The sequence below is a fragment of the Vanessa atalanta genome, chromosome 13 (genome assembly GCF_905147765.1).
Source record: "Vanessa atalanta chromosome 13, ilVanAtal1.2, whole genome shotgun sequence".
Classification (NCBI taxonomy): domain Eukaryota; kingdom Metazoa; phylum Arthropoda; class Insecta; order Lepidoptera; family Nymphalidae; genus Vanessa; species Vanessa atalanta.
The window spans coordinates 5940949-6517664 of NC_061883.1; the positions used below are offsets into that span (position 1 = coordinate 5940949).

The 576716-nt window shown below is 31.7% G+C and overlaps 22 protein-coding genes, 1 long non-coding RNA gene and 2 other non-coding genes across 41 annotated transcripts; 13 read left to right on the forward strand and 12 right to left on the reverse strand.

Annotated features, from left to right (window-relative positions):
• Window positions 1-6298: 6298 nt before the first annotated feature.
• On the forward strand, window positions 6299-6372 carry Trnai-aau. The gene has a single exon. It is a non-coding gene; the product is annotated as a tRNA-Ile (tRNA).
• A 188431-nt stretch (window positions 6373-194803) lies between these two features.
• Window positions 194804-194876, forward strand: Trnaa-agc. The gene has a single exon. It is a non-coding gene; the product is annotated as a tRNA-Ala (tRNA).
• A 96-nt stretch (window positions 194877-194972) lies between these two features.
• LOC125068139 (glutaryl-CoA dehydrogenase, mitochondrial) lies at window positions 194973-196613 on the reverse strand. Its single transcript, XM_047677159.1, has one exon. It carries the CDS (start codon window positions 196368-196370, stop codon window positions 195093-195095), a length of 1278 nt encoding a protein of 425 aa, XP_047533115.1. The 5' UTR covers window positions 196371-196613; the 3' UTR covers window positions 194973-195092.
• Window positions 196614-206722: 10109 nt separating this feature from the next.
• LOC125068259 (UDP-glycosyltransferase UGT5-like) lies at window positions 206723-216205 on the reverse strand. Its single transcript, XM_047677349.1, has 5 exons — window positions 216021-216205; window positions 215003-215240; window positions 210031-210629; window positions 209365-209587; window positions 206723-208857 (listed from the first exon to the last, which is right to left on the reverse strand). Exons 1-5 carry the CDS (start codon window positions 216021-216023, stop codon window positions 208346-208348), a joined length of 1575 nt encoding a protein of 524 aa, XP_047533305.1. The 5' UTR covers window positions 216024-216205; the 3' UTR covers window positions 206723-208345.
• Window positions 216206-224179: 7974 nt separating this feature from the next.
• Window positions 224180-336841, reverse strand: LOC125068146 (zinc finger CCCH domain-containing protein 13). 2 transcript variants are annotated; one of them, XM_047677176.1, is made up of 12 exons: window positions 336499-336841; window positions 316783-316883; window positions 299951-299987; window positions 299174-299343; window positions 298161-298236; window positions 296574-296761; window positions 239778-239930; window positions 238342-238443; window positions 238059-238209; window positions 237445-237531; window positions 229639-230866; window positions 224181-225661 (listed from the first exon to the last, which is right to left on the reverse strand). In XM_047677176.1, exons 2-12 carry the CDS (start codon window positions 316861-316863, stop codon window positions 224473-224475), a joined length of 3462 nt encoding a protein of 1153 aa, XP_047533132.1. In that variant the 5' UTR covers window positions 316864-316883; window positions 336499-336841; the 3' UTR covers window positions 224181-224472. The 2 variants fall into 2 exon arrangements, with proteins under 2 accessions (XP_047533131.1, XP_047533132.1); XM_047677175.1 differs by lacking the exons at window positions 316783-316883; window positions 336499-336841 and adding an exon at window positions 300115-300288 and having other exon boundaries at window positions 224180-225661.
• Window positions 241124-242123, forward strand: LOC125068307 (alpha N-terminal protein methyltransferase 1-like). The gene has a single exon (XM_047677414.1). The coding sequence runs from the start codon at window positions 241124-241126 to the stop codon at window positions 241799-241801; it is 678 nt and encodes a 225-aa protein (XP_047533370.1). The 3' UTR covers window positions 241802-242123.
• Window positions 331753-355184, forward strand: LOC125068148. The gene is made up of 3 exons (XR_007119768.1): window positions 331753-331870; window positions 336278-336282; window positions 355165-355184. It is a non-coding gene; the product is annotated as an uncharacterized LOC125068148 (long non-coding RNA).
• LOC125068147 (vitamin K epoxide reductase complex subunit 1-like protein 1) lies at window positions 346652-357468 on the reverse strand. Of its 5 annotated transcripts, none has more exons than XM_047677180.1 (4): window positions 357194-357212; window positions 354051-354231; window positions 352263-352360; window positions 346652-347051 (listed from the first exon to the last, which is right to left on the reverse strand). In XM_047677180.1, exons 2-4 carry the CDS (start codon window positions 354215-354217, stop codon window positions 346849-346851), a joined length of 468 nt encoding a protein of 155 aa, XP_047533136.1. In that variant the 5' UTR covers window positions 354218-354231; window positions 357194-357212; the 3' UTR covers window positions 346652-346848. The 5 variants fall into 5 exon arrangements, with proteins under 5 accessions (XP_047533136.1, XP_047533135.1, XP_047533138.1 ...); XM_047677179.1 differs by lacking the exon at window positions 357194-357212 and adding an exon at window positions 356502-356595; XM_047677182.1 differs by lacking the exon at window positions 357194-357212 and adding an exon at window positions 356395-356417.
• A 199-nt stretch (window positions 357469-357667) lies between these two features.
• Window positions 357668-409877, forward strand: LOC125068145 (fibrosin-1-like protein). 7 transcript variants are annotated; one of them, XM_047677167.1, is made up of 15 exons: window positions 357668-358262; window positions 370873-370995; window positions 377884-378003; window positions 378412-378447; window positions 379540-379566; window positions 403068-403127; window positions 403243-404868; window positions 405051-405205; window positions 405294-405423; window positions 405577-405776; window positions 406006-406121; window positions 406552-406817; window positions 406960-407091; window positions 407479-407538; window positions 407655-409877. In XM_047677167.1, exons 1-15 carry the CDS (start codon window positions 358023-358025, stop codon window positions 408648-408650), a joined length of 4287 nt encoding a protein of 1428 aa, XP_047533123.1. In that variant the 5' UTR covers window positions 357668-358022; the 3' UTR covers window positions 408651-409877. The 7 variants fall into 7 exon arrangements, with proteins under 7 accessions (XP_047533123.1, XP_047533125.1, XP_047533124.1 ...); XM_047677169.1 differs by having other exon boundaries at window positions 406009-406121; XM_047677168.1 differs by having other exon boundaries at window positions 405297-405423.
• Window positions 409878-412757: 2880 nt separating this feature from the next.
• Window positions 412758-414608, reverse strand: LOC125068099 (NADH-quinone oxidoreductase subunit B 2-like). The gene is made up of 4 exons (XM_047677107.1): window positions 414482-414608; window positions 414079-414386; window positions 413683-413871; window positions 412758-413001 (listed from the first exon to the last, which is right to left on the reverse strand). The coding sequence occupies exons 2-4, from the start codon at window positions 414378-414380 to the stop codon at window positions 412863-412865; spliced, it is 630 nt and encodes a 209-aa protein (XP_047533063.1). The 5' UTR covers window positions 414381-414386; window positions 414482-414608; the 3' UTR covers window positions 412758-412862.
• A 1612-nt stretch (window positions 414609-416220) lies between these two features.
• Window positions 416221-420064, forward strand: LOC125068217 (cell cycle checkpoint protein RAD17). Its single transcript, XM_047677279.1, has 10 exons — window positions 416221-416359; window positions 416437-416538; window positions 416612-416903; window positions 417017-417182; window positions 417980-418108; window positions 418411-418592; window positions 418692-418850; window positions 418921-419114; window positions 419196-419317; window positions 419395-420064. Exons 1-10 carry the CDS (start codon window positions 416351-416353, stop codon window positions 419492-419494), a joined length of 1455 nt encoding a protein of 484 aa, XP_047533235.1. The 5' UTR covers window positions 416221-416350; the 3' UTR covers window positions 419495-420064.
• Window positions 420065-420292: 228 nt separating this feature from the next.
• LOC125068108 (RNA-binding protein with serine-rich domain 1-A-like) lies at window positions 420293-423810 on the reverse strand. Its single transcript, XM_047677117.1, has 7 exons — window positions 423684-423810; window positions 423496-423603; window positions 423184-423321; window positions 422961-423104; window positions 422093-422334; window positions 421867-421984; window positions 420293-421534 (listed from the first exon to the last, which is right to left on the reverse strand). Coding segments are annotated over exons 1-7 (879 nt in total). The 5' UTR covers window positions 423686-423810; the 3' UTR covers window positions 420293-421407.
• A 7618-nt stretch (window positions 423811-431428) lies between these two features.
• LOC125068389 lies at window positions 431429-438226 on the forward strand. 2 transcript variants are annotated; one of them, XM_047677488.1, is made up of 4 exons: window positions 431429-431550; window positions 435137-435290; window positions 436501-436665; window positions 437885-438226. In XM_047677488.1, exons 2-4 carry the CDS (start codon window positions 435159-435161, stop codon window positions 437963-437965), a joined length of 378 nt encoding a protein of 125 aa, XP_047533444.1. In that variant the 5' UTR covers window positions 431429-431550; window positions 435137-435158; the 3' UTR covers window positions 437966-438226. The 2 variants fall into 2 exon arrangements, with proteins under 2 accessions (XP_047533444.1, XP_047533443.1); XM_047677487.1 differs by lacking the exon at window positions 431429-431550 and adding an exon at window positions 434854-434906.
• Window positions 438227-460780: 22554 nt separating this feature from the next.
• On the forward strand, window positions 460781-476243 carry LOC125068256 (allatostatin). The gene is made up of 4 exons (XM_047677341.1): window positions 460781-460868; window positions 472543-472641; window positions 473456-473589; window positions 475584-476243. The coding sequence occupies exons 2-4, from the start codon at window positions 472558-472560 to the stop codon at window positions 475747-475749; spliced, it is 384 nt and encodes a 127-aa protein (XP_047533297.1). The 5' UTR covers window positions 460781-460868; window positions 472543-472557; the 3' UTR covers window positions 475750-476243.
• An 11061-nt stretch (window positions 476244-487304) lies between these two features.
• LOC125068051 (ovarian-specific serine/threonine-protein kinase Lok) lies at window positions 487305-490983 on the forward strand. Its single transcript, XM_047677032.1, has 9 exons — window positions 487305-487632; window positions 487788-487917; window positions 487994-488130; window positions 488215-488342; window positions 488431-488556; window positions 488883-489086; window positions 489220-489431; window positions 489547-489748; window positions 490228-490983. Exons 1-9 carry the CDS (start codon window positions 487443-487445, stop codon window positions 490501-490503), a joined length of 1605 nt encoding a protein of 534 aa, XP_047532988.1. The 5' UTR covers window positions 487305-487442; the 3' UTR covers window positions 490504-490983.
• Window positions 490978-519570, reverse strand: LOC125068052 (protein spinster). 3 transcript variants are annotated; one of them, XM_047677035.1, is made up of 10 exons: window positions 519084-519570; window positions 500999-501195; window positions 500510-500661; window positions 496681-496881; window positions 496195-496326; window positions 493527-493788; window positions 492523-492621; window positions 492254-492443; window positions 492056-492080; window positions 490978-491936 (listed from the first exon to the last, which is right to left on the reverse strand). In XM_047677035.1, the coding sequence occupies exons 1-9, from the start codon at window positions 519286-519288 to the stop codon at window positions 492061-492063; spliced, it is 1458 nt and encodes a 485-aa protein (XP_047532991.1). In that variant the 5' UTR covers window positions 519289-519570; the 3' UTR covers window positions 490978-491936; window positions 492056-492060. The 3 variants fall into 3 exon arrangements, with proteins under 3 accessions (XP_047532991.1, XP_047532989.1, XP_047532990.1); XM_047677033.1 differs by lacking the exon at window positions 492056-492080; XM_047677034.1 differs by lacking the exons at window positions 492056-492080; window positions 493527-493788 and adding an exon at window positions 494194-494455.
• A 522-nt stretch (window positions 519571-520092) lies between these two features.
• On the forward strand, window positions 520093-521292 carry LOC125068264 (LDLR chaperone boca). Of its 2 annotated transcripts, none has more exons than XM_047677355.1 (4): window positions 520093-520242; window positions 520365-520506; window positions 520574-520828; window positions 521035-521292. In XM_047677355.1, the coding sequence occupies exons 2-4, from the start codon at window positions 520376-520378 to the stop codon at window positions 521207-521209; spliced, it is 561 nt and encodes a 186-aa protein (XP_047533311.1). In that variant the 5' UTR covers window positions 520093-520242; window positions 520365-520375; the 3' UTR covers window positions 521210-521292. The 2 variants fall into 2 exon arrangements, with proteins under 2 accessions (XP_047533311.1, XP_047533312.1); XM_047677356.1 differs by having other exon boundaries at window positions 520143-520235.
• On the reverse strand, window positions 521266-523600 carry LOC125068263 (replication protein A 32 kDa subunit). The gene is made up of 6 exons (XM_047677353.1): window positions 523362-523600; window positions 523196-523281; window positions 522823-523047; window positions 522375-522560; window positions 521618-521823; window positions 521266-521449 (listed from the first exon to the last, which is right to left on the reverse strand). Exons 1-6 carry the CDS (start codon window positions 523369-523371, stop codon window positions 521362-521364), a joined length of 801 nt encoding a protein of 266 aa, XP_047533309.1. The 5' UTR covers window positions 523372-523600; the 3' UTR covers window positions 521266-521361.
• A 1791-nt stretch (window positions 523601-525391) lies between these two features.
• LOC125068350 lies at window positions 525392-526605 on the reverse strand. The gene is made up of 4 exons (XM_047677451.1): window positions 526361-526605; window positions 525826-526009; window positions 525554-525685; window positions 525392-525508 (listed from the first exon to the last, which is right to left on the reverse strand). The coding sequence occupies exons 1-4, from the start codon at window positions 526435-526437 to the stop codon at window positions 525392-525394; spliced, it is 510 nt and encodes a 169-aa protein (XP_047533407.1). The 5' UTR covers window positions 526438-526605.
• Window positions 526606-530967: 4362 nt separating this feature from the next.
• On the reverse strand, window positions 530968-535598 carry LOC125068262 (spindle assembly abnormal protein 6 homolog). Its single transcript, XM_047677352.1, has 12 exons — window positions 535342-535598; window positions 535101-535264; window positions 534865-535021; window positions 534219-534404; window positions 533292-533449; window positions 532642-532801; window positions 532295-532363; window positions 532032-532175; window positions 531710-531917; window positions 531447-531624; window positions 531268-531371; window positions 530968-531189 (listed from the first exon to the last, which is right to left on the reverse strand). The coding sequence occupies exons 1-12, from the start codon at window positions 535456-535458 to the stop codon at window positions 531047-531049; spliced, it is 1788 nt and encodes a 595-aa protein (XP_047533308.1). The 5' UTR covers window positions 535459-535598; the 3' UTR covers window positions 530968-531046.
• Window positions 535599-536491: 893 nt separating this feature from the next.
• LOC125068455 (protein lap1) lies at window positions 536492-539796 on the forward strand. The gene has a single exon (XM_047677575.1). The coding sequence runs from the start codon at window positions 536644-536646 to the stop codon at window positions 539437-539439; it is 2796 nt and encodes a 931-aa protein (XP_047533531.1). The 5' UTR covers window positions 536492-536643; the 3' UTR covers window positions 539440-539796.
• Window positions 539797-547381: 7585 nt separating this feature from the next.
• Window positions 547382-553332, forward strand: LOC125068234 (cationic amino acid transporter 4). The gene is made up of 7 exons (XM_047677311.1): window positions 547382-547453; window positions 547676-547825; window positions 547992-548240; window positions 548572-549551; window positions 549652-549868; window positions 550715-550876; window positions 552847-553332. The coding sequence occupies exons 2-7, from the start codon at window positions 547684-547686 to the stop codon at window positions 553065-553067; spliced, it is 1971 nt and encodes a 656-aa protein (XP_047533267.1). The 5' UTR covers window positions 547382-547453; window positions 547676-547683; the 3' UTR covers window positions 553068-553332.
• A 2819-nt stretch (window positions 553333-556151) lies between these two features.
• On the reverse strand, window positions 556152-559211 carry LOC125068081 (acetyl-coenzyme A transporter 1). The gene is made up of 8 exons (XM_047677074.1): window positions 559034-559211; window positions 558702-558932; window positions 558146-558435; window positions 557592-557949; window positions 557391-557510; window positions 557115-557297; window positions 556649-556870; window positions 556152-556485 (listed from the first exon to the last, which is right to left on the reverse strand). Exons 2-8 carry the CDS (start codon window positions 558912-558914, stop codon window positions 556318-556320), a joined length of 1554 nt encoding a protein of 517 aa, XP_047533030.1. The 5' UTR covers window positions 558915-558932; window positions 559034-559211; the 3' UTR covers window positions 556152-556317.
• A 619-nt stretch (window positions 559212-559830) lies between these two features.
• LOC125068237 (uncharacterized protein F21D5.5) lies at window positions 559831-563428 on the forward strand. The gene is made up of 6 exons (XM_047677314.1): window positions 559831-560093; window positions 560153-560847; window positions 561163-561432; window positions 561779-561928; window positions 562572-562777; window positions 563240-563428. Exons 1-6 carry the CDS (start codon window positions 559961-559963, stop codon window positions 563361-563363), a joined length of 1578 nt encoding a protein of 525 aa, XP_047533270.1. The 5' UTR covers window positions 559831-559960; the 3' UTR covers window positions 563364-563428.
• Window positions 563429-564247: 819 nt separating this feature from the next.
• Window positions 564248-569135, reverse strand: LOC125068235. 2 transcript variants are annotated; one of them, XM_047677312.1, is made up of 13 exons: window positions 568967-569135; window positions 568367-568557; window positions 567981-568291; window positions 567775-567903; window positions 567546-567700; window positions 567232-567473; window positions 567000-567149; window positions 566745-566891; window positions 566439-566659; window positions 566205-566370; window positions 565929-566093; window positions 565347-565503; window positions 564248-564940 (listed from the first exon to the last, which is right to left on the reverse strand). In XM_047677312.1, exons 2-13 carry the CDS (start codon window positions 568515-568517, stop codon window positions 564937-564939), a joined length of 1998 nt encoding a protein of 665 aa, XP_047533268.1. In that variant the 5' UTR covers window positions 568518-568557; window positions 568967-569135; the 3' UTR covers window positions 564248-564936. The 2 variants fall into 2 exon arrangements, with proteins under 2 accessions (XP_047533268.1, XP_047533269.1); XM_047677313.1 differs by lacking the exon at window positions 564248-564940 and having other exon boundaries at window positions 565343-565503.
• Window positions 569136-576716: the final 7581 nt, after the last annotated feature.

Sequence of the window (576716 nt, forward strand, 5' to 3'; positions counted from 1 at the left end):
AATATAAATGTTTTATGTAGACCCTAATTCTTCCCGTGCGAAGCCGGAAAGGGTTGCTGGTATTTAATATAATTTAGCGTTAAATATTAATCCAAGTTTTCATAAAATGAACGAACCGATAACGAAGGTATTTGAAAATCATATTGTATTGTAACTTTGTTTGAAATTGCGAGTTGAATTTATTCAAGACTGTGATTTGAATTCTTTAACGACGCTATTCAAATTCTGGTGATCTAAATTATAAATTAAGCAAGATAATATACATTTTTTGTATCAAAAATTAAACCAGTTTTACGAAATTCAATATTTAATCGTAAGACATATTTTTTGGAATTGTTATGTCGTGAAATAAATTGTTCAATAGTACAGTCCAGCTAGAAATGCCTACACGCCTACGTACTAACACTAATGAGTGCGTAGATTAAGAGTGAGTAAAGTGAACCGAATTATTTTAATGTAAGCGTAATATTTAATCACAATTAATAATTACATGATATTATACCATTTTTACGTATCTTTATATTATTTGACTTCTGAACTGTCAAAAGGAAGAGAAGGCTCTTCCCAAACTAGAACAATTTAACAATTTTAGCTTAGACAAACGCAAATTTATATAATAAGTACTTATTTTACAGTGCTTGTTTCACAGACCAAGTCATATGCAATGTCTACGTCTGAAATAAAATTAAAGGTGTCTATTCAGGTAACAGGAATGTTTTGGTCCGCCGTTGTGTTAGCCTCGCTAGAGATCACGTAACATTTTCATAACACTGGAAATTTTCATATATTACTGAATTCATTGTTGGAATAGCGAAAGGCAGATAGTTAGTTTAGTATTTTATTTATTTAACTTAAAATATCTTATTTCTAGTTATGTCTAATTAAAGAGTGATATCAATAAATATAAAACGTTTAAGTATATAATAAATATATTATGTACTATTTCTATGGCTTTAAATGTTGACTATTGACATGACAAGCTTGAATTTAATGTTCTTGTCTTATAATAATAATGACATAAACCATCTATATATATATATATATATATATATATGCTAATATTATAAATGCGAAAGTAACTCAATCTCTCTGTTTGTTTCGCTTTCACTGTTAAACTACTTAACCGATTTTGTTTCAGTATGAAACAAGCTTAAGCCCCAAGGAAAGACATAATCTACTTTTTCATACCTACAACTTAACACCAAGCGGCTGTAAGATAGTATTACATCATTATTTATTAGCTGAATTGTACTCAATTATAATTAGTTGTTTGCTACGGGTAGACTTCCTAACGTTTTGTTTCTAATAATCTCTTAAGTTCTTAGATTCATAATAAACACGTAACATTGATTATCTCATTAATCTCGTGATTATCTTATGAGGCTGCAGAGGTCCTGGGGAGAGATTGCTATGTAGCGACAAGGTGGTGACCTCTTACCATCAGGAGCCCATTTGCCCGTCCGACTACCTTTATCATAAAAAAACGTACAAAATAAACGTATTCCTTTTTTATACATATTGATATAAATTTTCTTTATAGTATCGAGTATATGCTTTATATAAAATTTATCATTACCCGACGTACATTTGTTCAACGCGTGTACACTTTTATATTTTGCAATAACGCCTTTACGACACATATGATGGATTGTACTGGAAATGATAAGCTTAAAAATTATCCACGTAGTTTCATTGCAAATAAAATAACGCTTCATAACCGACACGTACGGCTATATGAAATCAATATACGAATGGATCGGTAAATTATTTTAATGACTACGATACGAACAGAGAAAATATTTAACTAGTACATACGTAACCCAGTTAACGGCATAAATCCGCAGGTATACTTTATGTTAATATTTTTAAAAAAAAAACAAGGTACTCGAGATTGATTCCATGTCGTTTTATTTTTATATAAATATGACGATTTTCATTTATTAAGAACACAATTTTAAAATAAAAATTTTCTTTTGCACGCTTCGAAGACGGAATAATTTGTTGATGTTTTATCGCAAAACAATAAGAATCGCTTCGAATCATTTTTTCAAATAAGTTTTACTAAATTATCGACTTCTGAATATTTGGTAAAATTACTGTCTTATTATCAAGAAATGATGCATTCGTTGCATTGTATTTACTTTATTTCGTATGTAGTTTTCCGACACGACCAACGGCGCCCATTGTCTGTTAAGCAAATTCTGCTAACCCTCCACGCAAATACCAGCAATATACGTAAAAAAATCACTCAATGTCATTAATGGTTCAAAAACATATATAGGAACCAAAATATATATTTTTAATTATGTGTTAATAATCATCGAATATATATGTATGTATATCAAGATCTAAATTTGCACTATTTTCTTATTCATTGAATATTTATGATTACGATTATTTATCTCTCGTAGTCAGCCGAACATCGAATACGAATACTTATAGTAATTCTTGTCATATCACCTATTAATAATGTGCTGTACCTAAAAATTTTATCTCGGTTTTACAGCGATGTTATCGTTTATTCCTTCACTATTCCGGTCGCAAAACGTACTTATCTTTTGGCAACACTGTTGAAAAGTTAAAACAAAATCGCGTCCCCATAAAATCGGGCACCCGCTGAGAAATTCGAAACTTACACATTCTATGTCCGTGTTTTATCGAATTTACACATTTCAAAAATCCAATCGCCGCTCGTGAACGAAAAATGTCACTGCAAAATAGGACTTCATAATACAAGTGGAACGTGGCCGGGGCAATATGCTGACGTCGCCACTATACGGAATACTCGAAACTCGATTTTCACCGTTCCGGCAAAATAAGTAGTCTACCGCGGTGGCATTCAGTAAAGCGTTTTATTGTTTCAATTCTGTTACGACACTACCCTTATTGATTGTAGTTTGATGGGCCATTTAAATAATAGTTTGTAATGCTATATTATTTTTAAACTTTGTAATTTCAAATATTATATCTTTGAAACAAAGAGGTAATTTTAATTTGTTTACTATTTACAGTCGCTATTGTTTTTACATTATTTAAAAATAGAATTTATTGTTATTTAACTATATTATTAGAATTAAACTATATAGCTACGTGAAGTATAATTATTGTACCCTGTACAAGTTAGCTTAATATTTTTGACAGATTTAAATTTTTCTGATTGACATAACTTTGCAATGATGAACAAATTATTTTCTTAATTTAATTATTTTAAAAATTGTAAAAATATTTTAAAAAATACATATAACACAAAATTCCCCAAAGATTCAATCGTTATCCGAAAATACTTAAGATATTAATTAAATATTTAAGACTTTTTATTTCTTCAATGTAAAATTTAAATAGAAACACTGAAAATAATAGACGCTTGTACAATGTTATATTGGTCGGACGGTAGGGACACTAATGACAGGCAGTAACTGTTACAAATATCGATTACAAAAAATCATTATTAAAAATCATTGTTAAGTTATTTTTACGAACGGAGGGTCCTTTTGGTTGGGATCTGTTTGGTTAGTGGTTGGGGTCTCTTTAACTGGTATAACTCTTTTTAGAAAAATAAGGTAAAAAAAAATTGAATTCTAATTTGAATTACGCATTCCATCGTTCCATCGACATCGTCAAAAAGATCGGGCTGACTAGAACAGGGTACAGTACATTCTTTTAAGTTCGGTTGCATCAAACAATTTTATAAAAGTATTTTAATAAAAAATCCTTTTCTTTAGTGCATATTTAGTTAATTATGAAATCGATTTTATTCTTTAAGAACTTTCTCATTTATTGTTAGTACGATTATACGTAGTCCAGTATTTTCACTAGCTCAGTAGTCAAGTATAGTTCTTTTTACAATATTTTCTCTTGGCTCTTATTCGAATGAAAACCTTGAACCGTGAACATTGCAAATTATAATTCAGAATAAAGTGAATTACTTAGAAGTAAATCATAATGATTAATACATGTGCATAATATGTACTGTGTTTATATATCTGACGAAACATAATTTCTTCTTATATGTTCATTAGAATATCTTGCTTTGTTACTAAAAATACTGAATGTATAATATGGTTAGTTATTTAATAATAATACATATCTTAAAGCAATCTGCGTCAGCCAAACAAATATCGCGTTATATAATATGTATGTATATAAAAGTATCATATTTTTTATTTTGCAAATAAAAATTATATTTTTTTAATAATATTTTACAATTTGGACGAACGTTTTTTGTTGGAAGTAAAGTTATGTAGAAGTGATAGAACAGCAATGTTTAGATGCAGAATTACTCTAACATAACTAAGAATTTACTGAATAACTATAAAGAATGTGTTATTCTATCCAAATCTTAATGTACGCAATGCGGTTTCTATAATTAGACAGTTTATGGTGAAATAAATAAAAAACTTGAAAAGCATTTATGACTATTAGATAAACTTACTTTTTCGCGATTTTTCGAAAACTTCATAATAAAATAATAAAATTCATAGTACCGCGATAGAGCAAATAAATAAAGTTTAAATAATCCAAGCCAATGAACGTACAAAAATAACTAATGTTTTAACCATTTAACCTTCAGTTTTTTCAAAAATCGGTTAATACTTTTACTATATTTGTTTATGGCATACGAGGCTCTGATTGAAAGTGACTACCACTATCCATGGACAGCTACAATATAGGGCTTAGCTCAGCATTGCTTGCACAACCACTCTGTGAAATCCAGCGCGCCGCTGCTTCGCCGGAGGTTTTTCCAAACCAATACGACTTGGGAACCTTCAAGAAAAGAGCCAGCATCTTTCTAAAATGCTGGCATTGCACCTGCAAGCCCCCCGTTATTGCAGATGTCCATGTGCGGTGGTAATCACTTTCCATCAGGTGAGCACCCTGCCCGTTAGCCACTCATAGCAAAAAAAAGTTTACTGAGTACCTATCTATGTGGCGACAATTTGTAAGTTTACTTTATGTTATATACAGTTCTCATGTAAGTGACTTTTTCTTTCAGAATAAAACATCTCTAAGCTTTAAACATTTGCTATTCAAATAGAAAGTAATATAATAAAAGTTAAAAAGGTACAAGCCCTAGGTAGGTAACACCCGCGCCATTGTCTATGGGTGGTGGTGACTACTTACCATCAGGTGGGCCATTTGCTCTTCCGCCTACTTATATCATTAAAAAAAAAAAACATCTGCTAACTATCGATTGAAATCTATCGTCAAAAGTAATTCATACTCGTAAATAATATTGTATATTCACAACCAGATATAACTTTTTCCCTTATCGTTTATCAATAATAATTTAGGGAGACTTCGATATTTGAAATATACCTATGATATTTGAATACATCCCGACCACTGTTATTCCGCCTTTCCGTAAAATATCTATAACGGAAAAAACGACAATTTTAGTGTCTATAAATATTGGTGTGTTAAATCAAATGTTTGGAAGTTTAAAAATTGAATGTATGGTATATTTTTGTCGAATACTTAAATATTTTATTACTCAATATAACGCATCGGTATTTCAAACAAAATATTAGTTTACCTAATGCCTGGTGTAGTGGCCAGCTTATACCTAACAAGGCACATCCCGAGGACGTGGGCTAAAATCCTGGGTCGGCCCAATAAAGAAGTCAATGGGCTATTCTGTGAAGGCATTGTTTATACTCCCGTCCTTTAAAAAAACATGTAAAGCCTTTAGTCCAGTAACTAACTCTATCCGTCATTATGAGAATGAGGGGATAGAGTGCACTTCACTTGGCACAAACACTTATTCACTATTAGTTGTCAACCGCGGCTTCGCTTGTGTTTTAGGGAGTTTTCGTCATGTATTATGTTTAGTTCATTGGCTGGTCGTGATAGAGCGACAGACAGATTTATAATATTAGTATATATAGTATCTTCAGAAAAGTTTACTGAATAGTTCAGTCTAAAATGACTGCTTGTTGGAAAACGTTTTGGACACTGATCTAAGTTATATTTAATAAATCATGACATTTTTCCTTAAGTCACACTAACAACAGCCGCTTAACTAGATTTATTAATGTAATAACTCATATAAATATAATTCGCATAACCATCTTTGTCATAATTAAAATAACAGTAAATTTTGTCCATTAGTATCAATAGCTTCTGTATACTCTTTTACCAAACATCTTAAATATCCAAAGATAAATGAAGATCAATAAAATATACATGATAGAATTTTTTCGGGAGAAGATATTGTTAAATGCGGTAGTAATTGTATTATAATATGAGTTTAATTTAGATATCCCGCTAGTGATGTTATTTTTTATAGAGTTACACATCAGGCTCATTAGCTCAGTTGGTTAGAGCGTCGTGCTAATAACGCGAAGGTCGCGGGTTCGATCCCCCCATGAGCCAAGGCATCCTTTTGTTTTATTAGTACTATAGATAGCTTCACATGGTGATCTAGTTTTTAATCAGGCACACAACAGGCTCATTAGCTCAGTTGGTAAGAGCGTCGTTCTAATAACGCGAAGGCTGCGGGTTCGATTCCCCATGAGCCAAGACTTTCTTTTGTTTTAACAGTGCTGTATAAAGCTCAGTCGGTTAGAGCGTCCTGCCAATAGCGCGAAGGCCGCAGGTTCAATCACCCATGAATCAACCTAACAACATCATGACAACAAGATCATCTTGTTGTCATGATGAAAAAACACTTATGTCCTTAATTTGTAGTCGTTTATAAAATTCATCTCATACTCGGTGGAAAATGAAAACGTCAAAATTACGTATGTGTGGGACACCAAACCAAACTAGAGAAACGTCTCCGAATAAGCTCCAGGCCTTCTCTTTAAAAACGTGACTTACTTCATTGTCAAGCAGTAGCATATAAACGGGTTTTTTACTTTCCATATTATAATAAAATAAATGTATATGAATGTCAAAAAAAGAGAATTCCATTAGCAACAAAGTGGACACATTAATATAATGTATTATATACCTTTCAATGCTTACAATTGTAATATGATACGACCGATCATTATGCAGTACAATTAGTCCTTAGCTGAAGTGAAATCAGATATGAGACTTAATAATAGAGACCGATGTACTAACTAACACATTCATAACTCTATGTGGTAATATGAGATGAGACAAACTGATATACACATACAGCTTATCATATCAATTAGAGCATAAAAAAGTAAACGATGAAACTCGTTTTTCCATTATTCAATGTACTATGAAACGCAGTTAGTGCAGGTTATAACAATGATAATTTACTACTTATGATAAAAGTTTTAAAGTCTATTTTTCTAAATCAATTGACATTCGATGTTTGAATCGTTCGCACAAAGTTGAAAATCCTATACGCTATTAGGATCTTTCAAATTATTGAAATAAGTATTGTTTTCAATACTCATTTCAAGCAAATATACCCCGTACCAAATTTTTAATCTCTTATAATCTGAGATAATAGGATCACAGAACAGTATCGAGGTATCAGGGTGGCGCGAGTACCGTTTCCTTTATGTAACCCTCCGTATTCTTGACTTGTAAATTTGAAGTAAAAATAATAATAATATTGTCCTGACTGATTTCGATCACGGCGTCTCAAGGGAGACTAGTCAACTATGCAGGACATAATATTATTAAAATCCACGAATGTATGCGTAAGCGTAAACACAAGTCATAATTCGAAGGCCGATCAATGCGTTACGACCGGAAAGAGTTCAGGTGTAGGTAGATTATAATCTACCGAAGCTATTTAAAGTTAAATTATAAAAACTCTAACCTAACCGAAATATCATATCATCGAAGTATGATATATAGAAAAAGTTGCCTTTATTTTCAACTTTATTTCTCCCTTACTTAGTTTACTTAGTTGATTTTTAAGTAGATTAGGCCCAGTAGAGTAGACCCGGCTGCGGTTGGAACAGAACATAAAAAACACTAGTATGAATTAGAGACGAGTGACTAGTAATATATACAATATACATATAATAAAAATAAAACCAAACGGATATTCTCCCGTTTTTATAGAGGTAATATGCGTGCGGTAATAAAATCATAATATGATTAACATACGTAAAGTTAAATAAAACAACCTTTCTCTTCACAGAAATAACAAATTAACCGCCGTAGAAATCAAAATGAAATTATATTCGACGACGGGAAAATATAAAAATATTCACTTTGATCATTCGAAACGAGTTATTCAATATTTTTTTCAAATATCAATTCCCATAATAAGTAACAACGACAACTGTTTGGTTTTATATAAATTATAACGCAGATTTTGATTAGAAATAGAATATACTTTTTATCTTATTATGTATATAATATTTTAAATTACAGGTTTACAAGTTGCACAAATCATTATTACCAATGATTTTATACAATTCGTATTCAGCTTTGTTTGTTTTACTCATTATAACTATTATCAAACTTTGTATGAAAATGTCCTTTGAGAGTTCAGTACTGTATATCAATATGTATATATTATATATGTAGTTAGGCTGTAAGATATCGGACAGAGCGTTGTAATTTTTGGGACTAAAAAAAAAAGATATAAGTCATTCTCAAAATTCTAAATACCTACATATATAAATTAGAACATCGGCAGTGTTACCTATGTAGTTTCCTGAGGCACGGGATACACATAAACCCGTTGTTACTGTGTTTGATTTCTCTTCGGTCGTGTCGGATTACCGGTCCATCGTACTATTATAACGATAGAGAATGTTAGATTCATTATTATGATTGTAATATCTCATGCACAGTTTTCCATCAGGATAATTTTATTTGTTATTATTTAATAGTCGTTTCTCAAATTCGAGATGGGCCAAAGCATGTGAATTTCAGCCAAAAAAGCCACTGAATTTTTATGTGCATGATTATTTTTGTTATTCATCTTGTGCGCGTTGGTAAAAAAAAGTACCGCTCATAGATATTGATACTGTAAGAAATAATAACCATTCCTTACATCACACGAATGCGCCACCAAACTTGGAGGCTAAGATGTTCGAGCTGCTTGGCGGTAGAATATCTGATGAGTGGGTGGTATCTACCCAGCTTGCACCAAGTAAAGTAAACGTCGTTAGAACGTGCATGCGTCAGAGGAAATTCTGCCACATGTATATCAACCAACTCGCATTGGTGAAACCAACAGTGGAACTTTTACGAGCTGTTTGTCACTTTTAATACTGAAATATATTATTTAAAACGATCAAACAAAAAACATTCTAAGAGTATGTTGGTTTAATGAAGTGCATAATTAGTTTCTTAAGCTAAAATATTTTAACCAAGTATATTATTACCACTATAAACGACTTAAAAAAGTTAATGAATGCTTGAACGCGAAGCTCTTATAAACGATCGTAGAGCATAAAGAAAACGCTAACAGTTAAGTTGAAGCTAAGAAACAAAGGAATAGTAAATATATTATGTCAAGCTTAGTGAATAATGAATGCGCTTGTTTTAAGTTTATACTGCATGAAATGGGAATATTGGTAATATTAATCCTAAATGTTCTTTAGTTTTGGGTTCCGTAGCCAATGAGTTTGTAATTTCCTTTCAAAGTTACGCCCCTTAGCCAACCCTTGCCTCTTTGTCTTTCCTTTCCTTTTTAGTAATTTTATGTATGTATGTGCCAAAATCTATATATATTTATTTTGTGTATAATCAATAAGTTTGTAAGTACTAAGCCTTAAATTTCCCTTTGTTGAACAAAGGCGTCCTGTTCTTTTGAGGAAACGGTCTTAGATCTCATTCTTCCAATCTCACTTGATGCGAGTTGGTGGAAATCGTAATATAGAATTTACATTACATACATACATACATACAGTACATTAGCAGCCTGTAAATTTCCCACTGCTGGGCTAAGGCCTCCTCTCCCTTGAGGAGATGGCTTGGAGCATATTCCACCACGCTCCTCCAATGTGGGTTGGTGGAATACACATGTGGCAGAATTTCGTTGAAATTAGACACATGAAGGTTTCCTCACGATGTTTTCCTTCACCGCCGAGCACGAGATGAATTATAAACACAAATTAAGCACATGAAAATTCAGTGGTGCCTGCCTGGGTTTGAACCCGAAATCATCGGTTAAGATGCACGCGTTCTAAACACTGGCACATCTCGGCTCTAATAGAATTTAGTACCATTCAAATATTTTTAATTTAATTACTTTTATTTTTTATTAATAGTAAGCATTTGAATTATTTTAATTCAAAGATACCATGACGCCGTAAAACCGGACGTGTTTTTTAAGGAATTTCCCACTAATAACTTTTCAGGTACTATTCGATAACTCAAATGAGATATACCTAGAGAGGTATGGTCACTATTTTAGGCTTTAGTTACGGTGACAAGGTTTAATTTCACGCAAACAATTAAAAACTGAAACACCACGAAGTTTTCAAGTTTCTAACTATAATGACGAACTTCCTTACAAAACTTTACATGTGTTACTTACTTTTACTCCCTGTATAAAAATACAAATCAATAAAGTTCAATCTTCTTAAGCATATTTTTTTATAATGACTTACATCAAAACGAAAAATACTCATTATACAAAAAAAAAAAAAAAAATATAATAATACATTTTATCGTATTTTGTCGAATTCATTTTTAGCAGGTGACTAACAATAACTCCTCTCACAACAAAGTTCGAGCATTTACTTTATTCGCCCAAATTACTGAGAACATCTCTCCCGGAAACAAAAAAGACAATTGCACATCGGAACAAAAGAAAACGTGTCACTCAAATGTCCCGCCAAATATTTGCAACGGCGCAGAAAAATGCTAACATCAACCACAGACAGCTTTTGCTTCGGCTTAAAAATGTTCCGCGTTAACATTTTTATTTACATTTTATACTATATTATCTATAGCAATATTAAAAAGTGGTAATATTTGTTTGTTTGTATGTAAGCGATAGAAATATATGATTCCTGAGTGACATAGAGAATAAATTATATTTATATCATATAATTTTCTTTATTATTAATTACTCCCGTAATCCAATGCACGTCCATGACACCGAATAAAAAAAATACTTGATTTTGCTCGTTTTCTATGCGTGCATTTGATCTCATTGGCCTTAGTGACTCATTTTGAGTGTGAAAACATTCAACGAAGCCAATCCACGTTTCGTAACCTCACAACCCAGACATATCCTCAATTTTATTTGCCGATATATTATTTATTTCCTAAGGTACCACGATTTATCTTGATTTAGCATTTGTTTGATTAGATGAGATGGTTGTATCATTTCTTGTTGAATCTTACTCTTCGCCATAAATCCTTTACGATATAATATCTTAACGTTAAGCGTGTAGTGGTAACCTTTGTAAATACTCATACTTTAATAAAGCCTCTTACAATATAAGTGTTTTTTGGTAGGCGGCTTTGTTGGACATAAACGTTAAATCACTTAAATACTCCGGAGGAAACGAAGTAAGTAAGTATCTAAGCAATCTCAGTGGTGCTGCTATCGTGAGCTTTGGTGTGACGATCGGCATTCCCGACCTCTATCACACTCATATTAGGGAAAACCTATTAAACTATACCAAAATATTTTATACCGTATTTACAATTACTATACTAACGTAGAAATATTAGTTTTACTAAAAGAGATCAACAACGCTATAAACACCCCTACGCCTACGCCCTAAATAATGGTAAACTTGAAAATATTAAATGTAAGTATTTTTTCTATCAGTGTTTAAATAAAATATTTAATTAGTACAACTACAAAAGGCGACACCTGTACTGTTCTTGTTTCTTTTATATTTTTAAGTGCGTGAAACACACGCTAATGACCCTCGAGTGTTGTAGATGAAATGAGGTCTCAGCCTAGTGAAAATTATTTCACTGCTTTATAACGAGCTATGCAAATAAAATCGAGGGCGCGGCTTCGACGACCTGAAAACAAAATACCTAACTTTATAACCCAAAGGCCGCCTTAGGTAACAATAAAATTATATTGTGCAATACCTCCTGTGGAATATTATTATAACTGTGTATTATTGTATTGTTTTACAGTCTCACGAAGATTTTAGGGTACGATTTATTATTTTATGTACATGTACGGACAAACACAAGGAACACGGATGAATTGAGGATAATTTATGAGATTTTTCTTATTAATTACTTTTATAAGTGATATCTACCAGTTGCTCATTACCAAAAAACCATAGGAGATTATCTTGGTTTGTAAAAAAATCGAAAGCCATTAAAGTTTATTAGTAAAGTGACTGCCCGTTAATGTCCCACTGTTGGGCTAAAGCCTCGTTTCCCTTTGAGGAGAAGGTTTGGAGCTTACTCCACCGCGATGCTCCAATGCGTCGGCACACATGTGGCAGAATTTCGTTGAAATTAGACACAAGCAGATTTCTTCACAATGTTTCCCTTTACCACCAAGCACCAGATGAATTATAAACACAAATTTAGCAGATGATAATTCAGGGGTTCCAGCCTGATTATGAACCTGTAATAATTGTTCAAGTTTCACGTGTTTCAACCATTACGCTATCTTGGTTCGAAGTGAACTATCGCCGTTTAGATTTTCAATTCTTTCGAGTAGACTTTTGACATGCAAATGCTATTGTAAATGAAAAAGAGCGCATACAACTCAGAATGCTGAAACACATGATAAAAACATTGCATCAGAAATCATTGATTTCAAATTACTTTTTTGTACTTTGCCTGCAAATTAGATCCTGAAATTCAATTTCATAGCGTCTACTTTAAAAAAAAATACTTAAAAGCGCATAAAGGACGTTTTAGAATTGGGCCAATATACTTTTTTTAAGAAAAAAGATTGTTCATTTTTATTGAAGTAAAGAAATTGATACGTGTCTCATCCACTGGGTCACCTTAAATTTCAATTATATTAATATTTATTTAAATATATATGTGTGTGCTCTATATAGGTTATGTGTGTCAACATAAAGTATAGCCATCGTAATTTTATTATATCGTTTAAAATTAATTGAAATGATATAAAAATATTCGATTATGAAAAATAAATGAGTTAAAAAGTTTGTTTCAATAAAATTAAAATATATATAAATATATATTTCACTATAGTTTCAATAGTTACCAGCAGTTTTAAATAATCCATGGGCTTGGCTTAAATTTATCAGTCTATTTATTTAAAACACAAATATTTTCTTTGATATTCAACGTAAACATTTCTCAATCACAATACAAACGCAAACAGAGATCTTGGCAGGCACATGATCTCCTTGGGACTTAATGTGGCTTGAAATTACGTATTTACCTACTTATCTAGTCGGAGGTAAAATTAGCTTTAAGACCCACTAAGTCCATTCCTTGTGGGAGCGATTGGCATTTGACAGCCCAGGGCGATTGCTTTTATTATGAATAAGGAAACCTTAAAAATATTAAAAAATATATTTTATATTATATTTATTAATTTATAATTATATTATTCGTAACATTCAATAGTTTCTTTATTATTATTTAAACTCTAAATGACTCTGAAATGCAGTCATTACGTAATCACAGACCGACAGACAGTAACAAAATTATTTATATTATTTCGTGTGATTCGTTTATCAAGCCATTAGTTAACTATATAATTATAGTATTTGTTTATATACGAATTTATGACTAACTGCTTAACAACAAATAACGTTTATACTATACATGCACGTGTACATAAATTAATTATCATAATCATCTAAGCCTGCAGATGTACGCTTGCGTTGAGAAATAGCAGAACTGAGCGTTTTCTATCGACTGTATCACGGCGAATGCTCTGAGGAATTATTCTCTCGAATTCCTGCTTCCCCTTTCCTTCACACATCTACGCGTGCTGGCTCGCGATGTCACCGCTCACTGTGACATCGATTCCATCGCGCACAAAGAAATTTGGCAACTCTTTTCTTTGTGGCACCGCCAAAAAATGGAACTCTTTACCAGCACACGTGTTCCCTCCTCTTATAACCTGGGTGTCTTCAAACGAGGCGAGAAGAGGCATCTTGCGGGCTGGCATGGCGAAGGTGACTGGTGCAGCTCATTCTAGCTGACTGTACTAGTCATCTTCGCGCTTGGATTCCACTTCCACTTACCATCAGGTGGAGTGGAGTCACGTGTCTGCCCCGACATAATAAAAAAAAAAAGTTTACACTACTGGACAAGGCCTTTCCCAAGAATCCATAATGGCTGGACTTGTGCCGGATCAAAGTGTAAATAAAATAATAAGATTAAATAAACGTCTATTTATGACAAACATACATTGCAAACATAAAAAATACAAAAAAAAACTGAAGTAAATTAAAAATTGACTAATGACTCTTAAAAAAATTAAAATAATTAAGTGTAAAATTTTTCAAATAACATTAATTATTCAACAAATTTTTATTCCGTTTGTAAAATAAAAAACAAAACAGAAAATGTAATTTTCGCTAATAACCAATCGTTATAACTGAATTCCAAATTTTATTTCTTCTACGTCCCCAATGGCTAAGGAAAACCTGTAAGTCCACAAAATTGGTTAATTTAACTTAATTTCGCGTATTTTAAGATAAAAGAAAAAAAATATTTTTCCACTTTTACGGTGACGAATATAATTTGATTTCCGTGCGGATTGGCGGTTGATTTCAAATTCAACATTTCGAAACTTTGAAACTCGAATGGATTTTGTATTCACCTTCCAAACATAAACAGTATAATTTCCAGAAGTTTCTATTGGGGATGTGAAAGTTATTTTTTTTAACTTATAATAAATTGTTAAAGAGACGTGGTAACTTTTCTGAAATTTTCGATTCAAAACTCAGGTTTGTATGGGTCGTGTATGTACATTAAATACATTTTGAACAAATCTTTTATAGTTAACTTCTTGAAGTTTAAATGAAACGAGAGATATGTAAGAAAAACAGTAGTTCTTTACTCTTTTTCACAATTTGAATAACTTTTGATTGGGATACACGGAAGTGTAAGCTGTTTACTTATTTGTTTTTATTGCTGTTTGTTGTTTCAGCTTACTTGGTGGTAGGGCTTTGTGCCCCAAGTCGTACTCATCGTATAGTCTACTGCCAAACAGCAATAGTTTATTGGTACTGTTGTATTTACGTTGGCGTTGTAAAGAATGGCTTATATTTTTACAGCACCAATTTTATGGGTATTAGTTACCACCAGGAACACAAATCACGCATCCGCCTATATGAATTTAAAAAAAACACTACCAACTTCCAAACTCCGATCTGTTACTGAGAATTACTCAATAAAGAAATTGTATTAAGCTTACACAATTTTATTGTTTTTTTTTTATATGTTTTAGTTTATTATTCACGCGAGGACCTTGACGTTGGTAATATAAATATTGGATGTTATCCGAACTGATTATGTAATTGTAATTAGTACTGAAAAAAATCACGTCAATTCACATTAACGGAAACGTAAACCCTAGACGTGTACGTGTCAGTGTCACAACGTGATTGATACGATACGAGATATTGAAAGTACTCACGTTTCAAAGAAAAACATCTTAAATTGATCTTTGAAAATACTGAAATTTCATGGATACTAAAACATCAATATTTTTTATTACGAGAGATAATCCCTTTTCCTGGTGTGTTTTGATTTCTTTTTAATCTTTGAAAACAATTATCTGATGAACATAAATATTTAAATTTATTTTTAATTTACATCTTATATTTGTTTTAGTATTGGATGATATTATACATAAAACCTTGTAAAAATCTAATTGAATTAAAATATTAAACTTTAATTTTATCTGTTTAAAAAATTAAGTATTTGTTAATTATTTATCTACTTTTTTATGGGTTAAAATTATACCAAGGTTTAAATGATCCATTTAATTAAAAAAAAACATGCGTGTTTTCGTAATTCCTAAATTTTTTGGGATAAATTTAAACTTGGGGTAAGACTGTCTCTCCCATCTCCGCCACTGCACTTGTGTGTGAGTGAGGCGTATAGTATATAATTATTTGCTATATATTATAACAATAATAATAAAAAAAAATCTATTAAATTTACGAAACTACTATTAGATTTTCTTTAATCATAATTTTTTCCAATGGTTATATCATATACCATGTTTCATCTGCGCGGCGTGCAGTGATGACAACAGTCCTTATACATCAACAACATTTTGTGTATCTTTAGAATGATATAAGCACCGTGATAGCCCAATGGTTCGATCGCGTGAATGTTAACCATTGCTTAGTGGTTCAAGCCCGTCCAAGTGCCAATGAGTTTTTTATGATCTGAATCTCGTGCTCATGGCGATGAAACATAATTCATGCGAAATTCCGGCACATTTGTCCACCACCTGGCATTTGTGCAATATTTTGGAGTATGCTAATTCCTTCTCCTCGGAGGCAAGGCAACGTAAGCATTTAAAGGCTTTAGTACTTTTAATACATTTGAGATGAATAAATTAAACGTTGACATCTAAAGAAGACTTGAAGTAAAACTATATTTAAATATTTTATACAACATTTATGAAGGTATAAAGTTAAGTCAAAGTGCTCTGAATCGTAAATAAGACAGACCTTACACTAAGCTTTCATTTGCTTGCTGACAGTCGAGGCGGATGCATCTAATAAATTAAACAAATGCCATTTGAATTCTTCAATTCCAACATCAGTATTATTAATAGATTCGCTTTACTTAAATTGATTCGAGGAACAATTCTTAACTAAAGGCCCTTGAAAGTTTAAATTTAATAGTTTTAGTAGCATCGCACGTTATTAATAATGATTAAAAAATAATTAAGATAATAATATATTGTTGTTTTTGACAAAATAATGATAGTAGAAACACAAACGAATAAGCGACTTGATGACTTTACTGATTTATAAAATATATTGAAATAATAAGATTCATTAGTGAATCTTGCTAAGTGAAGTCCTTTATGATAAATATTACATTTTTTACAAAACCAATAAATTCGAGGTATGCTTTTTGTATAATGTAATTTTATCGTTATGCCTTTAATAATTTACATGCAATTGACACCAATTTGATAATGACAGTAACATTATTTTTACTGTTAATACCAAAGTTCATCAAAATTATACGATAAATTCAATTAAACAGTTAAAAAATGAGCTACACATTCTAGTTGTTCGTTGGAGCCTCTATTAATAAACCGATGTTATATGTATATTCACCGATACAGATGTGAATTTGCTTGTTTTGCACATTTTTCGGTACGAAATTCTTATATGCTGCTTAGAATAGAGTAAGCTGGCAGAAATCAACACGTAAGGGAAATGTGTTATGCCGCCTCTGGGCGAACTTTTACTTTCTTTTGCTCTGTATTTTATATTATTTGATGTTGTTTTAATTCACGGGACTTTTAATAACAATTTTGTTATTGTCATTTGATTATTCTCAAACGTAGTTAATTTATTTTATTTGTCTGTTAATTCAATCCGAGCCGAGATGACCCAGTGGTTAGAACGCGTGCATCTTAACCGATGATTGCGGGTTCCAACCCAGGCAGGCACCCCTGAATTTTCATGTGCTTAATTTGTGTTTATAATTCATCTCGTGCTCGGCAGTGAAGGAAAACATCGTGAGGAAGCCTGCGTGTGTCTAATTTCAACGAAATTTTGCCACATGTGTATCCACTAAGTCGCATTGGAGCAGCATGGTGGAATATCCAAACCTTCTCCTTAAAAAGGAGCGAAAGCCTTAGCCCAGCAGTGGGAAATTACAGGCTGTTAATGCATGTAATGTTAATGCTTCATTCATTTACAATATATAGCTTTGTTTTTTTTATATAAAATATAGGAACAAAATTGCGTTCCAAACAGGTGTCTCACGATACCTACATGAGATAAACAAGAGAAGAAAAAAAACGAAGAAAATCATTGCTTTTATTTTCTCTTATTTTCATTTGTTTATTACTAAGACAAAATACACCAATATTTTTTTCGTATTCAAACAAATAAAACGGTTGAAAAACAGACGATACAAAGGTTGTCTATTTATTTATACATTTCTATTGTACATAATATTCATTATAAATTGAAGTACCCTTTCATTTTCAAATACGAGAAACACAATGGACATACAACGCAATTGTAATCTAAGATCATAGACTTATGTAACAGAGACAGAATTAGTGTCTGATTAACTGATATTAGTTGTCTGTGATGCAGTCCTACACACTGTACCCGAAGGAATTCAAATACTTTAATATGCCGTACCAGAATTTAGCACTAATGTATTGGCATTACAGACAAATTTGTATCACAATAAATTAATCCAATAATTAGCCATTTCACAGTAATTTAATTATGACGTGCCATGAGCGAGCTCATACATAACTACTACAAACAGCACGATCACCGTATATAATAATAAAAAAAAAACGCTATATTTGCTCGAGACTTATTTATAACTAAATTAAAACTAAATGACGACGATAATTATGAAATATAATCTTAATATCATAATTGGTTTAATATATTTAGCACAAGTAAGGTAGGAGTTCGACTTTACTTAATATCTTATTTTTTAGCAGGTAAGTAAATGCTTTGGTGTTAAATGTAGTAATTGACGGGAATATTCTTAATTATTATTACTTAACTTTAACCTATATATATATATATTTAATATACTAATAATCGCAGGTCTTGGATTCATCTATAAAATTACGCACATAGTTAAATTTATATTCCTGACCTGAGGCAGCACGTGGGCAGCATTTCTTCCAATTGAAACCCCGATTACATTCATTCACATTTTCTAGTTTTAGACGTTTCGTTTTTATTATAGCATCAAAATTAATATGATATTATTTAACATTGAATATTCCTTACCAAAAAATACGACAATAAGACGTAATTATTATATTATTATTCGTATTATTTCAACAAAAAAATTTTAGTCATCAAAAGTTGTAGGGCAAGGTCATAAATTTCAGAATGGTGTTCTCGTGATTCTATTTCCATTCCCCTCGGAGCACGGATCGTCCGATGTGATAAATTATTCTCATCAATAATACCCAACCACCATTGTGTCAACAACACTCCATTGTATTTATATTTGTAGGTATTTGTTGGGTTACGGCCCGGTCTCAGTGGCATAATACCAACTAAATCAAAGCTTCCAGACAACTCAAATGGAAGATATAATAATATATTACATTTGCTTATACCCCTTCTAAAGTTAACTCTATGATATTAGATAGAATTCTAAGTTTATAATACATTATATCAAACAAAAAAACTTGTACTCTTTTTCTACAACGTATTATAAAGTGAGTTACCCTTGTTTGTAATTCTTCTGATATGCGAAGTAGCCGTTTTTATGCGCGTGAATAGAACTGTATAAAACCTTTGAATTGTATCGAGCATTACCCGACCAAACTTTAGGCAAAGTTAGCCGAAATCCACTCATCCTTTTACTTCTTAACAGAAACCTTTTTCCTTCGAAGAAGCTATACATTTAAGAAAGGAGCCAATAGTATGGTTTGAAATTTCAAGAGTGGGTGCCCGTTTCAGGGTTCAATCGAAATAACCACAAAACATTCCGATCCCATTTCCGATTCTCGTCACATCGCACATCACGAAGAGGTCGGGTAGGTAGGGGCACTTTAGACGCGAATTCAGTAAATATAGGTAACTACGGAGACCGTGAGATGGGGTCCTGTATGATTTGACACATTTGCCGCGAGTAAAATTCGATTCCAGTAATTTAAGTGAGCGAATATCATATTACCAATATTCCATGAATAGTGCTAGAGGAAACTCCTTCAAGTTATCGTAAATAAAATAAAGAACTATTCAGCTAATTGTAAATCAATAATTAATAAAAAAATCCTTTGATTTATTTTTTGCAATACTGATATTTCTGGAAAATATATAATTTTTAACATGACAGCGGGTCTTTATGTAACGTTCTGTATTTAAATCTTGAATCCTTATATATCTAGATAGACTGTCAAAGCTGAGAACGTGTCGAAAAAAGTATTGGCCAGCTGTATAGCAGGAATCTAAGATTTTAATGCTTATTAATATAATTGTTCCGCAACTGGGCAAAGGCGGAGTAATTTTGGAGCCTTTTGTACTACAACGCTTTAATGCATGTTTGTGGATATACTAGCGGCAGAATTTCATGAAGCAACGTGAACACTCCGTTGTATTTGCCGTGGCTGGATACCGAAATCTTCGGTTATGTTTCATTTTCCAATTACTGAGCCATATTGATTGTTAAGTATAACTTCTACATAAACTATACTCATATAATAAATACAAAAGTATCTCTAACTGTCTGTCTGTCTATCTATAAATAATTCAGTGGATTATCACTGAAACGATTTTTATGATTTTTTTAAGCTAAATTTGGTTGTTCAACTTAAACTCCAAAGCACATAAGCTACTTTTTATGCCCAAATGGTGACAAACGCGAGGAAAACCACGGGCGATGACTCTTATATTATTATATAAAAACAAACATTTATTTCATACTATGCATTTCTATAAGATGACACTGTATAGTTCTTTTGGATACATGCGTTTCTTGTATGCTAATATCGACTTACTAGAGAAAACAATAAAAACTTTAATTCTTCATTAATAAAATTTCAAAACCGTCCAAAATTTACAGTCTAGAAACAAACGAAAGACAAATAGAAGATTGTCCCGAGTGATAATAAAGCTCGTACTATTCGTGATTGATACAAGATATTGAATCGTTCTACGTGTCAAAGGAAAACTTTTCTATTTATCTTGACGCCTGACTTCAATCACTCTACGCTGTATGGCGTTGATAAAATACAAATGAGAGGATAGCAACGCTGTTTTTATTAAGTTTTTGGCAATGACGTAGCTATTAAAAATATTGAGCTCCTTACTAGAAATTTGATTAATGATAAAACAAATATATTTTTATTTCATATATGTATATCGTCGTTGCGCCTGCAAAAGTCGCTTATTTCAATTTATGTAGCTTTCGATGTATGAACGTCACATAGCTAAATTTTAAAACTTTTAAATTATCACAAAACTGTTTTTGCATTTCGTGCGTATTAAATTGACGATTAAAACGGCATAACAATTGGCATAAAAATAAGAAAAAAACACATAGCGGCCTTTGGAAGGCGCAACGACGTTATATTGTATTCCCTTCTCGTCAGCTCTAATATCATCGAACCATATTATAGATATACATACGTAATATATTAATAATGCATGATAAAAAGAGTTTTTATTCTCCAAATTATAAAATGTAAAATACGTATTTAATTTACAAAAGAACTATTAGTGTGATATTTATTTTGATTATTTAAATACAGTGTGACAAATACTCTTTAATTGAAATATAGCTGCTGTTTATTTATCCTATATCGTTAAGCCTGAACATAGTAACAGTGACCATCATATCCATAAATTTTGATATCTGTGGTCACAGAGTTTTCTGTAAATATTTACTAAGCATATGATTCAACAGAACATTAAATTGACGTATCTTTCATAGTTTAGTTCGTCAAATTATGTTAGAACTATAAACTTTTTATTACGTAACTTCTTTGTCAATTGCGATGAATTTCAATGCGAAGACACTAAGACCCTTCTGAATAAATTATCTAAAAAAGGGGAAAGTGGCATCAAAATCTAAAGGAAATAGCGACCAAACAAACAGACAAGCAACTTTGCTTTTTATGAAACTTTACAAAATTAATATAAAATCTTAAACTATATCAATAAAAATATAAGCTAACAATTACGATCAGTATTCTGTAATGTATTCTTGTATATTACGAACGTAATCGATACAGACGCTTTTCGTATTCCGTATCACGTAGAATCGATTTAAGATCTCCTGCCGGGGGTCAACGGATATTTATGAAGATAACTCGGATTTATGATCACCATATATAACCAAGCTCTTATCTTGTATTTTTATTGCTTTCTATGTATACAGAGTTATTATAAAAGTTTAATAAATAATATTAGGAAAAAAATGTGACTGGCAATGTCCGTATTGACTATGTTTTGATTTTAAGAATCAACTCAGTTTTCAACCAACCAATCAAGTGACAATATTTTAATACACCAAGATTAATAAATAACACATACACATTTTAGGATTTTGGAATTGAGCAAATGTATCGCTTTAAAGACGGATTGTATTTTGTGTCTTTTGTTTTATGAGCGAAATCAATACATTTCGTACTAGTTATTAAACTAATATTTCATTGAGGTCAGTTTTGGTTGATGGTTATTTTTGCCTGGTTAAAGTAAAACCGATTAATACGGATATTTCATAATATTTTGGTTTACAGTTTCAGGCCGGACATAAGGCATAATATGCCGGCGTAGTCAGGGCGAAAATGTCGATGCAGGCGCTTTTGAAGCGAACGCTGCTAAAACTGTTTCATATAAACAATCTCTATATCAGAGGTTTGTAGATTTTCAAAATGAACAGAAAACTCAGTTTGAACGTGTTGTACATATATTTATTTATTTTGATAATAATATTGATAATAATGGCAAGCTGTCACCACCGCTCGTAGACATTGGCGCTATCAAAAATATTAACCATTCCTTGAACGGCCAATGCGCCACCAACTTCGGGAGCTCAGATCTTTAGTTCCTTGTGCACACACACAGTGGAAATTTTACTGACTATTTTTTCTTCCAATTTTCCACCTCCTTCAATGTAGTACTCGTTTTAATTTCGCGGTAACCATATCTGAGTCTTAAGTGCATTATTATATTGCAGTCTTGTACTATGTAGTTCCTTTTCGAATAGCTTTTTATAAAGAGAAAATTAATATTTAAAGGAACAAACGCTATTTTGTATGAAGTCTCTTATATGATGCTTAACAGCTTGGAACTGAATATTTTCTACCATCGTTAATTATACACCAAAATGAATGCCCGTTGTAAAAATTCATGTAGTTGCATACTTTGCTTTTTATGCATAAACGTCTACTAAGCGTTTTATATTTTTAAAAAATGTTATCTATTTCTTTTAACAGTGGTCGGAACATTCAAATCTTAACCAAATATTGTGAGTTCGGTCCCGCAAGTACTATTGACGTTTTACGTGATTAATTTGTGTGAGTAATTAATTTGTTCAGCGATAAAAAATGTGGATGCCTCTTGGATGTAAATTTGACACATCAAGTGTATGTGTATCACCAATCCGTATTAAATCAGCGTGGTAGAATAAGCTCCTTATCCTCAAAATAGTAGGAGACCTTTACACAGTGTAACTATACATTACGTTTTAACAAAACAAAATTACTTTTAAATATTTGAGGAAATAACTTTAATATCATAGAGTAGAGTTTTTGACCTTCTATGACCAAAGATAAAAAAATATTTTTCATATCAATTAAAGTATTACAAACAAGTTGTATGAGCGTTTATATCTATCTTTGTATCTATGTACAGACCCCATGTAAACCTCTTCATCCGATCATCTCGAGACAAACAAAAGCTATCAATAATATTTGATTTTAACGTACAAACTAAATGTATTACATAATACTTACTGTATACTTAATTTGAGTACTTGCACACGAGTATATTTGAATGTGTGTGTGTGTGTGTATGTAAGGTAGGTAATATTTGTTCATCGAGTCGGATTAGTGGATATTGATTATATTTTGGAAAAATTGCGTTAATAATTTTAAAAAGCATATAAAGAGGAAAATGTGTAAACAAATTTCCTTCTCAGCGGCATATGTCATTGAAACTTAAACACAGCTTACAAGTGAACGCCATTAGTTACTTCCTGCAAAAAATATTTTAGGAACAAAATGTTCTTAGCAATGTGGTGCGGTAATGTGCGCCGGCCCCTTGAATTTTTCATTCCCTCGTGGCTCGACAACTAGGCATTACCGAAATTGCGTCATATTTCTTTCCTCAACACATTGTACGATGGGAAATAGTTAGGGGATAGCCACTTTACTAAATGTTTGCTTGCTGTCTGATGGAGTGGCGATAATTATTTATTGTGCAATATTCTTTTTACAGTCGAGATGGCGTAGTGGTTAGCATCACTGAATTTCATGTTGTTAATTTCTGTTTATAAATCATCTCGTGCTCGGCAGAGAAGGAAAACATCGTGAGGAAACGTGCATGTGTCTAATTTATGCAGGTGTGTAACCCACATTGGAGGAGCGTCGTGGAATATGCTCCAAACCTTCTCCTCAAAGAGCGACGAGGTCTTAGCCCAGCAGTGGGAAATTTACATGCTGCTAATGTAATTTATGTAATGTAAAATATCTTTTTTCGCTAAATAAACAGTTTTGTTCTAGTATTACTAGTAGTTTATTTCAATTCAATTTTGCTAATAGACTGATTGCCGCCGGATTTGCATAAAAAATACGATAGTTACTATAGTAAATAATCGTGTATAGATTTCATCCCGATATAAAAACGATCCTGTAGGGCCTTCATTCCGCGCAGAGAACGGCCATCAATGCATCTCAAATAACTCGAATTCTCACCCAGAATCCGATTTTTTTTTATGTCAAAAGGTGGCAGACGGGCAGGAGGCTCACCTGATGGAAAGTGACTACCAGCGCCCATGGACATCTGCATCACCGGGGGGCTTGCAAGTGCGTTGCCGGCCTTTCAGGAAAGAGTACGCTCTTTTCTTGAATTTTTTTCGAAGTTCAAGGTTAAGGTTAATTAATATATTAATGAAATACATCTAATTAAATCTTTTATAAATTAAATTTAATTATAAATATATATTATTAATTTATATATAGAACAAAAAGTTCGTTATACGATATTAATATAAAGGTCTAATTATCTTGATTTGATCGTGGCATCCACAGAATTTGGTAGATTAAGATACAAGACGTATATCTGTATATAATTCAAATCACTAATCTCTTAGAAATTGATTCAATGCCAATTTAATCGTCCATTGCCTCGCATGGACTTTAGATACCAGGACAAAGGGAGTGTACGACGTATTGAATATATATCGTAACACAGCTGTGAGATGTGAACACGAATGTATGACAAGCAGTATCTGTGCGTGCTCGGTAAATACCTTGATCTCTTTTAGAGAAGATTCGGTTCTTATACCAATGATTATGCATCGGTAGATTATATATATTTATTCGGTAGATTTTTATCCGATACACGCCGGTTTTCTCTTGTTGTTTTTCTTCGCCTCCGAGTATGAGATGAATTTCAAACATGGATTAATCACATAAAAACTCAGTGTGGCTAGTCGGGTTTGTACCCGATTTTTCTCTCAATATTCACGCTGGGTCAACTCGGCTCAGGATGTTGATTGGTAATTAATTAAGATTATTTGTTTTTTTTTTATATCTCAACTCATTCGTTAGTAACTAGGTAACTTTATATAAGGTTTATTTAAGGCTTTAATTATATACAAATAAGTATTAAAAATTTTTACTGTACAAATCATGATCGTGTGGAATGGTGGCAAGAATGCTAGCAGTGTTCCCCTGTTCAATTTCAATTCCGATAATCTGGGCAAAAAATGAAGAAACCCTCCTATTACCAGTGGAAGCAATAAGACGAGTTGCTATAATTCAAAAAATGCCCATCAATGTTTGAATATTCTCTATAAAACTAGCAATACGAACCACAAGCACTAAAAACCGATTGTATTTGTAATTAAAAAAATATTCGTGGTTACATTTAATTGGTATTTTATTAACGTTAATGTATGCAATTCATTCAATGCATATTCATTAGCGATAGAGTGATAAATTGGATTTATTTATTAAAAATAATTGAAATATTGCAAAGCAACCGGTAGTGTATAATTTTATTGTGATATAAATATATTGGCTTTTTTGTTAGTTAAATGCACGAATGTTGCGCTAGGTATAAAATGAAATGTTTGTTTTTCTTATATATACCTATAAATAAATAATACTACAAAACATTTAAATTAATTTAATCACAAATCAAAATAACATTATATCGAAGTATTTAAATGATTATTTCTTTTTCAATTTGCGGTATGATCCAGTATTTTTAGATATATAACAAGAATTTTAAATAAACATATCAATAAATACGCGGTGCGTGTAACGTACTTTTTGTTCGTACAGTACTGTCGCATAGATCAGTTAGCGGATGTTTATAGTATCTGATTGGTTAAAAATCTCATATTTCTCTTTCGAAATCGAGAGGCATCACCGTCTTTACCATAGACACATGGGGCACGTGACCAGGGCCCCCATCCTGAGAGGGCCCCGAAGAACCAAGATTTACCAAATTAAACCAAAAAATATCTAGCAAAACGGATCCATATTCATGGGTACCCAAGGGCCCCAGCATAGCTTGAGACGGCTCTGTCGAGAGGGATATTTAAATACTAATAAGTTCGCACTGATTATAACGGTGGTAGCTTCACTTAATACAGTTTATAAAATGAAGATCCAAAAATGCTTGTAAAAGCCTACTCGAATAAAGTATATTTTGATTTTGAACATCATATCTACATATATCATTTAAGGTAAAAAAGTAAAGTAAATGAACAGCCCAAAAACGTCTTACTGCTGAGCTTAGGCGTCCTCTCCCCATTAAGGAAACGATTTGGAACTTACTTCACCACGCTGCTCCAACCCGGGATAGACATGTGACAGAATTTTATTAGAAATCAGCCACATGCAGGTTTCTTCAGAATGTTTTCTTAAGATACACGCCACTGGGAAATGTGTATGTGTATGTGTATTACCTCACAATGTTTTCTTAAGATACACGCCACTGGGCAATGTCAGCGTATTTGAGGTGTTTACCATTAAATATTTTAAATCCAAAAGAATTTGTACTTTATACTTGGAATACGATGTTTATGTACTAAGTTTATTCGCATTTCTCATCTGGCTGAGTGCGCCGTGTCTAATAAATAACGGGTCATCAATAAGCAAGAGCTTCCACGTTCCATCCAAAACAGTTGTCAATATATCAATGTACCCAGATAACTTTTATGTGCACAGACTTCGAATGTTTCGGCAGCTGTGTATGAGAGGAAAAATTATTTAATTTTATTGACTTTTTTTAAACTGCATATTGCTGTATTGCTTTAAAAGGAAAGGAAAATTAAATTGAGTCAATAAGTACATTGATAACCGGTATTGTCATAAGTAACAATTAGCGTCCCACATCTGGGCAAAAACCTTACAGTCATAAGTGGGTAACAGTCTAGCGTCCCACTGCGGGGCAAAAAATCCTCTCCATTCCGAGGAAATGGTTTGGAGCTTGCTCTACATGTTGTTCCATTATGGGTTGGTGGATGCAAAATCAAAATATATTTAATTAAGCTTTTACGAGCAATTTTGAATTGTCATTTTACAGAATTTTACTAAGCATAAAGCTATTACCGGAAAGGAATGTAGATTCTACCAAGAATAATCGGTAAAGAAACTCAGTACTATTCCAATATTTTAGGTACAGAGTTATATCAGTTAAATACAATAAAATTTATATAATTTAATGGCCTGAATTTGAGTCGACAAATATTAGCTCCACGCGTTTTTATCATCTACATTATTAATATATGTCAAATAATACGCCAGATTATCATTCACCAAGTGCAGGTTTCCTCACGATGTTTTCATTCAACACTAAACACGAGATAAATTATAAATACTACGCAATTATTGGTTAAGATTCACGTATTGTAACCACTGCACCATTACAGTCATAGGCCTACATTAATTCGTTGATTAGATCTTATGACTAAAGTACATAGATAAAACGTAAAATTACGAAGATGCAGCGCGTTGCGGAGAAGGCTTTAGTATATAATATATTATATGGCCTTCGTAGTTTCACCCGCCTTCAATCTATTGAATTTCATTAAGATTAACGTATTTGCTAAGATAATTGTTAAAGGCGCTCTCATTGTTCAAGTTTCAATATTCATTAGTGTATGAATAGTCTCGCGAGAGCTTCGCTAGGGCTCGAGTTAATACTGCCCTTATAATATTTTAGAGGTTAAATTAAAAAATAAAATTTATTTAAATATTTTATTTTTATTGGTCAGGTTTTTGTAACTGTAAATAAAGAAAAATTATATTTTTCATATAATTATTACAAAGAAGTAAATTTTGCTTATTGATACTTCATGATTCGCGATAGAATCAGTAGAGATATTCTCTAAGAAGAAATTCGAAACTCACCACAGTATACCTACGTGAAATGTTATCGGCGACATTGATTATAACAGTTATAACATTTATTAGAACACAACAAGTATCAAAATAACGTTTAGTCACGGTGATCCGTGAGTCAATTGTCAACAATTCACGAGTGAGATACAGAATCGAATTGTTGGTATTCCGATTGAAATGAAATAATCAATATGACATCTGTATGTTTATAAAGTCAAAATTTAAATAAAATATAACTTATATTCACTCAGGAAGGCCTCTACGTTAATTTATCGAAGTGCATTAGGACGAGTGACGATTTTATATATATATATATTGGACAACATCACATACATTACTCTGATCCCAATGTAAGTAGCTAAAGCACTTGTGTTATGGATATCAGAAGTAACGACGGTACCACAAACATCCAGACCCAAGACAACATAGAAAGCTAATGAACTTTTTCTACATCGACTCGGCCGGGAATCGAACCCGGGACCTCAGAGTAGGCGTACCCATGAAAACCGGTGTACACACTACTCGACCACGGAGGTCGACAAAGTACAAGCTTACATGTATAAAATGTCTTAGTGTGCGTGCGATGATTAACGTAGGAATAATGATAGCTAACAAAATACATAGTAGATTAGAAAGATAATTAACAAATGTTAATTCACGACGGTCAATTAGGCGTGAAAGCGCGCCTTTATCAGTGAAAAAAAACTATAGCTAATTTTAGCTGTACTGCACGTACATATACACATGTTTGACCACCAATTTACAAACCAATACATTAAAAGAATACTAAACATCTTATAAATAACCTTGAAGATACTCACACAAAGTGAAAATACTTCGAGTAATTCTTTATGATTATACTGGGTTGTACGGTTGTACGCCGCAACTTTGATGTACTGAACACTTCACTTCTGGGTATCAGAGATAGGTACATATTATGTGTATACGGAGCTGGGAGTTGTGAAACTTTCGAATATTAACTGTTTTGCCAACACGAGAATAATATAACATATTACTTCATAAATTATTACGTAAAATATACATAACATTTTCGTATTGTGAAAATAAACATAATATTATAATTATCAAAAAGTCCTTGACAAACACGATGACGTAAAATGGTGTTAAGAATCGAGATGTTACAATCGTAACGTAGATCGTGGGTTCAAATCCATCACACTGTCCATCTCGTGCTCGTAGTTGAAAGAAAACATTGTACCCTGTATGTGACAGGCGATGAACGATGAACCTGACTCTGTCAAGATAGTATCGCTAGCAGTGTTGCAGAATAAATTTCGAGCCTTCTACAAAGAGAAGAAAAACCAACAGTTCTTAAGTACCACAAGCAAAGACTACATACATTTTAATTATACATTTTATGCATCTGAATACTTAATAAACAAAATTCTAGTGAAAAACAATAATGGTGATATATTTTTGGCTGATTACAATGGACTGGCCAACTCTGCATTAGATATTATCGTTTAAAATTGTTTCCGTAAAACACAGATGCAATAAATATACACTCAGTTTTAAAATCCATCAGGATCTAAATCCGATACGACCGGAGTTCAAGCGCAAATACCAAGGTTTACATTGCTTTTTGAAGCAAAGGATTTTTGCCACTACCGAATCCAAACTCTGGTCTGCTTCTGAGATTTTGTTGAAAGAAAGATCCAATAACTTTTATCATTGAATTTGCACTGAGGGCCCCAAACTAACAAGACAATCACAAAATTAAATAACGGAGTTGTAAGACGTTGCTTATATCAAGACAAACATAAAGAAATTAATAATTTTGAAATTACGAAACTTTCCCAGAATTCTGTAAAATCCGTATGGAAATGTCGAGTGTGTAGCAGTTACGCAGAAAACGGAACTTGTTTCAAAGCACCTCTTATGTCATTGTGTACAGTAGTTGCGAAATAAGTTTGTAATGAGCAACGATTTAATACAAATGTGCTAACGTTAGTTTCATTTCTATCCTTCTTCGCGAGATAATTTGTTTGTTTCACAGTGTACATCCCTTATTAAGATTGTTCAGTGTAAAGAGCACGTGGTTTTTAATCTGACTTCAAATCTATGCAACATTTCATGTGCTTAATATGGTATTATTCATTAATTTCGTGATTTATGGGTACTTCGTGAGGAAGCGGGCTTCTGTCAGAAGTAATTCTACCACGTCCAGTAGAGTAATGTAGCGAAATATGGTTTAAACTTTTTCCATTAGAAGAAGTCTGTGCCCAGCAGTAACTACATTCACAAGCTATAAATTACTAGGATATCTACGTAAATTTTAATAGAATTTATTATTTAAAATCAAAAATAAAGACACAAAACACTTTATTTCATTTAATAAATTTTAACTAAACATGAATTTATTTTTGGTTTAATTCAAGTTTCTCCTGAAAAGAACTAGCAAGAATTCGGTGGTGAGATCCATTTGTTAATTGTTTTACATAAACAGGCGTTTTGAATAGGATGGAGTTTATCTATGACTAGCGACACTCCTCCTGCTAAATATAATTTATACCATATAGCAGTCAGAAATCATGTAAATTAAATTGGACCAGTAGTTCAGATTAAATAATTATTAACATTAAGTCCTTAAATATAAATAAATATGAGGTTAAAATAGTTACTATATAAATCTTAATCGGGTGGAATGGTGGCAAGAATGCTAGCAGCATAGATTTCTGAGTAGGTATATTATCTAATCAAAAAAAGTATACAGAACCTTTTTAGTACGAAATGTTATATTGGTAAATTTTAATATATACATATTTCTTTAAAAACTCGATACGCAGACAGTTTTGTGAAATGTACTGTCAAATTGTCGGCTATCAGGGGGAAGCTTATTAGGATGGCTTTACAATATCAACTTTCCTAGAAGGATGAATAATTATTCTACTAGTAAAAAATATATTGAAGGAAATTTGAAGTATAATATTTTATTGAATTCATCTATATAAATATAACTGAGTACTTTTATAAAGATATTTTATGTGAATATTTTTCATGCTATAAAGATTTTGAGATTTGTATTTTATATTTTATTAATATATAGCATTATGAGAGCGGTCAATAACCTTACGAGCTGATATTTTAATCTTCAGTTTCCGTTAATTAAAAGGAAATAGGAGTTTGTCGTTTTTTATCAACGATTAAAATTTAATTGGCGATTGAAATTTGACCCTAAATAAAGTAAGGTGTTAAAGTCAGAATTTAAGTTCAACTAATTCAGATATACCTTTTGTCGTTTGGCACTATTTTACGTCAGTACATTTTTTTATTAAAGTACTCATACGAATTTCAAGGTTTCAACATAAAAAACTACTTATGACATTAAGTTTATTTTTAAACATAATATGAGTCTTTAAAACATGACGAACACAAGTCCAGAATTTATTTATTTTATTGACGTTCTTTCAAAGATAACGTGCGGTATATTTATTTAGTGTTGTGATTTAAATTCACGCGAATAAGAATGCGTTATCGGTAAAATTGTACAATTCTGCCCAAATCTATCTAAGACGGACTAATATTTTCTTTTCTCCTACTTGTTTGAAGATCGTAGGAAGTTTATACACCTACTCTTTGGTTGTAAATATAGTTCAGTGCTTGTGAGACGTCGACAAATCCACGTTGGTTCCGATAACGAATTGGATACGATCGCATTACCGCACGGGGAGTACGAAAACGCTGCGGCACTTGCTTCAAAAATTAAATTCCTATCGATATTTTTATTACTCTCGAAATGTGGAATTCTCGCTGGATGGTTCATTTTTAATAAATGAAATAAAGGAGACTTTATGTTTGATGTTTATGTTTTTTCATCGATTAGGTAATCGGTTAATAAATATAGCTTTAAATTTTAACACGAGGTATGTTTGGTTTTAGCTTGGAACTTAGAAATTTATTTCATTAATCATTGCCCAAATCAAATAAAAAAAAAACACATTAACTTGCTGATATGTATCATCAACTTTATTAGTTCTTTATTTATAGCAGAAATGTAAACCAGCCAATATGTGCCTTGGCTTTGGCTTCATAAGAAATAGGAACCATTTGTTAAACTGTGACATGATAAGTAAGTAGCGATAGAAATTTCAAAATGTTTTTCTCTCGGCGATGTTAGATGGACACGCGACAAGTGGCGCCGCACGATGCAGTCGCCTCGGACGTTTGCCAATACACTATTCGTTACACTCCTTATAACACATATTTACTCAAAATATATACAACAAACTTTTATCAATATAGAACGCAAACTCGCTTTTAGAAACTACATTTGTGTACTGAAGTTTTATAAGTTAGTTTCGTTTGATTTATTGCATCGTTTTAATACACTGCAGTATGATTTTTTATTCATTCGAAGTGGTTTGGAAACCGGGCGTTTCGGTGTATAAAGTAATATTTTAACATTGATTATTTTCGATAAAGAAGTACGAACACAATATTTAAAATTTCATGTATTTATTAATACTTTATAGGCATAGACAATACTCACCCATCGACTTTCAATAAATTTCAAAATAGTTATAATTTCCTACTATTCACAGACGTAGACAGGGGAGAGAACTGTGTTATTAAGGATTAATACAGATTAAAGAGTCAAGTATCTTTATATTACATTATTCGCAGTATCAGACATCGCTTGCGAGTTATAAATTAACAGTTTGTCGTTAGGTTGGTACCTCCAAGTTCATACATTGATGTTATTTATTTCGATTAGCAATGCTTCATTAGCTGCATTATTTAAATGTTTTGCCTAAATGTTTTGGCGTTATAAGGAATGCACAATTTTCTCATTGAACGTTAAACTATAAAGGCATTTTGCTAGTTAGACTACAACTAAATAGTCATTTTGCTTAACTGTACGTTTGCTACTTAGACTTATTGATCATAAGCCGATCAAATAGCCAACAAAAAATAAATTATTATAATAATTATATTAATTAAAAATTAAATACGACTGTGTGAAAACAGTATGTGACCGGAAGACCTATAAACATGACTGATTATTATTTATAACAATGTACAAAAAAAATTAAACCGTTGCTTATCACATGCAAATCTAGTTTGTATTTTTAAATGTATTTTGAATCTATAGTTTTAAATTGTTTGGATTGTATAATTGATTGAATGTATTTATAGGCAATATTATTAATTCAAACTACATTTTAATTAAGCCATAAAAATATTTCAAACGCTTTTAGCGATCTCATTATTAAATATTTGTTTGTGTCCAATTGATCTAATAGAGAATATTACGTTAATCACAGTAACGAACGAAATAATAAGAAGTTAATAATAGCACAGTTGACTCCTCGACACGGGAAAAACCCGCGATCGTAATGGCGTGCGTCAAGTTTATATACCGTTTAACCAATCAAAATAGTGCATTTTAATATTTAGATTTCAACTTATTTTACAATAAAACTGAATATATAAATAGATATATAATCAATTCATTTACTTTTAAAGTCCCTTGTAAGTACATTTTGATTAATATTATTAATTATAGTACTTAAAATCACATTTAAAGTTTGCGTTCTGAATCACGCTATAGAAGTTTTCAACGTGCTTCACTTATATACGCTCAACGTTGCGCATAAATTGGTCCTCCTATAAGCTATTTCATCAGCTGACCCGTTGATTGATACCTTACTTGTGGATGGTCTCTGTGTGTTCCGATTACCACAATGAAATGTAATACAAATTCATATAAACTCTTCATGAGTATAAAAACCTTAATCCTTAATATCCCAATTACTCCTTCAGACGTTCTCCTTAAGAGCAGTTTAAGGTACTCGTATCGCAACGGGGACTTGATCCAATAAAAGTTGGGTTCTAAAAGCGATCAACGGTAGCTTGTTTACAGAGTGAAATTCATTCTTAAATGAGGCTCGAGTGGTTAATAGGTATAAAGAAACGACGACGCCCACCACAGCGTAACCGTTAACAGACCGAAACCATTCTTGCTTGGATGTTGAGGTAGCCCATAGGAGGTATGCACCATGAGCTGCTTAAAATAATCATGAAAACAATAAAAAAAACCTTTTGTTTTTTTTACTTTTTGTTAATTTTATATAATATGTCAGTGCCTAATTTTAAATTTAACCGAATATTATATGTAAATCTTAAAAAAGAGGTTGAGGTGACGATTATACAACAAATGCTTCAATATTTAATGGTTCCTTACTTATTCAATCGGATGAATTTTATAAGAAGATAAAAAAAAAACTTTACAAAACATTCTGTTTATTGAGATAATATTTATATTCATACCCTTATTTAATAATAATCATTGTACAGAATTTAATTAAGCATTCAATTGACAATACGAGTCAGTGTCAGTTAAAATTGTAAAAAGAATAGCCTTAACTTGACGCCTTATGTATAAGTTTTATTGTAAATTGAATGGTCCGTTAACAATTTTTCAACGGCTTACAATATTGCAGTGTAATATATTTTTATAATCATAACCAAATAAAATTTACAAATGTCATCATGTAAAGTAATAAAACTTTTAAGTAATTATTATGTAAATTATCAATAATTATTTAGTATATCATAAAATAATAATAGATTTATCTAACATTAAACTTATACATTAAATTGTATGAACAGTGTGAAAACAGAAAGAAATATCAAAAGAAACTTACTCTACAATTTCATTATTAAAAATATATTCACAATTCCTATAAAGATTTATTACATATGAATGTTTAGTCGCAAAAAGCTATTTAATTATAAATTAGCATAAAAGTGAAAATGGCATATCAATTGAAACGGTTTAAATAGCACAGAACATTAATCCTAGGGTTTATGATATTAACTACGTAATGTTTGCTCACTAATTGCCACTTTGGGCGTTTAATTAAACTGGTTATTTACTTTAGTGTGTTACACTTATTTATTTTTGTCTTTTATTTGAATAATTTGTTATTTAATTGAGCTCCGTACAGTTGGGTTGATTAATGCAATACTTACGTAGAAATCTTATTTGGGAATTTTATGCAATAATTTTTTAGTGTGTAATTTATTTTTAATATAAATAAGAATTTAATAAATTCGACTAAGTTTTTGTCATGTAGATTCAAATAACCTTGTCATATTGATTCCTGTTGTCTGCTATTATTTAAGAGATATGGGAATTTCGAAACTAAAGGATAAGCGGGAGTTTAATTCCGGTCAATAAGGTTTAAATAATTACGTAATATATACATTTTTACATCCTATCCAATGCCAGATAAACGTTGGTTTTTCTATCATATTTAGGTAGGATGTAGTAAATAAGCATAAACATTATACTTTTATACCTAAATAGTTTTTATTTTTAAACTTAACCTTGTCAAATTATATTCAAGATCATTAAAAATAATTAGCTAAATTTGAAACGAATACTAAAAAAAATACGAAACTCATTTTCCCCATTTTTTTTTCAGAGTTTTTGTTTTGTTTCACTGTAATTAAGTATCACTGTAATTAAATAAATATCGCAAGGGGGTTTATTATGTCGGAGATATTAAAATTTTAGTACTTCAACTATGAGTTAAAGAAGGTTTTATGATCTTAATCAATTAATATCGGAAATAACGTATCCTTGCCTCAAAAAAAAAAAATTAAAAAAATATTTTCAAAAACTGCACGTTAAATGTAGAACACGGTAGATCAATGGTGAATTATAATATGATAATTTTAATATTTTCTATCCCTTTGTTTAGAGAACTACAATAGGCCATTGTTCCTTAATGTGGGATTGTTCTGTGAACGTCATACCGATGTTGTGGACACGACCGTTCACGAGATCCTTTTGATAAGGAAGAATGAAAGGAGGTGGGAGGAGAGAGATTGCCAATATCAAAGACTAACCATATATGCAGAAAATATTCCAGAGTACAAGTGCAAGGGCATCAAAATATACTCTAATACAAGTAAGTTCTGATGAGAAGTTCGGTAATTATTATAAACATAATTAAATATTATAAATAATAATAATTATCCTCTGCTAAAACCTCTTAAGGATGTTATCAATCATGATGTTCTACTAACACTTAGTAGAGCAGGGTAGAGCCTGGATACATAATATCAGTAATACCAGTGACATAATATCATCGAAGACAGGTTTCCTCATAATGTATTCTTTCACCATTAAGTAATTTATGCACTTAGTTGCCCGGATTTGAAATTACATAGCACAACTTAAAATGGACCAAATCGACTCTTAGATTGTTTCTATTGGTATTTATGTGTGTATAAAATATAATACATTTACTTCGCATAAATAAAAAATAAAATAAGAAAAGAGCATACTCCTTCCTGAAAGGCCGGCAACGCACCTGCAAGCCCCCCGGTGTTGCAGATGTCCATGGGCGGTGGTAGTCACTTTCCATCAGGTGAGCGTCCTGCTCGTTTGCCACCACTAACATAAAAATAAAATAAAAAAATAAATAAATGAATGATGAATGAATGATGATTAAATTGACAGCGAATAGTTCATTGCGTTGTATCTTTAGACGGCTAGAGAAAACCTTGACGCTTAAGAAACACCTGCCAGTTCTTAAAGTTTATGTAATGTATAAAACATTAAGTAATTGTTTATTTTAATTGACATACAGAAAGACAGATGTCAGTAATAAACAAAATACAGATATTTTTATTTTAAGTAAAATTGTTGATAATTGTCGATTCAGTGGCTGCCAATTGTAAAAATTGGGTTATATTTCTTTGATTGCATTATCTATGGTGTAATACCCAAGTAACCATAAGGTGACCCATTTTCTGGAAATCCTTATTGGAATTTGACAATTTGACAAAGATTTTAGCATTGACAATTATCAATGCTAAAATCTTAATGGATAAATTAATTAATTAATTAATTTCTTATTTTATTGGATTATAATCCATTAAAAAATAATAATTGCGAAACCATGATCAGAATAAATTTATAAAATGTTAAATATATTAAAGGATAAAGATTATGCTTTAGATTAAATTAGATAAATAAGCGTTTTAACGCCACTTACATTTTAAATTAGAAAGATAAAAGAGATAGCTATTAAAAAAAAAATACAAAAACAAAGAGCTATTAAAATATGTCTAACTTGTATTCGTAGAGTAATATTATAAATGGGATAGTGTTTCTGTCTTTATGCTCCTAAAATACTTAATAAAGCATTAACAATTTAAATAGTTTGAAATTCTGATAAATATTAGGACGATAAAAAGAAATATCCACAAGTGAAGCAAAGTTTCTATATTATAGCTATAAATACTATTATTCTCCTTGACAACGCCATAAGCGGTTACAAGTCTTGTGGACTACTTCCTCCGATATTATATATATTTATTTCATATTCCCCAATAAAGTAGTATCCCAAACAAGAACTTTTTAGTAGACACGTCAAATTACTAAGGGGTTAGAGTTCAAAAATTGATATGAATACGTAGTAATTGATAATTTTCAATTAATTACATATTTTAAATTCAACGAACATTAACTCACGATTTCTATCAGATCAATATATAATATAAGTAACTTTAAAGTATGATTTAATATAAAAGGATAAATTTAAATTTAATATGTAAGCGGAGTATCTAAAAACGATAATTTAAAGTTTTAACCCATAACTTTCCTGATTGTGACTTCAATTTACAACTTCCACTACACGATAGTTCTACGCCGAAACAAGTAATAAATTCACATGTCACGTCGTTACAGAGATATCGAATAGTTTTTCATGATAAAATGGAGTTTCAGTGTCGTCTTAATGGCAGAAATGAAATACTATGCCAGCGTTGATGCATGACCGGCGCTCGTTCTACAACAAATTGAAATAGGACTCTCAAAATTGTAACAAAGTAATTTTTCCCTGTATATATTACTCGAGTAAAATTGTAACAGTTGGAGTTCTTTTTAGTCTTTTCATATTCTCTTTTTAACTGCTCTAGTCTAATGGCTGGCTCGTATAGCAGATTATGGGGTTGTGGATTCGAATACTATTTCTTGCCAATACAAGCTAATGGTTTTGGTGTTAAGGAATTATCAGTGGTTGCCTAGAGCTGGAAGTATGCTGTGTTATGTTACCGTTACGTATTGGGAAATCAGTAAAACTATTGATGTCGTATGAAAGAAAATTATTACCTAGGTCTCTGATAGAGAAAGACTACATAATAATGCTCTCTCTCTCTCTCTCTCAGACAGTCACTTATTTTTTTTAAATACTGTCAAATACTTTGTCAAATTAAATCTGATCGTCAGATTCTACTAGTTAAATCTAAAACGTATTGGTTATTGATGTAAATCAATATTGCCGGAATATAATCTTCATTTAATTAAAAGTTTTTTTGTCTAATCACTAGTTGACCTAAATTCTTATTTAGTTTCTATTTGTTTAATTAAATGAACGAATAAATTCTATGCCATTTGTCCAATCAATCGTTGAACATTATCTTTGGATCCCGTTGCCTCAATTTGGACGACTAGTTTCATTTTTGGATCGAAAACTCGAAATTACAATTCAACGTGGAAATTTTGCGATATTCTTGCTAAAATTTTTCCCTGCATTTTTTCTGTATTTTCAAACTTTCTTTTTAATGTTCCTATATTTGTATTAAGCCGTCTTTTTCCAATCGCTGTTCTTATTGGCAAAAATGCAAGTACCTTAAGGTTTTTTTTAATATTAGACTATCATTTAAATATTTGAATAACCTATTGTTGAGGTTGAGGAGGGACGTCTTTTTAATGAAACTTAATTTTTTGCGGCATCATTTCACTGACGAACATTAAGTATGTGTAATTTCAGTGCTGACCCGAATTAGAATCTTCGATCTTTGTCTGGGTCCACTAAATTACCTATAATTAATATTATTAAAAAAAAACCGCTAGTTAATACTATAATGAAAACGTATGTAATAAATCATTATTAAATTATCTTAACGAAATTCATAGTAAAATATACGTAATACAGTCTCATTACGTATTACCTGGCAACAGAACTAAAAGGCTAGAGCCAATTGCTTAGTCATATTAAATGGAGTGTCCTCTTAACGGCATGAAATGAAGCACTGGGTCAGGTTTGATGCATAGCCGTTTCGCTTAACCGAATTGAATTGCTCGAGGTGGAATACCACTTATTCCTTATTGCTTACGATTTAAACTTTGATCGAGTTAAATTTCAATATAATATGACGTGTATTATATTTATATATATTATATTATTATATATTATATATTATTCTTTTTTAATTGTATTTCTTATAACCTAAATAAAACTTTAATCAAAACTACCCAACTATTGAACTGTTGAAAAGCTGTCGCAAGACACAAACACCCAATACAAAAAAATATATAAATACACTATTGTATCTAGAATTTAGTCATATTGACTCAAATTGAAAATAAATTAATATCTAGGTAAACATTTAACTTATTTTTGATGACATTGATTTTTTTTTTACCATAAGAAACACGAATTCGGTAAACAAACATCTTTAATAAAATTCGTTTTAAAATCTTTTGTATTTGTTTCATTTAATGCACTTGTTATACTTGTTAAAATTTAATATATATAATGGCTAATCAATTATAATTCCAATACTCACTTTTACCTAACGGGTATGAATTTGCTGGGTTTGAAAATGGTAGTCATCAGATATAAAAAATAAAATAAAATATCAATCTAAGAAAGCGATGCACTCTCCTGGCGAACCAAGCACAGGCGCTTAATTACCTCAAAGACAGGCAAGCGATTCGGAGAATTAATAATGCCGCGGGTTACTACTTCTCTGGATTCATGACTTCTTCCTGGGTACAATGTCATAGAAAAATCATTTGGATCATGTTGATTAAAAAAATAAAAGCCACATTAAAATATATATGTCGTCGATTACAAATAATTAGTAACTCAGTTCATTTGTAGTATTTGTGGGGTGTGAACGCCGTGACGTAATGAATCAAGTGAACCAAATCGTTTGAAGGGACAACTGTCATATTTTTAATTCTTTTTTGAGAGCGGTGAATCGGAAGCTAAATTTTATTATAGAGAGCGATACAGTTTGGACCTTCCAAACGGAACCGTTGGCTCACGCAACTCTGATAGTTATAATATACCTACTTTATAATTTGTGATTGCTGATTACCTATATAAAATACAAGAATTGTCATACTCTATATTTGTGGTTTATTGCCTGAGACCTACGCCATTAACCCCTGTACCAGAAGCTTCTACCGATGTCGGGCGTGCCACTGATCTATCGCAGTCATCGTCATAATCATTATAAATTAATCAATTAATTGTTTAAATATTAGTCTATCCATTAAAAAATGCTGTGCCGACCTTTTGGTTAAATTTATAAGGACAAAAAATATTTAAGAGAGCTTATAAAGGTACTGTGAACAAAATCTTTTTCAGTGACCTAAAAAAAAAACTATACTAAAGTTTTGTAATTTTTAATAATAAAAAATACATTTTAATCAATTTAATACAATTTCTTAATTAATAATGAAAATAGCCTTCAAATGGTTACAGTATTAGATTCAAATAGAATTGAAATAAATTCAACAAATCAGGAATAACAAGAAATTTACATCAACGAAATCTATTTTCAAATAAAACTGATGAAGAATATTCATTTTAAAACCTGTTTCATATTATTATAATTTCACATATTTTATTTTTATTTAAAATAAATTTCTTCATTCTGCTTTATTGAATCAAAAGAGTACTTAATGCCATTCAAGGGGCACATTTAATCGTCTGATATTTAAACACATAACGTTTGAAGAGGTGATAAATTATAAAATATGAAGTCTTGATTGAACATTTTATTATTTTTCAATATTTTATTTCTATATGAGACGATGTTAAATGGCGTGTGGTAAAGCTAGAACAGAATTATGTTTAGATCGAATTAAACTGCGACGTACGGCTACTGATATATTCATATTATAGGTTTGCCTATTCCGAAAGGCGCTGCATCTTTTGAAAGCTTTATGTATTAACCTGGTAGGTTTTTTCACTTTTATTTTATTATTATTTAGGTAGGACGGGCAGATGGGCTACCTAATGGTAAGTATACATCGTCATAGATATTGGTGTTGTGAGTAATATTAACAAATGCACCACTAACCTTGGAGCTAAGATGTTAAGTCTCTTGTGCCTGTCCTGCCGAAACTCAACAATACTAAGTAAGTAATGCTGTTTGGCGTTAGATATTTGATGAGTGTGTACCTGCCGGCACCTAAAACTTAGGTATTACAGTAAATAGTCTTTTCGAGTATTAATATAAAAAATAGATATATTTAATTTGAGTGTCCTGCGTGCGGTGTATAAAAAATACCTTATACCTTGAATCCTTGTCTTGCTATTATTTATTGTTAGGTATTAGGTAAGGGTAATGTTTAATTTTATTATTTTGTTTGAATTTGACTGTAATCTGTCTGTTAACCTTTACAGTATGTGACAAAGAGTACAATGTTAAACTACAAGTGTATTAGTAAAAGACCAAGTCGGGTAGTTAGTATAAAAAGTTAAATACAATTCTTAACAAAATGTGTTTTTTTTGTTTTTTCTTCAATAGAAATGTTGACAATGCAAACTTAAGCCACTCGGTATAATTATTTTTGTTTTCGAGTGTTTTCTATTCAACAAGAACAAACTCGACGATACAAATCGAGGGAAGAAGTATAAATATTTATTGTACAGGTGGTATAAACCGCTGGAGGATATTGGAGGATAAATTGATTGTGCGGGGTCGGTTTTCCATTTAGATATGGAAATTTCCGGGATTGTGTACGAAAATTCTTTGATTTTACCTTTTTTTTTTCAACAAATCATGCTGAAAGCTATCAAGATTTTTGTTTAGACACAGTGAAGGATTTATCTTGGTCTTTTTTTTTTTTACATGACTAAGTCTAGAAATTGACATCAGATACTGAGTATCATTAAAGAAACGCTGAATTTCTCAGGATAACTGGCTCATTACATTGTACATCAAAGCAGTCCCGAGATTCTAACCAGCATTTTTCTTATTTTTTGTAATTTTAGATACGGCTTTCAATACGCACATTGGACAAATCTATATTGTATTACAAATGTTTCAAAAAGTATAAATATAGATATAAATCGTGGGACACCATTTGAAACGAAATTGCTTTCGCTAGTTATTGTGTATCAAATAACAGATACAATAAAATAACAAAGTTAGAGAATAATTACATAACAAGAAACAAAATTGTTTTAACAAATTCCATCCGAATTAAGGTAATAACAAAAGAAGTTTAAATAATAGTATATAAATGTTGAAGCAATGGAAAGAGACAGAGGGATAGACAAAGATAGGGATAGGTCGCCTAGATTTCAACGATTTCTGCCAGTTCACTCTACAGTAAGCCGCGTAAAATTACTTCATTCCAAAATTCTAAATTTAAAATTTTGAAATTTCTTAGGTATAAATATTAAAAGAGCACAAACAAGGATCAAAGACAATAGACGAACAATAATAAGAAATTTCACCGTAAAGGTCATTTGTTCAAGGCAGTCGCAAATGAAATTCAATTAGCTTTAACAACTGCCTATGATGCTTTCTTATTCGAACGGGTTTCCGGTTCTCATAGTACTTGAGCCGTTTATTTCTACACACAGTTATAATTATACATTTACATAAATTACATTAGCAGCCTGTAAATTTCCCAGTGCTGGGCTAAAGGCCTCCTCTCTCTTTGAAACATATTCCACCACGCTGCTCCAATGCCGGTTGGTAGCTCCAATGTGGCAGAATTTCGTTGAAATTAGACACATGCAGGCTTCCTCACGATGTTTTCCTTCACCGCCGAGCACGAGATTAATTATGACACATGAATTTCAGTGGTGCTTGACTGGTTTTGAACTCGAAATCATCGATTAAGATGCATGCGTTCTAACCACTGGGCCATCTCTGTTATAATTAATTCTTGAAATACGAGTCCATACTCAGGGACTTTATGGAGCAAAATATCTAGTTGGACTAAGTGTTCATCTGCCTACTAATATTGGCTATAACATTAACAACATAATCTCAATACTCTGACTACTATGAAAATCATAGATATCTGAGAGATGCCACCATTGCGTATTAATTAAGAGTCCTAGTGTCGTCACTGATTTTCCGCTTAAGTAATTAATAAGTTATTAAGATAACTACTACAAAGACAAATGTATGTATGTAACGACACACGCGTAAATATTTACACACACATTAAAAAGTGACAGCATAAATACAATCTCTAATAGAACACATTTATATAAATTGGGCGGATCTTTTTCTTGTGGAATATTTATTCAACGCAACATAAACAATTAAAAGCAGGTAATGAATCGAAAGCAGTTCTTTAAAACAATATTGATGTATAATTATAAGTTGCTTTTAAAAAAAATAATATTTTACATTCATATTAACTAACATAATATAACATAATTTTTATAAATATTTTAATAAAAAAAATATATATGTTATAGTAATTAATTTAGTTTTATATAAAATCATTTGATTTGTTTTATGTATGACAATAAAAACTACAGGAAATGACTAACTTAACGACAGATGGATGTACAAAGTCCTACTAAAAAGTAACTAGTGATTGGTGCAGCTGATAATAATTAAAAACGATATGATTTTAATAGTATAATAATAATAAACATAGAGATTAATCATTTTATAAATTAATTTTATGTAGACCAGAAGCTTCTTCAATACACATAAAGATTATATTTAATTTAAAAATAATTATTCAAATCGGACTGGCAGATCATTAGAGCAACATACAAATATGTCGTGTACGCTCACTGTCATAATTCATAAGAATGGAAAAATTGGCTTGAAATTTGTACCTAGAACCTTGGACTTCAGTCTTATAAACAAGCCTACTGATAGACTAACGAGGCCTCGTTAGTTCCCTTATTATATTCAATTAACAGAACAAGCAATAAAGAAAATATTTAATTGGAGGATATTTCCTCTAAATAACAAATATTTCCCTTTCCGATTTTCTGAAGTGAAAACAAATATCGTTGGTTTTTCGCTTTATACCCTTTCTATTATTAGATTGTAAACGAAAGTAATGGATAAACTTTGACAAACGATTGAGTATAATGACAAAGGGCTCAATCTTTCGAATATAATTTTATCGAGAAGGTCAGTTGGGTTTCGTTTCCTTTTTTTATCGTACTCGCAAAAATGAGCATGACCAAAAAAAGCAAGTTTAATATTCTTATCTATTTATATCATATGCCTTTTTTATATCATAAAATTATATTTTGAAACTAAAATTGAACGTTGAGTTCATGCTCTTATAGTGTCCAAACAAAAGAAAAGTACAATAAATTTTACTTTTAATGATGTCTTTCTGACGGATTTCGGTCTCGGGTCTAGGGATATATGCACAAGTGTGTGCAAATACAGGTGCACTCTCTGTTCCCTTGCTCATAATCCGATGAGACGGCAAATTCAAAACGATCAGAAACAGGACCAACGGCATTATGTTCTTTCCAAGGCACGGGAGTGTACATTTCTGACTCCGGATTGTTACTGAGAATTTTTCGATAGAAAAACCCAATCACTTCTTGTGGCCGACTAGGGCCAGCCAGTCAGTAGAACAACGAGGCAGTAGTTATCTTTAATACATAATAGCTGCATTTTGATAAAACTATTTTATACCGATTAAAAACGTTGTAGATGGTATTAAAATTATTCAATACAACATAGGGCTGACTAATTATATTTAAGAACACTTATCATAATTTGAAATTTTACAAAGATCTCCAGAGGGTGTCCATTTTATTTTTGCAATTTTTAGCCGATGTTTAGTTATCAGTAGCCGACTGTTTTTTTAACATAAGTAATATTAGTAATAGAGCAGTATGGTTGTGTACATTAGCCTCAAATAATAAGTAGTTTATCTGTTCAAATAATACAAAAAATCTTTTACGAGTCTTTGAATGAGGTATATTTTACTTAAATTTTATTAGAATTATTCAACTAAGCTTCTTTATGGGTTGATGGACGGGCTAATGGACAACCTGATGCTAGGCATAAACGCTGATTTTTTTTTTATCTATTCCTCACATCGCCAATGCGTCACCAACCTTATGAAATAAGGTGTTATGTTAATATTAAGATAATTGTATTATAGCTTTAAGTATATACATAAGTCATTCGCTTCGAATTCGTCACGATACAATTAAAATTTGACTATAACACCACTTAATATAATAATAAGTTATACAGAATTGGAATCAGTGCTGATGCTCTTTACCTTTTGCTGAATTATAGGTATATTATTATTCAAACTTCACCTATGGTCGGTTTCAGACTTCATATTTATTTCATTAAAAGAAAGGTTTACAAATAATAAGGAATAGCATAACAGATGACGGTTCAAATAAAAGTTATGGTCACAGGATAATTCCTATAATATGTATATAATAATAATAATAATTGTTCTTTTGTCGATAATATCATCTTTTGCAACGGGATCCCGGAAAACATACAAATATTTTCGTTTAATGTATGAGGTATCTTAACTATAACAATAAAACCTTTATAAATTTGTTTTATCTTCAGGATAGTTTCAATTAAAAAATATTACTGTTAACGAAAATTTTTGGAAAATCAATAATTCCTTAAATTCATTCGCCGAATATTTAAAAATTATTTGAGAATATTCCAGTAAAAACTAACAAGAAATGTTAAAATAATTTATAAATAAAATTTTTGGCTGTAATTAAAAATTAATCTAATTACAGAATATTTAATTTAATCATTTTATTTTAACATTCACTTAGTTCGTTGAAAAAACAGAGGAAAAGGTATTTTAAGAAACTTAAATAGAATTTCTCATAATCATTTAAAACTTGATATTACATTTCTCCTAGATTTTTCCGAGAAAATTGTACCTTTGAAAAGTATAAAGCTTCGTCAATTGTGTAGGGGTGATATTACAGCAGAGTATTATTGACATTATTTGTGGGTACAATTTTCTTTTAAATATAATGGTCAGCATCCGGTGAAGCGTGGCGCAGATAATTCTTACGGACAGCACATGCTGCGCACATGATACGAGCTCACGCGCGTTCTATTATTTAAAAAAAAAAAAAAACTAAGTAAGTTTTCGTACTTCTCGGCTATATGTTTTGACATTTTAATTATAATAAAAACAAATTAAAAATTATAAATGTAATAAAATATGATTTAGTTTATAAAATATACCAGTACTACCCCATTACGTTTTTGGCTACAAACAGTTAATCATAATGTTCATGAACTTGAACTGATGAAATCTTGAACGAAACAAATGGAGTTGAACGTTAGAGTTCTTCTTAAAAATCAATATATATATATATTGCCTCTATATTATGAAATGTAGGTAAATCTTCGAAATTTAAAATCTCTACATTGTTGCTTGTCAGTCAGTTAGGATATAGCCTTTTATATAACGTATTATTGCCCCGTTATCGACATTGACGTCGTGTTTCGGTGGCAGCAATAACTCTAAATGCTATACCATCATAATTACGAATCGGTGGATTGATAGCGTCAACAGTGATAAATGATGAATAACAGTCACTATTATCATCCGACCTCTAGCGATACCCATACGACAGAGTTACAATGCGTCATACGAAACCACGCGATTATACCATTTTAGCCCTACGTTATATGGCTTAATATCGCCTGAACAAAATGATTTTAACAATAAATCTAGGAGGATAATGGGGAACGGGTAACCAAACTTCAGTTCTGTTTATGCTTCGAATGAAATTGAAATGAATAGACTAAAGTTATTTCTTAATTAGACGATGCGAGAAGTTTGTTCGTACGTCTCCTTGGAGTGTCAAAATGAGAGCTAAACTAAACTTGTTTACCTTTCCACGGAGATATTTGTATGGAACTTTGCAAACAAGCCGCCAAAGAGACGGCAAATTTAACTATATTCAAAATTTATGTGTCTGAAGAAATTATTATTTTTTTCATTTTATTTTATTATCCAACAATTTTCATGAGGCTTATGACTTATCCGAGATTTGCTGGAGAATTATTTGTAAAACCAATCTATTTGTAAATTACGACTTTGATGTAGATTCTCAGAAGAAATTAATGTACAAATTGAATATAGAATTTTAGAAAATGAAAACAGGGAATGTCTTAAAGGAATAGAAATAAAGGAACATACGGTTTAATCTTATTACTTGGTGTTAAGGCTTTGTAATAGTTCGTCTGTGTAGGTTCCCACTCATCACATATTATTTTGTGAACCGGTTTGAAGGTTGAGTGAATCAATATAACTACAGGCACAAGTGACATACCATCTTAATTTCCAAGGTTGTTAGTGCTTTGACGATGCAAATTTCTTACAGTACCAATGTATATTGGTGTTAGTGACCAATTACTATTAGGAGGCCCGTTTACAGGTCTGCCTAAAGGAAAAGTGAAGCAACAGCCTGTAAATGTCCGACTACTGGGCGACCTCTCTGTTTTTAAGAGAAGACACATGCAGGTTTCCTCACGATGTCTTTCTTCACCGCTGAGCACGAGATTAATTATAAACACTTTAGCACATTAGAAAGTCAAGTTGACCTAGTGGTTAAAACGCCTGAACGTTAACCGAAAATTCGGCCTGAATTTTGATGCGCTTAATTTAGAACATCCCTTTGGACTATATTCTAAATTTGAAACATGGATTTATATTAAATTAAGGAAAGGGATAAAGTCTAATATCGCAAAAGAAACATCTAAAACGTGTTTCTAGTAGCTAGGTATTTTATAAACATATTTCCAAAGATGGCGCCACAGTTCCATTAAAACTAAAAATGCATAATATGAAGCGTTTTGACGTTGCATTTAATGCATAGCGAAGCTTAATTGGCGGGACACCTAGGGTACGATATCGAGGAGTGTCAGGAGAGGGAGTAAAAGGGTGGTGCAAGACTACGTTATATAGTATGTTGGTATAATATTCTATTTAAAAATATGATTAAAGGTGTTATATTTGTTTTTTTAATCGATTATTCTGCTTTGTGGCTGGAACTATTTATGAACTTCTATGTACTTCTTCAAATGATTTATATAGTAACTAGTTTCCACCTGCGCCTTCCACCCGCTTATAGGGCAGGGGGACAGTGTTAGGTATAGTTATATGTCAAAAATGTCAACGCTTTTTCATAATCGATTTTATTAGGAGACTTTGTTAAACAAACATTTTAGTGGACTATATATATATTCATTCATTCATTATTATCGGCTTGTATTAGTATAAGTGAGTGACGCTCGGGCTTACTATTATTCTAAATGTGCGTGCGACGACTAAAAGTTCAAAAGTCATCACGCATACTAAGATAAAGACAGCGAAGAAATACAAAGTAGATGTTTCGTTTACTTTATTAAACGTGAAGGGGAACGCCTTCATTGGTGAATAGATCTATACTAATATGTTAATTAAAAAAATCCTATGCAGATTAGAATTAGATATAAAAGATAATTTGTGTCTATAATATATCTTGACGATGAACGACACTGTCGTTTCGCCCTTCAAAATAGAAGATAAGAATACTAAATATCGCTGTTGGCGGTAGCATATTTGAGTGTGTACCAACCCAGCCAGATCTACCCAAAAGTATACCACTGAGATATATCAACCTAATAAAATGACCATGAAGGTAGGTAAAATGTTACAAAAATATTATGGCGGAACTATTAATTTATGTTTAATACATATTACTTAAATTCAGTTAACAATTATTGAAATCCTCTTTATTTCAGTACGAATTATTATTACTATAGTGCGCTGGTGTTAATTAGATAGTCAGTACAGTTGCAGCCTCGGGGCTCAATTAATACCGAGTATACGATAATAATCAATACGAAATACGAGAGTGAATGATTTACTCAAATGCTTATAAACTTAAACGTACGTTGACTGAACTTTGATTTATATCCAAATGAATTGAGCTATCTATCTATGCACTAGGATACTTTATACAAACAAAAGAAAATATGTTGAAGACTATAAGCTACTGAGATTTTATTGATCAAAAAATTATAATGTCTCCACCACGGGAAATGAAACCAGAATCACAAAAAGCCGGTCTTTTTATAAATAATCTTTGAGCTAGAGACTGTCTTCGGGATGTTTTTAACAAAGTAGGGATACTCACAGTTGCGTCAGAATATATTTACAACAATATTACAGTAACATCGATGATCACTTTGATAGAATCAGTGATAATCATTATATGTGCACGAGACGTAAGTACAAGCTCATAACGCCAAGTTTCCGAATATGTAGTCAATGAAACTTTCTTGGGACAAGGTCATTCTTTAATAAAATTCCGCAGATATTTTTAAATTTGCCGTTTCATAAATTCAAATTAAGTAATTAGTAAAAACACATTGGTAAATAAGGCATATTATTAAATACAAGATTATATAGATGATAAAAAGGCGTGGAACGAATACTTTTTGAGGCAGGCAAGTTCCAGCTTCCAGGCAGGTTATATTATAAACATATTAAATTGTATTTAACTAACATAACTTAAAGAGTAACTACTGAGTTTCTTGCCGGTTCTTCGCGGTAAAATCTGCATTCCGAACCGGTGGTAGCTTTACTTAATATAGTTTGTTAAATGACGATTCAAAAATGCTTGTAAAAGCCTACTTGAATAAAGTATAGTATAGCATAGTAGTAGATTTGTAATAAATTAACCACTTGACTAACGAAACACTTACCGTTGGATCGACTGTGGCAAATGGTTATCTCGGCACTTTTACACTGAAGATGTACACTTTGAGGTCAAAGAACTTTAATTATTTATGTTTCTTGTACTTCAATTCGTAGTTACACTCACACACCCTTAAAAATGAGGTTTAGAGTAATATTTTTAAAAAAATTTCAGAAATACAAATGACAATGAAACTGAGAAGGTACGATCATACATAATTCAACGCAAAAATAATCATCAAAACTAAAAAGTACAGAAGGATTCAGAACCACCTTTTTATGATGTCAGTTTCGTATTATTTTGTTCCGTAGAATATTCATGGCGATGATATTTAAAGAATTACGATTTAGAATCAAACTCCTTTGTTATGACTTTTGCTAGCGACTAGCTTAATGTTTTTTTTTATTTATACTATTAAAATGTATTAATATTGCAAAATAGAAGGTCGTTATAATTGTTATTTAAAAAAATCGCGTAATAATTTGCGAATAAACGTATAATATCTTATAAATGAAGTATGTTTTTAATATATCCCGGAACCGAATGCTTTACAGTACCCTAACGAGCTTGCAGGTGTAATTGAATTGATTATGTATGTAAATGTTGTTACGGCTGAAATTAATGAAAGGTGAAAAATATAATTTATAACCCGTATCAATAGCTCTCTACCAACTCATTATAAACAGATGTAGCTCATAAAAAAATCAGTCATTTAATACGTTTTAAACGATCACTAAATGTTTGTTGTGTATATTTTATTGTAATGTAAGAAATCATAAACCCTAACTGAAGATTATGTTTTTACGCACAGACATGAAACACTGAATTATTATAAGTTTAATTTTCGGTTTTATATTCCAAAAGTATCTACGTGTATCGTCTTATGAATACACACACACACTCACACTCACATATACAGACAAAAACACTCGCACATACATAAAATATGTTTTAAATTATCAGTAAATATTGTTTGTTGTGTATATTTTATTGTATTATAAGAAATTGTAAATCTTAACTGAAAATTATGTTTTTAAAGACAGGCAAGAAACACTGAATTGTCATAGGTTTAACATTCGGTTTTATATTCCAAAAGTATCTACATGTCTGTCTTATGAATACACACACACTCACGCTCAATATACAAACAATACATATATATACTCATATACAAACAAAAACACTCGCAAATACACAAATTATCCCACATTGGAACAGGTGTAAAATGCTCCAAACCTTATAAAAAGGATAAGGTGCCTTAGATTAGCAGTGAGAAATATTATAAAGGCTGTTTACTTATTTCAGAAATAACTGAGGTTATTTTTATAAATACCATACTTGCTTGTATATTGTTAGGAGATATGAATTATACACAGTATTTTTTTATAATGTAAGCCTACAGATATTAAATGAGGCGCTTGAGACGATCTTTAAACTAACACATCTGATACCATGTGTATGTAAAATCTTGCAAAAAACGATTTTTACATTTACCTGTAATTTAGTAGACCCTTTTGTTGTTGTCAGTTTCAATCTAGTATACTAAAAATCATGATTTGTTCCAAATCTCCACTAAATAAAACCTTTTAAAACTAATACTTTTTTTATTTTCATTATAAAAATGACGAGGAATAAAACACGTTACTCCGAAAAATAAATCGATTTAATATATTCCATGTGTAAGCTTTACAATACACGTGGTAGGATTATGAATCATTTATTCCGACGAGTTAATGCCTTATACAAACTCATAAATCTGAATTCGGTGCAGGTGTTATCTAGAGAAATATGTCGAGTGGTCTCCCCTGAAAATAAATCATATGTAATACAGTGAAGGGCGCGGGCTTGACGCCTCTCCTCAATAATCCCTCTTGCGTTACCGAGCTCGAATTTCATTACCACAGATTCACGTAAAAATATATCAGCCTTTTGCGATGAAAATCAAAATCCACCTTATGCTTATAAGAATATTTATCTATCTATTTAATGCTTTACGAATATTTTGTTTTTATCTCAACCAAACTTTTAAATTGTGGTTTAGGTTTATAGAACAATGGATCAATATTATATTGATCTACTGACTATATTGTATGATTTGGGCGGCACTAGAAAAAATTACAGAAATTAAATATAATATTTCAAACTTATACATTTTATACAATATATTTCATTTGGGTTTATTTTTAATGTACAGGACAGTAAGTATATATATCTTTAGATAGATAGATATCTTTAGAAGATTTTTAAGAATTTTTCTGTACTTTTAATCGAATAGATTATTATGATTCTATTAATATATTTGTATTCTAATTTTCTTATTTATTGTAATTTTCACCGATTTAAAAAAAGGAGGTTTTCGATTGGGATGTAGATTTCTCCTTTTATATATTTTTTAAGTTATTTACCTCATAGCTCCCCGTCACTTATGAACAATTTAAAAAAATCTTCATTTATTTCCCTTTGGTTCCAATTTTATATTATTACTAACTATCCGCCCTGACTTTGTCCAGGTAAAAAAAGATTTTATTTTAATTTTACTACTTACTATTCTACGTACTACTCTTTCTTTAAGTTATTCAAGGACCTCGGGAAATCGGTCCAACTATTAAGAGCTAATTTAATTACATACACACGTACGTAGAAAATTTATAATTAAAACATTAGCTAAGAAGATACATCAATGCAATTCTGTAACAGCTCACTTCGTATCTCACTCGTAAAATCTATAAAATCGATTTCTATAAGATTCGATGTGTGAATACTTAAAATGTTATAATTATTAGAGTCGATGTCTTCAAGGAAAAATACATATAAAAGTTTTCATGTAAGTAAGTATACTTCAATTATCTAAAAAATAAAACTCGATGGATATAATATCTAAAACCATCTTTTATCAAAAACAAAAAGTGAAATGAAAGTAAAAACGGATACAAAATTAATGTATCATGTAATCATAATTCGATTACGTAATCGCAATGCCAGCACTGATTTAAAGTAAAATACACAATATATTTAGCAACATACATACGTTTATTGAGTCGAATTAAAAAAAAAAAACGAATTAAGTCCTTTTTTAAAATTCATAATATGTTTTAAACACTAGCATGACAGTATTAATATGTTTTAATTAATTTTATTAGTCTTGCACAATAATGATTATAATTATTTCGTATGCAACACTGACCTGTGGCATTTTGTTCATTTAGAAAGATAAAGGCTAACAAATGTGCTTAAAAAGGTCCAGGTTCCGTTCCACTGCACTCTTAATCTCGATACAAACAACGGTGGAATGCTTGTTTCACGAAATTTACTACAAAGTATGTTCTAATTCAAACCGTTTTGCTGCTCTCAACGAATTCCAGTTGCACTATGCGGAATATTAACTTGACTCGTTTGTTGCCTTCTACACTTCGCTAATCTTGAATATTGCAAAGGAGGTACGATTTAAATTAAAACTATTTGGTAAAAAAAATGTGATCTTTTAAAAATAGAATATGATGTTGCTTCGTAACATCCATTTCTAGGCAATATTAGTATTTAATGGTACAATATTTTATGAAATATCAATATGGCCATTTTTCTAACTTCCGTACAAACTTGTTTTTTTTTTTTTAAATGCAAGCCAATTGAATGGTTTTGGATGCGGTTTAATATATTTTCTCTAATTAAATAGCAATTATCATAGACTATTAAATAATTCCAGGCAACATCTGTCGCTAACAAGCAGATTCTGCCCTTCAAGAATATTAAACTTCACTAGAACCGCCCGTAAACATAATATTAGTATTCAGGTGATACGGAGGGGACTCAAAGCATTAACCTTTAAAAAGGGGTCAACGCGTGAAAGTTCCAACCCCTGATATCTTATTCTGGACGACTATTTGTCGCTGGGTTCAGTTTGAGAAATACTAACTTCGAATATTGATGTGAGTCTCAATTTCGGAACGATTACGTTTTAATGAGATTTCTAAAGCTGCGTAATTGACTATCACGTAGAAACATTAAAATTATATTACAAATATATTATACAATACTTAAATAAACATAAATATATATATATCTACTTAGATGAAGTTGATTGATATTTTGAAAGAAGATTAAAATAGTTTATTAATTAATTATTAAGAAAATAATACATTGCTCCATTATTAGAAATTAATAATTATTTACCCCTCCAATTAAGGTTAAAGCTAGACATTGGGACCTGCGACTTTTTTCTCGGCTAGGCGGCCACACAATATTTGCAAAATATTTATTTAATACGTTTAATGATACAGAACTGCGAAATGTTTACCGTAAAGATAAGTAAAAGGATTTATTGGGATATTGTAATTAGGATTTGGGACTCACATTAAATTGTTCAATGTTTTAGTTTCTAATGTATTTATTAGGCTACTCACTGTTGTAGAATGTTGCGCATATAAACTATTTCTATCTGAATATATTACAGTTTTATTGGATACATTTTATTTAAAAAGTTTCGTAAGACACTATTTAATAAAATACATCTGATGTTAGACTGACTGAATGTTGACTACCTACCATAAACAATATTATAATTACTATATTAAAAAATAATCTTTATTGACATCAATAAACAACATTGTAAAAAATATTATTGAAATATGTACGATTATGTTCTTACAAAGTACATTCGAAAAACCTCCATCAAAACAAGTCCTATATCAAAATTCGAAATAAAATTAAATAAAAAGGAAGTAAGACACAAAAAAATCCACCTTGACTTTGAAAACATTGACGTTATCTCTTTGGTTTGGATAAAGATAGTACAGTGTAATTTTACTATTTAAAAACGTCTCGCTATTGAAATACCTTATTTAATGTATCAAAGGACATATATTTCGAAGAACAATCTATCCCGATTCGCTGTAACCCTCTGAATCGACTTATCAACTGCTTTATTTTTATAAAAATACTTTCGAGGGAAATCTAGTCGGTGCCATTTTATAGGAACTACAAGTGATGAGCGACTTTGTCAGATGAATAGCTAATATATTAAGGTGCCAACTTATTTTCACACCTTATAACATATTATTACAACTCAAACTATAGTATTAAAATTCTTTTGATACAAAATAATAATACAATAATAAAATAAGATAAATGTGCTTTAAATAATTTAACAATAAAAACAAAAAGACAAAGTTTTGTAATATAATTATTATTTATTTAAAACTCATAATTTTATATTATTATATACGTAAATATATTCAGAAAATGTATGTTCTTTTAATGTATCCGAGAACATGAAATTGAACCGATTATCGTAGAATAACTTTTTTCACTTTAGTACCATTGAGTATCAAACAATGGCAAAGAAAGCATTTTGATGAAACCTGATATTCTCCAATACGTTATCAATCTACTAACCCGCACTGGAATAGAGCGATGGAAAAGCGGCAAATGTGCATATTTACATACTATTTAACTTAACATTTCACAAATTGATATATTACACCACTAAGAATTCCTCTAGAGCAACCACAACAAATGTGTCAAGAACTATATGTTTACAGAACAGCAAAGTGTTAAGAGGAACGTGATCACATTTCCTTCACTCGCAATAAAACTCTTCATTTGCTAACGATTCACATAACAATGTTACAAACGAGACAACAATGTCTGAACACAAAGGCAATCCTTGCTTCACGAGTATCATGACAATTGCTATTGAAGACACTTGTAAATTTATAGCGGTAAATGTTACCGATTTTCGTGGTTTACGGTTATTTTGAATTATTATCGGATATTCGTACTTGTGCTTATATTCATCATCATTACTTCCATTGATATTTAAAATTTAAATTATGATATTGAGTTGTTTTTCTCTTGTCACTGGTTTCAAAGCCTTGTCAAATAATGAAATGACACTTTATTTTTTTAAATATAAAATACGAATATTTTTTTTTTCTTGTTTACATCAGTTATATAATAAGTCGATTGATAATGTAGGTGTATACATTTTATAATTTATTGTTTCTTATTTTGAATATTTGATAAATTAATTATAAAATTACTTTTATAAGCAAACTGAGAGTGAAATTTTCGATAATAGGCTACTTACGAAATAATTTACGTTCAAGGTACATCATCAATTATAATAATAACCATTATGACGATACGGAATAAATCCCATCTCTTTAGTTAAAGATTTGTGTAGAAATCCATCATAGTACAAGCCAGCGAGAGGTCGAAAGCCAGACGATGGATATGATTTTCTTAATGAGGAAAATCTTTGCCATCGATCATCGTAAGTAGGCGGTAAACCAGCTTCTTCGTTTGTATACGAATTTGTCGTTATTGACAGTCGATCTACCTTTGAATTATACCAAGACCTTGGATATGGATAGGTTTTTTTTATTTCTGTTAAATCAGTTTCTGTTGATGGAAAAACAATATCTGTTGTTGAATTTATATTATTTATTGTATTATTATTTCTAGATTCATTTGAAGGTTGACTGAAGTTTTGCCATCTATCGTCAACATTAGGGACTGTCAAATTGTATTGCGTTGGAGCTACAGTGATTGATAAAGTATTTAAATATTCGTTATTATATGAAGCATTTGGATATGGTCCAAGAGGTTTGGTGCCGTTAATTGTTAAATTTTCTACATCAGTTTCAGTTGTTTCTGCAAATGGTGTAGTAGTCATCAACTCATCGATAGTTTCTGGGGTTTCAGTAACATTTGTCTCATTAACATTAGCTTGTCTGAAACTATCACTACCCGATTCTAATACATCACTATCAACATCAACTTTAAGTTTAACATTTTCAATATTACCAGTATTTTCCGAGTTGAGAGATTTATTTGATTCTTTGATATCATCATTAACTTCAATTTCTGTAGCGACTAGTCTAGCAGGAGATATGTTTTGAAATGTTCCTCCATTTTCCTGATAATTTTCATCTGATGAAGATTTTTGTACGTTCACACTTTGTTGTTGATTCACTGAAGGTAATATTATTATTGGTGACAAAAAGAACGGAGGTAATTGTAGTGCGAAATTATGACCAATTTTATATCCATGAAGATACCCCAGTAAGGGTAATAAGTGACGTTTGTTTCTACATCCTGGTATCGATGTATCGTTAGCACTTATAACTGAAACAAATAAAGACAAATAGATCACTCATTATCTTATGAGAAATGTCAAAGTTATAACCACACAAACTTACATAGAAATAAATTCAAAATTATATATATAAACAAGACGTAACGAGCATCCCCGTACATTTTGCGCGTTACAATGTAACCTTACACGTTTGAAACCTATTATTCTTTAACGTTGATGTAGTATATGCAAAATAGTTATAAGCGTGATAGCTTACTTAATGTGGGAACAGTTAGGTGCATACGGTTTATTTAAAAAAAAGGTATAGGTACTTAAAAAAATTATCATCAAGGCCAAATTTGAAATGTAAATAGAAAATATTGTTTTAAACATTTATAGTTTTTTAATGATCTTATAATTCATCACGTCTTTTATTATTATTAATGATATTTTAATTCTCCTTTTCTCTTTTTCTCTGAAATCAATAATAAAATAAAAATTGATTTATTTTATTTTTAGCATATACTGTGAATTTAAAATAAAAAATCAACGTCCATAAGTAGTCGTACACGGTGAAAACAAAACAGTGTAATCAACATGCGGGCTTTCGTTCTACTTTACATGTAACTCCATCACAGGCGAAAGTTTTTACATAACGTTAATATTCCACTCGTAATAATCATTATTGTTTTGAGTTGTATTTTCATATTAAAAGTTATCGCCCCTGTTATTAGTACATGCCATTCAAAACGAAGACGAGCGCTTGAATATTCCAATCTTGTTTTACTTCAAAGGGGCCTCAGGTGAGCTCAATAGATTTCGAAATAAACAAACAACAGGATATTAGAGAAGAAGCAGGGACCGATGACAGGTGAAAAGCATCCATTATTACGATTTCCCACAAACGAAATACGCTTCCATCATATCTTTGTCTTTATGTATAGAAAATATCGCTTCAAAAAATAATATGATGCCCGCGGGGGAAGCGATACGAGTGACAGTTTAGTACAAAGCATTTTTCCTCATATCCATAAGTAAATATGTAAGAACATTACCTCGACTCAACAAAGAACAATGTTTGAAACATTGGAATGTTTAATATTAGTGGAAGCAATATTTCTTCAATATTTTAGATACAAAATAACTCTAGAGATTATTTCTCTTTTTATATTTTTTATCTCAAGCTATATGGTATTTTAGATATCCTTATATACCTATCATTATTATTAATATTAACAATTTTGGAAACATACGGGATAATTTAACGGTAGGTACGTGTTGAACAATTTTACTTTTTGATTTTTATATATTTCTAGGAATTTTTATAGTAGCAGTTGAATAACAAATTATGATAGTTTTAAGATACTTTTCAAAGGAATTTAATGTATGAAAAGTGATATATGAGAAAGGCTTTACATCCCGAGAAACTGTCATACTCGGAAACGACGCTCGAGGCATCTCTCGCGCTGTCAGCAAAGTGTCATATTTCATTTCCGAATTTGTTACAAATGTAACTTCACTATCATTAAATCAATATATGAAATAAATATACATTGGAATATACTTAAATGAAGGCAAGTTTATATGTAGACCTACCACCGTCGGCAAATCGTTAAAAAACCATAATTTAACGTGTATCGAGTTGCGCCAATGACTGGCACATTGGGCTTAAAATAGTTATTGTTCGCTACACTGGCACGTACTTTTGGTGAAAGTCACAAAGTAAATGTCAGTAAATATACACACCGCTAGGCAAAGACTTCCTCTTCTATTAAGGAAGTTTATTCTGCCACGCTGTTCAGATGCGGTTTTGTGGATACTCCTACTATAAACCTGCCTAGATGTCATCTTCATACATTTCCCGTCTAGAAAGGTACCCCATACTCATCATATATAATTCCGGTTCCGGCTTGAAGTTTGAGTGAGTCAGTAAGTCAGTAAGTAAGTAAGTAAGTATAAACCCAAGGGTGGCTCTTTGGCGGTGAAAAAAAAGGGTTAAAATTTCTTAGAACGCCAATGACTATGGGCGTGCATTATATATATATATATAATGTTTAATATCGCCTGGTTTTAGTAAATAATAACTAATATTGAATCATGTTTATAATAAAAGAATGCTTAGCGGCATTCTTTGTTTTTCTCAAAATATTTAGTTTTAAAGAATTTAAGATATTTGTCAGACGATGTTATTTATATTGAAATTTTTGAAAGCGATGATTATTTGATGGATATTTTGCTGTCTTTTATCTTTAACAATAAAGAAAATAACATTTTTTATTAGATCCGATTGCGCTATGGATGTCTTATATAAAGGCCCTCTGAAATATTACGTCTTAACTTCTGATGAAAGGAGAACGATGTGTTTATCCCTTTAATACTTAGGTTACCTCTATAATAATCACGAAAATAAACATTTTGTGATAAGATTTTTTTTATTTTCGAATATAATATACAAGTCTTTATGTATAATAACAAGACTGTATTAAAATATTTTTCAGAATTAAAACCCTTTTTAGATTTATATCTTTTTTAAATTCTATGGAGTTGATTTTTTTTATTGTATAATTTTTAAATGTTTGAATATATTTCTATGAATTTAAAGTTCCATAAGTAACAACCATCCAACTGTTAGCAGATGGCCTGTTTTCCCCTTGAAAAGTAGGCCTGAAGTGTATTCCAAAATGTTGCTACAATGTTAGTTAGTGCGTGTCACTTGGCAGAGTTTCATCCAACACTGTATGCGGGCTTCCGATGTTTTCTTTCACAACCTTATGGGTAACATGATCGAAAACTCAAATTCAGTTGCCAGTATTCAAACCGGTATACTATGAAATATCGAAGTATTCTAGCCATTGAGCCTTTAGTCTCTTTGTTTACTAGAAACGGTTAAAACGTTTACGTTATTCTTGTCTTATGAAATATACGCTGTCTTAAACTTTTCCATATTTTTGAGATCTACAAATTCATTTTACAAAGTTCTGGTGCCTTTTTCAGTGTTTGCCAGTAAAAGTATCCGAACACACGATTTGGTTGCTGACTATGATGAAAAGCTATATCTCATATAATATAAAATATAAAAAAAAAACTTATGAATGTAAAGTTGCATAACAAACAAATCCATACGATGTTAATACAATCTAATTTTTAATTTTGGTATTTACTGAAACCTATCTATGTAAATATGTTGTCTACGAAAAAAAAAACATTCGATTTTCATGAAAATTATAGATTCAATGGTTGTCAAATTAAACGAGTTTAAAACATACAATAACGACAGAGAATACAAAAATTAAAGGATATTTATCTTAAATTTCGAAAAAGTTAACATTTTTATTCGAATTCACACCGATTGGATTTGGTTCCCAAGTTCCAATCTTACTTTCCCATTACCCCACCTTTGTAGAACTATATTTGCATAAAGAGCCCCGGTCCTCAGGGTCTCTTTTCCGGGATACCCATTTTGTGTTCGAAACCGACGTGGAACGACGGAGCCAGAATTTGGCGGAAAAGCGACTGCCTTTATATCGATAGAACCACAAAGTGTGTTGCTAACCTAACGATTTGATCGTAAAATCTTTTTGCTTTTTTGGTAAAATCGAATACGTTGAATGTTTCTCTTGATTATCCTATTTGAAAATAAATTGTCGCTATATATATAAAAAAAGTCAATGACCTTAAATTTGATAACAAAAAAAATTTACAAACTTTATGATCTGATTGGGGCTTAAGCTAGCTTATTATATATTTGTATCTCAATTTACTTGATTACCTTAAAAATGAAAAGGTAATAATAATTAGGTTCAAATTATCTTAGTATGCCATCGATATATAAATAAATCACACCATTAACATTTCTTTTCTAAGCGTGTTAGCTGTTAAGTAACCTGTCACTTTTTCTAATCTTAGGAATTAAAGGGCACGAAAGAAATTTTGTAGGTGTTAATATAACGTGGATTTAGCATTTATTTTGACTCTTATTACTATGGAATTAAGGCATAATCTACTTCCTTGTGTGGATATAATTTATTGCTATACGTATATTATCATGTACAATAATGAGGGAGTGTATTTTTTTATGAGAATTTCTTCAAATAACAATCAATTTCGGTGCTTCGTTTACCGGGTGTCCAGAGATGGTTATATTATTTCTTTCTTGCATTTAGTATTAGACACACTAGGTAAATCTTGTATAAACGGCGTAAGTCCAAACAAATGATGATGAAAATAAAACCTTATTGTTTTAAATCAGTCGCTGGACAAACTAATTGTCCACCTGGTAGTAAATGGTTACTACAGTTCAGTTTGCCCCGTGAACAAAAGAAAACGTACCTTACGTCACCAATGCGCCACTGATGATTTTGTTATATCCCTTGTAACTGCAGTTTCAATGGCACACTCAGAACTCGATAATACTAAGTATTGCTTTCTTTTTATGGTATAGATGGCAAACAGGCATGAGACTCATCTGACTACCACCGCCCTTAGACATCTGAAACAACAAGGCTGAAGATGCGTTAGGTAGATGGTGTATGTAGATCCTGAACATGGATGAACAGAGAGGGATTCTCTATCGCAATCGCTGATGGTGGATACCATCCTGGAGTCATAGTACCAAATTATCATTGCTGCTTGGCGGTGGAATATAAACAACAAAAACTAAATAGTAAATTTCCTTCGTTTCCACTAATTTAATAATCGCCCCAAGTTTACTCAGAATGTGCTAAATAAACTTGTAATTATAACTATTAATATAAATTTGAAAGTTTCTTTGTTTGTCCTAGTTTCGTACCTCAAAGTCTCGAGAGATCTTCATTTAATTTTACCCTCAGCTAGTTCGAAATAAAAAGACGGAAATAAAGTATGTACTTATTTTATATTCCAATCAGAGAGGAAGTAAAAAATATCTGCGATTGAACCCAAAAACGAGAAAAAATTACAAAACTAATTTATCGCTTTAAGTAACTTCCCTAATTAAAAAAATATGTCTGTCTTATTTTTTTAATCGAAATTCTATATGTGATTTTTTGACTTTTCTTATTTCCCTTAGTATCATAAAAACATATAACAATCGGTGGTAGGGCACGTCCATCAAATATGAACAGCAATACAAAGTATGACTGTTTTCTGGTTTGAAAAGTTGGACCCAGTATGGCCATAATAAATAACAGCCACAAATTGCCATGGTTGATGGAGCAATGTCTTTGGAGACTCTTGAATCAGGATTGATATACAATTTGAAACAAAATAAAAAAGACGAAGCCTCGGTTATGTGAAATCCGTAAGTTTGATTGTTATCCTCAGTTATGCCCCAAATTAAGCCTGTTTAAATTTTAGTTACATTTGGGCATTAAAGTTTCGTGCTGTGAAACTTGGGGATAGTTATATCTTAGATAATAATTATTCACATTCCTTACATCTTTAACCTTTTAACTAGACATGACAAGAGGCATTTTAGTAATGTATTGGAATAATAAAATTTGATTTCTGTAAAAAGGTTTTACAGAAATCAAATTTTATTTTTATTCAAAAATGTATTAAATCGCATCAGAATCATTATCTTGGTTCCTATATCATTCCTCTGAACTGAACATGTGCTTATATTTCTCCATAAATAAGAAGGATAAATTGTCCCGAAGGAGACCGGGCCTGCTTATTTATTGAGCCGAACACAGGTGAACCTTGGCGTGTTTTACGCCGCCCCAAGCACCTTATAATGCATCGGCGACATGAGACCAATAGGACATACTCAAAACCAGGTCAGTAATTAAGTAACGTTTTGAGGTAATTTTAGAGGAGACCCATCCTTTATTATCCCTTACTACTTACCTTATTACCTTTTGATAGTAAAGTTTGCGATAGATATGTAATATTAAACTTCTTAATAGTAGGACTTTGCACAAGCCCGTCTGGGTAGGTACTACCCACTAATCATTTATTCTACCACTAAGCACTACTTATTTGTTTATTTTACTTAAAGTAATATTGTTGTATTTCGGTTTGAAAGGCGAATGAGTCTGGCTTATTTAACAAGGGACATTACTTCTTAGTTCCCAGGGTTACCATTACAGATGTAAGAAATGGTTAACATTTATATACTGCACTAACATATACGGATAGTCGTTATTACTTACCATCAAGTGGCCAGTCAGCCTATCGAATGTGTTTAAACAACTGTACGTAAACATCAACTTAAAAAAGGAGTGAAAGTTGTGACGTCTCTAAACTTTAAATAAACGATATGCGAACGAAGAGAACGCTGAGAGATATTGAGTCAAGTGTAATGTTTAATGGTTAATTAAACGAGTAAGAAACAGGCTGTTATCATCCCACTGCTCATGAACGCCTTATCTCCTCTTGAAAAAACCTTCGGTGCTTAACTGTCACGATGCTCCAATGCGAATACACAGTTAGAATTTTCCCAAACCAATCAAAATTAAAATGATGATCATACCGAATCCATCAATATAAAACACAATGACGTTCTGTTAATATTGTTTTGATACTGATCCCCACCTTATTAATTTTTATTGGCCTGGAGAATTCCTTTGTAGGTCAACGACGGCACAGAATGAGTTCGGATCATTGATTTCCCAAGCGGATGGTAAAACCAAACGTGCCTTATTTAAATACTGAACTCATAGCAGCAACTCAACCATTGAAGTTCAACCATTTTCTTTGTTAAGGAAGTAACTTGAGCCATCCTTTCATTTACTAAAACGTTCTCTGTTAATAATGATCGCGGTTTTCTCTATGCTTCCTATATTCTGAATTAATTAATAAATTTAATAAATGACACAATAGTATCTCTCTATATTTAATGAAATTGATCGAAACATAAATAATATTTTTAATCTCTATATAACTAGAAATCTAAAACAAATTTAGATTTTGTAATAACAATAACTATTGTTATTGTTATATCTTCTTTTAACGATTTAATTGTAAACAAATTAATGATTGATTTTCAAAATAAAAACTATCAAAACATTATAATCAATATATTATATAGATATCAATGTACGTAGTATGTCAATTGTTAAAGTCATTGTTAATGTGGTCATCGGTCAACCAGTGTCGAAGTATTTAATCCTCAATAGATATACTAATATCGTATTCATTTTTACACATAAAATTAAAAAATAGTCTAGGTAATAAAGAGGTTACTACAAAATTTCCCTAGCACCATATGCAAATGCGACTATCCGATATACGCCTTTATTAATCAAGACGGTTTAGGGTTCTTATCAAAATATCATCCTAAACAAACTTATGACCCAACACTATACATTATTCAGTATAACGATTACTAATTCAAACAATACAATGTTTCAGTTGCCTGAAATCCAAATAAACCTTAAACAAGAACCCTAAGTAATTATGTTTTGTTAAACAGGATGTAATGAGCACGAAGACTTAATATACAAATATCGATATAACATCAAAACAGACTTGTTTGATTTGTAACTTATGACATAACACATAAACACAGGATTGTCCGGATTTGAATCTTCGAATAAGGTTACAGCTATTTCAACTTGATAAATGATTCGTTGACAAGGTTCAAAATCATATTCAGACTTAATGGTATCGCAATCAATAAATCACAAAATATATTTATTTCAATAATTATTATTATCATTCATGTTACAAGCTTTGAGTAACTTTAATATAATTTAACTAATAAGTGCTTCTATTTACTCTGTAAGTAGTCGTTCAAATTGTTCTGGGAATTAATTCAACAATGCTTTGAGTATCTCTTTGAATATTTACTAAATTATGTTATAATTTATTTCAAATCATATAAATACATATTTATGCTGCTTTCAGTTGAAATACTTTCTTCAGAATTCTAGTAGAATATATTAAAAAAATATATTCTACTAGAATTTAATACAGGCTATCCAACGGTGATGGAGGACTGGTTAATTTTCGCTAGATGCAGAATTGTGATTCTACGGAATAATTCAACCGTGAGCATTCTTATTACCACTCCATGCGATATATAAAACTTGTAAAGTTATAAATTTTTATCTGTATATATTAAATAAGAAGGTGATAGCCGATATAATTGCTTTACATAACTTATCGAGGAGTGCGTAAATAATAATACTCTTTTTTAGAACACGTTTATTTATATAATTTTAATTTATGGATCGTATTCAAAAAAATATAGTAGGTAATACAAAAATGAGAAAAGTGCAAAGAAAAAATGTCCACACTATCGTGAAAAACTGGACGAATTTCGATTTAAAGAAAATATGAATGAAAGGCATGAATATGGGTGCCAATCAACATGAAGTCGTTAGCCACCTGCCAGATGGAACAAAATCTCAAAGAGAACTTTGAGACCAGCATGCATTAACAGCGGTACACTAACGAATTGTTGATATATTATACTACTTATTTTATACGCTTAAAAGAAATTTATGCAAGTCGTGGATTTCTTGAGAATATAGTAAAAAGATCATTCTGTTTTTGTAAGTTAGAGAGTAAATAGCAATTAATATCAATTCATTATTTCTTAACATTAAGCTATTTTAATGGACTAAGTTGTTTTTTTTTCTTATGTTTCACACTTAAATAGATTGTTATAATAATATGTTAAAATAAAGTGTTTTATTTAAATTATATTTATTTATAGAATAACTAGAATAATGATTCGAAATTTGTAACGGTTCAATCATTATAAGTGTATATAAAGATTGAACCGTATGTATGTATGTATAGTATGGGTATATCTTTTGTGCGTGTGTATACAACTGAACTCTTCCTATATGGCTAGATCGATTTTGATGCAATGTGTTTACTATGTTTGAGTGGATGGATAGTTTAGTTGGACCCGATAAGTGAAACTGCGTTCGGGTTACAGTTATTTTAACAAAAATAATAAAATTTCTCTTTCACTAATACGAAGTCGCGATGGTTAGCTAGTATATTATATAACATTAAATTTGTACGGCTCTTTAAAGCTACATAATAATTATTTATTAGACAAAACTCATAAAAATCTTATCTCGTGAGTTATAATAATTTATTGACAATAATGGAATTAATTTATTAGGATTTCAAATTCGATTAAGTTCCAACAAATGTATAAGATCATCTACAGCCAGCAAAACTAATATAGAAAGTTTAGCTGCATAAAGCGAGCATTGTGCAACAAATCAACTTCGTTACGTAAACTAACGGAAGCGGACGAAGTTATCTGTACAACAGTCAAATAGAGAATTTATTCTAGTATCTTATGCATTGTTCTCGTAAATAAGAGCCGCGAGAGCAAAGAAATGGCTGTGTGACAAGATAGCTTGGAACGTCCCTGATGCTTCCGCTGTCCCGGGGTGAGGCGCGTGCATTACTTGAAATTCTTTGTTTTCTCACATTTAAGGCAGCGCTGTTAAGCGTTTGAAACGCTAAATGCATATTTTGCAAAACTTTCAAATATATATTTCAAAGTTTATCATAACCTTATTTAAAGTAATTTATTATAGTTAAACCGATAGCCAAAATTCAATGTCATTACATAAGAACCTTTTTAATAACATTAATATTATTAACAAAAAAAAAAAACATCGGAGTTATTGTGAAAAGATTTATAGATATAACACCTCTTATTGCTACAACAGGAGGATTGGTAAATTTTTCACTGCTTCTTAAATGCTTCTAGCATGCTTGTCAATATCGCGTAGAATACGCCGTCATAATTTGTACAGTAGCTATTTATGATTGATTTGTATGTGGGTATATAAATAAATCTATATAAAAAAATTGAAAATATAATCTTAATAGTAATAATATTTTATCTGTGATGAGTTAATTTATATAATAAACGCCCGAGTTCACAAGTAGTTCGCGTTTAAAACGCTCGTCTGAGCGTATTATTTTACTCGTGAATAAATCATTGCCCATGGGACAAGTAGATAGTGCGTGTTACTTTGGCAAATTTCCTTTTATACATTTTATAAAATTTGAATAATTTTTCATTTGGATTTTTATTTATTTACTTTTTAAAAATATTACCCAATTTTAGCGGAAAAGTTTGTCTTCGATCTTTGTAATATAATTTTTTTTAACGATAAATATATTTGTAAAATATTTACTTTTATAGCAAAATCGATCCTTGTTAGTTATTTATTGTGTACTCTATTTAATTTATTAGTGGTGTTTGGAATTGTTTTTTTTTAATCACGAGTCGACAATGTTATCCGTTCTCCTCATAAAAATAACATCCATATTTTGGTTCTGTAAATACAAAACAAAGATTAAATAATAGAGTTCAATTCTTTGTGTACGGAATCCAAAAATTACTATTATCTATATATTATCTTGAAAAAGATACAGATTTAGAGATACTAATTGATGAAATTTAATAAATATTCATCATCAACTTATTAACTTATTCTCGACATCAAAGTGCACGAAAATATATACATTTACATTTACATTTTATCATGTGAATTTTCTTTGGAAATTATTTATATACTTTTAATAAATAAAACGATTTATCATTTGTATTTGTGGTAATAAAAATAAAAACATTTTAGTAAAATTTTTGATAGGCGTTTTGATGAAAATTGCGGCTTTCGATACAGTTCTTTATTTTATAGAACTGGATTTTCGTAAATCGAGATAAAAATAATAACTAAGTGGTAATTTAAAAACAAAGGAAATAATTTACAATACTTTAAGTAAAATTAGGTCTGACTAGCTAGTTCGCTCACAATCAAGAATTTTAAATGAGCGAAGAGACGGCTAGATACCGGTGTTGTCTTAATTGGTTATGGTTGTTTCAAGCACTGAAGCTCGTTACGACGTTCTAACAATAAAAACTATTGTAAATAAATAAATCTTAACTTAAATAAAAACTCCTTATTATATATATAAAAAGAGCTTGTTAATGGTATAAATTAAAATTACAGTTTTAAATGTCACACGGCTGGGCTCAAGGCCTGTGTGAAAGATACAATTCATATAATTCAGTTTTCAAAAAAAATTCAATAATGGTTTTTTGAATTTCGAATACTATATGACATTTATTATTCGTCCATTCATACATGTCAATAAAAATGTATATTGATCTCTCTCCGCTCGTATCGGTCTGCTGTCCCGTAGGATTATAGAAGCGAGGGTGCAATGAACCTGTGTGTGCGCCAACACTTGATAACTTTAACATCTTCTGTGCATTTGTTTAGTCCTTGTTATTGATCACTATTGAGTAGGGGGACATTAAGAAACGAAAATATATTTATAAGCTACAAGTTTTATGGCAAACTTATTAAAAATGTATGTAATTATATTTCTATAAGTGATATTAACGAATTACTTATATCTTTTAAATAATACTAAGTTATATAAGTGATTTTTATATGTAATAATTTAATATTTAAATAATAAGTATAAAGTTGGTCAAAGCGTCTCTGATAAAGTTGAATATTTTAAGCTTACTCAAACCGAAAAGTTAGTCAAATGACACCGCGGGGACAGAAATATTTTGCAATCTCTTCAAAGATGGGCGGCTTCCATAAAGTTTTCAGAAAAGGAAAATCCGAGAATGTGTACAGAAGTGTACCTTTTGAGACAATAGAAACTATGAGAGTAGTTCAGAACTGCTAGACTGTTTCTTTCATACAAAGTTTATAAAGAAGTGTTATATTAAGTTCATTCAACTGTTAGTTTCTAAATAAGAAAATATGAATGAATGAATGAATGATTGGTATTAATATCATTGATTTTTAAATAAATTTCTATAGACATAAAAGTATACATCTGCTAGATAAAATTCTAGTAATTTATTTCAATACGTTACGTCAATGCGAGTTGGTAGATACATGTTCGGAGTTTTACGCGATACATGCAGGTTTCCGCCAAACACATTATAAATACATATCGAGCATGTCAAAACTATTTGATTAGAGCCTCTCCACTGAGCCCATCCATCTATCAAATTTTTAGATTGCGAATAAAAAAACAATTTTTGTCCAAACAGTAAATGAATTATTAATGGTCCATTATTATAATATATATAAACTAAAGGAGAAGTGCTTTTATGGACTAATGAATAAACTAAGAGCTCTATACAAAACTGAGCCAACTGATTTGTAGAGCAGACACAGTGGCACTCGTGTTTTCACTGTTTTCACTAGCATAGTTAATACGGAAAGAAAACTAGGAAATCAATTTCAGATGTAGGTACATCTAATTTCCTTTTTATTCAGGTAACTAATTTTCGATTCTATCAATTTAAACATACATAAGATTTAATTGAAAAGTTTAAAAATACCTGAAGAATTATGGTTATATAATATTTAAAAAACTAATTCTTTGTCCATCGAATTTGACGACCTCTGTGGTCGAGTAGTAGTAGTCCATGGGTACGCCAGTCCAATGTCCCGGGCTCGATTCCCGGCCGAGTCGATGTAGAAAAAGTTCATTAGTTTTCTATGTTGTCTTTGGTCTGGATGTTTGTGGTACCGTCGTTACTTCTAATTTTCCATAACCCAAGCGCTTTAGCTACTTACATTGGGATCAGAGTAATGTATGTGATGTTGTCCAATATTAATTTAATATTTATTTATCGAAGAAGTTATTGACTTTGCGTAGGCGGAAACTTGGTGTTGATATAACCTTATCTGAATTACTCCTTGTGTTTATATAATGAGTATCAGTGATTCTATTGAAATAATTAGGTATAATTATACGTACATAGCACGCGAAACTTCGCGTTGATTCAACAGATTTTTACAAACTTCAAAACCTATGACGGATTTTGTTTTGGTTTAATTTCATTGTAAACCGACGACGTTTGTTCGAATGTTTTATATTTGTTTTTTTTTTTTTTTTTATATATATATATATAGCGCCGCTCTACCCGGCCAGTAACTTTTTCCATCGTAACAATTTAGTAAATTGTCATTAAGAATCCTCTTTAATTTGCTGCACATCTACGGCTGGAGATCTTCAAAATAAGACCATAACCGAACTTCTACGAGTAGCTATTGTCTCATAATCACTTGAACAAAAATCGCATTACGCTACTAATATATAAGATGTCAATTATTATATTCTTATTATGTACTCCAAAAATGACAAATAACTACCAATTTTTTAAATCAAATAAAAATTTGATTTGACATAATATAGTAAAAAGGTTAGAACCATATTGTTTAATATAAACGTATTTTAAAACAATTATATTCACAATTCGAGATTTGAAATACAGCAAAGAACAACATTTCGTCATTGCAAAGTCCGTTCGTGTTGGTCACATTATCTGTATGCGGTTTGTTCGGGAAATGAAAATCGTACTCTCGGAGCGACACCAAATTGGAAAAGCAACACCTGCGCCCGGCGTTTTTGGAACAAAATACTTCCTGCACGTTTTATCGACTTATAAACTGTTTTCATACGCGCAACACTATTGTGCGAAATGTGAGCGCAGTTCGTGAATGTTTGTTGTATTATGATGAATTTTATCCGTAATTTGCTTTCATTTTGAAATAGTTCACAAATGTTATTTATAGAGGATATGTTTTGACATAACTTCGAAGGATTCATGAAAATATTAGTTGTTGTATGACGATATTTTAGTGTAAATATTTATTTAATATAACGTTACTTTTTTCTCCTCTCTATTTTTAGGCGTTTATCTTTTTTTATTGCAATGTTTTGACAACTTCATCGGATAATATCAGTGAGTCAAATTTAGCAACTAAATTACTTACTATATAAAATTATTTATTAGCAACTAAACAGTTCTTCACAAACGATTAGACGCAGTTTTTGTTATGTTGACAATATAATCTAGTTTACTTAGATATCATTATTTGTTTGAAATTATTTCCAAGAAAACTTGTTTTATGATTATTGCTTTTTAATATTGACTCACTTTATTGTCGTTAAATAAATAATGTATAAATATATATCAATATATAAAACAAATAGACAAAGAGATGAGTTGATGTATGTTTGAGGAGGCCGTCTGAAGAAAAATGCTTTACTCTTCAAACTTCGACATTGGCACTGTAACAAATATATACCATAGATAAAACCGTAACACATCAGTACAGAATTGGCGATTGGCATTTAAAGGAGTAAGTCCACCGAGATGGGTCTGTACTGAAAAAACACAAACAAAAGATGTCGAAGTATAAAATTAAATTTGTTTGCTGTTATTCGTAACCACTTAAAGTAAAAGTCAAAAGTCTTTGTTCAATATAGAAGTGTTTACACTTGCTTATTGATAGTCAATAATCTACCACCGGTTCGGTATTTAACACCTCGGACCTGAGAAGAACCGGCGAAAGAAACTCAGCGGGAGTTTTTTTTTTGTGATAAACTTACATTTCTGTTTACCCACTCAAACCTTTACATGCACATTATTTTCATTACAAAAAGCGGGACCTATAACCATGGGTATTGCTTTACTAAATACTTTACCCTTAGTTAGTAACGCTTAATATTTTATTTTATATATTTATTTGTTACTAGAAACATGCGAAGACAAGAGAGAAAGTTAATAATATAGAATCAAAATGAATTGGTAAAATGGTCCCTTAAAATTAAATAAATAACACATTATGAACAATGTAAGCTTAGGTACCATAAAATACGATACTCGAGACAATAGCTACAAACAACGCCCTTTGTCAAATTTATTTGGGCGTACAAGGTTGTAATTGTAATGTATGTTCTGCATGACGTCAGTACATAAAGTAAAGTAGCAGCTGTAATTGTCCCAGTCGTGGGTGAAGGCCAATGCTCTTCTTAAGGAGAAGGTTAAAGGTTTTTAAATGCCGTACCATGCGATACGGTAAACTCACAGTCAAGCCGTGAATTCCCGTGTGGCACTGTTTCATCCGACTCGCAGTTTTCTTCGCTATTTTTTCTATATTATAAATACAAATTAAACGCGTGATAAAACGTGAAACACTTTCCTCGTTTAAGACTGTATCATAGGCTACTTGAATATAGAATATTTAATATTCATTCAACCAAGTTAATAGTTTTTGTTAACAGATATAACACTGTTGAAATCATAACACTCCTCTTGTTCGCCGTAGTCGAGTAATAAATAGACACTTAATATATGCCATGTATTCTAACAGCATAATCTGTACACACAGTAATTGCGTTCACGTAAATCCCATTTGCTTGAGTGCGTACGACATACGAATGTTACGATACGGCCGGATACAATTTGCGGAGAATACAAACCGCGGGGATTTATTATCGAACGGGTCAAATTCGTACTTCGAAGTTGAAAATTAATCCGTACTAAATCCCTTCCCTTATGGCTACGTAAGATAATATGATACATGCTCTAACAATTATGTAGGGAACTAATCATAATCCAGAGCCTCTGAACTTGAGTTACATATTTCCTTCATAACGTTATGTTGGGATTACATTTACCTTGTTGATCTGGTGGTTAGTTTATAGGATTGCGCATCCCGAGTTGTTCGGCTCAAATTCCGCGGGCAAAAAATAAAAAACATATTGGACGTTTCTGTCTAGAAGTTTTTAATAGCAGTTCGAATATGGAATTCGTTAGCGCTTATACTTCCGTGCCTTGGAAAGTACGTAAAACCGTTGGTCCTGTGCCTGAACTCTGTCCAGTCGTGTAGTATATGTCCCGTCGAATTATGTGAATGAAGAAATAGAAAAGAAAAGGTATATTTGTGCGTAGATACATGTGCCTTCTGCATTTGTGTCTCCGTACACATTTGTGCACTATACTACGTCTCGCGTAGCTGGCTAGTCACCTTTGAGAATTGCCGCCGTGGCAGAAATCGGTCAAGACATCGTCACTGCGTAAACGTCTCTGAGATCGACCACTGGAACGGAAATTCGATCAGAACCACATTATTATAATTAACATACGACAAAAGATATAATTCAATACAACATATTTATTGATTTAGAGTATTTTAAAATAACTAACTTTTTTACTTTTATAGCTGTTAAATATCTATATTCTAAGTCTATTTAAAGTTTTGAAATACTTTTCTTTTTTATGATCAGCATAATACCTTACTCATATCATAAAGATAAGAATTATTTTTTTTTTAATTTTCTGTTACTTAAATACACTAGAAACATTGGATGGATTATCTAGTATATTATAATTATATCTAATGTATAATTAATACATTCAGGTCAGTCAATAGTAGGATGTTTTCTTTTTTTTATGACTAAACAGGACTATATATTGCAGAATAATTAAAAAAAAGACCTGTTAAGCAAAATGAATATCATAAACGGAGATATAAATATTATAAATAAGATTTCAGGGCTGAAATATAGAAATAGATGTTAGATTAACAAGTTAATTACTTCTACTCATTACAAAACAATAAGTTCCCACACAAAATTGATTAACACGACATATTATTTGAAGAAATTTGTTAATTAAAAGTAAGTTGCAATTGAGCAAACTGACAAGTCAACTACATTAAAGCTATTTTCACATAATATCAGCCTTACATCTCGTTTGTCATGTTATTGAATCTCAACCAATCCTCCATTACACACGTCAATAGGGCCTTTGCGGGATGACCGCATGTCCTGCCAAAGGTGGTTCGGCAATTAGCAGATAGTACATCCCTCTGTAATAGCTATACCGACATAGATTTGGCTTTCTAAAGCAAGATTAGTTCCATACACAAAATAGCTTGAAATATTCTGAAGAGTTTTTATTGCACGCTATTCTAATTTGAAATATAAACGCGAAAGTACTGATGATAAGTGGTCACCACCGCTCAAAAGCAATGACGTTATAAGAAATAATAACCATTCCTTACATCACCAATGCGCCACCAACCTTGGGAACTAAGATTTTACGTCCCTTGCGCCTGTAGTAACACTGGCTCACTCACCCTTCAAACCGGAACACAACAATACTGAGTACTGCTGTTTGGCGGTAGAATATCTGATGAATGGGTGGTACCTACCCAAGCGGGCTTGCACCAAGGCCTACCACCAAGTAAGTTATTTATTACGCTATCTCGTTTAACTACTCAAATGATTATAATTCAATTTCGCATAAACGTTGATAGGGATATAAAAAATAACATGAGGTAACCTAGGTAGACACCCTCCATACGAGGGCACAATAATGAGCGGAAACTAGTAATTTATAAACTTTCGTTTCTTAAGCGCCGGCAACGCAAAGCAGCCTGTCAGTCCAGTGGTAGTCACTTGTCACCAGGTGAGCCTCTTGGCCGTTTACTAGCTATGGAAAATCGTATGAAATACTTTGAAAAGCTTCATGTGTAACATTTATAATATAAGTTAGGAGTATCAGAACTGTTTCAAGGTCACGTTGGTGTTAAATATAAAAAAAAATACATTTAGTTAGTAAAATTAATATTCTTTATTATTATAATAATAGCAACGGCGTTTGTAGTATCCGTACCGGGCACATACAGAGAGTATATAGTGAGCGCTGACGGCGACGTGACGTTATAAAAGAGCGTCATGCCGTTTGCTATCACGGAATACGAGTCAGTCTTACCCGAGGCGCGTTAATAGAATCACACCAAAAGATTTTCACGAAATGAATATAGCGCAAAACTGTTATACAATGTACTTATACATATATATATATGTTCAGTAGAATAACAGTCGAATGACCAAGAGCTTGAACGAGACAATTACCAGTGAAATCTTTTTTTTTTTACTTTTCGAATATCGCGAAATAGATGTACTTATAAATTGACAGCATTATTTGATAATTCAGAGAATTTAAACTTTGCACTTTGCACTTAAGAGCCGCCGTCTGCTTGTTCTCTTCGCTTAGAAGTTTCAAACTTGATAAAAATGTAGAATATATTACGAGTGAACTTATTGTTTAATGGCTTCTTTTAAAAAATGTATGCCTGAGAATTATGTATCTATGTTTTTATATACGAATGAAAAAATGTTGTGTTTTAAAAATATTTTAATCAATAGTGTGAGTCATGTTTACATTTAATAATATATAAAAAAAACTTGATGAAATAAAATGAAAGCCAATTTATTTTATTCATATATATTCAATTATTTTCCACGTTAACTATATTTGTACTTTGTACATAATATGCGTCATTAGTAAAAACATCATTCATTTCTATCCGTTTACGTGATATTATTAATGTCAATCTTTTAAAGAATTGCTTATTTCGTCCATATAAATAAATAAGACTTTTCTAATTTACAAAATCTAATATATTAAAAATAGTTCCTGCTTTCTCTGATCCGAGGCGACAATGTCTTAATCACGCACTTATATTGTTTTTAAAAATGTTATGCAGTATGTTATGTTATATTGTTTTTAAAAAGGCGCAATTATTTAGTACATAAATAGAATAACAATAATAAATGAAGAACCGAAAGTAAAATCATTTGTACATTTCTTTTAAAAATTGTATTTGTAAACATTTACAATCTAAAATAGTATTTATTGGTGTCAAAATTATCGAAGGATGGAGAACGATCTTGGTTCAACCTTTATATTGAATTTCAAGCTAATATTATCACTGAAATATTTATTTTTCCTAATAATAATATAACTTTGCTATTCTGAATACAATAGAGTAAAATATTTACTATATATAACACTAATTGAAAACAAGTGAGCTAACCTTTTACAACCAATTAAAAAAAAAACGCTGTTAACTTTTTAAATTCATCGAAATAGCCATTAAACGTTTTTCCACTATTCAAACCGAATATCATTCATAAAGCGTCGATATTTGATAAATACGGCCGTGATGGAATATAAATTAAATAAGTCGTAGGATCTCTTCGTCGAGATTTTTATTGATGGCCGTAATTTATTTGAGCGGCACCCGCAGTGTGCTGGGAGAAATATGAAAGGCATTACGGCAAAAGGCCTCTACGAATTTATGAGCATCTCTCGCTGTTTGATAACGTTCGAATTTTCATGACGGCAGAACTGAAAATGTTCTCAATTGGCTAAAAGCCCGGAAATCAGCTCAAGCGTCAATGCGATCGTGGTCTCGATTTATTAACGCGGAAGCTATTTATTTTAATCCAAATAACTTTCTAACTGCCAGTGGGTTATCTGGAAGTATGATTTTGAATTTCGAATTCGGTTCGATACTGTTATGAAATTTGTAAGTCTTTATTAAATAATTAAAGAGAATGATTGATTTAAGATAATGTTTGACCTTATAGTTTATATACGTCGTTTAACTGGTATTAAGTTAAACCAAGATTTCTTTCTATTGTCATTCTATATATGACATACGAAAGACGAAAGACACACTTTGCTTTACTAATCACCTCTACACAATATTTAGAATTCAATGAATGAAAATGGAAACAATGATAAAAAATTACCTTTCATTTTATTTTGAAAGATATTGTTTAAGAAATATAGTGTGATTTATTGCTACTTACTTACTTACTCAATCAACAAAAAACTCGAGAAAATAGCATTACAATTTTGCTTAAGTCTGTTCAAGCTGTCATTTTTTCAATAAAAAACTTTCCTACCAAGTTCGAAAAGAAATATTAAGTTTCTACTTTCTTTGCAGTACATAATTTCAGTGGTGGAAACTTTATTTTTGGCCTGGTGGAAAAATGTAAGGAAACAGTACGATTATAATACAAACTTATTACATTTAAGATTTTAGGAAAACAATCTTCTTCAATAAAATAGATTATGTTTTACAAGGCTTTATTTAACTTTACTTATTTATTTAATTTTCCATTTGATATGATACAGGTTTTAATGCTAGTGGCAGTGGTTAGAACGCGTGCATTTTAACCGATGATTTCGGGTTCAAACCCAAGCAGGCACCACTGAATTTTCATGTGCTTAATTTGTGTTTATAATTCATCTCGTGCTCGGTGGTGAAGGAAAACATCGTAAGGAAACCTGCATGTGTCTAATTTCCTCAAAGGGAGAGGAGGCCTTTAGTCCAGCAGTGGGAAAATTTACGTGACAGTGTTATTTAGAACTGCTAATTTCACGTATAAGTTAGGGTCAACGTGAAACATTTATATTCAGGAACATACAAATCTCTTTTATTTTTTGTATCAGAGTCTTCTCTGGCATACGTAGAATTAAGGACCCTCCTTCACTTCAAATTTTCATCACACTCGGATAATTATTTAATAAGAAAGCATAGAAGTTGACATCAAAAATTAAATGATAATAATCAAGGGGTAATCGTCTTTGTATACGTTTTTATAAGAAAAGTTTAATTTTATTACTTAATGAAAATTAAATAAATATTATTGATAATTTCATGCTGTGATACTAAAAATGTGACAACACTAAGAAAAGAAATTGTAGGCAACATTTTCCAGTAATTAGGATTACCTCTTATTGTAAAAGTAATATTAAAATATTGATACTAATACAATAATTACACATCAGTAAACTTTAAAATTATTAATTCCGGTACAGCTGTTTAGGTAAACTTATCGAAATATTCCTGGAGAATTGATATAACTATAGATACAGGCGGTCCCCGAGGCGAACTGTCTCGTTGGGTGTGAACTAATTAATACAGAAATTGTGTTTATTTATAAGGACTACAGTAATTGATATTATCATATTATATTAATTAAACTTTATTTTTTCTTGGTGATTACGAGTATTTCGTACAAAGTTATCAACATAACAAAGGAGTCCGATCTGCTTTGTTACGATATATTCCATTTTCATATAAGTTTTAACAATTTAAGAAATATACTCAGTATAATATATATATATATTATACATACATATTCAGTTGTACACGTATTATGTTACAGGTTTTTATCAAAAACTGTTTTGCCCCAGCAATTCTTTCGCCCTGAAGTTCGTCAATTTTTGATAGATTCGTATCGTCCGAGTTTGTATAAAAATGGTATTGCGTGATATATTTTATAACTCCTTTCTTTAAATTAGTATAGTCTTAACTCCTACAGTTTCATGTGGTAAATAAACTACACGTATTTTTTATATAATATTAGTAAGTAGATAGAAAGTGCTAATGGGCCACCTGATGGTAAGAGATAGACATTGGCAACTCTCGTAAAACCAATGCGGCTTTAACAAATCAGTGTCGTAGGAACAGGGAGGTCATGGAAAAAACTATATAGGAAAATATAAGAACAAGAACGTAATAAATAAAAAATCTGTTTTAAACTTAAAAACATAAGCATATACTATCAATGTTAACAGCCTGTAAATTTTCCACTGCTCGGCTAAGGCCTCCCTTCCCTTTGAGGAGAAGGCTTAGAGCATTTTCCACCACGCTGTTCCAATACACATGTGGCAAAATTTCGTTCTAATGAAAAACAGGCACTTGAAAACACCTCACGTTGTTTCCTACAGGAATACAAATGTGGCAGAATTTTATTGAAATTAGACACATGGAGGTTTCCTCACGATGTTTTCGTTCACCGCCAAGCGCGAGATGAATTATAAACACAAATTAAGCACATGAAAAAGTGGTGCTTGTCTGGGTTTGAACCCACAATCATCGGTTAAGATGCATGTGTTCTAGCCACTGTGCCATCTCGGCTCCTACTTATAAATATATATTTTTATTAGTACCGTAAAAAAGCACTTAATACTTACCACTATTTATTGACACTTGATAACAATGTTATCAAGTTAACCGTTTTATATTATAATTAATAACTAAATAAAATTACGCAAGTAACAGAATAAACTAATTATCAAAGGGGGAACATGAGAAAGACTTAACACGGTAGGTGTAAATGTTTTCAATTCCCTTATAGGGGAGGGAGATGACTGGTTAATCGGTGGGTGGGCAGAGTCCGGTTAATTACCTCGCTTATTATTGGCTAATTAGTAGTGAAAAGTATAATTAATTTCACTTGAGCAAATCCCTAAGCACTGGTCTTTATAATATAATAAATTATTCTAATCCCAACAGGGCAAGTACTCATGGCCCCGTCGGTGTGTAGTGGCCACTCGAACTCTATCGATGAACAAGCGCTAACGAACGTCAGAAAGTTAATAACCTATCCCCCGTAATGATTTATGAAACATGTTCAGGTTATTAGTAAAATTAGTCTAGCTCGATGTAAATTACGAGTGACTGAAACGATACCAAAAAGGTCGTTGTTTTCTATTGTTCTTTTAAAAAATACTAACAGTTGAAAAGAAATATTCTTTCACAAAAAGCCATCGACCTGCCGTTGTACACAAGTAAAGAAACAAATGTGAACTCTTTTAACGCGTTAAAATAAAATATCAAGGTCATTTTTTAAAATGACACGTAGCCAATAGCAATCTACTTAGAAACGCGACCTATTTTTAAGTGACTTTAAAATATTAAGAAGTTAAAATATGTTCATCGAAAACTATTATAACCTTTTGTATGACGTTATATTATATAGTAAATATGTATTCTGATAATGCTTAATCAGTACAAGAAAACTTAGTCAGTTATTTTTGGCACTGTTATCTTACAAACGAACAAACGAAACATAATTAAAGTGTACTAGTGTCCGCCCAGTGTTTGAAGTTTAACCAGGATCACCATTCAAAAATTTGAAGAAGACATCTATATTTTTTTTTTTTTATGGTATAGGGGGCAAACGAGCAGGAGGCTCACCTGATGGAAAGCGACTACCACCGCCCATGGACATCTGCAACACCAGGGGGGTTACAGGTGCGTTGCCGGCCTTTAAGAAATAAGTACGCTCTTTTCTTGAAGGTTCCCAAGTCGTATCGGTTCGGAAAAACCGCCGGCGAAAGCTGGTTCCACAGAGTGGTTGTGCGAGGCAGAAAATGCCTTAAAAATCGCGCTGTTGTGGATTTACGGACATCTAAGTGGTGTGGGTGAAATTTAGAATTTTGTCGAGATGTCCGAAGATGGAATTCAGCTGCCGGGATTAATCCAAACAATTCCTCGGAACACTCCCCGTGGAAAATTCGGTAGAAGATGCAGAGTGATCCAACATCTCTACGCAACGCCAAAGGATCGAGCAGATCAGAAAGGGCTTGATCGTCGATAATTCGAGCTGCTCTACGTTGGATACGGTTAAATGGAAGTAGCTGGTACTGGGGAGCACCCGCCCAGAGGTGAGAGCAGTACTCCATGTGAGGCCGAATTTGCGCCTTGTATAGTCTTAGGCGATGGGCCGACGTGAAATACTGTCTTGCCTTGCTGAGCACACCAAGCTTTTTTGATGCCAATTTGGCTTTGCCTTCCAGTTGACCGCGGAACTGAACGAGGCTCGAAACATCAACGCCAAGTATTCCGATACTAGCTGTGGCGGCTAACGGAATGTTCTCGAATCGTGGAGATACGACGAATGGTGTATTTTTAGCGGTTAACGCGCAAACTTGCGTCTTTTTGGGGTTGAAATGGACTAGGTTTAGCCGGCCCCAGTTCGAGACTTCGTTTAACGAAGACTCGATTTCAGACACAAGTTTGTTCCGGTTTTCTTCGACGTTTTCCCGAGAAATATTAGCAATTAAGGTCTATACCTTGCAGAGTTTTCAACTGTATGGTCTACGGCAAGTGTTCCAAGCGATTTCCAAGAGACCTGATTGCTGAAACCATCACGGGAAATGATGGATACTCATTGCGGACAATGGTCGATTGGTAGTTGTGAGGGTAAAAGGACAAAATGTTGATGTAGACAATCGTTGGATTGTGCCATACTTGCTAATATTGTCCAAAGCTTTTGAAACTCACATTAATGTAAAACATTGTAACTCTGTGAAGTCTAAAGTACATATGTAATATTAGCATGACCGATGCAAATTATAAAGTATCACAGTACCAGATGGGTCGCTATGTAAGTAGCAACGAAGCAATTTGGCGTATCTTTTCATTTGTGATCCATGAAAGACAAATACAGTAGCCTAAAAATAAAATATAATAATAAATTATATATTCATTACTATTATACTATAAATATATATTAATTATATATTAATTAATTGAAAATAATAATAATAAAACCTCATTTATATCAAGTATTTTTTTTATTAATTACGAATTCCTATTGTTTGTTTGAAAATTTATTTTATACGAAAGCTTAGCTTTTTTATTTATCGATTATGGCAGTACGAAGTCTGCCGGGTCAGCTAGTATTATATAAATTTGTATGTTGTATTGTTGTTGACACAAAGCTCGTAAATACATCCACCAAAAATGCTTAAATCGCTTCACAAACAGAGATTAGGACACTGATATTTTTTGTCTTCGATTTTTACGTAGATATAAAAATGTTTAGACATTATTATACAATTTGTTTGAATATTTAAATTCAATATTTCAACATGAACAGATGTGAAAGTAATAAAATGTTTCACCGACCTCTCGAATAACAATGGTTGTATATCTTATCACAAACACCACACTTCTTTTTTCATTCAAACTTTATCACATTACACACAGTCTTAACTCCCTAATAAGGTATGATAAAAATTACGATGAAAATTAAAAACACTAAATTATTTATACTACTGAACATTTTTTATAATGCCTAACTGAAATAAACAACGAAACTAGTATATTAACAGAGCGCATTAAAAAAGTTAATAAGTAATATTATAATATTAATTTCGTAGCTTCAGCCGCTTTAAAACAAGACTATTGACGTAACAAGCATGCGTATTATTAAATAATTGTACATATGTCTTAAGAATGTGAAACTTATTTAGGTATATTAAGGATACCAAATTTTATAAATAAAATTATATTGTTGTGCTTAACGTGTATCTGTGTGTCTGTTTGTGAATTACTGTGGTTATTGAAAGGAAGAACCGATTTTGATTAAGTTTATTCGGTTTTAAAAAAATATCGAGATCACTTTTAGTCATGAATAGTAATACGTTCGGGAATCATTTATCATGTAGTATATCTAAAACGAAATCCAACATTCAGGAACACGACTAATAATTTATCGTAATTCCTCGATCAATAAGCTCATGGCACATTGTACGTGTATTAATTACAAGCATCCGTTGTAGATTTTAACACGAATCGAATTAATATTATACAAATTGAGGCATTCAATATTAATTATAATTGAATACGAATTATATAGAATAACTTGTATTTACGTTAAATTATAATTCTACAGTATCAGTAACATAACAAATGATGATAATAATTATAATTGCTAATTTTAGTTATGTATTTAAAGTAATTTGCATAAAAATTATTGGTTTCATATATTGAATGTATATATTTAATCGCTATTATTTTTATATTCTATAAAATAGTGTAAATCTGATTATAGAAATAAATAAAAATATATGTGTGTCGGATTAAACGTGTATATCAATCACTGTTGTTCAATCTTTAAGGGAATGGCGCAACATTGATTGTTAACAGTTTTTCTACTTATTTTTATTTACACTAGGATAAGAAAATGCTTACTAACAAAACTGAGTCTGAAAATTAATGATTTATTATTATTACAAATATAATAAAAGTATGCGTAACTATTGTTTGAGTTTATAATCAGTGTTAATGTTTATGGTTTATAAATGGTAGGGCTTTGTTCCTGCTAGGTAGTTACTATTCACTTATAACTTATTCGACGCACAATAGCAATACATTCTAAATTATTGTATTCCGGTTTGAAGGTACTCACCCTTCAAGCTAGTGTAGTCAAAGGCACAAGGGTCATAACATCTTAGTTTTCTAGCGGCTCAATAGCGATGTAAAGAATGGTTTATATAATACAGGGCCAATGTCTTTTGGTACCATCGGGTGGCGCATTTGTTCGTCCGCCTACTTATATTATAAAAAAGCGGTCATGTAGTGTTGTTACTACGCACTGAATTCGAATTATGAATAACCTTTTTTTAATTTTAATTACGTCACATAAATTCTGCTTTCTATTAGATTTAGGTAAATAAAACGAATTCTTAAAAAAAAAAACAAACAAAAAGGTTCTGAAGTGTTCTCAACTTTGGCGTTACAAAGGAAATTACCGGGGGCCGGGGTATAATTTAAGAAGTTTTAGACGTTTAGAGAAGAAGGCCGCATCGGGCGACAAGTTTTTAATATAAGCAGTGCTAACAAGTATGAGCTACCATCTATGGGAACTTTTTATTATCCATTAACAAACAAGGTTGGTATAAATAAATTATCCTGTCTTGTGATTTCCTGTCACTTATTCTTTCCTATTCCTATTACATCATAATAATTATTTGGTATGGTGATACTTAAATGTTTGTAAATTGTTTTTCATAATGTTTGTGGCGCACTAGTGATGTAAGGACTGATTAAAATTCCTTACAAGCTTTTATTTAACTTGCAATGTCAGCATGTACCGGTGAAATCTTGCAACTCAATTTAGTAGCAGATATCTTTAATCGATTTAGCTGAAATTTTGTATACACGTTCAGTTTGGATGACAACGTATGGTTAACTGACGTCATTCTAAATTCAACATGGCGGCATATCTAAGATGGCGGACCATTTATTTTTAAAGCATACAATATGGGTTCGCTCAGAATAACTCGAAAAATAAAGTGACGTCACTCAATATGGCGGAATAAGTTTTTAGTGCTTGCCTATAATATTGGTATCAAATTAAAGGACTTATTGAGAATACGAATGTGAGTTTAATTACTAAAAAGTAAAAAAATAAATTAAAAGTAAAAAGCTTGTCGCGAGATTTACATGTGTAGATAGACAAGTAAACTATTATTATTATTATTAATTAAATAATTTGGTGTAAATAATTTTATCTATCATAATTTTCGAACTAAGTATTTACTTAGTTTGAAAATTTTTATACTCATATTTACGAGTACTTAAATCTAGCAACAACTTTTTATATGATGTTATAAGTTAACAGTAAAAGTTTTATTGTAAAAGTTTATTTTTTGTTTTTAGCGCATTTAAATTATATTATAAAAACCAATTTTTTTTAAAAAGGTCTTTATATATTTATATTTTTTAAAAAAGGTTTTTACTTTTAATTTATTTCTGCTTACCATCAGTTAGCCCATTTGCCCGTCTATCAATCTATGTAATAAAAAATAATACTTGCGGCCTGAATCACACCAACATTGTGTTTTACTTGGACTGTGTAAAGAAGTATATAATTATTTTATTGTTTTATAATGATGACAAACTGACATAATCCAGTGGTTAGAATACATTAATTTTGTATGTTAGTCATAAAAGTACCACTGTGATGCTTTAAAGCATAGGTCAGCGTGTTGACGTAAGTTTGTCCTCTAGAAGAGCTCTTATCTATAAGCTTCTTAATTTACTTTTTAGTTTATTATTGATCTAAGTAAAAGTCGATTTACTTTAAAGAACTAAAAACGAATATTTAATAAATTAAAAAAGATTCGTAATTAAAAAATAATAATAATATATAGATAAAAACAAGTAATTACGAAAGTATAAAATTACAAAAAAAATTATCATGCTGAATTACTTTAACCGGTGATTCCTTAACATGGTTTCGGCACTAAATATAAAATTTTAATAGTTTTATTTAATAAATATTTTATTTACATTTGCAACCTTGGGCTATCGCGCCGATGTGGTCTACCATTTAAGCGAAGTCGTCCTGAAAATTTCAATTATCAGTAATTATGTTAATTTTTCTACACTTCCTTCGAAATAGATGAAGTAGAGATATGCACATTGCACATATCTAATTAGAATGCAACATAATCCTCTATGTTTCAGCAATTTGCGGCGGAGCGTGAACTTAATTATGTAGCAATTAATCAAAACTACGTCACACATTCCGCTGAAAGGGTAACGACCTAATTGACATCTCATAAGATGAAGTTAAGGGCTTTTATACTCTATGAAACGTAATGGCGACATTCAATGTATTATATATATTAAATATATACTTCATAGCTGTCGCAGAGCCGTCCTCCTTATGAAATATAGAACATAACTTAATATATCTGTGGAGTATATACATAATATATCAATACAGATATTAAAACGTTCTGTCTGTATACAGTACATGTTGATTATTTGTCGTACTTCGTTAATTAACACAATAAATTTCCTAATTATTTAGTTTAAAAAACACGTGAAAGCTTAAAACTAATTAAATTAAATTCTTACTGGAGATTGTTACCCCTAGCAACACTCAGCCAACATTTTTATTACAAGACCTTGACACATAAAAAGAAGACTTATTTATTGTGTCATGCTAGCAACAGTTTTTCGGATATATTTTGCTGTTTATCTATTTTACTCATTTACCATAACGTTAGGTATTATACACAAATTTTGTATATAAGATCACACTAATATAATATATAACTGCTTTTTCACTTCAGCCGGCTTAACGCAAAAACGATTTAATCGACTGATATAAAAGTTACGACTTAGGCTATAATGAAATATTATGTTATATTTTGTATATATGTTGTAATATAGCCTTTTTTTTTTTTTTGTTTAACGAGGAGGAAATGCATTTACGCATGCCGCCCGGTCGGGGGACCGGGACGGGTATGTGGGACTCAACCGGGAACTAATGCCCCGTGCCAGGGCACGCTAGTGCTAATGCCCTGTCCTACCCACTAAAACCATCCTCGGGTTTCCACCATGCCACCGAGTGGTGAGGCCACGGGATCGCCAAGGGCATGCAAGCGCGACCCCACCAGCGGCAGCCGCCGTAAGGCGGCTGAATATACATGGAAAGCGCGCCTAGTGCGCGCCTTCCTCCTCATCCTCCACGCGGGAATGTGGCGAACTCCCCCGAGTCCGCCACTGGAGGCTGGGCGTCAACGAAGCTGACGCCCTGCGGCGGATAAGATGGTAGGCTCCGCCGCAAACCGCCGGTGTAAAACACCTGGGAGGCTCGAGTAGTGAGCCCTCCCACTCCCTCCTCGCCAACGAGGCCACTCACATGGTCCGCCCTGACGCCGATCAGGGACGTACCAGGGGCAGCCCCGCGGCATCCCTCCCGCCAGTCTTAGCCGTGGCCGACGAGCAAGCTCAAGCCGGCCCCGTTGCCCAGGGTACACCACGAGGAGGTGACTGACATGTACCCCATGTTGTAATATAGCCTGCTATATGACGCAGTCGAAATAAATTGTCGGTACAGGCGTTTTAAATTCGTATATAATTTTATATACTCGTATAAGTACATGAACAGTGTAATAAGATTATACATTTTTATTACGGATTTACACAAGTTTGCGCTTTATTACATTCCTAAGTGTACCTAGTTTGCTAATTACAACAACATTAATACAGTTATGTTGTTTTTTATAATAATCATAAAGTAATATTTAAGAGGTATCATAATAATATATCATATTTATTAACTATAAAACATATTACAATATATATTTATAAAATTAAAAAAAAATGTTCATTGTGTTACGTACAATGGGCTTAATCTAGAACTGGTTAGAAAACAAAACCAAAAACTAGTACGGACTAGCACTTGTGTCAGCTGATCAAAATGATTTATCAATTTAAATTAATAAACTAAAATAACTAATTTATTTATTTACGCATATCATTAAATTGACTTTCAGGCCTTTTAAATGCAACCACATGTGCCAGCAGCAAATTACAATAGACTTCAAGGTGTAATTAAATGTAACAGTGAATATGTTAAAAATAAATTAAACTATATGCTTTAAATGGTCAATAGTCCTTATATAATAAGAAAACTTCCCGCTTAAACCTCTTTAAAAAATGAACCTTTTTAACATTAATAGAATGAACTTACCCATACAACATACGTAATAAAAACCACTCACTGGCTTTAAGGTACTTGTGTACATTCCTAATTTAGTCTCTATGAATTTGGCGCAACGTTCATTTCGCACTAACGACAGAAGTGGTTCACCAGATGGTCACACAAAGGCATAGCGGTTATGCTGGCAATTACTCCCAATTTAGAAATGACTACACTAAGTCCCTAACTTATACACGCTGAATTCCTTTGTAATAATTCATCCAGTACTTTATGTGTGTTGTTATAATATTAGAACAAAGTTATATTTGGTGATGTCGTTCTAACTGATTTCGGCCCTGCCCTCAAGAGAGACTAGGACTACGCAGGAGTGCACAAATGTGGTGCACTCTCTGATCCTTCACCGATATAATCTGATGGAATGTCAAATGCGACATGACAGGAGGGAGTTCAGGCGCAGGATCGACGGCTTTACGTGCGTTCCGAGGTACGGAGTGCATACACTTCCAACTGCTGGACTCCGAGCTGTCATTTAGATTTTTTGTACCGTCAAACCCAATTACTTTTCATCAGTCCGACCTGGAATTTAAAAAGAGCCAGGACACACTCACAGGACATTTGAAAAGTCTATAATATTTAATAAAATTAAATAATAATAACTAATCATATCAATACTATTAATTGATTCCATGACGGGCAAGCTGTTCGTTTCTAATAAAATTTAATAAATATCAATAAAACTTCGATTTATAAGGTAATCGAGATCAAGTTTTCGCGAATTTTGATGAACACTCACTTCTCACTTTACTTAACTGCCGATTTTATATTTTTTTTATTTCTATGATACTTTATAATTTTACTAATAAAAAGTATAAAATATTACATAAATATAGCATACACTTATTCTAACTTATATTTTAATAACGAAATAAGAAATATTCACGTCAAGGAAAAATATACATACAGTGTAATATTTACAGAGTGTCTTTGAACTATTGAGGTTTTCTTATTTATATTCAACTTTTCAAAAAGATAATAGTCAAGACCATGCCAAGTCCAGTAATTACAACGTATGTATAACCGAAATTTGTAGTGTAGGAAACCACGCAAGTCGGATGAAAGTCTGCGACGTTTCATCTCGTAAAGACGAAAGGAATCAAGACCTAGCATCGAGATATTAACATGCTGTTACTATTCAATTCAATGAAACACTTATCCTATAATAAATAATATAAACGGTCATCAACGAAATCACTCAACCGCGGAAGTAGTTATTATTCGCGGAACACATAATTTTGCGGTCGACATCGGAAACGAATTGTTCGAAGCGGTATCATATTAATCAAGTTTAAATTCAAACGTTATTTGATTAGTTATAAAACGGGATAACATTGTTTTAAAAATTTTATAATTGTGCATCGGTTAATCGTGTGTTAATAATAATCTAATTTTGTTTTGTTATTAAACGGATTATCATTGTGTATACATTTATATTGCGTATTGATAAACTGTTTATTAATAAATATGAGTGACTTTTGTTTTAAAATGTTTTTTTTTACAGAATAATAATGACGTTCACTTACTGACGTTCGCCTACATATTTCGGTATGAAGTTAACTAAAGATATTTGACACATGACATCTTCATTAAAATTATAACAGTTTTTTTTTTGTTGGTAGGGCGTTGTGCAACTTTTGTCCCTCTGGGTAGGTACCACCCAAACATCAAATATTCTACCGCCGAGCAGTAATACTTAGTATTTTTGTAATCCAGTTTGAAGTGTGAGTAAACCGGTGTAACTATAGACACGAGAGACGTAAGATCTTAGTTCCAATTGGTGTACTGGAGAAGTATTTTCATCATCATCATCATCATCGTTTCATTAAGAGCCTGTAAATTTCCCACTGCTGGGCTAAGGCCTCCTCTCCCTTTGAGGAGAAGGTTTGGAGCATATTCCACCATGCTGCTACAATGCGGGTTGGTGGAATACAAATGTGGCAAAATTTCATTGAATTTAGACACATGGAGGTTTCCTCACGATGTTTTCCTTCACCGCCGAGTACGAGATGAATTATAAGTTCAAATTAAGCACATGAAAATTCAGTGGTGCTTGCCTGGGTTTGAACCCGAAATCATCGGTTAAGATGCACGCGCTCAAACCACTGGGCCATCTTTGGCGAAGTATGGAATGGTTAAATTTTTTCTAGCGCCAATATCTATATACAGTGACCCTACTACCAATGTTATTAAACATCAAATTAAACATCATCAAATCAAATCTGCAAATAAAAACAAACACAAATTATAAATGGATTAGTATTTTCATATATAAAACACTGTATTTAAAAAAATGTTTTAGAAAAAGGCTTACCTACATATTAGTAGAACCGGAATACTTTGGTTAAAGTTAATTGTTTCAAAATACCTATTTTCTGTTTTAATAATATTTTATTAATCATGATCAGCTTATTGAAAAAATGATTTGATTTTTTCGGTTTATATAGTCTACAGCATAATGATACTTTTTTACCTTAAACATATTGACAATTTAAATTATATTTCCATTTTTTATTTATAGTAATCATCTCCTTGATATTACGAATAAATTGAGTTTTTATTAATGGACGCGACGTTCTATCCGCGTATATTAAGATTTGACTATTCCAAGTTTAGCATAGCGTTTTATATATACAGCTGAATTTTCATTAAAACCCGTCCAGTGGTTTTTGCATGCTGTGCGCAGACACGATCTCGTTACCATTTTATTACATGTGTAGATTTGTAGCATTCATGCATGAATTTAGCATACGCTTAGTATTTTTTAAATGTATTCATAAAACACCAAATAAGTCTTATAAAAATTGTTTATTTATTATAACTCATATTATCATTATATACATTACTAGCGACCCGCACGTTCGCACGTTCCCGTATTCCAGTCATTAGACAATACAAACCGTTATCCCTGCGTTTTTAATCTGTAATATCATCGAAGATATAAATTTAAATTACATGCTGTAAAGGGCCATATTGATCTACATTATATGCCCAATGTATTTAAGGTACTTAATTGGATATGGATTATTGCTGTACTGCTTAAAATTGCTTCGAAAATAAGCAATTATTTCTCGTAAAAAGTAAACGATAAAAAACCGTTATTGTGGGCTATCCCTATAAGATAGACATATATCATCGTGGACTTTTTTGAAGACCTTTTTAAGGTTTACAATACCGTAGTACTTCATTTTGATCTATCTTGTAGAGTTCAGCCAGCGTTTGCCTGTTTATTTACGACATCACATTAGAAACCTCTAAAATTATCAGTGTTTCTCTACTATATTGTACACGTATACATATGTTTATATGTATTTTCCTCTTGAATTACTCATCTATTAAAAAAACTTCATCAAAATCCGTTTCGTAATTTTAAAGATCTAAGCTAACACGGGGACAGTGGTAAGCGACTTTGTTTTATGTAATGTTATACTATGTGATGATAATGCATAAGTCGAGATGGCCTAGTGGCGGGTTAAGCCTAGGCACCAATATATTTGCAAATGCTTCATTTGTGTTTCAATTCATCATGAAGAAACCTGCTTATGTCTTATTTCAATGAAATTGTGCCACATGTGTATTCACCAACCAGTAGGAGCAGAGTGGAGCTTTCATTGGAATATTAAAAAACGAAGGAAAATAAAAAAGTATATTTACATTATACAGTCCGAATGAGTATCCAGGAAAATTATTACAAATACATTCTAGCGACAGCTGTTTTAATTTAACAAAACCTTTTATTAAATTTAACGAAACGTGTAAAAAATAAAATATTACAATATGAGAAATCTAAATTACGAATAAAATTTGATATATTGTATTGTTATAATTCATTGAGCTTCACCTGACTGATTTCAGGACGGCGACTATTTTTAGCAGTGATTCAATTAAATTATAGCCAACTGCTAAGGTTTATTATTATAACTTGGTGGTAGGTCTTTGTGCGAGCCCGTTTGAGTAGCTACCACCCACAACTAAATATTCTACCACCAAATGAATACTTAACATCTCTGTCTTCCGGTTTTAGGGTTTGAGCCATTGTTATTGTCTTCAGGTACAAGGGACATAACATTATGAGGTTGGTGGCGCATTGGCGATGTAAGGAATAATTAAGACTTCATTAAATATACCATAAAAATAATCTCATAATATAATCGTACAGTCAGTCGAAGTGACCGGATAATGTGCAGGTTTTCAAAGCATGGAAATTCAGAATGAAAATTGCGGGCTGTTGAAAATTTATTGACAGAAAATCCTAAATCTGTTTATCAGCCCGACCCGAAGCATTTCTTGCCTTTGAAACCATCATATAAAAATAAATTATATATTAAAGCGACGGTACTGTTAATAATATAACTAAGATTCCGCTTTATTTTGTAATAGCTTTTTTTTTTAAATAAAATTTAAATAGTAAACAAATAAATGGCAAGGTCCGAAGCCTTTAGAATTATTTTTATTTTCATTAAATAAATTGCCATATAAATGGCATGCTTCTGGTGGGGCAAACTTCTATAATTTCGGACATTGTCCTTTGTTTGTCATATTGAGTTCAGTGACCTTATCAAGAATTTATAGTATAAATAAACAAGTTCTGATTTTTGCATTTTGTTAGCAAATTGATATATTATTGTCATGATATGAGGCAGATCAAATAATATGGGCCATTATGAGAAATACAAATATAAATATTTTTGAAGTGAACGTATGTAGTTTTATATATCATTTATATGAATTTATTATCTTTCCTCTGTTATCAGGGAAATAAGTAAGTACGAAATTTGAAAAAAAATACATGAATAAGTTTTTCATTCAACGTTTGGAGGAACTTTAACGAAAATCTCATGTTTTAAATCCCAATAACAGATAATATCCGTAAAGTAAAAATACATATATTAACAATAACCGTTAAATAAATATGATATTATAATATCGGTTAAATTATATACATACCCTATATAATAGGGTTTAACAGGTTTTTAGACGATTTTTCTTGTAAATAGATTTTTGTTAAGTTAAGTTTGTGCTGAATCTTTTTGTAAAGTATCTTGCTAAACTAATTTCTCGGGTCAAAAAATACGGAAGACACTTTATGTTTTTTACCTTTTCTTATTTAATTAAACACACTAACAAAACAAATTTCTATCTTACGTTGCTTTTGCGATATTTTTTGTCTTTTCAAAGTCATTTTGATTTTCAAACATTTTTTATTCAATCGTATTGGCATCTATGGGTCTAATATTGGAACCAATGGCATGGCTGAAATTTGGCAGGTAAAGATACTGTTGATAAATAAAATATATTACAATTTTATTACGTTAAATTGAACAAAGATTGTTTTTTATGTATCAAAAATGATGTCTGCGTATCTTAATAATAATTAAATTATAATGTTCATATTCATATATTTAAATTGAGCAATAATTATTCTCTCTTTAATTTCCATCGTGATAGTACTCACACCCTCACACCCTAACTTCATGAGTCAGACACACACTTGATCAGGATTTTTTCGTACCTCTCACGAAGATTGATATTATGAGTAACTGTTGCATAATTCATGAATACAATTAATAAAACATGAATCGAACCGATGAATACCTAACTCATGTACCTGTATATTCTTCTATTAAAAAATATTAACAATCAAAGTAATCCTAGGATTTTGAGAATGTTTACACTTCCATGCCTCGGAAAACGCATGAAACGTTGTTGATACGTCCGAACTCTTTATGAGCGTGTTGATTTGCTATCCTACCGAATTGTAAGAGACAGAAACAGAGGGAATAGTGAACATCTGTGCTTATGCACACACCTAAACAATGTTGACTGGATAGGAACCCAGTTAACATTTTTCCAGTTTCGTCAAGGGTACATCATCGTTTGTTCAAGAAATACATAAGTATATATGTTCAGGACTCTAGTATCTAGTATATATAGTGTATTATATTATATGTATTATTGTATATTGTATTATTGTATATTGTATTATATTATATGTATTATAGTATATATATTGGATATATTGTCTTAGACGCCACTTACTAAGGATTAGTTCTGACATCCATTGAAATTACATTGAAGATAAAATAAACCGTTAGAATAAACAAATGAATTGATAAATATCGAGGAGAATTTTACAAAGACACAAAAGATAACGAGCTAGCGAAAGGAGTTGTCGAACCAAAAGTAATTTATATTATTATTCAACTAGAATGGATAATATTTGTCTGTCGTCTATAGCAATCTGTTCGGACGTGGACAAATAACGACAAATAAGTTTCGTTATCCTCTAATCGCGAAGTTTCAGAAAACGTTACATGTTTCATTGTATTTTGTTAAGGTATTTAAGTATTTATTAAAGAACTTTATTGATATAATACGTTGTTTCGCCTGATGTTATATAGCCATTCTCAAAGGACTGATAGACCGAGTCAACAAACTTCAGATTTTCTCATAGATATTATTTAATTAAAGTGTTATTATATTGTATTTTTACAATTTTATATTTCGTGATATATTTTGTGGTAATAGCGGCGCCATTTTTTCACCTTTACATGTCTATTTCATTCAATACACATCTTATCATATAACGACAATTCATTATTTTCCTCTTTGCTTTCAAGGCGAGAAAATGTATTTTCTAAATAGCACAGTCGAAAGGAAACGGTTGAACAGCGTCGAGCGTTCGCACAATAATTCACATTGTACACCGCAGAGGACTTTAATTCTTGAAATATAAGGAGTAAATTACAATGTCGATGCTTAGAACTTATGTTGTTGCAGACCCTACATTGCTTTTATTTATTTTTACATCTTGTCCGATACATCCGGGACACAATCGTTTGTTACGATTTATCGATAGCGTTCTAATGTATTGCGTCTGTATTGTAGATTACGGAGATAAACAATGTGCTTGAAAGTGCAATGACAGCATCTTGTTTCCGGATAAATATGTATTTTATTTCATTTCATAAATAAAAATATCTAAATATATAACTAATCGGACATTCTTGACTGACTTATACATTCAGTAAATAATCAGTTATTGAATAAAAATAAATTCGGATATATTTTTAAGTATATTTACGTTTAAATATCGAATGCACGACAAAACTAAGACCCGCAGTGTAATTCTGACTCAGTTTTTGTCCTTGTGAAATGCTAGGAACAGCATATTATGCTATTTGTTGCATTTGATAATTACAGTTGATGTTGCATTGTACGATTTTCTTACATTTTACAATTGTGTTCTATGAGAATTTCGAGTTAGTTTTTAAATAATAGTTCTACTATTGTAAATGGATCAATCGAACGCACGGTGCGTGAACAGAAACAATAGAACACAACACGTTTAATCTTACTAATATTATAAACTAGATGAAAATCCGGCTTCACTCGGGTAAATTTAATAACACTAAACAATTACGGCTTATTATTTATGATTACTTTAATGTGGATACGTTTCCATTGAGTTTACCGTACGCCTGCACGAAATTATTACTTGGAACACACTTACTGAACGCACCCGTAAACGTTAAAATTTTTATGGTTTTAATATCGAAATTGATACGAATTTGTAAGCTTATTTTGTCGTCTAAAAATTAATTATTAATAAGATGTGAAAGTTTTGATAGTTGAATGTTTATTACTCAGTTACGCCAGAACAGCTGAACAGATCGGAATGAAATTTGACACTAAGATAGTGTCAAAGATAGTGTAGATATAGATAATCTAGAATATCCCATAACTTATATCTCGAAAAATGTGCGGTTCTCTTTGTATATATTTGTTTTATTGAGCAAGGTATTTAAATATGTTTTTGCATATTTATAGGGGTCAAAATAATAAATACGTAACGCGGTGTATTGTTTGGTTAGCATACACTCCTTAAATACTCATCCACACATGATATGATTTATTCATAAAATGTATTTACACATTGTCAGGGGTAAAGAAATGAACATAGATTACCTAACACCTGTACACCATTTCCTTCCAAGGCGAGGGCGAGGACACGAGCAGAAACAATATATTTATAAATAAGAAAAGATAATATTTTAAACTTATGTAATTTACATGGTATAGTACATGGGAGAATGCTGCAGAAAAGATCTTGATTTCAACCTACGACCTCAGGATATAAAACCTTACCGGCTAGACACCAGTCCAATGAGACAACAGTAATGAGAATATAATAATAATTATTATCATATAATTTTTACTAAAAAACATACATTTAGTTAACGAATTCAATAACTTTTCGTATAACTGTTTTGGTTTAACACTCAAAGCCGTCATTTAAACTATTCTACGGTATAATTTTAAGTATTTCTCGAATAATTCAAGTTATATACTTAATATTGTCGCACATAAACTGCGAGAAGTACCTGCATAGTAACTATGCGTCGCCTTTGTGTAGCTGGTAAACCACAAAATTTGTGGCTACACTATGTAAACTATGCCTAGGGTACGCTACTCTCTATTTTACTGACATTTAAACCTCTTTCGTCATATTTTTGATATATTCTTGCGGTCAAGTTGTGTGGAAACTTTTTGGAATTAAAATTTATTTTATGTTAAAAATGTTGATGACTTGTTAAGTTAGATTAAAGATATCATTACAGGTTAAAGATATGATTGGGTGGGTGCAATTTATGTAGAAATGAAGCCTACTACCAAGTGGGTAGTATTATGCACTTCTTATAATAATTATCGTTGTAATTATGAATATACAAATATAATTATATATGAAAACAGGTAACTTAAATGATAAACTTGAATAAAGCTTGGTCTAAATGATATAACAAGTTTGAACAGCTTGTACTAACTGATGATCGCAATTTAAGGATAACGTCGAAAGAAAACCTGCATCAGTCAAATGATGAGCATATAGGAATGACATTTAAATTAATACTGTAACATGACGTTTCAAAAGAGGTTTTATTTCTCCTACTCGAATCGAACATCAATAAATTGAAACAACATTTGTATATATTTTTTTAAATTTTAATATGACGCTTTATTAAACTTAAGTTGAACACAATCATTCATGTATTTAACTATACATTCTCGAACAGTATTGATAGTGAAATAACTGCAGCTATTAACGGCAAAAAATATTTCACCAAGATGTGGCACATAAAAATAAAATCACATCTATTCCTATAAAATCAAAATATTCATTATTCAAGTAGGCTCATAAAAGCACTTTCGTATTGTCATGATAAAGTATTGAAGTAAATTTAAAACTACCACTGGCTTAAAAGTTGATTCTACCGAGAAGAACCGAATACTCACAACAGATACAGAATCAATGAAAGTAACATTTTATTATTTATCCTCTTATAAAATTAGAAAGAGGGGAAGACCAATAAATCGTTGGGTTTACGATATAATAGAAAATTGCTGTTAAAACCTGGAAAACGATTGCCAAAGATAAAGACAATTGGAAAAGGTCTATATGTTCTTGCATGCCTGCATGATAAATTATGGGAACCTTTTAAATCATATATTATATCATTTACCAATTCTATTATTATTATATTGACCGAGATGGCCCATGGTTACAAAGCGTGCACCTTAACCGATGGTTTCGGGTTCAAACCCAAGCAACCGCCACTGAATTTTCATGCGCTTAATTTGTGTTTATAATTCATTTCGTGCTCGGCGGTGAAGGAAAACATCGTGAGGAAACCTGCAGGTGTCTAATTTCAAAAAAATTCTGCCCCATGAGGATCCACCAATCCGTATTGGAGCAGAGTGGAATATGCTGCAAACCTTCAAAGGGAGAGGAGGCTTTAGCCCAGCAGTGGGACTTTACAGACTGTTACCTTCATTAAAACTCATAACTATATTATTCATTCACTAATATCTAATATACATTAAAATGTACATCGTTAATAACTTTAATTTATGCGAGAAATAAAAGGCATTTTATTTTATTTATATACTTACTCCTATAAAAAATAATAATAACTTAAAATAACATAAAGCTGAATCACTACCATTCTATGATTATCACGTTTCCTTGATCGCTCGTTAATCAGAATCGTTTCATATATTACCTCCATAAAGACATCAAAGCTACAATGAATACCCATTTGACACAAATCATATCATCAGCTATTCATCACGCCCACATATTCCAGACTGACAACTAATATTCGAACAATTTTTATTAGCTAACAGAGCGATTTGTTCTTAATATCAATGTTATAATGTAACTTTAATAATATTTTTGTTAATAATCACGTTAAGTTTAAAAATAACTCGGTTTTTAAACGTAGCACTGGGCAGGCCAGACATAGTGGATTGAAAATATTGTGAGAGTAACAGGAAGCTGCTGGATGCGGGTAGCGCAAAGCCAGCAGTTTTTGGACATCCTAAGGAGTCCTTTGACTAGCTGTGAACGTTTTCCAGCTGACTCGGTTTTTATAGCTCAACCATTAATTTATATGTTACAGTACTATACATATGCTAGCCAATGGTCGTCGTGCCTCTTTAAATTCGATTGCAAGCTATAACCCATAAGACTTACGTACGTACGACTTTAATACGATGCTACGGTGGTTAAACTAGTGGTGATTTACAATACAACAGTTGGTGGAGATGTATCAGAGTGTTGGGCTACAAAAGGGATGACTGAAGGACAATTACATTTGAGAGGAATGTGTGGTGTTACGCGAATGGATAGAGTATGGAATGAGTACAAAAGAGGAAGTTTGAAAGTGGCACCGGTAACCGAGAAGCTATCTGGAAACCGGCTCTCTTGGTATGGACATGTTATGCGGAGGAATGAGGACCATGTTGTGAGAAAGGTTTTGAGAATGAATGTGGATGGATATAGAGGTAGGGCACGACCAAAGAAACGATGGATGGATTGTGTGAAAGACGATATGGTTAGAAATAATGTTACTTGTGAGATGACGTCCGATAGAGAAGTATGGAAGAAGAAGACATGCTGCGCCGACCCCAAGTAAAATTGGGATAAGGGCAGGAGGATGATGAGTTAGTAGAGAAGGCCATACAAAGTGTGTAACAAGTAAGTGTCACCTTTCATATCAATCGACCAAATGGTGTCAAAGTCTATTAATATCAAAGGAATAATTATACAAATATATTCATATAACTAGGTATATAAACATACATAAATAAATTACAATGAAAGACGTATGATGTTACGAAAATTATTATTGTAATTAAAGGAAGCCCCGACAGCGCAATGGTTTACAGGTCGATTAGCGATGTAAAAAGTTAGAGGTTCGATCTTAATCCCTTGGGATATTGTCTAAGTTTAAGTGGAGCCTGGAGGTGTAAATAAGAAATTTTATATGTAAAACACACACATTTTGACGATTTTTTTTTTTAAAGAATGCTGTTGTACACTCAAAATCTACATGTTTTTTTATTAATAAACACTTAAAATCAAAAATCAAAATCTAAACATAAAAGATTAAGCATAATTATTATAAATAAAAACTGCCAAAAACATGCCAAACTAAAGTATTTATATTTTACTTTAGCACTATTTATATTGGCTGGCATCTCGAAACGAATTACTTTGTATTAATTTTAAGGCAGCCATTTTTATCATTTTATCCTACACACAATGACGTGAAAGATTTATGAAATAGTTATGAGATCAATAGCCTGTGATTGTGAGACGAATTTGTCGATATTTGTTCCCGTCCGTACAGATTGCGATGGATGACAGAGAGATATTAGCTTTCCTGGTTAAATTATATTATCAATTACTCGCACTTCAGTGATCTGCTTAGCTCGCCTGTTATCTTTTGTAGCGTCCCGTAACAAATTACAGGCAATGATAATAAAACATAACTGCCTCGAGGGTCTTGTGGCTAGTTTATACGGCTGCGGATGTGGTTCCGAGTTCAAGTCCAGTAATTATCAATACCGGTACGGAACTAGGACGTTAGCAGTGTTTTATTTCCTTCTACTTTTTACCTCGGTTTATGAGATTCAGCTTAAAGATGGACACAGTATCGATTATTGATTTCGTTTTGTTAATTAAAAAATAATAATTATTATATTATATTATTATACTTACAACAGCATTATGTAATATTTAAAAGCAAATTTTGTAGTATTTCTTCAACGGTAAAAATTCAATGACGACATCTAGTCTATATAAACTTCGTATATATCGTTTTATTACTATTTATGGTATTAATGTATGACCTAAGTAATCATGTATCACTTAGCAAACAACAGAAAACATAATAATATAAAAATTTAACAAAAAAATGACAAACGTCAAAGTTTTTCATCAAATTAAAATACGACCAAACGAAAAGTTATTCTTCCCAAGCAAAAAAAAATCCAAATCAGTTCAGAAAAGACGGAATTCCGGGAAAGCGCACATAAAACAATCGAAATGATAACCTGCTTTTTTTTTAAGTAGAACTTTATTCATATATTTTATGGTAATTTGGATGAAATATTTCAATAATCGTTCTGCACTTCAACGCTTAAAGACGTTAATACGTATAAAATAGTAACTTCAGAGTTCCTTGCTCGTTCTCGTTTAAAATACATATCGAACCGACGCTAGCTTTAAATTTAATCTTGTAAAATGATTATTACTTGAAAAAAAATTACCATTTTAATATATATTCGTATGTAGGAAATATTCATTTTCATAAAAAATATTACGTTTAAATCAAAATAGCTATCATACAATTATGACTTCGTGGAATGGAGACGAGAATTCTAGCAGCATTACCCCGTTGAATCACAATTCCGATCCTCTACACGAAAAATGTACCAACCCTTTTGTCACTAGAGTACATGCAATAAAACAAGAATATTATAGTTAACTAATTTTGATACTTGATTGAATACTTTACCAGCTTATAAATAGTGTAGCTATTGACGGAACAAATTACAAGTTAGTTTTCTCATGAAATATTATATTGTTTGTCGAAGCATGAATAGTCTCTCGTTACATAAATATTTTTGCAAGCAAACAATAGTACAATAGTCTGTTCGGAAAGTAATATTATAATGAGATTAATATTATGGGCAAGCGCTACATAATTCATGAGAATAATTAATAAAACATGAACTCAACTAATGGATAAATCTCGCAATTGAAGGAGTTTGATAACAAGTTATCATTTACAAGTCCAACTGCTTTTGTAATAATTGAATTGTGAAATTATATATTAAATGCAATATTGAGAAGTTATGTATTCATATGCTTTTAAAGTGATTTAAAATGTTGACTCAAATTCAAGCACCTAAGCTCCAAAGACCAATAAGAGAATCCAGTGGAAGCACGAGGAAACATCCTTATAAATATGGACATTTTATTTTTACGCAAATACCATTACAAAATCTCTACAAATACATTAAGTTTATATTATGTGTTCATTTGTATGCATAAACTAATTTAATATTGCGTATGAGAAAATTTTCTTTTTTCAAACTTTTGAAAAAGACGCACGTCAAAAAGAGATTTAAATATGTCGCAAAACCTGCAGCAAATTAACTAATGGTGAGATCTTAACGGGATTATTGCATTCAATACATTAAAAATAATTATAGTAACCATTCGAATTGAGCAGGTACGGGCAGTCACGATCAAGAAGTAGTGATGCATCACATCTGCAAGTGGATTAGAAGCAAACTTGCTACCTAGTTGATTGCTCTGTGACCACACTTGAGACAAGTTGCCCATTGATTTCTGTCCGTTTAAGCAAGTTCCATCCCACTGCAAATACGTTAGATTAAGTTACCGACATATTCGCGAACTTTTGGTGCTGGTCTTTGGATTCGTATATAAATAGTACAATTTGAAGTAATCTACGAGAATCCCTGTTTCAGTTTAATGCTATCGACTTGCCAACACTTAAAAATTACAAAATTAATGTTTTATTTAGTTTTCAATTTAAAAAAATGTATTCTGATAAACATATAAGTATCACCAAAAATCTTAATAAATAAAACAATTTCTTTTTTTTTTTTAATTATTTGTTCCAAAACCATCTTTCCGATTGTTATATATTAGTTGTTCTGCCTGCAAAGGTAAAATAAAAAGATTATTTTTTGTTTGTCATTCAAAATAAATTGACATTATTGCAAAAAAAATTGGGTACGCACCATGAATTGGCTAGCAAGCAGCCCAGATCTTAATCCCGTTGAGCATGTTTGGGACAGTTTAAAAAATCGTATATGCGAAAAAATGTTGTGTCCAAAATAGTGGCAGAACTAAGGACGACAATTACACACGAATGGAACAATATTCCGCAAGACCGTTTAAGACCCTTATCCATTCTATGCGGAACCAGATTAGAATCTGCAATAAGGGTACGTGGTGGCAATACACCTTATTAAAAGAAAAAGAAGCCTGTGCTGAAAAAACCAAGATTTCAATAAGCCAACCAAAAACAATTTTTGTTACATTTATCGATTTTATTCAAAAATAAAATACTGTAGAATCCAGTATACAAACATACACTTAAAGATGTGACACTTCGCTGTTATGAATTTAACCTAAACTATAGGTTTCAATTTAAATTTCTATAAAAAGTTTGAATACTTGGGTTAAAAATGTGTATTTCAACATTGATGAAGCTTATGAGTCCATCAGTAAAATATTTCTCTCTCAAACTCATATAATTTAAAACAAAAGTTCACAAAAGATTAATTATTACCATAATAATAATTAAAATAATACTGGCTGTTATTCTAAATGAAATGATTCCATCTCTATCCTTTTTGAATTGTTTAAAGCATGAAATATTTTTCAATATTTAAATATTTTCCCTTTGTTTATCTCCCCTTTATAACTTCACTTTTATCTATAATTTGCAGACAAGACAGATTTAATAATATCAGAGGGGAACGAAGTAAATGAAAATAAATATAATGGTTCATCCGTTATATTTACCGGCTTGTGAAATGGCAATCTAGCGTCAATTAACTTTGCTTTTTTATTTATAAAGGTAATTGTAATTTGTAAGGTGATATAAAGTGGTTTTATATAAAAAAAAAAAAAAACTGAGATATTTAACATTTTGACTGTCCATATATTATTAAAATAACTTAATAAAAAAACATTAGCATCTTATTACTCTATAAAATACTTTATAGATGAAACATACTTATTATTTTTGTATATATTTGTGCGTCTGTCTGTGGCATCGCAGCTACTCGATAGGTGACTTGACCAATAATAATCATAGCTCTCTTTAACTGCTTGAAGACTATCAGCTCTTTTATAGCTGTGAGAGAATATGAACTACATCTACTGATTTGATCGATTCAAAATGCTAACACTTATATGATATTACAAACATAGTAACCCCGATGTATTACTAAAACATCATCAGGAGTGACAAGAATACCCTCACCAACTTACAACAGAGATATCGTCTTTGAGCTCATTGGATTGATCTCTATAAATAGATTATACCTATTAGTTAGTTATTACAATAAGTGAAACAAATGTGAATTTAATTTTTTTAACATACAATGTTCTTCTTTATGTTATATAATATAGATATTATTTATTTGAAAAGTTAAAGTAATATTATACCTATATAATATATATTAAATATTGCCAAACAATATACCACTGGTTAAAAAATAAATAAAACTATCAACTATTGCTCATCTTTATCTCACTCGTGAAACGTTGAAAGCGACTGACGGTGATACGCTTCTTTGATGTGCTTTAAATGTCAAAATTAATCATTTTTAATGTCGCGTAACTCCCTCACAATTCACAATAATTATCGAATTTATTCCTCCAGAATAACTCTACCTTTGAAATTGAGAAAGTTTTTTACTAAAACATATTCCATATAGATACATAAACTCTGTACTATGTACATTCGTCCACAACAAACGGACACATATATGGCATTTAGTAAGGAGAGAGCTATAAGTTAATTATTATTCCCGCTTGGACATTTGACACTCCTACGTACCGCTAATTGACATACGGATAAGACGAGACGTTTAGCTGCAGCCAGATTTACAAGGCTTTGTAACTTTTAGTACTAGCTGATTTATTAAGGATAAGAATTTAAGATTGCTCTAGTTATTTTGATTTCACTGTTGTAAATAGTTTTTTTTTTTTTTTAATATATATTACTTATCGTCATATAATAATAATAATTGTTCTTTTGCTAGAAACACTGTAAATTATGATGATATTTTTTTTTTAATTTAATTAACGTCTTTTATGTTATAGTAGGTGTCGCCCGCAGCTTTGCTCTCGTTTTCAGAGGTTGGTAACATGTCCTTACTGGGCATTGCTGAGTGGCAAGCTTGCCAACCAAATTTCATCAAATTCCGTTCAGTGGTTTGGCCGTGAAAGCAACAGACAGATAGAGTTCATTTCGCATTTATAATATTGGTATAGATATTTGTATAATGTAGCCAAAAAAACAATTACAAATACAAAACTATTATAGTACAAATATTATTTATAAACAGAATACTAGTTCGATTAAACATACAAACTTGCTAGTTTTATAATATATCAACACAAATATAGATATATATAATCTTAACGATATAATGTTATTACTTCATAAATTTTGAAGAGAAATAATACACTAAGCGGTGCGCGTCGGAGCGTGAACTTTACTATGTAGCAATTAATCATAACAATGTTGCACAAACTGCTTTAAGGTCTATAACCTTATTGATCTGTATAGGACAAACTATATTCTGTAACAAAGATCAATCTGAACCTTCTACGATAGCCGACTGCTCAAATAGATGATATCTTAAGTATATAACCACTCTGTGGAACCAGCTTTCGCCGGCGGTTTTTCAAAACCGATACGACTTGGGAACCTTCAAGAAAAGAGCGTTGGTACTCTTTCCCTAAAGGCCGGCAACGCATCTGTAAGCCCCCCGGTGTTGCGGATGTCCATGGGTGGTGGTGGTCACTTTCAATCAGGTGAGCCTTCTGCTCGTTTGCCAGCTATGACAAAAAAAAATATTTACTTGGCGGTTGGACTTTTTGCAAGCCCGTTTAGGTAGGTAACAAACAGAAACACTTTGTATTGATCAGCGAGTGTAACTACTATCAGAAGGGACATAACACTGCACTGGGCAGTGGTCACCACTTACCAACATATGGCCCATTCGCCAGTCCGCCTGCCTGTGATATAAATAATATTACACAGATATTTTTAATAATGACAGTTTCAATACTCTTTTAGATATAATGCCGTAACCTTTTCCGGTTACCTAACATTGAAAAAGTTAAAAGACTGCTAAAACTTAGCTAGTGGAAATTTAATTGTATCGACTAAAATAAACTTTGTAATTAAAATGATGGAAAAAAATAACTACTGAGTTTGTAGCTGATTATTCTCGATATAATCTATTTTCCGAATCGGTGGTAGAATTACATTACAATTTAATTCTATAACTTGACGATTCATAAGTGCTTTTATAAGTCTACATGAAAGAAGAATATTTTTATTTGATTTAGCGTCGACCTCGCCGCAGTTAACCTTCACTCACTACACTTAACATACTGAAATCCTCCGAGTGCGATACTAAAATAATATATCATAACATATACCAAAGAGCTTTGTTTAATTAATATTTTATACGTCCAACTGTTCCCAGCTATGAACTTTAATATCATTGTATAGTTAAATTTAGACTGACTTGCACACAATATTACCTAAGAGAAATTTCTCATGGGAATAATTACCCATTATGGAAATCGGATGAATAATACATACGTTTCTAACACACACTCTACTTACGAGTTGAATATATTTTTATTTAAGTAATAAAAAATATTATTATAAATTAATTAATTTACAGATTGTCATTAATTATAATGTACTAATTAATAAAATTGTCAACTATACTTTAGTTCTAAAAAGAAATGTAGAGCCAATGTTTGGTATCAAAGCTTTACAAATGTTGTGTTGCTCCTGTTATGTTGTACTAAAAATAAACTATATATATATATACTTGGTGGTAGGACTTTGTGCATGCCCGTCTGGGTAGGTACCACCCACTCATCGGTTCATTATTGTTGTGTTCCGGTTTGAAGGGTGAGTGAGCCAGTGTAACTACAGGCACAAAGTACATAACATCTTACTTCCCAGGGATGGTTGCGCATTGGTGATGTAAGGAATGGTTAATATTTCTTAAAGAGCCATTGTCAATGGGCGGTGGTGACCACTTGCTCATCCGCCTACCGATAACATAAAAAAAATATCACTTTACATGAAAAACTTAATTTGTTATCTATGTTGTCTTGGGTCTGGGTGTTTTTGGTACCGTCGTTACTTCTGATTTTCCATAACACAAGTGCTTTAGCTACTTACATTGGGATCAGAGTAATGTATGTGATATTGTCCAATATTTATTTATTTATTTATTACATGAAGGATCTTGATAAATTTGGATCTGTATGCAACAAAAAACAAAATAGCCAGTAACAGTCATTAAATTAATTATATCAAATACCTAGAGTCCACAAAACGGTCGATTTGACAAAACTTTTAGTTGGACTCGTATAAAAAGACCATAGTAATGTTTATAAACACACACGGTTGAGTGTGTATTTATTTTATTATTACTATTATTATATATAATTAGGATTAATCTCATCAATTTAATTATGTATCTATAAAAATGGAATAATAAATTAAATCCTCGTTATTATAATTGATCTTCGATTCGGAAAACGTTAATAACGTTAACAATAGCTACGAATTAATATCAAATCATCTAAGCTTCTGTTGATCAATTATGTAACGGTGCTTAGATTAATAACAAGCTTATTAATTTAAGCTTCTCTTCGATTATATAAAAATAATTATTTCGAATATAATATTTCGAGTTTCTTTAAGCTAACTGCTTCAATGATGATTTTCTGAATAGGTGTTGGCAACATATTTGACAGAATTACATTCAAGATATTCAGATTTGAAGAGTATTTCCTTCACAGTATACCTCCGTGGTCGAGAAGTGAGTACACCGGTTTTCATGGGTACGCCACTCCGAGGTCCCGGGTTCGATTCCCGGCCGAGTCGATGTAGAAAAAGTTCATTAGTTTTCTATGTTGTCTTGGGTCTGAGTGTTTGTGGTACCGTCGTTACAAAGCATAACCGTATATACACTAAAGTGAGTAAGTATATAACAAAAATATGTCGTTAATTTGATTTAGGAATGCCACGAGTAATATCATAACATATCATGAATACCTCGTTGGTCCAGTTACCAGATATAAGGTTGCGTTCAAGCCCCAGGTCGGCTCGATAAAAAGTTATTGGATTTTTCTGTCGAAAATTCTCAGTAACAGCCCGGAGCCTGGTAGTCGGAAATGTATACATTGTGTGTCTTGCACCACAAGTACAGAAGATTTAAATGTACATAAAAAAATATTGATAAATTATGTACATACATTTTTATCTAAAGACTGGTAAATTGTTCTTGTATTTAATTGTCAGATTTTAAATTAAAGTATTGGCAGTTCCGACTTTGAAAATGTTCATAGCAATTTATAGTAATGACTTAACATCAGGAAATCCGCCTATTTATTTAGTCTTAAGCATCTATGAATCCACGATCTGATGAGCTCATATAATGCTTATGTAATTTTTTTTATGACATTGGTAGGCACATGTGCAAGTGATCACTACTTCCCATAAACATTGGCCCTTTAAAAATTTAACTATTCCTCACATCGCCAATGCGCTACCAATATTGGGAACCGAAACGTGCCTTTAGTTACACTGACTCACTCACCCTTCAAACCGGAATACAACGATACTAAATATTGCTGCTTGTCGGTAGAATATATGATGAGTGGGTGGTACCTATCAACGCCCAAGCCCTACCACCAAATTTTTGCTTAGAGAGTCGTTTTGCACTAATACACCGTACGTTAAATTAATTCTTTTAAAACAAACAATAATACGACAACAGTAATCAATTATATCCAGTGGATTACGACTTATTCATAACTAAACAGTGTATCCAGTAATTTATAGGAACAGCTGCCGTTACGTTGCGGAAATTCAAGATATACGAGGTCGCAACATATTAGACAACGCTTCATAGAATACCTCAGCGTGAGTGGCATTCGGCAGTCTTTTATATCATCCCCGTAACGTAAAGCGTATTTATTATCCACATCTTGTATAGATTGCGAGGTAATAGTTTTTGGAAATATTTTCCTATCTTCTCTTTTATGTGTTTGTTGTATAAATTGTTTTGTGCCCTAATAAAGACTTGAGGTGGACCAGCTACTAGAAAACGTGAATCTTAACTAAAGTTTACTTGTTGTCATGGAATTTAATTCTGTTTTTAATTAATCTCGTGTTCGCAGAAGAAGGAAAAAATAATTAGGAAACATTCGTGTGTCGAATGAAATTCTGAAGCATGGATCCAATTTGAAGCGGGCCTTAGCCCAGCAGAAGGATATGTACTGACTGATACATTCATTTTAAGTTTTAGTACTTGCAGGTAGCGCTTGGTGCTGGCCAGTGTGGATAGATGACATGCACTCAATGTATATTGTACCGCCAAGCACCAATCCTTAGCAAGGGACATAACATCTGAGTTCCCAACGTTGGTGACCCGTTGGTAATATAAGGAACAATTAATATTTCTTGCAGTTTCAATGTATATTGGCAGTAGTGACCACATACTATCAGTTATCCAAATCACCATTCTGCCTACCCACTATATAAAAGCCCAAAGTAATTTTATTCATGTAATATTAACGTAACTTGTTTGTTCAATTCGACTAACTCTTTGGTGCTGTATCTAGCATTTTTAGTAACTATAAATTAAAATGATCTATTTAAAATATTGAATATCAATTTATTTTATTGAATGTGGCCAAGTAATTTTATACTATTATTAAACTGTTAATTATCAACAACTTGTGTTATATGAAATGTTTTTGTGTTTAAAAAGCTTATGATAAGACTGGCATATATTGTATCTCGGTACGATGACGGGCGCTGAAGATATAACAATAAAACCACTTATGAAAAGAACCCGTTGGATACGAAATGAGGACTCCGTAATAAAAAATATGCAAGAGAGATCATGACATAAGCTGGTTTATAGTTAAATTAATTTAACCTAACACAAATTTATATATTACATACTAACAGACCTGGCTATGCAAATTTAGAAATAAGGGTTTACGTAAAATATTTATATTGAAGGTATTGATGGACACAAAGAAAATTCTTGTTTTTTTTAGGACTGTGTTTTCTGTGACGTACGCAAAATACCTCACCAAAGTTAAGAAAGCAAGGACTAAACTTCGATTTTTATTTATTTAGAAAGATATTTATTTTTTAAGAAAGAATATTGATTGAAGAAAACAATAAATATGTTATTTGAATATCCACGGAGTAAATCAGTGAAGGAGCCGAGTTGGCCTTAACCGATGATTGCGGGTTCAAGCCCAGGCAAGCACCACTGAATTTTCATGTCCTCAATTTGTGTTTATAATTCACTTCATCTCAAGCTCCAAAACTTCCCCTTAAACGGAGAGGAAGCCTTAGCCAAGTTTCACTTTAAATCAGTGAAATACCTATTAACATATTATTATTGCATTTATATCATCCCGGTTCATTAAATATTTGTAAAGATAGCTCATCGTAATCATAAGCATAATTTTAATATAGTGCTGCCATACGTAAAAATACCGATGTATATTTATGGACCGATGGATATTTCAACGTAACAAAACTCCTTCTTATTATCTAAATATTATTATTTTTTCGTATTTTGTTAAAAGTCACGTATTTAAAAAACATCAAACGCGTTCAACAGTTTGTAATCGAATCACAATTAGTGTATCATTTCAAGCTTGTACGAAATTAGAAAACTTCGGAATGTTAAACGTTAGAATAAACACGAAAAGTGTTGACTTAACTAAACCAACTTAGCGATAGAAACTGTAAACAATACTCTTGAATACTGATTCATTATAAACAGTATGCATAGTCCCATCGTTGAACAAAACGGTAGTTAAGAATCTTAATTGAAAGAATTCTTAGAATTTACACAAACAAATATTTTCTATCGTTGAAGAAAAATGCTGCAAAATACAGTTTGAAGAGCTACCTTCAGACTTCGAGCGACCTTCGTTAAGATCCACCTATTCAGTGAGCCGAGCCATCATATAATATTATGGACTAGAAAAAAAATTATAATATGAATAAAATTTATCTTCTCATATTAATAAAATATCCGCAGTTACTTATTATCTATTTATCCAACCAAGCAAAACGTATAAGTGATCTACATCTTCTTATTTAAACAAATGAATTCAACTCTCACGTAATGTTCATAGACACTGACAGTTGCAATTATTATAAACAAAAAACAAAATCAAATCTCAATCAAGATGTCATTATGTTCCTTGTGCCCGTTTTTTCATTCATTTGCCATTTCCCCATATGACCGCTAGCACCACCACTACCACTAAAAACCAGTGACACTGTACCGTCTATTCGGGGACATCACGGGATCACTGTTTCTTATACCTATAATCACACTTCGTTCATTCACCTCTTAAACGGTAAAATGTTACCAGAGCGTATTCATGCTTGCAACCGAAAGTTTTGGTCAGTCCCAATACAACTAGATTATTTTTTTTTGTTTATCTCTCGCTATCGTAGGTTGTAGCTTAAATAACAACACGGTTAAATGTTATATACTATAAAAAGATTATACCTATAAACTTTATAAATAAATGGTCTATCTGACGCTATAAAAGTCAGTTGGATCCTTATATTCTAGCATTATAACAAACAAATAAGCAAACTTGTCAGATTTATAAAATACTTGCAAAACTGGGTATACCTAGTCCTGTCTACATTTGTATACCAACTGTAATGTGCGATAGTTTGAACGGTATAGAAATTGTTGTAATGCAGTCCCATCTATCGACGAAGTACATCAAGTATATTTGTGTTAAAAACCTACTCAATGTACAATATTTTTATGTCTTTTTGTTTAAATTTTCATGATAATCAAAGTCTATAATCAAACTCAGACATATAAAAATTTATATCTGTCTGTAAAAATAAAAGTAGAGACGTTTTTTGTACACATAACTGGAAATTTCTCATGATGCTCCTTTTTATGTTTTAGGTGACAAACGAGCAGGTACCTGATGATCACCTCATGGAAAATACCGTCAATTCCTGTACTGAAGGTAACCTAGTAGCCGTCCGGGTGAGAAGTCAACATAAGGTCCAACAGGGAAGTCAGAAGTCGGGTATTCGCATTGGCGAGGTGACGAGTTCTGTCAGATCATATGCTACCTACCTGAAAAATTATTTATATTAATATTACCTACCCAACTAAGCCATTCGGCGTGTTGGGCATTAAAGTCGCCAAGAATTACGATCTTTGCGGATAGGATCTGCTGCAGCACGAAATCTGAAGCTAGATGGATGTGCTCAACCAGTCTTTCGGTTTCGGAATACATTACTACCTACATAGATTTGCGTATTTGGTCTGCGCAGCTTCACATACCGGACGAAACGCGGTAGCTTAGCTATCATTTTACGCCGATTTTTATTGAGAGAATTTATTTCCCCGGGCGTGCTGGCCCATTCGGCTGTAACCACTAACACTACCGGTAGTAAAAGATGTAGCGCATCTTGGAAAGAGTATTGGTAAATATATAGCATAGTAATTATAATATTATTATATAGGTTATCTTATTATTTAAAATTAGACCATTAACGAATTGAGGGTTAAGTTCATGTTCCCGTATGTATTAGGTAGTCTATATAATACTTCGAAACTTTCATATTAAGAAAAACCATCGCATCCTAACATTGCTTTTGTGTGGATATATCCGCCATTTCTCAGCCACTGAACCGTTAAATTTAACCTTTTGCACAGTCAACCCAGAAGCGCTTTTACGTAATTAAATTCTTAACGTAATTAAAACTCCTTCGAAAGACTAGCTGGTTACGGTAATATATTTGATTCTAAACGTATAAAATTTAAGATCCATTTAAAAAGGTAGATAATATAACATTGAAAGAGACAGATATCGAGATGATAATGTTATTCAAGGTCACGTCTTTTGGTTACAGGGATTAGTGACGTAATGCTTAAAGGGATTAAAACGATAAGTCAACTGCCTAATAGTAACCACAGAGGCTTGAACAGTGGAATATTTAATAAATGTATATGACGTTAGCATTTATACATAATATACAAAGAATCTAAAAGCTACTGTAGAAAAATGATAACGGTTTTGTACATTTTATTTAAAACTAGTCTCCAACTGCGGTGCCAGCGGCTTGATGTTTAGGGGTCAGAAGTTAAGTTTCCTTTTCATCATATCTAATCCTGGCAACGTAAATGAATTATTGTATATTTAACACGTAAAAGCGTAACAAACATTAATATCGTGATAAAATCTGCCAATCGTTGGGGCAGCGTGGTAGAATAAGCTCTAAGACTTCTCCTCAAGCTGAGAGGAGGTCAAGCAGAAGTTGGATAAGTTGTTGTTTTATTTTACAACAGGAAGATTGATTTTATATTTATTAATGTATTCAATGTATTGAAATATGTATCCCGCTAAGTTTTTTTCCCAAGTTCTTTTCAGTTCTGAGGTATTTCTTCCAAATACGTGGTAGAATTGTAACAATCAATCAGAAAGTTCAAAACATTTTTAATTCTATTTAAGAATAAAGAATTTGAATTTATATGTATAATATATGTACAATATATCAATTCTAGCTCCGTAACATAAGGTCGAAGGATCAAACCCAAAAAAGAACATGTTTTGCACATAACTTCCAACACACAGAAACACAAATAAAAGTTATTAAAATTTAACAGAGAAAACCAATAGTATAGAAAAAGTACGTTTTTTTTATTATTTTAATATTAATAACAGTTGCATCATTTCTCCGCATCATTTCTTAACCGTCATCATCGTACTCCAAATAAGAGTACATCGATAACACAGTACTGGATAAAGCTCAAAATATTCTCCTAGAGAGGCTTTTGCCGGCGATGGAAAATTTATGGCAATTAAATTATGTATCTATCTTGTGTAAATGATAATCGATATTAAGATAAATAGTAAATAATAATAAAAACAGAACGGCATAATCATATCTGACTGTTAGTCAAATATCCTTTACAAACTATCGTTTAATGTGACGCTGCATTAAATTATTTCGTTCGCACGCCAACCGAAATTATCTGTTCGATTAATGATGATCATAGCCGCGGTTGAATCAGCACATCCGTTTCTATTAATAACTAGAATTTTGTGAAAATCTGTTATTCAAAATCTAAATTTAAATACACTTTATTCTAACGTGCTCTTAAAGGGGAATTTTTAATTGTGAAATACACTTTACGGATTGTAAAAGTAAAGCTAGCTAAGTTTTAGAATTTATATCGAAAACGAGAAGAAATCGATTTATAAAAATGAAATGATATGTAATTATTGAAATACTCTCTTCATTCTATATTTAAGAAGTTTTTTTTTTTTATTTGAAGTTAAAAGCGTATTACAATAAAAAAACAATAGACGCCGTGAATCGTGAATTTGGAAAATAATTTTTAGATAAAAATTAAAAAAAAAGGTCGTTGCTTTAAAATATTTATTTTTTATAACCTGTAAAATGACTGTCTATTGATAAAACAGCTATTTTTATTAACTTTTAAAATATTGCATATATCTGATAATACTATTACATTAACAAAACAATACATTTCAATTTAAAAATAGTAAATTGCAATTGTTAAAAACTTACTAAAAGTTCATCTGATCGAAGTGACTACTACCGCCGAGGGACATCTGCAACACCGAAGTCTGGTAGGCCGTTAAGGAATGACTAAACTCTTATCTCGAAGGTTTCCAAGCCATGTTGGTTCGGAAAAACCACTGGAAAAAAATGGATCCAGTTGTGCGATGATTTCGACCATTTTTAGTAAAATCCAATACCTTAATCACAAGGTATCACTGTTTTGGCAGATAGATTGGCCAGTGCTTCTATTATTAAAAATAAAAAAATATATAAACTCTGTGAACATATGTTACTTAGTACACACGAACGAAACTACAGAGCTAATTTTATATACAGATAAATAATATATCAAGAAAGAAAAGTCAAGTCAGCTAAAAGTGACAAAGATAAAAATAAACAGGTACACTGTCAGGAAGTCGTAATGCATTGCTTTACAACTTCACAAGTCAGTCGAAACAAACTTGCCGCGAAGTTGATTGCTTTGCGACCACACTTGAGACGAGTTGGCCACTGATTTCTTAGTTTAAGCAAGTTTCTCTGCTCTGCAAATACAGTCAGAGATATCGCCAACCCTACGATTCTACGAACATTCTTAATTTTTTAAATTTTATTTTAATACATTTTTTTTTGTTATGTTATTGTTAAACGCTATAATTTTTTTTTGTTTACAATTGCATGAATACGATACTTCTTATTATGCTACGAAATAAAATGGTAGCTTTCATTGAACTTCATTAAAACGATAAAATCGATGGTTATGGAAAATATTATATTGATTAAAGGAAAATATAAAATAAATGACAAGTATGGTTAATAAAATCATGTGTTTATTTTTAGTAAAATAAATATTAAATTTGACTTCAACTGTTATTATGTTTGGATTAAGTATTGCAACTTAATTATAAACCATTTTCATCCACTGGATAGACCTGAAATTTTTGTTACACCTTTTTTATTCGTGACAATACAGGGTCTATCTAACAAATATTATGAAAAAATCACTTTTATATTTCAGACGTACTGAAATATATATGAGATGATTTTATATATAATAATTACAACATATAAAGCACACACAGATGGTATATAACTATAAGTCGGTTTGATCACGAGTGAGATAGGAAGTACCTACTTTTAACAAACTTCTTAGAATATAGTTCAGAATAATAAAACCCACGTCAATAATTGTATAAATAAAAATATTTACAAAGTGATAATTGGCCCAAATTGAAAATGAAATTCGAGAAATTCATATGATTTCTTACGTACGAACAGACATATAATGGTAATGAACAGTAAAATTAAAACTCATTATAAATTATGGAAAACTGCCAGAACTTCCGAGGTCGTAGCAATAATTTACATCCATATTTCACGTAGAAAAGAGTCAAAAATATGACTACGAATATAGCCGTAACAATGAAATACACTCATTTTATATTAATACGTATATTAATTAACAACACGAGAGATTATTACTGAAACATAACTATATGTGTGTCATGTCGGGAAATGAAGACGATATCGACCGACTATTCTCAAGGGAGACTTAATAGAACTGAGCACATGATGAGTGATATAAGTTACCAAGTGATAAGTGCGCTCTAATCTAACATCTACTTGTCTGACTTTACGTGCGTTCCGAGGCGCAGGAGTACAAGCACTGCCTACTTCCAGTCTTCGGGTTACAACTAATGGAACGGCGCGGGAGTTGAACCCGGGAGCTTGGAATGTGCAAGGTTAGCCCCTAGACCAGAGAGGCGAAAATATTGGGTATAGAATTAATGGTCATGATCTAGCCCACTTCGATACAATACAGCTCCCTATTACATGCTACGAATATTTTTAATTTTATAATATTAACTATATTCGTACTCTAATCACACAAATCTATTTGTATCCTTCCCACACAAAGCATATTTTCAATAATATCTATTTTTTTTAAGTCCCGATACATAATACAAGAGTCTCCAAATCGAATCCATGTGTAAATTCTACTTTCCAAGAAACAACCATGAACATGTAATGATCATTTTTAAAAACAAAAATCGTTTGCGTATAAGTGTCTTGATATTTGAATCCAACTCATTTATATGGATTTGAGCCTGACAGACCTGAAAAATATCTCACAAACACCGTCATGCAGAGATGAAAAGTACTGTCAAAAAAATCGTTTTTTAAATCGAGTAGTGAAGATGCTTAAATAAAAAAAGTATTACTTTTTAAAAAACGAACAGACATATAATGCCATAAGATATTTAAAAAAAAAATTAAAAAAACATTAACCAAAAAATGGAACTTCGCAAGCTATAATTTAATCTTAACGATGCAAAGATTTGATAAATATTTTTAAATATTTAAATAATGTGGCAATCTCTTGTTTATCTCCCCCTTTATTACTCCACTCGAAACTTTTTATTCGCAACCACGACACAGGAACGCAATGATTACGAGGGAGAAAAAGGGTGGAAAAGAAAGAAATATGAATAATGAAGTCCCGTAAAGTTGAGTCATATTTAGGGATGGGTGTAAAATCTTGGAACTTCATCATGTGTTTTATGTACTTATAAAACATTCCAAAATCTGCTTAAATTATATTCCATTTGTAACAGTCCGTAAATATCTTACTTATGAGTCCTTTTTCTTAAAGAGATGGCTTGGATATTCAACCACACAGATTTGATGTTTGATTTCCTCATATCTTACTAAACCGGTGAACAGGAGATAAATTATAAAAACAAGTTAAGTTTTTTTTTACAGTTATAAATTTAGAACAATAAATTATTTATTAACATAAGAATTGATAATATTAAGTGCTTAAATATATACAAATATGAATTAAAAATAGTTACTGTATAAATCTTGACCGCGTGGATTGGTGGCAAGAATGCTAGTAGCACAACGAGTTAAGTGGTATTTTTCCGAATGTCAATCCACGATCTTCGACAAAGGTAAGCAAGTAATATCCAATGGGCCACTTCGACATATCTTTGACAAATAATAGTAAATTGATAAGAGCCTCGTTGACAATGGTAATACATATAAATGTGTTACAAATTATAAATGATTTTGAATACGACGAGCACTAACTAGTCCAATAAATCTCAACATTCATTGAATCATGTCTCATTGTCAAGTTTATTATTAATATACATTTACGGTCCATACATTATTCATTTTTTTAATGTAGCCATAATTGTAAATTAATTTGCAATAAGCAGCATTTACAATTTTATGTTTACAATTATGATTTAAATATTAAAAAAAGTAATTTACATAAAATTACATCATTTTATTAAAAAAATGAATTCAATAATAGGCATATCAATGATGTGTTGGATTGGTATTTTGTAGTATTACATGTGTGAGTGTCCATGAGAGATATACATATTCTGATAGTGTTGATTTAAGCCGGTCGGATTTTACGAAATAAAATTTAAATGATGAAATTAAAATTCAAAAGAAATTACAATTATTTTAAGCTTAGAGTTATCACTTGAAAATTTAAACACATACCTTCTCAAAGTTAACTAAGCAGGCGGACCGGCAAATGGGCCACCTGATTAAGTGGTCACCACCGCCCATAGACATTAGCGCTGTTAGAAATATTAACCATCATTTATTTCGCCAATACGCCACCAACATTGCGAACTAAGATGTTATGTCCCTTGTGCCTGTAGTTGCACTGGCTCACTCACCCTTCAAACCGGAACACAATAATACCAAGTATTGTTGCTCGGCGGCAGAATATCTGATGAGTGGGTGGTACCTTTCTACCTACCTGGGTTTGCACGGAGCCTTACCACCAAGTTAACACAGAATTACTGTAAATTAAAATATACATGTCATCGTCATGATTTATTCCTGTTATTTATATAATTATATTGATTCATTATATATAGGAAGATTAATTTCGATTTAATTAGATACTTTTGACGTCAACTTGATTGCTTTATAATACAAATAGGTAAATTCGACTTCATTTTAAGCAATTAATTTATGCTTGAATAAATACTATTCGACTTTAGAGTATTACTTCATAAACATAAATGGCTATAATTTTAAATGTTGTGAGTGTGTAACTCTGTTGAAATAAGTGGTGAAATTATTTGTGATGATTTGTGCTACTATCGTTTGAAGCGTGTGATTTTTGATATATATCAAAATAGACTTTAACTCGTAACATAAGAAGCGCTTTAGGCCAGTGGTCACAAGATGCCATTCTAAGTTCAAATCAAGAGGAAGTACTACTTAACTCGCGTACTTAGTTTGTATTTATAATTCGTGTAATAAGAAAAATATCGTGAGGAAACCTGTATCTGGCAGATGAGAAACTGCTACTTGTATCCCACCAACCCGCATTGGAGCGTGGTGAAGTAAGCTTCAAACCTTCTCCTCAAAAGCTAGAGGAAGCGTTTGCCCAGCAGTGTGACATAAGAAGGTTTTTACTTTACTTGTAACATAAGGGTGGTTGACACACACTGCTGATCATTTGGAAAATATGTTCAGAAAGGTCTGTTATTTATTTATTTTACATTTTTTTAAATAGTTGTAATTGTTATATTCCTTAATTTCAAATATATTACTAAGTGTTTAAGTTACGTACTAGTTACGTAAGTTACTACTAGGAGTAATATGTCTGTTGTCATATAGAAAAGCCATTTTGAAATAATCACTTCCGATTTATTTCAAATTAGTAATCGTTAACTTAAACGTGTTACGTTAAGTTACTAAAAAGTATCGATATTTGTTATTAATACATTAAAAACAAATAATAATTTTAAATAAAATGGTATAAAGCTTTTTTATTATTAAAACACATTTAAAACGTTACATTTAAAAGTGTGTGTGTATATCCGCATGTTTGTGTGTGTGAGTCTTTGCTATTAAGTAAAAACGTTTTTTTTTTTAAAGATAAACACTTATAAGATATTAATTTAATTCAATTTTCGTATACACATAATTAATCATCAAATCAAAATAATTGCTCACTGCAAATTTTATTACTAAGCGGTATAATGATGAATTAATAACAAAACATTAAACATTTTGTGGTTATACGAGCAACATAAACTGCATTATAATAACTGCACTTAAATTGATAGATAATTCGTTTTAATTGCTTATATATTTTAATAATAATAATTCAAATTGATTTATCGACAATTGATTAAACCACAATTATCTTACACAGTCAGTCAAAGTACTGTAACGTTTAGTTGTCTATTTATAAAAAGGCTGGAAACCATCAAACTAAAAGATAAAGAAAAGTGGTATATTTTACAATAAAGTGTTCTATTTGTTTCATTTTAACAATGAAGCGGCCGAATCAATCGTTACAAAATTGGAATCGAGCTTCAATACTCCGGACGGATATATATTATTTTAACTGACCTCCGTAGTCGAATAGTGTGTACAACAGTTTTCATGGGTACGCCACTCCAAGGTCCCGGGTTCGATTCCAGGCCGAGTCAGTAGAAAAAAAGTTCATTAGTTTTCTATGTTGTCTTAGGTCTGGGTGTATGTGGTACCCTCGTTACTTCTGATTTCCATAACACAAGTGCTTTAACTACTTACATTGGGATCAGAGTAGTGATGTTGTCCAATAAAAAAAAATGAACCCCTGTAATGTTAAATGTTAGCTAATTCGTCGCTAAAGAAGTGTCATAAGCTAGATTCTAAATAAATAATTAAGATTTTTACGGTGTATAACTTTTAATAGCAAAATGATTTCAATGTACTTTAGTGTAAAACCTTGTCTCGGTTAAGCTCGTTTACCTCCCGAGCTTATAAGCAACGTAAAGTATCTTTACGGTGCAGTAAGGTGGCATCGCGTCAAAATTCTATTAAGAGAGGCTCAAGTTGTTTACCTACGGCGCTTTGTTTACGTTACATTCTTCCTTGTGTGAGCTTTCAGAGCCGAGTTACGATATTGCGATTTTCGCAATTTTCTACCCTGCCACTTTTGTCACAGCCTGTGTTTAACTTGTAGCCCTTTATTAAGGGTGACATGTAATAAAAATTATAAAACAAAAATATATTCATAATATAATGAAAATGTTATGATTATCTAGGAAACTTACAGGCGCAAGCGACATAAAATTTTAGTTCCCATGATTAATGGCACATGGCGATGTAAGGAATGGTTAAAATATCTTCTGGTGTCACTGATAGGTAGTGGTGACCACTTACCATCAGGTGGCCCGTTTGTTCAGCCACGTACCAACGAGTGCGAAATAAATTTTAAAACTCTATAAGCACATGGTGATTCTGTCATGTTGAGATTTACAGTATTTTACCGTTTAATTCAAAGGAAAAGTTGCTTGAGGTTAGTACGGTATTTCTCATTCATTCGTTCCAGTCAGCTATCAGCTCCACCTACACCCATTTCATATCAATCTTTCAAACAATAATTCATTTTTCTCCTTATTTCCGTTCATCAATTCCCGTATTTAACACTCTATCAAATTACATTAATTACTTATTTTATACGAAACCACGATTAATTATTTCCGTTCATATTTTTTACTCGCTCTCTCCTATACTCGTAACTTATCTTGTTCATTCTTGTCACGCCACACGTCCATTCCGACATTATCATTTCAGCTTCATGTGAGCATCTTACATCCGTCTTCTTTATGGCCCGAAATTCCTATTCATACACAATGACAGATCGTAATATTGATTTATAAATTTTAAGGGGTAACTGTATATAAAAAATCACATTCTATAGAAAATTGAATTTCATTCCATATGTCAACGTCCTTAATATTCCGATCCGTCGCAGAGATAGACCATGTAAACAGCGCATGTTTTGTCTGAACAATTTCCTCCAATCTCTATGGAATCTTGGTAAGAAGATGAAATATCTTGTATAGCAAGGAAATTTATGTCGATCATACTATTAGTATATCTTCGAAGTAAAGAATCATTTCTGTTTCATTCTCATTAAATACATAACAAAGCGAGCCAGTGTAACTACAGGCACAAAGGACATAACATCTTAGCTCCCAATGTTGGCACATTGGTGTATATACGGAATAGTTAATATTTTTGTCAACGCCAATGTATTTGGTCGTTGTTAACAATTTAGCACCAGATGGCCCATTTTTTCCGACTAGCATTTACATACATAGAAAAAAATAGCAAGAAATTGTTTTTTATTATAAAAATATATTGTTTTATTCTATAACTCTAATAATAATAATAATAATAATAATAATAAGTAACTTTATTCACCAAGAAGAAACAAAAACAAAATTAAGGTACAAAACCATAAAAAAAAGTTAACAATATGAGATTTGATGATTTGGTGAAAAGGTCGTAGTCTCAGCTAGGCTGCTTTTCAGTCTACGCCTTGTATATATGCTGCCAACACAAACGTTACAGTAATTGCAGTAAAAGGTAAACGAAGACATAATTACCAAATAATAAAAGTGAATACAATTTACACGCCCAATAGGCTAAAATAAAAAACATGCAAGCATTATTAAAACAGAGAGGTTTGTTTTTTTTTTTTTTTTATTCTATTAAAAGGAAAATATTTCATATTGAATAAAAATAATAATATTTAAAATGTATAAGTAAATAGCGATATATATTTTAATAAATTACAATCAAAATAATAATTAAATATATTAGGTTTATTTACACACATTTGTCCAGACACATTGCGTCTTTTGCATTGATAGAAGCCATTGCTTGCATTGTGCCTTAAATTTATTTTGAGACGTACTGTTCTTAATCGGAGGTGGGATATCGTTCCAACACTTTGAAGCTGCGAAGCGAAAACTTCCTCTAAATGATTGCAAATGTGGTCTAGGCAGTATTAGTCGCGGAACTCGACTCAATCTACAATTGGATTCATTTGTTTCGGACCATTTAAGTTTATCCGCCAAATAATTGGGAATTTTACGATATTTTAAGTTGAAAGTGATATTATTTAATTTAAGTGTACGGCGATTTTTCATATTTAATATATTCTTGGAATTTAAATAAGGTGTAATATGTGAATATCGAGGTATATTGTAACAAAATCTTAGACAAGAATTTTGTATCCTCTGTATTTTCCTTTCAGTCTTTTTATAAAGGCAGGGGCCATAAAGAATATCACAGTAATCCAACTGAGACAGAACCAAGGACTCCACAATCTAAGTGAGTATATTGTTTATTAATACCAAATAAATGATAATTATCAATAGGATAGCATTGTATAGAAATGTACCAATCTACAGAAGCTATAATAAAATTTGTTAAGATTTCAAAGATAAACCGTTTATTATATGTGTAATCCTGTTAAATTACATATATACAACTATAACTTTATAATTATTATTTTAAAGAAATTTTACAATATTTTGTTTTTAATTTCATAACAGTGCTTTTCAGTTTAAAACAGGTTTACACGGGTCCAATTAAGAGCGTTAACCTAAAAACACTCTTAGTTAACTAATAAGCGATGTCTTTCTGACACCGGGCACCGAGGCACCGGGATTCCTGAAAGAAGATTGACCAACTGCATCAGATATTAAATCATAATGCATAAGTCGGTGCGCTATTAGAGGCACACTCGCAAATCTCTCCCTCTCATAAACCAAATTGGCAAGCAACCCGATAGGACTCAGATATCCGATAGGATAGGAGCTCAAACGAAGCAACAACGTTTCACATGTTCTAACAAAGCGCGGGTGTATAAACGCAACCAAATTCCAAAGTACAGGCTGTTACTATAAAATAAACACTAACATTTTGCAGCCTTATAACCAAGTCATTGGCTAGGTTGACGATACCAAGAGTAGTCTGTGTTACATTACAGTGTATTACAGTGACATGTAACATTTAAGGTTCAATAGCGCAATGATTTACGGGCCGCCTAGCGATGTAAAAAGTCGCAGGATCGATCCTGACTGAGTTTAAGGGGAACTATTGTCGTCCCCACTCTTAACACAAGTGATAAGCTTAAAAGGAGGGGTAAAAAGGAATATTAGTAATTCCTTAATTATTAAGGGCATTGCTAGATTTTTTTTTTTTTTCAAAAATAACTCTATGTTGATTGGTAGAATTGGTAACTTTTAAATACATATAATTTATTAACTATATATTTATATTTTTATCTTTTATACTTTACTGTTACGTAGTAATCGATCTATTGTTATAACACTGTTGGTAAGTTAGTTAAAAAAAACTTTACTAAAATCCATATTAATATTATAAATGCGAAATTAACTCTGTCTGTCTGTCTGTCTCGCTTTCACGCCAAACCTACTGGATCAATTTTAATGAAATTTGCTAAACAAATAGTCTAGAGCCTGAGAAAGGACATAGGCTACTTTTTATTTGGAAAAAAGGGCTATAAAGGGGTGAAAAGGGGGATGATAGTAAGTTCTTGAAAGTATTGTTTAGAACTAGAAGCTAAAACTTATATGTATACTTATAAACTAACATATCATGACACCTGCTAAGGAGTGAATTTTGGAAATTCTACCCCTAAAGGGGTAAAATAGGGGTTGAACGTTTGTATGTAAGTCCGTTATTTTTTAAGTTAGAACCATGAAACTTTATTTTTGGGATACTGATTAAAAGGAGTAGATACTTATTTAAGTGTCTCTGCCTATTCTACCCCTACGGGGGTGAAATAAGGATTGAAAGTTTGTATAAAAGTTCGTCATTTTTGAAGATAGAAACATGAACTTTGCATTGCATTAGCAGCCCATAAATGTCCCACTGCTGGGATAAAGGCCTCCTCTCCTTTGAGGAGAAGGTTTGGAGCATATTCCACCACGCTGCTCCAATGCGGGTTGGCGGAATACACATGTGGCAGAATTTCGTTGAAATTAGACACATGCATGTTTCCTCACGATGTTTTCCTTCACCGCCGAGCACGAGATGAATTATAAACACAAATTAAGCACATGAAATTTCAGTGGTGCCTGCCTGGGTTTGAACCCGAATCATCGGTTAAGATGCACGCGTTCTAACCACTGGGCCATCTCGACATCACTTTATTTTTGGGATACTGATTAAAAATGACTAAATACATATTTAAGCGTTTCTAGATAATCTACCACTGAGGGGGTGAAATAAGGGTTGAAAGATTTTATGGGAGTCAGTCATTTATTAAGTTAAAAACACGAAACTTTATTTTTGGTATACGGATGAGAACGAGTAAATGCGAATTTTAGTGATTTTTGATATTCTACCACTAAGTGGATGAAATAAGAGTTGAAAAATTTTATGGAAGTCCGTAATTTTTTAAGTTAAAAACATGAAACTTTGTTTTTGGGGTACCGATTAAAAATGAGTTGATTCGCATTTAAGCGCTTTTGGATATTTTACGCCTTTTTCACATTACATTATTACATTAGCAGCCTGTAAATTTTCCGACTGCTGGGCTAAAGGCCTCCTCTCCCTTTGAGGAGAAGGTTTGGAGCATATTCCACCACGCTGCTCCAATTTTACGCCTAAGGAGAGAAATTACGTAGACATTTCGTATATAGGACAGTCTGGAAGTTAGAAGCATGAAACTTTATTTTTGAGCTACTGATAAAAAATGAGTAGATAGATATTTAAGCATTTCTGGATATTTTACACCTAAGGAGAGAAACTGGGTTAACATATCGTATGTAGCATAGTCCGGAAGATCGACATTTTAAAGTTAGAAGCATGAAATTTAATTTTTGGGCTACTGATTAAAAATGTCTTGATTTGCATGTAAGCGTTTCTGGATATTCTACCCTAAGGGCTGAAATACACACCAATGTGATATAAAAAGAGTTCTTACATTAACGTTATATTTCAAGTTAATTTGTAAATATATTCTTATTCTACGCGAGCGAAGCCGCGAGTAATAGTAAGTAATACAAATAATATACTAAGTCACCGCAAACGTAAATGTTTCAGTCTAAGGAATTAAACCTAGTGTTGTGACGCACGCATCGACTGTCTATGCGAAGCCAATAGACTATTTCGAAGTTAATTACCAACACTTGACACCTACTGTCGTACCCACTACCTGTTAGCTAATTGACGCTGGGACGAGTCGACATACAAACTGTGGCCGGATTTACCGCGGGATTTGCTCTTTCATTGTTAGGTGGTTCAGTTTTATTTATATTGCCGTCTGTTTTTGTTGTGTCTGGTATTCGTGTACATATAACTTAAATACATTATATTATTATTCAATTTATACAAAAAAATATATCATGATTAATAAAAACTGATAATAATGATTTATAATTTATTTTTTTTTAAATTTGTAATAACTGTCGATTATTATCATATTTTAGTTAAGTCTGTGTCTCTCTCCCGAGAGACCATACTTTGATTTACCAGTGACACAGCCGCGACTGATTCTATCTTCGAAATTTTCGAAGTCTATTTTCCCGAAATGTTTTTTTTTTTTAAACATTTTTATAATACAAACAAAGGAACTGGATGCGATTCAACCGAACGTTTGTCACTGATACGTACGAGTAATTCGTGTGAACACCGTAATAGATTTCGAAAAAAGCGGAACAGGAATCGGCTATAAATTTACCGCGGAATAAACAACCTTTTTAAATATACGAATACGCGACAATGGTATAAAAACTAACCATTGGAACAAAGTGTAGAGAGACCCTTCATTCTCTTGTTTCCATTTAATTAAACTCGAAATTCAAAGTCACGGCTGGAAACGCAAGCGAGATAGCACTCGCTTGAAAAAAATAAGCCTGGCTTTGCCAATGGGATTAAGACTTACGGCGTCCGAGTGCTGTGACGTTTGCAGACGGCCGACTTCTGCGGATGAGTTAATTTTTCATTCCAGATTTTGCATAAATAATTTAATTGTTAATGTTTTACATTTACAATACGAAATGGTGAGGATAGAGTAAGGTAAATCAATTTCATAATAAACCGTACAATGTGGTATTTATTACAGGTCCTTTATTAAAAGAGTAATATTATGGACGGAAATATAATTTTTCCCGGTGACCTAGGACTCTGAAATCTGTACCAAATTGAGAATGTCGAGGGTGAGGGTTGAGATTAACGGGAGGTACAATTTTATTAGCATTTTTTCCTCTTTCCGGCGTGCTGAACTCATTTCCTTTCTTGTAATTTACGACTGCAGCAGCCATAGAATCAGTAAAATAAAACAGTCATCATTGCCTTATAGGTTCTAAAACCACGAAGCATGTTATACGGAACCTAGTGATATAGATATAATATAGCTAGTTTTGAGGCAGTGAATTGTTAATATAAGAGCGAAATGATGTTATTAAAATTATATAACTTTTTTTTTAATTTTGTCACGAGTGAGATAAAATTAGTTTAGAAATCATAAAATCATTTTATTCTGAAGATCAAGAAACCATCTTATATATATACACACAACCCTCTAAAACACAAGATCGAATTCGGGATCTCAAATCGTGATATTTAACGAAAATCGAACTATCGATTCACTTTAACTTGCGTCAGTAACATTATTTAGGAATGGGATAATATTAAATAGGAAAATTAATTGAATACTGAACACCATCGACCTCGCTTTAAGTTAATTCCGAAGTTCTCATTTTAGGTATTTGTTACACTTAAATGATTTTATTTTTATGTTTCCATTGTATTCAATATTTTTTGCGTGATAAACGACAACAAACTTACCTCATCTTTTTATAATAATATGTAATATGTACAACAAATAGGTTTTTCTTGTAACGATGTATAATAATAAAATGCTTTACCATAAAAAACCTTATTTTTCTTTTCATCTCGTGTCATGTATGTGCTTAACCGAAAATTCCTTCGAAAAATAATCTCCAACTAATCCGTAACAGACTAAAATATCTTGGTACTTCGCTTCCTTCAATCAAAATTCCGTCTTTATTCGCCAGCCAACTCGTGCATTACCGAAATTGCACTGAACCAATTTACTTTATGTGATATTCGGACGGGACTCATTTATCTCGATAGATCTTTTCAAGTGATAATAAAACTCCAATCTTAATTAAAATGTTAAGATCAGAACATATTAGATTATTATGTTTTTGACTATTTGCAAGTAATCAGTTGTAAATTGTAAATATGTAGGTATAATATATCCCAATTTCGGAAATTTTAACTTTGGAATTGGATTCCAAAGCGATTATCCGAAGCAAGTTGGATATGCATTAGCAGAGTATTATCAGAGGCTTGCAGATACCAAGATGTTTATCTTCAACAGAAGAAGATGAATTATACACATGAAAACTCAGTGTTGCCAGAATTTGAACTCGTAATCTTCTCAGTATCGCTTGTATTATCCACACGACCATCAGCTCAGGTCTGTAATTCTTAAGATATGAATGATATATTTACGTAATATATTATTTTTAAATGGACATACGTGCTATTATATTAAATTATATTCCCACCAACGCGCTTTTAACAAAGGTAATAATTTATCATCCACCGCTGAAGTAATAAAACGTATTACTTAACTATCAGAAAATAAAAAATAATTTACATAAAATATGTATATGTTTCATCTGGTCTCGAAGAGTAATTGGCAGAGAATTACAAAAGTAATATTAAAAGCAAATTCTACTTAAAAGAGAGTTATCTTAAAAACTCACTCATAAGAATTAACATTCTACACAACTCACCATATTTTATGTTGTACGTTAAAGGAAAAACCCCATATATTTAATCCCTAAATGTCTTCTTAGAAATGTTCCCTTTCTCAAAAGTACTCGAATGCAATACATTAGAATCAACGAGTAGCTTTTTAACGTATTTCAATTCAATAAGCAAATGAAAGAATGACTCTCTCGGGACGAAGAAACATGGCTCCAGCCATCGTTAATAGACACATTGATGTATCAGCCCACACCGCCCTCCGGGCAAATGTACAGAAAAACTTCTGATTTAATAAAGGTTTCCAACGGAGCGGCTAATGTCTACGTATTTAAGTCTTCATAGAGGGATAGGAATATAAAAATTTACGAACATTTTGTGCAGATGGTGAACTGGCACAACCGCAAAGTTGGCCCATTATTAATTTCTGTTTTCGTGTAGCCGACAGCGGCTAATGTTTCAGGCTTATTATTGGGAAATTTTGTAATGACTGTTAATATAACGACACGCTACGGCAACGAACACGCGACTTGAGCCACGAATAAGAACAAGAACTGTGGAACTGATTTAAGTTCAATGCACTGCCCTACTTTAGTGAGATTAAAAATTTCATCTTATATATTTGAAGTACTTAACATCTATACATACTAGCTACAAATATTCTTAGCTCATTAGTATAAATAAACTGATTTCCTATATTACTAAGACCGAAGAAAATATGTTCCTAACGAATTCCATTTTAAGCATGTAATACATACTTCCCCCAAAATAACAGTTCTCAGCACGCGATGTTGAATCTTCAGAGATAAGGACCACCTTTATCCCTTTCATGTCTCACTTGCAACCATTTTTCACGCCTTTGTTGAGCTCGCAATAGGTATTAGGGTGCTGACGTAAACTATCCCAACCACAGATCATAAATATTTCAAAAATGACATCAGTTTTTAAGTACTCGAGCTTAAATTACAAAGCCATTTAGAATATTGAACAAACAGGTGTCTTAAAGTAAACCATTCAATTCATTTCGAAAATAACATACTTGAGACATGTCTCAACAAAAACTTTGCTTAGAACTACTTGATATGGATTAGTAATCAATAAATAATTTTTTTTTGATGCCAATATGACGTTGCAATATAAGTATTTATACATATATATAAATTATAATTATATACAATATTAACGACTAGTTGATTGTGTCTAGTCTATTAGGAAAAAATAACTTATGGGTAAAATAACTTTTTGTTTTAACGTTACATAAAAAAATATTTTTTTACATATAATTATTACAATTTGAGTGAAGGTTTCATTCAATTACGAATATCTTTTTTTTTTTTGAAGAAATCATATCTATCTCTAATCTTTGCACAGAATATATGTGTATATATATAAATATATATATAATAATAGGTTAGTTACATTTTTATGTTTCATATCAAATTTAATCTTTGTTAAAAATGAAGAATTAATTTGATTTTTTACAGAAAAGTAAACTCAAATTATTTGAGTTACTGTTTTTTATACTTAAAATAGTATTCATATTGTATTAAATTAAACATTAATATTTCTTATTATGTGAATGAAAATAAATGAAAAACTTAAATATAACAAAGCAGACAAATTAAATTTAAAAAAATATACGCCATCCAAAAGATTATCCCATGGCATTGAACCCAGGTCGCTGGTGCTATTTATTATTATTACCTTTCTGAACAGCTAAGCTCAGTCTTGGTTAGTAACCAAGTAGTTAGGACCAGCGCAGTTTTCTATTATCTAGGTATGTCTAGCGTATCTGTAAATTTTTACTCGTTATATAACTAATTTAAGTATTTATATAGTACTGATTATTTAGCAATTATTTACAAAAAGCTGAACCTACGGCATTATCCGTTATCAATTTATAAAACTTTATAAGATAATAAAAAGAAGCCTAATTACTTTCCTGGAACTCTTTACTATTTTCATACCAAATTTAATCTTAATCAGTTCAGTGTTTTAACATTGCAAAGGCAAGACCTAGTTACTCTCAAATTTATAATATTAGTATTAAATAATAACCCTTAAATAATAATAAATGTTTAATAATACACCTGTCTCCAAATACCACTTCCAGTAGGTAGCTGTTCTGAGTTGGCCGATTTAATATATCATTTTACAATCCCACAACAGCCCCTTTCGTAATACTCTGTTTGGGGATATTTAGCGAAACGAATGTACTTGAAATGTTGACATGCAAGAATTTATACAGATATTTTTATTATTTGGAAAAAAACGAAATTTATTATTTATTTTTTTTATACGAACAATTCTCTCGAGCAGGCTTAGAGCTTATTCCAATACGATGCCTATTGTGAATTAGCTAATGTAACATACAAGACGAATTAAATCATGGTAGTATAATTAATTATTTTTTTTTATCAATATTTTTTTTTTTTTTGACAATGGTAGTGTGTACTTTGAGACTTATTTTTTATGCTTAATTTATGTCGTAACTAAAGGGTGAAGCCCTTATATAAAAAACCAAATGACGAATTACCTACTTAGAGCAATAATTGTATTTTTTTAATATAACAGTTTATACTTTATCTAATGCGTTTATCCAATAAGATATAATTTTAACATTAACATTGCTGTTAATAAAACATATGGAATATCATTGAATTATTAAACTTTTGGATATTAGAGCAATACTAGTCCAGTAACTAGAACACGTGAATTTGAAAGCTTAAATTATAGCAAGAAACATATGCATAATTTTTGTAAATAATATTATTGAAACAAACGTAAGTTACCTTTTATGTACCAAATAAAATTCTGCGACATTAATTCAGCCAAAATAGCGTGGTGGAAAAATCTCCAGACATCAAGAAGAGAGGAGCCGTTTGCCCAGTAGTGGGAGGTTTTGTCTACTATTGAACGAAAGGCCAATGGGAAACTGAAACATATGATTGTATGTGGTCCGAAAGAAAGTCGATATATCGACTGTCGCCACAAGAAATTCAATTAAGATTGCCTAGACACCCAAATATGTATGATGATTGTATATAGACAACTTAACGAGCTGATCAAAATCGCCTTATAACTTTTTAGAAATAATAACACTTCCAAATTGTGGGAATATTCATTTAAATAAAAGTAATTTTAAAATCACAATAAATTTTATTTTATCTCAAATAGTATGAAACTAGACTAACAGACAATATCTTTAGAAGTAAAAACTTGACTCTTAATTAGATGTATATTTCAGAATAATTTAATAAGAAAAATAATCATTCCAATATAAATTATAAATGACAATCAGTGTTTCACAATAATTTACCTATATAAAATAATATTAACTGAAGTTCACTACATAATTTTTGTACTTAGCGTTCTCAAGCACATCTTAATTAACGCTACATTCATTAGTTAATCAAATGCGCGTACGAACTTTTTTGTTTTAATTACTAGCAATGATGTCCGGCTGGCGCAACTCAATGCACAACCCGGGGTGTGATCGTAAAAGTTCGGTAAGATTCGGCGCTTAGTAGAAAATTTCCGCCTAATTTGACCGAAGCCGAAGTGATCGAAGTTGAAGCCGAAGATTCAATCGAACAATACAAATCAATCATAAACTGTATAGTAATAAATCACTTACAATTATTTCCAACATATAAAATAGAAAGCAGCAAAGTAATTACTATTTAAGAGTAAATGTCTCAACTATCGCAGCTACTTTTAATAAATGAACCAATATAAAAACAAGAAAACTGCTAGTTTCCGTGTAGCCAACGCCATCTATTAGACTAAATATGAACTAACGAGTTGAACGTAGACACATTGTTTCGCGTCAACGTAAAGTTTTCTACGCTTTGCAACTATTAATGTGTACTGAACTCGTTTAAAACAGAACGTTTAAACTTCAACTTAAGTCAATATTCATGTAAAATGAAACATTTTCTTGTGTTGTATACTGCATGTTTATCAATCAAGTTTCTTTGACAATTAAATGTGCATTTAACACGGCATTTTATGCTTAAGATATATGTAGCTTGCACGCTAATGACCGCATTTATATGCTTAATATATTTTTAACTTTAGTGAAACATGTTTTGTGATAAACTACTCTGTTTAATAATATTTTTTTTATTTTTTATTTTTTTCAAAAAAAAAAAAAATCATATCGAGATTATCATTGTTATACATCACCATCTTTAGACATATGTCACGATAGTCGCCCTCAATTCAATCAAATAAAGAATTTTATTTGTGCTCAATTCTAATCATATGGTTTATGTTATTGGTTTTATTAATTATTATTTATTATATAATAGTTTAATGCTTTTTTTATTATGCTTATGTTTAATTTATATTTTCGATAATTACATTGTGTAATATGATAATGCATGGTGAGACTACCTGTAAGTAGTAGAACTTTTACCTTGATAATTTTGAAATGTAATTGTTTATTTTTTATTTTGGATGTGATATTGTATCTACTGTTGGTTGTACTAATGAAAATAAAATAAATTATTGTTTAATTAACGATGGTATTTGGGCCGAATTACTCAGTGCATGAGTCGTGATTTTTTATCAGAGAATACTTCGAATCAGTACAAGAATCTCACGGAAAAAGTATCTAAGAATCAGTAATCAATGGTCATAACTTTAAAATATATAATTTATCTCGTAGAATGACGCAAACTCTTTTTTTTATAGATTGATAAATTAGCGACCTCCAAAGTGATCGTAGCTTTGAAAATATTAACCTTAAGTACTTACCTTGAGAACTACGAAGTTATGACATTTATACAATAAAAAGTTTAGCTAGAGCTAAGTGGTTTTTCGTCAAGCCCATCATCAAGAGATACTGAAGTTCACCGACACAGATTGGCTAATAAAACATAATTTTCACGTCGTCTCTCAAATCAACACCCCCTTCAAAAACGACATAAAAAAATACGCTACAAATTATTAAAACCAATTTAAAGTTTTTCAATAATCTCAATTCTACATTGTCACTGGATTAACAATAAAAGAAAATATCGCTATGTTTGCTATCTATATGTCGCTTGTACACAATGAACATTTGTCTGTTAAAAGTTACGACCGATATCATAATTTTTTTAAGCACCTTTATACTAATATTATAAATGCGAAAGTATCATTCCTCTCATGGCTAAACTACTGAAGCGAATTTGATGAAATTTGATAAGAAGCTTTAAGAAAGACATAGGTTACTTTTTATGCCTAATACGTAACGGAAACCCTTAAAACTACGGGCGACAACGAGTACTTCATATTTTTATTTTTTTAAGCTAATGCGCCTGAAGAGATTAATCAATGTATTTAATAAATATATTGCATAAATTCTTCTTCAACCTGTTTTTTTTAATACTTTTTATTTGAACAAAGCAAAGAAATTATCTTGATAGAAGGACTACGCAAATAGACGTTTTATTTTATTGACTTTCCTCGTTCGAGCCATTTCTGTGCAAACAAGTTCCATCTTATACATACTTTAAAACAAGCCATGCTTTGCGTAAAGTATTTTTAAGAGCTCGGTTTTAATTAAACAAAATCAAGAAGTGCTCTGGTTGCTTAACAAAAGCAACGGTCACTGGAAATTTTTTAATTACAACTGTCTAGACAAAAAGTAACTTTTGTGTGGTCGTTTTTAACTGTTACTGGAACACAAAATTTTAAACGCACATGCTTGCTGATTAGCTTTCATAATTATAACATTACGTTTATGGTAAGCACACTTCGATTTCGTCAGTAATTTAATGGAAACGAATTGCATTTACAAAATATAGAATAGGAACAATTAGTAGCGGTCTACTGAAACAATACTTAATGAGCTAAAGAAAACTGCCAATCAGAATTAAGAGTTTGTCATTTGATAGCGTTTTTGATTCAGACCACCACTGGCAATGTATTTGTTTGATATGTGATTGAATTGATTTGTAAATATTTTGATAGGATTATACTTGTATTATAAAGCATTTTGGTATGACCATCTGAGTCGCAGAGAGGAGAGGAGACACACTTTACTAAAAGAGCGATGAGCTTGAGTGTAGAGGGTGGGAGGGGAAGAGGATGACCTAAGAAAACATGGATGGAGTGTGTGTGGAGGGATATGAGAGAAATGGATGTGGACAATCAGATGACGAATAATAGAGGAGAATGGAAAGAAAAGACATGCTGCGCGAACTCCAAATGGACTGGAACAGGGGCAGGGAAAACGAAGAAAATACAAAGGGACCTTGAATGTGATGTAATTGCAATAATACATATTTTTAAGTAATCAAAATTGACTAAGCATTCAATGATGAAGTCATCCTGACTAAGTTTGCTCACGCGACGTAGATAATATAAGAATATTATAATGCCCAACTATGCGCAAACGCAACCTGCGTTAAAAATAATCATAATCCGGTGCAATGGCGATCTGAGATCGACCTTGAGGATTAACGTGTTCTCTGACACTCAGGAATGTAACACTATATCTCTCAGTACTAAATTGTTTTGAGATTTTATTGGTAGACAAACTATTATACTTTTATTTACCAATGAAGCTCTGTGATAAAGAACAATAAGTTCTCAATGGGATTTTTCAAGTTAAAAAATATATTGAAGCATATAATGTTTACTATATGAGCACACAATTAATACATTTCACACTATCGTAAGTTTAATGTCAAAATGCATGAGAATTGCAGAAGTTGTTTCCTCCAATTATATTTATCGACGTCCTTTTGAAGTTTTTACAATCACGCCAAAGGATCATTAAAGTTTGTAGTGCATTAAAAGTCTTGGCGTGTCTTGCGTGTTTTGAAATGAAACGCTATTTTAATGCGGCGCTTTGTCAGCGAAATGACATTAATTGTCAGATTTACAACAACAAATCTTATGGTTATTGATAACAATAACAGAGACATTACAAGTTGAGTTAAATGAAAATGTAAGAAGTCGTCGAAGCAAGATTAAAAATAAAATAAACAGTGTATAATGAGATATGGTGTGAAGTTGGCTATTTCGAGAATTTAAGACAATTCTTACACTTAGTTTTCATATCATGTGCGCGAACATAATAAAAAATCACTCTCACCATTTTTTTCATAACGAGCTAAAAGAAGTTTAGTTGCAAAATCAATTTGTTTTTAAATATAACTTGACAAATATTTTCAAATTGTAGATTCTACTTAATAGAACTATCAAACCACAGAGTAAATACTCTTTGGTACAAGTAAGTGTAAATTATAACCAAATCCATGCACGTATAATATATTTAAGAAAAATTATAAACTCATATTTCTCCTTTTGTCGTACTTACTCTATTTCTTCACTTTCTGTTACAATCTATAAAAAATAAAGTTTTCTTTCCTTTATAATACACTCCCCGATCCTAGTTGGCGTCTCAATACAAATAGGTATAATACAAATTATACTTTTTTTTATAAATTACTAACAGTATTTAAAACGGGATATTTACCATGTTTTTTATTATTATTTGGTGGAGCTCGATATTTCGACATTATCTACGAATGTCTTGTTCACGAGAATGTTTATACTACTTTCATTGCATCTATAAAAAAAAAGTAGTGATTATTAAACATCGAGTATATTCACTTCAATACTGATAACTAATTAAAGGTGACGTAGTCTGTATATATTTCAACATTAAAATAACAAAATTCACATTGAATAATTAAATAATATTATATCAATTAGTGCAATTCATTATTCATCATAAATATAATTCACATAACCATACATTATATTCAACAAACAATAGACGATATAAAATAATATTTCATATTCATTAATAACGTACATTCGTAGCTAAGCCAACTAACGAAAATATATTTTATTGCTGTCTATTTCAAAGCATACAAACTAAATTCCATTCGAATTGCGAAATAATTTCATAACAACGAATATTGAATTACATTTAGTGAACGAATGGAACGAATGGTTTAATACGAGTGAGGACATAATGTGCCACGCATAGTTTACAAAGCCTCTGATTTTAATGAAATTCGTAATAAAATTGCCATTATACTGGCACTAGTGGTTGATAATATTATATTGTGTAAGTATTGAAATAGGCAACAGTATAGTAATTAGCAGTATAAATGCAAATTTAAGCATTATTTTAAATTATAATAATGTTGTAATTATAGCGGATTAGATGCTACCTGAAACTTTTTGCTTAAATGGTGAGAAATTTGCGTTAATATATATTATTATTTCCAATTTGATTACGATAAGGTTGCGATTTACCAGTCCACAAATCTATGGGACATTAAAAGATGCCTTAAATTAATGATCAACTACAACCACAAGATTGTACTAAAAACGTTGCCACTATTTATGAGCCAATTATTAAATCTACGATATCTTGTCTCGTAATTATTCTGTCTCATTTATACTCACATCGAAACACCTCAATACAAAGTATTGCTGCTTGGCATTAAAGCCATTAGTTATTAGACGAGACGAGTTTGCCCAAGGGCGTATCGTGAATTTTTTGACAAGCATTAATACGTACACTGATCTGTCTAAAGAATGGCTCCAAAATATTTAATCCATAATAATATTAATTATAGATTATTTTTAATGTGAATTTTAATAATTTCTCTATTATACATTTCATGCTTTCACAAACCCAAAGGACTGCTCATGTAACCTTAAAAATTTGACCTTACTTGTATCGATACGTTTTGATAAATATTTTTGTTTGAATATTTAGTCAAAATTGTATTAAATGTAGGCAAATTCTGTAGAAGCGGCCTTTGTTATTACAAAGTTCATTTAAAAACATAGCATAGTATACTTGAATATATATTTTAAACATAAACTCTATTATCTGTAATCACAATTTCTGGACGAGTCGTAAAAACTCAGTGGTACAGACGTGACTGCGATATGGCAGCGTTTATACAGGAAAAAGTCAAGCGTGTACGTATTTCATCTTTTGTATTAGATTCTGTAGAAAAATATTTAGAATTGTGCTGTATGTTATGTGAAATACTATTTTATATATACATATATATTTAAGTAAAAAGTAAAGTAACTCCTTCCCTTCTGAGGATTCCCTGGAAAAATTTGGACTCATTCCTGTAAGGCTTTAATATTTACATATTTTTTTTTATGTTATAGGGGGCAAACGAGCAGGAGGCTCACCTGATGAAAAGTGACTACCACCCATGGACATCTGCAACACCAGGGGGGTTACAGGTGCGTTGCCGGCCTTTAAGAAATAAGTACGCTCTTTTCTTGAAGGTTCACAAGTCGTATCGGTTCGGAATAACCGCCGGCGAAAGCTGGTTCCACAGAGTGGTTGTGCGAGGCAGAAAATTTCTTAAAAATCGCGCTGTTGTGGATTTACGGACATCTAAGTGGTGCAGGTGAAATTTAGAATTTACATATTTATTGAATATAATTCCGATTATATTCAAAACTAGCTAGTACCCGCCCATTTCGCTGCGCGTTAAAATACATTTTAAAAATTAGTTATTAAGCAATATTTTTTGGATATATTTAATGTACACATAAGATAATAAAATAATAATTAATAGTGATAATACTAAAATTATTAACGGGAACATCAAATTAAAAAATAAATTGAATTTTCGCTACATACTTAATCGGTCTCTGAATCCACCTTAACTGTCACTCGCTCAAGATTTTCTACGTATATATTTATTGAATATATTTTTTTTTATATTCAATATGAAAAAAGTGGATACAAATATCACCCAATATTAATTATGGACACTTTTGACTTTTATTATTTAAAATTAAGATTTTATGGAGTGTAAGGTAAGTAAGTCATTAAATTGCAACAACGAAGATCAATAGCGTCGTTATGTTATTAATGAAATGAATAAAGAAATTCTTAAGCAAAGATTGTGATTTTAATTATATAATTGAAATATATTTTAGGCCTTATAAGAAAATAATTATACTCTAAGCCTAAATGGAAATATTATTTATAATAAAGGCACTAAGCCGTTAATTAAACCTCATTCAAAAGGAATAAGTAAAACTAAGCAAAAAAAAAGGATGAATACGCTCATGCCACATGGCTCACAGCACACTTTCAGCGAGCGAATCGTTTTTATTTTTTTTCTACGGTACCCTTAAAACGGATGGCAGAGGCGAGAGATTTTAATGAGCGATCAGGTTTTCCAATTATCCCACTTCTTCAGCAAACTTCACCTCTGATTTCTAAGGGTTGACAAACTTTATTAGCTCTCATCGATTAATAAAGGTATAATATATGCTATTATTCTCATATTAATGTATTAAGGTTATAGTTTAAGTAACATGAAACTTTGATACTGTTATTGTCAGATCTTAAACGGAGTTCAATCCCAGGTGGGCAATGTTAATCTTTATGTTCTTAATTTGTGTTTATAATTGATCTCTTGCTCGGAAAACATGAAGAAGAAATTGACTCTGGAATAAAATCTGTTGCAAGTGTGGGTTATCCACCAACCCTCGTTGAATCGTCGTATGGTTGAATAAGGCTTCCCAAATTAAGAGAAGGCCTTAGTTCAGTGATGGGACATATACAGGATGTTATTTTTACTAATTTAGTTTCATAGAAAATGTCTTTAGTCTCAGTACTACCTGGGTATGTACTCAAAAGTTATATTACCGATAAACATCAATATTCCGTATGATCCGGACTGAAGGATGACTGAAGATCCCCATAATTAACGGCGTACTGACCGCGTAAGGAGTGTCCGATACTCATTGCAGTCACCCTGTCAGATGATGGTGACCACATACCATAAGGATACGTAGTAACTCGTCTGACTTTTTAATTGAAATAAAATATATTTGTATATATATTGAAATAAAGCTTGTTATGTCAAGACGACGGAGAGAAAATCGTTGGCTGAGATGCTTTTCAGGCGAACGCTAACAAAAGTAGAACAGATACAGAAAACTTTGTATTGGAGATTTATAGATCTCCTAGATGTCTAGAGAAAAATTCGTAATGGCATATATCTTTCTACATTTTATAAATACGTCATGTTCGCAACTTTTATAAAATGATAAAAATACAAAGTATTTTTCGGTCACAGAATATTAATTCCTATTAAAGTGAGTTTTTTATTTTTTTATTTTATTGAATAAGTTGCCAAATAACAATATAATTCTTAATTTAAACTGTCAAGTCAATTACAAAGAAACAAGATTAAATATCGAACATAGACAACACTAAAATACATAAAACATCTCCCTCTAGCGCTGCAAAGCTTTACAATATATCTGATCAGCGCTTACTGTTTTTGCTGAGCGATAAATGTGTTTCTTGCTCAAGCACATTGTTTGCTGACCGCTACTAGTGTTTATAGCCCAGAAACACCGGCACACGCCACTAAAGGAGATTTATTTACACTTTATTTTTACCTCTGTATATGTTTTGACCTCGTTCAAATCGAAAACAATAGAGGTATTCATTTTTGTTAGATTTTGACAGGTTATTTGTTATATATAGTCGTATAATGGATAATGACACCGGTATCTTCTCACTCGAATAAGCAAAATGTAATTTATTACTTTAGTATGTGGTCTTTGGGAGTTACTGTGATTGTTTTTGTTGCATTACTAGCTTAAGTCCGTTTAATTAGTCAGCAGAAATGAGAAATTAACAGTTCCCATTTCTTATTCATAACGTATTTTTTTAAATATGATTTACAATTATTATATACCTTTCGTCATTCAACAAGTTATACCGATTATATGAGAATTATTTATCTTATTATAAGATTTTCAATTAAAAAAAATCGTCTAAAATCTTTAAGAAGATTTTTTGCGATGATCGACCCAACAGTTTAACGGTTATAATATTTTAAAATACAAACATAATAACTATTCACTCATGGAAGCGTTCCTCCAAGCTAAATTATAGACGTGCATTAGTATGAGTGCCGTTCGTGCTAATAAGATGTCTTAGTGTGCGTGCGATGACTAATGTTAGAATAAAGACAGCGAAAGGAATACAAAATAGATTAAATATATATTAATGAACGCCGACAGAACAGATCTATACCTTATTTAGTTTATCTATAGTAAGTATCTCAAAACAATTATAACCTATAAATCGGTCTATCTGAAAAACTATAAGCGCAAGACATGTGACGTCATCCTTTTTGTGTCAATAAGACAAAACTAATTCATACAGATACAAATGTATATACAGATCTCAAGGACACGAATTTTAGTTTTCAGTCAGTTTCTATTTTAGAAATTTCTCTGTAGCAACAGCAAGTAAATCCTCGTGAAAAACGAGTCCTTTTTGATCCTGTGGTCCTTTGTAAATGCAATGACCTGAATTTGAATTTAGTTACCATGACCGTAATTCAGTCTAACGAACATTATTGGTATTTAAATAACTAAAAAAAAAACTTCTTCATTTACCTCATAAATTTGCTGCAGTTCCAATTGAATTTATAGAAAAAAGACCTCATAAATGAAATACCTTATTAATATTTTCCAAAAAAGTGTAAGCCTATGTTTACCATTGCACTCAAATCATTTAAATTACCTTGTTGAATCCATCCAATAGTTTATCTATAGTTTATTCGTCGATAATAAAACCCGCTGCAAGTAATATAAAAAACAAACATAATTATAGTAAGTAAGTATAGATGTAAGTATAATTCTCTGTAATCCTTTTTTGCTAAGATTTTTTTCTATTTTAAAAAGTTATTTTTTTAACAAACTCATTTCACATTCAAGATATTTTAAAACCTTAATTTAAACGACCCTAAAGTGCTTTTCAGTGCTTCTGTCTATTCATTTTACCTTTTACCAGTTTCACGACGAAGACATAGTTTTAATTGGACTCCTTCCGCTTTGCTTAAGGCCTCTTAATTGAATTTTTCACTTTTTAATTTGACGAAATTTAATTTAAGATCGGAAAGATTACTCGTATCAATCTGTACCTTATCATAATAATATAATAATAATATTACGTTCTTACTATATTCGAGTTCGCCCAGTGGCTAAAACATATAAACCTTAACCAAAACTAAGTAAGTACTGTGTAAGTATAATATAATTGCTTACGACACAAAATTTTAATGCTCTATAGCCTCAGGTTTACTAATTAATCTTGGTATTCATTATATTTTTTTAAACGTTTCAACGAACAATACACCTAATACCGAAGATTGATTAACTAAAACGTAAAAGGTCACGAAAGGGTGTAGCAAAAACTCAATTAAAACTTAGCTAATACGTACATACGTGGAGAAACTTCATCAGTGTGGCTGTGTCTCGGGTTCCTTGTTTTTCCGCATGAACTGTTGCGCTGTTGCAATTTACGACTCGGTAACAACTGTTGATGAAACTAAATATACCTTCGATAAATTTGTAGAGGAAATTCAGTAAAGTCGCATTAGGTGGATACTACTCATTCAGTGAATTATAAGAAACAAATTTTTCATGTGCGTTTAAAGAAAAATTATATCATAGCATAGACTAAGTTTGTTAGTACAACCAGCGCCATCTAGTGTCAACTGTAATGATATAAGTTTCAGTGATAGCATACTTAATTTAATTTACTCTCCAAATTAATAGTAAACACGTTGTTTTCTTCGTAGAGTATCGGTAGACAGAAGGCTAAATGGAAGGTCATCTAATAGTAAGTGGTCACCACTGCACATAAGCATTGCTGTATGAAATTTTAAGCATGTCTTATATAACCAAAGCGCTACTAACCTTGGGAACAGAAATCTTATATCCTGGTTTATTTATACTGCCTCAATTATGCATTCAAACCGGAACACAAAAATACGAAGTATTACTGGTTGGTGGTAAAATATACGATGAGTGGATGGCAGATACCCAGACGGGCTTACAAGAAGCCCTATCACCGAGTGTTTTATTATTATTTCTTAATTATGATTTTAACACAATTTCAATAACGTTCCAATTTTAGTTGCACAAACGTATATGCATTATAAATAACTCACTCTTATGAAATGGGTCGGTAATACTACGCGTCAGGGAGATCAGGCTCAATACTAACGGCACGACCGTTCTTTCTAAGTTCTTTCTAAGGCACGAAAAATGTAAAAATGCCAACTCTCTATCTTCGGGCTGTTACTGAGAATATCGGGATCGGAAAACCAAATAACTTTATTGGCCCAGTTCGGGATTTAAATCCGAAATTCCTGGATCTGCAGCTGTATAAGTTAGCCATTAGACGGAGCAATTAAATTGCTTTTTCAATGCAAATCTAGTGACCACTTACCAAGTCTTGTAAGTCCCTACTTGAGCACATTTATTTAAATAACTTAATAATAGACAGTTTCTAAGAAAATCAGCAACAAGCATACTGTAATGAACATTACATAGGAGAATGCTTTTCCGAATTTTCGTTTATTTTTCGAATAACGTGACAACCGACTTCGTTTGTTTAAACCGCTTGTTGTTTATAGAATTTTGATCGAATAATCGTACTTTTTATCAAAAACGATCTCGTATTATATTATAGTAATATAAAAAATTAAACCGTTCACTGAATCACTTTTAACACTTTTGTGAAACTTTGATAATCCTTATTAAAATAAATATATTTTTAAAAATAAAAAGTTGGCAATGTGTCAAGCAAATCCATCTGAATACAAATAGTCACGATAGTCCACATACGCACTGTAAGAAATATTAACTATTCCTAACAACGCCAATGCGCGTTCAACCTTTTATATTCGTTGGGTCATATTTCCACTGGCGCACTCACTCTCAAACCGAAACACAACGATACTTAGTATTGCTGTTTGGCGGTAGAGTATATGATGAACGAATGGTGACACAATGCACTACAACCTAGTAAGTAAATATTAACTTCAAATATTTTCTGAAAAATAAAAACTACCGTTAGTTTTTTAGGGGCTGGCCATCAAGTGTTGCATAAAAAAGAAAAAAGTTGCTTCATAACAAAATTTCATTAAATTCGGTTCAGTGGCCATGTGAGAGCAACAGATAGTCAGACAGATTTACTTTCGCATTTAAAAATTATAATATAAGTGTAGATAAGCTAATATGAAAGGAAAAAGTATATTTTAAAACATAAAAATAATTATTGAATTCATCAGTGCGTAGTGTAAGAACGAAACGTAGATTAAAACATAATTGAAAAAAAAAACACACACAGGTCCTTAAGTAAGATGTATTCGCATACAGGCGCGTGGATCAACGTGGTTTTTGTCGGAATTAAAAAAAAAGTAAAGCAATTATAAAGAACCCTTTTATTTTGAGGAAAAGGTTTTGTATATTTTGAAGGTCACAATTTAGAAGGTCACGTGCATTACTTCGAGTTATACACACGATTCGTCACTAGAAATAATAAATACATATTTTTGAAATGAAAATTGAAAAATACGACGATAATTTTTTTTTAAATGTTCGATGTCGGTGCTAATCTTGTAAAGACTTATTATTTTTAATTTCGCTTATATAACAAGTTAAGCAGTTTAGATTGTCTTTGTTGCTAAAACCACTCAGTACAAAAAAAAATAGTTATTTCTCACTATGTATATAATACATATACAATTTAAAAAGGTATGTAATTGAACTACTTTTGAAACTCTATCCGAACGTATTAGAATTCATATGATAATGAAAAATAAAATAGATTTCAACATCGTTTTTAAAATAACTTCTAAAGCCACCGATAGATGAACAATACGTTTTTAATACATATTGTTGAATATATTTTTTTTTTTTTTATAATTGCTTTACATTGGCATGAAATTGCGCAGCAAATAGTTTCGACATAGAACAGTCGTTTTTCTTTTCATTTCTAGCACATTATATTAATATCGTGAATCGTAGGCACCGAAAATTTATACATTCATAAACCAAAGTTTGTGAACTACACTGGCTTACAGTTTATAATAGGCTCATAGTTAAAGACTTCGGCATGCGCACAATGTTTTGATGAAAAATAAACATTTTGAACAAGTTATGCGCTATGTACGAAGTACGCTTTGGCGGCCGCCCAGGGCAAACTTCCGTTGCAAAGAATTCGCCCCAAGACCCGAGCTAAGGCTTAAAGTTCACAAATGACACCGGCGAGACCGCGATAATTCACAGGCTAATGTCAAAGTTGGGACTTGTTTGAAATTTTTACCCACATAAAAAAGTCCTATTATTCCCTCCTGCTTCCCGATGTTCGGACTTTGGATAGAGATGCGCATCGTGTCGATAAAATGTTACTAGGTAATCAATTTATATAGTCTAGGATTTACTTTGATCGAATCAAGAATATCTTAAGAATTTAATTAACAAGAATATCCAAAGATTGAGGATTCCAACAGAGGCAAATACTAATGAGTTTTTATATAAAAAAATATGTCTATTTATAATTTACATTTAACAAAATAAAAAATAATAGTCTTTAATTTTTACGGTTAAGCCTCTTCTCATTTTTGAACTTATACCTGTGACAGAATCGAATCCGATTTAAATTCTTCCCTCACGACGTTTTTATTCACTGCCAAGTACAATGTGCATGAAATAAAAATCCAGTGTTGCTTATCCGGTTTTGAACACGAAGTTTTCATTTAAAACTCATATTTTCTAAATATTGTGCTATGGCGGCTAATTTAATAGCATGGCTTGATATGGCTTTACATTATATAACAAAATGTTACATTCTGAAAAATTACATTTGTAAACACATGTTCACACATACAAGATTCTCACGTGCGCCGCTCGAGTGGCGTCGACAAACACGTAGCGAGCCTGAGGCATTTGTCAACTTCACGTACAATGCACTCCTCATGCATTACGAGGTTCTTTCGGCTTCACAACAAGCCCTATTACATCAGACAAGAATCCGAGAACCGTACAGAATGTCAGATCTAATTTCCGACCTTACAAATTGTACAGTTTATACGAAAAAGTAATTTTCGAAAGAAATGCAGCTACTACTGCTACATTTTAATGTAATGTAAGTTTTCTATTCTTTATAACAAATTAATAAAATTCTTTAAGTCAAGAATCAGTCAAGCAACCAATGATATTTTTTAGTAGACGGAAGGAAGTTCTTTTACGCGACTTATAGTAAAGTGAACTCGCAGATATCGTCACGTAAGAAAAAGCATTTCCCCTCAAGGTGACCTGTCCTCTCTATCTCTTTTTCTCTGTGTCATTTTTGTTGTATACGATTTCATATACTATTATTTAAAGTTTTTTATTTTATAGTTTCAATTCACAAATATTTTTTTAAGAGCAATTTTATTTCTTGCCATATGTCCATACATAACATAAGCAGCCCGTAAATGTCCCACTGCTGGGATAAAGGCCTCCTCTCCCTTTGAGGAGAAGGTTTGGAGCATATTCCACCACGCTGCTCCAATGCGGGTTGGCGGAATACACATGTGGCTGAATTTCGTTGAAATTAGACACATGCAGGTTTCCTCACGATGTTTTCCTTCACCGCCGAGCACGAGATGAATTATAAACACAAATTAAGCACATGAAATTTCAGTGGTGCCTGCCTGGGTTTGAACCCGAAATCATCGGTTAAGATGCACGCGTTCTAACCACTGGGCCATCTCGGCCATATGTCCATGTGTTTGTTATTTAATATATAATAAAAAGTGAAAATAACTTCTTTCCAATCGGGGGATAACTATCTTTTGACTGAATATAACAATCAAATACGTATTCTTTGTTATTATGATAAGACATTGTATAAAAACAATGTAATTACGTAATTCCCGTTGAATTATTTAAGTTAATCTATTTATTTTTTATTCGAATTTTATTATTCATTTATCAGAAAAATCATCACAAATTTTGTTTTAGCGTCGTAATATTTTAATGATGTAATAAAAATTATACCTAATGCTAATGATATCTTAGTTTTTAATTTTAATGATTTTATAACTTTTCAATCTGTAAAGTATTTAATGACGCAATTCGACGAAACTCATTAACCCAGATTATAAAATCAGTCGCAAAGTTGTATTTGCGATGCCTTATTATAAAATGCTCGTAATAAAAATATTTACTGCTTATAGAAACTTGTCTTGATATTTAAATGGTCGAAAGAACAGGTGGATCTGATAGCGGATTCAAAATATAGGTCAACCGCTCTCAATATCCACTCTCTTAATTTATGTGCGAGCGAAGAATAACATCACGACGTCCTGCATTTGTCGAATGAAATCCATCAATCCTCCGCAGCATCGTGATTTAAGATCTCAAACATTTCCATAACGAGAGGCTTTTGTCTAAACGTCGAATACTTGCAAGGTCTGTATGAAAACGTTTATAAAATTACTCTGAGTTGATTAATGAGTATATACATAAGCAGCCTGTAAATTTCCCACTGCTGGGCTAAGGCCTCGTCTCCGTCGGAGGAGAAGTTTTGGAGCATATTCCACCACGCTGCTCCAATGCGGTTTGGTGGAATACACATGTGGCAGAAATCCGTTGAAATTAGACACTTGCAGGTTTCCTCACGATGTTTTCCTTCACCGCCGAGCACGAGATGAATTATAAACACAAATTACGCACATGAAAATTTAGTGGTGCTTGCCTGGGTTTGAACCCTAAATCATCGGTTAAGATGCACGTGTTCTAACCACTCCATATCGGATGTATATATATTTAGAGTTATTGTTTTAAATAGGTAGGCAGACTAACAATTGGGCTATCTAAACGTAAGAAATTTAGTCTCTTGTGCCTGATTGCACAAAGCCCCACCATCAAGTAATAATAATTTATAAATATTAACTAAAAGTAATAAGTTCACTACTAAGTTTTCTAAGTACTAAATTTTTTGCTTAACACGCATATCGTACTCGGTAATACATGAACACATTAAGACGTTACCTTGATCGAAAGATTTTCTGGCATATGTATAAACGCTTATACATACAGGAGCAGGAAAACAGATAAAACTTCCTATGATTCGAACAGAAGACACCTTTGAACTGCTAATCTTCATTTACGTTTCGTTATTATGTGTATGTTTTTGCTTTATTCAAATACATAAATTGGAAAGAGAAACAAAGTTGTAAGACGGTAGGTGTGATTGAATCACTTTTTAGCATTAAGTTCATATATATTAAAATAACTAAGTTTTTAATAAATATAATTTTCGTTGTATCTTAAGATTATTTGGACTGTCTCCTTTTGCGACTGCTTAAAATGCTGCAATCCTAGGTCGGACCAGTATAGCATTATCTCTTTACAGTCGGGTGTCTGAACAGTTCGGCTTCAGACGATATCAGTCATATATACATACGTACAACACATATATACGTAGTAATATATTGAACTAATCAGCTGATATTTTGTTCAGATATAGTTGGTTCACTTGATTCGCAAAGAAATTCTGAGTTTCTGACTTATAACTCAGCCCAGTACTGTAAAATCTACATGTACCTAAGATTTTTTTTTTAATTATTTATTTATGTACGAAGTTACAGTATGTAGAAAAAGTATACCACCTACCATAACTGCTCCACCCCATATCACGTTTTATACAAAAGTAGTAAGTATTTTATCTCAAACATTTAAACTAAACTTGTTATCACGACAAAGACAAATCAAGTAGAATCTAACGGATTACATGCGAACGAAACATTTTATCGGACGGTACTCCGAAGTTTTTTCAAAGACACCCAAAGCCTCCAATCTTCCTATAAGAGAACTTGGCTTAAACTTTTACTTCCCGTTTTAATGGCCACTTTTATTTTTCCGCAGATAAAAGTGTGTTTCTATAAATACAATGCGGGTATTCTTTTATGATTTCGCGGCTCTTTTATATAAGTTGGTTAATAGTTTCTTTCTTTATAGTTTTGTTGCACTGCACCACCGCAGTGCGAATGGTTAGCGAAGTTTACTGATATTAGTCCAACGATTTTACAATACAATATAAATGTATTTTATTGTATAATAACCATTTTTTTTTACGCTGGAAAAACGCATAACGCTTTTCCTCCACATGTTGGTATGTGGGGCTCGCCGGCACTGAAGACGCCGGAATACCCACTAAAAAACCAGCGGTACCCACTCCGTCTTTTTGGGAGACGTCACGGGATCGCTTGCGCATACTACCGTGACGTCCTGACGGTAGGCCCAACTCTGTGGCCCTCCAATTCCTAGGGTGTTCTCGGGGTACAGAGACCCCTATCCCCGTATATAACGAAGACGCCTTCTCCCCGGTCTTCTTCGGCGAAGCGGGTTGGCAGTACTGTTCTCACGCTCCCGCTCCGCGGCCTCCTTCTGTGTCCTCACGTTTTCACAGAACAAGACCATTTCCTTCCAGCATCTCTCGCTGTCGATCATAGCGATTGTACAATAACCATAACACAACATGTATAAAACAAAAAAGAGGAGGAGTCGTAGAACATCCGGTTGGAAAGAGCTATTTTCATTTTTATTATATATTAAATAACAAACGCAATAAAATATATGAACAACGTTTGAAAATAATTAAATGGCAATTACAATTTTTTTTTTATTAAATTCACGTACAAATTCAAACAATAAATAAAAATATGTTTAAATAATTCTATTTAAAACGGTATACAATAAATACAAAGAAAAAGAGAGGGCAATGTTGCCTGGAGGGGCATAACGATTTCTCCTTAAGTGACGATCTCTGCCCGTTAACTATACCGTAAATAACTTTTCGTTCCAAAAAATAGAACAAAATATCAAAAGGGTCTTATTTCTAAGACAGACATCTTTTTCAGACAGTTGTTCAGTGGATATGGACTTGTACAGAATTGTGGTAAAGAGTACAGAAATGCGAGTTTGGGCACAACGATTGTCCTCTACAGAGACTAAAAAACTGCGCAAGACCTGTTAGGAGTGCATAGTGTGTAAGCAAAAGTCCACTGTCATAATCTGATAGAACAGCATTCGGACACGACCAAAAATTTCCAGGTGCAGGACCAATACGTGCTTTGCGAGGAATGAGAGAGTTAAAACTTGGAATTTAGAAACTTCTTGCTACTACTGAGAGTTTATAATAAATACACCCAACAACTTTTTAGCTGTCGGATCTGGGACCTTTTTAATCTAAGGCTGCGGAATCAGCAGCCTCTTAAGCTAGCTTATTGAGCAATGAGGCGGTTGGCCTAGTGACTTTGTAAGCATTGTAAAGTAGTTATAAAACTGCACAGAAAATATTTCCCAAAAAAATTGTGCAAATATCAATCCTTTAACACATTGGTATGCAGGTTGCGTGGATCGAAATGCAAAACACTTACCCTCGCCAGGGTTCAAAGCGTAAAACTTTTTCTGTCTCAAACATTATTCCAGTCTCGTAGTTTTGCTTTGCCTGTTTGAGGTTTCAAGTATTTTTCGGTTGAGCCCCTTTCATTAAAAAGTTTCGAACTAATATTCAAAGTGATTTGCTAACTTTCAATAACGACGACAGAATTATAAAAAAAAAATAGACGATTTTGTGTGTTACGTTCTATAAACTGAAATATAAAAAATGTAGGCAGATATAATATGATACATAATACATGATCTTTATTGAACGAATATATAATTATTAAAGATACATTTAGTAAAATAAATTATAACATTTCTTAGATGATAATAATATGTATGTAATTCATCTTATTTTTATAATATATTATGGTCACGAAGTACATAGTATACACGCCAGGAACACAAGAGGTATGAAACAGGCGACAATCTCGTGCAATTCGCCGTCACGGCATACCAGTCATAATACCCATTGGAACTAATGAATATTTTACATCAAATAGGTTGACTGTTAAAAGAACTGTTATTATTAACAAATTAAACTTAAATAATTCTAAAGTTACTTGATAAGGATATTTATACCACTTTTATTTGCGACCAATCATAGCTCAAGCGGTCCTTGAGTCTGTAATTACGCCGGCCCGCTAACTCTTTGAGCCAGAACAAGCGTTACAAAGTACTAAGAGCAGCAAATTAACCGATGTACAGACGGCATAGCTACTGATGGATATGCACGAAGATTATTTAGTTACAAAAATAAATTAAATTAAATTGAATATTAGGTAGTAAGCTATTACAGACTACATCGTGAGAAAAATTATATATACATACACATATATATTATGTAAAAAAATCTGAAATATAGGTATAATGTTATTGCCTAATTAATTTAGCTTGTTAGGTTAAGCTGCTTTAACAGCAAGCATCCTTTGTTAAACAGGGGAACGTTTTTGTTTTGTAACTAATAAATATATACTAACAAAATGTTTATTTTCCAGGAGAAAAGTTAAAATACAAACCAAATAAGCAATGAACACTTTGAAGACCCGCAGTCAGTCAGTCAGTCAGTTAAAGTGGTAGTGCCACACTGCATACCTTCGGGTTGCAGCCGAATGGGCCGGCACGCCCGGGGAAGTACCACTCTCTCACTTAAAATCAGCGTGAAGTGGTAGCTATGTTACCGCGTTTCGTCTGGTATGTGAGAGTCCCGGAGGCCCGATACACCCCCCCCCCTAAACATGATGTTGTGCAGAATTTGGTTACATTACCCCAGGAGGGTACCATCAGCGACTGCGGTGGAGAATCCCTCCCTGGGCATCCATGCTCAGGACGTACACCACCTGAGCAGGGATGCCCAGGCTGCCCTCCGAATTCTGGGGGGGGGCAATTTTGCGCTCGCCACTGTTCGGGGCAAGCGGAGCAGGCATCATAAGGCAACCCCTACCACCCTCACTGTGGACTTCTGCAACATAAGGGGACTCAACTCGAACTTGAACGCCGTCCACTTTCACCTTGAGACGGCGAAGCCGGCCTTGCTCTTTCTTACCGAGACTCAGATATCTTCTCCTGCCGATACGACTTTTCTTTCCTACCCCGGGTATAAATTGGAACATTCCTTTGTACCACGAGCTGGGGTGTGCGTTTACGTCAGAGATGATATCTGCTCTCGACGCCTCGGCAGCTTTGAAGGACAGGACCTATCAATTATCTGGCTGCGTGTAGATTGTGACGACCATCCGCGAATCTACGCTTGCTTTTATAGGTCCCATAGCGGTAATGCCGAAACCGACCGACTGGTTGAGCACGTCCAAATGGCTACAGATTCCGTACTGCAGCAGATCCCATCCGCAGAGATCGTGGTTCTTGGTGATTTTAATGCCCACCATGCCGAATGGCTTGGATCACGTACTACTGATCATGCGGGTTAATCTGTTCTCGACTTCGCTTTAGCATATGATTTGACACAACTGGTCACCTCGCCAACGCGAATACCGGACGTGGAGGATCATACACCTTCCCTGTTGGACCTTCTGCTGACTTCTCATCCGGATAGCTATCAGGTTATCGTCGATCCCCCTCTGGGCTCGTCGGACCACTGTCTCGTTCGGAGTACAGTTCCGGTTATGCGGTACTCACGACCTCGTTTCATGGGCTGCCGCCGCGTGTGGCACTACAAGTCAGCGGATTGGGATGGGATGCGGTCCTTCTTTGCCTCCTACCCATGGGGGCAGGTTTGTTTCTCGCTGGATGATCCGAGCATTATTGCCGACTCTGTTGCCGATGTGGTGCTTCAGGGTATGGAACTGTTCATTCCGTTTTCTGCGGTGCCCATCGGTGGCAAGTCCCAGCCCTGGTTTGGTCGTTTCTGCAAAACGGCCTCACGCCGAAAATGGGAACGTTACCATGACTGGGCTAACGCATCAGCGTCTCGTGATGTAAAGACCAGCGCATTCAGAAAGGAATATAACTCTGCCTCTAGGTCCTTCAAAAATGTGATTGCTAAGGCGAAGACAGAGTACATTGGCAGAATTGGCGAGAGACTGGTGCGTCTCCCTTCAGGAACACGTGCGTTCTGGTCTCTCGCTAAAGCTGTTCTTGGGAATTTCTGTCAGCCTTCTTTTCCATCTCTGCACAAGGACGGTGAGTCATTGGCCCATACCGCGAAAGAGAAAGCTGATCTTTTAGGCTCTCTCTTCGCGTCGAATTCGACCCTGGATGACCAAGGAAATTCACCACCAACAATACCGCGATGTGATACCACGATGCCGGAGGTTAAATTCCGGCAAAGTGCAGTTCGTAAAGAACTTTTTTCCTTGGACATTCATAAGTCGAGTGGACCCGATGGCATCCCTCCAATCGTGCTACGGACATGTGCTCCCGAGTTGGCACCGGTCTTAACGCGTCTTTTCCGGCAATCTTACGCATTAGGCGTCGTCCCGATCTCCTGGAAGACTGCTTTAGTGCATCCGATTCCCAAAAAGGGTAACCGCTCAGACCCGTCCAATTATAGGCCTATAGCCATCACCCCCTTGTTCTCCAAGGTAATGGAGTCCATTGTAAGCTGTCAGCTCCTGCGGTATTTAGAGGAGTACCAGCTGATTAGTGACCGCCAGTACGGTTTCCGTCGAGGTCGCTCAGCCGGTGATCTTCTAGTTTACCTTACTCATAAATGGGCGGAAGCAGTTGAGAGCAAGGGGGAGGCATTAGCAGCCAGTCTGGACATAGCGAAGGCCTTCGATCGCGTGTGGCACAAAGCGCTTCTTTCGAAGCTTCCTTCCTATGGGCTTCCCGGGAAATTATGCAGTTGGATTACCAGCTTTTTGGCAGATCGGAGCATCAAGGTCGTTGTCGACGGTGCATGCATGTGTGTCTGAAATCGAGTCTTCGTTAAACGAAGTCTCGAACTGGGGCTGGCTAAACCTAGTCCATTTCAACCCCAAAAAGACGCAAGTTTGCGCGTTAACCGCTAAAAAAACACCATTCGTCGTATCTCCACGATTCGAGAACATTCCGTTAGCCGCCACAGCTAGTATCGGAATACTTGGCGTTGATGTTTCGAGCCTCGTTCAGTTCCGCGGTCAACTGGAAGGCAAAGCCAAATTGGCATCAAAAAAGCTTGGTGTGCTCAGCAAGGCAAGACAGTATTTCACATCGGCCCATCGCCTAAGACTATACAAGGCGCAAATTGGGCCTCACATGGAGTACTGCTCTCACCTCTGGGCGGGTGCTCCCCAGTACCAGCTCCTTCCATTTGACCGTATCCAACGTAGAGCAGCTCGAATTATCGACGATCAAGCCCTTTCTGATCTGCTCGATCCTTTGGCGTTGCGTAGAGATGTTGGATCACTCTGCATCTTCTACCGAATTTTCCACGGGGAGTGTTCCGAGGAATTGTTTGGATTAATCCCGGCAGCTGAATTCCATCTTCGGACATCTCGACAAAATTCTAAATTTCACCCACACCACTTAGATGTCCGTAAATCCACAACAGCGCGATTTTTAAAGCATTTTCTGCCTCGCACAACCACTCTGTGGAACCAGCTTTCGCCGGCGGTTTTTCCGAACCGATACGACTTGGGAACCTTCAAGAAAAGAGCGTACTTATTTCTTAAAGGCCGGCAACGCACCTGTAACCCCCCTGGTGTTGCAGATGTCCATGGGCGGTGGTAGTCGCTTTCCATCAGGTGAGCCTCCTGCTCGTTTGCCCCCTATACCATAAAAAAAAAAAAGTCTGTTCGTATGAATTAACATGGAATACCTAGTAACTACTACTAACTACTAATACATATGACAACACTTTTCCTTAGGCTTAAAATACAAGTAGCTTTAAGGTAATGGTTTTCATGAGTATGCCACTCCGAGGTCCCAGGTTCGATTCACGGCCGAGTCGATGTAGAAAAAGTTCATTAGTTTTCTATGTTGTCTTGGGTCTGGGTGTATTTGGTACCTTCGTTACTTCTGATTTTCATAACACAAGTGCTTCAGCTACTTACATTGGGATCAGAGTAACGCATGTGATGTTGTTCAATATTTATTTATTATTTAATGGTGAGCCGAGATGGCCCAGTGGTTAGAACGCGTGCATCTTAACCGATGATTTCGGGTTCAAACCCAGGCAGGCACCACTGAATTTTCATGTGCTTAATTTGTGTTTATAATTCATCTCGTGCTCGGCGGTGAAGGAAAACATCGTGAGGAAACCTGTATGTGTCTAATTTCAATGAAATTCTGCCACATGTGTATTCCGCCAACCCGCATTGGAGCAGCGTGGTGGAATATGCTCCAAACCTTCTCCTCAAAGGGAGAGGAGGCCCAGCAATGGGAAAATTTACAGGCTGATTAGCAGCCTGTAAATTTTCAGGCTGCTAATGCTAATGGTGATAAATAGTGAACAAAGTTTGCGTTTTATATTATTAAGATAATTATTTGATTATTTTTTAATCTATTAGAATGTGTTGGTAAACAAGTTATGTAATAGAATTTCTAACTAAATTTTAGTGTTGTTGATAATATTATATTAGTAACTGGAAATAAACAATTTATCATATATTATGTATTATTTTCTGCAAAATTTATCTTTACCGAAAACAATACTTAAATTTGAAATCTAATAAAAAAATGCGACTCAGCATTCTTGAAGACACCCCTCCATTATCGTATCAAATGTTGTCTCGTGATTTTGCAATTTATACGTAAGTAATAATATATCATCGGCCTAATGTGAGAACTCATTAACTCCAAAAAAAACCTTAGTACCTACTTATATTATAATTGCTATTATTATTTATTTATTTACATAATTTTCACTTGTACTTGATAGTAACTTAAAGTAGGACTTTGTGCAAACCAAATTGCAGTATTCAGTATTACTGTCTTCTGGTTTGGAGGTACAGGGGAGATAACATCATCGCTCCCAAGGATGGTGATGCATTGGCGATTAATTTAAAATTTCTTACAGCGCCATTGTCTGTGGGCGGTGGTGACCATTTACCATTAAGTGATCCATATATTACTCTTCAAAATTAATATCTATTTATAATATATAGCAAAAAATCACAATTTACGATTAAACTCTGATATTAACGAACTTAGTGATTTTTTGCAATTAATGAATTCCTCCACTACACCGACGATATAATTATGTGACTCGGAGCAAATTCTTAACTAAAATTATCTATATGTTAATTATGTAATGTTATGTTACACGTTAAGTGTACAAATAAGCAGAGAGAGCATATGAAAAAATCTCGTATTTTTTCTGGAAACACTTGATTTATAAATAAAGCCAACACACTGAACCGAATTGGATGAATTTGGTACAAAGCAAGCTTGAAATGCAAGGAAGGACATAGGCTACTTTTTATGCCTAGCACCTGACGACTTTATTAATAGACTCGGGTGGCATGATAGTTCTTTAAAAAAAAAACACTTTTTTATCAAAAACAAGGTACACGCTACACTTTTATAACTTTATTACAGATTACACATACAATCTCGTAACGCCATTCTCACTTGGCACGGCTGAAGACCATAAAGCTATGCATAATGTGTGATAAACTCTATGCTCATATAAAATGTTTACAAGTTAAATATATATGAAAAACTTTGATTTAATACGAAGATAAGTAAATAATAACAATATCAATGTATTCACTATCAGAATGTAATTATGTGTAACAGCTCGAAAATATACCGTAGTACTTAGCGTACCACTTTTGTGATCATCATCATCCTCCTGCCCTTATCCCAATTTTATTTGGGGTCGGCGCAGTATCTCTTCTTCTTCCATACTTCTCTGTCTGACGTCACCTCACAAGTAACATTCTTTCCACAAAAACAATACTCAGTATTCCGGTTTGAAAGTTGTGAGAGCCATTATTTTGTGTAAAAATACCAATGTTTTAAGCGGTATTGATCACCAACGTTCAGGTGAGATCCGTTTGCGAATCTGCAAATTTCTTCGATGGTAATTTATTGATCCATAGACAAGTCAAGGATCACCCCTCAATGTAGAATAAGGGTAAAAAAAATGTGGTTTCAACAAATGTTCTGTGTTTTTCTTTTTATGGAATAGATTATTTTTACGTTAGTTTTACATAAATTTAAAGAAAGATTTCGTCCATAAGGATAAAATAAGTGCGTAAAATAAGGGGAATCGTAATTTTTATGTATTACATTAGTTAATATTTATATAATTTTAAATGGATATTCATTAATAATTAAAAAACAAGTAATTAAGGGTATTATCTGATTTGAATACTGCACTTTTAATATTTTATAATAAATTTATAATTCATGTTTACTACTATAAATTTTACTTCAAACATTTCTCTCCATGTTATCAATATTAAAGATTTATCATAATTAACATAATATTTGAGGAAACAAGCGCCTTAAATCAGTTTTTTTAGTAAAAATAATTTCAATATACTTTCATAGAATTTGGTGGCTTTAAGAAGGAAAAGTAAGGCTTGAGATTTATCGTAGTTTTTACAATTTTACGGTCAGCGAGTTCGGTTGGAACGTCAGGGGAGACATTAAAGGAGATATGGCAGATTTACTTCGAACTTGATGCCTTCTCTAGGGGGAAATCACAAAATGGCGCTCTATTGTCGCATCAGTCAGGGTACATGAAAAATTTAATTTAAATTTTTATCAAGGAGAAATATTTTTGCTTCGTTTTATTTTAATATCAATATGACCTAAATAAGTTTGAAATGGGGATGCTCTTTTGACATTATGTATTTTATGTAATTTAATTTTATGCTTAAATTTAAAACAAAATAATTTAATTCAATGTCCAAAAGTACTTAAAAACACTGCAATTAGAACATTATCTAGAATATAAATTATGAAAGTAACAAATGCAAATAATTTCTAACGATTTTTTTTTTTGAAATTGTAAACATTTTGATATAAATTAATTTACTTATTTACGTCTTTATTTTATTTGCCGCACCGTAGACATGGGTCCACGCTCTCATTCGTACCGTCTCACAATTTAATTAGCACATTCGTTAATATGAATCGAGCTTCAGTTCCTCAGCATTTTAACATAGCATTTCATCGGTCGCGATAACGTTGAGTGAATCGAGCTGGTAAGACGCGCAACTTAAACAACAGATAATATTTGATCCTGTATAGGTACTTCGCACTCTGTTATTATATTGTGTTTTAATGGATATAAATAATACTACAATATTGTAGTGATATCTCGGTTTAATCCCAACCAAACATATATTCATAAATATAATGTATTTCTCATTTAAGTGATTTTGTTTTGTGAATCTTTTTGAAAAAAATAAAGATCTTTAAACCTAAACCTTTAAAATATTACTAACAAGAACGTGAATTTCACGCTTGTTACGTCAATAGTCTAAATTTAAAGCGGATGAAGCTGTGAAGCGCTGCTACTTATGTAATGATATTATATACTTAAACCGGAAAGCGCTGCGTCTACTGGTAACATTACAAGACAGCGTCTCCTCATTAATAATTTTAATAGAAGATACAATAATTGCCAGTTGCATTTCTTGTTAATTTTTTATAACTAAAATTAGTTTCTATGTTATTACAAATAAGTAAATCTGTTTTATTGATTTAATAAATTTTTTTTATCATAACATATTTATTGTAATATGTTAATTTTTGTTGTCTACACACACACATATATTGCTATTTGGCGGTAGAATTAGTTATAATTAGAAGAATCACTTGGTGAAAGCCTGTCTGTGTACCATCCAACTATCAAATATTCTACCGCCAAATAGTTATACTTAGTATAAATTGTTGTTGCAGTTATAAGAGACATGTACATCTTAGTACCATTTATGGTCGGCCTAATCGCCAGTCAGCCTACCAATAGCATAAAAAAAGAAATTCTGCCATTACACTAAGATAATATTGTATTTTCTTATCATCAGATGAATGATTCCTCCAGCCTTATTACTAAACAAAGTAATAAAAATAAAATAAATACATATATAATAAAATAAATACACAAAATAACGTCATAACTCAATCACTTGCAAGATTTGAAAATAACGAGACTATTCCAAGCGTTTGATTTGATAAAGAAACGAAAATGCATGTCAAACGGCCATTGCTTTCAATTTAAAATATAACGATGTTCCTCAAAGCAAATAATGCGTCTTCATAGGGGGTGATCGAAGATAGGGTGAGCGCGCCTCGTTATTTCGAATACGTGCCACCCGTAGTCTTTCAGAGCTAAATATGTATTAAAACCCCTGTTCAACGAATTACATTTTTGAAAATCGTATTTTGAAAATACAAACGATGATTAATATGTTTTGTTTTAAATGCAAAATACTCATTATATATATATATATATATATATATATATATATATATATATATATATATATATATAAATACTACATACATAAATAATGTTATCATCATTATTTATTACAATTTTCGAATTCCGAAGTTGCTTATTTTTTCCTTATTTTGACAGCTATTAATCATTCTATTTCTTAAGTATCATCAGTACTTAAGTTTAAATATATACTGGAGAAATATTATTTGATAAAACTGATAATATTGTTAAGATTGGCAACTGTGATCATTTTGTATGCCGACAAGTTTACGTGAGCAAAACAGACTATTAACAAAAATATATTTTAATTTTAAAATATTTAATTATTATTAAAATTGACTTTGTTTCCAAGGAATGAAACTCCAGGGAATAACAATAGCTTACATGCCACTGTAATATCTATATATATGTGTATTTTCCTCTATTATCTTCATGCTTTGAGCTAACACAACTATGTTGTGCGTTTTACTGAACTAATAAATAAACACTTTTTAAAATAAACGTTTTGAAAATTACAATATTGATACTTTTATATTTGTTTGTCTGGCTTAAGTTTCATTTTCATTGTTTTGTTTTTAATATATATTATTTAGTTACTGCATTATCTGAACAAAGTATTATTTACATTTATAAAACCCGCAGTAATTACAATTTCTAATTAATTAAAAGTGCTGCAAAATCACAATAAACAGTCTCGCAAGTAGCTTAACAAGCGTCATTCTGCCAAACCAACCCTTTCATCTCAGTAAATCTAAGAGCCACGAGGCGGGCGTGATTTACACTCGGCATTAATGGTATTACGTGGCGGTTCGATATGTAGCACTTGTTGTTAGCGTTTAAAGACAAGCATTTGTATAGAAGGTAACGTGGTAATCGCAGTCGAAAGAGGAAAAGGATCTTTCGCCCTGAAGGTAAAAAGTTATGAGGATAAGGAACTGTTATACCCAGCGAAATACTTTCAACACATCGGTAGAGCATAGTATTTGATGTAACATTTTGGCAATTTCAGTTCGAATTTTTTAATTTTGTCTGAGCGTCACCTAGGGTAAATATTTTGTGCGTAAGAAATTACATTTTAGTCGCACTCAAAATACTTTCCTAATCTTTATGATGACAACACTATCATATAATATAATAATAAAACAGTATAAGTCAATGATATCAGATATGATTTCTTTATAAAAATGAGAATTTTTATGGTATGTTTGTACATTCGTTTATAAGACTTGGTATCGTTCACAACAAACATTGTACCATCACCGTACAATACTTAACACACGTGTTATATCAGTTAATAGCTAAAATAAAAAATAAGGTGCTATTGCAACACATACCAGACATTAGCAAGTTACATAAATAGTTAAAGCCGAGATAGCCGAGTGGTTAAAACGCGAGTATTATAACTGATGATTGCAGGTTCAAGCCCAGGCAAGCGCCTCTGAATTTGTATATGCTTAATTTGTGATTATGAGTCTTTTCGTGTTCGGCGAGGAAGCAAAACATCGTGAGGAAACCTGTATGTCTCTAATTTCAATGAAATTCTTCCACTTGTGTATTCAATAAATAACATTAGAGCAGCGTGGTGGAATTCTCTTCCAACCTCCTCCTCTAAGAGAGGCGAGCCCTTACCCCAGCAGGTATTTACAGGCTGTGACTGTTACTATTATAAATAGTTAAATTACTTAAGTCTTTGACATGCAAATCTTCACCAAAGGTATTAAGTTTAAGCAATTCTGCTTTTAAATAAGCTTAATATATTTGTGTTTGCAATTTATCCTCTCTGCGGTGAAAACATCGTGATCAAACCGTAATGTCTTAAGTAATTCTAAGATGTCTTGCATATGTAGTCTGTATACAAATCGATTTATTTCCACAAAGTATATGTCTAGTTTCTATGTAGATATTGCAAAGGTGCACTACTATCCGGTATTGCAATTCCATGGACGGAGAATTTCCAGACTCTCTTAAAAAAAAATGTTCCATTCAATTCCAATTTGGACAGAGTATAAAGAGACATAGTGCAATATAATTTATAATAAATTAAAATATCAAATAACGACAACAACAATGAGCAATAATACAAAAGTAAAAATAATTATGACATTTATTATGACCAACGTTGGTGGATGGCAAAATTGGCCAACTGATTGTGTTCCAATGCACCGCCAACCTTGGGTACTAAGATGTTATGTCCCTTGTGCCTGTAGTTACACAGGTTCACCCGACTCAAATCGGATCACAACAATACTAAGTATTGCTGTGTATTAGTAGAATATCTGATGAGTCCACCACCAGGTGATTAATTTTTTTTTTTTCATTGTCTTAAAATTTATTAATTGGTAAACAGAAAATTATCTGCGGTAGCCTCTCAGATGGAGCGCTTATAGAAATTAATCGCATTTAAATATTTAATAAATAGTTTTATAACCGTGACGCCGACCAAAAGTAATCAAAATTTAGTTTTAATTAGTATAATTTTAATAAATTTAAGTTATATTTTCAAACCTTAATCACATTTAACGACAAATATTACTCGTTCAAAGTAATCTAAACTCGAAAAACAGTTGCTCTAAAAACAGAAAAGTCCTCCGTAAACCGATGCAATTTTTGTAAATCCTTAAAGCAGGCGAATCCAATCTGATGCAACGATGCTCCCTTTGAACGCGTTTTGAACTGAGCATAGCTGTTGCACGAAAAACGAAGGTAGAAAAGTTTAATGATATTTTATTAATGTCTCCGAGCTCAGACGAAGTCTTCGACGGCAATAAGACATTGATTTAATCAACTGTTCGACTCTTAGCTACTTTTTCGATATTTCGAACGGAATACGTAAATGTTTTTAGTTATTTAAATTTTATGACTTACTTAACTTAAAATTATTAGTATAAGTTTTCTTTTCATTTACGTTATTTATCAAGTATTAGTTGACATTTCATTATGCAAAGAACGTTTTGAAAGACGACAGGTCGTCATCGATATACGTATAAAATAAATGAGAACGAAATCTATACTTATAAAATTATTTGTCATGTCTCACTATTAACATCCAAAACGTAGTCGTAGATTCAGTAATCTAGAGATCTGGTACTGGTATAATTCATACAAAGTTAATCCTTAACTTTCGGAAATTCTTTTCTTAATGGATGCTTACGTCATAAAATTAAACTTTTTCCCAAATCAGCTTTCTAGATTCAGTCGTTTTAGTATGATTTGATTCATTACAAACTTTGGGAACCTTCAAGAAAAGAGCGTATTCATTCCTTAAAGGCCGGCAACGCACCTGCAAGCACCCTGGTGTTGCAGATGTCCATGGGCGGTGGTAATCACTTTCCATTAAGTGAGCCTCCTGCTCGTTTGCCTCCTATAATATAAAAAAAAAAGATTTCATAAGTAAAGATTTCGTTTTGTACTCTGTAACTTCAAAACATGTTTTTAAAGAATTTTAATAGGAAGCTACACTATGTCTGTGTAATATTTTTTATTTGTAAATCAATTTGGAATAAAATGTACACGCTTTTTATATATAATGAACGAACGAATGAATGTAGTATATAAAAGTAATGTTACAGGGTGTTACGTTAAAAAATGGGATTAAGATGTTTCTTTATTTTACGTTTGTCATCCTTGTCTTTTAAATCATAACCTTCGCCGTGTATATACGAGAATACGAAATATGAAATTTTTAATATCCTGAAGGCGAGACTTGTTCTATAAAGAGATCGTTGTTTCAATATTTTATGAACACTTAAACGCGAATTAGATTTTTTCTGAACTCCTTAAATATTATGTATTCTCGAAGAACGTGTTCGAGTTACTGTGTAAATTAATTTATCGCCTGTGAAAATTCCCAAATTGAGAAATATTGAGTCTGGAATCTTATGCGTACTCAACCTGAGATACATAAATTACACTTTCATGAAAGTTCAGCGTACCAACGAACATAGAGCATTATTAGTACTTTACAAAGTCTGATATTGTATTATGAAAATATATTTTTAAATACAGTATATTTATTTAATAAGCAAGATATAATGATCGTCTTGTTCATTTTCTAAGCAGCATTAAATATTTATTTAAATAAAAATTCACTTCGTTATTTACGGTGAATGTAAATTCCTGCTGGGCGAAAGACTCCTATTTTAAGGCTCAGAGCATGTTCCACCACGCGCAATTATTATTATATTGCTAATAGTTATAGTATTATTTATGTGCGTCCCGACGGCGCTTCTTGGTAAATAACACTTTAAATTTATCTTAACGAAAGATTTTTTTTTTAAACGGACTGTTTTAAATGGAATGTAATATTCAGAGGCTTTACTAAAGTGTTTAAATGCAGAGTTAACTCATATTTCATGTAATATAATTTTAATGTTATTTAATCCTAGCGTGTCATGAGTTCGTACACGTTCGTAACGGTGATTTTATTTAAGATATTTTTAAGTAATAAAAGTTTATTGACGACCCCTGCGGTCGAGTAGTTTGTACACCGGTTTTCATGGGTACGCCACTCCGAGGTCCCGGGCTCGATCCCCGGCCGAGACGAAGTAGAAAAAGTTCATTAGTTTTCTATGTTGTCTTGGGTCTGGGTGTTTGTGGTACCGTCATTACTTCTGATTTCCATAGCACGAGTGCTTTTGCTACTTACTTTGGGATCAGAGTAATGAATGTGATGTTGTCCAATATTAATTAATTATTTTTTTTATTATTATGTCATGAAGAAAGAAGTTAAATAAATAAATATATACTTATATATATATATATCTCAATAGCAGTGCCACACACTGTGTCCAACTATAGCTTAGAACTACCCAGTAAGTACAAAAAAATATTTTACCGAAATCTGTCAAGTCGTTTAGTACGAGAATTGTAAAAACACGCACACCTGAATTTTATATAAATCAAATACACACGCGTTGTAACTTCAGCGTGATGTTATTTATTATTCAATATTTTATTAACGTAATTAGTTTCTATTTTTTTTTTTTTGAGCCGAGATGGCCCACTCGTTAGAGCACGTGCATCTTAACCGATGATTTCGGGTTCAAACCCAGGCACCATTGAATTTTTATGAGCTTAATTTGTGTTTATTATTCATCTTGTGCTCGGCTTTGAAGGAAAACATCTTGAGGAAACCTGCAAGGAAACTCTGTCACATGTATATTCCACCAATGGAGCAGCGTGGTGGAATATGCCCCAACAGAAAAGGCTCCTAATGTATAATATTTTATCTCTTACGCTTGATCGGAATAAAAACTTAACTTTTTTTTTGTAAAAATAGTAAATAATAAAATGCTTTACGAACTTATTTTAAGTCATATTACAGAGCATATTCAAAAGGGGCATTCTTACTCGAGTGAGTGGCACTAACCGTCTACTGTCTAGTAGCCGAGGCTACTGCCATACGTATCGGTATTCTAATCGGTACATGCATATTCCATTTGTATTTTGCAAACGTTCCGTGTATGTACGATTCAATTAAGGAATAAACTGTTATTGCTTATTTTAGTTTTCAATTTTCGCTTCAATTTTTTATTTGTCGTACCTATTAAAACGTAATGTCATGAGAATAGACGGAATTCGTAATAGAATTTTATTTTCAATGTTTTTTTTTTTAATAACGTATCGCAAGAGTCGGTCTGGGGAAGTGAATGGAAAATTCTTTGTCAAAGGCCGCGGATTCAAATACTCAGTTAGTGAGTTAGTATGTGTGTGTGTGACACATGACTATGAGTCCAGTTTAATACACAATTTTACTGAAAATAATCATAAGGCAGAAGAAGCAGTGGATCAGCTTAATGGAAAACGTTCCAAATTCATTTCCTTAATAGTCGAGGAACATTTAATCCTACAGCTGAGAATGTAATGTTACTTTATACATCATAATTATCGTTTGTAACATAACCGTGACGTCACTTTTTCAATATCAGCCAATTGAGTAAGATATAATAAAGTGCTTGGGTGCACTCTCTATTTCTGCACACTCATAATCTGATAAGCAATCCAAGATTATAGAGAGTACAGACGCAGCACCAACGGATTTACGTGTTTTTTGAGACTCGGGAGTATTCACACTGCCAAATTCAAAACATCAGGCTAAAAACTGATATCAGATAAACCTAATAAATTTTATTGGCCCGACCTAGGATCTGAACCCATAATCTCGAAATCGAAAACCTTCTGAGCTAGTTACGAATACAACGAGACAATTTTATGATTTATAATCAGCCAAGTCAAGAAACATTTAGTAACCTTTAATATATTACTTGGCGAAATCAATCAAATAATGTTCTATTATAAATATTTTAAAGGAAATTTACTATACATCTGTTCAACTTCAATTTAAAACTCTCGCCGTATAAAAACTAGATTAGCTTATTTCAAAAGACGTGCTCAATATCGAGAAATGATGTGCCAAGATGAATGAGAATCGATCTCGAAGCAAAGGTTTTAATATTGAGAACGTAATAAAGGTAGCGACAGCAAAACAAAGACGCCACAATGATTGGATAAAACTCATAGAGCGGTGTAATAGTTGCCGAGCGCAGACTTCGCACCTTAATTAAGGGAGGCGAAATACAGACGCGCTTTGTTTAAAGAAAATTGACACGTTATTAACAAAAGAGCATCTAAAAAGGAACGTTCCTTTTGAGTGTGTTGTCTGAAGGTATTATAATTTATTTTAAAAACTAACTAAAGTTACATCTATTTTTGAGAGAGAAATCCATCAAACCGTGTGTATACACACCTGCGAGTATATTTAAATGGAGATATATTTTCTTCTTTTCTTTTATTTTTCAGCTGAAATATAGACCGTGGGCCACCTGATATAAAGTATTGGAATTGTAAGCATTATACAACCTTTATATTCTCAATGCATTTAAGTTAAAATAAAGTTGCTTTTGGGTTTCTCAGACTCATGTGTCCATATATTGCAAAATTTCATCCACGGCGCAGGTTTTCTTACATTATTTACGTAAACAAGAACACGAAATAAATTAAAAACACAAACTAATGGCAAAGCATATGGAAACTTAGATATATTAAGCCCGCTATATTTTAATATAAGTTAAGCCCCTTGTGATTATAATACTGCCTCACATTTAGACACACACACAATGAAACACAGAGATATTGATATTTTAAGTAGGTCGATAACTATAATGACGTAACAATTACTCTTATAATTTATTCGGTGAGGGATTTGTGCAAAGCCGGATACCCTATACTTAGTATTATTCTGTTCCAGTTTAAAGGGTTAATTTTAAATTGAACTTCCCCTTCACATAACTACATAAAAGTAAAGCCTACCAACTTACCAACTAGCTACCACTAATTAAAGAGCGCCGAAATTACAACAGTAAAGTCCACATAAAAATAATAAATCTATTATTTTATGGATAAATTACAGTTAAAGCAATTACTTCTATGATCATAATATTAGCGTTTTAGACTTTAAGTTTCGGACTACATGGTGTTTAATTAAATTAAATAAATTAAATAAACGGCACGTAGTTCACGATATTATAGCACTCAATATTTGCTGAGAGATTTACTTGAATAATATGGATTATGATAATCATATTTCCTCTTTTCTAAAGTATTCACGATAAACCTTTAATCAGCTGAAGTAACTATAAGTAGATTGATATAAATTACCAATTATATATAATTGATAAGTATTAGTAATGTGTAATGTTAAAAAGAGTCCAAATGACCTAGTGATTTTTTTCCCAACGATGATGAGTTCAAGCATCACTAAACTTTCATGTGCTAAATTATAATTCACCACGTACTGGGTGACAAGGGGCAGATCGTTAAGAAATCTTAAAGTGTATGATAAAAATCTGGCACATGTGTTGGGTACTATCGACAATGAGCCTGATGGAATAAATTCAAAAGTCGTCTCCTCAAAAAGTGAGAAGGCCTTAACAGAGCGACATTTACAGACTTCTAACTTACTTATTCAATAGATTAAAATGCAGTATTTTATGCTCCAGGTTACCCCGGAAGCTTATTATGTAAGTAGGCGTGAGAATACCTCAAGGGGTTAAATTTAAACATTACGGAGTTCACGCCCTTCTGTTCTTTCCTTATTTATTTTAAAAGATTCTAGGCGAATAATGTAATAAAAAATTAAATCGTGACTTGACTACCTCTACGTTGCTTCCGATACCGCTATAAATAATTGCCTCGGACGAGTATCGAACTGACGCCAGACGATACTCAATAAATTTAATTAATCCTTTTAATTAATTCTCAAAAGTATATAAATCACTACAGCGATTTTTACGAGCGCTTAAACGCTTTATTGTAGGACCATATTGAATTTAATGGATGAACTCTGCTTCATGTTATTACGTAATAAAATTTTAAAAAACACCTATTGAGAGAGAATTTATCTCGAAAAAAGTCTTCGAAAGTACCCCGTCTCTGACGTTTAATTAATTTTTTTTAGAAAATATAAAAACTGTTTATCAAAATTACAAGAGAAATTTTTGTTTCTGAACATAGCAAACATTATTTTTTAAGAAAATAAACAAGTAGTTCTATTTTAGAACATAAATTAATCATGAATTAAAAATGCAAGTTTATTATTATTATGAAAACAATATATATATATGCATAAGAAAGTCGAGACCAAACACAGACATTCTACAAACAGTGTAGGCCTTCTACACTCACTAGACTCTCTAAACGTAAGTTTTGAACTTTCAAAAATCATATCACTCAATTCAAATTTCGAACCAAAAAGAAAAATCTTTTTTGTGCATGTGTTTAGAAAAGGAGAGAAAGAGATAGAATTAAAGAATACGATATGCAAGCAGAGCCATATGGTTATAGCAATCTTATATGTTAATAGCGTAACCTGATTTTTATCCCAGTGATTATGGAATACGATATCTGCACATAAAAAATTGGTTATGGTCTCATTTTGAAGAGCTCCAGCTTTAGATGTGCAGAAAAATAAAGAGGGTTCTTGATTGTGATTTACGAAATTGTTACAATTTAAAAAATAATTAATTTTAGAGAGCGGAAAAATGTTACTTGCCGGTTAGAGTATAAGAAACAAAAATGAAAAACTTGAATTATTATCGACAGATTCCAATTCTAACTTAACTGATGTATACTATTTGACGTTAAAAATTTCATTCAAATAAAGTTTCATAATTTTGGCGCCATATGTAGACAACTTGCAGTTTACAATGAATTTAAATCAAAATAAAATCTCTCATAGGTTTCGAAATTACTAAAAAAATATACGCGATTAAATCCGTTAAAAACTAGTTTTATTTCAATGTGTAATAATCGCGAAAATCTAAGACAACATTATGTGAACCAGTACGGACTGGAAACATCAAATACTAAAAAAATATTTTGCTATCACTCTTTTTGTGGACGAATTAAATATAATTTAGTCGTTTAATAAATTTATAGTATTAATATATTTACAATGATCAGACATGGATTGTATTGAACGATTTCAGTTTCGGCATCATTTGATCCAAAAATTAATTAAACCCTGTATGGAGTGGTGAAACGCGTCAAGTGCAAAATTCGCTGAAACGCTTTGAAACGAATGAGAGATGGTTTCGTTAATGAAAATGGAGAAATAATTACATATTCAAATTGACAAGGCATAATAATTACCAGAGCTAAGCGAGCAATTACCCGGTGCCTTTTTGCTCGACCACTCGACTCTTTTATGCTCCCTTCAAGAGACGAAGACATAGTTTTAATTGGAGTCGTTTCGAAGAACGTAAAGAGTCTTTAATTAAAAATTTCAACTTTTGATATTATGAAAAGTGCATCATGGCCTATATCACCGTATTTACAATTTAAAAAATATTAAACTATCAATTAAATTAAGAATAAAGTAAAATATTAAAAATCGCATCGTGTATACATTAAGATATTATATATAATATACATATATGCATACGAAATTCACGCTAACAGAAGAAGGTTGTAACTCCAACGCACTACTACTTCTGGTATAATTTAAGGCATATTGATAAACACTTAATATTTTTAAAATTAATACATAAAAATTAAAATACAGAATATAAATATAATAAATTAGTCTTAGTTATTTATTATTTTACATTAATTGTTATTTCATAACAATCAGTTAAGCTTATGAAATGTAAACTTAGAAAAGCGTAGTGTTAGATATTTTTGTATATGAAATCAAATAATTATTATTTTTTTATTTGTAATAAATACATTAGTGTGATGTAAGTATTCTTTCAAATCAAATCAAATCAAGTTTATTCAAGTAAACTTCACAACGAAGCGTTTTTGAATCGTCAATTTTAAAATACTAAAATACTACCACCGTTTCGGAAAGCAGCCTCCAGCGAGAAGAAGCGGCAAGAAACTCGCATAGTTGCTCTTTTTAAATAAACAGATTTACAATGCTGTTTTTTTACAATAATTAGTGTCTTGTGATGGAAACCGGGCCTAAGTCCAGGCGTTTTTTTCTAAAAAGTACTCTTTTAATGAATCATAATTTGATTTCTATACACGATATAAAAAATTACTCTTTGTTGAATTTGCATTCATTATCTAGCTAGGCCGGTCTAGCATCTACATTTCGAACTGATTATCATTCAGCATTACATTTATTTTACTCTATAAAATGACGACAATATACATATCAATAATTTTGATTCGATAAAGAAAAAACGATTTACAGGATTTAAAAATTTACATTAAAAAAATAAAAAATTGCAAATCGACGTCGCTATAAGTATGTATTTGAGCATATTCAACGTATTACGAGACAAACAGCCACAGATCAAAAATTTTACCATAAATAACTTTTTAAAAGATCTAGACAGTTTTTAAGATAAATTGTCAAACCTCAGCAGGTTTTAGACAAGTATGTGATTTATTGTTGTTCTTCGACTAATACTATGACGAAGTCTGTTCACTGGAAAGGAAATCGTTTTGGCATATGTATGTATATCGAATTGATTTTATAAAAAAGTACGTATCTATGTATAAGAGAAAATAAAATTAGTGAGAGAAATAATTTTATACATGTTTTTTTTTTATTGTAACATTCATTATTAAAATAATTAAATATTGACATTGCAAACACAACAATTCGATTGGGGTTTTATTTAAAGTTCGAAGCAAAAATTAATATGACTCGATAAATACAGAAAAATGTTCGTTACTCAAAATAACTTATAGAAAATTATTATTATTATTCTTAAGCATTATTTGCAGTAACTAGTATCTCAAAAGATATATTTAAATTTCATAAATTATAAATTCCTTGTGAAAATATAAAATAACTATATTAAAACGATACCACGTTTTACATTCTTTCAACCGAGATTCGTAGACAAAATATTTTAATATTTCACCTCGATTATTAAATTTCTTTCTATTCAAATATAATAAATATTAAAAATATATTTTTCGTCTAATAAAGCCTTTTTATATAAATGTCACTAGCCGTTTTTCGAATCGCTGGAATGAAACAAAAAGGATTAAAGGAATTTAAAAAAAGAATAGTTTGTAGCAACTAATTATATGGACGAATCCACGTAGATTGGTCGTAGTTAAGGAGTTTTCACGTGATTGACTCACAAATAAACACAATATATGTAGAAATCTAATGCTCTTATAATGTTACCAGATAATTGTAAACTGTGTTAAAAATGTAAACGGTGCTTTTACATACAATGAAACACATTATATTTTGACAGCTCTAATAACATTTTTGGTTATGTTTTTGACGGTTTACAATCTTCTTAGGTCTTATACGAATAAAAATGAATGTTCTGTGTTGGAGAAGGATATGCCAAAGTCATTCATCCAATTACGATAAAACTTTGGTGAATTGTATTGCAAATTGAATTGTAATTTTTTTTGTTTGCTTCAACATTTTTTTAACGAAAACCCTTACTCTGCCCGAATGATGCCGGAACGAGCAGCTAGATCATTACAAATTAACAATGCTTAAATTTTTCAGTAGCAATATTACTTTCATACTGGTAATAAGAGCATAAATAAAATTAACTTGAAATAATTATATTTATCTCATCAAAATTGATATCTTGATTAAAACGTCCAGTTAAAATAAAATATGATATCATATGAAACTTCTCCTTTACATGCCATGTTCCATGTCTCGCTTATCAGTATGAAGTTAGTTCGCTGCCAACATTTACCGGCTAGTTAGCATTACTCCAATGAAACTGTAAATATTTTCAAATAATATCTTCATAAAATATATCAACTTATTGGACTTTACATAAAGATTTTTTTATAAAGTTTATATTATTTCAGTTATGAGTTCAGGTAGATATATTTGTAAATGAACTGAAATATTTGGTTTTAAACTTCCAAAATATAGTTTATTTAACGATTTGTATAATGAAATCAACTTTTTATGAGTGTCGGGCTGTAATGACGGGTTTTAACTTAACGACCGCGAAACGGCGCCGTAACCGTAACATAAAGAGCAAAATAATGTTTCTTAATAAATATTACTTAAACACAATAGAATTAATATATTTAAATTTCCGTATAATAAACATTATAATGAGACGAGCGTTCAATTAAGTATTCCACGTAAATACATTCGAAACCGAATAGTACCTCAAAGCCGCTTTCGTAATGCAGTGTCAAAGTAAGACCCTCCTTCTCTTTAGAAACCGTGAAATGGAGCTCATGAAATACGACGTTTTTCAAGGAGCAAAATGTTAATGTTTCGCCAAAGTTACCAGTGGCAGGTATAATTTAATTTCATTTCGGGGGTGGCAGGTTGATTATAAATTTAATTTATGAGAGGGCTGACATCGGGACGGGACCTGCTTGTTATTCGTGGAACGTGCAATTTATCGACTGTTGCCTGACGAGCGGTGACATGTTTGTCCGTTTAACGTTTTCAGGAGTACGCTGTACGCTTTCATAGCCCACACTACTGCATCATGTATAGTACACATTTTGTATTATCGTATAAAATAGACCGGCGAGTATATCAAATATTACATAACAACTACATAAACTAAACGTCAAATTTAATTATGATCGGTTGTTTAGTTTTGATGCTTTAACAAACAGACTACTCAAATGGAAGTAACCCTTACTTTTGCATTTATAATATTAGTATATAAATTTTTAAGCAGCAACTTTAATTTCTCATTGTGCAGTAAAACATAAAGAAAATAAAAGGCACTTCCTGGAAAACAAAAGCAAATATCTGATGTAATATCGCTCGTAATATTTATTGTCATTGCGTTGTAAGCTTTGTTCAATGTTTATAAATATGTAACATCCTTTACATTATCGCCATGAGATACGGTAAAAACGTAGACGCTAATTGCGAGACTTGTCTGCAAATTCAAGGTCACTCAGCGTTCTATAAAGCTAACTATGCTTGGAGTATCTATGAAAATAAATGGAGCTCAGCTAAGTTAAAAAGTAACATAGCTTGGCAATGGCTAGTGACGTATGTCGAGGTACCATTGGCTGTAGGATCTAAGGTATCATAAGGCGGAGAACTGGGAACTTTAGTTTACTTTGGAATAGGCCTATGTCCGTTTATAAATATTCTATCCACTTATGCAGTAAACTTGTTAGCACTGCAGTAGTGCTTTCATGGTGAGTGTGAACTCACTATAACAGGTAAAATATTTAATACTAGAATATTAATACAAGATAAAAGAATAAACTTGTAACCCCTACTTCCGTTTGCATACGGTACGAGAACGTTTTTGGGCAATGGTATACGCATATATAATAAGATACCGGAAAATATAATTATTACACCATTTAACAAATTTAAAAAGTTATTATTAAGACTAAATTAGTCAATAAGTCTTATTATTTATTAAAGTAATACTTTTTAGAAAAAAAAAGCCTACATTTATGCCCGACATCCATAGGACTTATTGAACACTAATTGTGAATAACAACATTGTAAATCTGTTTATTTAAAAATGCTCTTTTTAAACTATGCGAGTTTCATGCCGTTTGTTCTCGTTGGAGGCTGCTTTCCGAAACGGTGGTAGTCCCGCCATTTAAATTAAAAATATATAGATATCATTTATCAGGATGGAATAAGGGGAAACCACAGGGAGTTATGAAAATGTTACAAGGTATTTTCATCGGCTGTAAACTGATATCAATTATTCTTTTTTGAATGAATAACGTACTTTGAATTGAATAGACTTTGAGCATGACCCGATGTAATTTGGAATAAGGGTCGAAAAATTAGGGATCCGTCACTTTTAAGCGGTATTTAAAAATTTACCATTTATATTTAGTGTAAAAATTATATAACTTATGTATTTATTACTGATAATCTACATCATAAAATATGAAAATGCACAGCCTTAGCCGGTGGGTCTAACAGGATGAAATTTTCTGAAGGAAATTCCTTATGGAATATAAGTGAGCATTAAGAAAGGAAATTTTTAAAATTATCTCCTGAGGGGGTTAACTGGACGATGTAAATTTTTATGGTAATTTATTATTTTTATATAAAAATTTTGGAAATCGCTATTTAAAGACAATGTTTTAATTTTTTTTTAATCATCATTTAAATATTATTACCGGCACAAGGGACATAACATCTTACGACACATTCCCTAACCTTGGTGACATATTTAGAAAATAATAATTTATATATTTCTATAAAGCCAATGTGTGAGCTGTGTGTTTAAAGTCAGGTAGCGTGACGAAAGATTTTTGTTTTCCTTCCTATTCATCTTAATAGTATCCACTTAACTATTACATAGCGATAGTTATTCCCGCGGCCAGCCTGATATAGAAAAATACAAAAATATTACGATTTGATGCACAATCTTCTATACATATAATAAAATTGGAGTGACTTGAGTTTGTAATATTAAAATAACCTCATGTATATATACGTGTATACATGTTTACACGGTACGTATACCAAAATAACATGTTTTTCAATTTTGTCTGTCTGTCTGTCAGTTTGTTCCGGCTAATCTCTGGAATGGCTGGACCGATTTTAACGGGAGTTTCACTGGCAGATAGCTGATGTAACGAGGAGTAACTTAAATTCAAAAGCGCATGAAGTCGCGGGCACAGCTAGTTATAATATATAAATCTTAATTTACTGAAACTACATTAATATCGAAAAGCTATCAACATTTATAAGCTTTAGAAGCATGCGTACGTTCTGTATGATATAACTACTCCAATACGCATTTGCGTTACGTCTGGAACCATTATGATCTCCTACGTTCGTACGTTCGCTGATTACAAACAGATTGATTGAAAGCGCCACACAGCTGCTACACTAGTTGCCCAACCTTTACCCAACCAGAATACTAACATGTACACCGATGTTGTTATTATAATGATAATATTATTATGTTAGAACTCATGAAATACGAATTTTTTAAAAGATATATTTATTATAAATTGTTTTGGGCGTACCAAAACCTTTTTAATATAATGGACCGAGATTGCTTCAAATAATTTATTAAGCCCATTAAGAAGTAACGCTTTGAAAGTCATATTTTAATGACAATTTAATATTAACGATACTGAATATGATTCTGATTTGAGAAGATATAATTTTATCACGTTACTGTTTTAATACAAAAGATGGCTCTATAAAACAAACTGAGCCGTCGAAACCCAAGGGTTATTACTATTTGATATTACTTTGTGTTAAGCGAATTAATACGAAATAATCACGATTATATCAAAAAGACGAATAGAAAAAAATATGATATAAATCTGAATCTGTTGAACCGATTATCCAGCAATAACATTTTATTTTATTTCAGTACCAATAAGACTCTGACAGTTACAAACTGAAATAACTGTGGATTAATCCTCGGGCACAGCTATTAATGCATATTCCGACTTCGTTTGGGTGAATTAAGAATTTTATTTACTGCCCGATTGTAGCGCCACCTAAACTAAATCCTAAACTATACAGGTGGAGTTTAGTTATATACACGTATTGTGTCACATATACAAATAGGACAGAAGATTTATATATACATAAATATTACACCAATATAGTAGCCATAATTAAATTTACTTTAAAAGTACTAAATCCACAAAATATGTCATGATTGATTGTAAAAGCTTAAAATAATTCAAATAAGGACGTATAGTGTGTTTAAAATTTTAAATATAATCTGTGCAAATAACATCATTATCTGTTCGATTTTGTACCTAATTATTAACACAGTAATTTATAAAACATTATACAAATGTTAATTATGTGTAATATAGAGACATCTTTAACTGTATATTATAATTTATCTCATACTTTGTGTAAGGAAAACATAAAAATCATCACCTTTATTTATTAGCTTTCGCCGGCGGTTTTTCCGAACAGATACGACTTGGGAACTTTCAAGAAAAGAGCGTACTCATTTCTTAAAGGCCAGCAACACTTTCAAAACAAATTCAAATCCTCTCCTCAAATACAGATAATATCTTTAGAATTGGAACAAATACAGACTCTTACTTTAATTTTAACAAAATGTGTCGTAAAGTACAACTTTTTACGATAATTTACAATCCCTTTATGATGACATCGTTCAAATGTCAAGATAGCCCAGCGAATGCAAAAGATCTCTCTTGATCGAAGTTTTCAGGTTATGTTGTATATGTCACAACATCGTATTTTGAATTCATTTTGTGTTAGGAGGAAAATAACAAAAATAAATCTTGTTATATGAAGTTTTCATCAACCCGAAGTGGAACAATATGGTGGAACAAGCTCCCAATCTACTTAGCAGTAGATATATGGTTTTTCAGCAGTGGAACTGATACACACTATAATGTATAAACCGACTCAAAAATAATAGGCAATTAATTAATACAACTCATAATTCAGTACGAGATTTTTTATTTCGCAATAGTAATATTTGAATGGCACTTCATTTACAAGAACAAAAGGACAAATCAAAGAAAGGGCTGTCCTTTTTTTATTCGGAAATTTCTTTTGTGAAAACGATAATTATCTTGTTCAGCGTTCCATTTCGTTCCAACGCTTACAATTTTTGCGGACTGTTTGTCTTCTAATCTAAGTTATAAGATTTTAAATTAAGAATTTTAAGTATTTTACCACTTCTTTTATCGTAAAATTAATTTCACTTGTAATAAATTAAGTTAAATTGATTAAAAGAATCTTTAAAATTAGGTAGTCGTGGTTCTGATCTAAGTTGCACAATTTTCTCTATCCATATAAATCAATTCAAGTTAAAAAAAGCTTGTAATTAAATTTTAACTGCCAGATTTTTGTTTTTCATATTATTTATAAGCATAAATCTTACAATTAATATTATACGATTGTCATTGCTTTATTATTATTAAAGTTGTTTATTTGCTCAGTGAAATACAGTAAGAACTTATTTGAATATTTTTTGACTCGGTTAAGTATGTAGTCATTATTAATTTCCCTTATTGTATTATTAAGATATTTTGCATTTGTTTATTATTTTTTAATATGTATAATTAAACTGCAAGATCGTTTACTAAAACTTAAATAAAGTTCTAGTTATATAACTAAACTTTAAAGGAAACCGAACCTATATCGATATCGTGAATGTTGTCAAGAAATGTGAAATGAAAATCTACACAAAGACATCCTTCAAAAGCCTTTTGACATTAAGGACCTAAAAAGCGGAGATTATGTCAGAATTTCGTCTTTGTGAAAATTTCACTCTGGGAAGTATTATACAAAAACTGTTTTACTAATCTGAAATGTTCCCTTAACAAATAGGACCAATTCTAGTAATATATCTCAATTTACTTCGAAATGTTCCATACGGTCGAATCTGTAACCGTAACATATAGAAGCACTTACAAAATCAATAGACATTGTGGACCACGGCATACACTAAATTATTTAGCGCGATAACAGAATCGTAAAATCATAATTTCATTTCGTAAACAAAATAAATCTTGTTACCAAAATGAAAATTAGTGTACATTGAACGAAAATTTGTGGATCGTTACGGGTAACGGCAAAACATTATTATTGTACTCTGAGTTCTAGTTGTTAAACCATTTGCATTAGACTGTGAGACAAATCCGACACTCAAATATGCTTTGAAACTCAATAGGCAATCCACTAAGTGCAAAGGGCTTACTATAAATAACGTTTAGTGTTCAGAGGAGAGGTGTTCAAATGCTTTCGCATGATAGATCCTGCAGTCAAAGCATTTGCGTCGTTTTTCGTTTTTAAGAGGAACTACTTATATGGTGTTCTGTGAATGGATTTTAGGGTAGTCATGAACACTTAAGATTGGTACCTATATAATATATTTAGAAGACAATTTGCTACAAGTGTATTCAATTTTTCATATATTTTATCCTCGTCTGTATTGATATACATATTTATATAGTTATATATAATTTCTCACGCTTATAATTTCTCAGTTATTTAGATATATTTTGGAACTTATGAAATAACTGTGTGTGTGTGTCTGTGTGCGTGTGGCACACTAACAAAAGTTAATTAAATTTATCTTTAGTTAAAACGTAAATTAATGTCACACCTAACACATTGTTATGACTTGTAATTATGTATATAATATTAATAGTTGTAGTAACTATTTCTTCTTAGTAGAATCTATACATTTAAAACCAGTTATACATTTATATTCAATGCAATCCTGTAAAGTAACAATTCAAAAATGCTTATAAGAGCCTACTTACATAATTTTTTTATTGATTAAAAACTTAAGAAATAAGTACGATTAGTAGCAACTGAGAGTTTTTTTTTTTAATTTATATTTTATTAAATAGGTATATTTAATTTACTTACAAATTTTATTTTTCTATGTGCCTTCTCTACGCTTTCGTAACTCTTTATTATGAAATGAAAAGATACTTCTGAACGTTTAAGTGTGTTATAGACAGCTGACGAATAGACTAAAGTTTCTTAACAAAACCCTACACTTTACTTTGGGAAGACGATGTCCAAAGTAATATATGTACAGTCGCTGTATATCAAACTACTCGTCAGAACCCTTTTTGATTCATGAATAACAATACACAATAGGTAGCTGTAAATGGATCCAATCCTTTGAGATTGGGATAAACATTTTTGTATACACAGATGCGATGTGTCCACTTTTCAAATTATTACTGAAAATCAGTTTATATTAAAACTGTTTACAATAATTATGCAATGTATATATCTCCGTATATTTTTGTTAATTGTCAGCGGTGGTTTAACTCAAAATAAAACGTCAAAAGTTTCGATTTATGATATTTTGAGGTTAGATTATAGAGTTTTTTTATAATTTAACTTTAATTAGCTATGGTAGATTATAATCAACCGAACAGTAATGCGTTAAATTGTAAGCAGTATGTTGCAGTTCACAATCTCGCGAGATTGATTATAATATAACGGTGTTTACCTTTTCAGTCCTTTTCAGTTAAAATATTGAACCGATAAAAATAAAAAATAAAAACACCATCCCGGGTGCCAAATAAGTATCCATTTCTACACTCATCTACTAATGTTAAAATAAGGTTCATCATTTGATAATGATTAGGTGGGTCGATCTACTAAAAGCATTTTAAGTTCTATTCACGTGGATCGGTAAAATTCAAAAGAGCACCCGATTCGATGTTGGAATGGAAGCACTTCAAGTATTAATTGCTTTTCGAAGTCTATTGTAATTCAGATTTTGGCGATAGATGCAAATTACTCTAAACTATCCAATTGATCCAATTTTTTAAGCATAATATTAGACATATTTTGGGCAAAACTAAAAAATTATTTGTATTTTTGTTGGACAACAAATGTTAGGCCACTGAGAACGAATTTTGGATCTCCTAAAAGTAAAACAAGAGGAATAAATAATAATATTAATAGGAGGCGAATGGGCAAATTGGCCACCTGATGGTAAGTGGTCACCACCGCCCATAGACATAGACATTGGTGCCGTAACAAATTATAACCACTCCTTACATTATCAATGCGCCTTGGTAACTAAGATGTTATGTCCCTTGTACCTCTATATGTATTGCGTGCTACTCACGCAGCCTCACTCACTCTTTAAACCAAAATACAAAAATACAAAGTATTGCTTCTTCGCGGTAGAATATATGATGGGATATAAAAATTGTTTACCTACTCATTTGTTTGGATTCATGATATTCGAACATTGCATATTAGAACGAAACACAAAATTAAGGTGAACTATTTTTTTTTTTTTTTAAATAATAAGCACCTTATGCCACACTAAGCGAACACTTCGAGATATATAAATATATAAAAGAATTATATCAACGACTTCATTAAAGGCTACTGTAGGATATATTATAAGTGTGTGTGTAATTTCTCTTAACCCTCACTTTAATACTCCGATAGGATGCCAATCCAACACGACCTGAGAGTTCAGGCGCAAGGCATCCCAAGCTCCAGAGATCCAATAAATTTTAATTGAAACTACCAGAGATTTATATCTGCAGCCATATTGCTAATATACCAACGAAGGAGGCAAGCATAAAATAAAATAATGAAATTAAGCATTCAGTACGCTATTTAGCGTTGGGTTAGAGAATGGATGAGATTCGTTTGGTATCATTATCATTTCTCAAAATATAATAAACTAATGTCAAAGTCACAGACATCATATAAGTATATGTATTACACACGTAATGACAGCGGTAAGTGTGTTAAGAAACCAGTCATCTTTTCTGGACGTACGTTTATTATAGGGCACAAATTTGTCCAATTACTGTCGTAATACAATTGGACAAGAAACTTTTCAAGACTGGAAAGATATCAAGCGCAAGAATAACGGCTTTACGCGGTTTCCAAGGCACGTAAGGATACTTCAATTTCAGGCTCCGGGCTGCGATTGTGAATTTTTAAAGAGATTAGCTCAATAACTTGTCATTGGCTGGGTTTGAACTCTGGGCCTCAGGTTCCACGATCTTATATCTAGCCACTAGATCAACGAGGCATATAGTATAAAATTATTAGTTTAAACACTCATAATCCATTAGAATAGAAAATTCGACTAGACTGGAATTCAGGCGCAAGACCAACGGACAACCTGTTTTTCAAGGTACAGAAGTATACACACTAACCACTTCCAGATTCCAGGTTGTGATTGTGAAAACAAACAAAAGCGTAAAGCTCTATAATTTTTTATGTCTCAATAGAGCCTTAAACCCAAGACCTCGTGGAGTGCGGCCTAACAAGCACCTTGAACAACGAGTAATTACTGTTGTTAAGAATATAACAGTTTTTAAAAAAAATAGATAAATTGTCTGTATCTAAATCAAATTATCTTTACCATTGTTCGCTTTGTTTAGCATTGTTACTTAGTTAGTAAATATAATATTTGACAGTACGCCAGAAGGCTATGTTAGAGTAGGGTTTATGTTGGAACGTCAAAAATTATCAGCATATAGTGTAGTTAGTAACCAAATAAGGCCAATAACTGATAATAATACTTAAACATTGTACATACATCAGCTCATATTCTGACGACCTCCGTGGTCGAGTAGTGTGTACACGGGTTTTCATGGGTACGCCACTCTGAGGTCCCGGGTTCGATTCCCGGCCGAGTCGATGTAGAAAAAGTTCATTAGTTTTCTATGTTGTCTTGGGTCTGGGTGTCTGTGGTACCGTCGTTACTTCTGATTTCCATAACACAAGTGCTTTAGCTACTTACGTTGGGATCAGAGTAATGTATGTGATGTTGTCCAATATTTAAAAAAAAATATTTCTATAAGGCAAAACAAACTAGTCTACGCTTGTTTTAATCAAAATTTTAACACCCACAAACGGATCGTTTATAATAACTTGATACCAACGGTATTTTAGGACTAAATCAACAGTTCAATCAGTATAGTATATTTTGTGAACAATTTTAATAAAATGTCACAATTCATCACACATTTCACATAATATAGACATATTGAATTCTTGAGAAAAAGTATATACGATAACACCCGGTACGTTCTCGTACGTGTTTTGAGGGGTGTCGTAAAACGACGTTTTAAATTGGTATAGGTCGGACACGAACGTGCTTGATGAAATTTTTATATCCGCATCTGCTGTGACACAAAAGTTATCCACACGTCCCTTTTATATTAAATTTTATATACATAAACAAAAACGTACTAAAAAATGAAGAAACGTCAACTCAGGGTAGATACACACACATCTCACAATCTACCGCCAAACAACAATAATAATTTTATTTTACAGGTACAAGGAACATAAAATCTTAGTTCCTTAGGTTGGTTAGGTTAGATTGAAGATGAAGTACCATCCCATATTTAGTGTTTAAATACTTATAGGTAGTCCTAGTACCTGCCTGTCTACTTACTTTAAATTTAAAAAGTATATTTAAGGGATAGTAAAATACTCTAATTCGCAGGACCAGTAATTCGATGTAATACGACGAAATAATAATTTTGCGGTCTATTTACTGGACGATCCAATAATATTATAACCTCTAGCCTAAACAAATATTCAAATGTCCCAAACAAAAATTAATTTTCGTTAACATTTACTGCTGGGAACATCACGATAATTTTTCTTTTATTTCACCAAAATGTCGTCAATTAAACCCCTTTTATCGTGAAAATAATTAAATTGAATGCTTTATTTGCTTATCCATAATAATTTTATTATAAACTGTAAACTCTTACTTACTTTTATTGTAGTCGTGCAATCGGAATCGAACATCGGTCTTTTATTTAATACTATCGAGTCACTATAAAACTAAATTCCGACGTAATGTTTGATAATGACTTGAATTTGTGGAAGAATTGATACATTCGTAAATATTTTATAACTAGCGCCCGCTACGGCATCACACGGGAGCAATTTATTTATAAACAAAAAGAGAAAAAAATATGCAGTTATAATCATTTTGTTAAGATTATTACAAAAAAAAAAACATTTTTTTAATTAACACTTTTTTCTATTAGTGAAAACCGTATCAAAATCCGTCCAGTAGATTAAAAGATGAAAAGGCTTTGAATTATACAAATAGAATTATAAAATATATTACGTATTAACAATAACATTAATGAAACAATATTAAAGTAAATCTTGAAAAAATATTAAAATACACATAAAATTTAAACACTATGTATTTTTTTACAAAGTACACTATTATTTTTTTGTTATTGTCAATATTTTTTAGTTAATCTTCGTGAAAATAACAATGTACAAATTTAGCTAAACGTATTCCGCTTTAAGGTGTAAACTTCACGTCGGCCCTTGTTTTAATAAACAAATGAAAAGCACTTTCTCAACAAAATTGTGTACGAGAAAATCATAATTAAAATCTCTGAAAAATAAACCAACAGATGTTAAGTTAAAAAATATGGTAATTGTTAAAATTAAGCGGCCCATTGTATCCAGAGCGAAGGCTTTGGAAGGCGTCTCATAAAATGGGTCATTGCTTCTAAATAAACGAAGTTTGAAAATTGATTATAATATATATTATTATATAATATAAGAGGAAGTAATTTGTGTTATAAATTGAATCAATTTATTATAATAATCAAAGTTGTGATAAAATATTTTACTTGTTATTTACTTTATCGGTAAAATGTCAATTTGCTTGATTAAAAAAGGAAATGTGCGGAAGTGTGCGTTGTAAATGTTTAATTGAATGTTGAGCATAAGCTATTAAATATAATTTGGGACATCAAACGTTACTTACGCATTTTACGTATATGTAAACATTGTCAGCCACACTAAAAAACGTTATTCAAAATTGCTTAGATAAATACTTCGATTTTTCTTTTTGATATCAAGGATTTGACATTTGAAAGAAATAGATACAGCATTCTTTGCCTAATCATCTTTTATAAAATATTTAAAGGAAAATGAAGGTTAGGTCTTTTATCGTTTTTAAGTTGGTACTGCAGACGTTTTTTTATGTTATTTAGAGATCGTCATTCTTTTAATCTGAGTGTGAGTGCAAATGTAAAGATTTTATATATTTATTGAAATTTTATTTTTATTTTAAAAAACACAAACAGACAAAAACTAACTCTATGATACTATAAAATCTAGATTAAAAATAATTTCATAGTTCAAACCATAAGCTACAGGTTATATTTATATGTAAATGACATACGACAAGGTTCTTGACGCGTCAATGTCTTCCGAGCCACCTAGCGATGTAAAAAGTCACAGGTTCGAGTCTGACCCTTTTGTATATTGTAGTCCCCAATCTTAACACAAGCTTTAAGCTTAGCAAGGGATAAATAGGCATTTGCGTAATTCCTTAAAATGGGGCATTGGTACTTTATTTTTAAATAAAAATAAAATTTTACTTATTTAGTAGTACATTAAATAAACATATAGGTATTACAGTTTAATACCCACCTACGATAGCCTACAAATCCAGCGCCCCCAAAAATTGTTAGAAACTAAATGTGAGCAATCCACTGAGTGCGGAAGGCTTACCATAAATAACGTTTAGTGCTCAGAGGAGAGGTGCTCAAATTGCTTCCACGTGATATATCCCGCAATCCATGTACGTTTAGCCATATTGAATTTTTAAGATAAGATGTCCCAGTTACACTTCGTACGATGTAGAGTAGGCATAAATTACCTCAAGGTACAAAATATACCTAATCTTTGCAGTTTTATAAGCCTTTCAGCGTAAATCGCTGAAACGAGTTATGAATAATAAAATATTTCCTACTTATTTAAGCGCTGAATTTAAATAAAATGCAATAATAAATTTGTAAATCATGCCTATATACATACATGTTCATGTAAATGATAATAAAAAATATTGAATAAGTAAATAATGGACTGGATTTATTGAGACTATACAATATTGCTGATGAAGTATATTAAATATTATTAAAATACAAAGGTTATATCAAAGCAGTTTAACAAATATTACGGCGTTCAGTGCACGAGGACAACTAAGGTTACGGCGCAACATATTAAAAATTTAACAATAAATTACTTATTATATAATTACAATATATATAATAAGTAATTTATTTGTCTATAATTACAATACAAAATCAATATAACTAGAAGAAGCCGGAACGATTACCTTAAATGATTATTTGTCATTTGTTTCAATTGCGTTTTCATGCACTGATGCGTAAAGAAATAGTTTTTTCACAAAATGTATATTTTTTATTATTATGTATGTATGTTTAATAAAAGAAGTGACTTAATTTTTCTCAATGCAAAGCTACCTCTATTTGCCTAGCCGAACCAGACTAAAAAAATATAATTCATTCAATGTTTGCAATAATTTTTATCATTTCTATTTGTTATCTGGAAATTGACCGATATTGTCAAATATTTTAAGTCAGCGGACGACATTCTGGCGATCATCCAAAACTTATTTTTTAACAACTATATGACCGCTGGTTACATTTGATCGCAAAAATCTTTCAACTGATGCTGCCGTTTTAAATACGTTTTGCAAATATTGTTTTAAACCATCTGTCTGGATATTTTAATGGATCCGATTTTGCAAGTCAATATATCGGCGACTCTTTACAATTTTAGGTAAAGTCGAGGAGGAAAAATATATTGTATTTAAAGTGATATGCGTGTGTGTGCACGTACATGTATTAATGAATTTGTATATATTTTACTCTATATGACAGTGCATGATACACTACACTATAGTCTCTATTTAAGAGTCAGAAAGAGAGGAAGAGAGCTTCCTTTCTGGCTGTCTGTGTGTGAGCATTGCATCCGATTAGAAATAGCAAAATAAATTATTGGAGATTCCACTAAAAGTAAAAGTAATTTTGGGTTGACTCTAACCTTGGAGTTAAGAATAAAAACATTCTAATTTATGTTTAAACCAAATTATTCTTAGGATTAATTGAACGCAATTGAACTCCAAGAGGATAATCATTTTGGTTAGAATGTAGAGCGACGTCGAGAGCAAAAATTTTACACATGGTCACATATAGTAGAATCTCCTATGAATTTGTAAAATTACTAATTTCCGCGTGTGTTCCTGTTTGCATGAACAATTTTTGAGCGATTTTACGATATACCAATATAATCCCAGTGCATGTGCATGCAGTGCAGTGCAATTGTAATATCTAAACCCCGGCGTGGATTAAACAAATATTTAAATATCCCAAACAAAATTTTAACTCTGTTATCCTTTACTTAGGAAAGCAAACAATTCCAGTTTTTTTTATTAATTTTCGTGTTATAGTGTACCCTTTTCTCTGAATTATATTTATTTATATTTTAATTATACTTACATGTTTGATTAATTTTTATAAGTGTGACAATACAGCATTTATTCATGAATAATAAAAAATAAAATAAAAAATTTTTTTAGAATTCGTTTGCCCAAAATTACTTGAGGTAATGTATAGTCAATTTTAAATTGAGAAGGCTCCTTGTTTACTCAGAGATGGCGTCCCGTTGAAATGGGTAATTGAAGCTAAATGTACGTAGCTTAAAGTTTGATAACAATCTGAATTTATAGTAATTTACATTGCATACGCTAATAAAATAAGACTGCGGGTTCAGTACCTTTTTAACAAATAATATGTACGACGGTGTAATATTAGTAAGTAGATATATTAGTAATTTTATCCCCAGATTCCCATTCTTTATTAAAGTCTATAAAAAATAGTAGTCTCTTTTTATCAAGGCAGTTATAAATCTTTAACGGTATCCAAACGGATTCTACTATGACCTCACGGGTCACAGAGGTCAGATAAAAATCGCTCTATTTAATAAGTTGATATTAACAAATAAACCGTTTTTCTCTTTTTTACAACAGATTATTACAGTCACCAGCACCTACAGGGCTCAACAAAATCTCTTGCTTTATCTATAGTGTAAACATTCAGCTAGATTTACACAGCTAATTGAAAGTTGTACACAATTTTAAACAAAAGTATTTTCTTAAATCTGGCTTACCAAGTGCAGGCTGCTGATTAGACAGTTGATATCTACTCGCATATTGCAATGGTATACCAGTAGCTCGTCTTGCCTCAGCTGTTTCCATGATGAGAGTAGTATAGCGAGTTACATGCTGGTGGAGTGCTGGGATAATTTCATGACTGATTGGCGAACTACTGCAAAATGCATCCAAACTGAGCTGCTACCAGCAAGTGACGACGAAATTCGAATTGGCGAATGAGGAAAAAAAAGGTTGAAGTTGCAAAGGGATCTTACTGTCCAACTTGTAAGTGCAAGTGACATGTAAGATACACAAAGTAGATACAATCTACGGCACAGGCTGCGTATGCTTACTTGCAAGGTCCCACTGCGTAATCCAGGAATTGCAATAATAAATACAACAAACATTAACAGCCTGTAAATTTCCCACTGTTGGGCTAAGGCCTCTCCCTTTGAGGAGAAGGCTTGGAGGATATTCCACCACGCTGCTCCATTGCGGGTTTATGGAAGACACCTGTGGCAGATTCTCGTTGAATTTGACACATGCAGGTTTCGTCACGATGTTTTCCTTCACCGCTGAGCACGAGATGAATTATAAACACAAATTAAGCACATAAAAATTTAGTAGCATATTTGACTCTTTCGTTCAAATAACTTTTTTATTTATTACAATATTACTTTTATTTCTAAAAAAAGTCGATTCGAATTCCTTGTAGCTGACAAGAGCAAAAGCAACAGGAACAAAGGTGGATTTATTAGAATTATACGGTCAGTCAAGGTCCTTGTAATTTTATAACGAAAAGAAATCGTGCAACTATAGACGCTCATGCTATTATGAAGATATCTTGAATTGTTCATCGTAATAGCAAGGGAACTAATACTGACTTTGGTTTCCTGGAAAAAAGGACGGGCTAGAGCCCGTGGAGCGCCAATGTGAATACATTTGCATTGGTCCCGTCTTATGACATGAAAACGGCGAAGAGTGAAATCTTTGGTAGAAAATCCAGTACAAGGATTTGGTGTTATATAATATTTATTTTCTAGAGCGATACTTAGTATTTTTTTGTGTGTAAGGTGTGAGTGAGTGAGTGTTATTTCAGACAAGAGGCATATAACATCTTAGTTCCACAGGTTAGTGGCGAATTGGCGATATAAGGAATGATTAATATTTCTTACATCTCCAATGTTTTTTTTTTTATAGCATAGGTAGTCGTATGAGCTAATGAGCCTGGTGATGACTGGTGACCACTGCAACACAACAAAACTAATCATTGCTTCTAAGCGATAGAGTAAGTGGTAAGTTAAGATAAGTTGGTGGTACCTACGCAGACGAGCTTGCACAAACCACCGAGTAAAGTCTACAGGCTTACCGTCAGGTGATTCATTTGCGCGTCTGAGAAAACAAAAGTTTAAGTACCGCGTTTCATAGTACTGACTGCTGACAGAGTAGTGCTGTTTATTTTTTCGCCCATTACTAGCATATTGCTACGATACCACGAGGACTTTATTAATACAGTGGTATTTGTATTTTTCTTTATTCCATTCGTCGATTAATTTTGTAAATAATTATTGTATAGAGAATTTTACTTAATTTAATATTATGGTGAGTTCGTGTTTTGAAACAATTTGCATCGGATGTTAACTTTTAACGTATTTAAGTTTTATAGTCTTTTAATTTGGATGTAGTATGCGATAATTTTCCTTACTTAAGAGGATACCGTGGGTTAAGTTTGCACTAAAGATGGCTACAAAATTCATAAGCTATGAAAATATTTCTCGACATTTCCGAAATACTAATCGCACTAGTATTCATGATAAAAATACACAATGTTTCATCAAAATCGGTCAATTGGTTTAAGAACAAATTATAAATTTTAAATTATGACCATATTGTTAATATGGATGTGTCAAAATATTTTAAATATATCTTTAAGTTCTTCTTAACTAGAACGAATATTACCTAGAAAGGATTTTTCTTTTATTTAAATTACTTTTTATTATATGAATATAAATTATCGTTTCATTAAAACAATTATTAACACCATGTTCAAAAATAAACATGAATTGCTCTTTATTGTTAGTCTTAGAAAAGGTGTTCCTTTACCTCTAGGATATTAACAATACTACTTACACTTTTGGTTGGCTGAAATAAATCTTTATAGAGACATACCTTTGTAAATTGTCGAGGATTTTTTGTATATGTTAGATATTTTTAAAAACTTGTTTCTTAAATAACAAAATCAATGAATAATTAAAATTTGGCTTTTTATTATTTCACCAGACCAGTAAGTGAAGTGTTTCTTAATTTAAAGATGACCCTTATGATAGGTTTGCTAAGGAAAGTGTAACAAAACAAAATTTTCTTTCTTTTTTTTAGTAACTTTGACATTCGAATGAAGGATAAAAAGTATATTCGAATGAAGAATAAATAGTATACAACCGCTACACATTATTAGTAAGGGGTTTAAAGAATTTTTCAAATTAAATCCGACCTAGCGTTATGAAAATCTTTGTTTATAAAAAAACTCGGGATATTAAAATATTCGCTCATTTTTCATGAAAGCTGAACGCGTCATGATTCTCATAACACTTCTGGTATAAAAGTTGTATCTAATACTAAAATAATATAAGGATTTTTAATCTTCATACTTTTAAATATGTATATTTTTTTAATAAAAACTTTAACAGTAAGATTATTAAATATAATGAATTTTAATTAGAAAACATTACATTTCAAAAGACATGTTTTTCTCTTTACCACGCGGATACAACTCAACGGGATCATATTAAACTTCACACAATGACAGTTTATAACAAGAAGATTAACATTGAATTGTAACAATAAGAACCGATAACCATTGGGGAAAACGTGTTCTAGAGTGGAGAACGCGTCTTGGCAAAGGTAGTGTAGGATGTCCTCAGGCACGGTGGATTGACGTTTTGCGCAAGACGGCTGTCAGGAGCTGGATGCGAGTTGCCGAAGAAAGACCACATTGGCGTGCATTTGGAGATGCCTATGTCCAGCAGTGGACGAATGTGGGCCGATGATGATGATGATATAACAATTTAGCTTTGAAGGTAAGCTAAGAAAATACATAGAATATAAGAAAAGTATAACCAAATAAGTCTCAAAGAAGGTCAACAAAAATACATTTAAAATTAAAAAGTAATTTCAATAAATATAAGTGTTAATTTCATGTATCAACAAAAATCGTAAAATACAATGAAATATTGACATTCTCATAAGCTGGCTTATATTGAAAATTACATACACGAAATCAATTTAAAACGATGATTGCAATTTATTCAACTAGCGCGTGCCATGTAACGCTTTGAGCCATTCGTTGAGTGAACAAACATCAACGACACTGTATTATTATACCATTTGACCTTGGGGCAAGCCCGCCTGGGTAACCAACTATCAGTAATACTTAGTATTGTTGCGTTCTATTTTGAATAGTAAGTGAGTAAGTGTAACTACAGGCACAATGGACATAACATCTTGGCTTCCAATGTTGGTGGCGCATTGGCGTTGTAAGAAATGGTTCATCTTTCTTATAAAGCCAATAGGCGATGATCACTTTATATAAGGTTTTTTTTATTTTTCAATAAAAAAACGTTCGGGCTTATTTTGTCTCCATAGCGATCAAATTCCCATAACGATAGTATACTACATTGTTCATTTTAATAATTTTACATCAATAATATAAGTTACAATATGTTTGGTCCCTCTCTTACCCCATTCGGTGTGAATATTTCATTCACACATATGTAAAAGACATATGTAACACATAAACCACTTCACTGCACATCGAAACGCATCCACACGAACGCTTTCAGAATCGTGAATAACAATACAGCGTAGACCCATCTTAGGGATCCGGATAAACAGATTTATTCACATATATAAAAAAAAATCATTGTATTTGTAACTGGAAAATAAGTCTAAATACGTTTAAAGTGTTTATTTTATATTATATTTAGGTATGAAACTAATGTAAACTAATATCCCGTAAATGGCTGACTGGCCCTCCTCCACCTTTTGGGACGAAGGTTTGGAGCTTATTCCACCGAGCTGCGCTGAATTGCTAATCACACATTAAGCTGGCTTACATACGATATTTTCTTTTACAGATAAGCACCATACGATTTATAAGAAAAAATTAACACTCAGTGGCTTCTCGGGATTTGAACCCACAATCTTCGGTCACGATTCCCCTGTTCTCAGCTGCACAAAACAGACGCGTTCAATTTATTGTTATTGTTACAAGATTCAACCTGCATATTAATTGCAGTAGTATACAAATACGATTAGCACGACGTGTCCTTTTCGGTAGGTAGCGACTTTTTAACAAACTCGTCATTGTTATTCGTTGTTCGAAAGGAATATGATTTTACCATCGGTAAAAATTGTAATGTAAGTCGCAGAGACGCTTAATAGGAATACGAAATCCCGTTGATAATAATCATATCCAACAATTTTTCGTAAACAATGTGAAATTCTACAGTTCGGTGCAGTTGCCTGGATACCAATTTCCAAGTTGCTCTAGCGATAGACATAGATAATTCGTGGTCTAAATTTTTTTCGTTTTAGATCATGCTTTACTTTGTCTTGGTTATAAGACAAGTAGACCGGTCTGGGAGTGTAAGACAGGGGATAAATGAAATCAGGACGAGTTTCGCTGATTTATGCTAAATACTCGATTGTCAAACTAATTAATAAAAACAAATGTATGTATAGGCAAAGATCAAAATGGCTGAACTCTTTTTTATTTATTTTTTTTTTCATTTTTTTCATTTCATTTTCTCCTCTTTTTATCATTTGTTTTTCTTTAATGGTATAAATAAATTAAAAAATATAAATAAGAAACTTCAAAGCATTCAAATCGTATACGTTTTTCGCAAGTTTTTAACAAAGGTAAACAAAATAACATGAGTTAGAATTTGTACATTACATTAAGAAAATATCGATATGAATGATATTAACCTTTCTAGGAAACTAAAAATTAAATATAATTCGCCCAAGTTTATAATAGACATTATAAATCTCAACGCAAAAGTTGTTAAAGAATACATTAAACGTGGTTCGAATGGAAACCATTATTTCTTCCTGATTAGGTGAACTCGAATGCCTAAAAGCGTTTTAAGTTCCATTGAAGTAAATCAACAAAATTCAAAAGAGCATCCGACTCGAATCTGAAATGGGTGAACTTCAAGTATTAATTGCTTTTCCTAGTCTATTGTAATTCAGATTTGGCGAAAGATGCAAATTACTCTAAACTATCCAACTGATCTACTTTTCTAACTTGAATGTGAAAAGTTTCATGAAAAACAACGGGTGTGGGAAAGTATAGCCGCATTTTACAATGGGAAACGCGCGCTATGTTCTACTTTTACGATGTACTTACAGCTAATATGAATACGTTTTTTATCATTGCGACGTTAAATGCGGATTAAAATAACGCGCTCCGTTATTTTTATAATAAATAATTATCTTAATGTGATATTTTGAAAGAAACAATTGAATGTGTACAAATGAGATATATTACCCAAGCCGAGATGGCCCAGTAGTTAGAATGCGTGCATTTTAACCGATGATTTCGGGTTCAAACCCAGGCAAGTAGCACTGAATATTCATGTGCTTAATTTGTGTTTATAATTCATCTCATGCTCGGCGGTAAAGGAAAACATCGTGAGGAAACCTGCATTTGTCTGATTTCAACGAAATTCTGCCACATGTGTATTCCACCAACCCGCATTGGAGCAGCGTGGTGGAATATGCTCCATACCTTCTTCTCAAAGGAAGAGGAGGCCTTAGGCCAGCAGTGTTAAATTTACAGGCTGTTAATGTAATATTAGCTAAAAAAATAGCATATACAATGGTCATTAATTATTGTAATTTGGAATTTAGAGAAATGTCAAAAATAAAAAATGTACGAACTTTTTTTATATTATCAAGTATTTAAATACATAAACTCCAGATACACAACAAAAAGAATAGTGATCACAGTTCGTATAAAAAAATCTAAAGAAGGAAATAATGTACGCAGCGAAGCTTTTGAATAGTTTTTTTCAGTTAAAATTGATCGTGCCCCAATACCGAAATGCATCAAATTACAATTGAAATCCATCTATTCGCATCTAACTTTGTTAATCAAATAGTGATGGGAATCGGATACAGAGAGGTGATTATATTACGTTATTTACTATTTCCCAGAACAAAGCAAACCTGAATTTGTATTAGTACAACTCTAGTGCCATGTCAAACGTTCTCGTCACACAAATAGAAGTAAATTTGCGAAGCCGCATATCCAGCTCAGTTCGGATGCATAATAGAGCTGTATTAACCTAGTATCCTATTAGAGGCTTTGAACATCGTATTTTAGATCGAGACCCTGAGTTTAACTAAATGGTTCATTTGAAGCGGGTCGAGTATAATCATTTTTGTTATAGGTGGAATATTTAATGCATCTTTACATATATTTTTTTCTCGTGAAATAGTATTTGTAATTAGTTCAAAGAAAGATCAATAAACATACTGTGCGGAGACGATTGGTTCTCCTTTTATTTTGGCATTAAACTTTACTTCTGTAAACATATTAACACGTTGAAAATAGTTAGATATTCCCTTAAATCTGCATCACTAACTTAATTTGTTTCCAAAAATAAATATATAAGAAAAGCAACATATAATTTCCTTTATACATTGTATTAAAATTCCGTCACTGCAGTCATTTGCATGTACTTTCAAATTTGAATATTTTGCAAATCGTTCCTTATAACACAAATTTTACAAATGATGCTTTTTTAGAGTAAAAATTGTTTAAAACTCATAGAAAAACATAATTTTATTATTGTGTGAAACAACTAATTTTAATGCTTTTTGTAAGTCCGCCTGGGTGCCCACAAACTCATCATATATTCAACCGCAAAACAGTTATAATAAAATAATTCCAAGTATGAGTGAGCTAGTGTAACTACAGGTGCAAGGGACATAACCAGTTCCCAAGACGTCAAGGTGCCTTGGTTATTTAAGAAATTATTAAAATTTCATACGGTGACAATGTCTATCTGCAGCAGTGACCTACCATTAGATGGCCCATATGCAAAACCGCCTACCGATGCCATAAAATAAACTTTACTAATACATAATATTATAAATACGAAAGTAACTTTGCCTGTATGTTTGTTACCTCACCACACTTACTGCCTTAACTGAATTCACGAATTGAAAATGGAAGCGGATAAAGTCGCGAGTAACATTTAGTTATAAAATATAACTCCTACAATATCATCGTTTCATTCACATCCTCGTCCCGGCGTTGCAGCGTGATGCAAATACAAACAAACTAATATACATTTCCTTTGCTGTACGGTAAAATATTAATATTTTAGCACAAAACATTAATTAATAGAAAGTTACGAACTAGAACCCACCTGAGTTGGATTTGATTAACCGAACCAAGCAAAGCGAACTCATTCCATTGGGATTGCCATTCCTTCCGTATCATACTAAATAATATTAATCAGGTCACTTTATTTAAGTAAGTATATAAATCTTATAATATTAATTTTGTAACTACTGAAGTTTAAAGTAAAGTACCTACTTAGTGATGGTGCGCAAATATTGGGTATAATTATAACGGATCGAAAAAAAGATACATCAAATTATACCACACAATTATGACAACACTATGAAGGGGTATAGACATATAAATTGTACAACAAATCAATAACTTCCTCGTTTATGAAAATGCTTAAAAACCTTATAAAAAATTAAAATAGGTGTCCCGGGATATATACATGGAACGAAGCTGCTTTTGCTATCTAGTAAGTAAATAACTGACATTGAAATAAATCAAAACGTTTAAGAACAAAATTAAATGTCACGCCAAAAAAATATTGTAAATTAAAATAGGAACAAAAATAAATTTAAAAAATATTATATAAAAACGAACGTAATAGAAAGAGACAGAGAGAAAGAAACGAGAGGGGATAGTCGCCTGGAACATAACGCTTTTTTCTTTATTACGTGACGATTTATGCCAGTTCACTCTAGGAAGACGCGTAGAAGAACTTTTTTCTAAAAACAGTTACCTTTTAATACAATTATAATCCAAGTCTATTTGATGTTAGAGTATATAAACACATGATATCTTTTTTCGTCGTATAGTATGCGTTAAATGTTTATCAAATTAAATTGAAACATTGTAATTGGCACTCGCGTGAAGGTATCTGTCACGGTCCCATCAAGTCACATTAAGTATCCCTGTTGGACAAAGGAGTTCCCCCCTGTTTTAAAAGCTTTTTTTTTATGGCATTGGTTGGCGGTCGAGCATATGGGCCACCTGATGGTAAGTGGTCACCACCGCCCATAGACAGAGGCGTTGTAAGAAATATTAACCATTCCTTACATCACCTATGCGCCACCAACCTTGGGAACTAAGATGTTATGTCCCTTGTGCCTGTGATTACACTGGCTCACTCACCCTTCTAACCGGAACACAACAATACAGTGTACTGTTATTTGGCGGTAGAATATCTGATGAGTGGGTGGTACCTACCCAGACGGGCTTGCACAAAGCCCTACCACCAAGTAAAAGTGGGTTTGGAACTTTTGTAACAACGCTACTCCAATGCGGGTTAAAGGATACACGTGTGGCACATACAGATTTCCTTACGATGAAATACACTAATAAGGTAAATTAATTGAATTAAATATTGTAAATTAATAGTCGTACGTTTTATATATTATTTAAGGATTAAATGTTGGGACTACCATAAACTCAGTTGTAATTCATTTTTTATCATTCATTATTCATTTATGATAAAAGCCTTGCATTAAAATATTAATATATATACATATACAACCTCAATAGATAACAAGTTCATATAGATAATAAAAATCCGTACATAATACCAACTATGATACATGAAGTATTTCAAGTTAAAGACTTAAAATTTGATAATGATTATACTTCTAGCTACTCCGATACTTTAGCCCACGTTGCTGCTTCGCTGGTCAATCCATTATGTTACAATAAACATCCTAAATAAACGGACTATATAACGCAGAAAGATTTTTTAAAATCAATTTCAGAGATGAAAGATTAGCGCGTTCAATGACTCACAAATATATTTTTTTAGCTTTTACATTCTGTGATATATTAAATTTTTACATTAACAGCCTTTACATTTCCCACTGCTGGGCTAAGGCCTTCTCTCCTTTTGAGGAGAAGGTTTAGAGCATATTCCATCACGCTTCTCCAATGCGGGTCGGTGGATGTGATATATTGCGATTGCATAATGTAAAATATAAATATATCGTTGCATTATGCGCATTGCGTTCAATCAACTCAGGTTTAATTAGTGAAATGAAACTCGTTGCTCGGAACTGTTTTTGTTTATGTCGGCTATTTTCAATACGAGCTGGCTAATGAGAATCAATATTACTCTATTGCAATATTTAATTGATAAATGAATTTAATTCGTACGGTTGTCATGACACCGTAGCATTGATAAATATATAAACATATATAAACTATATATATGTATAGTTGGTAATGTCATCGTGCGCATAGTGACAAGGTAATTTATTAAAAGAAACTATTTTCATAGATTTGTTTTCATTGTTTTGTATCGACATTCTATTGTTACTGTAACGTAAAGTAACAGCATTTTAATGTTCTACTTTTAGTTTAAGTCCTCCGATTCTTTAGAGAAGGTTTGAAGCATTTCCACAACGTTGCTTCAATGCGGGTTGGTGTGAAAAATTAGTATTACTTGTCTGGATTTGAACCCGCGACCATCAGCTAAGATTCACGTGCGCTAACCCCTGAACGATCTAGCCTCAACTAAATATAACAGATCAAAACTAAAAAATGATATTATCAATTATTCTTAATTACTAAGTTGAAAAATTAAATTGCATCAATATCAATGAAAATAAAAACGCCTTATAAAAATGAATAGCAAAATCATTTATAAACTTTTAACACTTACTTTTTTTAGTTTACGAGCAAAATATACTCATCAAGTACTGTAACCATTCAGAGTGTTATTTATAAGAATGTGAATGGATAAAACATTCTTCCCCCTTTTTTATTTCTCACGAGAATATAAAAATAATTCCCATTCGAAACACCATAAGCTTATTGAGGTAATAAACAGTAAGGGTGATAGTCTACATAAAATGATATTTTACTAGGTGTTGTGTGACAAAAGGGCTCATTTTCGCCCTTAACTTATATTTTCTACATCACTTATAAAAAACTTATTTCTATGAAGCTTAATATACTTATTACTTAGTTTGGTGGGCTATTGTCGAAACTGAACTATGTACGATCGATAAATAAAAAAAATACTTTCACAAATACCTAAAGAATAACGCCATATTACTTTTTATGCTTTTGTAACTGTCACTCACATGGATATATTCGGGATACAAAGTAGCCAATGTCGTTAGCACCCTAGGAATATAATTAATAAACGCGATACTATTTTACGTGCTAGTATAGATACTATTAATAAAACTATTAGATAATAACGCCGCCTGATGACGTAGGACTTGACCAGTGTAAATTTAAACTGTTACCTTACAATTATCAATATACTTGAAATGGGATGATAGGGCTCTATGCAAGTTCGTCTGGGTAGGTACCACCCAATCATTAGATATTCTACCACTAACAACAATACATCTTAGTTCCCAAAGTTGAGGCGCACGTAACAGGAATGCATTTATGGGGACGGTTAATATTTCTTACGGCGCCAAGGTTTATCGACGATGGTGACAACATACCATCAGGTGGACTATTTGCCTGTCTGAGTGCTATTCTATAAAAAAAAATGTACATTTTATCATAACTTTAATTTGCATGTTGTCATTTTTATCGAGCAGCCGATACCGACACGTCGCCGATAATTTGATTTCTCCATCAGTATCGATGCATTTCAAACTTTAAAGCCTTTAAAAGTGACTGCATTGAATTTAAATCATTATCCAATTAGTATTCACAGATCATATTAGAATGCTACTAAACTTACAAACAACACCCTAAACATTGGGTCGCCAGTAGAAAGATTCAAGATGTTTGATACAGCGCCCATCATATATCTGGTTGACAGCAACTGGTGAATAAAGACGAGTTTTTCAATGAAGATTCATATTACTAAATACAGTCAATATTCTATGATACCTATCCCTAGATATTTCATACATTTGACTATGTGTTATATTACAATAAAAAGCGAACAGAAAATAAATTAACTACATTCATACCTCGTACCTATTTCTATTGTCTATACAACAGCGTAATGTACAAAGCGTTCTCTCGCCGTTTCATTAAAATAAAATAAATATACCGTCGTGATATTGTGGCACATCTCGAGATCTCGGAAAAATTCAGCTATCAAACAAAATTGTGCTCCAGGAGAAAAACGATTTCCCCTTATTATCTTCAAAATAGTCATCCTTGTCTCCCGAGAGTAATGTCCCAAGAAAATGTTATTACATAAGTATTTTATGATACCGTTTAAAGGAACACGTTTTGTATTAAGGGAATATTTTGCTTGTTTAAGACCCCCGTGAATTATACGCGTTTCATATTAAAAATACAATTACTTTCGAATAAGACTCGGAAAAAGATTTGCGTTCTTAATATGAAAGATATATATTGTTTTTTAACTTGACAAAATTTTAATAATATTTCTTTAAAATATTTACAAACATATTTTTTTTTAATTTTAAAGGGAAACTTTTTAATATGATTGGCATTCATGAATTATAAACTTATATATTATTATTTACATAAATTATTATGTAGTATTAAAAAAACATCTGATCTTAAATTTCGATTGGATATTTATCAGGGGGCGTAGCTCAGATGGTAGAGCGCTCGCTTAGCATGCGAGAGGTACCGGGATCGATACCCGGCGCCTCCAATTATTTTGTTCTAATATTATTTTCTTTTTTCTTTATGAAACTTTAATGAATAAACAGTACACATTGCTTACTTAAAATAAAATATAATAAGATGGTTCAATAAAAAACAACAACTTTATTAACAGGAAAAAAGTATTTTACTTAACAAGAATAATAATTACATATATTCACAATATCATGCAAAAGTAGCATTTACGTACAGGTACGTTACGTAACTAATAAAATGCTTGTATTCCAGTGATAGCTTTACCCAAAATTAAAGAGTGAATATCATGGGTGCCTTCATATGTATTAACGGCTTCTAGATTCATGACGTGTCTTATAATGTGGTACTCGTCAGACACTCCGTTACCCCCGAGCATGTCCCTAGCTACTCTAGCGATTTCCAAAGCTTTCCCGCAGTTATTTCTCTTTAGTAGCGATATCATTTCGGGCACCACTAAACCTTCATCTTTTAGACGTCCTACATGTAAGCAAGCTTGAAAACCGAGACTTATTTCTGTAATCATGTCAGCCAATTTCTTCTGTATCAGCTGGTTTGAGGCGAGCGGTCTTCCAAATTGTTTCCGATCTAATGTGTACTCTCGAGCGATCCGCAAACATGTTTCAGCCGCACCGAGAGCGCCCCAAGCGATCCCGTATCGCGCGTTATTGAGACATCCGAAAGGCCCCTTCATACCTACTACGTTGGGCAATAAATTCTCCTCCGGTATAGCTACTTCGTCGAGCAATATCATGCCCGTTGCCGAAGCTCTCAAAGAAAATTTGCCATTGATTCTGGGCGTGTCTAGTCCTTTTTTCACTTGAGAGCGATCTACTATAAAACCTTGTACTTTATTTTCTTCATTTTTAGCCCATACTATAAGAACATCTGCAATTGGCGAATTCGTTATCCACGTTTTCGAACCGCTTAAAATGTAACATTTTGATTTAGAATCATATTTAGCCCTTGTAACCAGTCCACCGGCATCACTTCCGTGATTCGGTTCAGTCAGCCCGAAACAACCGACTAAATCACCTTTAGACATTTTTGGTAAATATTTTTGTTTCTGTTCCTCCGAACCCCACATGTAAATAGCTCCCATAGCTAAGCTACTCTGTACACTCATAGCCGATCGATATGAAGAATCTACGCCATCTAGTTCCCTCGTAATGAGCCCATAAGTGACAGATGATACTCCAGCACAGTCATAGCCTTTAATGGTGCACCCAAGAATCCCTAACTCGCCCATTTCTTTGTAAATCGCCCGATCGAATACTTCGTTTCTATTTGCCTGAACCACTCTAGGCATTAGTTTCTCTTGACAATAAGCTTTCAACGAGTCCCGGACTGCCTTTTCATCGTCGTGTAATAGTCGATCTAAATTCAAAGGGTCTTCCCAGTTAAAAGACACTTTTGTGTTGTTTGAGCATGTTGTTGACAATGCTCTGTAATTATTATTATTACACAATGTAGACAATAACTTAGAACACTTTTTAAAATTTACAGCCATATTTAAATAGTAATTAATAGGTTCTTATTTCTCGAAAACTCACTAAGTATCTAGTTGTTATCAGTTCATGATAAATTTCCACTGTTCAAAATCACACACTAAAACCTATAGTTTTAAATCAGTATATATATGTATATACAATAAGACACTAGCTATTCAACATAATAACTGTAATCACTAAATATTATCTTAAGTTTGATAACATGTTTAAGATACGAAAGTAATAACCTCACTTCTGACCTAGTGACAAGAAACTGTTTTTAATAATAGGTTTCCGTTGCTACATTCACGTCATTGATGTGCTGCTAATGTAACTGCGGACTTTTGTTTGTTTATCTTATTCGATTTTTGTTTCTATACAACATTTTGCTTGCTTTAAAATGAAAGGCGCGAGATTTTTATATTGTATGTTTGACAATTATTATCTATGAACTTAAATGTTATCTTTGATAACTGTTACTTCGCAAATTTACCTTTTAATGTTAATATTTATTAATAAATAAAATATTTTTTTGGGTGATAAGTATGATATGTACAATATGATAAGTTGATAACTGTAAGGCACGTATATTTTATTGTTTCGATAAAAATTGAGGAAATGCGAGCCTTTATAATCGTAATATGCGTGTCTTTATGTATTACGCAAAATTTTATAAGTTTCGTAATAAATTTATTTCGTACTTAAATAAATATGTAAGTACTTATTTTTTTAATTGAATAAAGGTTTATATATTAGAAATATTATTCTAATTATCACCATATCTCAAAGCAATTTATGCCTTATTTTTTTATTATTATTACTTGTACGTAACAATGTTATTGCTAATATCAAAATAATACCATAAACTGTTATGTTTGGCATTATACTTATTTTATATTAATTTTTTCTACAAAATATAATCTGCATTGTTATATCAATTATTATCTATCAATAATCAAGTAGGTAAGTACTTGTTATTGTAAGTAAAATTTTATGTATTCATCATCATTACACAATTACAATACACTGCTAGACATCCGCCGATTCTCCGCCTTCCACATCCAGTCGGATAAAACCAACTTCTTAAGGTCATCGGTCCACCTGGCTGGTTTATTCAATTCAATTCTTAGCTGAATTACTTTTAATTGATTTTATTTATCAGGAAATAAATAATGATATAACCGTGACAATAATATTGTTATTACCTAGACGTACGTCATTGTTAGACGTAGTAACCGCGAAGCTACTATATGTTAGAAACATAATAAAGTAATATATAAATACGTGAGTAATACACGTCATACTCGTCGACGTCATATTAGTTTTACTTTAATTTTATCTTTAATGTGTGATTGAAGTTTTATTTTATGGTTTATTCTTCTTAGCGTTTTACTTTCAAGTAATTTACATTAAAGCTTAGATGCTTTGTGCAACTTTGATGTTATTCAAAGAAATATTTTCAACGTATGTTTACTTTATTTCTTTACTTTACTGTATTGTTTTCCGTTGCGTTATTATTTTTTAAACTTCAGTAAAGTATTTTAGTAAATAAATAAGTTTTAATAATAACGTTATTTCAAATATTTTTTTAGTTCATTTAATCATTCGTAGAAGAATATTAATTATAAATATGCTATGATGTTTTTGTTGGAAATAATTTGTTCGTATATGTTCTGTTATTAAAGAACTATCTAGATACTTTTCAATATTATGACGACGTTTGTTTTTGTTTATGGTACAAAATGTTATATACGAACTGTTGAACATTTTATAGCATAAATAGTTTAGTTATTATATTAAACCAGAGTCTATAAAGTTGGAAGTTAGGTCCATAAAATCCAAAATTTGAGAGCCTTTGTTTCAACATTTTTAAATAATATCAAATAAAAGTTTTCTGCAAAATATAAATACTACAACGGCACCAATATTTTGCCTGGATACGGGTGAAGAAATAATGTGAACACGTTTATCAACTATTATTGTATTTCTTTATAGATAAAGATAAAAACTATATTACCTTTTTCTTCGGTGGCAGTCAAACGTTTTCCTTTTTTGTTTGGTATCTATTGACGAAATTTAATGTAATCAATGACATAAAATGAGCATAAAAATAAAAATTCGTATCATTCAAATTGATATTCGTGTTTTATGCAATTTTTTAATCAAATTTAGCTTCGAATTCTAACCATTCGGCTATGTCGTACAAATATACGTCTTGAAATTTTAAATACTTACATATATTTTAGACTAAAACTAGTGCGAAGTCAGACCAACGCTATAAAAACTGTTCTAAATTATTCTCTATTACTTCTAAAATGCAACACTAAAGCAGGCTACAAAATAAAATAAAGGAACTAATTCAAGCTGCCTTACGTGGTGCCTCCGGACAATGTCCTCTTATTTATGTCCCAGAGCAAAAACCAACGTTATGAATGCGAGCCAGGCATCTATTTTACTTTCTTTGCCCATGTTAAGAGTTTTTTGTAAAACATGTTTCTAGTGATCCGTGGATAAAGGTTCTCTGTATGCACGGGGGCTAAGCAACATTTTTGCGGATGCATAATTCCGTGAAAAATACACGTGTATGTGCTGATAAAAAATTAAGCTTAAAATTTCATAAATATTATATATAAATATAAAATCAAGGAGGTTTTCCTCCATCAGTAACATTTATTTTTATTTTCAAGTATTTTAATATACCTGTATAAAATATTGTTATTGGTCAAATATTACAAGTTTTCCGATCTTTGCGTCGCATAAACTAAATACGAAAATAAAATACTACAAGGAGTTTTTTTATAAAATAATAAATAAATTATTACCAGATCCACTTAGTATTAAAGAGTATGAATAAAATAACTTTTTTAATAAATTGGTATGTATATCATAATCCTTGCTATAAAAAGTCAACCACTTACCAAAATATATCCAACGAAGATCATAATACTAGAGGCGGAATCTTCAATAAATTATTCACTCTCTATTTGCATGACAAACGACGGTTGAGAACGGTAAGGTCTTAGACCTTAATGGCACCTTGGCTCCTTGTTAAACTGCCCTTAATCGGTACCTACTCCACCCTTTCACACTTCTAAGGTACGTCACTCTTTAATGGCCCAGTGATTTTTCCACTCATATGCAAATGCCAGATTAGCATACATTTTGCACTCGTCGGCCATTTTTTTTCTGGCGAAATCTTGGACAACATTTAACTTAAATTTCTTTTTAGGAATATTATTTATGCATACATAAAAAATAGAAAAACTTTAAAATTTCCATGTAATGTATAATAATAATCACATTTGACTATTATTTTAGTAAGTAGTAAACATTTTGTAGCTATTTTTTTTTTCAGCATTTAAATGTGCCACTCACATTTATCATAAATTTATTTGCAAAATAACTTCTCTATACGACATTATAATTGGAACTACGCCGTAAACCATACATATACATCGATCAATACAACAAAAAGTATCTTGCGTTTATCATATATGTATCTGTTGTATACTTAGGTAATCTAGGGTTGACACTGCGGTTATAATATACCGCACGAATAATTTTTTTTACAATATGATTTCTTTTGACTTCAAGCAATACCATTAACTTCTCAGTACAAATACAAACAATGCATTGCAATGTCTGGTAAATTAAATATTAAAGCAAATAAAACGTCGGACGAAGCTGAGTGCATATTATAAAATCAGAAGCTCAAGCAAGTGACGTTCCTAAATTAGAACATCACAGTGAATTCCTCCGCAACATAAATGGAATAGTCGTGTAGTTTGAGCCCTGAAATACGAGATAATCTAAAGTACCTTCTATGTAAGTTAGCATAGTTAATGTCCCAGCATCTGTGTTGGATAGCGATTTCTGTGCGCCTGGAGCATATATGACGCAATGCGACATGAAATAAATATTACATTGTCCTTTTATTGTACCTGTTACGCATGCGAAGTCGTTAAGTTTTTTTTTTTTTTAATATCTGTGCAAAGATAACTTTCATAGATCCAAAAATTTTAAAGATATTTTTCACAAAAAGGGTTTATTTACCATAAAACGTTTATTCGTGTCTAAATCGTCGTATTTATGGGACTAACATACACTGGGACTGACATAACATGGGACTTATTTAAAAAAATCATATTTTCAATTTCCAAATAGTAGGACTCATCTTTGTAGTGATCACCCAAGTCCAAAAATCTCAATAACAATACTTTATATAGCTGTGCAGCACAATAGACATAAAATCTTAAATCGTATTGACGGTGTAATAAATGGTGAGAATATTTCCTTCAGTGCCAGTGTTTATGAGTGGAGTAACTGCTTTAAGCTAGGTTGAATAACTATATAATATAAAACTATCCGAAAAAAAAAGTTGTCGAAAAAGCCAAGGTTTTAATAAAGCAAGGAAAACGCTTACCGCATCATGGGACCGTCAGTTAAGCTGTCTTTAGTCATCATTGACATAGCTTATAACTTACTTTGGTCGGTTTAGTTCAATTGTTTCATCAGGCTTCCGTAGTAAAATCTACTTCCCCTGGAGTAATATGAATAATATTACAACAGGGAAAGTTACAAAAATCTCTCGGTATTTCGATTAAAACTTTTCAGAATTTGATCTATATTACTATACAATACAAAATATAATTATTATCTACCCTAATAACATAAGGTGAAAGACTTAATTTGAACATGGTTTCTACCTACTTAGTATAAGCTACTAAGTTTACATTTACTGGGTAACAAGCTTCGTCCCCGTTTGGGTGGGTACCACCTACTCAACGTATGTACAGCCATGCAGCAGTAATTTTTGTGTTCCGGCTTGAAGGATAAGTGAGCCAGTATAGGGACATAACATCTCAGTTCCCAAGGTTGATAGCGCATTAGAGATTCAAAGAAAGGTAAAATTTCCTTACAGCACCAGTGCCTATGGGCAGAGGTCATTTACCATGAGATGAGTCATTTGACCGTCCGTATAAGTTATAAAAAGTATAAAAATATGCATTACGGCTTATTAATTGCATACCAAGCTGCATTTATCGTATTTTAAAAATATTTTTCTTGTAATCTTTACAATGAAGAAATAATCGACTTTGATGCAAATAATTAAGAAACAAGAACAAAAAAGACGAACCCATCCTATCCATGCATCGCGTTGTTTATTCATCATCAGTATATCAGCAGACGAATAGTCTGGCGAATAAATTAGTTCAGTACTCACGTGAATTATTTTTACTTGCAATTCCATTCACTTGTATAGATATGCCAGTGATAAATAAGATATCAGTATAACAAATCTGTAGATATCTTCCAAACCAAAAATCACATTATTTAAAATTACTTAAATTGTTGCGATAACTTAAAATTTGTATTATAGTACATGATTTTATTAAACACTATAAAAATATTATATGTTATATGTGATTATAGTTAATAACGTTTGTAACGCCAACATTTACAGCCTAAATAAAGATTCGCATCAGTGCCGACTGAAGCTATTCTGAAGCCCTAGGACACACATGAATTTAGGACCCTTTTGCTAGATATTTACTAAAATGACAATGAAAACAATTTATTTTTAATTGTACGTCTACCACGAAAAAATAATTTGCTTATAGGTTTCAATTAAACGATGCGGTAATTTTCGTAAATTCTTAGAAATCTGATTGGTTGTCTTGTTGGTTGTTGTCTGGTTGGTTGAATCTTATGGCCATAGCATATCTATTAATATAATGAAGCGTCTATAGCTTTCAACTTTTAGTATCGACTATCGTCGCTAGCCTTTTGATTAAGATCTTAGTTATTTCTTACAAATACAGCAATTTCGAAAATATACATAGCAGTCAAAGTGTGTACAAACGTGTGAGAGAAATTGTTAGTTCTTCGGGGCCCCCTTTGGATGGGGGATCTGGGCACGTGCCCCGTGTGCCCTTATAGTAAAGACGATAATGATTCGTATATTTACAACTTAAGAAATTACGAATTCCCATTGATCTATTATGTTTGAATAACCTATTTAGACCGTGTGTTGTCATTATGTCAATCAAAAACAACTATTGGAATATCTAATAAATAAATATAATTAATTATATGTACATTTTGACTTTAAATAATTACGCATAATAAAAACAGTTTACTATGATTTAAAATGAAAATGAATACAGGTTTTTCGTTTATCTATAAATTCATTTTCTGCGTTCCTTATTTAAATTACACATTGCGTGAAATGGAATTAATCAAACATCACTCAAACCGTACTATATGAAAACCATTATAATATAAAATTAACGTCACCATTACATAGTAGGTACTAAAAGCGGAAACCTGCTGTTATTAAGTAGAGCTCCGTATTCAGTCATATGAAATTAGACTGTCGATTTAAGTACCTAATTTACGTTACGTAGAAATTCTAACAAAGATTAAAATAAAATGAGTGTCAAATTTCAATGCTATTCAAATTTCGAACCACAATTATTTAAATAAAAAGTCATTAAATTTTGCTTTTTACTTACGGTTATGGTTATGCAAAAATAAATTATTAAACAGCTTTATTCGTTTGAGTCAAGACAGATCTGATATAAAATAACACTTATCACGTTATAACAACAAACACCCTACTTCTTTTGGAAGTTTTATGTTGATTCCTTGTAATATTTGAAAATAGTTAAGCGGAAAACAATTTAAATTTTAGGGCTTAATAACTTCAATAGTCGAAAATCAGGCTTTTACATAAAAATGGTTAAATATACAATATCCTGGGCTAAGACTACTTCTCCGTTTGAGGAATAAGGTTAGGAACTATTTCTTCCGCATCACTCGATAGCAGATTAGCGGACACACATGTAGCAGATTTTCATCCAACACATGCAGGTTTCCTTATGATATTTTATTACAGTAATATACGGTGGTGCTTGCCCGGATTTGAACCCACAATCTATGTTAAGATTCAGATGTACTAAACACTAAATTATCTCGTCTTATTACAAAACTATTTCGGAATTAATAAAAGCAACAGTTTTTTCAGTCTTAGTTCTCAACTTCCCTCAGAATTACAGTTATCCGACTCAAAGTAACAATTCAAATTACAAACAAGATACTTCATTCCGGAAACAAAGAAAATTAACGTAGTCTACGCTGATTTCTATTTTTCAATGACGGTAATTCCCACAAAATACACAAATTGGAAGTTTTAATTACGAACTCTTGGGACTGGCGTGCTGAGTGAGGACTACAATGCATCTACCAAAACATTGTGATCTTATTATCCATAAAATGAGCACTAATTAAAACCTAATAATAAATCACTACAGATGTTTTTATAAGCCGAGTTGACCCAGTGGTTAGAACGCGTGCATCTTAACCAATGATTGCGGGTTCAATCCCAGGCAAGCATTACTGAATTTTCATGTGCTTAATTTGTCTTTATGATTCATCTCGTGCTCGGCGGAGAAGGAAAATATCGTGAGGAAACCTGCTTGTGTCTAATTTCAACAAAATTCTGCCACATGTGTATTTCACAAACCCGCATTGGAGCAGGCCTCAGCCCAGCAGTGGGAAATTTACAAGCTGCTTATGTGTTAAAAACAGATGTTATTACATATCTCCACATGTTGTTACATATCTACTATATAAACAGATGTTATTACATATCTGTATGTTTATTGCCTTGTTTTGTGTATGTGTGTGTGTGTTTGGTAGTTTGATAGATTCAGAATGACTGTTTATGTGTATTTTGGTTATATGCCCTTTGACTTACTTGTAATTGATCTAAGTTGGGTTCTGGATTCCTAGGCTAGCCTGCATGGTATTCCACTAGCCCGTCCATGATTAGGCTATCTCTGTTATAGATCGCTATATTAAGATTAATCTTCATTCGTACCGTTAACACCGTCTTTAAAAATAGTAGCTAAACCTCTTCAGACGTTAATGCCTCATTGGTTAGAGCTGCCTCCTAAGACTTCTGTTATTAATTCTAATTCCGGATCAGGATAATAAAGAGTTATTTTTTGTCAAGAATTATTGGAAACTTTACCGCTAAAATAAATAACATTACACTATTTATAGCAAAATATCGTACAATATACTCGTCTACGATTTGAACTAATAGACTACGAAGTCAAACTATAGTTGATGAGCTCCAATGTTTTGATTAATTAACCGCCCTCACCTACCCTTTTTACGGCCCTTGTGAGTTTATTTTCGTAAAAGATTAAAATATGATCGATTATGTCGTGGTAATAGGCATCGAGCTACGGCTTTGGTAACTGTTAGCCTTAAAAGGAATTATCATTAGTCAACTTTTTTTATCGTAAGAAATAACTCAGAATTTCCCAACTTAAATCTCTTAAATCTAATCATTATAATACTCCGTCAGACTTATTTAGTGATAATTCAACTCAATCGAATGTTCGACTCAAGCGTGAAAAGCTTGTAACATAAGGAATTCATTCAATGAGAGATTCATATAAGAGAGTTAAAATTGACTTAATATATAATCGTAATACAATATTATTACGATTTTGTGGGCATTTTATTAAAACAATATCAACTGTCACAGTACAAGAGCCATTGTTAATGTTAAGTATCTCTTATACTATCGTTAGTCTAGCACTTCTTTTGCTAGAGCGTTTATTTGATCGTAGGGCTTCGGCAAGCCTGCCGGTAGGTACCACCCACCTGATGTTCAACCGCCAAACAGCAATAATTAGTATTGTTGTGATATTGAAGGATGAATGAGCCAGTGTAACTGCAGCTAAATGGTAGATAACATAATAGCTCCCAAGGTTAGTGGCGCACATTGGTATGATGTAAGATTCCTTACATATCAATTTTAACATATCAAACAGCGCTAATGTCTATGGACGGTACATAAAAATAAGCCAGATTGGATGAAGATCAGTCCCTGGATCCAATCACGTGCCGGAAACGACGAAGCGCTTCGGGAAAAGGTATATAGTGCCCTTGTGCTTCGCTTGGCTCACTTGGGTCTTGGTGGAGGCACTACCATGCCCCCTTTATATTTATGCTTCGATAAGTTTAAGACTTTTTAACCTTATCGAAGCATAAATACTAAACTTATTTATATATTACTAGTTGTCGCTCGTGGTTTCTCTCGCGTTTAAGGAGATGGCCGTCAGCTGCTAGGCATAAAAAATCCTTTGTCCAATACACGTTCGAAGAGTAAGTGAACCAGTGTAAAAACAGACATACCCAGTAGCGTATGTTAAGATTTGACCTCCTGTGTACAAAATAAATTGAAAGAAATAAGGAAAAAATTAAAGAATTTAAGGTTTTATTATTAAAAAGCCATAATATTTTGACAGCATGGGCAGCGCCACCCAAAAACACAATAAAGCTGTGCCTCGGTGGAATAATAATTTTATTTTATTGACCTTAATTCAATTCAATTTCTTTAAAAACCCTCAATTAAAAAATGACAAAAAATGGCTAATGATTTTGAAATCTAGGCTGACTTTAAGCCCTGCCACCCCGGGCATGTGCTTAGTCCTAAAACAACTGTGTCACTGGAGGCACGTGACACGACATTTTAGTCCCCTGAGTCAATTCTAATAACATATAACGGTTATGATACGTTCCTGATTTTATTTCGATCCAAATTCGACAAATCCTCACCAAAATAAAACTTTAACGTAACTGAGGGTCGTTTCTACTTATTTATATCAGTTAAGATACGATCCCAATTATATTCCGAATCAACTTTGACCGAAGTGCAACTGGATGTGTTAGTACAATAGGAAAACGATTGAACGGCAACGATAACTTTTCGATCCGATTTCGATAAAGTGTCAATTTGTTAGTAGCATTGGCCCGGGTTTGGTAACGCATTGTATTGTGAGGTATTTGAATGAAGGTATATGAATATTTCTTACAGTGCCATTGTTTCTTTAGTCTGATATAAGTAGGCAATAAAGCAGATAAGTCGCCTAATGGAATGTGGTCATTTGGCACAGACAATGGCACTGTGAAAAATAATAATTTTAAATGGCGACTAATTAAAAAAAAATAACAACAATAATAAAAACAATTAATGATGTAATTGTTTTCAAAATTTCTCTTATTACGAGACGCCGTTCGAATTTCGCTGAATTGTTTGACATTAAATTATAAAGTTGAGAGTAACGGGTTCAATTGAAATTTGTTTTAACATTAATTTTGTTGGAAGTTGGACCTTCTTTGCTGCTGAGAATTAGTATAGAGACGAGTAATGAAGAAAACCCATTTAAAGTGTTTAAATAACTTTTACTTTAAGCATTGAAATTATTCAACGATTATGTCAATCGTGTTTTGTTATAAGAAGAGAATAAAAATGTACTTTTTGTCGTAATATGTTAACAGTCAGCGAAACAAAGTAAAAGAACACACTGTTTAATAAATTTGTTTTTTTTTTTTAATTATTTCAAATAAATTGTTGACTGTCTGTTTAAAAAAATAAAGTTTATTTAATTAATACAAATCACAGATACATATTTTCATCAAACACATAATAAGCAAAAAGATAATAATAACACAATCAGTATCGCTGCAAGTTCTTTCTCCATTCCTACTAATATACCAAACTTTTTAATTTTAATTTCTATATAAAAACAATTATAATATAAAGAAAGAAATCAGTGTCTAATAATTACTTTAGAACCACTAAATTACATTTATCAATAAAGCCGTTAATTGCTATTGTTCACATTCCATTGGAATCCCATTGGAATACTTTAAACGAAATTCTTGAAAGGAAGACTTCCATGAAACGCTGATCTGTGTCAGATTTACTAGACCGTCTAAATACTGAACGCTCATTAGTCGTTACGTCATCGGATATGATCGACCAATTACAATTCAGATTGAAGTAGTTTATTAACTTGATTGGCACTGCGAATATTTAAGAATAATATGATACATAAAAATTAATGTTTCGTTTTGTTACGTACTAAGTTTTTACGTTCACGTACAGTTTATATGGAACTTTATCCGATATTTTGGCACGTGAAATCTGACTTATGGGATTATGTGGTGTTCGACTTGAATCGATTAATTAATGAGAAAAAAGAAGACTAGCCTATTTAGTTAATTACCTAAATAGTTTAATAAAAATGAGGTTGGTGTGAGAGAAAAATAAATCATATTCTATTCAAACAAAGGGAATTCTATAAATGATTCATTAGTAAACTACAAAACGGACCATCTTACAATCATCTTTCCAGAGCATGTAAATTTCATAGACAGACTAATTTAAATATAACAAATGAAAATTGAAACGTATATAAAAAAAAATTGTCATCATTAAAATTAAACGAAACAATCTCGACATTTGAATGCATATGTTAGCTTATAGTTGAGACTCTACTTACACAGCGCAAACGTATGGCTGTTCAAACAGCAATGCTTACGGCAAATGTTGGTCTAATTATATGTGGACTGTTTCGCGATATGCAAAGTGTCAACGCTACATTTATTCACTGACGAACCAAAACTGCTAAAAGATTAACCTTTCGTCAGACAAGTTTGTGGAGTTAGGTATACGAAAAATACTACTTAAATATCAATGATTAAATAACGTAAGAGAATAACCTAAAACAAATACAGGCTCTGCCTTCTAAATACTATAATTATGTACGTACACACCATACCTAACTTTTACTTTTAAGCTTTTCTGCAAAGTCATCTGGGAAGGTACAAACAAGTTGGCAACTATTCTACAACTAAAAAGGAACTACGTCACATGTTAAAAGATAGGTTTCATTAAAGGCATTAGTTATATGTCAGTCGCTACGATTGAATGGTATATGTACCTATATGAGCCTTGATGATAATTTACAATTTGTACCATCGTTCTACGGATTCCATCAAACTACTTTAAAATAACTACCTTGTCAAACTTACATTGTCTTAATATAATATCATATCAAATCACAAACAAGATTCAACTAGAGCTATTTAATAAATGAAATATTCATCTAAAAGCATAATTATCCTATTTTTACAAGCGCTTCTTTTTATTTTTTACTTGGATTTTATGAACACGTAAAACATTCAGAATAGATCGCGTCACTTTAACAGATATTACAATAATGATAATTAAAAATATCAATATTGAAGCATACACATCAATCATAGTGTAAGCGACCCAGCTCATATTTCTTGCCGGATTCTTCATATAATCAGCTCCTTTATTTCTTATTATATATTCTATCCAGAACATGGCTGTATCCAAAGCGGTCATCGGTCTATCCTTAAATGCTTGGGATATTTCTTTAGCCTTTTCTATATAAGAATTATTATTTAAAATTTCATTGAGAGAATCGTATAAGGTTTTTTCATTAATATCGTGATACTGGAGGATTTTGCCGAAGCCCGCTTCTTCGACGAGAAGCAAGTTGTTAAATTGATCAGCATATATTGGAACGCCGATGAGAGGTACTCCATTAAATATAGCTTCTTGCGTTCCTATCAAGCCGCCGTGTGATACAAACACTTTAATATTACGATGTGCTGAAATATAATTATATTTTAATTAGCACATTTTGAATAGATTAAAATCTAAAGATTTATACGAGTCAGGTTTTATGTTAATAGATAGGTACAAGTAAATAGATTATATGCCAAATAACATGCCAAACAGCATCCAGAATTTTCAGTCATATAACTTATTAATCGGATGTTTCTAGGTATAGGTAAGTAAATAATAAATAGCGTATGGTCATAGGATTACTTTTAATATATCATTAAACCCTTTTGTGTCCAAACTCCAAAAGATTCGGCATACGCAGATATAGTAGTAAGAAGTTATAAATTAATACGAAAATTATCTTGGTGGTATGGGTTTGTACAGGCTCATATGGGTAGGTACCACCCACTCCTCATATATTCTACCGCCAAACGGCAATCCTTAGTTTTTTTTTTGTCTCAGTTTGGGGATTGTATTGAAGATTCTATCAGGTGACCCATTTGTTTGTGAACCTACTATCATAAAATTAATAATAGATCAAATAAACTTACCAAGAATTTCCTTTTGAGGTAACCATTTACGTGTAACCAAATTACTAGGTTTGTTATCTAACTGGTCGTCCTCCCATTTCCATAGTATTGTTTGTTTCAGTCTTCTAAAAACATTTAGAAATGCCACCTTCTTGTCTAGTGGTAACTCAGAACTCCTAACGTTTGACCCGAAATTGATGTACACAACTCCATTATTTGATTCATCCAAAAGTTTCTGAAGATCCTGAAATAATACACAATTTAAATTTTTTAATATGTATTCTTAAACTTATAATGTAAATAAATTAAAAATTAAAATTAAGTGCAAACAAATTTTCATCAGATTTTCAATTTAGATAGTAGCTACGAAAAATTTAATTAAATAATAATAAAAATTATTTGTCCTCTCAGTACGCCATAAAGCCATTGCGACCAAATAATTAAATTATAAAACTTTTCGAATTTAATCTTCATAATCAGATAATAATTAGACATAATTTTATTTAAATTATATTTTCATGATTCAATTTTATTTTATGTATATTTAAAAATAAATATAAAGCTATAAGATACTTTACAAGTTTTTAATCAAGTACCCAAAATAAAATCAGAGCTGCGAGCTATTAAAAAATCCTTGAGTACTTTAGTTTCATTAAGTTCTCATAAAAGATATGCGTGTTAAATTACCTCTGGCAAACTTGCATTACTGTTGGACAGATGAACTCCTCCAATTTCGATTATATTGGGTAACAGAGCTGAGGGTGTATCGTAGCTGAAGTGGCTATTGATCATCATCAATGACACATTCTTTTGCAATTCGTACAAACTCGGCACATCATTCGCTATTTCTGGTAAATATTTTACAACCAATTCCTCTTGTTTCTTCAAATACCAGAATCTCCACCAGAAATAATCATAAGCCGTGAAATAGAAATTCCTAAACCTTCCCCAAAAACTCGTCGGGTCTTTTACATCTAAAAATTCTGATGTCACTGTAGCGAGTTGTAGAGGGTTTCTATTTACAACATTATGCCTCATGCAATTACCAAATGTCGTGACTAATACTAATGGTGTATTATATTTGTAAGCTAGGGTATACAAAGCCTCTTGGTAAAATTGTTCACTTATGACCAAATCAAAATTGTTGTCTTTTTTCAAAAAAGCTTTGACGTCAGTTGAATTTAACGTTAATTCTGTAAAAGCTACACCACCTGCCCACAGGATATGTTTATGGAAATCTTCAGCTGTCATATTAACCATAGTAAATACGTTCGGTCTTTCTGTGCCTGCGGACAATGAAAAATATATATGAAAAATATTTAGTACGTGATATTTTTTTCATTTAAGCTATATACGTATTTATACATATCAGAAGTTATAAGCTGAATTTCTCGAAGAATCAAATTTGAAGAGGTTTATTAATATTTAATGGTACAAACTAAAAAATGAGATATTTGATGTTTTCCTTATCGTTGACAAACCAACAGATACTAAAAATCCTATTGTACAAGATATATTATAGATACTAAACGTGTGCACAAACAAAGATGCCCTCTAAATTCCTTCATTCTCATAATCCCTGGCAGTTTAAGCAATAGCAAATTTCAAACTCAGAGATGCTACTTCGATAACAGAAAAAACCAATAACATTATTGGGTGTATCAGATGTTTGAACTTAACGAACGAGGCAGTTTGATATGATACCACTCAAGCCTCGGCTAGCTGTTGAACAAAATACACCCTTTTCCGATTTGACGATTGACAATACCAATCAATTTTTAATAAGATATATTATTCTATACGAGGTCACACTGGGAACATTAGTCTGTCTAGCATCAGAGGAGGACCATACATGCTATCGTGACGACGTCCGTAGTCGAGTAGTGTGTATACCGGTTCTCATGGGTACGCCACTCCGAGGTCCCGGGTTCGATTCCCGGCCGAGTCGATGTAGAAAATGGTCATTAGTTTTCTATGTTGTCTTGGGTTTGGGTGTATGTGGTACCGTCGCTACTTCTGATTTTCCATAACAGTGCAAGTGCTTAGCTACTTACATTGGGATCAGAGTAATGAATGTGGAGTTGTCCAATATTTATTTATTTAATACTATCTGTATCGACAACAATAAATGTTAATTAACGTTAAATGACAGAGAATATTATCTGCTTCGATAATATTTAATTAAACATGTCACACGTCTCCCCATAATCACAATATAATTGATAAGCATTTCATTCTACGATTCTAAAAGCATAATGTTGTTGAAACATATTTAACTAACATAACTATGTATTTCAAATTGTTCTTGTTCTTCTTGGTAGACTCTACATCCGAACTTGTAAAAGCCTACGTGAATAAAGTATAGTTTGATTTTGATATGACTCGTATAAAAACGCTATTTCGTATCGATTATTGTCACCTCAAATACTGCATAATTTATTTTTACCATATTTAATAAGAAGCAAATTATTGAATTTATTCATACGTGGGCATTGAGATTTGATAACCCTATACAGCCAGTCTTTTTTATGAAAACGGACGGGAGGGCGGACGGGCAAATGGGCCTACTGATGGTAAGTGGTCACTACCGCCATAGACAATGGCGATGTAAGAAATCATTCCTTACATCGCCAATGCGCCACCAACCTTGGGAACTAAAATGTTATGTCCCTTATTCCCGTAGGAACACTGCCTCGCTCACCCTTCAAACCGGAAAACAACAACACTGAGAATTACTGTTTGGCGGTAGAATACCTGATGAGTGGGCGGTATCTACCCAGACGGGCTTGCACAAAGCCCTGCCACCAAGTATTCACACTCGTAATTAAATAGAACGATCGATGATATGTTACTGTTTGTTACAATAATAAATGAGAGTTAGTAATGTAGCTTATATTAATTAAATATTTTTAAAGCATATATAAACGTCAACAAATAAGTTTCATCATCAAGTTAGGCGTGCGTAAATAAAGTATAATATGATTTCAACAAATCGACTAATTATCGTAAAAAAGTTCCTGGGTCAGACTGTTCTACAGCATTGGATGGTGACATAATTATGTCTATTTTAGAATTCCAAATTTTAATCCACATGCATATTTACCCGAAATACGTTAATAATATTTAAAAAGAGGGAACAGTTCATTGTTATACAAGTAAATTCGATAGCCAAGACTATTTAAAATTAGGGGATCAGAAACTAAGGCAGGAGACACAACTAGTTAGTGGAAAAACAATATAATAGAAAAACTGATGACTAAAAATAGAAGATTATTTTGGCAGAGGTAACACAGATTAGAGCCGAGATGGCCCAGTGGCTAGAACGCGTGCATCTTAACCGATGATTTCGGGTTCAAACCCAGGCAGGCACCACTGAAATTTCATGTGCTTAATTTGTGTTTATAATTCATCTCGTGCTCGGCGGTGAAGGAAAACATCGTGAGGAAACCTGCATGTGTCTAATTTCAACGAAATTCTGCCACATGTGTATTCCGCCAACCCGCATTGGAGCAGCGTGGTGGAATATGCTCCAAACCTTCTCCTCAAAGGGAGAGGAGGCCTTTATCCCAGCAGTGGGACAGTTAGGGGCTGCTAATGCTAATGCTAAAACACAGATTATGCCGTAACTAATTTGACGAGTAATCCTTATGAAGACTTTTAATTTATTACTGTTAACAATTTGAACGCGCTTAAAATCTATCAAGCCCAGTATCTTATCCAAGACCCTTAACTCATAAGCTAAAATATGTTTAATGAGTTATTAAACATAAAATAGAATATAATAACTATCTTTTAATTTAACAATGTGCTCATGCTGTTCGAGTGTTTGTGTATTTTATGAGAATAAATATTGTTCAATCTAAAGGAATTTTGTTGATTTAGAAATTGTATTGGTTCATTTATATCAATACATATTATGTAATAACCGAAACGTAAAATTAAAATTTTATTTTATTAACGGTTTCTTTTCAAGCCCTGCTTAATGATAAAACCGGTAAGTATGAGTAATTGTTGCCTACTGGGCATATTTGTTGTTTTATAAGTATATTTAGAAATTTGATTAGTTAGTCGTCTCCAAAACTGATTAATGTAAACGAAATATTTTTTTGTTTAATCTTGAATGCCATTTTTATTTTCCTTCATTTGTAGATGATGTAAAATTTGTTTTATATTTAATGTTTGATCATTATTTCCAGTGCTTTTACAAATGTGTGAAGATTAAATTATTTCGAAATTTCATCTATATTATATCTGTCTTATTCTATGTCTAATTTATTTTTAAATAAGATAACACATTGTTACCTAGAGCGAGTACTTACTATATTAACACTTTCCCGTATTTTGAAGAGCTAAAGACCCATATTCTTATAGGCAGTTTCATTATCAAATAGGAAATAATTAATAGTTATGACTTAATAATGTAATAAATAAAATATGATAAATAATGTTTTCGACAATATTACTATTGTCAAAATGTATTATTGACATTTAGACCAAGAAATTAAATAGTGGCCTTTATGTGTGCACGATACGAAGCCTATCGTGCACATGCTTTCTACTGTGATAAATTGGAAAAGTATAAATGAAAATAAATCTTGCGTTTCTCGAAAATAACATAATCGTTTTTGGAATAAGCGAAAATTTTTTGCAAATACCCGTGTCACCATATCAGACAAAATCTCTCATTTTCTCGAAATCGACTTTGATATAGTTACGACCTTTTTAACAACGGGAGCAGTATAATATTGCTACTGTCGCGAACTTTATTTATTTTTATTTGTCTGTTATTCTGTCAATTACCCACTGCTGGGCTAAGGCCTCCTCTCCCTACGAGGAGAAGGTTTGGAACATATTCCACCGTGCTGCTCCAATGCGGGTTGGTTTCTGCCAACGAAATTCTGCTAAACATGTGGCAGAATTTCGTTGAAATTAGACACATGCAGGTTTCCTCACGATGTTTTCCTTCACCACCGAGCACTAGATGAATTATAAACACAAATTAAGCACATGAAAATTCAGCGGTGCTTGTCTGTGTTTGAACCCGTAATCATCGGTTTAGATGCACGCGTTCTAACCACTGGGCCATTTCGGCTCAATTTTTCACTGTATATACTAAGCTTACAGTGAAACAGCCCCTGATGTATTATTATTTAGCTAAAGGTTTTATTGCAAAACAGTGTTTTTAATCATTTTAATAAAAATTAAACGGTAGTTCAAAGCAATTCCCTTATAAACCGATCATATACCTACTTTTTATTTTAATCGAAAGCTTACCCAGTAAAAACAGGCGGACGGACAAAATGAAAGAAATGTATGTTTTGCTTTTGGTAACTTGGAAATCATCAATATTCAGTTTAAACAAAATGGGTATAGATTGAAATCATTCATTCCCAATCGAATTTAACTGATACAAATAACAGTTGGTCATCATTATCGTCATCATTAGCCCACATTCGTCCACTGCTGGACATAGGCCTCTCCAAATGCACGCCACTGTGGTCTTTCTTCGGCAACTCGCATCCAGTCAGCCGTCTTGCGCAAATGATCACTCCACCGTGCCTGAGGACGTTCTACACTTCGTTTGTCGAGGACGCGGTCTCCACTCTAGACAACATTTTCCCCAACAGTTATCGTTAACTAATATTTAATTTAAACTCACCTAATATATCCCAAATCTTTTTATCATCGACTAGGACCTCGTGGTAATTCGACGGTGGATCTTTTTCTTTCTGCGATGTTATGACAGTGACATTGTGTCCTCGGCGCGCTAGTTCCACACCGATTGGACGCAGCAATATATAATGTGATACCGACGAAAACGGTATAATATATAAAATATTTGCCGGCTCAACGATGTTTGTTAACAGAGGCACTAACAATAATAACAACAACCCATTCTGTAATTGAAAACAGTTTATTTATTAATCATAATTGTATGTAATAAATGTTATGTAATACATTACATATCATTTTTTTAAGTAAATGTTATGTACTGTATTATTTAATAAAAATTACAATTGTAAATACTTGCGAAAACTGTGCGGGTTTTATAGTCTTACGTAGAACTTATTGCTTTTGCAAATTAATATTTTTTTTTTTAACTAAATTCTTGTAATTAAGACTAGTGTCATGAGAATTAATATAATGTAATAAAATATAAATTTATCGTAAAAAGATAATTAATTTTATTAATTAAGGCATATATTGTCTGACATTCAAGGAAATGTTACAATTTGTGTTCGTGAAAAATTTATAGAAATAAATATAAATATAATCAATATAATATAAATCAAATCAGTCAATAATATTATCAAGTTAATAACTACGATTAGGTACATATTACCAGTGGCGTATTATAGGGGCGGTTCGCCCCGGGACGCCAGTCTTGGGGGGCCCCCAAATACATCTGCGTTCCTCTGATCAAATCCTAAACAAGACTTTAAAAATGTGCTTAGTACCTACATAATTTCATCAAGATCATTCAGCTTTGCCGCCCCGGCCCTTGACGGGCTTAGTCCGCCACTGCATATTACACTTATAGGTGAAACATACTTTTCAACATTGTTCATTATTTAATACAGATTTCAAAAACATTTCTAATGTGTTTTTAATATATAAAATTATTTCAGAAATCTAAATATATTATTTAAAATTATTAAATTAGAATAAATACTTACCATTTTCGCGGTAATATTTACACTATATTATTATCACACACTAATGTAATCATACAGTATATTGAGGCACAATTCTCTTTGCAAACTAATAAATATTCCTAACCAAGAATACGTCACATCTCTAGAACATGAAGTTCGAAATGTAAATACACGGTGCACGGTGATCTGCGTGCAATTATTAGAAGTCGTAATCTTATCTGATCATTTAAGTAGTAATAAAAAAAAAAAACTTATTCAATTATTTCATAATATTTGTTTATCCTGTATTTTGGAAAACGTCAATTGATTTGTGTATATATATGACCATGAACACTCCTTTTGTCTTGTACATGTATCATAAGTGATGACCCTGAATCGAAACCAAGTACATCCGGCGCGTGATAGAATAATTGATTACTTTTATCAATTGATGCACACTGCAACTACAAGCAGAGAATTGTATTAAAAAAAAACCGCCAAGTGCGAGTCGGACTCGCCCACGAAGGGTTCCGAAGCCAAAATAACATATACCTTTTGTTTATGAAATACAATTTTTTATTTTTAGATTTGAGTTGCTTGAATGAATGATAAATTGCGGTTTACGATTTATGACGTATGAAAAACATCTACTTACTAGATTTCGTTCAAACCAATTGTCTGTGGAAGTTCGCAAATAACAGTCAATTCGTTTAGATGTTGACCATTTCATGCTAACGACTTTGATGAACATCCAAAAGACATTGTAACGCGAGCAAAATTGTTATTGGTAAATATCGCAAGTTAATCATTAAAATACCGTTGCATTGTGGTCGCCTCACCTTAAGCCTAAGACGTCATAAGATGACTAAGGAAATTTTCCTGCTAAGAAAAACCTCACCTCTTGACCAACCAAAAAAAAAGACATAAGCAAAATAATATGAACATAGTTACCAATGACACATAAAATAAGAAATAAAAAATTCATTTTAACGAAAAATATTGGATTTTTATTTTTATTTAATGTACCTAATTTTTTTATTTTTAATTACGAATACTTAATTATCCTATAACATATAGACATGTAATATATTAAAACTCATCTTACCTGTAACTAAAATTTAACTTGCCTGGACATTATGAGGGATTAATTTTAATTTTAAAAAAAAATTAAATTAATTTATTTTCTTCAATACACAGGCAGGCTAACAAATGGTTGTCACTGAAACTGTATAAAATATAAACCATACCTTACATAGTCAAAGCGCCTTAAACCTTGGAAACTAAGATGTTATGTCCCTTGTGCCTGATGTTACACTAGCTCACTCACCTTTAATACTCTTGCTGGGCGGTAAAATATGTGGTGACTGTAAGGTGCCTTTACAGATGGGCCTGTAAACCACAACCTATCATTGGATGAAAGATAAATAGGAAAATTCCTACAGAACCCTTTTCAATATCAAAATAGAACCATACTTACATATTGTGTTGTTTAACCTTATTATGATATTTTATGCGTAGAGTTATCTTTAAATCAATATACTTCTTTATATCGTATGGAATATTGCCTTATAGGTCAGATCTGTAATTGACAAGTCATTGACAATTCAAGTAAACTCTGGTTGAACGCGTCGTTTCGACGTATTTGTTTCTTAAGTTAAACAACTTAACCAACAAAAGACTAGCTTTCTTTAGCAAATTTACTACTACACTACAACTAAACATATAATATGTCTACCAAATATAGCCTCCATAGTTACCTAAACGTATCGTGCCGTACATTTCTTACGTACCAATTATCATCCACGAAAAGCAACAAGAGTGATTTGTTTGTCGCAGCGCACTGGATATGGTTACATTTAGATTTTTTAATAATTAATTCAAAACTTTTGAGCCAATGTTCCAATACCTTATAGCTGCCCGCTCCGATTTCAAACGTCCCTTCGTTCCCATTTCTCGGAAAGTTGAAATTTCCAAAAATCCTTACTTAATGGAAGCTTACCTTATAAAATGGATCTATCTTCCAAAAATATGCTTTGTAGTAATAATGTGCTCTAGTTTTAGCTGTGTGCTGAAAATTAGCCAGAACAAACGATTTCATAAACATAGATAAGAATATTACGATAAACGGAAATGTTTCGATTTTGAATCGAGTATGAATGGATGAAACGAATGAAGACAAATCGAATTATTTGCGAGAACAACTGCGCCTTGTATATTTAATTTAGTTATCTATCCTGGTAGTTAAACTAGAATGATATTAATAATTAATACTATGGAAAAACTACTTAAAAATATAAGAAGAAATTATGTTATATTTATTTTTAATAAGGAAAGTGATTAATGGTTTAAGTCCAAATATTGTTGTGGTAACTAAAAAAATATTTAACATGACTTTACACCAGTTTTCGACGTTTAATCCCATAATTAGTTTTATGTGATTTCGAAACGCCTATTTTATTTTCTTTATTTGATACACTAAACAGGAAACGACACAACAACAAACGTAGAATATTGCGTAGTAGGAATACGTCGTAGTATAATTGAACAAATTTAATTATTGCGAAAATTCTAGGACGACTGCTAAGAACTGGTTAATGGAACATGCGGAAGCTATTTACAATCGTCTGGGTTATTTTTAGAATCAAAATGCCTTATCTCAGTGCATCACTTTACGATCGTTGACTGGCTGATATTAACGTAATGGCCATGACGGATGCGTTGATTGGATAAAAAAGACAATCGTAATAAAGGTGAATGCAAATTTATTCTTAAATTAGCCAATCAGCGTCGACGTATACATAATTTAAATCTTACTAATAAGTTTACTTTATAAAAATCAGTTAGATCCTTTTACTTAGATATTATCATTAAATAAAAAAATCTATTAACTTCGCATTAAGCCAATAATTTACTGTATAATTCAGTGTTTTTTTTACCTTGGGTGGGTTTTAATATCAAAATTATTTATTGTTGGCAGACACTTAGTATTAACAAAAACGATTGAGGATTTTGGTTTGTAAATCCGCAGTAGTAAACGCAACTAAATATCGTAAATTGGTATTTGAGCGTGTTTTTTTTTAAAGAAATTGATTTTAAATATTGCACTAATGTCCAATTACCTTAATAGATAAAGAAGCTTATTTATTTTATACATTTTTATTTTATTTTTATTTTCAATAGGACAACCTACACAAATACATTTTAAAATTATCTTGACAAATGTTCTACTACATACAGATAGTCTCACCATCCGCTATTAAAATAATCAAAAAGCCGTAATATTAAAAATGAATTACGCATATTAATAACATAACTTTAGTAATATGCGGGCGAAGCCGGTAACTACCCGGAGGTCTAGCTAAGTCTTCCATAAAGTTAATCTTCTGTCATTTTATGTTAGTAATAATTACAGTACAGTAAAAATATGAATAAGTGTTATCTATAAGTTTATAATTATATATATAATCCTTATGAGTTTTTGTGAAGACGAATGAATTAATGCATATTCATGTTCACAAACAAAAAAGTCAAACAAAAACAGTTTATCTAACTGATATTGCTGATCTGTGACACGTGTAAAGTTCAGCGTTCTAATCTAATCAACCCACTGCATTATTCTGTACCTAATAGGCAATGACAACACAGTCCAGTAGCTATACTAACTAATGACGACCATTAATGTGATCTATAAAAAAGTTAGTAATATCAGAAAAAAATATGTTTGAAACATACTCGTAAAAACATAATTCTCAACTTTGCCATAATGAATATGGCATAATTAATATTTCGACAACTGGGCGAACACTAGTTCATATTATTTAGTAGTATTAATTACTCCAAGAGCTTATATTACATACGAGTTATCAATAAAATAGTGCATATTATGACGTAGATAAAGACTACGTCATAGATATGGATAGTCATATGTAAACCCTTGATCCCGTTGATCTTGTAGCTAGTTTAAACGACTGCAGATCTCGTAGTCTCCGGTGTTTATTTACAATTACATTATTGTGATTACATACAAACGTAACTATACGACCCAAAAACCATAAGATCCTTCTACCCTGTACACGATAGCTTGATCTTTTTGACAGATGTAAATTTTTCTGATCGACATAACTTGGCAATGACGAACATATCATTTTCTTAATTTAATGAATTTACAAATTGGAAAAAAAAAATACATATAATACAAAAGTTCCTATAGATTCAAGCGTTATCCGAAAATCCTTATTAAAGATCATAGTTAAGTTCTTGTTACGAACGGGGGTCCTTTTGGTTGGGGTCTCTTTAGCTGGTATAACTCTTTTTAGAAAAATAAGTTAATAATATTGCATTCATCGTTCCATCGACAGTTATAAATATATGTTATATTTTCAGTTTCTCATCACTCTGTCAAAAAGATCAAGCTAACTTGAGCAGGGTATAAAGGTTAGCAATCATATAATTGAATATTTATATTGAACCATCTATAAAATTTATAATATTCCAGTTCGTATGTGCTTACAATAAAAATGCCATTCAATAAAAAATTAGCAAAATAAAAACAGGTTCATTTATTTTTGTATGTATACCCCAGAAGTAAAAAGTTCACTTCTAGCAGAATAAAGAAAGTGTTCTTTCTAACCGGAATTGAGCACTTCAGATCATGAACGGAGCACAGCACTGTTACGATATAGAATCCCACAAAACTTATCCTTGTTCAGTAAGGCCATTGCATGGGCTGTAGTAAGTAAAATCCAGGATATGATATAACCAAAACCCTTTTGGTCGAATAGCATTTGGCATTAATTACACTGCATTTAAAAATACAGTGTAATTGATGTATTTACCTGAGTGTATCACTAGTTATTAGATGATACGCCATAGGTAATCATTATTTATGGTTCGACATCTACTGTAATGATCTGTAATTATGAATAATTGTCTTACAATCAAGTATCTAAATGATATATCATGAGAACTGTCATCGCTTAAGATTTTTCATTCTCATTATAATTTGTCGAGATCAAAGTTAATTCTTATCTTTTTACTGTAATTAAATTTAAATAAGTACAATCACGTCTATTCAGTAATCGTATATCAGCAAAATTATTATACCTAGCTTTTAACCTTGATAATAATGAGCGCATGTTGTTCTGTGATTTTAGTTTTTGTGCTAAATATATATAATCTTTGAGATGTTTGTGTATGTACAATGTAGGTATATTAACAGTACATTAGAGATTATAATTTCGATTGCTGTATTCCGATTTTAAAGATTTTAAAACGAAAGTAACATAACATCTTTGATCCGGCGTTAAGCGTTTTATTAGTGGTGTCGATGGCGGTTTCGGAGAAATACCTTGAAAGGAAACTCTCGAAGTTGTCGAGAAACTCTGACCCAGGCGAAGTCATACAGGTTCTTCAAGTTACATCGCCTTCACCACGATGATTTAAATCGAAGTTTTACGATCAATGTATCCTATCATGACATATAGTACCGAAATGTGGACACTAACAGTGAGTCTGTAAATTACTAAGCAAACTATGCTTGGAGTATCCTTAAAGAATATTTTGAGAAAACCTACATACTTACTATTACTATATCTTCTCTTCAAGAGAAGAAATTTCTACTCCCTACGATGGGAAATATACGGAATGTTAATTTACTTTTACTTTCTAAAATGCTATATTTTATACTTCAACGATCGTGGATATTTCAATATTAGACACTCTCCTCCATCTTTGAGTATATAATTATGTACTTAACGGTGCAATTTAAATTATGCTAGATTCATAAAATACAAGAAATGGTCTTCTTTATCCAAGAAGGTTGTTGTAAGCACTTTCGAATCATGTTACAGGATTAAATTAAATATAAAGATACCAACGATTCGAAATTTAGTTATACTGAGAAGAACCGCCAAGAAACTTAGTGGAGAGGTCATTTTGTCAATTACAATATATAATGAACTATGTATTATGATTAATTTTAATTTGCTTTTGGACTTAAATTATATATATTTTCAAATTAATTTATTATTAACGTGAAATCGTTAAAAAAAATTACGTTGAAGTCAAATATTTAGTCCTTCTCGTACAATTTTGTAGACAATTTTATTTTTTGATGGAAGGAAAAAATATAATTAATTAAATAATAAACTATAATTAATAATTTTATAATACTGAAACAAAAAAAAAACACGTGCAACCTCATATAAAAATAAAGTCCACAAAAACGATTTCAACAATTTTGTCTCAATATTACTTACAATTTAAATAACAACTTAGGAATGTCTAATACCAATTGAGGTAGAACCTTGGATACCAATATATAAATTTATATTATATACAATTTCTTAGTACACTATTTAGACAACAATTAGTTTTTAGGCTGCTAATAATGCGTATATTATTCTGCAACAATAACATTTTTATGTTGTAACGCCATCTGTGTTTTAATCATAACACTATTAAGTAGAAACAAGCCAACTTTTAAATTCTGTAATTGCCACAAGAGGTGTGTCATACAGCCACCATTTTTTTTAAATTAAAGCATAATTATTTTATTCCATATTTAGATTTTCATTATTAATTTCTTAATAAATAATATATTGTTAACTCTTTTGCATCTGGAACCGAATAAATAATAATAAATTGTTTTCCATTGGATTTGTTTCCAACTAGTTTCTGCCTTCGGATTCACCCGCGCATTAGGGGGAGGGGAGGTTGTTTCAGGTGTTTAGGATACTCCAGTGGCATCATTTCTCGTTACAATTTGACTTATTCATGTTCAATGTAATAATCATTGTATACTTTAAGACCACTTGAATAAATAACTCCTTGCTTGAATTATATACGTTTTATTGGCATAAGTATGATGTGGAACGTTAATGGGACAAAAATTAAAGGTTTAAAAAGAAAATTTATTACAATATTTAAATACGTTAATTAAATACTGTTACACTAGACATCGTTTTTAATTTTGCTTTTTCTTTTCAGACACGCAATTAGGTTACTTTACGTTTTATTATGATAATAAATTAGGCTTTTTTTAATTGGTGGTAGGGCTTTGTACAAACCCGCCTGGATAGGTACCACCCACTCATCAGATATTCTGCCGCCAAGCAGTAATGTCTATGGGCGGTGGTGACCACTTAACATCAGCCACCTATTACAAAAAACATCCTTACTTTAATTATATTCAATTATATATTATAGGCCTCTTCACTCGGGAAGGCGCATCCTACTCGTTAAAATATTATCCGAGTGGCGCGTGCATTAGTATGAGTGAGATGTTCGTGCTTACAAAATGTCTAAGTGTGCGTAAGACGACTAAGAGTAAATATAACAAAAGATACGAATTTGTTAAGATTTATTAAGAAAACATATTTTATTTTAAGCAAAGGGGCGCGCCTTCGTGAGTGTATAGATCTATAACGATTCAAAAGTGACACAGTCAATACACAATACTAATTGTCGCTCGCGGCTTCGCTCGTTCTGGAGTTGGTTGTCAGGTGTTAGACATAAAAAAATCTCGTTGTTCTTCCTTGGAGTTTAATCTGGCTCAAACCAAATTTCATCGAATTCAGTTAAGAGGCTTCACCGTAAAAGAGCAACAGGCAGACAGACAGAGTTACTTTTGCATTTATAATATTGATTTTATATGTAAAGTGTAACGTGTAGAAGATAGTAATATACATTATTTTAAATCAGAAATCTATAATAACAATAAGTTCCCAGCCCTTTTATATTTTATTTGTTCCAGAACGAATTGAATTATTTAAAAAAAGCCATATAGAGTATATATTAAGATATATAATAATTTAAACTAGTATTTTACTACATCTATATAACATATACTGTATTAAAGATATTTAATTGTCGGAATTTAATTTTTTTCATTATTTTGAATTTAATTGTTGATCTCTTGTAAAGGCCCCGGGGCTGTAGCCCAAAGTCACGGTTGCAACCCCACATTTGGAATATGGTAATGTTTACACTGACGTTCCTAGGTAGACGTGTAAAGCCTTTGGTCAAGCAACTGAACCGTCTCTAGTCAGAAATATCTCGAGACGTACTCGTAGATGTAGTCAATATTTATTTAAAATAAAACAAACATATCTTTTAGTGTTCATTAACACAATATTTATTTGATGAATACATTTATTAAAATTCTTATTCAATAATTATATCGATTTAAATTGTTATAAAAATTATGATTTAACTCACAAATCATTAAAACCTTTAACAAGGTATAAATGTATAAAATAATCGTTTTATTATCCTCTGGACGGAATTAGATCACTTATTTCAGATAAAATAAAATTAGTAAAGCTCTATGACTTTTTACATGAAGCAACTAACATTAAATTAACAATAAAATGTTAACGAATGCAGTTAATGACAAACTTAACCTAGTGTGATGCGATTTAACATTTCAGTCTATGTGACACAAATATGTTATATGAAGAATATGGCAATATTAAATTTATATCGTTCACGTTAATTAATAATCTCTAACTTTTTCAGTCACCTTATAATTACTTCTTCTCCGCTCAGTGTAAAGAGGCGCAGCTCCGTTCCTTGACTCGAAGCCGTGCGTGTTGCGTACCCCGTTCTCATAGTACTTGACCGCGGGAGGTTCCTTGTAGCCCCTACTCTTTGTCACCGAGTTCACTTCCCTAGACTCGATAATCTCCTTCGAACGGCCGTCCCTGGACGGTATAATCTTTTTACTAACGGTTTCGACGGTGTCGGTGACGCTGGGCCGTTCCGGATCACCCGAACGCGTAGTGTATCGATAAGTTTCTGAGAAATTGTCACTACTGTTACTTTCCCGCCGATTTACTGGCGACTTTATTCTGGTCTCTAAGCGTGATACGAAAGGACTCGTCTCCCTGTTCAATGATTCAGTTTTATACAATGGTATTTTTCGTTCCTCCGATATACGTTCCTTGTAATGAGGCGATGGGGTGCCGTATCTTGATGATAATCTACTACCGTCGGATTCGTCGTCTGCGTGTAAAGTTTGATACAATTCAGGAGCTCTTTCGCGAAGTCCTTTGAGAAATATCTTTTTTTTATCTGTTTCATCGTACGATTTATTATAGCCGTTCGTGTGGCCATTACTTATCGGTGTCGTCTTGCCGTATCGTGCGCCAAATAATCCGTCACGTCTACGCTCGGTTTCGCGAGAAACCGCATCGGCTAGATCACGCTGGCTGCGATTGATTATCGACACGATTCCTGGGCTCTTCAGCTGCTCCGGTGTTTCATCAAGTCGGCTCAAGTGGGGATTTGATTTATACATCGTAGAATAGTTTCGGCTCATTCCTGTGACGTAACGTGGATGGGTCTCTTGTTCGGGAGCTCCCATAGCAAAACTCTTACTTCTGTTTAGACCTTTGTAGGTCCGCGCCGGTTTTGGTGGACCAGTCGTATATCCGTTTACTTTCCCTTCGGGTGACGACGAAACGTTATTCGGTATATTAATGGCACTAGTAGACCGTTTGTTGGACGTGAGCCGTTGCCAGTACTTACTGGAACTTGGCTTCTCGGTGGTTTTCTCTTTACGGTCGTGTAATTTCCTCGGTAATGTTTGGGCGCTCCGTGTGTAATCTTCCTCAGCTACACCGTTAGGGTTCAACCTGCTCGTGGAGTGACTGAAGCGGCCAAGAGTGCTCGAGTACTGGCCCCTGTAATGTCATAAAACAATCGTTCATTAAGATTTTATTTGAATATCGTGATCAAAAGACAAGACGACCCACGCACATTCATTGTTGTCTCTTGTATCATAAAAACATGTAATCTTGTGTTTTAAAACGTAATTGGTTTCAATGGAGATTCTCTACCCACACGACTAACGGCCGGGCTTTGTTTACGTGTGATAAAATGCCGGCAAATCAGCTTGTTACTCAAACTAACTGAAGATTCATATCATGGCATGTATACATAAGCGAAAAAAAGACAGTCAATAGACTCGAATATTAAGAATTCATTCGTCACAAACGCAACCAACTTTTAAGTGACATGATTTGTAAGGCTTTAAACGTCACATATTATGAAACAACCAGGAAACTGTATAATTTACATGATTCTTGTTTAAAACTAATTTACATCAAGCGCCATCTAAAACACCTGTTTCTGTCGTAATGAGTCATTTTTTCATTACCGACCAATAGTTCGTGTTAACTGACTGTTTCACCAGATAAATACGACTGACTCAACGTTTGTAGGCTAAATAAGGGCTGTTTTGTCGAGAAACCGCGTTTATCCATAATTGGTAAACCCATGGACAACTGCAGAATTAAATGGCAATATATGTATGCCGGAAAATATCGCCTCTACTTGACGGAGGTAAAACAATGATTTGATTGATTTAAAAGGTAATGTTTTTCATTTTTCGAATACCATTTAATTGGCTATAAATACGGACTTGAAACGAGAAACCAATAAATTTTTCAACTATAAATAAATACAAAACACATTAAAAGTTTATCAATAGAGAAGTCATATACGTAGAAATTCAAATATAATTAAATGTACACCAAGTATACACATACAGAGATTACAAAAGTAAACTAAGAAATGCAATTTATTCCAGGCTACATTTAGTTAGAATATTTGAATTTGAATAAAGCAGGAGGTATACAAATCAGTTCACTATATATTACAATGACAAAGAAACGTGAAGTTACTTTTCGTGAATTTTCATGCAGAATAATTAATTATATATACTAAGAGTAACTTCTTTATTAAATGACGATACTTCTCGTTAGAATCTACGTTCAAAAGCGGTAGTACATCATATGAATTAATCTTGGTAGGGTTACCCGGAATGTCCTTGTAAAATCCAGCTTAAATAAATTATACTTATATTTGGGATTTGGTAAATACTATTATATTAACAACTTCGTTATGTAAATAAAATATAGTCACTAGCTTTCTCCATATAATGGGCCGAAGATCCAGTTAAATTTCAATTTCCTTAAACGATTTTAGAATATGGATAAAAACAGATTAATTAGTATGCAAGTTGGTCAGCAGTTTCAAAATGAGCAACTTTTGAAAGTGTGCAAATTATGTTTTGTTATATATTTACATAATATATTTTCCATAACGAAATGATAGTTTTCCGGTATTTCCGCTACGGTTATACTAAGTAGGAATGCGTATAATTTCATAGTGAAATATAACAAAGGTACGCATTACGTATCTATAGACATTGGTTTTATTTAATTTAACCTGCTTGTATGTACGGTTTTGTAACTGGACTTTGTATCAGTATAAGTGAAATATTGTTCACACTTTTAGTTACAATCTTAGTATTCTATAATACCCTGTTCAAGTTAGCTTGTTCTTTTTGACAGACGGGCTAGTGATGAGAAAAAGAAAATATAACATATATAACAGTCGATGGAACCATGGAATGCTTAATTCAAATTAGAATTCAATTTTTTTTTTACCTTTTGTTCTAAAAAGAGTTATTCCAGCTAAAGAGACCCCAACAAAAAAGATCTGATCTTTAGTAAGGATTTTTGTAATCGATATTTGTAGCAGTTACAGCCTGTAATTCGCGTCCCTACCGTCCGACCGATGTAACTTTGTACAAACGTCTATTTTTTTCATTGTTTCTATTGAAATTTTACTTTGAAGCAATAATATATAATAGAAAAAGTCTTAAAATTTTCTGATAACGCTTGAATCTTCAGGAACTTTTGTTTTGTATGTATTTTTTTAAATATTTTACAATTTTTAAAATTATTAAATTAAGAAAATAATGTGTTCTTCATTGCAAAGTTATGTCGATCAGAAAAAATTGCCTCTGTCAAAACGATCAAGCTATCTTGTTCAGGGTATAAACATAGAAGGAAAGACAGCTTTGATATTTAATTGACATGATATAATATGTCGTCTTTATTATTCAATAGACTAAACTATTTGTAGTGAATAATATATCAGAGATATACGCAAATCGTATGTAATATATGAATCAAAGTTTCTTTTTTTTTTTTCTCCTTAGATTGGTTGGAAATTTTATTCGTTTTTATAATTTCGTAATTTTATATTAGGTTTTAAGCAACTGGACGCAATTTTATTAAATCTATTATTTATAAAAACATATAATATTCTAATTCATATTTTAAGTGGAATGAATGATTGTTTTATCTCATAAATTTTATAAACCGAGCATAAAGTAAAACTCAGTAATCTATAATTCTAATCAACTACGTCGTTGTGGTGATTATAAATTGTAATATACATTACAATAGCAAGAATGTAGCCACAAGAAAAAATTCTCGAAACCACAGCTTATAGTTCGATCTTCCGCCTGCACTATTTTTAAAATTTTTAGAAATATTTTATTTAACTACCGACTCCTTTTGGATTTCTTACGTTTACTTATGGTTAGAATATGTAAATATACTGCGTGCAACATAATTTACTATATATGTCTATATATTTATTTCCCATTATGTTAAGCACAAAGCCTGTGATAGGTATGGGGTAGGTCGTCACAAAATATCATCTATTTATAAACCTTCCTCATGATCCTCACTGTATGTATATTATGATGAGCACAGGATGTAAATTCCCGCTGAAGTTTCTGAGATTACTGCAAATACGTATACCGACAGACACGTCGTGTCACTTAAGCATTTTAACAATTATCAATAAATTTTCGTATTTATAATAATACTAAGAAAATCAAAAAAGACTTAAGAAATCTTTCAATCTTTATAAAAGTATTATGTTTAATATATTTCACACTCACTTGAGTCTTTACTGTTATGTTCAAGTTCCTTGTCGACACTAAAGATATATATCGTAACCTTGTATGAAACTAGTTATAGATTCATAATTTATTGTAATAATTTATAAATCAGCGATTACTTTCATAAACGTGAAACCTGCAGTATCTTACGAGACACGATAAATAAATTCCATAGAACGTATTTAAGATTTAAAAATAATTGTTTTTTTTTTTATTAGATCATTTGTTTGAAAGTATAAAGATTTGAAATATTACTGCCACTATTAATTACTTAAATATAATTTAATTAAAATAATAATTGATACGAAACAATTTTAAATACAGTATAAAACATATCGTGCAATCGTTTTTGTTTAATGTGTGTGTTTAATTAATTTAATAGATAAATTAACAATTGTATTTCGAATATTTAAATAGCAAATGATATTTTTTTTTAAACACGGTTACTGTTTGATAAAGAACATGGAAAAAGTATTTAACAACAGGTGACATTATAAAAAAGTATAGTGTATCAATTTGATTATTTTTAGCGACAATGATTTCTTCTGTTGCTTTGTTGTTATGACTAGCTTATTAAAAACATAGTAAATTATTTTTTAACGTAAATAATTACGAAATTTTCGGCCCATAACTTTATGATAATTTCAAAACAAGAAGCAATAATTAAATATTATGCATGGTTTCATATCAGTGTAGGAGGTGGCATGGATCTTTGTAGGACAAGATTCTATTTAAGGTTGAGATAATAAACAAGTGGGCATTGTTAATAAAAATCTAATGCTTGTTAACACTGCTTTATGACGTATATATTAATAATTCTATAAAATTTTTTGGTATGTAACTTCTTTGTATGTAATATTTTTTTTTTATTGAAATTTGTAATTAAAATTGTCTCACCTTTCACGGTGGTCACGGCTGTCAACAGCTGCGGCTCGTCTCGGACTGCCCTCGTACTTGTGTTCGCGGCCGTAGATGCTGGGCGCGAAAGGGTCCTCTCCGAGGTAGTACCGGTGTGGGGGGCCGTTAGGAGGCGCCAGTTCGCCGCCGTACTGTTTATACGTGCGCGAGGAATGTTCAGGCGACGGCGTGCGTGAATTGCGCCACCGGGACCGTCGCTCTGCGGACGCTGAGCGAATCTTCCCGACGAGTTTCCTAATCGAGTTACCGATAGCCGAGCCGACCGATTTCCGTGCTGGTGAAGGACGTCGTCCATTATCTGCGAAACGAGTCTTTTGATTTTGTTTACGCTCGTCCCGGTCACGTCGGCGCGGTGGTGTCCTGTCTCTATCAGAGCTACCTCTACGGTCTCGTGGGGGTGAATAATCAGGAGGAGGCTCTGCGGCTGCTTCTTCGCGACTATCCCTTGATCGACCCGAATTATCGTTACGAGACGAACTCCTGTAACCACTGTCATATCGGTGATCTTCTGAAATTCTGTGTTTTGTTTGACGTTTTCGCTCTGGTGCAACTGGTGGCCGATAATCGTCTTCAATTGAGGGCTCACGGAACGAGCGGTCTGTCTCTAATGGTCTAAAAGGTGATCCACGAGGCGGACTGTGCATTGTCGACGACGAAACGTAAGCAGAGTCATCGCGTGAAGGTGGATGACGCCTGATGAGAGGCGACGTTCTCCCTTGTGGCGAATCACGCTTACTATATACATGTCTCGGTGAGGAATCATTCAAGCGATCATTACTAGCATATGGAGACCGCACGACCGGCGGCGATGGAGATGAACTACGTGGCTCTGGCATTCTCGGCTTACTGGCACGCCGCTGAGACCAATCTGCTACACCTTTGAAATATCCTCCTGTTCTATTTACTGTTACGACTGGTCGTTCATCAGATGGTGTTGACGACTTTGTTTTGCGAAGTACTCGATCTCCATACACAGGTGCCGGTGGAACGGATGATGATGTTTTACCGTAGTATCCTTCGTCGTCCGGTTTCGTTTTCACATAGTAACCGGGTACAGGTGGCTCTTCTATTTCTTCGGCAATTGAGTCATGGGAGGAACGGGATTCACTGCCGAAATGACTCTCAAGCCACTTAGATGTTTCTTTCTTCCGAGTCTCTTCCTCTATGTCAATATTTAGGGGTCGTTTCGCATATTCTTTTTCCTGTTCTGAAAAAAGATAGCGCGTTAGTAAAAAACGAAAGCGACGTGCGCGCGTCGTGTTTCACGGTGGAGTGATTGAGCCGCACCTCGCCTCATCGCACATGCTATGGCGTAATCATAAGTCAATAAGTTTGCCAAACTACTGAAGGTCAATGCGAGATGCAAACAACCGAGACATTTTACTTAACCGCCACGAGACAGTAGTGCGGTAAATCATACATTGCATTTTAATTTGTAGGTCACTCTGCCTAGGGATATTACGCGCTCAAATTATATACTTTTGCAAAATATTTTTTTATGATTTATATAGTGTACTTATGACTACTTAAATATAGGTCTTAATTTTTAAAGTTCAATTAAAAATATAAAGAAACGACATGTTTCACAACAAGGATATATCCTTCTCGCTTTTTGAAGAGGATTGGCACTAATTCCACCATTTTGCTTCTATATGGGTTGGTCACATGTGGCAAAATTCCATCCTATACATTTAAGTTTCCTCGCGATACTTTCCTTCATCGAGATTCATGATTTCAACTGGTACGCACGTATTCCGACTACTGAACCATCTTGTCTGTAATTATATTTACAAATATTGCAATTGTATAATTATTGATGAAGTTTCGTAAAATGTGGTTTTAAAAACCTGCAACAATAATAGTATCCCGTATTCCGCAACGATTAGTTACCGAGACGAACGAGTTACGATTATTACGACATTTAGCATTTGACATGCATCTTCGGAGATTCAATTACGTAAAGGATAATTTAAATTGGTTTTAGTATGAATATCTTATATTAAATGTATCTTACTTCCGTCGTTAGTAAATAAACTGGTTTCAAATTTTGGATTGCCTCTCAACATATGTAACGTAAATCCGTTGAATGTTAATCGTTTTGATTAATTTGTTAATTAATTTCATCTATGTCAGTTATGTCCGGGTGCAATTAGCTGTATATATGGCAAAGTAAATGCAAGTGAAATAAATACGAATTTATAACATAAACACGTTTATAAAGTTATTTTTAATTAATGTATTTAATTCTTGTTTCATTTAATTTTTTTTAAATGTAATCGAAGTGGACTGAGACCCTTTTTTCTTGTATGAAGTGTATTCCACTATGTTACTCCGTGGTAGATAGATATGTGACTGATTGCCATCCAACACATACATGTTTTCTTATTAGTGTTTGCTCTTACCGCCAACTACGAGATAAATTAAAAAATAAAAGAAGTACGTGAAAATTTAGAAGAGTTTTTTTATGGTAAGTGGTCAACACCGCTCATAGACTTTGACATTGTAAGAAATATAGAATATCTGATGAGTGGGTGGTACCTACCTAGACGGGCTTGCACAGGCTTCTATAATAAACCAAGTACCAGCCCGGATTTAAACCCACAACATTCGGTTAAAAATCGCGTGTTATAATAACAGCGCTATCTCGGCTACGGCTAGTTCAAACACAAATAAAATTATTTTTTACTTTAAAACCAAATACAGTTATAGCAAAGATACGATACAGTACTGCAAAAGTTTTTAATTAACAAATACACATGCTTTTTATCTAGGCAACATTAGTACGCAGCACTAAAAAAAAAACACATTTTTTAAATTAAGAACAGTCTTTGAAGTTAAAGGAAAATGGTAAAATTAAAACCGTTTAAGTTTTTTAAAAGCGCACATTAAACACCAGACACAGGTACATTCTGCCACAAACTTTTCTAATTGAGCATGCCGAAGTGACCTCAGACCTCGGCGTAGGCCCAACGATTGTCCATATATGGTTGTTGATGGACGCGGCCCAATTTGACCAGTTCTAGGCTAAACGTCCACTAGATAGTGATCTTTTAAAATATTTTTTATAACAATCAAGATATGCTGTCAGAAAATGGACAAACTTTAAAATAAAGGACTACGTTATTACTGTTTAAAGCGTTACTTTTATAAATTATCTTGTTTCCTATAGTGTAATTAATTTTAATTAATAATAATTACTAATAAATGAGAAGATTTTAGTTTATAATATTAGATATTATATAAATAGACGTGCCTCGATATTTTACCGACTTTTAATTTAGACTATTGAAGTGATAAGCGGAACCTTATTGTTTTTTTACGATATAACTCAACAGTCACACACAGAATAGTGTTACATTGCTTTATTTTATTTTCAATGGGACAACCAACAGTAGATACAATATAACATCAAAATAAATTATTTACAGGTAGTCTCACCATTAAAAATATAAATTAAACGTAATAATGATTAGGAAAAGAATTATAATATTTTTTAACTATTACATAATAAATAAAAAATAATAAAATCAATAACATATTAGGTAAACCTTAAAATTAGAAATGAGCACAAATAAAATTCTTTGTTTTGATTGAACTGAGGGCGGCTATCGTGACATATGTTTAAATCTTTTACTTGATTACTAATGCTGATGTATAACAATGTTAACCTCGATATGATGACGTTTTTCCTAATTGCTTTCTATATAATCTGGTATAAAAGAAATGACTCGTATTACGGGAATTAATGTAAGGGACGCTTAAGGAGAATCTTGATAAAAGTTCCGGACAGTCAATATTATTGTTAAATAAATTAAATAAAAATTTCACTGATATTATTTTTCGTCTATTCTCCAGACTTTGTATATTAAATATTTATCCATCATTCGCATCTTTTACTTAAGAATAGTCAAAGAGATAATTGGTTTGTTGAGCTATACAATGCTATAATGTTCTGTGATTAACAAGCCTTAAAGCTTGAAAACAAAACTGCCTATTTTTTCTAAGCACTTTTGTTTTTGGTTCGTTTTCGTATTAATAGTATCTTAAGCAAAACCTTTTTTTATTAACCCTTTTTTTTAATACTTACATTATATTATTATGGAAGCTGTTTATTAATGTAAGATTATTTCTCCCTATACGTATATATGTATATCATTATGTAATAGGATTAAATGTAATTATCAGATGGAGGCACTACGGCAGCTTCTTCACGACTATCCCTTGATTATTGTTACGAGGCGAACTCCTATAACCAATGTCTTATCGGTGCTCTTATGAAATTCTGTGTTTTGTTTGGCGTTTTTGCTCTGGTGTGACTGGCATCCGATAATCGTCTTCAATTTAGGGCTCATAGAACGAGCTGTCTGTTTCATTTTGTTTCCCCGATGAAAGATACCATCGAGAGGAATTTTCATGTGTTGGATAAATACTATTTGTAATGTGGGGGTTATTGACATTGAACATTGAAAGGAAGAAAAAACATACACCACTCCAAAAATATAAAACAAATTATAACGAATAATAATTTAAAAAAAAAATATTATAATAAACAAAAAAAATAAACAAAATGTAATTAATACACTTGTCTTTCGAATTTTAAACGATGTCTTGATTGAGTTATCTCGCTTCTTACATCAGAACGTTCCATCAACAATGAACCGAAGGCGATCAATTAATCATATTTACTCATTAACAGTGAACAAATCTATTGTGAAGCAAGGTCGTATGTACCGCCGTTTTACCTGGACGAGTAGTCATTGTGACTATAATACGTGTTACTTGAACATACATGCATATTTTAATAATGACACAGTTAAAAGTTAAAAACTCAAAGATTTCAGATCATACTAGAAATGACATAAATGTTATTAATTGTTGTATTAAATCACAGTGCCAAATTGTATATTATAGAACTCTGTGTTACCGAATAATGATCTTACTATTTGGTAGAGTTTTAATCTTTTCCGGACGACCGTTGTACCTTTTTTTTAATTTAAGATTCTATTTAAAAATTGCTATAACAATTACTACTTTGATTTTTCATCTGAAAATTTTTAATAATATTTTAGACCAATAAATAACATTAAGCAATTGATTCTGTGTGTGCCACTTCCAGTATAATCCATGCTTAAAATAAAACCTATGCCTTCGTTCTCAGCCTGACAGTTTACATGAATCAACTCGCTTTGGTTAAAACATGTTGACAAGTAGAATTTGTTAAAACACTATAAGGACTTCCTTCTTTTCTGTATAATCGCTTAAACTTAGATATCGTATTTTATTAACGTTAATTTTTTATAAAAATTTAATTAAAAATTTTAGTTTACTTTTTTTTTTTATTTAATACATATTTTTGTATAAAAATGGTAACACAATATATGTTTATAATAAATAATATATTTATATACTTAATATACTATATTTATAAGCTTTAGTTAGGAAAAATCATAAACTAGCAGTCTCTAAACAGTCTAAGCGACAGCATGTTAACAGTCACAGACAATGATATTCTATTAATGTTACGTCCATTTAGAATTAGGGATATTATGTTATCCCAGGAAATTAAGGAGTCGTTAACACATATCAAATATATATTACCTCATCTAGCTTCTAGTTTAGTCGTAAAAACGGCAATCGATATATATAATACTAATCGTGTCTATATTTGTCATCTAATAATAAACCATAGCAGTCATGACAAAGTAATGCGTATTATTCTAATGTATGCGAAACAATTCGCGACAGCGGCCTACCTTAAAAGGTGCTAGAACATGCCAGTGGGTAGATATCAAATACCTGTCTAACTATAATTTGTAAAATATTTAATTTTGTTATCTATAATATGCCAAAACGATATTATTATAATGAAATATTACAAGTTATAAAAATTATAATTAACCATTAAAATTATGAGTTTTATCTAATTCAGAATCGTCTGGGTATCGTTTTAGATGCCAAAGGCGTTTGTATTGATATCTTCCGGTATTATAATTATTTCTTATATAAGAGTCATAACAATTCCGATTATATTAGAAGCAGCTAGTTAGCGTTTATAAAGAATGATTAAGTGCCTCGTTGGTGTAATGGTTATTTAAAGTAGGGGCAGATTTTATAGCACCAGGGTTGGCTCTTGGCTTGTGTCTCGTGATAATGTGGTTAAGTATTCGTTGTGTTTGAGGAATTGGGAGTTATACTTTAAAGCATTGGTTCTGCGCGTGAATTGAACTCGTTTTAATTCAAATATATTCGAAACGGATTTCTGTCGGATGTCTGATATTAATTTAACAGAATTCTCATAACGATCGATAACATACCAATACGTGCAGCTATAAACCGCTGCTATAGAGTCTTGCCAAAAACTGTATATACATATTAACTTTAGTAATATTATGTATCCAATAGAGCCCTACCTACGTACCTATTTATTTCGTTTGTTCTATTTTTTCATTTAACTTTTATTATTTTTAATACTGACATAAGCTCGTTTTTGCGAAGAAATGTTGTCTCTTTTGCTTTGATAAATAAATTATTATCTAATTTTATTAGTATATATATAATATCCAAGTGACTTCAAAATAATATAAAATCTTTAACTAAGAAAAATTCAATATAGCTTAGGTGATTTGAGTATTTATACCGACAAACCAAGATGTTCGAGGTAAAACGTTTGAAAATGGTCACAATGACGGATAGCCATGCAAAATACCGACAACTGTATATGTTCAGGAATGTCGTATAATTATTTAATTCTATTTAAATTATGCACAGATAATGGTGTCAATGTCGGAGTACCTTAGTACGTAATTAGTCACATACATACGTGACTTTTTTTAAATCTTTCCGGTGGCGATTTGCTGTAACATGGGACTATAAGAGGAATAAGGTTAGCAGTAGATGATTCTGACCCACTGGGTCAAAACAAAATGACACGGTAGCTAAGGCTACCGGGGAGGAGTTGCCCGGGTAAGGAGGGATTCCTCGAGGCCCGTACCCAGTTCGGCCTAGCCGAACAGGAAGACCTAGGATGGACGTGACTTTTTTTAAATCTTTCCGGTGGCGATTTGCTGTAACATGGGACTATAAGAGGAATAAGGTTAGCAGTAGATGATTCCAGTATATTTCTTTCATAATTATGATTATAATATCTAAGACAAATTCTATAGTCTATCCTATAGCCTACATAAGGATTTATCCTCTAAAATTAAATGTAACTTATCTGAATTATATTTATTTATTATAAATAATATTTTTTAATTTTAAATTAAAGCAATTATATAACGACCGTGGTCGCGTTTAAAAATTTGAATAAATGTCTTTTATTCTACCTATATCAAAATATAAATAGTAGATATTTCGTCTCGTATTAGGTTAAAGTAAGATTGTGTGAAAATAGAAGTCTGAAACCTAAGCGCTTGTATTACTTAAATAGTTTGCATCAGCACATCCATAGGTTTTAAATTTACTATTAAAAGTCGTCATTTTTTTAAATCGACTCGCACAGATTTTCATTGGAATTATATATTTTTTTTAACTGTCACCTTCAATTTTTTGTCAAAAGGACAATTAATATTATTAACATGTTGCAAATATTTGACTCCAAACATATATTTTTTCTAATTATATAATTAAAAACAAATAATAACAACAAATACAAGTACTAGTTTAAAAAAATAAATTACAACGCCATCTAGTGTCTAAATTATAAACTAACATGAATGTGTAAATATGGTAACGCCACCTATCGTTGAGCAGTTGTACTCATAAATCAATAGTTTCACTACTCACCACTATGGCGCAGACGGCGTTGACGACGCATTCTTACAGATAAACTTTCCCAATCGTCATCCATATTTGGTTGCCCTTCCTTCTCAACTGAAACAAAATACGAAGTATTAATAATATAATTTATTTTTATATACAATATACATAATTAATCAAATTCTGAATTTCATAAAAATACCTTGTTAATATTATTAAAATAAATGCTAGTTTTTAATTAAACTCAAATGAAATCAAAACACATTTGCGACGTTCGACAACATACTAAATTTAAAATTTTAACATATACCAAATTGTTAAACAAAAATATGGTAACAGCATTCGTATAGTAGCGTGACATAAAATAAAAAAAATATAGTTGATAAAGACGGCATAAACAACGAAATCATAAAAAAACAACATCAATCATTTAGTTTTACACTTACGTTATACTAGAATTATATTGACCTCATAAAATAAAGATAATATACGTTACATTTTTAATCAAATTCATTGCAAGATTTACTAGAGCGAAGTTGCCTTTACAACTTAGTAATAAGTAACGAAAAAAAAAATCTTATGTAAATATAGTATAAATTATTATTATATAAGATTTTTTATTAAGTCATCTACCATCATACCTTCTTCGGTGCGCGTCCGCGAGTGCACTTGTGTCGCCACACGCAGCCCACCCGCCATGTGGTCTGTGGACTGCTCTAAATCAACGCGCTTACGTCGCTCCGTGCCACCAGTTTCTTCCACAAGGCTCTCGTTGCTTGCTAATGATTTTGCCTAAAAAAAAATCACATTTCAAACAGTCTAATATAAGAAACCCTATTAGTAAATACGTAATTATATAATATTACATTATACACGTGTCGACATAGAGTTCTGTATGAAACGGCAACATTTCAATAAACATACCTCGTCTTTCCCAAGTTCCTCGTCGCAGAGTCTTTCTTGTTCTTTCGTATGCTTCGTCTCCGTCACAATCGTTCCATCTGGACGTAACGCTCGTAACTCCTCCTAAGCACGTTGCATATTATAAATTAAGAATAATAAACCCATAATTCTTGTTCGAATTTCAAAATTAACCACAGATAATAATTATAATATATGTAGTTAAACGGACGTAAAAAAAATGTAACTAAATACAATATGAATTAGCTGTTAAAATAAAATTACAATAAATAATATATTAATATCAAATGGCGAGAAAACTCCTCTGCGCGTCATAAATATTACATATGAATTCGATCTTATATTTTTCTCAAATAAATTTTACTAGAATAATCTTGAAAATCTATTGAAATTTAAATATAAACTAGCTACCCGTTCTGGCTTCACGCAACGGGAATTAAGGTCTACATAGAACGATAAAATCCATGTAGAAACATACTAAGAAAAAGAAAAGTTATCCATCTTCCATGAACTTACGCGTATGCATGCAGAATTACTCACAATAAAGTCATTACAATAATTGATTAACAACGCATAAAGTACAAACAGACAAAAATACAAACACTCATTTTTATTATATAAAAATATCATTTTTTTGTATTTAAAATAAATACAAATAATGAATTTTAATTCGAGTTAACTAAACCAAAACACTTTATAAAACAATAGTCATATATTCCGTCGTCCCGTTATGATAATACAGAAAACGATCACAAAATTTTGAACCGATACTCTACTTTCAAGACTACTGTTAATCAAATAAATGAATTTGAAATATTTATTTGCATCTAATATATATTTCATACTACAAATAATTGGTAATTTTTTACATAAATAAAACTTCCGCATTAAAAACAAATATTATATAATCTATTTTAAATAAATCCAAATTATAATAAATTGCGTTTTTTTGCATAAGTACGAAACACTTATACGCTTGCTCTACTAATATATTATAATGCTTGCTGTATTATTCGTGTTTTACCACATATTACAAACAAAAGCATAAGATACTTACGAATACTATATGTTTACTAATACTCCGTAGGGTTAATAACTATTTTGCCGGTATGGAGATTTTTCAGGTATGGAGTGTTGCTTTCCGAACCGGTGGTAGTGTTTTTTTCCTTTATAATCATTATTATTGCTTCTATATTGAATAAAGATTTTTGAGTGTGATCATTTTTATTTAAAATGTTATTGAATTTATTGGATAGTCCAATCAAAAGAGGCATTTGTACAACTATTCCTTTCTTTTTAAAATAACGACTCGCCTCGGCTTCACACGGGTGCGATTTATTAATAAAGAAAATGATATAATTTATACCCTCAAGAATAATATAGCTTACTGCTAGTGAAAAAAAGCTCGTTATAATTTTAGTATAAATAGATATGTTTACCGTATCATCGGTAGTGATGGTCGTATTGAAGGCAACGGTGTCCTTTACGAGAGTCGGTCCCCTTGGCACCAAAGCCAACTGGTTCTCCGTCTGCGTCTTCAGAGCATCGCGTATGTCTTCTTCGCTCGTCTCGTTAACCGCTGTTATAAGTGCCTGTAACAATAGAAGAATTTAAATGAGATTAATGAAATAATTATCCTTTAATTTGGTTCCAATCCAGGATACACTTGTGGCAGATTTTCAACGAAAACTTCAGTGGTGCCTACCTGGGTTTGAACCCGAAATCGTCAAGATTTACATGTTCAAAACACTGGCTATATCAGCTTACTGAATCTGAGGTCATAAAAAAATATTGTATTTATAAAAGGCTGCTAATGTCCGGCATGCGTTCCAATGTTACTTTTTTATTGACGTTAATATTAAGCGACTCAAGCCAAACTATTATCCGTGCTCAAATGTAAGTATACCAATTTTCATGGTGAGTGGTTGAATGGTATTGAAGTTGAAGTAACGTCTAATGGCGAGTTTCAACTTAGTATAAGGTAAACTACCTACGTATAACTAAGTATAGGCCTTTTCCATAACAAAACTACAAGATAAAAGTTTCGAAGTCTAATAATACCAAACAGATACATATAATATACAGACAATAATCATTATTAAAAAAATTACAACGTATGATATGAATTTACACGTTTTGAACATATCAGCAAACAAAAGAAAGTCGATTAAAAACAATCACAGAAGAAAAAGGTACTAACTGTTTTATTGTATTATACATAGATAAGATATAAAAATCATATTTCAATGCATCAATATCTGTAACGTATTGCTATGTAACGTTAGGGTAAATGAGCCAATCTTAGTACAGGAATAAAAAAACCGTCTTAGATGTCATTTGCCATGGATATTACTTATAGTGGCAATGTTTACGGGCGGTGGTCACTCATCATCTCGTTTACCCTATCCCCGTCAGTTGCCAGTTAAAATTTAAAAGAACTCTTTGATATTTTATATTTATCATGGAAAAAAGTAAATACACACGCACATAACTAACTAAAACAGCCTCTTCTTCATTGACAGGCTTATCAGTTTTCGCAGGAGCCCTACATTATGTGTATTTTTTTTTTCGAAACGAATCATAAACAAATAAAAAATTCGTTAAACCACTATCTGGTATGAGGAATTCAAAAATATCTGATATCATTCGATACTGTAATACGAAACTGCATTAAAGGAATTTAAAATGTAGGTTACTTTAGATAGTGATACCTACTGGTCGCAAATATTACACTGACATAGAAAAAAACCTCAGTGTCAAATATTAAGCGTAGAGCTACGTCATTATGCAATCTAATTTATACAATGACGATAGTAAATTTTATAAGAAAGCCGCGAAATACTGGGCTACTGTACCGGCGACAATAGACGGAGTACTCGGAGGCTACGGCTATATTTCGGGCATTGACATCGACGGATCTAAAGTATTTTTAAACCACATACTATCTCTAGTTAATCCACCGAACACAAAACTGGCCTTGGATTGCGGAGCCGGTATCGGAAGAGTGAGCAGAAATCTTTTAATGCCTTATTTCCTGAAGGTCGATTTAGTGGAACAAGACGAAAAGTTCATTAACACCGCGAAAGAATTGATCGGTGAATACAACACTAAATTAGGTACACTCTACCAAATCGGTCTCCATCATTTCAAGCCACAAAAACAATATGACGTGATCTGGTGCCAGTGGGTCTTAGGGCATTTGAGCGATTACGATTTAATAAACTTTTTGGAGCGGTGTAGCAACAATCTAGCAAGACACGGCGTCATTGTTGTAAAAGAGAACATATCTCCATCAGACGAAGTCGAATATGACGAAGACGATTCGTCAGTGACACGCCCTTACAGATCAATGTTAAACATATTCGATGAAGCGAATCTTTCTTTAATAAAAAGTGATTTACAAACTGGTTTCCCGGACGGTTTGTATCCCGTTCATATGTTTGCACTTACACCATTAAAGTAGTTGGTAAAATATAAAATACATCCGTTATTGCTCTGAATTTAACGATATTACTTAACAGTACATAATTATTCGACACGGAAATCGATAGGTGATCAATCAAACTTTTTACGAACATAACAGACAAACTCACTTAAGTGCAAACACATTTATTAGGCATGTATTCAGATGTTATGCAGGAGAGCAGCGTTATGAATTTAAGACAGTTGAATTACTACACACAAATAAATATGACAATAGGCGTAACGAAATAGTACATAAATTAATGCAATGAACAGTTTCACGTGCGTTTATGTATGTATTGTCTTTTTGTGTATGTGTGAGTACATGCACGTGATCACGATTGTTTATCTTATATTTTAATATTTATTAAAATTGTGTTTATCTTGCTATTTATATAATAATATATCAAGACTGAGAAATAATTTTGTTTTTTACATTAACAGCCTGTAAATTTCCCACTGCTGGGCTAAGGCCTCCTCTCCCTTTGAGGAGAAGATTTGGAGCATATTCGACCGCGCTGCTCCAATGCGGGTTGGCTTTTATATGCTTACTTTACGGAAATTATTTACCTTTTATGAATGCATTAATTTTCTAATTAATTTTCAAAACCTTACTAATAAGTAAGGAAATGTTTCAATAATGTTAAACTGAACTAATTTTAGCTAGAGCTAAAGCGGAAGGTAGGAATTTCTATCAATGCACCATGTTTACAGTGAATGAGGTTTATCGTTGATGAAGTACAGGATCGTGGGCCGAATTCGTGATTGTACTGTTAATAACGTTGGATCTTGGACGTGCCGAGGCACCTGTGATATTCGCAAGTGCATTCACCGTTTCAGTAGTTACGAAACACTTGCATCAGACTGAGCTTTGTTGGATTCAATTTAACTATTTTTGCCTGCTTCATTACAAATATCTGTAAAAATTTCTCATTCATTCGATAATTTTTCAAACGATTTTAAAACCTTATAAAACACCAGTTGTCGCCCGTGGTTTCGCTCTCGTTTTAGCGGTACGTCAGACGTTACGTATAAAAAAGCTTGCTTCGTACCAAATTCTATCAGTTCAGTCGTTTGACCGAGAAAGAGCAACAGACAGGACAGGATAGACTTTCGCATTTATCATATTAGTACAGATTTAAACAAGTTTTCTCAAGATATAACTTAGCACAAGCGTCTATTATTTTCAGTGTTTACATTTATATTTAAATTTTACTTTGAAGCAATAGTATATAATCGAAAAAGTCTTAAAATTTTCGGATAACGCTTGAATCTTTAGGAACTTTTGTATTATATGTATTTTTTTAAAAATATTTTTACAATTTTTAAAATCATTAAATTAAGAAAATAATATGTTCGACATTGCAAAGTTATGTCGATCAGAAAAATTACATCCGTCAAAAAGATCAAGCTACATACATACAATTTGTAATTCGTACAAAATAATGAATGATAAGAAAAATTAATGAATGGAAAAAGGAACAGAATGAAACTTAATTTCCAAGAGTAATTATAGGTTATTATCGTTATGTAACTACTTATTTTCATATAAGTAAGAGATAAGAAATAGAAATTGTTAGTACGTAATTAGAAATGATTGATCGCGCCGCTGTGTTATTAGGGCACCATTATTAGCTATTAGTTTGCAATTACAGTTATTTAAAATATACATCAGATCGTTAATGATATTCATCGAAGATTTCATCGTTTAGACTTTAATATGAAATGAAGTGCGTCACAGATTATGAAAATAATTTACGGATGTTTGTGAGTTTTTGAATATGTCAAATTAAATATTATGGATGCGTTCAATCATAATTTTTTACACTAATTTAATTTGTCATCCTTATTTCGTTCTTTTTTTTTAACAAATTGCTATTTGCATAAAAAATTATATGGTTTTATAAATAACATAAAACGAACGTTCACGTTGAGCCAAAAATGGCTAAACCCTCTTTTTTACATACGGTAAAAGAGAAAGTTGCGATAATTTAAAAAAAAGTTGGGTATGTTTATTACATTTGTTAACATTGCATAGATAAATGAAATGTCACGATGCGGTCCATTTGGGAACAATAAAAAATTGCATGCTTATCATCGAAATCATAATATATATAGAACTGAGGTATAAATAAAAATTTAATACAGTACTCTGTAAACGTCCTACTTCTGCATAAAAGCGAAGAACTTCGAAAGGAGAAGAGGTCTTTACAAAGGCTTGGATCTTGTTACACCACGCTACTTTATGTATATTGGCGGATGGCTAAAGTATAGCAGAAAATAGATAAAAATACAGAATAATTTTAATGTATTCTTCGTATTATTAAAAAATATATAAAGACTAAACAAACACGTACTCGAAAAAACAATTCACCTATTGATAGTAGTCTTTGATATGTTTAATTAACTAACCTAACCTAACTTACTTCACTAGTTTAGAGTATATTTCCTTGCAAAGTATAAATGAATACAAGTACAGTATAGTCGAATTACTAGTTTGTATTACATACAAATTTACTGAATTACGCACAAGTATAAAATAAAGACTTCTATAAAACGTGTTAAAATCACGAAGACGAACTTATAAAACTATTTGATATAGAAAAACTTAAATCTAAAATCTGTAATTGCTTTGACCGTACTGAATACTCAAGATACAACTACTGGAATCATTAAAACTAAATACTATTTTATTCTCTCTCCATTAGTTACGCTATCATTAACGATTTTAAATTAAGTAATAGAGGGTATTGCCCTGTGAAGTAATTACAGAGAATTCGCGGTCAGACAACATTATTCCAATATAATTGCCGCTCAACGCAAAAACAATAAAACAAAACAACATTCAATACAACTGTATCCAAGTGTTCCTTGAAATGGACTTGAGGTTTCTGAACTTTCCCTAACAATCGTTTTATTGAAGAAATGTATTTCGAATATCGAATAGTTAGTGTCAGTATATAATTTTCATCATTTTTTTTATTCGTGTAGTGTATTCGTGTAGGTTAAGGCAAAAAGGATACAGTATAATCTTTGTGCACTCAAGTTAATAAAATATTAATAAACTATATATGTATATATTACAATATAACCTCTTTTCTTCTAAAAAATATTATTCTTGTAGAAAAATAATCTCCAAGTATATATAAAAAAAAAAAAAGTGATCTATTCTATTTCATACTATTAATATAACTTTTACCAATAAGCAATTTTATTAAATATAGTAATTTAAGCTATTCAAAGTATAAATATAAAATAAGTTTAACATGTGTACAATGAAAACTACCGAAAAATTTTTAATTGACATGTTTTTTAAAAGGTTAACATAACAATGAGTCCTATTTTCCTGTTACTGTGAGATTTAGAAAGCATCGCGGGTCAAGTGAAATTTTATGATAAATTGTTTTTTCTTTTTAAATCGCATTGTTTATGCGCCAAAAACGCCTTCATTGTTATTGTTTGTTATAATTATAGTTTCCAGGTTATCAATTATCAAATAATTTGTGGGATTTTTGGTTTTTATGATTTTTATATTAGTTAATTTTAGATCATGTTTCAGATACGATACAGTCATTAGAGTCCAACACAAGATGCCTAGCAATTGTTTGAAGCTAAATATTTTAATACATGCTTATTAATTAATCTAAACTACTCCCTAGTTTTATATTTATAGTTAACAATTATGAAAAAAGTTTTTTGTTCAGTAGAGCGAATACGAACCCATGAAAAGAACGATTACAATACGACATAGAAGCTAATTTTAGCGGAGACCTTCACGTAATATTAGTTTAAACGTGTCGTTAGCATTAATAGTAAGTCCTTTTTTTTAATTAAATTATTAAAAAAAATATTTTCGCTTGTAATTGTAGCTTCTTAACCTTCAACTTCATCTGGATCTTTAACGAACGGTAGCAATGTCCGAATTAAAATTATTATAAGTATTGATGTGTCAATCAGACATTGAGTCGGGAAAGGTTTTAAACGCATATAATATATAAATTTAGTTAATTCACAGAATTCAAGATGGAAAAGTAATATCATCGAACATGTCTCAGCAAAGTAACCGGTTGTCGATACACGGTACGTCTGCGCATATTTCGCCAAAGTCATCGAAACGAGACTGCGTGCCTAGCTTTGATGGATATCTTAATCACTCCTGGACATATTAATGTCACTTTTAAGAAACTTGATACCTGAAAAATGAAAGATATTCATTCACATTGACTTGTTTTAAGATAGACTAGCAATATGATAATTCAAGCGACCATAGCGAAAGAGCTAATAATCTTCGAAATTTGAATGATTATAAAAAGAGGCTGAATGCATTTCGTTTGACAGCACCAAAACATGAAGAGCTTCGTCTACATTTAATTTATAAACACAAAAGCTATATGTTTTCTATGCTTATAAAATAGTTTTAATATATACTTTATCTATAATAATACTGTCATATAAATTTATAAATATGGCCGAAAAGGTATGAGGCTGGTTGAGAGTTGAGACTTAAGTATTTCTAAATTTAAAATATTTTCTGTTTAACTTTGCTCAAGTTTAATGTGATACTTAAATAAACAACATAAAATGTGTAACTAATATACTATAAGGAATTTAAATGTATTATAATTTTCGATATTTACTTAATTCGATTGCGTTCAAATGTAAATTGATTAACATAACATTAAAATCAATAGACTTTGAGTCTAAAATATTGTAATCATAATATAAATTCTATTTTGAAATTGATTGAAGTTGACAATATTCAGTGTCTATTACTCCACGCAATTTATTTTCGATGTCAAATAGAATATATTATTATTTGAATAATAGTCTGGTATCAACGAGATTTGAATGCGATAGTACTTAAGATAGGCAAATCTGCAAATTCCATGCAATTGAATTTAATTTAGCCATAACTTTGCCCTTGTTTGCGACAACATTTATACTAAGGACGATTGTAATAATTGTTTTTAATTAAACTTAATACCCATGGCAATTAATTAAGAAAACGCTTAGAAATGTTCAACTGTAATATTTTATTAATAAGAACTATTATTGTGTAAAAGGATAATGTTTTTTTTTACATGGTAGCACACCGCTGGAATCAAAATGATCGCATTTAGTCTGTTTCAAATAAAAATATATGTAATATTTAATTGTTTTTTTTTCTGTTTCTTATTTTTTTGTCTTTCCGGACCGGTAATAGATTTAGAATATAATTAACATTTTTACTTCGACATTGTTCTATACAATTACGATTGATTTGAATTTTTTTCTTTTGCTATAGGAAACGACTTGAATGAACAAATTAGCTGTATTAATAGCTGACTGTAAAAAAATGAATATGTTAATATTTTAATTTTGTTCTATTTTAAAAGGGCAGGTTTACAACTAATTATTATTATTTTAATAACATACATTTAGCAACCACTCAGAAGTTTACCTACAGGAAACAAGCCCGTATGGGTATGTACCAACCACTCGTCATAATATATACTACCGATAAGCAATTTGAATGGTGAGCAAGCCAGTGTAACTACATGCACAAAGATATAACATCTTAGTTCCCAGTTGGTGACGTATTAGCGATATAGGGAATCGTTAAAATTTCTTACGGCGCCTATGTGTATGGGCAGTAGTGACTAGTTTTCATCAAGTGCTATAAAAATCCTAATGATCCCAAAATTTCGAAATTGTTAAACATTGATTTGTCTCTTTCTATATTTATAATTATATATTCATTTTAAATTCGAAAGAAAACACGTGATAGTTTATGTAGCCACCTAAATAACATTTAAGCCGTAACAAAACATGTACTAGGATTAAATATCCTCGTTTTAATCTATATAATATATTATCTGTGGACAAGTTTGACGTAACAAACGTCACTGTACAAGACGGCGCAAACTCTCCCCTGTCAAAATAACCGCTTGTTACATTGAATGATTTAAACGCAATTCAATACTAAGATTTACTATCTAATATGTAACCGCACCGTGACTGATTTAATTGAATATTGTACAGCATCTCATTACAAAATAAGAGCAACATCTAGCTTAGGTTTAAGCAATAAAGCGCTCGGTGGGGGAGGACACGAAATACCACTTAGTTGTGTTCCTTTGACAAAGCTACTTGAATAAGATCCACTTATGTGTAATGTACGTGTTATTTGTGTATAGTTTGTTGTTGGTTAGTTTTATGCAAACGTTCTTAAAATACTTTTGTAATTTTTTTATAATTATATTTTATTGAAATATGTATAATTAATAATAAGATTTTATGTAAATCATAAAATCTTATTTTATTTTAATAATGTTACATAAAATTATGAAATATTATTACAATTAAAATAAACGATTTTTTTTTTAAATTATTTTATGGCTTCCCGACTTTCGGTCACGACATGTCTATTTTGTTCGCGGCTCTCAACGGACAGAAGCAAAAGCACAGGATATATTATAGTGGACGAACAGATGTGCACTTGCATATTCTGCTGGGATAGCAATCCGAGAGATCAGAAATAACATGGGAGAGAGTTCAGGCATATTACCCACGGGTTTATCTACCTTCCGTGGAACATTAGCACCCAGTAATTTTTGGTCAATTACCATTTCTCGTTGAAAAAAAAATGGAACTAATGATTCCACAATGTCAATGTCAAAGTGCTTACGCATAAAGTATTGTTTTCAATTTAATTAAAGTACAACGACAAATAAATTTAACGCAAAATATATTATTTATTATAAAAATGTTAACATAAAAAACGTCTTAATATATGTCACAATAATCTCAACGAATAATGTGTAACGTATGAGCAGGCGAGTAACGATTAATAGGCCTATCTTTATAGAATATTGCGAAATTAGATTTAACAAATGGTCCCTCGTTTAACTAAACAGTATTAAGGAAGAGATATTAATGAGATGTTTGTAACGACTGGTCTCGCGACCCACGCGATAGCGTTCGACGAGAATTTCATTCATGCCAGACGATAGGAGTAAAGCTAGTCCTTTTAAGGTTTTCACTGTAAGCAACCGAGTAGAGAGTATATATATAAAACTGCAGTGCTGTGATTTTATTTTAATAGTTTTTCGATATATTTTGTGGGGATAAAATTCTACTAGATTTTTGGCATTTTCCTAAACCCGCAGCACCTAGTCTAGTTACAAAGTGTTACAACTTTTTATATATAAAATATATTAGACATCAACTTCATGTTGATCAGTCCAAAGGTAAAAACTAAAACAGATATACTTACCAACCTCAATTTATACTTACAATAAATTAAATAAATCTTAAAATCGATGTTCTATTTAAAACTACCGCTCATTTTTATGTTAAAATGTAAAGTATGTAAATATTCCACTACTGGGCTAAGGCATCCTCTCTGTTTGATGAGAACGAAGGTTTCGTGTTTATCAATATCCAAAAGCAGATTTTAGTAACAGAAATTAAATTGTCAACAAAAAAATATAGTTATATTCAACACCTTTGTAACTCTACTTTAGAAATTAAAAATAAAAGTTGCAAAATTTTACAATCATCACCTATTGAAACTGATCTATTATTTTGAAAGCACTTTATGGTTTAAAATATGTTTTGCTTAAACTGTAATCAAGAATAGCGTAGCATATTAAATCATCTTGTGTATGTGTGCGTAGGTTTCCAGACAAATTACAATTAATGTGATTCGCCTTCCTATCTGATGGATCACAATGTCACAGGCTTTCTAGCGACAACTGCTGTAGTGAGATGAAACACGCGATAAGTTTGCTGAGAATCTAACCATCATTCTATGTCTAGCTTTTCGTCTCGACGTATAAATTTTCATGCAAACATGTTCAACTTGTTTTATTATCCAATTATATTTAAATTAATATATAATATTATTATTCAAAATTACTTTCTTAGATGAGATCGAAATATTTATTGAAAATAATAATTATAAATAAACGATAGACTTACCAACATTAAATAATGTTTAAACATATTATAGATAATAATCACAGAATTTTATGTAAGAAACGAGTCAAAATGGCCCAACATTCAAAACGCGTGCATCTTAAGCACTAGTTACCTACTACCACCAGTACCAACACCAAAGGTTTTGTGCAAAACTTTTGTCGTAAGTACTAGTACTCATCATTAATTCTACCACTTAACACCACCCATTTGATGTGTGAGCGAGCCAATTGTAAAGATCCAAAAATGCCAATTCTTTCAAACCAATATGTGATAAAATATATTACAATAATATTATTACCATATTATTGGCTACACTGTTTATTGGAACAGAACAACACATTCTCCCTTCGACGCAACCGACCTTCAGACCTGTCGCAAATACTATCGTAGTATTTACGAAGCAAAGAACTCTGGTTCAAATATTTTAACTCTACAAATTTGTTTTAAATTGCATACTATGTAAGGTCTAGTAAAACATTTGTTTTAATCGTTACATGTATATACTATTTAATCTTTCAATCGAATGTTAGACCAATAAAAAACAAAAACATATTTAAAAAAAAATCTGAATAGAGTTTCCATTGACGTTCTTACCGTTTCTTCTAAGTAGTATCTACATTTCGAACTGACGATCGCATTGAATTCTATGTAACTTCGACGCTGGCGATACAAAAGCGCTTGTAAAAACTATCAGAATACAATGCGAGTACCCACATTTTAAAAACCATGTACATATTTGACGAGAACTTCAATATATTAAATTAAATCTACTATCAATAGAATTTTTATTTGGTTGGGTCATTAATTTAAGCGGTTATATATCTATATTTTTTGAAGACAGAAGGTCAATCCTCGGCCTTTAATATATCTTTATGAAATCTTCGAGTATCTGTGTTTTATTTATTTATTTATAAACTAACAGTTTCTTGAAACATTACTCGCTTGAGTTGGTCTTAAGATCAAGATAAAAATATGAGCAAGCTAACAATATTAAATTAGTATTCAAGATTTAGAGTTCGCTTAGAACTCTGCTATAACATTTCTTCTTATCAAGATAGGTTCTTGAAGTAACGTCAAACGTAGTTTCAATTATACCTACATATATAATGATTACTAAGTTTTAATTTTAAGAAAATTCATACAGTAATTGTATGAATAAATATTATCTTTTTTATATAAAAAGTATTGACTTAAACTTAAAGTTATTAAGACAAACCTTGTATCATAAATATATTAAAGGCATACTCGAATTAAATTTAAATAAGAATTTAAATTATATCTTATAAGTAAATTGTATATACTCTTAAATTAAAAACTTTTTTTTTTATAAGATAAATAAAAGTTTCAAGGCAAGGAGAACAATATTTGAATTACCTTGATTGCACGGACACTAAACTATTCATGATTACTTAATAAAAAATTGACTAGTTTCTCCACTCGGTTTTAATCTCATTAAATATAACTCCGATTCCGTGTTATTACTTTTCTCAATAAATAGACTATTTAACTAGATCCTAAGAAGAGCGCGTCAAACTAACGAAAACACTTTATAATATTATAAATTTTAATATCTAACAAAACTATTTTAACTTATTCAAAGTATACAGGGTTATTGGTAATTCGACGTATTCCCGTTAGGAGGTGATAGGGGTGATTATTTGTGAGAAGTTTAACCCCCATATGCATGATGCAAAAGTGAACCATTTTGGAGTTATCACGTTTTTTAGATTTTTTTCAAAATAAGTCAAAAATGCCACTTCAAAAATTTATTTAAAAAAAAGTATCAATTAAAATGTATGTTTTTCTTCTGATTTATAAAAACGAATAAAAACTGGTTATTTTTCAATATTAAAACAATAATTATCGCTCCAAATTTAAAAATGCGAGACGGAAAAAGATATTATTTCAATTTTTTTTTTGAATTTTTTTCCACAAAAATGCCTTAAAAACACAAAAAAACGTTATGAAACTTGTCCTGCAGATTATTTTAAAAACATAACCGTTTTATCAGCTCTCCAAAAATGTATAACAACTAGGAACTTATTTCAAAACAACCGAACTATTTTAACTTATTCAAAGTATATATTTCCAAACACCTGTAATTCGGCCTTGATAACATTCGATCAAGCATAAAACAATTTTATGCTTGTAAAGGGCGCGTTCATTAAACAAGCTGCCAATAAATACGAACGTAGGATTATCTAAAATTTAATATGTAAAGAAATAATATCTTATCTAAAGCCTTGGTCACGTAAGGTCTAAGTTGAGCTCAGTCATAATAATTAAGAATAACCATCTAATGTCCGGTATACGTCGCATTTACTCATTTTTTAATATATTTTTTTTGTATTAAGAATTCTTATATTTCGAAGACAATTATTACGAAAGTACATTGATGTAAAAATGCCGAAATAATCACTCAAACAAAACAAAGTTTCGACTCAATCGGATGAATGGTATAGAATTACACGCGGGATGTACAATGACACAATCCTGAACTAAAATCTTACTTAAAACTAGCAATCAATTGAAATTGTAACCTCTTCTGTATAAAAGTTATTTTTGAAACAGAATTGTATTTGTAAATGGAATAGACTTCGGAAGTGTCTTCGAATGTTAGAAATAGAGGCGGGAAGACTATCCCGCAGCGTCGCGTCCTTGTTCGCTTCTCAAGATCCACTATCGAATTTCCACTACGTACTGTTTTAGTTGAAGCCTCCTTTTATCAATAACGCTGGATTATTTATTGAGGATTGAACTGTCAATATAAATTATTGCATTTAATATATTTGCACCAAATACCGTCGAATAAGCTGAATGTATAATTTTGTTCTTTAATTGATGTAATATTTATTGCATTATAATATAAAAATTAACTCAAAATTAAATCAATTTTAGAACAATTGTTTAGAAAATAATCATTCATAAGTATGATTACACATTAACATAATATACGAATATACATAGATGATAAAATCTATAGCGTAGAGTTCTTGATTCATTACATTACATAAAAAATGTAAATTTCCCACTGCTGGGCTAAGGCCTCCTCTCCCTTTGAGGAGAAGGTTTGGAGCATATACCACCACGATGCTCCAATGCGGTTTGGTGGAATACACATGTGGCAGAATTTCGTTGAAATTAGACACATGCAGGTTTCCTCACGATGTTTTCCTTCACCGCCGAGCACGAGATGAATTATAAACACAAATTAAACACATGAAAATACAGTGGTGCTTGCCTGGGTTTGAACCCGAAATCATTGTTTAAGATGCACGCGTTCTAACCACTGGGCCATCTCGTCTCTTGATTCATATTGTTTATTTTTGTACGGGACTGTTTATATATTTTATTGTAGTGTATAGCTGAGCTGGTATACATTTAATTTAGAAAAACATTCACTAGTGAGTCTTGGCGATGTTTTTCGGTAGAATTAATATTCCAAACCGATAGTAGCTAACATTATGAATAAACTTGCATAGAGAATATTTAGATTTTAAATAATATTATAACTTTTTAAATGTATATTTATATTTGTGTAAATATAGGATTATATGACGAAACAAAGTCAAGTTTAATAAACATCACCTTAACGAAGAGTCGCTAGTCGTGTTTCGAAACGTGCAATTTCAACAAATAGTAGAGAAACGAAGCTCGGTAACCTACTTAAGTTTCACAGGAAAGAAAATACTGGGATCATGCCCAATAAGTCAACTAGAAATTACTTGATCGAGCAAGGTTATCCAGTTGTCAGACGTCCGAGAAAGTTATCAGCGTGTACAACGCTCACGTATTAATCAAGAATTGCTGAGACGAGTTTAGCGCTTGTATCAGCTTGTCTATTGATAAAATTGGCGTGGAATTGCATTTTATTAGAGAAAATACAATGCAACGTCTAATTTCTATATGTATTTTTTCTTTAATTGAAAATATTTTTTTCGTAATGTAATTTCATAAATTTCATAGTTAAAATGAAAATTGACTTATAGAGAATTTTGATTGAAATTTATGATTATATTACTTTAATGAAATATTTAACAGATAAATAAATATATCATTATATGTTGCCAGGTATTCTAGTATTAAAGAAGTATGTCAGAGAAAAAAGATTTTTTTTTTGTTTAATTAACACTAATTTTATTTCTGTAATTTCGTAAATATGTGTTCGGTTACGGTGTATTCAGTCGTAAAACTTTTTCTATAGAAGATAGGCCTAGCATTGCCAGGGCCATTAAGCAAACGTCTGTCGTAGCTAATGCGCTGGGAACTACAAGGTTCTTGAGCTTCGAGAGTTGACAAATACGGAATAATGTAACTTCGCGGCTGAATGATTGGTGCATGAATTTTACCACAAATGTTACCCACAACTTGTCACATTACAGTTAAATTATACTCTAACTTTGTTACAACTATAAAAGTCTCAAATTCACAGAGCACACTATAACAGTACTCTATCAATTATCAATGTCAATGACCTTTATTTTACCAAATAATTTGTTATTATTATCGGTATTATAATTATAACAATATTAATTTTATTTAGAAACAGCTGTTTGACCTTTGATCCCAAGACGGCCAGGGATGAGAGTGCGTTCAAAAAATAGGTGCCAACAGTTAGCCAAGTACACGCACACTAGTAAAATAGTATGACGTTTAGTGAGTGTTAAGAGTAGCTGTCACACACACCAGGATAATAAAGCTCGTATTTTGTAGTACGACACTCGATCTAGATACATAAATAATAATTTAAGGTAAAAACAAATCACGTCACAACATCGTGACGATACCAACGATATTTGCTTTTTAAGTCAAAGTTATCGATTTTCGTTATTAATTATAAAAGACAAGCAATTAAAAGTGAATAAAATAATCGATTTCTCGAATTCCTTACATTTATTGAGCAACAGCTGCTTGAAGACGACGAAGACTACAGGTAGATTGAAGAAAGATTTCCATTACATTCACACCATAGATAAATGAGTTATTGGCCCCACCATATATGGATCTGAGTAAAAACCTGAGATACTTCTAACCTTTCTCATTTAAAACTTACATAATAATAATCAGTTATTGATGAAAACAGATATATTAATTAAAATATGTAAATCGAAATGCACCGTCATCGTTTACCACATTTAATTATTTATAAGAGCATTTCTTTAATCGATTTTAATCTTCTTGCTACCGATTTTATTATTCAAATTTAATTGAAAGTTACACAAGACGAAATGGAAACAGTTTTTTGGGCTATTGTTATTATTTTAATCACTCTGTTATTAACGAGTAAAGTAAGAGAGTAAGGTCTTGTATTGGTCCCGACGTTGGACAAAAATGTCCAACCTCTTTTGTCGGGGAGACGATTTGGATCTTATTTCGCCCGATACTGTAATTTGAGGTGTAGGATTTCGGTTGGATCCTTTTAACCGCCTAGCACCGGGTTAATTACTAATTCTTACCCGGATTTGGATCTGCAATCGCTGATAATAATCCATATGTTACCACTGGGCAATCTCGGCTCTTATACAAGTATACAACAACATTTAGGCATATAAAATTATATTTTAACCTAATCACATCATAATAGGTCCGACCTCTTAAACGTGTACAAATCAAAATTTACTGCTACAATCGTGATCGTTTGACCGAATCGTGAATAAAATTTTAGCCACATTAAATTGTCGGTATGAATAAAAACATTAACCTAAATACCAACAATTTATATGTTCCAAAGTGACATGTGTCACAGTTACTATCGAATACAACACCGGTGGGCTATTGACCTGTCAACTGTTTAGCTAATAACTAAAAAACTATACATTTTAACTGATCGTCACATGTAGACCAAAGACTGTTGTGGAAATTATTTTTTACGTCAACATAGAAATTATGAGATAAAATCTCATTACTGTAAAATTAAAGTATTGTTTATACGTCATTATACCACTTATATTATGAGATAATAGGCCCTAGTGCTGGCGTCTAAGATATCTATTCACATATAGTCAAGAAATAATTTTATTAGGCTTTATAATAGTAGCATTTTAATTATTTTTACTATATAAAAGACTTTATAAAATATTTCCTCCGTTTTTATCGAATTGATTAATACTAATACACGTTAATAATTATAAAGGATACTTTCATTAACATAAATTATTACCGTAAGTCAGTAATTGACATTTACGAATTGAATACGTAGTATGTTCTTAATTCTCGTGGAGTGGCACTGCTGTTCGGACAGTTGGTACTACCTCTTTGACAAAACGTGATATGCGTTATGTATTCAAGTCGCGACATTAAGCTGGTAGACTATTCCAAGAATACAACCTGTCTGTGTTTAAAATATATGTTCCGAGTATTAATAAAAATGTAAAACAAATGTATCTATGTATAAAAACAAATAATGTTAGATAGTCGCATCCTCAAAAGCATCTTGGCGGAAGTAAAGATTATAAAAAAAGGAAAACTTTGTTAATTTTAAATGGAGGAAATAAAATAAGGTACCGTATTTCTGATTGGGTTAAATTTAAGATTCTTCACGAACCGCAAATCAGTATATTACACCTTCATTATAGTATAAGGTTATGACCTTTAAAACACATTACATATATTATTAAGAGAATATAAAATTATCACTTAGTGGCAGGGCTTTGTGTAAGACCGCCTGCGTGAGCCAGTATTACTACAGGTACCTAACTACTGAAATGGTTAAGATATTAATCGGCGCCAATATCTGTGGATAGTGGTCCACTTCGGGTAGCCCATGTGATTGACCACCCACTGGTGCCAAAAAAAACCTTCAACAATATATTTTTTTTATATGCGTCATATGTACTGAACTCTACCTACAATATTCTATTTTTAAATTATAACTTCTAACTTATAAGAATTTTGTTATTAAATAATTTTAACTACTTTTCTATGAAAATATCAATAATAATGTATGTATTACATTTTTTTATTCAAATCAAAACCTAAGTGAGATTTTATTAGATAACAATGACCTCGTTAAATACACTTATATTGTGGCAGTATTATATTTTGATTCTTCTTGTTTTTTTTTTCGGTATAACCTTAATTTAAAGCCGATGGTAATTTAACATTTAATTTAGTAATGTTGTTTGGTTCAAAGGTGATTGTAAAATAAAGTTAACTTTGATTTTAATTTTGATATATCCACGCCTGAATGCAATGCTGTTACTTACTAAGGCAGTTCCGATAAATTGCAATTTGCACAGACATTCCGTAATGTAACTATATAATGTGCATTGTCTGGTTGTGGATGGTGATTGGCAGCAACACTGTACTTGTCTTACGCCTTTGGAATACGAATAACATTTACGAGGTAAGTTTGCGTGTTTCTGAGTGAAATAGATTATGTAATCAAATCATAGATTTACTAGAGTGTATATATAAATATATTATAATATTAATCATTTTATAAGATAAATATAACTTTTTTTTTAAATTTAATGTTTAAAAAATTATAATATGTGTTGTACGAGTAAAAGTTGAATATTTATCTATTTATAAAATGTCGTATTATAGCTATGACAGATGGCGCGTTCATTTGTCAGAGCTGGGAGAAAATATGTCAATTCTTATTTTAAATTTATTTGATTTAAAACATAATGTTACGAAACTGAATCCAGCGATCAATTTAATTTAACTCATATTATCTGTTCTGACTTTGCTTTTGTAACGACATTATTATTTATTTTTATATGATTTTTTACTACTGTATCTAAGTGATTCAATAAAAAGCATAATATATTTTTGAAATATTTTACGTGTATATATTAAAATGTCTTGTAAGTTCGCATGAGATAAATCTTACAACTGAGTTTAAAATAATTCTCACTCGATATTAAGCTAAAACAAAACAGACACGTTCGGAGTTAGCGATAATACGCTGATATACAAAGTAGTACTTGTTTAAGAATATAAAATAATGCGTGTACTTTAACATTTTATACTTTGTTCTCTAATGTTTGGTTAAATTATATTTTAACATAATTCAGAAATCAATATTTTTTATAATTTTTATTTTTATATTAAGATAGGATTATGTATATATCAATAAAATTTCACCTTGTGAACCGACTACTTACGTAATTTTGAAAGTTAAATTTTAACAAAACTCATAAAATACTCGTGTGTACGTATGTCGCCTAAGTATGAACTAGCGAGAAACTTCGTGACAATAAGCTGTTAGGCACATAAAACTATGTTTCGTCGTAAAATATAAGAAAGTTTTGCATAAGAAACAGTGAAAATAACTGTCGCTGTGAAATTACCACACTTGGAAACTCTAAACAGTGGTAAGATCACACAGCAGGATGACAAACACAACTCGCATTTAACAAGGAAGTCAACTCAACGTGGAGATTAGTAAATAGGTTACATTCCCACCTTTAAATTCTATTATGAAATATTTACCATAAAATTACATGAAAGCATCCTTCACGGAAAAAGGTCGTAACCGTAGAATCTTGTCTAAAGTTCAGCCTGTTAATGTCCTAATCCTGGCCTTGTCTCCCTTGAGGAGAAGGTTTTGGAGCTTATCCCACCACGCTGCTCCAATGCGGGTTGGATACACATGTGGCAGAATTTCATTGCATTTTCCTTTATCACCAAGCACGAGATGAATTAGAAACACAAATTAAGTGTGCTTATCAGGCTTTGAACCAGCAATCATCGGTTAAGATGCCCGCGTTCTAACAGATGGTATACCTTGGCTCTTGTCTAAGCTTTATTATTTTCTTGACTTTTCCCGCAACCTTACACTAAACTATAATACGCATAATTTAAAATCAACAGTTCAGATTACATTTGTATCAGCTAAAGGGAGATAGAAATCAATGAACAATGGTTTACTGGGAGTTGAATAGATATTGCGTATTCAAGTTAACTGTACTGAAGGAAGCACAATTACGTTATAGATACCGTTAAATGAACCGTGCTATATTGAACCCGTTATTAAATGCAGTTTCGCATTATAACGCTGTTATTAAAATTTGAATATGGAATCTATTTTATATTCCGAAGGTTCATATTCCATTTTTGACATCGTAAATTGAAGTCAGATAACGATGAGATTCCGTTATTCAAATTTTAGACGACGAATATGCGTTTGAAGATACGTGAATAATGTATAATTGGCATTCGAATCAATACGTAGCATATTACGAAATAAAAAGACACAAAATTGTTTCTCATTGCGCTTGCAAAACTATAACGGAAATCCGTTCCTGATCATTCAAATTAAAAAAATACCGCAATTGACTCTCAAACCCTAACTTTACTGTTACTTATGTAATACTGATGTAATATTTACGGCCTTGTTTAATAAACCCGTTTTCATAAAATATATTTATTTTATATAACAATTAAACAACCTAGCACAATATGAGATGACAGGCGGTTTTTGTTTACAATCTCTAACTGAAATAACTATTAAACCAATATACATAAAACGTATACCAATAGATGCAGCGCGCTTTGGGGATGATTTTAGTATATTATATTATGATATAATTTTACATTTTGCAGTATCACCGCTTCAAATTTAGAATATAAGCGTGACGTGGGAGAATTTCATATACTTATATTATAACTAGTTATTAAACTTCATCTATAACACACAAACCGTCACGTCACCCCCATTGTACCCCCTCAAGGGGCGAATTAAACAAACTAGCCTATGTCCTTTCTCGTGAATCAAACTATCACCATACCAAATTTCGTCTAAGTCGATGCAGCGGTTTAAGCGCGAAGAACTAACAGACAGTGTTACTTTAGCATTTGTTATACTAATATATATGTTACTGTAAAAACTCGAACTACGGTAAATCTAAAGATTTTCCAGTAAAACCTAAGATTTACCGATTATGAATGGTAAATGTCTATACAACTTTGGGATTCGAACTTTACCATCATTCACTTGGTAAATCTTAGGATTTACATGTTAGGTTAGGTTGGAATGGTAAAAGTCCGAAAAAGTCGTAAATAGTAGTAAATAATTACATTTACCAACTCATGTCGGTAAATATTAGATTTTACTGGAAAGTATTAAGATTTACCTAAGTTCGAGCTTTTACAGTAACATATATATTCATAGGAAAAAGAAATTTTAACCATTTTTTTTGTCTACACGACAATTTTTCAGCAAAACTTGTTGCATAACCCTGTGGTTATCTGTAAAGTTGATTATCGTTTAAACGTACCATTGTTTATCTTATGTAATGTCTAATGAGTACTGAATTTTTCAAGGTAACATTAGCTATACTTGTTTCACGGTTCTTTTTACCTAATCAACTGTAAATTAAAACATAATCTGTGGAATATTCAGTAAACTAAAAATAGCCTACTTCTATACAAAATATTACTTGAAATTTACATTTTCTGTGATTTGATGTCATTGGTGACGTAAAATCCTAACCAAGTCTTCGAAATTCGTGGGACTTATTGTTTGGATTATTGGCTAATAATAAATAAAAATTATAAAAAATTTTTGGGTTTTTGGTAACAAATTCGGAATTGCAGTGATAGTGAGTACACTCCTGGGTAAGGTGGACATCATTGTTTATCTTCGAATCGAAACAGAACAATACAAGGTATACCTGTGCAACTAAGACTTTAGTTTAAACATAATGATTCTATATTTTACGAATTTGCAATTAAAATACTTATGTCTTGCTAATAAAAAAAAGTTACCATAAATTTAAAATGATTGCTCATTGGTCTAAATAAATCTTGATACTAAATTTCATATGATCATTACTTGTTACGGTCTACATAAAGTGTTGCATTACACTACATAATCCATATAAATTATATAATAGAAAAATTTCAAACAAAACCAGTACAACTAAATTCTAACATAACTCAAAATGTCAGTCACATATCATTATTCAAATAAATACCACTTAAATGAGGTAACAACCATAATTACAATTTAAAAAATTAAGCCTATAATGGCTTTTTTTGTCGTTCAAAATGGATTAAAATAGAATATAAAATCTTAGTTCCCAAGGTTAATGACACATCGGCGGTGTTAGAAATGTTTTATATTTGATAAAACGCCAATATATAAGCTTCAATAATAATAAATAAATAAAAAACAGCATCTGTAAGATTAAGATAATTAGGAAGGGGCTTGTTTGGAATATTATAATTAAATACAAATTATTTATCAGCGGGAAAATAGTTCCGACATAGAAAGTGTATGCAAAGTGCATGCTTCAATTAATAGCAATGGAGTTCACAAGGAAATCGTTCAGCGTATTTATTATGCTTTCCTTCCGATGCAAATATAAATTCTTAACATATCACCGGTTTTATACAAAGATATAACGCGATAACTTTTACTTTTCATTTCTCGTTCAAATTGAATTAGATCTGCACGGATTAAACGTTCGCCCAGTAGAAGAATATGTTAGTCTAACCGAACATTCCGGGTTCGAACCTAGGCAAGCCTTAGTGAATATTCATGTGCTTAATTTGTGTTTATTATTAATCTTATGTTTAGGTCAGAGTTAACCATTTTTTTTTTATGAATCCGGCATGCGTCGAAATATAATCTGCCGCAAGTGTATCAACAAAAATTCATTTGAGTGGCGTGGTCGAATAAGCTTCGACTCAGCAGTGGGACATTTACTGATTTATAAGTAATATTTGTAGTAGCAATAACATATGCTTTAAATAATACCATTAATTGATTTTTACTTAATTAGTGTCATTATTAGCAATAATTATTATGAAGTTATTTTAAAATTTTTAAATGTTGTATTTTAATTGAATACCAATAATATGTAAATAATTAAAAAATTATGTCTGTGTATAAAGTTTACAAGTACTGCTTTATATCTAAAACGAATCTAAACTCGACGATATCACAAGGTCCACAACACGGATCGAAACGAACTGTTTTCAACTTTTTCACGGCTATAAAATACAAATTCTTGTTAAAGTTGCCGGAACTATACCATCTTACATCTAGTTACGATTGTTGTTAACCAGATTAACTTAGACAACAATCTTTAAACAACAGTCCAAGTTTAGGACATAAGATCTATCTTATCTTTTAGAAGAGTACTCTCTTTAAAGGTATTTACGATTTGAACAATAAACAAACTTCAATAGAATGGTCGCCTATTTAAATTTGACTTTAAGAAAAGTAATCTATTTACAGATTTTACTAGTAATCAATTTAAATTACCTATAAACGGGATCGTTTAAATTAAAAAAAAAGGATATCTGTGGGATATCTGTGGAAATTTTCTACTGTAATCAAATATTTCTCTTTGAACTATCTTTTGTTTATGATTATATTTAAGGCAGACCTTATTGAATAACACATTCAATTAGTTTAGTAATGTTATGACAGTTATTAGAATGACTATTGAAGATCAAACTACCTATAGATATAAATCTGAAATCTCGTATCGTAGAAATAATAATATCCGCCGCATATTAACGTTATGGTCAAGAAGCGGATTAGTAACGAAACTATAATCTAATATCAAGACAGATTATATATTAACGTAACTTTACATACAAATCCACTACATAATTAAGAATTGCAAAAAAAAAAACAATACTGAAAGCAAAACACTGAACAAGTTAACCGTATTACCGCGTATATATACAATACTACTAAGCCCACGGCTTCGCTCGCGTTTTTGGAGTTGGTTGTCATGTGTTAGATAAAAAAGTAGCCTTCCTTGGAGTTCAAGTTTGCTTCATACCAAATTCCATCAAATTCGGTTCATTGGTTTGGTAGTGAAAGAGCGACAGACAGACAGAGTTACTTTCATATTTATAATATTAAGTATAGTATAGATATACGGGATTTATGTTTCTAATACAATTAAATTTATTGGTATACCGTATAGAGTGATCATAACTATTACTTTATAAGTGAAAGCCATCAATAGTCTTCACATGAATCCTACGCCTTACATTCCCACATGTCTATGCTATGCCGCTGTTACACGTGAGGTTGCTCACCTCTATTGTGCACACATCTAATACATGTGATGTCGCATAATTAACTACACAGACGTACACCACATCTACAATTTCATTAATGCAATGGAATGACAATCTATCTGTAATAAAATTATGAATACGAAACTAATTGTCTGTAACCTCTTCACGCTTAAACCGATTTGTATGGAATTTGGAGACCCGGGGAGGTACATAGGCTATTTTTTAAAATTAAGCCCTCATTGGGGTAACAAGTCATTGATATGCAGAAGAAACAGAGTGGGTGAAAATCCACAACAGCGCGATTTTTAAGACATTTTCTGCCTCGCAGAACCACTCTGTGGAACCAGCTTTCGCCGGCGGTTTTTCCGTAGCGATACGACTTGGGAACCTTCAAGAAAATAGCGTACTCCTTCCTTAAAGTCCGGCAACATATCTGCAAGACCCTGGTGTTGCAAATGTCCATGGGTGGTGGTAGTCACATTACATCAGGAGAGTCTCCTGCTCAAAAAATAAAATGGGCATGAAGGTTTGTGGATAAATTGTTTTGTTACCAGTACTAGAATTGTGTGCTTTATACCAAGCAGGCCTTGGTACAAGCACGCCTGGGTAGGTACTACCACACCACCTATTCTTCTGCTAAATCGCCATACTTAATACTGTATAAAGTAGTGTATACAATATTAAGTATTGCTGTTAGGGTTTGAAGAGTATAGTATTGTTGTGTTACAGCTTAAAAAGTTAGTAAGCCAGTATAACTAGAGACTGAGAGACATATTATAATAATAGTTCCTATGGATAATGGCATATCGACAATGTGTCTAAGGAACGCTAAATATTACTTACGACGCCAATTGGCGATGGTGACTACTTACCACATTATCTTACACATATCAAAGATTCCAACTGATTCTAACTGAAATTTCAACGCGCCAAAAAGTGTGAAATTAATAACTGAATTAGTCTCGTTACTGAGACAAATTCAACATATTACATACAATATTTTCACAATCCGAGACGAAAAATTGCAGAAAATTATGTAAGATTTTTATTAAATTATGTTATATTTGAATAATTGCATTAGACAAAATAGGCTTATTATGTAAATTTAATGTTAATTTTATTACCGTATCAGATTACATGGTAACCGAAGCGTGTAAATAAACCGTCAACATGAGATATATCGATGCGTCGCATCGCACCGAGCAATTTTCCGAAGCGTGGCCACACGCGCTTCCTGACCACCACATCGCATTTTGTTATGATTAATTTAACCTTCATTATTATACACATCACCTGATCGATAATTTATGAAACTATTCTCAAGATTTCAAGTAAATAAAAAAAAAGTTTTTCATTAAAAAATTATTCTAGAATTGTGACTAAATTATATATTTCCTGATTGTACAACTTTTACAACCAGAAAAATTGTAGTAGATATTTTTTTACAAATTTAAAAAGATGCCAAAGGAAAGTCTTTAATGTGCCACTGCCGAGCTAATATATTTTTCCGCTCTATTTTACACTACCACCACTATTAAAACCAGCATTGAATTAATTCCAACTAGCATAAAAATTTCTAGAAACAATTTTCATCACTATTGAGCAAGAATCATACCCGTAAGGTTTGAAGAACTACGAATGTAGATCCGCGTGCTAAGTGTCCATATCGTTAAACCCTAATAAACATAAATAAAAAAGTATGTCAAATATAAATAAAGTAAGAAAAACTTTCATGTTCAATTACATTAAAATTTTAGCTTTGCTCCTCAGTTTTTATATAATACTGGGAATAAATGTATACGTAAACTTGTCTACATATTTATAAAATAAAGACTAAAAAATAAACGGCCAATATATTAGGTTAGTATTTTTTTACCTATAGAATAAAAAAAAATACTTTTTATGGTTGTTTTTTTTTGAGTAAATTTAATAAAAGATAGTTATTGTTCAAACACTTTAATTTTATTTATTTGCTACACTAACATACAATTTTACGAATGACAAAATATCTATAAATGTTAAAACCTTTTAAGGTCACAGCAATTGCGATTACATCTACTTATTTACGAATTACATTGCTTTCGAAAACGAAATCAGATCTCATTATGCAAAACGTACGTTTAAAGAATAATAACGAGAGCGACACAACGTTTATCACTAATTAATTATAAATAAGGATCGAAATAATTTACGCAAATTGGATAAATACTTACAAAGAACACAAAAATAAAACTATAACCAAAAATGTAACTCTCAATGATTTTTTTTAGAATAAAACGAAAATTTAGAAAACAGTATTAATGGAAATATTTGAATGTTCTTAAAATAAGGATTACATTGGAAATAAAAGAAGACAATTAAAATTAGCCAAGTCGTATTGGCTACAGTCTATTTTCTGTAAATCTACAAATCCTCTGTTTCAATTTTCAAAATTAAGTGCTGCATCTTAAGAACTGTCATTGACATATCATGACAGCCTTAGCAAATAGCTACGAAACAATTATTTGTTTTTAATATTTTATTTAGTATAGCTTTTGTTCAGTATTGCCAAAATTAACACGATCATATCTTAACCTATAAAATGCATAGTATATTCATCACTGGCCGCCGCAGCTTCTGAAGTTGAAATACATTGAATACTTTGCGCAGCACGTCACCTACGTACCTTTTGATTGTATGAATGCAGATTCATACAATTTATATTTTATAAATTGCTATCGAGGACTCCCTGTATGCTTTATCCTAAATATTTTTTTTAATCTATTGATACACATCACAATTTGGTTAATTAATTTTTTAATTTCATTTGCAAAGTTTTGGATGGATAGTGTCCCGATTGAATCCTAACAGCAAATTTGACATATTATCGTTTCAGTTTTGAATCTCCGAACAAAGGAATTCGAACAGGCTCAGTTTGCCTCGTTTTGAGGTACCCTAAAAGTTATAAAGGAAGGCTCCATCGTTCAAAAAAATGACATATTTTTATCTAAATATAAAAATATAATTTCCCTTGGTAAACTTATATGCAAAAATAAATAAATATAATATAATAAAGTTCACTTTTATATACTAACTTGTATTACAATAAACATTTCATAAGTAACGTAATATCGTAAGTTAATTTAAAGAGGAATGTTATTTTACTTCCTCATTGTATCGTTAAGGACATTTTTTTCACACAACAATATCAGTATGAATAATAATCTCAATTACAAAACCAATGGCTATTGATATGTATGTCTCCGTAAAATTGTAAATACCGTTAGATTATTATCTGTCTCGAGATTCTATACGGTGATTCAACTAACAGTGAAACGTAAAAAAAATTGATAGTTTATAATCTTTTGCTTTGGTTAGATTGGAGATAGACTTCGAGATAATATAGTCCGAAAAATAATGTCTTCATTGTGTAAACTATCAGAACCGGCCACGTGTTGCTGTGGCTACCTTGTACGTTAAATTAAATTGTAGGACAATGCTTACCTAAAAATCTTTCTTAAAACCCTTTGAATATAAGGATATGAATTTTATGTTAAAATATTCAAAGCCTTTTACTTGACGCGCGTTCATAAAACCGGCGATCTTTTTATAAATTCATACGTGAGAGAAATTACTATATCATACAATATAGGTACATATTATATGCAATTTAAATCTAATGAGAATTGAGTATGTGTAGTATCGTGACATCATAACAAATTATATAAAAAAATAAGTTTTAAATTAAGAACCGAACGCGATAATCACCAAAACTAGGGATCAGATTTTAATTGAGGTTTTATGTAAATAGGCTGAAATTAGGGATCATTGTTAGAGATGTCGAAAAAAACATGCCTACTGAAGTGTGCCGAGTAAACAAATTTAATTGATAGATTATTATCATTTATAAACCCTTTTAGCCTCTTTTTCTACTCGTAGTAATTTATATGATGCAATTGTTTTTAAAATTTATTTCTAGGTATATTTCAACTTGATTTTAATTTGATCGTTAGTTTTATTTGATTATAAATCGTAATTTAAAAAAAAATGATTGGCGGTCTATTGGTCTTCATCATTATTATCGTAATTCTTACGAAAGCCGCAATAAAATCCAAAATAAGGTCTGAGCAAAGGCGCTGATTACGGATAATCACAAGGCCGCATTGAGTGGCCGTTTACAGGCTGTATCAACTTGAGATAGCGATTAAGCTAGAACGATAGGGTTGCTAATGTCACAGTTATTAAAATAATAATAATATTGACTGATGACCATAAAAAAAAAAACATAAAGATCAAAAATATCGATCATTTAGATGCATATTATATTTAAGTAATGTTAGTATTGTTTTCCAATTTCAGTAGTACTATAGGTAAGTTTATGGGTAGCCCTTAACCGCAGAGATGCTTTGATCCCGTCGGGCGCGACAAGTCATCGCTTCCTCATTGCTTCGCCAGCGGTTGTTACGAGAACGAGTTAACACAGGGTTGTCGATTTTATATTAAAAAAAAAAAAAAAAATTGTTTCAACAAACATTGTACACAATAATGTATTAGTTCTAAACTAGTCTATAAATAAATAGTGATTGCGACAGCAGCACCATTAACCATGTATTAGTAAAATATATCGGATTTGTGAAAAATATCATTATATTTTAATAGCATCGATAAATAAGCCTTAATTTAAATAGTTAATAATTAATAAGCGATTTTGATTAATATTACTTTTTTAATACGCACTCTTTGGAGTAAAGATATTATAATGTTCGACTTTCAAAATCGAATTTCTTGTTTTTAATATACATCAACCTACTGATTGTCAAAGTAAATATTAAGATAGGTTAAAAAAATAAAATTGTCTGACCTGAGAAGAATGCAGTCGAGGAAGAACGCACTCAGTCGATTAAACAAGTGAAGGAAGAATGTTTTCTTCCATTACGTGTTGTAAGTTAAAATTCAAGCGCTTGAAGCACACTTGTAAACATTTGTTTGTATTGTGTTTAATTGCTTTCAAGCATAAATGTCAGACGAAAGTTATTATTATAAAACGTCTTTATACAAATACATATCAGTTCTCATGAAATATACCGTTAACTGTAATATTGGGCAATTATAATTCTAACTATCTATGTACGTGTGCGGAACACAATGATTTTACAAATTAAATGTTTGATTACAGTTAACTTTACAGTTGATTAGGGGTCAATAACATTAAACTGCCACTTAGTTTTACTACGCAATGGACTGTAAGTATCCTATCTTGAAAGATAAATTGTATAATTGATAGAGGGAAAAAATATTTTGAATTTTATTATGATACAGACGATTGACGTCTTCCTGACTTCTGACTGAGAGATAGAAAAAATGAGAGAATATATTATTTTATTACATATTTAGTATAATTCCTACTTGAAATATAACATCGTTCCTTCTTTCGCGCTCACTAAAAAAGGATTTTTGATAATTTCAAACTTCAAAGGGGAAATTGTTACCACTCAACTTTGTATGAATTTTACCCATACGCAGTCGGAGCAGGTAGTTAGTATTAAATATTGTTAATAATAATTCTAACAACAAATATGAAGTTGAAATAGTGTGTCATGTCGATCTTTACCTATATGCAAATACAGCCTTCTCATATCGGAAGTAAAATTCATTTAAACTTTAAAAAGAAGAATTTTGAACAAACATTTATAAACAACCTTGATTATCAACCAATACAATCATTCCACGATTTATTATTGACGAAATTAATTTATATAATTATGTTCCGAAATTAAATTAAAAAGTGATCCCGACTTCATTTATCTTAAAACATATCTTTTTTTTCTCGATACGTATTTGGCGACGGCCTTTACGGAGATACAAATTAATTAAATTTAATCTACAATTACGGTATGAATAAATTAAAGTGATATATTTAAAGGTTAATAATCCGGATTTACACGTAAAAATAGTTTTGGTATAATGTATTAAAAAGCCTTTTTGAAAATAAATAATATTTTATAAAGTATAATATTTATTTTAGTTCCAAGCACGAGACGACAAAAGCCGAATAAACAACATTTGACAGTAAATTGACGCGATATCCTTGGTCGAGGGCGTTAATCATTATGGAATTATGAAAAAATGGCGTTTTGAACGTCAATAAAACTTTTAGAGGATCTTTTACAGGATGTGGATATAAGTAGTTAAGTGAAATAGTGTTTTATTATAAATAAATATATAATAATCACATTTTCTTAGTAATACACAATATAGCTGAGCTATAAGCAAATCGCATCAAATACGTAAATCTATAGTTTGTTTATCTTTATTCCTACTTCGATTGGAATAGACTACATGTGGGTGCTTTAAGGAGTTGCGTCAACAGCGCTAAATTATTTGATTGTAGAATAGGACAAAACAACGACTTAAGTAACGTGTATATGTATACAATTTATTCTTACGTTTGAATTTCAAATATTATATGCATTAAAACGCACATACAAGCACAACGACGTATACTTTTTTTATTAAGAAATTTGTTAGACGACTAGCAATTGGACCTGGTGATAAACAGTCACCGCGAACCAGGCATTGGCACTTTGAGAAATATTCACCATTCCTTATATCGCGAAAACACCACCAATCACTAAGAAGTATTATTGAGACAAAATTAGTAACTAGGGTCTCACTTAACCTTAACACTGGTATACAACAATATTAACCTTTTTTATTACAACTTAGCTGTCAAAGCGCAAGTTTGAAAAAAGAACTTTTTTTTGCTTCAAGCATCAAATAAATGATACTCAATTTCGTAACACATAGAAAGTTATTCAAAATATATTTCCGATCATAAATATATTATTAAAATCGTTTAGAAACATTTAATAATAACCATAATCTAAATGACCGATGCATGATTAGTGGAACTAAAAATCGATTACGTAACAAACTTTCACTGGCGGCAACGATTCACTCGTTCGTATTCCTAATTGAAACGATATGTACGAAATAAGAAAACAACGAGTCTTTATTTAAACATCTAGGCCATTATGTAAACAATATTTCATAAGGTTTTTCTATGAGCAATGATTATATTTTTGCATTTCATGGTTCCGACTATAACTCTGTTATGAATTGACTGTTATCCACTCTTTGCTCTAGTGGCAAATCGCCGCATATAAGACCCCATATCGTATGGTCCTGGGTTCGAAACCTTTGTCAGATTTTTAATTGATATAATAAACGTTATAAGTATGTATGTCTCGAAAAGTTCGTAAAGCCATCGGTTAGGTGATGAAACAATATTCAGCTGTGTGTGCAGTATCTATTCGAACTTCAGCTTACGCACACACTTTTATACTTATGACAAGCACAGTTGGTTAGACTCCTTAATTCATGGAAAAGAAAAACTCTTTTACTATAAATAAAACTTTGCATTACGCTTAACTAGAAATTATATGATACAAACGTCTATTATCTGATTCCAAATGATTACGTAACAAGATGTATGATAAGTCCAAATCTAACATGCACGCCCTCGACACCCACGATGATAGCAATCGTATACTTTCACGCCTAACATTATAATATTACACACTGCGCGTGCTTAAGTGATAGGTTTGACAGGTGTTTTTTTTTTAATTATAGCGTATCATGGCTTGTCACATTGAAAACATTGTGCCAATGTAACATACTAGGATTTCATTAAATTTACAAATTTAGAAGGAGTTAAAATCAATCATAGTATTATAAATAACGACATATATGTTTACCGTCTACATGCTTATTGAAGAAAAAATTAATTTATTTGTTTTAAATTAAGTACCTACTAAGTAGTAATAAACGAATGTTGCCAATTCAAAAATATGATTTAATTATTTACTTGCAGGTTGTATTTAATGTATAAAAATATAATAATAACAAAAAATTGACTTTAAGTAATAAAAATAAGAGTTATTTTGAAGTAATCTAAATTTATTTTAATACATATTTAATGTATTTGTTTAAGTTAGAGATATCGGCATTATTTTATACATGTTTTCATTACGACATAAAGTATATTTTTTTATAGCAATAAAATCAAAGTCTATCAACTATAATTCCCATTGGTCATAGTTATTGGCATCGTAAATCAGGTTATCCAAACACTACATCGCCATACTACAGAACGATTGGCAGAATAAGAAATACCCCATGCGTCAATAGAAAAAAAAAAAAACTAGAGCGTCCTTATTAAAATAAGAACTATATCTATACTCATGAAATGCAAAAATAAAGCCTTCGCTACCAGGATAATCTTATATACATGATATGCGTGAGAGGCAATCACGCGCAAGTCGCAAATAGAGTGGAGGGCAGCCGATACATCAGTAAGATATGATCTAAAACACTGTCACTTGCAACTAAACTGCGCAATTACGCGATAATTTACGCATACTTTTAGAGCACCGCCCCGAGAAAGATACACATCTTAGTGATTGGTATTTTTATGAATGAATATGATATTCAAATTAGCTTTCTGTTATTGTAAAATTTATATCAAATGTCATGACACAACTAATCTGAACCCACACCTCTTGGGTATCACGCTAAATGAGCCTGTTGATCCTGTTGGGCCATAGAAATATAAAGACTATAAACTACAACTATGCAAGAAAAAACGTTGACCAGTTGTTCTGTTGCTATGAGGCTTAAGGATAAACCAAAAAACAATATTAAAAATTTATAATTTCAATAGAGATGAGATGATATCAAATTATTAATACCACTAATTTTATATAATATTTTGCGCGATTTCATCCGGCTCAGCCCCCTGTGGATTGTAGCGTGCTGTTATATAGTCTGATTATTTCTCAATAAATGGGCTATCTAGTGCAAAAATATTTTTACAAATTGGACTAGTAAACCATAGAGTAGCCCGTACAAAAAATATATTTAGCCTTCTCATGTTAATATAGACTTACTATAGGTACTTAAAATATTAAGTCCGAAAAATATCTTAAGAAATCTTATCAACAATGATCTGTTTATATTATGATATATCTCTATGAATGATTTACGTAACAGCGATTAGGCTGCATGCCTTTCTCTGGTCATTGGCCAGGGCCATTCAAGGCCAACTAAATTAAACCACATCAAATATTACGTGTTATTAACAAACGTGGAACGAAAGCACTGAATAGGTTTATTTAAATAATTAAAATAATATATTCAAGCCTTTCCAAGTAATCTCGAATTAGTTCGAAGCTTCGAAGTTTTATATGTAAGATGTATATATAAAATGTTGGTTTGTTTTTTTCTTTTAGAAATAAATCAGTCCGTTTATTGTTTAGACTTCAAATTAATTTCCTAATATTTTTGAATGTTTTTTCCTGTTCCATCAATTAATTGAAAACTAAATATGTAAGACAAATATTGAAAACTAAAAAGATTAGCCACTAAGAAAATAAATGAATTAAAAAAAAACCAAATTATTCGAAAACGAATAAAAAACTACTATTATTACAAATTTTTCCACTGTTAAATCGTTTATATTATTATATAGCTTTGAATCAGCAGGTGAACTGAAGTGAAGTGAGGTGTTACAAGTAACCAACAATGAGAGTTTTTGCTATTACGTAAGATCTGTCGAACGGACACGCCAACGCCGGTCATTATCACCAACTATTTTCTATTTGACTTTAGTTTTGACAAGAACAGGTGAAAGGTGAGGTTTGTGTGCCAAATATTGTCGTATGAATTGTATGAAATATACTATGATATCTATCCCGTTCTAGTGTCTAGCTGCAGATCTCAAGGCTGTGGTTTGAAATCCCGAATGAACCAATTAAAAGTTATTATATTCCTAAATAAACTCTGATCTGAAGTCTAAAATTTTATCGGAACTTGATTGGACGAAGTTTTAACTAGAGATAATAAGTGTGAATATAATAGAGAAGGTCGAACTGTCGGTCAAGCAAATTGGCCAACATGCCGAAATTAATCTAGAGGACATCATAAAATCTACGTTTAAACTAAGGACTAAAGAATATTTGAATAACTATTTCCATGATTAAACAGCCTAAAGTAATAAAGATAACTAACATTATTTATTAAAACTTTTCTGTCTGTGTAATCAAGATGATAAAGAGTCTCTCATTTTATACGACTCATTGAACAGAATCAAGTATTGCCTAATCCTATTCTTCCTAAAAAAATTGTTTTCATTTCCATCGGTGTCCATGTGTCTATGTGAGTCTGTGTGATGCTTTCGATGCTCGGCACGAAATTAATTCTAAAATTTATAACGGTCATCATCCTTATTATAAAAGGTCTAAGATATGTCATATAAATACGTTTACAAAATATTTATAAAGATATTACGCTAATCACAATATTTTAGTAATTTGAATTATAATCATGATAAATATATGAACAAGTCTACTGACAGATTCATATTCATAAACATATATTATCATCATCATTATCCCATTCAAATCCAAACTGCTAAGCCCAGCGTTTCCCAAAGTGCGACAAAGCTCCCGGTTCTACGCATTCCAAACATAAACATACGTGTATTACTAATTATTTACATAATATATAATCTATGTATCTATCTATGTTAAAACCCCGAAAACATCCTTATTTTCTTCTCGGACGTTGAATTGTTTATTGCTAGTTGTTAAATCAACTGCATTGAATATCCAATTGATTAATGTTTGAATCGCTTGGTTGCTTTGTTCAGCACTAGTAATTCTGGTACCGATTTCATAATTTATACAATACTGTGTCAAACCTTCGCAACATATTATTAAATCACACGCATATAAGTAAATGATGATTGATATTTAATATCGTTAAACAAGTTTGTTAGAAAAAATAATAATAAAGAGCTTGTAACAAGCTAATAGTTTAATCTTTTCTTTATTGGCGTGTAATATTTACGACAGTTATAATCCAAATCGTAAAGGATACAAAACGATACCTATTATTAGCGGAATGTTTAATTAGCTATTTCTTTCGATATAGACGAAATAAACAAACAGTGTTTAATAATTTATTTTAAAATTATCGGGAGGAGAACATTAAAGCCGATCTATATTAAAAAAAAAAGTGATTACGCGATTAAATTGGAAACAGATTATTAAGGTTTTGAAATAGAAAACAAAATCTATAACCGACAAACATTGATTTATAAATATTGATTTTATAAGCCTCAATTTCCTAGCATCTCAACAGAATACAGTTTAAATCATCAATAATCACATATAGAACCTCCTTAGTATTTTGAAGTCAGTTAATAAATGACTCGAACGTAACAAATAATTCAAGAATCGCAATTAAACTTCGCTATTAATAAGAACCAACTAGATTTCACTTGAGGGTATCTACACAAAACATAAATAGTTAAAGAAAGTTTTGCTTTTCGATATTATATGATCAAATCGATATAGAATTTACCAATCAATATAAAAACTTATATTTATTGGTCATATTTGCTTAAATATTTTTCCTATACACGACTTAATATTTTGTTTTCAATCTTTTGCGATATAATGTGAAATCAAATAATTATTCAATCATATTATCTATAAAATTAAATTAAAATAAACTATAGAAATACATGAATTGCGTTCGTTTTCAGCTATTACTGTTATTCTTAAGCGACATCATCTGTTTAATATTTGAAAAGTATTTACATATATGTTTTGTGTAACTTGAAAGCGCTCCAAAAACATTATTGCAATAAATTATAAACTACAAAACTTTTGATATTAATTGAATTAATAAGATCGGATGACGTCACTTCGAAGGCCGTACCATTTTATATTTGTTTGCCGTATTGTGTTCAATAAAATAACATTTTGAACAGGTCGAATGGATGCAATTGAAGATTGAAGTAATGCAGCGCCTTTAAAAGCGACCTTCTACATTACGATAAACCCGCCAAATCTATATAAGTCTAGTCTCGTATTATAGTTCAAGCTCTTCATTGATAGTCAATATAAACATAGCCTTTTGTATGTATAAAATGGATTCCAAAAATTTAAACGATAAGTAATGATTCTGTTTAATTCTTTACAAGTGTAATTATGGTGTTGTATCTTCCACATATATCGTACAAGTAATATTTTGTATTAAAGAAAATTAATAGGACCCTAATTTGATATGCATTTCTTGTTTGATAAATGACCTTCTCGTGACCTGAGACCACACCCGACATCTTAATAGACACATAGTAACAAATGACTCAGCGTTGACATTTAAACCGAAAACAGAATTATAATGTTTCCAGCCGTTTGTAATTTTTTACCATCACTTCAAAAGCGAGCCAGTTTTATTTAAATAATTCGCAACCATCGTTCTTGGTCCCTCGGCTTTTACTCTCCGTATTCGCGTTCTAAGAATCGCTCGGTGTGTTTACGAAAACTTAAAACATTTGTCAGTGAAAATGCAATAAAATATATCTCAAACTCATTTTATGTATACATATTTTAATACGTGTTATATTCAATATTTTCTAATCGTACATATAAATATTTATATGGCAATTAAATTGACATTTGTTCGAAAACATCCATTTAATTCTAACTTAACAAATGAGCCACATTAAGATTATGACCAATTTAAACTACAATATGTTATTTAAACAAAATAAAATATGTATATATTTCTCTACATTTACATAATAAGCCTTTCGCTCCACAAGTTTTTTGGCTAGAACGCGTGCAGATAAACTGGTTGTAGAGACCATTTTACGATGGTGGCATCCCGGTTCCAGCCGGTCAGACGGGCTTCAAGATTCCAGAATACACCAACAGGGTCCGCTCTCGAACTGAAGAACTTATCGATGCTAATTAACTAGTATCAGCATCGCATTACGAATCCTTAATAGCATTATTTATAGGTATTTGTTATCTGCTAAGTGCATGGCTCTTAATTATTCAGTAACATATCGCGAAGTGAAAATTTGAATTTGAATTTTGTGTAAATATTTGACAGTTTCATATTTCAAGGCTGTAATAAATCGGTTGGATTGATATGTCCGAATGGAAACCAACGGTCTTGATGTTAAGCAGGTAACAACATAATCCTTTCACATATTTCCAGGAAATGTTCGTGCAATGATTTTAAATAACTCTTCTTAAATACCCTAGTTTAGTTTAAAAATATTTTTGTCCGATCTTATTTATGGTTTTTTTAATACTTCTTTGTCTTTCCTACAAAATAATATTGCCATACGAAGGTATACTTTAATAACATGTTATTTTCTTAGCGTCCGGTTTCGAAGCATCCTTTACACATATCTAACGGGTACCATCTTGAATACAAATAGCAAATAAAATTTAAACACAAACAACAAAATATTTAAATTATATTGCTTACCAATTCTTATTCCTTGAACTTTAAAGCACCTAAAAATAAATGTCACACATCAATAATAAAAGGCACAAGATAATCACCACTCACATATATATTGTATATATTACTGAACAATAAACATTTGTATACTTTTGAGTAATTTTCAATCACACGTGTTCAGAGTTGAACCGGTAGACGCGCGCTCTCTACGACGTCTCAACAATGACTGGAAGTTCAGGTAACTATCTCCTGAACTTGATGTGATAACGGATGAAGAAAAGTTTTTATTTTTAAATTATATTTTATTTATTATATTCAAGTACATCATAAAACTTGTTACTTGATTTAATGACTCTGACTAGAGCTTTTAAGATGACTTTGGTTTTATTTAATTATTATATTATATGGAATTAATTATAAAATAAATAAAGAAGAGCAACTATGTATTTTTGTTTTAATCATGATAAAAGTAAATTCTACTGAAGTGTGTGTTTCTTTTATTATGACTTTCGTATATGAAGCTGCATTTAAAGTGCATAATGCATACGTAAATATTTTTTTAAAATTAACAAAATTAAATAAAAATATCATATTATTAAGATATGAAAAAGCAGGTATGGTACTTTTCGTATACCCAATACACGAGGTTCTTATTTTTTGTTGAAGATTTTATTTATTAACTCTATAAATAAGTACATAAACATATATACATTTACTTTCTATTGTTATAGGTTATGCCTTTTTATATATTTAAATTATATATATTATAAATAATATTTTTTTACGATGCAAGTAAAACCCCAAACATTATTATATCATAAACTAAAAAGAGTTAAAATATTTTTCAATAAAAAATGCACACCTACTATGGAAAATAAACGTAAGTTATTTGTAATTATAGGCTTTCCTTTTTTATTAAATACTTTTGTAGAACCGAAGCCAGATTGATACAATCATAGTGAAAAGTGAATGGTTTATAATAAAAGATGCGCAGGCGCACTTGAACTTTTTATCGAAACTCAAGCCCGGCGGTGAATTAAATAAAGTGCTTTTCTAAATATAACCGCTATCTCGACAAACCATTGGCAGGTTCGCGTCCACGTTTTCTTTTTGTTATCATTTCTTCATTTATTTATTTTACAACATTTTTATACGTAGGCCAATCGATTTATTGTCGTTACGAAGTTGAAACAGTATTCTTTGCCTATTAAAATCGTATGCTTGTTTAAAGGTAACATGACTTTGTACAGGCCCAGTCCTCCCGGATATTTCTATAACTGTTTTTTTTTCATTTAAATGGTAAGTGAGCCAGTGTAATTAAAGCAAGGAATATAATTTCATATGTATGTCCCAATCTAGGCAGCATGAGATTATGAGAAGTTGCTTATAGTTCCGTCAATGGACGAAGGTGACAACTCAATCCTATCGGACTGATTCTTTTGTTTACTATTTTACCTGTTTTAATATTTCTTAAAGACATTATGTAAACAACATTCGTAGACTTATACAATATCTGTAGCATCTATTTAACCTTTTACACTAAGATTAGAAATGAAACGCGTCCATTACTTATTGTATACAACTCCCACGGCACCGCACTAAATGACAGCGAAGAAATCGGAACATGTGTGCGTTTTCCTCAATTTTAGCTACTTGTCAACATATTGAAATACAAAAAGTTAGTGAAAAACGTCCTGAGCTAACAGACGACAACATTTTGCAATACTACTATTTACATTACATTTTTTAAATTAGCAGCCTGTAACTTGCCCACTGCTGGGCTAAGGCCTCATCTCCCTTTTAGGAGAAGGTTTGGAGCATGGAGTGGAATACACATGTGGCAGAATTTCATTGAAATTAGACACAAACAGGTTTCCTCGCGACGTTTTCCTTCACTGCCGAGCACGATATGAATTATAAACACAAATTAAACACATGAAATTCAGTGGTGCTTGCCTGGGTTTGAACCCGAAATCATCGGTTAAGATGCACGCGTTCTAACCACTGGGCCATCTCGGCTAGGCATCTATTACTATTATTAAAGTCGAATTAAATTTTCATGATCCTAAAGCCTATTTAAAATACCCTGAATAAACATACCAGTAAAGTTACACCAAAAGCACGAACAATGTTTATCATGCCCGTTTTATGAAATTGACATCTGATGTTAAACAATGACCAGATTTTTAATAAGAAAGTATGTAATTTTAAGTCGAGATCGCCCAGTGGCTGGAACACTTAATTATTTTTATTATTCAGGCCGATTTCATTAATTCTCTTCGCATCAACAGATCTACACGAAATGCACAATGTACTTAAGATACGTTATTCGATCAGGATTAATGCTGTATGGCTTAAAATTGCTTCGAAAAATTTCTCGTAAAATATAAAGGATTGAGTTATCCCTATGAGATATAAACCATGGCGGACTTTTTTGAATGTCTTTTTAAGATGTACAATATTGTAGTACATTATTTTGATCTATTTTGCAATGTAAGCGCAAAATGTGTTTATTTACGACATCACATTAGAAATTATCAGTGTTTCTCTACTCATTGTAAATGTACATGTATTATAAATAGGAACTTTCCTCTTGAAACAATCTATCTTTTAAAAAAAACCGCATCAAAATCCGTTGTGTAATTTTTAAGATCTAAGCATTCACAGGGATATACAGACAGCGATAAGCGACTTTGTTTTATACTATGCAATGATACGCAGATAAAATGGTCGGCACAGCTAATAAAACATAATTATAATAAAAAGTATTTTAGGATTCATCGTGTTCAAAATTAATAATTACATTTAATATACCTATCCTAAGAACGTGTATGAAACAACGGAAGTATGACATAATTTATGTTTAAATAAAGAAGTTAAAATTAAAAAATAAGTATATTATCAATGAATACGTTCACAACGGAAAATGACCTCTCATGAATACAAAATAAGGTATATATTCATTCGCTAATTGTTATCATATCCTGTGTATATTTTATCTAATAGCAAATGTCATCAACCTTTAGAATATTTTCGGGAAGCTGCAATTATGATCAACGACGATGGGGACGTGAAATAACGGAATAATCTATTATGGTAAACATTTTCTTGTTAATTATACGTATGGTGAGAAATGGGAACCTGAAGGTCAACCACCCAGAGAGTTTTTGATACAGTTATATTTATTTTATGACATGTTTAACGAGGTCCAAGAATCATATCTAGAACTTAAGACGTGGTTACCAATAATAGACAGTTGCTTTTATTTAAAAGACTTACTAAATACAAATACTATATTATTCTTGAGGAGTCAGCGTAACAATAGGCACAAGGATGATTTAAAGAGTACTTAATTTTCCAAGTTTCACAATGACAGTACCAATGTATATGAGCAATGGTAACGAATTAGACTCCGTAGCCAATTTACCAACCAAAAATATTTTATAACAAAATAAAAATTGGGGAAAATAGCCGTTATATAAAAGCTATTCTGAATACACATTATTGCTAATAGCCAAAACTTACATCCCAAACTCGGTAGCTTATAGAGCCGAATGAGTTTTTGTTTTTTTTTTTATATGAAAAGTAACATGGTCTCGGTAGTAAGTGACTTTGACAATTAACTCTGTAATAAAACTTTAATTTAAAACACTTATATATATCGAACAGGTCCCATTGAAACGCACACTTTGACAAGAATTCAGTTTATCATATGCAATAAACTTAATGAACGAGTTTAAAGGCTGTCTTTAAACAAGTATTTATGTATGTTTTACTTTATATAAAAGTTATACTCGATTTTATGTTTAAAATAGCAATCGATTCCTAGATACATATTAAACGTAGACAGTTTCATTTTATACGCATTTTGTACTTTTGAAATATTACCATCGACAAAGTGTTGTGTGTGTTGCTCTACGCATCACGAAAAGAAAATAAAACATTGCATATTGGGTTTTTTTTTCAATACTTTAATATTTAGTTAAAATTTCTTTAAAAAAATATTTTCGTTAGTCTAAACAAATGAAAAAAATTTTTTTTTAATCTTAATCTCAACATATCTATGGTATATTTACTGATTTATCTGAAACTGCTTGATTAATTTGATTAAATGTTATAAGAAGGTTTTATATGTAATTCAAACTGTTTGATGTCGATGTTAAATCCTTTAAGAACTTTTTTCTTTTTTTACATATGTACTTGTTTAGACTGCCAGTCACAAGCTATGTCATTATTCAATAAAATAATTCGAAAGTACTTTTATACTACTTAATTATAATATTCGAATTCTATTACTGAAACATCAAAGTAATATTGCTTAGCTATAGAAAGTAGTAAAAATATATTAGAATTCGTTTTTCACCTATAAATTTGAAATCAGTTTAATTTTTATAAAATAATGTTGAAAAATATTTTCTAAAGTATGTTTAAAACATCATAGAGTTGATCTTCTTCCTCGTTAAACATATGCTTCCCTATATTTCGCATTCATAAGTCAAAGATGCGGATGTTCTTCAAACCTAGTATTATACAAGAAAGGTATGTGACATCAAAGGAAAGCGCCGTGACAGTTTCCACGCATCGAGGTCGACCATTGTCATATTGTCTGCTCACAATTATTATGAATTAGAAGTAAATGAGAGAATCTTATAATAAATAAAAAAAAAGAATTATTATGTTATTCGACACACATCGAGGCGACTCTATGAGATTTTTAGTTGACGATATTGATCCTAAGAACGTAACGAAAGTGAGGCTGACATATTTTAAATTCAAAATGGATACGGTACGTCTATACAAGTTATAATGATAATTTCAAAGCATGTATTATATTTTGTTTACTTTTATAATAATAATAATAAATCCTAATAAATACATAAGATAAAGAAAATATAAAATCATACTATTTAATAGATTCCTATTAATTAGATTGTTATATTTTTGAATTTGTAAACCTTTTTCTAAAAAAATGTTTATGCCTTTTTTATGTTTAACAAATTGCCATATGAATTAAGCAAAAAGTATATATATTTATTTTGTCTCGACGATAAGTTAAGTATAAGAATTGATATATGAGGCTTAAAAAGAAGGATCTTAACAAGGAACTTTAAATAACATAGTTAACACTTCGTATCTCGACTATCGATGAATGCACAGAGATTTATGCACGGTTATGAACGTATTTCACTTGTGGTTGACACCCGTGGGTGTGAGATAGCTCACCCAGACAACCTGCTCCATTGCTCTTTTAAAAAAAACAATAAGAGACTCAGTGGCTAGAACATGTGACGCTTATCCGAAGGTTACGGGCACAAAGACGCTTGAAGGCCTTTGTATTCTCATGTGCTGTTTAATTCGTCTGGTGCTCGGTGGTGAATAGAACATGACAACGTGGGAAAAAATGTGTTGCATTAGAGCAACTTGATGGATTCTTCTTCCCCTAAAGAGGAGCCTTTCAACAGCCGTTAGTAATTTTACAGGCTCGTTTACTCGTCGAAACTTACTTTTTAAACTCTAACTTACCAAAAATTGTAATTTAAAATGTTTTGCAACATTTCAAAATGAATATAAAATAAGTTGCGCGATACGTTAGATTTAAAACGTGCTCCAATTTTTTTGTATAATTTCTGTAATAGGTCAGACATTTCGAGATCAAATTTTGATATCATCTACGTTTTCAGGTTTCTAGAAATGGCTTGCATGTTCTTATCTTGTATGTGTGCTGTTAATTACTTTCGCCTCGTATATCTCAAGAACAAATGGTAATATCGACTGCAATCTAATTTTATTCAACACGTAAGTGCATAATGAACACCTGCTTAACTTTTTTAGACGATTCATTTGTTTTTTTTACACCTACTAAATAAAAATTGCTCACATCCTTAAGGGCTAGGCTAAATCTCACCGATACTGCTTGTATGTTATTTTATATATACTACACACAGATTAAAAACTACAGCTAGTGCTATGAGAACTATCAACGAAGGAGCAAGTTCACCAAAGTTTGTTCATCTTATTCGATCCTACTAATATTACAAATACGCTTTTTACTTTTGTTTAATCGTTCCCGATTCACATAAAGACTACGAATCCGATTGATCTTTCATATTATTGCTCGTGGGGAGTGTCGTACGATGCATAGCACTAGGGGGTTAAAATGCGGGTTAATGGCTTGTGTGCTATAGGTAAAGTTTTATAAATTTCGCGCAGGTATCAGTCGCAGGTTCAGATAATTAATTATAAATTATTAACTATCGTCGAAACGGTAGATTAAATGAAAGTTTTTATTACATTGTAAAAAAGTCGTTCTTATTAATTAACGCTGTACGGTTGAGTCGAAAGTATTATTTGTCATTATATCGTAGAAGTTTGTTTTAATAGGATGTTTTTTGTTAAAGGAAAACACATTTCTTCTTAGAGACATTACCTGGGATTCGATAAAAACGTATCTATTAACACTAACAAGCGCATCCAATTTATCAAACAAATTCTGTATTTAATGAGATTGAGGAATTTTCGAAGGCCAAGATAAATATATAATCAGTGAGTCCACAAAAAGGTTCGGATCAGTTCGCCGCCTGCTTACAACGAAATTTCGTATATCATTAACTTATATTAACGAATCACGCAAGCGCATATATACAACAAATGAGAGAACATTGTTTGTTGTTGTTTTTTTTAATACTAACATTGCATGTTGTCAAAGAAACTTCGTAAACAATCTCTTCATGAACAGCCCGGTGGTAAGCTGTCGTTAAACGATAAGATATTATCATATGTATATAGATAAACCAAGGCATCAAGATCAGACCTGTTATGTGTGTGTGTGTGTTATCACTCATCTCATTACTAGGCAGCCCATATACCGTTAAACTACATACTATATTCATTCCAATTTTTTAATTGTTAACCCAAATAGGGTTATCAAAATTATTATAAATTTTAAACCACTTTAAACTGTACTCTATTTAAATTAATATTTATGTACTAATAAGATATTTTATTTTTACACGTTACGAAATTGACGTTCGTAATGAAAACAAAGTCGTGAACAACTACCAAAGTTAAAAGAACGAAAACGGATATAAGTCAGCTTTGTTATGTAATAATCGCTACATGACCACGGGGCGGAGGAATGTGTTTTTTTTTATGTAGGCAAGTTTTTGCCAATATCGCCGTCATACTAATGATACACTTTGCTTTAATCATTATTATTTTATAAGTAATCATATAAAGAGTAAATTGGTTACATTTCAGCGGCTAAACTACAGAAGGTGAGATATTATTTATATTTTAAAATAATACTTTTATCAATATAAATAATATAACTGGTAATTGGCTACGTATTTACTTGGTGGTAGAGCTTTGTGCAAGCCCGTCTAGGTACCACCCACTCATCAGACATTCCGCCAAATAACAGTACTCTGTATTGCTGTGTTCCGGTTAGAAGGGTGAGTGAGTCAGTGTAATCACAGGCACAGTTATGTCCCATAACATCTTAGTTCCCAATGTTGGTGGGGCATAGGTGATGTAAGGAATGGCTAATTTTTTTTACAGTGCCTTTGTCTATTGGCGGTGGTGACCACATACCATCAGGTGGCCCATATGCTCGTCCGGCAACCAATTCCATAAAAAATATATATACATTTCCTAATACACTTTGACAGTCGTCAGTTAACGCTTGCATGTATTTATAAGGATAGATTAAAACTTTCGCTGAATATCATTATAGTAATGTAAAATTATTTATTTAATAATCAACACTTAAAGATCAGCTATTTGTAAGGATAAAAATACTTTCACTTGCAAAACAACATAAGAGATTATATTAATTTAACAAAACAACGCACACATCGATAGAATCAACTTAATGATTTTTTTTTCATTAGATAACTTATATTGGACACAGAGTAGTAACCTTTTAGAAAGTCCATCGATAGAAATTTACACGGAAAAGTATTATTTACTTTGAAATATTATTTAAAAGTCATATATATATATATTTCATTTAAAGCATTATTTTCATTTTTATACTAATAACTTTTGTCTTTTTTTTTATTTATATATTTATTTTTATATGTTGGCTTTAAGAGCTTGCTCGATTTACATATAAAATTTGCTATAAGGAAACTTCAGACCACCTGTGCCGACTACGTAAAAAGTATTTTAAATAATAAGCAAAGATCTTAGTATTGTGTTACTTAATAATAGCTCAGAAAAAAAAACGTACAATAACGATTACTTAGAAAAAAAGAATGAATGTAACTCGAATGAAACCGTTTCTCAAATACCTTCGCCTTACGCTGAATACTCATTGGTCGCCCATTACGTCAACGGCTGTCACCGACCAATGACAATTTAGAATTTAGATTAAAGCGACATTTAATCTTACTTTCAAAAATGGAGCGTTAATTTTTATAGAAACCCTTCTGTATTTCAAATGGTTAGACAAAAAACTTTGCATTTAGATCTCATAACAGTGTATTATCATTCTTCTAACAACAAATTCCATCGCACTTTCATTATGCTCATCGTTTCAAGGAATACCTTCGATAGATTCATCACCGACCATTTGAATGCCGTTTAAATTGCTTAACACACGCGAATCGACTATTCACGTTTTTTTTTTATTTTGATACGAATCAACGTTATACCGATGAGAACCGATGTGCACAGGAAAGTTGATTGTTTAGTGCGAAGCCATAAAAATATAAATGCTTTGAGAGATAGCTGACAATTCCGTTCTATACAATATTTTTTGTAATTTTACGGGGCTCAAAATAAATATTAAGAAGAATACTAATAACCGGTTTATTTTTCTCAAAATTTATTAAAAAAATATATCCTATATTTTTTCATTGCTAACATGAAGTCCTAAAATAGATACAAATATGGATTAAAAATAGTAATTAATTAATTCTTATGTTAATAAAAATATTAATTTTTATTATTTTTACAAGTTTATTATACATGTTTATTGTATATGTATATTAGTTTTAGTTGCGGCCTTTTCGATGATAAACTAAAAATATCACATAAAACAAATAACTGTTGGGTCGTAATCAAAAACCGGTTACAGTAATTTAAAAAAAAATTGCTAAGGTCAATAGCTCTTTAAAAATTACGTACGAGTTACATACTTTCTATGTAAGGTGGGTTGGGGAGTTACAATAATTGTGGCTTTACTTGTAATACTGCGTTAAAGAACACACAAGCGGTGTCGTTCGGGACCCGGTTAGAACGAAATTCCTTTGTCTATATAATAAAAAAAATCTTTAAAAAACAAACCTAATACCTAGAATCATCAGCAGACGCTGTCTGTCACTTTCTTAGTAAAACCTTCTCCGAAACGTGTTGCATTTAGTTAGGCAATGCAATAAATATGTCGCGTCATTTATTAATACAGATTACACAAAAGGCACAATTAAAAAAATGAACAATATTTTAGGGCAAATAAGTAAAAATAACGTATACTAACATGTATTTTTTAAAAGTTATGAAATTAAACATTTCTTATCAATAATTTGAACAGTCACTCACAGATCGATTATAGCAAGATTAAAAAGGTAGGCTATTTATATTTATAGAAATGTATATTGGTAGAATCTACTTTCCGAACCGGTAGCTTTACATTGACGATTCAAAAGTACATCTATGAGACTACTTGAATAAAGAATTTTTTCATTTTGATTTCACTCTCCTAAGAACCAATGTGTTATCAATATATCTTCTGGGTATTCTTATTTGGTGTCAAAAGTATAATTCTGTCAATTATATTCTATATATTATTGAAATATTGCGTCTTAAGTTACTTTACTACGCTATTACATAAACAATACTTAAAATTATTAATGTAATTAGTCATAATCCATTTAATTGTGTCAGACAAAAATTATCTTAGCGTGAAAAGCGTACTGACTGTAACATATATTATATATTTCTTAAACTAAACTATGTCGTTGCATAAGATATCGCAAATTAGAATTCCACTCAAGCACCTGGATCTCAGCGTATCGAACAGGTTTTGAAGGTGAAATTAAGAACCCTGATAAAACTTACTTTTTAACTATAGTAGGTTATTGAACCAACATTTACTTCCCGACGAGATACACGTATAGATAAACACTAATAATATACATAATAGTAAGATGCCCGTGGCAATGTTTCGGTAAAAGTTTATTCTTAACGTAGGTTATAGGTTACTTTAACGGTTTTGTAACGATATAGACAGTCCATTGTCTTACTAATGGCTATAGCAGAGGTATGATGTGAAACGACTACTGGCGCGCCTTGGGGGTAAAACCGATCCGTATGCCGGGACGGCCAACGGCATGACGCCGTCTTAAGCCTTCATGGCCCCTCACCGCCGTGCCGCTACATTATGTCGGCTTGTTTATTATAAATGCAAGAGTTGTGTTAATATGTCTCTTATGCTTTCACGGCTAAACCATTTAACTCATTGTAACGAAATTTGGTACCTAGAAAGGTTATTTTGAATTCACCCCTCGAGGTACAATTGGTGATGAAGGTTTGTGCTCTATTAAGTTTTCATTCAGTTATTTCACTTTAATAAATTTCGTGCGAGCAAAGCTGCGAATTCAACTAGTATTACATGCTTCGTTGCGAATTTAATATTAAAATTAAAAAAATATATAGTTACTTTTTATTTTTGAAACGATGTTTTTATTTATTTTAATATTTGTTTTAACTACCGGTTCATACTCATACGACGATACACGAATTCGCGCATCAATTAACAACGTAAGTGCTTAACATAATAATGTCCAGACCGGACTCATCGGAAAAGGCATATTGCACAAGTGTATAAACACATCCTTCCCTCCAGTCCGTAGGAAATCAATTTGTACTGAAATTTAATAAGGAGTTACGAATTAATCATCCGCAATTCTTATGATTTCAATGTAGTGAAATCACTTTAAATGATATTATTTGTCTGAAGAAAATTAAAATCTCTCTATAGCTCTATCGAAGTCTCTTTTATTAGTTATCAAGGGAAAAAATACTGTGAACAATCATATTTGATATTACGTTTATTTACGGTCACTGATTATTATGAATATATAAATTATTGAAATAGGTATATTAAGATCATATCTCACATTAGAATATTTTATTGCATTAGTTGACTCATCTGAGATACTCGGTCGTATATAATAAGGAAGATACAATCAACATATTCAGAGGTGAAGGGTCACGAAATTGAATATCCTATTAACATACAGTGGTCTCTCTAAGGACATACACCTATTTCAACCTTTGCGTATTGCCAATAACACGATTTACTATACTGTTTTATTGAAATTCTAATTTTGTTTTTATTGAGGCTTTTATCTGTACGTCGAGGGTCCGCTCTATCATGTCTTTAACGATATATAGCAACAATTATTATTACGAAAACTTAAGTTAAGTACATAATAAATAATCCGAAAAAAATCTACGCATTTCAGAAACCTGGTCTTGTAGTATGAAATAAAAAGGGGAAATTTGTTACTAATAACTGTTAAAAAAAATGGATTTGTACTGATATAGAAATATTCATTAAGTTTCAGTTCCGTTTGCAGTATGTTTAATTTAAGTTTACATCGCGCATGCGCCGCCAACTTCGGGAACTAAAATGTTATGTACCTTGTGCCTGTAATGACGCTGCCACACTCATAATTTTAGACAGACTAAAGGCATCACTTTCGGAAGCCTATTCGATAATCTGACCCAATAAGAATTGCGGTGAGCTGACCATTGCATAAGAGGACTAGGACAGCTGTCAGGAAAAGATGGTCTCACATTGTGTAGAGAAAAACATCAGCCAAGACCACGGCCCTTCCAAGTTATTGTCATTAATTCTGAACTCTCGTTTGATACATTCCTCCTGGATCTGCCATTAGAGTAGACATTTAAAATGATTCTCTGGGCACAGACTATAAAATAAAGAATGACAAGACAGGTGAAGTGCGCGAAAAATTATAGTGAAGCAACAGAAGCGAATACAAATTCCCGGTATTCATATATTTGACAGCATATTTGATTTTTTATACATACTTATATTGCGTCGTTTTGCACCGGAATGGTATTCTGTATCTGTAACTCGTGGTATACAGGTACCTGTAGGTACCTATACTAAGTAATAACAAAGAATACAATCTATTTTGACCTTAATTTTAATAATAATAATAAAAAACCTAAACAATAATATCAGTTATATCGACCAATAATAATACGCATTATGTTACAAGTAACGTATCTCTGATTTTTATCTAAATTCTTTCGATTATATTAAAGTAGATCCGTTTTATAATATTCATTGTTGAAAGTTTTCTGACATTTAAGATTAGAAAAAGGTAAAACTGGCCTTAACATTTCGATCTAATTATATATAACCTTACCATTATTATATATTTATAATAGTTGTAATTATATACGAATTAAGATGTACTGTGTTTATAAGGAACAGAGGCAAAGAGATTAAAAATTAATGAGAAAACTGGCACACTCTTTAAGGGGAGTACATTAATTGTATAATTTTCATTATATTCAATTGACTTATTAAAGCAAGCCCGTCTAGCTATGTACTACCCATTGAAAGGATTTTCTACTGCAAAACGTCAACACTTTATATTTTCGTGTTCCATTTTTAAGCCACTGGAATCATATCAAATACAAGAGATAAAATATATTATATATCGCCCACAGCTGATGGAACTTTGATTGTTAAAGGAGTGTTATAACTTCTTACGGTAACAATTATATTTATACGTACTATGACTAGATAACCTATTTGGAGTGTATATTCAAGATCTGGGCTGTATTGGCATCGTGACTAGGATATGTCAGTGCGCAATAAACCCACTGAGTGTCCAGATGCTTATTTCGAGCTCATAATTGAGCACGCCGGTGACGGCTCAGCAATTAGTCTTGTATCGTATTTTAAAAAGCTATTACGGCCTTAAATGTTATCACTAAAAAGTATTTTGATTTACTGAGAAAAACATAAATTACATGATGGTCGAATTTCGACCACTGTGCGAACATTGGTTTCTATAAATAGCGTATTAACCTTTATATATTCAATAAACAAATGCATCGTATCAAATCACAATCATACTATATAATTTAATGGACAGAATATCTTGATGACTCCCAAGGTAAGCAAGTTCAGATCTTACTGTACGCAATCATTGAATATGATTTTCAAAATACTCTTTACCTTGACAAATAATACCGATAAAGCGCTCGCTCAGATTAATCGAGATATCAAATAAATAAACCAACAACAATTTTATTATATAAACAAATCACTTAAACTGTCAGAGAAGTTGCATTTATGCAAATGTGTGATAGAGAAATCCATTCTGATACCCATAAAACTATATCATTGTGAACGTTAAACATTTCTTTTTAAGTTATGAATATTAATATACAAATCTTTGCATCGTTATGTTTAAATCGTTGACAATGAACACAGTCGAGGGTGTAATTTTTCCTAACCTCACCTTGTTACTGTTATCTGAGATTGGATCTCGTTGTGATCACATGAATTCTTGTAGCGGCCGGGGCTTGTAGATTTTATCAGCAGTTCTTAAATTATCCACCGCGCCCTTCATCTAGCGTTATAATCGAGGGCTCGGAATGACAGACGCGCCTAGTAAACCATGTCTTAACTCATTAGTAGAATATATTTTTCTTTTTCTCTATTGTCTTTTAAGTAAATAATTACTATACTTTAAAGTAATAAAAGTAACATATATTAGCTTATCTTAATATCAATTAACTGGCATATAAAAACGAGCTTTTAAACAGCATCTCGTTATCGACGACTAATATTTTGGAATACATGGATTGAAGATATATCAAAAAAAAAAAAATCTACCGATAGAAAACCTTTATAATATTGATACAGTTATAATATAGGAATAGTGAGAACACCTGTGTTTGCGTGAGCTTTTGTTGCCTATTACATACCTTTGCAATATCTTTGATATCAGCCTCCGCGACTGAATTTTCGGCAAAAGGAAGAGGAGCATTATCGGTCAGACGATGGTTGAAATAAAACATAGTTATATGTCCTGGATATTGGATACATTTAAAAATAATTTTCAAACAAGCGTGAAATTCAGATTTTATTAAGAGTAAAAAGACACGATTATAAGAACAACAAAGTTCCATAAAAAATTCAAAAATCTATTAAAATTTAACCACTCAGGGGCCAGGATCCAGAAAGATGAAACTGAGTCATAAACAAGTCGGGACGAGGGATTAGTCCCTATGTTTGCGCACAGTTGCACACGACAATATATAGGTCAGGAGGACATAGTATATGCATATTACCAAATACCAATACAAGAGATAACTCGTGAGTAAATAATGTATTTGCAATAATATAAACACGAATTTATTTACGTGTCAGGGTTATTATATTAGCGTCAACGTGAGATATTTCAGAACGATAAAATCTTACCTTATTTATGAAATTTCACTGAAATATATCTTATAATAAATTAAATACCATAGTTAAGTACTAAATTTGTATTTAAAATTCATTACTTGTTTAGTGGCAGAAAAACAAGCGACTATTTGTATCGTCAATGCGCTGTAAATCAAAGAATCTGAAATGTTATGCTTTTACAGGTACAGGCTAAGAAGGGTGATCATAGGGGTTATGACTCCTCCAAAATTACAAACCATCTGAATTGAATTACATAATTTAAACAACAACAATTTCAATTGGTTTATTTGAAGTTATTTAATATTAAAGTGACCTCTAATTAAACTTAGTAACAAATTCCATTTGTAAAATTAGACATTTGTTGTATAGTTTTATGGTCACAAATATATCAGTGTTTGATATTTTTTGTGCGAATTTGTTAGGTTTTCGTTTCCTTTTGTTTCGTTTCCTTAAAGTGTCACAACATTGGGCATTTAATAGTACTCTTGAACATAACGTCAATTATTAAATTTGAAATCATATTTCGTCCACTTGTTAAGACGCCAAGCTTGTTAAGAAACAATTGAAAGCAAGCATATCACCCAGAGGTAGCCACAAATTATAATTCTCAATTATAATATGTCTCAACTATAATCATCCGTTCAATAAAATTAGAAGACTTCCATTGGACCACCCCCCATTCCCAAACTTAATTAATATATTTTTATCTAACTTAGAAATATTTATGAGTTATACCTAACAGAAAAATATTTGCTTTACAAAGTACACCTATGTGTAATTCTGCTCGTCTAATTTTCATGAAATTCCGATAAAGAATGTTTGATTTTTCACAGGAGGAAAAAAAAATCTTTATTTTCATAAGAATAATTAACGGTAAGGCTTTAAATAAATTAAATATTACATCATAAAATATGGTAAAATCTGGATAAAACGCAATTAGATAGTAATAAAAATTAATCGTAAATAAATAAAGTTTGTAAGATGAATATAAAATAGAAAACAAACTCTTGGTTTTCTATACAAATAAATACCTTTAATACGTCAATGACTTCCGTCTGCACATAATCTTACTGCAACATCACATTACTATATTAGACACAGTGTGCAGGATATGCAGATGTTAATTCCACCATTTAGAGTGAGCGGTTCAAAACAATAACAATTATGATTGGTTGATTTGAAATTGTCTTTGTTTCAATATTAAAGTGATCTCTAGTTAGAGAAAGTAACAATTTTCATTCGTAAAATTATACTTTTGTTGTATAGTATTAGCGTTTATGTTCACTAATATATTTGTGTTTGATTAATTTTTTGTGTAAATTCGTCAGATTTTTGTTTCTTTAGTGTCACGACATTTAATGGTACTCTTGTTAACAACTTAAAGCGCTTCTTAGTAAAGATTTTACTAGTAATATATCTATAGTATGATGCAGCTTATACACCACTACGTACCTACATGACAAAAAATTATAGACTTAGTATTCATTCATTTTCACGCAGAATAAATAATTATTTAATTTTAGATATTTTATATACATATCTTTATTATTTAATCAGTAACATTATAAACACAGAGTTTCTTGTAGGTTCTTATCAATAGAATTTAACTTAATTTTCGATCATAACAATTCCAAATAGCGTACAAAAGCCTACTAGAATAAAGAATATTTTGATTCGGAACATTAAAGCGGTACTAACTAATAATTTCAAACGTTTTTGTTCTTGCTAATAAATGCGTTAGTTACAAACGCTTACCCTTAGTAAATGATAGTGCATGAACGACCTAATACTAGACGCAATCGGTTCGATAAGCAGTTTAAAGGGGGAAAAATACACTCAATAAATGTTTCACAATTCGTAGTTATCGTATTGAAAAGCGAAGTACTAATGTTTGAGGCCAAATCACTAGCTAATGTTACCAATCCGAGAATTTAGATCGGGTGCTCAAATTGACTCGACTAAAAAAACGATACACAGCGATTGCTGTTTCCAATCGAGTTTAACACCGAAGCAAATTGTTGCTTATTACGTTTGAATGGTTATTTTTTTACTTGTTTAAAAATATCGCTTGGAAGTTGACGCCGCTTATAAAAGCAATATTACTAACTCAATTGCAATATCATTTAAAACATTGTTTTCGATTGCGGTATTTGAAAAAATTATTAAATTATAAACTATAAACATTATCATCGTTACTTATCAAAGGTATTTAGTTTAGATCTCTAGATAAACATTGAATTGTCTCTTTTAGTCATCATAGATTTGACATTCGAAAGAAGAAGACGCAGATTTTTTTCAACCCCTACATTAAAAGGTAAAGGTACACGTATATATCAGTATCCGTGTCACAATCACCTAATTTAAATAATGCATGTATTGTACCGTAAAAAATTAAGTATATATGCCATATAAAAAAACTAAGTCAGCAAGAGAAGACACCAAAACATTTTATACAATAAAGAAAATATTTTCTGATTCGATTATAATTTAAAAGACATGTATATATATATATATGTAGGTAGAGATTTTCATAAGGTAGATCAATTAGTTTAGTCGTGTTTTGCGAATGTTGTTCTTCAAACATTCATACAGGATTTACTGATGAGTAGTTTCAACTTACCCACATTTTTTAATAAATAATTTTTAAAATTAGATTTTTTTTTTAAATTTTTTAGTTTCTTTTTTTGAAAAGATTTTAGATCAATGAAATCGCGAGAACAATTTAATTTATCAGAGCCACTAAATGAGTTTGTGTTGTGCATAATTTAAATATTTAATTTATTAACTGAAAAATTAGATGGATCGTAAGACCGAAAGAAGACAACACACAAGAATCCCATTATTTGGTAACCACGATCGTGAGTTGCTAGTATAAAAAATAATAATTCAAATATTATTTCGTTTGTGTAAACACAATTCCCTTAAAATTAAATCTAAGGCTAATAATTTGTCCAAACCGCAGATAGAAATAATGATTATAAAATTACTCGTAGGTATTTTTAAGCAGAGATGCGTTTGCGCAAGGAATTGTATCTCAGAGGTCATTCACTAAGTATTTGTGAACAGGTAACAGGTATCTGCAAATAGAACAGCTTTTAGCACCATATTTGTATAACAAGCCATAATCAGGTAATTTATTTGTTTTAAGTTATGAGTTAATGTCAATATCAATTACTTAAAAGAGATACAAATAATAAAATAACTACATTATTTATATAACAAAACAAATATTGGCTGTATACAAAATACCTTAGTCTGATTAACAAGACTTTATTTTATTACTTACATTTTAAAATGTATCCACAGAATATCTAAAAGTAGAGTTATTTTTAAACATATATTTAAAGTTCAACATTGCAACAGTTGCAGCTCGTGGGCGCGGCGCCCGCGGCGGTCTATCTCCGAGCAAATTATAATTTCAAAATATCCCATCGATTTATGCGAACTCTCATCTGAATAAACGCTGCTCCAATTTAAGATACGTGTGTATCCTACCTCTGTAAGTCGATTGAATAATCATTTTTAAATACATTCAACTTCAAGAGAAGTTCATTCAAATATTAACTGATTGAATTTAACACACAAAAATAAAAAAATACAGAAATAATACCACAAATTAAATTTTATTTTTGAATATATCTTTTTTCAATTATGTAATTGTTACAGTCTAAGTTCTAACTTTAAGATTGTTGTAAAGATATCATATTTAAAATTCGAAATGAATGCATATAACCAAAAGGTTTAAGTAGGTTCCGAGGCATACTAAATAACTGTGAATTTATAAGCCCAAATACAAAATAATTTTATTGGCTTAAAATTGGACTACAGGACTTCGGAGTCTGCAGCCTAATATTTTAACACAGACTAAAACACACTTATTATAACAAATATTGTCTATTTGGGCCAATTCAAAACACGATTTTTTTAAAGTAATGCTTTTTAAATTTATAAAATAGAATATATATATATCAATGTTGATTCGATCCCGTTAACTGTTTTTCGCTTAGTTTAAGATAAATGTATATTTTCATTGAGAATAATTACAACGCAAAACAGTGGTATTAAATCTTACAGGTTTTTTATCAACAAAAAAAATTGGACTGAGCGGCGCCAGTTATCTTTGATTTTAAATGCCATTTAGATTGTATTCCGAGAATCCTTTTTAATACAGCAATAATTAAAAAAAATCCTTCAATTATTTTCAAATCAGATTTGTATGGAAACCTTCTTTGATTAATTGAGCTTTATCATTAACAGTATTTATATTATAAGGAACCAAATTCGTGGCATGTTGCAAGATTAAATCAGCTTTAACAGGTACGGGTTGGTATGCGGTCGCCCTTATCAGAGCAACAAGTTTGCCTTCAAAATGCTTCAGATGACCTCTGATAAGAGCAAGGAACTCACGAAACAACTTGATGCAAGAAGATTCTATACAGAAAAAAAATATATTCACTTAACTATCTTTTGTGCTACCAAGGAGGCGCATCAAAGGATTAAAACTTTAAGTATTTTCATATAATCTAAACATTACCGTTAAAACATTTGTATATTTTGTTTAAAGGAAATTTAAGAGTACACCGATTTCTTTATAGCTATCTTATATATGTGAATGCGTCTGTGTGACGTTTTTGTTTCCGTGTCAGCTTTTTCATCATATTTACATACGCACACACACTCACAGTCACACTTACACACAGATACACACGGAAATGGACATATATCACGATTGAAGCTATACACAAAGATATAAAGCAAATCATCTTATTTCCGTTTCATTCCCACCTCAAGCTATTTATATCATTTGAATGCGATTAAGACGGTAATTCCAAATGTCAAGTACACATAGATTTTTTAAATTCGCGCGTCGTGAGAAATTCTGTGACTTTGTATTCCTTATTGGAGTGGCATGATGGTATGAGCGTCAATACTGACAAGACAGGAAAGTTTTTATTTCTTCCGGGAAATCCAGACTTTTGACATTTCTAGGGCGTTATTTACATAATAAAATTAAAAAAAAAATCTAAGAAACAAACAACAAATAAAAAATCTATCTTACTAATTCAACTTTCATAAAGACTAGTAACCTCATAAGGAGATAGCAATTCTAGACAGGTTAAACAACTTTAGTATCTAGATTTTATAATTATCATAAACATCCGTCCATTAAATCAGAATATTATAATAAACACAAAAACAACTGTATGTTTGTTACCTCAATACGACTAAGCCATCAAAGAAATTCACATAAAGGGACCTAGATACGAAGTATCAGAATTGACGCAGACGAACTCGCGGGAATCAACTAACATTTGGTAGGACCAAATACAGTTAAGTGATTATGAATGAAGTTGTTTAATTTTTGATTTAGAATTACAACGAAATGCTTTAACGTATAAAGTCAAACTTAAATAAAATATATTGGTATCAAGTGCTTATTAATATGCAAAGCGTTTTATCACTTAAAGAGCTGGAATCCAGAACGAGTGACGTCAGATCCACAATGCAGTTCCCAGGCCTCCATTAGCGGCTACAAGATATCGTTCTCTGAATAGAATCGATCCTTGACACTCTATCAACATGTCTCTCTGATAAAACTACGAGTATGAGTACTTGTTACTTTCTTTGGTTAGCGTAATAAGTGGTTGCTATGGCAACGTGCGTTCGAAATTCGAATAAGTATAGCCGAAGTTACAATTTTTCATAATAATCTAAAAGAAAATGCGACACAGAAATAAATATAACTAAAATATTTACCTCTTCTTATTTGCGAGAAAACATTACATAAAACTCTAGAAACATTTGTATTCTCAATCTCGCTCTCCAATTTCTATTAAAATTTTACAGCCATCGTACACCTTAAAAGTAATTTTCCCTCTTAACTTAAGCCTTTTGACGCATTCCTACGCGATATAACAAAACGTTTTTAGATCAAAAGTGAATTGCAATACACTTTTACTACTTTATCTCAATAATGCCATTATAAACTAAGATAAATTAAAATTTGGTTTCCATTACTGGTTACATAAAGGAAAATAATAAATGCACTTACATCATGCGTAGTGTCCCCTCGATGTATTCTTTCTTCGGTTTCGCGTACGCGCTCTGTGACGTTTCTGGTTAGCACGCGCCGATCCTTGCTCTCGCGCACCTTGCCATCAGGATTTGCGACGACACAAGATGTCACGAGAACTTTTGCACCGGCTGGAGCAATTGTTCCGTCAGGTGCGTCCTCCAACGCTAAGGAATGTATTCAATAAAATTAAAATTATTTAATTTTATCCTTGATCATAAACATAATCCCGTTGAGTGCCCTTCTCCGGTTCCTATTTTCGAACCTCTGGTTATGGTATAGATTTATGACTTCAATGTAACGCTTTTATATTCAATAAACATTTTGACATACATGACATGACATGATTTGTTCGAAACGGTTAGATAATGACATTAACTAACCGTTTCGAACAAATCATATTCAAATTACACTGTTATATCTATATACAAATATAAATTAAATTCATATTATAAAGGAGAATGTTTTGTGCGCTCGATTTTATGAACTCGCATAAAAATATAATCAAATTAGCGTACCGGCCGACTTCGCACGGGTGCAATTTATTAAATTAGAATGATATGGTATAAAAATCGAAAAGTTATTTTTTTTTAAGAATTGTATCATTAATTTCTGAGGTTACTCCTTACATACAGTAACTAATTTTACCTCTTTATAGCAGACAATACTTCCATTACATAGCAGACAATACTTTAAAGCTACAGATGGTTAATTTTGGTAACAAATGTTAAAGGAGACCATAGAGTATATATGTATGTGCAAATATAGGTACACTCTCTGTTCCCACTTGGTATTCGATTAGAAGGCAGAAGGAATTACACACAACAAGAGAGATTAAAGATGGAGAACCAACACCTACACGTGCTTTCCGAGGCATGGAATTTTAGGATTTTTTCCAAAAAAAAAACTCTAGACCCAACAAGAGATGATAGTAACTTGTAATCGGACAGAATAATATCTTGGTGTTATTTATTTTTCTAAGAAATAAAAATGTCGTGTCCGTTTATGTTAAATAATTTTAAATGTTTTACGTTAATAAGATAACAGGTGTAATACACACACTTTATACACTGCTGTAATATTTGTAGCAAAGTATTTCTTCATTATAAAACAACATTAAGAATTTTATTTTTAACTTTGTTATTTGAGCTAGTATTTCTTATTAAACCTTAATTTACCTACATAATCTATACTATAATTATAAATGCAAAAGCAACTCTGTCTGTCTGTTGGTCTCTCACAACCGAACCACTGAACTGAATTTGATAAAATTTGCTATGACGTATGCTTGAACTCCAAGGAAAGACATGAGCTTTTTACCTAACGACCACCCCTAAAAACGCGAGTGATGCTAAGGGCGATAACTAGTGAAAAAATAATTATCATTGCGCATCCAATAATAAAAATATAAAAGGTAAGCAAGCGTAAGAACCAAAGTCATACCCAAGGCGTTAGTCCTGCATGTTGTTAGTAGTTTGCCAAGCCCTTATGCAATTTAAACACAGCACCAACCCCGAGTAAATAGCATAAAGACAAACGAAAGAAGCTGACGTCTTTGAAACTTACCTTCAACAGGTCTGGTAGTTTCATCTCCTTCAGTGAGTTCATTTTCATCGCCTTTCTGATCTTCTGGTACTCTATGCTGAAAAAGGAAACGGATATTAAATTTGGATAATATAAAAGACGATATGTATATAATTGAAATGAAAACACGTTGTCGTCGTATATTAATAAATTTTAATATTATAATGTTATAATACCATATTTTATTCAGATTTAAGGCAAATAGATCAGTACTTGATTCAAGATGGATTTCGGATATTGATACAAAACTAAATATAATAAAGTGTATTATATTTATGTGTCTGTCTGTTGCTCTTTCACGGACACAACACTTTATTTGCAAAAAACTGAACAAAATTTGGTATGAAGCAAGCTTGAACTCCTGGGAAGGCCAAAGGCAAGGCTATTTTATGCATAACACCGCCCGATCAACCTCTAAAACGCGAGAGAAGTAGCTGGCGGCAACTAGTTAAAAATAAATAATAAATAATCCTATGTTCACTCATTATATATGTACATATTCCACAGCATAATTATGTAGAACACCCACATAATTTTATTATATTTGGTACAGACGTTGATTAATAATTTTCATGGGTACGCCACTCCGAGGTACCGGGCTCGATTCCCGGCCGAGTCGATGTAGAAAAAGTTCATTACTTTTCTATACTGTCTTGGGTCTGGGTATATGTGGTACCGTCGTTACTTCTGATTTTCCATAACACAAGTGCTTTAGCAACTTAAATTGGGATCAGAGTAATGTATGTGATGTTGTCCAATATTTATTATTTATTTATAATTGTCTTATTTATGAATTGATCGTCGAGAACTGTGACGAATAGTGACGTATGTTTCAATTTACGATTAAAAGAACAAATTATAAGAATATCCTGGTGTTTTTTGAAACATAACATTACATTTATTTAATTAGATATTCGATTAAAAATCTACCGATTAAACAAAACACACACGAGTTTATACGTCAGAGGTGTCGAAGTAAGTATAATTGTACGCACCTCAGTTTGTTGGAAGTTAGTAGTATGCGTGTCTTCGTTGACAGAGGTAGAAATCTTTGGCCCGGAGTCGATGAGGATGCGTCCGTCCTCTAGCACCAACTCACGCTTCACCCGCGTCGCTATTTGTCGCGTGGTCGTCACCTCGCTCGTTTTACGAGTCACCCATTCCTCTGAAAATACGTTATTTTTATTTTTATAACCGTTACTAAGACGCGTACCTGTTATTATTATTAAATATTCCAGTTTATCTTATGTCGTTTATCGAGGAATACTCGAGATGTTTCAAGATAATATCCAAAAAGGTACCCGTAGTCCTTTATAAAAATGATGAACACCTTTCGATAAATAACGTAATTGTAACCCAAACATTTTAATAATAATATTGTAGATACTCGAAACGAATAGGGAAAGAGTACCTATTGACTAAATTTTCTATCTGTTTTTCTCAGATACGGGTAGTTTATAGTTTTTGAGGAAAAGTGGTGAGGTTTAAGCAAAATATATATTAAATATTTTGAAGAGCTCATAGTGCATTGGTCGAATCTTACCCAATGTTCGCGGGTTTATACCAAGGCAAACACCAATTAAATTTAATGTGTATAATTTATGAAAACAACGTGGATGAAACCTGTGTCTAATTTCACTGAAATTATACCACATGTGCATACACCAACCGGCATTAAAACCTTAAAACCTTCTCCCAATTGCGACTTCGGAGTTCGGCTTAACTACTTGAGATACATTTTAAAAATAAAATTTATATATAATTCATCTCACCTTCTTTGGTTGTGGCTATTGTTTCTCCCGGCTCAGCCTATGAACAAAAAAAAACAAAGAATTAACATCTAAACAATTTATTGCTTTATAATCTTCGCTAAAATAAGTATAAATTGGCGTTACTAAATAATTGTGTACACAGAAGATAGAGCGCCATCTCTTACCGAGTAGCTAAAACTATTTATATCGAAGTCTTCATAGTCAGGTTGCTTAAAAGAAGTGTAATGTAAAAGTACTTGCGGCCGCCGCTTGATGGAGCCATGTTCACTTAACGTAAAAACTGTCACCATTAAAATACATAAAATTGAAAAACAAGTTTTCTACTAATTTGCACTCACTATTAAAATATTCACAAATCGTTTATTGATCTTATAAAAACACACATTCCTTATGAATCATATAAAATAAACAATATATATGCGAATTAATAAACGTTGAATTAAATAGCTTATAAATGATTATATTTGTTAACATATTAAAAGAAAAAAGATTGGATTTTTTAAAATAAGATTAGCACAGTAATTAATTATTCGCGTGTTCAAACACCTAACCGATATTTGACTGAAGGCGAACTAAAGGTAAGCTACAATACAATTAGCAAATCAAACGGATTAACATTTTCTTTTGGCAGTCGTCAATAGGGCTACCGCAATCAAACAATTATAAAACATATATTAAAAATGTATGTAGCTAAATTAGATTTCGGATTTACAGAAAACGACGAAATAATAAGATTAAACAAGAATAAATTTTAAGTTTAAGGGACATACTCGTAAAAATACCTACTCTAGTCTAGAGCTATAAATGGTCGAATTCATAAAAATGCAAAATATTTCTGATTGTAGTATAAAAAGTTAAGAAATAGTGACTAGGCAGTGACTACCCTGATGGAACATACTCGGTGTATCGTAGAAACGTTTCTAATTAATATTATAAATGCAGATTTAATGTAGCAATATTTATATTATAAAAATGAACATAGTCTGGGACCTACAAAAACCCATATAAGAACATATACTGTACATATAAAATCGTTCAAGAGACGTTCATAATTCAAGAAAATATTTTACACACAAAAACTGAATTTGAATAATGCCGGCAACGCCGTGGTTCCTTCGACAAATGGCGAATTAAAAAAAAACAATGCCAACCCTAGCAACATATTGCAATACGTATTCCAACAGTAACGCGAAGCTTCCGGTGGGATCGCACGACTGTATTGAACGCTTCGCTTCATATTAAACACCTTTGATCATAAACATATGACATAAACTATTAACAAGGCAATGTTTTATTAAAATCAAACATTCGACTTCCAATATGGTTAAATATATAATATTACTGAAGTATTTATTACTCAAAAATAAATTACGTTTCATTTACTTGAGCACTGAGAGAACTTAAGCATTTTTATTCATCGCTTTACAATTAGTTTACGATTTTAAATATTTTATTCCGACTTTATTTACATTATTAAAAGAAAGATATTCAATAGTTTAATTCCACTATAATAAATCCACCCTCAAATTAGCGACACCTAATATTGAAAATCGAAAAGGAATGTCCAAATGTCACAGTGTATAAAAATCGGTACGTAGGATCATTTATTTTATTTTAATGCCAATGAGGTGCCATTTAATTATTCACGATATTAATAGACAATGTAATAGCAACTAAGTTATATAACACGAAGTAGTAGTTGCATAGCGAGTCACCCAAAGGAATAAATGCAACCGATTTTGTAAGTTATCCTGACAATTACAACAACGCGTCTCACGTGACCTCCCGTAACTCAAACCATGGGTACCACCAATTATGTATAAGAACAGTTATTTAATATGGAATGTCGTGAAATCTTTTGATTGACAGATTGAAACCTAATTTTTAAACTATGTCGATGGCTGTTATGATTGAACGTAGAAAAAGAAAGCCATATGTACATCGTTTGACAATTCTTCGGTCAAGAGGGTGAAATTGTAGATAAAAGTTTGTATGAAATTTCGTCATTTTTGACATTAGTATCCTAATCAGTATTTATGCTTGTGTTTAAATTAAAATATAATTATTACAGTATTAAAAAAAAAACATTACCTACGAGGGATAAGTAAATATAAGAAACAATAAGGGGCGACCTTTTGTATGGATATTCGTAATTTGTCAAATTATAATCGTTGAAATAAATAATGTGTCTGAAGTATTAATATTAAATAAATATATTGTTATAGCAAATATATTATGACTATTTATTTAATCAGTTTTCTAATTGTTAAAATTGAATATTTAAATGTATATTGATAACGTTGGATATATTATTTATTCAGTACATAAGAATGGACGATGTCTTCTTACCGTTTCTTTTTTCATGGCATATATTGGCGGACGAGTGTATGGGCCACCTAATGGTAAGTGGACCATTCCTTACATCGCCAATACGCCTCCAACCTTGGGAACTAAGATGTTATATCCCTTGTGCCTGTAGTTAAACTGGCTCACTCACCCTTAAAACCGGAACACAACAATACTGAGTACCGTTGTTTAGCGATGGAATATCTGATGAGTGAGAGGTACCTACCAAGTAAAAACGTTTTCTACCACGATTGCCCTCCTCAAGGGAGAGTAGTCTACTGTGCAGGACAATTTATAGTAGACAAATGCTTGCAGAAACAAAAAACACTCAATAGTCTAACTCTCATGATACGACCTCACGGTATAGACTCAATATGACCGAATAGGGTTCATGAGCAGGACTAACGCTTTACATCGTTTCTGAGGCACGGGATTGCAAACATTGCCAACTGTCATATTCCAGGCTACTGTTTACAATTTCTAGACACAAAAAACTGTTGACCCGATCCCAAGTTTGAATCTAGAACCTTGGAGCCTGCGGCTTTGTAAACTAGCCATTATACCAACGAGGCAGACAAAAGAAAAATATAAGGTGTATTTAGTTGCATCACTTTGTCTATAAAAGAGCAATGTACGATAGGCATTGAGACCTAACGCATACGTTTAAAGCGTAATATATTAACTCTGTATTATAATCTTCAAATAGAAAAAGGTCTAATAATTAATTTTATATATAGCTAATGTCATGGGGATGATGAGCGATCTATCTGACACTACACACGTGTCACTGGCCGCGCCCTTGTGATGATCACCGCAGCGCAACGCGAGGCCGATGCATTGTGATGCAGTCAGCACGCATTGTTCATTGAATCAGGTCACGGTTTAAAAGATAAACTTATAACCATGTAGGAAACGTTTGTGTCCTCTTTTTTTCATTATCCTTGTACTCAGCAAAATAAATGCGCTTTGTTAATCTAGCAGTGAAAATCATCGAGGTCGTTACACTATGCAGAACTTCATCCTTTTAGTGATTACAGTACAATTTTTAATAAAGTACGCAACCAATGACAACCAGGGTGCAATTTAATATATGTCACATATAGAAACCCGACAAAAGCATTTATACTTCAGAAATGACATTAGCAGCCCGTAAATGTCCCACTGCTAGGATAAAGGCCTCCTCTCCCTTTGAGGAGAAGGTTTGGAGCATATTCCACCACGCTGCTCCAATGCGGGTTGGCGGAATACACATGTGGCAGAATTTCGTTGAAATTATACACATGCAGGTTTCCTCACGATGTTTTCCTTCACCGCCGAGCACGAGATGAATTATATACAAAAATTAAGCACATGAAATTTCAGTGGTGCCTGCCTTGGTTTGAACCCGAAATCATCGGTTAAGATGCACGCGTTCTGACCACTGGGCCATCTCGGCTTCAGAGCAATCGACTGCAGAAATGACATACAACAACATTTCTTAGGTCATAGATAATGTACCTACATGTTCGATCAAAGGAACGATCGAAAAAAAAATGTCGTTTATTTGCCTTTTACGAATAATATAATTTTAAACTTATAATTGTATCTATCGACTTACAGGAATGTATTCTTACTGTACGACTATTAAGCAATAGCATAACATTAAAATATAAATCAGATAACGTTACGGGCCATATTAAGACAAAACTGAATGTTATCTCTACCTGTACGATTGCGTCCGTTCATTTAATACGGGGTTCAGTATTGATGCAAAACGATTGTGCATTAATTAATATGTACTTTATTGTTACCATCAGCCTTCAACCCCGGTGATCGCCTGCGGCTACAGAAATCAATATCAGAGACGTATTGTGACCATGGATTTCGGTTAAATTAAAATAAACGGACAATCTTTTTCAGACAGTATTTATTATATAATAGAATTAATTATGTAATTAGGTCAAGCTACAAAAAATAAAAAAATATTTTTTTTCTGTAAGGAAATAGCAAGATTTAAAAAATATATATTTAAGGGTCATTTTGTAAGGGGTGGTTAAAGTAATCTATTTACGGAAAATAATGGCTTATAGAGCTTATGAGCCATCTATTCACAAATGGTTGTTAGACATACATTAATCATAATTTCAGCACGTACAACCCGCCTGACCTTCTCCTTATCAATTGAACAAGAAAATCATTAAAAATACAAACAGGTGAAACCTTATTGGACCTTAATCGAATTCAAGGCCGCGTTCATCGTTTAAATTCCACGTTTTCCATCTACTGAGTCATATTGGTTAATGCAGATGTAACCTTTAAAATACTTTAATGGAAAATTTGAAGGCAATCAAGTCCCTGACATTGCCAACGCTCGACAGATGATGGCGCCACAGATAATAAGTATCTTGTCATGATTCTTGTATTATTTTTAAATTACACAAAAATTACTCCGATATATTTTTATCAGATCTATGGAAAAAAAAAAAATTATATCCGTTCGAAAATATGGTTATCCTAATCGCATGACTTTGAAACAATGAGTTTAGGTTTGAGATTTCATACAATCGACCACATGTTAACGATTATTAATAACATTATGGTATTATACATTTATTAAGAGCCGAGATGGCCCAGTGGTTAGAACGCGTGCATCTTAACCGATGATTTCGGGTTCAAACCCAGGCAGGCACCACTGAAATTTCATGTGCTTAATTTGTGTTTATAATTCATCTCGTGCTCGGCGGTGAAGGAAAACATCGTGAGGAAACCTGCATGTGTCTAATTTCAACGAAATTCAGCCACATGTGTATTCCGCCAACCCGCATTGGAGCAGCGTGGTGGAATATGCTCCAAACCTTCTCCTCAAAGGGAGAGGAGGCCTTTATCCCAGCAGTGGGACAATTACGGGCTGCTTATGTTTTTATGTTTATGTATTATACATTTTAACTGATTGAATAGGTAATTTTTAAATACATATTATTAGGTTTATTATTATTATTAGGCCATAATCAAATATTTATTTATATAAGGTAGTTGTTGTAGATAAGCCACGTCTAACCTACTTTGACACAAAGCTTACATAACCCTACATAGCCCTGCTCCCCCGCTTGGTACGGTTAGAAAAAGAATAAAACAATTAAATATTAACAGATAAACAAAAAAAAACTTATTTTTTAGGGCAATACTTCAGATCAACTCACCGAATTTTCATCTCAATCGGATGAATAGAGCACCAACACACACTTTACGTATTAAGAAAATTATATAAATTATGTAAATATGTAATCAATATTCCATTAAAAATAATTTATTTAAACATGAATAAAACAGGAGCAACTGTTGAAGTTTATTATTAATTCGTAACAATTTACCAATCTATATACACTTATTTCAAAAGGTCATTCTATATCTGGAACTGGACGTTTACCAAAAACAGTAGACGTAAGACGCACCTTGACTGTGACGCGAAAGGTTATGAGAAAAACACTCATTCAAAACTAAATTATGGTTTTTTTTTATCATAAGTTTTTTATGAGGGCATATGTATACAGGCAAATAGGCATGGGCTGATAAGTGTAAGTGTTTGGCTAGAAGTAAAATTGGTCTTAGATGTTATGTTTGCTCACCCTACGAACTTGAAATACAGCAATCTAGACTCTATACTAATATAATAAAACTGTCCCATTTTATTTCAAGGACCACACTGAACCGAATTTTATGAAAAACGAAGACATAGAGGTCTCTCTATGTCTATAGATATTTATGCCTAGCACCCGACGACCAAACCCTAAAACGCAAGCGAAGCCGCGGTTGACAACTAGTACCAGGTAATGTGTTTGGTTGTAAAATTGGATGTGGCGTATAAATAAAACATTCACACATACGTAAAACTGCGTGACCACATTTTTTTTTTATTATAATCTTTAATAAATTCTTTACACATATAATTGAAACCTCCTTTATTTTTAATTCCATTGTATATATATTTTACGTGATACAGGAAGAAAATTAAACATTTATGATTGTATTAAATAAACATTGGGCATCAAAACATCTCAACACAGTGGTTCTTGAATATTGAGTTGGAGAAAATTAAAAAAATATATCTATTAAAATAGCAGAAAGTGACTTTAACATACCAAAAAAAGTTTAATATAGAGACAAACTGGCTATAAGCAACAATTTAGAAACACACACAGGTGTGTGTCTCCTAGCAGTTAAAAGCGAGAGTAGAAAATTGGCCCAATGACCTAAGTGTTGACCCTTACCGCAAGGCCGTTAACTTGTCGACGAGAATGACATAATACAGGAATTACTTGACGAATACAAATGCCTAATAAAATGCACAATGCTTGTTTAAAGGATTTATGTCCATGTTTTGATTTTTTTATTTGTTTTCTTAACTATACTTGACAATTAAAAAACCTAATATCAATTTTAAATAATAATAAAGTACGTTATATCAGGTCATATTAAGTTCTAATGAAATAATTATTTTCTATTGTTCATTTAATAAATACCAACTACAATCTATAAATATTTATATTAAAAACTTTCCTTCTTTACGAAATAAAAAGAAAATATACTGATATTACAATATCCAAAAAACAAAAGTTTTAATAGAATCTTTACTAATATTACAAATGCGAAAGTAGCTCTGTCTGTCTGTCTGTTGCTCTTTCATAACCGAATTTGTTGAAATTCGATATGAAGCAAATTGAACTTCGAGAAAAGACATAAGCTACTTTTGTATGCCTAATACTTGACAATAAATCCTTAAAACGCAAGCGTTGCCGTGGACGACAACAAATAAAAAATATATCACTATAAATCATAATGACAATATTTAATAAATATATTTCTACATTTATACAAGATACCTGTAAATACGTGATTGAAATTTATCCTCATAGCCTTAAACAGTAAATAAGTGGTCACGTCCTGTTGCTAATAAAATCAGGATCCGTTTCACGACTATTCAGCGATATTCATTTCGTAAGATAAAACAGAAAATATATAATTTGATACCTTTATACTACAATTCCAGGTTGTATAGTAATAAATGTATTTAAATTGTTGTTTATTGTCCACCTGATGGTGGGTGGTCACCATATTGGCGTCCCAAGAAATATTAACGATTATTAGATATTTATTTACATCGCCAATACGCCACCTAACTTGGTAACTAAGATATTATTTCCCTTGTGCCACATTGACTCACCCTTCCAACTAACACACACAACAATACTAAGTAAAGCCCTTACGGCACGTACATTACACAAAACATATATTTTACTAAGAAATAAAATTATAGGTTTGTTTTTAAATATAAATTACAGTTTTAATTTGTTGTTAGTTTTTGTATACTAATCAAATCAAATTAAAATACTGTTCAATTGTACAACAATAAACACAAACATAAGTCACATTCAAGAAAGATGCACAAGAGGCGACCTTATCGCTAAAACAGCGATCTCCACAAGGCAACCTTAAGAAACAGAGGTAAAAAGAGTAGAGTAATTAATTTAAAAACATATAAACAATAAGGCAAACCTTAATTGTTGTATAAAATGTTGAAATACTTTTGGTCAAAAAATATATATGATTTGTTTTTTGTTCTCATAGTCTATAAAATATTTAAAAAGTTTGACTTTTTTTTTTATAAAAATAAAAAAATTCGTGCACGCCGTTGTAGTTCGTCGGTTTATTAAATACCCGTTGTCCACTACACACGAACAATGCACCTCGTGTTATTGTCTTCATAAATGGTTCGTTACGCGACCAATATCGTAGCTCGCTTTGTTCTACGTAACCATTGATCGGCTATACTGATAACTCATATTGACGTACATACATTATAGTTAAGCGTGACTGCATTGATGCGTTTATTCCTTATTTTTTAAACAAACAAAGAATGTTTTATATTTAGACCTCACTGCGAAACGAAGTCTAGATGTTATTACTTGTTGTTTGATGGTTGTTGTTTATGTGTAGGTATGTGAATGAAAGTAAATATAAAACCTATAGCGTTACTTAATTAAAATAACTAGTGTAATACCGATGACTCACTCATATATACTCATATAAAAGGCAGTAAATGAGTTTTAATATTAATTAATATACGTACCGTGTTACAGCAATATTTACTCTGTGTGTAAAAGAATTACATTTCAATGTGTACTGAATTTACTTTAACAAAAGTTCACAATTAAACATGAAACATGTATGGTATTATTGATCCTGGCAATTTTTTTTTGCCCATGTGCAGTTTTGAATCATTAGTTAACAACAAACTCAGTAATTACTATTTTCGCAATATTTTAATCAAATACAAAAATATATATATATCCAGCATGTAAGTCAACAAGTACTAGCTCAACGTTTTTATCACCTATATAACCTTGGGTTGAATGAAATACTTCATTTACTAACGTTTGCTAAATAAACGATTAAAAATATCCGTGGAATTTTATTAAAAAATTGTATACCTATGCCCCAAAAATTATTTATTGACTTTGCGGAGTCTGAAACTTGGCGTTACAAGTTTACTAGCAAGCTTCTCGTGTTTGTTTAATGATTATTACTGATTCTATCAAAACGATCAATGTTATTGTGAATATACTTAACATTATTGTAAATATAATGCGACGCAACTATAAGTATTCTAGCTTTATTAAAAACATACCGAAGGAAATGTTAGGGATAGTTCAAGGTTATATATAGACCGAACAACTCGCTTTTGTTAAATAAAAATAGATTCAACATATACCTTTACCTGCCTGACCTTAGTGTGACATAGGTTTTCCCGGAATAAATGCACTTAGCCACGAGTCAAAAAGTAAAATAGTTGTAAGTATAAGTAATTTGAATGCTTATTTTCCTACGCTGCTTTTAAAACAATTTGAATTTACGCAGTTAAAACGATATATTTATATAATCATAATACATATATGTATATTTTTATATATAAGCGTGTCCTTACACGTAAATTAAGATAAGATTTATGCATATTTTCTGTATAAGTCTATTGTTTTGACGACGTCTTGCCGCGGCGCATACAAGCCCAGCGTGGCCCGTTAACCTTGTTCTTGACTATTTACTTTGTTTATTTACAACAATGAATCAGAATTTATATTATTATGTAATAAAGATAAATACTTCTGGACCTATATTTTGTTTTTTTGTTGCTTATTTCTAAATTGTTTGATGATGTTCATGCATTCTGTCGTGTTAAGTCTCATTAACTTGTCGCTGAAACTAAAGATGTCAAAGGTGGGGGGTGACGTTACAATTTCTATCTAAAAATTTGGCATAAAAGAAAGATTTTCTCTTAATCGTATCGAACAGCGATCGGGTAATATCGGATGTTTTCGTCCCTTTTAATAAATACTTTGATAATTATGAGAACATTAATATTTAAAATTTGAATTTAGAACATTTTTATTCTATTTTTTTTTTAATTGTCTATCTTCAATCAACGAATCAAAGCAACAAGCCCTGTTAGATTTAACATCGGCTCTCTCGCATGAATGAACAAATATCGCATGTCAGTGAGTCAGCCGCAATGCGATCTCTACTCCAAGGCGCTGCCAAATAACCGTTAACTAATAATGGTCTATAATAGTCTTGTTAACTTATTTACATACACATATATCGTTACATAAACGATTATTAACAATGAAGGTGGAATTATATAAATTTGACAAAGAATGAGTTTCTGCATACTTGTATTCTGTTTATATATTGTTTGGCAGATAAGTGATTTACAGCAGCCTTATTTATCTGACATTTTAAAACTGTGTTTTATCACTAAAAAGTTTTTATTGAATTTGAGTCTTTATTTTTTTTTCTTGCTCTTGTTGTATTGTAAAATTACTTTGTTTTTATTTCTTTAAGCTATTATATGTTGGAAAATTCGGGACACCTGTGACCATGACGTGACGTCGCATTGTTAAGCCCTACATACACTGCGAATACAAATATTTTATGAAAAAATAATTTATTTATTATATTATTTAAGTATAACACCTCGCCTTATTGCCTCCACTGGTGACAGGAGGGCTGGTTCGTTTTTTGGCCAGAGGATCGGAATTGCAATTCAACGGGGAAATGCTGCTTGCATTATTGCCACCATTCCACGCGGTCAAGATTTATACAGTAATTATTTTTAATTCATATTTGTAAACATTTAAGTACTTAATGTTAATAATTATTATTTATTGTATTTATATAATTCTTATATATTGTCACTGCTGTATTTGCTATAAGAGGTATTTATTTCTATTTGTTCTTTCCTATAATGTATTTTTTTTCTTAGATGTTTAATTTATAATTTTAATTAGTTTTTTTTTATTTTTGTTCTTGTAATTTATTTGTTTCTTTAATAAGCACAGTAGTATTTTTTGTCTGTTTCTTTACTATTTTTTTTTGTTTTTTGTCTTACATGATGAGTTAGCCTGTAAGAGTGTTGTACATGGTAATATTTTATAAGACTGGATATTCATGTAGAATTAGACACTTTGTATATCACGTTGGCTTCCCAAATAAATAAAAATATAAAAAAAAAAAAAAAAAAATATTATAATCTTTTAAAGTTTTTAAAAAAGTATACTTTCAGTATTTGTTCAAATATTTGCGAGTAAATGTCGGCAGTGTAATCAATACGAATCTCAAAATACACTTTTTGTTGAGCCATATCACGTAACATTTGATTGACTGGCGATTTTGATAACGTTAAAATCACGAGATTGATTACATTAGACTCAAATTACTTGCTGTCAAAAATATAAAATAATGACCATTAAGAAGCTTATTATGATCAAGTTACGACGATTATTCAAAAGTAGTTTCCGCCCGCGATTTCACTCACGACTGAATGGTGTTACGAATTATTTCCTTTTCACGGGGGAGACCTTATCTTCGAAATTACTTGAAAAAGTAAAAAAAAAAAACAAACAATCAAACTAACATTGGCATTTATAATTAAACTCCCCTTTTCGCGGTGAAAAAAAAGGAGAAGTTCACGAAAATATTAACCTATAACCATCTACTGACGATTCCGAGTCGATAAGTCATAACCTGATGCCGATTCGTTCAGTAGTTTTCACGTGATTGTCGCACAAAGAATATGTTCGAAGATGACTGGAGTAAATTTCGAAATTTAAACTCGCTCCGCAGGGGGCGAGCGGTAGCCGCCGTTATTAAACACACTTTTGGAATATGTTATAAATTTATAATTTGAATTTGGAACAATTTATAACCGTTTTCTTATTATCTATGTTTTACTTATTTATCTATGTTTTATCAATTATTCAAAGCCATATATACATAAGTATTATGTTTTGAAGGTTTTTTTGAAGAAAGCTATATAGGAATTTAAGATACCTATCATATTTTTTCGTTGAGCCACACCATACTTTTCGTATTATATTTCGTTGTCTACGTTGACATTGTTTTGTAACTTTCTAATGTGTTTTTTCACATAACATATTTTACCGCCACACAAATACTTAATATAATTGTGGAATGTGTTCCGATTTGAAGGGAATATAAGGGATAGTAAAAATTTCTTACGATGGCGTCCCATTTTAGGCCTTAAAGCCTTACCACCAATACTAGTAAGTATTATATGTATATGCGAAATAACTCTGTCTATTGCTCTTGTCACGTCCAAACCAAACTTAACTTAGCCGAATTTGATGAAATTTGGTTTGAAGCTTCTTGAACCTCATGGGAGAACATATGCTAGTCAACTCCTAAAACGTGAGCTAAGCCCTGGGCGACACATAGCTATAATATATAAAAAGTCTACGTTAACATAACTTCGTTCATTTCTACAAAATGAACTTCTTTAATTTATGTAATAAAGGTAAAAAAATCTTAGATGTACCTATTAAAAATGGCGAAATAATATTTGGCGAAATGCGGTAGTTGACGTGGAATTTACATAAAACGGCGCTCCCACGGAGTAACAAGGTGAACCGGGCTATTCTTAAATTGTCAAAGTTCGTTTACATTACGAGGCCACGATTTTTCTAAGCCTCGAAAAAGTTTTTAGCAAGCTTATGTTATGCGTATAAGTGATTACGCAACTATAGTTTAAATAGCCTTGTTAGGAAACGGTATCTATTCCTTGAGACAAAATCAAATACAGACGAGGAAATATAACCTCAAAACGATACATACAAATAAGATTATCGATATAAAGTTATAGAAAATATTGACTATCCGCGTGTAGCATTCCTATTATAAATAGTGATGGTTATCCTGGCATACCCAGGCATTCCATATCATTCTAAAGATATACTATTATTAACTGGTGACTTTACTGTATATTCATATCGCAAAAACTAAAACAAAAATTATATTTTGGGACATTTAAACAAGATATATTTATAAAAAAATATTTTTCTGATGAATAATTATTTTCAATAAATCAAACGAATCTATATACCCTACATATATTTATATACATGTGTACTTCCTACTACGCTAAGGAGCAATAAATAAACGCTAACCTATCATAATAGCTAACAAATCATAAGAGACAGACAGGCTTAATTTAAATTTTAACCATTTATAAAGTAACAAATAAGAACAACAGGTGTAGGTATCCTAAAAGTAAAATGACTACGAAACTTTATCGAAATCATTGAGTAATGTGAAACCTATTTTAAAGTAAAATACAACAATATATTATTATCAAATAGCATATTACAATCTCATAGCTTATCAGTTAAATGTATAATAACATTGCATTTATACTAGATAGCACGTTACGACTCACGGGGCGGCAACGAAACGTTTATCGCAGCCAAAACCACGCGGAAGGACTACATACCATTTATAGTTGTATGCATATAACTTATTTACCTAACTTGTTCACTTGTTTTCAACTGAGCGATGCTGCAAATACAATGTAACAAACATATCCCAAAAAAATTGTATCCATTTTTTTTATATGTCAATATAATTCATAATTTTAAATTCAATTGTAATTATGTAAATAACATAGTAAGTATGTATATTCATTAATAATATATAAGGAAATAATTTGTTTTTGAAATCACGTAAAGTAAACAATTTTGTTATACGACCTTTTGAACTAGTAGTAGCGCAGTGTGACGTCAATATTTTTTTTTCGTCGTTCGACAACGGACACAATCTATTCAACCATGGACTGTGAACATGGTGTACTATTCTTAAATTGTCTATGTTCTATGTGAATGGAATTACGTAACCAATTCAGTACTTACGTGAGATCAATGCGCAATACATCGACAATAGATTGAGTTAAACAATGAACTGATTATTTTATTTATAATATGGATTGATGAATTGCCAATTACGCATAAGCTGTCTGATTTTTTAGACGTTTTATTGGGTTGTAGTACATTCAAAATATATATTAAACTTCAAAAAAACCGTGTCTCTGGTTGACTGATAAAGTAAATTATATCATTTTTTTAAATTACTAAGTAATACTTATGTATAAAATCAAACCTTTTTCGTTAAAATATTTATATATTACACAGAGTATATTGCAACGATAGTGTATTCAAAATAAAAAAATAAAAATCCCTTAACCAATATCGTGACTGATAACGATTGGAATTATCGTGAGAACCAAAATGTAATATAGTTCTATTCAATTAAAACGTCCTTAATAATATAATCAAGGTGAATTCGTATACTTTACATGCAAACTATTCACTTGTTTCTCAATATCAATAAACGATTCGTATCAAAACAAATATTTATTAAGAGCAAATAAAACGAATCGATTCGATGAAAATCGATGAATATAAATCACCACTTTACATTAACACGATGTAGACACAGTTAATATATGTTATATACACAGTATTTTACACTTTCTTGGATTAAAAATTTATTTTTTTAATTTTCTAATTGAATCCGCGAGGCCGCGCGTCAGAAGCTGAGAACTGCAATAAACTACTAAGCTATTGTATGCAGTCGGATTGTACTACACGTCCGTTTGCCTTGTTATAGTCATTTTCCATTCACACAATGGAGCAATCCGTTTACTTTGAAAGAAATATCACGTAAAAAATATAGTATCGTATATGCGAAATGTAATTCGAAAAAAAATATACTAATGTCTTGTAAGAAGGTCAATACTAAGGCGAATCGTATAGTTTGATGCCCTTTGTACGAGCCCATCTGGGTAGATGCCAACATATGTTCCACCAAACAGCAATATTTACTATTGTTGTGTTTCGATTTGAAGAGTCAGTGAGCCAATGTAACTACAGGGGACATAACATCCTAGTTCACTGTTCGAGGGCATTGGCCTTGTAAGGGATGTTTAAAATTTATTGACAACAATGTCAATGGTCGACAGTGTTACTTACGATAAGATAGACAATTCGTATGCCTGTGTGAATAATAAAAAAAAGGTACAACGAACCACACAGCACGCTTTAACCCAATTACAAAATTAATTTTATAAATATCAGTCGTTCCAATAACGGAAATCTTACGTAAATCCAACAATTTATGAATATTAAGTATCGATTAGTATTTCGCTATGTAGCTCTATCAATGTAATAATGACTAAGTAATTAATGCCACTTTTTTCTATTGCAAATAATTGTTACTGATTCTTATTAAAACATTAAATTCCATGTTCTTTAAGTGTATTTCAAGATAACCTACATAAATTAAAATGATGCATTATTTTTAATACGAACCGTAGATTAATTCAGTTTTTTTATTGGATTGTGTAGCTTCGACTTAAAACTAGGTACTAAATTTTAGTAACAAAAATGAAATTATTATCTTTCCAATAAGATACTTAGAGATTTTTAAATACGATACAATATTTAAATATTGATAATGCTATACATGCTATTGACAACATAAACACTTAAAAAACTATGAATAAAAGATGAGACAGCTGTTAATTTACATTGATCTAATTTATATCACTACAGAGCAAACCATGCATTAATTATCTAGAAATAAAATATATCTTCAAATACTTATTCGTCAAATTGAGAGAATTTATAAGGATGATGTAGCGGACCTTCCAAATTCAAAAGAATATTAAGCTGAACTTAAATCGTCATTCATAGAGTCGATTTTAAAAAAATCCAACCATGTAGGTCACATATAAATGTGTCCAGTAATAAAACGTCATTGGATATAAATAAAAAAGTGGTCCATCAATAACTTTCGCTTCCGAAAAAAATATCTGTGGATCTGTTATTCCTAATTCACCTGAATGCCTGTGACCAAAAGCGGATTGCATAATTGCGATTGGATAAATGCGTATTTTTTGCTTTGCCATTCGATATTTTACGATCTATCAATTTGATGTTTCATCGTCTGTATTTTGCATTTTTATGAGATATTGATTTGATGTCTTGTTTTAGAAGTCAACATGATGTATTTGATAAATATTAATTTAATAGAAAAATCATAAAAATGCTAATCATTTTTATAAATTATTTTATTTGAATTTGTCATATTGAAACATAAAAAAATTATAGGTAGACTCAAAGAATTTGCGCTATAAACGAGTTTGATAGGAATTTAATATAACCGTCGATCACTATGTGTATCACAAATATTAAAGTATTTCTTGTAAAAAATGGCTAATACGTCTTGCCGCCACCTATTGTATATTGATAGTAATACCACAGAAACCTTCACGTACCACCACCAACTACAAAGCTTTCAACCCATTATAAATCGTGTTAAATATTTTTTTATTTTTTTCTGTTCGTTTGCTTTGGTGTTATTGTTGATTATTAAAGCCACAATTCATTTTTAGTAGACTAATTTTTTGGATGTGTGATATCTATAATAATTTAATATTTTAAAAATGAAATATTTTATTAGAATTTCGTTACAAACTACTGCGCAATATCTAGGCAGTCGATACAATTTATGGTTCAATGGGCCACACCGTGAAGCATCCTATAGTTCCTAATCGACACTGACCATAGAGGTCATTTCATGGTGACGTGACCTTATAAACTGACATAACATATCGAATTCCAGATTGATTACCGTAGTGGTCACCTTTAATGGCTTCAACGGTAAAGGTCGGTGGATCGATTCCAACTTATGAGATTATCTTGTGTTTACCTTTAAAGTTATCAGGTTATCAAATAAATAATAATGCACAGAGAGTGCTTCCCCATTTAGACACGTAAAATTAGAGTTTTTTTACCCGGCGGACTAATTTGGAGTACGCCACTTGGCAGATGGTATCAATTATGAATCTGAACTATATTAGTTATCCATAACTAAAAATCTTGCCGGCACGATTCGGAAACGAGAATTAATAAATTAGCGCCAAGATTTTTTAAGCCCCTTAAGATATTGGGATTTATGTAGCTACATATTTGTATTTTTTTTTTGTGAAAAGTCGATCTCCGTTTTTAACATACATCCGTAATCAATATAAGTGCCGAAATGTTTTACCACTATAGTACGTCAAATCTAACAAAAAAAATAGATATATATTTCTTAATTACCGTTGCCAGAGCATCTTCATACGTGGTCGGACTTTCGGGTAAGACGGACTTGGTGTCCGTATAAACAGCTGTGCTTGGCATGTCAGCGCATTACTGGCTATCTGAAACAAAATATAAACGATTATTGAAGTATTTCATCTATTCTTATTAATACAGGATGGACACTTGCCAGAGAAAGTGGTTATCCGGCACGGCGCGGTAATAGTGGTTTCTTTCTAATACGCATTTGATGTTTGAAATCGATAAAAAATATTTAATCGTTCTATCGACTCCTTCAATCCGGTCAGTGCTATTATAACATTATTTATTACAAAATGAAAACTCGGGTTCGTTCGGGTAAAATAAATAAAACTAAACAAATATTTTTCATATAACATATAATTTTTTCATAAACGTCGATCTTTAATATATATTTATAAGTTTCCATCGACTCTTCTGTAACCTCACACGAAATTATTATTTGGAACGCACTTTCTGAACGCAACCGTAAACGTCAAACATGGCCCCTCGTTAAACTGTCATGTCATTGAATTTTATATATGTTGTTGACTAAAAAAAACATATTTTTTTAAAGATATATAATTGTGGATAGATTTCGATCTGTCGTAAATCTGCACTATTAATATGTCACTTTTAAACTTAGAATTTTTCTTTGTTAATATCTTTCACACATTATTCTACAGACTAAAAAATCCTAAATTAATTATCGGTTCAAAATATAATGTACATACTAAAAACTTACTATTCCTAAAATATAACATCAATTAATTATTATTATCATTTAGTATTACTTGACTTGAACTTACCCTATCGTATTAAGTAACAATCAATACGATGGAATACTTAATTATATAAAAAATATATTTACTCGGCGCTCACTCTGATATGCTTTGTAGTAGTAACTATTAATAATATTTATACAATGATTCTATTTAACGATTATGTATAACCTCTCATACATATTGGTAATTAGAACTTCATAGTAACCTACATACAGTATCATTAATTTAAGTTATTAATTATGAAACATGCAATAAAATTTAAAATGATAAATCAAAATTAACTACATATATTTATTTTGAAATTATACTAAACTACTTCCTTCGTGTGTTATTATTTTATAATATACTAGATTCCGCCCGCAGCTCCACCTGTGTGCAAGTGGGGAGGACCCCTGTCCTCCAATGGACCTGCTACCCCCCTGGGTAGCAGGTCCATTAGTTGGTACCCTATGTTTTTGCTGCCTCGTTTGTCTAGTGGCTAGATATATGGCGGCAGATTCCGACGTTCTGGGTTCAAATCCCAGGTCAGGCCGATAAAAATTTATTAGCAACCGCCCGAAGTCTGGAAGTTGAATGTGTGTACACTCCCGTGCCTAGGAAAACAAGTAAAGCCGTTGGTCCTGAGCCTAAACTCTTTCCGGTTTTGTTGTCTGGTGCCCCTTTACAATGAACGCCGTGGCCAAAATCGGATAGGACAAAGTAATTATATCCTTTTTTGTATTCCGACAAAGCAAATGTATAATTTCAAGATGGTGGGTTGAGTAAATAAGACGATAAAGTAAAATATTAGTAAGGGTCACTCTATAGATCTTGAATCACTAGAGTCTCTTACAGATTAAAAATAAAATAGGCTTCGGTCCACTCCACAATTCAAGAACAATGTATATTACATACATAATAAATCGAAAAAAAATTGAACACGTTCTGTAGGTTTGAACAATAAATAATACTAAAGCTCATGCGTTTTCATGTGACTAAAATGAGATAATTCTGCGTCAGAAACGTTCAAATCAATCGTTAAATATAAAAACGTTGCATAGTACAAGTGATCGACGTTGAAGATTTACTCCAATCGCGCCTAAAAAAGTATACTTTAAAAAATATTTTGACCTTGGAGTAGTAGTGCGAAAACGTTCATTAAAAGTATAGTTTTACATCTCGCCTTATTTTCTCCACGGGTGGCAGTAGAGTTGGCGGGAAATGCTGCTAGGATTCTTGCCACAAGACCATGTGGTCACGATGTGTACAGTAACTACTGTTAATAATTCTTATGTACAATTTTTTTTATTTCCTATATAAAATAAATATTTATTCAATAATAATAACTTGACAACCTATTCTTTTGGTATTCAGAGATGTGGCAATGTGTAATAAACTAAAATTTACATGTTTAACATATTTAATACGTTGTAAATACAAGTTTTAAATTAATTTATTAACATAAATTAAAACTCATTAGACCCGTTTATTAGTTCAAATAGGGTTATAAATATTTGTTACGTATTAAGACCATATATTGTGCATCAATATTACGAAGTATTAGTACAATTTAAACTATTTCTTTTATTAATTACCTCAATGATATTTTGAAGAAGAATCTTCTGTATTAATGTCATTGAGCATAACACTAAATAAATATAGGTGTTTATACGTTATACATTTCTAGGATTGAACGAATTTTCCTCACTGAATAAGGTAGTTTATTTAAATTGAACAGTGAAAATATCAGTACACGCCACAGCAGTATGTTTCAATTCGTGATGGCGCACATGACATGTCCAAACATAAGGATTGTTATTTATTGCGCATGCGTTGTTTAAACAATCCTCAACATATATATGTCGACTATATCTAGTATTGAATCTACAGCGCAATGAGTATTCGCAACATTTGTGCTACTGGTTACTGTCAGTACGGAACCTTAAAAAAATAAATTATGTAACCGCTACTGACCAAACAAAAAACAAAGAAGCCGCGTCAAAAAGTGACAATATTTTAATATAAAAAAAAAAATCTTGCTGACAATCTTTGTATTCCATACAAATAACAAATTTCATGGCTATATAGTTATATTTATTGTGTATATATTTAAACATTCCAATGATAAATAATGAGGTTGTAAAATCCTCGTTGGCCTGTTGTACTGCAAATAATGATGTCTCGAGTAAACTAATAAAAGTTCGTCAGTTGTCAAGAAATTATCAGTATAGGCCTAAAATAAAAGTTTTATCAGTATAGGCCTTTCTTCTGATAGCAGTATACTAACTATCTTTGAGATAAAGAGAAAGCGCACCTATGTGCAGTGTGCACTCACTTGTATACTGTAGTAAGGCCAGTAAAGAATAATCACTCTTTACAAATTAAAAGATAATAATAATTAAATTTGATTAGTCTAAGAAATTCTTACTATATTTTTTTTGTACTTAGTTATATATATAAATATATTCGACAAAATGAACATAAATGTGTAAACAAAATTTTTAACATTGTATAACATCGTAACTGTACGATGTCTCGAACCGATATACGTTTGACCTTGTCATTAGTGTAGTTAGCGTCGCTATACGTCAACTGAGTAAATACTATCATAATGACATATTATACAGTCACAAAAATTCTCTAATATAAGTATTTATGTAAATATTTCAATTGATATTTATTTAGTAATAAAATAGATTATTTTATGGAAAAAAAATTGTAACTAACAGAACCATCTGTTGCCCAGGAAATATTTTATAGTAGCACACAGGTATGGTAGGTATGGTATATAGTATGGAAGTGGATACACTTCCATACTATTGAAGTGTAGCAATTACCTACTTTATATTCCTTAAGTTACAAGTGCATTCCGAAGTACGAGAGAGAGTAAACGTCCATCCTCCAAAATTAATCAGAAATATCAATTTTTTTTTTACTACTTCGACTCGTTTTGAGTCTCATAACATCATTGCGTTGTTCTTGCAATATTCATATGCAATAATACATAGGCGTTGAGCTCTACCCAACTTTACATTGCAATGTTCAAAAATTTGTTTTTTTTTAAGTTTTTATTATACCACTAGAAACAAGACATATATTATATAATGCCTCCATGGTGACGTATCTCATAAATAGGTTTATAACTTATTGCAGTGAATTTCTTATTTAGATCATGTAGAATACTCAAAAAACTAACTAACTTAAGAGTTTATTGTGCACGCAATGAAAACAAACTAAAGTAAAGATAGTATTATAATAAAATAGCATATTAGTTATCTTAAAGTATAATACGCAACGTAAACACATTTTATTTGATGTTTTACGATGTAACAAACCAACAAATACAAGGCCTTGTCGTGAATGTCGCGTGGCGTCGAGTTCGACTAAACAAACACTTACCATACTGGGAATACGCCATGCCGTGACTAACCTGTCTTGACATATCGTACGTTTCACCCGATATAAGCATATATTCATATTCTTTGAAATATCTATGTAAACCAGATAATGCCTCTGTCATTGCGGTATTTCAATATGTTTTCCTATCTTACTAATATAATAAGTATTCTCTACTTACGCCCCTCCGTCTAAACGCTTATATTATTTAAACTTGACAATGGATTTTAATGCAATTTTCATTTTAAACAGTGCTATTCGAGAGAAAGGGATATAACACGCATATTTGAAAAGAAAAAAGCCGAGAATTTCAACTTTCCTAGTCGATAAAATCCAGAATTTTTTATCCTATTTTATTATTTTTATGGTTTTTATTTAATCCAAAAATTGTTTTTATTTTTTGTACTCTTGTGAAGTCGGATAGCTGATATCTTATAATTATATAAGTAAATAAATGCTGACAGCCACATGATCCGCTGATGAATGGTAGATAACAAGTGAATCATTTTAACCTATGATTGCGGTTTCACATCCGGAAAAGCACAACTCATAGTTTGGCACACTTTTGTGCTTATAATTCATCTCATGCTTGACGGCAATAGAGATTATGGTAAGCGAATCTTAAAGATTCAGATGAAACTTTGCCATATGTTCCACCAATACATGGAATAAATTAAAATCTTTGTTTAAACTCACGATCAGATTAATAAGTCTTGACGCCATTTTATTGTATTTTTAAATGTAATAAGTATTTCATTCTTTTATATTTTGCTATCATTTGTAACATTGAATACAATTTTTTTTTTCGTCTATATTTTCTTTAGTATGAAAACTCAATATTCACTTATAATACCAACAGCATTTGATTTATACTTTGTTCAATATAAATACATTCTTGAACAATATTGTCATAATAGGTTTTACATCATAATCTTTACACGGAAACAGCTAACCTTTGGCACCAAAGACGCTTTGACGTATCGCTTCCTCAATACTTTGATGCACGTGTATGCAATAAAACACAGCTTACTAGGAGATGTACATAAAGATCATAATTCCCATACTGTTGTTAGGCAAACGGGCGCAACAAACCAAAACACAAAAGAGAGAGAGATGAAGATATTTCCTATCTGTTTTCATTTTTCTTTTTTGTTTCGAAATTACGACAAAAATACTATCTCTTTCTTTAGGTAAAGCTGCCCTGCTTACCCTGCGATGATTTGGTCTCGACGGGTCATAATTTTGATTACAATAGCTGACTTTCGTTTTCATGTGTCTCTATTTTCTATAGGTTTAATGTATTAATCAAGGAGTTTGATTCTATTTCGACTATGATATTCCGTTTTTAGTTCCGTCTAATTGATGGTAGGACTTTGCGCAGGCCTAAGTTAGGTACCATCCACTTATCATATATTCTACCACCAAACAGCAATGCCAAAAAAAAAACAAATTTTTGTGTTCTGATATTAAAGGTGAATCCGTTAAACTACAGTTGGAAAGAACATCTTAGTTCCCAAGATTGGTGATGCAAGGAATGGTGAATATATCTTCGACAATATCTATTGGCAATTATGACCATTTACCATCAAGTGGCACATTTGCACGTCGTTATACCTAATTGACATAAAAAAATGCGCTATGACTGTTGTGCATTGACACAAAAAACTAACCAGTTCTAAATTCTGTTATCCTTAAATAAGGAGAATATTCTGCCCTTTGCAACTAGTTATACTCGGAAAATAATTCGTCCGTTTGGTACATTTTAGTACATTAGGTACATATGCGCCTTTTCAACTTAACATATGAAGTACAGCATTACTAAAATAATATATTTATGTCAATTTTGTTTACTATTTTGTGGAATCATCTTATTCGAGTACCTACTCTATACAAGAACCTAAATATGCTCCAGTTCAAACCCCAGGCTCAGGATACCTACCGTCTCGATATGTAAACGATATGTAAACCGAAAATATTTAATCCAGTATTACACACTGGAACGGTGAATCCCATGTTAATATTTACTTTGATATTTTAGATAAATGCAAAAAATACCCATTTTTGTATATGAATTATATATTTATAATTAATATAATATATTAAGTATATACCAGACGGTATGGAGTTAATTGATTATCAAATGTTATATCGCCAATAAGGAAACGCCAAGCTTACCCTAGAACGAGAACAATAATAGCCCTAAGGGCAAATATCGAACCTCTAACTTCTACATCGAAAGCACACTATACACTATTATTATTATCAATTCAAGAATAATAGTTTAGTAGCCAAATCAATATACTGTCATGTCCTAATGACTTTGTTCTATTAATACTACAAGTAATATTATATTGACATGATTCACGATTCTTCAAACCGTGACTGGTTTTATCATTAAATCCTCATACTAGAACACAATATATAAAATGTATTTCGGGGGTTTTTTTATTTCCTTCAGAAACGAAGCAACGGAGTTACATGATAGTCAGAATATTTGTATCTCTAATAATTGTATCTTCTAAAAAAACTCGCGGTAGAGGCCGCATACTGTCATTCTTATTATGTATATTGTCTTACAATACACTATCAAAAAACAACTACGTAAGTTAAAGTTACAATATTATATACATAAACCTTCCCCAATACAATATAATATACTAATAACAAAACTAACACAACAAACAAGCACTTTTATATTCATCAAAATATACACAGATCTCACACCAGCGCAATTATAAACACACCACACCTCATACATCTGGTTACAGCACTTATGTTATTACTAAACACTATCCAAATAAAGTACGTACGAATTATTGCGATGTAATTTCACAATACTATAAGGAATGTGAAGTATTGAAAATGGTCCAGGCGTGTCTCTCTTGTTTACAGAAACTTGCGTAGGAGTATCAAACTTAGCCAACTGTGTATAAACACAAACATAATAAAACTGCGAGAAGTGTTTCATTTATAGCGCAAGATATTTCACATAAAAACCTGATCTTAAATTTTCAATACGTATGTCTTAGAACCAAAATATTATTTTAATCTCAATACATACTCAAAAATTGTACTTCATATTAAATCAGTAGCTGATGAAGATGGTATTTACATTATTACATACATTAACAGCCTGTAAATATCTTACTACTGGGCTAAGGCCTCTCCATTTGAGGAGAAGGTTTTGGAACATATTCCATCACGGTGCTCCAATGCGGGTTGGTGGAATATACATGTGGCAGAACTTCGTTGAATTTAGACACATATGGGTTTTCTCACGATGTTTTACTTCACCGCCGAGCACGAGATGAATTAAAAAGTAAGCACATGATTTTTTTTTCTTTAATTGCTAATAATATTAATATAAAGGTGAATTATAGATTGATGACAAGAATTGCCATAAAATGAAAGCGCGTACAGGCTAAAGCAAACCACGTGATACCTAAGGCAGTTGTAAGTATCAATATCTCGAAAAGTGACTGTTTCATAAATCTTCACACCACTTCGATGCTTTCCAAACAAGTTTGATAGCTATCAACATTTATATAATTAAACTATACCATTAACACATATGTATGTACATTATTAGCACATACATATAAACAAGACATTGCGTCACGGCGCTTCGAAGCCCATAGATGGTCAAACAGTTGCCTCTTGAGATGTGTATGAAAGGTTAATTATACGATTCATCGAACAATTTGACCGTGAAGGCTACACTTGCGTTAATTTACTAGCTATTTCGTAGTAAGCACTATCTATTTACATACCCATTCAAAAGATTTGATTGATTTGTTTTGTAGGCTATCTTAAATAATGAGATGTTGTTTATTATTTTTGATTTATAGAGGGAAAGAAAATTTATAGTCAGATCTGGTTTTTGCAGATTCTGAGCTTGGAATTCCCAATTTTTTTTTGTTTTCCTCCTAATAATTAGTCTAGGAATAAGACAAATATCCATCAATTATACGGTATGTGATTAAATTTTATTATCAGGTCAGATTCTGGACACTAGGTTTGTCTTAGGGGAACATATTTCACCGCTGTTGCAAGGCGCTCAAAGATAAATTCTGGATAGTTATGTCAAATTGAGCAAAAGTTTCGTATTAATAGACAACCAAATGAAACGGTCGCGATTTCCGTTTTTAGGTAATTGACAATTTTTATTGCAATTTCGTTTTATTTGTGACATGGAGTGAGTTCATTATAACAAAAAATCTTTTATTCGTTTAAAAGAACAACTGGAATTTTAAAATTAGCCTTAATTCCTAATAATGATATATATACTTTTAATAAAAACATACATGACGAATTGAATAAAAATATTTAATGTAGAAAAAAATAATAACAAAACAATTAAGTTTTGACAATAAAATAATGTACGACGATAATCCTTACAAAATTAAAATTACCATAATTATAGTATAACAATGAACATAACAAAACTGTATCCATCTTTTATACTATTCTCTAAAAATATAATGCCAATTCCTGGAAATCGCAATAAAATGCCAATAAATACAGAAACACAACCATAATTACGTATGCTGGACGAATATGTGAGATCTGTTTACAAAATCTCGTCGAACGTTCATATCAGATTTTGGTACCATAAATAATTCATGAGCCTTCAATAACACAATTGAGGTTTGTGGAATCAATATTTATGGTTACCGTTGAGAAAATATTTATATACTCAACGCTTTAGAGATAGCTCTATTCGAAAGAATAATAAATATATTAAGAAGTTACAGTTAAGAATTTATCACTTTTATTAATTAAAATTTTATGATTTTTAAAACTCTAAAATCCACTTAAATTATTCAAGATTTTTTACGAAAACAAACTTGATTTATGTAAAAAATCAAATACGTACATAAAAAACTTTAAAATATTTTTATTAGATTTATTCGCAATAAAAAATGTATTTAATTTATTCATTATATATCACAGTATTGAAGTAACTTTAATTCTTTGAGTGCTTTTTTCAAAACGCTAAATTTAATTAAAGATAAGTATGAAGGATAAAAGGAAAGGCAAATAAAGAACCTTGTTTCTAATTTCTTGATTTCAGATATGTATATAGATAATAACTACATATGCTAGTATTTAGTAAGTGGCTATTAAGGAAAAGTATCTGTGGTGGATATAAAAAATGTCAATTTAAATGAAGTTAAATATTCCACATTACTGACAGAATATTTCGCGCTAAACTAGCAGAGCTACACGGCAGAATGCCTCATCGGACACGGCGCGTCACACTCTGATGCCCCAGACGCCAGTCCCTGATGACGCCAAAAATCTCTTGCTGCCGAGCATGACGTTAAGCACGTTCCGCAGCGATAAATCTCCAGCTTCTGGGTGGAGACGGTCTCTTTCTGTGAAAGTCTCATGTCACAAAAGAAGGCTGCGAAGCGGGAGCGTAAGTATGTTGCATCCGCTGACCCGCTCCTCCGAAAAAGTCTACAAAGACCGCCGCAAGCGTCCCGCAAGTTCTCGTTACCCCGGGAAACTCTCTAGCTTCGAGGGCCTCCCTGAAAGGTGGAGTGGGTACCGCTGTTCTTTCAATGGATATTCACATATCCTCACTTTAAGGAGGAAACGCGTCAGAGCGTTTTTCCAACGCGATAAAAGAGACATACCAGAAAGAGAAAAAGTACCCGCGTGTTAATGTTAATAGGATAATAAAATACACTATATATGTATGCTAAAAGTAAAATGAAGAATAAATAAAACATTCTAATATATCTTCGTTATCGTAAAATCTGTTATTTTGTACTGTTATACAAATGCTTCACGCTAATTTATTGTATTTATAAGATTATTTAATATAAAATACTCTTTTAGTGTAATATTATCCTCTGTGGCCGACGGTTTTGCCGCGTTACATTTGCGTAATCACATATAATAATGAAAAATTCTAAATCCAAACAACATTCATGTATTTCATTCTATATCTATTACGAAAAATCCTACATGCCGAAATAGTGTTAAACAAATATGTTTATACAACACAACCTTTTTTGTTATTACTTTCGGTACAGACAAGTGATTTAAAAAAAAGCGTGTTCGCGCCTTTGATTTCGATTTTAATTTAGATTTATATATACCTAATACAGATAATTAATTTAATTTTAAATGTCATTATTTGCCATATAATTAAACCTTTTTTTACAACATTTATAAAAAAGAATGTGTCAAAGGTAGTGTGCTGTTTTTTTTTTTGTTTTTTATTCAATTACTTATGCCAACGAGACAAGTTGTAACTAGATTGCAAGAACATTAACATTATACTAGTTTTAAAAGTAAATTTTGTTTTAATTGAGTTCGGTATCGGACTCCAGTGTCTAAGTAATAGACAAAGCGTTATTTAAAAAAAAATCCTCCAAAAATACAATCAGACGAATAAAAACAGTGGTTGTTTTAGTATTATTTTTAATAACTTGCAATCCATACCAAACAAAATAAGTCCGTTATTGTGAAGTCACATTTCAAGTCAATTTCCATAATTATATTTATTTATAGGTCCTCTCATAAAAAAAAAACCTCTAATAAACGAAAGTTGACGATATAATTTTAAGCTAACGAAAAAACAAGATAATATTTATGATAAGTGTGAATGCATATAAAAATTATGTTTAAATAAAATGTTACAACCGTTTTATTTGATGAATGTTTAAAAAAAATATATAAAGATATCTTTATTGATTAATTCGTCAAAGTCAAATACATTATAAAAAACCCTTGTAAGAATTCCAAGCTACAGATAAAAAATATATGAGATACAGAGTATGACTTCATTTCATAAGTAAAACTAAAATTACACAATATTAAACTTAGTCGATAAAATTAAAAATAGTATATTTATTTATTTAAAAAAAATAAGTTCTACTTACAAAATCGTATATAGCATATTTACATTTTTGTTATCCGTTGAGGATTTCTATGGATCAGCTAATATGAAATAAGTACTTGGAAAAATACCAAACAACTAGATTTAAAGATAGAAGGTATGCTCGGCTATGTTTATTTATTTTTTAAACCGCAGTCCTTTAATTTACGTCCCAACTTCAGGTTTGTATAACACTGAGCCTATTATTTAAAATAAAGTGTTTATTTTTTAGTTTTGTTAATTTTTTATAATTGTTTTAATCATTAATTTTTAATTTGTCTAATATTGACTTGACTTTAAGTCAACGTAAAAATATTAATTTTGTCCTAAAACTAAATAAATCACCAATAAGCTTATAAAAAAATAAAATACGCGTAGAATTTTGAAGCATTGTATGCTTCGAAATTCTTTATTTTAATGCAACATTCAAAACACTTAAGTTATACTAGCCGCCATTTGTCACTGGTCAGTAAGACAAATGCTTTGAGGAAATATCCTCCAGTAGAACAATGTACCAATATATTATCTAATTCACATGTCCTTAACTGACACTTAGTTATTCGCTTGATGTCACTAACCTATGTCCTCACAACTCGGTCAAGATCCCATATTCGCGTTAGTAAATTTTTTCCTCATATTTTATATGCTATGACGTCACAACTGCCGATTCCGACATCTTATAAAACCTTTTTTTAATATTAAAATATAGATACATATTTTTAGATGAGAAACATAACACAGGCCGTAATTAAGTATAAATATAAGTGTTATCATTGTTAACAATTGCTGAAAAGACCCAAATGAGTATATTTCGCCGGTTCTTGTCAAGTCAAGGGATATTACGAACGTTGGTTGATTGAGGAGTATCTATATTCTATAAAGATTGAAAATTTGACCAGTATGAAACAAATATAATCTGTGCAAACTAAACGTAACTATAATATTATTGTCATAATAGGCTGTAATGTAATGTATTTACTGGAATTATGATTAATGTGATCTACTAAGTACAAAGTCAGTGCTATATGCCGAGATACTGACTCACTCGTGTCCGCCTACTGGACAGATGACTGAACCTCATTACCATTGTAGAATAGAAGCAGCTGTCACAACAATACATGTTCACTTGTCATACGTACAAAATTATACATATTATCCTTGAGTGAAGACTTTAATGAAATTCGAATGTCTTCTATTTTTAAACTGCGACTTAAAATTTTTTAAAATAAACAACTTAAAATTCATTTTATTCAGGATTTAATGAGAATAGTAGTATGTTACAAAGCGGTGTTTACTTTTTATCTCCTTGACTAATGGTTTTAAGTTATGAGCCAATTAAATAAGTACCTTGTGATTATAAAACGGCAATCTTTTGTGAAGATTATGGGTTAAAATCGTGGCAATTACAACTAAATAATAATATGCTTAATATGTGTTTATTCAGAAAAACATCGATAATGATAACCACTGGCATGAACTCTAATATACACACATACATATTATGTCTAATAAAATTCTATAACATGTGTGTGAAACCCGAATGGAACCCGAGGTGGAATAAGTTTCAAACTCTCTCCTCGATATTAGAGCCTTTAGGATTTTGGCCAAAATTAGAGGATCCTTACCGCGGCAGTAGAACATTTAAAAGTACTTAATTGATTACAAATTACATTAACAACATTCCAGTTATTTTTTAACCTGATAGTTTCTATTATTTGATATTCTTATAAAATTCATTTATAATTAATTCCATGGATAGAATGTTAGAAAACGTAATACTGACAGACGCGATCGTGATGTGACTATTAGTTTTTTGTCGTTATAATTGTAATACTAAGCACGTTAAAGCTCTTAATGCGATTGAATACAAAGATAGTCATTTAAACACATACACGTAATAATGTTACCGAGAAATTGATATAAATAAAAAAAACAAAAAAAAATTGTGATAGAGCGATCAGTACTGCCAACATTATAACGTCAACAAACGCAGGAAACGCAGGACGTATCTACGAGGCACAATAATGCTAACACTGCCGTCTTCCAAACTTCGAGTGATTACTTGATTGAAAAACCTAATTACATTTTATTTAAAAATCGAGTTCTTTTTTTAAAATAAAACTGTCTGGATTTTTAAAAATATATCAAATGCTTATTGTACAAGTACGTTGAATGAAATTGATTTCCATATCTTTCATAACATGCGTGAAAAAAGATACACTAACGAACATACATATATTATACTTACCCAGTGCAAAAATCCAACCGAAAAATAAGACATAAATTAAAAAGAGACGAATGGTTTTGATCATAAATACATATATACCCATATAAGTCATCTTGCAATGACAACACGGGTTTCCGAATTCCGAACTTAGAGGTCATTCCGCAAAATACCCAGTAGGGTCACACGACAACCTCGTGTTTGTACTCGTTGGATCCACGCCAACACGTGACATGAATTACTAATAACAAAAGACATTTCAAACGTCAATATATTTTCATAGCGAATTCCATATTTGGATCTAAATATCCGGCTTCTATTGGTTATAGCTATCTCATATATAAGGCAAAGTTTGTTTATAAATTTCAGTAACGTTTCCAAACCATATTCTTTGTAACGGTAATTAAGTAGGTACTAATAGTCAAGGTACGTTAAAAATACTTTAAGAGTCTAGCCTTCACATGCATTTTAGTAAGCAAAATGCAACAACTGCTTATACTATTTTAATTGGTGTGACCAGTAACAAAAAATATAGCAATTTATTTCTAAAACTAGCTAATGTCTGTCATACTTCTTATTTTTGATAATTGTTTACTACATTTTTTTTTATATCTAGTAAAGGCTTAACGGGTATGAGGCCTGTATCAATCGACGGTTTGCACAAAGATCAAATATAGGAGATAAAAGTAAGTATAACATTTATTTAAATTTATAAAGAATATAATTATTAAATTATTTATTTACCTGTAAATTTATAGTTATATAATATTTTACTGAGTAAAATTTGTTTGCGCTTCAATACTGATATAAAAAAACTAAGACAAGGTCGACGTGCGGTCAGCTGACCTGGCCGTGGAGAAGGTCCTCTATTAAACGATAATTATAAAATCTTAAATCAATATCTTGCTTCAAGTAATAATGCAATATACAAATATTATTTGATAAAATTATTTTTACATTAGTTCATAAAAAGTGAGGAAAATTATGTAAAGTTATTCTTATTTTTATTTTTGCAATACAATCAGCTGTTTCTGTAATCTTTGTACATATTGAATGAATTTGTTTTCACTGATAACGATAGATCTATCCACCTAATCAATAACATTACAAAATAAACAAGGAAAATACGAACAAGAAGTGATGCTTTCTATTTAATTCCAACGTTAATAATGTATATACATTGTCATGTCATGAATTGATTGTATTTAAATATCGATTAAAATTAAAAATTATAACAGTATAATTCAGTTATTATGTATACTAATAAACGTGGAAACTTTTCTAGTAATGCCTCATTGAAAAAACTACACCGAATTAAATACAATTTTTACCAGAAGGTGCAACGCGGTCCGGAGAAGGTTTTAGCATATAATATTATTATATAAGTCACGTGACAAGGGTGTCAAGGGATCTTGGGTAAATCAAACTAATCGTGTCAAATTGTCAGTACCTTCACACTGGGATTGAGAATTAATTTTTATATAGGAATTAAGCTTGAGGGTATATGAGTATTGAAATTTAAATTGTTTACAATCCCGAGATTCGAAAATCACCTAAAGGCGGTCCTGGGCCTCAATAACTCTTCGCTGGTATCGGATTATTAGAGTGAGAGAAAAGAGTGTATCTTTGTTCTTGTGCTTTTTTTTTGTATCTTGTTTGAAGTAGTGTTGTTGGCCCTGATGGCGTTTACAGCGTCACCGAACGTTGGGGCGAGTGTTAAAACTCTGCCTTAAGGTGAACCCTTTCGGGCTCGAGAGTGACGTTCGTCCTGAGGGTGTCTCCTATGAGATCGCACCTCGGCACAGAACGTAGTCGGTGGGGGCTTGTGCTCACACTTGTGCACTCTAATATCACCTGCGCAGTGCACTCCATTCCACTCCATTCAGAATGTCCACTGTGGTCAAATTTAAAATCAGCGAAATTAGCTAAAAGCTATTTTTATTTAAAATCAGCGAAAGGTTTTAAAGATACGAAACATCTCTTTAAAATATCTAACAAAACGCTTGTAACCTGTTCCTAAAACAGGTAACAATTTAGCGAGGTTAATAAGTTCTCAGGTGTTAGCAGGTATCGCTATAAAGTAAAACATACTAAGATCCTTATGAGGTAAATAACCTCGACCAAAAAAGGCATGAGTCAATAATGAAGCCTTCGATTGCATATTCATTTATGTAATTCATCTGATTAACTTGATTGCAGCCATAATATAATAATTAATGCGGTAGTTATTTCTAAGTAGATACTTACAGCTGTCATTTCATAAAAAGATAAATGTATAAAGTTACCCGCTGTACGGGTGAAAATAATAATTCATTAATAAAAAGTAAATATACTTTTTTATTTATCCCAATTTTTTATTTAATTATGACGCTAATGTGAATTGGATAAATGATTAAAATCTAATTAATATCGTTAACAATCCAAATACAGATTAAAAATATTCTATATATGTAATTAGAAAAGATCAATGATTCAGACGTAACAGTTATTATTAAATAACATTAAACTTGAAGCCGATCAACAAAAACTCGCGTAGGCGCATCACTGACAAATAAAAGCTGTCATTATTTTACAATCTAATATAATGACGCCTCCGCAACGTACTTCTTATGTTGTTTTTTTTTATCCATTGTAACGATTACATCGAGAATTATATATGAGTTTTTTTAATAATTGAATGCCGAACAAGGTATGAGTACCAATATGTTACATGCTAAGATATGAAATAATAATGAAAATATTTTATGTTCAACTAATAGTAATAAGTAATAATATCCAAGTAACTGCCTATACATACTATTCCAGAAGGATGCATTTTTAAATACGAGTATAGTCAAGCTTCAGGCTGTGCAAAATAATTAAAATTCTAAATATTCTTTATTTAAATGTGATCGTTACATTGTAAAACGATCACATTTAAATATTCATCACCGGTTTGAAATGTAAATTCTACTAAACGAACCACAAAGTAAATCATTTTTTAATTTTATTCATAGTATAGGCAGGACGAGCGAAAAGGCCACTTGATGGTAAGTGGTCACCACCACCCCTAGATTATAAGAAAAGATACAGGTTTATTTTTAAAAGACGTGGTAAAAATAGATGAAAGTGATGTCGTCCTGACCCAATTCGGTCAAAATGGCCAATGTCAAGGGCGTACGTAGGACATATTATAGAGCACAAGTCTGTGCGCAAACACAGGTGCACTCTCTAATCCCTCACTCTCACAATCCAATGGGACGGCTAATCTGACACAACCCGAAAGATTTCGAACTTTACGTACTTTCCGATGCACGAGAGTGTACACACTTTTAATTTCCAGACTCTGGGTGAGAATTTTTAGATAGAAACCCCCAATAACTTTCTATCGGCCCGACCTGGGGTTTGAGCGCAGGACCTCGGGACCGGCGACTTTGTCTAGTCATTATACCAACGAGGCAGTAAAAATAGCTTAGACATTAGTTAAATTCCAAAACAAAAAAAGAACAATTGTTCTACGAAATAAGAATTATAAATAATGCTGTACAAACTGTTATTACGTGTACAACTAACCGCACAATCGACTATAATTATACCAAAAATTGTAGTTGATACTTAAATCTTACTTAAACGTGAAAACAAAAAACGTTATTACAGTTCGTAGGGTATGATCATTAACCTTAAACTTTATACAACATAATAGGTATATATATATATATTTTATGAACTAATTAATAAGATTGAACCGTGATGATGCAACAAATAATACGTGTATCTTAACCGAAAATTTAAAGCTCATAAAAGGAAAGCACCAAGATTTTTTCATGTCGTTAAATTGTTTTTAAAATCTAGTATCCGCCAACATGAATTGGAGTAGCGATGTGGTTTTTAGATGCCTTATTAAAAGGCTCACTCAAAGTATTTACATAACAGTAGCACTTGACGACTTAAAAGTACTTTTCTATACCTATTTGAATAAGAATCCACTTCCAAATTACAAATTGGCGAAAGCGGTCTTCAACATGTTATCAAAAGTAAATGTTCGCTAACAGAAGTGACATTCCATCAATCTACTTATCTTTGTCTGCTTGATGAATTAAAAAACAGTGACAGTCATATGTGAAACGTCGAAATTAATATGTATTTAAAAGCGAAAAAGAAACAATTTTTTTTTTCTCAATATATAGAAACGCAGTATATAGCCACGCACACACGTGAGAGTGCCGGCGGAAGAGGGGGCATGTAGACATCAGTGGCGTAGCTATCGTAGGGCCAGGTGGTGCAGTGCACCAGGGCCCCTGAGGTCTTGGGGCCCTCTTACCTAAGCTATGAAAAGAGCTTTAAATAGAGATGAAGTATGGATTTAACTTACTAATGATATGTTCAACTCACTGTATCTTGTATACCATTCTTATTACTATCTATAATTTAATTGCCAATATACGTTAAAGAGGGGGCGAGGGCCCGATTCTTTTTCTACGCACCGGGGCCCTTACCCACCTAGCTACGCCACTGGTAGACATAAAGTTAGCTGTCATGACATACGAGTCAGTCAAATCCCAAGGCACTCCATTATATATGTTACTGTCAAAATTATATCTACTGAATAAAGATGATGATACCGAATGAACTGTTAAAATCTTAATTAAAATGTATCTATTATTTTTTATTCAAATAGTTATTACGATCCAAATCCAATTCTAACTGATACTTGAAAAGCAATTGAAATAAAACAAGACGCTATAAAATATCAACTCTATACAAGATATATTTCAAAAAAACATCGGGACCATATATTCATTTCTAACGAACAAAACGTTAGCGCGATTCATATATTTCTTCATAGAAAATAACATTATATTAATACAGTTTTATTACGTCCTACTAGTCAATTAAAATATTCTTAACATTTTTTTGCTGAAAAAAATTAATGATTCGAATTGGAGTTGTTTACATCATAGATACATTTCACATGTTTTATCTAATAGCCATCTCGGCTTTACCATACAGTATGTAATTAATAGACTTTTTACGTAGTTAATTACACCATTAATTAGTCAGGCAGCATTTTTTTTCATTACCTCGAGTCTGTCGCCATTAATTTTTAATTAATCCGACTTAATGATAATCGTAATCATTAAATACATATATGGAAGGAGATTCTAAAATACCAGGCCAAACATATTATTATCTATTCTTGCTTCGAAGATTTGCGGAAAACTCACAATTACCAAATATGTATAAGGTTGGTTTTCTAAGACCATATAAGATGCTTAATATATACGTTTCCAAATGTTAAAAGGTCCATGAAAATATACCGAAGTGGTTTTGTTGCAGACCTGATTTTAACCAATCAGAGCATTCTGCATAGAATTTACTTATTAACAAGTACTGGAGGGCTGAAGCCAAAGACATTAGTTTCTAGTCGAAGCGATTACTAACGTATTTATTTTTATATTTTTCGTCATGTGACATGTCATTTCCGTGCATTTTGATGTTTTAAACAAACGTCAATGGATTTAAACTGCTTGTAAGATTTTAAATACTTCAATTTGATGTGCGCTACGATGCAACAATGAGTTGACTTGATGCAATTATTTCAAATAATATAATATTCATACTTACTTAAATATATAGTCCTTATTGTCACACAGGTGTGCTCGAACATAAGTCATCGTTAGAATGTAATGATCACAAATATCCTTTTTTGGCGAAATAATCTGTGCCTGTTTGGCACAAATAAAAGTCAAAAAAAAAAATTCTTCTAAATTATTTGAAATATTCTATTATAAATTACGATATTCTTAAATTAATCTAAGCATATAATTATTTATATTAATCCGCGATTAAATTTGGTTACAGCTTTGAGTCACAGACTGTATAAATATATTAATCATATATGCATACTCTGTAGTATCGACGCGTTATGTCATTTCTAATCTTAAGACAACTTATTATTCCGGAAAAAACTTTACATATACAATATTGTCCTAACAATAAATCATTTGTCAAACACGTTAAATAGCGTCCTCCTCATAGAAAAATAATAAAATTTAAGGCAAAAAATGTTTAGTAATATAATAAAATAAAAATAAAACCTTCGAAAAAAGTCATTTCGATTTAGAAGACCCGATTTAGAGAGAAAAAACTAATATTATACCATATTAGGTTACAATTCTTCATATCAGGTTAAAACAGTTTGTTCTGACCATATCAAATAAATTTATTGTAAATTATTAATAGATGCTGTAAGATAAATATATATATTTGTAAGTCAATTCACACATCCTTAATCTTAATTAACCAAAAACTACATTCAACTCAAAAATCCAAAGCAAATTAAAATTTACTACGAGCATCAATTTAATTTGAATAATTACGAGGGAATTAATAAATTAATATTATAAGTTAATATTACTTAAACGATCTATTCATGCATATTTATAACTATTTTACATATTTACCTTGTATTTATAAAAAAGCCAACTCGTGAAATTCTGAATGAATGAGAAAATTCACGCTTGTTTACAAAACATTCAGCCACTGAAACTTCGCACGGCTTTGTAAATCGTTATTCAAACAATAAAATATTTTATGAATAATTATCTAAAACACAGCACTAAAACACTTTCTGATACATTTTCGCACTAAACACTGACTTTTCATTCAGAAAAGTTGATAGATCGAATCGGAAAATTATGGCGTGTGATCAATCGAAGACGCGCGATCGCGACAGAGCAATATAACATGACAGGCGCAGAAACCTGCGCGCGCGCAGTAGTGGGGGCCTCGAGGATCAACGCGCTAACTGCGTGGACGCAACCTTACCATTAAATATTTATTTTATTCGTAATCAAGTTTAACGAAAATATGGTGGCAGAAAATTTATGACATCATCATATATATATTTTTTTAAATTCTCAATCTTGTTTGGCTGGTTGCTAATTCAGGTTTTATATTTATTTTGTCTTTTTGTTAGCAATATAATTCTAAATATATTTACTGGATCTCCATGTTTTATTTCGTCCCTAAATTAAATATAATAAGATATTTCAAATTCATCTATAAACGCCCTTAAATAATACTGTAGCTAAAATTATATTAATTTTTAGGGCTATGATTTGTAAGAGCCGGTGGGAGGACCGGCTTTACAGCACTCCGGAGGCCTAGATGCATGTCAATGAGGCGTAGGCGCCGCTCTACAAGAATATTATCGACTATTTCATAATATACTTCAATTATTTCAAAGCAACCGTTTTGTAGAAACTTTAAATGATCAAGTGGTTATAAGTAACAGTTTGGTAATCGGTAAATGTAGTCAAACGTTAAAAACACTTTATACTTATACAGGTTATTGTAATAAAGTAGTTAGTATAGTTTTAGAAGTAGCTTAGCGTAGTTTTATAAAGTAGTCATAAATTAAATTATTTGTAATATTTAGTTTTGTAAATAACGATATAAACATGCCTGTAATTTTTACTTGAATAAAGAAAATTTAGAAAATTATTTTAATTGATTTAAAAAATGATACTTTATAAAATGTAACATCAACCAACATCAACATCAACAACCAATATTTAATTATAAAATTAAGCGGCTTCTATTTATATGTACACTACCGTCCAAAATTTTGGCAACACCAGGTAAAATCAAATAAACAAAACTATTTTTTCGTATTGATATAAAAGTAAAATGAAACTAAAAATTAAAAGTTACAAGTTTTTTTAAGAAAAACTTATGGCTTTTAATAAAAAAATATTACTTTTAAGAAAAATTTTATAATTTGAGATAAGTCTCAAATTATAAAAATAATAGTATGTAGATGTATGACTACTAGGTTTAGGCATCCTTTCCTTTTAAGGAGAATGCTTGGAACGTATTCCTAATTCTCTCATTCAATTTTTTTATGATATAAAAATTTTGTGGGGTGCGGTGCTAACTAGTGAGTATCCTGGCAAATGTGCCACCTGATGATAATTAATTACCACTTTCCATATACATTGGTATCTATTTTGTATTGATAAGATAAATTAGTACTTATTAAATATTAATTGGGAACGCTAATGCATCAATTATGACGTTGTTACTCCTTTGTTATAGGCCGACATCATCTTTAAACACTTACTGTACCGCATACTGCACATTTTTTACAGATAGAAATCAATTTTTGTATTTAATGTATTAGAGGTCATTATTAAACAAAGAAACCCGGTTTTAAATTAAACCGATCCAGTTCGATCTGGTTTTTTTGAATCAAACTACAGTGTAACGTTTAACTTTTGAGTGAAACGTTTTTAATTTATATAGTTTTAAGTCCTATATATAGATATATCGATGAAATCGAGTAGAAGATTTTTTAGAATACATACATACATTTAAATGTGATCAGTCTGACTCCGACGTTACTGTTTATTTTTAAACCTTTATTATGCATTATATCATCATCCCAACAAAAACATTGTACCAATAATTTGATTTACGAAAACAAGGACTTATTGGCACAAAATTAACGCCTAATGCAAAGGTGTCTAAGCAACCAAAAGGGCACACTCTATTCCTTCGTTATTATAATCCAATGGGATGATAAATCCGACTCGAACAGGAAGAGACAGCGCAGGACGGATTCACGTACGTATCGAAGCACATGAGTTAAAAACTATCAGATTCTGTACTCCAGTCCACTACTGAGACCTCTTTAACAGTAAAGCCAATAACTTTTTACTTGTCCGAACCGAGACTCCAGAAAGTTGGGATATGCGACCTTATAAGTTAGAAAATAGACCAATAAGCAAATTATGAGTTTTACTTACGCCTATTTATTTTTTTTACTTAAAATAAATGGCTGTTGTTGGCCTGCCGTATTAATAGAAATATTCGTTAGAATTGTTGACGAATGTCGAGCTCAAATACGGGTTCAACGAATGTATCGTTTCAAGCGTTATTATCGATAGGATTGTCATGGTGTTAGTGACGTCATATAGCAGTCAACGTGGCGACCTCATTGCATTTGTAACCAATACGAACCATACACAATAAGAACTAAACATATCCTGTTGTATAAATACACTATTTGTGGATTGCGATTTTGTCCACGTCTGTTAGATTAAACATGCCTATTGCTTGCCTGCAGTTCGCTATTGGTTACTGTTACTTCGCTTTCGTTTACTTGCTTCGCTTCTTATAGTTGTAGCGTGTATAGCATATAACCTCCCGTAATAAACAAACCATCTAAAGTCGTCCGGCCAGTACATATAGATGCAAAGGAAATGTACCAGACGTACTGAGGCGATCTGAGCACGTGCTGAATGATAAGTAAGATAGGATCAAAATAGCCAACGCTCCCTTCGCAAGGACAAGACTGAAGTAAACACAATACATTCATCCTCTCCGTTGACTTGCAACCTCTCCCGTAGCGAATAGGACAGTCAATAAGGCGAGGCGAGCTCTCAAAGAAAACACCTTAAGAACTTTCCTCTCACTAAGGCCTATTAAATATCTGGTAACATGTCAACAGCAAGTAGGGCCCGCAGGAACTTATAATGCAGAAAAATAAACTGCGGTCAAATCAGTTCCTAGTATTATCACGTCTGTCTGTCTATTTAATACTCTTTCACGGCAAACTTAATGAAATTTGTTATGAAGCAGGCTTGAACTCCAAGAAAGTACATAGACTACTTTTTATAGGTATTAAAAGTAGCCTATGTACGTTCTTGGGCACCACCTGACAACCAAAACTCTGAAACGCGAACGAAGCCACAGGCAACAACTGGTTGTTATATAAATATTTCAAAGTTCATGCATACGTATGGATAACAAGCTGAAGGAACTTGTTTGGCAAATAAATTCTGGCTTACTGTTCAGTAGAGTATAAAACTTGGAATAATATATTTAGGTCCAAATATTTTTTTTTTTTGTTAAATTTATTAGAATTTCGTAAGGTGCTTTTTGGATTGGATTCAATTAGGTTTTAAAATAAAAATGTATCATTCCAGGTTATAGTATTAATTCGACCATTAATTCATTCAACTTGTTTAAGTAGTGTTCGCTTCATTTTATACACTAGATAAACATTCGGAGGTTCCTTCCCAGCTCATAAAATCGTACAAGTGTATGGGTTTGTGGTCGCGGTACTATGAAGGCATTGTAATGAGATTGACTATAAGACCCGTATTAGATGGATCATATTATTAAAAATATATCTAGAATACTTGTCAGAAAACCAATAAAATTATCTTTGTAGATAAAATTATTATTCTATCACTAACGTGTTGAGAAACATACATTAAATAAAATATTTGATTATATACTTTTGATGTATTGACTGGTTGGTCTAGAATCCCTCTGATATGGCTGATCACATCCTGGATACAAATCCCAGAACAAATCAATTTAATTTATAAGTTTTATTGGTCAAAAAGACTTCAATAGCAGCCAGAAAAAATACTCTCATGGCTCAGTTATCAGGTAAAATAAAATATATAACGAATATACGCTAATAAATACAAAACAAACACAGCTATATACATTACTAATTTATTAGCTAATGACTTTTGACCGGGATGTGTTGCAATGCCTCTTTAAATTTTATTGTTAACAATTATACGATACGACTCGCGCGCAAGTTTCAACAGTCGTACAAAGTATCAACTCAATCTGATAAAGGATATTGGAATATAAACATACAGCATTTTTGTACTTGAATTAATAATTGGTATTAACCTTTCAATTTATTTACTATACACAAACAGATTAACTTATTTCTATCAGATACAATAAGATTTAAGGTTAACAATGTAATTATTATTTCCTAGATATCTTTCCCGCCTTCGCAAGGATAGAATGGTCTAGAAAAGACGTTTATTTTGAATGACGAACATACAAAAACAGTCTTGTTTTTAGCCATCGCTATTTCTTATGAAGCGTAAACCAAAAAGTCATTATAATTGCATGCAATATGCAGCTTAAGAACGCATACGATCACACAATTTAATTTATTTAAAGATGAACTGTAGTAATGGATGACTGAAGTAATTTCTCAACTCTCTGGGAAAATATTTATTAAATGTTATTAGTATATTGCTTAAAGCTTAACGTAAGTAATCATTTAAAATAACATCTACTTAATCGGTATACCTACTCCCCGTTTCTCGATCGTCGGGTCAAGACATTACGAATGAACTCGTAATGAAGAAATAGAACCGGAATAATCATCCAGTATTTAGCAAATTCTGAAAACATACGTAACGACTGCGCTTCATCATTATTTTTAATCACTGTGTTCCTGCCCGAGCAACAACAACATACAAAATTCACGTTATGTTTAAAAAATAATAATGATATAATTCATGCTTACCAACGGGTATGTTCCATAACGAGCTACTGAATTTTTCTGTAAGATCCATATTTGACAACGGTGAAGTGTTGATAACCGACTTATGGTGATACGCTTCTCTTGTGCGTGAATCCTTTTAATATTATTGTTGTTATAGTCTATGTCACTTATCAGTTACCAGGTGGAAAATACTAGTTATTCGTAACTGTTACGATTACGATCAAACTTCGTCTGTTCCTCACAAAAAAAATGTTCGTGTACGTATGTAGGCGCGTGAGAAGTTCTACTTGTTTGACGTAATTGAAAATAGTCTTTAATTGCATGCAAATAATAATAATTAGTACTGTAAATGTAATTTCTTTCTTTTTCACCACTATTATAAGCTACCAAATTTAAAAATTCACAATTATAATTTGTATAAAAGTAAATATTGTGAAGTAAAGAGATGTGAAGTTGTCTAATTCGAACGACGTGACATTTAATTGGCGGTTAGCGAGCAACATATGTATGTATATGATAAGCAAATGCTTAAAATTGATTCTCATTTTTTGTTAAATTAATCTTCAAAAACCTCAGCTGAATCGTAACTGAGGGTGATTCTACTAAATTCAATTAATTTTGCGCCACCAACCTTGGAGGCGAAAATGTCATGTCCCTTATGTCTGTTACAATGGCCCAGCCTTGAAACTGGAACACAACAGTACTAAGTATTGGTGTTAGGCGGTAGAATATATAAGAGGTACCCAGACGGACTGAATAAAGCTCCACCACCAAGTGAAATCATAATGTCACGAGAGTCGGAGAGTCATCATACAGATGCGTGTTTCTCCTTATATTCTCTACAATTTTTTTGATTCATATATCTATTAACTAAGAATCTTACATGCTAACAATTAAATTAAGCAATTATTAAAAGATGAAAATAAAATGAATGAAAGATGACTAAGAATTAACGAGGACCTAATAAACTCAGCCTACATATGTACCTATATTTAAACTTATTTATTTGCAATTTCTAGGCAAAAATATATAATTACGATACCGTTCTCAGTTGTGAAACCTTGAAAATGTCTTAATTATCATGTTAACATTTTAGACAAATTATTAAAATAAGGAAATCCGTCCAGCGATGTACTTGAATCTAGTTCATAAAAGTATATTGGACAGATTCTAAATGTGATAATTTTTTTAGTACATTAATAAGCATGTCTAAGCCAAAATACCAACAAATGAGCGTAAAAAATAATGACTCTGTTTTGGCTTCTGTGATTGTTGATTACACTTATTAAGTTGTTCGTAGGAAATTATGAACGTTGGAGGCAGGCAGGCAATAGGTGTAGCTGGCCATATAAGGTTTCTGGTGTAGGCATAACACGCCGCACATTATTATAAACGTATAAACTAACTAACACAGCGCGTAGGTTTACGTGCGAATTGAGAGGCACTCAGGTGCTATAAAAAGTTACCGAAATTTCAAAATCATGACTCATCAAATAAATTAATAAGATACTAATAATTTTATACTTTCTATTTCGTCCTTGTCCGTATAAGCAACAACGTTAGCACTTGTATCTGCTAAATGTGTAAAAAAATACATTAGGGCCTTATAAAATACACTCGATACAGAGATGATATCCTTCTAATGATTTAGGCAAAGGAGACTAGACAACTGCACAAAAAAATTACAGCGTCCAATATGAGCAGAGGAGGACTCTCATAATGACCGTGTAACGCAGAACAGCAATCCAACATACGACATAAAGTGTAGGAACAACGGATATATGTGCTTTGCTAGTGCTAACGCTTAGTATTTATTAAAATAAAAATACGGTAAAGTTTTACTGACCAGACCAAGGATTCGAACCCATGAAACCTAAAATTTGCAACCTTACAAGTTAGCCATATCAAAATGTCATCATAACAAAATAATAAAGAATGTTATATTTTATAATAAGTAGGTATAATTTTCCTTTTAAAGGTTCCGGAAACCACAACGCTCCGCCACACCCGATGTTGTAACATCAATTTATGCAAAGTAAAATGTTTTTATAGCAGTGTCATTTCTATTTACAGATACATGAAATGTGTATAAGAAATATTTACATTTACGTATACAAATAACTTCGCCGCTAGAATTCAATGCGGCAATTAATTAATATGTAAAGCAATTCCAATTCTACATATGCTTGGAAATACTGCTAAGAAGTATCTAGAACTAATTACGTATTTAACAGGTAACAAATACATAATAATCTAATTGATTCTTCTAAACTACCTAATTTAAAGATGCCTTGGATGTCCGAAAACTAATATTACCTACGTTCGTTTGGTTTAGCATAAGCTACCTATTAATTGTTATTTTTGTGAATGCGTTTATATCAAATTATCTTAATTTGAATCGGTTACAATTAAGCCGCGCTGCATGATTGATGATGATAATGCCTTACTGCGAAAACACAAAAGAAAGGGTATTAGCATTTACTTCTTCGGTCTTTTTGTGTGTGGTACAATTTTGCTAGGCACACAAATCATTTTAATGGCAACAAAATCCCAACATCTGTTTCCACAAACGATATCGGATTATCAGTCTGATACAGTCCAGAACGAGAATTTTCATTGCTTTGATACTAATATATAGACATCTATGTATATTCGGACATAGTTCGGAAACGAACCACACGAAATATTTATTACTTTCATTATCTTGCGTTCTATGCTTCCATTAAGGTGTATTTTATTTCTGTGATTAAAAACTTCATGGTCAAGTGCTCGTACATTACGCTTCACGATGAAAATATACTCCTTTCAATAAAAGTAACCTCATCATTCGTAAATGCTTTTAAAAATATAAGAAGATACGTCTTATTGATGGAATCAAAAAGTATTATGAAAATATTGTAATAACATCATCCGTATCGTATTCTTTCATAGTTTTACTTTTTGCTCGAATAATTTTGCGAATGAACTATAGTTTATGATATTGGAATGTGGCAGCACTAATAATACGTAACCGCAATAAGAAAATTCTCCATTCCAATATAAGCATTCCACATTTCCATAATATTTAGATTTTATCTGTTTTGTAAACGCAACTTGAAATACTTATGACCGCAAAAACACATTGTCTGAATTTCTCACATAACGCGTAGTTTTAGTTTATGACCGAAAGTGGTGACCGTATATATAATGGAAATTACCATTGTTTTAATTTTATCTCTAATTATGTGCCTATTGTAACTAGAAATTTAGATTTATAATTGGTATCTTTAAGCGACAGACAATTGAATGATGAAAAAAAATAATGTCAAGTCAATAATTCAAGTATGTAGCTAGATCTTAACATCTTAACAGGTTTTAGTGAATATAGGGCTGCCAGATGTCAGGCTTTAGTGTATAATTATGTATATTTGGTTTAATTGCGTAACGTGTACCATCCGTCAACGTTTTTTGGTCTTTGTCTAAAGAAAGAACTAAAGTCTATTGCAACCACAATTGCAGAAAAGCCATATAAACAACATTTGACACTGAATAGACGCGATATCATTGGTGGATTTGCGAAAAAATGGCGTTTTGAACGTCAACGAATCTTATCGAAACTTTGGAAGTAAATTTAAAGGAGATATAAGTATTAAGTGAAATAATATCGTATTATTACTAAAGATATATTAATCAAGAACTGTCAGTACACAATATAGAAGAGCTATTATAAAATCGCTTAGAATACGGTTTGTTTATATTTATTCCTTTTGCCATTGGAATAAACTATAGTTTATGTTGATAATTATAAAAGTCGTGTCCAGTTTTTAAAAAATATTTCTCCCAGAATAGCTAAGCATGTATAACTGTAAAAAACTGTCCGGCCCATTTTAATGCCAAGTTTGGCTTTTGTACTTTAGGGTCTGGCAGCCCTAAGCGGGCAGCCTTGTTACATGTACAATGCAGTGGTTCTTAACTGAATTGCTGCCGAGTAAAAATGGGAATACAGATAATTATAGCTCTGGCCTAATTCCGGTTTCACAAAAATACTTTTAACAAGCTTCCATTTAACATTATCATTGAGCGTGGTTGGATCAAATCTTGCAACTAAATTTTTAACCAGTTCCAACCAACCAACTAATGGAGATGAAGTTATACACAGGCTCTTGACCTTTAAGACATAATCGCCTAAAGACAATTTTATTTAAAATTAGATTATGAAAAACTTTTGTAAAAACCTTATCGATTTAATAATAATTTTATGATTTGCAATCAAATTAATAAATTATTTATAACTAACTGCCTCATTGGTCTAGAGTGTAACCTAGTCAGCTGCAGATCATGAGATCGAGTGCATTCTGAAACCTAAATCTAACCAAAATATATAAATATTTTCTTTAAATTGCACAAATTACATTTTTAAGGTCAAATCGAAATCGGCTATTTTTCAATTCTGAAAAAAATTAGATATCCCAATCACCTATATTCTATATCATGTTTTAAAAAATATGTGGAAAAATAACAATAAGTCTATTTAAATAAACATATAACACTAATGTAGGTTTTATGTAGTATCAAGCTGTTATCTCGTGCCGTTTTTTTATAAATCGAGAAACGAGAAAGAATCCTTATTTCAACCGTAGATAATCGGACGGGCTGATGGTGTGATAGCTTAGATTTTTGAAGTTAATTGGCCATTACACAAACTTATTTTTATTCATTGAAATTAAAAACGAAAAATATAGACTTTAGTCATACAAAAAAGCGTGTCAACTGCCATTCCAAGAAGTTGGTTAATCCTTAGATTCGTTTTGTAGTATTATTATCTTTATTGTAAGGAACAATAAGAACCACGTTCACAGTAAGGCCGTGTGCACAAACAGAGCGTCAACAATCGCTTCGCTAATCAAAGAAGGATCGGCAGGACTGCGTCGGCGTCAACGCACGACTGATATGGTGATCACGTTCTTGTTCGCGACGCAATAAAACTTAACAAGGAAATCTGTGTGGATCACTTAAAGGGGTAATAGTTGCCGTTTTAGCACATGTGCAGCTTACTGATTACAACGAATTGATAAGGAAGGAATGACTAAATTTAAATTTATGGTTAATAATCATTAAAATTATATATTTTTTGTTTATTTATCGCTACGTATGTTAAGTATAAGTCTTAACTCATTAAAATTATAAAATAATCTTTAGATGATAGTTAATGACTAATATAACGTGACAGCAGAATAAAAATCACTTCAGAGCAAAAACATTTATTTTATAAATATATATGAATTTTACTGAATTAATTAATTAATTAATCAATATAATATATTTATTTAACATAAAATAAAAAACTCATCGGAAATCGCAACAATCTGCATCTGCCATCTATTGAGTAATACATATATTATATAAAGGCAAACACAGGCAGAGGTCGCGTTAAAACTTAATAGTACATATATTCGATAATAGATGGCGATACGGTCCATATAATTTCAACCGTATTAGATATCTACCTATTTTTCGTAAGTAAGCCATTGTGTTTCTTGTTTAATAAAATAGCTATAATAATGTTTAACAAATATGTAGATACACAAACGACACAGAAATCACGTAGTACAAAAATAAGTAAATATGCTAAATAAACGCATGTTGCCAATGATGTTATTGATAAAGCAATCTGCACTTTTACCACTGACGTCACGTTGAAAGTAGCTGAAACAAATAAAAATATTTACTTAATAACACCCGTGAATTATAAATAGGCATAAATAATAATAACTAAACGCATTATTTGATTCAGTACGAAATCAAATATAAGACTTTAATTATTATCTGAAGCAATATCATTTATCATATTATTATTTAACAGCTTAATATATATAATTACAGATACCATGAAAAATCGATTTCCTTGATATAAAGTAAGCCATAAAAACGGAATATTTACTTTCATGCTCATATTTAAAAGATTTAGCAAATAAAAAAAAAACGAATTAAACATATCAGTGATTTTTAGCAATTCATTAAAATATTTTTCATTAATAATTGCTCATTGAGTCTATCATAACTGGCAGGTAATTGGGAACTAAAGCAAACATTGCTATCGAATAAACGGGTGCTCGTTTCGATTACCTTCAAAACTGAAATACAATAGGTAACTATACAAAATAATCCGACCATTTACGACCATGTTTCGTGGTATTAACAATTTAACGGAGCAATAAATGCTCACGCAAACTCTCCATAATATATTCAAATAGTGTACGTTTTATTGGTTTAAAATCGTGCCGTGGTTTCGACTTTCGGGACCGGAATAATTGCAAACTGCATTAATTGACAATTTATATTAGCATAACCCGATAGCTCGACTAGTGATTGCGTAATATTACATTTGAATAAAACATTTTATGGATTAAGCGAATATCGACTTACCGTACCTAATGAGATTTAAAACAGTAATAGATACACGAACATTGAATTATTACACAATTAATTTTATCACTAAAACTAATCGAGTGTTTAATCTTACACTAAATATTAAAACAGCTACCTAATTACTTAACTAACAGCTAACATGACTGATCGATCGCTATTATACGTAAAAGTAAATAAATAGTTTCATTCAAGTGACGTGTAGGTATTTATTCCCTATTTTTCGTTAGACAGCATTTATAATTTTATCAATACTACAAAAACAAACTTTAAAACGTTTTTCTTATAGATTGTATGTATACAACACAGTTTGCTACTGAAGTAATATTTATATTTGTAAAAGCGAATTGTATAGCCACAAATATTGCTAAGCACCAGAAAGTCAAAAGATTCCTCAGAGCCCACCTTGCAGGCATAGCCCGAAGCGTATTTCAAATCTCTCTCCCACAGGTTCCGCAAATGTTAAGCTATTACGATAACAGTTATTCACAGCTCGTGAGCTACCAAATAAGCGTGGAGTAAGCGGCTTACCGCTTTCGCAATATTTTCCCGGAATCACGAAGCACGAACCGTGATGATGTGCAAATTGCACGGTACGTACAAGACTTGCGTTAGAACTTGTTTAAAGGAATGTTCCCATGATTCCGATATAGATGATTAAGCTATTTACGACAAAATTTACGTTCATCTGAACATCATTACTTTACGATTCAATATAAAAAGCAATTTCATTTTTCTCGTATCCATTTTATATTTCATGTTGATTTTTGTAAAAAAATGTATATTTCGGTAACTCATTTCAAGACGATCTATTGAATAATGTAAATAAATTATTAATACCAGTAATTAGCGGAATAGGAAAATGCTATAAAAATGCATAAAGTATCATTAGTTAGTCCACCACAAAAAAAAATAATACGTTTAGATGCGTTTTCGGGATAAGATAAATTCAAATAATAATTTTGTCCCGTGCCTCGAAAAGCACACGAATTACCGTCCTATACGAATTTACTTAATATAATTTATTTAATGGAAGGGCTTTACGCAAGCCCGTTTGGGTAGTTACCAGCCAACCATCAAATATTCTACCGTCAAATAATAATACTTGGTATTATTGTGTTCCAATTTGAAGTGTGAACAAGGCAGTGAAAACTAAAGGCACAAGGGACATAACATCTTAGTTCCCAGGGTTGGTTGCGCATCATTTATTTAAAGAAATGAAATTTTACTCGCCATATATATATGGATAGTGGAGACCACTTACCGTCAGGTGGTCTATTTTCCGGTCAGCCTACTAATGTTATAAAATCATCTGTTCAGTTTTAATGATAAGTTAATGCTTTGTTATGATTTTCTTTAAATTAATCGAGATATATTTTTATTATCATTTTGATATTACAATTCTATAGCGCAGCATTATATAGCCCGTTAGGTAGAGTTAAATCGGACGAACGCGGTCGAACGAACGAAAGCGCTTTTATACAACACATAATTGGCTGACCAGCATGTAATGTGATAGGATAGTAAGCGAGTGTACAAGACAAGCATTATGTCGTCCTGACCGACTTCTGTCACAGCGGGTAATCTCTGGGGAGACTAGACAACTTCGCAGGACATATCATAGTGCACAAGTTTGTGCGCAAATAGATGCATTGTCTATTTCCTCAATCTGATAATTTGATAGGAAGGCAAATCCGACACGACCGGTTAGAGATTAGACGCAGGTATTGGACCTGCATCTAATCTGCGACTTTACGTGCTCTGTGAGGCACGAGAGTACATACTTCCAACTTCCAGACTTCTAGCCGTTTCTGTGAATTTATCGACAGAAAAACCCAATATTTTTTATCGGATCGACCTGGTGTTTAAACCTCCGTATTTGTGGCTTGTAATTTAGCCAATAGACCAATGAGGTACTTAAGAAGGGGTTAGGGGGCTTATAGTTTTTTAATTTGTTAAACTAAATAATGATTTTCGACAAAATTTATGGTAAACTACAAAATAAAAATAAATATATATTTTTTAATTTTCTATTTTATGACTTTTTTTTAATAGATTGACGTTATACTATGACTTAGAAATTGGTGTAATTAATCAAATCAAGAAACTTTTCTTTTGTCCGGTGGATTGTGGGGTATTAGGTGAATGCAGTTTGTTTCGATAAGACAATTAAATGAAACATTCCTTAAAAAAAAAAATCTCTTCTGAAAAGGATACTAAATCGTCAGCACCATCAGCTACTAAACGGGTAGACACACTTGCTAACTGTTCTTACTCTATAAATGAGTAACTTAATTATAAATCATTATTTTAATTTAGATGTGTAAATTTAATTGTAAACAAAAATTCAGCGTAGACGAATTTAAATTTGTGACCTTTTGCGATCGTTGATCTTTTTATATAAAATAGCCATCTGTTTAATACACAAGTCAATTTAATTATAATTATATTGGAGTCATGTGGCTAAGATGATAATGACAAATCAAAGGTCGTAGGTTAAAATCTTATCACAAGAAATGCTACCTAAGAGTGACTACACCTCGTGCTTATTAAAACAACGATACCTGTATTCGTATACGTCATAATTATAAAATTTATTTATCAGCTCAATATGAGAATCTGAAAATCCTTAACCTTTATTGCCCAAGAATAAGAAATAGTTAGACTACCAAAACCATTTATGGCCATTTTTATGACTGAAGATGCAATACAATGAAGATTGCCACTTCTATTTTACCCATTTTTTTGTAATTTTAAAGGTGCTTATAGATGATTTAAAAAATAAACACAACAATACATTTTTTTTTTCGGAAATTTTGAATGTTAAAAGCTCCATTCACACCACGTGAAGAATATGGCAATTATTTATCCGACAAATATAAAAAAATAAGAACATGAAAAAAATTTACAAATTACGAAAATATATAAAGAATATGCCGTAGGAATGTTTACGTGGATGGATTTTTTTTCTGCATCAAAAACAATGAATATCTGTAGCAAAAATAATAAGAGGGAGACATGTTACGTCCTACTTAGTTAACTAAGTTTTATATATGGTACATAATTAATTGAAAGCAAATATACGTTTTTTGATTGAAATATTTCCTTAATGAATTGCTTTAGCTCAGTGACTTTTGTAACATAGGTCTATGCATATTCAAATACTCAGAACCTACAATTTTGAATATGAAAAATAAGCGATGCGTTTCCTTGAACAAATTGAATATATGTATACTTCTCCTTAAGTAAACATCGGTCAGGTTACAGGTACATTGATGAATTCTCTACATACATTGATGAATCTGATGAATTTATTAATTAACAGCCAGTGATATTAAGTATTTAATTATTCTTACGATCTTACGATACATCTAAATCGTTTATAAATCTAAGGCGTTTATAAATTTATGTTCGAAAAGAAAGTAACGGCAAAATTGAACTTTGAAAATATAACACTTCTTTGTTTTGCATGACTCTATTAAAATAACAGTGTTATCTTTGCTAAATAACTATCCTTTAAGCTGATTTAAAGTTATAGATAAGCGAATAATGTTGAAAAAAATTGATAGACCAATTATATTTCGAAGATTTGCCTTTGCCTTTGCCATTTGCCAACCTTGGGAACTAAGATGTTGTCCCTTGTGTCTGTAGACAAGTACAAATAATTTATTGCTAAAAGAAATATGAATTACAACCTATATACCTACATCAAACATTTTAGAGAATATGCGGTTAATACAATTTGTGACAATGTAATTAAAAACAAAGATTTTGCTCGCAACCGTCCGCATCGACCAGACATTACGACTGTCCAACAGCGGCCAGTGTATCGTAGAAAAATAAGTGTAAAGCGTTAGCCTTGTGGGTCATTATAACGTATGTGGTAGTGCCGATTATAAGCGGCTATTACATTAACCACAAAACTATGAATTAAAATGATTTACAAATTTTATTTTATTTGTTGATCTATTTTTTTAGTTGATAGATATACATTAGCAGCCTGTAAATTTACACTGCTGGGCTAAGGCTTCCTCTCCCTTTGAGGCGAAGGTTTGGAGCATATTCCACCACGCTGCTCCAATGCGGGTTGGTGGAATACACAGAATTGCAACAGGTGGCAGAATTTTGTTGAAATTAGACACATGCAGGTTTCCTCCCGATATTTTCCTTCACCGCCAAGCAAGAGATGAATTATAAACACAAATTAAGCACATGACAATTCAATGGTGCCTGCCTGGGTTTGATACCGAAATCATCAGTTAAGATGCATGCGTTCTAACCACTGGACCATTTCGGCTCGGTAGACATCACTAGTACTTAAACTAGCCCGAGCCTGTTACATTGGCTCACTTACCCTTCAAAACGGAACACAACAATACTGAGTGTTGCTGTTTGGCGGTAATATATGATGAGTGGCCGGTACCCACCCAGACGGGCTTGCACAAAGCCCATCGCATCACCAAGTCAATAATATTATATTTACATACTCACTTAAGAATATCATAATGGAATAAAACATAACTCCGTACACGCAGTTCGGTAGTTTAAACGGTGAATCTTTGGGCATAATACCCAATCCCTTTCCGTACCTGAAACACAATAACGATTGTTTTTTAAACAAAAAAACCACTACAAAAAGATTTATTAACTTCTATATTATAACATCATTTCTAAAATTTTTTTTTCCTATCTTTTCTAAACAACGTTATTTAAACGTGCTTAGTTTAACACAGATTTATCTCTTTGTCAGTATTGGTTTGTCATTTGAAAAAAAAAAGACAGCATAACAGCATTATGTAAATAATCACACCATAACATTTATCTGTAAAACCTTTGTATTAATATTATACGTTATTTCATTTAAATTATATTATGCTAAATTTAGAATTTATTTGATCATATCTGATCATTTGGAGCCTAAATGGAGTAAATACCTAAGCAGTTATAGTATTGCGTATGAAATCTATGACGAAAACATTAATATCGGAGAATTAAACGATATAATGTAAGATAATAAGTTAAAAGAAAAGAAAATGATTTTGCTGTCCGTACCAAACAGAAGCAAGTATAGACAGCAAGAAAAGAATAGAGGTGCGGCGATCGTAATTATATTCTTTGTCCGAAACAGAAAGTGAGTTTGTTTTATACTATTTATAGATTTGAACCTTAACCTAAGATCGTGGTTTTCAATACATTTTAGTTGTTTACAAATTGATCTCATTCTCGGTTAAAGAAACATAACCAGGATACCTGACGGATTTGGAGAAAAAGGTTTTGAATGAATTGTCCAACACTGGGACACATAAAGATTTGTACTACTTATAAATTAACGCCCAACGTCATTACTTTATTACATCATTTCTCTAGAAATAATTTCAGTCCAATACTCAAATATTCCATCTTGTATAAACATTGACATATTACAAGATGAAGCTTTAGAGCAAGACCGAAAGATTATGTTACAAGAAGAGATGAGTCGGTAACTAAAGGCTCGGTAGCGAAAGACGCTTTTGAAGAAGAAAATCGACCCCATTGACGACCCTGAACTATTATCTCTCTAGAGACATACGATTAGGAGGAAAGCCGAACCCCAATAAAATGGCGGCAAGATTTATTTTACTCAAACAGAAAAATGTAATAATAATTTAACATTTATATATTAATAAAGATAAGCTAGTAAAATACGAACACCCATGTTCGTTTTTTACAAACACGAATTCATTTACGCTTTCTATTGTCTATGTTATCTTTTGTCTATGGATCTTATCTACGTGTCAGAATTAAACTGTGTCGTTTTCACGAACCACGTTTAAATATGTAAAGGTTCTACGCGATAGCTTTTCACCGAAACCGCATTGCTCGTATAATAAAATTAACCGTGGCCGGGTTACATTAAAAGAGACAATGTATTATAACTATTAATAATAATAATTTAAAATGGAAGATGTATCCGTTATTAAACATAAAAATACTTTTAGATATGAGGTAAATCATATTAAACTATAAAATTCCATTGGCATCATTTTTTGTATAAGTTTTTTATAATGATTAATTATTTTGTAGCTGTAATTTGGTAGCCTTTGAAGGTCAATATTTGTAAGTGAGTTTTCCTTTATCTTATGTAACTCGCCGTCGTTTGAAATAGAATTAGTGTTAGATTAGTATAGTAGTTGTATAAATTTTAAGAAACTTATAAAATGACATAAAATATTAGTAGCAAGCCACTTAAATATGAATTTAAATTACATTCGAATGTGAACAATTTAAACAACAACTTACTTAGATGTTAACACTTTTGAACAGCTCGCATGTTCAGATATATCGCACAGTGCTTTGTACCCCGGCTTCATCTCAGCCGCCATCTCTACGTAGAGTGCGTATGTAGAGATCAATATACCAAGTAAACATATTGCTATTATAGCACGATTCAGACCTGTGATTTGCATCTTATCCGAATGATCTGTAAATAAAAATAAAACTTTCAATATCGGATAATTTATTAATATGTAGCAGGTATATGATAGGTTGATTTTCCACATTAAGTACCACATTAAGTCATTGATATTCACAAACAACTGTTTTAAAAATAACACTTAGAAAAACAACATTAAATATAACTGCTTATAGCATATTATTGATCAGCATGGTTTACAGTATTCTAATATAAATATATATGCATAGAAAAACTCTACAGCCATTTAAAATTCAATTTTTCAAAGCAATAAATATGTTAATCTAAAGTTTAAAATCAATTCACGCGAACCCTTGTAAATGAATCAATTCCACTATAAAGTAGGGGAGCCGCATGTTTGAAGACTTGCGTAAAGGAAAAAATAAAACGTCAGGTCTCGTACCAATCTACTTCATTTCACCACCCCTTCGTGTACACGCGGCGTTATGGCAAAATAAAAATTTTAAACAAAACCGATACAAAATCGACGCGCTTGAATAAAACATGATTTAAAATTGATATTAAAGCTTATGTAAACACACCGATTTATTTCTACGGCTATAAATAAAATTATCTATATTTTTAATATATAAATATTAATTACATAATTAACAAACAAAAAAATCATGACCAATGATTCATAATGTATTGTTTGGCGAGGTAATTAATTACAGGTGTAGCGACAAATATACAGCTTCATCAAATGAATAAACGTACGAAAACAAACAGTCGAGTCCGGTGTCGGACTTACCCTGATAAATAAGCTGTCGTTTATCGTTTACAATATAAAATAATATTATTACTTAAACACAACTTCACTATATGATTAAACGAATGAGACTGAGCTTTGCGTAGGTATTAGATAATTCTTGTAGGCATCACTAATCAGTTATGACAACATGAATTGATAATATTCACCAACGACATAATACATTTTGATAGGTGTGAAATTTAAGCAACAAAACGAGAACATTTTCAATTATATTCAGTAAGATAATAGTTTAAGTATATAAATTATAAGAGTCTAAAGTCTTATTAATAATGATAAAGACAATTTTTATTTATAACTATTTCCTTGTACGAGGAACGAGAAAGCTTAAAAGTAGTCGATATTTTCTTTTTCCTTTTTATACAAATTTGGTTTAACTCTTGGTTCGTCTGTATATATTACAGTGCCAATGACGATGAGCCATGGTGACCACTTATCACCAGGTGGCGTTGGATCGTTTGCCTCAAATCTACAAATATTATTCAAGTAATCTTATCGGTTAGATAATGAATACGAACCATAAAAAAAATCTACGGTGGGTCTAACTAAGATGTCAATTGTGAAGTAGCACAAAAAATATACGAGAAATAATCAACACTCTTAATTTTTAGTAATCTTGGTTGAGATTTACAGCAGCAACAATGCAGAGCCCGAATACTGGGCTAAGATATCACTACTAAAAAATCACTAAAACTGTCAGAAACTCAATCAGACGGATTGATCAGAATTAAATTTAGTTGCTTAAATTCGACACTAACAGGTGAAGGCAATATATAGCTAATATAATATAGGCTGCATTATTGAAGATTATTAATGACTATATTTCACCAGATTCAAGAACTTTACCGCTAAAAGTTTATTTCTAAAATGTGTGCAAAGATGCCGCTGCTGTCTTCCTGACCAATTTCAGCAATGGCGGCAGTTCTCGGGAGAGACAAGCCAAGTGATCATATTATTATAAGATTGTGCGTTTGCGAAAACTCAAGTGCACTCTTTTTACTGAATGATTGTATGATGATAATAGCCCAAATCGGGATAGACGAAAGATTGCAGGCGCAGGCGATAGAAACACCGGCTTGACGTGTTTTCCGAGAAGCGGAAGTGTAAACACTGGATATTTCCAGACTCCAGACTAAAAAAGAAATTAAAAAAAAAAAACAAATAACTTTTTAATGGCCAGCCCACGACTTACACCATAGACCTCGGATCAGTCTTATAAGTCTTTAACTCTAATGGAACAACGAGACAGTCTCAGATGAGTAATGAAAATAATTGCTCATATATGTATCCGACAAAAATGCGACTATCCCAATATTGAAATTATTGGTTATGCAAATAATATTTTCATCGTGCAAAGTAAAATAATCACGAATAATATTGGTATTTTCTAATAATATACGTACATCACGCAGAAGAGAAACCGCCTCTCTTATTGGATTATATATGAAATGATTTTTATGCAATTAATAAAATAATATATAGAGTCAATTACTACAAAAACTTTTCCTACCTCATAAAATGTAAATAAAACATGTCCAAAACAACGTAATACCACTCTAAGAACTACTGTTCTTAGTTCATCATAATTATCTTGTTTACGTGTGACAAGGATGCAATATATGTATGTATAAAATGGTTTGTCGTCTGTCAAAACTAGTCTAAACGTTAAACAATTGCGTCAATGTCATGAATATAATTAATTCATTAAAACGATATATATTAATAATCGTGTTTCCATTGATATTTTACGTACTCTGATGACTTTTGTATATGTGTTACAAATACCGTCATATAACCAACTAGGTCTCTAATCTATCCCCTAAAAAGTGTTTTACATTAAACCATGGGCAGTTGCGATTAAGAAATGTTATACACTAATATTACTAATACAAATGAAATGACGACTCGAAAGTATTGTACAGAATACAAATTAAAAATAAATCAAAATAACTACACTGCATATAATCAAAATATAAGTATGGAACAAAACACTTCCAAATAGGAGTTTTGATTTACTCTAGAAAATAATATAATTTTTTTATTTAAGTAGTTAATTTTAACATTCAAATTAAACCGTAACATGGAATTTCTATTTATTTAAATACGAATTTTAAAAGTTAAAAATACTGACGAATATTATAACCAAGAACGCATCTATAAGGATATGTCAAATAACGAGACAGTCGAGCTTGAGACACTCACACAAACTTCACTCGCGTAGCCATTTCACATATAATTTGTCACTTCGTGCTGTTCTTTTTACTACTAACGCACTCTGTGTACGGTTTTTGGAAACAAATGACACAACAAAGGTTCTTTTATGACCAACATTGTAATATAAATATATACAATAATGTTACAATTAAAATTATTAAATAGTATCAAAGAATATAACGTTTTCCTATCTTCGTTATTATATTAAAGTGGAATACAACTGTTAAATCAATGATTTTACTTACTTCTTGGTAATAAAATAGGTCAGCAAGGCAATCTTAAATTTTATAGCGAAGAAAGAGATCGAATCATAAGCGTGAAGAGTAAAACCGAGCGCCACATTGCCAATGACGCCCGATATCGCGGAATGTACTTGTTTTTAGGTTGGCAGCACTGAATTAGTTTACCATCGCGACCGCAACGCAGCGTTGGCGTCGTGCAACACCTTTCATTGTATTGACTATTGACTGATTCTGAACACAGAGAATAATGTATAAAACTAATTTATCCTTTAATTGTCTTAGTTCTTGTTAAAATATATTGTATTATACCTTAGTTTAAGTGTAATAATGCCTCCGTTTACATAAAAGTGAAACAAGACAGCCCGTCGAGTGCTACGCGGCCATTTTACTTGCAATGCGGCAACGGTGTATGATCCGCCATTGGAAACGGCTAGTGTCCTTTTCTGAGTGCAAGATTTGTATTTTGTCGATTTGTTCGACATAGAAACAACGGTGAACCATGTGTGATAAAAGTGTAGTGCGGACTTTAGTGTAGTGAAGCACGGTGGTCGGGTGTTTCGAATAATGTGCGAACGATGGAAAACGAAGTGAAGCAGCGCAATCAGAGAAACAGGCGAAGGGAGCGGGCACAGCGCATGCAAGCACAGCGAGAGAGTAAAGTTAAGGATGGGGACAGCGGCGAGGACGAGTCTCCGGCGAGAGAAAAGCCACCTCGTCCTCCGGCCAGGAGAAAGAAGTCGAGGGAGCCTCTCGGAGAGGAGGACATCATTGATGGTTTCGCCATAATGGCATTTCGCACATATGAAGATCTCGAGGTGAGTTTAGATTCATAAAATATCTCATATACCACAACTATACGAACCCATAACAATAGAAACTAGACAACGTAATCATTTATTATTCTTTAATTATAACTATAAGTAGATACAACTGTTTATATTTACATGTTTTTAAAGTCGAGATACTACATATTTTATGCTGATAATAATTCGTATAGCAGACTTCTTATTCAATATAAAATAAACGAAACGACTAGATATTGCGTTCGTAGTTGTCTATTTAAATAAATAAATTAAAAAACATTGTAAAAATGATTGCTGAATTTTGGCATTGCTATTTTTAAAAGGTATTTATTTATCCGTGCAATAGATTGTTTTTTACTATCCCATCTAAAAAAATTATGCTATGTAATCGCTTCAGACTTCATCTCGGACGTGCATTGACCCTTGATTGAACCCTACACACTAATACTTTGAAATTGAAATTTAGGAACCAATTAAAACTGAAATAAATTAATTTAATTTTTTGCTGATGTGTGTTTCGTTAAAGAATATTGCTTGACTGCATATCTATGAGCTAAGTGTATTTATTATGTGAGCAGCTGACGGCGCGGCGCCAGTCGGAGCGTGCGGCTCTGTTCTTCGGGCGAAGTGCACCCGCGGTCTCCCACTAAGTGTAAATTTGGTCTAAGTGGCTTTCGCTCGTTTGTGCTCATTTATCGCGCCGTCCTCGGAACGACAATATGTTGTGTATGTTGAAGTCTCGTATGCGCATAACAAAACTACATTTCGCGCTATCGCTCTAAATTATGACGACAGGCGTGCCGTTTCTGCCTCGTTGTGGCTCGGTTATATTATAGGCCCAAACAGGTTCCTTTGCTCCTATTTAATTCACCACATGCGGTGTGCAACGTTTATGCAATTTCTGCTTACAATGGCTGTAAGCTAATTTTCTACAGAAAACGGGTTTTTGTTGAAATTACGCCAACGATTCGACATATGGCTAATAAATATGAGGTTTCTCTTTATAATTGTATAAAAAAACTATCGTGCAAAAAATACGGAACAAATTGAAAACACACCTCCCGACAGCCGTTGCGCTGTTTTTTCATTCGTTTATATTTTTTTCTTTTATGTAGTAGTTTCATTTATACTACATATACTATTTGTGTATTAAAATTATTATCGATATCGTGCAAATTCTACACTGAACTTGTATAATATCAACTTAGTTCATATCAAATGAAAAAATGTATTTTATCTGCAGGTAAACATTTATTACATGTTATGTTATCAATACGATTACAGGCGAAATTACTTTGCAATTAATATTTGGGTAATTCAAATGTGCTGCGCGTGTTATAAATTGTTCTAATATTGTACACTATTACAAAGCAAATATATAATTATAAGCAAGAAATTATTATTAAGCATTAGGTGCCACTGTGAATGATTGTGATTTAATCGTGGACGAAAGCAGTAGTTAAACAATAATTAAAGTTATACGAGCGTGACCATGTCATCTTATGCCCGTAAGCGGCAAACGACAAAGAGAAGTAGGTAATTATTTTCCCACGATATTCTTACCGAGTCCAGTTTCGTATCAGGTGATTCTATGAAATAAACAAAATATCAGCTTCCAATCTGTATAACAACGCGATAATATATTTATACTTGTAATCGTTTTGTTTTGTTTATAACCTCATTGATGAAAATAAATAAATAAATGAATGAATTATACAGATGATCATTGAAAACGATGAAGATTTATTTTGAAAAAAACATTTCTTTTAATGCTAATTTTTACTCGTGTTTAAATGTTACAGTCAGTGGTAGTTATAAGTTACCTATATCAGTTTTATAAACTTAGTAAAATTTAAAAAAGCCAATCATTAAAAATTTTTATTACGAATTTTTGTTTATACCTGTACTTTTCTTGAAATAGACTAAATAATTTAAATTAATACATACCACTATCACTTTAAAATGGTAATTAATTCGAAATATGTAAAAGGGAAATATTTATTGTTGAACGAGTTTTTTTTGAGTATATTCGAAATTAAAAAAGGTACAATATGTATATGAACAAGACGTCTAATAAGACTATTAAAAATAAAAAATAAATATCTTCATAGTTTAACAATGTCCAAATCTGATAAACATCCGAGATAAATTGAATTTGGCACGTGAAAGTTGTTGGCCGAAAAAATTACCTCTGAGCTAATTGGTTTCTGAAGTATCTAACTCTAGTAAAATATTGTTTAAATGCAATCTTCAAAAACATATTTTTTAATACATTCACCATGTTGTTATCAAAGTATTTGTAAATTCATATTTATATTTACGTGTACATTAACCAGTCACTTTCATTTGTTTTACCTAATGGAGTGCTAAATAAAATTGCAGCGCAGTTTAACTCATTGTTAAAAATATTTGCGAAATGTTTCGGAGCAAATACCTACCTGCAAGCTTTATTACAGAACGTTGCACACAAGCCGTTAAAGCGATTCCCCGCTAGAGATGCCTCAGGCTTAAGCCGGTACAAGGTAATACCTGTGAAAGCTGCGGTAGTGAGACGCATAACAACTATACACTAGGTTCGGGATTCAGTGTATGCTTGTACAAAATCAATATATGTCGCTTTAGAAGACGAGCTACTACGATTCGGAGCAGCGACCGAGTGTCTCGGCGCCCCTAAACACCCCCGTGACCCATCCCCTTCTAGTATTCCCTGGAGCTTAATGTTAGCACGCCGTGACATAAATACTTACCTGGGAAAACTTTAAACCGCTTTCTTACATTTTATTACTTCTCACGTTAGCTCCTTTTGAACTTTTCGCACTCGTCAGCAAATATTCCAAAGTTATCATGTAAAGATATTCAATTGATGTAATAAAATACCGTTAGGCCGTTTGTTGATTAAAAATATTTATCGTAAAATTTTATATATTTAATGTAATTTTACTTCGCTTATCATATTATTTTTATCACTTTTTAATAACAGCTATAAATTATTTAAGGCCAAATTATATAACATAAGTGTAGTGCATACCCTAACAAAATAAATCCAGACATTTTGAGAGCAACTCACACAGACGCAAGCCACCGCCATTAACTTTTAAGAATATTGTAGAAAAATTGCTTTGTCCTCCGCGTATAGGGGAAAGTTGTGTTCGCTTGTACCTACTACAATTTTGAATTCACGAGTCGTTTTACTTAGGCAATAACTATGCAAATGCAAATTTTAAGGAAGACAATATATTTTGCACCGTTTTACGTTGCACGGGCAAAAAGTGTTATCTTATTAGTATTAGATAAATGCAATGTATTTAAAATTACCGATAAATAATTATTTCATTTCGAGCAATAAAATATAGACTGTAAAAATTATATGTTAAAGCTAACGTCATCTTGTATTTCCAATACATTATTATGTATACAATAAAGGAATATTACTGCCTAATTGAATAAATACGTTATTATAAAAGAATAAGGGTACTCAATATATATGTTAATACCCTTTTAATAAGAAACAAATGTTACATTTATTACCGTCAAATCTATTTATACACAAATAAAATATAACGATACTTTATTCCTATCATGATTTACTATCGATAAAACACTTTATATAAAACTACTACCTACTCGAAAAATACTAGCGAAAAAAACTAATATGCAATTATGTAAAATTTTAACATTTATCCTTTTACTTTTTAAGTTTTAAGTAGGTAGGAATGCGAAATTGGTGAACGGGCAACCAGATGGATGGTCATCACCGCCTATAAACTATCTGCCATTAAGAAATATTAACCATCTCTTACATAACCAATGCGCCACCAAACATGAAATAATATTTTACGTCCCCGCGGCTGATGACACTGGTATACTCATTCTTCAAACCTTACCAAGGAGTACTTCCGTAACAATGTTGCTTGGGCGTAGAACACGTAATGAATGTGTGATACTCTAATGAACTTGCATAAAGTTCTACAACAAAGTAAAAAATTACAATAACACTGTCTTAATGGCATTTGAGTGAGATTTTTTGAATGTTATACATAATATATAACCACTCGAAAATCGAAAATACATAATCGGTGTATATTATTTTGACATAGTTTAAGTTCGTTTTACTATTACTTCATATCAATTAGTAGTATTTAAAGTTCCTTGCGTACGATGCCTTATCGGATCTGAAGTTTCTGTTCAACGTAACTAAAACACTCGTTATCAGTGTTAAGTTTTATTAAACAATCTTCGTAAATGTGTCGTAAACTGGTTCTCTGTTTAGAAATGTGGTTTTGTTTTGCTTTGTACGTGAAAGCGTTATTTCCAACGTAAACATACACTCGGTAACACGTACTACTTAATAAAATTAGCTTCTTAAGTGCATGTTACCATTACAACGTGAAACATAGCAATCATTGTTTTTCTAAGTATTTATACTTATATGTGTAATTGTATTTATCCAATATGGAACGCGTATCGCTAATGTACCATTCACCGTTAAATATAGATGAAAAATCTTTAGAATTCATTTGTCTCTGTTTGCTCATTGGTTATCCATCGTGAAGTGGATATTAGCACACATTAGTGTCCATTGCGCGACATTATATAAACATTGTAATATATCGCCCTATTATCATCTACCATACGTCAAGTCAAAGTAAATGTTTACAGTAGTTAGTATTGGTTATGAGACTCGCTCGACCACTTGTACCTTTTTGATTTGGTGACAATACAAATAAATCTCCCATGATTGATGACCCGGAAATACACTTAGCGAAGTATGCGGGGGAGATCGTGTCGGACTATTAATTTTGTCTACGTCGTGTTAATTAAATGTATGTATTGATACAGAATCTAAGTGTCGTAATGACACTATAAATTTTATTAAGATATAATATAATAAATATCATCCGAATTAAAAATTGAATATAGTAAGTAAAATGAAACAACTAGTTTTATAACATAAATGATTATTTTATTTTATAAAACTTAAATTAGACCGTGAATAAAATTAAATTATAAACAAATGGTAAACTAAATTGTAAATTGAATTCTTATCAAATTATTTAAATACTCAACTATAAAGCGAACCATATGTAGTAAAACCTTTTAACGCTAAATATATTTTTGAGTAGCCTTTTAAAGTTACATCAGCGAATAATTATTTTTAAGTAACAGCCGCTTCTTTTACCTGAATGTCGGTTCACAGTTAAACACTAAAAACACTATTAAGTGGAAGTCCGAAGTAATTCAATTTAATCAATATTCCCGTCGCGAACTTTGCCTTACGGCCTCATAGGAATTAACTCAGTTAGTTTCGAAGAATGTTAATCACGACCTCGTTTTACAATCGCTATGGCGAACTATTACCGAATTAAATTAACTCGCATAAAGACTTAATGAATTCTTAGCTGTTTTTAATATATATTAGCAGAAAAAAAAATACCATTTTAGCGTATATTTTTAATCAATAGATATTTTTGAACGATCTGTGGTCGCGAATACAATAATAAGTATCTAATATTAGATAAATATAATAAAGATATTATCGCTAATAATAGTATTATTCAATTCATGAGATATCGGCCCACCAAGATTATCAATAGTCTTATCATATTTCTTTATAATTAATTATGACAATAATTTAAATACTTATATTATATAAAAAAAAACTATCGCATTAAGTAGCGGTTGATAACGATTCAGATTGCACTTTCTATTTTATGTATCAGATCTAAAGTATACCGATGGAGATTAAAATAGTTTTACTATTTTCCTACTCTGATGATGTAGATAATGTAAGCAAATCAATTTACATTGATTTTTCTTTATAAGAATATATAATGCGTAAGAAGCAACAAATTTATAACGTGAATTATACAATAATATTAGAAATACAACTCAGTATTTAGCTCCGAGATAATTTTATACCTATTTTTTTTTAATATTTAGTTTTGTTAATACATATAGGACGATTAAGAATTAAAAAATGAATTAGTTCATTGATAATTCCTTCCTTGGTAGATCCTTCTGTAATATAAGTCGTAAGCTTACATATCTGCTAGATAAAAAATACATCTCGTTATTCTGTTCTTGCAATGTCGATTATTTTATGAAGAATAATAATTGTAATCTAATATATTTAAATATACTACATTTTTTTACTATGAATCATAACTGCTAGAGAATTACATACAAATAATTTTACGTATGTCGATGAGCTAATATCAAATAAAAGCGCAGTGGTTGTTAGGTGTAAATAATAAGCTTTCCTCCATTTACCCGCAATTGAATTCTAATACGATTAATGTGAACACAAATAGAGGGACACGTTAGTAAACAGATTATTAAAACATATAAAATAGCAGAGTAAAAGGTTTTGATGATAAAAGTATCGACGAGATCATTGATCAGAGTGACGGGCTAGAATATTTATTAAAAACGTTTCGGTGAATTAAATAATGAAAATTATAAATTGCATTGTATTATAAATTATTTTTACTACCTAAAAACTTACAGCTCACTTGAATAATATATAGCAGTCATCTTTATTTTAATAAACGAACTATCTCATTTAATAGAAAAGTAAATGTACTGTATTTATAAAAATATTATATTATCAAATGTACCAGATTCTAAGTGAATTAAATACAATAGCCTGATTCAGTTTTCATAAAGTGTTCGAGACAGAAATAATAAGTGTCTAGAAGATTGTATCGTATCACTACAATGTTTACAAGGGTAATGGTTGAAATAGGGTCCTTCCGCCCACACGGGGCGGCGCGAGGTGGCGACATAATCGCTCTGGAACACGCGACTGTCGCAACGAAAATCGTTTACAAAATATTTCGATTACAACCCTCCCACTTAATTGTTTCCTCCACTATAGTTGAACAAACTTAAAGAATGTTTAGTCGGGTTGGTGAAGATACTAAAACGAGGTATAATTTGAAGTTTTGATTCGTCGCTAAGGCATTTATATTATGCATATAAAATTTGCTTCTATACAATAAATACGAGCAATCATAATAAAAAAACATGTAATAAAAATGTGCATTTTTCTTTAAAAATAAAATATGTAGACAAACTTTATTTAACAAAGTTAAATAAATAACACTATTTTTTACATCGCGATTCATTTTCGGGTTTTTTTTTTCAAACGTTCATCCTATTATGAATTCCAGCTACCGGCTGAGCTTCGGAATTGTTTTCAAAAAACATATTGTGTGCACTTTTTTTATTGCTTTTGTAGTTTTATTTTTATTTTTAGGTATTGTATAAAAATACAATTGATAAGTTAAAATTTTATTGTGACTTTCCCAGGATGATTTAATCTTAATATAAATCCCCCTATCGCTTAGTAAAAGATAAAGAGCCGTTTCTCTTGATAAGTTAATTATGTGCCGTACTAAGCAGAGCACCATAATCGTTCATTACCATGCAGTTCAGTATCTAATCCGGCGTGCTAACCCACGCCCGCTTGTCTGATGACTTAATTAATGACCCGCCGTGTCGCTGGTAATTAAACAGCTCTGGCAAATTGAAGTTAGCGCTTGGCCCCGCGGCTGCCGGTGGATTAAAAACCGAATGCAATTTGCTAAGCACCCGACCCGGATTCTAAATTGTTTGATGGAACTCGAAATAAATAAATAAAGGTCGTTTTTTTTTTCTATATCTTACAACGATATAACAAATTATTCTAATAATTGCTGTTAATTTTATGGTGCTACCGTAAATTATAAATAATATAAAAAATAATAACAAACAGTTCACCCAAAAAAACTCAATTAGCAAATTAAATTAGATAACTAATCACGTTGCTCGCAGTAGCTAGCACCTGTACTGAAATCAAGTTTTTACTTGGAATCCGACGTGTCCGAGGTAAAGTTTATTCGGGATGTTCCAATTTAGTTATAAAATACCTTCGATATACAATTTAGTGGAACGGGTATTTTTAGACGATTTTTTTTTTTGTTTTTTTTTTTGTGTAAGTTATCTTTTCCGATTGTGATTGTAATGTGAAAATGTCACATATTGGGTATGAGAAAAATAGGGTATTCGCAATTTATCTCATTGGAGCAGCGCGTTTACAAATACCTATCATCCATGTATAATATACAAACTATGTTATTTATATCCCCAAAACAAACAAAAAAATTATCTCATCACAGAAATCGAATCGAAGCTATGTTTATTTAATTAACGCGTTTGTGTTTCGATCCCTTTGATTTATTAAAATTATGCTAAGTAGCAAGTAACAAATTGGCCGTAACAAGCCATTAAGAGGCCATTATTTCTTCATAATATTAGTATCGGAGCTGTCACATCGGTGATTAATTTGTTGTCGGTGAAGCAATTAGAGTAAATGACCGTTGTCGACGAGGTGTGACTGCGTGCGTGCGTACTCTAGCTGAGGAGGCAGGTGATTACCTTGCGGGCTGCGGCCCACTGAGTTATTGACCGATGCTAATTATTGGACAACGTCTTGTGAACATGCTATTATGTTTCATTTAAACTACACTCTTGACGATATAATGGAGGGTTAGTACGAATACTTTCCATTTTAAATTCATATCTAATTTTACTCGTTTATTTAGAAACCGTGTTTAAAATAATTATTTTATCATTAACGTATAGTTTAATTTTAAATGATACGCATACATGCGAACAATGCTTATAAGTATGTAAAACTTTTTAGTGAATTTAATAGAAAAAATGCGAAAAATCTCAATAAAAACGGTAACTTTATGTTATTAGTTATAAATCCCTCTGCGACTGTGACGAAAATACAATACTCTCGAGATCTTTATGTGGTTTCCACAAAAGATTTTATATACAATTCATTTTAGTCTCATAAAAAAGTTATCACGGATTCGCAGAAATCGGTTGAGCTATTTCTCTGCCAGCGTTTGCTTTTGGCCCGTGGGAAAAACAAATCTCAATATCTTTGCCATAACATTTCTTTGTCTATAATTGATACTGTGCTATTCATCAAACTTAAACCAAATAAACTATTAGCACCTCAATGCTATTTCTGAATCTTTTTACGTGTTAATAGTATTATTTAAATCGTTTATTTAATTACTGAAGTAAAAACATCTTGATAAGTTGGCTTAGTAAAAAGTGTACTTAAAGATTGTGAAAAACAAGTTTGTGATAAGTACTTAAGGTAAACTAACAAACTTACTTATTATTACACTTTATTTAAATTTGACTTAATTAACATGATCTTATATCTAATTTAAGTTTTTGTTACCAACTAATCGCATATATAATACAAGCAAGAAATATAACTTGTTGTATATTAAAATACGATTATTTGTTTTGAACAATGTTATTGCATTATAGGTATATTTTAGAAATAATAAAGCAAAAATAAAAGTTGATTTCCAATCGACATATGCTCTACTTGACGATAAAGTTGACGAATAAATAGTGACTTTATGAATACGTTTTATCTTTTAAACTTCACAGAAACCAATAACAATTTTATGAATATTTATGACCGGCCTTCAGCGCTTCACATTATTATAAAACTTTTCAAATCCTCTTACAGTTCCGTTTATTATTACATTCTTAGTTTTTTTTTCTCGATAACTAGAAAGTACTATATCATGTCTATTACGTATATTGAAAATGTGTAATAGATATGTTTAAATTATGAATTGAAGGCAAAAAAAAAACATTTATTTTTATATATAGAATGAATACAAGACGACGTTATTCTCTAATAGTCTTGTAACAAAAGATTACTCAAACGATTATAGCTACCGTGCTAATGATTGTTTGTGATAAACAATCGTGTTTAATGTCGAAGCCCTATTTGTGTATTTAATTATATTTAATGACTCTTAATAGCGTTTTTCATTCAAATGTACTATTCAATTAGTCCGTTTATAAAACTCAGTCTATTTTGTTTTTATTTAGCTATTTCGTCTTAAAAGGTATTTTCCTTCTTTAGGTTCTCTGTTTGACCTCTTTAAAGATAGTTTAAATGATTCTTGTTTTTATTTAAATGTTAAACTAGCGATACGTCCTGAGGTCGCACGGGTGCAGTTTATTATTTAATGTTATATTAAGTAAGCTATATTTTATATTTCTTTGCAAATGCTATTGTTTGAATTGTTAAATTGCATAATGTAACTTTGAAGTCATATCTGTTTTATTTAAAACAGATGTATTAATTATACACATAAAATATATATACTAATAATAAAGTATAGTACTTTTTGCACCCATTTCGTTTAAACTACGTTGACATTCCTATAATTGAAAAATGATTATGTTGTCAGACAATATTTGTGAACGTTGACGTTGTAACTTAATAGTAAAATGTTTTGCATGTAACCGAAATATCTAGTTATAATTATGTTTTTGTTTCACTTGAAACCATTTATCTAGACACGCGGTAGCGTGTCAGCCAAGTTCTAGTAACAGAACTGGCAAGCAGCACCGTGTGTAATATTACACGAACCATTTGGAACCACTTTTGACCTCCTCATAACTCAAAAACTATTTGACATAAATGTGTCAAATTTGGCTCATATATTGAGACTCGTGAGATACATATGTGTTCCAAATTTCATAAACGCATCTCAAATGGTTATTTAGATATTAACATCTAAAAATCGTCATTTTTATCACTGACTGACCTATAGATCAAAACTATATCCTACTTCCAGGTGACCTAGAAAGTTCAAATTTGGCATGCAGGTAGATAATTAGGCCAATATAAAGGAAAAAATCTGAAACTGGCAATTTTTTATCATTTTATTATAATTTTTCATTTTATTAGGTCTATTAGGAACACTTATATACTTAGTTCCTGTAATAACTGCAATAAAAAAAATGATGTAAGAACCATCAATCAAAACTTATGACAGCCGGTCTTAATGTGGATTTTAAGGTCTTCACGTGAATATATAACAAGTTGAATACCACCCTTAAGTTTTTTATATCCAAATATTTCCGTTTTATTACTTCTGAGTATAGCTGACTTTCGTATTTATTACGTTATTAACTAGCATTTAGCGCATATCAATGGTGCAAAATAATTATACTTTACTTAAAATAATAATAATAATAGGTATTTCGGTACACGGCGCACGACGCGACGCCGGAGCAGCGGGATAGGAGCGTTGCGATTAAACCTTAACGCGGACGTGTCTGAGCGAGTGGCAACCGCGCTCATAAGAATTATTTCAATGCCTTCCGAAGCTGCCTAGTCTATTCGACTGCATATTTTTTGTTTGAGTATACTAGTATACAACAATAAAATAGGTTTCGTGAGACTGTAGTAGAGTATGTATATCGTAACTGGAATGATTTAAGTTTGTACTCTAGCGCTACAAACGGGGATCCTTATTGCTTGGAAGAACAGTATCGAGCAAGCTTGCTGATGTCAGCAAGCTTAACAAAAACCATTTGGTATTAATTTTGTTATTAATAAGTACCTACTAATAATTTATATACAAAAAGTAGTGATATCCCATCAAAAACATAAATGTAAAAATGAGAGCCAAGTTAAATATTATGATATATACCTTGGTTGTTGTCTTCAACGACAAAAGAAGTGAGATCTAAATTTGTGCCAAGTTAATAGTCCTTTCTGAAATTTATTTATAACTACATAAAATATCATTTCTTCTTATAACTTGGGGTAATATATTGTTGCCTAAGGTCTGACTTGGCTAGTTCTTATATGTTTATAAACACAACTTGTAGTTTGTGTTTAGAATAACAAATTATAACTCAGAACATCTAAGAAGAATGGAGGACAGCTCTGTATTGCTTAGTTAGTATTAACGTACATTAAGAGCTGCGATGGTCCAGTCACTAGAAAACATGAATCTTAACCAGATACCATTGAATATTTTCGTTCTTAATTTGTGCAATAATATATATGTATAATTCATTTGTAAAGGCTTAGAACTTACGAAGGCTATAATATAATTCGTATATGAGAACTAGCCAAGTCAGACCTTAGGCAACAATATATTACCCCAAGTTATAAGAAGAAATGATATTTTATGTAGTTATAAATAAATTTCAGAAAGGACTATTAACTTGGCACAAATTTAGATCTCACTTCTTTTGTCGTTGAAGACAACAACCAAGGTATATATCATAATATTTAACTTGGCTCTCATTTTTACATTTATGTTTTTGATGGGATATGTTATTTAATAATCTTGTTAGTTTGTTCGATTAGATTTATTTTGCACTACTGAATTCAAATGGAAACTATTTCAATATAATATTCCACGGAATATCTATATTTATATAATTTATATTACACACAGCCTAAAATTTTAAAGTTTTTTGTGATAGAACGCGCTAATATAAATAATTTATCGCCTGTCTGATTTGCATAGTCATTTTTACATTAACTAGTTAGTTTATAAATATATGTTATAAGCTATATAAATTAAGGCTTGACATAAACATTAGCAAACATTATGAAACCGAGTGTTTAATCCAAATTTAACGCGAGTAAAATTGGAGCAATGCTAGTTAGTAATAAACATTAAAATCGGCCTTTAGACGCTTAAGACTCATCCATCGAATTAAATAAATAATGTACTTATCCAAAGTTAAAATTTATATATCTAAATAATCTTTTATTTTTCCTCAGGCTGCTGTAAAATGCGCTTCCTCACCTCGTACCAACGCGTTGTCAACCAAACCAAGACTACCGTTGGCTGCGCTTGCAGGCGATGCAACCCGCAACCATGCAACCGCCAACGTCAATTCACATGTAAGTTATGAGTGTTTCATGTGCAAGAAATTTGAAACAACACTATGTGGTTAACATAATATGTTAGAATGAAAAGCAAGACTTGTAAATATGTCGTAAATGGAGCCTGCTTTAAATTCCGCACGATATGGTTAATGCTTATACCATTATGTCTTCTAGACTTGCATGTGATAAATCAATAATGTGTATAATATCGCTGTTAAGCATGAATTGTTAATGTCTTTGTTATCTTCGTTCTCCGTCTCGTTCTTAAAATGTATCTAGTACCACGCCCCGTCCATAAACAGCTCATTGCGAATTAGTAATGATTTATGTTGTATTAATAAACTCGGTCAAATAGGTAAACACTTCCTCTCTCAACAAGCCGTATAAATGCGTGTGGGTGTTATTCAATTGTCCGTATCACGATCATAGCCTACGTAAAGCATCGCTTTTACTTTTCACTGACCGTATCCATCAGAGATTAATGTGTTTGGTGATCTCACAAGTCTAAATGCAGCCGGTCTAAATCGGTATGCCATCGACGTGCTTCTTCCGGAGTGCTTTCTCGCCAAACACATAAAATGTACAAACGTAAACTATTATTCCACTTGTCAATTTATATAGACTGTTTAATATGCTCAACGCTTGAACACGCGCTAATAACAACTACAGAGCCAATTATTATATTTGAATTCGACGAAAATAAAATTATAAATTTGAAACGATTAATAAAATTCAGGGTCAATGAAATGAACCTATAAAACTTTTTTCATGTTATTACAATTTCAATAATAACTCTATTTAAATTACTATATTATGTTAATCATCTCATATTTGAATAGCGTTCGCTCGAGTGCTCGACAAAACGGTATTCATTAGCACCTTGGGCTGGAGATTAAAAAGAAGACGTTGTTTTTGCATAAATTCTTGATTGCAGTGAGAAAAGCAAGACGGAAGCTTGTGAATCACAATGCGCTTGAATATTACAGTGGATAAAGCTGGCTAGGATGGGGCGAATTGTGGATAGTCGGGAGCGTGCATTCGACATGATATTAAAATAAAATGCCGGAGAGCCGGGCATGGCGACGGCTGATATTACCTATCGTCTCTACCATTATACTTCGTGCCTATACAAATTGACTCATTATTGCCGTACACAAAGGCTGAAATATCGATGTGGATGTGGTTATTTCTTTTAATGGTCTGGTGACACGTAATTGAAGCATAATGTTGATTAAACTTTTATTATTCTTTTACGGCTTTAATTAAACTCTTGATAGTTAGTAAAATAATAATTTAACCCACTTCTTTATAAAATTAGATTAGTAGTCGATTCAACAGTATGAAATAATATTCTGTGTTACTTTCTTGTGTAAAAGAACATTGCTATTATTAAAAAGATTTTCCTTGTGTAAGTATCCTTGTATACATAAGCTCTAAATAGGTTCACGTTTCTCCCGATGCCAAAGGAGTGCTTGGCGGAATGCGAGCAGTTTACCCCCACATTTCGTCGGTTCGCCGCGAGCCAAGATATGTCGCAATCCCATCCAATTTGCCTCCCACCGCTTGTGCTGTTGTTGGAATAAAGCGGAAAATCTTGCTCTCTCGGGAAAAGAATAAATTATATCGAAGCCTCCGTACAGCTAAATTTTGACTTGGTGTTTTTTATTGTGAAACAAAATCGTTGTATATTTACAGATTCATTTAACTGTTAATGTTTATCAATACAATTTTTAGCATTATTTTTTAACTAGCTGCTACCGACTTCGTTCGGATAAAATTTATACAAAGTTATAACTTCGATTGTCCCCCTTAGAGTTTAAAATTTAAAAAAAAAAAAACATTCTTATCTATAATACTTGAGTAAAACGTCCAAGATTGTTGCCACGTACAAGACGCGAAGCATAGCGCCTCCGTCGCGGTGTCGACTAATAGCTCCTCACAGATTCAATTTGCCGTCAAATAGAATAGTCTCCCGGAGCGCACTACGCGATCATTAAGTTACGCCCTCTTCTCCTGTGAGATAGTGTTTCGAATTCTTACCAGAATAACTTGCCATTGAATTTATATTTCAATTTTACACTTTGTCCGCTCCGTATATTTAAACAAATTTTGTTGAATTTACTCCATTTATATATATTAAAATAAAACAAACATATATCACGCAAACATTTCGGTATCAGACACGTAAAATATGAGGGTGAAAAGTGAAAATGTAAAACGGAATTTCATTTTTATAAATTCGAGTAAACTCTATCAAGGCACGGAATTGCAGCGAAATAATTGTGTGATAGCGGTTCAGGAAATAAAATACCGTTTCTATTATTTGTGAAAATATTTATAGCATTTTTTCACCTGTCGCTTTCATTTTTACATAGCGAATGTTTTTTATCGGTTTATAAAGTTTTAAATTATTTTTTATCATGTAACTATTGAATTTTATAGAAATTAAAATGTAAATTCACGTATGAATATGGTGTAGGTAGAATATACGGTACGATAAAATGTTTCACTACTTCACTAAACAAACTGACTCAATTGAATACAGCACTAGTTGTTACAGCCAATAAAAGATACCACCAGCCTGTTGTCCAACAAATAAATTTAACCTCAAATCTAATGCAGACATCAATAGGTATAGAGCACAAACGTACTTCCGTATAAAATTGGTTGCGGTGAAGTGAACACGAGTTGATTGCTTTCGACAGAGGCGCATCCTTATTGTGTTGTCGCTGAGAGCTGGCGACTCGCCACAGACTGCGGCCAAAATGTTTTTATTCCCTCTTTCGATATTGCAGTTTGCTTACGTCGCCCTCCATTTACCTTATCGGTAATATATGAAACGTACGGTAGTTCTTTTATTTTTCATTAGACGGTTAAAAGATATTTTATAAAACATCGAATAATACTTTCTATACCTATATAACATTAATCCTAATTATCATCTAGACAGAGCTTAAACTACAAGTCAAAGAAACTAAATATTTAAAGAGATTTCGTTTTATAATGTGCTATCTTAACTTCATAAAATTGACTCGTTTAAAATGTCATTTTTAGTATACCGAGGCGAATATATATGATAGTTTGCGTTTTAGGTGCTAAAAACGCACTAATAAATGGAAAAAATATGAAAATTTGTATGATTAAATGAAAAGACGATGAAAGAGGTCTTTCTTGTTTGTTGATGTTTTATAAGTAATTTATATATATTAAAAAATATTAATAATAACAATAACTACTTGTAAAATGTAATCTCTCCATCAAATTTAATACCATAACGTAATCGCGAATCATGTCGAGAGATGAATTATTAATTATTCAAAATACCTTCATTATTATTCAGCTAAAGACAATTAATGCAATAATTTAACATTTACGAGAAATATTAACAACGGTACGAGGTTAACTATAAATGTTCATTATATCGTAAGTTGCTAAATAGTACTTAAATAAAGATGAGTTGCGTAATAAAAATTCAAACGAACAGTTTTATCTTTAATTTACAAAGTTAAATATTCACGTAACTAAATTAGACCGTATTATATATATCGTATTGTATTCATACGATACTTTGAACATTTGAACAGTCTATTTCGATTTGTGACACTAAATTCGAAATTAGTTAGCGTATCAACCACAATGCAATGGAAATGTTAATTCAATCACAGTTCCATTAGTTCGGCTTTCCGCAGTGTAATATTAATCTCGGAGCGGTCTGTCGCGAAATTCCATTTAGCAGCGCCGCGGGCTAACGACGAGCGCTGTTCACGCCGACGCCGACGCCGACGCTCAGTCTGATTGATCCGATGTGATGTTGTGTGCCCGGATTAAAACGTGATAACTTCAATGTTACAAATCGGAAATCCTTTAGCTTTACGCCAGTTCTATTTTGAGCAATCTCGTAAATGTTTAGCGAAAATGACATTCTGTTCTACGTTTGTTCCTAAGTTATTGTACCTAAATAGGACTCACATGAACACAAGTAATATTTTAAACAAATGTATTACAATATAAACAAAGCCAAGAACAAGAGCTGGGATAACGTATTAGATAAAATATGTATATTTTAACTGAAAATCGAGAAAGGTAAAAATTTAATTTTTTATTCATCAGCCTGTACTGAACAACGTGGTGAAATTAACTGAGAATCTTCTTAGAATCACCTTACCTGGCGCTAGGATATGTTGCTACTTTTTATATTCATAGAATTAATGGATATGTATCATATACAATTATATGACAATAAGAGATCAATTTTATTTGTACTAAACCTTCATTATTATGTTTTCGTTGTAGCTAAGCATAATGAACCTTGATAAAATAAACATGTTCTATCAAGAACCTTTCCTAGAAATATTCAATTAAAATACAAATATTCAGAGTTTAAAAACAGTCTGAATTATTAAAAATGACCTTACTAAAAGTAAAACCTGCTGTATGTCTGGTCATTTTGTGAAACGTCCAGATGTCGACTGTGAATTAATATTTAAATACCCGACATACATGATAAACACGAAGTTTAATTTACTGTTTGGTTTTATTGTAATTTTAGTTTGAAAAATAAATGACTAACAATAGAATGAATTGTTACTTTATTTTCATTTAATTTTATTAAAACTAATAATAGAAAATATATAACTAAAATATATAATATAAACAAAATGAATTATATCTCGATAAATTACTTGACTTACAAAAAAGGTCAATTGTAACATATTAATTAATCCATTCAATGTTAATCAAGACAAAGGTTTCAAATAAATGCTATGATAATATCTACTATTTAAACTCACAAGTCTGATTGACTTATAATAGTATCTGTTATCTATAAGTAATTGAATGTATCAATTACACTGACTACAGTAGCTTGGTGTATAGTATCAAGGACTCTGGTATCGTTGACAAGTTCCAACAAGAGAGTTACGTGCCTCGACATAAATAAATTATGCAACGCGCCACTTAGCGATACCACACCTTGCCACCTCACTGCCGTCACCGTACACGCCGACGTGCCCTCCTTCCGCTCTTGACTCCACGATGACATATTTAACGCGTCGATACAATTAATCGCTCATACACATCGAATATATTAGCCGAGTTCATTAATTAATTTATTAAACGATGAACGGAGACGAAATACAACAAACCTTAATATTTAAAACACGACGCTTAGTACAGATATTATCTAGACATGCATGCAATAAAATATAGCCATTATATTTAAATGGCTTTTAACAAGTTATTGCTAAAGCGTGATGTAAATGAAAAATACAATGTTAACGGTTACGTGTTCTGTAAGCTAGAAAGTTACTTAATATCCTGTTGATATAAATTTAAATAAATTGTTATTGGGAAACGTATACGTTCGGGTTATTTGATGCACAATAGAAGTGTATTCATGAAAAATGTAATTGAATGATTTATCGCGTTGGTCACGTTTCGCCGCCATATGGAGTCCTCATGAATAAGTAATGTTCGGCAGCGGTCGTTGTTTCAATTAGCGGTCGTGTCGTCGGTCGGGCATCGCCGCCTGCCACCCGCCGCTGCTGAACCGACCGGAATGCCATTTATAAACTGAATCTCTGCCACCCTCCATTAAAACTTACAATCGCGCAAGCATCGTAAACAGCAAACGTCTACTTCAATTTCATCGTAATAACTCGTTCCCTCGTTATACCTTACACACAACAATTCTCTTATATTGTACTGTTTTATTATTAAGATTGTACTTTACGTGAACATTTAAAGGTTATAAAGTTAAAATTTAATTGTTAACATGCTAAGTTTCATTCTTGGAACGCTTTTGAGGAGAAAGGGTCGCGTGAGAGCTCATTATAATTAGGGCGCGATGTAATGAGCAAAAGTAATTATGTGGTTAGCATCCGGCGCAACACGATCCACCCTGGATTAGTAGGATCTTACTCGCCTACACGATGTGGATTAATTTAATATATGTTTTTGTTTATCTCTTTTATGTAAAAACTCGTAAAGGAATCCCCTACACTAGAATGGGGACATAATCGACTACATATGTCTTATTGTTATTTTTTGTGTAAGGAATGGATCGTATTATGTTTTTATATATTGCCTGCCACTTAAGATGACAGTAACAATATATTAAGTGGGCAAAAAAGGCAGTTATTTTGTGATTCTAAATTTATACAACGCGAATTATAAACTACGACTAAAATTAAACTGGAATCATTTAAAACTTCCTTTTAGCCGTAAGAAATGATATACTTCAATTTAAATTTCGTTACATAAAAATAAGATTAATGACTAAATGACCTCATAACAATTTATTCATATTTTTTAATATCAACTTCTTTATAAGCAATATTAGCAATAGAAGCGAACGGCGTCCTGTCAATTTAGTGTAACAAGTTTTCTCTTAAACATAAAGAACATGACTGAAAAAGGAAAGCAAAATCAAATTGCGGACTAACTTATCCTAAGTAATAAAAACATGGAAGTTCACTGAGCGAGGGCGGTCGGAGAGTTATCCATTTACAGAGAGTTAGTCGTTTTATTTTCTTTTATCCGTCCCGTCGAGCGCTCATCGTTGGGCAGATTTGCTTCCCCCCGATTTCGTCTTCGGAACCCTCCCGTGAAATAGACGCGAAATGTGATAAATGGGATGCTCTTTTTATTGTTAAGTCCGGGGTGCGTTACGTTATAGGGAGGCCCATTTTGGCTGAGTCCCTGTCTTATCAAATTTTCTTATATCTCATATACCGTTCAATTTTAAAAGGCAGCGTAAAACGCTTTTATGCCCTCATCCATAAAAATTAAATTGTATAAAAATTTTGAATTTATTTCCTTCCAACATTGCTAGATTTTTGCTGGATGTGCAGTATTACATTTATTTTTGTCGAATAGTGGGATAATTCTGTACTCCTTCTGCAGGGTATAACGCTGCTTCAAGACGCTGGTACGTCGGATGATAGTGGAAGGGCATCCGAAAGACTCACGGGCAGTTCGGTGGCACCCCGCGATCCCGATTCCTCCCGCGATCGTCTTAGCGACGTATGTATATAATTCTGTAACTTGAAAAAATATTACTTATATCATGTGTGTCCAACGACTCGAATGCTTTACTCGTTTTCACATTACGTGTATATTTTCAAAATACATTTATGTATTCCGATGGTGTCCGTTGTTGTAACACTCATATTATTTTTTATTAAGATGCATGTTCATTGTTTCTTGATGTTGTATGTTCTGTTGCCGATGCTACTTTCCCAGCCTTACACACGAAGAGTACGACTTTATTACTTTAAAAATATTGCAAACATAAATAAAATATCAATTACAACTAAAAAAAATATTGAGAAGTCATAACGAATCTCGACGTTTAAGGGGATGGCAATTAGGATAAGTTTTCTTTAGACTTAATAGTCGACTCACATCTTCGCTTTTTTTTTCTCCCTGCAGGCCAGTAGCCGCTGTAGTTCCGGAAAAGGCTATATCGTGAGTATACCTAATGTTGTCCTTGTTTTGCGCCCAAATATTTGAACCGCACGTCACGAGCTTGATTACTTCGCTTTTTACATCAGCATGCTTGCCATACCTTATTCGTTTATAAGAATTTCTATTTTTCTTTATAAGAATTTCAAATTTATCTGTATAATATATATTCTTTATAAATAAAACTTTTTATCGAGAAATCAGTTGCCGTAGGCACGTAATTTATCTTTTAAATGTCAAACTCTGTTTAAAGTTGAATGATGATTGAAAATATATCAAAATAATTTATGATCTCATAAATATTCAAAGTAGTAATAAACAAACAGGGTGTCTCTCCGGCATTTCATTTTTCTTTCTAAACATGAGCAAGTTGTGAACCTCATTAGAGGAGTTGAGTTGTTCAAAGGTGAAAGCAATAATTTTCGATTACTGCGTGCAAATTTACCCCGATCACGCAACATATAGTCCCTGTTCGATATTCGGCACGTATAGCACCTAAATCACGAGATTTGTCGAGGCACACTACGTACTCGTAACTTTACCTGCGTCCTGAATACTTCATGTTGTGTATTTATACGAAATTGTAATATCTACGTCTGATCCCTCCGTTGTTTCCCTCGACGCGAACTTCGTAAATATTCAAAGATTTATTCGCCAGCCTAAACTATAATGAAACTCATGTTTTCTTCGAAGTCTCTATTAATAATTTGAATTATGTATACGGCTGTATTTATATGAAACCTCATTTATCTAAATTGATTTATAATAATATTTATGTATCTAAACATTAATATTCTCACGCCAATGATAATTTGGATAACTAATTATATGTTAATATATAGTATTGGGTGTACCGATATATGCAAATGAGTAGACATTGATTATATCACAGAGGTAGGCGTATTTAATCCCGCCTTGGATGACGAGTAATTAGTGTTGATCTATGACTCATTAACTTATTATAAATTGCTGGTTTAATAACTGATGTTCGCTTGTTTCGCTTCAATAGACTCCTTCAAATTATTATGCATGATGCTTTCTGATGTTACAATGTGATTGACACTTGTTCTTATTTTTCTTTTTCTTCTTTTGCAGTGTGATAGTGAAGGCGACGATGACAAGGCAAGTATTTTAATGATATTATTCCATCGGATACACCGTTACATAGCCAAGTTTTGAACGTAAATTAATTAAACTAAGTATATTTCGCCTTCGAATTTGTGAAAAGTTAAAACAACGTCTGATATAAATGTCTGTGTAATGTAAGTGGCGAAGTTGCTCGTTTCCCGTTTATTACACGAGCGAACTCACTCGCACGGTGATTAATCTCACGGGAAGAAACGCCCCGAGCACCTGTTTACAAATTGTTTAGTCGCTATCTATTCCTCTAATTGGATTTTTGTCACGAACAATTTATTTGAAACCATTTCAGCATAATAGTCCATTTAAATCAGGACCGAGTTGGACGTTGCGAACGTGCAGTTTGAGGGTAATAGTTTCGCTTTGTGCGGACTTAACGCGCTGTAGGAGCTTAACTAACTCGTCAACAGGTTGTGAAATGCGAGTCAAAAGCCAGAGTTGAACGTGGAACGCTTTACGGCGTGTCGACGTAGCAAAGGGCGCTGATTACGCGCCGTCGCTCTGTTTCGTAATTACAAGATTGGCGCAGTCGCGAAGTGCCCGTAATTAAGTACGTTATATTACGCCTTTCGCCTCAGTACTAATATGCGCCTGAAAGTTCTAGTTTAAGTAATATTCGTTTAATAACTTTAATTGCTAGAAAGTTAGTTACTACGATTCGTTGTAAATAATATCGAGATGTTGACATGTCAATTAACTACCGAGAACATAAACTGTTACTCGAAACGAAAGTTTAATTTGTACAAGTGTAAATAACTGCTACAAATTAGCTACGGCTCCCATTCAAATCCCAAAAGCTTTAGAGACCGATAGCATTGTTCGCAAGCGCTGGCAATTCCGATTCAACCGCGTTCCTCTTAATCTAATTATGCCTGTCCGCTTCGCTGCCCTCAACTCACCCCCTTGTACCTTTGCTTAGTGTTTTATCTTAGTAGGAAACCTAGTCGTAATACGATCACATATTACGACTGAAATAAAATATTACAATTGAGTTAAATGTCTATGATAAAAATAAACTTAATATAGCAATAGGTGACTGGACTAGTATAAATTTAAAGCAACGTGTAATACGATAGACTAAAAATAACTACGAATGTAATTATTACAACTTTGGTATCATTGCGTTTACATACCTTTGTATAATATTAATTAAATTATTTATTTACTGAGTTTTCGTTCGAGACTTTTGAATTCCAATTTGTAAAATATATGTGTGTTTAAATAATTTGTTTTTTCTCTTATAAGTTTAAGAATGACATGTGAGGTTTAGTAAAACGAAATCTTTTTAATGGATTTCAGGCTCATCTTATATGCTAATGTGGACTTTTATTCTCCGATATAGTGACATATCTCATTTGCGATATTTGCTTTATCTTTAATTACTTCCTACTTTTAAAATATTATTAAAGGTGTTTGATTTCATCATGAATGGTATCCGATTTAATATTAACGTATTTCTGTTAAACTTTTGTCCTACTTAAAAGTTAGTACCTCTTTGTTATATAAAAATCATTTATTAATTACACTATAACGTAACTAAATTTCAATAAATACATCTAGTTATAATAGTCAATTAGAAATCATAACTTTAGACTTACTTAGGGATTAGTTAATATATTATGTCATAATCGAATCGAAAGTTGAGTGGCACAATAATGTCGGTAAATGGATATCTGAGGAGGAAATCAGTCTCGGCTCCGCTGTTGTCGTGACGATTAATTAAATTATCCCGAGAGGTTGACAGTGTTGCGGGAGAATAGCTCCGAGCTCAGTCTGAGCAACACGTATTAAGGACCATTTCTCACTGGACCAAATATTTTTTATATACTTTAATTAATCACTACAAATCATCGTCGTAAGATATTTTTCGTCCCATTTATTTTGGGAACCGTAAAAACCTTAAAATATATTTTGACTAACTCCGAACCTCTCTGGAAATGTTTTAACTGATTGGTTGGTTTTTCGTCACCATGGACTGTTCGGACGCGGAGTAATGATTGTATTAGTTGATACAAATTAAGTAAAAAAATAACTTAGTTGGCTCTTATGACACAACGGTTAAAAACTGATTATCTAATGGTATGGCCTATGCAGATTAAAAAAAATATTATGTTAAAATAATATTTCACTTTCAAGACATTATTTATAAACTAATTTCGACAAAGGCGTAACGTATCGCAATAAATTATATAAGATTAGTAAAATATTAAGAGATAACATCACTAGGTATTTTTTTACATCAATGTTTCGATATCTTGAAAGGATCTTAATGAAGTAATTGAAATTCAATTTGTGTGAGAGGAAAAGAATAATAAATACAACATTTTTGTTCACGGAATTAATTATCATTTAAATCGCAAATATTCTGCACTTGACATGTTTATAGATTTTATCGGTTGAACTGAATGTGTTCGTTTATTTATATATTGTCGAAGAAAATATCGTTAAGGTCCTCGTAGAAAAGGAATCAACACTATCCCAACTCTCATAACTACAAGGTTCCCTTTATTGAGTAATCTTATTTTCAAGTGCTCGACTCTGCCCGGTTTATGCGATGAGTCCCAAGCGAGAGGTAGCATTTATAGTGCTGGCTACACTTAGCCGGAGTGCGCCACTAACTCGATCCGATTCAACTTGGGCTATTTACACTCGGGGTTCAATTATGCTTCCACTTTGATATGCAAATCCGTTCGCGTTTGGGTAATTACGTAGACGCTTCCCAGGTTCCGTTGCAAACGTCAGTTTGAGCTTTACATTAATTTATTTGACTTGCCAGAACCACGCTTCTGCTGGGTCATGCGCTTTATGCAACCCCGTTCTGTTTGAATTTGCGTTTGTTATGATGTTAACAAGATGTGCGAAATTTAAATGGACGATCGCTAAGATTTATTTCCTATCAATAATGTTATTAATTTTACTGACCCACTTTAAAGGATATAATATAAACATGTGGAACAAGATGTTTCCATTAAACAAGTCGTTTTATAGTTTAATGAATATGAAAGTATGTTTCTTGATAGGATAATATACGTAAATTCAAAGTTAAGGAACTTAGCAACAGGTTATTTTCAAATAATATGATTTTTTATAAAAACATAAATCTATACATTTAAATAGTAAATAATTTTATTATAATTTTTAAACACTAGAAATTTAAGAAAACACCAACCTAAAAAATCACTACAAAGATAATATTATTAGGAACGAAACGGACACCCTTAGTCAGGCACTCGTTGTAAATTGTTAGAACAAACTAGCCTCACTTCAAAGTTAGGTGCCTCAGTTATTAGCTCAGCTGAAATGGGAGTCGGCAACTAGTGATGCAACGCCTGTCTGACCGCGGCCATTTGGGATTGTTTGGAGCTTACGAACATTCCTTTGTTTATAACTGCTTAATTACAAACCATTTATAAAACTATGAGGAATCATTTAATTTACTAATTTATATTACGTTTTATTTTTCGTTATCAATGTACGATATAAATTTTCTAAAATATTATTGATTACAATATTTTTTTTTATTTAATGTGTTTTATAAAATTGAATACAAAATAATTCAGTATTTAATATATTTGCATTTAAATAACAAAGAGATTCAGAAATAAAGATATCAGTGATACTACAAAGAATTGTGACTGAGAGAATCGATACAGCCACTAAAATATCTAAATTTAAAAGAACATGGCTTAATTAAAAAATATTTTTAACATAAATAAAGAAATAAATAAACTTCTAATATACATCATCTTTAAATACATTAAATGTCGTGGAAGCCTTAATCGTAACTACCATATGAAATCCGTGAAACCTCAATCATTCATCAGGTAGCATATCACTTCTAGTCGATTAGGTCGGGTGGATCGAGGTGAACACAATCTGCTCGCAAGGCCGTGTAGGGGGAACATTAATAAGAACATGAATACCAATATACTGGGTAGCGTCTATAAATTTTGCTTTCATATGCTACGTGTTATCACTTTTTATATTTAGCATTATAATAAATTGTATCCATTTAAATTCCATATCAAAACAAATAAATAAAATTGAAGAATTTGAATTTGTTACTAAATGCATATGAAAGTATATACGGTACTCGAATAATAAAATAAATTGCCATCGATCTGTCTGTTTGTTCCGGCTAATTTCTAAAACGGCTGGACAGATTTTGAAAGGTCTTTCACTGTTAGATAGATGATTTTATGAGTAGTAATTTAGGTTACTTTTTTATTTTATAGAAAATAAATAAGGTTTCGCTCAAATAAAGTATTAATCTATCAAAATGTTTACAAAATCCGATTTGACTTCCTATCGAACGGTAAAAGCTTGTCTATAATATGTTTATGTTTGTTAGTGACTTTGTATGATTAACACTTATCGTTACTATTTTTTATTACCATGTTGCGATTTATTGAAATGAGTTTACTTTACAGTATATCAAAATGAACATGTCCATAATTATTTAAATAGAAATCGTTTCGAAAGAAATATTTTTCCAAGATTCACCAGTGGCCGCCTCTCGGCAGGATTACCTTACGCAAACCTGCCTCGGTTAATTGAAAGAGCTTCTTTCATTTAGTGTAATATTTTATGGCGTGGAGTCTGGCGCGATGCGGTAGGAGTTTGTGGTTTCACTTCAACTCGCACCAATCTTTCCATAGCGCCGTCTCGCCCAACTGCCGCTTAGCATTCTTTGTTATACGCCGAGTAATAAGAAAATAATTTAATAATCTCTCGTTTTATAAGAATACAAATTTATATCAAGCGCTTTATCTTGATTGCGTCCTTGATTTCATTTTAATATTGACCTTTCGCATAAATTGATTTTATTAGATATAGTGATAATTATCTTATTTATAACTAATAAATATTTATATAACTGTTTGACACGAACGTAAAATATACCTAATACTTGTTTAGTTTGATTTATAACCTTCGGAGAGTATTAGTGTGAAAACAAGCAATAAGGTAGGTAGCGGGGGCGTGTTATAATTAGCGTTAAAATCGGAGGGTTGATTCTGCGGCTCACCGACATGAGCCGCAATAAATCGCCCACACCCGTGACCGTGCTGCGGCACGCGAGATAAGGGTCATCGCGACACTATCTACCACTATTACATTGTTGCACTCCTAACAACAACTTAAACCTCACACGACGCCGGCCTTTGAACGTCCGTGAACCTTTTATTACATCTCACACTCATAACACGCAATCTCTGTAAAATCATACTTCACACTTGTAAATTATGGTTCTTCAATATGCATCAAATAAAACCTAACGCAAATATGTTTAATAAATTATAGCGAACTATGTACATAACTGCGTGATTAACATAATGTTTCTGAAATGTTCCACTTTTGTCTTGTAAACGAGCATAAAGTGAAAGAACAAATTGCGAGTTTCCCCAGTATTTTCCTCGCTCGGAAAAATATATGTTTTATTAAAGCTCGGCATTTCCGAGAGCGAGGCAACCCTCCGGGCGGTGGACAGGGTGGTGGGCGCGCGGTGCGGAGGAGTGTGGGGTCGGCGGCGCGCCAGTGTATAACAGACACTGGAAGGATATAAAACATATTTACGCGCCTATAAAGTACTCTCGTACGTTCGCTCTCCACCATTTTCTTTGTTCCTCGCTCACAGCCAATGATAATGCTTTCTCCCGTTCTGTTAAACTTATTTCGCTTCCGTCTTATCTCGCTTTTCTTCGAAGCTTTTATTTATAACCAAAATAACCTCACATAAAAGGTTGACGACAGTAAATGTTTCGTTGCCACTTATTGAATGTTATCCATCAGTATAAAGAAAGGATAGGAGGCATGTAATTTGCAATGACTATTTAATTCTTATTCTCAATTAAAGTTATATAATTTAAAAAATTAAACGTCTTCGCTATACCGTGATACTAGGTTAGCAAGTTCTAGCATCGAATTACAACTCGGGACCACAATGAAAATAAAAGTGATCTTGCCATATTAAAGTCAGCGAGGAGAAAAAGAAGCGCATTCTTGAAGCTATTCAGAGTGTAGAAGCCAAAGCGTTAACAGTAAAGCGAGGAGCGTCTTAATCTCGTGCGACAGTACAGCTCAGAGCAGAACCCCTTGCGTAGGTGAGAGGGTGTAATAACAAGTCTTTCCACCCCTCTCACTTCTTTATCGTCCACAAGCTTACCCGCTTGCGAACTTCGAATACCCGTATTATATCCTCGTGTTAAACAGATTGACTCGGATAAGACTTAACTCGCAATTAATAGGTACTTTTATCTCTATAGTTAATATTGTTAATGATATTTATTATACAAGTATATATTTATTTATTACGTTTCATTATAATATATAACATGCGTCTTAAAATTCAAACAAAATGGTTTATTTTTAATAAGTAGAACAGTGTATCTGTTCACACGCCGACAACAAAGACGCTTCGTCAAAGGGTCGTAATTATCCGTAGGCGGGCGAGTGTTAGCACTCGGCGTTGAGGTCGAGATATCTCTCGACGGATCAGCAGCTCACTCGGGATGCACTCTGCGATTCCGTTTGTCACGGCACCCGGTTGCGGTGTGAGCTCTCGCTCTGATAAACGCATGTCAACGTGCTTTGACTACGAACAGTCTAAACCACTGCACCAATCTACAGGCTTAGATCTGATTCAAGCAATCCGTAATATTGAAACCGAGACAGCATTAATTATTGCTTACCTGTTTAGCACTTATCGTATTGATAATATATCCGAAGCGGATTATGAACAATTAATAAAGAATGGCTAATAAACGCATGATATAAATAAGACGCGACACGTAGCATGCATAGATAAGCCGAACAGCTATTCACACGTCGACGTGTGAGCGAACACGGGACGGGCCGTAATTAGCCGACCGCAAAGTTCACCGGAATGCTTTAAATACAGATACGTACTGGCCGATTCACATAACGCGCCTAATTTATTTTACCTCCAGTAATTCTCTCGACTTCTCCTTTTGTTACGCACATATATGTGTATAGAGCATACCATTGTTTGCGGATTGAGTGCAAAGTTCCTTGCGATCCCGAACTAATTACTTTCGCAGATACTGGATTGCTTCTTTGTTATTCCAAGTCGACTAAATATTTTCTTATACAGTCAATTTACAACATAGATGTTATTATGTATAACGATTGTTGAAAAATAGATTCTGATTGAAAATAACGGCACAGAACTCGTTGCGCTTCGTAATTAATAAATAGTCTTCATAGAAGACGACACGTAATTATTACTGAGGAACTAGACTGGTCTGGATACCATGATACAGTATAAAAGCCCCGTATTTAATAGTATATTAAATGTCTAATACATTTTTAATACAATGGAATATATCAGTTTATTATATTTAAAAATTATACAGAACATACGGATATTGAGTGTCCTCTCTAACATAAAGCATCTTCTAAAGTTTGAGCATGTTTCCTGACTGACTGCGCGAATGATTAAATACCGAGAATATTAAATAAAAAGATTTCTTTTTTTTCGAAAAATCCATATTACTTTGAAATTAGAACACTTATATCTTAGTATTCAAAGACACGGCTTTGTTATTATACAACATGATAAAGCGGTCGACTTTACAACACCATAAATTGAACATAATCCATTAATATTACACCAACTTCTAACAAAGAGCAATTTATATATTCAGTCTGGAGCGAAATTATTATAAAGTAATCTAAGTTAGACGATCCGTAGAGAGATAAGGGGGTTGACAGGTGTTTAAATATACTGAACCGCTTCCCCATCCACCAGAGATTTGCCGTATTACAACCGTGACGGATTCATCTGAGCCCGCGATTTAAGGATTAATAGCTGGATCGCATCGGGAATCATGCTTTATATGTTACGTTACCTTTGGATGCATTAATTGACTAGTGACGAAGCTTAAAGATGTTTAATTAATGATTATTATATATCATAAAAAATAAATGAAACGAGGAAAAATGTTTACATCGTTTATTTATCAATCGCTGCTAGTATAGCCATATAATTAAGCATATCGTACAACTAACTGATGACTGTTTCTTTTTTTTTGTAATTAAATATCCAATGCCACTTGCGCCCAACTCTTTCCCGTTTTTCAACCCATAAAAACCAAAAACAAGTAACTTTTCGTATAAAATTATTATTATAATTTTACTAACCATAAATAAGGTTGATGAAATGAAAATCCTAACATTAAATACTTAAATATTTACGACATGTGTCACACAGGCTTTTATGATTCTATATGTAGATAGATTAGATACTACTTGGTTATATTTGAGGCGCATATGCTTAAATAACAAGTCTGTCGGCGCTTAGTCCGCCGCTTTTAATTGGCTACCGTGCCTCGTTGCCTAAGCTCATCGCTCGTCACTTCGCTGTCACAATAAACACTCAAATTACTCGATGTTTTTATTAAAACTTTTCATTAATTATAATCAATTATTTTTTTAAATAAACATTTAAATAAGAAACGTTTAATCTACATATAAATTACCAAGAATAATTAATTGTATTTAACCGAAATCAGTTGTCTTTGTAGGGTAATATAGATCGTTCTAATTCACTTAGGATTCGAAACACGTTAAAGAGATTAAAATAAGACTTTAATGGATATTCGAGCGAGTGGAACCGGTCCTACGGTTGCGCGGGCTCGTGTAATATCACCAATGTACATTCTCTAGACCTCATTAAAGCGGTTTTTGTCCTCGTCTAATGTTTATCTTATTAACGGACCGGACCCTGTCACTGCTAAATTGCATGCAATTTCTTGTACCGAAGATCAATTACGGTTTACGATTTTTTTATCAGCATGATTTCTATTATACATATTAACACATGCCTCTTGATAGTAATCTTATTACAAAATTAACAATAATATGAATGCTTAATGAGGTATAATATCGTTACTATTATATAATGATAGTGATATATCAAAAAGACAAGTAGTCAAATAAACACTATGTTATCAGTGCCGTAATACAGTTATCGCTTTCCCATCTGGAGCGCCATTCACGCCCAATGCACACAACCATTCTTTATAAAACAGTTTAAAGTAATTTGCCGCTACCCGTTATCAATTAGTCTTTTACAACAGCAATCAGTATACTCGCGGCGTTATAAGGTCGACGTTGTTTTATAACATTATTCAAACAGACCTGCTTTGTTATGTAATAAATTACAAGCGAATATTGTACGAGAAGACAGATCATTATTTTATATGTATCCTAAAGCAGTGTTCTCGGCACTTTAGCGTACGTTGTCGGATTATTCCCCTCTTTATGCCGTCGAGCTAGATGCGTCGACCACTTTGTTGTTTTATACTTTGTCTCGAAGCGACTTTATGCATCGCCTCATTGCTCTTCGCCGTTTCGCTTAGTTCTCCCTCTTTATTTTCAGCTCACGTTACTATGTAAATTTATTTTAAAACTAGAGACTCAACAGCGGGTGTTCTTTACAAAAGCGATTTGTTGACTATAATATTGTGTATGTGCATTTATTTACACAATTTTAAAAGTCAACCAATAAATTGCATATGTATGACGTTTTTATTAAATCAAATTAACAATAATATAATACCCGTTATGCGCATTATATGATAAAATTGATTAATTAATTTAGAAGATGACAATAATATTGATAAAATTTGGTTATTTCATCTTACGTCGTTTTGATATATTTCAATACAAGTAAGGTTCTAAAACAGAATTCATTTTTATAGAGGGAAATCAAACGAAAATGACTTTGCACATATATTGCGTCGCTTTTCTCTGTGTTCGACGGAAACAAGCTTCAAAATTCGCTTTAATACCTTTGTTCTACATCGCTTTACAGCTCTCGTGCTGCAACACAATGTTCAAGTGCGAATATTTTCAAGATTTTTCACTTGTATTAAAAATTTCTAAGATTAATGAATCCATATAACAAGTGCTTTTATAGACTTTACTTTTACTTGTACACACTGTAAACTCTTATACCTATTAAGTCTTAGGAATAAATTAAAAGCACAAACGATGTCACAGATAGTGTCATCAATCTATTACTTTTATTAATATACTTAATTACTAATCTTACTCAAAGCTTCCCAGAAGAGTACATTAACGAAACTTAATTCTTGACTCTATCTATTAACTAAAATCTTATTAGGAGTTGTAAAAAATTAAAGAATTACGAATCACCATTTATCTGATCATTCCCATTTTAATTCACATTTAAAATAAAATCGTTTTGTTTATTTAGATAAATCGGTAGCGGACTAGAAGAAATTACTTGTATAGTGTTAAAGAGTGGCCCGATTACTCTCATCGTGAAATTGTGTTTAGCGAGTTTATTCATTACTCGGCACCGCGAACGCTCTGGGGGCGGCGTGGAGACGGTCGGCTCCCCATCCACCACTCTGTTCAGTTTATGGATATAACCTCGACAAAATACCCCTAAAATTGAACTGTTTTTATTACGTACTCTCTTTATCTCTTTTGGTTTGTTGTGCCCTTTATACGGCGTTATAATTTTATTAGGGAGTCTGAAGAACATTAAATAATGATTCGTATTACATTTCTTTTGTACTACGGAAAATTTTATTAAAACACTTTAAGCATTTCAAAAGAAATATAACGAAGATAATTGTGATAAGTGGAGCAATAACTTGAATAGCAGATATTCTCTTCGAGGTTTAAAAAATGATACATATATTTATTTTGAGGCTCTTTGATATGGTACATTATTTAGATTTTTCTGTATCATTAAATGTAAACAATGCTTATATGTCAAATATTTTCCTAGTGCGATAAAACAAAGCGGCTGGCAAACGACCAAGTCGCGCAGTGCGACACGAGTGGATGGGCGCACGATTTGCAACGGCAACGCGAACACTGGTTACAAAGACAAACGTCACATAGCTATCCCGCCTCGTCTCTTTGCCTCTCATCGCCGTGCTTAGAGCAGATTTGTACGAATTCATTTTAAATGGAGCTGCCAGATCGCAATTACTCTCCCTTTGAGCATACGGAATGCGTTCTATATGACATTCAATTCAATTTCGCGCACAAAGCGCGCGTCGAAATTCTCTTTCTCTTTGACCAGGACCTCTTGTGTAACGGCGCTTTGTTAACGAAATAGCTTCAAGTTAACACGCTGAATGTTTACCGAGTTTACAGGAACACAAAACATATTATGTTATGAAAGTTTCAATTACACTTGAAAAGTAAAAAGAAACTCGTTTAACAAATCAAATGAGTGATAAATCTACACTTCTAAATCTTATGCTGTAATTAAAAATACAAGCATTTCGAATATATAACACTAACTAAATGTTGTGGTTAGCTGTATTATAGAGATTTAAGTAGTGTTACATTTTATATTAACCATTTGCAAATCATATATTTTTTAATTGTAACTTTGTTATATATGAATTAATCACACGTAATCTATATTGATTATCTGCTAGCATGATTCAGATCGCTTGACGCATAACCAAAGCGTCGCTTGATCGACGTTGTCAAGTGTATAACAACCGAGTTGGCAACCCTCGGAACATTCTCGAGATTGAACTCGTACATCTGGCTGATGTCGCGTGCTATAACTTTTTTTTTCGTCGCACACATTAAGCATTTTTTAGATATTGTATACAGTCAGGACCTAATTTTAACCATACATCGAATATATTTTGATTACACCCGTTGTATGAATATCTACCTAACTAGTATTCTTACGGATATATATGTTCATGTTGAACAACATAAATAAACGGTTACCGGTTAACAAGTTGCAATTAAAAAATAATTGTAATCTACATATGTATTCGTAATAAAAAAAATATTTAATACATGTATTTATTCTTCTGTTGAAAAACATTTTCACACTCTAATTAATTATTAAATTATCATATTGTATGTGTTGCTATTTCGAAGTTTTAGATACTTAGGTAATGTGAATTTCGCATGCATGGGTTCACTTGAGTTAATTAATTTACGGCAAGCGAGGTAAGGCTCGATTAGCGGAATAAATTGGGCTTGCGGCGGCAGTAATCCCGACGCAGTACAACGCTGGCAACAAAGGCAACGGGATTGCCCTCTGCAGGACGGAGGCTTAATGCTAACTCATTATTTATTCATATCTGTAATGATATTGTCAGTGACCGCCCCTGCCACATTTCGGCGTTTGTCCCGCCACTCGTGTCTCGTCGCTATGTTTACGCTCACTCGCCCTTTTTGCGACCGTTATACTCTTTTTACTTTTTTTCGAGCCATGACGCAATTTAAAAATTTAAAATAATAAATTGTCAACTTGTCAAGTTCCACTTTTTATTATTGTTACAGATTTAAACTCAGTACCAAACAAATGTTATCAAACAGATATCATTCTAGAAAATATTGCACTTAATATAATTTTATTATGTACACGGTATACCCATAAAGATTTTTCTAAAGTGGAACCAGCGTAAGCGAGCGAGAACAATATTACACTTGAGAATTTTTATTCAAAAGATATGAGATGCGGTGGAGCACTCGCAAACGGTTAGATAATGTCGGCAGATACTTGACGCAGTCGTTGAAAATTTTATGTCACCTCGCGCTGCATCGTCGACTGCATCTACCCGTTTCTGCTTTTCTAAGATATTTCAGATAGTTTTGCTTAAAATAAAGTGCACGTGGAAAATTGTTTTAAAAGTAATCCAATAAATATAATGATGAAAAAAATATTTTATTCCGATACAAGATGTTGGAATATCGTGACTTTGTAGAAATCTTAAGGGATGAATCGCTTTGTGCTGTCGACACTCCCCGTATTTCCGTCCCTCCGTGGTTTCTTTGTCACAAATCCTGATTGCAACTTCTCAGTGCAGTACGCTTAGCGCAAGCACTGCGCTTGACAAAGGTTTTGAAATTTTAAATTTAAAACCACCTCCATTTTGTGTTCGTTCCATTGTTGTGTAGATTCAGTGAAATACATTATTCTTCTATGAACTTCGGAAAGTTTTTTTTCAATAGTAAGCAAGTCTTGCGTAATTCATTTTTTAACTTGTAAATGTACACAACTGAAAATTTTATTATTTCACTCTTAAACGAAGTGAAATGTTTTTGAAAAAGACATAATCGTTGAAAATGAATTATAATTCAAAAGGCACAATGACGCGTCAGTCTTTTCATTAATATGTTCTGTGTGTAACTGACGCCTCGGGAATGCCGCCATACATTTTAAATTTCCATTTTCCTCGTATAAACTTTCTCCGCAAAAAAATCGACGCAAATATATTTTCGGTAAACGAATTTAATATTGACATAACATTAAACTCCATTGCAGGATTAATTAAATGTTAAAAATAAAATCACGCACGTGGAATATGTCTGATACAAAAATAATTTAACAATTCGCTCACCGCAAATTGAATGAGATTCGAAATAAATCCTGCGGTCGTTATTTGATTCCCAATTCCCTCCCATTCGCATTGCACCCCTGTTTGCGATGCTCACAGTTTACCCAACAAAATTATCCGGCATAGATATCCATAATGTGTCGTATATACAATTTAACAGATGAAATGATGCTTTTGATTTTCTTCCCTGCGTCAACTTTATTTCGTTGTATAGTTCTTTATAACTTTATGCTGGATTTTTGTTTCCTCATAACGCTAACATTTAAATGCATATATTATGTGTCGGTACTTGCTTTTATTTCTTTTCTTTTTTATTATATTATTAAGAAATTGAAGCTAAATCTTAATATTTGAATACAAATAATAAATTACGGAACAAATACGTTATTATTTGGTTCTTGATTGAATAATATGGCAATTGTACAAAAATAAGTGTAAAAAAAATTGGAAATTAAATAGTTTCTGAAATAGCTTCGATCGTTATCAAGGCTGGCTCCCTCCCTTATTAGAAGCCCCAACCCCGAGGGTCGGTGCCGTAAACCAACGCTCTAGTGTATCGTAAGTGTTAATTACTTTTGTCACTCCGCAAGCGTGCGGTTAACAAATCATGTCGTTACGTAATTCTACAATCGAGGACACTAATTTACAACGAAGCGAAATTGTTTGTATAATAAATTGTTATGCCTCCAAGCGTCCTCAACGGCTAAGTCGATAAGCGCCGTTTTTATTGCGTCATTAACGGGCTGCGAGGGAAGCCGAGCGATCCCAATCTGCGTAATCAATGCCGGAAGCAATCCACGTCACGTTAAGTAAGGCTTAATTGGTGTTAAAATATGAACACAGCCCTTTGGAGAACTCATTTTTTTCGTACCAATTAAATTTAATAACTACTTTTACTATAAATATTTATGGTAATGTAAATGTACAAACACGCATATCAAAATAACTAAACTAAGCAGCGATATTTGGAAATGAAATTATTATATTAATCATTCATTACACAATATTTCGAACCCTGTTTGACTTAACGGGCGGGGAAGGTTTAATAATTAATAAAATGTAATTTGGATGGTTTTATTTCAAATTATATAACGATAAACATGCTAACTTTAAATAAATAACTATAAAGCTATAAACTGCGAATGAAATTACTCTATGCTTGCTTTTAAATGTTGAAGTCAAGTCGATAGAAAATAAAAAAATATTTATTATTTCCTTAGCATTGCCGTTAAATTTCCTGCTTAGAGCTTCGCTATTGAAATTAATAAAAATTACACAATCCTTACTTACTTGAATATTATTTTATAAACATTTTACTTTTACTTATGAAATCGGATTATTGCTTTAAATCTTTTAATGTTAGGAATTATTTATTATTTGTATGTATTTTATGATATAGAGCACACACTCGCCCTCTTACTGCAGGCCACGACATTATTTCATTTGTTCTGACATCCGGTAATTAATACTCGCGTAATCCGACCAGCCGACAAATATACCCGTCCGTTTCTCGTTTATGATAATTGAGTCATTGTGTTTATAGTTATTATTATAAATTAATGCTCTTTAAATAAAGCACTTATTGTGGTCATCGTTTCGTTAAGTGCGGTTACGGAATGTTGCTGGTTAATTGATCGATTAATAGCGTTAAGTAGAACATTTTGTCGAATTAAAATCAATTAATAAATACTCGACGTGCTAACGTACACAACAACTCGACGTTATCTGTATCATGTTAATTATTAAGCGTTTACGAGTTATCAAAATGTAAATAATATATTATGTGTTGGCTTATTCTATTGGAAATTCCTCTTACATTAAGTCATCACACATAGCTTTCTAGCAATTAACTTTTTGCTTTGCAAACAAAAAGTAACATAAACAGATTAGTAACTCTCACCGTCTTTTATATTTTGAAACCATAATTTATTCTTTTACTTTCTAAAAACATCGCATCATTTAAAAACAATTCAATAACTTGGCAGAGAAAGCTAAGTAAGATACCCTTCGACATTTCCCGTAAGATAAGAAACGAGGGACGCCTTTTATCCCTTTTTTCTCTCTTTCTTTTCAAATAATTTATTCTGAATTAATATTTTCTGAAGGGAGCTTTTTATTGCGACGTACTTCAAATGGATCCGTGAATAATGTATGCCACTTACGTAGCAGTGGAATTTGTAAAGTTAACTCTGAAATTTAACTTACAGCTTATATTTTTTTGTTTTAATTATTGTAATAAAATACTTATATAGTTGAGACTACTATGTAAATAGTAGTCATCCTAAAAATACTGGTCTGATATTGAACTTCCAGTTTCAAACCAGAATCATGAACTCTTTAATTTAACATGTAGTTTAGACTTTTGAACAAGAAAAAGTAAAGTTATTAAAATAATAATTCAACTGTTGACCTAAGTTGTATTTTATTTATACGGAATGGTCGCGGACATACTTAATGACACATAAGAAAAGTGAAATTTTATGTAAAAATGTTTTCTATGCGGTTTTTTTACGCTCGAAGTCAAACCTACTGTACCAATTTTAATAAAAAGTGCTCTAGCGTTTGTGTCATGAAGTTTTAAAAAGCCCATTACATTTATTTATTCAAAGGTATATGTAACGAAAAATGTTCAGACTATTATATAATAGTCTGTACATTTTTCGTTAAATATACTTTTTATAATAAACTTTTAAACACTACATAACTTTATAAATTAGATAAGTTTACAAAAAATAGTTAACATTAGTGGAAAACATTATATTATTGTCATAGTTAAGATACAACGATAATACATAAAATAAATATCAGTAAACATAAAGAATAATAACTGAATTCATTGTTTCACACTTCGTTGGTTTTGCTTACTTTTTAAATAATTCGCTCTCCATTATTCATGTTTCGTATAAAGCTACATCTAAGATAAAATAAAACAAATCACAGTATTAATCCGGCTACAACATTTATTTTCCGGATGGTATATTTACGTGGGGGTATGTATTAGCTTTCGAAAGCCGTTTACATGTGTATTGTATCGCGAGAAATGCTCAACGGAGCGTTTTGTTGGGCGGGCGGCGCGTGCGCGAGGCGCGGGGTGCGGGCCGCAGCGGACGACGACCGACCGTGCCGCTACCGCCTGCCGCCTGCCGCGCGGTTCGCCAGTTGCCGCCTCGTACCGCACTCTCGCCTCGGCCGTCAGGCCGATGTCATGTCTCCGTAAACGTATACTCGCTGTCTTTGTCTGCCGTTCGAATCACGATCTATTGTTATTTTTATTCTCTGACAGATTTGCACCCAGCTCCCGGAACGAATGCTATTGTATGGATTACAGTGTTCTCTGGATTGCAGTGATTTTCAATTGGATCTTAATGAATTTGTGCAAAGTGCTATAACAGTTTTTGTGACGCCGGTTACTGTTAAACCAATTAACGGATAAGTTCTAGTGTTTCATATTACCTTAATGAGTTTACACTAGAACTTGAGCCACTGTGATAATTAATTAATGTGTGTGTTGAATTAAGTGATTGTGCGTTTAATAAACTGTTGATAGCAAATAAACGTGTAAAAGAAGTTTAAAAAAGTTACCATAGTGAGGATCAAAGATTCACCCAAAAGCAATGCTGAAGGTGGTAGCAAGAAAGAAGGCAAGAAAAAAACCAATAAACAAAAGGCCGAAAACAACGGATCGGTGACAGGTAATAAAAACGAAAAGCCTGTGAAGACGGAGAAGGAAAATGCAAAACGGTCGCAAGCGAAGAATGAAACTGTTAATGAGGTATATTATAAGCGTGTGTTACACGAAATAAAAATATTGTCTTAACCATACAACTCGACGTTTGGAACACTTGACTAGTTACACTATGTTCGTAACATAATGAATTCATCGCCACATCAATTCAGTTGGCAAAACACTTTTAATATGTGTGCGATTTCCTCACAATCTCATTCCACATAGATGAAAATTGGACACTCTCCAATTTAAACTATCTTATAAATCAGTTGCTTGTCTTTGTCTTATTTATCGTTATTTGCATAGACAATTATTTATGTTTTGCTAGTAACTGAACGGTACTCTCGTGTTTAAATTATAAAAGATCGTAATATATTCAGATAAATTAATTTGTTGATGGTTGTTTTGTAATTTGTTTTAAATCTAGAACGGTCAAAGCAATTGCACCATTAACATTGATGTCAGATACATTTACTTTTACCGTTGATCTTGATAGTTGTAATAAGTGTAGCTTTATGTATGGTAAAGAACCCTTTAAAGCTATATTTTATAACCATTTTTAACAAGTAACTAATTCCCCGCTTCAATACTATTAAACAATTAATATATTTCCTGTTATATGAGCTCTGGAAACACCCAGTGACATAATTATTAATTAACAATACGTCCATATCAAGAAACGTGATAGAATTGTTATTGCAGTTAGTCACGATAGCCCAAACAAACGCGGTTTACTACTTATAGCTCGTATCGCCATCCCGTATGAATGCGGTCAAATGTTATATTATAGCACTGGTAACTAACTACATAATTATACTTTCTATTGCCCACCGATTAAATTTAAATTTATTGCTAACATGCGATAGTAAATTATTATTTATGATACACCAAAGATTACTATCAGTTCGTGTCGTATGCAATTAATTAATTTTGTATTATAGTTGTCGCTTTATTTAAACCTAAAGATCTTTCGATAATGGCTGACGGCTTACGTCTTAATAAATATTCCATACCTTAAAGTAGCAAGTATTCGCTGTATTCGGTATAACATTAAAATAATTTAATATCATATCGAATAATTTAAAATAAATATTAACAGCAGAGATTGCAAAAATGTGGTACCAGAGTATCTCGTGTAACTACTTCATTATTAATACAATTCGAGTCTCGAGTTATTTTTCCGTTCACATAGTAAACATAACCGGCTGTGTCAATATTATATGACAATACAGTCAATATTATACGGATTTGTGTACACACGATAAATAAATTAATACTAAACAGTATAATTCTCGTTGCCTTATGGAACAAATAAAAATGTCAACGTATTTGATATTTAGATGACCGTGACGAATATTTATTACATTAAAAATACTTTTGTTAGTAGTCGACGTGATTATGTTTAATAATTGTGCACTGACATCACATCATATCGACATGGACTGTCTTGTTGCTTAAGTGGTTAGTTTATAAGCTCAGGTCAAACCAGGGTTTGCCGAGCAAAACGGTTTTGGCAAATTTTATCAAACTTATAATCATATTGTGCGTGGTATTCATATTAAATGACTAACGTTTTTAATTAAACGTGATAAATAGTCTTTATTACATACGGCTTTATTAAATAACATTCTAAAAAAGTGTAAAATACTCGAAAGATATAAAACACGGAAGACGAGAACATTTTATGAATTCGCATAATCTCCTCCATATTATTTTAGTTTAAAGTAAGTGGTTCATGTTAAATCGCCGTTCAGTAATGTGCCAACTGAATAGAGGCATGTTTTATTAGGTTTGACGTTTATCCTGGTTCCTTGCGGCTTAGGAATAGTTCTTAAATAAAAACGACACCTAAATAATTATTCATGCGTTACTACACCTTTTGCTTCAATACTTGTTACATTAAAAGTGTGCCTTAATTACACTTTAGTTTTATAATACAATATAATGTAACACTTTTTGAATTATCTGGCTGCTGTTTACTATGCATTCGCTGTCACGATAGGAAATTTTTGTATACATACCTGCATGGTATACAGATTCTTGTCACGAACCAACGATTCCCGTTCTAAATATTCATATCATGTACTTAGGGGTTTTTTTTCACAATGTTCAGACAAATTTATTTCTTTGGATTTAAATAACGTACTTATAAACTATTTATATTCTTAAAGAGGTATAAATAACGAAACTAAACATCTTTCCATGACTTAGCAACAAAATTTTGTTGGAGTAAAGTAAAATCTATTGAAAAGTTTGTTCAATTTTATACAACACGTTTCAATTTTCAAGTAATAATTTGTTTAAAATGATTATTTATTATTATATATAAATATAAATTATAAATAAATTGTATTACAGATGGTTCCAGCTTACAATATTTCCTTATGATTCGTTTTAATAAATTAGAATAAATGTTGTAATTATTATAATGTACAAATTATAATAACAAAACTATGCAAAGAAAAAATATGTTAACAATAATCGAATTAACCTACGATGGCTGACCGAATATTATTTGTTATATTATTATTTATTAAGTGATTGGCTACTTAATAAAACTAGACTCGAGAGTTATTTATTTAAAGCGATTTACGATCTTGCTCGGTTTATATAAACCTGCTTTAATCCAATAAATCTATAATGGAAACGGTAGACCATTAGAAAGTTGCCGATGGCTATGATTTGAACTTTCCTGCGAGTCTAAATTCTCGTTGAATTTTAAGTCCTATCCTATTAAAAGTTTGTGAAAGTATTAGAATTTCGAATGAGGGGCGAAAAGCTATCAGGTCGTTTTTTTTTCTCTCCCTCCTTGCTCTGCAACAATGGCAGCGGGGGCGGAGACGGGAGTGTGAGTCTGCGGTCGGAGTATTCAGATTATACTTTAATATCCGTTTTGAATTCGTTATTGAAATATGTGCTATCAGATTATTTTAATAGTATAAGCCGCAAACAAAGCGATTTATATATTGAATTATTAAATCGTAGTAATGTTCTAAAGAGGTATAATTTGTTTAATGTTTATGGAAACACTTAGTAGGATATATTTTACAGAAAATACATTGATAGTATTTATCTAAAGGGAGACGATTGGACGCAATCAAACTATATTATGTGGTATATCGTTCGTTTCATTCCTTTTAACATTTTCCATTACCATACATTTTTAACCTTAATATTTCAAACACATTTGTAAATAATAATTACGATAAAACCTAAATCATATCGGTATAAAGTTATGTCGCATGTCTAGTCCTTCTGTAACATATCAATCACATATATATCACATTTTCATTACTCATTTCATATTCAATATTATAAAATATCAAAACAAACATGTTGGTTGTATTTTTTACCATTTGTCGTGCGAAGTTAATTTTCCTGTTCTCTTTTTTTTTTGCTTTGACAGCGTTGACTAATGGGGTCGTTTATTTTTATTGCTGGTTTATTTAAACTTGTGCGTGTTTTCCTCGCGGTCGGGCTCTACAAAACTATTATTACTTGTCGACACGACATCACTCATCGCGCTAATATCTGTGTGATTATCTATTTTAATGTTAAGTCGTTTTGACAAGTGGCCAACATTCATAGTCTCTATAAAAACTCACCGTCGAATGTATATTTTAAGAATATGTTGTGATTTTATAATACCCAGGTATTACACTGTGGAAATATAAATAGCTATTTATTTTAAACCAACGAAAATATTTCGACGTTATTCATAAAGTCGTTTGAATTGTAATATTATTTATAATAAAATTATGATCTTTTTTCTTTACGACATTCATTTAAATTTCAAACGATTCAATACTCTTTTCACATAGAGTAAAAATTGAGTTTTCCTTATTGAAATGATAGTATCTTGGCAAGTAGCCGTGACCTATTTTTCTTGAACAGAATTATGGCTCATTCTTTTCTTGTCTCTGGCTAAATTATACTACATTAAATACTTGATACCATCCATTTATATCTCGTTGAATCCGCACACACAATTAAGATAGATATTTACATTATTATAAGTTGTATAATTTATTCACAAACATTGTCTCGATCATTCACCTCACGTTTCATATATTTTTTATTTGTAAAACTTTTATAAATCTTGGTCTCTGATTTATACCGATTATAAATATAAATTTGCAATTTAAATAGCTTAAGTTTTTTTTTTAAATATATTTATGAATATTTATATGGATGTTTTGTTACATAGATATTGCGTCTTAAACAGTGGATGCGATCGGGGCGCTTAGAGGAATTTATCATGTTATCTTGTCATAAAATGAGGCGAACGGCGAAACCAACCAGCCGACCAGTAAAGCATTGCCAAATTATAAATCAGCCAACATATTGAAAGCATAAATTTATCATACCGCGTCATCGTTTAAGTAATAGCCGGGTGTCTATTACAAAAGACAAGCAGCACCGCCGAACCGCGGCTCCTTTGAAAGTCGCCGCCTTGCGAATCGGCCACCGGACGCCGTGCCGCCGCCTCCCGCCGGCACGCGCGCTCCATACTTGATTTATCACTCCATTGTTGCAGACCGGCGACCCACCCTCGCCAGAATCGCCGGATAAGACTAAACATTCAATTGCCAGAACGCTCCCAAAACGATTTGTTCGTTTCGCGCGATCGATTGACTGACTATCTTTATACGCCACTTGTAGTAAAATTCGTATTTCCATCCTTTTAGTATAAATGTTTACCGACCGTAACGTAGCATACCTACATAGCGAAATATAATTACTATAAAATTGAGATAGTATATATCTTATATCGACTTACTAACATACACAGTTTTTTTCTTAACATAAGTTTCATTTAATGTGACGAATACACGTATAGTTATTCTAAAATGTTTTCTTAATAATAATAACCCAATCAGTCTGATTTTCTTAATTGGTTATTGACGTTGACATAGTATAAAAAAACTGATCGATAAATTGAGGTTTCTTTATCCTAAACTAACAAAATATAAAATACGATAATATGTAGTTACCTCATCTTATCATTAAATGAATAATAATATCTTCGAAAACATGATACTGTAAAATGGTATTGTTTTGTAATGAAATTAAACTGAACGATCGTAAATAAACCTTGTAGCTCACGTTTCAGATACCCTAAATAACTTTATTGAGTTATTTGCTCCGCCGATCGTAAATGTCTTCAAATTATTACTTTGCGATCTCTCTTTAAAAGTTTCATTCACATCGACACCATTAAAAATCGTATTTCGTTAATATCTACTACACATTGGGATATATTATATCGCTTATAAACTGATTTATCAAATTTCGTGACTAATTATTGAGTTAAATTATTATAAGCTATTAATAAATTAAACAAAAAATTGCAATTATTATTACTATAAACAAAAGGGCATCTACGCAATTTACCTTTTAAAAAATACGACAATCTTTTATATTTACCAATCGAAGGCCATGTGGTGTTGTCGACGAGGTTTATATAACACATAGTATAACATTTCGAGATCTTACGTCTATATTTTAAGTCCGATCTTGTGAAAGAGTAACTTACGCAATTATTTCTCATGTATACAAAAAAAAATATTAACAATATCGTAGTTAATTATGGTCATCTGTCTTAGTGACATGGTATGGAGGGTTTTTTAGTTATTTAATACTATAGTGCTTCCATAAATAGGTATACTATGTGTATTTTTCTAAACAAAATCATATGGATTATATAAAATCGTGTATTGTATATTATATATAAAAAGGTATTTTAAGTACGAAATTAATCAGCATGCTGTTTTTCTTGTGGAACTTGAATTAATCTTAATCCTATCCTGTTATAGAAAGTTTCGTGGTTATCGTGGCACTATTTCGAGTATATATATCAAATTGAAATAAATGCGATTTCTGATGTAAACAATCAATACAAAAAAAAAAAATTGTATATATTTATGTTGATATAAAATAAGTTGTCGAGAGAAATTTTGAAAGTGTTCTTATTGCACTTATTTGTGTTTAAAGTTTATGTTTAATAGCTTTTGCAATATAAAATTAAAATTATATTGTTCTAACTAAATGAAATAAAATAAATAATAATTAACACAGGTATTGAAAATATATAAAACATGTTCCATTTGTGTATCTATATTATATCCATAGAACATGTTGAAACAAGCGGATATTAGTGAAGAACAATAGGTGTACATGAATATAAGTTAGAATACTAATGTGTACATTATACCAGCTGGCTTTGGCTTGGTCCCTCACCTGCCTTATGAATAAATAAAATGATCTCAGCAAAGCCTTTTATAGACAATTTATTCTACTGCATTTAATAGTATTTAAAATATTGTTTAAAGTAATAATCTAACTTGACGTATAATATTAAATTAACAATATTGTTGCAGGCGAGTCCAGAAAACAGCAGAAATGCTTCACCAAGATATCACGACGCATCAATGGATGATGTAAGCATTCTTCTATATTTGTTTTAATTTTTTTAAACAGTACAGGTGATATAAAAGCCTACATAAAATTGTAGTAAAAATTCAATCAAATCAATGTTATACATATTTATTTCAGGCGTCGGACGCCGGCTCTTTGTTCCGGGTAACGGGTGCGGGTGGCGGCGGCGGCGGCAAGAATGAGCTAGTAGCGCGGGGTGGGAGCGGCGGCGCATTGGCATTGTCGCGAGCGCCTGTTGGTGGCAGTGCCAGCCCTGCACCCGCACCTTTGCCGCAACCTGCACCGTCACCTGCGCCCGCAGCGCTACCTCCACCCGCACTGCCGCCGCCTCCCTTCCGAGCAGATACTCCACATCGCCCCAACGGTGCTCACATACCAGCCATCGATGGCCATGCTGCAACACAAATCCCAGCACGACCCGTCGGCGCAGCAGGCCCGGACACGCCGGAACGACCCGCAAGCAATAATAAGCTGCAGCCGGGAGCACGTGCAGCGGCTGATAGCCCGACCCCGGCACCGCCTGCACCTCCAGCTCCTTCGCCGCTCTTCCCCTCGCACACTGCCTACCAGGCACACGCTGCTGCTGCGCTTCCTGATTATCGTCATACTAATCACGAAACGCGAACCGAGCAACCTTCTGCTGAACAGCCACATGCTCCTCTCGATCTCCATGCGCATCACGCCGCACCGCGACCGCCACACATGGCGTCACCTGCGACGCCTGCATCCCACCCTAGTCTCCCTACCCGTGTACCCCACACCCAGTCGCATCCTGTAATGCCCGGCCATGATGTTCGAAATGCTTCCCCAGCATCACAGACTCTTCCTTCCGTTCCTACCTCGTTCCCCAATCGTATTGTGTCAAACGGCGTGCCACAGAGTATATCGTCGCAATTGCCGACAGCGTCTACTCCTAGTAGTCTTCCGAGTCAAACACAAACAGGTCGATCTATGTCTCCCTCGCTTGCATCTCGCCCATACCCTACGCCTTCGATCGCGTCTAGTCATGTAAACTCGAGTCTAAGTTCCAGTATTCACAGCCATTCGATACCTTATCAAGGTCAATCGAGTTTACAGAAACATTCCGTACAGCCTGTTTATGCTAGTCGATCCTCGCATCACACGGCATTTAGCGTGGCGAACCACATATCTTCAAATCATATGTCTTCTTCAACATCTAATCCGCCAACTGCGACGCATTTTAGCCATCCTCTTATAAGCCATAGTATTATGAGCCACCAGAATAATATGCAAATGAATAATACGAATCCATTGTCAACATCTGCGCCAAACCATATGAGCTCGCCTCTTATTTCGAGCGCAACGACCACCAGTACTATGTCTAGTTTTACACCGAGTCTTAAACATTCTGGATTGAGCATGCCTCCCCATGCGGCTCCATTAGCACCGGCTGTGTCGTTACATCAGCCAATGAACCATATCGATCCATCTCCAACATCTAATGCACCAGCAATATTAACTCCTGCGTCGAGCAGCAGCAGCGTGAGTCATCCACTGGCACCACCGATGGTAGACTCAAGGCAATTACCAGTCGCGAGTGAAGTCCCATCTCGCTCAGAGAGTTTTGCTATAAGCTCTGCGATGGCAACTAACGGCTACCCTCCGCCTGCGGTGTACACGGGCGGCTCATATCCAACATTGTACGCGCCTTACGCTCCTACGTTACAACACAGTCCCTACCTGCCTCCATCTGCTGCGTCACCAAGAAACTCAGCTGATACGGTTAGTATAGTATTCTTATTCAAAATGTATGTAAAGAAGTTTTTTTAAAACAGTAAAAATTATTAAACAGCAAAAGTTAAAAAATTATTTTGGTTTATCCGTTGTGTTTTTCAGTCAATTATACCTGCAGTAAATGATTTAATCGAATATACGTAACTATATTGCATTGTTTATTATTTCAGCGGACGAGTTTGTCGGCATCGCCGCTAGTAGCACCTAAAACTCCAAAAGGTCTAAGACCACACACGCCAGGCTCATTAGGCGCTGCAGGATCACACGCCCCGCTATCTTACTCACCGAGAGGACACAGTCCAAACAGGGAGCGAGAAAGTTTTAGGTGAAATTTGTTAATAACTTTAGTGAATTAATAGAAAACAAAGCTATGTCAAGGCGTAATCTTAACATTTAATTTCGCTTAATTCCAGCAGCAACATTAGCAGTTTGTCGCGCAGCACGCCAGCGACTGGTGGCACAAGTGCGGCACCGACAGTGTCTTCAGCGCTGACTGCACCACTCGCGGCGCCGCTCGCCGCGCCTCTGGCTGCTCAGTTACCTGTGAGTTTATATTCTTATTATAATATATATAAAAATTAAACATAACATTTAATATCTAAAAAATTAATAGTTAAGTATAAAATTATAATTATTCCTATACTATTTATGCGATCAAGTATATTGCATATCTTAATAATTTTTTTGTGGATACAGGGTCCAGTTCCAGCATTGGGCAGTTCTTTGGGATCATTAAACACCGGTCTAAGCTCTCTCGGAGGCCTGACGGGCCTCGCTGCGCCAACACCGACTGCGCCAACACCGGCCGCTACACATTTAGCGCATTCGCTAGCTCCAGTGCCGACTGTGCCCAGCATCAGCTCAAGCGCCAAGCCACCCGCGCACTGGGGGGTAACGTGAGTATACGCGCTGAAAAGTCTTAGTACCTACCATCCTACCTACCTAATTTAATTTACCAGATAGATTGTTATTTTTTATAACTACATTATTGCAGCAGTTGTATGACATAACAAATTGATGTATAATATATTTTAAGTGCTAACAGTATCGAAATTTACATAAGAACGCACTTTTACACACAGTTACTTTTCGCACAATAGTTAATGTTTATATTTTATCTTCCAGCAGGCCGTCGGCTGCGGATCGGTCGACCGGGTTCGCGCCTGCCCCGCCTTTGTTTGGCGCGCCTCTTGGTCCGCCTAACCCGAATCCTTTTTCAGCTGAGTCACTTTTTCAAACAAGTAAGTTGATTTTATTCCTATATCTACCGTAGATTATTTTTTCTATCAGATTTTTGTTTTATATATTTTATAAGAAGGCAAACAGAATGGTGATAAATGGTCATCATCGGCCATAGACATTAGCACTGCTTTAAATATTAACTATTCCTTATATTTATATCAACAATGCGCTACCAACGCTGGGAATTAAGATGTTGTTTCAGATAATTACACTGATTTACTCATATATTAAACGGAAACATAGTAATACAAAGTAGCTTTACTAAGTTATGAATAGATGGTACCTACCCAGAAAGCCTTACACAAAGCCTAATCAATAAGAATACTTGAAAAGAACATTCAGCCCGAGTATTATCACAAATGATGTTCTCTGAATATTTATTCTAACATGATTAAAATTTGTAATTTACCACATCGTCTAATGTTCAAGGTCCTGGCGCGGATTTATTACGTCGCGAGCTAGACAACCGGTTTCTGGCTGCGGCAGGAGCTGTCGGCGTTCGTACCGAGCTACATCACCACCAGCATCAACACACGCACGTGCACCAACACCCGCCGCCGTCGTCGCACGCGCCGCACGCCCCCCACGCACCGCACGCGCCGCACGCCCCCCACGCGCCGCACGCGCCTCACGCGCCTCATGCGCCGCCCGGACCACACCATCCCCATCAGCTCCTGGTACCGCATGCACCTTTAGTAAGTGCTATACTATTGACTTGAATTCAATATTCTATCTTAATAAAAAAGGAAACTTCAGGATGATTAATATATATATATATTAGTAATGATCTTATCTTTGGTATAATTTTTTAATGTTCATAAATTATTCTTATTTCAGTTCAAGGATGTTGGAAAGATGACATCACTGTATCGAACTGGTATCGGCCTGGGTTACCCATACTCATCGAGTCTTTTACACCCGACAGCGCCTTATGTGCCACCAGCACCGCTTACAACATATGCACCTAAGGTAAATACATTCACTTATGTTAATCAAACTACCTCTCTATCGATCTTTAGAACCTGTAAGGTGTATAAAATATTCAATTATTATCCATAGTTTTCTCAATTTGTATATGATATTGTTTATAGTTGTAACTGTACACATTAAACCTGTAGAATCTAGTATTATTTCTATATACGTTTAGTAGTCTATTATTATCATTCTACCATTTTGCTCTGCTTTTTCATTAGTGACTATTAATATTATTTAAAATTCTTTGGGGAAATATGGTTTTCTATATTCAATACTTTATCTCATATTTCTTGTATTGCTACCATCACTGCAAGCAAGCTTAACGCTTCCCTCTTTAGTTTGCTCTATCATCATTAACATTGCATCGCCTCATGTTAACAGCCCGTAGTGTCAGCAGCAAGCGACTCCGCCACTAAACCACCACCACGTCCTGCTGTTATGGTAGGTCTCCATTCGCACTATATTATATGCATGCAAATATTTCTTCTTTATTTTGCATGATTTTGTATAAAGACTAATTACTAAGACTTTAAAAATGAATTGTTTTCTTTATTCAGAAAACTGGCAAATGGAACGCAATGCATGTGCGAATCGCCTGGGAAATCTACAACCATCAACAAAAGGAAAAGTCAGGAGGGGCTAGTGTATCTGTCAGTAACGCTGAAAAGGATAAACTTCGCGCATTCCCTACACCAGCGCCGCCGCCGCCGCCGACCTATCGCTCGCCTTACGAACTGCCCCCAGGCCCATACCTATCTCATCACGCACCCCTAGGTATCGTCCGGTACCCCGCGCGGCCGTCTCTCACATCCGCTTCTCTAGGAGCGCCCTCTGACCGACATTTGGGCGTTTCAGGGGTATCACCGTTCGGGCGGTACGGCGTCGGTGCCTATCCCGGCGCGCCCACTCCCTTTAGCCTCTCGGCGTACGGGCGCGAGCTCGCCCTCTCGTCCTCGCTCCACGGCGTGCACCACGGTCCGCCTATGGGCTCAATACACGATGCGTGGCGTGGAGTGCGGCCGCCAGTCTCCGCCGCTGCCGAAGTGCGTCGCGAACACGAGGAGCGCGAGCGTGCGCGACGCGAACGTGAAGAGCGTGAACGACGAGATCGCGAGGAACGAGAGCGACGAAAGGCCCGCGAACAACGTGAACGCGATCTCGAAAGAGTACGAACGCGTTCTCCTCTACGAAATGGAGTCTCGGAACCTTCTAAGGATGATCGCAAGGAACCGCCGCGCCCGCCGCCGACTCTACCTGCCTACCCTCCGCCACCCCACTGGGATCCTTATCGCGCCTTTGATCCATTACAACATATGAGGTTCGCACCGCTAGTCGAAGCGGCGATACGTGCAGAAGAAGACCGAGCAAAAATGTTAAGCGCTTACGCGCACCATCAACAGATGAAATCGAGCCCATTAATGCACCGAACCCTACCGGGCGGCCCACTTCCGCCATTAGGTGCGCATGCGCCGCTGGCCCCATTGGCACCTCTGGCCCCCTCGCTGGCCCCGCTGGCGCCGCTCGATCTGCTCAAAAAAGAGGAACCGCGATGATAGCGACCGCCCGCGACCCGCCGCTCCCCGTGTACATAGCGTAACTTAAATGACATCGCCGAGTGAGAGTACGACTAATTCGAAGTGTATCGTTTCACATTATCGGTATAGAAAATTATTTATTGTAACGTCGCTTTCGAAAAAACGGTCGCTAGTCTCGCCAACCATCTGTCTCGGCACGTTTGACTCTTAGTGTAATATTAAATCGTAATGTAGCTGAGTGAAGTCGTTAAGAGGACGTGTCGGTCAGGAGCGATCGACGGCGAGGCGACCAGCGGCTAGCGGAGCAGATGAAACGAGCGATCGCTCAAGTGTCATGTGCAATATAGGACGAGAACAAGGGCGCCCGACGCGCCGGCCTGTACACTACTGCTTGTTTATTTACATGAAAATATCTATCGAGTTGTTATTGTGACCATTATTAGTTAATTATACATTAAATCGCTGATTATGTGAAGGATAGGATTATCGGAATCGCTATCGATATAATTATACATATTTATATATACCTATAAATAAAATGTAAATATTAGTTTGTAAATTAGTGTTAAAATATAGAATTGGTTTATTTAACGTCATACAAAGGAAAAAATCCCATAAATTATTATTCTACCGGGAGTTTAATTTACACTTCCGTTAAAAATCTCATAATGGTTTTTCAATTGTACCAGTGGTGGATTATTTATTTATTTATATTATACTTTCTTTTTCTGTCTTCGAATAAGATTGATTACAATTTCGTTACATATTATAGCAGATGACATTTCTTCTTAATGCATTTAAAATATGTGATATTATTATATTGTGAAACATACATTTTGTCTGACTTTAAAGTAGTGTCTATTTGCAGCTAGATAATATATTAACAGTAATAAATTAAATCATATTATCGTGTTATCTACTTCCTAAACTTATTTTCATATTAGTTTCGAGGATAATATCAAGCTGACAATGCTTCCATCTAGTGTTTTATGGTTTATATTAATAAACTCTACATGTGCCATTAAAATCTAATGTTAATGCACGTTAAGTCAGACAAAATTGAAATTATGATTATTATAACCTGTTTTAAGGCACATTATTAATGATTGTGTTCTCATGATTTCATGAAGGGTAACTCGGAAAAGTGTATTATAGTTTATACAAAAATCATTCTGTATACTAAAAGTAAATGAAAGCTTGGTGCGATTCAGAAAATACCATTAAAACTTTTGATTTTTATACCAACATGACTTTATTTATGCCTCTTATAATTATTTAAATATATTTTAATTTAAAATTGTTCTGAAAACTACAATTTAAGTGAACAAATTTCATATAAATATATCTAACAACTAATTTTCAAATAGTGAAATGGATAATAATTACTTTATTTTACTAGTGTTGTTTGCGAGTTCAGCAAAGTTATAAAAAAACAAAATTAAAAATTACTTTAGTAACTTGGTTTTATTGATTTGTTCACTATTATACGGAAATGTTCAAACTAATAATGTTGACATGTCATTTTTGTTATTATAAAAAAGGTAATTTTATTTATTCTTATTAATTTCCTATTGGAATTTACTGTAACAGATCCCTTTATTTATTACTGGTTAATTTTGATAAACGTCTACGTTTTCAGCTAAGTATAGTTTTGTAGTCGGCTATACCCGACGAACGTGTATATATTCATAAAAATACTTTCTCCTTAAATCTTGGTAAAAAATTATGATAACTTGACTCAAAGAACAATTGCATCCGGGAATATAGTTCCATATTGAGGGTCCATCTTCTTTTTAAAGATATTATATCTTTAAAATGAAACAAAAAAGAACTCTGCCACGTGAAATCATCCTTTTTAAGATATAGAAAGTAGGATAACGAAATTAATATTTTTCAACTCCTTTACTTTTCCAGAAACTATGTATTTAAATCGAACTTTCGGAACAACAGCCGAATCCCATTTCATAATAACATTGAATACTAAATTAAGTTTTCAGTCAATTATTTTCGGGGGGTAGCATGACTTCGTGCTTTTTTATATTAATACTATAACAATTAATATCCAAATTATGGTTCAAGATAACTTATAGAGTTCGAATTGTTAGTTACTCTTGATCTTTATAATATTATAAATAATATATTTAAATAAAGTCTTAGATTGAGTATTGTTGCGTGGAAAAAATACTTGATAACTTACCCAATTACAAAATAAATTTATTGTAACAATTTCGTTTTATGTAATAATCATATAACACATTTTTGTAGAACTATGTACTTTTAAAACTGTTTTCAATCATATATTTCATTATGATCGCTTAATTTCAAATTATTCCTATTCGAATTATTTTATTTAATCTAAGAGGATTTAATTTTTTTATTTTGGCTTTTAATTGAAATTATTTTTTTCAGGGTATTTTATCCAATACAATCATATTCGAAGCTTTACGTTAGACGTTCCAAGTTACTAAACACAAACAAGGTTGAATTAATATTCTTAACAATAATAAAAAGTATCTAAATTTCAGGGGCATCGGTCAGTACTTCAAGTACTGTATCACAAGATTTTGTTAGTATGAAAAAAATAACTCTGTCCATGTTTCTCATCACGGCAATCACTGAATCGGTCGTAATGAAATTCGACTATAGCAAAAATAGCTGCTGATCATAATAATTAAAATATTGGTTCACTCATACTATGAACCGAAATAGCAAAACAAATTAGCTTTTTAAGATACAAAAGAAGGTGTTACTCGTGTTAGCGAATCTCTTAGACTGATGAACCGTTTTCGATATAGTTTTTTTCTTTTTGTTTGAAAGGTTACTTGATGGAGACTGTTTTCAACTATGAATAAAGAAAATCTGTTTAGCTGTTTGCTCTAGTCTAGTAATTAAAAAAATAGTATCTTGTTACTATTATTTACGGTAGCGTCATGTTGAATCAGCAGGATATCCAAAACCTCTATATATATCAATACATATTGTTAAGTAATCACTATGTGAATAACTAATTTACTCAGGTAATTCTGAATATAAAATAAACTCTAAAAGCTATTTAACTTAAATAATTTAAGCCTTATTTATGATTTAGTTACTAATTCTGGAAATATTATTATTTATTACCTTCGTTTATAATGCGCATAAGCATGCGCAATTTTTTCTACTAATTCCAATATTTAATTGATAACACGAGCCTGTCAATAGCTTTAAAATACAGGAGAAAAAGATACTAAACTATTTCTATTTAAAATAAGTAAGTCGTAATTATAGTTGTAACACAATAAATCATTTTGGTTTTATTGCGACTGGAAGATATTCAATGCCAGTATTAAATATTTCATGATACTACTTTGTTATAGAAACTACTACATATATAAGATCAAAATCTTATTCAAATAGTCTCGATAAATATGTTTGTTATGGTTATTATACGGCGGTAAAGGAACACATCATAAGGAAATCTGCTTGTCAGAGGATACCCTGCCACATATGTTTCCATAGATATATGAGAGAAATGTAATTGCATATTAGTAAGGGTCGTAGTATGACCGGTCTTTTCCCCTCTAAATAACTACTACAAGCAAAACGATACACATTCGAACGACACAAAAGCAACTATGATGCAACTGGGTGTCATCAACACATATATTTTATATAATATTGTTGTGGCATATAGGTATATAAATAATCTAACGACAAGATCAGAACGATCCGACATCTTTTTTATATTTTGCAATTATGTGACTTATATACTATAACTGCAAACCACCTAAATGAAACGCAGGCGTTTCTTATATATAAGGTCAGTTTGTCCGAATGTGAGGCGACACATTCCTTGTACTGAAGATATATCCCCAATGTCCGTAGTATCTACCAACCTTTACTGGAGAAGCATGCTCTTTTTCAAGCCTCTTGAAGTTTCACTTAGCACCTATTATAGAATTATTGATTTGTATTGTTTTACTTTTATGTTATGGAAATTTAATCAAATAACACAATTTTTTGGTTAGATCCTTGTTTTATCTATTTTAATATATGGTTTCTATTAAATATATAATATTTTATATGCTTCTTTCATGATAGCTACTTTCAAATTCTATTACAAGAAGGTTAATGAATATATATAAATAAAAAAAAACAAAATGTATTATATTTCTACTATATGATCATGTTACTGCAATGATAAAATAAAATCATAATATCATTTTTTGTATCTGCCGCTGTTCTTCTAATTTATTTTCTATACCACACTTGGATAGTTTTCATTCTCTTTACTTTCTTTTGTAGTTGTAAGACACCATAGAGTAAAGCTTCTGCTGTTGGTGGGCATCCAGGAACATATATATCAACCGGAACAATGCGATCACATCCTCTGAAATAATAAATATTCCTTTATAACATTGCAGGAATGTCAATGATTAGTCTTGCAACACTTCTTATTACAAATTATTATTATATTATAGAAAAATATTTTTTTTAATGGACATTTATAACTATGCTAAAGCGACTTGATGATATAGATTTCATTATAAACATTTGTAATTGCATGTTGCCTATATAATAGTTTATTCCAATCAAAGAAGGAATGAAGATAAACAAACCTTATACATCTTTTTTTTACACTTACACTGGCTCACTCATCATTAAAACCGGAACACAACAATACTAAGTGCTGCTGTTTGGTGGTCGAATATCTGATGAGTGGGTGGTACCTACCCAGACTGGCTTGCACAAAGCCCTACTACCAAGTAAGTATTCACTATTCCATTTTACTACATAGATCCACTTTAATTTTATTATCAAAGTTGCTAATAACATCTTTATCATTTAAAATGCCATTTGTTCGCAAATCCATAATGAATATCATAGACTATTCAAGCTTCAACCAATAATAATGATTCAATTAATTGTCAAATTATGTTTATTTGTCTTTTATCTTCTTGTGTTTGGAATAGACTATAGACAATAATTTTTAGAAAGTTTAAGCCCTAAAAATTGCTTTTGACTATGACTATTACCATAAAACTTATTTAATTTCAAATTTATTTATTACCTGACTACTGAATATGAATAGTGATAATAACCACCACCATTAGCACAACTTCCCATTGAAATAACCCATCTCGGATCAGGCATTTGATCATAAACTTTACGTAAAGCGGGTGCCATCTTATTGGTTAAGGTTCCCGCAACAATCATTACATCTGATTGACGTGGTGAAGCTCGGAATACTACACCATATCTGGAAAATAATTTGCCATATCAATTTTAAGAAGAAATTGAACATCAAAATTTGTATACCCAATTTTAATAAAATGGAAGACAATTTTATTTCATATTTGTTTATATTAATGTACATGTAAAAATCTATATTATATGACATAATTTATATCACACAATATATTATGTACATAAAAAGCAAAAATAAAATAAAAGTATCTAAATTTACCTGTCCATGTCATAGCGAGGTGCAGCAATGTGCATCATCTCTACAGCACAACAAGCTAAACCAAAAGTCATGGGCCACATAGACCCCTTCCTTCCCCAATTTAATAAGTCATCCAGCCTAGCTACAGCATATTCTGCCACATTACTAGTATCTTGGAAAGGGGAATAAGGTCGTCTTTCCTTAGGGTTTGGTGCAGGCAAATGAGTTTGTCGTATTTGATCTATAATGGGTGCGAACCCTCCTTTCTTGACTACCGAAAGAACGGTTGGAGCTGAAGCTCCAAGAGCTTTAATAGCTTGCATTTTTATCTGGAAAACCAAGACGCAATATTCATAAAATCTATATAAACGAACATTTAACATTAACATCACTCATTTCATAACAATTTCTTAACATCACTTACAGGCTTAGCACATCAGCTGTATTTTAACTGTATAACTTAACTCACAAGAATAATTACAGAAAAAAAAGATATTTTACGTAACTAAGAGTATTCTAAAACTGTCAATGACAGTATATGTCAATGTCATAATGTCAATGTGACTACCTTTTATATTTGTTTTATATTTTAATAAATTTATTAACATGAGAATTGATAAGATTAAATATATACAAATATGAATCAAAAATAGTCACTGTATTAATCTTACATTATAATTGAATTTAATTTAGTAGCTTAATGTATGAAAAATAGCATCGGTGTTTTAAATTACAAGAATCTTAACATTTTTTTTTCCTTCGAATAAAATATTATTGATTGAAATAATAATAGCCTAAGATATAGTTGGTACGTCAATTCTGGTAAATTATATATTTTTTTATTGAAAGTAGAGTTTAGACCTTAATTAAGTCTAAACTCACTATATAATATAATAAAAAAGAAAAATATAAAAAACAAATTTCAGCCTTCAGGTTTTTCAGGAAAAGCATGGATGCCACAGTATACATTACTGGTAATGTATACTGTGGCATTCATGCTTTTCCTGCATCTGGAAGCACAGAAAAACATTGAATTATTATTCTGTATGCCCATGCCATATAATAGAAATATGTGTTTGCCGTGTTCAAAACGCATTGAACGTCCACAAGGTTGAGGCAAAATCATCACATCCTACATGATAGTCTAATTGGCACTTCCTTTCTTTTTTTATGACCTTTACCAGTAACAAAACACTAACAGACATGGCATTTATTCATATGTAACTCATTAGTTTAGAATAAAGACTATATCTACCTTGAGTGGTCATGGACATAAAATGACCAATATTGTTATAACGTGACAAATCTACTAGGTTAGCTCGTGGTACAATTTTTTTTTTGTTTCACACACTGCAGCGCGTCCAAGTTTTGATAAACCCTCATTTACCTTAAACCGAAAATTCTTTATAAACATTGGTTGTTTGTGAGTTTTGGAGTAATCTTGCTTTTACAATAGCCACATATAGTTGTTATATACATCCAAAATCGGTGCAAGATGCCGAAGTTAGCAGTAATCGATGTAGGCATGATCACGACACCTATAATAGTGTATATGTATAGCCTTAAAAAAATCACATAATTTGTCTTGTGTGAAGCCAAGAGAACGGTCGATATTGGATACTACATAGGTGTAGACTGTAGGACAGCTCTACTATATCTGTAAAAATATCTGGCAAAAAGAACCTATAGAAATAATCTTGTTTTGATATGTTTGAAATGTTAATGTAATCTGAGTCTGGTACTTCTAACAGTAGCCCTATTTTGAAAATAAGCTTTTGTCCATCCGTAGCTCGGAATAAACTTTGTTAATCTTTTAGCCCGCCTGACAACACAAAGGACATTGAGTTCAGGAGGTAATAATGTTGCTACTACAGTATGAATCGTAATACTGCTTTCTGATAGTGCAGGGGTGAAAGCAATAATGGAAGTGTTGAAAGTAGTAAGTGTAGCTCGGCTACCTCGTGAAACTAGTGTCATCTCTAATAAAAGAACTGGTCGATTATTAAATTAAATCCGAAATAAGGTCGTCTAGTCTTTTAAAAATGTAATTATATTTTTTAATTATGATGATATGTGTGATATTTTTATAAAAATATTTTATATAAATTAGAAAATATATAAAATGCTCGTATCTAAGGCTAATAAGACAAGTGCAAAAAGTGTCAGCTGTCGTAATATCAAGTGTCAACAAAACGATATCTAAAATTTCAAAATAAATTAGCCCGAAGATTGTTTTGTGATAATTTTTTTTTATTTTAAATATTCACTTTGTCGTGTTTAATAAAATACCAAAATGCAAAAGGTATATGATACTTTCTTTACATACAACTTATTCGAAAAAATATTGTTATATTTTGTAATAAGTGCTTTTTATTGTAGGAAAGAAAGTGGTTTAAACCGTTGTTTGAATTTAATGATAGCTCACCGCCCAAAAAGACCAAAAAAAATAATCCTGAAAGAAAACCACCACCCACTAATGAGGTATTTTTAATAAATATATCATTTTATATAATCAAATACTATTACAGTGGTTAAATCTATTTAATACTTTTAGAAACAATTAAAAGTGCCTATTGTGAATATTCCATCCGATATAAATGATAAGAATTGGATAAAGAATTTCGATCCCATAAATGTAGAAGACTTAGCTGTTCATAATAAGAAAATACAAGAAGTTGACGAGTGGCTTAAAACAACCTGTGTTAATAGTAACAATGACATGTTGTTTCTATCAGGACCCGTGGGCAGCGGCAAAACTGCAACAATACGCACAATAGCTTCCAAGTACAATATAAAAATTTCTGAATGGATTACACCTCTTGATATTGAGTATCCTTCAGAGTTTGGTAATATTACTATTGGATTTACTTCTATTAATGATATTATAATCTACAGCAGTATAAAGTTATGTTTCATATGGGATAAGTCTCCTGAAATATAATTATTTATTATGTTTCAGGAGATTACGAATTTAAGGAATCACAATCAAAAAAGTTTCTTGAGTTCATAATAAATTCAGCAAATTTCACATCACTCCTGGACAATAATAGCTGTAAATTAGTACTTGTAGAAGATTTTCCTAATGCTTTTCTAAGGTCACCATCAGAGTTTATAGATATATTGCAGTGAGTATATTTGAAAGTAATTGTTTAATTGTAATATGTTGTATGTAACTTTAAACCATTTCCTTCCGCATGATATAAAAAAAAATATAATGCAGAATACATTTGATATTTAAATTTGAGAGATAAGCTGTTAATACTGAATTGATAGTGCAATACAAAAATTAATACTTTAATTTTTCATGCCAAATTCTTGAAATGATCTTAAATGAAAATGGAGATATATTATTAACTATAAGTCACCTATAATATGTACATGCTGTTTTTTTTTTTTTTTACTTAAGTTCTAGCAAAAATGCAAGTATTACAAAAGAAAAATTTACATTAAGGACTTTTCTGAAGATGTAAGTGGTACAAGTATATTCTCACCACCTATAAATATTGAGAAGGTGTATTGAGGTGGAGGTGTTGTCTGTCTCAATAGTTTTTCTCAAGATATTCAGCACTGCAGTCTTGAGAAAGAAATTAAGTAGTGTTACACTTGCATGACTTGGAAAACATGTAAAGCTGCGTTTATGTTACTGATCTCTTTTTGGTCATCTCAGAATGCCGTCCCTATAGTTTATGAGAAAGAGGGAGTCAGAATTGACTGTACCAGTCTTTTTACATAAACAAGTGTACAAAATATGCATGTGTTTGCCTAGTTCGGTGGACATTGAAATTTAGTTAACAATTAAGTTTTCAATGGCAAATTATGCGTTTTTGATTATTAAGCAATTAGATAAATGTAATAATTATGCTCTTCGAATCATTGGTGCCTCTTTGTACAATCTTTGTCTTTGTATATTATGTGCTTCTAGGCAGTACAAACAACGAGCAAAATCACCTATAGTATTTATTTGTTCAGACTCTCACACTGACAATAAAAATACAGCTTTTCATCTGTTCTCTCCAACTTTGAAAGAGCAATTTAACATTCATCATATTATGTAAGTATTCTTTGCATATTACAATATAACTATGAATTATATTATCAATTTTCATATCTGAATAGATAACTTGTCCAAATGTTGCACAAATGTTTCTACTGCCAGCCAACAATAATTTGTATTTTTGTGTTTCGGTTTTAAGGCTGAATGGCCCAATGTACCTATACGCACAAAGGATATATTAAAATCTTAATTAGTAGTTCACAACGTTGGCAGTTCAATGGTAGTATGAGGAATGATTCATATTTTTAAATCCTCTCTCTTGATGACTGCAACTTAACTATATTTAAAACTATTTTTAGGTTCAACAGTGTTTCAGTAACTGGCTTAAAAGCAGCCTTGAAAAGAGCAGCAGATATAATAAGTAAAAAATATACTACTACATACAATGTTCCAACAGTAGACCTAATTGAGTCTGTTGTTAATTCGTCTGGTGGTGATATTAGATCAGCAATATTAAATTTACATTTCGCCTCTTTAAAAGGTACATAATTGGAACATACATTAAAAAATGTTAAATTCTGCAACTCCTAAATAGTAGAGTGTTTAGTTTCACTTTAATTTCAACAAAGTATAATTAAAGGATCGGTGGTCAACTTGGAAACCAGTATTATTAAAGAAAAGGAAGTAAAAAATAAAACAAGTAGAAAAAAAAAGACAGTTTCCAACAAATTTATGTCCTTAGGAAAAGATCAAACCGTGAGCATATTACATGGTGTTGGAAGAGTACTGAATCCTAAAGGTAATTAAAATAATATTTTTACACTTTTAAAATTTGAAAAGTTTAACTATGTTGCATAATTATTTTTTAGAAATATCCACACCTGATGGTCGTAAATCTTTAACTCATGCTCCGAAGGATATTATTGAACAGTTCTTAAGCCATCCATCCTCATTTATTAATTTTTTAGAAGAAAATTACTTGCCACATTTTTCATGTATCAATGACGTTGATAAGGCTGCTTCAACGCTTAGTGAAGGAGATTGTATGCTAGCTGAATGGAGGGTGAGAAATATATTTTCATTTAATGTTTTACTTGTATTGTAAAGAAAAGTTAAAACAAAGTTAATTTTTATCATATACTAGGAAAAAATATGTCAAGAATATGGTTTATATACAGCAGTAGCTGGTCTAATGATAGCAAACAAGTCACCGGTATCAGCTTGGAATCCGGTGCGGGGACCAAAAAACATGAGAATACAGTATCCGTAAGATTTTATTTCATAAATAGTTTTTGTGATTATTTTATGTAAAAGCACTTTGTACTTTTGTTTCATTGTTTCAGATCCCTCAATGAATTACCACTTTTAGAACCAAACTACCTGTATAAGGGTAAAGTAATTGTTACAGATTATTTGACATATACTAATATAATTGGCAGTTAAATTGTATAACAGTGTTTTCCACATCCTGTACGCGTACGGCTGTTCTGTTATTGTAAATATTAATTTCTTCGATGTACATCCATTTATCTGTTTTTGTGTCAAATATTTACAAATGATGTTTGATTTTTGGTAATGGATTTCGATCTGATGAACGAATATGGCGTTCAAAATACCAGCAAGTTTATTTTTAAGGTAAAATTAAAAATATCTACATTTTCTTTATTTCCATTGTTTCTCGCATTTATTGCGATAAATCTTCTAGTAGGGAAAAATGTTTGCCACAATAGTTGTAGATAATAAAAACATTGTATTTTTAGGTAGATTTTGTGTAGTCAGTCGGTTGTAAAAAAAAAATTCTGTTATGTTCGTTTTCAGCGCGTCCAAATTAGAATACTAAATAGATAGTACTAACTTTATATTTAAAAAAAAGAATTCAAGTCAGTTTCCAATAAAATATTTCAAATTAATTATTTTGATGAAGTATCAAAAATGTATAACGTTAGCTACTCAATGCTAGTCAAATAATAATCTAAAAATATAGTAAGATGGACATTTTCCAACAATGATAACTTCTGCAACTTATTAACTTTAACTTTATTCATCTATTTGTAACTTTTATTCATATGTTTTATATTATTTTAAAATAAAACAATGATAGCAATTTCAATTTGTTTTAATTACAGAATGTGTTCTGTGAACATATTAATAGCCTTTCATGCCATTATAAACTTGTTAAAACACTTTCACTTGACATGGGAAACAGGATCATTGGATCTGAGAATCAAATAAAAAATCAAGTCATTTCTTTATATTTATTAACAAAAGGTTCATTTTATATTACAGAATAAAATTCAAAGATACATAAGCACTGCACTTCTGTCAATTTATTTTATTTGCACTGATCACTCACTCTGGTCAGTTTCCATTTTGCAAGCTTTTATAACAAGAAATTATTTATTAATTTTAAGTCAAAGTTCCTAAATCGTATGACAATCATGAAATATTATATACTTACCCATCCTGGTCTTTTCTATATTTCTTAGGCATATAAAATGGGTATTCAATTTATACTTACCCATACGAAGTCTCTGGAATGTGTCATGCAGTGGTATTTATAGCTAATGTATGTTATGGTTCATTTTCATAATGAAAAAGTGTTATTCAATTTGTAATAGAAAATCATGTAAACAATCTTGGTGTTTTTGAGAGACCTTTGTGTGTTAGCTGTAACATTTTTTTAAATCCTAGATAAACATTATAAAATTTTAATTGTATTGTATATTATACCTTTTTAGTTCATAAGATGTTAGAAATCGAATAATTAATTGTATGACATCACATCAAATAAACATGGCACTTCGAAGATTTTTTAAAAATTCAAAAACATCAATTTAGACATTTTTACAAATGAGGCGATTTTTATTTATATTGGCTACACATTGGAAAAATTAGTATTGACTTGAAGAATAATAAGCATTTTAATAAACTCTGTATTTGATGGACATCATACCTAAGTTACATGCTATGTGTAAAGGAATACAATAACATACCTAGTATTGATTATTTGAAGTGTTCACGAACCTTAAAATAGGTATAATTAAATATATTTCATGGAAGGATTTTGATAGCCCATTTAGCATAATTTAGAAAATATATATACATTAAACATATAAATAAATGAATTCAAATGCTCATATTGAAATGCTGCCTAGTAATAAACTAATTACATCTTATAAACAAACATGGTATAAAAGATCACTTAGGTCACCTTTGTTATTTTATGTATATTGTGAATCACCATAACAACACAACTAAAATTTTAGAATGTAGGAATGGGCAGAAATAATATTGAATTTATATAAGGTTTAATGTGAGAAATGAGTGTGTGTTGAGTTATGTCTTTTATAGTGGGTCTACCGGGAGGAAGAGGAGGAGGACCTGGAGCGGCGGCGGCGCGGAGCGACGCGAGGGGAACGCGAACGCGAGCGGCGACGGCGCGGAGGCGAGCGACGCCGCGGGGGCGGGCTGCGGCGGCGGTACCTACGACATTTATATTAAAGAAATCTATATTTTAGTGCAAACACATATGCACCGAAATTAAACTAAGAGATGTTGAGCAAGAACAAAATTAACACTAAGATGACAAGTAAAAAGAACTGATTTCTTCTATGAATCTGCTCATATTCAGCCGGGTTAATGTAGATTACATTCATGACCTAGCATAATTATTCTTTCGTTCCTTGTTCTATGTTCTCCAACATTCATACTTGTACTACATTCTACATTGTATTCCAAATAATCATTCAATAAGTTTGACATGTTAATTACCTATAATATCAAATAAAAATTTAAGATACTCAAAGAATATTAACCTCGGCGGCGAATGTCGACGGGGCGGCGCGTGTCGGGGCGGCGGGCGCGGCGAGGGCCGGCGCGGTCGAGACGGCACCAGCACCGGGGCCGCGGTGATTTCTTGACCGTCGATTTGTCCTGAAACAATATATTTAATTAATTTCAGGTTTTTTTTAGCTTATAGTGATTAATTTTAGCTCAAATAAGGAAAATACAACAAACAGATAACTTAGAATAATTAAATACCTCCATCCATATGTTTCATTGCATTTTCTGCATCATCTGGATTGCTAAACTCCACATAAGCATAGCCACGACCATTATGGGGGTGAAGTCTGTCCATTGGAAATTCCACGGCTTTAACATTACCATAAGTGGAGAATATCTCATGTATGTGATCCCTTGACACATTCAATGTCAATCTGCCAATATGTATTCGAGTGGGACGAGGAGGTGGTGATCGTTCCCGCTTTTTACGGCCTGGTGATCTATAGAAACAATATTAAATGAGTTTTAAAGAAGAAATTATATCAGCAATGTATATGAGAAGCAATTTGATTATTATATATATAGCTTAAAATAAGATTCCATTTAATTTACCCTACCAATTAATAAAATATAACACAACCTCAAAAAACATATTTAATAGAACTAGATTTCCCTTTAATAAAATATGGACTACCAGTTATATTTATTTAAAGCCAATGAAACAAAATGTCTTGCCATGAAGATATGATTAGTTCAAGAGTACTATGTGACTAACCAATTGTTCTTCACCATAACTTTACTGCACCAATTAAAGGTTAATTTTTAACAGTATAATGTAAAATGGCTGCCAAAAAATAAATGTTGGCCTATTGTGGTACCAATAGAAAGTTGTTGGGGTTATAACAAACAGTACTTTTAAGTTAATTTAACATAATTTAGGTAGTATCTAATATTGAAATAAAACTCTGAGTCTGCCCGTGACCACAAACACTGCAAAGTGCTCGAAACGTCGGGATGTTAAAATAATTAATATACGCGATTAAATCCGTTAAAAACTAGTTTTATTTCAATGTGTAATAATCGCGAAAATCTAAGACAACATTAGTATCTAATAGTTATGACTTACCTTTCAGTTTTCTCTTTGCTTTTAGCTTTGTCATTAGTTGATGGTGTTGCAAATTTTTTCTTGTCTCCGATAGGCGACCTATCTCTTAGTCTTTCTGCATCGGGTTCACGGCGATCTTTTATAGGACTCTTGTTAGGAGATGTTCTAAAAATGTAATAGAAATGATAATTTTGTTTTTGTAAAATCATTTCATAATATAATTATAATAAAATCAGTCACTTACTTCTTCTTTGGCCTCGAGCGATCATTGTTACTACTGCTACTGCTTGAAGAGCTGGAGCTAGATGACGAGCGAGAGGAACTGCCAGAACTGCTCGACGACGAACGAGATGACGATCTTGACGAGCTGCTTTCCGATGAACTATAAAATAAAAGTTAGGCTTATTTAATAAACTAATTATATCTTTTAATAACGGGAAAATATTGAGAACATTTTCAACCTAATTGCAACATTATATCTACGTGAACAAACTTAGGCGTCTAACCTCTACCCTAAAATTAATTAATTTAGTAGAAATATGTTTAGGATTTTTACCTGCCACTGCTTTCACTACTGCTGGATCCTGAATCTCCCTTTTTCTTTTTATCTTTAAGCTTCTTTTTATCTTTTTCGGAAGCAACCGACGGAGATTTATTCCGAGCCCTATAAAATATAAAATATATAAAACAACTTACTCCTATTGTGAAATTTCTATATGTTAGGTATTACAAAATAAAGCTTACATTTTCAAATGTTTATTGCATTAATCAATATTATTAATTATAAGTATGTCTTTCCACTGGTAAACCGCACTTAAACAAAATTACAGCTTACGGGACACAGATACTAAAATCTTAGCGCCATTTTGTTGTGTTTGTATGGTATTGCCATAGTTTTAAATAAAAGAAAACCCGAAAAAATTAATATTAAAAAAAAAACTATTATGAATTGTTAGATATTAAAATACTCATATTCTTTTATTAATTGTAAACATAGACTGACACTGGAATATTTAAAATTTTTGATGAAATCATTTGAATATTTTAAAATTTTAGTTACTGGATATAGTAGTCGGAGATAATTATTAATATTCCGTTCGAAAACTTTGTACGATGTGTGTGTTTATATGTATGTATTGATAACATATTTGTAGATATTTGTATAAAAAATAGGTATAATAAATTAAATTTAATTAATTTATCACACTAACACGGCATTTAGTCTTAGCACAATAAAAAAGAGACGAATATTAAATATTTGGGTCTTTGTTTGTAAATGAACAGCTTGTTTATTTAAATAGAAGGTATATTCCACCACTATAAAATAGATGTGGCAGACTTTCAACGATAATTCCCTTCGACACCGAGCAACACAAACGAAGTATATGAAAACTAAGTGGTACTTGCCCGGATTTGAACCCGCAATCTTCGGTGAAGATTCACGCGTCCTTATCAGTTTTTTCAGTAAAACCTTTATGAAAAGTACCCGGGCTGCTTAACCGGAGAACCGCTAAATCGGAGAAGCCTTCGGATCGTATCGAGGCTTCAGCTCTCCATGCCTATTGCCTTACCTTGCGAAGCATCGCCGATACAATAGCTCTACGATCTGCCTCTCCAAGTTCCACCCGGGGCACGCCTTCAGTGTATGCTGGTTGATGTCCTGGTTCGCGCCACAGTGGTGACACACCGTCGTCGCCTCGCGTCCGATCTTCCAAGTATTCTCTAAAAAAACCGTGACCGATTATCTGTGTAAGTTGGAAGGTAACTCGTCGCTTTTGTCTCATCCAGGCTTCGCAGGCCGGTACATTCTGTGATTTCTTCCATGAATCGTATATATGTCTAAGTAGTGCCAGTCCAGCATCAGTTGTTGAGCGATCCCTATTAGAGCTGAATTGTTCACTGTGAAAAATAGTATTTACATAAAAATGAACCAGAAGTTGATTTAACATATTTTTTTCAAATATTTTGCTCAACGATGGAAGTATAGACGTAGGCCTATTATAATTACACGGATCGCTTTTGTTTCCACTTTTAAAAATTGGTGATCCCTTACTTCACTATAAATCAGAAAAAGACACTCGAATTTCACGATTATTATCTTTATTAAAATTCGTAATTTTAAATTATTTTGTTGTTATTTCTTACGTATTATCGCATTATTTTACTGCTATAGTCATCAAATCTAGCGTAAAAAAACTGCTTGCTCAAACGATCTACGGTCCCTTATCTACAAGTTATTACTATTAGAGTAGAAAAACGATCCGACCCTTTTAATATTTTAGCAATATACTTTTTTCATTTCTGTTTGGATGACGTGGAAGTACCTCATAGACAAGAAACGAAACGAAATCAACTTTCGTTTAAAAAGACTTCTCTGGCTTCTTGGAAGAAAATCGGCCCTATTCGAAGTTCTAAATAAAAAAAAAATATTACTCAACTTTATGAATTTATATAAAACAAAAATAAAATAAAGTAATAGTTTAATATATATATATATATATATATACACTGAAAAAGTATTAGTAACATAAGAGCGATTTCACATTATCCGATATCGGTGTCGGACGTCGATAGCCGATAGCCAACACCATGTGCTTTACACATATTTCCGACAAAATCGTTTCGATTCGGCCATTTGCTCTATAGCCATTCGTGCGGCCAGGTTATCATAGATTATAATAGAAAACTTTATCTATTATATTTGAGATGCAAAAACAGATATGTACAAAGTATATACATCCCATTCTGGAAGCTAGATATTCAGAGGGAGCATTTTATACTCTTTTTAGCAAGCTACAAAACGCACCTAAAATAAAAACGCAAAATGGCCGCCACCCACTTTTAAACAATATCGCCCGACAGCTCATGGGCATCCGATGGTGCCGCCAACACATCGGCGTCAGCTCCGATATCTAATACCGAATCGGTCAATTTGAAAGACAGATACATATTTTATAAATTTTACTTCATTCAATATCGGCTCGACGCCCGACACCGATATCGGATCGGATAATGTGAAAACGCTCTAACACTAAAGTAACTTTTTATTTCCAAGTGTCCTTTATCTTTCCACTGGACATTACTACGCTAGCTACGCTTCCTTGTCTCGGCAACAACTCAAACCGTCTTACTCCAACTGTTGTTACAGTAGCCTGATCAGGTATCCGGCTCCACTTAATATTAATATCCAAAATCTTTCGCAAATTAAAATTCAGTCTCAAACTTTGATACTTCATCGGATTTCGGTATTTTTATCATTATTTAAATAAACATACTAACGTTCTTTAATAAAATTATAATATATACAATAATTTCTTAGTTATGTGCGCCGAATTAATTTCATCATTCATAAGTGATTTACTATGTCTTGGCATTGTACAACTTATTTATTTAATAGATACCAAAAACACAATCATTTATCCTATTGTGGCAAAAACATATATGGTATACAGTGCGGGTAATCACTCTTTTAATAGTAGTAACGGTTGAGTGGTCGAAAGCTATAAGCCTCATGCTGTGTAACATGACCGCCACATTAGCGCCGCTGGCCGCGTCATGTTTCACCATCGTTGCCTACGTTTTCCTGTAACCTCTTCAATATAAATAATAGCTATAATTCTATTGATCTATAACTTTACACACATAAATATTATTTATTTAATAGATACGGATTTTTTTTGACATAAAAAAACTAATTTCAATTATCATCATGTTTTCCCAGTTAATGATTCAAACCGTGATAGGCAAGTTTTTTCTTGAAGCACAGATTTCACAATATTGAAAAATATTATAACAGATGTTTTATACCTCTCGTCAATTAATATAGACATGGAAGAATGTGAATGTTTCTGAAGGACTCTTCATTGGTTCGAAGGCTGCAATCCTTTGAGAAAATGAATGGATCTTATTCTCTTAACACTATGTTTCTAAATTTGGGCGTGTCAAAAATATACTTGATAAAAATCAAATTGTACTGTCACCCTTAAGCATTTGGCATAGCAGACTGACTGTACTCGCAAATGTACGCTCAAGTTATTACCACGAATTTTAAAATCCCTGAAACCAAATAACTACTTTTTGACGCTCAAGTTTTTGAATCAATAGATCATTTCGTTTGATACGATTAATATACATAATAATTTCTCATACACAATTTTCCAACTTTTCCAGTTCTTCTGAACAAATTTAATACAGATTTAAAATTTTTAAATGAATCATAGGATACATTTTAAATTTTACTTCGTCAATCTTCAAAAGTTCAATCCATAAATAAAGTATGTGTTAATCAGATCAGTAGTTTTTACATTAAAAGAGGAATTTAACTCTTTATACCTAATATTATTATGATACTAGCTTCCAAAGTTGATAGGGTGAGCAAGCCAGTATAACTTCAGGCACAATGGATATAACATCTAAGTTCCCAAAGTTCCTTATATCACCAATGCCACCAACCCCTACACAGGTGGTAGTGCCGGCTTAGAAGAAAAAAGAGCATACACATGTATAGGAATTTTCACATGCATATACATACATATAAAGATAATAATTTCATTGATAAATTTCGTTGCATTGCATAATTTATGAAAATCCATTCAAGAGCTGTAAACAACAGATAAATAGTTATGATTCAATTTTATTAAAAATAAATGTCTGTAACGAACGAAATTAATTCCTATATACTTTAATGTATTGTGGACTCACAGGGTGTTCTGGCAATCTATCCGATATTCATTTCAGGGTACGAACCCTTGGATACTCAAGTCACCACAATGAAACCTTCTTCCAGTTCGTTTTATCGGTGTCCTAACCCTCTTTTTCTTCTCCTCCTTGACCCATCACCTCTCTTTCTACCTCCCATCTTGACTCTATATCCTTATCCTAGTTTGTCCCACAAAATAATGGTTTTGAATATAAGATGGCAATCGCTCCATTTAAAAACAACTTTTCCGTGAATAAATAAGTAAATGCTGGGAATGGCTAGGCTGATTATACTAAACGACGTGCAGACTTATTGCCCTACACCAGCGACAAGCGGGCAAGGGATACCGTGCTCGGTACGGACACAGCCAAAGAAGTTAGTACCTATACACAAACATTGCTTCTCTCTCACAGGACGATGCAGGGAACTCGCAGATGTACTCAAGAGACGGCGGGTTCAGTGTGCTTACTTTCAGGAAACTTACTAGAAGGGCAATAAATCCCGTAACATTGCTCGTTTATACGAGCAAGTATATATGAGTTGGTGGGGTTATCCCCGCCAGCTGGTTTATACTTGGTCACCATTAAATAAAAACGGTGTAGCGGTAGTGTTTTCTGAGGAGTTTCGGAATGGTCTCCTTGAAGTTGACCGTCGCGGTGACCGACTGATGCGGGTAAACTGATTAAGGGCATTATCACCTTCATCAGTGCCTATGCCACACAGACTATAGTGAGGCCAAAAAACATACTTTCGGGAGTAGTTTGAAGAGGTACTAAGCGCTCTGCAGACTATTGAGACATATTCTATGAACCTGTATTGCAACTCATCTGGCCATCGTAAACACGTTCTTCCAAATGAAGACTGAGCGCTTTATTAATAACGTTCAGCACGTTCATCCTAGTCCGGGGACCGTAGCGGATAAGGACCAAGAGCGTAGTCTGAGGTGGAACCTTAGTTCCAGATTCGAGATGGTCCTTAAACTATGTCGAAAGAAGATATGAAGTGCTTTGATATGTTTGTCCCAGGAACTAGGCCTACTTTTTTTAAATATTTAAACTTGAAGATAACAATTAATTATGATAGTAAAATGTATATAACTTATAAACATAAAACAAATTGACTCGGTTTGATTTATAAAAAAAATGGAGGTATGAAAAATAGCACGATACAAGCTAATAATAGCTCACTTAAATAGAAAACTCTTACAAACAACATATGCAAACGATCAACCATTTTTCACACGGATGTCATTATAACGTACTAGAATTTAGCGTTTAATCCGGCCCGATAGCGGGCCTTTATGGTCACAACTTATTACATTCATGCCTGGCTATGAATTGTTTGTTATTAACTTATTAATTGCGGCATATTTTATAAACTTTATAGTAGGGATTTATGCATCCATCTGGGTAGGCATCACCTTTATTCTACCGCCAAACAGCAATATTTAATATTGCTGAATTATGGTAGTATGGAGCTGAGATGGCCCAGTGGTTAACCGATGATTTCGGGTTCAAACCCAGGTAGGCACCACTGAATTTTCATGTGTTTATTTTGTGTTTATAATTCATCTCGTGCTCGGCGGTGAAGGAAAACATCGTGGGGAAACCTGTCTAATTTCAACGAAATTCTGCCACATGTGTATTCCACCAACCCGCATTGGAGCAGCGTGGTGGAATATGCTCCAAACCTTCTCCTCAAAGGGAGAGGAGGCCTTAGCCCACCAGTGGGAAATTTACAGGCTGCTAATTTATGGTAGGACGGGTGAATGAGCCAGTGTACTACATACACCAAGAACAAAACCTTTTAGTTTACAAGATTGGTGGTGCATTGGCCATATAAGGAACGGTTGACATTATTTACGGATATATTATGTATATTATTCCAATATCTGTTAGTGGTAGTGGCTATTCTATTTAACTATATCTAGTATTTTTAAGTTACCTTAAATAAATCCTTAGATTTACTTACATTACTTACAAGTGCTATACTTGTAGTCTGGCGGTCGATTCACCTGATAATTGATAAATTTAGATTTTTATAAATTAATGTATGATTATAGAACAAAAAAAGGAACCAACCTAGTCCTAGTCTTTATTTTTATACATTTAACAGCGGTATGTTTCTGTATCTTATGCTTACAGTAACACCATCTTCATATCTATCGAACTAGAAGAAATTAGTATCAAGAATGCGGTTAGACAGAACGATAATCAATTAATGAATTATAAGTATTAGCTAATCATTCGACAAAATCTTTAGACAAAGCTTACAATTCAATTTTAGCCAATATTTTCGTCTGCAATTCGATTTAAACTGGAGCAATTAGACTTGAACTCAAATAATAATGAATCATGGCAGAATATTGCGTGTCACGTCCACGTGTTTTATATTCTACCGACAATAAGACTTTACTATATTTTATGACATTTTAACAATCCACCTAGTTTTAAGAAAATATATTTTTACAATAATTTGAGAAATATCCATATAACCCAATAAAATGAAAACGTAGATTTTAACCCAAGAGTGCATTCCTAAAAAGAGCACTGAATTAATTTACTTAAATTTGTATTTATAATCCATCTCGATTTTGCTTTGTGATTAAGAATATCTGTGATGAAGAAGAAAAAGTTTTAGAGAAAACTCGCAGGCATAGTATGAATTTATGTCGCACTTAAGAACCGTAGTGGGATAACCTCCATACATTCCTCTTTTGAGAAATGGCTTCTGCATACCGTATAAATATACCGTCCTAAATACTTATTTTATTGAGAAATGTATGTTGTTACCACCGAAGTGCATATAAAGTCTAATTTTTTAAGTATTATTATTTATAACATTTTCCTCCGAGCATGGGTGGAAACTAACCGTGATAAACTTTTATGATAGTCGGGTAAAATCATTAGTTAATGATAAAATAATATTATATTCAATAAAATATTTTTACTTATTTTTTTTACTTTATTTTTCACTATTCCTGATGACATCAATTGTTCTTTTTCTTTATTTTCATTCGGTCGTTTATATGTCGGGTATTCTTCCTTAATTATATTTGTTTGAAGACACTAAATGAATGAATTATAATTGTGATTCTTATAGTTAGCTAAACTAAACATTAATCTGGGTCGTTACTACCTCGTTGGATGCAGTGGGTTAAGACTTTACAATGGATTGTGGGTGTTTTAGTGTTAAGTAGAAGAATAATATTAAATACAACATAGCTTAAGTAAAAATTCTTGATAGTATTTATTTTTAAATTATTAATTAAAACACGTATTAAATTGATGCTAGAAAGATTTTAAACTTACGACGGTCATTAGGAGCCACTTTGAATAAATTTGAGAAAGGTCACTTTTAAACGACATAGTTTTTGTTTAGAAAATATTGGATAGTTATTCGTTCGTTGGTTCACAGCTATTGTGCGAAAAAGGATAAAAATAATTGTATTTAAAAAAACGATGAAAATTGTGTTAATAAATAAATTGTCTGAAAGTAATTTAATTAATGATACAATAAAAATTTTATATAACAAATAACAGACTTCATAAATTAAAAAAAAAAAAAACTTAGTCGTTATAAAGTAGAACAGTATTTAAAGAGTTTCTTAATTTAAAAGAAGAGTTTTATGTTTAAAATCTTGTAAATGAATATTATGTTATATACCTTTGCTGTATTTATTTTATATCAAATACAAAATAATACTGCAATAAATGAAGCAAGTGGGCATGTCCTTCCCGCCTTTATAAAGGGTAGGACGTCGCACGCTTTCCTAATAGCGAATCGGTCTCTTCTCTGTTAAACACGTCACTTCTACTACAGTCTATAATAGTTAGTAAACTTTTAACATAGTATAAAGTGTTTTTAATTTTAACATAACATTTAACACATATGTGATTTTATGTAAAATCTGTAAGTATTTTACTTTATATTTATGTTTTACTTTTTTAATTCTTGGCTTCAGTTGTCGTTTAATCTTTAATAACCTTATAATAATTACCTGATGAAAAACTTACTTAAGCAATTAATATATAAAATAATATAAACTATATAATAATAACAATAATAAAAAAAGCAAATTAAAAAAAAACGTCGTTACATACTTTACTAGATTGTATAATAGTTATATTTAAATATAAACTAATATGATTATATTTTCATCATCGGCCTTTAAAATAAATGTGATAATTTAATCATAGGTGAAAATGTCTGAAAAATTTACTTATAAACTAACTGACAAGATAATAATTTTTTATTATCTTGTCAGTTAGTTTGAGAGTTTGAATAAGATACATAAATTAAAAAAAAATGATAGTGCTATGAGGATACTGCAGTAAAACGTAAATAAGTTACGCAGGGCTACGAGGCTCTACGGCATTTTCTATGTGCAGAAGACAAGTTGATATAATTATTAAGAATAAAAAATATATATTGCATTATATAATTTTCTATACTAAATAAAGGACTAAAAGATTACATATTTTTTTAACTAAATATATGCACTTAACTATTTATAAGTGCATTTTGTAGAATATAAATCTATCCGTCAAAATATTTAGCAAAAATAAATTTACTATTAAAAATATATGTGTTTAATTAAACTTTATGAAAAACTATATAAATATACACAAAAAAATAACTATTCCCAATGAATACATTTTAAGTTATCGCTATAAAAATAACGGTCATTATTCTATACAAGATTATACGTATATTGTAAAGAACCTAGGATTTAGTATTTGTTGATTTTGTCACAGGGTATATAAATTTTTCTGTATATGATTTTTATATAGATATATCATTACTGATGAACCAATACTAACAGACCTTAGGTCATTTTAAAAATTTGGAGAAACGTTGACTAGAAAGTGTGTGTGCTGCCGTCTGTACGATTGGGAATGCTCCCCGGAATTCTTTGACACGGTGCAACCATCACATTTCCGTCATCGTACCTTTCTCCACTGGGGCAAATTTCGTCCACACGATGTGGATGCTTGACATCCTGCATAATGGACGTTAGTTAAAATCATTCTTTCCACGAACGTGCAGACGGTGAAATGATTTTTCCAGAGCATTATGATATATGCTTTCAAACATCGAGTACACGGCCTTCAAGGCCGCATTAGCAACTCTCTGTATTTTGTAGATTTCCTTGGCCTACGCTGACCACTTACTATGAGGTGGAACGTCTGCTCGTTTGCTAGTAATGTATGAATAAAATTAAAAAGAATTTCTTCAGAGTTTCTTGTTTTATTGATTTTTCTCTATTGCATTAACATTCCAAGCCAATTGTTGATTTAAATTAAAAAATGACGTTTCAATAGTGTTTACAAGAGCAAATTTAAAAAAATAAATAAAGTAATTTTTTTTTATAAAACCTGTAGTAATCATAAAGTTTAATAGTAAAATATTACTTCCCAAGCTATCACTAAAAATATAACATTCGAAACTCAGTGCTTACTTGCAATAAAAATAGTGAGTATTAAGTTCAAACTGAGATAAAAGATCAGTGAAATAATAAACCAGTTGATCCTTTAAGGAATAAGTGTGTCATTTGTTATCCTTCTGCCGACGGCTACTTGATACGGGGCTTAAATGTGCCCCTGATACTTCCATAGTTATTGACACCCATGTGTATTTTATATATAATATATCGAAACCGACTGCCTCGTTAGTATATAGTCGCATCTCGTGGCCTTGGAATCATGCGTTGGGTCGAGAGGTACTACAGTGTTATTCTCCCCTGAGAATGTCTGCTGTGATCACAATGAATCAGGAGGACACGTTTACACTGATGGTCAATGGATGAAAATAATTAATGTACTTAACACCAGTGATCAGTTCCTAAATAAAAGTAGGATTTAAATTTTTTTTACAAATAGTTTTATATCGATTTGACAAGACTATACATTTTTTTAATAGACATCAATTATATAAAAAATGAGAAGTTACTTTTGTATTCCTTAATTAAAGAAGCTACTAAACGCATACAAATAAAACTTATGCCAGAAGATGCAGCTTGTTTCTGGTAACGTTTCATAGTATATTTTATGCATGGTTGACAACGTCTATTGACGGTTCTGCTTGTAATAACACATAGGGCGATTCCACTATAATATGCATAATTTTGCGCTTTAAAAAAGTATTTATTTATTTTTGCCTATTTCGTGCCTTCGTTCAATAATTTAAAAAAATATAAAATATTTGACGTAAATAATTGAAAAATCGTAAATAGCGTTACCATAAAAGATAAACTCTAGCATTTAAATATACAAGTATATGTTATTATATACCTTGCCGTTGTCGTTATATCACTCGGGCTTCAGACATGTCCCTGAAGATCCAATGCTGACTCAATACAGACATAAATAAATTCGTTTTAAGAAAATAAACAATCGCTCGTCTCCGCAAGTTAATTTAATTTTAATTTATTAGCAAGATTGTCCTTGTTTCTACGCTACGGCTTTTAAAATGGCGAACGAGATGTTCCTTTAACGGAAGTATAATGTGATGGGTTTTAAAATAACGTTGTTGTAGTATAGACACTAATATATAAAGCTAAAGAGTTTGTCTGAACGTACTAATCTCTACGTCTCATTTGAAAAAATACGTTTGCGATAGATAGCCTAGATATTAAGAAAGGTACGAGTATGTATCGTCGACCTCCGTGGTCGAGTAGTGTGTATACCGGTTTTCATGGGTACGCCACTCCGAGGTCCCGGGTTCGATTCCCGGCTGAGTCGATGTAGAAAAAGTTCATTAGTTTTCTGTGTTGTCTTGGGTCTGGGTGTTTGTGGTACCATCGTTACTTCTGATTTCCATAACACAAGTGCTTTAGCTACTTACATTGGGATCAGAGTAATGTATGTGATGTTGTCCAATATTTAAAAAACAATTATAATATCACGCTGCGATCTCTAGGCACGGAGCATTGACGTTTAACGTGGATAGCATAGTTATCTTTTTATTAAGCTGATTCGGTTTTGTTTTACATTTTAGTTGACATCTCATGTTTTTTTTTTACTCGTCTATTGGTGTCTGGACCGAATGGATCTGTGCCGAGCAAAATTTATAAATATATACCTACCTGAGTACGAAATTAATTTGTTCTAGTTATGGTTATATATTACAAACATGCCACGATTAACTTTCTTCGATACAAAGTGTTTATTTATAATCCAGTATCAACAATTGTCTGAAGAAAAGGAGAAAACTTTGACCTACTTTACGATATTTCTTAGTTTGATTTATATACATTTCTTAATTAGGTATAAGTTTGTTTTCATTCGAATACGTTGGATTATTTTATTTGGTTTGAAAAATTATGAAAAGATTTATCACAATTTATTCCAAGTGTCGATTTAGTGAAACGTTTTTTTTTGTTAAATAAAAATAGTGAAACCTTTGTGCGCTTAGTAATTGTTATTGATATGTGATCGATCTGTTTCGGTTCAATAATTTTGGATATGTATTAAAATTTACGTTATTTTAATTTCAGGATTTATTCTCATGTCCTAACGATGAATTGTGTACTGCCCCTTCTCGTCATGGCGCTGTCCGGCGCCCTCGCTGCTCCGTCCTATGATGCCGTATCAACATCACTCTCAGACCCTGAATATACACTGGGATATAATAGAGGTGATATGTCAGAGGTAATTAAAGCATTTCGTTAAACACTACATCACGCATAGAAAGAAAATAAATATAAAAAATGATAAAATACAATATTAAAACCTTTACTTTAAATGCAAGTATTTTGATCTCTGTCTTAATTCTGGCTATAAAATACATTTGTTGATATATAAATAAAAAATATATATATTTTTTATTATTTACAATAATAATAAAATAATTATTTGCTTTTAGTCAATTTCTTTAATAAGTGTAGTTGAAATTTCAATGTCAACTCGCTATCGAAACGAGACAAATAAATAAAAATAGCACTCACTTTTTAGTACTGAACCAACACTTTTTTACGCATTTTTTTAGTATATAATTCCAAGGTTTACCTTGGCGAATGACGCCGTAGGTGGTATACTAACTTATTAATACAAGTATTATCTATTTGCTTACAAGCAACCCACACCAAAACTTAACACATACAAAACATAATTACCTTTAAGTAATACAATATATCTAATACTAGCATATCTAATTTTTGTAAACAATGTTGAACCTTGTAACAAATTGCGTCAAAAGGAATATTCCAGAAAAAAAATTTAATATCTTCATTTGGAATATGTATAGTAATACAGTATATGAATAATAAGTATACTTTAAATTTTTTTATTTGTGTGTCCTCTACACATCTCCTTTCGTGGATCTTTATGATAATTTACATTTTTTTTCCTAGTATAGAGCATTAACTGGTACATTGTGACATTATTTCTGAGTGCTATGATGGTATAACTTATATGTAGGTATATCTCATCATTTTCCTTATTAATAAAATACACTCGTGCGAAGTCGCTAGTGCAAGACATATTACAACTTACGAATATAAACAACAAATTTGTTAAAATGTCAAGATATAATATTATATGAGTATTTTTGGCTAACTCAAACAATATAACTTATAAAAATAATATACATATAAAAAAAGCAGAAGCTACCGTTATATTAATTTAAGATTTCCGTTATATCAATACCACTGAAAAATTACATTACGAATCATAACACTAAATAAAAACTCAAACGTTAATCTTTTCCTCGAGGAAATGAAGCTTTTGTCCAGCGGTGGGATTTTTAAATAAAAAAGTTTTAATCATAATCTAACTATATTTTAATCTTGGTATACCGGAATTAGAAATGTTATCTCCGTAACAACAGATTAACTAATTCTATTTCGTTTCGTTTTTTCAGAATATTTTTATACCTCGAAAGAGAGCAGCACTTGTCCTGGATCGTTTGTTGATCGCATTACAAAAGGCACTACACGAGGAAAGTGTGAACCAGCGCTTGGCTTCGGACCGAGAAGGCCCGCGGACGGCGCCCTTGCGTCTGGCTAACTTTGACACTAACGATATGGTGAGCCATTTAATACACACTATGTTTTATGGCTATAGTCAAAGCATACATGACATAATATAATAAAATATATATTAAGATCGATCTCCAGAAGTGACATTGAAATTTGAATAAAAACACCACATATTATGCAACGAAACGCTGATGTAGCGCACGCAACATTATAAGTGCAAAAAAGTGTATACACAAGCGAATACAAACTGTCATTTCGTCAATAATAATTAATAATAATAATTAAAGTGGCTTTTGACTTATTAACGAAAAATACACTTTTTCAATTTTTCAATCATCTTAATTGAATACCATATCGGAGACGCGCTCTTTGATATTATGAAAAAATGGATTTTTGAGATTTAGATAAAATAAAAAAACGAAACAGAAAAATATTGAAACGTTAAAATTAAGTCATTATTTGCACAGAGGTGATAAGGTTATACGGTTTTGACTGTCATACTGTATACATTTCCAATTTATAGATTTTTAAATTTCATTTATATGTTTAGCACTGAGCAATTTTAGAAGCACATAAATTATAGCAGTACATTTTATTACGAAGAAAGTAATGTACATTATTACGATTTATTGCTACAAGATGAAGTTGGGAGCAACGTAAATAATACGTACGTTGCAAAACTATGAAAACAATAAAAAATAAATTGCTGTACCGCAGCCATAAGCCGCCTTTGACACGAAAAATTCATATAACGAATAATATTTATGTTCCATAGACGTTCTTTGCCACATTTTTATCCCTTTTTTATCACTTTGTTTTACTAATAATAATAAACGAGTCTTAGTCAATTTAAATTTATAACGAGATAAATTTTTAGACGATTTCATATATATAGAGAGCAGTTTTAAAAGAAAGCACTTCTTTGGTAGTAGATTTTCCGCATGTCCATCTTAGTGGTTCGTAGCTGTCAGACCAATTAATTACTCTATTTACATCAAGTCTGTATTGCGATAATGTTTTAAAGGGTGAGCTAATCAGCATAATATTAGTACTACCTTAGACCTCATGGTTGATCAATTCGAAGGTGGCCACTTAACATCAGGTCGCCTATTGCTATTATTGCCTTCATTAGTGTAAAATATTCAATATTAAAAATATTAAAAACTATAATGGTTTTATATTTCGCGATTGGATCTTATGACATAATAATTTTTAATATAGAAATTTTGGTCAAGCTTTTGAATATATTTTTGTTTATTTTTTCAGACGGGGTTGCAACGTCGTGGTCAGGGTACCACAAGAGGGCGTGTGCTACGATGCTATTTTAACGCCATTACGTGCTTTTAAGAAATTATATTTAAATATATTTATGGCTATATAATTTGATATCATATAATAGACTGTTACTATAGCTGTACTACTAATAATTCTACTTGGCTGCAAAACGAATGCCCGGCTGAGAATATCACTTCGACTTTTTCATGTAATTATTATTATTATTATTCGCCGTTTAAAAATATCATATACTTTGAATAAAAATATCGTTTGGTTTTTGCTTTTGATTTTTATTAGTGAAAATATTTTCATAACTACTTTTACTTATTCATATCACTTTAAAAACGTTATGATTAACGCAGTTAAATATTTGTATTGCACAAATGTTGTTACAATTATTTTCGAAACGAATTTGTAATATATTTTTTTTTTATTATAAGAGACACAGGCACACTTCTTATATGCCATTGCAATTGCGCATTGTTTCTAACGTATATTATATATACATATATTGTCATCAATTATAATAATGAGCGCAAATGTATTTTAGCATAAAATATAAGTAAATCTATATATAAGCAAATACATGAGTAATTAGTAACTTAATAATTTAATGAAAATACCTAATACATTATATTGCTTTAAAAAAAATTCTGAAATTGTTAACATTGGTATTGTAATTCGGAAAACATACCCTGAATCAGTAGAGCCATATACAAGTTATCAAATAATTATTTATAGTAATAATAACTTATATTAATAGAACTATCTGTTTATTGTTTAAAACTTTATTATAATATATTTGCTATAATTCTAAAAACTTGATAAGATAAATTTCAACGAAATACCCATTACCTAATATCATTTGTTTTACCCACCCTAGTTTGAAAGATTCATATCTCCTAACCTAAAGATTGTCTGAAGGAAATCACTTAACCATTTACAGAATTACAGATATAATAAGATATAATTAATAATTCTGAATGTATTTAGTTTTTCACGATATTTTTAAGTTCGATTTCGTGGTCTCATAAAACTCAACAACAATGATCTACGTTAAAGCGTATGATGTCGATATTCACAATCAAATCATCAAAAGATAGTCAAAATTATTATTAATCTTCTTTGAAATCTTTCTTCTATTATATATAAATAGTAAATAATGCACTTTATCTGTTTCATTTATATCAGTGCAGTTATTATTTCAAATACAAAAAATATATTTTTTATTCTTGGACAAAGTAAATTAATAAGCATCATTTATCCGTAAATGTTAAAACCTATACGTAATTCCATTTAAAGAAATATATATTAAAAAAATATTATGAAGATTTGTTTTTTTTTACGATCAATTATCAACTTTTATATATTATATAGTATTAATTATGAATCATGAGGCAGAACCAAATCTTCGTACACATACTTTGTAAAATATAATTTTACGAATGAATCAAATACGTTTAAAGCTGTCTAATTTTTTAATTTATGTAAATTAATATCGATAGAAATGATAATGTTCATTGGAGCGTTTGTATAAATACAGAAACATAGCCCTGTCTCGGAGCGTTTGTATAAATACTGAAACATATAGTCCTGTCTTGCTCACTCACGTTATCAACAATAAGTGCTTTAAAAAGTTTCACTTCAATATATTTTCACAGGAGTTACACTCTAGTTAAGATAAGAACTATTTCCCTGAACAAAGGCAAATATGACGCAGTATGAGTCCGAGTTTCCATAAGTAGAAAAGGGCTACAAGCAAGGAAACAAAACAATACATTTATTATCTTAATTTAACGAAATACTCAAGCTCGTATTTATTTTGATAAGTGAGTTCATTACTTTTATTTCGTTTGTTTATTGTTATTATAAACAAAGTTACCGAAGCACACTGAGTATATTGCCATTGAAAACATCAATCAAAATTTCCATTAACATAATTAGTTTCGTACTTTTGTTATTTTAGGGTTTGTTTATTTTGAATTGTTCAAGCTATCTGTATAATCGGATTAGCTTTATTGTATAACATCATTTAAATTTATTAATTGATATTAACATAGATGCCATAACGTATATATTAAAATGAGTAGTAGTATAATAAGTAGAATTAAACATAAATCTCGTTTTATGATATTGCGATAAGCGTCAGTGAAACGCAAAATGATGCGTTTCTAAGAATATCTTGGACTTAACGATGTAGATCACTAGTGTGAATTGTGCATTAGGCTGGAAATCAAGATCAATGCCTCATTAATTGAATCCGAGAAACGGCTAACGTCTTCATATGGATTCAAGAAAGTAATAAAAAAGCTTGATTTATAAAATTAATAACTATTTTTATGATTTCTTATATGTGTAAAATTATGTATGAAATAAATAAATTAATATCAAATGAAGAACCCCTATGTATGTTTATTAAAATCAAATTAAATTCCGCTAAAGAATTTTTGACGAATTCACGCCAATGGAAAGGAAATACTTGGGTAAATATTTACTTTACTATTATTACTTTACTTTATAAAATAAAAATAAACGGACTATTTACGAAATTTCGACAAAGTATGTTAAATATCATGATTAATGTAAATTAATGCCACCGTAACGAAATTTTCAATTACTATGTTAAATATCATGAACGACCGCAAATTAAAGTAATTACTTGCGAAAACTATAATTATCAGTTTATAAATATCAGTATACATTTATTTTAGTATTTATTTATAAATATATAAAGTATATTGGATATTCCAATATTGAAAAGTACTTTTAATATAATTTATGATTAATAAAATATTGGGTTTCACTTTAGATTGAATTGTATATATGTAAGATTTTTTCTAGTATTCTTTTTATTAGGACGACACAGTTAATGAAACACAATTGAGTTTCGCTGTAAAAAGAGATTTATTTGTTTAATTTTACAATAACAAAGAATAAAATAAAAGTTTGTATTTACTTACGCATTTTTACAAAAATAATATTTAATGTCGTTTCTCTTTTTACAGGTATGTAAAAAGAGAAACGACATTTAATGTTTATTTATTAACAATGTCTGTTCCTAAATCACAAGATACTTTATACTTTATTTTTCACAATCACGAGATTGATAATATTTTTCATGGCTGACAAAATTTAGTTGTCATGTCACTGAGCGTTCGATGACGGTTGATGCGCGGAATTCAAATTAAAGAAAAATACATTTTTTCTTTACATATATTTATAATATATAGTAATATGTATATGTATTTCATTTGACGGATGTGAGAGACTTAAGTAGTTTTGCTGGTTCTTATCTCGGTTTCAAAAACTAAATCCTTTATACAAAGAAATCCGATTTTTGTTGAACAATTTATTCTGAATATATGCAGATATAATACTACAATTGGGCACATTTATTAAACATTTCATAGCTAGATAATAAAATACTATTATCTACTGATTAACGATATACATCTTTACAGTGATCTATTGTTATACATAGATAAAATTAAAAACAGTAACACAGTTCCATTATGGAACCTTCATCGATTTCTTTATGCGACTGAACAAAAGTATGCAGGGAATAACAGATGATGGCCACACAATGCGACCAGCCTACTTATCTCGACCAACGTCGGGTAACAATGATCTTCAATGGTTAAAAAGTAGGAGAAATGATTCAGAAACAGATAGCAACAAAGGCGTTTTATATTAAAGCGATCAAATCAGACACACAATACACGACGAATTTGTTTAACTGCGTCTTCTAAATAATGTCGAGCCTACTTCAATTGTCAAAAAAATCTCTCTTTTATCGACTTCAAAAAAGGGAGGGGTGATTTGGCCCTCTTTATGTGCATTTCTTTATTTTGAAAAGTCTTTAGATGCAATATCTTTAGATTGTTAACAGATTTTAGTGAATCTTTCATTTATTAAATAGGTTATTCTCAAGAGTCCCATTTTACTTTAATAAAATCGATTCACACGTAAGGCTATAGAATAAAAAAATCGAAAAATAGGGTATTTGTTAGGGAAAGTTAGTTTGTATATTATTATGATGTTCTGTATAAGCGTCACGAAAAGTATTCCTGTCCATTTGTGTTCAGTGACATTGGTTTCAGCTCACCGATAATGTCTTTTACTTGTTGTTACTTTGTCAAATTAAGGATAATGGCGGTTAATCGGCGACCCTTTACGGAGACCGCGTCGACAGCATTCCAGCCGATTTCAGAGCACTTTACGACCACAGTAGATAATTAATCAAATTAATCCATCATTGTTTTGATTCAGGCTAAGTCAATGTAAAACACTTCAAAAAAATTACGAAAATCCTCTGCTTATGGGAAATATAATATTGATTACTTTATATGTAAAATGTAGAGCAAAGAAAAAAAATATTAATATTTTGTAAATGTGATCAAATATTAAATGGATGAGCTAGGAACTCATGAACTAACATAATCACCACGAAAATTACGTAACGAAGTCGAACTTCAATCGCAATAGTAAACATTCTTTAACAGTGTAATAGATCTATATGTATATGTATAGTTATTAAAAAAAATGATATTTTGTTGTAAAAATTGAAAGTAAAAATCTCCAACCACGCTCAAATGCTAGTTGGTGAATATACATGTGGCATATTCATAGAAAATAGACACTTGCACGTTTCCTGAAGATGTTTTCCTTCACCGCCGAGCGCGAAGAAATACAAACACCAATTAAGAATATCAAAATTCAGTGGTGCTTGATCGGGTATTTGAATCCGCAATCATTTGCTCAGATGCACGCGTGCTAACCAGCTGGTCTAGCTAAGCTCTCATTTCTATTTTATTTTGACATATACATATAGAACGTGTGTAATGGCAACAAAATCAAAATAAGAATAAGAGCGCCATTTCGCCGTTGAATCGCAACTTTGATTCTCTAGACAAAATATGGACCACCCATTTGTTACCATCAGATGTATATAATGGGTGTTAAGTTTGAATTATTTCAAATATCGTTTTTTTTGTTTTTTTTTTTTTATCTCGCTGGTAAAATGCTCTTAAACGTTTCGCCCACATCTCGCCTACAACTCGCCCCTGTCCACGCGCTCATTGGTCTATTCAAATACCGCGCGCTTCTCCGGATTCCTGTTAAACATTTCCGTCCCCTTTTTCACTTAATCCTCCCACGATTTGCAGGAAAGCGGGATTGATGTCATACATCAGTATGATTTATTAATGATATGCTTACTATATAAGACACTTACTATAATATTATGGTTTCAATGTCATTAATAGGATAAAATATTATTATTATTATTATTTCTAAGTGTAAACAGCATCAACTGTCTATTTCAATTCAATAAACAAGGATATTTAATAGCTATCTATCTACGGTAATAATAAAATAATAATGTAATAAGATATCTGCGTTGATTAAGTGAAACGATAGTCTGCCGCGCACATAAAAAGGGCTTCCCTACCCTTTTTTTAAGGAAATGTGGTCTTCACGGACGCCCGGGCGATATGATACATCGAAATCGTAGGAACCCGGGGCTGCCGATGAGCCGAGATGGCCCAGTGGTTAGAACCCGTGCATCTTAACCGATGATTTCGGGTTCAAACCCAGGCTATGTGCTTAATTTGTGTTTATAATTCACCTCGTGCTTGGCAGTGAAAGAAAACTTCCGTGAGGAAACCTGCATGTGTCTAATTTCAACGAAATTCTACCACATGTGTAATCCACCAACATTGGAGCAGCGTGGTGGAATATGCTCCAAACCTTATCCTCAACGGGAGTGGAAGCCTTAGCCCAGTGGTGGGAAATTTTTAGGCTGTTAACATATGTCATGTAATGAGGCTGCCTAACAAAGTGCGGGGTCCATGTATACAATATATATCCATGGACTATTAATAACCCAGGACTAGCGTTATCCAGTAATAATGCTCATCATAGCTTCTAACTAAAATATTGCCTGCACTACATATGTTTACGTAGTTGTATATGGATACCGAACTGTTGGTTATACGGATTCTAGAATTACAATCTATGATTACTATATCTGTATTATTTGCTTGACTTCAGCTTGATGTTCAATCAATTTAAATTAGTTCAATAGTATTTTAGAAGGTAAATTGGACTTAGGGATAACATTTACCCATTCGTCTGAGTTATTTACTAAGACAAGTTTAATAGTGTAGTCATCGGTAAAGTATTTATATATTGCTGAACACTATTACTTTTTGTTAAATATTATGTAATGATCAAAGGAAAGGTAAGTTATAATAAATAAATAAATATTGGACAACATCACATACATTACTCTGATCCCAATGTAAGTAGCTAAAGCACTTGTTTTATGGAAAATCAGTAGTAACGACGGTACCACAAACACCCGACAACATAGAAAATTAATGAACCTTTTCTTCATCGACTCGGCTGGGAATCGAACCCGGTACCTCAGAGTAGCGTACCCATGAAGTCGTCGAGGTCGTCGTTCATATGTAGCATGTGTATTTTACGGACAAACGCCGCTGGAGATTGACAAATTCAAACTATTGTCATTACAAATGGTTAGTTATTGCAATATGATAATAGATTGGAATTTGTTCGTTAACACAAGTGCTCAGTTCATTCCCTCACACTCATAGTACCAGTACAACACACGGAAGGAGTTCAGTCGCAAGATCAACATTTTTAAGTGCTTTCCGATTCACACTGTCAATTTTCGAATTTCGATAGTTTTCGACTGTAGAACTCGATTTTTTTTCCGGGTTTTTTTTAGGGTTTATGTAAGTATGTTATCCAGTTTAAATTCAATAACGACTTGTATACCTTCGAAAGTAGCATAGTGCCCTTTTAAACAGCAGCAAATACTTTCTTTTAAATAATTATTTTAAAAGAGGTTTTCATAAATCGGGTTAAGGTCCTGGTAACCTAAGCGCTTGGCAACGTGAGCGCTTCGTTATTCTGAGAAACAATAACGAACCAGCATTAGTTAGGTTGTCACAAGACAGTTTATTAGAATTTTTTTTAATGTTTATTATTCTTTTTCAACAATATTATATAGGCTAGCGTACTAGACTGACTGTCAGAAAATTTCTATCACAAAATACCGCACAAATCCAACATAACACCCAACAGTAAGACGGACGTGCACTTGGTCTCGGCCCGTATACGCCGACTGAATTTAGTAAAATGATGTCGAGTAAAATTTACATAATATACAAAAACAATAATAGTAGATTACCTCACGAAGTTGTCCTTCGCCATCAACGACGAGATGAAATATAAACACAAATTAAGCTCATGAAAAAAATCACTTCATCATATATTTTACCACTATTCTAGTGAGTAAGCCATTATAAATAAGTTCCCAAGGTTGGAGGCGCCTTGGCGATGTAAGGAATGGTTATAATTTCTTACGGCGTCATTGGCTATGGACATTGATAATCACTTACCGGGTGGCCCATTTGTCTGTCCGCCTAACCACGCCGTAAATAAATACTTAAAATAAAACGCTTGTGCGATAAATAATTTTCAACAATATATTAAGCGAATAATAATATTAAAATGCATTGATTGGATTAGATTCTCTTTATTCATATTTCAAATAGTAGTTTTATAACGAAATTATTTATAATTTCTTAAAATCCACGTTCATATTATACTTCTGTTATAATAGTTTCGAAAAACATAAATACACCTTTCATATTATACCTTTATGAACACCAATCAGTGTTTGATACCTGAGGGACACGATTTTGGTTAAACTTATGTAGCTTTACGACACTTTAATGTCAAATTGATGTACAATATTTGTTTACCGACCTTCATGCTATAATTGCCTATAATTCCCTTGTGTTATAAAGGGCGGCAGTCTTTTCCGCTTAAGGAAACAGCTTGGATCTTATTTCATCACACTGCCCTTGTGATTTGCAAGTGTCCTTGGAATGTTTTTATGTTATAATTAAAACTTAAATAAACATTTGTAATTATTATATTTATTAAACAAATTAAAAAGTATTAATTTCAATGAAAAGCGTTCAGATAGTATGTTAAATAGTGGCAATGATGCGTAATATGAAAAAGAGTAGATAGAGCCGCGGCAAACATTGCTTTTACATTTATTACTTCCACTAGATTAGATAGCTCGATAAAATTTATTTTATTGCATTCTGTCAGAATCGCTCAGTAGAGAAATACCTATTACAGGAAAAAATACACCCCTACCCACACACACACACACAGAGAGAGCTCCTACAAAAACCGCCAGAATCGACTTTAATGTTATACTGGATAATATGAAATTTCATATTATTACATATAAACAAGTCTATGTAATATAAAATTGAAATTACAGCAACACTTTTCAAGAAGTTGCAAACTTCTGACCATTTTATCCATATAGAATTACAACATAAAAGATTAACGTGAACAGCTTATAATTTTCCCATTGCTGGGCTAAATTCTCCTCTCTCTTTGAGGTGAAGATTAGGTGGTGGAATCACCACGATATTTCAAATTTCTATTGATACTATTATGCGAAACTTAATACGAAAGATTAAAAAGTATTTCAACCTCCTAAAATATCTTCGAAAATAAATAGTGGCGGTGGTTTGTGCAGGTTTAAATAACTAAAAAAAAATTATTAATAAAATCGATAAATTTATTTAAAAATAAAGGTAATTTTAAAAGGAAAAACAACGGATTTTATAACTGCGAAGTACTAGTTTAAAAAATCAGATGAAAGCGCTCCTTTCTTGGAAAGAAACTAGTTCTTATAATCTACCGACCTACGCTTATTTTACAATATAATCAGTTTATTTTTAAGATCAAAAACATATTCCATGTGAAATAATAATTTAACTTAACTTATATAATTGAACGTAATATATATATTTTCTACCAAATTAAATCTAGTCTAATATTACATAACATAAAACATTAGAAATCAAACACGAGGAAAACATGCCTGTATAATGCTCAAATTAAAATTAGACGAAATCATTTGTTAATTTTTTATTAGAAATAATATAGACCTATATTTTCCCTACAACTTAACGACCGCGTGCGTTTACTTTTTATCGGCCATAATTCTAGACCATCATTTCAAACACGAGCTGTTCACTTTAAGTAGCGTTATTCTCTTGCTATCCAGAAATTATGACAAAATTCTATGACATTCTCACGACCAATAATTTTATATATTTAAGCCTGTTTATTTATCTATAAATATATGTCCATACCTTGAGTTTCCTATTTATATCTTGGTATATTTATTAATTAAAAGAATATGAAACTCGTTTTTGAGACCTCTTAAAGAATATAGTATGAATTTTCATCGGCTGCAACTGTAGCACAGCTTCATATATAAAAATATTAAATACCTTCTCCGAAACGCTCTGCATTTTCTGGTATAAGTTTTATGTATATTAAATTAGTCATTTTTTCAGTTTAGTCATTATAAAAAAAAACATATCTCTTATTAATATAGATTTATATCTACATAACTAGATAATTTACTAACAATTTATTAATTACCTCAATAATGAACACACGTTTGCGTATTTACACCCCTGGATTACATGTCAAGGTTGGTTAGGCTGATATATTACTACTAAGGAATATATAAGTATAGTAGCAGTAGACGGAAAATGTTATTTGGCAAACAAAGAAATAGGTTGTCTTTTAATAATCGTACATATAATTTTAAAATCGTAATTAATTCATGCTATAAGGTTGATGTGTTCTATTATGCCTAGTTTAAAAATATAGTTGAAGTAATATGGGAAATCACGTTAATTTAAAATTATATTTATAGGTATATATTCCTATGAATATCTTATATCAGGTATGATAATACCTAATTGTTTTGTTTTATTAAGTGAAATGAATAAATATTTAAAGCGATTATATTAACATATTGATTTCATTAAACAAAAATTAAATCTTGATTAAAATCATTCGTAAAGATGATTATAGTGAATAATTATTTTGATTCTACTTTAGCTTAGTTTGAGATAAAGACATCTTATTGATTTATTTTCTAAATTAATCCGGTATGTATTGGTTCTACTAAAAGAAAATCCTTTTCAAGTGTCAAGTGGAAAAGATCACTTGATATCCCGCAGAAAAGGAATGACGGGCGTGTGGAAATCGTTCTTACAAGCCGTAAACCATAAGTGCCGTATAATGGACTTTCGAACCTTGCTGATTTAGGTTATTACTATGACAGGATTCAGGACTATCCATATTTGGTATTTGTATATAGTATAAATGTACTTTTGGATTGCGAATTATTTTAAAAGTATTTTAAGTCATTAGGTTTTTTTAAAAAATCTTATAGCACAGATAAAAAAGATTTTATGTTCATAACTCAGTTGAGTTAATGGAAAAGCTTTTTGATCAATTATGGCATTAACGCTTTTTACAATATTAGGTTTACATTAGATTTGATATAAGATGTTTTAAAAATAAAATCCTTTTAAAGTTATTTTTTAATGTGCAAAATCTATTGTAATAAAATAAAACGATTCATGCTTTTCTATTTTAGTCATTCAATTGGATACAGAAGAACTGGCTATAAATATACCAAATATTTAAAAAAAAAAACCCTTCTTGCTCGTGTAATATTTTAGACATAGTTGTAAATAAGTTTCGCGTTTATCCAATTACGTGAGAAAGGAGAAATGTTCATTATGAAGCATGACTAAACACATTACACGGTTACAAATTTAGTTTAATAGGGATCACCGCCACATTCCTTGATCGTTCACCGTGACCTGAAATATCAGAATGTAAAATAGGCGAGATATTATATCTCGCCTTTATTGTGGCACAAATTTTCATTGAAAACTTTAAAGTTATTTGATCAAGAGATTTTTAAACTTCAAGTAGGTAATTATCTTAACTTTAAATTAAATATTCACAAGCGGATATAATTTTGACGCGTTTTTTTTTTATTATAATGACCATTCCTTCCAACCATACATGTATTTCGATTTGATATAACAAATGTTCGATATCAATAAATTAATTATTACTGTTATTCTAATATTGAAAGAGCAAGATTTAAAAAAAATCTATACTATTTAAAATGTTAATTAAAAAATCTGAGCTTTATAAAAAAATAATAGGATTTTTTCATGATATTCAGAAACGACAAAAAATGCTCCCTAGGCCGCTACAAAAATTGTCACCCTTATAATTTACTAAATTAACGTAAATGAAAATAGAGTGGTTTGTCAGTCATTATTTTTGTGGTTATGAAATATGAATTCAAATACAGGAAAAGGTAATTTTCCGTTCACCTGAAAATAATATGAGCATCATAATAAACGCACGTAAATGACACAACAAAATCACAGCGCAATCACATTATTTTTACAAAAAAAACATTTATATGAAAAATAATATTTTTTTATTTCTCTCGCATGCCTTCGTAAACTATTCATCCGATCAAATTGAAACTTTGTACACATACAGTATCAACATTACTGATACATACAGATCAAACAAAAGTAAAATAAAATAAAACAACAAAACATGCTATTTTTTTTTGCATGTAAAAATACATACATATATATATATATATATATATATATATATATATATATATATATAGAGATATATATATATATATATATTAGAGAGTTTACATATAAATTATATTAAAATTAGCACTTGTGTTATGGAATAACTTTATAACAAACACATAGTTAAAATATTATATAATTTATGAATGTCTATTTTCGTACACACTACAATAACTCCTGCATAGTATCCGTACAAAATTGTTTAAAAAAATACTTATTATTTTTTTATTATTAGTTGAATTAGTTAAAACACTACAATTCTACATTACAAACAAAAAATAAAACAATAAGCTTTTTTTTTGTTGAACATAATCGTTGTATCTTTATTAATAATTATAATTTAATAAGTTTGTAGTATATTTATTATTTCGAATATTTTAAATTATATCGACATAAGTGTATTTTTAATTTGTATGGTTAGAACAAAGTCACTCTATTTGAAATTAAAAGTGTAGACGTATTGCGTTGCCCACAACGCTCTATATATTTTTCCTTCGACGCTGAATATTTTACATTCACAAAACATTGTTTTAATCTCATTAAGCAGGAGATGAAAACATTAACGTTTTTCATCTACTTGACGAGATAGACACGTGTTTATCAAAGAAAATTCACAGTTGAAAATTCTAGGTACTGGTGTTATACGTATTTAATAACATGTGCTCCTATCATAATATGATAAAGAGTACTCCTAGTATATTAAATTACTTTTATATTTATTTAAAACTGGTGTCCGCTTGGGGCTTCACCCTTTTAAAAGGGAGGGTCGACAGGTGTATCCTTTTCAGTACCGTGATAACGTGTGTGCAAAATTTCATAATGATCGAGAGCTTAAGACGTTAAAGTACGTTATAAGGCACAAAATGATAAAACATTTGCGCGAAATTCTTAAAAAAATCTACATTTTTGTCGAAGAAATTATGAAGCTAATATCAGTGTGACAATGTTAAGTACATTCGGATAATAATAGATGACACACACACACTAACATTCATTCGCTTCTTTAAAAATACATACATACAAAAGAAAATAATACATACTTACGAAACATTCAACATGTTTTAGTATATATTAAAATGTTTACTGTAACGAATTCAAACGCTGAAACAAATCGCTAAACGGTTTGAGTGTACCTATTTCATGTTTTTTTATAATAATAAAAAATATATTTTCGTCTTTGTAAAGATAATACCGTCCTTTACGAATTAGTTTTCGATAAATATTCTTATTACAATTCGGGTATATATAAATAAATGTGTATGCATATGGTATTTTATAATGTATGATAAAAGGAAAACCTCACCTGTCACTGTTAATTACGGTTATCACAAAGTACGTATTAATTACATAAAGCAATCACTAGCATCTTATTTGAAAACTCAAAGAGTTTTCTTAAGGCAAGTTTTAATTGAAAAATCAAAGATCAGGAAAGTAATCAGTGATCATTTTCAATGACAGGAAATGCTTGCTGAACTGAGCATTATCTAATATTCACTAAGTCTTTCAAAACTTTTAAAAGACTGAGTGACTTTCTTCGTATTTGTTTGATATATGACACCTGGAACCAGCAAAATTGGTAATTACACGAGTTATTAGTCTCGATATATTAACTAGCTTATACCAGCTAAGTCACTTGGACAGATTTTAGTTTATCAATATCATAAAATCTTTATTTCGGATCCATTGAGTACGACACATACAACTATTTCATTTATTAAGATATTATTGCCAAAATGGCCTTATATAGCCTTAACCGAAGAATGTAGTGCTAAGCTGTGAAGGAAAACATCATAACGAAACCTGCATGTATCGTATTTTCACAGCGTGGTAGAAGAAGTCACAAGCGCACTTTAAACAAGGAGAGGAGACATTTGCAGCAGTACTTATATAACAGAAGTAGGATATTCACAGACTGTTACTGTATTTGTTAACAACGGAACTTTTAATTGCCTCTTGCATTTACATTGTAATACGGCATGAATATAGTTATTGTGAATAGTAAAATATCTCGAAATCGCTCTGAAATAAAGGCCTACAAAATTTTAGTTGATTATTAACCTAATGAATATTTCTGGGCCCAAACCAGCCTTCGTATTAAATATAATGGCCGCCCTAAAAAAACAGTGGTCTAATATTCCCCGCTCCAGCGTTATATACAACTGCTCACTAACTATTCGAATTATATTTAGTTTACATCCCAGTTGTTACAAAAGCAATATAAAGAAAAGGTTATTTATGATAGTGTTATGATATCTCTAAGAAAGATTCCAAGCAAAAACTTTGGGATACACCATTAGTTCAGGTTTCACTGTATAGTTTAGCTGGCTTCTGGCTTTATCAACTAGAGTTAGGTTACATTTAATACTGTTGAAAAATATTGGACACATCTTGGCGATTATATTAATGATATTCGAATTAATTCGCCTTAACAGTTGTGCAGTGTTGGTTGGAACACCAATGTGCGTTGAACACAGATGTCCGTATGAAGTGAAGTTAAATTTACAGATAGTATGGTATTACTTGTTCAAGCTGGTAAGGCAGGCTTTTTCATGAAGCATACTGTTAATCTAATTTGCACATAACACACATTTTTGTATAATTTATATTTTTTAAACATTAAAATAATGATGATGACGATGATTAAAATGATCTCAGTTCACTTAACAATGTCAAAATGGTTTTATCCAGAGGATCCAGATCCAGGAAATTTTAAGAATAGCTTTATTACTAGATTTTCATTACAATCATAGACTTAAATATATTATTATTATTTTAATAATATATCAAAATTTGGGATTCGATCACAGTCGATAATATAAGGAATCTAATTTATATTTATATAACGGCGAGCGGGCAATATTGTTTGGTTCGGGGTTACCATCTTCGTCATACATGTTCACAAATAATACAACAAATCGATAGGTGGATTATCGTATATTGATTTTTACAATATTTCATTGGCCGCGACCACATCTGTCTTTTCCTTCTTGACAACTGCCATTTTATGTTTTACTAACGTGACAAAGAGTGATTGACTTCACTGGCCATCCAGAATCAAATCTCAACACGAAGAGATTACAATCAAAGTATTTAATTATCTGACGCTGCGACATATAGAACTTTAATAAAAAAAAAGATGAAGTAAAAAAATACTATACATCTCTGCATTCTAGGAGTATAGTTCTAGGTATAAATCGGTTTTATACGTAGTAACAAAAACATTGCAATAAAAGGGCAAATATAAAAACATCATTAATCATTAGACTTCTCTCTTGATGGTTTTATTTGAGCAGTTTACCCGATTCCCAGTCAAATTATAAGGGTGAGTAACTTATACGGAGGTTAATATTTTGAAATCAACGTACCGAAACGTACGAAGGATGTTATATACACACGCATATTAAATCGATATCTAATTAAGACATGTATTATAATTTTTTCTAAATGTTAAGCAGATATTATTAAAATGAATTTGTAAGTTTCTCTTAATTTACCATTACTCATATTTTTTTTATTTTTTTAGATAGGTAGACCAGAAAATTGGATCATTTATAGTAAGTTATAGCCCTGTGAGCGGCAAAACAAATGACGTCAATAGAAAAGTTTTTAAATGTTTACTAAAAAAAAATAACAACGAAACGATATACATAAAACGATATACTGAAATTCATTTTATGTCAAAAAAAAATGTTTCATTGCTCAACACGGAGCTAATAATAATTTTAATATTAATTTCAACATTTTATAAGACGGATTAAACTCTATAGACATCCACTTTCCAGGTAATATTAAACTCTTCCGAGCTGGGGATTACTCGGATAATAATAACGCTTATGTACTTTACTTTTATCATGATTGTTTACCACGTCATAATCGTTGCTCGCCATTCACAACCTTAATTGTTATTTAAGCTTACTTTGTCAGGTTATCATGAGTGATGTACTTCCCTTCCATGTACAATTCGAGTATGTCATTGAATCAGAGATACGTGTAGCTATTAAACAGGGAAACAAATGTAAAGATTTTTTCATGTTTTTTTTTTATAACTTTGTAATATAATATAAGATTAATAAAAATAAGAATTGATAACATTAAGCGGTTAAATATATACAAATATTAATTGAAAATAGTTACTGCATAAATATTGACCGCGTGGAATGTTGGCAAGAATGCTAGCAGCATTTCCCCTTTGAATCGCAGTTCCGATCCTCTGGGATAAAATCGAAACAGCCCTCCTGTGGTGACAGGCAGGCTATTAGTGGAGGCAATAAGGCGAGGTGTTATACTTTTGATGAAGCTTTTTGCACCACTACTGCAAGGGCCAAGTGTTTCGACAGCAAATGGGACAAAAAAGTAATTTGACTTTTAGATTATGTTAGTATAATAGATATACTTAGATATATATCTATTGTATATGTCTATTATATATCGGACTCTCCATCACTAATTACTGTACTATACGTAATGTACTATAATAACAGTTACTTAACAGTTTTTATAGTGTTGATATAATTTAGATGGAGCTGAAATATTGCCCACACTTTTAACGCCGATAACAATAGGATATATTCTATTATGTATTTGGTATACCAAATATATAGTTAAAATTTATTATATCGTTGCTCTTGATTCAATAAAAGTTTGTGCTTAAAGAAGTTTATTTTTTATTCTTAATTACTTATGCGCTCGCAAAAATATTATATTGTAATTATTTTAAAACTGTGTATGTAACAAAATTAAAACGGCAATTTTTATTTAAAGAAAATGCCGCTATGTTATTTGGTTTATTAACCATTCTTTTTTGTGGTAAAGGTAAGCGAACGACGGCAAAATATCTAATGAGTGGTATCTACCTAAACGGTCTTGCATGTTCTGAATCCATGCATCCACTGAAAAGACCGCTGGTTTTTTAGTGGGCATTTCGGTGTACATCGCGCAGTCATAGGCACCGGCGAGTCCCACATACCCCCACATCACCTGAAAAAAAAAGACGGTCTTGCACAAAGCTCTCCCACCCAGTAATACTGATAAATACTGTCTGAAATTAATTTCAAGTTAATAAAACTGTAAAATGAGAATAGTTTCTGTAAATTAAATATAATTTGATTTGCAGACTTTGTTCAGACACTTAAGAGATTTGAAAATCTTTTAAATAGAGCTTTTATACATCCCATGTGATTGTGATATCGTTGAAAATGTGAACTGTAAATCTTGGCACTTAAAAATATATATACGAACTACAAACATTCTATAAAAGAACGTATTCATGTTCATTTATGCCTAAAACAATAAAATCATAATATACAAGTTTTATGGAATTAGTAGTTTTTACATTAGAACAAATATCAGATTATGATCTCATAAAGTAATTACTATGATATAGTATTGTACCAAAATGTGTTACAATTTTTATAATTACACACTAAAAAATAATTTAATGTTGTCTATGTACATAATTATAGTCGAATCCCTATTTAGTGGCAGGCTCGACTCATGCAACAGGCGCTCCGATGCATTTCCGTTATAAAATGACTTTCGCAAAATGAACTATAATAATTTCAAGCAGCAATAATTTATCATATATGCAATATATTTTTTATATTATTATTTATCGATCCAATAACACTTAAACTGTTTTATATTAAAATTTAATATGTAAGTATCAACTTGTAAACTACTATACGTAGGCGGACGATCAAATGGATATTTACTAATCCTTACATCTCAACCTTGGGAACTATGATGATCCCTTATGCCTATAGTTAGTTACACTAGCTCACTCACTCTTCCAACTGGAACACAAACGTTACAAGTATTGCTATTTCGCGGTACAATATGTGTTGAATGGTACCTTCTATATTAGGCTGGCTTGCACAAAGCCCTACCACTAAAAAACCATAGTCGACGCTGAGTAGCTCTAAACAGCATATTAGCACCACGCTGCTCCAATGCGTTACATGCAAATGTAAGAGTTTTACGCCCACAAATAATAGAATTATAGGCACATCTGTTGTTGCCTGGGTTTGAACTTTAAATTTTAAACATATATATACATACATTCATTTAAGATTCACGTGTTAGAAAATCACTGGAACATCTCAGTTTCTTAAACAACATGGATTAAACCAATTATTTTTATTTATTGACCCAAAATATTTGAATATCATGCAGAGCGCAACTCAAATAGCAATATACAGCGAAAATGTATAGTGCGCTCGCTGTTTTTGGTATTTCAAATACTCGACTCGAGTATACTCTAATCGTTCCCAGCTTTTTATCATGATCATGTTACATTGATTTAATAACTAATACAAACAAAAACATAACGCGAAATATAATTTTAAAAAAGTAAATAATGTTAGTTAACCCCCCAGCTTGTATATGCAACTTTTTTCTTCTCTGAGTACTCGTAAATAAAGGCTTTATTATAATTAGGAATTCATTAATAATTTAAATTTGTTTTATATTAAAATCTATTACTAATACTTTATAACTAGATAATATATCATTAAGGAACTTGATTAACTTGACATCGTTGGCGTCTGCTCGTTATATTTTATGTAATTTTAAAAGCTATATAAATATTTTGACATTAAATTACATATTTATTAACTTCGTACACTACACTTCTGTTTTTTAATTTAGATTAGACTTAAATTATTCGTTTATGTTGTGTATGGAGTAAATTTTTTGATGTTATAATTACTATATTCTAAATATTTTCTTTTAATAATTCACAAAACTTACACGATACATTTTGTGAATGACCCTTTAGAAATAAAATAAAATAAATAAAGAAACATTGTACAATAATTTAAACAAAAACAACTCCAAGCCCTTGCTCAATAATCAAGCAGAAGGTTCGTTATGAAGTAACTTCTAGTTATGATCTAGTTAGGAACAAGTTTTACAATAAATATTATTTATTGATACTTATTTTTAATTTTATTTTAACTCTGATTTTTATAAAAAAGTTATAACTGAGGATCTAAGAATGATTACCAAATTGTTTTAAATATATTACAGCAATATTTAAGGTCTGTAAATGTCTCACTGCTGGGATACTCTCGGTCTACTCTCCCTATAAGAAGAAGACTCGGATTTAATTCCACTACGCAGCTCCAATGCGGGTTGGTGGATACACGTGTGACGGAATTTCATTTAAATTAGACCGACACAAGTTTCCTCACGATTTTTCCTTCACCGACGAACACGAGATGTGAGATTATAAACTCAAATTAAGCAAATGGGAATTCTGTGATGATTCCTGGGTTTCAACCCGCAAACGTCCTTCCCTGAATCCTGATCAAACTAAACGCACTAGTCATTTCGAGTTTTATAAATGTTTAAAATGTACTGAAATGTATAAGTATATATCCCGAAGCAAAAATCCAGATTTTCAAAGATTGTACATTTTCACTGAAAAGATTTGTAGACATTTATAACTAGGGTTTTTACGAAGAAATTTGCTGATAACTCTAGTTGCGTCAACAATTTAGTTATTTAATTTTCTTTACCCTGCCCGTGTCCCAAACTATTGGGGGTCGATGCAGATTGTCTGTTCTTTCCATTCATCTCTATTATTCGTCATTTGATATCATCTTAAGAATAATTAATGGCGTAAGCTTTGTAAAGAGCGGTACAGCCAAATCGCCAGCTCCTCAAGCTAGAAAACGTGGGACCTGCATACAAGATTTTTTTCCTAACTATAATTTTGAAGGGCAATATAAGTTAAAGAGGGGGTGGAAAGAGGGGATGAGGGCCTGATTATTTTTCAATACACCGGGGCCCTTTGTCCACCTAGCTACGCCACTGGATATCAGATGCCTCCTCACACAAATTTAACTATTTAATGCGATACTGAGTAATGATCGGTACCAACCAATTGAAGTTATTTAAATTTCTTTATATTTATAGTAATTTACGCTTAAATACATTTTTAATATAAAATTAACAACTTAGGCTAAAAGTACTGTGTTCTCCGTCGTTCAATATATATTTTTTCATTTTTTACATTAGCAGCCAGTAAATTTCCCACTGCTGGGCTAAGGCCTCCTCACCCTTTGAGGAGAAGGTTAGGAGCATATTCCACCACGCTGCTCCAATGCGGGTTGGTGGAATAAACATGTGGCAGAATTTCGTTGAAATTAGCCACATGCAGGTTTCCTCACGATATTTTCCTTCACCGCCTAGCACGAGATGAGTTATAATCACAAATTAAGCACATGAAAATTCAGTGGTGCCTGCCTAGGTATGAATCCGATATCATCGGTTAAGATGCACGCGTTCTAACCACTGGGTCATCTCGGCTCTATATATTTATCACACGATATGAGTAATCTTCATTGAAATAAATAACATATTAAATTAAAGCGTTTCCTGTAATAACGATATAATACAAGATAAATAAATACACACACAGACATTGCTATAGAAATTGAATGTATTATTGTATATCTATGGTAGTAAAATATTTGTTTCTAGCTATACCTTTATTCTAAAATCTGTGAGAAGCTACTATGTATTTGCGTTTCTCGTAACGCACACTAGAGCCGAGATGGCCCAGTGGTTAGAACGCGTGCATCTTAACCGATGATTTCGGGTTAAAACCCAGGCAGGCACCACTGAAATTTCATGTGCTTAATTTGTGTTTATAATTCATCTCGTGCTCGGCGGTGAAGGAAAACATCGTGAGGAAACCTGCATGTGTCTAATTTCAACGAAATTCAGCCACATGTGTATTCCGCCAACCCGCATTGGAGCAGCGTGGTGGAATATGCTCCAAACCTTCTCCTCAAAGGGAGAAGAGGCCTCTATCCCAGCAGTGGGACATTTACGGGCTGCTTATGTTATGTTATGTTTATGTAACGCACTGTCATAATAGCGGTTCCCTGAATAATTCGTCTAATGTTTTTGCTCAACTAAGAAAATATATTTGCTAAAATAAAAAGCTACCTTAAATTTATATAAATGTTGGAAATAATGTACACTTTGATTATGTTATATTATTTCATATTACGATATTAAAGAGACACTTCGCAATAAAGATTTACAAAAAAAAAAAAAAAAATGTTGCATGAACTAACTTGACAGAGAGAACAGATATTATTGTCTCGACTATCACAAACCACAAATAACTAGGTTATTAAGTATTGTAAATTTAATATTTATAACAATAATTTAATATTATTTCACATGACGTTATGAGTATCGCATAATACTTTTATCTTTCCATACGGGTCCGCACTCCGCAGATTATGAGAAGATTATACAGTTTATTTGCCCAAATACAAATCATTATTATGTCAAATAATCCGTTTAAGTTTATGTCATGATATAACAGCATATTTTATGTTTAATTGATATATTATATAATATACAACGCTTAAATACGACTGGGTAAATCAAATAATATATCATTTAGAACAATTTATTAAATTATCTTTAACATTACATTACATACATTAACAGCCTGTAAATTTCCCACTACTGGGCTAAGGCCTCCTCTCCCTTTGAGGAAAAGGTATGGAGCATATTTCACCACGCTGCTCCAATGCGGGTTGGTGGAATATACATGTGACAGAATTTCGTTGAAATTAGATACACGCAGATTTCCTCACAATGTTTTCCTTCACCACCGAGCACGAGATGGATTATAAACACAAAATAAGCACATGAAAAGTCATAGGTGCTTGTCTGGGTTTGAAACCGAAATCATCAATATAGTATCATAATTGGTAATTGCACTGTTTTACTAATCGTCAATGCGAGTATATATGTGTTAACATTTTTATTTTGAATTGAACTAAAAAAAGTTAAACGTCTTAGAAATTATTGGGTGGGGTATTAACGGCAATGAGTTCTTTATATACATTATAGTCTATTGTAGTTTAAAGTAGAAATAAAGCGTTTCCGTAGTTACCGGGATTCAATATCCCAGATTCGATAAAGTCAATATTGCATAAGCGGTAAAACAAATAAGAGCCTGTCTAAACTATGACTTGTTCTAAGGGGAATTAGTTGTGTAGCCTTTTCGCGCGGTTAAAGTAAAACTTCCTTGACGCTGTAGCAGATATGACAACTAAATAAAATGAAAAATGCTGTATAATATAATACGTAAACTTTTAATTATTGAAAAATTTAAACGAATTTGTAAAATTCTGAAAACTTTAAAAATTATTCTTTATTTGAAAAAGTTGCAACTATAATTTTCGAAGTTACGTTTGAGGAATATCGATTAATATATTCAATTTAATAAAGCATTTCGTTACTTTTTTTTTTAAACTTTAACGTAAGTAATTCGGAAACAGAATATATCTTCACAAATCTTTAAAATTTTGCATTCGCAATTTTTTTCCCAGTTGTACTGATGTTGTTGTATTGAACATTGAAAAGAAAAGAAAAACATAACAAATTCATATTCCTGACAAAAAAGCGTAGACTTAGTATTTGTTGATCTATAGGCAGACTATATATATATATATACATTTTATTGCACCTTATTGACATACGCTGTCATCGGAATAATAGTCGGTTCTTCCCGTTAGGATCTACTTTCTGAACCTGTAGGTTTACATTTAATTCAACACTGTAACCTGACGATTCAAAAGTTTTTATGAATCTACTTGAATGTATACCTATCGTATCAGGGCTAAAGCCTGACCCTCCGAAAAGAATTATTTTGACTTGATTAGTTCCTCTTAGAACAAGCCATAGGTTAATTAAATATCGATGTATTATTAACAATACCTATACATCCTTTTTTAAAAAAACAAATCCAGTATTTAAATGTTCCCATAATTTAATCTCCATGGCTTAAGCTTTAAGCTTATATCACATCAAACGTGACTTCACAGCAATACTGTACACACGTGCTTTATAATCCGACTTGATAACCTTATATCTAAACTAATAGAGAAATATTGAAGCTCGGGAGTCCTAGCATGAAATATTGTTTAATATCCGCCTACAATATGCATTGTATTTAGAATTAAACATTGAATTTTTAACATCTGATAAAAATATGAACTTACTCATTATTTTTCAAATTTTATAAAATTAAGTCGAGGTTATTTAAAGAGATTCGATTCAATCAATTATTCTGAAAAAACTCGCAAACCAAATAAATAAGTATTTATTTTAATGGACACTAAAACGGTATTCGCTTGCATAAACTCGACTGAAACAGATTAATTAACCCGCTAGATAGGGTTGTTGTATATATGTCCCTCACCTACGCGGTACGCGCCGAGGACAGCGCGTTGTGAACGAGTATATAACCGCGAGGTTCACCCACAATCACCCATTTGCTTTCAAACCATCGTCACGCAGAGGGTTGCAACTTTCCTGAACACAAAGTTTGTCTCAACGACGTTTTGAATATTGCTCCAGAGCCTTTAAGACCTCAAGAGGTAAGCGACTTAATCTTGTAATAATTTTAGTGTAAATTTATTTTTGATTTAGTTAACTGAATATTAATTTGTAAATAGTTCTTTTTTGGTTCCTATGCTTTATATGAGTTGTTTCGTATTAGAAAAAAAAACAGTATTGTTATAAAGAAAACTTAATAGAAGAATTAATGACGACAGCAGCCGCGTCATTTGAAATCAAATTAAAATCTTTGTTTTTTTGTTAAACTCAAGGTTTTTTACATTTCCACTTCTAATATTTCTTTTTATTTGGACTATAACTGAAACTATATACTGTTTCTCTTTTATAATAAAATACTACACATATTTTTAATTTAAACCCTCAAAATTTTGTTTAATGTTTTATGTTGTATTAATTTTTTATCAGATTTTGAGACGACATTTTCTCATAGGCTTGTGAAAAATTTCCCATGTTAAAATGATATATATGTATATATTTAGGTAATATTCTTCAATCACCAAATTATTAAGTATATAATTCTAGCAAAAGGAATACTTAATAAACGATATCGAAACATTTGTTTTTTCTTTGTAAATTTAACATGACGTCGAATTTAAAAATATGCTCTTCTGAAAAATTTTAAACAGTTATTGCTTGCTGAAATTCAGAATCAATTTTTAATACACTTAGGTATTAAATAATCTTAAATTAAATAAGAAAATTTATCCTAAACTGTAAACATTTTGATACATTCATAAACAGAACCCTATCTTTAATGCCCACTGAAAACCCATTCATGGACTCATCAAACAAGTGGTAGAGGCCACTTGTTACAGAACTGAAGAACTTAATTTTTACTAAATAAATCAAAATCAATACAAGTAGGCTCTTAGAAGTACTAATGAATAATTTTTCGAGATTAATTAAAATAATCAAAATCCGTTCCAATATTAAAATTAAAAAGATATGTTAATTAAATATAATTGAGTTATTATATACGTATATCCTGGATGAAATCTAAGAAAGCTAACTTTATATGTTTTTTTAAATGAACAGTAACTCAAATATAGTAATTTCACATGGCTTATAATGTTAAAGCAAACTCTACGTATGCAAAGTCTAAAATAAAAAGAATACTGAAATATTATTCATTTATACGAGATTTCGAATATATAAATAATTAATAACTTTACATTGTTTTAAAGAAAAGTGTGTATTACTGTTGACCGTTTAACTCCACTCCAAGTAACTTCAGCTCGGTGTGGAACCAATCCTGGAATTGATCAGGTCATGCTTTAAATATTGCATTGTTATTGGAATTGAACCAGTATATAATTTCAACTCCTTAGGATAAGATGTAATGGTTCTAATTCAGCTTGCTAGATTTGACCAAAACAAACATTACAAGTAATGTACTATAAACTTGTAAAATTCGACGGAATTTTCCTTTTTTTAGCCGGTTTTAATGAGGAATCCCGATTATCTTTTGGAACAGCGGTAGTTCCATTGTGTAAAGAAATTTGACTTTGACTGTGTAGGTAAATATAATAAAACAGAATTGTGTTTGTAAAGGACTTTGATATTATTATCAATAGATGAAGGACAATTCATATTTCACAAAATACTACGTGTTTAGGTTTAGGTTTTAGGTAGTATTTTTCCATTCGAACATCGAATGGAAAAATGAAAATCAAAAAACAAATCAATTATAGGATCACTCCCGTGCCTGTCTACCCGTCTGTCAGAGTCCATTTTCTCCGAATCTATTTTTATTTCTGTAAGGATTTTTGATTTACTTGTTTACATATTTTTATTTTTGTTCACTTATTTATAGATATTTCAAAACTGTTACACTTAAACGAAATTTGGTCTAAAATTTTGCACACACTTAGTGCTTGTATCAATATGATTCATTTCAATAAATTAAATAGATAAAATATATTTTTTTAATTTATTTGGCATTACAATTTTTTCTTTTCTTAATTTTATTATAATGTACCTATCGTAAAAGGAAACGTTTTTTTTTATTTTTAATATTTTCAATCAGTTTGAGCGCAAATGATAATGAAGTAACTGGAGTGTGTATTAAAAAGTTTGACAGTTTATATTCTAAGACAACAACATAAGACGATATTTCACCCGGAAAATAAGACAGTTCCCAAAGGATGAACCATATCCTAAGTCCGAAAGAGCGAAGATATTATAAATTGCACTCTTTATTAAATATAGTTTGCTAATAAAACAATCCACATGTAATATTTAAATGGAATAATTATAAATAAATTCTGAATTATATTTTCACCATTGTATAGATTCATTAAAACTAGCTGAACCCGGTTTACCTGCGCGAAATTTATAAATCTTTACCTGTGGCACACAAACCGACACCTCCCAAATGAACCCTTCGATGGGTGAATTAAAAAAAATTGCTTTTTTCCTTCTCCAAGACTCAAATCTACCGCCATAGATAGTTTGAGTTTGAATTTTGAGTCCTGGGGAATTTGATGGAGATATTGCGATGGACAAAATTAAATCTAAATTTTAAGTCGGTTCAGCGGCTTAATCGTGAAGAGTTAACAGACAGCTACTTTTGCATTTATAGTATCAGTACAGATTAATAAATTTAACGTTGCCTTCGTGATTTAATAGATCTAAAGTTAATTTTTAAAATGTAAGTAAATTACAAAATATAGTTGTATAATAAAAGTATGAAAATTAACGTATAAATATAAATGTAAAGATAATTCGTTAAACAGTATAGGTATAACATCAAATTGAAAGGGTTTCCATTTTAAAACATTTCATCGTCCCAAGTAAACACATTTAGTCGTTTGTTGTAAACGTAACAAAAAAGTACGTTATTTAAAAAGAAAAAAAAATCCAATACTTCAATTAGGTTAAAAATAAATCGGTAAAGTATTACGAATCGCATTCGTATAAGTAAATGAAAAACACTCACATGATTTTTTTCACGACTCAATACAAAATATCACAATAGCGTTGAACCTTCGACTGTGATTTCGCTATTTATTATCCTTCAGTAGTTTGTACTGACTGACTTATTACTATATTGCAACATTTTTCTGTATTTAGCCTTAATATTTATAATTCTTATAATATTGACGAATACATTTATCTGTTTTTTTTCTTTACCGATACTAATATTATAACTGCGAAAGTAGCTCTGTCTTTCTGTCTATTGCTATTTTACGGCCAAACTCTTAAACCGAATTTGAATAAATTTTATAGAAAACAAGCTTGAACTCCTTCGAGTATAACATAGGCTGCTTTTATCATGCCTAACACTTGCCGCCCAATCCGTAAAACGCGCGCGAAGCCGCAGGCGACAACCAACCAACAACAACCGACAACCTTTATAAAACAAATCAGATTTATTAACAGAGAAATTATTCTAAATTCGAAATTGGATTATTTAAATTCATTTTAAGAAGGTTCGTACGTATAATTAAATATCATAACAAATCACATGTAATTAAATTGGCACCTTGGTCCATACTCATTGTTACTGTATATTTCCTACATAAACCGCGTAATAAGTATTTTTGAAACTACGGTCAGAAACTAAGATTACGCAAAACTTCAGAATCCAACTCAACTAGTTAGTATCATAAAATTCCAATAGAGTTCTATTTCGATATTCATTACTTATATATGACGTTACTCGTTTGGTCTTATTGATATTTGCTATCAGACAGAAAAAATCTAAATCCATTAAATGTATATACGAAACCATATCTTCAATATGTATGACAAATACCGGCAGGTTTAATTTGCGAATAAAAAGTTATAGTTTTTTTTATATTTAAACTTATCGTTCCATTTTAATTAAAACTATTCAGAAGCTCATAACATTTTAACAACGTATTTATTTAATATTCACAAAGCTTTACATAAAATAATCAATAAATATGCATTAAAATGTTAAACAACCCAAGTTAGGAAAGAAACTAACTTACAAACTTCGAACTACCGTATAAAATTTATTTATGGAGCGTATTTATGATGTAGTAAAAATACGCAAGTTAAACAACCACCGCGACAAGTTAATCACATTCCGTAATAAAACATACTGAATATTTATTTTACCGAAATTTATTTTAATTTTTACATTTAAATTTTAATTTGATGGTCTAATCTTGTTGATAGAATAGTCGAGATTGCATTTTTAAATCAAAGCAAGTACTAGTATGTAACTTGCACATATGTATAATTAAAAAAAAAGGTTACATGTTGTGCAGCTTTACGTCTCATTTCATATTTATTAATAAAATATTATATATAAAAAAAACCGAACGAATACGAGCTCCAGGCTTTTCTAACATCTTGTTTTTATAACAATCCTGAATAAGTAATAGGATTATGTTGTTGTTTTTTTTTTACACAATATTTAAATTGATGAATTAGAATACGAATTTTGAAATTAGTTTTTACCGCAATGTTTTTGAAAATATTGCGGTAAAAACTCGCGCACCAAGGTCGAAAACTCATAAGCAAATAACAAATGATAAAACTATAATGAGGCTGTATTAGTTCATACACCCCACATTATGCAGGACATTTTGCCATTACAAGTTTGGACACTATTATGTCCGCTGTTTCGATGACTTTTAATAAGCTTGTATATTTTCTACATAAAATGCCACCATCAGAATATACTTTGGTAACGCATTTACCGCGGAAATTGAAAGGATTTCCAGGAGATAATCAAAGTAATTGCATCTCCATATTCAACATTCACGCGAACGAATTTCCAGTAATAACATGTCGTAACTTGACATGATTAAAATAAATACATAAATATGTAATAAAGATATAATTAAATATATAAAAAAAGGATTCAAACAAAAGAACTTCAGTTAATTTTTAGGTAACAGATTTATAATCTGTCGAAAGCAAAAAAAAAAAAGCGTCGCAACAAAATTGGTTACGAATTAAAAAACAAATGAAAAAATAATTAACGAATGTGAAATTGTCGCAAAACAACTGAATCAGTATTGGTGTTATTTTTAAAAGTAATTATTTTCTAAACAAAGCCGGTAACTATAGAAAATGAATTTTATATTTATTGAAAAGAAATGCGTACTCATGATCAGTTATTATTATCAATAAACAAACAACTAGCTCCCATATAAGAAAACAAATTACATTGTTTCACTTATTTTTTAATTTATTTTAATGTGTTAGTGCTCTGACAACCATAGGACATGTATTCTCTCAACCGGAAAATAGCAATATAAGATTACTATTTGACGGTATATAATAGCGGGTTACTTACACGGGCCAGCGCAATACCAACGATGCTAGCATTTAAAAAAACTTTATTATTATCAAATCAAAATCAAATCACAATCATTATTTTACACCCAAAAACATAAGCATAAAACATGCAAGAAAAATGCACAACACACATACCTTACCGCTGAAATAGTGATCTCTTCCAGATAACCATTAAGAAGGTACATAAGAAAGAAAGAGATGGATGTACAGTATAGCCTAAATGATCATAATATATATTTACATTACAATGAAATTTAAAATAAATTAATATACAAATACACATACATTTATGCACATAATGACGTACATACAATTTACGTATCAAATTTAATTAAATTCTCGCGGAATACACGACTAGAGCGCTAGAGAGCAAGATAGTGTTGTTTTAATAAGGTTTTAAATGAAGCAAGTGATTGTGCACGTCTTGCTTCTACAGGAAGATACTTCCGCAGACAAATAGCTTTAATGGTTAAGGAGTTAGTATAATATGAAGTCGAATGAGGAGGGTTTTCTAAAAGAAAATAGAATAAAATTTTCTTTGGACTAAATAAGAAATAAATAAAAATCCGCCGGTTTCACCTGTTCTTTTCGGGTGCGAAGTGCTTATTTCGGAATTGGTTTTTGACAATCACTAAGCTTATATAGGAAGCAAAGACTTTGACATAATCATTACCAATTCTTGATTATGCTGAATAATAAGAATAATGAGAACTGGTAATAAGGTACACTGCGCTTGCGAAATTTTGGTAGTTGGCTGGTAGTAACGGGAAAACGCTCCATGGTTTCATAAAAAGTATCAGTTCGATATCACAAAGATGGACATAAGCCTAGCCTCGTCGGGAGGGGAAGAGTTGGAACTTCCACCACGCTGCTATAATTGAGTGCGAGTGGGTGATATTAAACTTATAAATAATAAAATATATAAATTAATGATATTTAATTAATCTTTATGGAGTAATAATTATATTCAAACTTTCATTAAGAAGTTTTAATCGCGCGTAGGGCTTAAAGAATTCGTAGCATTCAACATATAGTAAAGTTGAATATGATTACGTTTTAATTGTTGCTACATATACCTAAGTATGAACTAGAAAATCATTTAATTCACGAAGGAATTAATTCAAATTAAAATAGTTAAAAATAAAATGTATATAAATTGTATACTATTTTTTTCGCTACAACATAGACGAAGCGAGGCTGTACCGAAGTCAACGTTTTTCAATTATTGTCTTGCAATTTGCATAAATATAAAATAATTTACTTAAAATACAAGAGATTACTAATTAATTTATAGAATATATTTCTATGAGTGCGGGTGAACACAATTCGCTGCCATTTACACTGAGGCTAACTCGCTCATACAATTTCCATTCATGTCATCTTAAGTATGCCTTACAGGAGACTCGATTGAATTGTCACATTCGACAATTTGTGAGCCTCGATTATGTAATATTAAACCATTTTCACATTTATTGAATTATTTTTAGAAATTCGGAAGTTAATCACATTGTACGTTGCTATTGATTGTTGTAAATTAAAGAAACGATATAGAAATAAATGCAATTATTTTCCTATATTAAAATCAAGTGATAATTATTTCACATTAAAACGAAACTCAAACATTATAGAACGCGAAAAGAAATAGTTATTACTTTATAGAGTACGTTATTTAAAAATAGGTATATTATAGTAGGTAGTATCATGCTATATGCCTTCTAATTTTGACAATGCTTTACTCTTTTAATTTAAAAATATTAAATTAACTGAGAGTAAATATTTGTGTGTTTAGATTTTTGTAACACTTTCACACTGGATTGGCTGAAAATATTCCAATCAAAAGTCAAATAGAATGGGTACTCAATGTCATGCAATATGACATCGGACACTGCTTTGAAGTATTCATTTAATAACCAGTACCAATAACCAGGGTATACCAGTTGTTATAGGTGTGTAAAAAACAGGAACCATCTTTTCTACCCTACGAAATTTTAGCCATTATTATATAATTTTCCTTAAAACATCAAAGTTTGCAGTTCTTTTAAGATCGACTTATATCAAGTTACAAAAACACTGACTTTCAGAGGTTCCAATGGTCATTATCCCACCTTGACTTTCTTTAATGTAGCCGATCCTTCAAATAAAAGAAAATTATTCTTCAAATACTTGTGTAATACGATTGTTCCTTTGAATTTTCAATATATCTTTGTTGTAATAACTCTTTAAAAAACATAATACCTATAAATTATTATTTGCCTTGTTATTTAAAAAATATATATGTTTATTACGATTTTTTTATAACATTGTTAAGCGTGACGGCAAAATGAGCCACCTGAGGCTAAACAGAATATATAACCATTAGGACTGTAAGAAATTTTAACCAATCCTTACATCGCCATTGCGCCACTAACCACGGGACCTAAGATATTATGTCCCTTGTCACCCTTCAAACCTGAAAACAACAACAGTATTCATTTTTGCCAATAGAATATACTACACGCGAGAAGGGCTGCTACAAAGTAAATAGTTGTATAAATATAAGGATAAAAAAAAATACAAGATTATTTCGGAAAGGATAATAAAACGAAACTACATTTAACGTTAGAAACCGTTAAAGTAATAAATATACAAAGAAAATAAATGGAAAAATAATTCAAAGCCTTTTCTACGAAGAACACGTTCAAGCTAATTATATGAAAATATACTTTTCCTTGAAGGAAGCTTATTAAATGCATAATTTAGCCGAGGGATATAAAATGTAAATCCCTTAAATCTATCTTCAATTACGCAACGCTAATTTAAAATTCAGATACGATGCCAAGATTGCGATTGAGGTAACCCTTAATCTCCAATATATAGTAAAATCGAATGCATAGAAGGAACTCGTTATAATGTCACATGGTTTGTGTAATATACACAAGCGCATCCTGAAAGCATTCTCTAAGTAATAAGCCAATTTGTTCAAACTTTGATATCATTTAGTGCGTTATATTTTTCTTTATGTAGATGTACTTTTTATATTAAATTAAAATCAAAATATACTTTAAGTAAAGCTACCATCTATTTGGAATGTAGATTCTACCGAGAAGAACTGGCTAGAAACTCAGTAGTTATTCTTTTCCAACATTTAAATACAAACGTCGTTTGGCATTCAGAAGCGCGAATGTGAAATTATTGCATTTTTTCTTCTTCTTATATCGATAGTATTTATCTAAATTATAAATAAGAAAAACAAATTTCTTTCACATTCGCGCTTCTGAATGCCAAACGACGCAAAGTATTGTTAGTTAAATATATACATATTATATCCTGCCTGAAAGTGAACAAGTACATATTAGCTATAGTAGTTACCTAAGTATTAGGAGGAAAGGGTGACATTTGTTAGTTAGTCCACTTTTTATGTACTCTTATGATGTGTATGCAGAATTTTATGACAATTAGTTAAGTACTTAAGACACGTAAGTAACAAATAAACAAACTGACTTATGCATTTACAATATTAGTCAGCAAAATGTATATTAGTAATATTTAGATTCAATTCAGAATAAAAACATACTATCTTTTTACAGTAAAGAAAAAACTTTTATAATCATTGAACATGGCTTAAGTTTAAAAAACATTTCCATAGATAACAATGGCCGTCCTTGGGTGACGGAAGGCTTATTGATAAATAGCATCTCTTCCATCCAATTAACTGTCAAGGCAACACATAGTCCGTCGGGTCTACCGTGTTCTGTGATATGATTCCCTTTGGGACTTCGCATATGAAGACGGCAAACGTTATCATTTTTGTAATGGCGAAGAAAACGTTAAATATGTATCTTTTAGTTACGTTTAGTAATTCAAGACAAGAAAAGTTGAAAATATTGCACTTGCATGATAGAATATTGTTAAATTTTGATGTTTCCTAAAATTATACTAAATAAAAGCACTGTTGTCTTACTTAAAAGGTACTTGGTGGCAATTCTACTAACAAATAGTCACTTTATCGGATCGAAAAGTTATCGTGGCCCTTCACCCGTTTTTTTATTGTATTTACACTCGTGAGTGGTCCAGTTAGTGGTTAGGTTAAAGTTGAATCAGAATATAATCGGAATTGTATCGGAACCGATAGACATAAGTAGAATTGGTCCTCAGCTACGATCAAGTTGAGGTTAATTTATGTAAAGAATAGTCGAAGCTGGTCGTCGTTATATGTAAGTAGAATCGACCCCTGTGCATAACTAAATTAGTTTTATGCTTATAAATTACATACATACATAGAGTTATTCGCGACTTTTATCCGATTACTATGTTTAAGATATACATTTTTCTGACGAATAATAAAATGTCCAAGAACCATTATTCAAAAAGTCGCAATAAAAACGCTTTTTAAGTTTTAGAATTGCACGTGACGTTAATTTATATAGGAGCAACGCAATCATAGTATTCGTATCTCAATTTTCTACTAATTTTTCACTTTCAATTACTGATGTACAATAAAAAAATTGTAAATTATATTAAGTGGGCATTAATTAATATAAAAAATAACGTATTACTATGTCAGAATTGTTCATTGTAATGTAGGTTACATAGGGGTAGTTTTTACTTTGACTACCAATAAGTAAGTGTAATGTCCAATTGAAATTAAGATCTAATCTAGGAATTAAGATAAAAATCGTATGGATTTCTTTAAGTTTGTAAGAGCCTTGTACTGAAAATTCAAGTGTGATTGCGTTTTACTTTCATTATGATTCATTTCTACGAACTTCATGTAAGTAAGTATTCACGTGTGACCATTATTAAGTTGTCACTAACAGCCGTAAGGGCCGGTTTATGGCGCAAGATAACATGTTCATTGCCAAATTACAATATAATTCTACTTATTTTATAACTTTTATAAACCTTCATATATTATCTATTATCAATTAATCTTTAAGAAATAATCGAAATATGTAATGATAAAAACCATACATATATAAGAATAAATTAGCAAACAAAAACAGACTCTTAAACGAATTTGTTTAATGCAATTGTAATTTAAAGTTGTAAACGTAAAAAAATGATGATCTGAAAATGTAAAAATAAATGTAAAAGAGTTTTGATATATGCGTCAAGTTAAGACCTAAAGGTACAAGCGCTTTAACGACGACATTAAGTATATTTTTATACGTTTTATAATACTCCTAATGTGAAATGTTAGATACACATTCATTACCAACGCTTATTTTATTCTTCGGCCTATTTAAAGTTGACATTTATTTTCAAATGTAATCGTTTAAGTTATTCTTGTTAAAGTGTATTTTTTTATTTTTATTACTGCATGCTTAACAACCTTGTTTACATAACTACATCGTATTGTGCAGTTGCTCTTGCTATCATGAATGTCCAAGTTCGAAAGTCGGACCAGAAAAATAATTTCGTGCAGGTCTACGATAGACCCGATCAAACAGTCCACAATTATAGATTGTTAAGAAATAATGATTTTAGTCGACATCATATATCTTCAAAATACGTATAATCGAGATATTTCGATATTAAATCCATGAAATTTAATGACATGACAGTTCAACGGGCGGCCATGTTTGACGTTTACGGGTGCGTTCAAAAAGCTGTGTCAATAAAGATTACTGTTCGTTTTCAGCACCTAAATAAAGAATATAAATGTATGACAATCACAACGTTAATAAAAATATATATGAAAAGTAAATGATAAACCGTATTGTTTAGTTTTATTTATTTCACCCGAGCGAAGCCGTGTCTTAACTAATACTATTATAATTTCTCCATCGTGTATTATAATGGTATCCCTGTGCTTTATAATTCTAGTTTCCTCCTGATATAATAAATGCGGAACTGTATTAATTGGTTTGTCCTACATTTACGGAGAAACGTGATTATTTTCCTTTATGGGACAAAATTTTGTCATATACATATGTCAATTTTTACGGCAGAATATCCATAGAAACGTAGCCAAGGGTAAAATATTAATTTCTAGGATTCTATATTTGACCATGTTTAAATAGAGACTTATTTTATTTTAGGATAATAAAAATAATTAATAAATAGACAAGCGTTTATATCTAAAATGAATTACATATTGTTATTATACTTAAATTACTTTAGATAAATTTATTTAAATTAATTGGAATTATACACGAGAAATGTGTAAGTTTATATAAACTTAGATAAGTACTAGAAATATTCAAAGAATATGAGTGAAAAGGTTTGATTTAGATAGAAGTTATTTTAGTGAGTATGAGCTTTTCACAAAATTAGATGAACTATTTTTTTTATATCTAAGGGCTTCTTTATATAATATAGAATAGAAAAAAAACAACTAATTTCCTTTTACTTAATTACTTAATTGTGAACTTGAAAACTAACTTTATTTAATTTGTTTTATTAATTATGCTACATGTTACATTTTGCTTCTAACAGCTACCGGACGCTACAATGAACTCCAGCGCACACACGACTCTAATGATCATCATCGGTTTCCTGGCTGTGCTGCTGATGACCGTCGTCGCAGCTCCTATGGTATTTTAAATAAACAAATTTACTAGTCAAGACGTTAAGGATTTGAGATTAAAAAAATTACTATCAATGATACGATTAATATGCCCTAATTAAAAATGGGGGCGACAAAGGAAATAAAAATTAAGTTTTGAAAGTAAAGATTGGTCCCCCCGTTACGTAGCTTAGCTCATTTTTTGGTTTCAGCAAGTTATTTACACACTTAATATGTATTTTACATTAAAATTTTAGCGATGATAATAAAAAAAAAACTGGTCTACCTAGAGGGATACCTAATTGAAAATATTATTAAAAAACCCACCAAGTATTCTTAAATATTACAGTTTTTTGGTAATCAACGTTGTTATTATTTTACCTCGGTCACGGCACACTACGTGAAACCCATAAATTTTTCAAAACGCTTTAAGATTTAACGAAGAGTTTCGACAATTCATAAATAACTGAGCTCATAAAAAGATGCCTAAACACCGATTTCGATATATATGAAATCAAAAATGAAATAAATAATTGACATGAAATAAAAACTTCTGTATAAACTTCACGCCAATTTCACCCTCTTTGGTAATCAATTTTCAAAAAAAACCTTCATAACTGTCTAACTCATAAAAATAAATATCGATGGTTTATTGTTCGTGTATAAATGTTAACTTTAACATAATCATTTTTTAAAATAATTTAATGTTATTTAGCATACATTGAATACTAACTAAAAGACGGGTTTGAAAATGTTTTTTTTTTTTTTAATTTGGTAATTGTTATCGCTTGTTTATGTAAATTTTTTTATATGCTGCCCAAGATTGACTATGTTCTCTTATAGGAACCGGATGAAGATCGATCGGACAATGCATTGGTAGCTCGACCGGAAGACGTTGCAGATATGGCCGTACAGTGGGATGCTCTGAATACTGCTGCACTGCGCAAACTCCTACTGCAATTGGATGCCGATGACAGGTAATTTGCCTATACTCTAATCCAACCATAAAAGGAAAAAAGGTAAATTGACTCGATATCATTGGTCGAGAACTTGATTAATCTATGATATTCACTATGGATTTGAGAAAAAATGGCATTGGTTAATATTTTATTTAAGGTTTGTTTATGTTTTTTACAAACACCTACTTAGATCTACAAAATTTGTGTAATCTATATAGTCGCTAGTAATTTATATTGTGATCCTGCCTGAAAACATAAACATCCAAGATATATAAAAAATAATTTAATAAATAAATTGAAAATATATAATAAATTATATCATGCCTGTGGATTTATAATTTCGCTATAACCAACCAGTATCATTGAAAGAACGAGTTGATTAAGCATATTATATATTATTCATTTTAAAAATAATTTTAATAAAATTTTGTCGTATTAAGGACGACTTCAGTTAAGTTCAGTTTATGCATAACAACAATGTTATTTTACATCTTACAGTCTACCAAGTGATTACATTATTATCGTTTACATCTATTCTAAATTCAAACTCTGGCATTATAATTTTCACTATTTCCAAAATAAAAAAGGTATTATAGAAATCAAGTAAAATAAAACCTTCGAAAATTTTAATTTAATTATTTAAAAAAAAAAACTTACGTATAAGTATTTAGGAAAAAGACTGTTTATTTTTTAAAACAATTACTCTATTGAATGTTAAAGGAATTTAGACTAATAAATTCCAGTCTTTGTAATTATCTCATCCATTTAGCTGTAGGTTAATTGCAACAAAGTATTTAAACACCCGAGGTCGTAGTCGTATTGCATAGTAATTGAATATTCCGTTGTAAATACCAGCTTTAAATTAGTTCGAATCTTAATCCATTGTCAATGTGTTTGCAGGTCGAATTTTATAATTGAACTCGTAATATCAACACAATTTGCTTCCATTTTGTATTTAATTATCTATTTCAAAGGATAAAGTAATTATTTGACAGCTGTTGTTTACGTATACGTATAGACATTAGACACAACAATGGTTGAGAGTTGAGACTATTAAAGTAATTATTTATAAAGAAATACGTATGTCTGGTTAAGCAATCTCTCCGTACTGCACTGTGCTGATACATCTACGCTTTTTTAATTAATTTGAAAAAATAAGGAGTTTTTATTTTGTTCGACGAGTATGTTTTTTTACATATTCTTTTCTCGACATTTTACATTACATTAACAGCCCGTAAATGTCCCACTGCTGGGATAAAGGCCTCCTCTCCCTTTGAGGAGAAGGTTTGGAGCATATTCCACCACGCTGCTCCAATGCGGGTGGGCGGAATACACATGTGGCAGAATTTCGTTGAAATTAGACACATGCAGGTTTCCTCACGATGTTTTCATTCACCGCCGAGCACGAGATGAATTATAAACACAAATTAAGCACATGAAATTTCAGTGGTGCCTGCCTGGGTTTGAACCCGAAATCATCGGTTAAGATGCACGCGTTCTAACCACTGGGCCATCTCGGCTCATCTTTTCTCCACGTCGTCCTCCAATTGAATGATTTTGTTTTATAGAGGTAGACTTCGCAATATATAGTATAAAATCAGAAAAACGACGAAAGTTTACGTATTAATAAAAAGACGCATCGTTTCGCACTACCGAGATTTTGTATTCGTTATCGTTAGTTGCTTTCGTACAATGTGTCGCGCGCTCCATTTAGGGTTAATTTTTTTGTATTAATCTTAAACTGAAACATTGTATTCATAGAAATTTGAACAAAATCTTCATCGCTTACGTTACGAAAGAAACGAATTCTTTCGCGATAACGTTATTGAAAGTCAGAGTAAATCAGTCTTGAGATAAATTTAATTTAATTAAGACTTCAATTACACAAATAATTATGTCGATATAAACACTAAAACTAAGTATAAAGTATAATATAAGTTTAAAGCATATGTATCGCTTTCAAAATCAGTTTAGTTAAGCCAGTCGTATTAACTTTTGATACTTTTGTCTAGGTTGGGCATGGGAGCCAGAGTTAGTCGTTCTTGGCCGCAGACGGAGCCACGTGGTTGGGGACTGCGAGCGATGGACGGCAGGATCGCCAGGCAATGGCGCGCCGACAAGAGACAGGTCCGCTTCCGACAATGCTACTTCAACCCGATCTCTTGCTTCCGCAAGTGAGCTACCGGAAACAATGACCCATATCTCCTATATAGCTATTTGTAAACTACGAAATATTTGTCACACGTTTACATAATTGATACGATGTTATTAAACTCTATTTTTGCTGTTTTATGAACAATTAATGTTAATTGTTATTGAATACCTAGTCAAATTTATTATATGTCAATCTTAGTATATTTTCGAACAGGCCTAGTGAAAAAACGAAATTCATCTGAAATTCGTCTATTTTGTAGCGTTTTAAATATACAATTCTCATGATGGAATAAAAAAGTGTACGCTGTTCCATTTCCGGGTACCCTTTGTAAACGATTTCAATACATTCTTATTATAATAAATTATGAGTAAAATGTCGTGTTGAATACATTTTCCTGCTTTTTATATTTATCAGAAACTCTTTTGCAAATTAGAATTTACATATAAGAATAAATGTTTAGATTATTAGATTAATAGCAAAAATATTTTTACAAAATTTTAAATATTTCAAAATCATTAAAATCTTACTTATAACTTTCATTTTATTTTTTAAATATAAAAACGTTCTAAATCTTCTACAGTGTGATTTGATTCTCTAGAACCTAAACATTAATTTTATATGTATTCAAATTAAAAAAGAACTCTTTCCAACAACATAAATATAATGATTGTAATTGTTAGATATAAGATTATTTCATATATACACATCTAGTCAATGAATAAACATAACGTTTGTCTAATATTATAACGTTTTATTTTAAAAAATGCCCTATTTAATATTGTTTAATGTATATTCATTAAAATGTACTTTCAAAAATAAATGAGTGATGAAATTAAAAAATGTTTAAGGAATAATTTATTTATTTATTAGGTTCGCTAGCGCTTTTTACATTTATCATTCTTACATAAATACACAATTAGATATATACGTACATAGATGATGTAAAATCATTTAAAAGCATTAATTAATAGTTTAATCAGCATGTAGTGTTACATGCTGATTAAACTATTAATTACAATTGCTTGCTACAACAACAAAAGTGAAAAAAAGACAAAACGAAAAATGAGCAAAAGAGAAAAAAAACAATTAAAAAAATAATGAGACATCTTGGTGATAAAAAAGTATTTTTCAATAATATTGCTGCTCCAGAGCTTCTTTATGAGTGCAAGCAATCACAATTTGTAAACTAAAAAACGGATTTTTTAGAAAGTCGGTATGTATGATGCCGACATTTTATTACGGGCTAGGATATTAAAACGACAAAAGAACGTAGGTACACATCTACGAATTTTTACTAATTTTGGCAACTAAAAAATAACTTTTTATTATTTAATTCTTGTCGTTATTGAGAATGGATGTAACGCTATGTAGAATGTATGTATGTATTGTATGGAAGACAAGCTGAACCAACCAAAGTCGAGTGTCATGATTTTTTAAATATACTTATATAATTTTAATTGAAATAATAATATTTAGTACTGCTTTGACTTTTAAATACGTTTTTTTTTTAAATTGAAATAACATGTATGAAGTATGATTATTGATTCGGTTATCGACACCGTGTTGTGGCACTCCCGTCACTTCCGTCTCGTAGCGTGGTGAGGCGAGCTGGTACTGCCTGGCACGGAAAAGCGCGGGATTTTGAACTGGAGAGAAAAACGGAGGACGAAGGACGGATTTGCTGTTAAAGTTATAAGTAATATTTGTATCGAGTGGTTTTAATATAATGGAAGTTAATGTGATGTGAGTAGTTTTATTTTACGAGTGATTTCGACGCTTTAGGGAGTTTGTCGTTAAATCGAGTGACGTCACATGGAGTTTACAATGTATATGTTTTTTTTATCTTATTTGATTTATAAAATATAAGCCCGTTGCACTTTATAATTTAAATCCTGGCCTTAGAAATTGACGTAAAATTACTTTACTAGTAACTTTTCCTCGAATATCGGATCGGCGCCCGACACCGATATCGGATCGGATAATGTGAAAACGCTCTAAACCGTACACAGCAACACTAAGTATTACTGTATGACGGCACAATAAGTGGTGAATGGGTGGTTACTACCACCAAGTAATATTTATCAATTTTCAACAATGGCTTTATTATTTTATTAATACAAAAATATTTTTTGTGTAGTATCCGTTTTTTACTCTTCTTCTTCATATAGAGTTATATGAACGTTCATTAATTTAAAAGATAAAAATATACAAATAGCCATTGAAAAGATACAAAATACTATTATATGGGGTAGTAATAAGGACTGAAATACAATAGCACCTCTCCCTCCATATGATGCTGTCATTCTTTATCAAGATAGAAATATAAATAATTCATGCTTTTCGGTACAAATAACAAGCAGTGATATCAAGATTTTTAGAGTACACCCCAATGGTTAAATAGGGAGGACTGGACTAGAAAACTGAATATATTGGAGTAATTATATTTTTTGAAGATAGTATGTGTAAATCATTTATATAAATAAGTACATATTTATATAGAACGTGATTAGAAGGTTTTCTTCATTTTTAAATGTAATTTTGAACAATTATAAGTATTAAAATTATTTATTTCCTAGCCTCTTCATAGTATTGGAAAAGTGAGGCCATAGTACCCTACTGGCCCAGTGCTGGTTGAAGGCAAAAAATTCGGAAAATTAGAAATCCAGTTGCAACAACAGTCTAGAAGTTTTCAGATTATAGTCCGGAATAGCATATAGTCCGTATATCCCAGAAAATGTACGGTTCCCGTCGGATATATGTTTTTTTTTTTCACAGGACAAGGCCTCGGACATGATTTTTTTGCGTAGTGGTAGGTTTATACTTTCTATCCCAGAAAAACACTAGGTTACTATGGGATAGCATAAAATAAAACTACTGAACCGATTTTAATAATTCTTTCATAGTGATATTTTTATTTTTGCAATTTAATTTAATAAAATATTTAAAAAAAATTGTCAACGTGCAAGTTTGAACACGGATGCAGGCTGCAGCTTGCAGTGATTAATATAGAAAATGAAAAATTAGCTTAGTAAGAAAATATTTTGTAAGGTCTTTATTTTGTAACGTTTTTTTTTATATATGCCTAGGTGCTAAGTGTGAAGTATGTCGTTGGCGTGGCGTAGCCGCAGATCACGATGAAAATTCTCAATAACTTAGATTCTGGAATTTAGAAGTGTGTAAAGCTGTTGTTCCTACGACTAAACTTTTACTGATCGTGTCGAATTTGCTTGATTATCTGAGTAAGGGAATAGACAGTGCACCTGTGTTTGCGCGCACCCATGTGTACTATTGTGACCTGCGTAATTGACTGGAAATTGGTCAGGACGACATCAGAACCATCGGGTAGTACCTATAGGTAGTCTTTTATTAATCCATATTAGACAAAAATTGGTATTATGAGTGTAACTTAGAAAAAAGAATAGAGATACATCCTATCACAGACTTTTGTGTGGGCCTCTTTATGACCAACAATTTTCTAGTAAGTCCATTGTTCTGATATATCTTCTAAAGCTTATACGGACAGAGAGCAGAAAGCGAATTTATTTTATACTATTTATAAAAAAGAATGCTTGAATACAAAAGTATGAAATCCTTATAAAACGTTGACAAACTTATCGAGTTTAATTATAAAAAACAAAACTATTCGACACATATCAGATGAAAACATATTTATACACTGTTATTTGTGTGAAAAATCACACGACAAATTTAGCCGCTGGATGGATGGATCAAATTTATTGTTGAAAAATGCAATATTTTAGTAAAACTGTAACCGTAGCCAAAGCCCACACGAATAAAGCACATCGGTTCTAACGTGTAATAGGAGTATATATTTAATAGATGGCTGTATTGCTTTTATGACATCCAAGTAGATTACATCAAGCATCTTGTGTCGAACATCACTGCGGCGGTAGTGCGGGCCTCTTTGAAGTACAAAATTAAGTTAAATTCATATGGGCGAAGGACTATTAAATCACGGTATACATTTATAGTAAAACTAGCTGTCGCCCACAGTTTCTCTCGCGTTTTAGGATTTGGTCGTCCGGTGTTAGACGTAAAAAAGCCCTTCCTTTTCATGGTTTTGCTTGGCTTCCAAGCTTTCTTCGTAAATAAATAATAGCAAATATTTTTCATGTTTTTGCATAAGTTTTTGAATATGATATATTAGTTTTAAAACAGAACGGCATAGTACATGGTATATATACATAAAGTCTACAATATTTTAATATGTTTTCAGAGGTAATGAGGTGGTATATTATGTTTAATTATAAATACATATTAGATTTCCGCCGAGATGTACTAGTTGTTAGTACTCGTGAATAACCGAAGATTTAAAGTTCAAACTCGGGCTACCACCTCCCTCAAAAGGAAATTAAGTGTTAACCCAGCAGGCTTTAGGCTATTTACAGGCTTCTTTTTACATACAATTTTGTTATTATGTTCTATTTTTAAATATTAAATAAAATGTAAGCAAGTTCAAAAGAGATACATAAATGCATGTCGAATTATGAGAACTGTCATTTTTTTTTCACTATCGTACTCTGCGAGTAATTATGAGTAGGTATGATCTTACAGAATATTTTGTTATAAATAGACATAAAAAGAAAGGTGATGTAATATTAAAAAATATTGAATTAAAAAAAAATAATAAGTAAATTTTATTATCAAAATTAAAAATAAAAATAAAGTTTCTTACATTTATCATTATTTCAATATTCGATATTTTTATTTATAAAACAATGTAGAATTTCTAACAGGTATTAAAATATATATTTTAATGAAATAATATATTGACAATGAACCGTATTCAACATACACAATTTTATAAAACTAATTCTTGCAAACGAGAACTTTGTACGACAACTTCCAGAACTGTGAGACATTTACAAATAACAACAACTAGTTGTAATATTAATCTCCAATATGAATAATATGTAAGGTTATAATTAGTAACAGATTACAGCTATGAAATAGTGTTTTCAATACTATTCCATAGCTCAAATAAGCTGATTTCATTGAAATTTAATTTTCCCCTTTTTATAACACAATTAAACAACCGTTAGTTATGTGAGCACTGGTTGAAAGTTTTGTAAGTTTATTTAGCTTGCGAACATTTCAATTAGTAATTTTGAAAATGTACTTGAGACGATAGTTTCGAGCTTTTTTACGCATTTCCTGATACCTCACCACGTTTTCCTTCACGGTCCGGCACGAGACTATAAACACAAATTAAGCACATGAATCAGTGACATTTCCTAAGTTTGATCCGGCAATCGGTTAAAATTAACTGGGTCATCTCGGCTATTATATGCAATCACAAAATTAGATGTACATTGATATAAAAATAATACCCAAACATAAGATCGACTATAAAAAGAAATTGAAATGAAAATGTTATAAGATATTCTTTACACGTGCCTGTTACTCATGTAAGAATCTGAAATGGTAACGTCACATTAAATTCAAGAAAATATCTTAATTCAATGTGAGGAGCGCCTCTCAGTGGGTGGTGGCGTCACGGTTGTGTTGCTGAGATGATTACCTTCTCGTCTTAACAAAATAAAATGTAATTGGCTTAAAAACATGTTTGTCGTCGAAAAATATAATAAGTAGATTTAAATTATATTAAAGTAATTTTCAGCATTTTTGCATCACTATTTGAAAATCTGCTTAGAGTAAAGTAAACGTAAAGTTACGGCTCACAAAAGTACAACTGCTGGCCAAAGGTTCTGCTTTATGACTTATTCCAAGCTGCTGCAAAGCTGAATAGTGGACACATTTATAACAGAATGTCATGCACGCTTATAGACAAAATTAAGCACATTAAGAGCCCGCCTGCTTTGTGTAGTATTACGCTTTATTTATCTTATTTAAACGGGTTAAATAAATAATAATTTAAGTTACTTAACTACGAAGTATGTATGAATTTCGTTACTTACCTAGCACATAAAGAGCTAATCTTATATTATTTTCTAATGTACTGTGTACAAATTGTGAAAATAATACGACAACTCTTTTTAAAGCAGTTCTTGGTTCAAATACAGTGTTAGTTCAATAAAGTAATTTTAGTTTTTATATTAATAATAGGTAAAAGCAAGTAAGAAAGACAGCAGAAGGTCGTTGCTGATCTCTCTACGTTCAAACGGGATTACCGCTCCATCGGATTGTGAGAATAAGTATAATATCGAATGCACGTATGTTTGTACACACAATTGTGCATTTTGGTATCTTATATGCAGTTGGTTAGTCTAGATCAAAATATATTTTTATAACATATAATTTTTGAAGACTCCATAAATAACGACCACCATAGCCGGAATAAGGAAGGACATGTATCACTCATGTATAATAATTAAAATTATATAAAAAATACTACAAATCACTATACACTACACGACATAAAAACATGATGATTGTGCAGAATTTGGTTTATTTTGGTTTATAACATTACCCCAGGAGGTCACCATCAGCCATTGCGATAGAGAAGCCCTCTCAGGGCATCCATGCTCATAACGTACACCTAAACAGAGATACCCAGACAACCCTCCCATTTCTTTCAATTTTGCTCGTCAAAGGTTGGCAACGCACCTAACCCATTAAATTTTCACAGATGACCAAGAATAAGCTTTAACAAAAATTGCGAAACCAATACAGGACAAGCACCGCTGAATGTTAACAAGTACCTAAATCAGCCAGTGTTATCTGCCAGGTAATACTAAAACCCTGTCCCAAAAGCGCTGCATCTTTTGGTAAAAGTTATATTTTTATTGGTTTAGCAATTTCAGTTACGGAACAAAACAAAACCTGTCCTCATATGCTTAATTTAACTAATCTAGAAGTACTTAATTAGGTGATTACACTTCCATAGGACCATCCTATAAATATAGAACACAATTATTTCTAAAATAATGAAAATTTAGTTCCAAACATTTCATTGTTCAACCCACGTATTTACGTGGGTTGGTTATTTGGAATATTATAACGTGAATTAAAAAACTACCGAGTCATTACTTAGAAAATTGTTTCGGTAACTTCTACTGATGTTGGTAATTATAAAATCGATATCTTGTAGTGACTTTCAGTTCTGCAATGAATACTGTTGTTATTTTAGTAACATAATCTTTAATCATTATAATTAATAAAAAATACAAATAATTTTACAGAATATACGTAATACGAAAAATACGATTGAATTAAGATTCATTAATTGATAAAAATGGAAATAACTTCCAACTGTTTTTTGCACATTTTGGTTACAATTGTTAGGAAATATATATAGGGATTTTTTTAAATGTATTATAATTTTTCTGCAGACATCCAGTCCGTGCCGTTGTTATATCATATTGTTTATGATTGTTAAGTCAAAATTATGTTATTTAAATGTGCCTGCATTTTATTGCCAAGCAGTACCTCAATGGATTGCAAATTGATGTTATAAAATTTGAATTGAACTTTAAGACGACGACTTCCTCATCGACTCGGAGTTTGTCTTTGTCGAGTAGTGTTGTTGCATTAGTCTACGTGGGATCCTGGTCTGGATGGTATTTGAATAATTTGCCCATAATTTGGTCATCTCTATTATGGATCAGCATTTTGAGGTTGTAATTTAGAATTTCCTTAGTGCTCGGCATAAGTCCTTCTCGCATAATCTCCAAAACGCGTCTTCGCTGTTGTCGGAACTAATATTAAAATATTATAAATAAGCTACCGACACGAAACGGCTTAGCACAGTTTCAATTTTGAAAATGACGCTTAGAAAAATATATAATTTGGTATGGGTATTATATAGCGTGTTCTCTATCTCCAGCGGTTTAGGCTGTGCCTGTTTAGTTCTGAAGACATTCATCAAACATAAAATTTTGTTTGTTTGTTTTGTTGTTATAAAAATATTCGATAGCAGAAATATCAAACGGAACGTCACATTTTTACTATTGAGATAATCATAAAAATATATCATCCAAATCAGACATTTCCGATGGAATATTTAAAAAATTGTCCTTCATAAAGATCTTGTCCGAACAATTACGAACACGACATAACGAAATCGGTCTAGCCATTGATTTTTCTAAACATACAAACATACAAATCAATCACATACCTATATTAAGAAGGCGTGGAAGTAGTATTTATTGATTTTCAAGTATGATTTATAAATTCAAATTTATTTGGTTAACGTATGCATGTTGTTTAATTGCTTGAATAGAGTAGATATTGAATTACTTGTAAAAATATTAAGTGAATAACGATTCAATACTACATACTTGAATTAAGTATATTTGAAGTAGTTTAAGTGTATTTCTAATATATCTGATAAATGTCATTTGTTGCGGCGTCCAACAAGGACGACAAGTTTGTAAAGTAAAAATAGTAACAGCGTGCTAATGTCCCACTGTCCCAAGAAAAGGTGTGATCCTCATTCCACTACACTGATCCAGGTTGCAGGTTGTTACAGACATATATGACAAATTTAGGTTCAACAAGAGCACGACATGGATTATAAACACAAATTAAGCACATGCAAATTCTCTGGTGACAGCCTGGACTTAGGCATTCTAACCAAAAGACCATCATGTCTCTCGAAGACGATTATATTATGTATAAAAAAAACAAATCTAATACTGAAATAAGAAACAAATCCTAATAGTTAACTTAAACCTTTTAAGCTTAATTTCTGTTTTACGACTTTAGCTTCCCTCTTTATACCAGACTACGGATTTTATTGATGTGATGTTTCACTAAGAACTAAGACCGACTGGTCAACTAGTAAGACCGACCGGCCGTGACGCCAATAATGCTCTCTATCACATATATTCCCAAATCATCAAAATAAAATAACATATTTATAAAATTATCAGGGTTATTCGTAGGCAGTATATAATCATTTAAATTCCCTAGATTAATTTAATTGCATGTCCACCTAAATAATCCAGAAGAATTTCTTGGTTATGGCAAAGATTTATTCAAACTGTTCAAATGCCTATCATTTATTTCACTTATTGCTCTTAAAATACCAATACAACATTTTTACTTTCCATTTTAAAGCCATTACAATCAGATCGAATTTTTAATGTCCATAATTTAGAAAATTAAAGACGGACACGTAAAAATTTCGTACCATTTATTAAGAAATACTTATTTATATAGGTATTCATAAAATCAATACAATTTTATTCCGTACTTTTGTCCATTTAATTAAAAAAGTTTTTAAAAATAAAAATAAGTTCTCTATAATAATAAACGGTATTATCTGGAACTCATTAGAATTTCGATATTTTGTAATCGTTACGATAATTAAAATTTATCTCATTATTCGTTTTGTGTTGTGTTATGGTTTAAATTATTGTTAAGACAAATATGAACCAAGATATATAAGTTAAATTAAGGCTTTGCATGGTTACATTTAATATGAATTGGTTTAAAATGAACTAAACTAGATATTAGATATTCGCGAAACAAAACACATTTTTTCTATCGATTTATTACCAACACGTGACCCTCGGCTTCAGTATACTAGACATGTGACAGCCGATTCCGTTAATTAAAAGTTAGTTGATTCCAAACTTTCTCAATCCCGATTAAATCTATAACTAGAGTTTCCTCGTTAAATAAGGTCTATATCTCTCGTTTAAATGTGAAAATCTATGAGATTTATGAAGCTTTATAATTTTTATGCGTTTCATAAACGTCATGAAATAAATCACTACATGGTATAAAACAAAGTCGCTCAGCGCTGACTGTCTGTCTGTGTATACTTAGATCTTTAAAATTACGCAACTTTATTTTATTTCCTGTCCGCTTTGTAAACCCTTACATCTATGTTAAAAATCATAGCTAAAAGACCTTTACAAAAATATCCTAATAGATATAACCTATTATGTTTTTAATGTAGGTATATTTTATTCATTACGTAAAATGGAATCAATCGGAATCGTAATAAAAGCTAATATCATATTTATGAATCAGATGTCAATATATATTTTAACCTTCAAATTAATGAATTTTACTTCAAGATAATGCCCCACCCCAGGCCGATGCACAAGTTCGATAATATTGCGAGGAGGTTCGGACACGTACCATGAACTGTTCAGCACGCAGCCTAGATCTTAATCCCAATTTAGTATGTTTTGAAGAGTTTAAAAATGCGACAAATTCTGTGCCCACAACAGTGGGAGCACTATGAACAGCGATTTCACAATAATGGAAGAATATTTCGCTAGACCGTTAAATAACCCTAATCACATCTATACGATACCGATTAGAATCTAAAATAAGTGCAAGTGGAGGCAATACACCTTATTAAAAAAAAACATGTGCTTCGACTTCCTTTGATTTTAAAAACCAGTTTTTCAATAAACCAACCAAAACGATTTTTGTTACATTTATCGTTTTTGTTCATAATAACTATATGGGCCTTTCCAGTATACAAAGATACACGATACTAGGCTATTATGAAGCCAACGAACCAAACTATAGGTTTCAAATTTATTTAAAAAGTTTGAATACTTGGTAAAAATATTTTTTCAAAGGTATCTTGAACATTGATGTAGTTTATGAGTCAGTCGATGTGTTTTTGTAATATTATGTTGGACACAGGGCCGGATCTACCATATGGCTTTTTGGCTATAGCCCAGGGCCCCCTAAACTTACGATCTGGCCCTGGTTAGACAGGGTTAATATAATATAATATACTTAATATAATATAATATAAATATGATTAATGTGTTACCTTAGTTATTTATTGTCAAATATCAGGATTATTTTTGTTTAAATTATATACATTTTTATTTTATTTTATTTGCAAAAATAGTTTGTTGATAATTAAGGGCAGGAGGATGATGATGAGTTGAAAAATAACAACTAAAACGTTATGGCAAAAACAATTTAAAAAAATCTAATTGCGAAAGATTCCATAACTTGAACTAAACATGGTGAAACAAAAGTGCAGATTTCATTCTGTGAAATCATTTATAAAAAAAATATTGTAACCATAATAAGGGGTCAAGCTAATAATATTTTCAATCGATGATTACAGTTTTGTTTTAAAGAACAAATGGGCCACCTAATGGTAAAAGATATAATGGCTTATTTCATCACTAACTACGCAATATACTATTATATTAGTATTGTGGTATAGTAACGTAGCCTTCTGGCGTACTGCACTGACAAATATAATAGATAAGTATGAATGCTTGCTGCTTTTCAAACATATCGCCCGTGTAACAGTGAATCATATTCACTGACTTACTCACCGTTTAAATTTCAACAAAAAGAAAGTATTCATGTTTCTATTAATCATTCATTTTAAAATCACCAGGTTAGGTGTTTAGAACACAACAGATTTTAGTTCTAGGCTTAATTTTTTATGATTGAAATGTATATCTAAATTTATTGTAATGTATAAAACAAAGACATGCCATTTTTTTGAGATATATTATAGTGGTTATTAGTGGATGTATTACTTAATATATTTTTATGACCATGACATTATTTTAGATGAAATAAATAGTTAACTTTTCATTTGAATCGTCTGTACTCTATAATGTGGTACAACAAGCGTATTCGACTATTCCTATTCCATATTCTGTATTCTGTGTCTATGGTCTATGTCAAACTAGCTGCCGCCGCTCAAATCAAATCAAACTTTTTTTAAGCTGAGTCTGGAGTTCTTGTTCTCCATTATTTAACAAGATTATTTCATTTGGAACAAAACAACAAAATGGGTGATGATTTAATACATGACAGTGGAAATACTCAGACACAAACTCAAAATTCTCAAGTCGAATGGAGTCAAACGAACACACCGTCTTTTATACCAAATATTTGGGGAAGGCTTTATTCAACCAAAGTTTCCTCATCAGGAAAATATTGCTGGAAATATACTAATACACAGAAGCCCGAATACTATGGTAAGTTTCTTTAATTTTGTAGAAATAAAACTTTAATACTTTAGGCGAACAAATTTTATACCTACCTTCCAATGAATAAAATTACGGCATAATATTCCGTTATTAAAGTAAGTGATCTATATTTTCTACTTCATTAATATAAGCTAAATTTTTAGATCTTATTAATCCTGAATTTACTCTTGGAAGAACATTAACATGTACCTTCGTCGTAAAAAAAGATATTATAAAAGAAAATATCATTAAAAATGTTAGCAAACAACATTTTATTATCAAAAGAGACTTATCGTAAGTATAATTATAGTTCTTTTATTATATTTCGCAAAAAATTGTAATACTAAATACAAGGTTTTATATATTTTAGAGAAACTCTGAGTCCTGCTATCATAACAGATTTGTCACACAATGGTACCTTTATAAATGGTGTCAAAATTGGAAAGGGAAACAGCAGAGTACTAGACGACAATGATGAAATAGCTATTACACATCAGCTTGTTAAAAGTATGTCTGATTATAAAGATCACAATATCTAAGTTAAATTAATAGATCTACATATTAAGCTTTTTCTTCTTCTTCTTTTTTCAGTATTTTTATTTAAAGATCTGCTAAAAAACGAACAAGATAAAGTACCCAAAGAAATATCACAAAAATATTATATTTCCAGGATTTTAGGACAAGGAGCTTGTGGCATTGTAAAATTAGTGTATAATAAAGTTTGTATTTTTAAATTAATATGGCATGGTTGGTCCAAATATAAAATATAATATTTATTACAAAATTACACTATAATTTTGTTTTCAGACAGCATGCACTAAGCATGCAATGAAAGTTATAAAAAAAAGTAGATTGACAAATGGACAGCTAAATCATTTAAATAATCCAGCAAAAATTATGAATGAAATTAACATAATGAAGGCTCTGAGACACGTAAGGTTCTTTATAATTACTTTGTTTCGTCAAAAATACCTGGTTATAGATTATAGAAGTAAGCATTTACCACTAAAAATTTTCATTAAATGTAAATTTATGCTAATCTAGAACGTCGTCACATGAATAAATGACTGAGCATCATTATAGCATATTTCAAATCTGTGTTAAAAAATTGTGTTATATTTACACAAAAGAACTTTAACTACCATTAACTTTATAGACAATATTATTTTTATTTTTGCATAGCTTATTAAAGATAAATATTGAATATTTGTTCACATCCTTTGCACAAACTTACATACTGTATTAAAAAAAACTTTCAGCCATGTATAATATCTACAGAAGAGGTATTCGATTCTTGCGACGCAGTATACATTGTGCTGGAGTTAATGCAAGGGGGAGAACTGTTCGACAGAATTACAAAGCTTGGAAAGCTTCCCGAAAGGCTGACTAAATTTCTCTTCAGACAAATGGTTTTAGCTGTAAAGTATCTTCACTCTCAAGGAATCACACACAGAGACCTTAAAGTAAATATTTTGATATACTTTTTTAATAACTCAATGTTTCACAATGCTGTATAGCATTATAATACAAGTATGTTTACTAAGATTATTCTAAAACATGTTTAATATATACTATTTATTGTTACTTTCATAACAGCCTGAAAATGTGCTATTGGAGAGTAAGGAAGAAGAAACAATAGTGAAAATAACTGATTTTGGACTCAGCAAGTTTGTTGGCGAAGACAGCTTCATGAAAACTATGTGTGGAACACCTCTGTATTTAGCTCCAGAGGTACTTAGAGGCAATGGATTGAATTGTTATGGACCAGAAGTAGATGTTTGGAGCTTGGGTGTCATATTATTTGTGTGGTTAGTATAACAACATTAGCTATAAGTTAGAACAATTCAAAGAAATAATATCATTTCTGAAAGAACTTTTACATATATAGTTCCATAATTAAAATACATTGTCCAATATTTCCAGCCTTGTGGGCTACTTGCCCTTCTCATCGGACTACAAGGAAATCTCACTTAGAGACCAAATACTTAGTGGAAAGTATCGTTTCTCACACTCGCACTGGCAACACGTCAGTTTGCAGGCCAAGCTGTTGATGAAGAAAATGCTCACAGTGAGGGTTGAAAGAAGAATCACCCTTGAACAAATACTCAATCATGCCTGGATGCAGGTTTGTGACTATATAAATATATTCATACAATACATTTTGGACTATTTTGATTTCATCAAACATTACTTAATTTAAAAAAAAAGTTCTACACAACAATAAGAAAGAAATAATATATAAATTATATTTAAAATGGCTTGTTGCAAATTACTCTTGTGTTTAACTCAATAATAATCTATAAAATTGTTACATTATTCATAAAATTTCAAAATATAACAACAGCTTTCAAAAATACCTTTGTTATATGAAAAATCTTAATGCAGTTAATAGTAACTGTTGCCTGTATCTTTAATAATTTTAGTAAACAAAAATCCAGTATGACATGCTACCCTTCATGAGATTTCTGAAATTGTATTGTTATGTATTGTAATATGCCTACATACAAAATTTTAATAATAATAAAAAAAATTAACTTGATTGAATGAATGATCCAACTATTTGTTTTAATAACCTTTATGTTTAAATTTTTTTATAATTTACAGGATGTGGATATTATAATAAGAACCGAGAGGTTGTTATCGCAAGAAGCATTAAAAGAAAAAGTTTATCTGACAGAATCATCAACCAACTCTGATGAAGAAAATATAAATATAGACAATGTCACTGTACTAAGACTAGTAGCAACTGGTAAAAGAGCACTGAGCGATAGTTACAATTCCTGCGAACCTATCCCAAAAAAACTGAGAGTTGATCATCATCCTCAAATTGATAATGTCAACGACACAAGTTCAACTAACAGCTGTTGCTCACATGATTAAACAATTATAATACCATTACCAGATGATTATTTCTATTTCAGAAAATTTTATATTACTTTGTGCTAATTAATGTGACCATTTTTTTTAAATAATTAATATTTTAATGGTTAATTTTAATGAGAGTATGTCTTCATTATTTTGTGATTGTTCTTATACAATTTGTGATGATACTACAATGTATGTTGTTGATTTTTGTTGTTGACTTGACAATTTAATATCTAAGAGTGTTATTGATCCCTTTTATTCTTAAATTTTAGTGTTTTAAAATTCTATGTTAATGTTTAATTAAATTTAAAAACGACTTTGTGATAACGTAATGCTTAATATAGTTAATGTTATCAATATTAATTAAGGTTATGGTGTATGACAAACTCTTACACCACTCCAACCCACCAAATGTGCCATGTTTTTTATCATGTTCGTTCTTATGATGTATAATGACAACAGGATTATTGTTGTACAATAAAAATAGTCATGAAAAATAAATTATGTATTTATTTTCAATTCCATACTTTACACAATATTTACAAACAATTATATTATTATTAGGAATTTTAAACAAACAATTCAGTCTTGATTGATATTCTATACAGTTTAACTCACAAACAAAAATTACATATAATTGACAAACTGGAGGCTACTAGAGGTACTTATGAATATTCTATATAATGTTTCCTGAAGTGAAAACTATTTAATATGGAAGTTCTATAAGGCAAGTTTGTTAAACTGTATGAATATATCTACAACAGATTATTCCAAATACTTAAGTAGCTTTCCATTCAAAATTGCATTTATAAATAATTATCATAAATTAAATTACTTATTAAATGAACAAAATAAATCGGAATAAATAAAACAAAACTTTGTATCTATTTCTTGTGTAACAAGAGCTTGAGGTAATTCAAATACAATTTCCCCTACTATTACTACTATATTTTCTTTGCTCCTTTAATTGAAGATAAATATTAAGACATAATAACGGGCATTAGGCTTATTTTGGTAGAATAATTTAATCAAACAATTTTATATAACTCGACACATTTTTGAATAATCATTTCAGGCACATCATGTCTTAATCCTAACCAGTAGGTAATGTGATGCCTAGTTTCCAAAACCCTAACTATCTAAGCTATCTCACTCTACCATACGCATACTCTTTGATCAAGTGCTGTGCATTTACGAATCAGTCTTTATCATATTCCGATCGAATCATAAATTATGTTATTATATGAGGTATACCGTATATTTATACATTCACATTCCAGTAGTTTTATCGAAATATATCTTACCAGTGTGAACGTTCACAGCTCCCACAGATCTATGTTCTATTTAATACGACTGACGAGCGACATGATTCACTTTGACTTATTCACCATCAATAATATCTTCTTGGGCGTTACTGTGCGATGGTTCAGCACTTTGAGCTTCTGCTTCTGCAAGAAATATTTAAAATTATAAAAATGTTCGATAACTAATATTTTTATGCATTATATAAATTCGAAAGCGACTCCATGCTTTTATTTCCAGTTAGTCACATAACCTATACACTCACCAAGGCTAAACTATTTTTGAAGCAACTGAAACAATGTGAAGTTTCAAATTTTGTAATGTAAGCAAACTACAAACTCGTTTTTATAAAGCTATACTCAAATAAAATAACTTAACAGATAGAAAACTTAATAAGCATAATCATATAATAAATGACCAAAAAATGACAATGATTGCTAACTAATATACTAAATAAACAAACCTGCGATAGCTCTGTCAACTTTTTGTTTATCTCTGACGATGTAAATGGCAGTTATTAGGAAAAATATTCCTCCGATAACTTCTACGAAACAGGTAACAAACAGAGCGTATTGAAGAGCTTTAAATTGCACGATTTGGCTGGGCGCTTCAAATGGTAATGGGGATAGTGACTTTTTTAAACTCTCGGATATCTGAAATATAAGATAAAATCTAGTCATTGCAAAATGATTGATATAATAAATTTCATATATTCAAATATGAAATACACACCACTCCTACTAAGTAAGGACTCCCAGCATCCCCGAACATATGTGATATCAATATCTGGAAAGCCTCTGCTGTCGATCTTCTAGGTGGTATAACCACATACTGCAATGAAAAATAAATATAAATAAACAAAGGCAAAAAATAAGAATTACAGATTTATAGTGTAATTTTTATCAAAATAAATAATCAAGAACATGAATTTTACTCAACAAATAATTTAAATTTAGCGGGAGTACAGGTGCGCCATCTATGCAAAAGTTACAGAAACAAATAGGTACCTTGCAAAGCGAATAACAACTTGTGCTTAGAATTTTATGCAATATCCAATAGATGTCGCTGTTTTGGAAAAAATATTGAAACCAGCCTTCATGCCACGGCATTGTTAGGAAATATTCCAATGAGATACTAAATCAAGATTTCTTAAACTATTAAAGTCCCCTCAAAAACCTTTATATATAGTATGTACTCATGACTGACTGATTTCAATGGCATACAAAGCAAAAAGTATGAAAACATGCTAGCGACAAGGTGGCATTAATGTATAACTTACTTGCGCTTAGCATTGAAAAATAACAAGCCTTTCATAATTATTCCAATAAAATTTTAAATAATAATTGATGAATAGTTTAATTTTATTTTAACTGTTTAAATTTAGTATTTTATATAATACTAAGCGCGAATAAGTATTTGTACTAAAATAATAAGTGACAACCCATGCAACGATTCAAGCTTATTAAATAAAACACTTAAATAAATCAAACATTACTTTCTACAAAATGAATCCTTCGTAGTGACTACTCGATTGTCAAACTTTGAGAATTATCTTTTGATTAAAAAACGGCATATGAAACAATTAACAATAGTAAGCTTAAAAGTTATTCTACTAAAGATCACATTACTCTTTCCTCAATTCGGTCATAGATTCGGTCATCATAATTAAACTCGAACCGTCAAAAATCAAAGAGAAATCTCAAAGTGACCAAGGACGATCACGATCATAATCTTACCAGCGACATATCGGCCACGATGGCCCAGTTGAGATTCAAAGCGAGCTCCCCAATGAACATGAGCGCGAAGGGCGAGTAGAAGTAGGACTCGGTGAGCAGCAACGCGCCGGCCATGGCGGGCGCGGACAGCAGCAGCCCCGAGCCGCAGATGACGGCGTGCGCGCGGCCCCAGCGCCGCACCAGCCACGCGCCCAGCCACGCGCCCAGCGGCACCCCCACCAGCCCCGACGCCATGGTCAGCGCGCCGAACACCAACGACACCCTTGTGCGACACGCGGAGTCAGCGCCCGACCGTCATCCCGCTGCGCCGAGCTTTGGCGCGTCGAAATCGCGTCCCGATTTTGAACATTTTCAACGAAACGGTTTTCGGAATGACGGTCGTCCGCTGACCTCCCTCGAGCGAGCGAATATTCTAGTGAGCGACTTAACTTAGCGACTTATCCTACGATCTATGCGAGTTTCAAGCGATGGGCTCTCGATAGGTAGTAATCGATGATCATGCTCTCGATTGCGCGAATGAAAATTAACTAATATTAGTATGATTCAAGCACGGTGAGGTACGTCGTCAAATCACAGACAGACATGAGTAGAGGGGTAGAAGGGGCATGTCGTGCAGCATCTCATTGGAACGTCTCCGGAGGGCTCGCGCGGAGGGCGGGGCGCTCACCAGCACGACGTCGGCGACGATGGACCAGGTGAGGTTGAGGGTGAGCATGCCGAGGAAGACGAGCAGATAGGAGAGCGCGGCCACGTGCGACACGGCCACGAGCGCGAAGTACACGAGCGGCGCCGACACCAGCAGCGCGAACCCGCAGATGAGCGGGTCGGCGTCGGGCACGCGCGTGCGCAGGCGCTGCGCCAGCGCCGAGCCCAGCGGCACGCCCAGCGCGCCCGCCGCCATGCCCACCAGCCCGAACTTGTACGACACGCTGCCACGTGCATGCCCGCCGGGTTGGGCCGGTTATTACATGATTTCTTGTGGTCGTTTTTAAATGTTAACCCCCGCGTGGCTCTTAGAGATGATTGTAGTTGTTTTAATACGAGCAGCTTGAGTCGCACCGGCATTACTTACTCAAGGAAATTAAAGTAATCGCTCATTTGTTTATTTATTGTTTTGTGACTGTCAAATTTATTGTATCATACACACATAGATTGGGGCGGTTGGTTTCTTTAAATAAATAAATAAACAATATCTTAGATAATTACAGTACAGGCGAATTCTGCCGGCTAGGGAATCGCACTTAGCATTAATATCCAATGTCTTGGACTAAAACTAATATACGCCCCTATTAACTTTAATTAATAGAAATATAATTATTAATCAGATCTGTAAGATATTTTCACGAATTATTATTTACAATATCAACTATTATAATAAAAAAAACGAAAACATTTTTAAACATCAAACATCTGCCGCTTTGTTTTTGAACGTATATGGAAATGTGATTATTTGGTCATGAACCGTGAACGATGGAGAATATTTTATATTATTTATTTTGATGCTAAAATAAAGAATTATTGTTTTCTTATGTGAACCGAACAGAAAATACATTGTAGCTAATTAAAATGTGTAAAAAGTTTTAACTTTTACGATTTAAAACGACCAAACAGTGTCCTGCTTATGTCAATATAAGTATCATATGTACCAAGGCCACTTTAGTAGGATGTACGTATATACAAAGTTACAGACAGTTGAAAATTTAAACAATTAAAGCGAAGTTGTCGCCGTATTATCTTGTCATAATTTTTTTATCAATCTTTCTCTAATAAAATGATTGTCAATACGTTGTAGCGATATTAATTTTATTTAGTACGATGAAGAGTTTTTTAGAAAGATCTATAGAAAGCCAGAGACAATTTCATTGATTTTATAAAAAAAATATATTTATCGTCTTAATTATGTATATGTGTGCGTCTCTGTCGTATTACCAAAGATAATTACGCTAGTGGGTAGTAAACTTTTCGTAAGTATTCGATTAGTAAGTATTACACAAGTTCGTGACATTTTTCTATTATTACTGAAGTTAGTGACGATGTGTGGGATGAGCCTAATGATAAAACCTTAGAGATTCGAGAAATTCTCTCATGACATCGATAAAAAAAATCATTAATTTTTTTTTTTATATTTAGTCATATTCCGTTTTAATAGAACTTTGCAGAGTACTTTAAATAATATAATAGTACGATATATTAAAATATATTAAATTGTGTTATTTGTTAATAATATTAGTAGAATTAGACATGGCTCTTTCCGGAATACCGAAACATCTTACGCCGAAAATATTGCAAACTTGTCATAATTTTAACAGTTTTTTTTTTCGATAAAACAGAGTTGTATTTGGATTTTGTCCTGTGATTTGTTTAATGTATAGATGCCACTGCCTTGTTAGTCTCACTCGCGAGGCTTATAAGACTGCGTATACCGAGCTCTTGGGATTCAAATCTAGGTTGAGGCTAATGAAAATTGTATAAATTTAACTGGGGTTTTGTCGGGATATTCCCAAAAGCAACCAATAGCTATCAACAACGGCTTTTCGGTCTCGTCGGATACCCTCCCATCGAACTACGATAGAAAGGGAATAGTGCGTGCGGTTGTGTTTTCGCACAAACTTGAACACAATAACATCCTGTGCAGTTGGATAGTCGTGTACCTACGACGTGTGCTCACCTCTCTATAGTAATGTCGACGTTAGGCTGCATGCTGAGTCCCAGGAATATGAACTGCGGCCCCCACCACGCGAGCGCGCCCGTCACGAACGCCACACACGTGAACGCTAACGTCGACAGCATGAACGACGGACTGGAAAAAACATTCATTCCATTCTATATCTTCGTTTAAACTATATTTTCACTTTTGCTCGCGATCAAGTGAGAATTGTTAAGATTACATTTATCACCCAAAAAAAAAACTGCTACAGCTAGCTAGAGATGAATCCTATATTTTTTAAAGAAGATTTGTTGATTATTAAAATTGTTGTTGCCGTATAATATATACTTATGCATATGACAGATTATCATACGATGTAGTTTCCTCAGTTATTTTCCTTTACCGCTGAGCATGAAATGAATTAAAACAAGAACGATTTGTTTCATGACGTCATACCCGTAGATATATTTTATTAAACTTAATTAAATTAAGGATAATGGCACTTACTTCCTCATTAGTGCTTTCAAGTCGTCCACATACGATGTAGGTTTCATTCGACTCTCTTCGGCCTGACCACGTTCGGGGTTTTGCATAACCCACACGATGAGTCCTACAGCTACAACCCCTAGGAAGGGGGTTACACGCAAACCCCATCGCCAATTGCCCGCCGCTGCACCCGCCACCGACCCAACAATGTATCCAAAACCGCTGAAAAGAATAGCAAAAATATTTAAGACTTAATGCTTTATTTTGATCTGCGGCACGCGTATTGAAGGTAGAAGCATTCATTATAAGAACCAATTAATATGAGTACTGATAGCCATCATTATATTACTACAATAAATTAGCTCAATCTTTTTTTTTTTAATTTTAAACAAATATATTGGTATATGAAATTTTCACTTAGTATGTGTGACCAAACAAATTTTAAATATTAAGGATTGTGATTATTCCTAATTCTTACTTATTTAAATATATATTATTATAATCTCCATACCGCATTTTAACAATAATTGAATAAAACGATTTCTACGTTACAAACTTAAATATTCAATAACGTTTTTCGTATACTTAATACTATTTGCCCGCATCTTCACCCGCGTGTGACGTATTAAAATAACTAAATCGTGTTATATAAATAGGGTTTTTAAAGTGTATACTAAACCACACAATAAATATAAATAACGTCATATGAAAACAGAGACGGCAATTATTTCGGATTTTCCAGTGAGTTGATTATTATATTATTATTGTTATACTTCCGGGTAAATTGTAAAGAAATACATAAGGCACCGAACAATTAATAGCATACAATAATACAGTTTATAACAACACAGAATTTTATTTTTAGCGCAATACAAATAGCATATTTTAATAATGAAGGTCTTCAAAAGGCTGTTCGACGTCAATCATAAAAAATCCATTTCATTTACAAATGGGATTTCCATACTTTCCACGTCAAGACTTAATTCATCACAACTACATATAAATAATTAAAATTAAACATTATTATTATTAATTAATACATTTACCAGTTAATTATTTTACGTGCTTTCCGAGGTTCGGGTCTAGAAAATTAAAGTGTGTGTGTGCACATTACATTTCCATTTTGACACTCCGAGCTGGTATTGAAAATTTTTCGACTCACAAAACCAATAACTTTTCATCGACCTGAGCTGGGGATTGATACACAGGAACTCGGTATATACGACCTTATAACTGGCCACCAGACTATTATAATAATATATATATATATATCATAATAATAATAGCTTCTAGCTGCTAGCTGACGTGAACGAAAGCTGATCGAAATATCAAGTGCTCGTAGGAGATATTATAGAGCACAAGTAGGTTGTAACACAAGTGCTCTCGATGATAATCCGACGCGGCCGAATAGAGATCAGTACCAATGGCTTTACTTGCTGTATGTGCTACTTCCTAACTCCAACACTTACGAGCGATGCTCGAGAGAAAAATAATTTTCATTGACCAGACCCTGTTTTTGCTTTTAGATTCTTTTACAAATTGATTTCTTTTTCAAAGGTAACTTCACAGCGCGGCAACCAATCTCCGATTGCTGGAGAGGCTGGTTGAAAAATACTGAAAAAACATGTACAACGAGGCATATTTAGAATGTAATTCGTTGAATATTTCTTACTAATATGACGCTTTCGTGACACGATGTCCGTTATTATAATGTAAGTAAAGTGGACGTTAACGCGAAACCCATCGAATCGAATGCAATAAAATTTCACAGATGAAAAGACCATGGTCTCGTATTAAGCGCGGATTGTGTTACACCGCCGGCACGTTGTGGTGCAAACCTCAGACCAATTTTACTTGCATAATACAGTGAAAGTTTGCAATATGTATGGAATATTTTAACTACACATACACATTTAAATTTAACGAAATTATTAAGTATATGGAAGTATGTCTCTTCTTTCACGAAGTATTCTTCTTCTTTCTGACTTCTTCATATAGACATAGTGTATGGGCGAGAAAATTTTATTACTACGTTACACTCTATCTCAATTTACAAAAGCTACAACTAAAAGTATCCAGGGTATATATGACGATTAGCAACGGCAGGAGACTTACCAACTAAGCAGGACATATCATAGTTGTGTGTGTGTGCGCTTCACAAGTGTGTGCTTCAATTGCACTCTCTATTCCAGCACTCTATTACCGGATACCGGAGGGTGTTCAGACAAAGTACTAATAATTTAACGTGCAAAAGATAGAGTAAAGATAGTTCAAGCGAAAAAACATTAGATCCTCGTCGTCGCCCGCGTTTTGACAATGCACAGATGAAAATACAACATTTATTTTAATGTATGCATATTGGTCAGTGTATACGTACGTGTGGAAATAAAAAAAAATACATAAAAAACTATTCGGAATAAACACAGCAATTAATATATAATTGATATGAGTCGAATGACGATAATATTTTTAAATTTATCTACAGACTTAATAAAAAAAATAAAATAGTGTAATTACCATTAACAATAATTGTACATAATTTATGTATACAAAAAAGAGATGTTTTTTATTTCTACACATGATAAACATCAAAATCAAGTTACAGATTTCGTAGCCAAAACAAAACTAATTAGATTAATAAAATTGATGCGTGAATCAATTACTTTGCTATCTTTCTGACTAATTAAGCTATAATTAGAACGATAAATCTAATTACGTTCATTCATTATCAATCGCGCAGTAATCCGTGCTCGTAATATTCCACTGAGATCAGAATATTTTTGCATACGTCCGGTACGAGTTTATCGTCTACCGACCTGCTAGTAACTGCTGTGTCAATGATTAGCTGTAGGGTAAACGATCTGTTGGTACTTATTTATATTAAAACAAGGAAAATAACTAATAGTGATTAACTTATGAGGCTGTAGATCACCAGCACCAGATATACCAGCAAAAATTGTTAGTAGCAGTTAGTTATACGTTAAAATACATTGTATCATGATGTTTAGCTTAAAACCTTCTCTGAAACACGCTGAATATAATGGTACCAATTTTATTTCAAAATATATAGCGGGGTTATGCGTGATGCCCTCAAAAAATCCGGGATCGTTTTATAGATATATAGGACGATACAACGAAAAGTGATAACGGTATCCGTTATCACTTTTCCATAACCGTCAGAATAGTCAGTTTTATTTGATCTATTGAAAAATTAACTATATTAATATTAAATAATAACCACACTTTTTTAAATGCATAATATTAATAACGGTGGTTCGAGCTCTGTGCGGCCTACGTGCCCGTCTGGATGGTATTTTTACAACAATTATTCAATCGTTTGGTTGGAACTTGGAAGGATAAAGGAGCCAGTATAATTACAAAAATAAAAGACAAAACATCTTCGATCAATTGTTGGCGATGCTTTGATTTAGTTACATAGTTAACAACTTACTATACGCATACCATGTTGCAAATTTACTTACCTAAAGTTAATTTAAAAAAAAATGTAGCTGTAGTTCACCCTTTAATAAGTAAAGTAGGGAGACGAGTTTAGTATTCTGCGCGATTCTTTCTACGCTTTAATTACTATAAGATACCTTTGAATAACCTTGATATACAAGAAATTTATAATATCTTGTAATTATTGTACACAAATCTACACTTCGACCTCGTCAATTGCTATGGAGAAGCAATTACATCACCGATCTTCAAATTAACCTCACTTAACGGTATTATACGACTTGATAGGACAGATAATTGCTACCTACACATACCTAAACATACATATTACTTACAATGTATTTAAATATACAGAGACTAACAATGTAAAGAAGTAGGAACCGTTTCTTACCTTCCGACGGGTATGGCGAAGTAGAAGAATGCGAGCATTTTAGACCGGACGTTACCAACGAACAGATCGCTTATAATGGTAGGGGCTATCGTGGAATACGACGCTTCACCGATGCCCACCAATCCACGGAAGAACGCGAACAGGTAAAAATTCTGTTAAAAGTAATACAAACATTAAAATTTATAAAAATATCTTTAGTTACGTATGTATATCTTACTTTCACACATACATACGAAGGTTTATTGCAGTTTATTCGATTTTTTTATATATATTATCCAATGCAAAAGTGCACGCCAATGAACATTTATTTACCATATCTTTTAATATATTGCCATTCATTTACACTATTATACCGTTAATATTATACACTGTGTCAGTTTTAATAGCCATATACCTATTACTTCGTACTGAAAATATTGCTCGTAAATAATATATCAAGTAGTAATGGTTGAAATGCTTCTTACATTGAATAATTTAATATATACTCACAGTTATAAACGATCCTATGAAGGTTGTGATGCACCAAAGTGCGACACCGAAGGCCATTATCGTCCGCCTCGAGAAACGATCGCCCATGTAGCCAAAAATGGGAGCAAACACCATGTAGGCGATGACAAATACCGTCTGCAGAAATCCGGCTTCATCATCCCGTATAGCAAACTCTTTTTTGACATCTCCGAGCACGCCTGAAAGAAAAAAAAAACCATTAGATTTTTTTATTTATTTTCAACATGCTAATTCCAATTTGTTTTCAAATAAACAGTATTACAATTGTTGATTAATAAGTTTGTATGACATTAAACTCTTTGCCAAATGAGATAAGCGTTTGGGGAACGTAATTAATGAATTTACATTAACTTTAAATAAATAAATGAAATAAAAAACACTCATTTTACAAAGAAGTTAGAATTAAAATTAGGATTTCTATATTATTCTACATTATTTTATTATAAGCATCAAATGTGTGCTAAAATTCAACTTAATCAGTTTATCGGAACTGGTTTAAATTTGACCTAGGCATACTTAGAAGTAAAATTAAATAAGAGCTTAAAAAAAGACGCATCTAACATCTCGTATCCTATTTAATAAATTTAACAACGATGAAAATCATTTAAACGATTCAAAACATTCCATTTCCATGTTAAGAGAATATATTAGTAGATGCTCCTCATACCTTAAAACATTCAAGTGGCCGTTTCGACAACGCATCGGAATTTCTTAAGTAAAGACATGTGTTCTCGGTCAAGTGCTTCTTAAAGGGATATTGTTAAACGTTATGGAATTTTACATTATAACTGTGTTTTTAAAATATAAATGGTAAAAGTAATTAAGCTTATTATCAGAACATTTCACAATTATATATGCTTTACTATATCGAATGAACTAAGTATTAAAACAATAACTATACAAGAACGGTTGAATGTGATAATATTTTCTTAAAACTAGTCGCTCATTGGTAAGTTTTGCCTTCATTATGTTTTGAGTACATTTTTGGAAAATTAAAGCTATCCTTTTATAACCAATAAAAAAGTAGGTTACAGGCGAATAAGGTACGGAACTCTTGCTTTATGCCATGTATTACGACGTCCCATTCGAATAAACGTCAGTAGTCTTATTGATTGCAAAGTAGCGTGCAACCTTAAAAGTGACCTTGGCAGGGTGAGTGGCCACACTCGCAAATAAACGATCGCAACCGGAACACGATTATATTTTAAATATTTTTTTTGTTTTTTGTTTATTGCATCATTCGTTTATGTTTTACCTGTTTTTATCTTAAGCTTGTCTGCTTCCACTTGAGAGCTGCTGATTAAAAAAAAAGAAGTCTTTCCAGACAACGGTTATCGATCGCTCCAGTGGGTCTTTAACAAAATTACCTTCGCGATAGACGGATGGACATTAAAATAAAACCTTCGAATAACAATTTATAATATTATAATTATATTTGTCTTACTGAAATTCAATGCAAACAAAAAAAGATTAAAATTTTTTGTTTTCATCAATACAGTACTACTAAACTATTTTATTCAATATCAAATCGTTGCACTTTATAGTCCGAATAAAAACAACTCTTGTTATACGTTACAAATAAACTATTTAACTTATATAACTTCAAACAATGGTTACAGCCAGGTTACAAAAACGTAACGATACTTAGTCTCTCGAGCCAACATTAAACCAGTTGAGTTTATTCGGAAATATAACAATATGAAAGTTACTGGAAACTGTACAGAGTATAATAAACATAACGCACTCAAGTTCAATTAAAGTAAAGTGGATCCATTATGATTATAATGCAAACCGAAATCACATGTAAGATAACTTTCGAACCAATAACGTAACGAAATTCGACAAGCATCAAAATCAATATCCATCGTTGATAAATGATAATGCTATCTTAATGCATTTCATAATCCCGTGAAGTTTGCTTTCAAAATATTAAATAAAAATACAAACATTCACATATAAATATGTTATGATTTATTTTGCCAATAATGTAAATCGTACGGACGGATGGGAGTGGTTATAGTTTGTACTACAAATATAGACGACCGATAACATAAGCTTGAATAAATAAAACATTTATAACGTTCTCATTGTTACATAACACGTACCCTACTTTTAGTAATCCGTATATCATCCAACGTTAAATAAATACTAAAATAGAGATATCAATAATTTTTTTTTAAGAAACGCCTCATTCAATAATCGTCATTATTATAATTAATAAAAATGGCAGTACAATAATCAGTCGATACACTAATCGGCAGTATACTAAATCCGTACCATAAATATCCCATAATCTCTCCTGCCGGACTATCTCCTTGACTGAATTTCATAAAAATCGGTTCAGCGATTTAAGCATGATGAGGAAACAGACCGAGTTCGTTACGCATTTATAATATTAGTATATTTTACCCTTATAAACAAAATTTTATAAAAATCTGTCGGGTAGTTTATTAAAATATTGTGCACATAAAGAAAAGAGTGCATTATCCTGACCATATTAACAACAAGTAACATAATCATTCATTTCATTCGTCATTCGAAATTGAGTCCGGTCATCATTATGAAATTTTACATATATTTTCCTTGGTGGGTTATATTATATTATTTAGTTTCAGCCCGCGTTTTCAGTCGAGTGGATGTAGTTTTATTATCATGTCATTGTGCTTTTTACATTGTGGTTAAAAGAAATTTTGATTATTTTTTAGTTAGGTTAGTTCTGTCTGCTAATAGAGCAATAGATACAACAAGACCGTGAGATACATGTTATATAAACACGTATACACGACATATGACCAAAAAACAAGCTTACAGGTACCGGAACCTTTAGTACTTTTAACCAACCTTTTGTCTGGGAAAAGTATACTTGATTGGTGACAAAGTCTGACTGTAACATATAGGTACCAAATGAAACAAAATATATCAGTCGAAGGGAAAAACCTTTGTAAGCGACAGACTGATTGATAGACAATTCATATTCTATACATTTATGTACACATTCAACTGCTGTATTTGGACATGACTATAAATTATGTCTTTCATCCGTCCCTACTGTTTAGTTCTATTATTGTTGACACCCCATTTTTAGACATTATAATATACGCTTTTTTACGTATCTTTATCCCTCTTAGACCTGTATAACGAAATAATAAAAGCTTCACTCGATCCACAGACTCGACTCTTTTTTTTGTAATTTTTCTTTATTAGTTCTGATTTTATAATTATTAAAAGCATTATTATCATACCATTTTATTTATTATTATTAAATAGTTAAACTTCACAGTAGTAACGTATGATATTTTATTTTAATTACTGGTTTTTGTTTCATGTACTTGCGTATGTAACTACGTAATTATTTTATTTCCAATGTATATAATTGTATTTCAAGTAGTAGATTAATTAAAGTTAACGTATTCGTTATATATACCATTTATAATCTATACTTAAGAAAAAAAACAACTCTTTCACACTTACCAACATCAAAAACTCTCAACCGATATTCCTATAGTCAACAATATATACAAAGTTTGAAATAAAGTCCCTTCCAGTCTGTAGGTTTAGATCTTTTTAACTTTGAAACTACGCAACGGATTTTAAGCATTCAATTTTTATCATTTTAATTTCAATTCAGTTTTCATCAACAAATAAAGTGATTCAAAAAAAAGGTTTTTTATATCATAGATTCATATTTTAGCGAAGAAAAGCCGAGTATTTCAACTTTTCTAGTCGGAATAAAACATTAATTTTTTTCTATGTTTGGGCTTAATTTCAAAGTAGTATATAAACCCTTATTGTACACATCTGAAGGACGGTAGCTAGTTTTAAATAAGTTAAGTTCTACCCCTTGAAGTGAAACTGTAACAACATTTCGTATTCTGTAATGGAAATATTGATGTGTTTCATATGTGAGGTGAAAGTGAAAAACTCGTAGTAGGAACTTATATAGTCGTACATAGTGTTCACAAGAAGTAGACAGAAGATAGAAAGTTAACAAGCGATTAAATCGTTGATTAGACTTATGAAAGCAAGGTATAAGCTTTCACTGAAGGTTTTTTTTTCCATTACATAGTTTCCCTATATTACTATCTCGAAGTATTGACAACTAGCATGCGGGTATTGTATATAGGGGGGCAATGATACGGAGGGCTTGATGGAATCGAAGGTCTTTTAAAATAAGAAATGTTTCATGTTCGACTTGGTTATTTTTTTTCATATACTTACAGATTTTGTTTTTAATTTTACTTCTAAATTTAGCATTAATTATGCTAGTTTTTTCGAATCCTAAAGAATAGCATATATTATTCAATGTCTCGGCCAATTATATCGCGGAAATTCCATATCAACGTTAATTTTGCTTTATTCGTCTTGTGGTTGGAATAGACAATGAGTATTTATTAACTACCTACCTACTTAAATATATTTTATATAATATTATGACTAGATTTAATGTTTTGAACTATATTCAAAATATCCACGCCGTGCAACGTCGCTGGCATAGGTAAATATTTAGCAATTTGTAAATTAGACAAACGACTTGTTAAAATTTAAGACGGACCAGGATAATTTAAATATCCGAACTTTTAGCGACTATCGATTCTCCTTAAACAACGACTATTTAATTCATCACATCAAAGTGATCATTTCCTTTTTTTATTGGGTATCTAAGAACTTTATGTCGGTAGGTATAAAAATATTTAGGGTTCTATAATTATTATTAATACAGGAGCAGCAGCAAACTGTTTTCATTAGATTAAGTTAACAATATCCACAAAAAAACATAAATTCAAGCCTATGTCAACATACACTGACCTAGCGTTTCTAACGTTTTTGTAAACCTATGGTCAGTGATAGAACAACACTCGATAAAATATAATTTATGATGATTCGCCACTATCAATAATACTAAGTACGTTTGACCTTCATTTCTTTTTGAAATGTACGTCAGCGTTTGTGGCGTGACATTACGCCTCGTATACGTCACCCGCGCAAATAATAAGCGCCAACGTATAGCGAGGGCAGCACCTTCGCCTGAAGCAGATACTATGCGACACACACACACCCGTCCGTTTACCCACATCACGCGATCTCACCGACCAATCGCAAGCGCGAAAAGTTGTAGCGCGAAGCAGCGCAGTGATTTGTAACGGCTGCGGCGGCAACGCATGAAATGTTCAGTCGGTCAATGTGACGAAACTTTAGTTATTTTTAACAGTTATATAAGACCTACTACAATTTTCTAATTGCAATGTAGATCTTCGTTTTATTTACTAGTCTTCACGCAAACGAAGAAAAGAATTGATTCATCTGATGATGTGTGCGAATTGCGGTTAATAATCAAATTTACACCAAAACTTCTGTTCAGTATGCTTAATTACTTACTTGTTTTTTTCGTTACATCAGAATGCAATATGACATTTGTACATTGTACGTGACATTTGTTTTGACCGTGCATAAACTTGTGGATATTACATAATAAGGTATATTTTTACAGCCAAAGCTCTGACCAATGATCTACACAACAAATTACCCGTATATATATTAAAACAGACAATACCTAGAGTGCATATTGCAATAGTATCCGGCGAGTTACCATAATGGTATTGGAAAATAGATAAGAATGTGATTAATTTACATTTTATATCCGGAACAACGTCGGCCGGCGGCGTCTAGGTGACGTTCCATCACGCAATTTGCTAAATAAAGATTATTAGTAATCATTATAAGATTTATAGGACTCAAAGTAAATAGTCAATGAGTCATTCGTTTATTTTTACCACCTTTAAAAAAAGTATGAAAATCTTGTACATTGATAACCCGTTAAATATTCCAAAATTAGCAAAGCCATTAACCTCAACGCTTAACTGAGGATAGATATTGCGTTCCTTGGACATAATTTTCCTCACGGTATTTTCTTTCATGACTGAGGAGAAGATCAAAGACGAATTATAAATACTTTCTTTCTTTCTTTTCTTCTTTATCGTCCGTTGGTCTCAGGGCAGCAATGAAAACACTGATATAATATTTTACGACTAACGACATTGACGAAAGTAGAGTATGGTTTAATAATAATATAGGTATTTGAATATTATTCAAATATTTGACAGTATTTAAACATATGATGTAAATGCAACAATATAATTATAAAAAAATACATTTTTGTAATTGAACAATACCTAAAGTTAAATATTGTGAAATGCAGGTTCATGCGTGGTATCTCTATATTGTATACGTTGTTGGGTAAGAATAGGTTAAGGTCAAGTTTAACATAATGCATTGTTCCCGTTTAAACTTACATGTATGTTTAATTGTTTTTCATTCTGATGTAGATCAACTATTCAATTAAGGTCGTCGGAATAATTATTATATAAATACTTATATATCATCATATCTATAGTCTGTAGGGTTAGGTATCCTAGAGACATTGGCGATATAACATGCACCCTGTTAAACAACTACAATTAATAAAAAATAAATCAGCAATTGTTTTATTATTATTATTATTTTGTTTTATTTATAGAGCAAAAATCGCCGCATAACTTTTAATTTAAATAAAAATCATTAATTTTTCTGACTTAATCTTAAGGCACTTAACCGTTCTCTTACAAGACTACTTCACCGAAGTTGAACGTGAGAGATCGCTATACGCGATCCGACCGCCTATGCGCACTAATTTACGTTCGTTCTGTTTTTCATATTACTTGCTTTTACATTTGCAAAAGCAAATAAATAAATAAAAAAAAAATAACATTTTTACAAGTTGAGTGTCTAGAATAAATCACATTATTCCATTTCGAACTCACTACTTGAATAATCAAATCTGTTTTTGAAAACAAAATTAATATTAACAGTCGCTTATAACATACATGGTAAATTATGTATTATTTTAGTTCGATTTTTTTACTTGGAATTAATTGCAATAATTATTATTGAGACTTGTTTTTAATATTTGTTTAACAAACTTCCGGTTAGGAAACGCATTATATGTTAAACATACAAATACACAAGCTAAGTATCCTGTCGATTGAAATACTATAACGAATTGCTAAATCTACATAACTGTCTATTAACGTAAACACAATATAAACACTTCTTATTCCATGAAAACATTAAACTAACTTTACGGACTTCAAAAGCAGAACCCGAAAATATTCTTTAATCTTGAGGCGGCTGGCGGTGAGGACAAGTCAAATTTTACAAATACATACAAGTATTCTTATATTGTATTAACGTAATTTAATTTAACGTTCGATCGAATTGATTAAATAAAATAAAAAAAAAACTTTTTTAAATAAACCTACTTACTAGTTTTAATAGTTTTTTTTATCTCTTTGACAGATCCTTTCAGTAAAAGACCATCAGTATATGACTAAAATAGTTTACTTTGGGCTGTAGATGTGTGTACCGTATTTTAATTTTTATAGCCCACTTAACAAACTGCTTCCGGTGAAGTATATTCAAATGGTTTTATAGACCAACGAGTTAATAAATCATTAAAGGAGTGAGACTGATTGCATCGTCTTCTCAAAAATATATTGTTTTTCATTTAATTTAATTAAAAAAATTAAAATGCAATTTTTGATAATTTGTTGTCAATAATAAATGTAACGTACTAGTACAAAACATATTTCTAGGAACATGTTGCAAGTAAGTTTCATAAAAAAAGTAAGTAGTCAGGGGAAACAACTAAATACGTGCTCATTTATATGTATCATAATACAACCACGGGCTCCAATAAGTCTGCTAGAATTGCATTTCTCGCAATCAACGTTGGATTGTACTTATTCAATTCTACTTAAAATGATGTAACCAATATATTATATTACTTGTGGTACGAGAGCTAGCAACCTTTTATAGTCTACCAGCGACGGGTGCAATTTATGAATTAAGAAAATGATAATATGATAGTATCCGGGACGAATAGCAACGAAAAGACTGTCTATTAACTTTAAAAAAAAAGCAATTTTACTTTTTATTCCTAAAGAAAATGATTAAATTAAAATTCGAATAAAAATGATGTTAGAATACGAAATTTGCACCTGTACAAATGCGATGCGCAAAGGGAAACTCAACCGATCCCAGCAGTCAGACGGCAAAAGAAATTATAAAAACCAGCTGACCTAAAATTATTTTTTTTCGCGACGTTGCTGGTAGCTCTTGTACTATTGGAAATGCAATTCAAAGTTTAAGTGTCACTTTATACATGAATTTCCATTAAGTCCAAAACCAACGGGTGGTACTGGACTTAATGGACGCTTGTTCAAAATTTTGCTATATCACCGAGAGACGATGACGTCATTCTGTGTGACTTGAGCCAATTACAGAGTAACGTAGCTCAAGATGCGGATCTAGATTTTATCTTAAAGTTAACATACAAACTCTGAATTCTTTTTCCCATACTTAATATTATTTTATTCTTAATATTTTACTAAAAATAGGTATTGGAATAAAATTAAAATCCGACTTCAGAATTTTAATTATACGCTAATATTTTAATTATACGCTACAAGGTTTTCAACTTAGTAAAATATAAAACTAATTAAATTGAGATGGAACGTTGGGAACTCTTTGGACCTATTTTATTTATTACTAAAAGAAACCAAACTAAAAAAAATCATCAAATTAAATCCCAAAAATACCCAAACATAAAATAAATACTTTTGGCGGTTAATAAATTTACAAAATTTGATAAAATTGTTAATGTCTTTCGCGCGACATGAATTTTAAACACCCAATAGTTTTTATCACTGGTACAAAAATTTATGTAAAAAAGTAAAAACGAATGCGTACTTCATTTTAAAACTATTATATCTATGATTTTTTGTATGCTTTACTTATAATAATTAAATTTATTATAATCTTATATTTTAACTTTATAAATAGTTAGGTTTTATATTCATATTTCCGTAATGGATCTTTTAAAGCTAAAAAGAAATCAACAAACATCATAATTGTTTATATATTTGAATTTATTCACACATTCACTACTTTTCTATTTTATTCAAGCCTTTCCTCGGATGCGTGTAGGTTAAATTACCGTCAGTTTTACAACCACATAAATTGATACAAGTATTTATTATCACCGCTTACTGAGTATTTGTATAGTAAACTTTATATTTCACCTTTCTGTAATGTTGAAACCAAGGGCTCGTAAGCGATATCACTGATTAGATATTAACTTGTAAGTGGAACGCAATATACCAGATACATAGTGTATACGATAAACGATTATTGAATAAAAATGTAATTTCAAATTGCTGATTTCAAATATTAAAACGAAAAAAAAAATTAAAAAAATCTTACACGTAAGTGCCTTCATACTTTGATTACAGTTAGGCATTAGGCATAACTGTTAATAATATTCATAACATCCCATAAAACGGAACGTTGAATGAGCATGTCATGCATTGGTATAATTGTATTAATAGCGATCTTCACGTAGGTGGTACGTACATACGTGGCGACAAACGTAAATATATACATACCACGCCTTTATGTAAACCATCTTAAGAACGTTATTCGATTGTAAGTATATAATGTAGTGCACTGTATCATCTCCAGTGGAACTAATTGGCTGCAAGTGCAGTCTCGATGGGCTCTCGTATGGACCAGCGTTTCATGAGTATAATGCGGGCTCAAAATGGCTGCAGCTGCGTTTCATCTTATCAAAGGCATTACTGTGACGGTAGCGTTTGTAATATCAATCAACTGATTGCAGTTTGATTTAAACCTACGTCGCATCTTGATTGTATTATGGAAACTTAGCTACAATAAATAGGATTTATAGTTATATCTTAATTTTACATATTAAACATGAAATATATTTTAAATCGTATTTGCCTATTCTCTTCTATAACAAGTCTTTTGACAGTTTTTGTTTTACTAAGAAAAACTTTTTTACATAATATAATTTGATTGATTTGAATAAAAAAAAAACATTATATAAAGTTAGATTGAGCTCAATGTGATTTCTAAGAATGAAATTATGTCTCAATTAGAGTTCATAATCGCTGTGCAGTCATCGATATTGCTTATTAAATTCAGTTCCATGTTACTTGCAGTTTATTATTCGAATGATAATAATCGAAAGGTTATAAACAAAATACTACAAGGTGAAATAAGTTAATAATAATTATTGTCATTCTTTCAATATTTATAACTTTACAACTTTCATATTATTAAAATAAAAAATTGAACAATTTTAAAATTCACAAAACGTTATTATAAGGAATATTTATGCTCATTCAATCTACACTGAAACATAATTTATTTGATTTGATGTGTTGTGTGTGTGTTTGATAAGTAAGATTTTTAAGATATATATCGTAATACTATCCTAATAAATGAGATGATGTTTGTTTTGTAATACCTAACTGCAAAAAAACTACCAAATCAATGGAGACGGTTTAAGTATATAATATTCTAATTAAACTATCTGAACTGCGCACGTGACAAGTGCGTATTTCATGTATTAATAAATCGATATCACATAATCAATATATCAATACAACATCGATACACGAAACGAAAGAAGTTAAATACTTAAAAAGAAATTAGCGTATCGTATCGTACGACCGGTACTCAATAAATTCCAATGCAACGCAATTACATGTTTATGACAAATAAATATTTGCTGTAATGGAAAGTTATGTAAATTTGTTATGTACGTAGCTACGTGACTAAAATTTTGTGAGAGACTTGACAGAAAACTCAACGAACAGAATCGTCTCTTACTGAACACGCTATACACTAAACACTAAAACGAAATACATAAATAAAAATAAAATATAACGTAAACAAGTTCTAGCTTAATATATTTTCTCTTTCAAATATATTGTGTTTCTTTTTTATCAGACTTTGATATAAGGAGCTTGCTCATGCGCACAACATTTCAAATCTGTAATACATAACTTCTTAGAAAAATATATAGATCTTTTTTCTTACATTATCAAAAAAAAATATTAAAATAATCGTTGTAATGATAAAATTTTTCATTATTGTTTTGTCCAACCATTGAACAAGGTTTAACAAAATACGTTTGACTTCTTTATGTTTAGCTTAGTCAGGACTTCAATATTTGTAATTATAAGCTGCGTTATATGTTTAAGCACAAACTGCTACCTATAACAATTAACTACTATACATTCTTCAAAAAACTATTAAAAAACAAGTCATACTTTTTTTTGTAATTAAGATAAAGTAATGACGATGTCCACTGGGAATGCATTTACGAATGATTAACGTTTAAAAACAGATTGACAGATAAAAAAGATTCCAAACAAACGTTGGGTAAAATAGAATATTATCTAATTTATGAATAACTAATATTCGAAGGACCGGTCTAACTGGTTTGATTAATATCCCCATAAAGTAAACGCATCGAAGCTACGATCCTATAACAAAAACTTAATTTATAATATTAAAAATTTTAAAGTAATAAAATTTATGATCGATCTTTCTGTTTTATATTTTTACTACGATGTGTTAAACGGAACAATTAAATCTTCAATATAAATTCAAAAAGATTTCTTGTGTTGCGGTACCTTTCACGCCACCTACGTGGTTGTTAAAGAAATGGTGGTAATAAAACTTTCGTAACATTTACAATCCGACCTAAAGGTTCGCCATTCGCTGAAATGGGTTTCATTTCAATAGTTTTACGATTTCGGCTAGAGTTCAATTTATTTCGTAGTCGACAACATTCACTTATTTGTTTGTGTATCTATAGTATTGTGAATTAATAAAAAAATATCCACATAATATTGAGACTTTGAAATGATCAAATTAAGGACATAAAAATAAATAACCATGGAACATATTTGAATCGTTACAGTATACCACATTTTTAACCCCTCGACGGGCAGCCCGACCTACGCAACTGGGGCTTCCACATATTTCATTTATTAAATGATGTGTACACACCCGCACCCCATAATAATTTAACAAAATAGGAACAGCAGGAACCCTTTTATTACACAATATAAGTAACAACCCAAAAGTTTTTATGATTTAACCAATGATCATAAATTATAAGTGCAATATGCGTCATTCTAAAATTAGGCTTTGCGTTTTGATTAATTGTACAATGCACACGATTTAAAGAGATTTTTTTTTTTATTAGTATCTTCATCTATTACACAAAGATAGCTACTATACTTTTTACTAACGGTGCAAAAAAACTTGTAGAAAAATAGCGTAGATTAATTACTCAATAAGATCAATTGACACGAACGCATTCATAATGAAAAAAGCACGCGGCGTTAAAAAAGTCACGTAAAATACAGTAACGAATAATATTTAAAAAACTACAGGTCATGATAGAAAAGATTGTGAGACAGCATCGTTCGTCTCAACAATGAACTATTTTAAAAGATAAAAACGTCACGTTCATAGAATTATGCATGATGCGGCATTTTGTTGCGGGTACTAGAAAAAAAAACCTTGACTTGGAAAGTATTTTAGCTACACAGATACAATATGTAGTAAGTTATTTTCATTTTATTTATTAGTTAAAATAACTTGAGATTTTTTGTCTATGTAAAATAAGATTCAGGGATATTTATTAAAATACCATTGTCAAATAATTAAAAAAAAAATAGTATATGATCCAATAATGATTTTTATATTTTATTTACGCTTAAAATTATCAACTTCATAGATAATCTAAGATATCTATCGTCAAATTTGTCTTCAGGAAATATTCTTATCAGGAACATATTATCAATTCGAGAATTTCGTAAATCGCCTTAATCAATTATTAAATACCAATAAAAGAAACAACAATCAAATTATTTTTAATTATTTCGTGTTGAATGCATGTAAGACAGCGAGTGAGATGAATTAATACCAGACAAAATCGTGTTAAAAAGAAAAAGTACCAGTAAAAATATGATAATAAATATTTCACTCACATGAAACAAATAATTTGTTTGTAAGTTATAACACTTATAACTAACGACAAAACATGGATCTTAAATAAATAATGCTAGTGTTAATTAATATATATTTTATGTTATAAATTCTACTTGAAGCTACAATAATAGACATCAGTTTTAATCATTTAAATTATTTAGTTAATTTTGGTATGAAAAATTAAAACTATATTAAATATCTTCAGTAAATTTACCGACAAATAAAAAATATGTTGTTATAATATAAGTATTAATATAGAAAATTAATATCTATATAAACAAAAATAAATGTTTGTATGTACATACATATGCGGTTTTTAAGCTTCCATCGCCCGATTGTGATAAAACTTTGATAATTTTTGAACAAGATTTTTTTTCTTTGTATGTCCGGCAATACATACTTCTTAAATAGATATTTAATAGAAATACATTATAAATGTTCATCTTCGCTTTGTACATTTATTTGTAATCATATTAAATATAACGTTTACTTAAAAGAAAACGTGACACGATTCTCCTTGAATGGTTAGAAATATTTATTCTTAGTTAAGCAATAGCAATTACGTTATTAGCCGCATGAATTAAATACACTAATAAAAATCGTTTGTTCTGTAATCGAAATTGGAATACATCGTACCGCATGATAATTAAAACAAACTTTTCAATTAATTACAAAAAATTTAATCTAAAGACTTAACCATTAGCCTTGGAAACCCAGGTTGTTACATACTTGACGAAAGATAGTTTAATATTTGTTCAAACACATACCGCAAGATTTGTATAAATAGTTTAAACAAAACACGTACTGCTGCGTCATTTGCTTTTGTACGTACAAATTATTTTTAATCATAATATGTATGTGATGTTCCGATCGTCATATTGTCTAACAAATAGTAAAACTTCTCATATCTGTGACGTAACAAACACAGTGATTCATGATCCTTGACCTAAGCAATGTATCACCAAGATAACGAACAACAGATAATATAATAATAGCAATGACTTTCTCAGACGCATTGAATTTTTCAAAATGTTTACCGGGTAAAAAAAATTTACAATAGCCGATAATGACAATTTAAATCTACCTTAACGTTCATAAAACAATAACATTCTCTGACAGAAAATGATATGAGCAGATGCAAAGTATATCAAATATCTATAATTATCATTTATATTTTAAGACTTAATAACACCGGTAGTGAAATCTTTTTGTTCGTATGCATCTTACGTACTTATCACCTTATATGTCACCCTCGAACAGCTGCATTTTGGGACTTTACAGTGAAGATTGTAATCTAGATAACAGTAATTTAAGAGATCTCTACCGCAGATAGAACCCACGTGTAAACAGTGTGTTGATTGTTCCTCGGGGAAATCATCCGCCCTATGCAAATAGGGGCAAGCAACGTCTGTGCAATCAAACGATCTCACTTTATATATTTGTTTTGCACTTAACGCGCTTATCCCTATTCCAACCGTAATTACATAAGCAGGAATATGTATATTTAAAAAATACTATGTGCGTATGCTACGACAATTTTAAATTTAAATTAGTTTTATAAATAAAATGATCCTAATTTACTTAAACTAACCGTAGATCGTCGTTACAAAATTATGCACCGAGACTTCGACTTTATTCAATGAACCAGTTAAATACGTCATTTTTAAAAGGCCAAGACAAATAAATATAGTATTAAATGTTACGGCATAACACCGACGTGCGACGAGAGCAAAATAATTATATTTTTTAACTTTCCGTAGTCGAAGCCGCGACGTATGGAGCTTGTAATATATTTATTATATACTTAATAATAAAATGTTGCAATGGTTTCTATACTATTTTACATGTATAAAAAATTATGTGAATAAATAAGCTTTTCATACTATAAAACAGTTCACAAAAAAATTGTAAAAATTTTTTAATTTAAATTGCATAATATAATATCATAGGAACTATTCATTAACAGAATAAAGAACTTCTAAGAAGACCTTTCATAAGTAGGTACATTTAACCTATTATACCACGGCTTTTTTAAAAATTGTACAAACGATACAAGCCCCTAATTCCAGGCACACTCATTCACCATTATCATTAAATACCTTCTACATATTTAAAGGGACACATTGTATTCAGTGAAAGGGAGAAGCGGGCCTACGCACGTGATTCCACACTACAGATTAGTTCCCAGGATACGTGACATCGACCCTTCATGGGTGTTCGGACTGTTACAAATAGATTCGACATTACGTGGAAAACATTTTTGTTTAGATTCGAAGCAATAAAAATTGTTTATTTAATAATTAGGTTAAAACTGAATGCATTAATAAAGTTACATTTTTAAAAGCTTTTTATTTAACTTCAAATGTTTGTTTGTGTAGATCAATACTTGTTTGCTGGCTGGTTTTTTTACACTATCGGTGTAGATCTCGTGACAATACAATCCAAGAACATGAACGTCTATATACTAATTGACAAACATAATAATCGAATTAGAGATTATTTTAAAGCTTTTTTTTACTAAGACTAATTGTCTAAAAAACATTTATTTAGACAGATGTCGTTAAAAATGTTCGTAATTTAGTCTGTGGTTAAGACACAACATAATAAAACAAAATGCACGTATAATGTTCAATACTTAAAAATGGCTTAATGTTACGATGTCACGATCTATCCAAAAGTATACGCAAGTGATGTCATACAGATAAAAAAATAATCTCAAGTAATATGCATACTCATAAAATAGCTTAAAATGTCAACGGTATAGTTAACAAAGGTTTCGTCATTTAATTTCCCTTTAGACTAAGTATCATCTAAACGTCTAGAGATAATGTTATCCGAGTTGTTTTCAGAGTTAAGTTATCTATTAATCAGAGATTAAAATATTGCTTAACATGACGTAATATTAGACTTGTGGTGGCCTATTAAGATACGAAGTAATGAAATTCTGTGGTCAATTTTAGTTTTATATTTCACTAGCGCATTATACGTATCTCTAATATAAGAAAAAAGTAAAAAGACGAAAGTAACAGCGTTTAAATAATCCACGGCTGGGCTAAGGCCTTTCCGTTTTCGAAGTTTAAGAGTTAATTCTAACACGTTGCTCTAATTGTTTGATACACATGTAACAAGTGCATTTTCGCCTAACGATTACCTTCCTCGTCAAAAAAGAATCCGATTTTAAATCATCGGCTATCATCGACCAATGACCTTTCAGATTATAGTAAAAAAAATAATTACAATTATCAGAAATTGCCGGATAATGTATGCAATACCGATAAAACATTAATATGTTTATTTATAATATATACGTATTACATGAAAAAAAAACTCGAGCGAAATTTATGTGGGTAGTTATGTAGGTATATGTATGAGGATTAAAGACCACGAAGCAGTAAGCGTCCGCGCTCAGGGCTCTTTGAAATTGGTCATTTTGGCGTTGTATGAAACTTACTTTAATTAATCTTAATAAAGTACAACTAATTGGGCCTATTATTTCTATTTTGGCGTGTTATTTGTTTGTTCGCAATAATTATATGATAACAAAAAACTTATAAAAATATTCAAAATAACGAATGAAGCAAAATATTTAAGAACGCATTTCCCAAGAGGTGGAAATAAAAATTAGGATCGACACGACCACATCACATAATTGGATTGGATATCTGGCGGGTACAGTCACATCTTTCAAATTGGCCTTAATTTTCGTAAGTTTAATAAAATCGCTACGTACGTTTTTCGCATGTACATTTTCGGAATAGTCATTTGTCTGGTTTTGAAGATTGCACGTTTTATTTACGAAACTAGATTTCAGTTTTTTATTTTTTATTTTCAAAACAAATATTGTCTGTGACCTATCTAAAATGATATAATAATATTATCAAGTACATTTTGATAGTATTGAGATAATTTTTCTCATTGCAATAATATCTCATATAATCACAAAGAGACTGCATTCTCTGTAAATCTAGTTCATATTATTTCGTAAATTTTGTATATAAATTAACAAATATTGAGAAATTTGTTCATTTTTCGTCATGCATATGTGGTTTGAATAGTCATTATTATTTAAAAAGTGCATAAACTTCCCTGATCTTTTAACATAATTTTTAAGTTTACTTTCTAAGAATATATAAATTACTTTTTAAATAAAATGCTCTTCTATAAATACTTCTTATTAACTTAAGCATATTAGTTGAGCAAATCTGTATGTGAATTAAAAGCACAATTATAAACCAAAGATACCATCTTGCAAATCCATGATTTCTGGTTTATTTACAATATCCTTACAATTCTTGTAGTGCCAACATTTATGTGGGATAAGTAACCACACACTGTCAAGTGTCCAAATATTCTGATTTCCTAAATTAGTTAAAATAAAATTGTACTTAAATCATAATACATAACTAACTCACAATCTGATAAAGAATTTTAATTATTTTTGATTGTTATTATAATAAAGAATAAATATTCATACATTTCAAATTAACAAATATCTATACTAATTTAATTATAAGCTTTCGAACAGTATATCAGAAATATTTGAAAGACACAACAGTCGACCAAAATGTACTACAGATATTGTCCAAGTTGTTCGTATAGTGTATAAAAATTTAAGAGATAAAATATTTTGGCACTGATTACTAATGATTAAGATGTTAGTATTTGTTTGTAAACAAACCCTTAATAACATGTTATGGTGTCAAGCTAATTGCATAACAGTATAAACAATAAACACTAACATGAAAAACATATTTAACTCATATATTTCGGTCACTCTATTTTAATATACATAATAGGATATATTTTAATCGAATGCTCTTAGTAACATCACTGAATATAATAAAAAATAAAAATTATATCTTTCACGTAATTTAAGGCTTACACATTATATTATGCCAAAATATGTTCAACTTATCTCCTTAATCCCTTACCAAATATATGGCTGCAAGTACAGTTAAGTAAACTCAGATTTTTATCATAATTTTTTTTGCAGTTTCATATATTATGAAAATTAACATTAAATTAATTGATTTAAGTCTTACAGGGAACAAAATATTTCTTATTAGAATTAAATCACAGTTTATTTTTGTTAGTATTTTTAAAATTTTGTAAATTAACTCATTGGGTATCTGTTATAACTATCAATAAGGAGGACACTTACCAGCCAGGGTAAACCTATCCATATAGTTGATGAGGTTGACAAAACACAATACTCCGACTGTCATGTATTCGATGAAGCTGACATCGCTCAGATTATCTCGCCTCCTCGCCTGCTTCTCGTGCAACAGTGCCGTAGCAGAATCATTATCCCCATTTATCACCAACTGTTGATTTGATGTATTTGGAGTAATACTACTCTGGTCCATGATGCCCACCCCCAAACTTAAAAGTGACTAAGCTGTAACTGCAGTCCCAATCACTTGACCGTAACGAAACTTTTATTTTTTCTTTAAACTTAAGTCACTACACAAAATTAATAAGAAGCAATGAGAAACTGGTTATACAATTTAATTATATTATTGCACATATCAATCTTAATTATAGAGGGTTTAAAAAATTAAAACAATATACGACCGAAAAGATACCCGCCACAGTGACAACTAAATAAAGTAAAACCAAAAACGTCTAAAACCGGTGACGTGCTCTGACGTATACTTTCAAGATATAACTTTGAAGTTTTGGGAATCCAGTGTGACTTTATTCAATGACAGATACCAGAGACAAAATCTTGAAATCTCTATTTTAAGCTATCTTACGCAGGTGGGGAGTAAAGGGGAGAATCAATATTTTTTTTGTATTTTTTTTTTTAAGTTAAATCAATTGTTCTCAAGTATACTCAATTTACAATGAGCGCTTAAAAAAATGTCGTTCGTTTGTTATATATATATTTTTAGTGTATACATAGTGGATATTATTAATTTCATAATGAAACATTTTTATTTATCATTTTTAGTACATATATTTTTACGTAATATATGCTAGTCTAGTCACTTTTGCTGTTTATATACATCGCATGAAATAGTTTAAGAACTTTCAATTATTATATATAACCAGTAATTAAATTAAGTATAATTTGTCATTCTCAGTAATTCAATTTATTACAAACTGTTTGCTATCTTTTTTACTTTTAGTCGAAGTGATCACTGATCAGGCAGACAGATACTGTTATAATTGAGGTTTATCTATATAGTAACTGACTTATGTTAGCGAATGCTACTTTAAGTTTTAACCATAGAGAATATAAGACTGTATTACAATTTCAAACTACATATTTTTTATAAGGAAATTATAGCTATCCAGTTTATTAAGTAAGGTAAAAGGTTAGTCGTACTTGTTTTTTAAGTTTATCTTTCTCCTTAACCATTTTATCAGAAAATTTAATTGAAATTTATGCAAGTAGGTATTGCTTTCATCTTTTTTTAAACATTTGTTTCAATTTCAGGCACGTTTAACATGGCAAAATTGTTGTATATCATTATTTTAGTTTGCTTTAGCAGTTGTTTAAGTAAAAAATACAACGATGAAGAAAAGCCGGAATGGGCGAAGAAAGATATTCGTGACTTTAGCGATGCTGATATGGAACGGTATAGTAATATTTCGTATATGTACTTCCAAACCATACAAATATTATAATTATAAAACATTTTTTAGACTTTACGACCAATGGGAAGAAGATGATGAGCCATTGCCAGAAGACGAACAGCCGGAATACAAGCGTAAGCCACCTTCGATAGACTTAAATAATCTAGACATGTCAAACCCGGAATCTGTATTACAAGCGACAAAGAAAGGTCAGACTCTGATGATGTTTGTAACAGTTGCTAACAAACCTTCGAAAACAAGAACTGAAGAATTAACTAAGATTTGGCAAAGTGGTCTTTGGAGCAATCACATACAGGCTGAAAGGTTATCATAATTGTTTTTCTTTTTTAATTATTAACAACTGTTAAGAAACTTACTTCAAAGAATAACTTATTGATATGTTTTCTATATATTATATGCTATCTTGTTAATTTATATATATATTTATTGAAATTGAAGTTTTTTATAAATTATTGAATCATGTTTATTTCAAGATCAATGTTTTAATGTATATGATAATTTATTTGCAGATATCTTATAGATGATGATCGAGCAATATTTATGTTTAAAGATGGCTCTCAGGCATGGACAGCCAAAGAATATCTTATAGAGCAAGATGAACTCAAAGATGTTCAATTAGAAAGCCAAACATATGTTGGAAAAAATCCTGATGTAAAAAATAAAGCTGTAAGGGATGAGTTATAGATCTGCAATGCATTTTACTAATGCATATGAGGAAATATTATGGAAAATATTTCATGCATTTAATAAAACAGTGTTTTTGCAAATATATTTATTTTATTTAAGATAAAAAAATTAAATCATATTTTTCTTAACATTAGTTTCATTGGATATATTTAGAAGCACGCATCAGTAGCACGAAAATGTTCTTCATCAATTGTTGAATATATGTGTCCTTCACCCCACATCCATTCTAGGATATTTCTGAAAAACAAGACACATAAGTGATTTGGATTAATATTTCAATAGAAAATATTGTTTAATCTATTATCAATTAATAGTATACCTTAATTTGTAATAAATGTATAGAATTGTGTATAAATATGTAAAATAGGGAAAGTATGTATTATTTGTATTAATTCCTTTACATACCCGAATTCCACATTAGACATCCGATCTTTCAAGCTGGCATAAATGTCCTGCTTACTTATGCCTTGTTCAAGTGTAGAAGCACGAATTAGATTATACACCATCATTTGCCTTGCATTTAGTCCATTTACTGAAGCATTATCATTGATACCAACCATGGAATTAGCCGGCAATCCACTTGTAAATGTTGAATCCTCATTTGTTTTTGTCTATAACATTAATATTAAATTTCATATATAGTTATTTCAATTCATATTATATTATAAACATTGTTATTATCTTTCAGTATAAAAATATTTAAAACTGAACATACAACAACACAATAATCAAAGATAACAAAATAAAAGCACACAAATATCATTTCACATATTAATTGTGGTTTATTTTCCTTTACATTGATATTATTAATCATAATATATGTATGTTTTATGTACTTTATTTGTGTTTTAACTCATTTACATGTGGAAGATGTCAAAAAATAAACCTGCATGTCTATGAATATTTGCCAGTATTCACCTGCATTGAAGCAACATGGAATAAATAATAATCTTTTTCCTCAAAAGTTGATAAGTTCTAAGCCTTGTAGTGGGACACTAAGCCTTCCCGCAGGCCTAAACTGATATATTATTGGTTGATTTAAACAAATTATTAAATCATTAATAACTTCATTTGACAAAATTACATTATTTTACTCTTATTTTGTTATAATATAACTTTGAATGGAATTATTATACCATTTTATATAAAAGATAATACACACCTTCTTAGAATCAGCTTCCATTTTTAATTTGTTATTGATACATTGCAAATAGTGGAACGTAATAGCATTTACATCAGCAACTGGCATGATTTTAAAAGCCATTACAACTTTTTTGCCTTTATTGGTTTTTACATTTCCATAAACTTGTATGTAATCATTAACTTCAATTTTTGGCATGGATGTATCCTGTAAACCATATAAAAAACATATTTTTAACCCTTGTTCATTGCTTTATTGTATGTAACTCATCCTCTAATTAAATAAGGATGTAGTTACAATTAACTTTTTAAGACTATTTAAATCAAAAAAGTAATTGTAGCATGAAATAAATAATGAAATTGGGAAGTCTCTATTATGACACTATTATTTAATGGTAATGAGGAATTTTGGTTTGATGTGTTATTTTCGCAATTATGATTATTTATACTGGAATGATAGCACAACTTACAGCATCTTCATCCATAGCATCTTGTTCTAACCATAGAACTGCTCTCATTCTACCTGTTATGTCTTGTATAGTGTATGTTATTTTAGTGCTTTGAACTCTTATATTTTTGACTCTAGCAACAAGTGATACAATTTGTATTTCTGTTCCCCAAATCTTTATGCCTTCATCTCCGGAATGTAAAGCTTGTTTTATTACAATTGGAGCAGTGCGAGAAGCTCTTCTTCCCTACAACATAAATAGTATAAAAAAATAATGATGAAATCATTTCAACAAAATATATTATTTTTAAACCCAATTTCTGACTGGTGTGAACAAATTTGTATTTTAAAATACTTTAACTAGTTACCTAAAAATGTAAGTGTATATTACCTACCGTTTTGTTCTGTCCTTGGTTTGGTGTGGTGACATTTCCAAATTGATTTGGTGAATTAAAGAATCCACCACCAGCAACTGATTGGTCTAAAATATGAAACAATAAAATTTGCCTTAAACACAGTTATCATAATATTACAACGAGTCTGTACAAGTATTACACTTACCATTCCACATTTTGATAATAATAACTTGTATAAATGTATAAAACTGGTTTTTCTAAACAAATAACTACTAAATTGAGTGAACAAAGTTACTTGTTACAAGTGAAAAACTATAAAGTATAAACACTAGCTAGTATACAATAAATTTCCGGCGACAAAGATAGTTAAATAGTAGATAATTTTGAATACTTGAATATGACTCAATCTCGGTGGGAAATACGAAGTGACAGTATTCAGTATTACCATAATGACGATAGCATAAAAATGACTAACATTATAAAGAAATACATTAACATTGCTAAAAAACGTTAAATATAGGTACACCAAATATATTTTAGTTTTTATTTAAGAGAATCAAATATTGTACCCACTTATGATCCCTGCAAACTATTGCAGTTGAATGAGAACTGAGCAGTCATTTAGGAATTCGAAGCTACCTGATTAATGCGCGGATTGCAGAATTCCACACTTGCGCCCTGAACCTCTTTACTTGAAGCGCGACGCGTTTTTTTAAAAAATAATATATTATTACGTTTCATAAAATGTATCGAAATTAGACATTCTGTATTGTATTTTATTCAAGAAACCTTTACAATAAAGCGTTTTTGGATCGTCAATATTTATTATTAATCAACAGATTTACAATGCTGCTATTCTCGATTATTGTTCAATTAGCCCTGTGTCCAAAAAATATTATTTTAATGAATAATAAGAGTTATTGATTAATGTAGTCTTAATAACTTCTTAAATTGATTATATTTTCCGGCATCTTATTATATATGCATAAACCATTGCCCTAAAATTTTCTGTACCGTATGCAAGCGGAAATATGGGGTTATAAGTTTTTTTATTTTATTTCTTGTATTAATTAATAGGATGTATATAATCTGTATAAATATTATATTATCATAAATATATTGTAAAGCAGCCCTTAATCCACCTGTTTCTTTAAATTTTTTGCATAATGATGTCCTAAAACTAATATTGTAAATAGTTCAATTTCAATATCTTATTATTCTTTTTACTGTATATTTTGTATCGTTAGGTATGAAGACTATAAAATATTAAAGCATAGCATGAGTCAATTTATACGATAGACTTGATTCAATTAAATGGAAATCTTATTTTAATCAGTGGGTTATCCGTTGCGTTCGACCGATAGTCGATTTTTGGCCGAAAATTCGGCGCTTACCACAAACTAGATGGCAATCAAGCAGGAGGTTCCCCTTATGGAAGTGACTACCACACCCATGGAAATCTGCAACACCGGGGGGCTTGCAGGTGCGTTGCTAGCCTTTTAGGAAGGAATACGCTCTTTTTTTGAAGGTTCCCAAGTCGTATCGGTTCGGAAAAACCGCCGGCGAAAACTGGTTCCACAGATTGGTTGTGCGAGGCAGAAAATGACTTAAAAATCGTGCTGTTGTGGATTTTTAAGACATTTTTCACCATTATGCGTGGGTGTAAATTAAATGTAAGTTAATTAATTAAGGCTTTTTAAATTTCAGGTTTATGTGAGAAAACCACCAGCGCCATTACTAAAGGAGGTGAAATTGCTTCTTCCACATCTTTTTCACGGATTTTTAGAAACTATTATTATATTATATATGGCTATTAAGTTGGCTCAAGCTAGCCAACTTAATAGCCAGAGGCAATGATATTCTAATAAATAGATATGTTAATTGTTATACACTTACTAAACAACAGAAAAAAGAGTTCCGCGCCGGGGGCCGTTTTTTTACATTTCGCTACAAGTAAAAAGGAAAGCTTGATAAAAACAATAAGAATAAAAGAGACAACAAGATGTTTTAATTGCGTGTGAATGTAAACAAATATTATTCGGGCCACCAATCACCGCACGTTGCCATCATAGACTAACAAATTCATTAGGCAGAAGGTACAAACCACGTGTACAGAATTTGTAGCCGGGATTTATGCCTATATAACAAATAAATAGTATAAAAGGCAGGTGAAAAATTTAAGACGTTATAAAAAGAAAGAAATATAACAATCATACAATTTCGAAAAGATTGAATTTATTTCTTTTCTGTCTTTAAATTTAGTTGAGTAAGCTGTTCTTTCGAAATGTAATATTTTTTCTTTAAATCTTTCAATATCACGGTTATGTTGGCAACACGTTTCTTCAGTCTTTTATTTTGTTGAACTAGTACTTTGTTTTTTTTCTGCAACAGTTTTTTCTTGCATGTTAATTCACGTACGCGTTTTTTAAGTGCTGCTGTTCTGGGTGTTTCAAAAATATCTGCCATATCCGGTATGCTGACATTGTCGAGACTTGTCGGGGAGTTTTCAATATTTATATTGATGTGTTCCTGGGAAATAAAACAATGTAAGTAAAATATATCTCGTCACTATTTAGATAGGCTAGAAATATATATATATATATATATATATGATAATGAAATATATATATATATATATATTTCATTTAGTTTTTTTCTCTTTTTATTACATCTATAACAGGAACAGCGTCCTTTTTGAGAAGTGTACGACCTTTGGTTGATGAATATTTATCGGTAGCTTCGAAATGATTGCTACAAATTCTACTACTTTTTGAAGGCGTCCAACTGCATTCACTTCTTTGTTTACGAACAATTGCGATCCATTCTTGAAGCTGAATCTCAGAAGTTGGAAACCTACGAAAAGACGGTAAATAGTCAAACTCGCTGTTGTCACACAGTAAGGTAGTATAAACAATTTATTTCACTGTTTACGAACAATAGCGATCCACTCTTAAAGCCTGATTTCAGTGGTAGCTTTATTTTACCATATTATGTCAATGGTTAACTATTTATATTTTCTTTACATATATTCGACAAATTTAATTTATAATTAAGTGTATCAAACAAAATTATAAAATGGTTATTAAAAGCAAAAGAGAACTCTGGAGTGAATATGACTTTACTGCCTAATATTCGCATCTGTACTTTTATTCTAATTTCGGAACGCATGCATCCTAAAATGCAAAATACATATTGCTTACTTACATGTGGTATGAGATCCCTTGTGTTTTATCAACTTTGGTATCGTAATTGGTGCACTTTCTAAATAAACATGATGGCATTTTGGATAGTTATTACGAGAAGCGCGAAACGTATTACTCGTTGTCGTGCGCGACACAGACTAAAAAAATACGTCCCTAATAGGACGTTTTCTAGTCTTCACCTTTTGCGCGTTTATAACATATCTGTTTACTAGAACATCATTGGCCCGAGGTAAAATAACTGTGAACGGACTATATAAGTATTAACACTTAGTGACTTAACAGTCACTTACACAAGTTACACACACTGTATGAGCGTTGCAGAACTATCGATAGTTGACTTCGAAAATTATTCAGGATATCGATAATGTCGTATTGATCAATACTATCGATAGTATCTATAGCTCTCCGTGAGCAATACTATCGATATTATCGATAGTATCGCTAGCTCTCTTTTAGCAATACTATTGGTAGTAGCGATACTATTGCTACTATCGATAGTATCGATAGTTTTGGACTATCGATAGCCAGCGATTTTTTGATAGTATTGATTTTTTAATGTAAGTAATGTATTCGTAATGTATTCTAATCGCTACACTCAAGATTACTACAAAAGTTTCATTGTAACGCCACCGTACTCCCTAAAAGGTTTTTAATGTTATGAGCATTTATTAATGTTTATTCATAAATCAAACACAAAAAATATTGGCAATATTTTTCACATTAAAATTTTTCATTATTCCTTATTCCGCACAAAATGTCTTAATTCTAAAAACAAATATTGTGGTAAATTAAATTCATTTATATAAAAATTTACACTATTGTTGGCCTACTAAATTATTTATCTTGAGAAAGGAATAATATCGGAAATTACTGGCTATCGATAGCACAAAACTATCGATAGTTTAGGTTAAAAGTAATGGTTTTTGCAAAACTATCGATAGTATTAATAGTATTGCCACTATCGATAGTATTGACACGTGACAATACTATCGATAGTATCGCTTACACCTTAACTATCGATAGTCTATCGATAGTAGACTATCGATATGCAACACTACTGTGTATAACAACACATATAGATACAATTAGGGACATTGAGGGAATCAGAAGCAGTTCTTCAAAATGATGTTGATATCTTGTTGTTTTTTTTCTTTACAATTACAAAATTATAATATATTTTTTTAAATAAAATATTAAGGACGATTGCGAGGCTCGGGGCGGTAGGTCTTTGCGAGGCCCCCTGTCCTCAGTGAAAAGTATGTATGTCATTCGAAAGTACGTCTCGTTGTTTGGTTTAGGTATTTGTTATGTTTGACGAGAGATGATAAAGTTATACAAATAAATAAAAATTGTGTACTTTTAAAATATTTACATCGAAAGAATTACAAAATTAACAAATAAAGAAATTATAATTTTTTAAATTGATGTTTTTGGAGTCTACCTTAGACCAAAATCTTCAATTAAAGCATGGGCCGAAAACTATGCGATTCAAAAACCGATCATCAAGTGTTTCGAGGCGCGATATATTACGTTCTGAATTAATGAATTAGTTAACTGAATTTATTTAAATTTACTGTTATTTTATAACCTTAATAAATAATTAGGGATCAAAAAGAAAAGTAAAAAAAAAAAAATCTATTTCAATTTTACTTGGATTTTTGCGCGAGGCCCCGGGCGATTGCCCCCGTTCGCCACCCCCTAAGGCCGCCGCTGAAAATCACCATACAAACTCTCATCTCCACTTTAGATATTTGTTTATAAATTATCCCTTAGTGCTTAACTAATTCCCGAGACATTTTGGGAGAGGCCTATGTCTAGCAGTGGATTGTGATTGGCTTATGGTGCACCCAACAGTTAGTTTAGGTTGTGCAATGAATTGTATGTCAATTAGTCATAAAATGATATTAATTGATGACTTACAAATTTTAAAATTCTGACTTATTAACAATAAAGCGTTAGTTAGTTTTTTTGAAGATATTTGCACATTTGCTGTGCTTAATTCATTCACATGGCCACATGATGTACCTTTTGCATTCTTATTCTTACATCATAATTCTTACATCAATTTGTAAGTGGTAGTGCCACACTGCATACCTTCGGGTTGCAGCCGAATGGGCCGGCACGCCCGAGGAAGTACCACTCTCTCTCGGACGTGCTAACGCTCGGATCATCCAGCGAGAAACAAACCTGCCCCCATGGGTAGGAGGCAAAGAAAGACCGCATCCCATCCCAATCCACTGACTTGTAGTGCCACAAGCGGCGGCAGCCCATGAAACGAGGTCGTGAGTACCGCATAACCGGAACTGTACTCCCGAACGAGACAGTGGTCCGACGAGCCCAGAGGGGGATCGACGATAACCTGATAGCTATCCGGATGAGAAGTCAGCAGAAGGTCCAACAGGGAAGGTGTATGATCCTCCACGTCCGGTATTCGCGTTGGCGAGTTGACCAGTTGTGTCAAATCATATGCTAAAGCGAAGTCGAGAACAGATCTACCCGCATGATCAGTAGTACGTGATCCAAGCCATTTGGCATGGTGGGCATTAAAATCACCAAGAACCACGATCGCCGACGACGACGACGACGTGCTCAACCAGTCGGTCGGTTTCGGCATTACCGCTATGGGACCTATAAAGGCAAGCGTAGATTCGCGGATGGTCGTCACAATCTACACGCAGCCAGATAATTGATAGGTCCTGTCCTTCAAGGCTGCCGAGGCGTCGAGAGCAGATACCATCTCTGACGTAAACGCACACCCCAGCTCGTGGTACAAAGGAATGTTCCAATTTATACCCGGGGTAGGAAAGAGAAGTCGTATCGGCAGGAGAAGATATCTGAGTCTCGGTAAGAAAGAGCAAGGCCGGCTTCGCCGTCTCAAGGTGAAAGTGGACGGCGTTCAAGTTCGAGTTGTCCCCTTATGTTTATGGGGCAATTTTGGCGAGCGCAAAATTGCCCCCCCCAGAATTCGGAGGGCAGCCTGGGCATCCCTGCTCAGGTGGTGTACGTCCTGAGCATGGATGCCCAGAGAGGGATTCTCCATCGCAGTCGCTGATGGTACCCTCCTGGGGTATTATAACTAAATTCTGCACAACCATCATGTTTGGGGGGGGGGATCGGGCCTCCGGGACTCTCACATACCATACATAGACGAAACGCGGTAGCATAGCTACCACTTCACGCCGATTTTAAGTGAGAGAGTGGTACTTCCCCTGGCGTGCCGGCCCATTCGGCTGCAACCCGAAGGTATGCAGTGTGGCACTACCACTTACACTGTTGCCGATGTGGTGCTTCAAGGTATGGAACTGTTCATTCCGTATTATATTCCGTATACTCATAAATGGGCGGATGCAGTTGAGAGCAAGGGGGAGGCATTAGCAGCCAGTCTGGACATAGCGAAGGCCTTCGATCGCGGCTTCCCGGGAAATTATGCAATTGGATTACCAGCTTTTTGGCAGATCGGAGCATCAAGGTCGTTGTCGACGGTGCATGCTCTGACCAATAATTCGTCTACGCTGGTGTTCCACAAGGCTGCGTTCTGTCACCCACTCTGTTTCTTCTGCATATCAATGACTTGTTGCAAATCAAGAACATTCACTGCTATGCTGACGACAGTACCGTTGACACCTCAAAGGTGTATGAGGTGTCAACGGTACTGTCGTCTGCGTCCGGTGTCGGCCGGTGGGCCGTGCTAATATTTCTCGGGAAAACGTCGAAGAAAACCGCAACAAACTTGTGTCTGAAATCGAGTCTTCGTTAAACGAAGTCTCGAACTGGGGCCGGCTAAGCCTAGTCCATTTCAATCCCAAAAAAACGCAAGTTTGCGCGTTAACCGCCAAAAAAACACCATTCGTCGTATCTCCACGATTCGAGAACATTCCGATAGCCGCCACAGCTAGAATCGGAATACTTGGCGATGATATTTCGAGCCTTATTCAGTTCCGCGGTCAATTGGAAGGCAAAGCCAGATTGGCATTAAAAAAAGCTTGGTGTGCTCAGCAAGGCAAGACAGTATTTCACGTCGGCCCATCGCCTAAGACTATACAAGGCGCAAATTCGGCCTCACATGGAGTACTGCTCTCACCTCTGGGCGGGTGCTCCCCAGTACCAGCTCCTTCCATTTGACCGTATCCAACGTAGAGCAGCTCGAATTATCGACGATCAAGCCCGTTCTGATCTGCTCGATCCTTTGGCTTTGCGTAGAGATGTTAGATCACTCTGCATCTTCTACCGAATTTTCCACGGGGAGTGTTCCGAGGAATTGTTTGGATTAATCCCGGCAGCTGAATTTCACCCTCGGACATCTCGTCAAAATTCTAAATTTCACCCGCACCACTTAGATGTCTGTAAATCCACAACAGCGCGATTTTTAAGGCATTTTCTGCCTCGCACAACCACTCTGTGGAACCAGCTTTCGCCGGCGGTTTTTCCGAACCGATACGACTTGGGAACCTTCAAGAAAAGAGCGTACTTATTTCTTAAAGGCCAGCAACGCACCTGTAACCCCCCTGGTGTTGCAGATGTCCATGGGCGGTGGTAATCACTTTCCATCAGGTGAGCCTCCTGCTCGTTTGCCCACTATAACATAAAAAAAAAAAAAGTTGAAACGGGATCATATTGAGATGAGTTTATGGAAATGACCATTTGTTTATATTGTATTTACATATTTTACAATTTTTTTTTTTACAAATCATGGAAAATATGCAGAGATTGGTGTGGCTCGATATGTTGCTGCCCTAGAAGATTTTTTTTCTCTATAATCAACTTTTGGCAACTCAATACATTTGTTTTCTTTGCCCTTCTTGTTAAGAGTTGAAGTTGGCCTTTGAATATCTAAAAGAAATGTTCGAAGTTATATTATATTAAAATGACTTATTTCAATATTTAGCTATGTTAGTTTTATCATTATACCTTTACGTAGTGCTTGATTTTCTTCTGTTGAAGGTTCTAAATATTTCGGATCTAATCCTTTTTTATTTTGTGCAGAAGGCTGAGGACTTTCATCAATACTCAACCTAAGAGAGAAGTCCTAATTAGTATGATTGACATATTTGACTTATATACATTATTTAAAAACTATTTATACTTACAATTTAGATGTGGCATAAAAATTTATAGATTCATCTGTACCTTGAGATGAATTGTTGTGAATATTTTTTGTTTGTGAGTATGGAGTTGAACTCCCTGTTTGAAGTCCTTTTTGACTTTTATTTTGCATATAGTCTGTGGCATCAATTCCTTCCATCTTTTTGTGAAGCCACTGAATTACTATAAGAAAAAAAATTTACAGTCTTCGTCATCGCATTTTACAAACAGTCGTATTATATTATTATCTTTGTCATTTTTATATTACCCATATTGTTATTTTTTATTGTTTCATCACGGTCTCGGAGAGCTTGTTCGTTGCTATTATTTTTTTCCTTAAGAGAATCAAGTTCTTTACGAAGTTTGTCAAGACTTTCTTTTGTTACAGCTAATTCAGATCGTAAATCTTGTATCTCCTTCATATTACGTTCAATAACTTTTTCTTGTTCTAGTGCAATAGCAGTTCTACATAGAAGCTTTTAAAAGAAATAAATAAGTTACATTTGGTTTATATTAATAAAAATTAGTTGAAATATAAAGCAGTATTTAATAATAAGTTAAGTGAACTAAGAAATTAATACATGAAATACCTTGTCTTTCATTTCAATTATATCATTGTTTTGCTTCGATATAATCTGATTAGCTTTTAACAGCTGTTCTGTTGTGGACTGTGCTGCTTCATTATTTTTACTTGCCAATGATTCACTTATTGTCAATCTTCTTTCTAAGCTACCCTGGAATTAAACGAATATAAGTTTTCACATTGTTAATTTTTATTAATTTATTATGTAAAACTAAGTTAATAATTATTAAATATAATAAATAATTTTAAATGTAGACTAAGTTTAATCACCTTTTCCATTTTTAGTGTCTGTATGTTTTCATTCAATTCTTTTATTACATCCGAATTGTCTTTAGCTACCTGTAAACATATATTACATTGCTTAAAAAAATGTTTATAGAAAACATATAAAGATTAAACTTAAAATTAAATATTTTTCAGTACTATTTTTGGTCTATGAAAGTAAAATAAAATTATTGCGAAAACATTCAAGACTATGTATCATAAAATAACTGTTAGCATTGTGTGTTAAAATACATGCACAACATTTAATTTAATTTAGTATTACATTTAACATATTTAAATTTGAAATGTGTTCCAACTAACTCTATCTCAATAAAAAGAAGACATAAAAATACCTTTTCCAAATAATTTGATTTTGAGCAAAACTGATTGACTTGTTTTTCTTTTTCAATAATGTCTCGCTCTAAAGCTGCATTCTTTGCTTTGAGTGTGGCAACCTCAATATGAGATTTTTGTACTTCTTTTTCTAGTAATGTCAATCTTTGGGCTTTGTCACTGAAATTCAATTATGTAATCATTTACTAACAAATTAGATCAATGATTTTTAGGAGTACAGAAGAGACATTTTAAAATAATAATTGATCTGTTTTTAAGTTAAAATTACTTTGCATTAGCATTAGTTAATGCAAAGTAATTTTAACTTTGATTTGGATTTAATTAAATTGAGGAAATATGACAATAATATTCTGCTATTTGAAGATTGAAATTAAACCCAAAATTCTACATAAATATGAGACACATCTGAGTATTAATAATCAAATCAATTAATTAAAGAATGTTGTCCTTAATTTTAAAGATCAGAAAATTTCCTCTATATTCTTATTAATTTATTAATAAACATATTCAATTTAAAATAAAATATCCCTTACAGAAGCATAATAAAAAAAATAACTTAACTAAAAAAATAAAAATTAAAATAAAATATAAATAATTTCATCAAAAATATTTACTTCTTTTGTTGATAAAACAGTGCTCACATCATTACCTTATTTGATTCTCAAGTTGTCTGGTATTATCTTGCAATTGTTTATTGAGGTAACTTAAGTCATCTATCTGCTTTTCTTTTTTGTTAATGGTTTCTTGAGCTGTATTAAGCAGACTCTTTGTATGATTATCATTATTCATTTGCCACTGAACTTTCTCCTTAAAATACACACTATGTATAAGAAATTGTTTATGATTATATAACAACAGCTGATTTCTATTAAATTAAAGAGGCATTTAATATTGCCAAATAAATTATAGTTTGATATATAAGTAATAAATGTTTACCAAACTTTTGATACTGTGTTTTATTTTTATTTCATTTAACACCATTAAAATGACTTTTATAAAGTTTTGTATAGCACAAATAGGAATTTAAAAAAGGAATCTTTTATTTTAACTAATAAAGCAGCAGCATTTGTACACATTAATGCTAATAAATATTTTACTTTAGCTCTTTGCCCAATGAGAGAATTTTTTTATTTATATTTGTCCTGAAATATTTCAAATAAATTATATTGAATATTTTATTAAAAGCCGAGATGGCCCAGTGGTTAGAACGCGTGCATCTTAACTGATGATTTCGGGTTCAAACCCAGACAGGCACCACTGAATTTTCAATTTGTGTTTATAATTCATCTCGTACTCGGCGGTGAAGGAAAACATAGTGAGGAAATGTGTCTAATTTCAACGAAATTCTGCCACATGTGTATTCTGCCACATTTTCCACCACGCTGCTCCAATGCGGGTTGCATTGGAGCAGCGTGGTGGAATATGCTCCAAACCTTCTCCTCAAAGGGAGAGAAGGCCTTTAGCCCAGCAGTGGGAAAATTTACAGGCTGCTAATGCTAATGCTAATGAATATTTTATTAAAGCTGAATCATTTGTGCTATTCGCTTAGGACCAGTATTGTATTTGTAATGTGTACCTGGGCTATGCGATCTTTTTCTAGTTTCATGGCTTCCTGAAACTCTTTTTCGTGTCTTAGTTTATCTTCTTCCATTTTGCTAACAGTTAAAGTTAGATCGTGAACTTTTGCTTCCATGTTTGAATATTTTTCATTCCACATCATTTCATTTGAAGAAGCTAAACCTTTAAGGTTTGTTAGTGACTTCTGTAAGTGGAAATAAATGTGTTAATAATAACAAATATTTAAAGCAATAATAAAATCAAAATATATAAATTTATAGAACATGTAAATTTAACCCAAAGATCACAGGTGAAAACAGGGATAGAATTTAAGCAGTAATTTTACAACTAAATTGATACCGAAAAGATACATCATCTTTTGGGTATCATCTAAAAATAGAAGTTTTATTTGCAAGGCTATTTTCTTATGGGTCCAACAATGGTAGAGGTTCAATAAACCTCTTGTAATCTAATCCTGGGTGAAAATATTAACGTGCATATTAGTGTTGTCTTATAATTACTTTTTATTTCTATAAAAAACCCAAAATATGCCACCACCAGCAGGCAGTCAGGCAGGCAGTCAAATAATAGCATGCTATAGGCTAAGTATATCTCCTTATGAGAAGTTAATCAACCAAATTTGTTAAACCTAAAAATATACATACTTTTAACTCTCCTATAGTTTCAGCCATATGCTGTTTCACTTCATTATCACTGGCCGGGCCTGTCTTAAGACACAAATGAATTAATCGTCTGAATTCATTGTGCTCCACCACTTCAAAGTTGTACTGAATTGGTGTAATTTGTTGTATAATGAGGAACCTAATAATTATAAAGATATTTGAATATGAACATAAAATTTTAATAATTTAAGCAATAAATGTTATATTAAGCAGCTTACATATTATTTGTTGCACACTGCTGTAATAATCTAACAACTTGAGATGGAAAATTATCAAAATCAATAAGAAGTCCTTGTTGTTTCTTTAATTCTTCATAGTCACAACGTGTTAAGTTAATTTTGCACAAAAAAGCAGGATCATCATCATCAGATAACGTCAATCTCTGTAATGTATTTAGAGCAGTTGTTAATAGAAACAAAGTATTTTTTTTTTTATTTAAAATGTTTACGATGTACTTACTAAAGTATCAGTCTGAAAAATTTTATCAACTGTTATTGTGATATCTTTTTTACTTTCATCGAATCCTCTTTTAAAGGAAATAAAATATTTCCCTTTATGGAAAGTTTTGAAGACCATTTCTATTGGTATTAATTTGTATGAAAACCAATTAATAGTAATCAAACTATGTTGGTAGTATGTAGTTGGTATGGTAAAAAAGTTAAATTCAATTATTTGTGATTGATATTTAAAATGTTATCACAATACAACGGCTTCTGAGCCTGTGTCAAATAATATTTTACTGTTGTCAATGTCATTTAAATTATTTTGACGTGAAGAATTGGAGTCTACACATAAATTTATATGCTTGCATAAGTTGCATAATTTAATTCCATAAAATCTATTAGCTCCTAAATATTCAATGCATTTTGCAGTATTTAAAAAAAAAAAAACATCATATTTACTTGGAATGGTAACTTAAAACACATTACGTCTTAGCGATATCTTTTCTGCGTTAAATTTGGATTACGTATGATTGTTTTATAAATATACATAGTAAGAACATATAAAATAAAGTCGCTGACAAGGTGTGTCTACCGAAGTACTGACTGTGACGCCGTGTAACGTACTTTTGTCCTGATATACCCCCATGATTCACAATAATACCGTAGAGCGGTCAAATTAGGCAGAATTCTATGCACTATGCTATATATCTATGCTATGCACCCACGACATTCTCATTCACAACAAATAATTTAGTTTTGAATGTTAAGAAAACAAAATGTGTAGTTTTTACCCAACCTAATTTTAAAAAGCAAGTTTATAATATGTTACTCAACAGTAGTTATCGTTATGTAGCTGATATATACCGAAAAAAGTATATTTTGATTTTGGTGCAATGATGATATAGCAAAATCACTTTATTATTATTTTTGTATTTAATTAATAAAATAACTTTATCTGTTATTTGACTAGAATACTATACGGGAACATTTCATCTTATGAGTAATAATCTCATACTTTGGTATTTTTCCCTATATGATAAGCACGCAATATTATTAACGTGTCACAAATAATGTTACCATTAATCCATTGCATTTAAATTTTTAGTCTGTTTATATCTATATAATCTAATCTTTATCTATGTTCGGGAGGGGAAGAAAGATGAATCAGTTGTGAATTTATGTGATTCATTAAACAGTATATTTGTTGATGTAAAAACAATTCAGAAAAACAGTATTTACAAAAAATACATGAAACAAAGTTAACATTAAAATCGTAATTATTAGCAATGCCAAGGTTCATAATTTCGGAGGATGCCTGATGTGTGTGTTTCACGAATCATTTCAGTTTTTGTCGTGTTCTAAAAGTGTTAATTTCATAATGCCATTTGATTTTCTGTGTTGTGTGAGACCTGGCGTCGAAGATATTGTGGAGTTAGATTATTCGCACCATTCGCTAACGGATGTGCCATCGGAAGTGTTCGTGTATGAAAGAACCCTAGAGACTCTGCTTTGCCAGAGTAATCGAATCACTGAACTACCCCGACAGCTTTTCATGTGTCATGGCTTGAAATATTTAGATCTTAGTGACAATGAGCTGCAAGCCATTCCCACAGCTATATCATCACTGGTAAATCTGCAACATTTGAATATCAGTAGAAACACTTTAGCATCCATACCAGATAATATGAAATCTTTAAAGAATTTGATATTCTTAGATCTTAGCGTTAATCCTTTGGAGAAACTACCGGATACAATAACAAATCTTCTAGCTTTACAAGACTTATACTTAAATGACACTTATCTTGAATATCTTCCTGGAAACTTCGGACGTTTATCAAATTTACGTATACTTGAACTACGCGATAACTACCTGATGATTTTGCCTAAATCACTTTCCCGTTCTACAGAACTTTTGAGATTAGATATTGGACAAAATGAGTTTCAACAGTTTCCTGAAGTTATAGGAAGATTTTTGAAATTGAAAGAATTATGGATTGACAGCAATAGTTTCACGAGTATAACTTCTGTAATAAAACCTTTGGAGAACCTAATACACTTGGAAGCAAGTAACAACATGATAGAAGAACTTGCTCCAGAAATAGGGTACTGTACAAGCTTGCAAGATCTGACCCTGTCAATAAACAGTTTAACTCAACTTCCTGATAGTATTGGGCAGCTGAGTAATTTAACAGCTTTAAAATTGGATAACAACCGTCTTTATTCAATACCAGAAAGTATAGGTCAATTAAAAAATCTAGAAGAATTAATGTTGATGTGTAACTATATAGATATGTTACCTTCTTCTATTGGTTTATTGAGAAAATTAAAATATCTTAATGTTGATGAAAATATGTTAAGGGTGGTTCCACCAGAAATTGGTAGCTGTACAAAATTGTCTGTGCTGTCATTACGTGCTAACAAACTAATGAAAATTCCACCTGAAATTGGTCATTTGACTTCTTTACGAGTTTTAAACTTGGTGCGTAATTCATTAAGTTACCTTCCTCAATCTTTATTGAATTGTGATAATTTGGTAGCCCTCTGGCTCTCGGAAAATCAAAGCAAACCTCTAGTGCCTATGCATTCTGAAGTAGATCCTAATACTTATGAACAAGTCCTTACTTGTTTTCTTTTTCCTCAAGTGCCTTTAACTCCCATTGAGATTAAATCTGATAACCTAAAAGCAGAAAATACAGAGGCACAAAGTGCACCACGTCATATTAGTTTTGTAGATATGAAACCTGTTGTTAAAGCTCCAGAAAAACCTGGACAGCTACGTAGAGCTCCTACACCTTATCCAAAAGAATTAAGGGCAATGGCAAAACATGCAAGAAACATTCACAAAGATGGTGCACAAGATGTTTCCCCACCTATGCATAATGCCCTTCATATTAAAGCAGCTAAAATAACTCCAACCTTGCAACAGAGATTTGCATCAGACAATAAATTAGAGAATGCTAGTGCTGATGAAGACACTCCTGATAATGTCCAACAAGACCCAATGAAAGTATCTACTTATGATAATTTACAAGCTGAAAATGCATATGACAAACCATTAGATCTCACATATGAACAAGAAAAAACATATAAAAGTGTTGATCATGCCCTCTATGTTGAAAGCAATAGTGAAACAAATGTATATAAAAGCGATAATATGGATTCTTGTGGGTTAGGACCGACACAGTATAACTTGAAACAGAATGAAAGATATTCGCCTAGGCAGGATACAGCTAGGTCATCAATGCCAATTAATAATTTTAGAGGTCATGTAATAGAGAATAAAAATTATGTAATACCAAATGACCATGGGTATCGTAATTGTTCTGATGACACTTGTAACCAGTTACAGAGACTAAGTGTTACGTCTCAAGATAGGCATTCTAACGATGAAAACATTATGTCACCTCAATATAGTGAAAATTCCTATAACATTAGGTGTCGAGCTGAAAATATACCCTTTGAACCAGCATATCCTAGAAAAGAAATGATATGCCATACAGAAGGAAAGTATCATGGAAATACATATGCTAGTGAAACTTATGCATGTGGGTCGGAAAAAATGTATGGACAGAGAAAATTTGACGTGTTTAATTATCATCCCCATGGAGGTAGAGACATTCCTAGTCCAAGATTGCACACTGTAAGTCAAATAGTGAGTTCAACAACAATGCCGAATTTGTGTAATTATAATAACATGTATACTGCTTCTAATGTTGATACCAACCACTACACATCTACAATCCACCAAACGTCATCCCCTAATTGTAATATGTATGAAATGTCTGCATCAAGTCCCACTTATGTTGCCACACAGTCACCAGAGTTATACTCACCAACTGGTCATACTAATGCCACAAACCCTTATCGTATGACAAACACACCACTTATATCAGATGATGGTAGTTTTTCTCATATACAAACACTTCCTAGTCAGAATATGTATGATTTGTATGATGCCATGCCTGCTTCATCTAATCCTCCAAGTGTTGTAAGTCACAGGCACAGTCCAAGTGGCTTGTCAGAGACAGTATATATAAGAGGACAGCCTCCCCCTTATCACATTGCAGCACCATACACTAAACATGCTCAATATTTCAATGGTACCGGAGGATAGTGGAACATGTAGAGTGGAATACTAGGTTTATGTGAAAATTTAATGTTATGAACTTTTCTATGAACATACAATCTGACTTTAATATATATTATTTGTCATGTTGGCAACAGTTTTCTGGATGTGCAATTTAAATGTGATATAATGTTGAAGTTTAAGATAATTTTAAGGTGCTAAAAATGGATCATGTTGGAAAGTTATCCAGATGGATGTTTAAAAGAGGTTTATGTTCAAAAGAAAAGGATTTTAAAAAATGCAATAGAAAAATTGTAGGTACTGTTAAGTACAATGTGTAACAACTATGTTGTTTCATATAGGTATTGTTATATAAATATTTAAATTACCTGTATTTTAATTAAAATGTCCAGAGATATTTTTTAACTTCTACTAAAATAACTTTGTTAACAAATAAGAAAGAAATCTTGTGTGATCTGTTAGTGTATAATTATGTATCAAAAATATTTCGAATATTCTGGATGAACATTAATATTTAATATTATTTATTGTAAATTTAAAATATATTTTTTATCATATGTCTCCAGTGTGATGACATTTAAGCCTTTTAAAATGTAATACATATTTATGTACTAACAAGTTCAACACTTGTTTGTTCTTTATTTACAAAGTTTTTGCTAAGGAATTGCTCTCTATTATTTAAAAATATGTTTTAAGGTCTGAAGTTTTTTATGTCCATAATAGCGGTTAAATTATTTTATTACTATTTCTTTTCTCTTAATTCTGTGTTCCTACCTGAATAATATTTTTTTCTCTTGTATAGGTATTCTATTATATATTTTTGTAATATTTTCAGATATATTTTTTACTTCGTTTTTGCCTACTCAAGAGTCACTATTTTTATATTTACTATCTCTTAGTATTAATTAGAATATATATTTTGGACAAAATAATGTTTGATTCTATACAAAACAGTTTCTTTTATTTTGTTACTTAGTATGCATTTTGAATAACGGCTAAATGAGGGTATAAATTCAGTGGTACTTATGTTAACGGTATAGTTAATTGTAAGCAAGTACATACCTAAATATGATTCGTTGTGGAATCTTCAAATGTTTTTATTTTTTTTATTTTGCTTTAAGAAAGGAAGTTGTGTCAATTTAGTAAATTTATGTACCTACCTATTTATTTTATTTATATGTAAGCATATGCATTTCACATTATTTGTATTTATTATTGTTTCTTTTTAAATAATCACAATTAAATAAATAAAACTATTTCAAATCAAGTGCAAACACATTTAGGATTAGGATTTTTGAGGACTAACATCAATAGAAAATTGATATGAATTTCTTATGTTAAAAAAGTTATTCTGTTAGTTTGCCAAAGCATTACTTTTATCAGGAAATTTTAAAAGAGTTCTTAAGCCATCAAATGAGTAGGTACTTAATTTAATGAATCTTGATAGTAGATAATCTTTGTCATGTAGAAGATAGTTTAATCACTCTCCATTAAATAAATTACTGCAGCCTTATGCAAAAAATATTTTCCAAATTTTGAACAGATTGACTTTGTCTCAATAACAGGAGCTAGTTATAGTATTATATTATACTACCATGCCATTTTTTTTGTTATTAAAACATTTTTTTATCAAGTATTTTTATATTAAACTTTAATATGTATGTACTTAATATAAAATTGAATATATATTATTTAGAATATTTGAAAGACGTAATCTTTCATAAATTGTTATTCAAAATAAGTGAAAGATTATATCTGTGTCATCTATTTTATGCTGTATGAACTTGACTGTACTTCATTTAGTTATAAGGAGGGTAGAGGTAAGGACTAGTATATTTGTGTATAAAAAGTGTACCTAAAAATTGTAGTACTAGAAGATGGTAAAACTCATTGGAGTAAAACATAGTTAGAGAGAAAAAGAGTTAGACATCCGTTCGAAACGGCGCTATTTTCAGATTATTCTGTTATATAAATGGATAAATCCCAATTGCTAAATGTATACAGTCACTTTTTCGGGTGAAAACCCAAAAGAATTACCTCTCCTTACCTCTGTGCTCCAAGCTTATTCATTATGAAAATCACATACGTAAAGTTAGCATCACATATTAAACTTATCAAATAGGTGTATTTTCGTTAAACTAATATCGTGGTAGATTGGTAAAATTAATATTAATTCGCTCACGTACTTATTTTCATTTTATTATATTATGGGGACCATTGATATACTATTTTGATTAAAGGCGTCTTGTAATGAAAAACCTGATTTTGGCAAACTGTTGAAAACCAAATATTAAAATATAAGTACATATTATTGTAAAATGAATATTTTACTCAAGTATTAAATTTAATATTAAGTAAAGGGATTTAATTAAACCGATGTTTTATAAGATGATATATAGGAAAGCTATATCAGAATTTGAATTTTACAATTTATACATCTGTTACGCTTGTACAATATTTGTTTGCACCTTTATATTCTAAATACTATGGAGCTCTCTCTGGAGAACTATGTCTTCAAAATGGCCGGTTTTATAGGTACTTGGGATTTCAGATTATAAAACAAAAGGCATATAGAACAAAATTTATTAAAAAAAAAAACAAAAGCGAAAGAAAATTTCCGATGGTAAAAATGTATTTGTAAATAAATCAAAAATAAAAACTTTAATTATTGACTTATTTACAAAACGATCTTCTTTTCGCACTAATGGGAATTTGTATTCGCCTTTATATCTTCACTATGAGTACGCGCGCTCCATCTAGTATTTTTTTTTATAATCTAACCCTGGGACTATATGAATTTTATCAAAAAACTGCACATTTATTTTTACCGACGTGATCACAAAAAAAACAACAAAACAAAACCACTTTTTCTGTACTTGTACCATCTCTACTTAACACTTTGTAGACATGAATCGATCAAAATATTTTTTACACATAATCTAGTCCTTACCGTTCCTGTTTAATAATCGTATCACAAGGTTAAGCGCACAATTTAAGATGAAAACAGTATGTTTAGTAAAAACAATAATAATGCGCGACAAGGTTCACAATTGGCAGTATAAGCAACTGTGGACGTTAAGTATTTTGAGTGGTAAAACTAACTTCTTTTTAATCCTTGGCAAAAATAATTTAAACAAAATTAAATTATTTTATTTTTTTTTATTATTTAAGCGCAACAATTTCTAAAGACTGAAACCTAAAACATATCATTTAGCTGAAAAGCGACTAAGTATTTTATTAAACTGTCTGTTTGCGACTATAGCTTTTCACGCTCTTTGTCTAGTTTTCTTTATGCTGTAACATAAATCTACTTAACTATGAACCTTTTATAAATTTCGTCCATTCTATCCGCCCGATTGTTAAAATTTGAAATAACTTCTCTTAGATTGTATTATATGCAACTTAGCTTCTTTTTATTTACGTTTACTTCTTTATTAAACATGCAATGGTTAATAATATTACAATTTTAATAATTTACTTGAATAAAGCTATTTTGTCTTATACCTGCTGATGTTTTATAAATGACCGTTTGTTTGTCAAGAATTATAAATATATATATAAGAATTATATATGTATATATATGTGAATACCTGCGTTTTAAATTTATATAAAAATCCATAATATTGTTGATACCGACAGATTTCATCTTTGAAAATGACATTTAACAACTATTGAAGAATAATTGAGTCATGATTACAGATAAAGTATTGATATTGAGTAGAGATTATTGTAGAAGGAGTGTTATAGTGCAAATTAGAATAGATTTATGCATACTTTCGTAAATGTTAGTTTCACAAAATAATAACTGCCGTATTAACGTAATGTTTCACTAAAAGTCATGATGGAGCGAATTCACATCGTCGTCACGACGTTCACGTCCTTTTGTAAAAAAAAATCTTGGTGTCTTCAGCTTATGGATCAAACTGAAGGCGCCAAATCTTGACACGTGCCAGATTGATTAATTCTTCTACCTCATTTATTATTGCCAAATCTGTTTCATTTAAGACATATTTTGTATGGTATTTGTTTTAGAAGCGTTTGATAACTAATTTCATTGTTATACATTTTTGCTTATAACAATCGATGAGGAGATTAGCGTCAGTACGTTCGAATTGGTTTCTTCATAAATATAAAATGTTTTAACAAATAATAAAACATAAATTCTACAATTATTTTAACTATCTAAAACACATGTGAAATAAAAAAAAAAAAAGAATTTATTAACTTCTTATATTATACGTAATTTATGTAAGCCATTTTGTGAAAATTGAATAAAGTATGTAGTAATAATAAAATGGACAGGGATTAGATTGATCAGTTGCCATTTTATGACACGTGTAAACAATAAGGTCGGTCCTAGTTAGCTGATAGATGCACCTTCAATTCACGTATTTGAATTGAATTTTATATTATTGAATAGATTAATAATTAATAAGGAAAACAAAAAGTATTCTTTGTCTGTAGATATTATAATATACATATGTATCGGGTCAGCAGAACATGCTTGCACTGTGCAGAAAATACGCTCCTTTTGTTAATTTAATTGAACAATTTTGTAAACTATATTTATTTCATGTAAATATACGTAGTTAGTAGCAGGAGAATAGTAATAAATTATAATTATACAACAACTAAGACAAACAAATAATAATACAGTTTGTTACAAATGTTTATAAGACGTGTTTCATTATTATCTAATTGTATTTATTTATATTATAAACTGACATGACATGTAATAATAATTTATGTTTGTATACCTGCAGTTACACAGACTAGAAGTAGAATGTGAATTAAATTGTTTGAGGAAATTGTTGCTTTTTTATTTTAAATAATTGGTAACCACTGTCTTTGGCTTAGTAAACGAAATTTATTGAGTCCATATTAATTTGAAAACCGGGCTTATGTAAGTTGACATTATAAAATATATATTTTTTTTATTAATCCACAAATTTAATTATATTTAAATAAAACTAAAAGTCACTGCTTGTCAATATTCAAAATTTAGTTTTTTAAGACTAAATTGTAAGAACAATTCCTATTTGCAATTTGTTTTCCAAATAATACATATTCCTATAGTATACATAGCATATTTCAGGCTGTGATTCTCCAGTAAGTATAATACATAGTCGTGTCAGAGGGATCACTTCTATAAGATAGTATGTTATATAAAATCTATATATATATATATATATGCTATAGATATATCCTATATTTGAGTGAATGTTATTACGTTACGTTGTGTAAATATATGTTTTGTGCTTAATTATTGCCAAACTGCAAAGAATTATGAAATTAATTAATCTTGTTCAGGGGCTCCATTTCGATTGCGATACAGTGACAATTTGTTAGTAGAATAGGTCCCCAGGTCATTTCACTGTTAATATAGCATCAACATGTAAGGCGTGGTTCGTATTGTAAATATGCAAACGATCGCTTCATAGTTCACATTAACCTTATCTACCTACTTTCTTTGTTTGGTTTTAATAAAGAACTAATTGAATTAATTTGTAGGTATAAATTGGATAGAATACCTACACCTAACTAGTTAAAACATTGTAATTGTCTATGGCATCATCAGTCTTTGATACACATTATATCAATCGATTGACGATTAAAAATAAACGAGAAAGTCAAAATTGAATACATTGTGGTTTTGGTTTTTGATGACTGACGGTCCATATCAGTGGAAATTAAAATTTAGATCAGTACACAAATTAACTTCAGAGTTATTGCTGATTTTGTAAGTAGAAAGTAGAGCTCGACCGAGCCACTTATTTGTCTTTCATTTTATAGATAAAATCGATATAGCTTCAAAATTATGAAGCTCAAATGGACCTTAAGCTTGCTTTAAATAGATTTTCAATTCTATTCCAATAACCGTTGCAGCTAATAGGTTAAATTAGCCATTTTAACCAACTTCTGGTTAAATTGATCATTGAATAGCTAATTTAAGCAGTTGTCTGCAACATACATGTACAAGCCTTATTTCTTCGTATGAACGACAAGGCAAATTTAGGACAGGATTTTTTAAGTTTTCATATAATCTAGTTGATTGACAATATAGGTTGACCATATGAAATGCAGGTTTCCTTAAGATGTTTTTTTTTAACACACGAAAACCTTTTTGCTAAGTATTTAATGCGAACCATAAACCAATAATAAAATAATTTCATGTCAACCTAATCTTAATGCCTGTTTTCATGTTACGGAAACTTGTATAAATTTTTTTTTTTGTTTTTATTATTCTTTATTGTACTAAAAACCATGTACAGAGGGCGGACTTAACGCTGTAACAGCATTTTCTGCCAGCCATACATTTGTGTTTTTTTTTTGTTTTGTATAGTTTTATGGGATGGGCCGATATGAAGTACCAACTTGCCTTGCTAAGCATACCAAGATTTATAGATGCCAATTTAGCTCTACCTTCCAATTGAACGTGAAACTGAAAGAGGTTTGAAACATTAATGCCAAGTATTCCGACACTAGCTGTGGCAGCAATTGGAATGTTCTCAAATCCAATGACCAATGGTGACTGTTGAGCGTTGACCGCTAAAAAATTGAGAAAACTTGTCTTTTTGGGTTAGGTTTAGCCGGCTCAGTCCGAGACTTTTTAACAAAGACTCGATTTCAGATACAAGTTTACATGTTCTTGAGAAATATTAGCACGGCTGGTGTATAAGGCCAAGCATCTGGTGCTCGTCTATATACCGCAGGAGCTGACCGTTAATAATCATAATCTAACCTCAAAAATCAAATTCATTATCTTGGAGAACAAGGAGGTTGGCTATAGATCTGTAATTGAGGGTCTGATCGGTAAATTATTCGTAAAAAATTTGAAGCCATGAAAAATATCAAGTAGAGAACTATAGGTTTTGCAGTAACTTAAGCAAACCTATGAAAAAATTCTGTGTCTATTATTTTGCGGCGAATACTAAACGATTCTGGTTCCTAGATATTTCTACCACGATGCTATTCCTAGTATGCTTCCTCGCCGCTGCCCGCATGCATTAGTATAATTCCATATGATTTCAATTGTTTTAATCGCAAGACGCGTCGTCGATTGCACCGTGCGAATATTCGATGTACTTAGTCAATTTCTCATACTCATACTTAATTAAATAAACGATAAAATCTATTGAATAAATCATCTATCCAAGCCTTTTCTCAAATTATACCTATTAGAGTTGCAATAGTATAAATATTATAGTATATTTTAAGCGAACCTGTGTACAATAAATAAAAAAAGCTTTCTGACACTAGTTTGTAAAAGCAGTGGGCTGAGATTAGATCCTTGCGGATCCGTGGGACGCCTGAATAATGATTTTATGGAAATACTTAGTAAGTTTTCGATTTATATTAGTCAATAACTGTTTTTAGTATTTTTACTGTAATATTCGCTAAAGACTACCTACTTTGAATATGATTTAAAAGCCTCTTTTTCTGATCGTTGACGATATGCACCCATGTATATTATTCTCATTCAGTCTAATAATTTGTAAGTAAGTATTGCTTTAATTTAATTATTTGGAAAGTTCTCTTACGGTCGATTAACATTTAACTGTCGGTTTTATAAATTATATTATAGTTTGTCTTATATATAGTCTAAAAATTCAAGTCTTAGCATAGTAAATATTTAGGTTTACTTGAACGGTTATGTCTAGACCCAGTTTTTTTTTTTAATTTTTTCGTTACCTTACATTCTCGTACCTTTTATATTAAAAAAAAACATTACATATGTCAATATGTAACATTACATATGTAAGTATTCCACAGGCCATTCTATTGAAAAGTTTATGACTTAATTAAGATTAATTAATTAACTATCCATTTTTTATAATAATAGCAGCTAGTCCTAGTAGAATTTTCAGTATGTATTACTTGGATACAACGTAAATAAAATTGCGCTCAATCCAAAGAAATCGATTGTATGCGCGCGCAGAATTTTTCACCAAGCCTATCATTGGAACATTGCAAACATCGTCAGCTGGTTTGATAGATAGTATTAATAATCGTGTATTTTAAGAAAAAACATAAATATATTGTACGTATTGGAATCCCTTACTATAAATTAACTTAGTTAATCTATCATGGTGACGCGTAAATTTTAAGTGTTACTATTTTACGACTTTAGGTTATGTAAATGCACTTTTGTTCTTTGAAAATATATAAAGAAGTTGTCACATGAACAATTTTTGTACTTTTAGTTTGCTATTAGATTATAATTATGTACATCTTTTTGAAATACAATTTGCATTAATTGCAGGCCTTATCATGCCAGGCGCCAGGCATAAAATCCTGGGACATGTACTCTCAGGGTTCTGTCATAAAATGAACCGACGTAAGCCTATATATGGAGACTCCTTGGATACTCCACTTAACCGATGTCTTACAACTTTTGATATTACCTTATTAGGTAAGTAACTTGAAAATAAAGTATATATATTTAAATATAGTTAAAAATGTATCAATTTAGAATTGTGAAGTTATTTTTCCTACTGTAACAATTCAAGTATATAATGGATATTTTTTATTCAAATGATTGATTTACTTATATGAAGGTTGATCAAATTTTCTTATAGGTGTAGGTCATATGGTGGGAGCTGGCATTTATGTGTTAACCGGAGCAGTTGCCCGTAATATGGCGGGGCCGGCAACAGCTCTAAGTTTCCTTTTAGCTGGTATTACGTCTACGCTAGCTGCCTTATGCTATGCCGAATTTGGCACTAGAATACCAAGGGCTGGAAGTGCCTATGCTTATACTTATGTCAGCATTGGAGAATTTTGGGCGTTCATTATTGGTTGGAACATTGTACTCGAGTATATGATCGGTAAGTGACTACATTTTTGTCAATTTTTGTTTATTAAAATTATAGTAACTCGATGTTCATGTATTGATGATTGATAGTCTCAATGAAAGCGATAAACTTCATGCTCATTTATTATACTGTTCCTGAGTATTAAGTTGACAGAACCATTTCGACATAATATGCACTTTCCACAAGATATTGTCAAGAGGTATACGAATAGAAGCATATCGGGAAACTTGGTTGCCTGTAGTTCATTAACGATGTTATTTAAAGTCCAAGTGTTCCAAAAACAAGGCCACCGCGTATAAAGGGAATAGTTTTTTTTTTATATACAAGTTATTTTATTTTCTAGGTGCTGCATCAGTTGCCAGAGCTTGGTCGGGGTATTTAGATGCAATGCTAGATGGTGCAATAAGTAATGCAACGATAGCTGTAACAGGCGATCTACATGAAACTCTTCTTAGTAGATATCCTGATGTGTTAGCATTTCTTATTTGTATTGTAGCGTCTTTAATATTAGCAGTGGGCGTTAAAACTTCGGCATATATTAACAATGGACTTACAATACTAAATCTTATTGTAATTTCTCTGGTAATATTTCTTGGGTTCTATTACGCTGACCTGAGTAACTGGTCTGAAAAGAACGGCGGTTTTATGCCATTCGGTTTTAGTGGAGTTCTTGCTGGTGCAGCTACTTGTTTTTATGCATTTGTTGGTTTTGATAGTATATCGGCCTCTAGTGAAGAAGCAAAAGACCCCTCACGTTCCATTCCTATAGCAACCATCTTATCGATGGCCATGGTCGCTTTTGGGTACATTCTTGTTGCGATAGCTTTAACTTTGATGGTGCCTTATACCAGTATTAATCCAGATGCTGCCTTACCTGCAGCGTTAGGTGCTGTACATGCCGACTGGGCAAAATATGCAGTAGCGGTTGGTGCAGTTTGTGGAATGACTACAACTTTGTTAGGTTCTTTGTTCTCTTTACCTCGTTGCTTATATGCTATGTCAGCCGACGGACTTTTGTTCGGTTTTCTTAGCGATGTTAACAATAAATCACAAATTCCTATTTCGAATCTTATAATATCGGGATTATCATCAGCTTTTATTGCATTATTATTCGATTTAGAGAAACTTGTAGAGTTTATGTCGATTGGCACATTGTTAGCATATACGATCGTTAGTGCAGCCGTTATTATTCTGCGATATCGGCCAACACCACCTCCAGAAGACAAGATTTTCGGCTCGCCTCATTTGGATTCACCCATAGATAGGGAAGATAGCTCTGCAACGGGTACTCCAGGAACTGACGGTGGATCTTCTTCTTCGGAGGTATTTTTTTTTAATTTATCCTTTTTTTTTTTGACCTTATTGTACCTATCGAATCCAAGTTTGATCGATGAAATATTTATGTTGAACAATAACTCACCAGATGTTCGAAGCACTGACGGTGGGTCGCCTGCGCGCACAGTATGCATGGCTTGAGCCGCTGGCGGGGGGACGCGCGCCCGGAAGTGCGGTCACCAGCTGCGTGTATATCTTTACCGCTGCCGCTGCAGCGCTATGCGCACATAACCACTTCTTAGCGGAGCCCGCTGGTCTGTGGGCACTGTTGCCCGACTTTGTGCTGAGTTTTATAATCATTGCATGTGAGTACTACAGTCTTTATAACTATTGTACCTAACAATTGTTTTTAGCGAAATTTGAATACAAGCAAGAACCGCCGTGATTTTTACTTAAACTAAAAATACGTTATCTTTTTGTTTTGAAACAGCTATAAAATAAAAGACTTTCAAGAGGTGGATATAATTCGTTGACCTTGCTAGATTGGGCGTTACCGATAAATATGCCCTGCACGCATCTCATATTCCCTGTGTCTTGAGTTTTGCGGAGAACTGTCCAAAACCCACACCCGTGCCGAATAACGTCGCGTCCTGCACTGATTTATTGGGATAAAGAGAGGTTTCATCGCGATTAACGTGCATCAGTTATGTAGATAAATCATTAAAAAATATTGCAAAAATGAGCCGAAAATACCCTTAGTTTTGTATTATTCAATATGCTGATATGTGATATGTCTATAAAAAAATCTGGTGATAGTTAGCTTAGGAGGAAAAAACGACTAATTACTTAAAAAGAGGGGACTTTGCTTTCAAAGAGGAAAAGCTGACATGCTATTCTAAATTTTGATGTTTAAAGTACAATTATTACCCAAAGAAAATATTAAAAGGGCTATTTAGGTACTACTAATATCTTACTTAATCTATTTTTTTTGAAAGAAGTACCACGGTAAATCCTAAGAGTAATATTTCACACTTTTCCCGAACCTAATTAAATATAGAAAGAGGATACATTATACGCAAATTGCCTTATGTACTGCTTCATATAATATAAAATATATAGCATCCTCCAGTTATTTTATCTTTAAAAATATTTTGACTTAAATCGTTAAACAAAAATAATTTATATCTAAAATTAAATTTAAATTTTCACAGGTTTGGTTATAATATGGGCCCATCAACAGAGCCCCGCGCGGTTACCATTCCGAGTGCCCTGGGTGCCCTTACTGCCGGCCGCTAGCGTCATGCTGAACGTAGAACTAATGATCAACCTCAATGCTCTGACTTGGGCACGTTTCACTATTTGGATGACATTTGGTAAGGAATTATCTTAGATTAGTCTTTTAAATAGTTGTGTAGTTATCACTTTTGCATTCTCAGTATTTTTTGGTTACTATATATCTACTGATCATAATCAGATCAGAAAATTATTACAGAATACTTTTTACTAATATGTAATATCCTGTAATTTCAGTAGTTCGGGATGGCTAAATAAAATTATGTTGTACCATGATGTTTCAATATCTCTCTATATTTTTAACAATGCTCCCAATCATCCAATTGTTTTCCTTATGACAGCTCAATGACTTTTAAAATAAGAAATAGTGTTACATGCCAGTATTAAATGTTATAAAATAATATCAACTAAAGTTGTACAAATTATTGATCAATTAATTACAATAATAATTGTAATAATATATAATAATAATGTGACATTATTAATGATATTATTAATTATGATATCCTATGACGTAGCACCGTATTGGAGGCTAGGGCTAGTCTCGTAACTATCCCTAACAATAGTTTATTAGGCTGACAATTGACCTAATTGTAAGTGGTCACCACAGCCTATAGACTTTGGCACTGTAAGCATTATTAACCATCCATTACATGCACCACCAATCTTGAGAACTAAGATGTTACGTTATATTCTGTAATTCCACTCACACTTCAAACCAGAACACAACAATACTGTATTGTTATTTGGCGGTAATATATGTGATGAGTGGGTGATGTCTACCCAGACTGCCCTGCACAGAGTAACAACAATATTTAATATATTGAAATAAAACTAGTTTTTAACGGATTTAATCGCGTATATTAATTATTTTATTTTAACATAAATAAAATAATTAATATATTTGCATTTCTACCATATGTGAAGGGAGTTACAGACAGGATTGGCAATATCTTGAAGCGAGCTTCGATTAAAAGCATTTACAAGCCTCATAAGAAAGTGAGCCAGTTCTTGAGACCTATCAAAAGTAATATCCCTTTACAAACTGCGGGAGTATATAAACTCGAATGTGAGTGTGGTTTATGTTACATAGGTCAAACAAAGAGAAGCATCGGTACTAGGGTCAAGGAACATATAGGAGATGTCAAAAATAGGCGTTCTTCAAAGTCTGCAGTCTGTGAACATGCTCTGGATAAACCTAACCATTTTATTCGATTTGATAAACCACAGATCCTCGCTAGAGAACACAGATTCATTCCTAGAATGATACGCGAGGCTATTGAAATTCAAAAACATCCGAACTTCAATAGAGAAGATGGTTGGAGACTTTTTAACACTTGGGATCCACTTATTAAAAATTTAAAATCCCAAATCCAACAGACTGCAAGACCTAAAGACACAGTTAGTGCCTTCTGCGTGCAACCGGAACGCTACTCAAGATACCAATTAAGAAATCGTTGGCGGTAGTTGTAAATAATATTTCTTTTTAATTCGAACAGACAAATGTCACCTTAGTCTGCCCGTGACCACGAACACTGCAAAGTGCTCGAAACGTCGGGATGTTAAAATAAAATAATTAATATACGCGATTAAATCCGTTAAAAACTAGTTTTATTTCAATGTGTAATAATCGCGAAAATCTAAGACAACATAATATTTAATATAGTTTAACCGTATGTCGTAACATAAAATATTAATCGACGCAAAATGAAAGGATTCATGTTAAAGGTATATTTTTTTATAATTGGTTGTGTGTATTTTATTCTCAGATATGAATAACACATTTTAATACAGTTGGAACCATTTTGATTACCAGCTTTCTTATAGTACTTTGAGCAAAGAATCATCTCGCCAACGCTAATATTCCTAATTTAAAATCGTATATCTGTCATAAAATATTTTACTTGGGCCCGCTTTTAAATACTTTTTATTCTCAAGGCAAGGTAAAGAGACGAGGTGTTCTAAAAATTAAGTGATAGTTTCTTGTTTGTTAGTTAGTTGTCTTTGGAATAGATCCTGAAATATATTTTTTATTACTTCTATATTACAGGTCTTCTCCTATATTTCCTGTACGGGATCCATCACACCAAGCTAGGAGAGGGTGTTACAGGCTTGCTCTCTCGCTCTGGCAGCGGCACCGCCCACAGCTGGGGTTCCGTCGATAAAACTAGTTCTTTAGCAAGACGGGTGGGACGCCTGGGTCGCGGCAGTAAGAGTGATGATCGTAAACCAATCATATGCGACGATGAGCTCGCCAGGCGGGAACCGTGATTTTAAATATTGGATATTTTTCCAAAGTTAAAGTTTTATGTTGAAACTATTTGATGTGTTAACATCTCTAAGTATTTTAAGTTGGAGGCTTAGATTTATTTAATTGGATTTTTTGTTTTGATTGGAGGCTACATACAAATTTGCAACTGGAAAGAAATGAGTAAATATACATATAAAGAGCGGATTGAGTCTAGATAATTAGGGCCCGAGGCTTATTCTAATGACACTATTTTTGTTTTACTACAATATTATTATTTAATTAATAATAATACTTTACAAAACTGTCAAGCAAAAATTCAATCAATTTTGATTTTTGAAAATGAATAATTTTGAATAAAAAATTAATACTATTTATAACTTTCTGATTTTTAGCAGGAGTTGAAAATGATTTAAGGGTTTGGATATAGATCTATTCATTTATTTTTCAAATTTGCTTTTTTTACCGTTACTGATAATGATTATTATTTGGCAAATAGAAATCTACTTAGAAAACAGTTATGTAATAAAGTAAAGAACTATTTCATAGGAAAAAAGTTTGCTACTTTTACTTTTATATTCATACGTACGTCAATCTAATAGAAGCAGATCGTATAAAAGTAAATTGTAGGCTAAGCAAGCGTTTACATCTAACGCTGTCACAGTCGGTAGTTGATTTTACGATAGGTGATTTTGCAATTATTATTTTTTTGTTAATCGTATTTCGTTTAAATGACCGCACTGTGACCACAAATTGTTTATCACGCGAATTTCAATGGCTAGTGCTTGCATGTACCTACACGTACAATTACAACATTTATAAAAATTGCGAAAATAAAACCAAGCGGACCACGGTCCGCGGATAACTTTCGCAGTGCAGGTGCCAAAATATACTATGGCCTGAATATTTAAAAACATTAGCTAGATTATCGTATTGGCTTTAGGCTTAACTGTTACACCGCCAATTTTTCGACACTGTAGCCCCAATTCACTTATTGAATGATTGTCATAATAGGGTATTCTATTATGTTTGAAAAAGTACTTCAACATGTTGATTTACTCAATAAAAAGCCACAAAAAAATATATTACGGCAAATAAACACGTTTTCTTGCCTTACAATTAAATTATATTTTAAAACATTTTTTACTCCCGCAAAAACGCTGTCAGTCATTTTAGTGACGCCATATTGACAAAAATAAAAGTTGAGTATGTACGACTGGCACTCATAATAACTCATTCAACGTTAACAGCTATAATTATTTGTTTTTTTTTTTTGGGAAAATAATGAATTACAATCACTATCGTTGGAGTACAATGTAAAATAATAGCATTAAATCTCCAGAAAAGTTGTTTATCAAAGTGTCAGATGATATTGGAATGACAGTTTTTGCCTATCTGACGTCACACGATTGCGACTCGTGTTTTAGGTCGAGTGATATACAGACTAAAAATTACGATTTAAATTTCAATATAATCAATTAATAATGCGCTCATGACTCAAAATCAAACTATTTAAGTATATTTCTATTTTTATCTAATTTAATAATTTATTTTTCACTTCGAAAATACCCTATTATGTCATTCGCTTGATTGACACCAAATAGAATCGTTTTCGATTTTTTTGTAATAAAGGGAAGGTGGTAAGTGAGTGCGTTAAAACTCTTGTTGCATTATTCTATTGTTAAACATAATTATTATAAACTATAAATAAATAACAATCGTAGTCGTGAATGTAAATAGAAAAATTATTCATACACATACGCGATAAAAAAATCGATTATAGTCGTTACTTGTACTAATATTTATAAAATAGAATTCTCGAAGTTTAAAACGTTTTTAAATGTATATTTTACATAATTGGATTGTTTTTTTTATTTTATAATCTATAACACATAATCAACGTTTTTCAATTTTTCAAATATCCAATACATATTTCGAATTACAATTACTGCATAAATTAATTAATAGCACAAATATGTTAAAGTAAATATTTTAGCACTCTGCGCAAAATTAAAAATAGGATTTTTAAGCAGAACAATAATTAATAAAAATATTCTATCATTTTATAACAAATATTTTTTAAAGTATTTTTTCTATATAATATTATGTATGAAGTTGCCAAATTAAGCACATATTATGAAAAAGTTGAATTTAAAAACTAAAATAATTCTGTATTAAAATTTTTATTAGTTGCATGTTTATCAAATAGGTTCCAAGGAGAAAAATTAAAATACTTTATTATTATAAGTTCATATATTTACAACCAAATATTATAATTTATTTCATGGTCAAATGCATAACCAACAATGAATTATAATTTGCTACGAATAGGTAAGTATATAATGAACCAGATTGTGTCTATGAAAAAAAGGTTTTTTATTTATTTCTTATCTTTATTCAAATATTTAAGCTTGAGTGTTATGTTATGATTTTGAAATTATTACTTTAACACGATCACTATATATTATAATTGCATATTAGCAGTCACGTTTAAATCGAGTATTGTTACTATGTTAAAGTTTGAGCATCCACACATATATATATATATATATATATATATATATATACATATGATTATGTACTTTTAATTCATTTTGAATCAATCGCATAAATGTTGTCAAATTTAATGTTATAAGTGTAAACTGTATATTTTAAGAAATGTTGATGTGTATATAAATAAATTATAGATAATATATCCACTTTTATTTCCCTGTATTCACACAAACAAGATAAAACACAAATAATACTATGTTATTTTGATATAACTAAATGGACTTTTGTACTATTCAAGAATAATGAAACAAATACATTATATAATTATGATCTATAAATAATTATTACAAATTAATTTGTTAAATATCACAATAAAATTCGCCTAAATTCTTAATAATATGTGTCCTCTCAATGAAGTAATCCAGAAATCCATTTAAAATGGATACAAAAACAACAAAAAACGGTATAATTTAGGAGCAAGAATTAAAAAAATATATCTTTATAATCAACAAGATATATATATTATTTTTTTAAATAATAGAAAACTACGATTTAAATATAATGTTATTGCTCAACAACAAAAGTTTAAATTTGTAAAGAGTAAAGACAAGTCATTATATTTACTTTAAATTCATTTATTACTAACCTTGGAATGAGAAATTGTATACAAAACAATCCACTTTAAGGATCTTGTATGATGTTTAAGAGGTCTTAGAAATTTCGGTTTTGTGCTTATACTAATTACAAATAATATTACATAATCAGTAATAGAATTCAGTCTTATCTGTTGTGACCAATTTGCCAAGCCGAGGCTGGCAATCTTTGTAACCGGTTGATGGTTTTTCTTCCCCATTGCAGCCAGAGAAAGCCGGCCACAACACATATTACAACTTCTATATAGAAACCGTCAATTTTTGTGTCACAGGAACCACCATTAGCTTTGCACACCTATGAATAATGAGAAAATACAGTTATTTTATTATATATTTTTTTAATTTCATATTTTCATAAAATAAAATCATGCTACTTTTAAAAGTATTAGTTTAAGTATTTTCGTAAATAAAGAAATATATCTATATTCTATTAATACAATATGTATTATAAAACTTACATCAGTTTCTAATTGCGTAGCACATGTGTTATCAGTAAGTTGAGGTGCATTGCATGTCTTATAAGTTAAATGGTCTATAGCCCAGAGTGCAAGTGTGTTAGGCCAATTGGTACCCAAGTTTGATACTGTGTTTAACAACGTCATGTAGGTACCACCAACAGCTGGATCAGACACTTTAGCAAAGAATGCCATTACTGCCACAAACATGCAGTACAAGCAGGTCTGAAAAAAAAATCTTAATAAATATTTTATTTTAGATTTATCATATATTGGTATTGGCAAGTATTAACTTAAAATCTTTATAACTTAAAATTATATGTAGAAGAAAGACAATAAAAAATTTCAGCTTATGATTTTTTGAAATATGTTTTTACATAATTAGTGCATTTGTAATTTCATTCTTGTTATACAATATAATCAACATGTAATTGTAGGAGTTGAAAAATAATTTAATTAATAAACAAACCTGATGGAAGACATAAAGTAGCATCAAAACAAATAGATAAGAATATGAAGGGCCAGAGTCACCAAGGAGGCTTGGTGTAAGAGCAACAAGACCAGCTGCCAAGGGGCCAACTAATAGTCGTAGTGGAAAAGCTCGCAACCACAGAGACAGTGGTGCAGGTCCTGTTGTGTGTTTCGCAAGAATCTGTAAAAAAAATGTAATTAAGGTGAATGAGAAAAATAGACAATAGAGTATAAAATTAATTTAGTAATTACCAGAATAGAGGTCTGTACATACCACTGGCATAATAATTTGAACTGGGACTAATGGAACGGCCAGAAGTGCCAAGTCCTCTCGAGGAACTCCTGCCTCAACAAGCTTCAAGCCTGATACTGCATCACTTGCGCAAAAGCCAAGCTAAAAAATATAATATAAAAGAAAAAATAAATGTATAAATAAAAATCAATTTATACTTTAATTATATTATTATAAGTTTACCTTAGCAGTAAACAGCACCAGAGCTAAAGTCCTCACTGCCGGTAGCTTTACAATAGTTAAGAGCTGTTTATATGCATTTACAATGTCTTTCATGCCCTTTGGTTGACTTTCCTTTGGCTCAATTTGGTCATTAGCTTCATGTTTTAATATTGCAACAATTGTTGTTGTAATAATAAAAACCCAGCCCCAGAATAAAAGAAAACTAGCCAGTGTCACAAGACCGGTTTCTTCAGGTATGGTTCTGAGATATTTGTTACAAAAGTATGGAGATTCCAATGCCAAAAATAAGACATAGCCAAGGAAGAATCCTGCTGTTTGCCCAACTGTATTACATGTGGAGGCATGTCCCACATTACGTCTAGAAAAATAAATTAATTCATATTTCAAACCGGGTATTTGATAGAATCTTTAAAATTTATATGTAATTTCATGTTAATTATATGATTAAATATAAGAATATTCTTAAATTCATAATATAGATTCAACTTTACTCAAGTGAATAGTAACTTTGTATGTCAAATAAATGTATCAGTGACAAATAAAATATTTATCACCTTTTCAGCATAGTTAAAGCCCAACCATCAACTGCAATATCTTGAGTAGCTGCCAAAAAGTTAAGCAATAAAAATGATACAGTGAGAATTGTCATAGAGGGAGCTTGTTCATCCGATCCAAGCCATTCTGTCATACTGCTGGACATTATGATCATGCCAATACCAATGAGATATTGTACTGGCACAAGCCATGTTTTTCTTCTCCCAAATTCAGGCCAAAATATAGCATCTACTATTGGAGCCCAGAGCAGTTTTACACTGAAGGGCCAATTCACAAAACTAAACTCAGCCTAAAAAAAAAAAGATATATTGTAAATATTATTAATTAAAAATTTTGAATTGAATTTATTTTAATTAAATATTTTTTTATTGAATCTTAGCACATTCAATAAAAAATAATCATTGGATGGCAAGTTAAGTAGTAATTCATATTTCGCGTGTAGATATTTTTATTAGGACATTGTAATTATTTTTTATGACTGAGCACATAATAAATGTCAACTTGCATTCATGTATTCTGAGATTGTAATTCTTATAAAAAAATCAAATACATCACCTGTTGTGTATATGTTATTCCTCGATTCTGTAATAACATAGGGACTGCTCCTGCTAGTCCCAAGGGAATACCTTGAAGAGTATATAAAAATAAAAGCACAGCTATATTAATTTCATCTCCTTTAATGTTGCTTTGGCCGGTATTTGAAGATGTATCGCCATTTTCAAGCAATTCTTCTTTCTCCATTGAACGTTTTCTTTTTGTCAGCGACATTATTATGTCGTGCAGTGTCTGAAAATTTTATTTTTAAAATATAGAATCCCACATGTTAATAATTGACGAAATCGAGTTTTAAGTTCATATAAAATAATAATTTGTTAATTAAATTGTACCTTAATTGTCACTGTTAAAGATACTTTGAATTTGAGGAATTAAGTGTAATACTCCAAGTATTATACAATTTCTTCCTTCAATTGTTAAATTTATTTGTATGGATTTCGTATTTACTAATCCTAAAAGTCCACACATATAACACCACGTAAACTTCAGAAACCCAACGTAGATGCGAATGACAGTGTCACTGACAAGTGAGTGTCAACTGTCAGATAGCTGTAAGCTGCCAATTACAAATCACTCATTAATTATTTCGTTCAGTATAATAATACTAATTTTGAATTTATGTCATTATTTATCAAACAATTTTTAAATATATTTCTATTATTTCCGCCATATATTTACTAATAACTCTATGATTTAAGAATTATTAATACTTAGATACACGTTACACTGTACACGTTAGGTCTAAAAGCTGGACCAGGGCAATAAAAGAACAGTACACGTTCGTATTACGTGTTTTTGTTTTCTTTGATAATTATCCACCTGAATCGTATCGGTTTGGGACGCGACTTTTTTAATGTAGGCAATTATCACCTTTACATATTTCGTCTCTTCTTATTAAATTAAGATATAAAAAATGAATAGAATAGAAATACATAAAGAGGCTGCAATAAGTGAAGATGTGCATTGATCCTTATCGAACAGTAACAATGTTGAATTAAGTATACGCCGATATACAAAAAGGTCTACATTGGTCTAATACATTGGCCCAACATAGGCACGACTCAATGTGTATTGTGGAGCGAAGGCATTTTAACTTAATGTCAATGTCACTTTACTTTTCAAATTTTGAAATAAACTTTCATATAAAATATAAATTAAATATAAATAATATTTTGTTGTACTTAATTTGTTATCAACAAGAAAATATGCTCCCTTTGTTCAATCATTTATAAAAGTTTTTTTTATTTCAATTATTTATTATGCTGCGCCAGTGTTTTCTACGATGCTTATTAGATTCGCATGCGCCTATTAAATTACCTCATAATGTAGAAATTTTCATAGGTCGCAGTAAAGACACAAAAATTAAAGATCAGTCGTGTTCTCGTCAACAAAGTAAGCTAATATATAAATTAATTTGGTATTTTATGTTTAAAATCTCACGTTAATTATAGTTAGTTTAAGGGCCGATTGTGAAGAGTGCGAAGTTGAAATTAAGCCAATAGGTATTAATCCTTCCGGCTTAGACGGATTCGCTTTACAAAGAAATGGAGTGTATAAAGTGAAACATGGTAGTAGAATTGAAATTTTATTGAATAACTACATACACGTAATTGATTTTGATCCGCCCCCTGACACTGAAGTATCTAATAATAATAAAAGGAAGCTTGAAGACGAAAAGCATGAGATATCACCAAGAAAAAAATCAAAAACTCAATCAGAACTCGATCAATCCTTAAATATAAAAGAAGCCATGGAGGATATATGGGAAGAAGTTGACAGAGGTGAAGTTTATGTTTTTACCACTAAGGGTGTTAAGTCTAGCCAAAAAATAGCTGCATTTGATATGGATGGCACATTAATTAAGACGAAGTCTGGCAAAGTGCATCCTGTTGATACCAATGATTGGCAAATAGCCTTCCCTCAAGCATCGAAGAAGCTAACAGAAAAATTAAATGATGATTACAAAATTGTTATATTGAGTAATCAATCTCCAATCGGAAGTGGAAGAGTTAAAGTTGATGACTTTAAGAAGAAAATTGAGGGTATAGTTGCAAAATTAAATGTTCCAATTCAAGTTTATTTGGCAACTGGGAAAGGATTTTATAGAAAGCCTGCACCGGGTATGTGGAAAGTACTTGCTGAACAGGTTAGATTTTATCATGTACCTATAAAAGAAACTAAACATTGTTCTATAATATTTTAATTGAGGTAGAAGGCCGACTGGCAAATACATGTATAATGTACATTGTCATAGCTATATATGGTGTAGCATGTAAGCAATATCCATCATTTCTATTAATATTAAATTTTATTTCTGTTTCTAGCCTAGCCTTATTTAAACTTAACATTATGTTATGTTAGAAGAAATATTGTATGTTTTTTTGTTGCAAATGGACAATATTTCTTTAACTCATAATTAAGAATTTACATATGATAATTTATAAAAAATACTAACTTATAGAAAAATGACAATCTCGCCATCAACATGGACATAAGCTTTTTCTGCGGAGATGCTGCAGGTAGGGCAGTTAATTGGGCTCCAGGAAAAAAGAAAGATCACTCTATGGCTGATATTCTATTAGCAGAAAATCTTGGACTTAAATTTTATACTCCAGAACAGTTTTTCCTCGGTCACTCCATAGCTAATGTTCCAATGATCAGGCCAGATTTTAACCCCAAGGAATTGAAACCAGAGGCATTCAATGATTCTTTAATAAGCAAAGAAAAAGAGGTAAAGATAAAATATAATGATATTTATGTTTGTTTTTTTAAAAATTTTTGTTGATGTAGTTGTATTTGCTGAGTTTGCTTATATTGTTATTGCTACACTTTACTTAATTTTTGTATTTGTAAATTATTGTTTATCAACTTATATATTTACACTTTTATATATAAGCTTAATACCAATATATATGATACTGGTATTGATTAGGCTTATCATACAAAACTTTTATTATGTTCAAAAACATTATTTTGTTTACCCATATTTTTAATCATAAACTGCTTGATCATGTATGGCCGTGGTTAGTATGATACTTAGTATGATTTACCTATAATATATTTTACGTTTTTTCCAGTTACTTGTTTTAGTTGGTTTTCCTGGTAGTGGCAAATCTTTCTTAGCAAAAGAAATTGTGGAGAGATCTGGTAATAAATATGCCATTGTTTGTCGTGATGTTATGGGTACATGGCAAAAATGTGCATCTGAAGCAACTAAATTATTACAGGTATTTCATAAATTACATTACATTACATTAGTTGTGATTGAATTTTTACTTGACCTTAATAAATGACTAATGCATAGTACTCAATATAATCATATTAATTATGAAAAAGCATTAATTTAGATATTATAAATTTAATTGTAATTGATTAACATAAATTCTGTAATTAAAATTTTGACAGAGAGCAACTACTGAGTTTCTTAGTGATTCTTCTCAGTAGAAAATTCTCTCCGAACTGGCGGTAGCTTTACACTTAAATCAATACTGTAACATAGTGATTCAAAATGACTTTCATGAACCTACTTGAATAAAGAATATTATGATCTTGATTATGAATTACATTATGACAAATAAAGCTGTAATAGGTTATATTAGAGTAGCATAGTGTCTCAAGAAATTTAAGATAGTTCTCATAAAAATAGTGTAATTCTTGTTTTTATGCTTTAAGATATTTAAGTTTCACTAAATTATTTTGACATTTTAATAAATATTTTCATTTAACTTGAAAATCAAAAATTTCATGGGACTTACACACACACACACAACACCATTATTTTATATGTTAGAGAAAACATCAGTTTTAAGTTAAGTTTAGTTAAGGTTTTAGTTTAAAAATAGGTTTACTATGAGACTTATCAATTTCCAGCAAGGTAAAAGTGTCATTGTTGACAGTACTAACCCAGATAAAGAGTCTAGGGCTCGCTGGACGACCCTCGCTAAAAACATGAAGATTCAGTGCCGTTGTGCCAGAATGATGACTACGAAGGCTCATGCATTACATAATAACAAGTTCAGGGAGATCATGAAGATAAAGCATGTGCCAGTTAATGATATTGTATTCCATACTTATAAGTGAGTATTCTTTTAAATCTACTATTATAAATAATTTTGGGATATATATTATGGGAGAATCTGCTGAATTGTGAATAAAGTAATTTATGCAAACATTAGCATACAGTTTTGTATGTCATATTTTTTTTGGGAAAAGTTTAGTTAAGTTGAATGATAAAATTGAAAGATGTATAAACTTCGATATGATTGAAAAGATAGGTTTACTACACATCCACTACTACTACTTTTCTCTACTTTTTTGTCCCGTAATTGATGAGTGTATAATACTATCAAAGCATTCCCTTGAATCAGATAGTGTAACATAGGTTTTGTTGATTTGTTGATCTCGGGTAAAACTTTATTTTCCCCCAAATATTTTAAATGTCTTTTTGTTTCTTAATATTGCGTTGTCCCACTGCCTTTGACCAAACCTCAAAAACATTTTTTTTTTAATATATTTCATGTTGTAATTTTTTTTTTCAGAAACAAATTTGTAGAGCCTACTTTGAATGAAGGATTTCTAGAAGTAATTGAAGTCAAGTTCAATCCATGTTTTGATAACAAGAGAGCTGAAAATATGTACAGATATTATTTGTTAGAGAAATGAAATCAATAAAATTGTATTGAAAATAATTTGTTAAAATGGACAAATAAAACTTGTGATATTATTTAGCACATTTTTTTATTGCAAATTGAACTGACAAATGACAAGTTACAGCACATTTATGAAGTTATTACTCCTAATTAGGCCGAAAGCCGTTAACCCTCTATATTCATAATTTTTAGCTATGCAGTATTTAAACCATTTTACATTAAAAATTAACATAGTCTACAAAAATATTCATTTTATGTCCCAAAAATAGAAATAATTTATTTAATTAATAGTTGTAAATCGTTACCTACCAATCGCTGTAAAATACTTTAAAAATGGAATCGTTACAATAAGAAAAACAATAAAAGGCGACTGTTGTATATTTTTTTAAATCAGTTTGTCTATGGCTTTGAGTCACTATCCTTTTTTTATATAAAAGCATATTTTGCTTTTAACTCATACGTGCAAAAATATGTCTTTATTTACAAACGTCTTTAACCCTACAAATATTTTTTATATCTATTATATGAAAGCACATTACATATTGCGATTGCTTTTCAATCAATATAGATGATCATCATGAAAGTGTTAAACTAGAGTTGGGCTTTAGTGTTCAGGTCAAAGCTTCAATGGCTTGCATTTATTCTTATAATTATTTATTTGCTCAATTTCTATATTAAATTTAATAATGCCGTTGATGACGCAACTTGTAGACATAACAAAAAAGCTATAACTCATGTTGTATATAAAAACCACAGTTTTTATCTTCTTGTCGCTCCTGATTTTATTGTAACCTAACGTTTCGAATAGCAACCTCATTTGTAATATATAGAATTTCATATTATCTCATTAAATAACGTGATTCCGAAATAATTTTTAAACTGTTCTTTTGTTTTTTCGTCGAATAGCTACAATTGTTGCTTATTTATCGGTAATATAAATCGGAATATTTGTAACCAATATGACAAAGGGTAAGTTTAAAGCAATTAATTCTTTAATTTTGCAAATAACATTTTCGTGTTTTTTTTTTTTTAAATCAAAATCTTTCTTAACCACATAATTTGAAGTATGTATTTACTATAATGCAACTTTATGGACGGATGATTTATATATCTTAATCATTACATTTGAGAATAAATACATCGAGCGCGTATATAAATAATTGATTTGCCTAATTGCGATGATGTTAGGAAACTTACATTTAGATTTATCTATTAAAAATTTTTGAAGTATTTTAAAAGGACAAGCGTTTTAATTATTTAATATGCATACTCGAATGTAATATGAATATTTATATGCCCACTTCTCCGTTTATTAACTCGTTAACACTGCTAGAATGTTAATATTCTAAATTAGGCTATTTTAAATTGACAATATTATTTTTGCAAATATTCTTTAACAACATGTTATTATACATTTCTATTGGATTTAACACCAGGACTGGTTAACGGTTTTTGGTATGGTATTTTAATAGAATTCTCTATTCAGTGACGATTATAATCGTTTTCGGTACATGTCATTCAATTTCAGCATCGGGGTCTTCTTCATCTATCAGATTATCCAGACTCGTGTCCGAGTCATCTTCTTGTCATCTGTAAAAATAAAAGCGGAATACATTTTTATCTTACGGAATGTCACTGTTACGGACATATAATATTAGTAAATAGTAGCAAAATTGTCTATGTCTAAATCTCATTTTAGTCTTTGATTAGTTCGATTTCGAATATCTATATTATTTGACAAAACGCCAGAAGGCTATGTGAGAGTAGGGTCTATGCAGGAGGACTCTGTAGTGATAATCAGTAAAAAGTAAATAAACAGTTAAATAAGATTAAGATTTAAGATACACAAACAGAACATTCTGTACAACAATTATACAGTCATAAGGCGTTTCAGAAAATTAATATATAAATTAGTGGTTTTACATCTGTACATAAATATTTATATTTTATTACAATTTAAAGGACTTTTATATAGAACATGAAAATATAAGGTTACCTTGCAATATAAACGGTGTCTATGTGGGTGAGACGTGTGCCAGTTAGTGGTACAGCCGTTGAAACATGCCTTATCTTGCGCCTTTCAATGGTACTTCTTGCTTGTTGCACCGCAAGGTCTCCGCACCAACGTTCACAGCGAGCATATATAACAACTCCTAGAATACAGCTTATTTAGATTGGATGTACATTATTCATATTATTATTACAAATAAATTGTGAATTTAATATAATTAGTATGTATTTTTATATAATTAAGAAGTATAACTTGTAGGATTGAACGTGCTAAACACAGAAACTAGTTGTAAAATTAAATATGTTTGTCAACCAAAAACTATACTTCAAAAAATTATAAGTTTAACATGACGATGAATGTACGCAATAGACAATCATAAGTTGTAATAGTATATTTAAATATAATTTTGAAATAGTTTTATTTTGATCGATTTTATTGACATATGTATACATTTTAATGATTGCCGAAATGTAGAGCATTAACTTTATGGTTCACTGAGTAAAAATATAGACTATTTACTTTATGGTTGATGTATTGGACACCTTAATACTTAATATAGGTACTAACCAGCCCCAGCGAAGAGAATTATTGCAGGCCAAGAGCTAAGAAGTAGTGGAGTAAGAAACAGCAAAGATAACGTCATTGTAATTGGCCCTTGTAATTTCTGAAATCGCTTGATGCCAATAATGTGAGCAGGTTGCCAGGTACTTATAAGCGTACCGCTTAGCCACACTAGAACCGATATATATTATTATTAACGATTTATTCAAGAATGAGGGATTCCAACGCGTCATTTTATTCAATTCAAATTTTAATAGTTATTATTTAAGTAGAGACGCTTACATATTATGCCAGTCGTAAACATAGGTACTCGTACGGCTTCATCACAGAATGCAACGGCAATGAATGCGTTTGCAAGAACTTGTATTAAAGCGCCGACTGCCGACCAGCGTGCTCCACGCATGCACGGAGGAGTAGGTAGGTTAGCTTCAGGAATTGCTGTTACCACCTAATTAAAAGAACCGTTATCTTTTATAACCACTGTGAAGATTATATCATCATCTATTATTATTTTACCTGTATTCTATCTCTGTATTCTTTGACAACCGCATCAATATCCGTCGAATCGTCACCCGATGACATTTCCCCATCGCTTGCTTCCAAATCCGATGCCATGTCTTCTTCTTGCGCCAATGTTAGAACTCTTATTCCACTACTTCCACTTGTAGCTTGATCAGTCTCTTCTGTTGGACAGCCTGAATATTCATCTAGGAGAAGACATTCACGATCCTCTGTTTCTGGAATTGTAAAAAATTAACAGTTTACTTTTTTGTATAAAAAGGTTACAATGATTATACTAATCAATAATACAAATACAAATACCTTTTCCTACTTTTGATTTTATGCTTTCTAAAGTTTTAGTATGGCGAATAGCTGATGGTATGAACCATAAGCCCCGCTTAGCTTTTTTCTCAGATGACTTTGCTGCTCGTAACGGATTTTCATTACCAAGTCGTTTGTACTCTACGTCTGAAAATATCAATATAATATAATATTAGATGTACATACATAAAATATATATATACGTATATAAAGCCTGTTGTAGGTATTTCGTCTGTTATTAGTAGTTTTACCTACCTCCAGCTTCCATTTGCTCAGTCGTAGGAACACATTGCATAACAATAAAATGGAACGCTTGTATAGAAACACTTAGTAAATGACTAGCATTCATTAGCGTTATCATATGTGACAAGGGACAAGCAAATGCGAGAATCGCAGCGAGACTGCCTAAAATAGAAATCATTCTTTAGATTAATCTGAACCGAATTTATTACATTTATAATGTTTGATGTGAAAAAGCGTCAATAACCTGCAGTAAAAACAGCCAATACCGGGCTCCCAGTAGTGGTGCTTTCATAGGTCATTGATCTTGTTAATACCTTCCATTCTGGCGACGCTAAGGCAACTAGCACGGAGAAAAGTATTGGACAAAGCTCCGTTAACGCTAAGCAAACTCCGGCAACGGTTATAGCAGCCAATACAGGACAAATCCAAGCTGCTGCTCTTGCTTCCAATAATGTAGTGACGGGTAAAGCGGCGTCAATACTAGTTCTAAAAATTTATCATAAATAAGGAAAGGTTCGACTTTTTTGCGAAACATTGCGGTGTAATAAATAATGTTACCCTTTTAACATATTAGTGTAGAGAAAACATAAGCTGCTGAGCACGATTGTTGGTAAAATAACCATTACTATTAATTTCTTTTTTAATGTCTCGTTCTCTTTTGGCGGCGATACGACACAAAAGGCATATGAAATCGGTGCTCCCGCAGCAAACAGCTAAAATGAAAAATGTTATGTTTTTTTAACCTTATATATAATAATATATTAATCAAATATAAAATAATAATTACCTCATAAACAGTTATAGGGATTGGTATTTTTATATTGGTTATGTCCAAGTTTATTAATCCAAATATAGCAAAGCATTGGCTAAATATATAAAGGACAATCAATAGCATAAACGTGAACATCATACTCTCCTAAAAAAAATCACTCGATAGAAAATATTACAATAAAAGAAAACATATAAATATAATAAGTTGTTTTTCGCTTGTACCTCTAAGCCGCACATAAACATGGCACATACGACCATCACAACAGTTACCCCCAATACATCGGGCCATGGTTCTCCCAAGGATCTTGTTTCATATCCAAATAACCATCTTCTTGTCCTTCCGCCAGTTACATGATCAGCTGTAGCACTAAGAATCCTAGCGCAAACAGCAACTGCTACCAGGTGAGAGAGAAAACACATCCACATAGCCATGAAATCACCAAAAGAACGTAGATTTCTTTCTCTGCGACCTCTAGCTGTTTTAGAAGGGGGCAACAATTCTGCTAATTTCTTTAGATCTCGGCAAGTAAACGCTAAAAATATAAAATGTGTCATATATAATTTATTTTTAATCGTATGATTATCGGCCGAATAAAATATTGTCTTACTTGCTAACACAGTAAAACTGCCCAATAGTAAGATAGCAGGCACAGCACAGTAGCTAGAGTTAGCGGCAGCGAGCGGCGCTAAGAGAAGCGCCCCCAGAGTCCATCTCGCACCACAAGCTTCGCCACCGCCTAACACGCTTAGCTTGCTCATTTTAACACTGTTATTCTATTATCTTGGCATTTTTGAGAACCTACAACAATTGATGTTAAATACTTAATATATTTTTTAAATCACGTTTAATTATATATATACGTTATTATTAAATCACCATAGAGTATAAAATTTTACATTATATGTTGTATGTATTCCAGTATATGAGTAACAATTAAAAAGGCTTCGGTAAATTGAGGATTGATCTGACCTTCGTTTTACTTCCGTTTAATTGACTTAGTAAAGCCAAGGAATTAATGAGTCCCATGGCCGATTTTATAAAATGGATCACAAATATTATGCAATTCAATAAAATACTAGTAATATTTAACATATTCAAATTTATTCGCTTTATTTCTGTAGCATTTTAGATTAAGGTTTTAATAAAAATCGTCGAGTGTTGTTTAAATATAGGTAAGTATATAGTTATTTCATAACTTGAGACTTACCGTGATCACTGTTATTTTTTCACGATGATTATAGTTGTCACTTGACTCTTTTGCCAACCCTACATTTTGTATTAACACCAGATATTTTTTATTCAGTTTAGTCACAAAAGTAAATTCAAAATAGCGAGCTACAGTGTATTTAGTTGCTTTCCCATTTTTATGCGACAAACACGAGGAGGGCGAAGTGATATCTACGTCTCTTTTGTTTAGCTACCGATCGATACCAAATAGCGCTGGGGTGACCATTTACGAGGAAATTTTGTGAAAGATATTTTCTTCTCAAAACTTTTCTTAAAAGTAATGAAAAGCTTATTTCGATATAGTATTTAGAAATGTTAAATATAAATATTTCATTTATTCTAAAGAGTACATTTTAATTGTTAGCCACGTTAGCGGATGGTTTGTTTATTTAAAGACCTAGATCTTGAGTTGATAAAAGTAAATGTTCATTGGTACGAGGACTAATAGTTTATATTGCACGCGCTCATTTTTGCTATACACGGATTTGTTTATTATTAAACCGAACTACATTTTTTTGTTTGCAACGTGACTCTATTTTTATGGTTAAAAAAAATATCGGATGAAAGTCTATCATTGAGCCTTATTTAAATTTCCATACGTTTTACGTATTTCTTTAAAGGTTTCTATATCATTGAAATTGATTATACATACTTCTAGTATGTATAATGATAATGATATGTGAATGCGCGCGTGCGCACAGTTACAGATGTATCCATATACATATTTGTCTAAACGTTTTTTTGTCTAGCATAACTTGAGAAAATTAATCGACTTTAAACTGAACTAATGCTATATTGGCGCAAGTAACTTTTGGTTTTATTGTTACCACATCACGACTAAGTCACTGAACCGATCGTAATTAAATTTAACATTGATGTAGTCATTGATCAGTGCAAAGATATGTTTTTTAATGGGCTATTATTTTAAAATTGATTTCATTAATGTATGTTAGATGTTGTATGTACTATATTTTTTATCATCTATCCCTATAATCAAAGACTGTGTGTTTAACGTATGCGGGATTTTATTGGCTTCTTATTTAATGTTGAAGCTCAAAGATAATGTAACTTCCATAATATATTCAAACATACCATTCAATATTTTATATATGGCCTAATTCATACAGGTGATTCAGAATCTCAACATTCTAGAACCTAAATCTTTGTAGGCAGTCTAAATGATTGTAGGAACACGTAATCGGACCTTACAGTACGCTAATCTAATTATCCTTTGACTCAACAGTCGACTCAAGTTCGCGGAAAAATTCTGGGGATCTTAGAATCCTTACATTTTTCATATTTATATTAATTTTCATTTATTATAATCGACATAGAAGATAGATTGACACCATTTTGTTATTATTCGTAACAAGTATCACAAAATTTTATATTATTTTTGTTCCTCTTTCGAATTTTTGTTTACAGAATATGGTGATGTTTTCTGAGCAATTTTAATTACAAGAAGTTTTTTTTTTATGTTATAGGGGGCAAACAAGCAGGAGGCTCACCTGATGGAAAGTGATTAACACCGCCCATGGACATCTGCAACACCAGGGGTTTTGCAGGTGCATGGCCGGTCTTAAGTTAAGTTTTTTATCAAGATATTTTCAGTAATATCCGAGTTTTGAAGTTTTGATACTACTTTGAACTGGAAAACACACTCGATCGTTGGTTCTGCGCGTGAACTCTTTACAATTTTGCGACTGAAATTTAAGTTCCACTCAAACGATTCCTTACGAAATTTTATACACAGTTTTACTGTTGACAAAACAATCTAGTACAGTCAATTGCATTTCTTTATAGGAATGGATTAATAAAGTAAATATAAATAAATATAATACAAAAAAGTAAATACAATAAAGTTAACTTTTAAAAAATTTTATAAAATATATAATTTGTTTCACTGCGTCATAGGTATTGCCTAAATATTTTTAAAAGCGCTATTTCCGAATCTCTATCCAAAAACTGCTTTAGAGCTCGGAATCGTCTATGAAGATGCTCAATAGTTTCAAGTATTTCACCTAGGTCAGGTTATTTAAGTCTTTGAGTACCAGTAAACGGAATAAAATTCTCAGTAGTAATCCTGAGTTACGAAGTACGTAGTGATTCTCTTGCTCGAAAAACCCTTAGAATAAATATCCTGCACCTGATCTCTCACCAGTCGAATGATCACTGACCACACAATGAGTGAGAGTGTGAAAGTGAATGACGTCAAAAGGTAAACTGTTAATCTTAAGCAGTCACATCAACTCATAAACTCACACCCATTTTTATTTATAAGAGATAGAGATATAGGTATATAAATAAAAACTTACTACTTAAATATAATGATGTGAAAGTATAATTAAAAACAATGGCATTAGATGTTCTTAATAATATACTTCTGTATATTCATTTCTTATAAGATCAGAATTTACTTAAGTTTAAAACTATGCCAAGTCGACTTAAAGTAATAACTTTTTCTGGCAGTATTTGTATACAGTTTAATTCATAGCTGCACATTACCGTCAATACTGTGCACTGTATTTAATACTATAAAATAGATCCTACCCACATACTCGTATATCCCTCTGGCGAGCTCTCAAATGTATATATATGAATGATTAAGATATCGCCAATCAGCAATACTTCGTATTGTTATATTCCAGTTCTAAGAGTGAGCCAGTGTAACTACAGACATAAGGAACATAAAATCTTAATGGTTATCGTGGGTGGAGGGCATTGGTGACGTAAGGAGTGGTTACAGTGGCAATGTTTATGGAGTTGGTGACTACCAACTTATCAGGTGCCTCATTTGCCCGTCCAATTTTCAAAAAAAAGCAAAAAGTAGCTTATTTTTTTAAAAGTTTAACCTAATTTTATTGAATAATGTAGAAAAAATCCTGAATTATAAAATATTAGGTATACGTATCTTATTTATCATAATATGATCTTTATTATTTTGTTACGCTTAATCTAATAACTCATGGAGTCGCCTCCTCTTAGCTCGATGTTCGCGATATCTTGCCGGGAAGAAAGTGTGTGGGCGCGTTCCCTTATAAACGGCGGGAATAGTACAGCATCCATGCACTGCTCATAAAAACTTCGCGCTAAACAAACGTGTAAAGGATTTTAAAGAAAACGAGTTGCTTGTAAAGTGCAGTAAATTATGAAGCCTGTTCAGTGTTTCCTGATAGCAATTATTTTGTGCATTTTCATCACCGTAGAAGTTTACTCTTTAAGAAATGGGCAAATAGATTATGTGAGTATTAATAAAGCTTGTGACTCGTAAAAGATATTTTGTCTCAATAAAGAAATACATTTCAAAAGTTAAATAATGGATTTTTTTAATATATGTTTTAAATTGACTTTCATACGTATGTATTTAAATAATAAATATTTAAATTGTTTTGTATACGTTAAACACCGGCTTAGTGGTATAAGATAAATATCGGGATTCACTCAACTTTAGTTACATCCCTATATTATCATCTATCCTCCTGCCCTTATCCCAACTTTAGCATATCTTCTTCTTCCATACTTCTCTGCCTGACGTCATCTCATAAGTAACATTCTTTCTAGCCATATTGTCTTTCACGCAATCCATCCATCATTTCTTTGGTCGACCCCTACCTCTATATCCATCTACATCCATGCTCAAGACCGTCTTCATTTCTCCGCTTAAGAGCCCCATAACAGGACAGCCGGTTTTCACATACATCCTTATGTTATATTTTATTGATATGATAGTATAACAATTCTATATTTTTATACATTAAATAAAAGTTTGTGACCATTTTATCATCGTATCGCCTAATAAAAATAATTTTTGGTAAATAAAATTGTTAATTGCATTTTGCAAAAACTAAAAACTGATTATATTAAATTTGAAACGTAATATTATGACCAGTTATCCTAAGTATTTTATTTCTGAACAGATGGAAGCTTTACGTCGTATGAAACAGATACCTCAATGGCATTGTATGAGGTACCGACGGTTCCAACTCCACAGCCCTTGCAGTCGGTGGTGGTATTTACGAAGACACTGATATTCGGGTCTAACGTATATCAAGTTTTAATATGATTTACCTTAATTTATAGTATTCGTTTTGTCTAACACATAAAATGATGTTGTGGTCAATCAAATGACAATAATAATAATGATAGGAAAAATATTATGCGACGCTACATTAAATAATAAGTGTAATTTTAGAGTAATATTTTATCTGGATTATATTTTTCTTACATATTTTGATATCAATGTACATATCTGGTAGTAAATTAATTTGCTTCTTTATAAAATAATCACTTAAAATCTAAAAGTAGGTTTTTTGTATTCATCATCAAACATTAATGCATATAATCACTTATATGCATTAATGTTTGATGGTATTCGTCGCTTAACATATACTTAAAATCTTTTTAAAAAATATTTAAAGTTACATGTTTATTGTAGAGGTTGGAAAACGATTTTACGAACGTAGTATTCTTAAGGGAGCTGTGAAATATCTAAGGTCGTGAATATTGATAGAAGCGTTCGAAAGTACCATACTTTTGCACTGATAAGTATGTATTATACCCAGGGGAATATAAACAAAAGTGGTATTTTTATATTGGCAACAAGCGATACTGTTTATACTCTATGCTTTATTTTAAAAAGTTGAGCATAATGATAACTTGTTTTAAAAAATATTTGAAAAAAGCCTGCATAAAAACGTAATTTTCACATTATTGGCAGAAATTGATGTTATTTAAGTACAAAGAGTTATATTTAAAAACAAATAATAATTATCCAAGTACAATTTTAACTATTTGGTAAGATTTCAGTCTCAATGGTGTAATGACAGCGTAGCCATGTGAAAGTCTCGGGTTCGAACTTGACGCCTTAGTCTATTGTTCTAAAATATTATTGCTCTAAAATACATCCTTCACATATGTATATATGAATATCATGAATTATTGATTGCTGGTATTCTTTTTTTAAAATGTGCTAAAATCTGTAATATAATCGTGTATCACAAGTTACTTATTGATATAAGGTATCTAGTTAAATAGAAATATGATGTACTACAAATATGTACTTATCGAATGTTAAAAAAACAGTATTAACATTGCATTGTTTTTCTTTTAAGGTTTAACAATAAAGACTATTTGAGACTTATTTAGGACTTTTTTATTAAACTATTTTTCCCTTATAATATTTGAATAAGTATTGTGTTGGTTGTGAAGTAAACAAAGATATTTTTAAATATAACGGTTTTACATAACAATAAAACCGATATTATGTGCCGAGAGGAAAACATACAGCATTGCTTTGAAGAAGCAGTTTATACTTAGCCTTATATTTGCGGTCTATGCTTCCGAGTAGGGTAGTTCAACATCCCTCTCACCAGATGGCGTCAGTGACGCACCAGCAAGACGGGAACCGTTTTCATTTCGAATGTCATAGTCTTCACCAGGAAGAACTTCCTGCAATGCTGTATGTTTTCCTCTCGGCACATAATATCGGTTTTATTGTTATGTAAAACCGTTATATTGATGTGCCTTCGGAAAACATACAGCATTGCTTTGAAGACGTGTTTGTTATCTGCTGGTGAAATAAACATAAATACACAACGCTATGATGATTAGGAATGATTCATAATTAAATATAAAACATATTAATAGTAACTTATTAATTTTTATTTTATTTAGTATTTCTAATTATTACATAAGAAAATTATTATAATTAGGAAGTCATTATACATGACATGAATCAATTGAAACAATAATAAGAATTGATCTTAGAATATTACTATTTATGTAATCATAAGAATATTTATTCTTTTAATTAAGTAAGATTTAGGATGGCATAAATGTTTTGAAGAACTCATTACAATTATCTTTAGGAAGGTCTATCGCGCGACAGTAATGATTAAAAAACGTATTAGAAGATTTCCAATTACCACGTGCTAAAATATCATCAATTGATTGATTAAGTGACCATTCTAAAGAAGCTACTGCGGATCTACAGCTACCTGGGGGTGCATGAATACCACTATCTTTAAGAACAGTGCGCACCCAGTTGCCAATTACAGTACGCGAAGCTGCTTTTATTATTTTATTACTGACCGTAATAAAAAGATTATCTAAATTTTTTACTTCAGATCTTCGTACTTTACTTTTTTCTATTAAAAGTCTAACGAGCGTAACTGGGCAAATATTCGTATCGTGGTGCTTAGAAAGCTTCCAGGCGGATTGACGATAATTATGTGTATACGTCTTAGATCCAAACTCTGGTATTAAAATTATATTTTCACCATTATCAAAATAACTACCGTTAGAAATTTTGAGCAAGGTAAGATCGTGAATCCTACGACCAGATGCTAATAATAATACCGTGGCAGTTCTACGAGCTACATCAAATAGGGTGTCTTTCTGTGGAGTTGAAGAGAGCCAATCTAAGATTATTCGTGGATCCCACGTAAATAATGGTCTTATTATTTTCGGTTTAGCTACTCCTATTGCTTTAAGGGTATGTTTTATTATAAAGTTAGAAAATATTTGTTGTTCTACGTGTGGGCCACAAAAAGTTAATACTGCTGATTTATGTACTAGGATAGTACTATGGGATAACTTTTCTTGAATAAAAAGATGTATTAAAAATTTAGCGATATCAGCAGGTCGGGGGGATTTTGGATCTACTTCAGATTTGGAACACCATTTAATCCATCTTCTAATTGCTGGTAAATAAGTAGATAACGTTGATTGTCGCCAACTATTTTTCAGTAGTTCTTTCTCTTGTGTGGACCATTCCTTTATTTGGGCACCCCACCCCCAATTTTCCAAACTTTCAGGGTCAATGTCTCTGCTTGCGGTGGAGGTCGCGATGTCACTACATCTATCATGTTCTCTGTCAGGTTCTGAAGTTCGTGCGGAACGTCTAAAGCTCTCGATTTCAAATCTTGGAGCCAGAAAGCTCGAGGCCAATCCGGAGCGACTATCAAATATGTTCCCACTGCTTTGTTCAGGTGTGCTAAGACTCTGGGTATTAGGGCGGGAGGGGGGAACACCCATGCCAGTTGATGGACCTATGGTCTGCTGAATGCATCTATATAATTTGCTGATCGATCTCTGCAGTCTATCGATACGTAATTGGGAACCACAGCAGTCTCTTTTGTCACAAACAGGTCTATCTCTGGGCGACCCCACTTCCGAAAAACTTCGGTGGTTGCTCGAGGCAGGAGATGCCATTCTGCGGGTTGTTTTCCTCGTGATAGTCTGTCTGCTATCACGTTGTACCGTCCCGGTATGTGATGCGCTGATAGGATTATCTTGAACTTGTCCGTCAAGCTCAAGAGTTTGTAAGTTAGTGCTAGTAATGCCAACGATCTGGTCCCCCCTTCCTTCCGAATGTATGCAATTAAGGTCCGATTGTCTGACTGAATTAGGACATGTGATTTTTGTAATGTTGTCACATTCAACTCGATCGATGCTATCACTGCATAGAGCTCCTTTTTGTTGCTGTGCCAACTTTTTTGACGAGATGACCACACTCCCGACATTAGTTTGCCGTCTAGATGGGCTCCCCAACCCGTGTCTGAAGCGTCCGTTGCTAAGAAATGGGTTGCTGGCTTCTTGTGTATAGGAGTTGAGTGACGTGTGGCTCCGCGCCACCACGTCATCTCTCGATAAAAAGCTTGTGGAATCGGCTGGGCTTGTCGGGGTCTGTTCTTGTCGTAGTGACGTAAGAATATTTGAATTTTTCGACA

Bases quoted from the DNA above. Each gene is read 5' to 3' on its own strand.
- LOC125068234 (XM_047677311.1), top strand. From the start codon at position 547,684: ATGCCAGGCGCCAGGCATAAAATCCTGGGACATGTACTCTCAGGGTTC. The intron at 548,241-548,571 runs GTAAGTGACTAC...TTTATTTTCTAG, and splicing joins TGTACTCGAGTATATGATCG to GTGCTGCATCAGTTGCCAGA. The intron at 550,877-552,846 runs GTAAGGAATTAT...TCTATATTACAG, and splicing joins CACTATTTGGATGACATTTG to GTCTTCTCCTATATTTCCTG.
- LOC125068051 (XM_047677032.1), top strand. From the start codon at position 487,443: ATGGGTGATGATTTAATACATGACAGTGGAAATACTCAGACACAAACT. The intron at 488,131-488,214 runs GTATGTCTGATT...TTCTTTTTTCAG, and splicing joins TACACATCAGCTTGTTAAAA to TATTTTTATTTAAAGATCTG. The intron at 489,749-490,227 runs GTTTGTGACTAT...TATAATTTACAG, and splicing joins TCAATCATGCCTGGATGCAG to GATGTGGATATTATAATAAG.
- LOC125068146 (XM_047677175.1), bottom strand. From the start codon at position 300,240: ATGGTGACAGTTTTTACGTTAAGTGAACATGGCTCCATCAAGCGGCGG. The intron at 230,867-237,444 runs GTGAGTAGTGAA...ATCTTTTTTCAG, and splicing joins ACGCCGTCTGCGCCATAGTG to AACAGGAAAAAGAATATGCG. The intron at 225,662-229,638 runs GTGAGACAATTT...ATGACATTACAG, and splicing joins AGCCGTGACCACCGTGAAAG to GGGCCAGTACTCGAGCACTC.
- LOC125068235 (XM_047677312.1), bottom strand. From the start codon at position 568,517: ATGAGCAAGCTAAGCGTGTTAGGCGGTGGCGAAGCTTGTGGTGCGAGA. The intron at 568,292-568,366 runs GTAAGACAATAT...TTATATTTTTAG, and splicing joins CAGTTTTACTGTGTTAGCAA to CGTTTACTTGCCGAGATCTA. The intron at 567,701-567,774 runs GTAATTATTATT...TTTTCATTTTAG, and splicing joins TCCCTATAACTGTTTATGAG to CTGTTTGCTGCGGGAGCACC.
- LOC125068262 (XM_047677352.1), bottom strand. From the start codon at position 535,458: ATGGTCTTCAAAACTTTCCATAAAGGGAAATATTTTATTTCCTTTAAA. The intron at 535,022-535,100 runs GTAAGCTGCTTA...TATAATTATTAG, and splicing joins CAGTGTGCAACAAATAATAT to GTTCCTCATTATACAACAAA. The intron at 532,802-533,291 runs GTAATGATGTGA...ATTGAATTTCAG, and splicing joins CAACTTGAGAATCAAATAAG to TGACAAAGCCCAAAGATTGA.
- LOC125068307 (XM_047677414.1), top strand. From the start codon at position 241,124: ATGCAATCTAATTTATACAATGACGATAGTAAATTTTATAAGAAAGCC.
- LOC125068350 (XM_047677451.1), bottom strand. From the start codon at position 526,437: ATGCCATCATGTTTATTTAGAAAGTGCACCAATTACGATACCAAAGTT. The intron at 526,010-526,360 runs GTAAGTAAGCAA...GTCTTTTCGTAG, and splicing joins CAAGGGATCTCATACCACAT to GTTTCCAACTTCTGAGATTC. The intron at 525,686-525,825 runs GTAATAAAAAGA...TTTATTTCCCAG, and splicing joins ACGCTGTTCCTGTTATAGAT to GAACACATCAATATAAATAT.
- LOC125068237 (XM_047677314.1), top strand. From the start codon at position 559,961: ATGCTGCGCCAGTGTTTTCTACGATGCTTATTAGATTCGCATGCGCCT. The intron at 560,094-560,152 runs GTAAGCTAATAT...CGTTAATTATAG, and splicing joins GTCGTGTTCTCGTCAACAAA to TTAGTTTAAGGGCCGATTGT. The intron at 561,929-562,571 runs GTATTTCATAAA...ATCAATTTCCAG, and splicing joins AAGCAACTAAATTATTACAG to CAAGGTAAAAGTGTCATTGT.
- LOC125068147 (XM_047677180.1), bottom strand. From the start codon at position 354,217: ATGCAAATCACAGGTCTGAATCGTGCTATAATAGCAATATGTTTACTT. The intron at 352,361-354,050 runs GTAAGTTGTTGT...ATTGTGTTTCAG, and splicing joins TCAAAAGTGTTAACATCTAA to GTACGGAAAGGGATTGGGTA. The intron at 347,052-352,262 runs GTGAGTATGTAA...TATTTGTTTCAG, and splicing joins TTCCATTATGATATTCTTAA to CTACTTTCAACGTGACGTCA.
- LOC125068455 (XM_047677575.1), top strand. From the start codon at position 536,644: ATGTGTGTGTTTCACGAATCATTTCAGTTTTTGTCGTGTTCTAAAAGT.
- LOC125068389 (XM_047677488.1), top strand. From the start codon at position 435,159: ATGAATTGTGTACTGCCCCTTCTCGTCATGGCGCTGTCCGGCGCCCTC. The intron at 435,291-436,500 runs GTAATTAAAGCA...TCGTTTTTTCAG, and splicing joins ATAGAGGTGATATGTCAGAG to AATATTTTTATACCTCGAAA. The intron at 436,666-437,884 runs GTGAGCCATTTA...TTATTTTTTCAG, and splicing joins ACTTTGACACTAACGATATG to ACGGGGTTGCAACGTCGTGG.
- LOC125068099 (XM_047677107.1), bottom strand. From the start codon at position 414,380: ATGCAAGCTATTAAAGCTCTTGGAGCTTCAGCTCCAACCGTTCTTTCG. The intron at 413,872-414,078 runs GTAAATTTAGAT...ATTATTTTCCAG, and splicing joins CCTCGCTATGACATGGACAG to ATATGGTGTAGTATTCCGAG. The intron at 413,002-413,682 runs GTAATAAATAAA...TTATTATTTCAG, and splicing joins TATTCATATTCAGTAGTCAG to AGGATGTGATCGCATTGTTC.
- LOC125068259 (XM_047677349.1), bottom strand. The intron at 209,588-210,030 runs GTAATTTAACAC...GTATTATTTCAG, and splicing joins GTAATGCAAGTTTGCCAGAG to GATCTTCAGAAACTTTTGGA. The intron at 208,858-209,364 runs GTAAGTTTATTT...ATTATATTTCAG, and splicing joins ACCTCAAAAGGAAATTCTTG to CACATCGTAATATTAAAGTG.
- LOC125068052 (XM_047677033.1), bottom strand. From the start codon at position 519,288: ATGGACCAGAGTAGTATTACTCCAAATACATCAAATCAACAGTTGGTG. The intron at 501,196-519,083 runs GTAAGTGTCCTC...TTTTTCTTTCAG, and splicing joins GGATAGGTTTACCCTGGCTG to GCGTGCTCGGAGATGTCAAA. The intron at 500,662-500,998 runs GTGAGTATATAT...TACTTTTAACAG, and splicing joins TCATAGGATCGTTTATAACT to AATTTTTACCTGTTCGCGTT.
- LOC125068256 (XM_047677341.1), top strand. From the start codon at position 472,558: ATGAACTCCAGCGCACACACGACTCTAATGATCATCATCGGTTTCCTG. The intron at 472,642-473,455 runs GTATTTTAAATA...GTTCTCTTATAG, and splicing joins CCGTCGTCGCAGCTCCTATG to GAACCGGATGAAGATCGATC. The intron at 473,590-475,583 runs GTAATTTGCCTA...ACTTTTGTCTAG, and splicing joins CAATTGGATGCCGATGACAG to GTTGGGCATGGGAGCCAGAG.
- LOC125068139 (XM_047677159.1), bottom strand. From the start codon at position 196,370: ATGGCTGTAAATTTTAAAAAGTGTTCTAAGTTATTGTCTACATTGTGT.
- LOC125068145 (XM_047677167.1), top strand. From the start codon at position 358,023: ATGGAAAACGAAGTGAAGCAGCGCAATCAGAGAAACAGGCGAAGGGAG. The intron at 406,122-406,551 runs GTAAGTTGATTT...CTAATGTTCAAG, and splicing joins TGAGTCACTTTTTCAAACAA to GTCCTGGCGCGGATTTATTA. The intron at 407,539-407,654 runs GTAGGTCTCCAT...TTCTTTATTCAG, and splicing joins CACCACGTCCTGCTGTTATG to AAAACTGGCAAATGGAACGC.
- LOC125068263 (XM_047677353.1), bottom strand. The intron at 523,048-523,195 runs GTAGGTAATATA...TTTATGTTGTAG, and splicing joins ACCAAGGACAGAACAAAACG to GGAAGAAGAGCTTCTCGCAC. The intron at 521,450-521,617 runs GTATGTAAAGGA...CTTGTTTTTCAG, and splicing joins ATGTCTAATGTGGAATTCGG to AAATATCCTAGAATGGATGT.
- LOC125068081 (XM_047677074.1), bottom strand. From the start codon at position 558,914: ATGTCGCTGACAAAAAGAAAACGTTCAATGGAGAAAGAAGAATTGCTT. The intron at 557,298-557,390 runs GTATGTACAGAC...TTTTTTTTACAG, and splicing joins TTCAAATTATTATGCCAGTG to ATTCTTGCGAAACACACAAC. The intron at 556,486-556,648 runs GTAAGTTTTATA...CATTATTCATAG, and splicing joins CTACGCAATTAGAAACTGAT to GTGTGCAAAGCTAATGGTGG.
- LOC125068217 (XM_047677279.1), top strand. The intron at 418,109-418,410 runs GTAAGTATTCTT...AACTATTTTTAG, and splicing joins TTTAACATTCATCATATTAT to GTTCAACAGTGTTTCAGTAA. The intron at 418,593-418,691 runs GTACATAATTGG...GTATAATTAAAG, and splicing joins ACATTTCGCCTCTTTAAAAG to GATCGGTGGTCAACTTGGAA.
- LOC125068108 (XM_047677117.1), bottom strand. The intron at 422,335-422,960 runs GTAAGTCATAAC...TTGTTTCTATAG, and splicing joins AGCAAAGAGAAAACTGAAAG to ATCACCAGGCCGTAAAAAGC. The intron at 421,535-421,866 runs GTTAATATTCTT...TAAATGTCGTAG, and splicing joins CGTCGACATTCGCCGCCGAG to GTACCGCCGCCGCAGCCCGC.
- LOC125068264 (XM_047677355.1), top strand. From the start codon at position 520,376: ATGGCAAAATTGTTGTATATCATTATTTTAGTTTGCTTTAGCAGTTGT. The intron at 520,507-520,573 runs GTATAGTAATAT...AACATTTTTTAG, and splicing joins AGCGATGCTGATATGGAACG to ACTTTACGACCAATGGGAAG. The intron at 520,829-521,034 runs GTTATCATAATT...ATTTATTTGCAG, and splicing joins AATCACATACAGGCTGAAAG to ATATCTTATAGATGATGATC.